Source organism: Drosophila miranda, chromosome XR (assembly GCF_003369915.1).
Source record: "Drosophila miranda strain MSH22 chromosome XR, D.miranda_PacBio2.1, whole genome shotgun sequence".
Lineage (NCBI taxonomy): Eukaryota > Metazoa > Arthropoda > Insecta > Diptera > Drosophilidae > Drosophila > Drosophila miranda.
Window position 1 is genome coordinate 6,865,867 of NC_046674.1, and position 503,100 is coordinate 7,368,966.

The following is a 503,100-nucleotide window of genomic DNA, read 5'->3' on the forward strand; positions in this document are numbered from 1 at the left end:
ATAGCTAATATTTAATATTTATATATGGTTTACAGCAAAAACTTATGTATCTACAAATTCCACTACGATATTATGCAAAAAAAAAAAAAACAAAAAAAATTCGGCATATATTTTTGTGCTACAGTTTTACAATTTTTTCCATCTCTTTTTCTGTTTTTGTTGTTGTTGTTGCTGTGGTTTAAATTTATTCTAAACCGAAAAATTTGTTTATAATTCCAAACTCTGAATAAAATTATCAAACGTGTGTTATACATTTTTTTTTCTTTTCTTTTCTTCTATTTTTTTTTTCTTTTTTTTTTTATATATATGCAAATCAATGCGCGTATTGTGTCTGTGGCGTGGCGGGGTCTCCTCCTTTAGCCGTCTGCCGTTTGCATATTTTGGCCATTTGGTTAGTTGTTTTAAACGATGTGATAACATCTCTCAAGCCCCCAAAAGCCCCCCCCAAACCCCCTCTCAAACGGAACGCACGAGCTGGAGGGGCAGGCTGTGGAGGAGGAAGTGGAGTTCGATAGTTGCCCTAGACCTAGACCTTTGTGGTTAGATCCAGAGCCAGGGCCTTGACGGGCGACGCCTCCGACAGACGCAAACGCTTGCCGCTGGATGCCTCTTCGATCAGCTCGTCCAGTTTCCGTTTGATCGTATCATTGGCCTCATTATCACTTAAACTATTGTTATTATTATTATTGTTATTATTATTACTGTTATTGTTATTGTTGTTACTGCTGATACTGTTGTTGTTGTTGTTTTTGTTGTTTTTGTGGGTCTGTTCTTTTGGATACTCTTCGTCCACGTCCCCATCTTCGGCTGTTACTTTCACCTCCTCGTCCTCGTCCTCCAGCGCCTCCTCCTCCTCCTCTACTGCATCGTCGTCATCTTCGATCTTCTCCGATCGATCGCTGGACAGCGGCTCTGGCGGTTCCACCTCGATGTCCTGGCAACTGGATTTACTGCTCAAAGAACTCCCCGTGGTCTTCATACTCAAATCAATGGGATTATCCTGAGCCACAGAGGGGGACAGGGCCAGGTCCTGGTCGTGGTCGTGGTCGAGGTCCTGCAGCTGTTGCGCCGGCGAATGCGGAGGCGTCATGGACACCACTAGATCTTCCTCCTCCTCCTCCTCCTCCTCGTCATGCTCATCCTCTGTCTCATCCACGTTCTCCTCCTTATCACTTGTATCCTCTCTCGCTGCATCCTCCCCCTGGCCACCATTGCTCTGCCTGCTCTTGACCCTGCCGCCGCCGCCGCCGCTCTCAGAGTTCGGGGTCACCAAAGCGGATATGGAATAGTCCTGTTTGGTGTGCTGCAGCGGCGCCAGCTTGGTGGCCATCGGCGGCGGACTGCCGTGCTGCTGCGACTTGAGAACGGCATCCAGATAGAAGCGTTTGGTCAGCTCATCCGCCGCCGACACTCCCTTGCCGCCATTGGCCAGGATGTGGTGCTGGTGCTGGTGCTGGCTCTGGCTGTTGTTGGTGTTGCTGCTGCTGTGGTTGTGCGGGTGGCCCGGTGGCGCCTCCTCCAGCGGATGGTGGTTCCCGAAGGGCGAGGATGCGGCTGTCGGTGCGAATCCGCGCTGTCCCGCCGCGCCGCTCGAATTGAAGAGATGCTGGACGGCTGCCGCGGCGACGGCCGCCTGCTGCTGCTGCTGCTCGGGCGTGGGCTTCAGCAGACCCTGATGGTGCTGATAGAGGGCGGGATGGTAGCCGGGGAAGAGGAGGTGCGAGGGCGGCAGGAAGGGGGGCGGCGGCATCACAGACATCGACCCGAGGCCGGGGAAGGGGAGCGGAAGGTGGAACGTCGGCAGATCCTTGCGCTGCTGCAGCTGTGGCGGCCTGCCCGGCGCCGTGCTCGTCGATTGGTTGGCATCTCCCCCGGGAGTGGAGGCGCAGCCCCCGCCGGCGCTCGGCTTGGCCCCCAAATGGAGCAGCGGATTGCCCCGCACAGAGACCTCCACGGAGCTGTCGGAGTTGTGGGAGTCGGGAGAGCTGACGGACGGGGAGGCCACCACCGAGGGATGCTTCAGCATCCCGTAGTCGCCGCTCACCTCCAGTCCCAGCATCATGAGCTCCTCCTTCGATCGGGGACCCCCGCCGCCAGCGGCGGCAGCCGCATAGAGTCCGGGGTAGCCGCCGGGATGCCCGAGCATACCCAGCGCGGCCGCAGCAGCCGCCGAGCCCTGGCCGGACATGCCCTTGACCCCGTTCGGCATGCCACTCATTCCGCCAGGACCGCCGCTCGGTCCGCCGCCGCCACCGCCACCGCCGCCGCCCGCCTGCTGGCTGTTGTGATGCGCCGCCATGGCGGCCACCGCCTGCTGCTGCTGCTCCTGCAGCAGGCAGTGGATCTTGAACCAGTTGGAGCGACGGCCGTAGCGGGAGCCGCTCTTGGACATGCCCACCATGAGGCACTTCTTCAGGCGGCAGGCCTTGCAGGCGGTGCGGTTCTTCTTGTTGATGATGCACTCGCCGTTGTTCTTGCAGTCCGTGATCGACGACAGGTTGTTGTACGAGCGGCCAAAGAAGGACTGAAATGGGAAGGACAGACAAATCGGAGATTAATGATCGCGTTTCCATGTGGATTTCCATGTGGGTTTAAGCTCTAAAGAGGTGACTAAGTTCTAGATACGCTTACATCTCAAGTTCGTCTTTCAACGGGGTCTAATCCTTGGTTTTTTTGTGATTTTGCACACTCCCATTATCCCTATCTAGAGGGCTTTCCTTTGCTGGGATCTCTCCCTAGATGGCGCCATCTGAATCGCCTTTTCCTTGTGTTTCCTCTTTTTTTTTTATCAAGCATTCTAATAGATGAATTTTTGATGATTAAATCACTCCTTGATCATTGATGATCACTCACTGATCACTGATCACTGTTGATCACTGATCACTGTTGATCACTTACTGATCACTGATCATTGATGATCACTCACTGATCACTGATCACTTACTGATCACTGATGATCACTTACTGATCACTGATGATCACTCACTGATCACGGATCATTGATGATCACTCACTGATCACTGATCATTGATGATCACTCACTGATCACTGATTATTGATGATCACTTACTGATCACTGATCACTCTCTGATCACTGATCATAGATGATCCCTAACTGATCGCTGATCATTGATGATCACTCACTGATCACACTGATCACTGATGATCACTCCTTGATCCTTGATCATTGATGATTACTCCTTTACGGTGCCCCTTAGAGGGCGCCACTTTCCTTATTTCTCCGGGTTATCCTCTAGATAAGAGTCCTTTACTGATTTAAGCCCCAAATCTGAATCCCAGAGGGCGCCACTTGCAGATTATCATCTCAAACTGATGCTTTTGGTTACAATCCGGGCTCGAATCGAGTTTTAAAAGTGTTTTTTTGATCCGTAGATCTTTATACGGATATTCTGCTATTTCAGATCGATAGAGGGCGCCACTACTACCACTAAAAACCTCTCGAATACACATTTTGAAGGCCTTAAGATGGTTTCCCAGCTATCCTTGGCCTTGGAGGGAGCCCTGCCTCTCTTTCCTCCTCTTTTTCAAGTGGTTTCCTTTGGTCGAGACCTTCTGCTGCCAGACCGTGATGTCATTGAATGGGAACACTTTTCAACCAACCAACAATAATATCTCATTAAATTTTTTGTGATGATTCATCGATGGCTACCCAAAGACCCTCCAACGGAGCCACCTACACTCCCCAAAGCGGCACCACTGCAGCCACCACGACAATCAATTGGCAACAAAGCAAACAAACAATTTAATTCAATGCGGAGGAGAGCAGGCCATGGAGCCATGGAGCCATGAAAACAGACGAAACATGTTGCTGCCGCTTGTTGTTCGTCTCGCGCGCAGCATGTTGCAAAGGTTATGGCTGTGCAACACTTATGCCAAGTTGCAATGTTGGCAGTAAATCACCAAAACGAACGCTTCACTGCATCGCTGCCTTCCCTCTCTGGCTTTGCAATCAACCAAAAACAAAAGCAAAAACCAAAAACCAAAAGCAAATACAAAACAACAAAAACAGAAAAAAAGGGACAGACGGCGAGACGAAGAGACGGAGAGACGGACTGACTCTTCGACTCCTCTCCGACTCTGTCTGCAGTCGTCCGTAGGTGGAGCTGTTCTCTTGAATGGAGGAAACATTTTGAGGCAGCGACTCTGAAGAAACAACAACAAAAAAACACAATGCGAAAATCCACTTTTAAGGTTAATTGGGCATCAAGATTACTGGGTCGGAAATGGAAATGGAAACGGAGTAGAGGAGTTTTCAGTTTCGTTTCAAAAAAGTAGCAGCAAAAAAAACAAAAAAAAAACCAGATGGACGGACAGAACCGACTATTTACAAGCAATTTTCTGTGCATCCAAGGCAGATTCACTTTTGTTTGTTTTGCCGTCCTCTTTTCGGGTGGGGCGGAGGGGGTGAGTGGGGGGGGGGTCTTCTTTTCTTGTGGGCGTTAAATTAGCCAAGCGACGGAGGCCCCCACGCCATCAGCAGCAGCAGTGAATCGAGTAGAAGAGTGGAAGAGTGGAAGAGTGGAAGAGTAGAAGAGTGGAAGAGTGGAAGAGGCCTAACACACAAATCAAATAATGCTGACCTACAAATTGTACGTTAGTTGACCTTTTCTCCTTGGCGTGGGCACAGCAGATCTTGGCAAGACTCGGCGGCGAAACGGAGATCACAAAATGATCATCCCACCATTAAAGGAGTATTTCGTTCGTATTTAAATCAATTATTTGTGGGGCGCTTTGTTTAACTTTGACCTTAGCCTGGGGCCCATCCATTTGTTACTCCCATGCAACCCTCCCGCCCCTCTCTACAACATTCCTACAGATTCGCTGGAGCGGGGGGAGAATGGCCTCATAACTCTGTTTCGTTTTTTGCTGTTTTGTTGCCTAAGCGGTTTTTTTCTGGCATCACGAAGGCGGCGTCGGTGTCGGCAAAATCGATTTATTTGACTCACAAATGGCATCGATTGATATGCGAGACGGCTTTTGACCAGGCCAGAGGACGAGAGTTCAAATTGTGGGAAATTAATCGATAACTTTCGATCAAAATTTATCGATTGGCGATCAATGATGATTGGGTTGGCATTTTGTGCTCTGATTACTATTCACCCAGAAAAATACCCAGCGATAAGTATCGATTATTGCCATAATTTAAAGTGTCATACCTATCGATAATTATCGATTTCTCACACAGAAAAATACCTATCGATAATTATCGATTATTGCTATAATTGAAAGTGTCATCGATAAGTTTCATACCTATCGATAATAATAGATGTCCCACACAGAAAAATACCCATAGATAAGTATCGATTATGGCTATAATTGAAAGTGTTATCGATAAGTGGCATACCTATCGATATTTATCGATTATTGTTATAATTGACAGTGTCATCGACTAGTAAATTATATCAATGTGTGAAATTAAATTGAATTATCGATAAAAAAATAATATCGATAGTTGATTAATAATTTTGAGGACTCTAATCATCATCCAATAGTCTCTTTGCAATGGTACCCCCGTCATTAAACGGCATGAAATAGTTCGTTTTTGCCCCATATCGACCATCGACAATCGACCATCGATAACCGATAACAACTCACCTTGCAGCCCTCGCATGTGAAAGCACCAAAATGGAATCCAGCCGCCGGCTCTCCGCACACCTTGCACGTCTGATTCATCTGCAATGAGAAAAGAAACATGAGAATCGGGTAAGAAATAGTGAAATATATGGATGGGATACCCCCGTCCCCCTCGCCCGCCCCCCCCATCAACCACCCCATCCAATTCCCACCTTTTTGCACTCCACCTACAAGAATCCACCTTCAATCGAATGGAAAAACTAAGGCAAAGGCAATAAATTCATAAAATTTCAATTAAAAGCAACAGCAAATCATGACACGAGCATCTAGAGCTCGAAGCCCCCACCAAATCCCACCAAAGCCCCAACAATTCCCAGATCCTTCGCTGCAGCCGCCAGCCGCCAGCGAAATTCACACGCATTAAAAATTAAAATGCAAACATAGTTTGTCATATCGGGGAATTGGTATCAAACGAAAAACCAACGAACGACGACGACAAATGGAAATGGAAATGGGGAAACGATGGAGAGGCCCCCAAAAGGAGGACCCAAGCATTGGCCATGAACTCCACGACTAGGACTAGACTCTCTTGGGGCCCCATAATAAAATATGAAGATGGAATCAAATGAAAAATTGCCCCAAAGCACACACACACACACACCACAGACAGGGAGGGTGAGAGAGAAGGGGGGGTGGTGGAGGGACGTTGAGCAAACAAGCAACATTTGCATTTATATGGCTATGGTCTGCTCCCTCCTTCCCGCCCCCCTTGGGGCCCAGGGAATATTTGTTTATTTATTGCGAGCGAAATGTTTATCAACAAATTGCCATCAATTGTTGTTTTGCAGAGAGCCTGGGCCCGGGCCCCCAGCCCGGAGTCGGGGGTCTCCCGGCTTGCAGTCGTCGTCGTTTGGTAGGGAATGGTCGTTGCATTGCGTTTTCCTTATTGCCACTTGTAGCCGGTTAACTGGAGCACAGCACCAAAAAACTTTTGATGACACGCGCACATGCAATGGGAGCCGGAGAACGGCAGGGAGGGGAGGAGGCAGTGGCAGGAGGCAGAGGCAGGAGGCAGTGGCAGTGGCGGAGGCAGGTGGTGATCGTGGGAGACAGGCGGCTTTGGGTGGGATTCAGATAGCGGAGGATCTTGTAGGGATTACCAGAATCATACCCAAACGATCACAGGAACAATCTCCTGCCCTCCAGCCAGCAAGTGGCAAGTACCTCCTCTCTCCCTCTCTGAGAGATGACTCCAATTTGATGCTCTGGGCCATAACTCTGGCACACTACAAAGTGGGGAGAAAGCACACCAGACACCATCGCCATTCAGCGCATTCAACACATTCACTTTTCTCCGCACAATCCAGCAGATCCCCGACAGAGTAGAAGGTCTGCTCTGCCCTGCTCTGCTCTGGTCCCCAAAAGAATGCCTGCCAGTGCCAGGGAGTCCTTTTTTTTGCTGGTTTTTTTTGGGGTGGGATGCCTCGCGCTGTAAAACATGCTAATCTGATTTCGTGTTATGTGTTGAGAGCCTCTCGAGAGCTCTCGAAGATGTCCGGACCTCTCTCTCTCTCTGGGTAGGAAATAAATTGTGTCTACGTTTAGGTTTTCATAAAGCACTGGCTCTCGGGTCTCGGGTCTCTGGTGGCTGGTGGCTGCTGCCTGAATGCCTTCCCTCGGATTAATCGACAAATAAAAATCACATAAAATAAATTAAAAATTATGAGTTTCAAGTTTCAACAGGCTGTTGCTGGATTGTCAGCAGATTTGCTTTGATTTTAAATCGCAGACACAGAGAGGGAGAGCGAGGGGGTGGGGGGGAGACTGCACTGTGAAATTTATGCAGACAATGTGCAATATTAAAAAGCAATAAACATTTATTTAACAGCGACCGACAGAAATTCCAGACACGGCCGATCATCAGGTGTGAGATGTTCGGACGGGGCCAAAGATGATAGATAGATTGTAGCTAGCGTGCCCTCTGCCCCGGCCTCTGCCTTAACAGAGGTGATCCTCCTTTCGAGTGAGCTCTCCCTGCCCTGCATATCCCTTAACAGAGATGATCCTCCTTTCGAGTGAGCTCTCCCTGCCCTGCCTCTCCCTTAACAGAGATGATCCTCCTTAGCTGTACGCCAACATTCGCCTTAACATTCATCCGCATTCTGTTAATTAACAGAGCTCTGGCTGTGGCTCTGGCTCTGGGGCTGCTCTGCATCAAGGGTACTTCTCGCGCTTCTCGGACGGAACCTGTTGAATGTCGGCGCTTAAATTTATTTCAAATGTCTCTGGCCTGATTTGTGGGATCGTTTAATTTGGCTAAAGACCTCAGATATAATTTCGGGGGCTTTCAAAGAGGGTTGCTAAATTAGTTTTTCGAAAAACGCTCTTCAAAGGGGAGCTAAATATTTTATATTTATTAAGTGAAAAAAATCTACTAAAATTCCCTGCCTTTTGCCTACTCTTTGAGTAAACCTCTCGAGCCTCAAGACTTGTTTTAATTTGTTTTTGTTGTGGTTTTCGTTGAAGATATTGCATAATCGGAGCGAAATAAAACTCTCCAGAGGGTCAGAGCGCGCAGGGGACTGCCGGGGACAATTAGCCCAGCGATTAAGTGAAAGTGTTATAAATTAGATACAACAAATCCGCCACAGAAACGCTCATTAGATATTCCGGCATTAATAATATTAAATAATTGTTCTCTTTGTCAAGCAATTTGTGCGCAAGTTATTGATGGAGGAAGCGGCGGCGGCGGCAACCGAATATTGATGACTGCTTGTTTTTTTTATTTTAAATTAGTTGTTGGACTTAAACTCGTAAATAAAGTTCCCCCATTTCGATGGAAAAATGCAACAAGTGCTTATTTTTTTTTTTTGGTGGCGAACCAAAAATAGATAAATAGCCAAAAAAAAAGAAAAAAAAACAATAAACGATCCACCAGTCATCATCCACAATGAGCCGTGCGGCAGTGGATGCTGTGTGTGGATGTTGATTTTTGGTCTGTGATTAATTATGGCCATGTTCTGATGTTCTGTTCGGATCGGGTCGGATCTGTTCTGTTTTGTGGCTCGCTTGCTTGTTAACCTTAAACAAACAGCAAAAATAGCAAGTAGAATTCATAATTTTTCATTCCGCGATGATGCAATGGCTATGCGGATGGCTTATTATAATTATAATTATTAAAATTAAAATTAAAATTCATTTAGAGGCACGTTTACTCCAGTTTCGGCAGCTACGTCGCGGCGTTGAGCCGTTAAGAGCCGGCCCAAAGTGCCATTAAGACCAGGTCGAAAACGTGGTCTTCTTTTTTTCGCGCGCCAACAAAAAATTATGATAATTGCCCGCTGAACGACCTTGGCGCTACGTACTCGCGAATACAAATTTGCACATCCATTCAATCCCCCCCTCCGCCACTCCACCCCCCTCCATGCAATTATAAAATATAACGCAGGGGCCACAGGCAAAAACATAATTTAATTAAAATGAAATCATGCACAAAAGCGCACAAAAGCAATTGCCTCGCTTTTGTTTGGGCCACAAATTGTTCTAGTTTTTCGCTATTTCGTTTTTTCGTTTTTCGTTTTATTTTTTATACGAATTCATGACTCTAGACGGTCGGCGGTTGCCTTGTGGCCTCCTCTGTTGTGTGTTGGTGTTGCCTTGTGGCATCATCCGATGATGATCTTCCCTCAATGCTGCAGCTTTGTACGTGCACACTAGCAGAGCTTTAGCAGAGCTTCAACGGGGCCTTACAGCCCTGTTAACAGCGCATACAGAGGCTTACAGACGTGGACAAATTTAATTAAATATCACACTTAAAAATAAATATAATATATTTTGCTTAAATATGTATATAAATTTGCTAGAAATATATTTTATTTAAATATGAAATATATTATTTACTTATATTTATTATTTATATTATTGTTTTGTATTTATAATATTTATTTATTTTTTATATTATTATTTAATATTTATTTATATTTATTATTTATATTATTATTTTGTATTTATAATATTAATTTATTTTTTATATTATTGTTTATTATTTATAATATTTATTTGTTATTTTTATTATTATTTATTATTTATAATATTTATTTATTATTTATAATATTTAGTTATTATTTATAATATTTATTTATTATTTATAAAATTTATTTATTATTTATAATATTTATTTATTATTATAAATAAATATTATATTATTTATTTTTTTTATTATTATGTCTAATGTTTATTTATTATTTATATTATTTATTTATTATTCAAAATATTTATTTATTATTTCTAATATTATTATTTATTATTTATAGTATTTATTTCAACACTCGAGGCATGCATTTATCATTAAATTCCTGCCTTACTGTGGCTGAGTACTGAAACAGAGGCCTTGCCTTTAGATCTATGTACATCTGATCAAGAGACTCTCCCGCCTTTCTTTCGAAGCATGACTCAGTCCCTGACTCAACACTGGACGACTTTTCTCTCATCAAAATCCAAAATCCACATCTAAAGCGATCTACTTCCGAAAAGGCAGCTGCAAAAACCAACAAAAAACGGCCAGAGATGGCCAACAATCGTCATGAGTCATGGAGTCAATGGCAAAACACGTTTATTCCCCCGTGTGCCGATCCGTGGATCTCTAACTGCAGACTAGAATTTGTCAAAATTGTTATATCGCATGTGTGGGATATGATTTTTCTGTCTGTCTGTCTGTCAGAAAATACTTGAGGCATTCACGGTTTTCAGCTGCACACGCATTTCTTTTGCTTTCCCTGGTATTTGCACACACACTTCTCCTTCCTCCTGCCTCTCCTTCCTCCTGCCTCCCTGCCTCCTGCCTCCTCCTGCTCCTTCCTCCCATGACTGCCTCTCTGCTTAGTCACGCGGCCTTTGATGCCCAGGCAATTTGTCAAAAATCACAAAAAAAACACATGAGAATTGTACGGGGTTTGGGCCCTTTTTCTTGTTTCGAGGCGCCTCTGGGGAGTGATCAATCATAGAGCAAAATCTCTCAGTTCTTTCTCTGTTTCTCTGATTCTCTGTTTCTGTGGCATGCGTGTGCCCCGACAATATGTTGCATTATGTTATAGTTTGTGCAGCGAGAGCTTTGCTGAAATATTTCCCATTTGCGATGTGATTTTTGATTGATTTATGTTCTGTTTGACAATTTGCTAGGTTCGAAAAACGCCCTTATTTTGCGAGTACTGGAGTGCATCCCTCCGCCCCTACGCCCCTACGCCCCTCGATCCATCATCGTTTCAAGTCTTTTGCTTTTGCCTTTGATTTTTCTACTTAGCTAATTGTTGTCTGTCGTCTGTCGTCTGTCTGTCGTCTCGGCCGCTGCTCCAAACACTATAATTATGAACTGCAATGATGATGATGATGAAAAGCGCTTAACAGAGCTTGCAACGCAACATCTGAAGCATCATCAGAGCTCTACGGCAGTCTAGAGCCGTCTAGAGCCGAAGCGCTCCTCTTCAAGCTGTCAAGCAGGAAATGTTTGGATTTATAATGCGGCTCAAACCCCCTCCCCACCTCCCTCCCTCCCTCCCTCTCAGCCTCCCTCCTCTTGTCTGTTTTGTCATTATAATTAATTTGTAACTATTTTTATGAGCTCATGTGAAATTTTCTGTGGCTGCTACTTTCCAGCGTCCAAGTGACAAGTGTTTGTGCAATTTCCGTTGAAAAAAAGGCCAAATGGTGGAAATTATGTTTGAAAAATTGACAGGAAAACGTCAAAAGAGTCGAGAGAAAGGGTCGCGAGAAGGGGTAGTGGGGGGGGGGGGGGGGGGGGGGAGACTGGAGCCTGGAGAAAGAAGTAGGTAAGGGTATCCAGAGGTCAGTCGATCTGCTGTCTGCCGTCTGCCGTTTTGCTGTTTTCTCGTTATGCAAATGCGTGCAAAATGTGCGAGGTTTTTCCTCCTCCCCCTGCCCCTCCCCCTCCTGCTCCCCCTCCCCCTCCTCTGGACAGAGACACTAATGCAATGCTCAATGTTGTTTGGCTGCCAGCCACACGTTCACCGATCGCTGTGGCATTTGTTACAATTTTAAATGTTAGCAAAAGCAAAAGCAAAGCCAAAGCAAAGCCAAAGGCAAAAAAAATAACAAACTTGTGCCAATTGTTGCCTGTTGGTTGTTACAAGTGTTTGACTTGACATTTCGGCGTGCGCGTCTTTACGGAATTGGCTCTCGACTGCACAGATACATAGATACACCCCGGAGATACACTCGTTTTTGTTTGCAGTGTATTGCAGTGGGAGGGGGGGAGGGCCCCCCCCTGGAGCCACAGGTGAAATTAATCACCAGCAAACCCACAAATCCCACACACAACAAAAAAAAGGCCAACAAATTAGTGGAGCAAAGTGCTTGGAAAATTGCATGCCACATGTGGCACATGACTACTTGACATATGCGAATCGGGCCATAAATAAATCTAAAGCCAGCGACAATTCAGACAAATCGCAGAGAGGATGAGCGACAAAACGGAATAGAATCGATGGATCAATGGATCAATGGCTCGGGCAGAGAATGAATGAATGAATAAATGAATGAATGATTGCTTGGAATGACTAAAAATGGTGAAGCGGATTTGCAAACTAAGAAATGAACAAATTTAAGAACTTTTGGCCGCCAATTAAAGGTTTTTTTGGCTCCGATCTGCCTTTTTGTTGGCACTTCCCAAAGCATTTGAGATCTTACTTTCTCTAAATTTGAGGCCTGGACTCCTCCTCACACTTGCTCTGCAAATCAATCCTCTCCTCCCACACATGCTCCTGTCGCCGTCTGCCGTCTGGCGTCTCCTGTGTATTCCTGTCACTTTTCTAAAAATTCTTCCCACGCTTCTTTCCCAAAAAAAAAGAAGGAAAAAAAAAATTCAAATTCCATTTTAATTAGCAAACAGTTTTCACATTACGTATACGCCGCATCTGACGAGACGGGGGCCACCCTTGCCACTGCCACTGCCGCTGTGTGCTGTGCTGTGGGGAGGGGGTCGGGGAGGGGGGGGGGGGGGGGGGAAGGCCATAAAAGCCGAACAAAATTATAACAGCCAACTTGCAAAACATTTACACCACCAAACAGCCCACCAACAGTCGCCAGAGGAGCAGCAGACAGGAGGCAAAGCCAGAGAGAGAGAGAGGGAGACAGAGGGGGAGAGGGAGATGGATAGTGTGTGGAGGCTGTTTTAGGCGGTGGCAGGCAGGCAGGCAGGCAGGAAGGCAGGCAGCCCGCTTTCTTTGCCCCCAAGAAAAATGATTCATGAAAGAGACTCGCGGGACTCCTGCTGGTCGCTTGGATAGGCTCTAGCTATGGCTCTAGCCATGGCTCTAGCTATGGCTCTAGCTATGGCTCTAGCTATGGCTTTGGCTATGGCCATGGCTCTGTCTCTGGCGGTGTGCGGTGTGCGGTTTTTCGGCCAAAACGTCTCGACGCCGGGCAGACTATTAACTTTGAAAGTTGTTTAAACAGGCGAAGAGCCAAGAGGCGAACCTCCACCTTCTATTTCTTTTTTTTTTGCATTGGAAGCTCCTCGTTGTCGTCGTCGTCGTCGTGGTTGTTGTCTACACCAGCTGCCTGCCACAGCCAGAGCCAGAGCCACAGCCTCGGTTGCAGCAGCTCCTTTACCTTGCAACAGCCAGTGTCATCGGCGTTGCGGCTCGTGGGAATTGGATCATTAGAAGCCGGCAAAAAGGCGAAGGCAATGGCAGAAGTGAGCAGAAGTTGGTCAAACACAGCACTGAGAGAAAGGATAACATTTCTGGCTGGTTTTTTTCAGCAAAGAGGAAGACAAAGAGAGTCTATTTTTGGGGAATATCTCAATCTTGTTGCTTCTTTGCAAACTTGGTGGCTTTTTTCTCTCAGTGTAGCATAAGAAAGAAGTCTGTTTCGTTCGATTTGCCGCTGCCTGCCCTGGCAACCCCACGCCGTGCAATTTTGCATGTGTTTTGTTTTTTTTTTCTTTTTTTTTTTGTTGGAGTCTTGTTGGAGTGTGTGTGTTGGCAGAGTTGCCACCGTTTCTTGTTGAAAAGAGGCGCGATAAGTAAATGTGTCTTCCTCTCTGCCACCCCCGCTCTCTCCTGCTCCCCCTCTCTCTCTCCCTCTCCCTCTCTCGCTCTTTCTTTCCACCGATAAGTAAATGTGTCTCTCTCACACACCCACTCTCCCTCTCCTTTTGTTGTTGTTGTTGTTGTTCCTCGTTTTATTTGCACTTGCGCCTCGCAGACAATTCTTTTTTTTTTCCTTTTTTTTTCTTCAATTTTTTTTTTTTTTTTTTTTTTTGCTTGTTTCGAGCTTCTATTTCTTTGTATTGCGGGATTTATTTGTTTTGTTGTCTCTCGTTGTTGTTATCGCGGAGTTAAGCTGCAGCTCCCACCCCCCCTCACTGATTTTCCTTGTTGTTTTTGCTTTTCTCGAATTTTCGGATTTTTCGGGGGAGTCAAAAGTCAATTAAATAAGAGCAGTGCACAGTGAAATGCTTGTACTACTTGTTGCTGCTTCTGCCCCCTCTGCCTCTGCCCCTTCTGCCCCCTCTGCCCCTGCCACTGTTGCCTGTTTTTTGCGAAACGAGCAATTTGTGACTGTTTTTCCTCGAATGGGTTTTCCGTTGGGTTTGGTGGTGCTAACCGAAGATCAGACCGCACTATGGGAACCAACCATTTCACCCCGTTTTTGTTGTTGTTGTGGAAAAGTTTTTGGTTTTTGGTGGCAAAATTACTGGAGGTGATTTATGGCCAAGTGGTCGGCAGGCCTTGCTTTATGGCGAGTTCTAGGGAGAGTGATTGGGAGGCAGGCAGGCGAAAGGAAAGTCAAGTTTTGATGATTTTTCCAATGAGAATTTCGGCTGGAAGAGCAAATGCAGATGCAGATCTAAAATGATTCGAATTTTGTGGATTTTATGGGTATTTATGGGGGTTTCATTTTCCATCAGAAACCTTTGGCAATTTCCCTTTCTATAAAGTCAATGTCATTCCCGCAGTAAAAGTTTCACTTTCCATTAAAAAAAAAACAACAAAATATGTATAATTGAATTAAATGGGAATTAACTTGAGAACTGGAGGGAGGTCTAGTGTGGGAATTACTGTCAGTCGCCGAAAAGGGAGGGGGGAGGGTAGGAGGAGACAAACAAATAAAAAATATCATTGGCTGATGTTTTTTTTGCTCGATCTTCGATCAATGCCAAAGCTCATCTTTTGGGGTCGGTGGAGAGGGGGGGCAGGGAGCCGATCAGAGAGGGCGGAGGGGAGCAGCATCACGTGTGTGTTGTGTGTGGAATCGAAATAGAAATAACAATAGCAAAAGGCATTTGTTCGAGTGCGCTTTTAAAAATAAACAGCTAATATAACAATGGCCACAATTTGCCCCCAAAGCGCAAAACTGAGGCAGAGGCAGAGGCGGCGGCAGCGACAGCGGCTGTATCTGTATCTGTATCTGAGAGATGGAATCTCGTTTCGTTTCGTCTCGTCTAATGTAAGCGGACATGATGCTCGAGTCGCACATGCAATGCCATGAATGATCTTCGTTCGATATATATATGGTATATATATATATATATATGTGGCATGTGGTATGTGCATCTATTCTATTCCATGGCCTATAGTATATGCAATTTATATAAATTTAATTCAATTTGCAAAGCTAAATTGTTTAGTTTTTTACCCCCTCACAATCGTGCAGAGGTCGTTTGGCAAGGCAAGAGGGGGTGGCCAAGGTGGGGGGGCTTACTTCTCTGTTAATTTTCATGATTAAGTCGGATGAATCTTGTTGGGGGGGCGGGGTAGGGTTAGGTAGGGGATTGTTTTAATGTGTAATGCCTTGACTTGAAAACAATTCGAACAATTTGGCAGCTCATTATGCGACTACCACGGCAACTTGACTCCAATAAACGATCCCAGCAGCCCCCTCTAGGCCCCCCCTAGGCCACCCCAGCCACAACCTTGACCTTAAGCCAAATGAAAGATACCCAAAAACCACGAAACGAACTTCAACTTCAACTACGGTACAGTACAGAGGGGCCTGCTATTATTTTTATGAAAATTATAACAATTTTGTTACGCTTCTTTGAGGAAAGGGCAACTGCAGGGCCCCCCCTCGACCCCCTCGGCCCAGAAGCATTATTATTAGGCGCCAACTTGATTCCATTGGCGTAATAAAGTGGCAGAGGGGCAACCAGTTGGAACAGTTATTTGTGGCAGCAACAGCGGCAGCGGCAAAGTGTTGAACTTGAAATCGAAAGCAAAAGCAAAAGCGGAATGAAGGCAGGTACGGGGGGGCAAGGGGACGGGGGGGACACCAAAAACGACGGGGCCAAGTCGCTGTGGGAATGCTCTTACAATCGACGGGGGAGCAAAAGCAACTTAATTGATCTGTAAACCCGTGGAAAAGCCAATCAATTTAACGGCACGCCAGAGGGGAAACTATGCCTGATCTAAATACCATACAAATTACCATAATTTTTAATAGAATCTTTAAGAAATCATAAAAGATTTGATTCGAAGCCAGGAATGAAGAAAGTAATCTCGAATTTGTCCGCTTTCTTTGGCCCAGAAAGCCCCCCAGGCCCGTCTCTGGACCGAAGAGCAGACTATACCCAAGGAACTGGGCCCATCGCTTGGATTTTCAGTGCTGCCAGACCTCAAGGAACTCGGTTACAGGCAGACCAAAGTATCTCCAAGCTAGGTAGGTCTCTGCCCAGCCAAAGTAAGGGCATAAACTACTGCCAACAAAACGTATCTTTAAGCCACGCGCTAATTTGAAAATAATGCTCTCCAATCATTTTGAGATTTCTGAGAGGAAGACGAGGAGGAGCAGTCTCTGCCCCTGCCCCTGCCCCTGCCACTTGCTGATTGTCTGTATAATTACATAATATTGCATAATTTTGCACAAGAAAAGAAAAGAAAAACAAAACAAAGTACGCTCTGCTGTCGACGCTTTGGGATTTCTGCTCTGTTAGGTAGACGAGGCGCGGAGAGGTCCGCCACAGAGTACAGAGTACAGAGTCTTGGCGAGTCTTTTGGGGGGTTCTCTGTTTGACGGTCTTTACGGGGTCTCATTATCGTTTGACCGACCCACCGACCGACCCACCGAACGATCCGCCGGGTCTGGTCTGGTCTGGTCTTTGCCTTTAGATTGAGATTCGCTTCGTTTTCGTTTTCGTTTTCAGTATCAGTGCACAATGTAGTACTTAAATAATAGAAGTTTAATAGCGTTTTGTTTTGCTGCGGTCCGCGAGGCCCGCGATCCCAGGCCCCAACTTGTTGCAAGTTGCTGCTGCCGCTTTGAACTACTAATGCATTCAGCTGTAGGATTTTTGTCAAGGTTATCCAGTTGTGTGTTTGCTGTGTGTTGGATGGCGGATATAATGACATGATGCATAGAGATACACTCCATCGTTGTTCGGATCGCGGAGGGAAGTTTGTGCTGTTTTTTTTTTTTTTGGGAGGAAGTTTACTTTTAAGCGGCAGTGTAATTGTGTGTAGTTCGTTCAAGTTCGCTGCCCAAGTCATTTGGCAAGAGGCCTGCTGCCTAACGAACTCTAGAACGAAACAAAACGAAACAAAACAAAACGAAACGAAACGATCTTTTGGCTGCATTATTGCATTCTCGGTGATGGCCTGCAGCAGCCACAGTCAGAGCCATAGCCATAGCCACAGCCAGAGCCTGGCTAATTTCGCTCATTAATCATGAGAGTAGAGGGAGCTGCAGCAGAAATGGAAATGGAAATGGAGATGGAGATGGAGCTCTGGCCGTTCCCGAAAACTGATTACACATGTACGGCCTCCGCCAGAAATCGAAAGATCTGTCTGTGGCTGGCACTGAAATGTATCTGCAAACAAATGAAGTTGTCTGCTGCTAAGCCCACTCCATTCCACTCCTTCTTCTAGTAGAGTCATCAAGGATCCTCTCGAGAGGATTGATCATTGATCTTTTGGCACTCAATCCTCTTTCTCTCCCTCTCTCTCTGGATGCTCACGAATTATAAATAGTGCAAATGCGTGCAGTGCATCATCATCATTAGTTTTCGGGCCAACAACAACAAAGCCATGGCCAATAGACTTGTCTCCCGAGAGACGTCTCTCTCTGCCCTACACATTGCTCTGGCAATTACCTGTACGGCTCTACGGCTCTACGGCTCTACCGAGTGTAGGCCCGTCTTTAGTTTCTTTTGCTAAATTGTTTCAAATTTATTTCTGTGCCCAAGATAATTACTAGAAGAACTTTTACGAGCCAGTCATAGCCATTCGGCCATGGCGTTTGGCCAACAGATAGATGCAGATTTGTAGATACTTTCGGGCACAGAATTTGTACCATAAAAGATTCTACAGATCTAGAGAGAGAGGGAGAGAGGGGGAGAGTCCACGCCCTTGCCATCGAAAGGGTATTTCAGACGGCGGCGGCCCCAAGTTCGTGTCCAGAGTCTTTCGTCTCGTTCTGAGGCATTTTCTAATTGCAAGTTAATTTCTTGTTGCGAACATAAATTTAACATTCTAATTGAGTTATCAACCGCAACATGGATGTGCCGTGCCTCCACCAAAAAAAAAGACGAGCCCCAGATGGAGGCATGAGAAGGAAATGCCCCCAACGACAGCGGACCAACTTTTTACAGCCTCTCATCGTCTCCCATCTCCCGTCTGGTCTCACCGAAAAAACAGGCTACGCACATGTGAAAAATGGCCCAAGTTCCCGTCGGGTTCTGCACCACAAAAATTGCCACAAAGCCTGCCACAAGTTGTTGCTGTGGCAGTAATTACATTTCGGTGTGTGTGTGCAACTTTTTGGGGCCTCTGCTGCTAATTTGCCTGCTGCCTGCTGCTTCTGTTTTTCCTTTTTTTTGGTTTGTTTGTTTGTTTCCCGCGTGGCAGCTTCTGCTTTTTGAGCGAGAGAATTTCCCGAAACGCTCGGGCAACGTGAAAATATTTGCCACTGGCCCGTAAGGCTCGTAATTAATTTACTTTGTGTGTTGTGGCAGCCGCCAAGCAACAAAAAATATGAAGAAAAATCCATTACGCAAATGTTTATGACCAAAATGGTCAGCACCGAAAGGCCACCGTCTGTTGGCTGCTTGGGCCTGCTGCCAATGCAAATAGAAAAGCCGTGCTATGTGCGTGTGTGCCCCAAAACGAGGCACACAAAAGCCCCAGGTCTTCAGATCGTAGCTCTCTCACATGCATCACAACATTGTAATGCATTTTTTCGCTTTGGATACCGCCCCATCCAACCCCAGCCCCCTCCCCCTCTGCCATTGGAAATGCTGGGAAATTAGTTTTCCTTTCCTGATGCGGGACTTGTGTGTGTGTGTGTGTGTTTTGGAGGCGTGATCGTATCCGTAACGAAGGTCGTGGCAATATGGAGATGTTGTAAGAACATTGCTCGTAAATCTCCACGCCGTACATTTATGGCCCGACTAATGCAGATTTCTGTATCTTTTGCCTTTGTCTCAGCTTCTCTCTCTCTCTCTCTCATTAGCCAGGTAACACATTTCATAGGTTCATTGGGAGATTCTTTTTGGCAATTTTATAGATTTTTTGGTCTGCTAAAAGAAGGGAAATAGTTTCAAAGCTTTCTCTAAGGGATATTCGGCATATTCCTGGTTATCCTTCGAGGGTGAGGCCGAGAATATTCCCAAATCTTGATTTTAGTGAAGAAAACCTTTTCCTGAAGAAAACCTTTTTACTTTTCTCTCCCAGTGCGGCTTAGCCGTTAAGGATGGGAGTATGATTTCCCTTTCTCCCAGTGCGGCTTAGCAGCTATCGATGGTAGTGTGATCTCCCTTTCTCTCTCCCAGTGCGGCTTAGCAGTTGAGGATGGGGGTATGAGCTCCCTTTCCCTCTCCCAGTGCGGCTTAGCAGCTATCGATGGGAGTATGATCTCCCTTATTCCCAGTGCGGTTTAGCAGCTATCGATGGGGGTATGATTTGCCTCTCTCTCTCCCAGTGTGGCTTAGCAGCTATCGATGGGAGTGTGATCTCCCTCTCTCCCAGTGCGGCTTAGCAGCTAAGGATGGGGGTATGAGCTCCCCTTCTCTCTTCCAGTGCGGCTTAGCAGTTATCGATGGGTGTATGATCTCCCTCTCTCCCAGTGTGGCTTAGTATCATGGTTTTTTTTTAAATACCAATAAATTAATATCATATTTTGTAGGGGCTTCATTTCATATTCAATTTAAAGACATATGATATTCATTTAGCAAGCATTCAAAAAGCACTTTCAATGTAGAACTTCTATAAACCCTAGATAGAGAGAGAGGGAGAGGGAGAGGCAGAGAGAGAGGGAGAGACCAGCTGGTATTCGAAAATAAATTCCTCACTCTTCAGAGTTCGCTGCGTTGTGTGAAACTTGTTTCTTGTATCATATTTATTCCATTCCATATTCCATATTCAAAAATTCATAAATTTATTAGCTAATGCTACCAAGTGGCCCAAATTCGTGCTGCCGTCGCCGCCGCCTCTGCCGCTGTTGTTGTTGTTGTTGTTGTTGCCTTCATTTAAATCAAACATTTAGTTTATCGTCTCACATTTCAACTAATTAACACTACGAACAGGGGGGACCGCCTCTTTGCCACAGCCATTGGATGGCTTTGACTTTTTTTTTTTTGGTTTTTTGGGCTTTTTGGCCGACGATCGAAGATCGACTAAACGAAAATCAGCTTAAAATCATAAAAAATGCACTTAAATAAAATTTAATATTCAAATATTGACATTTAGTGCCATGTTAGCGGCCAACTTACGTGTTTTTCTCGCTCTCTATATGGCTACCCTGTACCCCTGTACCCCTGTCCCCCTGCCACCCCTCTGCGGATTGCTCTGGAGACAAAAAGACACACGGACGCACTGCTCGATGGATTTACTAATTGATCTGCATCTAATTTAAAAAAAAAAAAGAGCCCAAGACCGAGCCCAAGCCCAAGTCCGAGGCACAGGTGACTCTTCTCCTACTTTACGATGATCGTTTTGCTCTCTCTCTCTCTCTGTCTGTCTCCCTCTCTCTGTTAGTGTCTTTTGGCTATTAAAATTATGACATCATTTAAATATTTTCGCCGTTGTTTCGCCAGCATTTCATGTGTGTTTAAACTGGTTTAGGCCATCCCATACCCCAAACCCCCCACAAATCCCCCACAAATCCCAAACCCCATAATTCATAAATTCATTTGAAAATGCGGAAGCGCTTTGATTTGCAAAGAGTCGTCTCCACCCCTCCCGCTGCCATCTCCCCTCCCCGTTATCAAAATGCTTGAAAAATGCAAACGATTTTCAGGCATAAACATAATTATTATTTTCCTGCTCTTTGTCGCCACATAAAATTATTATTCTCATAAAAATTGGTGGGTTTTTATGGCATGTTGGTTGGGGTTTGGGGCGTGGAGCGGCGGGAGCGGGGGGTTTGCTCAATATTTAGCTCGTAAAATATTTATTATTTTGTTGTTATAAAAAAAATACCGTGAGGAATGGGGAGTGAGAGCTTACCGCGTATGGATTATCCTGATTCATCATTATGGTAATCTTGGGGCTTCTCTCGCTGGCTGGAAGGCTGCAAGAGATGGCAAAATGGAAGGTGTGTGTGCATTAGAGATGGAACATCGATAAATATTTCATGACTTTTTTCTCACTCAATCATTCAATGGCTTTGGCATACTGGCGTTGTTTTTAATGGAATAAATCAGCGATAAAATGTGCATCTCTAGGTATCTAATCGATAAATCTCTCTATATTTATCGATTTGTAGCCCCAGACCGATCATTATCGATTGCCTTCGATAGATTCCCGACTAATCGTCGTTCAATCTATATATCTATCGCCTGTGCTATCGTCGTTTGATTGTGGCTGTCAAAACAATCGATTGAATATCGATATGCCTGGCCATAAATGCGAACAGCATTTATAGAATAGAACTTACTTGAGAGTTTAACGACTCCCATTACCATAAAAAGTATTGCTCTTGAGAGCACCCAATCAACAATCGATTATGTTCCCATTTGTGGCCCCAAACAAGACCAAAAGATTCGCCTTCAAACCGCTGGCTGCTTAGATATTCTGACATTTGGCTGCCAGGCTAATACTCGTTTTAATAATAATAATTTCGATATTTATTACAATGCAAACACAGAGCTGGGGAGCTTGGAAGCTGCTGCACCTATAAAAAAAAAGAGAGAAAAACCCAAGAAGAACAACGACTGCGGGATGCTGTGACTCACTTATGGAGCCCCAGACCCCAAAAGAAGACAGAGCCCGTCCTGGGCCACCGTCTGTCCAGAGCTCGTGCTTTGTGGTACTCCTATATGGTGTGTGTGGCATGTTAACTGGCAACAGGTGTTTGCTGTTGTCTGCTTGCCACATTTGCATTTGATATTTTTGAAGCGTGTTTTGCGCGCTCACACTAAATACTTTCACACTTGGTCGGTCCCTGTTCCAGTCGGAGTCCCCTGCCCTGCCCTGCTTTCAACAGATTGTGCTCTTCCGGTTGTGCGGCTGCGTTGCCCCCTTAAGGATGTGCAACAAGTCAGCCACACGACCTTGATGTGTTAATTTCTTTGGTGCAGCTCTTGACAGCCATCCAGGGACTTGCCCGGCGGGTGTGGACATCCGCGGACGAACGAAAGACTGAGGCCGCAAACTCGGGCAAGAAAACAATCTTTGGAGTGGTGGCGCAGCTAACTGGAATAAGTGCACACACTCTGGCCAGTTGTAGAACACAACAAACCCATGTATGTGCAAGGCACTCGTCATAAGTAGTACACGAGTACACGGGCACACGGGCACGGGCACGAGTACACGAGCACGGGCACGAGCACGGGCACGGGCACGGGCACGGGGTGTACGTGTACGATGGGATCTGTCAATATTTGCGACACTTGCAAAAAGCAAATCCAAGTTAGATTCTTCTTCGTTTGACTTGAGGCCCAGTCAAGGCGAAATGCACTCGAAGAAACGGCCAGAACCCCCAACCAGAAAGGGGCATCGAAATGAGGGAAACTTTGAGCAAAATTTGTATAGTTTTGGAGGCGGCAAAGAGGGGCAGAGAGGGGTGTAAGGAGGGGGCGAAAGAGGGGTCTAGGGAGGAGTCTAAGGAGGAGTCTAAGGAGGGGTCTAAAGGGTGGTGTAAAGAGGGGTCTAAAGAGGAGTCTAAAGAGGAACCTAAAGAAGAGTCTAAAGAGGAGTCTTAAGAGGAGTCTAAAGAGGGGTCTAAAGGGGGGTCTAAAGATGAGTCGAGAGAGGGGTCTAAAGAGGAGTCTAAGGAGGGGTCCAAAGAGGAGACTAAAGATGATCTAAGGAGTCTTAAGAGGAGTCTAATGAGGGGTCTAAGGAGGGGTCTAAAGAGGAGTCTTAAGAGGAGTCTAAAGAGGAGTCTAAATAGGAGTCTAAAGAGGGGTCCAAAGAGGAGTCTAAAGAGTAGTCTGAAGAGAGGTCTAAAGAGGGGTCTAAAGAGGGGTCTAAAGAGGGGTCTAAAGAGGGGTCTAAAGAGGGGTCTAAGCAGGAGTCTAAAGAGGGTCAACGAGTCTAAAGAGGAGTCTAAAGAGGGGTCTAAGGAGGGGTCTAAAGAGGAGTCTAAAGAGGATCTAAGGAGGCGTCTAAAGATGGGTCTAAAGGGAAGTCTAAACAGGAGTCTAAAGAGGGATCCAAAGAGGATTTTTACTTGGAAAATCAGTCGTTCATTAAATCCGATTTCTCAAGCGGCCACATATATAGGATCCGATCCTTCTTTAAGACCTATATCCATCTTAGGAAGCTGTAAATCAATGGAAACGCATCTGTCATAAGGATTTGATTTATTTTTGTATCGATCTTTCCTGCTCTGGCATTTCGCACAGTGTTTTGCCCCCCTTTGAATTTTTGTAACGAAAAATATTGTGGCAAATACAGAGCTTAGCATGATATTTGCATTATAAAGCAAACATCGAGCCGACCGATCGTCTATATCTACATATGTACATATGGATATGCCTATAGATACAGATACAGATACATGACTTACATTGATTCTGTGTTATATAGTCGTAAAGTTGGTTTTATTTGCCCGTTGCCTGCCCTTGTTGTTGTTGTTGTTGTTGTTGCTTGCTATTTTGTTGATCTAGCCCCATGTTTTATGGCCACACTAAAAAGTGCACACTGGTCAACAAAAAAAAAAAAAAACACTTGGATGGGAGAGAGGGCGAGTGCGAGTGCGAGGGAGAGACAACTTTCTCACCAAAAACCTATGCATTGCCCTCCAATACACTCCTCTACAGAGTATACAACAGTGTGTGTGTCTGTGTGTGTGTGTGTGTTTGGGTGTGTACATATACTATATGGTTTTTGTATAATCAAATCATACAACACTGCCACAGTCGGGGCAGAGTAGAGTTCCGTCAGTTTTGTCGGTTTTTTTGCAAGTGCTATCTACCCAACGCCATCTTCCTTGAGGTGTTGGCAATACCCTACGAATACGGGGTATTCATAATAAAAAGGGGGAGATGTATACCCTGAAACCCTTAGAAAAACCCCTAAAGAAAAGCCTTCTATAGCTATCCCCTACAACCCTTAGAAGAACTTGTAAAGAAAAGCCTTCTATAGCTATCCCCTAAAACCCTTAGAAAAACCCCCAAAGAAAAGCCTTCGAAAGCTCAAAACCCTTCTACAGCTATCACCTACAACCCTTAGAAAAAACCCTAAAGAAAAGCCTTCTATATATATTTCCTATTGCCACTTTCTACGGTTCGGATATCGCCATTTGGGTAGGGTATCTAAAGCTCTGGGCAAGCCCTTTTTTCGAGTGTTTTTTATGCATTTTTTTCATTAATGAAATTCGCCATGTCGCCGCTGCCATCAACACATCTTTCAACCATCCAACCAACCATCCATCTATATATTTCCATATCTTAATCTTTCGTTTTTTGTCGCGCTTTTTTTTATGATTCGCTCGATGATGAATGTATCTCAAAAAAAATGTGTGCTGGTGCCGTTTTTTTTTGTACTAGAATTAACCTTTGAACTTACCTTCTTTTCGTTTCTTAAATGTTAATCCAAATTTAAGCACAAAATAGATTTTTTACGCTTTTATCTCCAGTCGAAAAAAAAAATTTAAGAAATTCATTTAGAAGCACATTTTGAACTCTCCTACGATTTGAGCTTTATTTGTTTGTTTTTTTTATTTGTTTTTGGTTTTTGTGTACTTTATTTGTTCTGTATTTTGTGTATGTGCGTGCGTGTGTGTGTTTGTGTGTATGTGTGGATTTTTGTTGTTGTTTTTTTTTTTTTAAGCTATTATTTGTGTTCACCTTGCGCCAATAAAACGTCACTTGAGCCGTCCTATAGAGTTGTTAGATGTCGTACTCGTAGTCGTTGTTGTTTTTGTTGTTGTTGTTGTTGTTGTATTGCACTTGACTTTTAGAACTTTGGGGCAAGCGTGAAGCATGTTTCAGATACACAGATACACACTATATCTGTAACTGTAACTGTAACTGTATCTGTATCTGTATGTGCTTTTTGTTATAAGTACGAATATAGCATATATCACATGTCGGCAAACAAAAAAAATAATACAATTTCCGTTTTCCGGGCAGATTTTTGATTTGATTTTTTGGGGGGATTGATTGTCTATGGATGTCCGTCCGCCCTTCCGGGTTTTTTTTTGGTGTGGCTCTGCAGGATCGGTCCCGCAGAGCTCGGTCCCTGGCTCACGCTTATCGAGTGCTCTATTTATTGCGGTTTTTGCTCCATATACAGTCGTACATGTGTGTGTGTTTTAACAGTAACAAAATTCGATCGAGTGCGCCCCCATAAGGGACGTAACGTAACGCAACGTAGGCCACACAAAAATAATAACGTAAGCGACTGCAACAGCGTCGGCAGCGAGCGGCAATTGAGCAGCAGGCAGGCAGACAGGCAGGCAGGCAGGCAAGCAGCGACAGCGACGACGACGACGTGCGACGTGCGATCGAGCGTGCGACGAAAAAGACTGATGTTAAGCAGCAGCAGCAGTTCTGCAAACTCGGGCTTAGACTACTGCTGCCGGCTGCTCAGATGCTATATGCAGAGGCGGCAGAAGTCGGCAGAGGCATCATCGGGTGGCTGCTCGGTGGCTGCTCGTCGCCGCTCGGTAGCAGAGGCTTCGGCTACCAGAAAAGCAGCAACAGCAACAGCAACAGCGTCGGGGAGATGATACAGCTATAAACCAAAAAGAACAACAAATATACGAAAGAAGATAAGGAAAACTGGTCGGTCGGTCGGTCGGTGTCTCTCAGCAAAGCAAAAACAAAAGACTTGCAAAACGACAAACGCTGTAGCGGGAGAGAGAGAGAGGGAGAGAGCGAGAGCGAGCTGGTGTGTGTTTGTGAGGAAGAAGACGATTGTCGACTGCTCTCTAACGGTTGATATGCGCCTCATCATTACCTAAAGAGCGGCGGGCAGATTGAGAGAGCAGCACAACACAAACACACAGAGGGTGTTTGAGTGAATCTCAAACTGTGGCTTTGAGTGATGTTAACACTTAACAGTGGACTGCAGTGCACCCCGCACTCGCAGCAAAGATTTTTAATCGATTTTCGTAGAATATTTCCAAATATTTGTACAAATTTTAGTTTTATTTCAATAATAATTTCAATTAAATTTGAGCTGATTTCAGGCCCGACTCTCACCATTTTGTATGGCACTTTTTCTGCTCAAACACACACACACACACATAAGGGGGAATGCAAAAGACTTCATTACGACATTTGATTGGCTCGATTAACACAATCGGAGCACCGTTATAACCAGTATGACACTCATACTCATAACCAAAAGCGAGAGAGCGGCTCACACACAGAGCCGGGAAAAGAGAGAGAGAGAGAGAGCCGCGTCTGTGGTGAGTGAGAGTCGGTCGCCCGCCCTCTCACACACAATCTCATTCGCCTTCGCGTCGTCGTTGTCGTCGTCGTCGTCGCTTCGTTGCTTCGTGTGCTATAAATAAACGAACGCGATCCCGTTTGCCCGTGGGCCAAAACGAGACCGGACTATATTGCCATGTCGCTTATGTACAGGCCCCCTGTATATATATATATATATATGTTACCGTTTCATTGACCAATGCAGAGCAGCAGAGCGAGAGAGTGAGCGAGCGAGCGAGCCATACAAATGAGAGCAGCAGCAGAGCGGCAGAGCAGAGCAGAGCAGCACAGAGCAGAGCGATCGCGATCGAACATGCGCTCGCACACACATGGAAATCATATTAGCGATGGGCGTGGTCTATCGATGAGACCGATTTCAAACCCCCCCTACCCGCCACCCCCCACCACTGCCGCACAAAGCAAGCTCTAATTGCTCTTGACTGGAACGGGAGAGAGCGGGATGGATAGAGCGGTTTTCCTAACGGCGTTTTAGCATCAACTACCACTAGTGTCTCCCCCTAACCCACCCAACCCCTCTCCCCCTCTCTCCATCTCCGATGTCAAGCTGTCATAGTTGGGGATCATTAAAAGCGTTATCTGTTGATAGCCATAAGACATTTTATGATATTACCTAACATTGTTAGGCCCCCATGGAGCTCCTGGAGAGCGAAAGAGAGGCACACACACACACACACACATCAGAGAGGTAGAGGGAGATGGAGAGACATCTTCAGATTAATGTATCATAAATAGCTTTAGTTTCTGGTACTAAATATAAATTATAATTAGCCATCTTTATGCACGAAGATCTACAAAATTGAATAGTTGCTGCTGGCCATCGATCGATCCATTCCATTGATTGCCCCCCATTGGGGAGTGGCACTGTACTGTGCTGCACTGCACTTTACTGCCACGAACTGGCTATGGAAACGATCCATAAATAATCATTGTATATTGGCTGCTAAAGTGGAATAGTGTGCTCTCAAGACTGAAGAAGATCGTCTTGCATTTAAGTCTAGACTCTCGATAGATCATACGATATCATAGACGCCAGGGTTTCGGCGCTGGGGCAATACTTTGACAAAAAAAAGCGATCACAAATCGATTATCATTTATTCGAACACAAAGCACAAATATTTTAATGCAAAAAAGGTCCTATTTTGTATTATAATAGCATATAACAATTTCTATACCATTTTGAACGATTCCAAAAATAACCCGAACATAATATTTGTATACAAATTTAATATATTATTTTATATATATTTTATATTTGTAGTGTTTTTTAATACTATTTAACTTCCCTATGTTTATATTTAAAAACCAAATATTTCACTTGAATATGGATAGGTTTGGTATGGATAGCATTTCTTGGAGCAGGGCATGGGTATCCTCCCCCCATAAATGACCATAGGCCAAAAAGGAGCAGGACCAAAAGTGGGGATTAGCAAAGTAAATATATTTTATGGATATATGTATATTTTAAAGTGTTTTTTTAAAACTATTTAATTTCCTTAAGTTTGTATTTGAAAACCGAATATTTCTATGATTATTTTTCCCTGAATTCTAGATTTTTCCATATACATACATATGTATATTTCTTATATTTTCTCCCATAGGAAAGCTGTACCTTAAAAAACACAAAAGTTGATTAATTTTTAGAGATTTTACAGGCGCTTAAACTAAAAGTTTTCATCAGTCAAAGACCTCTGTCGGTTCGGTTCGGTTTCCCATACAATGATGATCCCTTAATGATTTGCCTCTTTGATAGAGGACACCTTGGAATATAGAGAATACCTCACATGCCTCATATCCCTCTAATGGTTCGTATCTGCCATTCTCAGTATTGTTTGCGTTCGTTATTGCCATCCTTCTGTATCCCTTGAGCCCACAACATCACCCCTTGCCCGAAAGGGTTTCTTAATGAAATGTGTCTGTGTGTATCTGTGTATCTGCGTATCTGTGTTTGCAGATGTACGCTTAGTACTTCTCTTGTATGAAAATGGGCGTATGGACACAGAGAGAGAAAGAGAAGGGGGAGGGGGGGAGGCTTAGATCGTGGCTCAATACAATTTCTATACTAATTTTCCCACTTTTCCCCGATGCCGTTGCTGCCGTTGCTGCTTTCCCTTAACCCATTTTGACTTTCTGGCAAACGGGGAAAATGTCACAGAAGTTAATCCAATTTGTGCGTTTTATGGCAGAGAAACCCGCAAGCAACCGCAACCGCAGCCTCGTTATCATCTCTAGGTCTCTCTCTCTGACCTCTAACCCTTTGTGTGTGCCGGCACGCCTACTCCTACTCCTACTCCTCGTCGTCCTCTTCTTGTTTCGAAGGATGTTTCGGGGTGTTTTAAACCCATTACAAGGGTCCTTACCAGACAGAAGTTTCTCTTTGGCGACGGCGGCGGTTGCCTTTTGCGGTTCTTCTAGATACTTTTGACAAATTTTCATGCTTTAATTTCTTCCTTTTCCTTTGCACTCGAATTTGCATATGTGTGGGAAAGAGACAGAGCTAGAGAGAGTCCTGGGCTAATCCTTGGTGAGCAACAGATTATCCCTGGCAATTGTTTGTCTTTTGATTTGTTTGTTATGGGTGCAGGACTTAAGGAAAACCATAGATATGTATGGCTTTTCACGAAAATGTGCCGCTGCTTGGATGATGCTCGAGGGGTTTCCTCGAGCCTTGCCTTTCTTTCTTTTCCTTTCTTTTCGCCGGGTCCTGGGCCCCGGGCCCGGGCCTCGCCCCTTTCTGGTTACAGTTTAATGCGTTCTAATGTATGTGACTTTTGGCAGGATTTTCGACATTTGCCGCCGCCAAAAACTCAAGTGACTTGCAGAATATCCTGTGACAATCAACCATCATCAATCACCGCCGCAAGAGGGCCACAAATATAAATATTTTCTGCTGAAATTAGGTTAAAGGCAGAAGACAGACGACCGAAGACCATCTCCAGCTCCAGCCAGCTCCAGTTTTCGGTTTTTACTTATGTCATGCCATCGGATCTGCAGATCTGCAGATCTTTAGATCTGAATATCCGTATGAGACTATCCATACAATAAATTAATTATAAATGCATTAATCAATGCCAAACGGACGCTGGGGATTTCTTTGACAAAATACTGACATGAGTTGGTCGTTCGTTTGCTTTGGATTTCAGTGGAGTGGATCGTCGATCGTCGCGATCGTTACGATCGTTTTCGCTTCTCATTCTTTGAGGCGTTTGCGTGAAATGAAAACAAAAATTTAAAACACGTTTTCGCGGCGTAATTTATGCGTTCGATTTTCGACAGAAATATCCATACTCTGGAATGACGAGAGATGTGACTGTAGGGGAAATATTGATGGGCTTTTAAGTGAATGAAATGCGGCATTTCGATGGCCTAACTTTGACTTTTAAAGAGTTTTAAAACTCTCTGCGGAGAGCATCTAAAATTCGTTCTAAATTTTGTGGCATCTCTTCCTTAAACATTTCTCAAATGGAACTTTGATTTTGATTGAAAGCCAGCAAAAGCCAACGAAAAACGAAACAGAAACGAAACGAAACGAAACAGAAATTAATTTCCACCTTGCGGGCAACACAGATTCGATATCGAGTTCGATATCGAGTTCCAGTTCGATTCGATTCGATTCGATTGTGTGTGGCGGCATGCAAATGAGATCATTGATCTGTTTTTGGGAAATCATATTTGACCCTTAGGGGTCGTCATGCCAAAACCACGAAACAAAAACAGAAATGTTAATTTTTCGCTTTTTTTTTCCTCTTTTTTTTTCGGTCACATGAAAAATGTGATTTTATTTTGTTCGGTTTTTTGGTTTGTTAAGCGCGAATTTGAATTTAATCAAATTAATTATTGGATTGTCAATGGATTCCGATACGAAACTCACAAGAGTTTTGGATGTGATCAATTTTGGAAGACCCAGAGACACGAGAGGTACGAGTATGGATGGATGGGGGGGATGGACAGTGATAAATTGACAGATCAAATGACAGACCAAAGCCATATCAATCAGGCCTTTGATGCTCCACAAAGCTTCGGCTCCATGGCTCTATGGCTAAGACCGCTCTTTATGGTCGAAACAGATCTAAATATAAATATTTTCAAACACACACAACAAAATAGGGTCCCATTCCGTCCCATTCCGTTCCGTCCCAGAACAGCTTCCGTTTACCATTTCCCCTTTGTGGCTGTGTCCCCTTTTCGAGTGGACAAAAGCCTCCGTTTGTTATAATTTCGTTTTGATTCTCTCTCTCTCTCTCTCTGTAGCCATAAAATTAGCTCTAAAAATGCCATATTTAACAATTGTTTGGTTCGGTTCGGTTCGGTGGGAACCTGCCCAAAGTTGACATCACACATCCCAACATCCCAACATCCCACAGAGAAGACCCCAAAATACCGAAAAAACCGAACCGATTTCAATGTGTAATTGTAACGTCTTTGTCTGTGGTGTTATTAACACCTTTAAGCGCTCCAACCAAATGGACTACGAAATTGTTTAGAGTGTAGACTGTCGTCTTTTTGTTGTTGGGTGCAAAAGGTTTTTGACCGAAAGAAACCACCGAAAAGTAAAGAAAAAGAAAAGAAAAAAGAAAACGGTGTTCCACAAAAAACAAAGCTTTCGGTTCACTCGTTCGTTTTTTCGGAACACTCTCGGAATTTCGTGAATTTATGCATAATGGACATACATTAAATCCATAACATCACGCGGTTGGTGATGGGGATGGGGAGGGGGCAGAAGATGCTCCTCTGAAGATGCGCTGTGCTCTGGCATATTTTAGTGGGTCATAAATGGCGGCAAAGGTAAGGCAAAGATTTTTCACAGCTGATTGCGAGAAGCATGGAATAATGCTCGATGTCTGTGGGCCGAATGGGAGCTACAGTTAACGCTTTGGAGCTCGAGGGTCAATATGGGGATCGCTAAGAGCAGCGTCGAGACCCTTCTGAGTCTAAGAATAGTACACATATAGCCATGTGGCACCATCTAGGAACCAACATTCTGGGCATAGTAGAGCCCCCTTCCGTGGAATTCAAAATATTTTCATCTTTACATGAAATTTTTTTTTATATACTTTTTTTTTATATTTAAATACATTTTCTTATATAGCTAAATATATTTCCCATTTTTATTTCATATTTTTCACAAGAATAAAAATCAAATATAAACATACAACAAATATTTAATTAATTTCAAAAAAATAAAAATATTTTGAAATTTAAAAATAATTACTTTATTATTATTATAATGATTTAAGAAAAATTTCTTGAAATTTAGAAATAATTATTTTATTATTAATATAATTAATTTTAAAAAAATTTCTTGAAATTTAGAAATAATTATTTTATTAACATTATAATTAATTTAAAAAAAATGTCTTGAAATTTAGAAATAATTATTTTATTATTAATATAATTAATTTTGAAAAAAATTTCTTGAAATTTAGAAATAATTATTTTATTATTATTATAATTAATTAAAAAAAAAAATTCTTGAAATTTAGAAATAATTATATTTAATATAAATATAAAATAGATTCAGTTACCGAAGTAGGCTGGCACCCAGTCGACCTGCCCAACAGGATGATCTCAGAGGACCTCCACCCCAGAAACCTGGACAGATAATTCCACCAAGTAATACCCCCCTCAAAATTCTTCGATCTTGAAAACACGCACCTTTTTTTTTGTTTTTATATCATCGTTACCCTAACGGTGAAAGCAAACAACAAATTTTTATCTGTGATAATATTTTATAATACAAAATAAAAAATACAATCCAAATTATAATAAAATTAAAAGTCTCAAAATACAGTAGAAACAAAAAAAAAAAACAACTAAAAATTACATACAAAATTATTTATATTAAATTTAATTTATGAATTATTTAATATATATTTAATTTAGTTTATAAATTATTTTATTTATATTTTTATTGTGGTATTTATCACTCATTAGAGCATCTCCTAGTCGCTGAAGGGTCTCTCCTTTTTCCCCCCTCCAACAAGGCTATGTGAGAAAGCAGTAACCGTTCCGTTCCGTTCCGATCCGTTCCGTTCCGTACTGTTCCGTTGGGCTATAAAAAAAAATACAAAGCACATCCCGACCCAGGAGGACTTCAGTGAACTTCAAAGTGGGGCGATGGTTGTGGCACCTGCACTCCCTCACTCCCTGAAATGAATCATACGAGTGTGTCTCTCTCTCTCTCTCTCCCCTCTCCCTCTCTCTCTCTCTCACCGTTTGAAACCATGACACGAAGACCCACAGATGAACTTCAGTCCGGATCTGGCTTTTCCCCGAGTGCTGGAAAGAGGCGGTTCCACTGCGTGCCGACAATAAAATTATGAAAATGTATAAATCAAATGCACACGGACCCGCGCGCGCATTTGTAAAATATGTTTTCAATTTTCCTCCAGCTGGAATCCAATTTAATAGATAGATTGTTTCTCCTTTTGGCCAAGAGTGCGGGGCAGCAGGGGCGGCGGGGCAGCGGGGCTGAGGGGCTGTGGTGCTGAACTTGACCCAATGATATTTAGTTACGAGTAGACGACACCAAACCCAAAGACAATGTCGGTTAAGAAAGTGCCAAAGTCAAAGGCAGTTTCCCAGGTTGCTGCTGGCTGCTGCTCTCTGCTGGCTGCCACTTGCTAGATGGAGCTGACAAATGACTAAGGTCGCACCGATGCACCGAGTTTTGTGGATGCAACACACCCGTTGCTGCAGTCATAGCCCCATACCGAATGGGGCGGTTTCTGTTTGGACCGGGGCGGTAAGAAGGTCGTTGAAGTCGTAGCTGGTTCCAAAACTCTGAGAGATGCATCACACACAGCTGCTGCGGCTGCTGCTGCTGGACGTCATCAGAGCCAGCTTGGAGCTTGGAGCTTCAGCTTCAACTTCAACTTCATATCGAAGCAGGTGTTCCTCCGCTAACAGATGGACAGACAGAAAATCGGACAGACAAAAGATACACAAAACCTCAACTGAAGCTGTTTGATGCGCACGAATTCCGTTTTTAGCTGAAGCTCAGAGTCCGTTCGAGGCTTTAGATTTTTTTTTCTTTCTGCTTCTTCTTCTTTTGTTGCAATAAAATTTTAATAAGATTTTTTTTCTGCTTCTTCTTCTTCTAGAATAACTCGTACACATAGCCATAGCTGCCACAGATCGTGATGCAGCTCAACCAATGCCCCAGTGTGTGTGTGTGTGTGTGTGTGTGTGTGGCAATCAGCAGCTCCATTTTTGTATGCCACAAAACTCCGCCGCACTTTTGAAGGCTTTCCATTTTGATATTGTTTATCGAGTACGTGTCTGTGTGTGTGTGTGTGTCTCTTTCTTTCAGTGTATTGCTAATGCAAATTGTGCTAAAAACAAAACAAAACGTTAAACGTTGTTAATGACAGTCCACGTCGTCGTTGTTGAGTTTTTCGAGCTGAAAAGATGGCGATGGTGATGGCGATGCACTTTGGGTGTGTCGATTGTTTGTCTAATAGATAGATACGGGTATACAAAATACAACAAAAAAAAGTGCAAAAATATATATATATATATATGTACTTTTGTTGGCATATTATATCGATAATAATTGCAAAATAAACGTTCAATCGAACGCCTGTGCGGTTAATTGTTGAATGTCATTAAATATCCATACATTGTACACGTACAGGGTTTAATTTTCATATTTTTCGTCTGGCAGAGACGCCAGAGCGCAGCTAAGCTAAGCCACTCTGTGAGAGAGGCAGTCTAGTCAGTCTATGGGAAACAGTTTTCTTTATTCTGCCCAAAAGATAGAGCATTCCTTATGATTCCCGAAATATATCCCATACACTTTTGTTTGGGATTTTCTGTGGATTGCTCGAAGTATCTTTTACAGTGCAGGTCCCTAGAACAGATCATCTACAGAGTCCCCCTACCATCTACCATCTAGCATTTAGGTATTCTGTCTATCCCCAAACCCCATATGCTGCCGCTATGCCCAGGGCCCTTTTTGGGTAACCAACTAAATCTTGTTGCTGTCAAAATTTGTTAGTTTTTCCCGAAACGTAAGCCTGTAATTAAGATACATTTGAGCCGGACAGCACTGGAGTCCACCTTCGTTCGGATCTGTTCTAGCTGTTGACCCTCACGCTTGATCACTCAATTAGCCCTGGTTGGTCCTGACCGCACACATAGCCAGACGGGGTCTCGTCTCCAGATGTTGCAGCGCCCTCAGCCGTCAACACTGTAGTATTAAAAATTTATTGAGCGATTGAACGATTCAACGACTGAACGACTGAAGGGTGTAGCACGGAAAAATTAAAAGAAAGGAAAGAAAAAAAGACAAAAACCTGACTAAGCCGCAAAAGCGGTACAGGACTCGCACTGGCACTCCGGATGATGGAAAGAGCGTGTGTCGCAGATTAAAAAACACAAATTGTTGAAAAAATAATAATACCGATACCAAAAATCATTGTCCAGTGGGATCTCGGGCCCTAAATAAGCAATAATATTTGCCCTTAAACATTTTGCACATTTAGAGCGCTCACGCATGTAATTAGGAAATAGGGAAAACGATCCATACAATCCATACAATCCATGCATGCAGCATGCCACAGATGCCAGAAAGAGAGAGAGCGAGAGAGAGAGGGGAGACAGTTTATCCTTAAGCCCTTGTGCGTGCGTGTGTACTTAGCAAAGTCGTTGGATTTGGAAAATACGAGTGTACGAGAGTGTACAAGAGTGCTGGAAAAAAGCCAACAAAAGGCTTATTTAAATATGCATTATTATCTCTCCTCGGTTCTCGTCTACCGTCTCCCGTCTTCTGTCCATCCTGTATATCCTTAACCCTAAGTCGTGTCACATGTCAAACAATTAACCAGAGTTACGGGGCCCTGTGGAAACTTCCTGTGTCCAGCGATTAAAAGGAAGTTCTCTCGTTCTCCTCGATTCGGTTTGGTTTGGTTTTTGGGAAATTTTCCTTCAAGAGAAACATATGGTCAGGGTCGGTCAGAGGGCTACGGCAATTTCATGCTCACTTTGAAGGGTACAGATACAGATACAGATACAGCTACAGCTAGAGACACTCGTTAATTGTGTAGTTGTAGATGGATTCCTTTCGGTTTATTGATACAGTCATTAGGCTACCGATGATCATCCCTTGGGCTCCGCTGGCTCTTAATTGCCCTGAAATTAGGCTGTCATCGTCATTTAGTATATACAGGCAACAAAACCAACAAAAAGATACCAAAGGAGTACGTACAGGAAACAACGCTGTGGGTCTCCCAAGGTCTTAGTTCCGTTTCGTTTCGTCAGCTGTTGTTCTCGTCTAGTAATCCCTAATAGTGCGATCATTATAATAGCATCATCGTCTATTTGCAATCAAACAAACTCACACAGCACACAGCACACACAATTTTTCGTTGATTAATAAACTTGAGGGATTATTCATAAAATATAACCACAAAGCACTGGCAGGGGGACTGGCAGTGGCAGTGGCAGTGGCAGTGGCACTGGCTGTGGCACCCAGCGAGAGAGTCGAGCTTCTTGTTAATGAGCTCCATCGTGATGAGTTTTTCGAGTGTCGAAGTTTGATGTCTGAGGTCATGCCATGAATTTATTTCCATCGCTCATAGATCATATCTCTGGCGGAGCCCCCAACACCTGCGTATCATCAGAGGAGAACTCAAATTTCCGCATTCCGCTGACCCACAAACAAAACCTCCTCATGCTTCATGGCACCTACCCAAATCAAAAATCAAAAGTCAAAAATCAAAAATCAAAAATCCAAAAAATTGTTGATATATTTTCCCTCTTTTTGTGCATAATAAATCACAGACTTTTTCTTTCTTTCGCGCGCTCCCGCGAGAAATGAGATGAGATGAGATGTGGATGAGATGTGGATGATCCCCGAGATGTGGATGTGGCTGTGGCTGTGGCTGTGGATGCGGATGAGATGATGACTTGCGTGGCGTGGGAATTGAAAGCCAGCGAGAAATGGTTTCAATAATCAACGGAAAAACAAAAACCTAATCAATTAAAGTCTCTCTTATCATTGTGGTGCATCTGTCTATCTCTCTCTCTCTCTCTGTCTCTCTCTCTCTCTCTCTCAATCTATCTGTCTCTGTCTGTGGCCCTGCGCTAACGAATTATATTTGATTTCTCGGTTGTTTTCTCGGCTCTCCTCTTGTTATTGAAAGTGTTTTGTTGTCCCTCACGAATTGCTTGTAAAACAAATCGAAATTTTGGAGTGAGATTTTTAGAGAGAAAGAGAGAGAGACAAAGACATACAAGGGGGAGAGTCGTCCAAAGATATACCCTGTACAGTTTATTCAAATATTATTTTTTGTCTCGCATAAATAAAGGACATCAATAATCCAGCTAGAAAAAAAAGAATAATAAAAAATAAAAATATATACAACGGCGCTCCCAAGATTTTTTGAAGGGGGATTCGGAAACAAAGTTCGAAATTAAATTCATTTTTTAGAAAACTAAATTATTTTTACATATTATTTCTAATATAATATTCCAAATAATTTAATTACATTAATTTTCTTATCATATTATATCTTTTTAAATCGAGAAAAATATTTTATTTTTATTTAATAAACGCAAATGCACAATAAAAACAATAAAAATAAATTTAAAAAAACAAATAAATAAGTAAAATAAATTAAATTTTTTTTATGTATAATACAATTTATTTAATAAACGCTGATATAAAATAAATACAATAAAAATAAATAAAAAACACTAAATAAGTAAAATAAATTAAATTTTCTTTTGAAATAAAATTTGTATTTAATATTTAATTTATTTAATAAACGCTTATACAAAATAAATACAATAAAAATAAATATAAAAAAAACAAATAAATAAGTAAAATAAATTAAATTTTCTGTTGAAATATAATTTGCATTTAAAAAACGCTGATACAAAATAAATACAGTAAAAATAAATAATAATAAATAAACAATAAATTACATTTATTTTAAAATACAATTTTTTTAAAGTTATTTTTATTTTCCTTTAGATTACTTTTAAACTATTATACAAATTATTTTCTCTTTAAAAACTGTTGTGTTTTGACACAGATTCAATGAAGAGTTGAATGTTTGTGTACTTTGTTCCATAAAGGGGTGGAGTGTGCCCCCCCCCCCGTTCCATAAAGGGGTGGAGTGTGGCCCCCCATTTGCCAGCGAGCGAGTGTCGTTGCAGGAGAGTGGAATGAAGGACAGGGAGAGGCTCACGAAGATCGTGGGTGAAAGCGGGAGGGAGACTTAAGAGAGCATCTCCTGCATAGAATTGTCTGCGCAATGCACTACCCCTCACAGGCCATCGCCCAGGGTCCAGGGTAGCAAACCTTTTTGTGTGCGTTGAGGCCATTCGAAAGGAGTTTTGTTTGATTGAAAATCCAATTACAAATCATTGACAGTTGCGTTGAGTTTGTTGTACTAATTTCAAGATCAGGGGGAGAGTTCGGATGGATGGATGGGAGATTGGAGGAGAGGAGAGGAGAGGAGAGACACTCATCAATCAAGAGCCCATAGCCGACAATCCATGCAAAATTATATCATGTGTTAAAAGTTATGACGGATCATCGGAGGTGTAAAGTGTCGTTGGTGCTGGCTCTGGGGATGGGCAAGGGGAAGGGCAAGGGGAAGGGCAGGGGGATGGGGACGGGGACGCCCGCCTCTTCCTTTTTGTGTTTTGCACAGCTTGAGTTTTCGGGGTACTCTTCGTCCACTTTTCCATCCATTACTCATCGCATTCAACGATTTCCGACTCACTCACGCTCGCACCCTCTCTCGCTCTCTCTCTCTCTCTCTCGCTCTCTGTCGACTGCAATCAAACCGATTTTTTCGATCTTTCGACAGACAGACAAAAGGATCGCTCAAGATTTTTATACATTTTTTTGATTCCATATTGACAGGCGGCATACAAATCGGCCGATTGTTGTTATAAATTAGCTCAAAAAGCCATGCACAATGCCCTCGGGCCATCCATCAATCATGCCCCAAGAGGAAGCAGGAGGAGAGCAGGAGGAGAGCAGGGCAGAGCCTTCATTCAGTTCAAAGACAGTTCGTTAAACTGGACTCCGAAATAAAACTGGAAAACTGGACTCTTTGGATCTGAGGAGGATATCTCTGCTCAAAGAAAGATCCTCCTGGCCCGAACCCGAACCCGAACCTTAATTGACTTGGCTTGAACAAAATATTATCTGGCTTTGTCTATCGCAGTTTTTGTATGCTGTCAAAGCTCAATATCTGTGACTATCAATTGTTTTCGCATCTGAGTTATCTTTTTTAATTTCAAGCCACAGCTTGCTCTCTGACCCGGGTCAAAGTTGAGCCTCCCATACGAGTCTCCACTCTTGTGGCTCGGGCTCGGGCTCTGGCCATGTCGCGTGTTTCATTAGAGGCGACAAACAAACACAGTCCGCGCCTGCGTCCGCGTCCGAGGCTCTGCGCACAGATTTCCAGCAATGATCAGGCCAGGCAGCACATAGCATATTGTGACCTCAAAAATAACGAACGTGCGGTAAAAGCGTCGCCAACCTCTCAGAGAGGCTCTAACCTGGCCAAAAGCAACAAACACACACACACACACACGGGTCTTGGTCCAGTCAGCAGCAGGGGCTGCAGCATCAGAGGCAGACTCTTCCACTCCTCCTCTTGGGCTTTTTGTTTTTGCTTTTTGTTTTTGCGACGTGCCACACCTGTTTCATGTAGTCAGGCGCTCTTCTCCAGCCAAGAACCAGCCACTGCGACTTGCACTGAGAGAAAAGATAGACAAGGGGAATCGTGAGACCGAATTTCGACGCATATCTCGGGGAATCTATGGATTCAGTGTTTGATTTCGGGTGTTTAATCCCATTCCAGGGTGCCTTTTAGTGTGCTAAAAATGAGACTGGGAATGGGTGACCCCGACAATGTGGGTAACCTTTAAATTTCAATCGAAATACATGCAATTTAATGAGAAAACTAATTCTATATATATTTATTGATTATCGTTATCGTATCTCAACTTTTGATTGTCTCTACTTTGGTGAAATAAATATTGGTGACCCCGAGATAATTTCCAAAGAATATCATCAATTGCTTTTCTGTCCGTGTAGCCAGCGCCTTGTGAGAATTTCTTCGCTGTTGTTGTTTTTCGTTTTTTTTTTTTAGATTTTTGTAGGCAACAATTTTTGTTGGTCTCTAAAGTGACCTTAGAGCGAGGAGATCTGGCTCTGGCTCTGGCTCTGGCTCTGTGCTGGGAGCTCCTCTCTGTGCAAACGCATTTCTGATAATGATGGACTGTATTAACCGTTAGCCAAAACGCTGAAGCCGAAGACGGGGACGGGCCTGTGCCTCCACATGGCACAAGCATGTTGCAACAAGCCACGGCAATCAGTGGACATTTTCAGATATTTCCTTGGTGGGAAATTGCTTTGGAGATTTTTTGTACTCTCCAAAAAAAAAAAAAAAAATCAAATGAAAAAAGAAAAAAAACAAAAAACTTTGACAATCCGTTGAGGCTTTCACTCTCGGTCTTTAGTGTCGCGTCTGTCCCTGTCCCTGTCCCAGTCCCAGTCCCAGTCCCAGTCCTGTCCCTATGCCACAAGACGGACAGCCGGACAGACACAATGTTGAACTTGTCAAATGTAATCAGTTTTCCTTTCATTTAGTCTGACAATTACCGCCGCCAACGATGACGTTGACACATGGCCGCCGGCCCCTCCGGCCACTCCGTCCGCAAGTCTCGACGCTAGAGGAATCAAAGAGACGGCGCAGACGATGTCCCCGCAGTTTTGTTGCAATTATCCAAAAAGCGCGCAACTTTTCACACGCAGACGATCATTGTCCGGACGTATGGCATTGCTCGAATGCTGGAGTCGATCGGTGGCTCGATGGCTCGGTGTCTGTCACTAATTACGGCTCATTATAGTGACCAAAGTGTAACATGTTGTCAGCTTTCGAGGACAACAGCAAACGCAACAAAACACTAAAATACCCAACTGCCGGACCAGCGACGAGTGGCAACAATTACAAGTGGCAAAACACCAGCGAGATTTGTGGCAGGATGGCTACAGAGGGTAGCCGTATACCCTAACCCGGTAGAAGGAATATTTCGGGGAAAACTCTTAGATATTACGGCGATATTTGTGGAAAACTAGGGGCAAAAACGTGGTGAGACGCGGCAAGGGCAGAGGCTCTACTTGCATAACCGATATTCCCTCCGTAGCCTTCCGTATCGTGTCCTTTTTCTACCTAAATGTTGGAGAAAGTCTAAGAACTGCCAGCCAACTGGCAGAAATCTATTATTACCGGGTGAAAATCCTTCGTTCAACCTATTTGACACCACATCCATATGAATCCATATCATTGGTTAATCCAATTTATGATATTTTCTTACTGAATCGCTGGCTAATTGAGTTCCCACATTTGGAAAACTTTCTCATTTGTTTATGTCTATGGCGTTTTATCGTAGAACATTCATTCTCTTCTATTTGCCATTACAAAAGTAATCACAAAGTTATCATGCCCCACAGACAGCCACCACCACACACACACACACACACACACACACCTAAGGCCCCAAGCTCCTACGATGCGACGACTCGCGTGGCTCCTCCAAACATGCAAGCGGACTCGGAATCGGAGAGGGAGATGGCGATGGCTTTTGAGGCACATCCAAACACCTGACAGTTGTTCGTTGGCGCTAGTCTCTGTCTGCCGTTTTGGTGTCTTGTTTGAGTGACCATTTTTGGGCACAATGACACAAAACCAACAACAACAACAACAACAACAACAGCAGCGACGACTGACGACAGACGCCAGGTCTGTGGAATCGAAAGTGCACAACAAAATAATTCTATAAAAATTCTATGTACGAGTATGTGGAGTACGTGTGGAGTACGTGGAAGATCTTCGAGAGTCCACATAACAATTAAATTCTTCAAACTATGTCTCGAAAATTAGCTCCGATCGGTGGATCGTTGGATCGTTGGTTCCAATTGGAGTGTTTTTCAGCCGATACTCTCACTTGAAGGCACTTCAAGTCGTTGCCTACACGAATCACTTATCGAAAATCGCTCTGAACAAAAAAAAAAAAAAGAAATAACGAAAAACCCTTGAGAGATCAGAGCGAACCCAACGATCCATTCAGAGTCGTTCAAAGTTCGTGTCAACATCATCAATTTTGATCAATATGTATGGCTATATCTTTGCCGCTCTGCACCACTCGATAGCCCTCGCTAGCCCCCCACTGCCCCCCCTCTGTATCTGTATGTGTCTGCCATTTAAACGACTCCTTTTGGCTTTGGGGTACGATCGTGTTTGGGTTCATCGTCATCGTCATCGTCTCGTATCGGATCGTATAGTCGACAAAAATATGGAAAATTACAATTATTAGGCATTTTGGCTTGTTTGTTTATTGGTAGGTGGTGTATTGAGGTTATCCGTACACTAAATGATACATCGATCGTTTGAATAGAGCGATCCACAGAGATCCAGAGAGCCAGCCATACAGCGATCGGGGGAACGGGGGATCGAGCGATCGAGAGATCGGTGATCGTTCAATTGATTGCTGCCTGAGAGCGGCGCGCGGACAAGTGAAAATCTTTGGAGAAGATGAATGAAAATTGCTGCCTAAATGGTCATTGGACATGATCTTGGACATGGGATCATCCTATGATCACTTTCTTTTGGGGGGAAAACCAGCAAACGTGGATTGCTTCATGCAGTGGTGACATGTGAGCCGAGATGTGGGTCCAGCTCTTGACCTAGCTGCATAAGCAATTATGATCTTGATCCCCCCCCCCCCCCCACCCCCGCTCCAAATGGATCGAAGGTTACCCCAAAGAGGGAGCAGGGGCAGGGGCAGGGGCAGGGGCAGGGGCACAGGCAGAAGTCTAGTTAAGTGACGCCCTAAGGCTGCAGCGAGAGACGACCCTGTTTTAAGTTTTATAAAAACTCATTATAATGTCTTATAAATGCACTTTTGGGATATCAAGTGGGATTTCTTCTTGATTGCCATGTGGGGCCATAGTCAGAGCTCTGCCTCTCTGCTGCTCCTTTTTTTTTGCTCTGTGTGACTGGGATCTCGCTGGGGTCTTGGGTCTCCCATGCTCTTTCTTCATCTCCATCGGTCCATCGGACCATCTCTTCTCTGCAGCCCCTCGACTTAGACACATAGTTCGCTCAAGATCATAACATGACCTTTTGACTGGCAGTGATTTCAACGCCCACGCGTATAAAAACATTTCAGACAACCCGAACGGAGAGGAGCCCGAGAAGGCCAGACCTTGGGCTCTGCTTCATTTTTTGTTTCTTTTTTCCTTTGTGTGTGTGTTTGTGGCTGGAAAATGGGTTATGAGAGCCATGGCTATCTGTTGGCTATCTGTTGGCCATTTCTTGACCATGGGAAATAAATTTTGTGAGGCTGAAAGGAATGAAGGACGTTCCAAGTGCCACATTTTAACACCTACGCAATGGCCAGGAGGTTAGACTTGTTGCACCCACCCCCCAAGCCACCCCCCATGCCCCTCTTGCAGCGATAATTGGTGGAGGAAATCGATAAACGGGTTGATGTGCTCTAAGCCCCCCCGCCCCCCCCCCCCCCCCCCAAGCAGCAACTTCTTCCTTGTTTTTGGACGAAATGTTCTTTTAATTTACTTTGAGAATAGACAAGGCACACGCGATTGTTGCCACCCAACTGCAGCAGTAACCCACTGACAGAGCCGCCAGCCCCCCAAAGCCCCCAAAGCCCCCCACCCCACTCCCCCCCAATTCAAAGGGAAAAACGTGGCTTTGTTTGTTGCCAGGACAACGGCTGGCCGAGGGCATTCCAATGCAAAACAAACCGAAAACCTGTGCAGCCCCAAAGGAATTTCAGTGTGCGGCCAGCAGTAGCCTTGGAGTGGTTGAAAAAGCTGACCTCTGAGCCATGAACTGAACCCAAAGACCAGCAACAACCGGAGAGAGGGCAAGAGACATGATTACGGGTCCGGAATCGAGGCAAACGCATAGGCTGTTGGACCTGAAGAAGCAGCAATGGGCCAAGGAGAGAGGTAGGGGCTCAAAGAGTGTGTGTCCTGTGTGTATCTATATCCGTGTCCCTTGTCCTTTGCAGAGGAAATCGCACGCATGGATGAGATGTACCATCATCAGCACACATCGCACCACAAGATCGAACGCACCTCGATACGCACCTACTACTCGAATCTGGATCTGAGTCAGACCTCGACATCGAATCAGACATCCAGCCAGTCGACGAGACAACGACGACGATTACCGCCCCAGCAGCAGCAGCAGCAGCAGCAGCAGGATATGCCCTTGATCCTGCGACAGGCACAGGCACTGGCACCAGCACCAGCACCGGCACCGCCACCGGCAGCGGACTATCGCGAGAACGGAGGATATCTGAATCAATTGGAGCGCTATATCGAAGATCTCGATGCGGATGCCGATGCAGACTTTGAGGACGATGAGGAGTCCCTGTACAGGCGCACCAGAAGGGGCAGCTATGCCCCTGGGATGACCAGCATGCGGCAGATGCAGATGGCACCGGCTCGGTATGTGGAAATGATGCCGCCCACATCCCTGCAGACGGCCAAGGGAAGGATGCAACATGCCCAGCCGCAGCAGCAGCAGCAGCAGGGATACCATTTGCAACAGCAGGGGTATCTGCCACAGCAACAACAACAGCAACAGCAACGTCTGAGGAGTCCCAGTTTACCTTCGATTCGATGGCAGAGGGGGGTGAGGCATCAGGAAAAGGCGGCCAATCAACCTGGTAACGGGAACAACAACAACATTCCGTTGCCGAATGGCAAACCAAATGACATTGATCCTGGCAACGGGCCAGGCCATGCCCATCGATCCAACAATCAAAACAATAATCCTGGAGCTGCTCCAGGCATCGGTTGCCAGGAAGAGGACACCTCCGGGTATCTGAGCGACAACACGCCCCCCAAGAACAACAACAACAACACACACACGCCCGACATTTGGTTCAACGACGGTGCAAGCCAGATTGAGAGCATTAGTGGGGTGGGCAGTGCCAGTGTCGTGGAGGAGAGGGAGGCGGGTGTGGGTCGTCGCCTCCGCCGATCGATACAGGGTGGGGGTGGGGCGGCCCCACTGGTGCCCCTCGGTGGTGGCAAGGCGAATGCATATGCCACCAAGGGACGACGTGTGGCAGGACAGGGCTTCGAGCCGCTGGCGAACGATGGCTACCTGGCCGACGGGTGAGTAAACGAGTCCTCGGGGCCCTGATGTGCGATATATATATTTCTTTGCCTTCCAACAGCTGCTGCTACATGGCCGCACCGCCGAGCTCCTCCAACATGAGCATCAGCCGGGATGTGTCCACCTCGAATACCTACCAAGTGCAGATCCAGGGCGGCGGCGGCGGCGCTGGGGGCAGCGGCAGCGACTACTACATCCACGAGCAGCACGAGAGAGAGCGAGAGCGTGCCCGATGGGCCAATCAGCAGCAGACGATGCAGCAGACAATGCAGATGCCACCGCCGCCTGGCTGGCTAAATCGTGGCATGCACGATCTTAAGGATGGCAGCGAGGACGACGTCCAGTCGATGCAGTCGTCCTCCACGTATTTGAGGGGACAGAACGCCCCCCTGGACGCCCAGACGCTGGCCGAGCGCATGGACAAGCGACGGAAGGCCTCGGAGTATCACAATGCCATCAAGAAGCAGCTCCACGAGCGGGAAATGATCAGGAAATGGGAGCTGGAGCGCCATCGCCAGGAGGAGCAGATCGAGGAGGAGCGCCTGCGGCGCCAGAAGCAAATGGACCAGGAGCGGGCGGAGTACGAGCGCCGGCAGCAGCTGGAGCGGGAGGAGGCGCAGCAGAAGAAGCAGCAGGCGATGCTGGACGCCATCGCCAAGGCCGAGGTGGCGGCCCAAATGGAGAAGCAACAGAAGCGCAAGAAGCCACAGCCACAGCCACAAAAGGAGCACAAGGATGGCCCGCAGGAGGGCGAACTGCTGCGAGTACAGTCTGTGGAGGAGGAAGAGGAGGAGGCAACCCATACACCACGTGGGGCACCGCCAGTGGCAGCGGCAGCAGCCGCCCCCGTTATGGCAGAGGAAAAAGTGCTGATTGGAACGCCCATCAATCTGCGACGGACCGTCACGAAACCCATCAAACAGCCGAAGGGCGAGGAGGCCAAGGAGGCCAGGGAGGTTAAGGATAATCTGGCACTCCTGATGCAGCCGGCCACCCTCATTCCCCTGCCCGTCACCAGCGACATTTTTGGGCTGCAGAATGCCATTGGGAATCTGCAGATAGCCACGTACTTGATGCAGCCCCCCCAACAGATGCCGCAGATGCCGCAGATGCAGCAGATGCACATGCAAATGTCACCATCGGCAGCCTCCTCCTCCGCCGTGGAGCAGACCTATTCGAAGGCCACAATGACCCAAAGAACAGACACCTCTATCTACACGGAGGACGGCTATCAGGCGGAGAAGGAGGAGGAAGAGGGCGAGGGCGAGGGAGATCCCGAGGAGGAGGAGACTCTCACAACAGCCCGATCGGGTCTGGTCAGTGGCGGGTGCTTCTCGCCCGATTCCCTGGAGGTGGATGTGGCACACAGCGACAAGCTGGCACTCATTCCACTCCCCCAGCGACTGGCAGGAGGAGCAGGAGGAGAAGGATCTGCTGCAGCAGCAGCTGGAAGCAGCGATGTGGAGACCCAAACGGAGCTCCCGTTGAACTGCGATCTGTGTCTGTTCCACGACAACTTCTACAAGGTGCTGCTCAAGCGAGAGGTGTCCACCACGACCACCACACAGACCTCGAAGACGCAGACACAGTCGCCCAAGGAATCCTCCGCGTCGGCGTCGGCCGAGGCGGAAAAGGATCACGAGACGACAACCACAACAACGACCACAACCACGACCACCTTCAAGGCCAAGAGCAAGGACAAGGACAAGGAAAAGTGCCTCAAGAAGAGCCACAACAGCAAGGACAGGGACAAGATGGACGATCGCCCCAAGTGGGGTGTGAATCGTCCCATCGTCCAGTACGTGAAGGCCAGCGATCGGGATCCCTTTTGCCTGCGCAAAAAGAAGAATCATCCGGCGACGGGCACAGCAGCCAGCAAGCCACCGCGCTCCCTGTCGATGGACTCGCGGCTGGACAGCGTGGCTGTGGATCATCTCATCCTCGAAGGGGACTCCCCGCTGGCCCCCGCCGCAATGGAGCAGGAGGATGGCGACGAAGAGGGCTTCCTTCTGAAGGCCCGCAACGTCTGCACGGAGATACTGCCCATCAAAACGGACGAGAAGGGCCGCATTTTCCTCAACTTTCGCGAGGCCAGTGCCATCATGAACGAGGACGAGATCAAGGATAAGCTGAGGCAAAAGTACTTCAATTTCGGAAGGATTCTGCCGCGTCGCAGCTGGGCCTCGGCCACCCACAACGGCCTGCCTTTTAGTGCAGCGGTAGTGGCAGTCGCAGGGGGTGGGGGAGGGGGAGGGGCACCACCACTCCCAGCCCTCCCTGCCACCATTGTCGGGGACATGGCAGACGATTGAAGAAAAAACCCATGACTTAATGCGGGTATTCCTGCCAGGATCTGCTAAGGGTCTGCTCTGGAGGCTACTAGTTTCTTTTTTTTTTACCAAAATAGACACCAAAATGTAGGCCTCCAGATGGTAAAACCCCCAACAAAAAAGAAAAGAAAACATAAAATATATATCGTATAAATTTGTATCGCCTGCACCTAGAAAAAATAATGTTTGAAATATTTAAAAATATTATGGGGCTTACAGGACTCTTTCGAGTGGGGATCGAGTGGGGAATGATGGGTAGGCTGGGTACTCCCTGCAGCCAAATTCCACAGCTCCAGATTGTACTTTGTATTCAATATATGTTTTTTTTTCCTTTTTTTTTCTTTATATTTCAAAAATAACATTTTTATTTTATTATTATTTTTTTTTATTAATATTTTATATTTTTTTAACTTTTTGGATTTTTTGTTTCTTAATGTTAATTTTTTTTTTTTAATATTTTTTTTATTAATATCTTATATTTTTTACTCTTTGGATTTTTTGTTTCTTATTGTTAACAATTTTTTTAAATTTGTTTTTTTTTTAATTTTTTACTCTCTGGATTTTTTGTTTCTTACTGTTAACGTTTTCATTTCAAAATTTTTTTTTTTCAATTTTTTTACCTCTTGAATTTTTTGTTTCTTATTGTTAACGTTTTTATTTAAAAATTTTTTCTTTTAATTTTTTATATTTTTTTACCTCTTGGATTTTTTTTTTCTTATTGTTAACGTTTTTTTTTTATTTTTTCCTTTTTTTATTTATTTCTTCTTTATTTTTTTTTTTTTCCTTTTTTCCCCTTTTTTCTTTTCATTTTTTTTTATTCTTTTCTTGAGTTTTTGTTGTGTAGAAAAGGAATCCCCAGCCTTGAACTTCTAATTTTTTCTTCATACTGTTTTTCTTATTATTATTTTTTTATTATTATTTTTCGTTTATTATAATTTTTCTTAATTTTTCCTTTTTTCCGTTTTTTTCGTTTCTTTTTTTCTTGTGTGTGTTTTTTTGTGGCTAGGAATCTCCATCCTTTCACTGAATTTTTCGCTTATCTAGAGCCTTGAACTTGGATGCCTCGAGGTCTATTAGCAACATTGTTGCCTGATTGTTGGAGGCAATCCCTCTCTGAAAGCAACAAATCACACGAAACTGTTGCGCACACATTGTTCACGGTTAGGCTGCTGCTGATCGAAGCCTGGGTCTCCTGTCTCCTGTCTCCACCGATCTCTGCACAGATCTCCTTTTGGTGTCCGAACCTCTCCGCTTTCTGTGGCTTCGGTTCGTGTTACACTTTCACACAACTCAAAATGTCGTATTTCACGCATTTTTACGATCGTTCGCGTAAATTTATGCGAAAAATCATAAATAACCAAGAAACATAAGCCTCGACCCCAGCCCCACTCCCCCTTTTGGCTACCTCGCTTCCCTGCAATGCGACGGGGGACAACTCGTTCCAGAAGGGGCGTGGCATTCGGTTTTGTTCGAATGTGGGCGCTGCATATATTTCTGTTAATTAACGCATTTTCTGCACTGCGTTGTGTAATCTATGAGATACAATATCCGTTTGCTGTTCTTGTGCCCTAGTGTGTGTTTTCTGCTCTGTTCTGTTCTTCTGTGGACAACAATGGCAGTGGAACAGGCAGCCCCCCATTTGAGGAATTAATTGCATGGTTCTTATGCAAGTTCTCTAGCCCCCACCACCTCCACCACCGCCAAAAAAAAATCAACGAAATAACGAAGCCAAGGAGAGCTCGACTCCGAGTCTGAGTCCGCCAACAACAAGTTCAATGCCTTTTGGATTATAATTCTGACCTTAAGTTCAGTTTTTGACTTGCCGAATGGGCGGAGAATGGGGGATTGATTGGGCAGCCTACACCCTTTTGGTGGGGTGAATATCTCTAGATGGGAAAATAACAAAAATTGAACAGGAACTCCATCTGTAACACTCGTTCCATCGCCATCTATTTTGTGTAGGGTTTTTGGTCTCCAAGATCTATTGAAAGCCCAGCTACAGGTCTAAAGATCTTTGATTTTAGCTACGAGAACCATCTTTTCACATATATATATATTATTTAACCATCTATTCCCTGTTTCTGTTTGTTTTTCAGACTCGAAATTCCTCAAAGAAGATATAGGCTTGAGTTGGTATCAACTATCGTCTAACTCCCCATGGATGCCACGAGGGTAAGTTTTAAATATCGAACCTGTTAATGGCAGGGTATCTAGACTTCGTTCTGGTTAAAAAAAAAAAACCCCCTCTAAGGGCAAACAAAGGCTGCACCAGCGACCAAATCCAAATGGCCTTCAAAAAGTTCTCATTCGTGTTCTAGTTTCACACCAAAAACTTGACAAAGAATGGCATGTTGCATGTCGCGTGGGGCATGTAGCATGGGGCATGTGGCATGGGGGCAGCACCAGCAGGGGGCACTGCAAAATGCCATTTCCAATGTCACGTGAGTGAGTTTTTCCAGCCCCCGAGGGCGTCAATTGTTTTGAGTTTCTTTTTTTTTTGTAGGGCTGCCGCTGTCACCTTGAACTGAACGTATGCCAAAAAGCGACATCTGGACAACTGATTAATGACGTTTCATTAGAAAAGGGAAACCGTAAGATCGGTTATATGTATAGCTAACCCGTTAATGGGGAGACGGAGAGAGAGACCCTCTTGAGAGCCGAGAGCCGAGGGCGAGAGAGCGGGCACAAATAATTAATGACAATCGATGGAACAACTGATTTCAAGTAAAGATTCAAATCGAACCGTTAATTTGGAACACTTTTAAGGATGATTAATGACCGGCATAGAAAGGTGCCAGTGTTCCCTTCAAGAAGATCAACATTTTGCAACTGTTTTCTAATTGTTTATACTCTACCGAAACAGACAGACAGACAGACAGTTTGCTTTGACAGTTTTTCTGCTGCTACTCAGGATTGTCTTTTTGGCAGTAGTCCGTCTTTCATTTGTCATTTCTGCGGTCACTTGAGGATCATTTGAGACCAAAAGACAGCTGCAGAATGCAAACTGCAACTGCAACTGCAACTGTTTTTTCTTTTCTTTTCCTTTTGTTTTAATATTCAGACAGCAGATTCAGACACTCTTTCAGGGTTTCGTCATTACTTTTTGATGGACTGGGCATCGAACTGAAAAGTAGTTCCCTCCAAAACGGAAATCACATAAGCCACAAAAAACATAAACCATAAAACATTGGGTTTGATTTTTCCATGCACTGAATCAATGGAATGGCCATAAATTTAAGTACTACATATTCCCTATTCCCCATTCCCCGTTCCCCATTCCCTATTCCAATGCCCATGGATATTTTTCTATTGGTTTATGGATAATTTATGAATGTCTCTCGCGTTCGAAATGTGAGCTGAATATTTAAAGGCCCTTAGAGTGCCCTTACAAATTTTCTTTTAATTTTCCATTGCATTTAGTCTCTGTCTCTCTTTCACAGCGTGGCTGAGCAGCATATATTGTCTTACACAGAGTGGCTTAGCAATCGAAATACTCTTTCACAGAGTGGCCTAGTAGTAAATATAGTCTTTCACAGAGTGGTTTCGCAGTCAATATTCACCGAGTGGCTGAACAGTACAGATTCTCTTGCACAGAGTGGCTTAGCAGTCAGTCTTCTCTTGCACAGAGTGGCTGAGCAGTAAAGATTCTCTTACGCAGAGTGGCTTAACAGTCATTCTTCTCTTTCACAGAGTGGCTTAGCAGTCAGTCTTCTCTTGCACAGAGTGGCTTAGCAGTCAATATTCTCTTACACAGAGTGGCTCAGTAGTCAATATTCACAGAGTATCTGATCATTACAGATTCACTTGCACAGAGTGGCTTAGAAGTCAGTCTTCTCTTTCACAGAGTGGCTTAGTAGTCAATATTCTCTTACACAGAGTGGCCTAGCAGTAAATGTTCTCTTTCACATCGTAGCTTAGCAGTGAATACATTCTCTTTCCCAGCGCAGCTTAGCACTAAATATTCTGCAGGCCTCCCTGATTGAAATCGAACAAATTTGATCATTTCTGAATCAGCGAATCTTTCGAAGACCGAACGCTAGACATTCCTCAGTCTCTTCCATCTGTCTGGCAGCTGGACTGTCTCTCTCTCTCTTTCTCTATCGTGGTGTCTGCTTTTTCTATGTCATGGGCCACACTTGATTAATTCCATAAAAGGATTACGCCAGAGAGTCGCCAGATGATAGCTTCCCCCCAATAGACGAGAACGGGCACTGGGACTGGGACGTGGAATCTAGTTGCCGATGAAGTCATCAGCGTGTCCGAATATCCTGAGCAGGAAACTGACATTTATCACACTTTTACCTTTACCTTTTTTTTGTCGTCGTCGTTTGTTTTTTTTGTTTTTTATTTGCGCACACGTTCCTCACTTCCTTTCTGATGCCCAATGCCTGATGGCTTTATTCCGCTGCTAGGACAATATCCTGTTCCCGTTTCAATTGCCTTTGTCCTCGCGCTGGAGGGAGTTTTGTCTGCCATTCGCCCTGGGACGGGGAGCATCATTATCATAATTAATGTGACTTAATCAAGAATAATGTACGCTCGAGAAACAAAAACGGAAGTTCCAGTTTCGACTCAATCAAGTTATGGCGAAGAACCCTTTCGGGAATTGCCTTTATTCTGGAGTAATGCGGTCAACCGCAGCAGTTAAGAGCGGGCCCTAGGGCGAGGGGTTGAAGGTCACTCGAAGGAAAGGCCTCCGCCTTGAGCCTATTTTGCATATAAAGCAATAAAATAGAAATTTTCTTCATCAAAAGATTTATGTAGCATGCAAAAAGCCATTAAATGAAGGCATTTCAAGTAGGAAGTTTATGGGAATTGGTCCCATATGGGTGCACCCATATTCCAGTTGATATCTCAACCAGGATACGAGTAGTCCTGCTCCTGCTCCTGCTGCTCATTATGCGTACATTGTTGTGGCTCATAATCGCTCCCTGGGAGGCGACATTCGCATGAAACCAACGACAGAGGATCCTATCCGATCCGCTACGATCCTTATCGATAGATTCGGGCTGCTGTTTCCTACCGTTTTCGGTGTTGTGCTGCTACCAGGAACTACCCATCAATGCCCCAGGACTGTCCATTGTGTGTGTGCGTGTGTGTGTACATCGCACATGTTGACACATTAATGTGCCCCAGCGTTGCAGGGCGATGCGTGTGCGTGTTCGTGTGCGCTGATCCTAATCAGCGTTACTAACTGGAATCGTGTTGAATCGTGTTGAAATCTCACAAAAGATTGCATTAATTTTTGGTTTGTGGATTTATCTGTTTTTTCAAATGCGTGAAATGCGGGACTTCCTCACAGATCGATGTCGCCCCGAGGCAATGGGCAGCCATCACGTCTGTTCATCTGATCAACTGATGAATTCCTGATTGAATTGTTCATCAAGGGAGAGCAGGAGAGCGGGAGAGCGGTAGAGCGGGCGTAGGTACAGCTGCTACCAGAAACAAAAAGGCATAAACAAATCATAACAATTGCTAGATACATATATATGGCTACAGACTACCCATAGACTCTGTCGTACAGCAATTTATCATCCACTAAACGGAGCCAAAGGACTTGGCCATTGTCTCTCCTTCCAGAACTCCTTTTGTTTCTGAATCTTTTCTCAGTGCTGTCTTTGGAGGTGTGTGCGCCCATATAAACATTAAATTTTATTTAGATGAGAGTTCCAATGGTTTTCGAGTGTTCTCTCCCTTTCTCGTTCTCTCTCTCTCCCTTTATGGGTGTCCTGTCTCCCTCTCGAGGGTTTGTACCTCAATAAAAAATGAATCAGAGCATTCCTTTTTTTTCCATTTCAAACATTTTTCCATGTTTGATTTATTATAGGGTACAATCGATCGTAAATTTTCAACATTTTATAGGGATACATCAAAATTGAAATTCTACTTTTTGAACTATTTATTTTTTGTTTCTTGTACAAGATTTTCATTCCCCCATTCCCTTTGAATCTTCTTTTTGTTGGGGTGGTGTGTGGGGGGGGGGCAACGTTTGCGCCTTCGATTAGCACCTGGGAATCGGGACAAACATTTGTCCGGGCGGGGCGACCAGGTTAGTCCAAATAAAATATTATTTGTGGCTTTCTTTGGTTTTGTTGTTGTCTCTGTTTTCGTTTCGTTTCGCTTTGTTTTATGTGTCGAAAACCAAATTTTAATAATGTTAATTTGTAGCGTTTCATGGGATCTGAGATTTATGATGGTTTCTCCTCATCATCATCCCCGTCTTTCTCTGCGGTCTCTGCTGTAATTATGCTAGTAAGTCAAACCCCTCTTCCGAGTGATAGAGGTCTGGGTTGGGTTCTCTCTCTCGTTTTTCATCGAAGCAAATAGGTGCTGATTGTTTTTTGGGGCTTTGGGGCTTTGGTGGGGGGGCCGAGGATGGGAAACGAATGGGAATATGATTGGGATGGCTAAGGATCCATGTGAATTGAATATTCAAGCGTAGAACGGGGCATAGCCAGAGCTAAAGCTAAAGATTGGATCAACAGAACTATCCATAATGATAGATCATGCAGAGCAAGGCCAGGTGTTCAAGCAGCATTAAAGAGAATACTTGTTTTCCTCGTAGATATTCTCGGTGTCACCTCACCAGTCACCTCTGGGATCTGAGATTTGTTCAGGGGTTTTCCTGCTTCCTTCCAAGAGAACTCCATACGAAAACCATTTTCCAGTCGCTTTCTTTTCGAAAATTAAATGAGATTAAACGTCTAACTTTAGTTCCAGTTAAACAATGATCCAATGAACATTAGCCATAGTCGATTATTAGTTCACACAAGCATAAAAAAAAACAGATCTCCCCAAACGTACAACGAATCATTGAATTTTTATAACATATCCGTATAAATCCCGAGAGAGCCGTAAAAATATCATTAGTAATGGAAAATATGCGTAAATGAGGGGCAGACTCGAAACGAAATCAATTTGCATATTTCGTATGACAAACGCTGTGGTGGGTCTCCCGTTCCCCAATCCCCCGTACCCCCGTACCCTGTCGCCCCTCCTCTGTGGAGGCCCAGACTTCCGATGGCGACGGCGTGAACCGAAAAGCGTGTTAATTTTCACTGTGCATTTTATATTGCGGCCATATATATCGGACCCAGAGAGGGAGAGGAAGCGGGAGAGGACCTGTGAGAAGAGAGGAGACGAGTCGAGTCGAACGTCTTATGTTAATAGGCGGATCCGTAGCAGCGGCAGCAGCCATTCAACGCCCCGAAAGTTTCACCGCTTGAAATGTGCTGTAAAGTTGTTAATTAAAACCCAAGAAAACTACGAAAAACCAACCAAGAAAATATCCACCCAAGAGACCCCAGATCCAGCAGTGGAGTGGAGTGGAGAGGAGAGAGGACTGGACCACACAGCATCCAGTGGCTTGGACTTTTTGGGGATCTTTATGGTAGAGACCTGTTTGTGGCCAGCGAGTACCCTGTACTTGGGGTAGGGAGGGACTCGGGTGCTCTCTGGGGATGGGTGCTCCCCCCTAAACATGGGTATCCCTTAGTCCGTAGAACAATCTGTGGACTCATGAAGTTTTCTGCGTTCCTTGTGTCGTTTTGTTATCGCTTTTCGAATGCACTTGCTCTCCGCTTGTGATATTTCATAATTTGAATAATTTTTTTTTTGTATTTTTTGCGCAAACGGTGAATCGTACTCGTTTCTGTGATTGATACGGCACTCCTGCGGGTCACAAAAAACCAAATCAAGCAGGTTTCCGGGTGGTGGGGAGGGGTAGGGGGGGTAGGGGGCTGGGGTTATCAATCACATGTGTGTTTTGTGCGAGTAGCAGAAATATTCAAACGTTGTTCGAGGTGTTTTCTTGTTGTTGTTTCTGTTTCTGCCGGAGATATGTTCGAGTTGAAGCGCGAGTTTGACGGACTACTCGTACAGCCTGGGCCGAAATGTTAGTCATTAATTATGGCCAGCCAAAGATCTACGGCCAAATGATCCAAGCGATGATGAACCAGCGACTCATCATCGTCATTATTGACAGTTCCCCCTCCTCCCTCCTCCCCGCCGCCCCCCTAAAACATGTTCTTTAAACTTTGGCCTTGAATCGCATGGCGTTGTCTTTGGGGCTGGATGGGGTCTGGGTCTGGTCTTTGGCTATGCTATGAATCTTTTTTCAGATGCATCTAGTATCTACTCGGATTATTCACATTATTGTTGCTGCTGATGGCCTGGCATTCTATTCTTGTGTTTTCCTTTTTGTTTCAACGAGTTGTTTATATTTAATTGCTTCAGAAAAAAAACAAAACTAAAAACTAAAAACAAACTATAATTCTGTCAAGTTTATTATGAAAATAATTATAATGCACGCTTCTACCCCCGTAACCCCCCCACGTCTAGGAGCAGATGCCATTGTCTGTGTCTATCGTCTATCGTTGTGCGGAGATCTCTCTGTGTCTCTCTGTCTCTCTGCGCGAACAATGGTCGTGTCTCTCGTTGGCAGATTTAGCGTTATAATTACCTTCGGCAAAAAAAATCTACAATTCTGTGTAATAGAATTTGTCCATTGGGTCAATGGGTTAGTGTTAAGTCATTTACATGGAAATTAACCAACAAAAAAGAACAGCCCGCGCAGAAAGCGCAGTTTTTGACACAGTTCGGGGCGATTGAGGGAGACCAGCGTAAGCAGTGCTTTCACAGCACTTGAACCACTTGGCAAGGAGCGCAGATACGTGTCAAGCAGTGCTTGCCAGCAGATCCTACACCTGTAGAGTAGCTTACGATCATAGGATCTTCAGAGACGAAGGAACAAGGCTAGATCGATGCGAAGTTGGACTTTCAAGGATAGGAAATGCCACAGCCTTCCATCTACAATGGGGAAATGGCATTCAATTCCTTGGCAAGGAGCAGATACGTGTCAAGCAGTGCTTGCCAGCAGATCCTACACCAGTGGAGTAGCTTACGATCATAGGATCATCAGAGACGAAGAAACAAGGCTAGATCGATGCGAAGTTGGACTTTCAAGGATAGGAAATGCCACAGCCTTCCATCTACAATGGGGAAATGGCATTCAATTCCTTGGCAAGGAGCAGATACGTGTCAAGCAGTGCTTGCCAGCAGATCCTACAACAGTGGAGTAGCTTACGATCATAGGATCATCAGAGACGAAGGAACAAGGCTAGATCGATGCGAAGTTGGACTTTCAAAGATAGGAAATGCCACAGCCTTCCATCTACAATGGGGAAATGGCATTCAATTCCTTGGCAAGGAGCAGATACGTGTCAAGCAGTGCTTGCCAGCAGATCCTACACCTGTGGAGTAGCTTACGATCATAGGATCTTCAGAGACGAAGGAACAAGGCTAGATCTATGCGAAGTTGGACTTTCAAGGATAGGAAATGCCTTCCATCCTTCCATCTACAATGGGGAAATGGCATTCAATTCCTTGGCAAGGAGCAGATACGTGTCAAGCAGTGCTTGCCAGCAGATCCTACACCAGTGGAGTAGATTACGATCATAGGATCATCAGAGACGAAGGAACATGGCTAGAGCGATGCGAAGTTGGACTTTCAAGGATAGGAAATGCCTTCCATCCTTCCATCTACAATGGGGACTCTCCACTCTCTGGTACTGCTTTACTTTCCATATCCCTGATATTCTTTTTCTGGCAAATTGGTGGCAAACTTCGTAACCTCCTAAGAGGCTTAGGGATATGTCCCTCATTGCCTTTGTTCCATATGTATGCCCCGTATCTTTAGGGGGGGAAAACTGTCACTTATCTCACAAGTTGCCAACCTCAAAAGACCACAAACTGCTCTATAAATCTCAAGGCAGTTGCCACCCAAAGAAATTTGTTCAAATTTGCAGCAAAAATTTGACATAAATTGCCTGCTGCCTGCCTCTGTCCTCTGCCTGCCCCACCTATTTGCCACAAAATGTTTGACATTTGCGTAAATTGTGGCAGCTTGTGTTTCTGTTTTTGTGAATAGTTTTTGTGCGTCCCACAAATATATTTATGGTTGGGCAGCCACTCCCCTATGGCTGTCCCTGGCCCTCTCCCTGGCCCTGCTGCCCATTGTTTTCGCGTGGTTTTGTGGTTGCCAAAAGGCATTTGTCACAAGTCAAAATATTTATTGAGATCAACTGGTTTCCGACTGTGGTCAAGAGGGGCCTGCGAGTATCCTCTGTAACCTTAACCGAAACCCCGTACACGACGACAACGACGACGTGTGCCAAAAAACAAAAACAAATACAAAAAAAAAGGGCTGCCAAGAAACGTTTCGACTGATAAATGGTATGAGCGTTAAATTTTGTCGCTTTTTTTCGTCGCTGATCTAGATAAATGCATTTGAATTTGCGTGTTTTATTAAGAAATTTATTAACAAACACACACAGAGACTCCTCCTCCACACAGAAAGATAGGGATACGCCAGATACACCGATGCACAGATGCACAGATACTATAACCAGATCCAGTCGCCAGAATTGGTTTCTGGTGCTCTGGGGCTCCGGCATTCCCCAGGCCCAAGGCTCCCCAGGCTTTGTCTGGGGTTTTCGTTATAAATTATGCACTTAAGTTGAGGGTGTATTCATTATTCGACTTCGTTTTGGGGAATTTCAGGCCTGTCTGTTCTTCATTTTTCAACGCCTGGAAGAAGGGTCTCTCCCGCTCTCTCTCTCTCTCTCTGTCTCTCTGTGGACCATCCACAGTCGTCGTCGCCATCGATGCCTCGGCTCTGGCTCTGACTCTGGCTCTGGCTCTGCCTCTGGCTTCCTGCTGTGCCAAGTGACACTGACACTTGAGTAGATGTTTTGCGGTTGATAAAATCAAGAGCAAACAAGGTTGCCTTGCCTCCTGCCTCCTGCCTGGAGTGGAACAGTGGGACTCTGACGATCACGAGGTCCTTTCGCCGCATCGTTTTCTTCGTTTTCATCGTTTTTTTCCTTTTCTTTTTTTACTAATGGTGTGACAAATTTTTAAACAAGTAATTTCTGCATGTTGTTTATGAGCATCGCAACGCTCGCCAAGGGGGGGATCCTGACTCTGGCTCTGAGTTCGAGTTCGAGTTGGAGTTCATAATAAAATTTATGAGCAATGCCCTGTTTTGGAATTGAAGAAATCAAAAGACAACAAAAAAAGGTAACACAACACACAAGGAATTTCAGTGGAAAGGAATGGTATTGCTCTCCTTTTTTTTTTTTTGAAGAGGAATCTTACTCCAAATCATTAATTCCCCTGTCCAAACAGAACGAACCCTCTATCATCAATTTCTAGGGAAATTTCACTCCAGAAATGGCATACATAATCGTGGGATAGGGGATGGGCGATGGGCGATGGGAATATATATGATTATTGAGTTCCCGTTTAAAAATCGATAACAACTCATCAACTTTATGACAATCGATGTTCCAATCGACACCGAACCGATGCCTATCAGGCAGCAGCAGCAGAATAACGCTTCATTATACTAAATCATAATTCCATGATCTAGGGTTCCCTCACCGCATGCGGTGAGAGCAGAGACCACAGACCACAGACTACAGACCACAGAGACCTCAACCTGTTGCGGTTGTGGAACGCAGCAGACACGACACGCTCTAAACTATCGCAAGATATGGGGCTGTGTGGGGGGCTAGAAACGAAGCGCCATCAACTCTTCGTTTTTAGACATAAATGCTGCACTTTACTATATATATTATAGGGCATTATGAATGACATAGGAAATTTGAATCCCAAACTCAGAGACGAAACGAAACGAAACGAGAGACCTATGATCGTTGATCGTCGATGGTCTGGGCTGTCAATCTCCCGGGGGAAAATATATTTAGAGATGGCTTCAGATGCGATGAAAGTACAATTTTCATTCAGAGTCACGTGGGAATGGATATTTCCAGGAGTATAGCAATATCAAGACTAAAGATTGAACGTGGCTACCCTTTATTTGGTGGTCTTTTTCCTTATATTTAGACTCCCAGAATCCTTAATCCACCAAAGGTCTACAAGAAACCCATTAGGTATTCTCGGGATAATTTTATTAATAATTATTGGGATAATGTTCAAGTTCAAGTTCTGCTTAAGACTCACTAACTAATTCATTTAATCTTTATATGCATATACTATTCGATTATTAGATTTTTCGATTTTTTATTTCATTTATTAAAAATTATTTTTTTTTTTAAATTTAGTTATTTGAATTTAGGATTTGATTATTTAAGCTTACTAAATAATTAATCAAATTTTTTTATATACTATTAGATTTTTTAATTGTTTTCAAATTTTTTTTTTGTTTAAAAAAACATTTTTTTATTAATATTAATTTATCTAATTTTGTATTTTATTTTTGATCTATTTATTTTTAAAACTAATTAAATTTTTTTTTTATTTATTATTTTTAATTTTTTTTTAAGTTTATTTTTGCTTTAAACTTTCTAACTACTTTATTTTTTTTTAAATTAATTATTTTTTATTATTTTTTATTGTTTTATTTTAAGTTTATTTTTGCTTTAAGCTTACTAACTAGATTTTTAGATATGTAAAAATTGTTTTTCCATATTTTTTTTATTCAATACAAAATTTATTTAATTTAATTTTTTATTTTTGATCTATTTAAATTTATGTCTAATTTATTTAATTTTTACACACATTTTTTATTTATTATTTTTTATTGTTTTATTTTTTATTTTATTTATTTTTAAAATTTTTGAGCAAATTAATTTCTTGATTATTTTAAAGTATTTTATTTTTTTGAATTTCTTAATTTATTTTTTGTTTTTAGCAGCTTTTATTTTCTATTTTATTTAAATAGTTTTTTTTCGTTTATTGCACGTGACTCTCGAGTCCCGCTCACGTGATGTGGCCACCTCTGGGTGCCAGCAACCGATGCCAGCAGAGATCTCCATCTTTCAAGCTCCTCGTTACCTCCAAAGTTGTCTCATTTTCATTTTTTTTGTCTCTCTGTCTCAGGCAGGTCTCTTTTCTCTGTCTCTGTCTCAGAGCCTCTGTCTGTTTGTCGCGACATTGACGACTTTGTTGATAATTTTGATTTTATTATGTTAATAAAATGTTATGGTTTAAAATGTTCAACATTTCAGTCAGTCCGGACTCCGAAGACGAGGCCTGTGACTGAGACCAGAGCCAGGCCAGAGCCAGGCCAGAGCCAGGCCAGAGCCGGGCCAGAGCCAGAGCCAGGTGGTGCAGCTGTTGGTGGTTCTGTTGGTGCCTCCTGTCCACCGCTTATGTCGTCTGTGCATCATAACTCATTAGTGACAATATCTCTTTTCTTTCGCTGTGTGTGTGCCTCCGTGTGTGCCTCCGTGTGGGTTTACCTGATTTCGATAATTGTCATGTTCTCCCGAGATCTCTCTCCCTCTATCCCTCTCCCTGTCTTTGGGTCTTTCTGTTAATTGGATTAAATATCTACCCAACAATCGAAATATTTCGCATTTTGCCAATGGAAATCTGTTACTTGAAAATACATACGAGTATGCACAACATTCGATTCTGATTCCGATTCCGATTCCGAATCGTTACCGTTCTCTCATTCTTTGCTCATTATCTTTCGATTCTGTTGCTGTTCTGTTCCCCATTTGCAGCGTTTTATGGCCCCATAGAGAGACCCATTTTGGTCCCCCGATCTCTGATGATGGCGCTGTGTTCGCTGTCATGTTAATAACATTCGTAATATGATTTTTAATTAGTCTACTGCTCTGCCCCAGACTGCTGCCCCCGCTGCCTCTGCTGGCTCCACTGCCTCCGCTTCTCGGACTGCTTGTGGGGGGTCCCAAAAGGGTTTACGAGGCTGATTAATGCTGCATTTCTTTTGATTATGGATCGCTTTAGATGCCAACAAATCGCTGGCTGTTTTTTCGGTTATGTTAAGTTTATGTTATGTTTTTCGGGCAACAGATACATGGGTCTCTAGATGGTATTGTTGATTCTGAGATGGCAGAGTCTCACATTCTGTGACATAAATGGATCAATGGAGATCACATCTTTCTGTCTCTCTAATGAGGCAACAGGTTTAACCGTTCCCCCTCTCCCTCTCCCTCTCTCTCTGTGGCTTATAAAGTTGTACTTCTCGGAAGAAGAAAAAATTCCCCAAGTCTTTTAATGGTATTTATGGTATTTACTTAGCCCGGGCTTTATCTTTAAGATACACCGTAGCCGAAAGACCTTCTACGCCCACTGTTTCCCCTTAAACTTCGACTCGGAGCGAACTCTGCTCCAAAAAAAAAAAAAAACACAGCAAAAAACTTTAAACATAATGCAATTACTTAAAACTGTACCATGGCCCCATGGCGGGGCCTGGGCTGGCCGACTGCCTGGCTGGCTGACTGGCTGGCGCACACAGTTTAAACAGAACACGCCCCCATCGACATCGACTGTGGCGGCGGCGATGGTTACAGCAAAAGGTCGGACCCCCGTGCCCTCCCCAATCCCCGAACCAACGCCAACGTTGCAGTCTCCAGGTCTGGTCGGGTCTGCCACAGGTCCACTCTACTCCACTGGGAAGGAAGAACAAAAATCTCTCTCTTAATGTAGATCATCTTGCGGCGCTCATCGATCAGGCAGGAGGGGCGATTGTGGCTCTGAGGGAAGGCGGGGGGGATGGTCATGTGAAGTCCATGAATTGCGGCAAAAAGAACCAAAAATTAAGTGTATTTTGATGCAATAAAAGCAACAAAAACACACTGAAAGGAGAGGATTACCACAGAGGTGGTAGTCGACCCAAAGGATACCCTGGAAATTCCTATGGGGAATGCTGAATATACCTACTTTTCGTCCACCTTGAAAGAAATCCAATAACAAAATACAGAGTGTTCTGCCGACTGAGCTGCTGTCCTGCCCTCCTAGACTCCCCCCCGGAGTGCTCGATTTGTAGAGCCCCAGAACCCATACTCCCCGCATTGGTTAAACCAATAAAAACCACAAAAATTGAATGCCTTCGAAAGACGCCACAGACACAAAAAACCACTAAAAGTGGGTGGAATAATGGGCGGCTATGCGAATTTACTCAGTGCATGATTATAGCGTAGATTACAAGAAGAAGAAAAAAAAAAGAGTGCGCTCCAACCCCAAAAGCAACCACAACGCAGGCCGTGATGGAGAGGCCGGGGGGGAGGGGGAGGGAGGGAGTAGGGAATGCAGCGGAGAGTGGGATCTGGGGGATCTGGGGGTCTGGCAGCGCCTTCTTTGGGTCGAACGTTGAGCGTCGGGGCAATATTCATAGAGGTCGTCCGTGTCGCGGCGGCTACATGAGAGATCATCATCTGCACCGTACACTGGATGCCGTTGCTGCGCTGCGCTGCGCCTCTCTGGTGCCTCTCTGGTGCCTCATATGCTAAGAGAATTATAACAGAGACTGCCCCAAAACATCTCCACCGAGTGAAGTGCAGTGCAGTGCACTCTCGTGTGGTGTGCTGTGCTGTGGTGTGGTGTGTGGTTTTTGTGCCTTATAATTGCTTTGTAACCTTTTGGCAAGGCACAGAGCCGCACAGAGCCCACAGTCAGAGTTGGAGCCACGCATCTCCCAAAAACAAAAGAGGAACATTTTTTGTGCATTTTGTTTTTGTTTTTGTTTTTGTTGAGTACAAATTAATTGCTGCTTTACACGCGTTCCTCAGCGTCCATCGTCCATGCGAAATCATTCATCTGCTGCGGCGGAAAAACTACACATGCAAGTACTATGAAAGTACACTGGAAAAAATCGGGCCAAGCCACAAGGGGGGGGAACGATTACAGGACCTGCTACTACACTCGCAGAAAAACGGCAAACCCACTTACTTTTTACTTAATTAAATATGCGGTTTTTAAATGGAAAAAATAGTGCAAATAAATGGAATTCGCATAGAAAATAATTTAATCTCAATATAACAGCACTTAAAAATAAATATAATATATTAAATTTGCAGTAATTATATTTAATCTAAAATTGAAAATATATTTAATTGTATTATATTTTATTTTTTATTTTTTTTAATGTAATTTTGTTGTTTTATATAAAAATGGAAAAATAGTGCAAAAATATGGAATTCGCATAAAAAAGAATTTATTCTCAATTTAAAAGCACTTGAAAAAAAATATAATATATTAAATTTGCAGTAAATATATTTAATCTAAAACTGAAAATATATAATTTTATTATATTTTATTTATTCTTTTTTTATGTAATTTTGTTGTTTTATATAAAATATTATCACAGATAAATAAAATCAAAAATACAATTATGTTGTTTGCTGTTATTTTTTATTATTTTTTTTTTTTTGTTTAATTTTTGACTTTTTATTACTGTATTTTTTTTTTAGCATTTTCTAACGTAGTTCTTTTAAAGTTAAAGGAAATTTAAATTTAATTTGAATAGGAATCATAATTATTTTTTCAATATCGAAATATCGAAAACCCATCTAGAACCCATCGAAATCATCGAATTCTCACTCAGGTTTACCTTTTCCACCTCTTTAACAATTTCCAAAGTCTTTGGCACCAAAAGAGGATGAAGATCCATTAACAAATATCCCAAGAAATAAAGAAAGAATGTTCCCCACCTTCGTTGGCTCCTTGGATTTTCTCTCAGTGTGCTTTACTATTACAATTTGGCCACAGATCCAAACAATGTTGTTGTGGCCGGAGGAGCCTTGGTTTTGGTGCTCGCAGACAGCGGACTGCCGGACAGCCGGACTGGCGGACTGCCGGACTGGCTGTCTGATCAAGACATTATCGATATGTTTTACGTAGTGGTCTCCGAGGCCTGGCTCTGGCCTGGCCTGGCCTGGTCTGCTCTGCTCTTGGGCTCTCCCAGGAGAGAAATCCAATTAGCTGCGCTTGTGGCGGCCTTAGAGAAATGCCCCCAAGACGATGGACGGCGGACGGACGGGGGTCCACGCAGAGACATGCAAAAGGATCCAAGCCATGGCCAAAGCTTTAAAATTCAATTGTTGAACTACGCTTTTGTGGAGCTGCTGGGATCTCGGACTGAAGCTGGAGCTGGGAGCTGGGAGCTCGGAGCTGAGGCTGCGGCTGCGGCTAGCCAAAAAGAGATTAAATCGCAGCGGCGACTGGGGGAAAAAAGTCAAGTCTAGTCGGGGTCCAAAAGGAAAACACCGCCACAGCTACAGCCACATCCACATCCACAGCGAACGCGAACCCGAACCCGGGTCTGGGCGCAAAATTATAATTGCAAATTTTGTGGCAAGTACTCGTCGCAGTCGTTGCAGTGGTAGAGTCGTATACGAGAGTAAGTGAGAGTGTGGCGGCGTGATAAGGCCTCAAAGTTGGCCTGATAGTGTGTGCCCCACGATGGAGAGATCCGCAGAGAATGGGGGTACGATGGAGTCCAAGAGGTTAATTTGTGCAGGCAGCAAGGATGTGACATTAAATGCCGCCGATTTGCATTCATTTTGTGCAGCATAATGAGCCAGAGACCCCCTCCCCTAGAGAAAAGCCAAGAAAAGGGCTCCGAGAAATCAATAAATTCAGTTTGAACCGAAAATGTACACCCTAATCACAGTGCCTGGATCTCAGTGGCGAAGCGAAACAAAAGAGGAGAGCCCCAGGCATCTATCAAAGTCAAAATAGAGCGTAGAATCGGTAGAATCGGTAGAATCCGTAGAATCCGATGCACATGCAAATTGGCTCTCCGTCTGTCTGCTCCTGCCTTCATTCCTTCAGACCATGTGTTGACTTAAGTGCCACACAATTTACTACACTTTTGGCATGACAAACGCATGGCGAACGCATAGAACATTGTGCAACGTCCCCAAGCAGTGGCATGGGAACGCCGAGGCCCCGCAATCTGTGGCACAGGATGGTCTGTCGAGGTCCCACAGGCCTCGCAGGCCTCACAAAAACTTGTAAAGAATTGCAGCAATTTTCTTCTTGTTAAGCAAACGTCACAGAACAAACCGCCCGCAATTGTTCCGCGGCAGTGCCTCCTCCTGGGCTCCTCCTGGACTCCTCCTGGGCTCCGCTGCTGCCTGTTGCTTCTGCCAACAGACAAGACACATTTCGATCACTGTCAAAGGCTCTTGGCCCTCAAGTCGAGGCGGTGTCAATATTTTGTGAATTTACGCAGGCTCCAAGGCAGGCAGGAGGAGCAGGCAGGAGGAGGAGGGGGAGGAGGACGAGGTGGAGGCCTTGTTGACATTTTCCTACTTTATGGTCAAGCACTCGCTTTGCGGTTTGTTTTGGGGCCCCAACAAATTTGCATATAATAAGCCGCATCAAACACACACACACGCACACGATTTCTACACTGAGATTTTCTCCACTGAGAGAAACGAAAGCCAAAACGAACCAAAGGAAAGGTGGCTACTTTCAGGCATAGATTTCTCGCAGTGTTTTTGCTCATTTCCTTATAGAGATAGAGAGGGTGTACTAGGAGGAGGGGGGGAGTGGGGGCTATGCCTGTTCTGTTTCGTCCTGTCACTTGTCAATCGAATCCCCGTACGGGAATAGACTTAAGTTTTCTGCGATATGTCTCATTTTCCATTGGATTTGGCAATGGCAGGTTCTCCTTTCAGCCATTCAGCCATTCAGGCTCTCAACATTCGGTCTGGCAGTCCCCCAGTCTCCCAGCCCCCTGGTCCCCCCAATCGTTGTCGTCGTTTGGGGCTAAACGCATTTGCAAAATGCTTGACTTGGCATAATTGAACATCATTGATGGAGGAGTTTTGGAGTTGCAGTTGGAGCTGTGGACTGGAGGATGTATCCACAAAAGATCGAAGACGAGTCGACCGACCGACCGACCGACCACATGTTGACCCAATTCATAATCATGCTTAAACGCCGCCTGAACTTTCAACTTGCTCTTGGGGGCTCTCCTTCTCGATCTCCTCCTCGATGCAGATGCAACATAATGCAGATAATCATGTTAATAACAATGGACCCAATGATGATTAGGCCACGGTATGGAACAGGGGGCAAGAGGCAACAGGCAACAGAGGAAAGAGGCACTGAATGCTCACTCAATGGATGCCCAATGATGATGATGGTAGCCTTTCACCAACGCCACATGAACCTGCCGCCAGGTCTCCAATCCCAATCCCAATCCGAGTCCCATGACCAGTCCATTCCCCCCCGTTCCCCTCCTCGCGTCGTGTGTCCGCTGTGCCGCACCGCGCCGCTCAGAGCAAACATAATTTTCACAATCAGGCGGGGAATCTCGATCGCCTGCTCTGCCCTGCTCTGCCCTGCTCCTGCCTTCCTTTGGGGCGGCTCTCTGGTTGCGCTTTCACATGACTCATAACAAGCCGCAAGAAGCCCCAAAAAATGCAGGTTCCCAGAATGGAAATTCCAAAAAAAAAAACACACACATAAAACCAACTTAAAGCCGAATATTGGAATGCTTTTTGAATGATATTTCCCACCGAAACTCTCTAAGAGTTCTCTTCATTTAAGGTACATTTTTTGGCCAAAGGAAAAGCCCAAACCCAAACCCAAACCCAATTCGAAGGTGAATGTCAGGTAGCTCCCCCCCACCCCCTCTCCAAGAGGGGCAACAAAGTAGCCATACCCTTTTGGCCAAGGTCTTATAAAGAGGCCTGAAAAAAGAAATTCTGAATAATTCGTGATCTGCAGGCGCAAAAAGAGGGTCACGTTGTTGTTGAAGCTGGCAAGAGCGAGGCTGCAGCATGCCTCCATCTCACCCCTCCCCCCCCCCTCCCCCTCCCCCTCCCCCTCTACTCGTACGAGTATGTGGGGATCTTCTGCTGCTGCTGCTGCTGCTTCTGCTTCTGCTTCTGCCCTCTGTCCAGGCCGCACGCCTGCACTCTAAACACGATTTCAAAATATTTCGCATAAATAAGTTAGTGTAACACACGAGAGAGCAGGAGCTCCAGCTCCAGCCCCCCTCCGTTCTCCCCTCTCTCCCCCTCTCTCCACGTTGCAAGCGTTGATCACACGTTCACATTATTTGATGATCGCACGATATGAGGCACTGCCGAAAAAAGGAAAAACCCAAAACGATGATGACCATGCGGGAGGGGAGGGGAGAGGAGAGGATGGGACTTCCTCTGAACCATGATATTTCCATACACCCCACAAAAAGCCCCACAATATCCACAAAATCCCATGATCGTGATAATCCATTATTAATGCCAATCAGCATATAAAACTCCCCAATGGCCAGACGGGGGGGACAAAACATTGCCAAAAACTCGGCGATGGCTCCTCGGAGACTCTTCTGGGGCTCTGATCATTTCCTGGCCGCTGCAGCAGCCAGCAGTTCTTATGGCTAGTCCACCCGTCCAGAGATTCCCATCGATTATGATCGCTAACCGGCGCTTCTATTCACTCCACGCCGCTCCACGCCGCTCCACCCAGCTCCACCCCGCTCCACCCTGCTCAATGCCGCTCCACCCCGCTCCACCCCTCCCGAAACGACCATCGCCGCCCCGACCATTGACATGAGCAATTCGTAAGTTTGTCGCCTGCTGCTGCATTTTTTTTTTTTGGCTGGTGGGGGGTTGGGGCGGTTTACTGGGTAGTGCAGGGAGGAAATTTGCATGCAACTTCTCCATTGGTGGTCTCCATTGCGGTTGTCATTATGGGGCAAGAAACAGGACCTCCCACATGCAGCAGCATCAGCAGCAGCAGCTCCTCGATTGTTTTGTTGCGGTTTTGTGCTACCGTTTGCCAGAACTTGGCTGCAGCACACAATCCAGGGTAGCAAAGAGTGTGCTCGACTGGGGTCAAGGTGGGGGCGGGCGCTGCCTATGATCGGAGATGGCTAGATCTTGCCATGTCTCCAAATAGATGCCTAGATTTCTGTCACTCTCCAGATCCGTTTTGGATGTAGATCCATTCGCTTGGACAGGAGCACCCTCTGCCCCACAAGGGGTACGCCCATAGTCGACTCCCTGTCGCTTTGGCCGGGCATTGGGGCGGAGTGTGGGGTGTGGGGGAGCCTTTCCTTGTTTTGGTCTCATAATTGTACGAAATTTAGTTCGCATGCCCTTGCGGTCGCTTGGGAGCAGCAGTGGCAGCGGCAGCGGCAGAGGACTTTGGGGGCCCCCTCGCTTTCAATGCCTTAACGGGAGAACAATAAATGTTTTCCTTTTGGTTTTTGTTTTTGGGGAGGCTACTGTTGCCAGCTACTGTTGCTGGCCCCTCCTCCCCCCCCCGGGGGGCGAATGGTGGAAAAACTTTCGCGAAATGAATGAAAACTTCAATTTTTATCGAGTGCATGGCTCATAATTACAAGAAGCGAGTGGGACAGAGAGAGAGAGAGAGAGAGAGAGAGAGGGCCCCAAAAAGCGGCGGACTGCCAGCTCCCTGTTGCAGCCTCCTGCCACTGCACTCCTGCACTCAATATTCAATTTTGCATTTTACAACAAATGCGTGCCTTACCATATTTAGTTGGCGTGCAAAAATAAGCCAAAAACTGAGGCTGCAGCCAAAGAGTCGATGCCTGAAAACTGAAGTTGAAGCTAAGGCCACAAAATGTTCGCTGCGATGGTGGTGCTGCTGCTGGTGGGGCAGGGCAGTGTCGTCTCTGGGCTCTGACTCTGACTCTGGGCTCTCTGTGTGTGGATTTGTGGATTGTGGATTGTGCATTGTGCTTATCATTTACATAGCTTAGCATTTTGATGACCCAAGAAGCAAACAGCCATAGCCATGGCCATGGAATTGATGTGGGGTGGGGTGGTGGCAGAGGGGGGGCTGCCTCCTTTCTGGTAGCAGCAAAAAAATTAATTTCAAATTAAATTTATGGCGCCGTCAGGAAAAAGGAAAGCGGCGTACTCTCCTCCCTGCTCCCTCCTCCCTCCTCCCTGCTCCCACTTCGTGCTGGACCGCAACAAAGTGATTTATAACTGTTGGAGCTCCTTACTCGTACGTCGTACGTCGTACGTCGTGTGTCCCCTCCCTCCGTAGCCTCGTAAAAGCCTCGCCGGAGAGCCGGAGACCCAAACGCACATTGTGACCACTCATCTTGTCGGCTATAAATGTCCAAATGAGTTTTCTGCCGAGTGATGCCCATCATCGGGGCGGCGGCACTCTGTTTTGTGGTCACTTTGTTGTCTCTGATCTTGGACTTAATCGTTTTGGAATTGCTTTATTAATAGAACAGAAATGCTGGCATCTTTTTGGGCCAAGATTTGCATAGCACACAAGTAGATCCTCCAAATAGTAGGGTATTTCATTTGACCCACGTTGAACCTGCACTTAACCTCCGGCTGGGACTGGGACTGGGACTGGGACTGGGACTGGGACGGGGGCTGGAACTGACATGTTTTATGCTCTCGATGCTCTCGAGCCTGCAACCTCAGCATGACACTCTCTGGCTGATGTGATGTGATGTGATGTGATGCCTGCCTCCTGATGATTTAAGTGAATAATTGCCACACACTCACGCTGGCCACCAACAAAAACAACAAAAAGTTAAACAAAATAATTATAATAAAGAAAGACACAAAAAACTTGAAGCAAAAGATACATATGTACATACGAGGGGGAGAGGGGGGATTGGGGCGGTTGAGTACGGATGAGTACCACCGGAGTACGGATGATGATGACCGTCAGAAGAGCCTAGGCGCAATCAGGCCATGAGATGCCGCGATGCCGAGATGCCGCGCACCGCACAGCAATTAGAACGGAAGGCATCGCAGCAGCAGCACAGCAGCAGCATTACGAAGGATGGATATCACCAGGAGGGGCATGGCCTCGCATGCAACATATTTAACACTCCCTTGCTGTGCTGTGCATTCCTCCGTTCGATATGATATATGTGCATGTGCATGTGTATGTGTATGTGTGTATTGCGAGCGAACTAGAAAAAGCAGTCGTCGACGCATTGTCGCCGCCGCGGTCGCAGCATTTACTGTTGCGGTTGGTGGTCATTTGCCTGCGGTGCCGCTTAAGTGATTTGTTCAAACCGAAGACGAAGACTGCCCCCATATGCCCCCCACCCCCCACCCGCCACCACCGGTGAACAGCGGTAGCTAGAGATGGGAGCAAAAGGAATAAAAACATTCTATAAAAGCAAAAGCACAAAAACAAAGCGAAACGACAGCCGATGCTTAACGGTTGCACGGCTCTGACTCTGGCTCTGTTTCTGTGTTTCGTTCTTCGTTTCTTTTTTGGCTTCGGCAATTGTTTCGTGCCGACACGAAGCCCAGGAACGAGCAGAGCAGCGGCAGAGGAAGTGCATCATATTTGATATTTCGGCGCTGCTGCTGCGATTGCTGCTCGGCTGCTGCTTCGAAAGCTCGGTTTCTGCTACTCTTTCTATTTTCGTTGTTGGTGCTGCCTGGGCTCCCCTCCCTCCCTCCCTCCAGCCAGCGCTGTTACTGCAAAAGCAGGAGCAAAGCAATATTTACACCCAGGGAAAAAAAGGCGTGCACTTTGAATAGTTGGAGAGCAGAAACAGTAATGAGTTGAACGAATAGAATTAGAGGCGCTTCATCTCTACTGTGTTCCATCTAAATTTCATTGAAAATGTATGAATTTAAGCCAAATCCCGCACTGCTTGTGCCTCTACAAACCAAATCGACTTTCAGCAGAGTCCCAACTATAGATATTGCTACATGTTTTCCTCCGTTTTCGAAGCACTCAAACCCATAAGGAGAGACGCGACTGTGAATGGGAGTGGAAAGCATATTGCCACACAGATTCCCAGTCACGCTCTCATCTCTAGCCACGATGAGGCTATGAGGAGGGAGGGGGACTGCACCTGGGACTTCATTAATATGTATGACTGTCCATGAGCCATAAGTCCAAACTGGACTCTCTCTCTCTCTCTCTCTCTCACTCACTCAGTCTGCTGAAGTGCAAACTGTTTAATTGCGGAATAATTGTTTTGCACACATAACCTCGCACCGTTCCAAAAACAAAATGAGACGATACGTGGGACAGGGGGGACAGGGAGTCGGGGAGTCGTGCAGGAAGGAGGATCAGGCCGCGTACCAGGCCATAAAAAGCATATTAAGTGCGAATTAATGACCACAAAAGGTTTTTTCTTCGAGCATAAAATAACGAACGAAAAACGGAGCACACACACACACTGCAGTAAAAGATTACGCCACCAGAGAGTCACCAGAGATTTGCTTGCTGGCGAGAGAGAGTCTGCGGAGGAATTGCAGCCTCCGGCGGTGATTAAGTCGGGGTTTGCCTCGAGTCAGCGGCAGCGGCAGCGTCGCTTAAGTACAGTCATTTAATTAGTCTTTAGTTTTAATGTATTTGTATTACAATTTATTAGCACTTATGGGCACAGCAACAACAGCACAGAAACAGAAGATGAGACCGAAAACGAAAACGAGGACGAGGAGGAAGTGTCATTACCATTAAAACTCAATGGTTGCAGCTTATGCTCGAGGTTTACGACTCTATAGAGAGAGAGAGAGAGATTCCGTTCTATATAAAATATGCTCTGCCTCCGTTATGTGTGTGTTATGTGTTCGTAAAACACTCGTTTCTTCGTATCAATTGAGACAAGATCGCCCCACGATCGAATGATCAGGTTTGCCTTGTTTCCGATGGTTTTTCTTTGCATATTTAACAGGGTGTGTGGGGGGAGTGGGGGGGGAGGAGATCCCCAATCTGGTGCTATACATTTCTTAAACGAAATCAATTCAAATCGCAGACCTTAACAGCTTTTCAAACGCGAGCTTGTTTTGTTTTTTGGTTTTTATGTGTGTGTGTGTGTGTGTGTGTGCGTGTTTTTTTTTCTATAACAAATTCTTGCATTAATTTCAAATCAATTTTCTTCACAGCTTCGGCTCTGGGCCAAACAAAAAACCCCAAAAGACCGTCCGAGCCCCGTGAAAAGAGTGGCTCGGGGATGGAAAACACACACACAAAACAAAGGAACTTCATTGTTTCATCGCGACTGTAAAAAAGATTTATGCGTCCAAGTGAAATCATTTATCATGCTTAATTAAAATTGAAATGTTTACCAGGCTGACTTCTTCGCGGCCGTTTCGGAGGAGAGCCATAGGACAGCCGTAGAGCTACCAAAATGGGACTTTAGTTTCAGGTCAAGTTCTTTCTTTATTTTTTTTTGTATGGGGAAGGGGAAGGGGATGGGGATCGGGGACTGGAGATCGGGGACTGGGGGTATTATTAGTTGCCCTGACACATTGTTACACAAAATGCATTTAACCGGTTTTCCTTCTAGCTCAATTCTCAATCTTCTCTCTCTTCTTTCGCTTCACAGCCATCGTTTCCCCGATATCCATTGTTTGGGTCCCATTTAGCGGTGCGTTTCCAATGCAAAGCGACCGTTTATCTTTTAATTGTAACAGTCTCTGGCATAAATTAACACACACACACACATACAGTACAGTGCGTGTCATAAATCGTGTTCGGCTTGACCATCCCAAAAGCTGGCGACATTTCTTATTGATGATATCATTGGGGGAGATTTACATCATAAAAGGATTTTCAGTGGGGGGGTGGGGGTGTGGAAAAAAGGGTCACCTGTCCTGAACTAATCCCAGCCGATATTGGTTCTCATTAGAAACTGTTTCTTCTCACAGTAGCTCTCGGAATTGTGTCGCTGTTCTCTGTTCTATAGATACCCTCCCCACCCTTCTCTAGAGACTAAATCTGGGATAGATCTCAGAGGTTATAGCCTCTGGAGTAGCAGGATTTTGTGCACAGACTCCTATGATCCGAGTTCTGTGATCCATCATATATTGGTAATGATATTATCTACTAGATTGCAAAATCTGGTGTCAATTGGATCATCATCAGAGCCGAAACATTTCCTTGCTAAAACTGTTTGCTATCAAGCTTAAAAGTAGGTTTTGAATACCCTTTAATTCAATTAAAACCCCTAAAAAAGTACATTAGGTAGATTCCAAATGGTTTCCATGGTTTGCAGAATACTCAAAGAATTTCTCGTTAAATTTTTGAAATTTTCTATAATTTTTACAGAATATTGTTGGTTTTTTTTCTTAAGTGGTTCCTCGCTTAACGCCACCTTCTGTATTTGTATCTGTATCTGTTGCTGTGTGTCTCTGATTCCTCATAATTATTTTGTATAATCAATGGCTCATTAAATCAATCAGAGCAGAATCTATTCATTTGCAATGTAGATTTCGATTCATTCGTCGCAGTGCGGGGGGTGTAGAATTCATAGAAATTTATCTGCGAAATGCGAAAATCACACACCGCACAGATACGAATACGAATACAAGTACAATTATTCGCTGCCCCCATTCAGCAGTGCTGTGTGTGTGTGTGTGTTGTATCGATCGATTCCACTGACTGTCTGTCTGTCTGAATGACTGCTCCCCCGTTAATAGAATTCTATGATATTTGCACATTTGCTTCTATATCTATATCTCTACCCTCTATCCCCTACCTGTGCCTGTGCCTCTGTGTTCCAGTCAACACTGTTGACTGGGAAGGTGTGGTAGAGTGCCTGGGCTGTGCCACAAGCTACAAGCTACAGTTATTATTGAGTCTCTCCCTCGCCCGATGCCAAGTTAAAGTTCAATGATGTCATTACCCACTAATTCACACCTAAGTTTTGAATACTATATCTGTCCCCCCCTCCCCCACTCCCCTCCCGTCTGCTGGTTGCACTCTACTGCTCTACGGTGCACTGTGCTCTCTGCTCTGATCGATATCGTATAAATATCTTTATTTGGCTAAATGAAACTCGTACTCGTAGTCGTACAGAAAAATTTGTCTACCACCCGTGGCGTTGTAGCCAACAAAATTTAGTTAATTGATTTGGAATTTCTGCCTCGTGTATCTCTTATTGTTTATGGCCTTAAGGTAGCTGTGACGTTGGCTGGCTCTGCTTTTTCTGCTTTTTCTGCTTTGTGATAAATAAAATATGAGTTCTGGCTAAGTTTGTTGCCTAAGTTATTGGTTTTTTGACAACGAAATGTCAATGAATTCGAATGCCAGGCCGCCAGGCCATGTGAAAATCAGTTCAGAGTCGGAGAGTCGGAGAGTCGTAGATGGGGAGCCTCTGCTGAGGCCTTTTGTCTGCTGAGTACCTTTCAATTGTCTAAAGTCGAAACGTGGTCTGTTGTTTCTACGAATTAACACTTTTAGAGCCTCTCTCTCCTCCCCTCCCCACCCCAAAAAAAAAGTTAATTTAAATCAATGCGCAATCTGTTAAGCGGCACCACTCGTGCGTTGCTGAAACAAAATGCCAATCGGAACCTCTCGTTGGTTGGGCTCCAAAAAGTGTTAAGTATGGGGCCTGTTACTTATTTTTGGGCCTCACTGTTTGCCTTGGCAATCAGTTGGCTGATAATTTTCATGTCAATTGTTGGCTATGCTGTGTTGTTTGTTGTGTTTCTCTGTGTGTGTCTATCCATCGATAAAAACTTAACAGGAGAGGAGACTCCTCCACTCCTCCACTCCTCCACTCTCCACTCTCCACTCTTTGTTCTCTTTGTCTTTCCCTCCTCGCATTTTGAGTTGCATTTTAATTATGTCTAATAGGTTTTTGGGGCTCCAAGTTTTTTTGTGGATAGTTCCATTTAGCAGGCCGCGTTAGTTAGCTTTCCGTTGGATGCCTTTGGGTGGTCCCTTTCACACGGTGCTTGTCGTTTCTGCACACACACAGAGATCAAATGGGAATTACTATGGATATTCCCATGGATCCATCATTCAAACCAAAACGAACCGATACGAACCGCGAGTGACCTCAAACCCAACATTCAATCATTGTACACCACCCACAAAAACAACAACAGCTCTGTGGTTTGGCCATCTGCAATCACAACAACAACAACAACAATCGGCTAAGGCATGTAAGGCCAATCAATGAATAAACTTGGTCAATGGCTATAATTGCCCCTTGCCCAAGTGTTAATGCCTTTGGATCGGATCGGAATAACTATGGAAAACGTGATTAAAGATGCTCTATGCAAAAGCAATTGTATATCGTTTAAAGGGTATCACAGGCAATGATGTTTCAAGGTAAAACACTACCAAAGTATTTGAGAAAGGAGAAGTATTGCTCTTCCTTTGAGGGCCTGCAGGAGGAGACCTTTCTTTGAAGGGTGGCAGTAGGACGGTTACCCCCTCGCACTTGAACGGGGCATCCATTGGTCCATACAACGATGCGGCTGTACCACTTCCATGTTATTGAAAACGAATCACAAATCTTTGGGCTTTGGCTTTGGCAAATCGCTTTTCGCTGAAGCGCTTAATGTGGGAAAATGTCGATGAAGCTGCTGCTGCCAGTCCCCAGTCCCCAAGCCTTAGATTTCGAGCTACAATTTTAGCTCTGGCTTCATTCATAGCTTCAATCTTCAGTCGCCAACGGTTGGGGGCATGCCCCACCAAAAAGCTTTGTCTCCCACTCCCAGAGCTCCTCGCCGACTCGCCGACTTGCTGACTATTAAAATCGAAACTATCGTACGTCATGCATATAATTACAATTACAAATGTACTCGTACGATGTACAGTCACAGACATATCCAACATGCATTTTTATGCTTCATTTCCTGTGGGGCCTGTGGAAATCCATGGCATGGCTTGGGATGGCTTGGGATGGGATGGGATGGTATCGATTGTGGAGGAGCTCTTGGCTGCATATTAATTTTCGATGGTTTTTGGGTGGCTTTTGTTTGGCGGGGAGGCGCAAAGTGCATGTGGCGGCCATACGAAATGTGCATTTAATTGACAGAAACCCCAGAACCGGGGAATATTTTCATTAACAAAATACAGAAATACAAAAATCAAAGGCTTTACAGTTAGCCATCGATCCGGTGGGCTTTAGCTTTCTTCTGACAGCCCGCGACCTGACTCCGACTCCCCCACCAACTCCTCCTCCTCCTCCTCCTCCTCCTCCACCTCCTGGCATTGTGTGTATCGTCGGCAAATGTTGAATAACTTTCATGTTCTGCCCGATTCCGATTCTGTTTCTGATTTTGATAAATGCCTTTGAACAGGTTTTGCATAAAATGATGATGTCTGCCGACTGTAGATCGAATTTGTTCTTTTGGCCTTTCAATTATTGGGCCTGTCTGTCACTCCCAACCCCCCAACGCCCCCAACCCCCAGACTTTTGCACGTCCAGCATTCTGGACTCTGTCTTGTGTGTCTTGTGTGTGTTGCATGTTGCATTGTGACAGGCGAACGCAATAATAACGTGACTTTATGAAGTGGTAATGAAGCCATTAGGTTTTCGTCTGCCCCCTCCAACCCCCACCCCCAACCCTCACCCCCCGCCAACATGGGAGTGGGCCCATCTTTTTTTTTGTTTCTTCTTCAATATTTACGACAGGAAATTGCGCTTTGCATTTGAAAATCGAAAAATATTTTCCATTCTATGGTTTTGTTTTTTTTTTAAGTTTTATTGGTTTTAAATGATAGTTTTATGTATTTGAGCCATGGGAAGTGCTGGATGATAGATGATAGATTTATGCACGATTCGTGATTGGATTTGGAAGGTGTCGAAGAGCTTTTCGAAAGTTTTTCGGGGAGGATACGGATCCCCACACACTCGTACTCGTATCCGTATATCTTAAATGTTTCTTGAGTTGATTTCGATTTGCATTCGTGATGGATGCGGTTTGGTTTTTGGAATTGAGGAAATTGTTGGCCCATAAAATGCGTCAAAAACGGGGCATAAAATAAAACAATATGCATAGAAATATTAATTTAAAAAATGATAAGCTATAAAAAAAATCAATTTCGTAAATAATGACCACATCCTCCATGGGATAAACGTGTATTTTCTATTTTTTTAATCCTAATTAATTTTAATATTTAATTTATTTAATTAAAAAATTGTTTCCATGAGAAGAAAATTAAATTGAATATTTCTAAAAAGAGTTTGTACTCTAAATTAATAATATATATACATACATATGTATATATAATATAATATTAAAAATTTATTAAATAAATAAAAAAATATATAAAAATAAATAAAAATAAATAAATAATAGAAAATCAAAAAATATAAATATAAATATAATGTAAATAAATATATAATAAATATATATAAATATTTATTAAACTAAAAATATTAGTTTTTATCTTATTTGAATAATAGAGATCATTAATTTATTTATTATAAAAATTACGGACTATCCATAAAAAGCATCCAAAGATAAGGTTTAAAAATATCATTAAAAAATTAAAGAAGAAAAAAGCGAGAATATCCTTTCGGGACGATGTATGGAGAAATATCTGTCGAATATCTCTTATTTGACCCGGAACCCTCTTTAGAACAATGAAAATCCCCCATTGATCCACATTCCAATCGCATTTTCCCCCGGGGGAAACTTGAGCGTCCAATTAAGTCACTTCCGGGGGGGCAATCACATCGAATTCCACAGACGAATTCCAATCAATGAAGTGTACTTAATCGATACCTGGGATACATGATCCGGCATCTCGAAGAAATTTTCTCATTAAACTTTCAATTGCGATTTGTGATTGTACTTTTGAGTCGTTCCGTACGGATTTTTGCATAATTTCCATTAAAATGATTGTGGTTTTTACATCATGTCCAACAAGATCAAGATAGCCCGCTGATTCGTTTCTAATGAAACACTCAAACATCATCTGACACTGGAGCCAGCCCGTGGAAACGGAAGTCCCTCGCTCTGGGCCTGGCTCTGACTCCCAGTCTGTGCTGTGGCTGACTGTGAGATGAACGTAATAACTTAATCATTACCATATAATGGCTATAATCAATGGGTGACTTCAGTGGGTGCGGTAGGGGGCGTAACCCGACAAAAGTTCAATCCCAAATGAGAGTGTACTTCCCAAAAGGAGGGGAGGGGGGGGGACCTAGCTGTGGGTTCTACCAGAATTTTAACAGTTAGCAGACAGAGAGATAGAGAGAGAGAGTGCTAGCTGGCTGGCTGGCTGGCTAGCTAGCTGGCTGTCTATTTGTTCAGCCAAAACCGAAATGACCAACACTTTTAATGATCATAGGGTGTATGGGGATTAGACCGACAGAGGAAGAGGAGAAGGAGTTCCTGTATTTGTTCACCATTAGTATTTGTTATTATTGTTATTACTATGTATTTGAATTGCTCAAGAAGCTCGTCGAAAGACCACAGACCTCTCTGTGCAGCTGCTTAAAAATTAGCCAAACTCTAACTGCCAGACAAATGCACTTTGTTCTAGACGGATCCTCACACCACATCACACACACACACACACCACACACACACACGCACACTTTTGCTGGCCAAGATGCACCCAAGTTGAAAGAGAAGCCGACGAGACGACAACTTGTGGCACAGAGGATGGTATGGCATGGCTTGGGATGGCTTGCCATGGACTACTCTGGGTGTTTGTGGATACCTAGGGATCGGGAACGCGTCATTGTTGTTTACACAATTATTAGGACAACAAGCTGCCACTGCCGCCGCCGGACTGGGACGCTGGGACGCTGGGCCTCTAGTCCGATGCTGATGTTTGCCTTAGACAGCCACTGGCTGATTAAATAGCTCAGAGCCGACTTTGATTTTCAACAGCTCCTGCTTGTATGCCCACCAGGAGTCGGAGTGCTGATCGGGGCATATACGGTTCTACGGGGATTTCTTCAAGTTTCTGCCTCTCTGTGGGCCATTCAATGGGCATCTCTCTGGTCGATCCATCTCCATCACCATCTTGCGTTTCTCGTTTGAATGAAGTTTGTTCTTTGGTGGCAGGGCAGAGCACGGAAGGGCAGTGTTGTTGTTATTGTTCTGTCACGTAATGAGAAGGCAATTTAGGCACCTGCCCAAAATGAAAGGCACGTCTATTGATCCAACCGCAGCCATATTCCTTTCGGTTCTTTTCGGTTCTTTTCTCTTGTTGTGTTTATCCAAAAATTGTGTGTGATGAAAGAACAACACTAGTAGCTGGCAGTAGTCTAGTAGAAACGATTGTAAAATTGATTCATTTGCTCAAATGTTACTCTCGGGTCTGGGACTCATAAATGTTTTGACGATCACGATCCAGCAGACTCCCAAAAGATGGCTAATTGTGTATGCTAATGGAATGCAATTGTGTCAAAGTCCTGAAGTACCTGGTACATCATACTTCAGAGACCAGGCACACATTACATTACGTGGAGTTCAGAGTAGTACTCCGAGGCACACACAACAATAAATGTATAAATTATTTAACATTGGAGCAGCAGAAGCGGCCGCAATGGGCCAGGAGGGAGGAGCTGCTGTAGAGCGCCCCACGTATCCCCAAAAGATGATGCCTCTCCCTGCCAAGTCAGAGGTGAGGTAACCGAACCCCGTAGGACCGTATCAACTGGAACATGACCGATATTGTGGCGGGGCAAAACAGTTATGCCCCTGCTTGAGGGTCTCTCTTACGGGGGTCGGGTGCCAGGTCTCAGGTTCCAGGTTCCAGGTCTCGGGTCTCGGGTCTCTCTGGATCATCGATTAATGCCAATGCACATTTAATGCACATATTTGGCTTTTTGTGTGCCACTCGATTGCTCTTTTCATATCGTCGTGACGTACGTGCCGCGACCAAAAGTTTTCAGACTCTGTCTCTGGATCTGCAACTGTTCCTCTTACCATCCTCCTGTCCTGTTCTGTCCCATCCTGTTCTGTCCCGTCTGTGATGTTGTCATGTCAGGAGGTGATATAACATGGTCTGCAGTTATTAAACCACAACAGATACGAGCTGCAACGGTAGCTGGGATTACTCTTGTTCTTGTCTTTTTGGTGGTAGGATCTCTTAGATACTTTCCTAGGCGCTGCAGAGCAGACTAGTGGGAGAATCTACTACTACTAAAAGGAGACATAAGATCGATTCTTGTACTTTTTTCTTAGCTCCACTTTGGCGTCCCGTGAGATGTTTTGGGATCTCTCTCCCCTTAGGGCCTGCTGGGGGCCCTTCATTGAGAGCATTTTTTCAGTTGATTTTCGATTCCCGAGAAACGCCACAAATAAAGCGTCGAAAAGGAAGAAAAGAAGACCAATCCTGCAGCTGAGGCTGCGGCTGCGGCTGGGGCCGACGAGCGGCGACCGACGAGCGGCGAGCGGCGAGTACCAGTACGAGTACGAGGCTCATTCATTTATGGCTAAGTCACGTTGGAATAATTTGTTTTATGTTAATCCTGAGCATGGGGCACATTGTAAGCGGAGTCCGCGCGGAGTCACAGTCGTCTCCGGCAGCGCCCGCCCGTCTTCGTTTCGTTTTGCAATGGAACTTTTTCTTTTGCCCACTGCCACAGAGATTGTGTGTGTGTGTGTGTGTGCCCCTCAATGAATTGGAATTTAATTTGAGTATTTGCGCAAATACAAAATTTCCCAAATGCGCCAGCCAACAACAACAACAAGAACGACCAATGACAACAATATCGTGGTGCCCAAAAAAAAACAAAGAAAAAGCCCAAAGGAAACACGGACCGGCCCCAAAGAGGGGAGACAATTGATGCCTCAGGAACCCCCGCTCGAAGAATGGCAGGTGGCAGTAGTAGTCGTATCCGTATCCTATAGATAGAAAGATATTGTATCTACTGCAGCACTCACAGTGCTGTGCTGCTGCTGCAGTTGTTTTTTTTTTTTTTTTTGGTGCAAATGTGGCCCGCACGCAACAATTTGCTACTGGAATTCTTTTGGCCAGTACCCCCCCCCGCCCCACACTCCCCCCCCCCGCTCGCATTTAATGCCGACTTGGATCGCTGGAGTTGGAGCTGGAGCTGGTGCTGGAGCCGGAGCCTGGCCATGTAAATTGAGGCAGCAACTGCTTAATCGTGAGCGAATATCGAATATTGAAAGCTTTAACCCCTTTTTGGACTGGGTCCTACAGTCGATGCACAGCGACGAAACACCACTGCCATATACTCTTTGATCTCTGCATAGATTTTGGATTTCAACAGAAACCTATAGATGGGACCCCAGAAACATGCGAGGAGAACCTCGGAACACTTGAGGTCTTTCCAAAATACTTGTATTCATTAATTTTCACTAATATCTTCATTAGTAGGGCCCACAAAGGGCCTCTGGGTGGCCTCTCCTGTGCTCTACCCGCCTCTGCGGAAGTGGACGTTGACGCCCACACGTTCTCCTACCCATTCCGATTCGATTCGATTCGATCTTTTAAGAGGATTATGCCACTTTTAATGTGACGTGACTGCCGTCGCGACGGCAAGTGCAAAATAATGCCAGCCGTCCAGACAGTGTCCGAAATAAATTGAGAACTTAATTCCGGCGGAAATACCAAAAAGAAAAGGAAAGAAAGACAAGAAAGAAAGGTAAAAGGGAAACGGGCATTTGCCATTTTTATGGCCAGAGATGATCCCATAATTAGGGTGCCCAGAATTCGCACGGCACGCTCAATTTCCAATTGAAAATTGTAGCAGAGTAAGACATCAATTATCTGCAGGAGATGGAGGAGATCGAGGAGGTCTCTTCTGGTGGCAGGGCAAGGTGTTTTGTTTTTGGCAGGTATCCCTCTGCCGATTGCCTCTGCCGCTTGCCTCTGCCTCTGCCTGTGCGTGTGTGGCCCTTGGGTTTGACCTTTGACAAATGAGTCGTGATGGATGGCAGGCCAATTTTTTGGCAGATCAGAGCCAAGCGCCACACATTCTGATTAATTGGCGGGTGTGTGTGGGAGATCTTCAAAAGGAGTGCCATCTGTGGACTGATTGATCGAACGGCGAACCCAGAACTCAATAGAGTTCTGTTTCCCCTGGCAAAACTTTCGAAATTCCAAATCGCACTTGGCCTATGCCTTGATTTCCAATCATAATAACGTTCGTCTATTAAAACTTCATAATTGTACCAATAACCAAACAAAAATGAAACGAAAAATGGCTTGGGTTTTGCAATCCCCGAATGTAATGGGACTGGACTGGGGGACTGTAAAAACTGTATCCCCAGAGTCCCCCAAAGAAAAGCAAAGCTAATTGAGTAAACCGGACACGTATCGCAAATAAAACGATGGCACAAATGAGACTTCAATGGAGAGTGAGGCAAGCGGCAAGCAGCAAGTGGCAAGAGGCAAGAGGCAGGCAGTCAACAGTCGACAGTCGAATGGGAGATAGATATAGTAAGAAATCATATGTCTTATTTTGATATTTATGCGTATGCCAGAGCCATTTTTGGCGACCTAAGCAAATAGGGGCAGCCATGGAGGGGGGGGGGGCGATTTCCACTCTGTTCCACTGTTCCACTGGTGGCTGCTTGGCTGCTTGGGTCATTGGCTCTTGTGGCGGCCTGGCCACTTTGCTCGACCCAAATCTGGCTTTAAAGTGTTGACCATAAGTGTCTGATTGTTTGTGTATCATAATACAAATCCCCCCAATGCCCCGCCCCCCGCCCGCACCGCCCCGCACCGCCCCGACCCAACTGTAGTACCAATTCCAGTGCGTAAGTACAGTAGAACCAATTATGGATTTTATAAAACAAATGCGTCTTGCATGTTAATGAGGCATACGCGCCTCGTTTCATTCCGCCTCGGATTCGATTGGGTTTTGGTTATGTTCGTTCATCATTTCTGCCTCTGCTGCTATATGGAATGGTGGCCCATAAATTTCCAAATGATTTACTTTAGTTTCGTGTGGAATTATTTGATCGTTTGTTGTCGTTGTCGCTGTCGCTGTGGCTGGTTGTCGACAGTCGTGGCTCGCTCCTCGGACAGCAGCGGAAATGTGATTAAAAGCATATTTTATATTTAGTTGTGGAGACACTCCAAAACTTCTACTCCTCTCATCCTCTTGATGGCTCGAAAGGCGTTCTCGTGTGCGTGCATCGCATGCAAATGGGGTAGAAGGACAGACACAGATACAGATACACGTAGCAGAGGCAGCGCCAGAGGGACAAAGGGAACTGCAGACAGATCTGCAATGAAAAGAAGCCACAGCCAACTGAGGACGTGAGACGATCGACCCCCTGTAGCTATGAGTGTTTATGTCAACTGCAAGCCTGATGACAGCCATAATTCTGCTTACTCCCAAGGCAAACCAAGCCGAACCGAACCGAACCGAACAGACAGACAGATTCCAATCAGTGGCTGGCCCAGAAGAAAAGCCCCAGCAACCAGCAACCAGCCAAAGCCCACACCACAGATGAGCATTAACCAGGCCTCAAGGTCCTGTCTTGGCCTTAAATGGTGGCAGAATATGAATGAATATTAAATACTCTACGATGAGGAGACGATTGGAAGAGGTCTGATTGATGGGAGAGCTCTCTACAGAAGACAGAAAGGAAAGCCCACACTTGAGAAACTTTGTGGCAAACGCCTCGACTGCCTCGCTATGCCCCAAAGACTACAGGGTACCTCCACACAGGGTACAAAATAAGTGCAAAACGTCAACGCCATGGGCGCAAAATTGTTATCGCCATCATTTTCGGATATTTAGTGGCAGAGAGTGTTGTCGGCGACACTCGCCCGGGTACAGTCCGTCCGTCTGTCTGTCCCCCCACGTCCATCCTCAGGCCTCAGCCTCAGCCTCAGCCTCAGCCTCAGCCTTAGCTCTGGCCTCTGCTTTTGGACGGTTTTGTGGTCACGCTACGGAAAACCGAAACGAAATTGTAGCAACGGAAGCAGGGCCAAAAAGAGCTCAAGAGCAACGGCAGCAGCAGCTCCCACGGTAGCCGGCTCCTGCCTCCATTGAGAACCTTTTGCCAAAGGCCAGGCGGCCAAATTACGCGGACAGAGAGTGGCTTTGGCTTGGTTTCGGTTTCGGCTTCGGTTCGGGCCAAAGTTTTTCTCATGGAAAAACAATGAAAAATGCTCTGATCTCTTCTAATTTTCGGGGGCTCTTCCTGCTCCAGTTCAAGAGAGAGAAAGAGACCCGCACGCAAGCCCCCAATTACGAAAAATATAGAAGTCCCACAAAACATCAATAGTCTGCGCGGCGGGGGGAGTGGGGGGACTTGCTGACTGCTCCCCAAACAGTTGCTGACATGTCGCAGAGCATTAGATGCAGATTGTGCAAGGCCCTCACTCGAAAATAAATCAATGCCCGCCCCCCGCCCCGACCAACGCGCAAATCGATATGCAATATTGGAAAATATTGTTATGGAAAATCGTTGCGACTTCGGCTTTGACTGCACTGCCCCCAGATGCAGATACTCGTCGTATGAGATGCAAACGAGATACAAGATACAGAATACAGACTACGGACTACGTACTACGGAATACAGAATACAGAATACACATGTAGCAGTCAATGACTCACTCAGTTATTGTTGCCGCGATGATTTATCTGAGCGCAAAGTAGTTGAGGCGTTGAAATTGGGCGCAAATCGAATGGTACGAGTATCTGCGCCCCAGTGGCAGCGGCAGTGGCAGCGGCAGTGATGAGGGGGCTCCATCACTGCGATTGATGATTGGAAGAGTAGCAGTAGCAGTTGGAGTGACAGAGTATCAGTCCCAATTGCAGTCACGGAGTCACAAAAATAAACAATTGTAATTAAAATACCAGAAAACATACTGAAATGATTGCAAATTGATTTAGTTTAAAAATACCCGAAAATACCATGGGAAAATAATATAAAATAAAAAATTAACTTAACATCTTAAGGGTTATAATTAAAAGTAAAAAATACCAGAAAATACTTAAAATACCGAATACTTTGATTTTTTTACTCTTTTTCACCTCTGTTAATATTTGCTTAGGAAATGCATTTGAATTTTAAAAATACCAAATTATTGGAAAATAATAAAAAAAAAATACTTAAAATTTAGAATATTTCGTCTTTTGCCTCCAATACAATTTGAAATTGAATATCCATCACACCAGAAAATACTAAAAAAAAAATACCAAATACTTAGATTTTGAGTGCCCTTAAAACTTAAAATGAAAACAATATATTTTATAAAATACTGAAAATAACCCAATAGTTTGCGCTTTATGTAGAACTGATTAATCAGAAAAAATACCGAAAAAATACCAAAAAAAAAACTCAACAATTTACAGAAATCGAAAAAATAGTACAGCCAATGAATATTGGAATGTAAAGTGAATGAAATTGGCATTGGCCGATTGGCAGTGACATTTCAGTCGGCAGCTCCTGGTGCCAGCCTTTGTGGTGCCAGCTCTAATCCTCCAGTTATTGGCATTTTATGCATCGATCGTTCAAAATGAAGTCGCAGAGCCGGCGGTTCAAGACCCCAAGCCCATAAGTCACCATCGGGCCCAGCCAGACTGGCAGCAGGCAGCGGGCCGCAGTCTCCATCTCCATCGCCGTCTCTCGGCTTTCGATCTGTGTGTGTCAGTGTTTGCTCGCCCGCTTTAATTAACATATGCTAACAAGTTGGCCATGCCGCACTTTGTCACTTCCAAGAGCTCGAAACTTCAGCTTCAGACAGAGCCCAGAGTCAGAGCCAGAGCCAGAGACCAGAGCCCAGAGCCAGAGGTATAGATAGATATACCCATGGCTATAGCGTCAAGAGCTCGTGGGGGCACTTGGTGGTGTTGGGGGTGGGCCTAAGTGGTTTTTAAATGAAATTAATTTAAATTTTTTCTTTGCAGCAAAAACGTTTGTGCATTGGCATTAAATTGTAATGAGATCATTGCCATTTAATAAATTTACTCACATGTCTATTTATAAGATATGCTATGCCGTGAACCCCCCGCACCCCCCCAGCAAAAGGGTGTTTCCTATTCGAAAAACCTTGGATGTGACTCATTCTTGGGATTCATTTGGATTTTGCCTGATTCCAAGATTTCATATCAAAAGACTTGAGACACAAACTTGATTCTGATTCTCCCCCCGCCACCAATCCACCGCTAATCAATATGAAAAGATTCCCCCAATTACCTCACACATTGCCCAGAGTCGAGTCTCTGGCCCGGCCCTCCCTCCGATCTGCGATCCATCTGCGCCCCCCCCCGTGTGGGCTACCGGGCGCTAGTTCCGCTTTCCAGCCACAGAGCTAATGCCTGAGTGCTGGATGCCTGAAGCTGCTGCCTGTTTGAGATAGATAATAATAGATTTTCTCACGCTTGATATTTCAGCCACTGAATGACGTTAAACAATGTGTGCAGGCTGGAGATACGTGTACGAGAGGTGCAGCAGCCGGCCACACGGAGACGGGGCCGGAAATCAAGACCCAACGACGACGATTGTAAGTTTAGAAATTACGTGCGGCCGCCGTTGCTGGCGGGAAAAATATTAATAAGTTACAAAAGTACGGCAAAGTCTCAGCTAATATGTGTGTCTGTCTGTCTTTCTGTCTGTCTGTCTATTGGAACTATAAAAAGTCAAATGATTTGCATGATTTGGCATCATTTCACACCTGTAGAACAGCCCAAGCAGCAGCAGAGAGAGGGAGAGAGAGAGAGGGAGCCCAGAGCTGCAGATCTGGCAGATCTAGCAGATGTTAGACCTGCCGTAATTATATGGTTGGGGGGTCGGCATCATCTTTGCTAAATTACAAATTACGAATTACGATTACTACTGTCTCCCAGGTTCCAGGTTCCAGCTGCCAGGCAGAAAAGGTGCACAAATCAGACTCAAAGTCGGACTTGGACTCGGCCAGGGCCTGCGCCACGAGTATATGGAATTTTGTATGCATTTATGGCACTTAGTCATGCCCAAGTGATTTGCTAAACTAGTTTAGTCGCCACAGAGCCAATTCCCATTGGGTAATTCCAAACATTACGCGAGAAACAACAATGGCAACAGCAGTAGATATTAAAATTGAACTTTGCTGATGATCTGCCGACTGTGGAGGCTGTGGAGATCTGCTAGCCGGAGCCGGATCTCTCTGGATCCCTCTGACAATTGCTAATAACTAATTAAATGCATTTGCAGTCTCGAATCGAATCACTTATTGAGTTATTCAAATGAAATGCCAGCAATGTGTGGAGAGGAAACCTGATGCCTCGAAATCGTGGCCACATGAGGATGCTCTCTCGATCGATCGATGGGAAAGCCATCAATGGATTAAGATGTTAAGATAGATCTAATGTTGGGCCATGTTTTTTTTTCGGCTGGCTCTTCTCTCTTCATGGAAATTTCTCCCTCTGGCAGTTGAACTGTGACCCCGTCGCATCCCCCTCCCCCCACCCGCAGGCATGCCGTGTAGGCAAATTTGTCAAAACGGATTATCACCCATTTTCACTTGGCCAACAAGTTTGCTTCATGTCCAACTATTTAGGCGAACCCATTACCAGGAGGCTGGCGCGGGGCCTGGACGGGCACACCTGATACGATACTGCCCCGAATGCTCATCTCATGAAAAATTGTCTTCGACACCCATGGGGCAGCCATGGGGGCAGACCACACCACACCACAGCAGCAGAGCGGCAGAGCGGCAGAGCACACAATGGGGGATTGGACTCTGAGACGCAACAGAGGACCGGATCCCCGGACACTCGTTGATAATTTGAGACACGAATGGACCAGCGAGGAGCAAGGCTGGGCGGGTGGGGCAGGGCCAAAGAGGAGGCGCTCTCTCTCCATCTCTCTCTCTCTGGCTGGGGCATCTTCTCTAGCTGTGGGCTTAAGATGACATACAATCATATTAAAAATGGTCGGCCGTTTTATTTCTCTTGCAACGTTTTTCCAGGTGACCTCTCTGCTGAGCCTGAGCCTAGACCCCTCTGCTCTGCCCACCACCACCGCATTATTAATAATGCCCCCGGCCTCAGTGGAGTGGAGTCTGCAGTGGAGTCTCTTGAGAGCTTTGACCACCGCCAAAGCGAATTCAAATGCAGACTCAATGCAATTTTATTAACGCAACGACAAATGATCGCCGGCTTCATGTCCGAGGAGACTGGGGGAGGATCTCCCGGTGCTCCCCACAACAAATGCTCTTTGTAAGGAGAGATCTGGGCAGCCGAGGAGACCCTATTAAAATTCGAAAATGTCGCGAGATCACTTATCGGTGGATGGGTGGCAATAAAAATGGTGCTTTTAAAAAACAATTTGGCAGAGGCCTCTCTCTGCCCGTACTATGTAGGAGATGTTGTAGGTTGCACGTTGCACGTCGCACGTTGCCAGGAGGAGTGGGGAGGGATGCTGTAATACAAGCCAACTAAATGTTTATGGTTCTCTCCATCTCTCCATCTCTCCGTCTGTCCGTCTCTCTGTGACCCTGTTTTATGATCTCCGAATTACCCTAGGAATTCCTTTTGGACTGAGCTTCTGTCGGCTCTCAGCCGACTATCCGAAAAAGGTGCTAACCATGGCCTAGAGTGTACGTAAATAAACTTGTCGAAATGTTGTCTTCATTTGAATTCCCACATTCTCCCCCGCAGGGCCCACCCCTTCCCGCCCCGCCCCTCCCCGCCCATTGCTGTCCCCGTGTCTCAGTGCTCGGATCCCCATTGTTTAGAGTTTAATAAACGTCTAAATCATACATTTGTGAGGCATGTGCTAAAGACAAACGAGCAGCGAGCAGCGAGTCGCCAAAAGGCAACCGATGTGGCGGGATGTGGAGGAGGCTTCATGTGGGAGTGGCTCGGTGGCATGGCGGCATGGCGGCATGTGTGGTCTTCTATGCAATCAATGGAAAGTATATGACATTTTGAGATCTGAATAGCTGGAAATTTGGTGGGTGGCTGTGGGAGCCCACAAAATGGGCAGCCCAGGGGTTAGCCGTTGGATAATTGGCATGCAACATGCAACACGACTCGAGAACAACTCGACAGAACTCAAGCCCCACACAAAACAAATCAAAATGTGTGCCGTTTCGGGCCGTACGAATATCGTATGATTAATGCCCTGCCCAGAGAATAAAATCAAGATATCAAACCCGAGAAATTCTTAATAAAGATAAAGATACAAGTCACGGCAAGGGGCAAAAGGCAGGAGGCAGGCGGCAGGAAGGATCTCCTCCTGTAAGTAGCTGGCCTGCCTCTGCCTCCGTCGGGGCCTCTGGGCCCCTCGCATTCAAATCACGTACGGGGCGTGAGCAAACTTTAAGTTAGATTAATCGAAGGAGAAAGATGTCACGCAACGAAAGGATATGAGCATTTCCTTTTTTGAATTATGAGCGATTTCCGGCTGCCTTCTTGGCTAAATATGATTTGCAGGCGAAGAGCAACAGCCAAAAGACAATCAATTGCCAAAGAAGCAGCGAATCGTCTGTCCCCAAAAGATTTATAATGCCCTGCGATGCAGCTTATGTTTTGATTTATGCTTCAAGGATTCCTCTGGCCATCCTGTGCTCTCACTCCACTGCCTCTCTCGGGGTCCTGGGCCACCACCTACTGTTCCCTAAAACGAGACAATGAGATCGATTCGGTTCGTGCAGCTCCCTGCAGCTGTGTCCCAAACATAAAGACATAATAACCTAAATAGATCACTTGTCCGGCTCGCACCTACCGTGTGCGTGGGCTCGTCCTGGGCAAGTGTCGAGTGTGTGGTCCTTCGAGGTCCTTTTTAGCGACTGCCCTGGCGCCAGTTTGACACTTTTTTGTGGTTTTACAATTGTACAGCACGGTGTCTGCGTCTGTCCTGTCTGGGTCTCTGTCTCTGTCCTTTTTCCCTGGAAATGAAGTTCGTTGCTTGAGTCTTTCGAAGGCATTTGAAATTTGTTGCTGGGAAATGTTTTTTTACACGTTAAAAGTAGAGACATATATATATAGCCAGAGTACCCCACATCTGCCATATTCCATTCCATATTTATACGGAAATTCCTGAAGAAAAAAAACCCCTCAAGAAATGCAAATATTTATTATGTAGAGCACAATGCAAATCGATTCAGATTCCGATTTCGATTCGGAGTCAGAGCCCAGCCCATTCCAGTTTCTTTAGAACCCACATGATTCATCGCCAACGTCCCCTTCGCCCCCCTCCGCCCCCCAGGGGCTTTGTGATTGCGGTTCATTGTCCACAACGCGACACAGAGGAGCCCCCACACTCGAGAGAGACGAGACCCCCACTCGAGAGACGGGAGTCTCTGGCTCTAATTGAAAGACAACCCCTCCATCCCCTCCATCCCCAGCAAAAATTAGCTCAAAAGTTATGCAGAAATCCCGAAACGAAGAAAGAACAATATTATTCTTTGAAATATTTAAGCCAAGTGGCGGCTTAGGCCCTGCCCCAAAGCCACCGCGTTTACGCACAAGAAGGCCCCCGAGGGCCCCATTGAGATCTTGGCCAAATACTTGGACAAACAAGACCCAAAAAAGGCAAATAAATGCAAATCAAAAGTAGAATATCATTCCATTTTGTCGCCCATTTGATGGGGTATTTTGTCGAATGATTAGTCAGGGAATTTGTTGTGGTTAAAACTTGTAGAGGGGCAGGGGGGGCAGAGGGGGGGCGGGGGCCTTTACCTTAACACAAATGCCTGCTGGACGATCCAAACCGATCCGATCCGATGCGATCGATTCGCTCTGACAATTTCTGAAAATAACTTTGACAAATATTATGGGTCCAAGGGGATGGGGTATGGGGGGGGGAACGGGGCAGGCCACGGCTTAAGGCAATTAATTTCTATAATAATTTTTCAATGTAGAGCTTTTTGGCACAAAACTTACTGAAGCATCGACAATAATACTTAATAATAATAATAATAACTTCCCCACCGACAACTTAACCCTGAAATACAGAGGGGGGGGTGGATAGAGCAGGTCATTAACGAGCTCTCCGACCAGAGCACACTCGAACAATGAACAATTTCAGTTTCAATTTCTGTGTCACTGAAAATCACACAACTTCGTCTCCGACTCCGTCTCTGACTCCAAAGCCAGCTTTGTAATTGGCGTCTGCTAAGGGGGGCTGCTTCTCTCTCGCTCTCTCAAGATATTCAGGGGGGTAAGGGTGGGGAGTGGGGGGGGGGGGGGGGACCGGCTCTTTGGTCGTGTGCCTGGTTTTAGTGGGTGAAATTGGTTGCCTGACTTAATGCCTCTTCGAGTGACCTTCCGCTACCGAAATGTTGTTTAATAAATGCATAGGAAAAACCTTGCTGCTATCTGTTATTGCAACACACACGAAATATATGTTGTGGCACACTTCTGTCGGAGGCAAGGCAGCAGCATTGTGCCCACTGCCTACCGTTCGACTCATTGAACTTAAGCACATGAGCATGACTCGTGGACGGACTGTCGACTGTCGAGAATGACACAGAGAACAGACCACAGTATAGAACAGAACAGAACCGAACCGAGTGGCGGCCCTCTGCGACGTATTCTTTTGTCTTATTGTTCGGCGAAACTTTTCTGGGTTAATTTTCCATGTTTTTCAATACGAAATTTTCCAAGCAGATTTGCTGTCAAGGCCGGAATAATTTTCCACATCGCACAGAGACAACAGCAGGCAAAAGAACAAATTGGTTGGATAACCTCCAAGACACAACAAGAGGCCAAAACTGTTGGCCAGTCTGTTGGAACCAATCTGTCATTCGGTAATCCTTTTTCTCAGAATTCTCCTTGCAACATGTGCCAGCCGGAAGCCAGCTCCAGCCCCAGCTCCAGCCCCAGCCCCAGCCCCCCTCCCCGCCCATCTGCCTGGGTCGGGACTTCCTTTCGTGAAGAAAGAAAAACTCTGTGCCGCATCCTCTTCTCATTGTCTGAGGAGGGGTCCGAACAGCTGTGTGTGTGTGCAGAACAGAGTGTCCCCACAATTAGAAATTATTACCCTAGATATCCGATTGTCTTAACTGATTGTCAATGGCCATAAATTTATTGAAGGTGCACTCGCACGAGTGCATATGAATGGAGTGGAATGAATGAATGAATGAATGAATGAATGGAACGATGGTAAAGGCCATGGAAATATTAATGATACGCATACGAAATCAAAGCAGGGGCAGTGGCAGTGGCAGGGGCAGGAATCGATCGTACCCCGGAGGCAAGTGCAACGCATTTGTTGAACAACTGTTGGCACTCTTTTTTTTTGTTTTTTGTTGCTTCTTGTCGTCGTTTGTTACCCCATCATAGACCCAACGTACCCCTTAGACCATGGTCAAGTCATCATCATGGAAATGCCTGCTGTCGTTGCTGCCGGTTGCTGTCGTTGCTGCCGTTGACTTAGAATACTAATTCCAGTTCAGGCCCTGTTCAGACTGTTCTTCGGGCCGGATGTGGTGACATTTGGTCGATCGTCTAGGGCTCTGTGTCTTTCCCTAACACAAATATTGGTAGCAATAAAAAGCTAATAAAGAATATGGACAGGCTGGCTGGCTGTGTGACAAGTGGCTGTCCGTTGCTGGCCCATCAGAAAAATCGAGGATTTGTCAGGGAAACCCGCCGTTCAAGAGGCGCTAAAAGGTATCCTTCGACCATCCCTGGAGGCTCTCTCTTGCCCCCCCAGTCTCTGGACAGTGCATTGCCGTTTAGCAATTCATAAACATGGCTCTAACACTGACGCCACTCGTCTCGGTCCGTCGTCGTCTCTCCGGTTTGTGGAGCACACACCGGGGTCTATTCCATCTGTATCCCCCCAGAAGGGAAGTAGTGCAGACAGGGCCTCGCTTATGTATGCAAAACTAGTTCTCGTTTTAGGGCCATGTCTGGGAATCGATTCGAGTGGAGGAATCGAGGGAAACCAAAACCAAATGCAATACAATTTTGGGCCCAAGGAGGTTGGGATGGGATGGCGGCGGGGCCACGCATTTACACGGCCTGGAAGACCATTTTGCGTGTTCGACAAATTTGTAGCTGCGCCGCCTGTCGTCCACAGACCAGAGGGCCTCCCTGATCACGTTTTAATTGTACACAAAGCGACGACAACAAAATGTTTTGCTACTGTCCGACTGGCGGTCCGTCTGTCCGTCTGTCGGTGGACTGTCCGTCTGGTAGTAGACTGGCGCCTGAGCCGTGGGCTAATTAACATTGAGTGCGGGTGTGGGTGCAGGTGGGGGGAGGGATGGACGGATAGACAGTGCAGTGGGGGGAGGGGGGGATGGGGAGGGATGGTTGCCAACGATCCAAACAGCCTGGGGCTCTGTTCCCATTCACACTCCACGCGGGCCAAAACGTTTTACTTTCTTAAATCGTTTTTAATTTGTGTGTTTGTCAAATGGCAATGTGAAACCGATAGACGGCATTTGATAAGATCCCCCAAAGGAGGACAGAGGAGCAGCAGCGAGTCGGAGACTCGTAGACTGGTGGGGAGACACAAGGGGCACGACTCACGTAGGGGCAGGCCTTAAACAAGGAGGATACCCCCAAGGATAATATCGATGCTCGCTTGGATCTAACTTCTTCCAGGAATATCTGTCGATGTGTCGTATCTTTTGTGCTCTGTTCACGGGTCTCGTGTCACGGCCCCATCTCTGGCTCGGTTCGAGAGATCATTGGAAAGCGCTCTTTAGGGTTAGCCCCTAAAAAGAAAAAAAAGAAGAAAAGAAAAAAAGATTGTTATGCCTGGCATTTAATTGCCTTGTAAGTGAGGAGCACCGGTAGCAGCTTCTCATTGTTTCGATGTCTCTTCGGTCTTCGGTCGTCGGTCTGCTGTTTTCGCTTCGATTCTCGCGTTGCACGCATTTCACAGGCCACAGGGAGACGGAGACAGAGACAGAGACACACAAAGCTGCAACACAAAACAGTGGCAGCAACAACAGCAACAGCATGCAGCAGCAACAACAAATGGCATATCTGTCGGGTGTGTTCTGTGTTTTGTTCGATATAAAAGATATCGAGTATCGACGACTACTTTGGCTACTGATTTTTGCACCTGTTTAAATGCTTTCGATATTTGTGATCCCATTGATAATGGCCTGGACATAAAACTAGGATGCCATTTAACCGAACGAACCGCATGCCCCGAATGTTGGCCCCCTGCCCCCGAGCAGAGGCTTGATTGCGGAAATGAGTCGAAAGCGATTCCAGCGAAAGAGCGGAGCCACTGCCACATTTATTGGCACATTACCAAGGCACGCATCGAGGCACGGACCAGCAACTTGCAACAGTAGCAGGCAGCGGCAGTCGGGGGCAGTCAGCGGCAGTCAGGGGCAGGCAGCAGCTCTTAAACTCTAAATTATATATAAAGCACATGTCACGGGGCACATCCCTGCATACAAATGATGGCCAAATGATGGATTGGCCAACTTCTAGACAAGGCCCAGAGCAGACACCACAACGCTATGGCTAAGGGCGCGGCTCGCCAGTCAGTCAGTTGGGGATTTGGAGGGCTAGAGGGTCCATAAATATGTCATTCGAGGCACTGTACACGGGGCCCGGCTTTCGTCGAAGTTTGAACTGATTTCGGACTGATGCCCGATCCCCGTGCTCCTTTCCGCGAGTAGAGTATCTCGGAGTTTGTCAACTGCGGCTCTGCGGCTCTGCGGCTTGAATTATGCAAATGAGTTTTACCTTGTGGCATTACCAGAGTGCAGAGAGCATTACGTTCAATGGCAATTTCAATTGCAAAAGAGGGAGAACGCGGGAGAGAGACCCGTGGAGGAGGCTTAGGCAAAGGCAAAGGCAAGGCTAGCCTAGGCTAGTCAGCACTTGCCCCAATGTATCTCAAGCAGCACTAACAGCAACAACAAATGCACAGACACAACAGACATGATGCACTCTTGGACCATGGTCAATAAAGAGACGAAGCCCGTCCGAGGAGACTGAGAACCAGAACAAGAACCCCTTTGATCTGCAGCCGCCTCCGAAAGCGGGGCCATTCATTGAAGTCGATTCTCTGACACCTCTGCCCGACGTCGGAGACCGAGTCTGACTCTGACTCTGACGTCCACTGACTCCACTCTCAAATGGTCTAAAAGGCCGCGGCCATTAGCCAATATAACAGCCACGCAACGCGATGGAACGCAACGCAACGCAACGGAACGTTTTGTATTTTATCATGTCTACAAAAGTCAAAAAGCCATATTACATCATAGCCAAATGGCAGGTCTCTGGGAGATGAGATGGAGATGGGGATGGAGATGAGAGATGAGAGATGCCTCTCAGATGCGATGCAGATGGAAATGCAGTTGGGATTGTGGTCGGTGGTCGGTGGTCGGGGGTTCGTGCCTAAGTGGCCTTTTGGGAAAAGTGTTCTAATAACAAGCCAAAAGGAGATGGAAAACTGTTTGCATTTGTCAAATACTCGCCCCGAAAAGGGTTTCTCCTCACAACTGACCGCCGAAGCCGCCGCCGCCAGAGATCGATCGGAGATGGGGGCGTGAGGGCGATCGTGACTAACGTGAAATCTGCAGGAATACTGAGGATCGACTCGGGGAAAACTCTTTTCTCTCTCTGTGTGTGTGTGTGTGCTCTTGTCACGAGCTCCTCTGTCCTCCGCATCCTTTTTTTTCAAAATGTGTGTCCGGGCAAACAATGCAACACCCAGGAAGAGAGACAGAGAGACAGAGAGACCTCTAGAGCCGTTCTAATAAGCCGACCTCTGGGCCAGCGATCATGTTGTGCAAACAGGCTGCTTAGGAGAGCAAAGGCCCATCCCATCCCGCCTAACAAGGCCATGAAAGGAGTTCATTGTGCGTCTCGTCGTTCGTCGGTCACTCTTTGAGTGTCATAAAACTGGTCAAAAGAGACGCGAACGCGAACGCTAAAGAACTTAAAAGCCAGCAAACAAAACGATGCGATGCGATGCGATGGAATGGGATGCCCTGCTCTGCATTCTCTGGGCTGTGTTGGCCGTGTGCTGCCCAGCTAGAGCAGTTAATTAGAATGTGAGGATAGTGTGGATGCTGTGGGACGCTATATGGCAAAGGGTTCCCTTTCAACAGGTATCCCCCCCCCACTCCACAGTCCACACTCCATTCCACCATCGATGGATGGATGGCTGGATGGCTGGATGGATGGCTGGATGGTGTGAGAGAAGTGCGCTAGACAAACAAGCTGGAACCGAAAGGCGGCTTGATTGAGTGGCTTGCATATCGTATGCAGAAGGAAGGCACACGAAAAACTCTCTGTATGGAAAATCAAATCAAGTCACCAGCCGCCATGTGCCCATGAGCCATGGATCCACGGAGTTATGGAGTCACGTCAGACTCCAGCTCTGGGGGCCCTCCTCCTCAATGGTTGGCAGAGCCAAAGCCTTGGCAATATTTACCAAATGTCAATGCAAAAACGTAGAAGGTGCAATGCCCAAGAGTTGTGAAGAAATACGAGGAAAATAACGTAAGCCAGGGAAAAGGGCAAGGGAAAACTTCATGATCGACAGCAAAACGAATAGAAAATGCCCTGCAAGTAGGAGGAATCCAATGGTAAATGGCACTTTCCATCCATCTGGGAGTTTGTCACAGCCCCAACGACTCGCACGAGGGTATCCTTGGGCCTTTTTCGAGAGTATAAATATCACTAAACACAGGCGCAAACGATCGCGCACGTTTGGTAATGGATCACACGATCTTTTCTGCTGAGGCTGCTGCTGAGGCTGCTGGCAAAAAGAAGACTCGAGCCAAGTGCATGGCCATGGCCTGCCTGTGGCTCTGCCTCCGAGGAGTCTCTCTGACTCTCGGCCTGACTCTGGGTCTTTGCTCGGGGGTCTGGGTCTGGGTCTGGGTCTGGGTCTTTGGTCTGGCAACTAAAATGACATTGACAGTGACACTGCTCCAGCAGCAACTGCAGCAGCCCAAGCGATTGAGTGTGGAGTGCAGAGTGTGGAGCTTCCATTCGGAGCAAGCTCTGGGTTTTGGGTTAATACGTGCACTAAGCATATCAGTTAACCATACAATAACCGAGAGACCGGAGAGACCGGGGCCTGGAGAGGGGAGACCAGAGACCAGAGACCACAGACCGAACCGTTCGCATAAGTGTTGCGAGCTGCTGAAGAAGCTTTAAGTGTCAGCTCAGGTGATTGCTGGCTGCTGAAGTGGAAGCTGAAGCTGAAGCTGGATGCTGGATGCTGTGGATAGAACGAGAACAAGAACGAGGGCCGGGCCGGGCCGGGCCAGCAGCAGAAGAAGGTCGCACACGTTGCAATCGGAGCACAGAGGAGAGCCACAGCTCCACAGCCATAGCCAGAGCCACATAGAAGAGATCTGTCCTAATGATGTCAACCCTTTCCACCACATGGACGCAGGAGGGGATTTTTCAGCTGGACAGCTGGCTTTGCCCCATTAGACTAATTTAACGAGCTGTAACATAAATTCTCCATCCATCCATCGATGAAAGGGAGGAGAAGGAGGCGAAGGATGAGGAGTATGAGGAGACTGAGGAGGAGGAGGAGCAGCTCCTGCTGTGGTGGTCGATCTACTGATCGCTGGATCGTGGGTTTTCCCACTAAAAAAAAACCAAAAAAAAGAAGAAGAAATTTTTGTGACTTTTTGACTTCTTTACGAGCTATCAAAATCACTTGTGAGAGCGGCCAGATCGGAGGGAGGCCTGCGTGAGGCCTTTAAATCTAATTTCGTTTTTCAAAAAATAAATAAGGGTAACAAGATAAGACAAGGCACTAAAAACCAGCAACAACAACAACCAATAATCAGGCAACCAGATACAGGGCCCATGAGCCCGATAAGGATCTCCTCTCCGGCCAGGCCCGAACAGAACAGAACAGAACAGAACAGAACAGACCACAATCGAGAGTTGATTTTTGTTCAGAGCTGTGCCATGGAGAGTGGAGTGGCGATGGAGTTCGTTAGGCGTTTTGTCCTCGTAAATGTTTGAGGTGCTGGATGCACAAATTAATATTGTGGATTGCGGTGTGCGGTGTGCGGTGTGCGGTCTCCTCTCCTCCGTATTCGCTGTCGGGGGCCAAACACAGACAGCACACACCGTAAACGAAGACAAAAGGACATCATCAAGCAACCAAAACAGAACAATGGGCAAATTTGTCGTAAAGAAGCAGCCACAGAGAGCGGGGCACCAGCGAGAGAAAGTCCACGAAAAGGATTTATGCAGCTGTAACAGTGTCTGGTTCTCTGGTTCTTGGGGTTAGGTCATCCTGATCATTACGATGATCGGGATGACGATGATGAAGGAGGCAGAGGAGGGCGCGGAGGATGCGGAGGATGGTGCTGCTTTATCGTTGGCATGCGTATGCCTGACCTGTAAGTTCACTGGACACGCATGCGCCTCTGAAGTGCACAAGAAAGACGAAGAAATGGCCATGGATCGACCCACAGATTACCCTAGAACCAGCAGTGTTGAATGAATGTTTTCTGCTTGGGTTTTGGGAAACGTTTCAAGGCATATCTTTGCCATGTTTTGGGGGGGGGGAATGCCAAGGCAAGAGCCATCCATCAGTCGACACTCTCCCACTGATATACCCATTCCGAATGCACACACAGGAATATCCGAATGAACGAATGAACGAATGAACGAAACAGATACCAGAGAACCACAAGAGACGACCAGACCGGATCAGGTCGTACCTTAATCGCAGCACTTTAATCGACACGCAAAGTTCGTTTAAGTTAAATAAACGTTTAAACGAGAACACGGCGCGCGAGAGAAGGGCAAGGGGAATGGGCATGGGGCATGGGGCATGGGGCAAGGCAATGGGAATGGGAATGAGCCGCAACAAAAGGCCAAGAAAGAACAAGCGAACGGCATGCGCTACACGCAGAACTTGTCCAGGGAGAGACCCCAGAGAGAGAGAGAGAGAGGGGAGACTCGGAGGAGTCCAAGAAGGGCCCCCAAATGGACGGGGCCTCCGCAAATGCGTGCCCCGGCTGGGTGTGTACGAAATGTTTAAATTAAGGTGCATATCAAGTGCACCAGATCACTAATTACCAGCGCCAGCTACGGACCAGAGCCTCGACTCGAGGAATCCCTTTTGGCGTCCACCAGCTTTCGGATCTCGTGTGAGCCAAGCGCCTCCAGAGAGAGAGAGAGAGAGAGAGAGAGGGGTTAAAGGTGGCTGTGGCTGTGGCTGTGGCGGCAGGAATCGAAAATCAATAAAGATGAGACCCAGATATTGGCGGGAATGCCATGTGCTATGTGATTTGCTCTGTTGTTGCTTTCGAGAGACTTTCGAGTGGCTTCCGAGCGGCTTTAAGTGGGTTAATGTCTTGCTGGAAGAACAATGGAATTGTCCGTCAACCGATGGATACTTGGGATATCTTTTGGGGATAACAAATGCACATAAGATGGCTGCTGGGAGAGCGGGAGTAGAACCCTTTCCTAGCTCTAATGATCTCTGACTGGCTTCTCTCCCATTCGCTTGACACATGCCATAGTTTGTTTTGACTATTTGTGGAGTCGAGAAGTCTCTCGAAGTAATTATGGCCGCTACCGGACAGAGATCGGAGCTGGAAGCTGGCGATGGGGCGATGGGGATGACGACTTGCCTTTCAGCGAACAAATTTCATGCAAATTTTTGCATAAACATGTTTCCATTATAATGTGTCAATAATAATATTTGCCATTATATTTCTACGAGCCTTTCAATGTGGTACGAGCATTATATTGTTTCTTCCATTCCATTGTCAGTTCTTAAAATGCAAATTTCGATGGGGGTTGGGGGGGGGGGCTGCCTGCAATTATTTAATTTAATAAACATGTTCTTACGTCTCCTCTGTAGGAGATATACGATATATGCTTTGCATGCATTCATTTGAAAGCTGAAAGAACATTAGCATTAGCATTGCGAACGGTGATAAATAATTAAAAAGCGAATGCTGCTGCAGGTGCTTCGACTCTTGAACTATTTTTAAAGATGTGCTCAGTCGCCGTCCAAGTCTGTTGTCTGTTGTCTTTGTCTCTAGACTTCTCCTCGGAACTCCTCTATTAGTAATGCACCTTTCAAAGCGACTCACAGACAGCCACAGACACATCGAATCACCGCTTGGATCTCCTCTCCCCATCAATAAAGCATCTCTGGAAAGCGTTCTTCATGGGCTCTTGGCGCCATGCACGAGTATCGATCGTAATATGATCCTCTAGCCCGCTTGTCTGCCAGCCATTGGGCCATCGATGTGGCGCCTGGCCAACGGACTGGCCATCGGCCCGCCTGCCTTTTTGACAGTCAATAAAATTTTGAAATGTTATACTTTTTGTTTCGATCCCCCCACCCTACGGTTTTCTCTTTTTCGTTTGTCTAAATGGCTTTTTGATTGGAGAGAGATTGGGGGCCGATCGCGATGATGAGACAAATGAACCACTTTTTCAGCCACGACAGCCACAGACAGGTGGGGGAGCCCACAGGCCAGAGACCAGAGACCAGGGAACGAGGCGCCACAGATACGAATGATACTTGACGAATGATATCGATACGATTGTACCCCTGAAATCGGACTTAGCCCCGGATGGGGGCTTGGTCCAGAGACTTTTATTACATTTGATGGCTCAAAGGAAAACCAAAGACTTGGACAACGAACTTGAATTCAAGATGCAAGATTTTTAAATGATCTGTGATCCAAATAGACGAAGAGCCTTGCGTATTAGTGGATTGTTCTGGGCATATCCTCTCTGTACCTAGACTCGGGATAATGAACTGTGGACCACAGACTGGCTTGTAGAATCTGTCGCATATCTCAAACATAAATCCTTCACATTTATAGCCCCATTTCGTTGATTTGGAAAAGTTTAATGCACGCTTTGCCTGGGCCTAAAACATTTTTATTTATTTATTTTCTTTCAGTTTTTTTTTACTATGACTGTTTAATAAACTATAAAAATAAATTTAGAAACAATGACGACAAAACACACGTCGGAATGTGGATCGTCGGCGGTTAAACGCACAATGGCGTGCGCTGCCTGCCTCCGCCTCCGCCTCCACCTCCGCCCCCAGACCTGGTGGTGCCCCATTATGCATATTGATGATATGTGCCTGATCCCCCTGGACTGTTTTGGATGGTTTATTGTCATCCGTTAAGGCGTCAACATTTCTGACATGGCCCGAAGAGCAGAGAATCGGTTTAATGCGCCCGATTTTGCATCCAAGACATCCCAGAGATACACCCAACTCCGAAAGAGTCCTGTGCCTAGGCTTCGTGTCGTCGCTGCGCGTTGCCTCATTCATCATTCAACGCCGGATTGGATCCACTTAACGGGGCAGTCGGTCCGTCAGGCCATAAACAAAGTTTTGGGCCCTGCTTCTGGCTGTGGCTCTGCCACTGACGGTGACTCCCTAATTAAGTGATTAAAATTCTGGCCATCAACGAGGCGTATGACTTTTGTATGTGTTAATATAAAGTTTATTATTTGAAGCAGCACGTGGTCGGGTGGTCGGTCGTCCGCCAGTTCTCTGCTCTGCTCTAGGGATGGCCAAACCGATACCGACACCGACATCGACACCGACACCGACCCGACCCATAGGCCTAATACTCATGACCACAGCATATCAAATAGTAGAAGGCCCCGCGGCTGTAGAGGCGGACGACAAATATCTGTGCGTAACATTTGTGGCATTTATAATTTACAGCAATCCATCGATTGCAATGGATATCGGACAGGGGGACAGATGGACAGACGGACAGCCACAAAGGCAGGCACTTAACGGCCTGCTATATCGGTTTTATTATCGGCCATCGGGCATCGGTCGATCGCTCGATCCCTCTATCCCTCGAACCCTCGATCGACTTGCAGCAAAATGTTGATTGAATTTATGCCAAAGCATTCGCTTTTCCACTCTCGCCCCCTTGCGGCTTGGTGTTGCCACTGACAGACAGGCCACGCCCCTGTTTTTGGCCCGTGTTTAGAGTAAAGACACCGCTCGATCGGTCGCTCGATCAGATATATGTATGCTTGGAGTAGAACTGATTTTGAAACAAGAATGGTGGCTGAATACCAAAGTAATTTATTAGCTTTGATCATAAGAATGTGCGGTAGCCAAAGCACAGACTCGGCTGCAGATACATCCGATAGATAGCCATGGACAGGGGCCTGACAGCCATACATATATATCGAAAAGGGGCATCGAAAGTTCTCCTTTTGGGTGCTACGACAACATCTTAATTATTAGACGAGCATTGTCCATAGAAAGATATGTTTTTGTTCAGAATTTCATATGCATTTTGATTGTATCTAAGATGCCAAGGAGAAACGTATCTATAGATACTTTTAATTCCACTTTTCCTGCGCTCCCCAAAATAAATATGAAACAAATTGCAATGTAAATTTTCATAATAATTTTTATTCCTTTCTTTTGCATAAATTTAAAAGCCAATCTATATAGACATGTGTGTATGTATATAGTAACTAAGACTACAAATTACAATAATAATTAATAAAAAAAAAAGTTACTTAGCACAAATTAAGATCGAGCCTTAAGGTTGACAAATTTCTATGTACAATAGCGGTTTTTTGTTCAGGGTGGGATTTTTCACTACTTTTGCGCACGATTTTTTGTTGTTTTTGGAATGCAATGGAGTGGAATGGATTGGATGATATCTATGCATATCTTATCTATCTATAACTCTTAGATACTATTACAAAAAAAAGTGAAGATACAAAGATACAATATATACAATTTCTGTTCGTGTGGGGGGAAACGGGGGGGACGGGGGGGTGGTACTTTTGCTCTTTCTGTAAAAATAATTTTTGGATTTGAGCTCTCAATAGGTGTACGTGTACGTGTTTGTGTGTGTTTGTGTGTGTGAGAGAGAGAGTGCGATGCAACTATCTGGCTGTCTCTTTCCAGCAAACCAGTCTATCGCCATCCCTGTCTCTCTGTCTATCGTGTGTGCGAGTGAGGCCCGCAAATGAAATTAACATTTAACAAAAAAAAAAACATACACTAAAAAATCAACAACAAGTGGTTGGCGGGGGGAGGAAGGGAGGGAGGGGGTTACTGGAGCTCCTCCCACCGCGCTCTACCGATCCAACGATCCAGCGATCCAGCGATCCGCTTAGACGCACACAAAGATACCCCGCATCGCACTGGCCGCATTGTGGGCCACCGCAAAGCCGCTGCGTGCCGCCGCTGTGGCTGCCCCAAAGGGAGACGACACCACCGCCTCCTGGCCGCCGCCCAGCTTCTGCCGCTTGACGGCCTCGTGGTCGGACGAGGAGGAGGAGGAGGTGTTGGTGGCGATGGAGCTGCTGCTGCTGCTGGCGGTGCTGCACTCGGCCTCCAGCTGGTAGAACTTGCGGCGCGGCGCCTGCTCCTGCTCGTCCTGCAGGCTGCAGGCGTCGCTGTCGTTGAAGCTGTGCACAGAGCTGCGCGACGTCTTCATGCTGAGGTCCATGGGTCCGTCCTGGGCAGCTGCTGGGGCAGCGGGCTGCTCCTGCTGCTGCTGCTGATGCTGCTGCTGATGATGGTGCACTGCGGTCTCTCCGCCGATGGAGCAGACGGAGACGGGCGACAGGGACTGCATTTTGGCGGCAAAGCTGAGGGGGCTGCTGCTCTGCGACTTGCCCATGGGAATGGGGCTGGAGTGGTGCGACGAGTGGTGGCTCACCGACAGCTGGGCGGTGGGGGTGGCCCGTATGGCGATTGGGTGGTGCATCGTCTGGCTGTGGTGGCTCTGATGGCTCTGATGGCTCTGCTGGCTGTGGTGGCTGTGCTGGCTGTGGTGGCTCTGGTGGCTGTGCACAGACTGGACATCCTCCTCCTGCAGGCACACATCGATAGGCGTCTGGGGGCGAACGGGGGCTGGGGGCGAGGGCACTGCCGCCACACTGGGCGGTGTATAGCGGCTGTGCGACTCCACCGATCCGGCCGAGTCGACGCTCTGGCGGTGCTTGTACATCTCCTGGCGGTAGGCGGCATCCGCGGCCGCTGCAGCCGCCGCGCTGGCGTGGTAGCCGGGGAAGAGCAGATGGGGGGGCAGCTGGAAGGCCGACTGGGGGGTGGCCATCATGCTGAAGAAGGGCAGGGCTGCTGCGGCAGCGGCGTCGGCGGGATGGCGGGCGCCGAAGGGCTCGCCCAGGTAGCTGGGGTACCCGAGGAGGGGCATGTGTGGGTGGCGCTGCTGCTGCTGCTGCTGGGCCTGCTGCTGCTGCTGGTGCTGCTGGTGCTGGTGGTGCAGATGGGCGGCGGCTGCGGCCATGTCCCCGAATCCGGGGGTGTGTGGGGAGCCCACGGGCGAGGAGGTGACTCCGCCAGCGGACTGGACCTTGCCGGCCGCGGCGGCCGCCTGTTCGTGCTCCTGCAGCAGGCAGTGGATCTTGAACCAGTTGGAGCGGCGGCCGTACCGCGAGCCGCCCTTGGACATGCCCACGTTGTAGCACTTGCGGAGGCGGCAGGCCTTGCAGGTGGTGCGGTTCTTCTTGTCAATGACGCACTTGCCGTCGTTCTTGCACTCGCTGATGGTGCTGATGTTGTTGTACGATCTGCCGAAGAACGACTGCGGGGAGAGAGAGAGAGAGAGGAGATGCGGATGGTGTTCGGTTAGTGGTGGCCTCGACAAGGAGTTGGGCGGCAGGAAGAGCAAGAGGCGCATTCGCATCCATTCATTCATTCACTTTTTTCGCTCGATAGGCACTTACCTTGCAGCCCTCGCAGGTGAAGGCGCCAAAATGGAAGCCAGCCGCCGGTTCGCCGCACACTTTGCATGTCTGGTTCATCTGTAATTAGGAGAGAGCGTAAGGGTTCTGCGTTAGTAAGGGTTTAATCCACTGGTAATCCACATTGAGTTCGCCGACTGTCGCTCTCTGAACAGAACACTAACCAAGTTGAACACCATCTTGCCAGGGGTTCTCTGTTCGGTTCTCGTTAAATCTTCGTTTATTTTGTGTTCTCTGAGAGAGAGAGGATGCTGCTGCTGCGATCTGTTCGTTTGGGATGCTGCTAAGCAACTGATGCCCTCTCTTGACGGCGCAGGACATTTATAGTACAGAAAACGAACAGAGCCGAGCCCAGCCGAGTCGAGTCGATCCGTTCGGATCCGATCCGATCCTCGAAGGCACCGAATGGCATTTTTTTACGACAGGCAAAAAACTTAAGCTGCCGGATTATGCAACCCTATGCGTTCATCTTTCAGAGTTTTTTTCATTTTTTCATTTTTTCGCGCTGTCCAGTCATAAAACCCAGGTAGCAGTCGGCTTTTCCTCCCTCTCAGATACAGTATCTGTTTTTATTTTTTTTATAGATGAAGTCATTACCGGGTCAGTACCGGGCCCTGTGCAATTTCCATTACATTTCCCTTAAAAAAATGCAGCACTCCCCCGACGTCCAGACCTTGACGTCTGGCCATAAAAACATATTTCGCAAGTCAACAAAAAGAATGCCAGAAGAAGAAAAAAAACGAAGATAAACCGAAAATATGAAAATTCTGTTCTGTGTGTGCCAAAAAAAATAGAAAAAAACGAAGAAGGAAATGTGGAAAGGTTTTTCGCGCGAAACTGTAAAAAATCAAAGTAGTGCAGCGAAGAGATCATAAAAATCTGCTCTGCCGACGGCCGCGACCCGAGCACAAAGCACAGCAAAAAAAAAACAACAAAAAAACGTGAATTGAATTCGATTTCCATCTCTCCCTCTCTCTCTGTCGCACACACACTCTCTCCGTTCATTCCCAAAAGATCTGCAACTGTGAAAACTTACCTTTATTTCTGTTGTTGTGTTGCCTGGTTGTTGTTGTTGTTGCTGTTGCTGAATTTTTATTTGGCTCTGGAACGGTGTGTGCCTTTTATTATGACTTTTTAATTGCACGTGTGGGCGTATGCACTTTTTCCACTTTTTCGTTTTTTTTTTGTTTTTTGTTTTTTTCACTGAGATGAGTTTTTCCTTTTTGGATATTTCTCTGATTTGGGTTGGGTTAGCACTTTATCATGGGTTCAAAAAATACACACAACATTCGAGAATTCGACAACGATTTTCGAGAGGCACTCAACTCCACTACGTAACGCGCTCTGGTCTCTGGTCTACTCTTTCGGTGTGTAGTATCTCTGTAACTGACTCTTCGGGCCACTAGCTGCGACTGATTTCTGGCTTAAACCCGTCTCTGGCAAGAAGCATTTCTGTGTGTCGTGTCGCCCCTACTGGCCCAAACTCTTCAGCCTTATGTACACGCACACAGCCACAAAACGGAGCACACGGAGCACACTTTGATGAGCAGTGGAGTTTACCCGTTTCTCTCTCACTCGCTCTCTGATAAATCACGATCGCACAACCACCACAGCCACGCCACAGCCACACCACCAGCAAAGCGCAAAGCGGAGATCGAGAGCGGAACATCCGGAGAGCAATCGAAACACGCACACACACAGTCGCGCTGGCTGGTCGATTGAGTGAAATGTTAAGCCGCTGTTCAGTCGCTGTTAAGCCACTGCTAAGCCACTGCTAAGGCTCTGCTGTTAGCTGCGGGCCCTGTGAATGAACCGTTTCTCTCTCCGCTCGCTCGCTCTCTCTCTCTCTCTCTCTCTCTGGTTTTGGTGGGAGCTCCATTTGCATTGCTCTGATATTATTCGTTATTCGGTTATTTATTAAAGAGACACTCCACTTCCACTCACACGCCACATGCCACATGCTCCATGCTCCATGGCTAAGGGCGTCTGGAATTGTATCTCTCGCACTCACCGCACACTCACACACTGGCAAAAGCTATTGACTTCATTTTTAACATGGGGCGGGGCCTTTCCGATCGCTCTGAAAATCGAAATGGTTGGAGGAGGCTTCGGACTCATGGATCATTGGTCATAAATGGCAAGGAAACTCCGTCGGGGGTTTACTTGGAGGAAACTACGTTCCATCTAGATTTTGTAGTATATCCGGCCTATGAATCATCCATTGGAACCTCTTTTCCCCATTAAATACCCAATGGAATATTGAGATCTGTCCAATTCAGCAGATATCCCCCTTTTTAATACCCAATAAACTCTTAATAACATACTAATTCAATATTTGGCCACAACTAAAGTCAATTTTCAGCTTCATTTCCTATTTTCTGCATACAAAAGAACCTTATGGTAGCACTTAACTCTTTTTATGAGAGCCAAAAAGGAAGTTGAGGGCTACCTGTTCCACCGCACCGGCTAACCCTTTTATGAAGCCTTTTTCTCCTTTTCCTTTGTGTGTGTTAACCCTTTTATGGAACTGCATTGTCCCCGGAAAGGGTTCTGTTCTCCGAGTGGGAGAGAGCCTTGACTTTATAATTTACCAATTTATAGCTTGCGAGTATCTTTTCCGATACCATGTTGTGGCTCTGTATCTCTCGATCTGGCCACATCCAAAGTACATATTTTGTGATGTAAAAAACATCGTTAGGATATGGATATGGATATGGATTCCGGGAAGACTCCTTAGTTTAGTTTCGGTTGCATCAACCGAAGGCGGAGGCTCTTCCAAGTAAAAAAAGTGCCAACAAAGGCTTGCAAAAAAGTCAACAAAAAATCACATCTCTCTCTCTCTCTTTCCCACATTCCTAAGGACCTTTCCAGCGTGTTTTTTTCTAATCGATTCAATTTTATTGACTCTCTGCCCGGTTCTGGCTGTCTGTTTTTCTCACACACCATAAAAAAACGAAGCCGCGTTTGCGAAAATTCTCTTAAAAATATAAAAAACACAAACGTTTTCGCGAATTTCCGCAAATGGGTAATTTTCCCCGAGTAATTAGTTAGCCCGAAAGGAGGGAGAGGCAAAGGAGGGGCATAAAACGACAGAAAGAAGCGAAAAAAAAATAAGGACAATGTGACTTTAATCCGGTTTAATCCCCTGGCTTAAGTTTTTTGCCGCTTTCAGCCGTTGGTCGTTGGTCGAGACAGAGAGAGAGCGAAAGAGAGAGAGAGAGAGATGGAGAGTGCGCAACAAAAAACCAGCCGCGGGAGTACATACTCTGGAGACGACGAGTTGAGTGTCGCGTCGGCGGACACGGCCACGGGCATCATCATAATTATGATCCTAGGATAATCTGCAGCTTAGGTAAGCTGATCCCGCGATTAGGTAACGAAATCGCGAGCTTAGGTAGCCACAAGAATTGCCCTAAAAAAGTAACCAAAACCGAAACTCGGAGACGGCTCGATCTCTCCGCTCGGCTGGCATGACAGACGCTCGGTCCGGGCCTGGGCGGAGTCATAAAGTCAGGCGACCGGCCTGGCCCGGCCCGCCCTGGCCTGGTCGTAACCATAAAAAGTCGAGCAGCAGTTGCCCGTAACCCGCGCCAAAACAGAGCACACTTTTTTAAGTGGAAAAGGGATAAAACCGCTGCTCGATGCTCGCTGTACATATGTTGAGACCTTGAGACCAGGACCTCTCATTTAAAAAAGTCAATTGCTCCGAGGAGTTGCGTAAAAAATGACTTTCCGGGGAAAAGAGCGTCAAGGTCGCGGCACACGCACACGCACACGGCATCCCGCTGCCAGGAGGCTGCTAAAAAACGCTCGCTGGCTAAAAAACGCAATAAAATAAAGCGTAACACACACACGCACACAAATTTGCGTTGACTTTTTGACTTTTCAACTTTGTTTAATTGCCCAAAAGTCGTAAAAAAAAAACGAAAAATAACTGACGGAAACGTTAGCAGCCAGACAGCTACTAAATTATGCCAGGTAGCCCCACTAGGAATAGAGCCCCACACCCCCTCCCCCTCCCCCTGGCTATCAGGCCTGAAAATGTCAGAGAAGTCAAGACGTTCCGTTTCGAATTTACATAGATTTGATTGCATCATTTTGGCCAAATGACTGTATAACCAGCACATATCAATCACCCTCGGAGATCGGTGATCGGTGATCAGAGACGGAGACGGAGACAGGCCGAGAGTCGAGATCTCGTCTCGTCTCGGATTCACTGTTCCGACGACACTCGTGTTCGCTCTCAAAACTAATTTGCATATTTTTGATTTAACAGCTCGGACTTAGCTTAGTCGGAAACAACAGCCGAAACCGAGAAAAAACAAAACAAAAAACACACACAGACAAAAACCAGCCTAAACACTGGACCCACAGATTATTTTGTTTTTTTGCCAGCACCAACCCCAACCCCAAACCCCAACCCCTACCCCTACCCCTTCGCTATTGTTATTGTTATTGTAATTATGTGTGAAAAATTAACATTTTGTCGATAGTATCCCTACAACAAGCTGGTCTTTGGTCCGTCAGATTAAGCCACGAATTCATCTTATTCTGTTCAAAACTGAATGTTTGAATGGCCAATGGCCAATGGCCATTACAATTAGTAAATTGATGGCTTACAAGCCACAGATTTGGGCATAATACTTCAGATAAACCAATGAATCACATCACATCACACATCGCATCGGATCGCCTTTGAGTTCCAGCCTGTTTGAGATGTATTCATTATATTCGATGACTATTCAAGTTTCTTTTGAAACGAATACGAGTACTCGTTGTAAAAATAGCTTTTGAAGCAGAAGGAGGAGCCACCATATAAAAAAAATAAAGGTGGAAAATATTTATTGTTTACTACAGATTTTCCATCAGATACTAAATGCTTGGATCTATTATTATCTGGTCTTGTTTAGGATCTGTGGAATGTCTTGAAATTGAAAGGAATGGAATGCTTCTCTATTCTGTACTCTCCATTCTTGTCTCTAGAGAGAGTTTCATTTTCTCATTGGTATTTTGATGGAATTTTAAGGTCAGCATCCAGGCTTCCATCGACAGCTTATCCCAAACGGAACGCAAAAAATCGTCTGCCATTTGCGAAAAATTAGAAATTCATTTGCTGGAAGGAAGGCGCAAAGTGGGGGGGGGAGGGGGAAGGGGGTTGCGAGAGCGAGAGAAAAGTCAATAAAACTTGTTTTGCTAATTTCTCATGGCACATGGGAGAGAGAAGGAGAGAGGAGATAGGAGATAGAGATAGAGAGTCCTCTGCTGTATAGTATTTCGGTCTTTGATATGTTGTCTGTTCGGTTCCATCTGACAAATGTCTTGTGTTTTAATTGTGTTTCGGTAATGTCTTCATTACCCCTTTTGGTGGTTCTCTGTCGGTCTCTCGGTCTCTCGGTTGAAACTCGTTCTATGCTTTAATGGGCTTAGAATTTGGAGATATGAATGTTTTTTTGTTTGATATATGGGCAGCGTTTTATTGATTCTCGCTGCGGGATGGGATGGTATGGTATGGGATGGTATGGAGCGTACGTAGTTGGTTTATCAGTGGATCGATCGGACAATTGGTTATTGTATTGGAATTATGAAATTATGCAAATAAACCGAATACGAATTATGATCGAGGGCTGGAGATAAAAAACAAAAACACCGGGGTGGAAACGGTAAGACTTTTGGCAAATACTCACCCAAAAGATTTATAATCGAGTGTGACAGCATAAATAATAATTACCCTACAATTATGACATTTGTTCGCGACTTTGTTCGGGGAATTATTCATATTTTCATATCATATCCCGAGATATATTTTCCCCGAGACAGAGACAGCCATTAAGCCTTTGGGCCTTCGAAGTTCTGAGCTCTGATGGAGTTTCCACCGATTTAATGCCGTTCCAAGCGGCATTCCCACGGATCACACGGATCACACACAGATACCAGATACCACATACCAGATACCAGATACCAGCTCGAAGATCGCTAACGATATGTTAATGTTGGCCCAAAGTACACGAGAGTACGAGGACGCGTACGAGTACCCACATGTTTAAGATTAGACTACACTGCTCTCCGTCGAGCACTGCGATTGGGATTGGTATTGGTACTGGCGATGGTACTGGGATTGGCAAAACCCCCTAGCGGAAGTCGAAGCTGCGTTGCGGTTTCGTTGCTGCGCCGCCGCCTGCTGCGGGGAAATGCAACAAATTTTCCAAAGCGTTTCGCGGTTTTTCACACACTCTGCTCTGCGCTGCACTCTGCTGATCTCAATTAAATCCGCCGCTGGACGCTCGAACTGTGGACTCTCTGGACTTGTTTGATCAGAGAATCCTGGCTTTGGAATTTTCACAAAGATTGCACAAGTAACAGCAGAGGGAAAGGATCGCTGAACGCTGATCGGATGACTGACTGCCTGGGGCAAAACATGGTCACCTAATCCACGTCTAATGCTCGTTAATCTATCGCAAGGTAAGGCCACCGGCTAGCCACAAGTTAAGCTAACTGGGAAAAAACGCAGTCAATGGACAGCCTGCTGGGAAAGTCCCCGTCCTTCAGTGACGCGACCAACATCTTGTGCCGTGCCCAAAGAACGCTTACTACGAACTGCTCAGAAGTGGGATCAGGGATCAGGGATCGCTCAGCTTAACCAATATGACTTTGGCAATACCCAGGCCGGGGATGTGGTCTATAAGATCGCATAATCATCGCATAGGGGAAGTATACTCGGAGGAGAAGATCTCAATACTTATTATGGGAGGGTCTTCGCTTCTCCATTAGAGGAAGTGATCCATCCCTCTTCCATATATTCGATATATTCGATTGCTGTTCCTATAGTTTTAGCATTTCTGGCACGATCTTCTGGTCTATGATTCCCACAGAAATTTCATCAAGTGCAAGACCTCACATTTATTTCCTGGAAAGCATATTACTCGTATAAATATGATTTCACTTATCAATTTTAATGATCGCCTATGGTCGCTATAAAAATACTTGACCGGATGCGCCCCCAGTCCCAGTCCCAGCCGCAGGCCCAAGCCCAAGCCCAGAGCCCCATTCGCCCACCCAATCCTCCCCTCACGCGTTGGGCAACAAGTGCAGTGCAGCAGGCAAAAGCAAACGCCCCCAAAAGCAGCAGCGCCATCGTCATTGCTATAGCGTTGGGGCACAGAAAGAAAAACACTCAGTTATGCAAAGCGCATTTGTGCAACGATCGTCGGACCATTGACCATCGAACGAACGATCGTTTGGAATGGAATACGCCTTGGCATTCAGAACGCGCTGCATTTCCTGCCCGTCGCCAGAGTCGGGTCAAAAAACTCGCCCACACTTCATAGAGTAGAACCAACCTCCAGAAGGGAGTCCACTGAACGTGGCCAGTGCTCAGTGTTCAGTGCACCATTGGTAGTGCCAGAGTTCGTCTGTCTGTCTAACTGTTATAATGCTTAATTAATTGATGTGCCCTTTGGCCGATTTAAAATGCAGCACAGCAGTGCATGGATCGGCCATAAAGACGTCTGGCTGGCGCCGGTGGCCAGAATTTAGGGGTTTACCCTTTCGATCCGATGCCAGACCCTAGACCAGACCCCAGGCCAGACCCCAGACCAGGGAGGACACTCCATTCATGCCGATCACTGTTCCATTTCCAATTAGTTGCACGTTCTTGGCTATGCTAATGCCATCGAATGTTCTTCTTCGGCGTGGATTTTTCCACCTTATCATGTCCTTCCGCCAGCTTTTGGCCGATCGTTGAGGCGGCTTTTGCAGCGGCGTTCTTTGTGTCGCTGAAGTCTTTGGTTTTTTGACAAACTCACATGTCATTTGATTTTATGTTCACACGGGACAATTTATATGCTAATTTGCAGTAGGGGGCATCAAAGGAAAGGCGCGATCCGAGCCGTTGGACTGCCGGACCGCTGGACGGTTGACGCTTGATGAAGGTGTTAGAAACGTAATTACGTTGCATTTAAATGCTCAATTAGTGCGCAGACAACGACAAACGACGAACGACAAAGGCCCACAGTCGGGGCTCCCTTTTGAGAAGATCCATCCTCCTCTCCGACCGAGAGGTTGATTGGTGGAACCGCGCGCATGTCACAAACGACGCGAAACGAACCGCAAACGATGTCGTTCCAGTTCCACCTCCACCTCCAGCTCCAGCTCCACCTGCACCTCCACCCACTGTGAAGTGTGGCTGCATAGCATCATGGCTAACTAGGAGGATGATGAAGGAGTTCCTTGGAAGTTGCTTCTAGGAAACGTCTCTCTGCTCACTTTCTCCCACAATCGTGGGGGGGGGGGACAAATCCCAGATCCATTTGGACTCGACTCTCCTGCCTTTTCAGGTCACTTATGCACTCCCCGTATCTAAGCGGCACTACGGCTCCATGGCTAAGTGGCTAAGCCTTTTGTCCTCCCCCTCCACCCTCCCCTTTCCCGTTCCGATACCGTACCGATTCGATCTCGCGGACTAAACTCCTAAATTATAATAAACGTGTAATCGTAATGTGTGCTTATGAACATAATCCGCGGGTGATTTCGCATGAATTAGCGATGCTAAATGTCAAATCGAAATGATATCAGTGCAGTTCAAAAGCATCGCCTCGACGGTGGTCCACGGAGAGGAGACCGATCCCCGATCCCCAACCGGTCGCTGCCATAAAAAAATGCGAAAAGGAAAATCCAATCCAATCCAGAGCCACATCTGAGTCAGCGATTGATTCAAATGTGCAGGCGAACGCATTTCGCAAATGCCAAACACACATAAAATCCAGAGTTGACTCTCTAGAAATTGTCCATGGTCCATCGGATGGTTCTCAGTCCACTCTCTGGGGATGGGAATGGGAACGAAAGACTTTTGCACTTGTTCTGGCAGCCGTGCGGGTAAATAAAAACCAAATTTGCATAGCATTTTGTACACCAGAGCAGCAGATCAGCCGAGCAGGGACCTGACAAACTGGGGCTGCTCCAGCAGGCAGGTGGGTACACCTCCACCTCCACCTCCCCCTTCACCTCGTATCCCCTCCTAAGGAGTAACATTTTGATGATCGCGTCAGACTTTTACGACACACTTGGGTGCTATTTATGCGGTGCATCTATAACCGTCTTGGGTGGGATATCGAGCATTCCTCCACTCGACTCCACTCCACTCCACTCCACTCTCGCACTCATTAGCCTCTACACTGGTCCGCGTCGGGTCATAAATATATTGATTTGTGGCAGATGCACCAGCCATCCGCTAAGCAACAACTGGAGTAGACTCCAGTTTAATGAGCCCATGGAATGGGAATGGGAATGGGGCCGGCAGGCAGACAGGCAGGGGAAACGGCACCCAAGGAAGTCCGAACCCAGTTGAACTTTGACTCGAGAGGATTGGCTCTGGTGTTTAATGGCCATCTCTGGTCGTCAGCGGAGAGAAATGCATAATAATGGTATGCAAATCTTGTGAAAGCGATCGCCGCAAATTGAAAATCATATTTGTCTTGCCCACCTCGAACGGTATTACAATCAAAATGTGGAACAAGTTCAATCGAAACGCCCTAAGGGGGGGAGCAACAGCCACAGAGGCAGGGGTAGGGGCAGGGGCAGGGAAAAGTACTAAAAATTCAACGCCAGTCAGGGCTGAGGCTGGGGCAGAGGCAGTCCTCGAGATCTGGCCAAAAACCGCACCCGCACCGCCAGGGCAGCAGCAACAGGCAGGCAGTGGGGCAGGCAGTGAGGCAGTGAGGCAGCAGCCGAGGCACTCGTGATCATTGTTTGATGTCTGCTGGATTGTGCCCATGGATTTGTGGCCGTGTGGGTGTGGATGTGGCTCTGTTTCTCTGTGGGCTCGGGTGTCTGTAGGAGTTGAATGATCTTGTGCCACAGAGCGAGCAGCTTTCCCATGCCCCATGCCCCATGCCCCGAGAGACGAGAGGACGGGCGACAGGAGACAGGCTCTCCCTCCATGCACTTACTTTCGGGGCAGTTTTTGGAGCACCAGAGCACCAAAACGATCAGCAATTAATGATCTCAGAAGTAGTTTATCTGCAGGCTGTCAAATCCCATATATATCCCACTGCCACTGCCACTGCCATTGCCACTGCCATTGCCACTGGCAGTGCCAATGCCACAAAAGATCATCTTCCAAAAAGGAATTCCAAAGGTTTGTCAGCCTCTCGTTGGCCTCTTGGTCACCTGAGCTTCATTTGAACCCCTTTTAAACCCATTCGACTGCCAACCCAAGCCCAGATCGAAGCCCAAACCCCAAGCCCAAACCCCAATGATAGCCACGATTCGATAAGTTTTTCTCACACACGAAACAATGAGCGAAATGAAAGAGCACAGCTCGATGGAAAAATGGAAAGTCAGGGGCTCGCAGATCTCCGCAGAGATCGGCAGCGAGATGGCAAATATGTTATAGAAAATTGAGCACATACCGCAAATCGAGGAGAAGCGGAGAATCGGAGAATCGGAGAAGCGGAGATGCGGAGAATCGGAGAAGGAAAACCGCCGAAACATTTGCTCACTTTGATTTGTTTATTTCGATGCCACACGAAGCTGCCACGGATCTGCCCATTCCAATGGCACACAGCCCCCCGGGCACCCCCTGGTACCTTGGTATCGGCTGTGCCTTTTCTTGGCCACAACTTGACCTTTCACTCGAATCCGAATCGGAATCCGCAGCTCCCTAGCTCCGATTTGCCGGAAGCGCTTCACCCAAAATATATCACCAAGCGAATATCTACAAAACGATGATTGGAGCACAGCTCCAGCTCCAGCTTCAGCTCCAGCTCCAGCTCTGGCCACAGATCCACACAACAATGAGAGGGCACAGCCACTCTGGCACTCTGGCACTCTGCCACACTGCCACATGGACGCGATGCGATGCGACTGGACATGGAGCGCAGTGCAACCTACGAGCATTTTTTGAAAATTTTCAAACAATATCTGTAAAAATAAAAACGCCCAATGCCGCCGACGCTGGCCATTGTTCGTCTTCTCTACTGCCAATGTAATGCATTCGAGGTCTGAGAGTCCGATATAGTATACGTACCTCCGGGGCACTATTTCCTCGCCAACAATTGGAACCCTAGGAAGCCGGAGTTTGTTCGGGGATCGGCAACTTCGAACTTAGCGAGCGGCAGCCCACGAGGAGGGTCAAATGCGGTTGAACTAGTTAAATCATTTGAATAATCACCGGGCAATCGGAATCGGAATTGAATTTGGGTTGAATGGGAACGTCTAAATGTTTGTCTGTCCCTCTCGCAGACCACGAGAAGATGACCCTGCAGATGGCGATGGCGATGGGTCTCGGTAAAGGATCATCTGGGCTGATGTTTCCCACATAAATATGCATCACTTTCCCCCCACTGGCAGTATTGGAGACTCTATCTAAATAGAGCAATCAGACATACCCATTTGTCACCCATTTGCTTGGACACTGCCTCGCCACTCACGGGCGATCGCTGCGATAAGATCAAAGTGAAATTCCAACAGATGATAGACAAGCTATGGCCTAACCATAAAATGCCATAAATAACTCTATTCGAATCGTATCGAATCGCATCGCATCGTAGAGAGAGGTATGGGTATGGCTATCCGATGCCAGCAATCTCCCCGCGCTGCTGCATTTGAGGGGGCACCAACGTGCACTCCTTACAAATTATGTTTAATTAAAATTTCTGTATTAAATATGACACAATGCTCCGAATTCCAATGCGAAATGTCTACCCCAATGGACCGGGACTGGGGACTGGGGACTGTAATTATTATAGCACCCGTCCGTCGTCCGTCGTCCATCGTCCATCGTCCATCGTCCATCCGCTCGCTCCATTCAACTGATTCGAGGAGACCGCATCCGAATCTCTCGAGTCGAGGGCAGCATTTATGATTTTATTTTATTTATAAAATGCCCAACCAATGATGATATTTACAATTTTTCCCTGCGATGCCTCTTTATATCATTTTTTTTCTCTCTTTCCCTCTTTCTCTGTTCTGTGCTGTGCTGTGATGTAGTTTTTTGTTCGCTTACATTTGTCGCATAGTTTGGATCTGGTCGGGTCTGGGAGCTGCCGTCCTTTGTCTTTGGCCCCTGGAGCAGGGCTCGAACGTTTCGCGCCCAGAGCAACAGCATCGAATGTCCATATCTGGTGTTATGACAAATGCTGTATGTAATTATTGCCTGTACGGGGGGGAGTGCAGTGTGGGCATGGGAGTATTCTGTGGCATTGATCGGAGGAGGCCTGGAGACGGACCTGCCCCGGCAAAAAGATATCAGAAATGTCGCATATTAATAACGCCCTTCCAATGCGATGGCGGAGAGGCAGCCAGCCAGCCAGCCAGGCAGGCAGGCAGGCAGGACACGAAATACGTTTTGTGCCTTAATTAACCCTTTTTAAATTGGGCATAATTAGGGTGGTGCGTCGGGCACTGGCAGAAAAAGTAGACCTACTTTCGGGCCGAATTCCCTTCTTCTTTGGGGGGGAAACGCCTCTAGTTTCTCCCGGTGTAGCCGCCCATCCATCATCTCATCATTATATCATTCACATTCGTTAATATTTTTGAAATATTTTCGCGTAATTTCTTGATATCAATTTACACAGAGCCGCCCTTTAGACGTGGCCCATAATTATATCATTTCGATTGATCAATGCGCCCGTGCTCCACCAGAGCTCCATGGGGCTGGTAGGGACAGCATGTATGTATAATTGGATGCCAGGCGTACCAGACGGGCCAAATATTGCAGTTCCGGGCAGTGTATGCCTCCGCAGCTCATTACCGGGGGCCCCAGTTAGAAGACTGGCAATCGGGGCAATCAGAACGATCCCCATACCGCACGGGCAGAGGCACTGGCACTGGCACTGGCACTGGCACTGGCACTGGCACAGCGGGTGTGCCTCTGGTATAATGTATAATTAAAGATCTCTCTCTTTCTCTCTATATATATCTCGCGGGCGATACCCGTCCCCCGGGGGCAACAGACAGGTGCAAGGCGAGGAACTACATTGGCCATCCATTGTCCGTCAGTTGACGATGATAAATGTGTCGCATGAGCCCAGACATAAATGGTTTGATTTGGTGGAAGCCATCCACCACTCCCCTTCCCCTTTCCACCACTCTACCTATCGCAGAGCAGGCTCCCAGCAGAAGTCGTCGTCGTCATCGCCATCGCCATCGCCTCGATACCGATATCGAGAGTATTTAAAGCAACTTTCACACTACACTCAATTGTCTGTTTTAGGGCCAAGAGCGCCCTAAAAGGCCAAAACACGCGCAGACTCAACAGGCCAGCAAAACGGGTGGAAAAAATGATGAACCGCAGGACCTGATGGAGCACTTGGATACCCAGTAGTAATCAGAAGTCAAAAGGACTGCGAATGGGTAGAGAGTCTCTCTTTTTTAGACCGTCAGAAGGCACATTGTCCTTTACAGATACATCAATCAACGCCCAGCCCTCGTCCAGGGTATCATAACAAAAGCTTAGTAATTTTCCCTCAGTATTTATTTGTATGCTGCACAAATTTGGACACATGTTGCATACCAAAAAATGCACACAACGTAAAAGGATACTTTTTATGCCCCGATTCCCCGATTCCCGATGGCCCGAACCCGAGCCCCAACTCGAACTCGAGGCCCAGGCCAAACGCCAATAATTTATAAAGCGGACAATAAAATGTTATCAAACAAAAAATATACATATACATATACATATATGTATGTGTGTGTGTGCGAAGAGTCGGAGGAATACCACGCGTACGATGCGACAGACAATCGAGAGTCGACAGGCTGAACTAAATGCCGCACGCCTGCGCATGCTGAACAAGAAGCAGGAGGCAGGAGGCAGGAGACAGGAGGCCGGGGCAGATGGACGGAGATTGCTTGAGGATCCTCCTTGGGAGCTCTGGGCCTCTCTGATGATATATGAAATCATATAACAGCAATCGGCAGGCAGTCAGGCAGGCAGGCACACAAGAGCCACAGCCACAACAGAACGCATAAAGTGTGTGTTGTTTATTAAGCGCGCCGGGAAAATGACACAACAGCAACAACAGCCACAACGATCGCTGGTTTGGGGCTTATAATTTATGGGGACTTCAGCAGGTTGGCTTAGAGAATTTGCCACAGTTTATTTATGAGGCAAACAGCCACAACCACAACGAGGCAATGAAGAAGAGCCATGCAGCACAATAGAAATGGAAATGAAGTCAATCGAGAGATCAACAATCGAATGCAAAGATGGAAATGAGATTGGCCATGTCAAGAAGTGGGCTAAGCAATCAATCTGACTGCGAATAGGCTCTAAACGGAAGGCTTTTGAAAGGTAATCAATGATGGATCGATGCCTCCAAGGATCTACGATACAGGGAGGTTGCCTAGGAAGGCAGGCAGGTCGTAAGAGTACTTTCTAAGAGATGGGAAGGGGCATCCAAACCTATAGATCCCTACTTGATCAAAATGAACTGAAGGAAGCGATTTCTATTAGCTCAAAATGGAGTAGAAATGTGAATTTTGGCTTGGTTCCTTCCTTGGCCATCACATTACAAGGTATGTGTGTGTGTGTGGAAACCCATTAAAGCGTCCCATATCTCTAAGTACCTGCAATATTTATGACTAATGATCAATTTCAATCACATTCCAATAAGTATTCTATACCCTTCGGTCACATGATATCCGATCCGATCCGATCCGATACGAACCAAACTGAACCGCAAAAACAGCAACAAAACGGAATACGTAAACGAAACCCGAAAATTTAAATAATTCGCCGAGGCATTCAATCTATATTTAAAGCGAAAATTGATCATAAAATGTGCCAGGCACGTTTCGAAATTAAATCATTTTAGTTGAGCATGAAGCCACGGCACGGAATGCCACGAAGGCTTTCTTGAAATAAAAAACCAAAATAAAGAGACACAAAAAACAAAGAAAACGGGTAAAAATCGAATCAAATCTATGGCAATCTTGACTTTTAAATGATTTTTATAACACTTCTGAGGGTGATTTCTTCAATAAAACAACAACAAACACGAGGAATGCCACGGCTTTAATGGCGTGGCAAAAATTTAATGACACCAAACGCCCCAACCTCCCCATTGTTTGCATTCTACGCCTCTTTTAATGGATTTTTCGATTCGATTTTGTTCGATTTGGTTCGGATCGGATGGGATGGGATCGGATCGGCATGGCATGGTTTTGTTTCTTGTTTGATTTAAAACGTATAAACGGGACCATAAAAAAATAAAAACCAGAGCTAACCGGAGAGTGTCGTAGCCCCTGAAAGCGTGTTAAAAGTAGACTAATGGGTTTTAATTTTAAGCCAACGAAGCTCAAAGCTTTTCTTTTTTTGTTGTTGTTGTTGTTTTTTGTTTCTGCGGGAAAAATTCAAATCGAATAATTGAATAATTGATCGAGTGTGAGTGGATTTGATAAACTTTCTCCGACCGTCCCCCATTCAAAATTAAATCACTTTACGCACTTTAGGCTCCGCCTCGAGAGCGCCCCAAGATTCAGGCCGGGGGCCGCGGCTTCGCGATAGGCATCTCTCGGATTCATTGCGGCGCCTTAACCAAACAACAATTTGCCCGTTTTTGTATTTGTATTTGTATTTGTATTGTTCAAGATACATTTGCGTGCCAATGGAGTAATTTACCACTTAACATATCAATTGTGCGGCTATTAATCAAACAACAGACGAGTCTGAGTCTGAGTCTGAGTCTCCGTCTCGGACTGGAACTGGGGACTGGGGACTGGGACGCGTAGATCGAGTCTCTCTGTCCGCTCGATCCCTGCTTTGATTTGTACGCATCGCTTGTCAAACAAGTGAAACAAAAGAAGAAAAGATACAGAAGACAACGCACACAGATACCCATACCCCATACCCCCATATATGTATGTATGTACACAGACACTTACACATTTCCCATATCGTAAATGTCCATCAAAGTCTCCAGCAAGCAGCAAAGAGGCAAATCATAATAAGAGCATAAAAAGTAGAATTTTTAACACCTCACTCCTCCGCACTTGAGATCTTTTGTTATGCTCGGGACACAGTAGCCCCCCCTTTTGGGTCCCCCAGTCCCCAGTGCCCAGTGCCCAGTCTGTGGTACCTCATTGGCAGTTGGACATCCCATCAGAGGGCGATCGATAAACGCTTCGGCGCATTCCTCTCGAGAGCACCAGGGGCCCCAGGGGCCAAAAACTATTCCATTGAGGCTGTCAGATGACGCCGTCTAATTGCTTTTGTTTGCTCCACTAAGGTGCCTAACGAATTCGAGTGCTCGGAGAGCACACAGAAATATAACAACTCAATACGAAAACGAAACAAATATCTCAAACTCCTTGAAATGATAGATGGCGATGGCGATGGGGATGGGGATGGGGATGCCAGAGAAGTGGAGGGAAAACACTTAAGCGCCAAAGTATATCTTTGATCTTTTGAAGAACTGACCCCACTCGACTGCTGCCGTTGATGGTCGATTTTTGGGCCAAAAGGTTTGCTTTTTTCCTTCACTTTTTTGTTGCCTTAATTTTGTTCTGGTAGTTCTGATGATCTGAAGAGCCACAGGCTCTGAAGGGCAGGTGAGGGAATAATGATTTATCTGGACTGGGGGAGACTGCAGATCGCCTTTCGGGACATATTTAACCAATTTCCATCTAAATCGAATCGCAAGCCGCTCAGACTTTTGCTTAAACTGTTCTGCTCACTAGCGCCGCCAGTGGGCATTTTGCGTACTGTCAGTGTTCTCTGCGCCGCCGCCGAACTGCTTTGTTACGCTATTACAGTGCTGTTACTGTGCTGTTACAGTGCTGTTACAAGGCTGTTACGTTTTTACACCGCACTGGCCTGGCTGTTACGCTGCCAAATGACTTTGGTTTATTTTTCTGGCCATATTTACAGAAATAGCGAACTTCAGCAGCATGATGATGGTTTCTGGGATGGCACGGATAACTTAGAGGAGGACCTGGATGAAGAAGCAACAGTCACCAACCAGTGGCCCCCTACATAACCAAAATAATGCGTCTTAGCTGCATGCCCGGCCTTCCAGAAGTGGAAGTGCGTCAACAGGGATGGACAAGTGCCGGTTCCACGCAAGTAAACCGCCAAGAAGATTCCTTAAAATGTAGCTCATTTACGGTTTCTTTTCAGCTGCAACTTGAGCCTCAGTTTGAGGCCTTGTCAAGAAAGGAATACTAACAAAATGAGACCTGCTTCAACAAGCGTATCAAGACAGAAGTAGTCCTTTCGTGGCTTCCAGGGCCGCCATGTTTGACTCCTTGGAGCAGCGGCGACCCCAGACGGTGCGCCGAATGTTACTACGAAGCAGATCCAGAAGCGGGAGAGAAGTAATCAGTGAATAGAAGAGATTTGAAAAGAGATCTCCTAACCAATTCTACAATTTCACTCAGCTATGCCGACTCCAAGAAAATGCTTCGGGAGGCTCGTCGGAAGCTTAAGGAAAACCGTCGACGGAAGAAGGATCGCAAGCGCATCAAGAAGGCCCGTTTGGAGAAGGATTTTCTGTCGCAGAAGCTGAATTGCCTTTCGCACGACAGCCGGCATTGGCGCGCGGCTCCCCTATCCTTCTGAGGACCTGAGGACCGTCGCTGCCACCCAGAATTATCTGTACTGCGAGCTCCCTTCTACAATCTGACCATAAGTATTTATGTCTGAGGATCTGCTGATAGATCTATTGAAGGTAATCCCCATATCTTTCCCACTTTAGATCTCCTTGGGACCATGCCAGGGGACAGAGTGACAGAGTATCGTGCATCAAGCGCACCTGGTGACTGCCAGTCGAGGAGCTGCCGCCTTTCTAGCGTCGCATACTATCCAAATACCTCAGGTGAGTGGCTGGCTATCAGTTGGAGTGATTTCTCTAACCAACTTACGTTTCGCAGATGACGCATATGAAGAGGCGCCCCTGGAAGCAGCAGCCATAGCCACAGAAACAACAGTCCACGCAGGACATCAGCTATCTGATCAGTCTAACGCCAGACGAATGTCGAGCGAATCTGCACCCAGCTCTAAATGGCCGTCCTCAACTCTTTCGCCATGTATCTGGACCTGTCCGGCCGTCAAGGACTACTTCCGGATGCCCGGGGAAAAGGTGGACCGGGTGATGGAGATCTTCTCTCAGCGCTACTGCGTCTGCAATACACGGTATTCGGTGAGTAGAGAATGCTCCTTCCCATTAAAGGATATCCCCCACTAATCCAATTTTTACTTTTGACAGATTTTTGTGCAGGCTTTTGCCATGATGATGGCCCGATACGGATCTGCAGACCCAGTTTGAAGCCGGAGATGCGTATGCGCGTCGAGGACTTCATCAAGAATCTGCGGGGCATCGACGGTTGCCACGACAGTGACAAGGACATCTCAGCATGGGTATCTTCGAGCGCGTCACGTCGGGCGAATTCAAGAAGGGCAGCGACCACGTCACTCTTGTGTATCGTGCAACTAAAAACAATGGGCGGACCTGACGCACGTGTACCCTAAATATTAATTAAAAACATTTTTGTAGAGCCAAAACTACCAAAAACCTAAAATAGTAATAACGATAATAATAATAATAATGCATAATAGCAATAACAAAACAAAACAAAATGTACATATATAAGAAAGCAAACAACATAAAATTTAAATAAATTAAAATAAATACTACCAATGATCGTTTGATTTATATTTTTTGTATCCTTGGGATACTGGAAAAATAGTTCCTTCGACGATATGGCTTCATTTCCAGTAGCTATAGCACAAAAAGAAAATGGATATTAAAAGTCGTTGCTCAGGACATCGAAGGACCTTGACTGTAGGATGGCAGCCAAGCAGGGGAGCACAAAATTTTCCAAATCGGACTATAAATAGCCGATTTATTGCGTTTTATAACATTAAAAGGGCAATGTCCTTATTGTCCTTGATGCCAAACAATCGGGGATATTTTCCCGATTATAAAATGGTACGGCACGTCCAGATGGTATAGGAAATGGCAGAGAAAACTATATATGTATGATTGGAGAACATCCTTGATCCTTGATCCTTGGGAAGGACCGTCCCGGATCAAGGATATTTTCTTCCGATCACAGGAAGTCGTCGCACGCCAGGATCGGCCTACAAATAACGGAGAAAAGAAGAAAACAACACTGGCCTGTTGTTTTTGTTTTTGTTGTCTTTGTCAGTTGTTGTACAACAAAAACCCTCAACTTGTGGTCGCTCAAGTGGCCGAAAACGAGAAAATTTTAGACCGGCGTACCAGGCGAACAGGAATCAGCAGAAGGCAACTTTACCGAAAACAAAATTAAGCATTGCATACTTTTAGCTACAGAGCAAACTCGAATTTTAAAGCATAGCATACTTTTGGGGTTGAGCGCAACCCAAGTTGCTTTCTGCTGATTTCTGTTGGCCTGGTATCCCAGCTCATTTTCGGCCGTTTGCCGTCGGACTTAGTTCGAAAATTTTCTTTGGCTATATCTCGACTGTTTATGGGCCGATCGGGGCGTGGCATACCTTTTTGTAATCAGGAGGGTCCTGCCAATCGATTGGCACCGGAAAAGAGGACATCCCTTCCATCACGATTTTCGCCAAAAATTGAATTTGCCAAAAATCGGACTCCTTTTTTTAGTCGAGATTTTGGTGCTAATCGACAGGCTGGATCCAAAAGGTCCTGGGAAGGCAGGTCCTTCGCCGATCTGGCCCTATTTAGCTGAGATATAGCCTTCCAAAGATTGGGATTTGCACATCATGCAAATACTGGTTTTTTTCTATACGCTATATCTCGGCTCTTATGGGCCGAACGGGGCGTGGCATGCCTTTTCGTGACCGGGAGAGTTCTGCCAACCGATTGGCACCAGAAAAAAGGACATCCCTCCCATCACGATTTTCGCCAAATATCATGATGTAACCATCATTGTATTTGCCAAAAATCGGCCTCATTTTCGTGGTCGAGATTTTGGTGCCAATCGACAGGCTGGAACCCCATGATTCTGGGAGACAAGGTCCTTCGCCGATCTGGCCCCGTTTAGCTGAGATATAGCCTTCCGAAGATTTGGATTTGCACATCATGCAAATACTGGTTTTTTCCGAAAAGTTTCATTGACTCCTCTGTTACGCTGCCACAGCTGGCTGTTACGCTGTTATGGCGCTACAGCTGTTAAGCTGTTACAGCTCGCGGGCTGTTATTCCTACATGCAATTAAATTGTTTTTTTCTACTGGCTGTCGACAGATTTGTTTGTCGTATGCCCTGTTTATAATCAGGACAGTCCCTCTGATTAATTGGAAATTAATTGTCTACAGATTAACCCTAGTCTTGATCTATTTTTCAAAGGTTTAGTTGCTCAACGTTTCGTAGGTCTATTACAACAGTGCACTGTTAGCTGTTACGCTGCTAAGCAGTTGCGGGCTGTTAAGCGCGCTCATTGCTTGACTGTTAACAGAGCCTTACGTTACAAAATACGTTAAAGTAACGTAATGTTTTCAAATCAAATTCAAATTGAAACAAATTGCATTCTTTTGTTTGTTACTTAATTATTCACTTATTATTTGCAACATTATTTGTAAAGCAACAGCACATACATATACTTATGTAAGTGTGTGTGTGTTTAATTTATTGTTTATGTATGTATGGTATGTAGGCATGTATTTTTGTTGAGGGGATCTTTAGTTCGTTAGTTCTTTAGGAAAAATTGCGCGCAATAAAGTAACAAATGTCTTGGGATACACATACAAATGCTTTATTTCACTATTAATATGTATGCATTTCCCCTTTGTATATGTATAGGTATTTATGTATGTATATGTATTGGTATTTATAATAGCCATATTATCATTTAGAAGTAAGCATACTATCTGTACAAGATCTTTCGTTTGGTTTTTGCTGAGTTTTTCGGAGAACATACAATAGAGAGAGAGGACGTTACATATGGCTTTCTGAGTGTGGTCCTCAATCGTCCAAGATGATGCTGAAAGGGATGAAGGGCATCATTAGTTGTGTTATTGTTGGAGATTGTTGTTGTGTATTTCAGTGGCTGGACTGGCTCACATGCGTTTCCTCAAGGACTTTCGCTTTCTGCGGAGCTTTTTGTAGGTGAATTTGCTCGGTGAGATTTTGTAGTCTCCATCGAATTCCAGTTCGAGCTTGATGAGATTTTGCAAATTCAACTGGCAGTCCTGTAACCAGTAGACAAACATGTATCAATATCATGCCATATCACCATGGGGGTGCTTTGCTTACCTCCAAGTTCTTGAAGTGCCAACGTGAGTCATTGGGGGATGCCCCGTCGCTGGATAGCTCGCTGAGACAGGTGCGCATGATGGGCCAGCACTGGCAGCGCTTGTTGGTGATCTCGCAGCCCGGCTGCAAGACAATGGACTCCGCCTCGGTACAGTTGTCATGCGACGAGGTCAGGGCGGTCAGGTGTTGCAAATCTGCGCAGAAATTAAGCCCCATTTAATAGTGGCCGCCCAATCGACGCAAATGCGGGGATTAATACACACATTAAATGTTCGTTAAGGCTTGAAATGAACTTTTGATTGTGGCAGCGCATTAACAGCGATTACTGTACTGTAAAGCGTTCAATTTAAATTTAAATTACGGCCTACTATATAAGGAGTGCGTCGCTGAACAAACTCCGCTTAGTGCTGCGTACTGCGAACGGATATAAAAGGATGCTGTTTGCTCGTCTTGCCATTGGCTTCTTCATACTGGAACTGGGACACGCCAGGGTTTGTTCGTCGTCATCGAAAGGAGAGCAAAGAGCAAAGTGTAATCCCTTCTACGATTCCCATAGAACAACTATGAGATCGTTCTGAACAGTTTGAAGTGCCGCGCCGTGAAGGAGTCGGCGGTCAATGAGATGGCCTGCGTCCTGCATCGCAAGAGAACACCCATAATAGCGGCGCGCCTAAACCTGAGCGAAACCTTCCAGCACTTCGAGATACAATCGACGTTCGACCTGTTCAAGAAGGACAACACCCGCATGAACGTGGCGAGCCTCAAGATGGACGGCTGCAAGTACTTGGGCGCCATGTACGAGAACAATATCCTGGGCAAGCTCTTCCGGCGCTTCAAGACGTTCACCAATCTCCCCTCAGGATGTCCAATGCTCAAGGTGCGTACTGTGCGACGTGTGTGCGATGAGTTGATTTGATTTGAGTTGAAACAGAGGCAAATGTGTGCTGGGAAAACTATTTAACTAATCGAAACTTCCGACCCCCTCCCGCCCCGCTCGAAAGTCTCGAACAAAGACAAATATTTTCGTTTGCTCAAAATAACTTTGCAATAAATAAAAGCAAATATTTGTCAAAACTCAGCATCGACATTCTGCAGCTACCTACCAGTACGATGTTCTGTTCAGTCTGTTTGCTCTGTATTCTCTGTTTTATTTCAAACTTCAACCCAAATTCCATCGCACATCGCACCGCATCGCCCAAGCTGCCCCCGGGGCGCATTACGACTAATTCTGCACCCAGACACGGAACACAGAAAACACAAAATACAAAACACAAACTACACCAAGAAGCCCTCGAAAACCGAACTGATGCCCACCATTATGCTCGCATTATGCAGGAAAAACTGTACGAGATACGCAACTATACATTCCGATCGGACGAGTTCCCGCCCAGCGCGCCACAGGCCAAGTGGCAAGTGCGGACGCGGCTGCTGAGGCGAGCGGAGGTGTATGCGGATATATTATTGGAGGGCGAGCTGGTCTATAATACGTGATGTTACTGCATAATGGATGCGACTAAATACATATGGGAAAGAGCCCATAACCCATAACCCGTAGCCCTCCGCTGTTTTCATGTTCCCCTCCCTCCCCCCCTTTTTGGGGCCCTGTGGTTCCATGGCCCCGTGGAATACTCACCCATGCACACGCCCAGACCGCTGCTAATGGGCAGCTTGGTCACACACTGCAGGGGCGGCTCACATTGACCAGAAAAACCGCCGGGACCGCCGCAGGATTCGCCCAAGGTCTTGGCGCAGATGCGACAACATCTGTGAATGGAATAGATGAATATACATACATAAATTAGAGTGCATATTAGGTTGGTATCCTACTAGCCTAAATGAATCCCAGTGGCAATTGATTCGATTCTGACTGGGCTTCGATAAGCGTTAACAATTAGTTAACACCCTCAATTGAATCGGGGGTTTAGCGTGGTTGCGTGACGCGAATGCGAATGCTGAAGGAGAACGCTGAGGGAGTGTACGTGACCCATGGATTGGCATTTCAAGAATGGTGAGACATCATTCGCGCAACTGTATTACTGGTAATTAGCCTCGGTGTGTTCTACAATTCACTAGAAACACCAAAACAGGCCAAAAGCATCTTCTAAATGAAGCGAAAGTAAAGCGTAAGCCAACCCGAAAGGTGTTCTTTTTCATCTTTTTGGTATATTTTGATCAATTTTGAAGCAGATCCAAGCAGATCAAAGCAGATTCACGCAGATTAAAGTATATCCAAGTAGATCATAGAAGATCCACGCAGATCCAAGCAGATGAAAGCAGATCAAAGCAGATCTAAGGAGATCCAAGCATATGCAAGCAGATCCAAGCAGATCCGCTGTACATCCGTTGTGCTTCAAAAAACCCTCTTTGGTTCAATTTTTGGCATTTAAAAAACACCAAGCTTTTGCCAATAACTTTTGAATAGTGCTAGAGTTTTTCTCTGCATTTTAAATTTTAAATGCCTAATCCTTAAGCAGAAAGTACGATACCCAGCCATGTGACTGGCTATGTTGCAGCAAAAGCTCTATAAAATGAATATTTTCATTCGTTTTTAAGTGTTCTTAGTTTAGTAGGAAACAAAATCCAGCTTTGTTCGATAGATTTTAGGCATATTCTATTTTTCCTTCGAGTTGGTTGGCTGTTGTAGCTGTTATAGATACACAAACATCCATAAGACAGATTTTTTAATATTCAGGATGGGAAGGACATGCAATAAAACACGAGACTCTAAAGCTCTTGGGGAAAATATGCTGAGATTCCATTTAAATCTTCTAATAAATGAAACAAAAACAAAAAGTGTTCCCTTCTAAACTACGAATAAAGTTTATGGCCAACTATGTATCTAAGAGTTCCTTCTCCATCGTTGAGGACTGCGTGTATGGTACAGATTTCTTTGAAATCTCATTAACGCCGGCCCACATTCCGGCTGCATGGTTTTAAAGGCAAAAACCAGCATCGAAAGGGAGTCCTGGAACGCACTGCTTTTTGGATAATCATATAATTAAGAGGCTTCGGACCACCCAGTCACAGAACCGCACCCCCGGACGCACGCCCACACGCACCACCGAATGAGATAATATTTTGTGGGGGGTGGGGGGTATGCGGGTGGTGCGGTGGTGGGGTGGTGGGGTGGCTATGTATCCACTTACTTGCATGGATCCCAGAGCATCAGGCCCTTGCCGGGGCAGTCGAGCGAGCGTATTACATCGCATTCCTTCGGATTGCAGTAGCATTTGAGGCCGTTCACCACATTGTTGCTGCCGCCAGATGCGGCCATTATCAGCAGCAGATAGCACCACAAGTAGATGAGGAACACGCTCACGTTCAGGCGGCCAAAATAGCTTCCGTTCCGGCGCATCCTATGCGGAAGTTTGTTGGCTTTGTTGTACTGTTTGACTCCTCCCTGGCCTGCTCCACCCATTCGGTGGGGTTCTGCTGCTGCTTCTTCTCCTCCTGATGTTGTCCTTGTGCGTATATCCATGGCCCCCACATCCAGCGAACGACCGTCCTGCCTTCCTTTTCCACTTCCTCTTGCTCTTCCGCCCATTTATAGGCAATTTTTATTGTGCTTTTGCTGCGGGTCCTGCTCCTGCTCCTGCTCTTGCTCTTGCTTCTGCTTCTGCAGATGCGGATGCTGGCTCTGGCTCCGGTGCTGGCTGCTGGTGCTCTCGTTTGGATGGGGATCGGTGCTGGGTCCGACGCAGGCAATTTGCATGTTGACTGCAAAGGGCAAGAGCGTTGTTAAATGATTAAAAGGCCATAAACTAGGACTCCCACTCCCCCACTCCAACACTCCCCCATTCGAACGACCTTTTGCCCCCCCCCTGTTGAAAATTGAAAAGTTGTTTTGCGGAAATCGGTTTGCCGTCTAATTTCATTAAAATTTCATCGCGCTGCCAAAAGGGAAATTGATCTGAGAGTGCCATATTCTGGCCATAATTTATTTAAATAGAAATATATTTGGGGAAATGCGCTGTAATTGGTTCGGGAAATGGAAATTTAAATGCTTGCCAGGAGAAAAAAAGTTAATTGAATATAAAATATACAACATTTCTGCTAGCTATTGGAGCTACACTGCCAGAAAAATGGCATAGTAAAACGACAAAAAACACACCCATATTCAATTGAAACATTCGGCTTTTAAATAGAAAAAATAATGAAAACGAATTCACTTTGATTTAAATTGTACATAAATGTATGGAAAGGTCTTTTGAATGTGGCCCATATTTAATCGATTTATGGGATATATATTTATTTTAAATACGAATAAAAAATATAGGAACCACGACGACCCAACACTTTTGTATTCATTAGAGAGATATATTTATTTTCATATAAATGTCAATTTTCATTGGAATATTTCCACTCTCGGGGCAAATAAAATGGCATGAATATTTGGGGATTTTTTTGTTTCTATCAAACGCAAAGAGTAAAAAATAAATTATAAATAAGTCCCCCCAGACCCTTGCGTTCCGTTTCGACTTCTAATAAACATTAACTTTTGTTATTGATCAGCTCCAAAATGCAATCGGAACAACAAATTTCGACTTAATTAACCAAAAAAGAAAAGTGGGGGAGGAGGGCACAGAGGGGAGAGAGGGGGCTCGGGGCCAAAATCAGAGAGTGGAAAATGAACTCGTGGCCAAAAACAAAAAAAAACGCAACAACCAAAAATCGACAACCGACACAAAAAAAATACAAAAACTTCAGAAATTAATTTGAGCGAATCCCCAAAAGTATGCCACATGCCGTCGAAAGTTGTTGAAAGCCAGAGGGAGACAGCGCCAGAGAGGGACACAGGGAAGAACGAGACAGCGTGCGAAAGAGAGGGAGCAAGGGCGAGTGAGAGTGAAATGAAATTTGCTGGAAACACATGCCAAACTAATTTGTATTTAAACGTTTGATGTCGCTGTCGCCCTTCGCATGTCCCCAGCGCCCAGCCCAGTCCAGTCCAGCCCAGCCCTTCCCCCGTCAGCACAGCACCCATCGAACGGTAGTAGTAACTGCTCTTCGGGGGCCTCAACATGCCCAACCTTTGACGGCTTTCCCTTGAAATCAATGGAAAAATAATCAACTTTTGCTTTATGGCTCTTGATGTGTTTTTTGTTTTTTTGTTATTTCGTTCGGTGCCTGCACTTTTTGGCCAACTACTGCCTCTCACTGTTGGCCAGGGGACACTTAATGTTAGTATTTGTATTTCTATTTGTATTTGTAGTTGTGTTTTTCTTTTTTTGGTCGGTTGGTCGGTTGTCAACCACTTTCAATTGGGCATTCGATATTGTGTGTTGTGTATTGTTGGTGTTTTTTTGTCGCTGTTGTGACACTACCAATGCTCAAATGTGCATACAGTAACACACTCAAAAAAAAAACATACACACTCAAAAAACATGCACACACGCACACACCTCGTTACACCTAATGACAGACGCTTAGGGCCACAGGAGGAGTAGTCGTCGCTCTTTATGCCGTTGTGGTTTTCCTTTCCTTTCAATTGTTTTTGCTGTTATTGTTGTTGCTATTGTTGTTGTCACAACTCTCTGACGAAATGCTACGACAACGAAAGCGATGTGGACGTGGACGAGGACGAGGACGACTAGTTTGACGACGACGAATGATGATGGAACGGACCGCCACAAAATCTTATGAATTTTTCATGCGCTTTTGTCTGCCGCACGCGGCCATTTAAGTCGAGAGACTAAACTTAGTTGATATCGCCGCCTAGACCTTTTGCCAGTTAGAACGGAGGCAGCGCCAGCAGCGTCGTGCCCGTCGCTATCCCGTCGTGGGATATTTCTTGTTTGTGTTATTTGTAAGCACAAAATATCCCAATGCTGCCGAGAGAGCGTCAGCTCTCTCTCTATCTCTCTCTCTCTGGGCTTGCGCAGTGGCTGTTGAGCCTGGAAGGCAGAGTTATCAGCCACAACACACGCACACTAGCACCCACGACTGGGTTCATGCGGTGCCAAAGTACGCGATGTTCGCTACGCGTTCAAGGGAAATTTTCTCTCCGCCGTTTTCAGGATAGTTTTACAATTGTTCGATGGGAATTTAGATGGGCAAGACAGTAGAAAGAGCAGAAAGAGTAGTATCCTTGGGCTTAGTTTCAGTCTAGTTTTGACTTTCAAAATGTCTACCCTGCAAAATCATATTAGAGGTCATTACAAACAGATTTCTATACATGTATACATATAAATATATACAACTTAAAACAGATATGTATGTGCTTTAATCCCTAAAATATTTATTTCCCAAATTTATTGAAAGCTTAACCAATTGATGTATAATTTCATGAACTTTGATCTGAAGCCAAAGTTCACTTTTTACCCCAGACTTTATGTAACGTAACGCCAGTAAACTGCGTCAGATGCTTGAAAAATGAACACTGAGTATTTCAACATGCGATAGAAACGTAAAACCTGAAAGGAAATGCCCATATGGTACTACTTACATACGAAAATTTAGTGTGACCTGCGCCACTAGAGTTTTCCTATAACTTTAATGAGACTTTAACGAAAGTACAGGGACTTAAAGAGAGTTAATTCAATCCAAAATGCTTGCTGATTGTTGCATAAACAAATATATTTTATAATATCTTGTGGCTATGTACATTATGGCCTCAGATTCATGTAAAAATACACTCCTTCGAGTTGCTGCCTGGAAATACGCTTTGGCCACTGGCATATCTCCTTCATCGCAAGAACTGTTCCACGCATAAGCCTCCCACACACACACACACACAGACACACACACAGCAAACACACACGTACGGCACACTGGCAAACGAGCCACTAAAAACTCTTGACGCTGAATGGCACCGCGCGGCGGGTGAGCGGCGAACAAACAACGGATGCAAGAACATCCTTCAAAATATAAAGTCATTTCTGTTTATTATAATTACAAGCAAAGAGCTTTGGGGTTGGGGGGCGGGGCAGTGGGGCTAAAGAGCTCAAGAGCAGGATGCAAGGGCTTATGTCCCACTCCTCAGCCTCTTTTCGGCATCTTTTGGGCCTCTTTTGGGGGCCAAGTGCCGGCAGAGATTGCCTCTACCGCCTATCAGCGATGCTGGAACGCCACGCCAGCATTTATCCGGGCTAATGGCCAATTTAAAAGTATGAAATTCTCGTCGTTTGTCTCTCATTATTGCTTTTTTTGGACCGAACTTTGATGATGAGGCCCGTGTCAGCTGCTAATAAGCATCGCTCTAAGCAATTTGCCTCCAATAAAAGCCACACACCGCACGGGCCTGTTCTTGCCACTGGCATTGCCACTCTGCCCCCACAACGCGTGCCTCTCTAAAAACAGACAGAGGTGGCAGGGGGTGAGGGGGGGTGAAAAAACTTGCAACTTTTCCAATTAGCGTAAAACAGACGTTTGACTACAAAAGTACACGAGAGAGCGGGAAGGAGAGATGGAGATAGACACAGAGTTCAAGTCCGAGCCTCCGAGAAGAGGGTGCCCCTCCCCCCGCCCACTGCCCCTTTGAACCACCCCACCCAGTGAAGAGGAATCCAATCGCAGAGTAAATGTTCCGTAAAACAACTGCGGACTGGAAGGCTGCTACTGGCAACCGCATCGCATCGCATCCCCATCCCCAGCCCCATCCCCATCCCCAGCCCATTGCAAACCCTACAATCCCATGGTACCATCCGATGGCCCTCCTCCTTCAGCCAGATTTACAATTGAACAAAAGAGCAATCGGGAATTATGAGTGGGGCAAAACTTTTTCCACAACAATAACGAAAGAGAAGCCGGAGGAAAAAAACTTGCAAAAAAAAAAACATACACCAAGAATATGAAAATATGGCTGAAAAGTGTAAAAAAAAAACCGAAAAAGGAACAAACTACAGAGCACCGGACAGAGAGAGAGGGATCTGCAGATACCCTTTCCGATCAAACCAGCGAATTCCACGAATCAATCAATCAGGCTTTGCCACAAAAATGCATATTTCGAGGATTTTCTATAAAGATTTACATATGTATGGAGACCGGAGACTGGTGAAGAGCATACATTCAGGGGTAAAGTGCCGGAGAGCAGCGTGGAGTGGCCCCGCGGGAAGTGCACACACAAATATATATCGAGAAACTTGTGCGCTCGACTTGATACGAGTGTGCTGCAAAAAGTAAATGTGCAACAATGTGGTGGGGCAGCTTAAATTGTAAGAGCATTCCCTCTGCCCATCCCCGATCCCCGATCCCCAATCCCCTTTGGAATGGTGCATTTCGGCTATTAATTCTTGAACAATTGCCAGAGGCAAAAGTTTGTCTTGCCGGCAGAGGCGGCAGAGGCGGGTGTGGGCACACATTTATTTTCAATGTTTCATTACTTAACAACTTTTTGATGACAGTTTCATTGGCATTTAAACAAAAATTGAAGTGTTCGCCGCATAAATGCCATATTTTTACATATTTTTTGGTTCTTGTTTTTCGAGTGCGCCATAAAACATTAAACCCGAGAAAAACTCACAAAAGTTGGCTATGATGGCAGAAAGAAGAGGCTGCTGCGGCTGCGGCATCAAACCTGAATGAATGAGGGAGCTGATAGACAACTAGACAGAGAGACAGAGAGGGCCTGGAATATGAAGTATGGCTTGTAATTCCCGTTTATAGTTTGGACTTTTCAGGCCACACTTGATGCCAAAGTTGTGCAACTTGCTGCAACGATTGCCAGCCAGATGATTTCTGAATCAAATTTTGCTGCAGCTCAAACGAGAGCGGAGGCAAATAAATTAGGGGAAACATCAACAGAGAAATGGTACGAGTATAGTGTTTTACTTTCAGTTTCCCAGAGCCGGCATCCATCTACAGACAGCTCTTAATTGCGAAACGAACAGAAGGAGGCAACACAAAGCTAATTTTAGGTAAACATTTTAGATATTCCACAGAATACCAGCTCAGCCTTGGTCTGGCCTTCATTCGGTATAAAGTTTCGCCCATCGATCTGAAAAGGCTTTCACTTCCCCTCGTTGCATTTTCTTCAATTTTCTCTCTTTGGAAATTGTATTCGCCAAAGCAAGCTCTCAGGCTAATCTTCTTTTCTCGCCGAGACTGTACCTAATATTCCTAGTCGCAGTCCCAGTGCAGCCCTGCAGCCTAATCCTCCCTGATCGTCGGGTGTGGCCAGATCATCGTCGCTGCGCTGCTGACCACCCAATTAACCATTCGCTGGAAATAAATTTGAATTACAAATTAATCCCAGCCAATCCCAATCCCAATCCAAATCCCAAGGAAAGCGAAAAGAAAAACCAAATTTACGCAACGCCCTTGCAATTTATTTTGAGCCATTTTTTAGGGGATTTACTCCGGGGTAATTTGCGTGGTGTTTTTTTTTCACGCTTTCGAGGGTTTTGGGGTCTGCGGGGGTGTGGGGATTGGTGGTTTGGTGCTGTCGGGTGGTGTGGAATGTCCAAGTAAGTAATTTGCCACTCGTCCATTTTAAATTACATTAGTTGAGAGCGAGAGAGAGCGAGCGAGAGAGAGGGTAGTGGCAAGTGGGGACTGGGGTCCTTCTGGAGTTCTGGTCAAATGCATATTTCTTGTTTCAATTACTTTCTGCGTAGGGGGGGGCAGGGACTTTTTGGCGATGACGGCGTCTAAGCCCGCGGCGGATTCCACAGAGGAAATGCCACCGCCAAAGTGAGTCCCCGGCAGACTTCTTGCAGCTTTCCTTAATGAAATTTGCATATAAATTGCAGGACCCAAAGTTGGGAGTTGAAAGTTGATTTCGATTATTTGATGGGGGCGGAACCAGAAAGGGAGCGCCCGCCGCCCCTACCGCACCTCCCGTCCGTCGTCAGCCATTGTCTGGCTGCCATCTTTTCTCTCTCATTTTTTATGTTTATGTTTTTGTTGCGGGTGGCGGGTGGCGGGTTGTTGTTGTTTTTTTTAGCTTGTCAAAATGTCGACTTGTTTATCTTTTACATGACGCAACACTGTGGCATCACCATCATCATCTGCAACGGTTCGTTGCATTTGCCATGACACGCCCCGCCACACGAACTGTGTGGCATGCCACACGGCCAGCGACGCGCACATAGCTGTAAAGTATGCAACGCTCCACACGCTCCACTCGCTCGCTGCATTCCAGCCGCTGCATTTCCCGTCCCCGTCCCTGTCCCTGTCCCTGTCCACGTCCCGGAAAATGAGTGAAACTAAAGCCGAGTGCCTGAGTGGCATTTAATGCACAATCCAGGACACACCGTCAGGAGCATTGAGTCAGCAGGCAGGAGATAGGAGATAGGAGACAGGCGACGGGAGACAGGAGACAGGAGCCCCAGATAGCCGGGGATGATAGCAGCCCACATAGAATTTGGCTTATGTATTATATCGTATGATGCATGTACATTTATTCATGCCCCGCCTGGCAACTGCACTCAACGTGGAGATATCCTGTGAGGGTCCGTATCCACCATGAAGGGTAGTGGAAGACTTCAGATTTTTGGGAAGGGTTGGCGTTGCAGTTTTCACTGTCTTTCCAGGCAATCTCCACATCCGATTTTCATAGGGGTATTCCTCAAAATGCTTCTCAGATAGAGTTATTCTCAAAGCTACCTTTTAATTGAATTTCACTGAATTAAAATTGTACAAAAATAACAAATATAACATAAATTAAATCATTTCACGAGGTAGTTTTTTCTCCAAGTATTTATTTTGGGGTCTAATGAAAAGAAAATTGTTTTTTTCTTGATCAAAGAATATTTTTTTTTTATATTATTTAATTTTTTTTTATTAACCAATTTCATTATTAAACTCTTAAAAAACCTGAACAGATAATTGAATCAAATAATAACCCCCTCCAAGTTCTTCGACCTTGATAATACGCATTTTTTTTTTTTTTTTTTTTTAAATCATCATAATATTTCCTGACATTTGACTATTATTATTATTATTATTTTATAATCAAATAAAAAATGCAGGAGAATAAACTCTTAAAAATAATGATTACAAAAAACTTAATATCAATTTCTTTAATAAATATTTTTATATAGTTTAGGTAAAATAAAATTAGAAAAAATAATTTTTAAATATGTTTTAGTGAAGTGATTGTTTCAGAATGCAAATCCAGGGAAAAACGCTGGAAGAAAATCCAGAACTTTGGATAAATTAATAAAAAGCAAACGAGAAATCCGCTCAGGAATCATGGCCATATTTCAGGACAGACAAAGGCCCTGCCGCCCCAGGCAGGAGAGAAGATAGAAAACAATGCCCTGGGGGGCCTGGGGGGGGGGGGGGGGGGGGCAGGCACCGGGACGGGACCGCACGGTCATCAAGTGTTTTTATTCGCATTCAACTTCAACTTGCCGGGGGGCCTAATCTACCCCTGGAGGCCAGTGTTATGGCTAGGTGCCATTCAATATTTGCCAAAGGGTTGCCCTGCCACCCCGCCACCCCGCCTGCCTGCCTGGCACAAAATCTGCTGCTGATGCTCCTGGCAGCCGCTGCTGCTGCATGTAGCATGCTGTATGCCCCCCATCTGTGTGTGTGTGTGTGTGTGTGAGTGTAATATGTAATATAGATGCCATCTCCCATCCGCTCCTTTGTCAACCATGTCATATTTCATTTCGCACAAGTCTTAATACCTTATACGTATTACGTATACGTAATATATACGTATATGAAAGCACACACACGGAGAGCCGGAGAGCCGGAGAGCCAGAGACCCGGGGTGAGGCGCACCGACCACGCCGGAACACTTAATGTCGGGGCCGTTCCGTTGATTTTGCCAGCCACATGAAGCCAGGTCCGGGTCCGGGACTACAGCAGCTCTACGGCTGCCACTGCTGGCTGCTCCAGTTTCGAGCATGCAAATTCCGGGGCCGCCTCTTCATGCCTGGCCACACATGTCGGCCAGACTTTCAGCTCCTTGTCCCTGCTAGTGTTCCTGCTCCATCCAGGGCTCCACCTTCTTCTGGTTTGTCGACATCGTCTCATCGAGTCAATGAGCAAATGAAATTTATTTCATTATAAAACAGGCCACTTGCCCAGGAACCAGAAGGAAGAGAGGAGAGGAGACCAGCGAAACCAGGACCAGACCGCACAAACATTTGTTTTAGCCTAAATGCCCCTTCAAGCCCCACCACACCCCACCACACCCCCTCGCCCACGCCCACCGGCTGCACCGCATACCAGGGGCTGGCCGCAAGAAAATTTCATTTTGAAATATGCTTTCTGAAATTATTTCGCTCTTATATGACAGGCGGGTTGAAAGCAAAAATTGTAATATTAATTTTGTGTACAACGTAACGAAGGAGGGACCCGGAACCCGGAACCCAGGACACGGAGGAGCCCAGGAGAATGGCAAAGGGCTGGGCTTTGCAGCGGAAGGAAGGCGACCTTTGCCCCGCCGCAACCTCCTTGGGAGTGGGGGAATGGGACTGGGACTGAGAAAACAATGAGCAAGGATTCCCATAATGGAATTTGGTGGTAACGGGCCTTCGGGGGTCGGTGGTACCATCTCCTGTCGCCCTGTCGCCCTGTCGCCTTGTCTCCTTGTCTCCTTGTTTCCTGTCTCCTGTCGTTGTCGTCAAAATGAAAGTCAAGGCGAAACGGAAGCTGCTCCGGAAACGGTTAGACAAGCGCAGGAAAGATGCTTCCAACAGAGCAGAGAACAGGGAAAACAGAACGAGAGAACGAGAGAAAGATGTAGATCTTTTTGCTAACTTTATTATTGCATTTTAGCCATTGTGATTGTGCGGCGGAGAGGGGGCTAAGGCTGGGACTGCGACTGGGGCTGTGGGGGGAGTGATGCGATGGGGGGGGTTCTGTGAGTGTGTAAAATTTGCTCCACTAAATTTGTTCGGACAAAAGTGTCGCCTGGGAATTAAGCTCATCAACGCTTGATGTTCTCCCATGATTCAAAGTCCCGTAACCAGAAAGGGAAAAACGAGAATAAATACTAGATGCCACCCCCTACCCCTCTCCCCCTCTCTCTCTGTTAGTTTTGCTCTGCTGTAACGGGTCTTAGATAAGCTCTCAAGGAGGGCATGGCAGGGGGGGGGGGGCATACAGGAAGGACAGTGGAGTGTGTGTGTGTGTGTGTGTGCGCGCGCGAGAGAGAACCAACTGAAAAATGTTGCAATAAAAACAGTAAAGCAGAAAGTAAGAACGAAATAGAAGTCCAAAAGAGATGAGAAAATCTGTTGTTGGCATTGGTTTTGGTTTTCTGCGAAAAAGGTAATCAAAATAAATGAGCGACGTTTTGCCAGCTCTGATGAAGAGGCAAAAGCCAAATGGCGAGAGACAGCGGAGATTGCGATGATAAAAGGGGAAAGGGCGGGGGCACGACAGAGAGAGAGAGAGGGAGAGGGAGAGAGAGCATTTGCTAAACCGCAAGAAAGCACAAAAATGCTTCGGGTTTCGGGTGTTTGAAGCTTTTGATACCCTAGCAGTTCCATCATTTCCATGGAATCCATACGATATCTCCTGCTAGAAGGATGGTAACGTCTCAAACTATTGCACAATTTTGATTTGGTTTCGTATGGCATAGGATTCCATTCTTACAAAAAACTAGAATGGTGTGCGTGTCATCCGTGGGGTCCTTAAACATATAATCACACTGAAACTTTGGTATTTCTACTTCTTAACCCAAAGACCGATTATTTGTATGAAATCAACGATATATACATATACATATACGTATATTAGAGCCCTGCCTAGGCGCCTTCAATGCATTCGCGAACTTTTCGGCTCTGATGACGAGACCAGCTTCGTTCGAAGCCGAATCGCTGATTACAACGAACCGAAAGAAGCGAATCCCGAATATGTACCACCGAAACGATTGGGTTGTCCGTTCTTGCCCGGGGATCTATAGCATATGCATATATGTAATCCGAATCCAGAAAAGTTTCATTGACGAACGACTAGTTTCCATAGAAATCATCTGTTGGGCACACCTTCCATCTGTGGACTGCCAAGAGCCCCTCAAAGTCAGAATATCCCCTTTGAGGGTATACAAATAACTCGTTGGCCTTAAATAATGACCCCAGAATGAAACACCGCTGGACAGGGAGGGGTCCGGGAACGGGGACGGGGACTGTGGCGTGGCGTGGCAAGTGGAAAGCGTAATGTGCAAAAAAGGTACAAAAGATCTATCCTGTCTCTTGGCCAACAGTTCTCTGGAAAATTATGAATTGTTTGTCGAGCAGGTGGTGTCAGGTGCTTACCTTGTGCATCTACCCGTAATCACTTGGGTAATCGCTCAAATGCACACACAAAATGATGTTGAAATTTGCTCGTCGCGCTTTCTCTCGCTCTGCCCCTCGCTGCCTCTCGCTTTCGCTTGCCTACTTTCCAGTCAGCAGGCAGCAGGCACCACTGCCGTCGAGTGTCATCTCCATCATGCTTGGATGCCAAGAAGAGGAGCAAAAAGAGATATAGAGCGGGAGGGCGGGCGGGGGGTCTGAAGAGTTAAGAGTGCTCTTGAAATTTGTGTGACCTTGCGCGGCAGTATCTCTCGTGGGGGGGGGGTCTAGGTGGGTGAATGAACGTGAAGGGAAATTAACTCTTAATGGATTTCATAATAAGCTCCTTCTCGGGTTACAATTTCTATTTTGATGAGGAAATCTATTAGCTGCAGTGAGGACTCGTTTGAAGTGACATCCAACCGAGGGAGGGGTCCCATCCACCTCCCCTTATGCCAATTAGAGACTACTTCGTAACTAGTATCGAAACTACAAGCTCCTTATGCTCCCCTTTGTACATAATATACCATACATAACCTATATGTATCCCTTATATAGATGGCGATCAAGAAACTTTGCCCTCACTAGTGGAAGAGAGGGAGCGATAGAGAGAGAGCTTATTTTCCTTGAATTTCCTTCAATTCTCTTATGTTTTCTTACCCCCACCCTCGTTTTTTTTTCTTTTCTTTTTGTATTCCTGCTCCACTTTTCTTGGGTTTTTTCTTGCCGGCTTTCGGCTTTGTTTTACGCCACAAAGCACCTCTTCAACTTTTCCCCTTTTGGCTTTATAACTCACTCAAGTTTCATTCCAGCCATAAACTTCCTTTATCCCCCCCCCCGCCCATCCTTTCACCTCCCCCTCCACCACTCACTTTCCAGCATTAAGTCGAGTGGAACTGTTGATTTCCCTCTTTTAATTCCGCTTCACCTTAACGTTGTCAGAATACAACCAGTTGGGGTGGGGGGGTTCCCGTCCCACTTAAACCCATGAATGTAACATTTATCCTTAACAATATCCTCCATGGGGCTCCACCTACCACAAATAGAAGCTGGGAAAAAAAAAAACTGTGACTTTTGCTAACAGATTTCATGACGCCTCAAAGTTTCATAGAGTTCCGCCCATAAATTATCATTTGGCAGCAACAGAAGCAGCAGCCACGCCCCTACTTAAACGCCCTCAGGACACTAAAAGTCATGGCCTGGCGGGATGATTCTTTCGGTGTAAGGAAGGCTGCTGCATCGCATTATATGCCGCACATTGCCGCAAGTCGTTTTCTTATCAGTTCTTCCTGCGGCTTCCGATTTAGCCATCCACCCTACCCTGCCCCACCCAACCCCCTTCTGAGGGCTAACATGGAGCTAAGTTTTTGGAGCCTTGGCCATAATGACGTTGCCAAGACCAAAGCTGAGACTGAAACTGAAACTGAAGCCGACACGTTCTTTGGCCCCTTATCATCGTTTATTGTGTTGCTACATATTTTATTTTTTGGGCGACTTTTGCCAGCAAAAGGCGCAACAACTTTCGCCAGTGCCTGTGCTCGTTATTATCCTATTAGGATGTGACAGCGCCAGCACAGCAAAGTTTTCATTCACACAGACACAGAGAGAGCGCCACACACAGATACGATGCTCGGTGTGGCTGTGACCCACATGTCGTATACATAACGCGCTTTATATACTTTTCGCCTTTGAGTCAAAGCCGGCTCAAAGACATTACAAGCTCGTTAAAGTGAAATCAATGTTGTTTTTGTTCTGTCCGTCCTGCCCCTCCCCTCCCCTCCCCGTCGTGTCCTGTCGTGTCCGTCCGGCTGTCCAGTTTATTTAGCTATATATTTTTATTTCATTATACGGATTTTGCCTGCCTCTTTGCTGTTATCTGCTGGCTGTTCTGTTTATGGGACAGCTACTTCCCGGCTAACTGACCATGAAAACTGTCCGCCAGGCAGGGAAGACGGCAGGGCAGAAGAAATAAAGTTAAGCAAAATATACTCTCATTGTAAGACAATACTCGCACTGAAAGGGCGTCAAGATAGGGGACAAGTATTGCATTACATTTCTTCCTTTCTTGTTTTTTCTGTTTTGCCAAAGTAATGGACATTTGGGGGATTTTCTTGGGGGTAGAGAGCAATTTCAACAATTCAAATAAACGAATGGAGTTGGACTTTCAGTCTGTTACGGAATTCTGTTACAGTCATTGCAAATAACGCCGAAAGGCAACTATTCATAAATTCAGAATCGTGTTACCATTACTCGAGATCGTTTGGGTACGGATTACAGACAGAGACTGCCGGAATTTATGGAATCAGAACCGAGAATCGACGAGTACCTGTTTATGAGAATCAGAAGAACCTGCGCTATCTTTTCAGGAACACAAAATCAATCGTATACAATAATCGCTCGCTCACATTTCTGTTTATCAAAATCTTTCGAAAAACAATGCCATTTCGGGGAATCGTAAATCGCAAATAGCTTTTCATTGACTCTTAATTTGAGATCAAGAGATCTGTTAATATGTGAGTCCAATAATTCCAGCCAGTGCCCCTCGTCATTCCCTTGAAATTGTTGCAACACAGAAGAATAAATACGAGTACCTACGAATCCGAATCCGAATCCGATTCAGAGATTACTCATTCTTTGGCGGCAATTAGTCACTTGCGAGCGCACTTGTGGCCCGATCCGAACGGAATAAATCCATACATCTCTGCGCATACAAATGTAAAAAGATTTTTGAATTTTTTAATTTTTGAATGTTGTTTTTTTGTTTGTTGTATTTGCATTTTACATTAATCCGGTGAAGTGCTGAGGGCGTGGGCGTGGGCGTGGGAGAGGGTGTTGTCATGGGATTGTTCAGATTTGCATTTCGCACACGCCTTGGCCTGGAAATGCGGAATGGAGGCAACGATCTTTTACAGTTGCCATCTTTCTCGTTTCCCCGCAATTAATATGCGTGTGCAAGTGTGCAACAGTGATCGATCGTTGGTGCAGCACCGATGATGCACGTGACGCGTGCGTGCGAGCGAGCGAGCGAGCGAGCGTGCACTCATCCGAAATTCCAGCTGCCTTTCCTGTCTCTCTTCGCTTCTACTTTTTGTGTTTGTGCAAATTTACGACCTGTTGGAAATGAATTTGTTTGCCGCCGTCGCGTTAGCGGCCGCTGATTTCGATCTAAGCTTTTAAGCTCTTTTCTCGAGAGAGCGGAGCATAGCGGAGCGGAGCGGGAGAGAGAGCAGAGCAACAGATGCCGGCTAACTAACCGGCAAAAACCGGTGAGTGAAGAGAGTGCAGCTAAAACAAGAAAGAAAGACTGACTGTCGTATGCCGCGGCTTTTGATACCCTAACAGATCGATCGTTCTCAAGGCAGATCGGAAAATGTTTGGCGGTCCTTGTCCAAGTCCAAGTCCCTAGTCTTAAAGTAGTCAAGGGTTTAAAAATAGCCAAACTAAAGCGCTGCACTTGGAATGCGGGCCAAAAGAGAGCCGAGAGCCCGCTGCCCAACCGAGCCGATCTTCGCTGCACAAAGCTGCGGCTCTCTCCCCCACACGCTTTCTCTCTCTCTCTCTCTCTCTGCTTGGTAACGCATCATCGCGTCATCGCTCGAAGAGCTCTCTTCGATTGCTGGCTGGCTCGCGCTCTTTCGCCCGATCGCAAGCTTTAAATGTGTGTGGCGCAAGCTTGGGGGCTCAGTTTTTTTTGGCTTTCAACGCGTGAGGAGCCTTGCCAGCACCGCAGCAGCAGCACTAGCAGCACTAGCAGCACTAGCAGCACTAGCAGCACCGTAACAATTGCCGCCAATCAATTAAGTTCCGTTTAGTGATGCAAACACCGAAACTACTCGTATGCTATAGCAGAAGCCGTAGTTAAACAAACTCGAAGGGCGCCACGCAAGAAACAAATAAAAGGCATAAATGCAGTGAAGTGAAACAAACAAGAAATTAATAATCAAGTGAAAGAAACAAAACCAACAGAAACAAACAAACAAACAAACAACGAAAAGCATGTGAACAACAACAAAAAACAGCACAGTTTTATGCTCGAAAAAGAATTTACGTGGCAGGTGTGTACGGGGGAGCACATAGCTCCAGAGAGCAGTAGTGGTGGCATTCCACAAAGAGATTGTACATAATCTATATATTATATATTATATGGGTATGAAAACCGAACCGAAATCATTTTTCAAGTGTTGCAGGGCTTCGTTTCGCTTTTTGCTACCGTCGCCACCGTCTCCATCGTCTCCATCGTCTCCATCGTCCCCATCATTCGCTCTCTTTGTTGTTCGCCCGATTATATAAGCCGCAGCATAAAAAGTAGAAGGGTAATGTCGGTAGCGTTGCTAGCGTTGTTTGTTGGCCCATACCCAGGCAGGCACCCAGGCACCGAGGCACCCAATATGGCTATGCAAACAAAACCTACACACCGGCACAGTACAGCACAGTGGGACATACAAACGACTCTCCACTGTCGACTGTCGACCCAGTCGACTGTCGAGTCTCGAGTCCGTCCCGCGTACATAGATAAGATAGCATAGCTAATAATAGTATAACAAGAGGGAAAACTGTACGGAATAACGTCATTTATAAAATATTTATGGATTTTTTGTGTGTGCCGCCCGTTGCCCGTTGCCTGTTTTGTGTTTTTTTTTTTTTTTTTTTTTTTTTGCTAATTTTCAATTCAATTTTCATTCAACAAGGTTTCCAGATGCTGTGCTTGTGCTTTATATTTAAACATTATTCACAGGCATTTGCTAAATAATAAACAAATTATAAATAGGTAACTTAATAAAAAGGCAAACGGCAAAAAAAAACACACACAAGATAAATAGAGAGACAAATAGTCTAAACAGACAGACAGACAGACAGTCGTACGGACAGCTCTGAAAGCTTTTTGTACCCACCACCACCTCGTATGCTTTATGTATCTTTGTATCTGTCCCACTCGATCCGATCGGCTCTCCCTTGGCTACGTCTCTGCCTCTCGTCTCGCTTTTTGGCATGTATTTTGTTTACACTGCCACAAATCAAGGTTAAAAGCGTCAAGCGCGCAAATGGACAGAAATTAGTCGCATAGGTGGAAGTGAATTTATCGCAATGATCGAACAATTTGATTTCATTAGCCATTTATGTCGGTGCGTCGGTGCCTCGGTGTAGCTGTCGGTTGCGTGTGCCCCACACACACAGATTCCCCCCACTCGTTCCCGTTCCCCCTCGCCGCACACGCACGCACCGTGGAAGACTTATTACTTGGTAGCTTACCCGCAGAACAGGGGAAGGGGCAAGGGATGGGGCAAGGGATGGGGCAAGGGCGGCAAGGGCAAGCTTTAAAGAAATACCCGAAATGCCGAAAAATATGAAACCAGAGCAAGTAAATAAAACACGAGGAAGCTTATGGGAGGCAATGGTGTCGAAGTTTATATACTCTGGGGAAACGTGCTAATGGATAAGGGATACTCCAACACATTGGGGTCTCGTTCGGGTATGAAAGGATTCGAAATTCTGCGAACGATGCACAAAAATTACCCCTCCACATGTCATATTTTGTGAGAATTATAAATCATCCGTTAATCAAATTTTGGCACGAACTGATTGCTGGAATGGGACACAAATGGGGTTCAATTTTTAAGCGCTTTTGCGTTTCTTTAGTTAAGACCATTTGAAGGACCGTTGACCATTGGAAAGGATCTGTCTAGATGCAGTTTACTCAGGGTTGAGGCAGGATAAGGTTTCGTTTTGGCTATGAAGAATCTCTTTGTATTTTGAAGAAGAAACTCCTTTCGTTGTGCGAACTCTTTTGATTGTTGTTCCAAGCTTATCTCTTATCAAACCAGAACCTCTCTTGGTTGGGGATCTTTCCCTATCATAACCCTATAACCTCTTGAGTAATCAAAGAAAAAGTTGCTAACACATTTTGGGGCCATGCTCAAAGCCAAAAAATAGAAATGTTGATGAAAGTTTAGCAGGTGATTGGCCAGGCCGTTCAACTGCTCTAGAAAACTTTGCAGACTCTCCTCCCACCTTGAAAAAAGGGTAGGGTACATATAATATATCTCGTACATATGAAAAGCGAGAGGCGGCATCCACGGACGGGCAATCAGAGGTCAGAGCGAGGCAAAGCAACTAAAAGACGAGACGAGACGACGGCTCCGACAGCCGACAGCCGACGGACTATGCTTTTGGTCCGAAATTCGACTCCGAGTTGCAATGTGTGGAAAAGAGATGGAAAGCAACAGCAAAGACAGAGAAAGAGAGCAACAGAAGCAGAAAGAGCAAAGCTTCGGCCAAAGCCTCTCTTTTGGCTCACCCTTACAGCCCCCTCCTTCCCTCCCCCCCGTACGACCAATATACCCTTTGTAATCATCGTCTTCATCTCTTTCGACCAACTCTCTGAGCCGCCTTCTTCTCTTACCCTTCGCCCGCATGGAGTACCATTCAAATCTCCGTTTTCTTCCCCCTCTCGACCATTCCCGATACCCCTTAGCTCTGCCATCCACTCTGCTACCCTTCAACTCCCCCCGTCCACCCCTTCTTCCATTCTCTTTCGGCCATTCAGTACCTTCCAGCTCTCCCCTTCTTCCGCCGCTCCAGTAGCTGTTTAACTCCGCTCTCTCTCTCCCTCTCTACCACTCTCTTCTCCCGCAGTCAGTACCTTTCAAGTGCGGGCTGGAGCTGGAGCTGGGGCTGGGGCTGGGGCTGCTGCTTTCCGCTGGCTTTGGCTTTGGCATCGGCATCGGCTTCAGTTCAGCTTCTGCTGGCTCATCAAAAAAGCCAAAAGTTGTTGAACGTGAAATTATTGTACGCGAACACGAGTAAATAGCAGCGGAGCAGCAAGGCAGCCCCACACGAGACTGTATCTGTGGTGTGTGTGTGTGTGTGTGTGCTTGTATAAGTATTTATGCACACACACACACAAACACACACAGGCAGACATGAAGCAACTTTTGACTGGAAGGTTTATTTTTTTTCTTTTTGTATTTTTTGCATGTGTTGTTGCGACGCGACGCCAAGATAAATAGCAACAACACGAAAAGAAAACGGCAAAAAGCCGATGCTAGCGGCTAGCTCTGACACCGACGCCGACGCTGACGCTGACGCAGACGCTGACGTCGATGCCAAAGCAGAGCAAAGCATAGATGCATCAGATTTCGCATTCAAGTGAAATTTATGGCAATCATAAAGCTTAACTTGCTTTCGAGGTAAAATATGATGAACAGCAGCAGCAACAACAACAGTACTAGCTACGCGGGAAGGGGAAGGAAAGAGAGGAATAAACTGAAAAGTAAGCAGTGGAAGAAGGAGTAGAACAAGCAGTAGAAACATCACAGAAGAAGTACTCTTGAGAGAGAGAGAGAGAGAGCAGTGGAAGAAGCAGTTTTAAAAGCAGTTTTGAAGCAGCTCGAAGTTAAAGATCAAAGCAGTAGAAGCAACGGTACTCGTAAAAGCTGCAGCGGAAGCACAACAAAAATGAATAGGCGAAGCAGCAAATGCAGAGCAGGCTTCAGCATAAACATAAGAATGAACGAATATAATACGCATATTTTCGTTCTTCGAGTGGCATACCGTATGAATAGCACTTTAAGCACTTTAATAAACGGAAGCACAAGCAGGAGGAGCAGTAGAAAAGGCATCATCAGAAGCGGTTGTGTTAAGCAGTGGAGTGGAAGCAGGAGAGGGGGAAAACGCTGCAGCACAGGCAGCAATGGCAGAGGCGTCAGCAGAATAAACTTACAGTTAACATTTGGCATACGTCAGCATTTCATAGTTCAGTTGACGCACCGCTCCCGCTCCCGCTGCCGCTCCTAACCACAGAGAGAGAGAGAGAGAGAGAGCAGCAGTTATCGCTGCCAAGCCATTGCCCCACCACCCACCACCCACCGCACGTAGCAACAGCAACAACCCCGCCACCGCACAGGTCGCTGCTTCGATCGCGCGACGTAGGCAAGAAAAGCGCTGCCTCAGCGCATGGCTTTCTTGCTGGCTGCTGCCGCTATCAACAGATTAGTCATCTACACACTATGCGATTGCCATACACACATGCACACAGATAAGCGGATATATTCCACAGATACAAAGACACATAAGGGGTAAAAGAATGCCCCAAAGGTATGTACATATGTACATACTATGTGTTTCCCCCTTCAGTGTGTACACTCATGCAGCGGGAACAAATAGAAACTTTTAATCAAATATGTACTTTAGATAGTTATAGATAGATAGATACATAGATAGAAATCTAGCCCACCCTAGAGTAGACACGTACCTGCACAAGATTCACTCAACCCAACGAAAGTGAGAAGCGAGTGAAAAGAGTGAAAACAATGGCCCAAAGGGGGAGAGGATGGGAGAAATCTGAGAGAAAACCAATCTGATAAGATCTGTACTTTTGCTGGATGCATCTACACTTGTGTGCACTTACGGTCTTTGTATCTTTCCATCTTCTTTTCTAAAGCGAAAGTGTGCGATGGGGCAGTGAAGGCAAGGTGTTAAAACAGGAAGCACAGATTACTAGATGTTTACCTTAGATATACTATGTATGTACGAATGCACATGGAAAGATTGAATATCCAGCGAAAGTTCAAAGAAGATAAGATACGATCGGCACTTCAGAAAGTTCCAGATAGATAGTTACAATAGCTGAACGATAGATGTGTATTTCCAAGCGGAAAATCTACGTAACAGAGGAAGCACAAATCTTAAGATGAGATAAGATCTGTTAGCTTAGATCAGCGGCAGACACAGATCCAGGTCACTGAGAACGGGACACATCGTAGGACACCTTATGCACTGGCCTGTCTATCGTTTGGGTTCAGTAAACCTGAACTTTTTATTGCTCTACTGTTTCGCCATCTAGCTGATGATGAACTCTTTCTTTCGAGCACTTCAAGTGTGTGCTCAATGTGTTGCTGAACCTGTGACGGACGACCAGCAGGTACCTAGCCGGCTAGGCAGTACAATTCCCCGAAATTTCCATGAGCCCCATGAGCCTCGGTTTACAGAGTGTCTCATGGGGGAGCAGGGAGCAGAGATATGCAGAATGCAAGACTCTCTGGCTTATTGGTTGTGTGACAACAGACAAAAGAAGCCCCAGTAATTAAAGCGGAATTCCAGGAACTCATCTACGAAATCTCAGATAAGATACGGCAGAACAGGCTGAAAGGCAAGGAAGATACTGCAATTTAAGCCAAACAGACACGGACACGGACACAGCCACAACCACAACCAGATGCCAAAAACGATGCCAAACTCAATTTAAAGAGAGGGAGAGGACGGAGCATCCATCCCATGTCCATGCCCAGGGATTCTGTCATCAGTCTCTGGTCTGCACCATAAATCTCCCGCCACCCTCCTGCTACCCGCAAAATGAGAGCAGACGGAGATACGTTTAGAATTTGATTGAATGAATGTGAAAAGCAAATCATCGTCCGAGGCATTCAATGCCAATACTCTGTAGCACACACGCAAAATTTGTTCGATGCGGGAGATGGCTTTACCTGTGGAACCGTCTCCAGTCCTCCCCTCCCGCCCAAGCCCGATGCCCCATGCCTCATGCCCCATGCCTCCTGCCTCATGCTACCGTGTGTTATTCTGGCTTTATCAGTCGCTCGTTCTTTTTGTTGTTCTTGTTGGATCTCTGTCCCTCTCTCGCTCCCTCTCTCTGTGTGCTTTCGGTGCACAAACATTTTTCAGTTGCGGCTCGCTCGCTCTCTCTCCCTCTCCCTCTCTCTCTCTCTGCCCGTCTTTTGTGTGTGTGTTGCCGGGGAAATGGGTGACCCCGAGACCCTCGTCGCGCCGTACTACCCCTCGGACGTACGGACGTACTGGCAGGCAGTTGGTTGGTCATTAAAACTACTCGCAGAGTCGAAAAAAAGGTTTCTATTTTTAGCAGTGATACAACAGAGCAGAAACCCCCAAACAAAACCAAAAACCAAAACCAGAGCCAGAGCCAGAGAGAACTTTTGCTCAATCAAATCGAATCTAAACGAAACGAACCGTTTTTCGGGGCAGGCACCTTTCGTTTACTCTTATTAACGCTTCCCCACTTCGGAGCTAGTGCCCACTACTGCCTTTGGCATGTATCTGTATCTGTACCCGTATCCGTATCCGTATCCGTTACTGTATCTGTATCTGTATCTGTAGCTGCTCTGAATGCAGTATATATTTCATCAAATTTTTGTACTCGCAATAAATTCTCATCGTCTCCCATTTCTTTCCTCGTTTCTTTTTTTTTTTTTGCAGTTTATTTCGTCGCAGTCGTTGAGATGCCAATTGATTTTGATTTTTGCAAATTTTAACAAGACATTTATATGATTTGATATCGCGACGAAGGAGGAATTCGCATACGAATTACAGCACAATTTTTGAGCAAAAATTCAGTGGACCGGACCGCAACGCACCGCACTGGTCGCACGGGGACGGGGCAAGGTCATATCGATTGTCATCAGCTACTGTCACACACACACACATACAGAGGCACACACGAGTCGCACAGAATGGCTAGCCTGCTGCACAAGCCTGGGAGGTGCTTGCACCATATGCTTATAATATATGGACTAATATTTGTATCCAGTGCAACGACACGTAAGTAGAAGAAACAGAGACACATCTGACTCCGACTCCCACTCCAACACCCACTCCCACTCCCCCTCCCCCTCCATGCATCGGAATCTGCTGAATGTTTACCCAAGAGTTATTAAGTGTCGAGAGAACATTTTAATTTATATTCGTGCTCACATATGTATATACATACATATGTGTATGCACATATTTATTTATCGCACTTGTCGCTGTATTTATTGTCTGGTCTATTTGTTTATGACCTTATCAAATTGTATGAGTATCATCAGGTAGTTTAGCATCCCCTCCACGATGCAGAACAGCAAGACATTGTTCAGCTTAAACAATCCACAGGCTCTAACCGCAAATATGTGCTCGGCATTCTTTAGGTACAGTCCGTAGTAGTGAAGCTGCAGAGGTGATAAACCGATTAATAATCGAATAAAAAATCAAAATTATCTCCATTTTGGAGTGCTTTGCAACTGAACAGAAAAGCGATAGCATTGAGTAATAGCCAAAATCGATTAATAATCGAGAAAAATGTCACAAAGATTAAAGTTCAGAGAAACGAATCGATAAATGAAGGATCCCGCAAAAGTGGCGAATTATAATCGATTAATAATCGAAGGAAATATAAAAAACATTTTTCCGAATCGTTTTAAGCGCTTTAAGTAATTCGATAAACAAAAGAGCTATAAATCGATTAATAATCGAATGAAATATCACAACAATTTAAATTTTTTAAAGTTTTGGGCGATTTTGCATCACAGATAAGATGTGCCTACGATGTCTCCTGGTTCATTTAATTTATAAAATTCCCTGATTTTACACAGAAAGCCTCCGCTTTGATTTATCCATGAAGAACTTACAGTTTCATTGAGCTGTTTGACCGTGCCACCCGGGGGCAGGGCCAGCACACCACTCCTGAGTACCTCCCGGGTGTGGGCGAAGCGACGGATCATCCGATGAGTGAGGCATATGACCAGGACGAGATTGGCGAGGAGGCCCGTTACGAAGGCCATGGCGTAATAGTTGAAGGGGAAGGCGCGGTGGTATTTTCGCAGAATGAATTTGCTGTAGTGCATGAAGTATGTGAAGAACATTTGCACCATGCACTCCATGGCCACCAGGCTCACAAAGCAGACAGCCTGGAGGCCGGTGAGCGAGCATATGGAACGGAACAGGGCCAGCAGCTGGTGGTGGACGTGGAGCAGGCGCCAGAGCTCGAGGGCCAGCCACGTCTGCTGGCTGTGGTACAGCTGCTGACGCCGTCGAATGAGGGGAGCCCGGAGGGAGGCGGCATCCGCTAGGAGCCTGGCCAGCAGTTGATTTGAATGATGCCCCAGGTGGTCGAGCAGCACCAGGACCAGGACGTAGAGGCCCAGGGAGAGCCGCAGGATCAGTTGGCAGGCGTAGATGAACAGCAGGCTGAAGGCGTACAGGAAATTTTCCCTCACCGCGGGGTCCCACGACATTATCTGGAGGGTGTGCACCGGCGACAGTATAAACACCCCGATGAGCACACCTACGATTAGCAGGTTGCCCCTCGTGGACAGACGGTCGATGGACTGCCTCAGCTCTGGGGTGTGCATCAGACGCATCAACCGGCGGCGACACCTGAGCAACTGGTTCAGACACCCGACGATCTCCTCCTGCTTCGTGGTGTGGATGCAGAGCGTGGCAAAGGCGCAGAGCAGCATCAGGACATAGCGGTTGAAGCCAATCAGCAGGAGCAGCCGGTTCTGGCGCAGAAAGGCCATCCGATGGTAGACCGAGGCGAAGGCGACGGGCGAGAAGCAGCCCACGAAGACGACCATCGCATAGCCATGGATGCGCCAGTAGAGGGACTGCCGGACCCGCTGCCCTACACGCGGCGTGGAGGCAGCCACCAAGCCAAAGACCTTGGCCAGTCCGTAGAGCACGAGTAGCGCCGCTATCGCCACTTTTCGTAGCCAGTAAAATGTCAAACCCGCCAACGACGACGACGCCATATCGTTGTGAATGCAACTGGCATTCTGTGCGGTGCGCCACAGAGAGTCGAGGACACATAATCGAATCAAAGCCAAAGGCAATGGCGCATTGGCGCATTGGAGCATTGGTTACGCCAGCTATTAGCCTGATTGAATTTCATTTAGCCAAGGCGTTCACTCAGCCAGATATAATCTCTGGCTCTCTGGCTCTGTCTCTGGCTCTGTCTCTGGCTCTGACTCTGGCCCTCAGATATACACATGTAACACATTCAACGAGCAGTCACCGCCCACAACAAAAGGGTTTCATGGATACGATGGATACGATGGATACGATGGATATGGATGGATGGATGGATGGATGAATGAACGGGATGCACTGGGCAAACGTTTGACACACTTTGTAGCCTTGAAAGCCTAAGCATTGCGTTCTCCTACGTCTCTCCTATGTGCAAATTTCCCATAAGCAAATGGCTTGCAGAGATTTTGAAAGTAGGAGTGTCCCAGTTTTGTCCAGTGTAGGCAACCCTGCGGATAGGCAAACGCAAATCACATTTCAGTTAGATATTGCATCTGTTAGATACTCCAACGAAAATTAGGTGAAATCAAAGAGCTTATGGTCTGTGGCTTGCTCTCGACACTCTCTGTGTCTCTCTGAGTACAGTTTTGAGCATCCAAATCAGTCAATATCCAAGTGGCTTTGCCCCATTTCTCTCACCTGTGAATGGCTGAACGGTGAAACACGAAGGGGGGGGCTGTGCTGTGCTCTGCTGTGCCCCCGTTTACGGGTTAAGATGGATTCAATCTGGGATTCCAATCAATGTCGAAGCGGGCGAGTGGATCGGAGAGGGGGATGGAGATGGGGATAAACTAACAATTTAAATTCCTGACACACTTCCTTTCGGTGTGCTATACGAAAGAGTGATTTCTGTGGCTCTGGCCACATTCTGTATCTGTATCTGTATCTTTTCCGAGTATCTGTATCTGTGGCGGCACCAGGAGATGGGAAATAAAAAGCGTTGTACCTCGTTGTCGTTGGATTATTAAAAAAGTTTTTCGCTTTTTAAAGAGTTTTTCTCCTCCTCCCTCGCCACCCCCAACCCCCCACCCCCGACCCCTTGGATGTTTTTCATTCATGCTGCTGCTGCTGCTGCTACAAACACACATAAAATGCAAAACACTCGAGTGTCTATATGCGTATGGCGGTGTGTGTACTTTCATCCTTTATGAAAACTTTCCACGGGGCTGTTTATAAGTTTCTCACCATCAGAGAGGCGGAGGGGCGGAGAGACAGCAGCAGAAGAAGAAGCAGAAGAAGAAGTATCCCCATGTATCCTACGGAGTACTCGCACAAGTTTGTGTGCGCTTTTGTCCTCTTCCTGTTATTGCCGCACCGCCACCATTCTGGCTCTTTTTGTATCTGACGGGTTGCTGCTGCTGCTGCTGCTGTTGCGTCTCCATCTCTATCTCTATCTCTGGGTTGTCTGCCTCCAGTTCTAGTTTCGGTTTTGGTTCTGGTTCTGGTGCTGTTTCTGGTTCTGGCTTTATCTGAATAGGCAGCCAAGTGTGCGGTTTGGTTTTTATCTAGGTTAGGTGGCTGCTACTCCAATCCCCCGTTCCCCCCGCTCTCTCCGGTCTCCTCGTCACTGAATGCATTGCCCTGTCCTCCATCTGACGGCTAATTCATTCACATTTTTTCGTGTTTCGTGTACTCTGTAGAGCCCCCCAACCAGCCATAGAAGGGTATGCACATTTTTGCGAGGCAGCTTGCCCTGGAGGCTGTCATGTGTGTCCTGTGTGTTCTGTGTGTCCTGTGTGTGTGCAGGAAGATGCAGTTGTTCCTCCAAATGTTGTAGATTTTGCCCATATAAAAGTGTTTCAGAGCTTTAGAAAGTACATTGTAGAAAAATGCCCCAGGAAGTACACCCCAAGAAAAAATCAATGTGCATCGAGAGTGGAATATATTTCATATTTCCCACACTTCAAATCTCTCGATTATATAATTTATTTAGACATGCCTAAAAACACTTTTAAATGTTTAAATCACAGTGAAATATAGTAGTGTGTTTCTCTGAGTGTAGCTATGAAGATTTATGGAAATATGCATTATAAAGAGGAGATCTGCAGGATCTGCCAGCCAGAGGCCACGTTTTTGAGGTGCCCGTGTGGCAGACATAGAGTGTTCGCTCCGTCTGTGTGATGGGATGCGTGGATCAGCGGCCTCACGAAAATCAAGTTGAGCAGCATTTAAATTGTTTGCATTTTTGTTTGTTTTTTGAGGCATTTCGGGGACATGCCTGCCCGTTTAAGTCTAACCTCCCGTCGCTGTCGCCGTCGCCATTTGCCGAAACTTCAAAGTCAGATTGCGCACTCAATACGACAGCGAATGAGTGACCCCCCGACCCGGCCCGACCCGACCCGACCCGACTCCAATCCCAACAACTGTCCCAACTGTCCCGCTGATAACACGACAGCGAAAGAGCGAAAAGCGAATGTCAACGGAACACAAGACAAACTTTAATTAAATAAAGTGTAAGAAGTTTTCATGGGAGCTCTCCTTCAAAGCAGCCGTCAGTTTGGAGACCCACCGAGCCCCCGACACCCCACCGACACCCCGCCGAACCACCAAACAACATTCTGTGGCATCAGCCGAGACTTCAAAGTGCAGGTCCAATGAAAATCGGATGAAAAAAGACCCCGAACCCGGGAAGTAGACGGCATAAAAAACTAAAGTTTTTAATATTCGCAGGAGAAGATGCTTGTGCTTAAATTAAGTCGATTTTTTTCAAGCACATATTTACTTTGTCCCGACTCTCGAACCCGTGAACCCCCGAACTCTCGATTGTTTGTTCGCTTCGAAAACGAACGATAAAAAAGGGAAAAAAGAAGGGCAAAAAAAACGTGAAAGGAGGAAAATTTCCCATTATATGGGCGAGTGAAAATGACAAATTAACTTGAACAATGGAAAGCCCCTACCGTGCGACAGGGAAAAAAGGAAAAACTGTGTGGCACAGAAAACTTCCCGAAAATTCAATAGAAATGCTCGTGCAGGAAAGGAGTGTCAGGCGTAGTACTCGTATAAAATTAATGGAAAGCCAAACACACAGTCAACAATCAACAGTCAACAATCAACAATCGGGCATCAATAGAAGGAAACTTTAATTGGTTTACTGCGGAGAGGGTCCCCTGTTCGGTAATGAATCACTTGCCGTAGATACTCGTATAACCAGGGGACCAGTCGTCCATCAGATAGGACTCGACCTTAATGCATTTGGTCTGCGAAAGAGAGCGAGGTTTCATGAGCATAAAGATATGGCCGATTCATAAGATGGCTGGGAATTATAAATATTGTAGAAGGAAAAGGTTTTTTGTTCTTTCTAAATGATCTTCCTCTGGGTTTCATATCTTATACCAGGAATATTGTGTCCCTTTTTGGACCTTTTGTAGGTGTCGATAAGGAAATGAAATATTTATCAAAACTCAGTTAAAGACCAAAAGGTCTTTAGTTGGCCTTTAGACTTTGGTTTCCTTCAAAAAGGTCTCTTAAAGACTATTAAGACACTTATAGCCCAAGGAACCTACATTAACATCGTCTCTATGGGGCCCCTCGAATCAAGCGATTTTCGGCACTTCAATTAGATCGTATTGTGGTTGCTCTTCCGGGAGAGGAGGAGCTCCTTACATTCCTCCCAGCATTCCCTGCCTCCTGCCGCCCACTTAAGCCACCACTAAGAGCCACCTTCATATTTTATTGACAAGCAAAACCACTAACGAGTCTCCCACATCTCTCATATTTCGTTACAGTCGACCTTCCACCGTTGCCGGATCTATGCGACTCAATTAAATGTCCGCCCGAGTCGGATATGCAGTGCCCGGCGGATAGCTCCGTACGCGAGACACTAAATGCCGTGGACCTCATTAAATGGAATGCGGTCGACGTCGACACTGCCATCCACCCAGGAGCAGGGAGAGGACAAGGAGTTGGAGCCACAGCCGTTGCCGTAACCGCTGTAACCGCAGCGGAGTCGCAGATGTCGTACAACACGAGCCTCATACCAGACGAGGCCTACGCCCAGTGCTGCCTGTCGAAGAAGTGTGTGTGCCGGACGTGCTACATACCGGACTGCGACACGGCTGCGGGGGAGGTGGTGGTGGAGGTGCTGCCGGAGGCGATGGACACGCCGGGCCAGTGCTGCGGGGAGTACCAGTGCCGGAAGGAGCCCAACTGCACGGAGGTGCGGGAGACGGACTTCTACTGGCTGCAGCAGTGCCAGCGCTGTCAGTGCACCTCGGGGGCACGCATCTGTCGCCAGAGCTGCGACGAGGCGGACGCCGAGAAGGTCGAATCGAATGCCATTTGCGAGTCGAAGAACCTCAACGAGTACTTCAAGGACGGCGACACCTGGCGGGACGAGTGCCTCGAGTGCGAGTGCGTCCGGGGGGAGCAGAAGTGCACGATATCCTCCTGTGGGAATGTCGACTGCCCCATCGAACGGCATGTCTACCTCAGGGACACCTGTTGTCCCGTATGCTGGCCCGAGGGCCATCCCATGCCACATGAAAAGCAAAAAGACGATGCGGATGCGGATGCGGATGTAGATGAAGATGCGGAGGGAGGTGGGGATTACAAGGAGGACGATTCCATCGAGGAGATTGAGGAACAGCCTGTTCCGCCGCTGCTCCCCGAGACCACGCAGCGGACCACAAGTTCGGTTAGTGCGGAGCTTCTGGCCAGCACCACCACAACGACAACGACAACGACAACAACAGCAGCTCCATCCACATCATCTTCCACAGCTGCCACAGCGGCCTCGCAGCAGCCATGCTGCCTGTGCTCCTACGAGCTGGAGCCCAAAATGGTGGAGGTTGTGGGCGAGAACAATGACTTCTCCTTCTGGCTGATGGCCTTCTTTGTGGTGCTCCTGCTGTTCGTCTGCCTGATGCTCAGCTCTTACATTCAGCACTTGCGTGCCAAGAAACGTTCCTACGATCCGGTCTCCATTCTGGATCATAGCATCTAAACGAACAGAACACTAAACTAAAAACTAAACTAAACTAAACCTTATTTCCGAGCACAAATTTTTTTTTTTTTCCATTTGCTTGTAGGAATTTGATTATAAGGATCAGACTATGCTTTATTTCTTTGTCGAAAAAAAGGAATACCAAATACCCCCCCGGGACTCGAACGAAACCCCATTTCTTTGTTTATTTGGTATTGATCTCATTTTAAATTTTCATTTACATTTTTCTATTTTTTTTTTTTTTTTTCAAAATTTGCAAACAAAAACAAAAAACCGAAAAACGCAACGAAACTTCCGCAGCAACAAAAATCAAAAAAGTATTCTTAAAAAAAAAAAACTATAAATATTTAAACAAAGAAGAACAAAAAAGAGTTACTAAAAAAAAAAAAAAAAAAAAAACATGAAGAAACGTAAATCCATAAATTGTATATAGGAGAAGTAAATCTTTACCGTTTTTTTTTTTTTGTTGATCTAAGAGAACTATAATACCAAAACAGAAGAGAAAGAATAAGTAGAAGGAGAAGAAGATGAAACAACAAGAAGGGAGAAGGAGAAGAAGCAGAAGATTAGTTTTTAGTGGTAGCTCTTAATTTAGGAAGTATGTGATATATATGCTAATTAGCTTATGGTTATTTTGTCAACACACGAAAAGAAAACAAGTATTTGCAACACCCACACCCACACACCAACACCATCCCATCCCCCGACGAGAGTGGGGGAACCCCCCGCCCCCCTGCCCATCTACATATAGCTAATGTCATAATGTTGCCACATAAATGTATACTACCATATAAACAACAAGAAAAACATTATTTAAATTTATGTTAAAACAGAGAATAAAACCCAAAATTGGTATGCAAAGCGAGGAAAACCAATTAAAAAATCGATTGTCTCTCATTCATCGCTTGCTGAATAATTGTTGCAAAGTTGAGTTCTTCTGTTTTCTCAACCTATAATTGGACCTCTACTAGAAGGCCACTTATCGATCAGGCCAATCGATTCATATTTCAGAAGCCCAGAAGGCCCAAAAACAGCTGGCTTTCGAGTACAGGGTGTTATGGTTTCAAGGCGCCTAAACAGTACTAAAGGCACCTGGAAATCTGGTGTTTAAATCCTTTTTGGGCACCCCATACCCATCCTCTCTAGATCCCCACGTACATTGGGATCCGTGCTCAACCCAAGAGCTCTGTCATCGATATGATTGCCATCAAAAGTACCACAGCAGAGCCGGTACGCATACAAAACTAATGCCCATGGAAATACGGAAAAAAATCATAAAATCTGCCCAAAAAGTTTTGTATACAATTTTAAATGCGACCTTCGGAAAAAAGCAAACAATAGAGAGAGGGAGAGAGGGAGCAGAAGCTGGAGTAAGGGTCCTAAAGGTCGTTCGTTCTTTTTGGCAAATTGTATGCTAAGCATAATGTCATGCCATGATATGATTTATAATATGTAATAAGTTCCAGGCAGCCCGGGCCGAGGCAGCCAAGGCACCCAAACATTGAAGTGGGTAACATAAATAAATACATAAAGGTACAGGCAGAGGAGAGGGAATGGGAGTGCGAGTGGGAGTGGGAGTGAAGAAAGAGCCTCTGAAAAATACGAATATGCATGGGAATTGGGTGCTCCATCGCCATCGCCATCGTCATTCCCATGCCCAAATCCCTCCTTTGTCGACGAGAGGGCCCCGAACAATGTCATACATTTTGTTTAGATTGTTATCAAATGCTAAAATACCATGAATAAAGTAGTATATAAGCAAAAGGTATAGGTACTATATATACACGTATTTGTATAGTGCGGGGAGTGGTGGGAGTAGTTGAGTGGGTGGCGTAGTGATTTACAGAGGCATACACCTAATAAAAATGCCACTTGAAGCAGGGAGCGGGCGGCTTGGGGGCGGCTTGGGGGCGGCGTGGGTTCACCAATCGCTTCGATACCGCTCTGAAAGGCAAAGGCAAAGGCATGACACCCAAACAGCCGGATCCGTCCTTCCGTCCATCTGTCCGCCTGGGTACACGTGTAACCTCCTAACGATTGCAGCCGTCAAACGTTTTGTATAAGGATAAGAGCTACAGGATGAAGAAGGCATCTATATGTATAGGTATAGGTACAACAAAGGCACAACACAATAGACTTCAAGAGTTTTGGATGACACTTTGAGTTATTTTGTTGTTGATGCTGTAAAAACACGCAAGAGAGAGCGCAGTAGAGGGTCCCAGAGATATGCGATGGTAGATTTATTGGAGGCACAGCAAAAAGCAAGAAACGAGGAGAACGAGCAGAGACCCCTGCTAAAAAGCTTGCCTCGCGATAAGGACAAGGACAAGCGCCCACTACACAGATTTGCCTCTGAAGAAAAGTATACGAAAAAAGAAACCAGAAAATAAACAGGAGCAAAAGTATTGGAGGGAAGTATAAAGTGGAGCGAAACAGAAACGAAAAGTATACTGTTGAAATTTATATCTTAGGCACACTCTGCCATTCAACACAGCAATCATCGGGAACGACAGGAGGGGGAGGGAGTGGGAGAGGGAGATAGAGGAGGAGACCAGAACTGAATCTAGTGGACAGCGAAAATAGTGAGAGGACTGAAAGGGCATTGAAAGGCATCCAAGCAATCAAATCCATGTCTCAAAAAGTGAATAGCTATTGCAAACATTGCACAAAAAGCCCAAAACAGAATGGAAAAGAGAGTGAGAGAGGGAGAGAGAGAGAGAGAGAGAGAGGGAGAGGCAGGCATGTAGAGGACTGGAAAAGAGATTGGCAAGTGCTGACAATAAATAGAAGGCCCGGACAGGACAGAACAGAACAGGACAGCACAGGACAGGAGAAGAAGGTAAAAAACGATGTAAAAGAAACTCTTTAATGTTCAAAGGGCGATGAAAAAACTATCAAACATCAACAATAGACCATCTCCCAACAAAAGAAAGCAACTGTACCGTGGTGCAACTAACGATGGGCAGCACTTGAAGGCCAAGACATATTCCAGGAAATATTCAAGAATTAAACCACATAATAAAGAATAAATTTGCATAATTTACTCCATTAATAGAACTGTGACATTGTTCTGAATATAAATGTCAATGGGCAGCACTTCCCAGCTGATGGGCAGCACTCAAGAAGCGCCTAAGTATTCAAATAGGTTTTAAATGTATAGAAATATCATCGTAAAAGCTGGAATAAAAGAAGAAAAAGATATAAAACAGCTAAAAGAATACTCCAAAACGTGTCCATTAGGGCTTTAGTCACGCTTGTCACTTGAAAAAGTTAGAATTCGTGGAAAAAAAATGTTAATAAATCACCAAAACTATTATCTTTAGTCATTCATGGTAATTATGCAGATGGGAATGTATTTCCCAACCTTTTATTTAGTTACATTCAAAGTCTAGTGGAAAAACACCAATTTGTGGCAACCGCGGCTTTGGATATCCTCTTTCCTAACTGATACGGGACTTGACTTGAATTTCTGGTCGAATGGACAGCACTTAAACGATTCTCGATTCTATTCCATGGGCAGCACTTGACATTATACTCTATTCCATGGGCAGCACTTGACTGAATATTATGCAGCAGGCAGCATGACAAAACAACATCAAAGAGCCACATTAAACATTCCAGCCAGGAAGCGGAAGCCACTTGATTTTGGTCATGTATACATCTACATCTATCCACATATAATGTATTTTAATGTAAGTGCCATCAATCCAGATCAGATCAGAGGTCGAGTCGAGTGGAGGAGTGGAGGAGGCCAACCAATAGAAGCCACGCCAATTGTCACATGACAGAAATGCAAAGATGATTTATCGAATAAGGCAATCAATAAAAAGACATCAAAGAAGCCCCACACTCGGGGTACCCCGTATCTATTGATAGCCACAAATGACTCTGAGCTATCGTGAAGCTATGTATATCAGTACTGTATGTACATTGTGTATATATTGTATGTGCAAAAAGTGTGGCAACAAGAGAGACCTCAATCCATATATCAAAAGCACATTAGCTGAAATTTGAATTGCCAATTGCTTCACACATATAAAATACGTATAGATACAGGCACACACAGATACAATACATGTATAGATACACGGATTGTGGGCAGTGGGCTGTGGGCTGTGTGTGCGGTTAAAGCGTACATACGGATGACAAAACCCCAAGCACATGTCAAAATTAAATAATGTACCGCACGATTGCTGACTCGTCCTGCATATTCCATGCCATGCCCTGCCATCCCATGCCATGCCATGCCCTGCCGCACCGGCCGCCCGCACTGCCAGCCCGCAGGACTTGTAGACACGGCATTGGCATTGGCTTTTATTTGAATTTCGGTGCGTGCGGCTGTCACTTGTCTGTTACATTCGCCATGTAAACACAACCGCAGGCAATTTTGGCAATTTGCGTCAACAGGCGAAACACGGAACCGAAAGCAGCAGCAACAATAAAAAAGAGAGAGACCCAGCCATATTCCAACCCAATCCCAAGCCAAACAAAACCAACACCGAGGACACAGTAGAGAAGAGCGGGTACGGGGACGGGGTAATACCCCCCGACAGCCAAGAGACAAACGTCTCGCCGCCTTGGCTTAAGCCGAGAGGTAAATATAAACCATGGGGGCCTTCTGGGCCTAGACACTGCTCTGCTCTGGTCTGGTCGGGGGTCGGGGGCAGCAGCAGAGAGAGGGCTATGTAAAGTCGCTTGCACCCAAAAGAAAAGTGTTTGCTTTGCCACAGAGGCAGCAGAGTGCGAGTGGAGAGATGGGGGTGGCAGGGCGGAAAGAACAAAAACATGGCACAAAAAATTACAAAATACTCAACAAACACACAGGAATGGAGCAGATTGGAGATTGGAGAATGGCGACAATGAGTGAGGCTGTAAGCCATGGTTACCCTGTAATTGGTAGAGAAAATCCACAAGTTTCCAAGGTGAAAGCCAGAAAGCAATCAAAACCTGAAGCAAACAAACGAACAAACGAACAAACAAACAGAAAACAATCATGAAGCGATTATACACGGTCCCAAGGTCCCAACACAAAGAAGGGACAGAAATTATATGATTAAAATGATATTCCGCACAAAGAAGGTGGAGACAGGCGGAGAAGAGTGCTCGAATGTTAAGGGTGCCTTAGACATATTCTGAGGACGAAGCACTGCTAGGATTCGAGAGGTTGGGGGGAAAATGCATACTGGATTGCTCGATAAATCATGAATATCAGTTTTGGTGGCCTTGGAGAATCGTATTTCTAGGAAGAAAGATGCTACCCTCGTAATTATACCATTTTAAATACCATTCATAATCAAACGTTCTTAGAATGGGCAGCACTTCCATTTATATTCCTTCGCATGGGCAACACTTGTATCCCATTCCGTTGTATGGGTAGCACTTTTATCTTTAATTTGTTAAGTTTTTTAAACTATTTGGCACTTGACTTCACTTAAAAGCACTTATCTTTATATACTGTTGCATGGGTAGCACTATTATCCTATTCTTTTCTGCTAGAATAGGTAGAACTGTTATCTTGTAAACTGCAGCTGCATCGATAGTACCCATACACCCCACGACCCATGTGCCTATTTTGCAGGGTGCCCAAAACGAAACATAAAATAAATGCCACAGATACAAAAAAAATTTGCCATGCCATCGCAAATATACACACAGACGCTATACAGAACGGGGCAGCAGGCGAGACAGGGGCAACAGGGGGGACAGTCGAGATATAAACCAACAAAAAGACACATACACATCGCCAAATATATATAGAGACATGCAGCAGTAATTTTATATATTATGTACACACAACACAATGTATAAATATTTGTGCAAGGTAAGCGGAATATTTTATATTTGTTGTCGCTTCTCGCGCTGAGCGGAAAAAGTATCCACCAAATGCGGAATGCTGAATGCTGGCACTCGTACGTATACGTAACCAATTGAAGATGCTTCCCCTCCGACTGGAAATAGGAAATGGGTTTTGGGACTGGGAATGGGACTGGAAAGGTTATAGCCCTAGAGGATAAGCAGAGTTGGGGCAGGGGAACCTTAAAATCGGTTCGGCGTAAGCATCTGCATGCACCGCTAAAATAAATCAAGAAATAACATTTACACGTTCGTTTTATGTTGTATTTGCCACGTAACAATAAAAGACTCATACCCCCGAAAAAGCAGCTCCCACATAGACCAATTTTCACGTAAACACCCTCTAGACCCGCCCCGTTCCCATTCGAGTGGATGAGGGGACAGGACACGACAGAACGAGGACCAGGACCAGGACGGACTGGAGGAAAGCTGAAAGCTGCAAAGCCAACAACCAAGACAATGCCACAAAGGAATTATTTACTACGTGATACAACACTGAAGTCATTCCCGTATAAATGTGCTCTGGTGCTTTGGTGCTTTGGTGCCCTGCCCCCTGCCCCCTGCCAGTGGTTTTTTTTTTTGGTGATGGGAGACCGACGCCTTAGCACTGGCATGTGGCATGTTGGAACAGAGGGAGTGCATGTTGATCGGACGCTAAATAGTGATGGGAAATTTGGGCTTTGTTCGGAGCAGCGATGAAAACTCCGAATGTTTCATAAAACATTTGCATAATCAATAGAATTTCATGGCTATAAAGGGTTTACATCTCAATGGGTAGCACTTTAACAAGCGAAACTGTACTTGGCATCTGATGGGCGGCTGTTAATAGAGCCCTAATCGGGCACAACCCTGTGGAAACAGCACCATAAAAGCTTAAATAATGGGCAAAATATCATAATACTACCACTTTAAAGGTTTGCAAAGCAAAGAAGACTTTAAGCACTTAATTTCGAGTAAAATAGGCAGCACTTAACTTTATATTTCCATCTTCCATGGGCATCACTGTTCTACCTATTATATATATCGTATGTTTTGTGAGGCAGAACAAATCTTTAGTCTTAAGGCCATCTGAAAGTAACTCGCATCACGATGCCATCGCTATGTAAGCTCTCGAGTGCTAAAGGGAGTAAAAGTACTATTAATACATAAAGAAAGCATTTCTCACCCATAAGCACAAAAAGGCCATCGCCATTGCCCATCGCCCATCGCCCAATGCCATTGCCATGGCTCCAGCAGATCAGGAGAGGACAGAACACAGCGCAGCGCACGCGGCGCATTAAGCAAACGACCGCGGCGTAGCGTTTTTGTTTTTGTTGTTGTTGGTCCAGCTGCAGGAGCGCAATAATAAAATAAAATGCTGGTCGAAGGAGTGGGAAAATTGGCTTTAAGATGAGCACAAGCCCAGATCCACAAACACCCGGCAGTGGGGAACAGTCGGGCAGCAGGCTAATCAGCTGTGCGCTCCGCTAAGTAAGTTTATTAGACTATTATTTTGAATTGGTTTTCTCTTCTTCTAGTTGGCTGGTGGCTGGTGGCTGGCCGGCTGCCGGCTGCGGGCTCTTCTTATTTTTATTATTATTTTTTTTTTTTTTATTTGGGGGCCATTGTGTCTGTTCGGTCCGGTCGACTGCATCTGGCCGAGAGCCGTGCAGGCAGAGCTTCTAACGGCTTCCATTGTGAATCCCAGGCAATTGTTTTGCTCAATGGAGTGCAGTGGAGGAGTGCAAACGTGCTGCTGTGCCGCTGTGCAGTGCTGCCCATCGTAATAGAGTGGTGCAGTGCTGCCCATCATAATGCAGTGCTCAGCGGTGCAAATCGATGGAGAAAAAGACACAAATCATCAATAGATAGATTGCAATTTGTTGAAAGTACTCAAATATTTATTGTAAAGGGAAATTCTATAATAATTCAATGTTTCATTGTTCCGCTCCATCCATCCTTCCATCCAATCATTTATGGCATACAGTGCTATCCAGCGTAAAAGTTCCATAAGAGATCCAACGTTTTACATAATTGAAGCGACTGGTATTCAGCAGTTGAGTAAACCACAGATCAATGGCATAAGAACTCATTCCATGAGACATATGTGTGTGCTTATTCCGGAAGATGCTGATGAAAGTGCTGAAATATTTATCGCATTTATGAACTCTTTGTCTGCGAGCTGTGCTGTCTCCTATCCGATTTGCAAGACATCCGTTGACATGTTCCTTAGCACGCCAGCCACCGCTCAACGGGCGACAGAGAGGGGAATGAACTCAGGCAGAAAAAGTACACATACGAGTACTGGCAAAAAAGTTTAACAAATTGTCAAAGTGCTGTAAATTGTAAATTTGCGACTTTCTGCTGGAAACATTTCCGCTCTATGCTCTATGCTGTCAAAGTGCTGCCCAGTGTGGCATTACAAACTGACAGAGTGCTGCCAATGGATTCACAGAAAGCTGAAATATTCCCCATTCAATGGAAAAAAGAATTGTATAGAAATAGCCAAGGGAAAGGAAAGGAAAGGAGGAACGAACATCAAGTGGCTACCATACAAAACAGATGCCTGGATGACGTTAACCAATCGAATATGTACACTCGTACACTTGCAGGCTGTCAACCGAAGGCCCTATGGTAGTGTGACACCCAAACCAGTTAAAGGAAACAAAGATGAACACTTTCGCCCATAGACAGCCACTTGTCAGCTCTAATTGACAATAGAAACTGAAACGACAGGCAGTGGCAGTGGCAGTGGCAGTGGGGGGGGACAGCAGCAGCATCCGTTTCAGGGCTGGGCGCCGCACCGCACCGCACCCCAAGGCAGTGGGAGATACTGGAAGAGACCCTTGTTGAAACTCAATCAAACGCCCACGTATTCAGTGAAAAGTTCAAACAATGAAGTAGCTGCCACTTTGCTGAGAGCTAGCCGAAAGTGCTGCCACTGTTGCTGATGATGCTGCCACTGGCGACGGGGCCGCTCCATCTGCTGAGGCTGCTCCCCAAGTTAAATAGACAATTTTGCACACAAATCCATTTAATCTAGAGATAAATAACATTTAGGGCTCAGCTCAACTTCGTCACGTCACCCGTCCGTACCCTTCTCCCATTCTAAACAGGGCGCCATGTCGGTTAGACCAATACGCATCGCAATCCGCAGCTGCACTGAAAGAAAAACACCACAGATGTGGAGTGCACTGCCGAGTCACACTGGAAGAGAGTATTGCAATTGATTTCCGTTTCAGTATTGGAAAAGAGTCTCCCTAAAGAGTCTCTATATAATGGTTTTAAAAGGAGACTTTTCTTTATCCTTTATTCAGATACCATTTAATGCTTTAAACATTTGAAAATTGAAGAACCTAGCTTGCTTTTTCTCTCAGTGCAACCCAACTAAAACCCTCAGAAAAAGGTTCTTCTGGGGGGCACTTAACGCACCCGAAAACTCTCATGCAGCAATGGCAAATGGCAGCCAACAGGCAGGAGAGGCAGAAGAGGCAGGAGAGGGCGACCCTAATGATTCCTTTTTCGGTAGCGTATATCCGTGCGGTCCGCCCACAAATGGCTGGCAAGGACCCTACCCCTAACGGCTCCACTCCTAACTTCCCTTCCGTTTCATATCGATTTGTGTGTGAGGGGCGGCAATAAAATCCACTGTGATTAGGTTAAAACTGTTGACTTTCAAACAGGGCTTCCTGTCTGTTCGTCAGTCTGTCGGTTTATCCCTCTGCTACGACTGTATATCGCTTTGTACGTATACTCGTATACTCGTATACTCGTATACTCGTATCTGCTGGGTGTTTTGCCTGTTTCCATCGAGAGCAAATCAAAGTGGTTAACCCCTCGATGCTAGAGAGGAGCGGGACGGGATGGGACGGGATGGAATGACTGCTATCGGGTGACTCGGTAAATCGAAAGAGATAAAAATACCCGAAATAGCATTCAGTTTCAGAGCTGATGCTCAGCAACTGAAATGTGATTGTGTTTTACCCCATTCCTCTTTCTCACTCTCTCACTCTCCCTGTCTCTCAGTCTCTTTCGCTTGTGTGACACTCATTTATTTAATGGTTTTAACTTCCAATTTTCCAATTGTCAGACGTGCTGCCTGGGTAGCCATTAACCAGGACCAGGACCAGGACCAGGACCAGAACCAGAACCACAAAAAAGAGTAGGAGTAAAAGTGCCCCGGTGAAAGTGCTTTCGAATAGAGAGCAAGGGTGAGAGGAGAGAGAGAGCATAAAATGGAGGATAGGAGGATAGTTATGGCCATGAAATGGTCGGAATTGTGGTACTCTTCAAATGGAATTAGGCACGTGTTTGAATGTTTTCAGGGAATTACAGCAGTGATAAGCTTTCATTGAGCACATTCTAAGCTTCGCTGCTAAGCCACACTAGGAGAGAGAGAGAGATCCATTCGCTCCCGACTTTTGTGAGTATTTCGTTGTTGGATTCGGGGCACCGAAAGGTGATTCTTCGTTGCTTTTTCTTTCCATTTCGTTTGCCAATCAATTGGAATTCTTTGAAGCCTTCTAAAAGGATAATTTATTTGTTCAGGGAAAACTTTTGTTTGCCTGAAATGAATGTTTGAATGTGCAATTAGCAAACCCGCTGAAAGTTTCCCCATACCTCTAGCAGCTGCACACACATTTCAGTGAATAATGTGCTGATGCTGCATTTGATTTGTGCCACATAAGCGAAATAAAATATCACAAAAAAAGACAAAAAAATAATAAAAAAAAGAAAAGGAATAAAATGGAAATGGAAATGGAAATGGGTAAAGTGCCCCCCTTAAGAGCTAATGAGTTTCAAATAAAAATAAAACGTGTGGCATGTGTGCCCGGGCTCTGATTGCGGGCGGGGGGGGGACAAAAGCTGGGATATAAAATGCAAAATCTGTAGGAAAATAACAACAACAAAAACAATGCGAACAAATGAACAAAATGCCACCACAGTAAAGTTTACAAATGCAAATAAGATACTAAGCAAAGAGTCAGCAGGCAGCCAGCCAGCAACAAATATGTCATAACAGGATCCAGAGACAGGGACGGAGATAGTAGAGAGAGAGTGGGAGAGAGTGGGAGAGAGAGATACGAGAGTATGCAAATGAGTGGGGAAATTGAAAGTCAGAATGGGGCGAAAAGCACGAGAGCACAAGCGAAAACATTTATGAGCGTTTCGTCTGTTGTTGACTTTTACAAAAGAATTGTAGAATATTTTTTAGCCATACGACAGAAATATTGCCCCTTCTGTTGGCAGGACATCTGAGTGGGTGTGGGGGGGGGACATGTCTGTGCTCCGAGCATACACATGTAGCGACAAGCTGTAGCTCAAACACAGGAAATGTAATTTGCATAAGAATAACACCCATACAGACACACACAGAGAGAGCAGGGTGGGGAGAGAGGGGAGGTAGAGGAGAATTGTGTGGCTGACAAGATAGAGAGGGGCATATGGCACACATATTGAAGTGTAGTCTATATAGCAGGGCAGGGCAGGGCAGGGCAGGACAGACGGCGAATGGCGGATGGCAGGGGCTGTCCTGAAGTGTCCTTTAACGAGATTTGCATCTCATCATAATAATGTAAATGACGTACAGTGCCCCAAAGCACACAGCAGAGAGGAATAGGGAAGAGGGAGAGCAGACCGCGGGGGAATAACCAAAGGGTAAGCAACGTGGCTCAAACACAACTTGGCCTGGCCCGAACGGCTATTCGTGCCATGAATGGCCCGTGGATGGCTGTAATCATCATTTCGTTGGATTACATATCGCAATGCGCGCCCATTCACTTGGGATTTGCATCGCATCGAAGCAGATTCAATTAGCCTTAGCTCCAGCCCCCAATCTCCTGGGCAGCCAGTCCATTCATGCAACAGATAGGCGGCAAAATCGATTTCTGGGCTCAGGGTTTGGACGTTGGGCAGCACTGGAACGGGCCTAAAGGTAAGCCATGGCCTGCTGCAAGGGCTGCACTCAAGATTTCAAACAAACGCAACTGACGTCGGACAGCACTTGAGCGACGAGTTGAGAGGTAAGCGATAACGTTATCATATCATCTGTGCTGTCAATGGGTAGCACTCGAGACGTTAAAGGATGGGCAGCACTTGTACATTTGATGGAAATGCGTAGCAGGTGCAGTGGCCAGGTGCCTTGATGAGTCTTTGGGCATCCTTTTGGGACCATGTCGATGCCAGATGCAGACCATGTCCGCATATTATTTGCAGAGAGAAAAGCCCCTAGGAGGCGCAGAGCTGATTGAGTAAATCTACTTACGCTGGATTGGAGGAACCATCAATCTGGCGAGAGACCCAAATCAGACATGGGAGTCCTTGGCATCATTTATAAACTCGCAGTTATTGTGAAGTTCCAGGGGTAATTCTTCGATTTGTCTGGGTGATTTTTGTTCAAAGCATTACCTTATTGATGACTAGAGCTGTCGCAGGGAGCAGCACAGTCGAGGATGTGTTGGAGGAGTTTAAACCCTTTTACTTCTGGACCACCACCTTCGGCAGGGCAATTTATTTTGCCAACACTCTATGCTCTCGGTCGCTCGGTCTCGCTCGCTCTCAAACTATCCGATCCGTCAGGACAAAGTTTTGTTTCGAGGTTTATGTGTGCTGTGTGTTGTGTGCTCCATTCATCCCATCCTTTGCCCGAAACCACGTCCAATGGCCCAACCATGCAGGCAAAAGTTCAGCACCCGAAAACTTCTCTCGAGTCTAACAAATTCAATTTGTCAGGCTTGGCGCGCGCTTGGCGTCTCTCGCTCTCTCTCTCTCTCGGAGTGCGGCTAATCCATTTACAATTTCAAAGTAAACAAACAAAATGTATCCCCGGCACAGGCACAGGCACAGGCACCAGGAGCAGGCGCCAGAAGTAGCAGCAGGAGCACGACAAGACATTTAGCCCACACTTCAGTTTGTATTTCCAATGAAAATGCAATGGAAACTTTTGCGCCAACTGAGAGTTTATGCACTTTTGCCGTCTACTCCCCCCCGGCCACCCCATTCCTTGGCCAGAAACTAGCATATATTTGTCCTAATATTTTGTGGGAATAGTTTGGGAATCTCCAAGGAACTTAAGGCTCCTTTAAAGTTGCATTTATTGAATGGGGAAAAGCAAAAGCTCTGCCACTCACCTTTTTGGCCACTGCCACTGCCACAGCCATTCGGTGGGCAGTTTTCCACTTGGTCTGGCAATCTGGAATTGTTTTTCCCAGACTTATGTTCTTAAGTCGATTTAATCCTTGATTTATGAGTTTTGAAAAGGCTGCCCTGCCCCCCAAAATAAAAAGTAGAACAAATAGTAATTGCCGTACACAATTTTGATTGTTTTTAGGGGCATTTAAACGGCTTCTCGTCGAGTAATAGCCGCTGGATAATTCAACAAATTTAAATTGCTCACAAAATAACGAAAACTAAATAACGCGCATACGCCCCCGGGCCCCAGCCAAGGGCCAGGCAGAAGGAGCCCTGGAGTTTACCTGAAAATTAAATTCGAGGATTTTGCATCCAGGCAAGAAATCTATATATAGATACACATACACACACATATATACTACTCGTTTGTGTAGGTGGATTTCCCTGTATAGCGTCTCGTGTACAGCCGGCGGCAGCGGCAATTTCTTGAACAAGAACAATTTGTGAGGCTTCTGCCTGCGTTCAGCTCTCACGTAATGAGCATAAACTACAAGGCACCAAAAGGCCAACACTCCCACACACACACACACAGAGAGAGGGAGAGAGAGAGAGAGAGAGGGAAAGGATGGACAGGAGAGTGAGCGAGAGAATATCGCGCTGCCGTGCACATAATTGGTGCAAAAAGTTTGGAAAATTATCACGGAAGCAAAGCCGAAACACGTACATACATCAGCGTCAGCGGACGCGAGATGGCATAATGTGGGAGGGTCCCTTACCCTTACGCTTACCCTATCCCTGTACCAGTTCCAGGAGCCAAAGGAGGAACACCTTAAGCAACCCCGGGGCCTGGCCCAGGCACAAATTTATCGAAGCGGAGGCGACTGTACTAATCCCACCGACCCTAATTACTCATAGAGCCGCCCGTAGGTTCATCCCCATGTAACAATTACCAACGCCCTGGACCGGTTCGGTTCGGTCCGGTTCGGTCCGGTCCGGTCAATGCTTATCCCCGAAAAAAGCAGAGACCGGAACAAGAAAAGCGGAAAATGTTTCACTTTGTGTTAAACTGAAGAGTTTCCGCTTTCGGTTTTTGGGTGCCGGGCAATTAGGAGCCAGTGGAAGGATTAAAAAGAGGCAAATGCAAGAAGAAGCCCAGAGCTGATTACACTCCGATTACGGTTTGTGCACGATGGGCAGCACTGACAGTCGCATAATTACAAAGAGAACAGAACATGAAAGTGGAGATGCGGATGGGGATGGGGATGGGGATGGGGATGGTGCGTTGGGTAACCGGAATGATTAAGTGGAGTGGGCAAAACTGTCAAAAGTACAGTTGCCATGGCACTGGGTACACTGGGTGTGGGTGTGAGGAAATGGGAAGATAATAACGTAAAGGGAAATCAATTATCTTTACTCCTACATCACTCCATCACACGCACAAACACACATCCTGTGATGTGATTAACAGCGGAAAAACGAAAAATAAAACGAAAGGTGGAGCGTAATCGATATGTTTGCACAATACTTTTGCAAAAGCAATTAATTATACAAAAAATGTTAAGTAATTCTATATCGAATCAATCAAGAGCTCAAGCTGATGATGGTTTCTGTGCCACGTTTAATGTGGCACTCAATTTTCGTTCAATATTCAAAAGATGAACTTTGGGTGGCACTGGGCGGAAGCAGCGTAAACAGCGGAAACAGCGAATCATCGAGCAGGATGGGTAGCACTGCGTGAGGGAGCTACAGTTAATAAAGAGCTTTAAAATAGTTTTACTATAAATTCACTTTGAAATTCACGTTTATTTTCATTTAATTTACAATGGAAACCAACTGGTTTTTCATTATACAATATTTGTGTGTTTACCAACTAATAAAAAGCAGAAACGTTTCACTTTACACCCCACTGGCAAAGACTTTGAGCCCCCGAACGGGAGAGTGGAACACCTATTAAAATGTGTGTGGCCATTAAAAAGTTTGTTTCTTCTATGGCAAAAACTCTTGAACCGAGGAGCAGCAGAAGCAGCAGAAGCAGCAGGAGGAAAAACGACCAGAGGCCAGGGAATTTCCCTACTCGACTGGAGTAGAGCTGCTGTTGTTACTGCTACTGATTCTCCTGCTGCCTGGTGGCTGCTGCCTGCCACTGCCACCTGGGCTGGCATGGTGCGATGCGATGCGAGTGGCAACTGAAAATACGTTTGCATATGAATTTTTCAAAATGTTTTTTGCGTTGACCTCGTTTACGGGTCAGAGCGGGTATGAAAAGTTTGCCCGTACAAACTAAATTGCCGCCTGCAACGCGAAGGAACGAAATGAAAGACAAGCGCAACGGGGACCATGGTCTGGATTCTGGGCTTTGAGTTACTTTTTTTTCCCTCCCCAAAAAACACACTCCCCTCCCCTCACCCCGTTTTTTCAATGGTGTGGTGCTGTGCTGCTGCTGCAGCATATTGAAATGCGATTACAGTCCTCTGGTCTGGTGGCCTGCTGCCTGGTGCCTGGTGCCTGCTGCCTGGTGCCTGGTGGATTCATGTTCATTAAACATGCATAAACACACACTCGCAGAAGAGCAAACGCAAACGCAAACACCCGCTGAAACAAACACGATACGAGTGCCAGATAGAAGAACATTTTTGGGAGCAGAAGCAGCAGCAGCAGCTGTGTCCCAAGGCACTTGTAAACAGTTTAAATTTTCAAAGCGATGTGCTAATTTTAAATCAATTACATGACGTGACGACGACACCCAACAGTGTTACCCCATCCGCATCCCGTGTGGCCTGGAAACAACAACAGGCTCGCTTCTGGCATTGACACTGCCATTGCCAGAGCCATTACCAGTGCTGCCCATAACAATAGGCAAGTAATCGTAATCGAAAATGCGTACAAGTCGTCACACACAGAGAAGTTTTTGGCAACAGTTGGTGTGCAGAGTTTTTGTGGATTTACTTCGAGAAAAGTTGTAGCCAATACGACGCCCTCTATTCATTTGCCTTATTTCGAGAAGGAAAATGTAAAATGTTTCGCATTGAGGAGACAAAAAAACAAAAAAGACAACACAAAATACATAGTATACTCGTATACGAGCATGTACTGGAGTACAAGGCTGTCGAAAACTTTTGTTAGTGCTACATTTGGCGACAACACCGCACCGACAGAAGCACCAAATTGAAGGCAGCTGTCTGTGGGCTGTGGGCTGTGGGGACTGAGTGCGTGGGTGGTTTCTTATTGGGTAGAAGATGAGGTGGACTTAGCCTCCTAAACTCAATTTCAGTTACCACACTCACACACACACACACACACACAAAGGCAGAGACAGAGATAAAGAAAGAGGGAGAGCAACAGCTTTCTCTGGCACTGAAAGAAATTCGAGGGAATTTAAGATGGCGAGAGAGAGAGAGGGAGAGGGTGGGAGGGAGAGGAGGAGTGAATAATGTATGAGAATTCATTGGAATTAATTCTTATTTCTGTGAATGGAATGTTTTTTCACAGATGATTTGTCGTGTAGTTGTATAATATTTAAATTGTATCCCCCCACCCTCGCCATGTCTTTAAAATATCTTAAATATTCCACTTTGAGTATTTTTAGTGCAGCTTAGGGTTGGATTGGATAGGATAGGATAGGATATCCACTATCCCGCACTCCACCATCCGAGTGTACGACGGATTCAACAGGCCCCATATCATGCTGTCTCTGTCTTATTCTTTTTATTTGACTTAAATAAATACATTCAAGTGAATGGGCATGTGTGTGCTTGTGTGACTTTCTTTATGGTAAAAAGTTTGAGGCCGACGCCAAAGAGGAGTCGAGTCGAGTCGAGTAAATATATGTTTATACACACACGCACACACACACACGCACATATGCAGGCATTCAAGTACGTATGTATGTATTTGTGTGTGTACATATATGTACATAATTTAGTGAACTTGAAACTTGCCTCCGCGAGAACTTTCGCCCGTCCTTTTCGTAAAGGATATATGGATGTACACACATGTCGTGTGTATGCATGTGTGTGTGTGCATATATTTGTATATCGAATGTAAAGGAGATGGCTGAAGTGTCACTCCCCCTCCACACAAACAAGGGCATCAGAGAAAGGAAAGACAGGCAGGCAGACAGACAGACAGACACACACAGAAAGAAAGATGGCGTGAGTTGTGAGAGAAAGACAGAGAGCAGGAGACGGAGGAGGTAGGATAGGGAGCCAAGAAATTTTATGCTAAGTAATTTATATAGAAACATGCACGGCACACACATAAAAAGCACTGCACGTGTGTGGGTGTAGTGTATGACAGCAGCAGCAGCAGCACAGCGCAGTATCAGCTTATTAAAGATTTAAAAAAAATTTCCCCTTGCATTGCAAGGAAGCGAGAGCAGGAAATTGATATGCACTTACCGGTCACACGGAAGCTGAGAGTGGAAGACGGAGCGGGAGCGAGAGCGGGACACAGAAAGAGTCGTCAGAGGGCACAGCCAAAGAGTATGCTAAGAATAATACAGTAAATTCAGCTGGCTAACGGTAAACTCTAAATCGTGGGAGAAGCGCCCGAGGTGGTACGTATGTATGTGCATGTGTGTGCGTGCTGATGAAGATCGAACAAGTACAGAGGGAAACACCAAGAAAAAGACAGAGAGAGAGAGAGAGAGAGAGAGCGAGTCTTTGTTTTGGCAGCTGTGTGCGGCCAAATTGAAAGATAATAACGGAGATGGAGATGGAGAAGGACAGGCGGTCAAAAAAGAAGAGCACACCAAACTTACAAAGAGGAAATCAATTTTCATTACTCCCGCCGCCAACGCACTTCATTCGTATCGAAGCGATTGAACAATCAAAAGTAACAGTGATAAAGCTGTCATCAATATTTAATTCAATGAAGATGAGATGTAGCCTGTCATAATTGCACGAACATCAAATTTCCTTTTTGATTTATTACTTCTATTTGCAGAGTTCCATTTAATTTATGTGTGTCCCAAGTTTCAAACACGCTGAGGCATGCCCTCTCATGGCGGCTCTTTTTGCCGGCTCATAAATTACAAAAACAACTAAGCATACAATCGCACATGCATGCAAACATGTGTGCGTTTGAATCTGTATGTTTCGTACTCACCAACAAAAAAAATGAGCCTTTTGACCGCACCACTTCTATAATTCACAAGGCCACACACTGTTTTTCCACTGCATCAATCCACTAAAAGCAATTTCATTTTACGACACTTATCAAACGCTTCACGGTACATAAAACTCGAGAAAATAATACGGCTAGTCAAAAATTGGCAAAGCACTAAAAATGACCCACTGGCAAGCTGTGGGCACGGAAACAGCTGATGACTTTGGCGGGCAATTCAAATTCAATATTATATAGTTTTGTTATAAATATATTTCAACTCTACTCTTAAAAGCTGCCTGTAAACTAGACTTTTCATTGATTATAGATAATTAGCTGCCATATTCGATTGGGCATTCGCTTAACGTCCTGCGGTAGTCATTTTGCTGGGCAATGGGCCTGCAGAGCGCTTGAAAACTATTTTAAAGTTTTCACTTACTGTATAGTCCTCCTTAAACACAACGACCAGATTCAATTCAAACTCTGGAAGAGATCAAACTAATTAGCATGGGAATTTCTAGTATAGCGGCATCGTTTCATACCAATTTTGAAGTTTTTTGTGAGTAGCGTGGGGCAAGTGAACAGCCTCGGGAGTACCATATAAATGGGAAGTTCCAGCTTGGGCAGCACGTTGCCATCGGCGATTTGTATGGTCTGGATCTCGGTGGCGTCCTTGGAGTATCCCTCGTCACAGCCACACGTCTCCACCCGCACCAGTTGCATGTCTATCGATTTGATGGCGGCCTCCGTATGCTGCACCATAATGCTGCCGGTTATGGGCATCGTTACGCACGATTCACTGCGATCCAGACGACCCGTGATGAGAAACCGGGGCATGGACAGGCGCTCCTTGGCCGTGGCATTCTTCTGCAGCGAGTCCGGACTTAGGCTAAAGGGCACCGCCCGCAGCGAGTTTTCGCTGAGGCCCGTCGGCTTGTATTGCACACAGAACTGTTGGATCTTCGTCATGGATTTGCCCAGAAAGTTGCGCTTGACGGTGCACTGCAGCTGATAGTTGACGTTAATAAATACTCCGTGATATGTCTCGTACAGAATGCGGGGTTCCTTGCGGCAGACCAGGGGCAGCTCGAAATGGAACTCGGAGCGACCGGCGCTCAGCTTTCCCGGGGCAGATAGCTCGAGATTATTCTGTAGCAGATTAATGGGCTTCACCGAGTTGTAGAAGGCATCAAATAGACCCACTGTCTTGCTGCTTAGTTGTAAATTAACGACTCCCTCCAAATACAGAATGATTCCTTCGTGTTTTGTCTCGGCGCCGCACTGGAACTGCACGCAGCCCAGCAGCATGTCCTGCGGGAGAGATGCAGAGTTGGAGGGTATGCGCAAGGAGTACTTATTTCACTTACATTTTCATAATAGACTTTGTTTTCGCGTTTTAATTTGATTTCAAAGTTAAAACTCATTTTTCTTCAGCGACTGCCGAACAGCTGTTCTAAGAAAGTTGGCAGCACGGCAAACCAAACAGCTGTTTTTTTCAACAAGTTGGCATTTCTAAACGATAGACGAAAACAACCGACATTTTACATAAGTTTTTTAGAATAATTTAGAATATTTTCCCATAAATACAAATGCCGCGTAATCTGAATGCAGAGCGCGATAATCCCTGTCTAAAGGTATGTTTATAACAAACAAAATGCAATCCCTCTATTGAACAATATCCCATTTACAGGAGCAGGAATTGTCGTTCAAGTGCCTCAACAAAAACAACTTTGACCGCGACAAGTGCGAGGTTTATTTTGCAAATTACAACAATTGCAAAGAGTTTTGGGTATGTTTATCAAAAAAACTATGATTCGTATTTACTTAAAAGATATTTTCTTTTAGAACAAGGTACGTGCGGACCGCCGAGGCAAGGGAATAGCTCCATATTTGCCGCCACTTGAAGAACGCGATGCCATCAAAGCGGAATATCTGAAAGCAAAACCCTCACAAAGTTGATAAACGCTCATTTTTCTTTTGATTTTTTTGTATATAATTTAATTATATAATAACAAATTTAGCTATGGCTGTGAATAGCATCTGCTCCAACAACTTTCAGAGGGGACAGAGCCACCTCGAGCATGGCCGCGGCCAATTCCATTTCCACCGATTGCTTGGGATCATCTACGATTAGAAGCTTCAGCTGGGGCAGACGGTACAGGCAGGAGAGCCCATTAGTGGTTACTTCAGTGCCAGATAAGTCCAGGACTTCCAGACGTGGATACTCGCCACCTGAAACCCGGTCCAGGCACCAGTCATCAAAGGTTTTCACATTGTGAAATGATAGAAACTTGAGCTGGTCGAGGCAGCGCAAGTTCTCCAATCCCTCGTAGTAGAGCGTCATGTTGTCGCACCGCAGGGCCTCCACTTTGTACCCGGGATGGAATTTATTGGGCAAACTAAATTCCCCATCCTCGCTGGCCCGATGCCAGCGGGGATCGTTGAAGAACTTGGCGGCACCGCCGCGATGCAGTATGAAATGGGCCGCAGCCAGCTCTGCGCCCAGAATCTTGTGACGCTCCGGTATGAACTGTTGCATGTGGCGCTCGATCTTCTCCTGGCGATTCCCCCACCAATCCTTTATTTTCGTGGGCGACAGGTCAATGGGCCGCTGCATCATTACTATAAAATCTGACGTCTGCTCGGAGTTGGAGAACAGTTTGAGCTTGCTGTTCCAATCCTCGGGCCTGTCTCCGATCGGAGTGCGCCACTTCAGCCTCTGCTTGTCGGTGGCAAGCTCCTCGCGAATCCTCCTGACCGTGTGGCTTACTTCCTCGTTGGGCTGCGGCTCATTGGTGGGCAGTGTGGCGGCTAGGCGGTGCCCTTGGCGCCCCACCAGCGACGACAGACGTCGCGACATGCCGTGCAACATTTTAGAAGTATATTTTCTTTCAATAAATATGACAATTTGCGGCCGAAAGAACGTTGAAAATAGCAGCTGACGCAACAGCTGTTGGAAACAAACGAGCCGAGTTGGCAGTGCCAAGCGTGCGACGCCATCTTTTCTTTAGCGTGAAATTTCACATTTCCACACGACACAGACATTGCTATAGCAAAAAAGTAGAGTTCCACCGAAAAACAAAGTTAAATATACATAAATGCCGACATACTGTCAGCGAAGAGATTAAGTTGTAGTTCAGCACGCATTTTGCCAAGCAAACGCTGCGAAAGCTGCTAAAAAATTACGTGAATCCGCCAGGCCAGGCCAGCCAGCTACTTCTCTCACTGCAAGGGCATCAGAGCAGTGAATATATTCATTGAGCAATTTGCGGACTGTGGTCACAAGATGGTCAATTCATCTGGCAGCGAGGATGGCCAATTGCGTAGCCCCACCGATGGGCACTATCACAGGTGTGTATATGGCTAAGGTCCCTTTACCCGTAGTAATAGTGCGATTCATGAAAAATTGTTGCTGCATACACACACAGACAGACACACACGCGCTCACAAAGCCAGGCGTACATCATATACAGCGTCTGGTGCTGGCAACTTGGCGGCATTTGTGCCAGCAAAATGTGTACAACTTAACTGTTTTTCTTCAATGGAATTCCACAGTTGGCAGCACTGACCATCCTTCTATATACTATATGCGTGTGTGTGTATGTGTGTGTGTGTGCGACGGGTGAAACAATTTTTTACCAAGCATTTTTTGTTGTATCTGTTTCTACATGCTAATTCTACAAAAATCTAAAAGCGAAATTGTAAATTGTAAAAAGAATATACACATAAACAGAAAGAATCCCTACCTTCCCCCCCATCACCCTCCTTTCGCGCTTGTTTGCTAACCAAAAAAGATAAACTACCAAAGAAATGAAACCAAAATCCAATTATTGATGATACAAATTACTGAATCCTTACATTTGTTGTACCATTTAATTGACTTGACTTTTTTCATTGCAAATAGGCCAAAAAGTGTGTACTTGTCCCAAGACCGAGGCGCGCGATGGCCATCAACAATACCTAATAATAATAATAATAATAATAATAATAATAATAATAATGCAAAAAAAAAAACAAAATATAATAGTTAAAAACCAAAAAAAAAAAACCATAAAAAACGTGCAAGAAAACAAGAAAAAACGAAATTTGAATTTCAAAAAATAATGCGCACCCGTCCTCCAGTGTAAAAATGGAACGGCAGAGAGAGAGCGAGCGAGCATCTTCTTCAGGGCAGGTGGAGAGCGAAACCGAAATGCGAATACGAGTCTTCTCAAGCCAATGCCCAAGCCGCAACCAACGCTAATCGCTTGCGCTGACTAATAAATGCATACCAGTGTTCTGTACAGAGATCTATCTCTCCGGATCTCGTATCGTGTGCTGCTGGCGGTAAATTGTAATTGTAAATCAAATCAAATCAATCAACCACACAATGAAACTATTGATGAAACTTTTGAACTAATTCCTCTTTCCAATACCCCGCAAGTCTCCAAGTCTCAATATCTTTCCGTGTCTCTCCTTCTCTCTCTCTCTCTCCCCATCTCTCTATCTTTTTGTCTTTTTGTCAACCGAAAAGCACAGAACAGAACAGAGCAGAAAGATAAAAGATCCATCCCAAATAGCAGAGTAGCAGGTGGTTGCGTGCAGCTGCAGTCCGTGTGTAAGTCTCGGGTTTACATTTTACAGCCCTTGGGAGTGTCATTGCTTCATGGAATAGTTTCTATCAAGCCATCAAGTCTGTCTCTATCCGTACCGATCCTGTGCCCGGGGGAGAGCGGAATTCAGGTAAGTACTCCATGTTGATTGATTGCACTCGGTGCTCCTCAGAGTACTGTGCTCCTCCATCCAGATGATTCTGGAGAAGCCGAGTAGCGCCGAGATGATTGCTTCAATTAGAGTTGCACGAATTCCGCTTAAAAGTACTGCACACAAGTTTTTTGATTCTAATCTCCAAAAGAATTCCAGAGCGAAGCGTGTGGACACACCATCACCACCATCGCCCTCGCCATCGCCGTGAGCTTTGGAGCCCCCAAGGGCACTGTGTAAAATGTAATCCTCATCAGCATCATAGACTGCAGCAGCAACAGCAACACCCAACAGAACAGTAGCAGCAACAGGCAGCGCCAGCGTCAATGTCAGCCACTGGGTCGTCCAGCAACTCGCATTTCGCATCGGAAGATCGGGGGCAGAGCACTTAGCATGGCGTCATAATTGTTAATTGTTTCTCTCTTGCTTTTAGCGGGGACGAAGAGCACGATGCCGATGCCGATTCACTGTACATACAACCGCCGCAGGCCAGCCACAGGGAAGCCACTGGCTCGAAGCGCGAATCAAAGAAGAAACATTCCCGCGAGCGAAGGCGCCACAAGGAAAGAGAGGATGGTGGAGGAGCAGAGCGTGAGCATCGATACGAGTATAGGGCCAGGGAGGAGCACTACCACCACCACCATCATCCACGCACCAACAACAGTGAGAGGGGAGCCGTGGCGGCAGGAGTGGGAGGAGGCTATCCCAAGCATCACCTGAGCCATGCCGCCTATCACTACCCACAGCCACCCCTGCCACCACCACCGCCGCCGTCAGCACAGGGCTATGCCCATCACCACCATCAGCATCACGCGGCCTTGCATTTGAGTGGGCCCAGGGTGGGTGCTCGAGGGGATTACCATTCCTATCCGTCTGGCGCTTACCACGGCAGCAGTCGGCATGACCCCGACTATCCCCTCGAGGAGCCGCCCAGCAGGAGAACCAGCAAATATGCCGAGAGCAAGGATGCGGAGAGTCTCGAGCAGGATCTGCGCTCGCGTCTGCTGAAGAAGCGCCACAACTACGTCAAGGATTATGAGACGGAGGAGAACTATGAGCATCGCAGGGAGAGTCGCAAGGAGCGCGAGCGTGGGCGCAGCCACAAGCAGCGGCACGAGCGTGTAATCGAGCTGCTGGACAGCCCAGAGCTGGAGCATCAGACGCAGCACCACAAGTCCCACCGCAGCTCGGTCAAGCCGTTACTCAGGAAAGACGCTCCGGATGTCAGCCGGCGAAAGGTTTCCGTGGAAGTGGATCCGGAGCTGTTGGCCAGAAGGGAGAAGCTCCTGGCTGCGGAGCGGGAGAATCGCCAGCGGAAACAAACGGCTCGGGACGAGCTGGAGGCGCGCCGGGAGCTACTGCGCGAACGAAACGAGCACAGCGATGCCCTCAGTCCGGCGACAGTGGCCGCCACTGTTACCGCTGGCCTCAACATTGGCAAGCGGAAGCAGAAGGCAATGGAGAGCGACGAGCGGGACATCAAGTACAAGAAGCGGAGAAAACCAAGCGTTGAGGAGGTGCAGGTCATCAGGGACGAGGAGGATGAGGAAGAGGATGCCAGCGAGGAGAGCGATTCCAACGAGGAGGAAGAGGACGACGAGGACAGTGCGGAGGACACCGACACCGATTCCGGATCCAATGAGAGCGACGATAGTTACGAGACGAAAAACAAGAGCAAAAGAAAATCATCCGGCAAACCGACAGAAGACGAGGAGGAGATTCCCTTGCCCGACAGCCCATTGAGTGTCGGCGAGCTGTACAAGTCGCCCAAGGGCCAAAAGTCGTCACGCTCGCGCTCGGCAGCGAGCTCCAAGAACAGCTCCGATAGCTCCCAGTCCAGCCGCAGCAGTCGGTCCCGCTCCAAGAGTCATTCCCACGACAGCAGCATGGACGAAGACGAGGAAGATGGCACTCATGACAAGCATCAGCGTTCCCCCAGCACCAGCACGCGCAGCGAGGAGCGTGGCATGCCCCAAGCGGCGGACGAGAAGCCCCAAACGAGCGAAGAGAAGGCGGCCACAGCCAAACAGCCGCTGCGATCGCTGGAGGAACAGACGCCCTGCGACGACAAGGGCATACCGCTGCCCAACTACTATCCCGGCGTCCAGGGATGTCGTTCGGTGGAGGAGTTCCAGTGCCTCAATCGCATCGAGGAGGGCACCTACGGCGTTGTCTATCGCGCCAAGGACAAGCGAACCAACGAGATAGTCGCACTCAAGCGCCTCAAAATGGAAAAGGAAAAGGAGGGCTTCCCCATCACCTCCCTGAGGGAGATCAACACGCTGCTCAAGGGCCAGCATCCGAATATTGTGACCGTCCGTGAAATTGTGGTGGGCTCCAACATGGACAAGATCTTCATTGTGATGGACTATGTGGAGCACGATCTCAAGTCTCTGATGGAGACGATGAAGAACCGCAAGCAGAGCTTCTTTCCCGGCGAGGTCAAGTGCCTCACGCAGCAACTGCTGCTGGCAGTGGCCCATCTGCACGACAATTGGATACTGCATCGGGACCTGAAGACCTCCAATCTGCTGCTCTCCCACAAGGGCATACTGAAGGTCGGCGACTTTGGCCTCGCACGCGAGTACGGCTCACCGATCAAGAAGTACACCTCGCTGGTGGTCACGCTCTGGTATCGTGCACCAGAGCTGCTACTCTGCTCTCCGGTCTACTCGACGCCCATTGATGTGTGGTCGGTGGGTTGCATTTTTGCCGAGTTCCTTCAGATGTTGCCACTGTTTCCAGGCAAATCGGAGATCGATGAACTGAATCGGATCTTTAAGGTAGGCTATAGAAGATCTTTCCCATGAAAATCCTGTTCATTGATGTTTTTGTTTGTTTACAGGAACTGGGAACACCCAACGATAAGATCTGGCCTGGTTATACCGAGCTACCCGCCGTCAAGAACATGCTGAGCCAGAACTCACAGTTCACCGAATATCCCGTGTCACAGCTGCGCAAACACTTTCTGGAGAAGACCTCCGATATGGGACTGTCGCTGCTGCAGGGCCTGTTGACGTACGATCCCAAACAAAGACTGACGGCTGATGCGGCCCTGAAGCATGCCTATTTCAAGGAGCTACCCCTACCCATCGATCCATCCATGTTCCCCACGTGGCCGGCCAAGAGTGAGCTCGGAGCACGCAAGGCGCAGGCCTCGTCGCCGAAACCGCCCTCGGGTGGCTCCCAGTTCAAGCAACTGGGCCGGGATGAGCCCATTGCGGCCGTCAAAAAACTCTCCTCGGGCATTATCACGGGCAATAAGAAGAGCCACGGTGGAGCGGCCGCCACTGCTGCCGCTGTGGCTGCGTCTTCGGCCAGCAGCACTGGCTTTGTGCTGCACGCAGGACTCACGCAACGCCAGCTGGCCATGGGACCGGGATTCAGTCTGAAGTTCTGATTCGTCAGAGGTCCGGGATCCGAGGTCTTTGTGTTTTTAGCCAATTATAATTACGAGTAATTGTTATGTATAGTTAGAATGTAAATGAAAAAACAACAATTCGTTTATTGTATGTGTAAAAATATTGTTCCATATATCATTTAAAAGCCATACAAAAGCCCACACGCGCATCACCTGTAACTTTAAACTTATCTTATAAGGGGGAAATGGGAATACTAATGTTCTCCAGTGCACTGCCGATCCTTAAGTGGACCAGAGGTAGAAGTACGTGCTCTGCCACTGTGGAATGTAGTCCTTCAATGGACCCGACACCATCTTGGCCAGTGGCACCGTGCGGACCAGTAGGTCGAGCAGCCCCTCCAGCCTCGTCTGCGTGTAGCTCTCATAGAAGGGGGAGCGTGCAAGGAAATACATGAGGTTGATGCATCGCCTGCTCAGCTCCAGTTTCTGTTGCTTGGACATCAGATGCCTGCGCTGGCGATACAGGTGGATGCTGTACAGATCCACCGACAGGGCCACCATGTACTGCTTCCAGCTGCGGCGACCGAACAGGCCCATCGCCGCCAAATGGATGAGTGGCTTGGAGATGTACAGGTACTCGGCGGTGAGCAGCTGGCGTGGCACTTGTGCCTTGGCTGCCTCGTTGTTCTCCACGTGGAGGTTGAAGTCGCGATACTGTATGGGCGGCGCACCCTCCACCTTCCGGATGATGCGACCCGATCGCTTCAACTGGAAGGTTACGGAGTGCTGGGATTGGATAACATTGGCATCGTCATTGGCGGCGGAAGCGCCCGCCGCTGCCGTCTTCCGCTGCTTGCCGAGGGCCCGCCTGTTCAGCGAGGCTATGGGCGGTGAGGTGATTACATCGGATGTGGAATGTCGCAAGATAAACAGTCTTCCTGCTGCCTTGAAGACCTGTATGAGCGCTATCAACAGCCACTTGCCGGTCTGGCCGAACAGCCGCCTCGCCGATATCTCGATGAACACCTCGCTGTACTCGAGCGTCGTCAGCGTGACCTTTAGACGATAGCAGAGTTTGGACTGCAGCCGGAGCATCGAATTTTCCTTGGCACTGCGTTCCCCGTCGATGATCCGATCGTTATAAAAGACCAGCATATTGGACAGGGTATATACCAGCTCGGAGAGCACATTGGAGGAGGATATCCGACCTGCAAAACGGATTACAAGTTGCATCATCATCGATCTCCAAGAACAGAACTTTCTTCTTGAGTACACAAATACCTGCTATAAAGTACGACACCCATTTGGCTGTGGTCTCAAAGTCGCCCACCACATCCGGATTCCTGGCCACCCATTCCTCGTAGGCCTTGAGCATACCCTTTAGCTTGTCCATTTTTGGAAAAATTCTTTTGTTTTCCATGAAGGAACTAAAAAATAAAGATTACCTTAATCGTAGGCGGCTATGGCCGATGTGGTATTTTTACAACGCGTTAGGGTGTCTCTGCGGTCGCTGAAAAGGTGACGCCTAAAAACCTATGCCAAATTTCAATCATTTATTTGCATAATTTGACAAATATCTTTAATAACAAACATTTTTATTACATTTTTTTACCTAATTTTTCTATTTTTGTTCTACATTTGTTTGGTAATTCACCTCAACGAAGCACTTAACTTATTTTTGTGACGTCATACATAGTAGGGCAAGCAATAGTTTCGATTTGGCCCCACCTTATACTTATTTCACTATAGGCTTTCAGACAGAAATACTGCGACTGATTTTTGGGTCCCGGGGTTAAAGGAAAACAACAAAATTGAATTAAAAGTAGATATTAAAATGTCCAGCAACAATACGGATACTGGGGGCACAACCATTATGGCCACCACCAGCACGTCGGTGCAGGATTTCGGTGCCGGCGAGGAGCTGCTGCAGGAGACACCCCGTGAGTCTCTGGTAAATTGCACCCGTCCCCCTTGCACTTTGGCTTTGTCTAATCTATAAAATAATCCGTTCAACTATGTAAAAGATAACCACTGCTGTGAGCTTTCTACAAAATACCAAAGTGCGGCACACAACGCTTATCCAGAAGCAACAATTCCTACGGTCCAAAGGTCTGACGGCCCATGAAATACAGTTGGCTTGCGAGAGGGCCGGCGTTTTTACCCAAGATCCGAATAATCCCAACACGGTTATCAACATTGGCTCCCAGGTGCAGGCTCTGCAACTGCAGCCAACAATTTTCGGCCGCATACGGGAGATAATCCATTCGACGGCCCTGTTTAGTGGGGTCATCTATGCGGTGTACCTGTTCTGGAAGGTGAGTTGGGAGTGGGGTGATTAACTGGCAATGCAGAACACTATGGCTGACCCATTGAATCCTCCAATTCGAACAGAAATTCATTGCGCCATATCTGTTTGGCAAGCCCAAGAGGAAGCCCGTGGAGGAGGTTTTGGAGGACATCGACAAAAAGGTCGAGATACGCACCGAGGACCTCAACAAGGAGATCTCTGTGGTCAAGGACTTGATCACCAGCCAGCAAAGGGATCACGCCCAGCAGCTGAATCGGGAGTTTAGCAACTTTCGTAGCGACTTGGATGCCATCAAGGGTCTGCTGTTGAATCGCAAGCAGTTCGCCTCGCCCGTGGCTCCAGTGACAGTGCCATCCATTCCCGCCTGGCAGTTGGCCAGCTCGCCGCACCATCATCATCTCCACAGTCCGTCGGATGACAATGAGAAGGGCGACGATGCTGGCTCCGGCTCTGGCTCCTCCGAAACCGAGGTGGTAACAAAGAACAGCGACTCCAGCCTGGAGATCATGTAGAGAGGCTCGCCATATGGCCATATGGACTAAACCATATAGATTAGCTATATAGTATGATACTTAGCTGCAACGTTTTTATATTGAATTTCCCCCCTTGAATGCCTTTGAGACTTTTGGTTTGTTTTTTTTTCTTTGCGTTTATAGCCATTTAAGTTTTTCTTTATACGAGTACACGCTCTCCAAACAGCTAATCCATATCCAAGAGGTTTACACACTCACTCACACACTTATGCGATACGATGTCTATATAATATAATAATAATATGTAATAAAAAAGGTTTACATAACAGATTTGAATCGAAAAAAAATGTTGTTTAATTAAGCGCAAAAATGCTTTTTGTTTACGATACGATACGGATACGATACGATGCGATACGTGTGTGTATTGGGGTTTGGGGATCTGTCATATTCGTTTAATAAATTTCGACTTAAATGTTAATTGATTTCTATAAATTTGTTTGCCGAGTGCTACATTCTATAAATTGGCTAAATTCCCTTTAGTTGTGTGTTCAAGTGTTCTGCTTGGCTTGCCGCGAGTCCCTCAGAGGCCTTCAGGGAGTTTAGAGTTTCCATCGAGAAATCGAGGAAAGTACCAACCATTCGAAACTCTCTGGAGATCTCGGAGCTGTCGGACCATACCAAATGGTTGTCGTTTATTGTGCGGGTGCGTAGGTGTACGTAGGTTTCATTACAAAATTTTGGTTCTCTTGCGCATTCCACATTCTGCATTCTGTTTCTTCTACTTACTTTAGCTTTAACGTACGTTTATCGCCTTGGTACACGTGCGATATTCAGTATTCAAATAATCGTTTGCAATAATTGTTTAAGGTAAATGTATCCTATAATATGTTAATAGTCTCACAAAAGATTGTTTTAGGGGCTTTAGAGTTCGTTTTCTGTATATGTATGATTACAGTGTGTTGGTTTATTGTTTGATGCTCTTTTATCAGTTTCTGTTTTGTTGAATGGAAAACCATTTTGCAACGCCCCCCCAAAACAAGGATGGGAAATCCACGTACCATACCCATGCCCCACACTACCCATACTATGTATGCATCGTTACGAGTCCTTTCTTCGGGTAGCTTTGTTTTGGGGGGGACTATAATTACTACACGCATGCTCTCATGCTCTCGTACTTTATGCTTGTAAGATAAACGATGGCCAGGCCGGTGTCTATCAACTATTTCAACTTAAATATAACATATTTACACTTAAAATGTATAACTTGTTGCTTGCCCTAACACTGAACGGATTGGGTATTGGGGGTTTGGGACATCCCGGCAGCCGAATGCCAAGAAATTGAAAATGTAAAACTCATCATCACTATAGATATATGATTTAGCATAGCGTAGAAAAAGTGTATAACAAGATAGATAGATTCTTCGGCACTCAGCATGGTGGGAGCCGTCCCCCAATTACTCATTGTTTTCCTCATGCAATATCCCCTAATATTTATCCTAATTGAAGTAAACACAACGGTTGTGGTACTTAGCCCAAAAGTGCACAGATAGTTTCGAAAAAAAAAAAAAAAAATAGAACAATATGGATACTCGTATTGAAGTAGCAGGCTGCTGGCTGCTGTCTGCTGGCTGCTATCTGCTGTGTGCTAAGCCTTGGCTTTTCCTTGCCTTCTAGACAGCCGAATTGATGGCTGCCTGGGTGGTGGCTGAGCTATTGATGCTGGTCGCCTGGCCAAATGCTGAGGCAGTGCTTGCCGCCGAAGTGCTGGCCGTGGCCGTAATGCTAACAGCAGCCGCTGTTGCCGAGCTCCCGCCATCCGGATAGCCGCCGGAGGCTGGTGCCGGGGAGAGCGACATCGTGGACGATGAGGGCGATGAGCAGTCACTTTGTACACTCATTGTGGGCGAGGCAGCCACTAGATTGCTGCTGTTGCTCGTATTGCTTATGGTTGGCGGGAACTGCGGCGGCGGATTCCCAGTGGGCGTGTGTGGCGAAAGAGGCGTCAGAATGGAAGAAGATGAGGCTGGGGATGGGATGCTGTTGCTGCTGCTGCTGGCGCTCGTTGTAATGGCTGTGGCATTGCTGGCGCTGCCACTGTTTACTGTGCTGGACGTTGTCGGCGTTGATGCCGCCACTGTGGCCGCTCCCGATGTCGACGATGGGGGCGTGGCCGCTGGCGATTGCTGGCTTGGATGGCTGCTGGCCCCAGCGGCGGCAGCCACTGCCATCCGTTCACGCTCGCGATCCCGCTGCGGCCGGAAGGCCTCGCGCAGTGCCTCCACACGATTCTCATTGGGTCCCCAGCGTGCGTAGCCGGCGCTGTTCTGCAGCCAGACCACCTGGGTGCCCTGCATGCACTTGATAAGCACTTCCGATCTGTACGAAAAACAATTAGTAATTAGGAATAGTTCTTGCTGCATCCGGAGGTGTCCGTGTGTATGCTTACTTCTGCAACATATGCTGGTAGCCATGCCTGTACTCGTGGGCCATGCCGAGGACCACCATTGAGCGGCGCTTGTACATGCTCTCGTCCAGCCTGGATATGCTCTTCCATTCGGGCACAAAAACAATGAAGCTAAGAGGATCAAGAGAACGAAATGTATTATATGTTCGAGATGGGGAGCTGGAAACACCCTACCTCAGCGGTTCCATGGTATCGGTCAACAGTTTGTCAATATGCACCAAGGAAGCTTCAATCAATTCCTCACAATGTGGAGGATTCACTTGGAAGGACCCCGACACGGGCTTAAACTCCAAGAAGGGCCTGCGGAAATCAATTATACATATATTGTGGAACAGTAGGAAATGAAATGTGTGTGAACGCACCCTCGGGATCCGAAGTAGGCATCCGTGTCCGCGAACGCGGAGCAGTATTGCCGGAAATAGGAATTGAATGGCGAGGCAAAGCATTCAAAGCTGACACCGAAATGACGATGAAGGCACTCGAACACCGGCACTGGCAGGGCCGCCTGGGTGATCTCCGCTTCCTGCGAGGAGTTCAATGAGTTGCCCAGGAAGGTCTGGTACCGCTTCAGCAGGCACCACACGCGGCCAATGAACAGATCGAACTTCTTGTCGTCGAAGCAGTTGTGGCGATAGAGCTGCTCCAGCTTCTGCAGATAGGTGAGGTTGATGTACTGGGCATCCGGCTGATTGATGGCTGCGGGCGTATACTTGATGATCATGTGATCGCGATCCTGCAGATATTCGATGGCCGGCATGCGGGGCGAGGGCACTGCAAACTGGATGGGGTAGCACCATACCTTCTTCAGGTGCGGCGGCGGCGGCGGAGGCGTGGGCTCTGGTATGCCATGCTCCTTCAACAGCTGCAGGTGCCGCTCACGTATCTTGCGGGAATGATCCGCGGACAGATGGTAGATCTTGACGCACAGCGTCTCCACCGAACTCTTGACCGTCTCCACCAGATGCGGCTCGCACTGGCGCTTCAAGTGGGCCAGGCGATCCTGAAAATCCTCATAGCTGGCGCCCACAGTCCGCCGCAGCCACTGGAACGTGTCCTCCACATTCCACTTGACCACCTTCTTCGACTCGGGTGGCGCTGATCTGGACTCGATGATCTGCTTGGCCGCCTCGGCGTACCTGGAGAGCTGCTTGCGAGCATCCCCAGTGAACTTGGGCTTCACCAGCTTTATGGGTATATCTGCCATGATCTCGCGGTACATGGCGCTGGATATCTCGGGCTTGCAGCTGCTGGGCAGCAGCGGATCGCACCCGGTATCGATCACCTTGCGCTCCATCAGCCAGCGATTGAAGGAGTCTCTCGGCGCCTTGATGTTCTCCCTGCGCATGCACAGATCCTCGTACGTCTTCAGCAGTTTCATGCTTAGGGCTGCTCTCAGTGCCTCAACCTCCGGATGGGGTTGGGGTAACAATGTTGGCGGACGCTCCACAATGACCGCATTGGTGCACACCTCTAGGTCCCAGGGTCCGGCCAGGACGAACTTTTTCATGGGAGGTCCACCGCCCCCGTGGTGCTGATGCTGCTGATTCGGATGGATGTGCATGTCATCAGAGGGCCTTCGCTTCAGATGGTGGTGGTGCTGCTGCTGCTGTTGCATGTGTGGCGGAATTGGCGTGGCTCCGCCAGCATGGCAAATCCCCAGGGGATCCGTGAGAGGATCGAACGGTCTCGTGCCGGGCATTTCCCACAACGACTCGCCCGTGACCTTGTTCCAGTAGTAGGGACGATTCTCCCGCTTGGACCAGAACTTGCGCCAGCCCTGGTTCACCAGTTCGGCAGTCAATTCCTCACCGTAACCACCCGGACCCGGACCCAGCGTGGGTGGTCCTTGCGGGGTGTGGGCCATGCTCTCCAGCGGCGACGGAGCGTGCGTCTTTGTCGGCGTTGACGGGGAGGAGCAGCTGGCCACTGGCGAGCTGCCGGCACTCATGCTGTGTCCACCACCAAGGGAGGGTGGTGCATCGCTTAAAATGGGCCCCGTCACCGTGGGCGCTCCAGCCGTCGGCGAAGGCGACATATTGTTGGAGGCACTCGCCGTTAGCTGGTCCCAGGCACTCTGTGAGGCACTGCTGGTGGCTGGCGGAGTCGGCCCCAGGGGGGTACCCGTGGATGCAATCACGGATTGCGGCAGTCCCGCGCCCGTCCCCGGCCCCAGATTGTGTATATTGCTATTGCTGTTGGCTGCCATCTTGTGGATGATCTGAGAGAAAGGTAAACAAAAATAATACACATATGTTTACAGTTTCATCGGTCAGAGAGAGAGAGAGAGAGAAAGAGCGAGAGATTGAGAATAACTTAGAGAGAAAGAGCGGAAATCAAGTGAACAGTGATGTCAGGTTTAGCATCTCGCAAACAAAACTAGCGGGAAAAATGAAAAGTCTCAAAAAAAAACTTGTTCATTAAAGTTTGCATCGTTAGATTGGTAATAATACACGGAAAAACAAGGACTAACTTAAAAATGGTTTGCTTAAAACTGTATTTATTCGCCAATGGTCGAGAGACGAGAGGTGACCGAGGTGACATTTGGGATGGGAAAAGTGCAAGTGGCAGAGTGAAAACTTCAGAAATTCCTTCGTCAATGAATGAGTACATGGAGACTTAACCTCGTATATGGGTCCCGTAACTAGGAAAACCGAACATAGGAAAATGAGATTCAAAAGCGCGAAGAAAATAAACTTTAAGTCAGACAAGGGCGGATGGCCATCTATTTAATATGATTTTCTAATGGGAAAATAAAGATTATTTACGAAGTTTCTACACAAATTATAAGCGGGTGATGTTCATTTGTCAACTGGTATATTATTGTGTTAAAATATGCAAATACCCAATAACTTATTCCTACAAGACATCCTATGTACAAAAAAAGAAAGAAAAAAAAAAACAGGAAGATCTAGCTAGAAAAAAGCCATGCCAGCACAGCACCAGAGATAATGAAATGAGTGCACGTCGAAATCGAAGAAAAACGGCAACCACCAAAGAGGCGATAACTGCCGTTACGGCAGTCGAAACCAGACTTTCAGCGAAGCGAGATCGCTCAGGGCGGCGGCTGCCACACAGGGGAACGTGGGAAGGTTGTGAAAAAATTATTTAAATTAATTTTGGAATGAAGTCGCGCGACATTCTACCAACAAATGTGAGAAAGATTTCAGTTCTCTTCTCAGCGCATTTTGATTTTGCGCTCCACGTTCATACGGAAAACCGTCCGCACAGAGAGACGGCGCGCATGAGCGAGAGAGCCAGAGAGCGACGGCGAAGAGAGCGCAAAACCAATGACAACAACTCTCACACGAATGAGAAATCAAAACAAATTGCAAAAGAATAGAGATTTTCTGCCTTTTGCCTGGGTTATGTGTATATGTTTTGACGAGCGTGTACCTTAGCGTATGCGCACCGCCACAAGCAGAATAAAAAATATATAAAATTATTTGCTGCACACACACACACAATGAAGAGAAGGCATTATGCACGCCGTAAACAATTGCACATGAGCTAAAATACAACAAATTACACTTTGTTTCGTGGCCCCCGATGGCTACGTCATAGCACAAAAATAATGGCGCGCTTTTTTTTTATACACATCCAAACAAAATAAAATTGCTAAAATTAAAGGAAAAAAACAGTCAAATGGGTTTGGATCGAACATCGTTTAATCGAGCATAAACAGGAGTATAGTCAAAATATACAATATTCTAACTGCAACGAAAATTTCTCTACACTTTCTTTTTTGCACCCACAGGCAGCACATCAATATTTTCCATTTTATATACGCCTGCTGCCTGGCATCGTGTGGCCGTAGTTTTGAAACGCCATTAAATGCCACAAAACTCACCTATTTCCAACTATCCTATTCAGATAAACACTCGCTACGTGTTTCCAAACATTTAGGCGTATTCTATACGTAAATATTCCCGCGATTTTCTATGGAAATTTATAAATAAATTCTTCTCAAATTCTTTTTCAGGCGACCGATACTGGGAAGTCGATTTGAGATGGCCTACGTAGCGATAGGTCCGCGATGGTATCGATTGCGTGGTATTTTTTACATATCGATTGCACAAACCAAGGATGGACTTGAATAATACTGAACAACACAAGATATCTTGTGAAATTTTATTCTAAGGGTGTTGGAATGTGTGTAACAAAAATAAATAAGTTACTCTATATTTAGTTGATCGTCTGCAATTTAAGGCAAATTTCTATGCTAATATTGAGATCTGGCTTGTATCTGTTGATCAACCGCAGCAAGTTGAACTTTTTCGCCTTCGAGTTGTTGGACTCCAGCTCGTACAAAGTCGACAGATTAACCAGCAGGCTCTCGTTCAGGGATCTCTGGGGATTCTGGTTAATGGCATGCTCATACAGATTAATGGCATCCTTGAGCTTCCCAGCGTACAGCAGGCACACTCCCATGTTGTTCAGGATCAACGTATTGCCAGAATCCAAGTGCAAAGCCTTTTGAAATATGAGGTACGCTTCGGGAAAATCGTTTTTGGCCACTGCTATAAGGCCCTTGTCCATAAGGTCCCTTAGATCAGGCGCAGAGTTCCTGTAAAAGGAGTATAATCAGAATGCATTCATCCATCTATGAAATATTCAAAGCTTACATTTCTCGCAGTCGCCGGGAGACGGCAAACTTTTGCTCCGCCCCAAAGATATCACCGATTTGCAAATAGATGCGACCCCAGGCCGAGTACAGAGATCGCTGGTCGTCCTTGCTCAGGTTCGAGCGTTTCAGCAGGGTTCCATCCATTATATCATCAATCATACTGAATTTCTTCATCTACACGTGGGGGTATCATTAAATTATAAATTTATGTTCCATGTAAGCCCTTGGGACTTACCATCAGGCCACAGTTTATAATGGAATGCAAGACCCTCTCGCACCGCTTTTGCCAGAACTGCTCGGCCGTCTTGTTTGGCAGCTGTATATAATGCTGCTTGATCTCATTGCTGGTCACATGCAGTTCCGACAGCCTGTCCAGGGCTAAGTGGGGCTTTCCCATGTAAATGGGCAGCTCGGCGAGTAGCAGGCGGAACGAGAAGCACGCTATGGATCCACTTTTTCCATTGTACATTTCGGGATAGAAATCGTAGAACACATCCGGTGCTGTGAGCTGTCCAAAGGGTTCCGCTTCGGTCTGCAGCAGCTCGAATTCGCCCAGCTTGGCCAGCAGCGCCAGGCGAGTGAACCACAGCTGCAGCGAGTGAGGGGAATGCTTGGCTGGCTGTCCAGCACGTCCATAGCCCTGGCCATAGACCGTCAAAAGTCGGCCAGTTAAATTGACTGCCGTGCGGAGGCAGCCAGCATGGATTAGGTTCCTCAGGCCCCGCTCGTCTTGGGTGACATCGTCCACGCCTAGGATCTTCCGGTTCGCCAATTCAGCTTCTCCAAGGTGCTGGGTCACTGCCACACTGATGGGATCGGGCTGAAATAGGTGGTAATAAGATGGAAAGCTCTAACAAGATTCTGTATCTCACCGACCAGGTCGTGTTGTAGGTGTATGCCAGGCATAATCAATTTACTGTGGTCATTTTCGCGGGGCAGCTCCCACAAATTACGGACCTCTTCGGTAACTTTGATGGGCTCCTCTAGCTCAGGTGTTTCCACAAATTCGGGAGGTTGAAAGAAACCTGTGAATGTGTTTGACAACATATTGTTGCTGGTACCGCTGCTGGTGCCACTGACAATACTTTCTGCTGGTATCTCCTTGGACTTGGGCTTATTCGTCAGCTCATCAAAAAAACTAGGTGGATCATTAGCAAAGTATTCGCTAAGATTAGATTTACTTGACATTTCTTTCGCGTTTCCTATACTGATTTGCTGGTATGTTTCTGGTATTTCGAGCAATAATACCAGCAAAAACAGCCAACTATTAGAATATGGCCAAAACAATATCGATAGTATCATGATAGTAGCAAAACCATAACAGCGATACTATCGATAGTGCCCTCGGTGGCCTGACACCTCTAATTTCAACAATAAACAACAAAAAAACAAACAAACAATCAAAACAAAAACCTTTCTCAGAACATGCCTTCAAAAAAAACCAGTTAGTGTATACGCAGAACACCTAAGATTAATCAGGAATAAATATTTTGTATGTATATTCGCAGCAAAACCAATTAAATGGCATCGGAAAGTTACATCCATTAAGAAATGGAATGATGAGGAAATAAAATCTATGCTAACATACATCTCTAGGCACGGCAATATCGAGGTAACCATTATCCTCAACCGATTCAGACTTGAGCTTTTGAAAACGACAACAATCATTTCATAGAAGCCCACGGCAAGAAAGTACTACACGAAACTGATAGAGGAAACCAAGATAAGCGGCTCTTGGAACACATTTAAATGCAAGCTGAGATATCTAAAGGGTACTCTACAGAAGGCCAACACCTGGATGAAGACGAAAGGAACAGAGGTTGATGATCCCGTCAGAGTTAGAGGTAAACTTATTACTTACCAAAAATGCTTTTTGTGATAACAATTTGCAAATGTTTGCAGAGACCTTGCTGCAATTGTGCCCGCACTATGATCAGCTGGTTGACATGTTTGGCGCCGATTTCAATTTTGAATCTTCCATGAGCAATAGCGCGTGGAACACCGACTTCAACCATCCGCGCGCATCGATATTCAGCAACGACGACTTCCTCAATGAGGAGTATCTGGAATCCGAAACCGAATCATCAGTGGATCCAATTGACTGCACTGATTCCTTATACGAGACTGAGCTGCAGAATCACCAAAGTAGAATCGAGGAAAAGACCCTGGACGGTTGCCCTGATGCCAAAAATATCGATGAGCTGGACTTTAAGGAAGCCATTCTGCGGTTGGAGGTGGAGAAATTCCACTGGCTCAAAGAGAAGGAGCTGAGAAGAATGAAGTTTGAGGAGAAGAAATTGGAAACAGCCGTTGAGCTGAGAAAGCTCGAACTGGAGCAGGAGGAAAGAATCGCGCTGTATGAAATCAAAATGAAATATAAGGATAAATAGACCCCAATTTCAGACCTCCCCCATGCTATAAGTATTACTAGGGCAGGCATGTGTAAATATAAGACTAGCTTTGTGGCAATACACACAATACTTACTGCCTCTATCGTTCCACTATGTACGCTTAAAATAAATTAAAAAAACATATTTATAAACTATTCTGGAATTCGGATTTATTAATCTATTGCAATTATACTCGTACAATTCATTCATTTTACTTATTAGGTTTTATTGTACAATACATAGAGCAAAAAAAAAGATTATTCTAAAGCTACAGATTATGATGCCATTTGATGACCAGTTTTTCATTTGCTTTTGGTTTTTTTAAACATAAAAACGCCGTATTTACAAAACAATGGAACGAGCCCCCTCCGAATGGTTCAAAGTTTATTGCCCATTGAAAATCGTCTCGGGATAATAGCTGGGGGCGTTGAACATGCGCGGGAAGCCATTCCCATCCAACTGGCCCACTGGCAGCACCGACATAATATCACTGCAAAGAACGAAAAGGAAAGGGAATATATAGTTGGTACGCACATACAAGCACACAAAAATAAAAAAGGGAAACACATTTAGTCCACTTGCTGGTGAAGAGAAGTGCGAGAGTGAGTGCTGCAATTTGACGCCCAGGGAGAAGGCGATCAGCCAGCGGGGAGTCGACGGAGCGGTGCGGCACATGCTACACGCATGCGCTGCGTTAGGGTCACGTCCCGTCCCCTAGCCTCTATAAATATGCACAGGACAGGCCATGGACCCATGGACCCATGGACCCATGGACCCATGGAAGGAGCTGAGCTAAGCTAAGGGCAAAATTGGACATAAAACACGCTCAAGTGGCATTTTCGGTCCAGAGTACAGAACTGGACGCGCAAGTGTTTTACGGTCACTTACGAGTACAAACGATTTTTAATGCCAATTTCCAAAACAATTGATTATATTTTGTTCCCAGTTTTCCCATTTCTTCTGGGTGGAACATACTCAAGTGTTGAATGAATTGTTTTACGAGTTATGTGGAAATGGAATGGAATGGAAGGGAAAGGAAAGGCTCCATGTATGTACCCTATGACAGGGCAGAAATGCAACAGATTCAAATAGAACTAATTCCATATCAACTTACGATCGTTGCTGGGGCGTACGGTCCCGTTGCCGGCGGTTCTTGAACCAATTGGAGACCTGGGTGAGCGTTAGGCCCGTCTTCTTGGCCAGCGTTTTCTTCTCATCGGGCGTGGGATAGCGATTGGTCAGATAGCAATCCTTCAGGGCATTCCTCGATTTCTCCTTGAAGCAATAGACAGTCTCCTCGCCATCCCATATTGTTTTGGGCAGGGGGTATTTCTTTCTCAGGCGATACTTGTCAACCGCTCCCAGGGGACGACCGCGTACCTTTTCGGCCTCTTTGTAGTGGGCCTTGAACCAGAGATTCTGCAGATCCACATGGTATTTGATGGAGAAGCAGTGCGTCTCCAGTAGGTTGTAGAGTTCGTGGAATTGTCCCAGATTGTAGGCGACCATGGCGCGGGCCCGCAGCACACTCTCGTTGGTCTTGAAGAATTCGCTGGGCGGCAGGCTGCACAGGAAGGTGGTTAGCTTCTCGATGTCGCCCTTCTGCTGCAGGGCCTCACACATGCATTGGATCTGGGGATGGGTACAAAATGATGATTACCCGAAAGCCTCCTCATAGAAACGTTCAAGTCCTCACCTGGTCTGTGGAGAACTGCAGCATTTTGGCATCGATGGGGAAGTTGCCCACGGCGGACATGTTGTGGCCAGCCGTTAGATTCGATATGAGGTGTCCCCCGGTGCCCGGATTGCCACCCAGACCGCCGGCACCACCTCTCTGGAGACCGGCGCACAGGGAGTCCGTCTTCGTATTGCCATTGAGATCGCCCAGAGGGCCGCCACTGACGCCATTCTCGAACATAATGCTATTCAGAGTGGGGTAGTGTGTGGGCGTGGTCGAGGCCGTGGGCGGTGGGGACTTGTCATAATCGTTGGTAATATCCTGAAAGCGGCGCTCCAGCAGATGATCCTTCTCCGCGGCCTCGTAAGGCCCAAACTTATCCAACTGCAAGACGGTCTTGCACGAGAGGTTGCCGCGATAGCCTGTTCGGGAGGGGGAAGCGAAATCATGCGGAGAAATTAGCTCTTTTGTCGTTCGTTCTCACGTGCCATTTCGGTGGGCTGGTCGGTAACCCCCCCCCCCCCCCCCCCCCCCCCCCCCCCCCCCCTTCACACCCCAGCCCACCCCAGAGCCCCACACATTTGGATGTGACTAATCATCAAATAGCCGACCAAAACGATCGTTGTCTTTCGACACCTTCGGACGGTGACGGAGACGGGGACGGGGACTGTATATCATATCGAGACCAGAAAGAGACATCAAGCAAATAAATAAATCCGATATGTGTACATAAATGTAAGTGCATATATGCCAAAGAAATATGTATGTGCATGCAAACATATACAAATATGTAATACATAATGCATTTGATGGTACATTGGTTTAGGCCACAAAAATGGGCTATGAATCAACGAATTCTGGATGGCCTACAGCCTAGAGCCTACAGCCAGCAAAGAATATAAACTTTTAGAGAAGGAAATGATTTGAAAAACTAAAAACAAATGGGAGCCCACCCATATGCCCATATTAATGGTATCATTATTGGAGTGCATATACCAACGTCATCTTCTGTTCTATAAAACCCACTTGTGCACTACATGCAGTCCTCAAAACTTTTGTAATATTCAGCAAATTGAGTAGTCCAGGCATTAATTGTTTATGCAGCGCCTCATTGACGCCTCTGCCTACATAGGGTAATACGATATTGGCCGTCTCTGGTTTTCCGCACTGATCTGATAGGACTGGACATTGTATAACTAACCGGGATTTGGCAGGAAGAGCGATCCGTAGGCCATGGGAGAGCTGAGATTATCCTGTTGCGCCGCCGAATGGTCCGATGAAGTGCCGCCGGAACTGGTCGAGTCCAGGTCCCCGCTTATGGACGCTGACAGATTGTTTGTATCCATATTTTTCTCAAACATTACGCTAGTTTTCTATTAATTTGGTTTGCGTATGATAACTTTTCACTTTTGGGGTGACTATGGGGTTTTTCGGGCTATCAATTAAAGCACTTGATTGATTTTCATTAATTCATAATTTTGTAATATTTAGTATTTAAATACTTTAAACTTAAAAAAATATTCACTTTGCATTTGTATCAATTTTCTATTGATTTTCTTTATACTCTTTTATTTTTTGCTTGTGCAAAGAACTATGGGATTTCGTTTGGGGAGATCCGTTCTCTCCTGACCGTCTTGACGCGTTCGCTGTTCAAAATCAAATGAAATGCAAGCGGAAGAAGCCGTGCATGGGGAATCCCAGGCCAGGCCAAGGCAGGCAGGCTGTGTGCTCCGTTCCATTGCCATTCGGTTCGTGTTCGGGTTCGAGTTCGGGGCTGCAGAGCGCTGACTGGTTGTTGAGCAGGCCAATTTAAGGGTGGATTGCCTGTGCCGTTATCCTCGGCGTAAGAGGGCGTAACCTTCGGGCAGCCATTTTGTCGTTTGCCAAACTGTTTCTCTGTGTGTGTGTGTGTGTGTGTTATCTAACGGCGAAAAACATTGAATTTCATTAAGAAACAAACATCATGACCTCATTAGAACCGTGTTTAGGGGTAGGGGGGTGTACATACGTATGTATGTACATGGCATATGGTATAGGGTATCTAATGAATGCCCGTGTGCAGTTTCTTAGAATTTACATCAAATTTCTATGACATTGCTTAATTTTGGCACCGAGTTTCTGGCTGTGTTTTGCCGTATTTTTTGCATATAAAATGCAAGATATATCCACGAGTGGAGTATATAAAGTCGAGTTTCTGTCTCTGTCTCCGTCTCCGTCTCTGTCTCGGTCCCAGACCCAGACTCAATGCAATTTGATTCCCAGGCGGAGGCTGGGATCGGGAAAAGAATGCTCGCTACTTGCTACTTGCTGCTTGCTGCTCGCTGCTCGATGCTCGATGAGGCTCTGCCTCTGCCTTTGGCTGCTCATCTAATGGGATCAAATTTCAATTACAAAATTCCTCCTCTCCTCCACTGCTGCATGCAACACGAAATGGTGCGATAAAGTAAAATGAAATAAAACTGACATGGACACAAAGGTGACAATCCATCCACAAAAAGGCTAAACAATTGCGCTGCCCCTGCCGTTGCCGTTGCCCCCAGGAACACAGAACACACAGACACACAAAGCCATACAGAAACAGGAGCACTTTTCCAGTTGTTGCTGCTGAAGGGAATTCATTAGGCATCAAATTAGGAGGGTTGACAATTTCGTCACACTCGACGCAACGGAGTCCCAGGTCTCAGGTCTCAGGTCCCTGGTCCCAGAGCACAGAGCACAGATTTGTCACAGGCACAGGCCGGGGGGGGGAGAAGGGGATGCTCTGAGCCCTGGCCTTTTCACATTGCGTGATCATCGATTCGCGGGACGGGGGAGAGGGGGGGGGCAGAGATTACTGCAGGTGTCGATACCGATTACAGATTACTAATTTCGATATTTGAGCTTTTGTTGCTGCCTGGCAACACCCCCCGGGCTGGGGTGGGCGAGGTGTGCCCTCTAATTGACCGCAGGAAAAGGATTGTGAATTGTAATCGCATCCCGGCTAATTCCATTATTAAAATCACGTGTCAGGACTTACGGGCCGTCGCGACGGCAGAGCTGACGGCCGGAATCCACCCAAAGCTTTTTGCATTATAATTATTATTTTCGCTTTGTTTCGTTCTGGACTCCCTTTGGGCTCTGGGCTCTGGGCTTTGGCCTGAATGGAAATGCGTCTTTTGGTTCGTTCCCACACTATCGTGTTTGGCTGAGCCAAGCAGATTTTTTCCTTCGAGTGTGTTTGGTGTCTGCTTCCTAAATACTGCAAGCGCATGCATGCAAATTGTCTCGCAACAAATAAATGGACTTGAAACAATTTAAATGCACTCCGAAATCGCGGACAAAGATAAGAGAATAGTCGTGGATACGATAAGATTCACATGGAACGAAGAACTGCGCTTAAAACAAATACACTGGCATATTGGCTGTTCTATCCATCGATACACAAGGTTATTGAAAAGGTACATATATAAAAGGATTTTCATTATTTTCATAAATTAAGCCCATACTTGGTGGCCCATGCGGCACCGGATCCCACGCAGACGCGCAGCTTTCCTCCTGCCCAGCCGACCGAGGGGCGCTGCCGCATGTATGTACATGAAAAGAACTATAGATGTTCGAGAAAAATTCGAAACATCGAAAAACTCGATGATTTGAATTTGATACTGATTTATTCATTCCCAAAACGAAATTATAGAAAGTAGGATAAATATTTGTGTCTAGAAAATTTTCCAAATTATTTCCAAACAATGGCAATTAAACGCAAAGTCCCCAGGAGTAAGCCCCGCAGCTCTGTTGTCGCACGCCGTGTCAAAAAACCCAACCCAGTACGTCTTCGCAGTCTGGGGGATCTGAAGGAGTCGGAAATGATTAAAGTGACATCCGCTCTGAATGCAGCAGTCAATCTGGCATCGGCGGAGGATAATTTGAAGAAGAACTCGGATTCGCCATACTGCCTGCCCGACGATGCTGAAATGTAGCGGAGAAAAAAGAAGATGGAGCGCGGCTACGTGGACAGCGGCTTCGAGCACACAGCACTTGTTACTCTCTCAGAGGTTCCGGTCCGACGTCGAAGTCGTAGTGCTACCACTGCCACCATCGATGCTGGCAGCAACTGTCGCATCTGCGGTCGTCCCATGCCTGAATAAAGGTAGAGGAACTGTCGCCGTACAAACCTCCAGAAATTGTTTGCTATGGTAAGTACATACATATTTATAAGTGCCTATTGTAGAAATTGTACAGCTAATAGCCATAATTTCCTTGGTTTTCAGGTGGCCATCAAGCTTTGCGTACTTGTAGTTGTTCCGAATAGAAGTGAAATATACTTAAGTTGAATTATAATTATTCGTGTGTACTTACCTGTAGAAACTCATAGATCCGCCCTCCTACAAACAGGCAATAATCGGCAATGACTGCACCATCAAGTGGCCCATGCCAGGCAGAAACGCAGGAGACCGAGGGGCGCTGCCGCATGGCGAGTGACGCGAACCGAACCAAACTGAAATATAGAAATATATAGCAGCTAACCTAACTGAAAGAGCTAAGCATGCATTCTAAATTGCAAATACTAATGCTTACTACGAGAAAGGTATGCTAGCTATTTTAGAAGAGGAAGGAATTAGTAGTTGATATTATATAGAGCCTAAGACCCTAAGCCGTTCATGCAGGGATTAATTCGAGCTACAAAGCGGAAGGCATAAAGGTACATAGTTTCTAGTGGATCTAATAGGAATCGTGAGGTAAGGGCCATCTCAACGTGTTGCCCTTGATCAAGTTGTGCATAGAAATCACACCAAACATTTTTCTGCGATTAACTAAGGATGGGAAGGTTTATTAAGAGAAGAGCTGTATATTTAGTCAAGAGGAAAATATCACACTTTCATTCCAGTTGCCGCCACGCAAAGCAGGAAGTTTTTCTGGACTGATTCTAGACGGTCCTGGTGTACCAGAAACAAGTGAAGTATTCTACAACTTTAATATCAAAATAAGACAGAACTTTAAAGATATTTTGCTGGCACGAAATCGTGATTATACTATTTAATTTGTATCTACATAAATTCCTTATTTTTATTTACTTTCTTGCATTAATAATGAGGCATCCTTTCCTGCCATTTCATTCTGGCAGTACTTATCTTAATCCATACATCCTTTGGCTACTTCCATGCTCAATACCTAATGTTCGTCTCTTATTTCAGGACAGTTCCAACTTATTGCATCACTCAGCATTCCATTGTATGCAATGACCCCCTCGCAAGTACCTGGAAGTCTCGAAACACTTGGGCTATAATCTGCAACTATTACTCAATTTCCCATGCGAAAATCCCTAAAGTTCCTCTCAAATTTGTATATTTACTCATAACTTCTTGCATAACCATTTGCGGCTGGTCAACCCATCGTTTTCCCATTGTGTTCTACTATTGTGCCCATAGACATAGACGACTGGCCACAAATTGCTTAACTTCTCGCAAAGATCCAGACAGACAGACAGCACAGAAGAGAACCCACTGATATTTAGCAAACGTCATGGTATTAGGATTGTTGCGAAGAACCTGCCCGGTTAATCCTACAATTCCAGTTCACAGACCAGACAGCCAGAGAATAGAATGGAAAATAGAGCAGCAGCCCAGAAAACAGCTTAACAGCTGTAATCTTGAAATTCCGAACAAAACGTTTTGTAAAGTGTCCCGGGATGTTGTCACCTTGTCGTCACGTTGTTCCTTTCCCAGTCCCCGGCCCCGACCCCGACCCCGACCCCGACCACGTCCCCGTTTGCTCCCATTCATGAATGCAGTCTGCACGGATGCCCTTATCCGTCTGTCGATCACACAATAATGGGCAAACCGAGGTATAATACGCGAGTCTGTACTGGTGACTGGTAGGCGGGTCGTCGGAGCCCTCAGACCCAGAGGTTTCTATATTGCGTCTGAAGAGGGTGAATGATTTTCGCACCTTGTGTTTCGATTGTTGGATTGGACATGTCGTGGGCATTACTGAAAAACGATATTATGTATTTATAGAGTTATTGTGACATTCCAATTAATAATCATCGGTTTGCACTGATCAGCCACGAAGAAAATAAGACAAATCAATCAATGCTGCAGGAGGCTCATTAATTTCAAACATATGTCGAGATACAAAAAATTTTCACAGCTAATTGGGGGCAGAGGCAGAGGCAGAGGCAGAGGCAGAGTTCCCCGTTTCGTTTCCCCCATTCCGAAAACCAAAAGGGGTGCGATGGGATGGGATGGGATGGCATGGGATCGGATCGGATCGGGTGGGGGTGCATGTGCATGTGTAAGACGATCCTTTGACGGCAACTAGCCACCTCATTATTCTCATTAATGAAAACTTCGTGCCGTGCGGGTTCTCTTCTTACCGCAAAGCAACTATAAATCAAATAAACACACAGTCTTTTCTTAGGTTTTCCTCCTCCAGCTACATATTTGCGCCTTATACCTGAGCTTTTCCATTCCATTGATACCGTTGATTCCATTTCTGATATTTCTTTTCCAGATTTGAATATGATAATTGGTTGGAAGTAAGCAATCCTGAATAAGATTCCGATTCCGTGGAAAAGTGAAACTTAACTGGAAAAAGGTAACCGAACGCCTTGATAGCCATCGGTTTTTGTAGATCAGTTTTATTGATTCTATTTTGAGTGCAGACAAGGCAAAATTCTTTGGAAAATGGCACAGTGAAAATGGGAAATGGAGAAATGGTTGAATGGGCGAATGGGCGAATGGAAAAGGATAATCAAGAGATGGAATCATTCATATTTCGGGTACACAGATGCTACTTTGAAATGCCATAGATCCATGGCCTGCAGATCCATAACTGGTTCTGGTTGAAGCCTGCCTTTGATTGACCATCGAATAGAGTTGTAAAATCATAAACCCAAATAAAACTCTCGCGGGACACAATTAGTATACGTTTTTTATGATTTTATTTTAGACATATGCTTCCCCCCTGTCGTCCTGGTGGACCGACCACAAAATGAGCAAATAAATCATAAATGTTTCATTCGCCGTAATTGAGCCTCGCCTCGCCTCGTCTCCGCACAAACACCCTTAAGTCCCACAATGGACTGGCGCGGAGGGGGTGAGGCGGTGCTGGCTGTCGCTATGGCCACAGCTACGGTGCTGTGGAACAAGAAAACAAGAAAAACAATGTAATCCGATCCAGGTTCGGAATGTGCGTAATTTTGTGTGTAATCCTGTAGAGGGAGATGGGAAGGGCGGGAATGAGAAGGATATGTACATGTACCCCAAAGTCCGTTACGGGGGTTGGTTGCTGCGCCAGGCCAGGCTCCGCCCACCTACCCCTGAAACGTCTGGCAATGAAACACACGCACAGGGAATGAAACGGAAAACTGAACACAATTTAATGGAATTTAAAATACAATTTAACATAAGAACATGGAAACATGGAAAAATCAAACATCTTTGGATAATCGTCGGGCAAGGCGGTTGTTGACATCGACCAGTCGAATGCTCCCGCATACAGTGGCCAGGGGCTTTAGGAAATGTCCGAGGCCGTCACCCAAAGGCTCCGTAATGTCACGCATGGAGCAGAGGATGTTGTACGCAAAGATCAAAGGCGGCTGCAGGAAACCATTGAAGAGCGTGGTCAGCACGGGCTTCAGCAGGTAGTCGGAGGTCAAGTGCAACAGGCCCACAATGAGGGTGTTGACCAGGGAGTAGAGAACGAATCGGTAGCCCTGTAGAATGAAGGCCACCACAAAGGCCACGGCGATGTGGAGGAGTCCGAACAGCTCCGCCCAGAAGTGGGTGGCGTAGGTGGTGGCCCGGTCGGCCAGGACAATGGCATTGATCCTGGGATGGGTGTCCGTGGTGGTCAGGTAATCTGCACAGCCGTGCTCGAACGGATAGATACCGATGCAGGTGTGACGCGACTCCTCCTTCTTGTTCCAGTTCGGCTCGGGCAGATCGTCGATAATGCTGTGCGAGTGCTGCGGCTGACACTTGCACATGTTGTCCAAGGCGTACATCAGGCGGTTGACAAGGCCTGCATTCATAGGATGCGCCTGGGATGCCTTGTTCAACTTTGCCCTCTGGGGGACTCTGGCACGACCACGAAGGGGAACAAAGACGCGGGGGCGCCTCTTCGAATAGCGCTCGAACTCAATGCGCTCCGGCTTTTCCTTCCCGGTGCCCAGCAATAATTTCTCTGGTTCTGCCCGCATCTTGTACAAAGCGGACGGGGAGCTGTGGTCCGAAATTGTGGTCCCGGTTGTCTCTGCCAGTCGATCATTTTTGAACGCGTTGTATTGGGTCTTGATCTTGACATTTTGGAAAATGTCAGATTCGCTGGACATTTCCATGCGGGGGCGGACCTTCCTGAGTGGAGACTGTATTTTGGCTGTCACACCCACGTGATGGACTCCAATCAACATGGATTTTGAGTTGGTGCAATCTAATTCGGTTGATTCGGACATTTTGCTATTCAAGCTGCTGACAACCATTCAAAACTAACTGACAAATCGATTTCGATATTGTTATCGTCTGGCAGGAATTGAAAAGAGAGGGTGACGACTCTGTCAATATGAAATGATTTTTAGTTCTGTGCCGGAGAATAGGAGAATTATTTCAAAACAACAATCAACAAATTCGGATCTAGGCTCTAAACTTGATATGTTCAAACTAAAAAATACAGGTATGTAACTGCCGAAATTGGCCACTAACAGCAAATAAATACTACCCATCGATAATTAGAATCGCGGGAATATCCAATCCAGTGTGACCGTTTACGGTATTATATTCTTTTTGGTATATTTTGAAGTCGAAATGGAGTATCTTTGTGTATTTCGGTATTCACTGGTATATTTTACCATTTTATAGCGTATAGAAACTCAGGTTTTTTAAATTTTTGCCCTTGTGCTTCCATTGTATTTAATTTCCAGTAGATTGTATTTATATCCTTTCAAGCAATTCCACTTTGGCGCGCAGCTTTACTCTCCAATTCATAGTATAAATACCCGGGTAGGATTTGCTCTCTTTGTCGTTGTGGGATTATGCTTTGACCTTCTTTGTTGAACCCTTATTTTATACACAATTGATTATTCGAAATTAATTCTCAATCGGATACACTCATGTGTCTGAGAACTGAAACTCTGAAGCTCAGCTCAGCTCTAATATTAAACCGAAAAGCAAAATCGAGAAGTATGCTCTCCGATCATGGACAGAAAACGGTTAACACATTGTTGACCAATGGGTTTCATAATAAACTCCACGAAAATTATGAATCTTGAAGAATTGTAGCGCAGCTCAGGTGAAGAATATCGTCGTCCTACAAGAGTAATTATTATCAATTCCGCGGTTTAACTAAAGTTTTTCACCTGTTTCAATTGAGGGGGTTAAGTGGGTTAAGTGGATAAATCCGCGGTCACATTGTGAAACTTATATATTTAACATACCGGAACTTTTCCAGAAAAAATTCACATAGTAAATACCATAAGGGGTGCCTTTTATTTATTAATCTCACCAAGCATTAGCTTAGCTAAATTTAGAACCGTTTAAATGTTTTCATCGGCTTGGCGCAGCGTGGCTACCAATATAGAAACCCAATTGACTGCCGCCTATTTCCGAGGTTCGTCCAACAAATTGCGATTGCAACTCCGGATTGCGATTCCATCTGGTGCTGGATCAATACGAAGACGATTTCTGGCTGTTCCTCCCGTCTGTCAAAGTCCCGTCAACCGTAATCTATACATACTCGTACATTTAATGTTTAATCTAATCTATGGGCCCTAAGCTTTTTTGCCATAGTCACTGTGTTTAGTTTTTGTTTTGTTTGCTTGTTGCACCTCTGTTTCCTCTATTCCCGCCATGCCATGTGCTATAACCCATTCTATGTCTTGTTTCAGTTCAGAAACTGCGTAAAGTTGGTCTTAGAGGCATGCATAGCACATTGGAGGACGTCAAGCTGGAGAGCATGCAGGTGAAAATCCTGCCGGCTCTGCAGGACAATTACATGTACTTGATTGTGGACAATAAGACGCGCGAGGCAGCTGTAGTGGATCCTGTGGACCCCGAACTGGTCATCAAGACCGTCCAAGAGGCGAATGTAACTCTCAATAAGGTGCTGACCACCCATCATCACTGGGACCATGCCGGTGGCAATGAGAAGCTCGTCAAGTTGTGGGAGAAGGAGTTGGAGGTTTATGGCGGAGACGATAGAATCGGCGCACTGAACAAAATGGTTCGCCAAGATGACAGCTTTACCATTGGCAGTTTGAACGTACGCTGCCTCTCCACTCCATGTCACACCACCGGCCACATTTGCTATCATGTGACCGCCGGCGATGGAAAAGGCGAGGGAGCTGTGTTCACTGGCGACACTCTATTCCAGGGCGGCTGTGGCCGCTTCTTCGAGGGAACCCCCGAGGAGATGTACGAGGCCCTGTGCACAAAGCTATCGGCTCTGCCGGACACCACCAAGGTCTTTTGTGGCCATGAATACACATTGCAGAACATGAGCTTTGCCCGCCACGTGGAGCCCGATAATGAGAGTATACAGCAACGCATAGAGTGGGCTAAGCTTCGACGTGCGTCTCAGGATCCCACAGTCCCCTCCACCATAGGCGAGGAGAAGATCTGGAATCCGTTTATGCGTGTCCACGAAGCATCTGTCCAGAAGCATGCCGGAGGAGCAACCGATCCCATCGTAACCATGGGAAAGTTGCGCAAGGAGAAAGATAACTTCAAAGCCTAATTGATAAATTTGAAATGTGATTATTGGATTTTTTTTTTTTGAATAAAATGGTACTGCACAATATAAATTTTTCCGGGAGCACGCACGTGCAAGATACAGCTGATGCTAGGCAGCGCAGAGCATGCTGAGGAGCAGCGGGTGTTACGTTTAAACTGAATACACTTATACACTTTTGAATACACTTATCTTCTAGCTATTGTGATATACGTGTACATTATTGCAAGTACTCTACCATGAGATGAGATGAGAAGCAGTCTTCGGAGAGAGCGAATGAGAGCATCCGTCTCGCGCCTGTTGCATGTGAAAGGAGGCACTAGCTTTCCCCATTGGAATACAGAGGCAGCAAACTGAAAAAGCCACTGTTGACGCCCCTTAATAGAATATAGGATTAAATTACTTTATAAAGGTTAACAATTTGAATATTTGAATTAATATGTAAATATTACTAAAATTGTGAATTAATTTGAAGTTGGCGCGTTACATTATGTACATATAAAGAAGCGCAATCGATAGTATCAATAGTATCGAGCCAAAACGATCTGAATTATGATCACTAGATTTAAGAGACATATGAAATAAAACGAACAAGCAAGGAACTACATCGAGCGGATTAAGGAAGGTCTTAATTGTGTAGACGGATTCCACTGGAAAACTGTTGGAGGGACTTAGCTCGTACAGACACTATGCTGTAATGCTGACCAAACATCACATTTTTGGTGCCAGCTGAATATCCAATAATGTTCTCCATACTGAAAATAAATTCCTGAACTCTCTTAAAAAAAAAAAAAAAAAAAAAAAAAAAAAACAAATGTACGAGCTAAGTTTTGGCTCGATACTATTGATACTATCGATTGCGCTTCTTTATATGTACATAATGTAACGCGCCAACTTCAAATTAATTCACAATTTTAGTAATATTTACATATTAATTCAAATATTCAAATTGTTAACCTTTATAAAGTAATTTAATCCTATATTCTATTAAGGGGCGTCAACATTCTCCCCACCTTGGAAGCTCCTTCCAACATTAAGTTCAGCCACTATACACCTAAATGGGAAAAAAGTGGACAAGATGTCGGCCAGCGTTCTAATTGGGACTCAGCGGACTGAGTCAAAGGCGAGCAGCGTAGATCTACCAGAAACGGTCGACGAACTGCAGACTGCCAGTGGAGACGAGTAGCACAGGCCTTTTTTATGTTTATATCTAAAAATCTATATATATGCATATCAGTTATAATAAATCAAAGCAGTACCCAAAAAAGCCAATAAACGTAATAGTTTATTTAATTTTAATTCCATTTTGAATAAACCGGGATCATCGCAAAATACACAGCTGTTCCCTGTGAAATCGATACTTATATCGATTTGTAAATTTCATTTTGACATCCCATTTTGGCATTCAAACAAAAATGGCGGTAGACATGTCCCAATGAGATTGTAAAGTTGTATTGCTTTTTTCCACAGAAATGGATAAAAAAAATGTATCAAAACATTTGAAGCTGCGGCGGCAACCGCCAACCAAAGAAGACGATGAGACAGCGACATCGATCGTCGCAAAGCGTCGTATCAGCTTTAGTGACAAGAAGTCCGTGAGGTGAGTGCATGCTGTTAATTCGTATAATTTACTGAAACAATACTGTTCTGCTTCACAGGGTGTTCGTGAATACAGAGGAGCCTCACTATTGGGAAAACTCCTACGAATTATCGGAGTGCACCAATGGCGAAGATAATGGTAATCGCCCCAATTGTTCGGTGCCCCGCGAGTCGCTATTTGCCGAGAGCTTCTCTCTCTCCTCGATTGGACGGGAAAAGCTAAAGGACACGCTGTACAGCCATCGAATTACGGACAAGACCATAGATCTGATGCAGATCACATCCAAAGTTGCTGACGACTGCTCGTTGGATTTGTCCTCGTTTAAAAAGGAACATATGAAAGGACATGATGATTCCTTAATGGACATCACGCCACTGGGATTCGTCGATCCAGTTGCTGCTTCTGTCCCCGTTCCAGTAGAAAAGGATAATGATAATCCTGTACAGAAATCGTTGTTTAAGGAGGTGGAAAAGTGCCGAAAGGACAGCCAGAGGCAGGGAGATATATCCTTTGACTGTGACATTAATGGTTTGTTGTTTCCTCTCTTCATTTGAACTGTTCATAGTAAACTTTCGATCTCACAGATTTCAGTGCCAGAGACCGAATGCCGTCGAATGGTTCCTTCGATACAGACTCCAACAATAGCACCAACAACTATCTGGGAGACGAGTCTGCTCTCATTCCATTCGACATGATTTCTGGGAATAACATCAGCAAGAAGCTGAACTTTCGTCAGCTGAACGATGGCCTGGAAGCGGGAAAGACTAAAGTATTTGCGAACGGCCCCAGGACCCCGACCACCGATCCCAGGGCCAAGCAAAAAAAGTTCTGGCATGGACTGGATGAGGATCTTGATCAGGACCAGCAACATAAGGACATCAACATAAGGAGCATTAAACCGCGTGGCCCTTTAAATTTCAGTGTGAATATGACTATGTCCCCCTTGGCACAAGCAACGCCAGTGGCAAGGGTAGTGCCATTGCCGAGGGAAAAGCTGAAGATACCGGATGACAAGCGCAAGTATCGACTCTCGCAGGCGGATGAGGTGATGCTAGACGACACGAACTTCCTGGCACATGCCAAATTGGCTGATGAGACCCAATCCCCGAATAGTTCCAAGATCTTCACGAGGAGAGAGACAACATATGAGAGCTCGGAGCTCGATTTGGGACTGCTCAACAGGAGCAGCAGCTGCAGGCAGAACTTCCCTCCATCCACCATGCAGGAGGCAGCATCGAAGCACTCCAAGCCCAGACAGACCATTTATCTGCCTGCGAAAATGGAGCAGGATGTGTTTCAGGTGGAAGAAGCTGCTACCGCCATCCCTCCAGGGTGCTCCTTCTCCTCCTCTGCCAGACGTACCTTGAACCTGAACGAGTCCATGGACCAAGAAGATATTGTCGAAGAGAAAGCCATAGTCACCCAATCAGAGGTTAACGTCCCGCACAAAGGCGCCAAATCGAAACATAGAGAGACTTTGCTCATGGAGGAAAGCATGGAAGAGGATATTATAGGTCCCCTCAAGGAGCTGCATCTCAAGGCAAGTGCTCCTCCGAAGGAAAAGGAGAAATCTAAGACCCGTCAAACTCTCCACTTGGCGAAACCGTTGGATGAAGACAAAGCCCTCCCTCGGAATGCTGCAACCACTGTGGCCATAAGGAAAGATAGTAAGCACCTGGCTGAAGCCGTTCAGGAGCATCTACCAATGGGAAATAATAGATACAAAGCTATGCAGACTATTCTTCACGCGGAGCCAATAGAGGAAGATGTCACTGGCCCTGGAGCCACAAGGAAAGATTATGAGCACCTGCCCAAAGCAAGATACAAAGCTAGGCAGACTATTCTTCAGGCGGAGCCAATAGAGGAGGATGTCACTGCCCCTGGAGCCACAAGGAAAGATTATAAGCACCTGCCCGAAGCGATCAAGGAGCATCTACCAACGGGAAATCATAGATACAAAGCTAGGCAGACTATTCTTCAGGCGGAGCCAATAGAGGAGGATGTCACTGCCCCTGGAGCCACAAGGAAAGATTATGAGCACCTGCCCGAAGCAAGATACAAAGCTAGGCAGACTATTCTTCAGGCGGAGCCAATTGAGGAAGATGTCACTGCCCCTGGGGCCACAAGGAAAGATTATGAGCACCTGCCCGAAGCAAGATTCAAAGCTAGGCAGACTATTCTTCAGGCGGAGCCAATAGAGGAGGATGTCACTGCCCCTGGAGCCACAAGGAAAGATTATGAGCACCTGCCCGAAGCGATTAAGGAGCATCTTCCAATGGGAAATCATAGATACAAAGCTAGGCAGACTATTCTTCAGGCGGAGCCAGTAGAGGAAGATGTCACTGGCCCTGGGGCCACAAGGAAAGATTATGAGCACCTGCCCGAAGCAAGATTCAAAGCTAGGCAGACTATTCTTCAGGCGGAGCCAATAGAGGAAGATGTCACTGCCCCTGGGGCCACAAGGAAAGATTATGAGCACCTGCCCGAAGCAAGATTCAAAGCTAGGCAGACTATTCTTCAGGCGGAGCCAATAGAGGAGGATGTCACTGCCCCTGGAGCCACAAGGAAAGATTATGAGCACCTGCCCGAAGCGATTAAGGAGCATCTTCCAATGGGAAATCATAGATACAAAGATCGGCAGACTATTCTTCAGGCGGAGCCAATAGAGGAGGATGTCACTGCCCCTGGAGCCTCAAGGAAAGATTATGAGCACCTGCCCGAAGCGATTAAGGAGCATCTTCCCATGGGAAATCATAGATACAAAGCTAGGCAGACTATTCTTCAGGCGGAGCCAGTAGAGGAAGATGTCACTGGCCCTGGGGCCACAAGGAAAGATTATGAGCACCTGCCCGAAGCAAGATACAAAGCTAGGCAGACTATTCTTCAGGCGGAGCCAATAGAGGAAGATGTCACTGCCCCTGGGGCCACAAGGAAAGATTATGAGCACCTGCCCGAAGCAAGATACAAAGCTAGGCAGACTATTCTTCAGACGGAGCCAATAGAGGAAGATGTCACTGCCCCTGGGGCCACAAGGAAAGATTATGAGCACCTGCCCGAAGTAAGATACAAAGCTAGGCAGACTATTCTTCAGGCGGAGCCAATAGAGGAAGATGTCACTGCCCCTGGGGCCACAAGGAAAGATTATGAGCACCTGCCCGAAGCAAGATACAAAGCTAGGCAGACTATTCTTCAGGCGGAGCCAATAGAGGAAGATGTCACTGCCCCTGGGGCCACAAGGAAAGATTATGAGCACCTGCCCGAAGTAAGATACAAAGCTAGGCAGACTATTCTTCAGGCGGAGCCAATAGAGGAAGATGTCACTGCCCCTGGGGCCACAAGGAAAGATTATGAGCACCTGCCCGAAGCAAGATACAAAGCTAGGCAGACTATTCTTCAGGCGGAGCCAATAGAGGAGGATGTCACTGCCCCTGGAGCCTCAAGGAAAGATTATGAGCACCTGCCCGAAGCGATTAAGGAGCATCTTCCAATGGGAAATCATAGATACAAAGCTAGGCAGACTATTCTTCAGGCGGAGCCAGTAGAGGAAGATGTCACTGGCCCTGGGGCCACAAGGAAAGATTATGAGCACCTGCCCGAAGCAAGATACAAAGCTAGGCAGACTATTCTTCAGGCGGAGCCAATAGAGGAAGATGTCACTGCCCCTGGGGCCACAAGGAAAGATTATGAGCACCTGCCCGAAGCAAGATACAAAGCTAGGCAGACTATTCTTCAGGCGGAGCCAATAGAGGAAGATGTCACTGCCCCTGGGGCCACAAGGAAAGATTATGAGCACCTGCCCGAAGCAAGATACAAAGCTAGGCAGACTATTCTTCAGGCGGAGCCAATAGAGGAAGATGTCACTGCCCCTGGGGCCACAAGGAAAGATTATGAGCACCTGCCCGAACCAAGATACAAAGCTAGGCAGACTATTCTTCAGGCGGAGCCAATATATGAGGATGTCACTGCCCCTGGAGCCACAAGGAAAGATTATGAGCACCTGCCCGAAGCGATTAAGGAGCACCTTCCAATGGGAAATCATAGATACAAAGCTAGGCAGACTATTCTTCAGGCGGAGCCAGTAGAGGAAGATGTCACTGGCCCTGGGGCCACAAGGAAAGATTATGAGGACCTGCCCGAAGCAAGATACAAAGCTAGGCAGACTATTCTTCAGGCGGAGCCTGTAGACGGATTCCACTGGAAAACTGTTGGAGGGACTTAGCTCGTACAGACACTATGCTGTAATGCTGACCAAACATCACATTTTTGGTGCCAGCTGAATATCCAATAATGTTCTCCATACTGAAAATAAATTCCTGAACTCCCTTAAAAAAAAAAAAAAAAAAAAAAAAAAAAAACAAATGTACGAGCTAAGTTTTGGCTCGATACTATTGATACTATCGATTGCGCTTCTTTATATGTACATAACGTAACGCGCCAACTTCAAATTAATTCACAATTTTAGTAATATTTACATATTAATTCAAATATTCAAATTGTTAACCTTTATAAAGTAATTTAATCCTATATTCTATTAAGGGGCGTCAACATTCTCCCCACCTTGGAAGCTCCTTCCAACATTAAGTTCAGCCACTATACACCTAAATGGGAAAAAAGTGGACAAGATGTCGGCCAGCGTTCTAATTGGGACTCAGCGGACTGAGTCAAAGGCGAGCAGCGTAGATCTACCAGAAACGGTCGACGAACTGCAGACTGCCAGTGGAGACGAGTAGCACAGGCCTTTTTTATGTTTATATCTAAAAATCTATATATATGCATATCAGTTATAATAAATCAAAGCAGTACCCAAAAAAGCCAATAAACGTAATAGTTTATTTAATTTTAATTCCATTTTGAATAAACCGGGATCATCGCAAAATACACAGCTGTTCCCTGTGAAATCGATACTTATATCGATTTGTAAATTTCATTTTGACATCCCATTTTGGCATTCAAACAAAAATGGCGGTAGACATGTCCCAATGAGATTGTAAAGTTGTATTGCTTTTTTCCACAGAAATGGATAAAAAAAATGTATCAAAACATTTGAAGCTGCGGCGGCAACCGCCAACCAAAGAAGACGATGAGACAGCGACATCGATCGTCGCAAAGCGTCGTATCAGCTTTAGTGACAAGAAGTCCGTGAGGTGAGTGCATGCTGTTAATTCGTATAATTTACTGAAACAATACTGTTCTGCTTCACAGGGTGTTCGTGAATACAGAGGAGCCTCACTATTGGGAAAACTCCTACGAATTATCGGAGTGCACCAATGGCGAAGATAATGGTAATCGCCCCAATTGTTCGGTGCCCCGCGAGTCGCTATTTGCCGAGAGCTTCTCTCTCTCCTCGATTGGACGGGAAAAGCTAAAGGACACGCTGTACAGCCATCGAATTACGGACAAGACCATAGATCTGATGCAGATCACATCCAAAGTTGCTGACGACTGCTCGTTGGATTTGTCCTCGTTTAAAAAGGAACATATGAAAGGACATGATGATTCCTTAATGGACATCACGCCACTGGGATTCGTCGATCCAGTTGCTGCTTCTGTCCCCGTTCCAGTAGAAAAGGATAATGATAATCCTGTACAGAAATCGTTGTTTAAGGAGGTGGAAAAGTGCCGAAAGGACAGCCAGAGGCAGGGAGATATATCCTTTGACTGTGACATTAATGGTTTGTTGTTTCCTCTCTTCATTTGAACTGTTCATAGTAAACTTTCGATCTCACAGATTTCAGTGCCAGAGACCGAATGCCGTCGAATGGTTCCTTCGATACAGACTCCAACAATAGCACCAACAACTATCTGGGAGACGAGTCTGCTCTCATTCCATTCGACATGATTTCTGGGAATAACATCAGCAAGAAGCTGAACTTTCGTCAGCTGAACGATGGCCTGGAAGCGGGAAAGACTAAAGTATTTGCGAACGGCCCCAGGACCCCGACCACCGATCCCAGGGCCAAGCAAAAAAAGTTCTGGCATGGACTGGATGAGGATCTTGATCAGGACCAGCAACATAAGGACATCAACATAAGGAGCATTAAACCGCGTGGCCCTTTAAATTTCAGTGTGAATATGACTATGTCCCCCTTGGCACAAGCAACGCCAGTGGCAAGGGTAGTGCCATTGCCGAGGGAAAAGCTGAAGATACCGGATGACAAGCGCAAGTATCGACTCTCGCAGGCGGATGAGGTGATGCTAGACGACACGAACTTCCTGGCACATGCCAAATTGGCTGATGAGACCCAATCCCGAATAGTTCCAAGATCTTCACGAGGAGAGAGACAACATATGAGAGCTCGGAGCTCGATTTGGGACTGCTCAACAGGAGCAGCAGCTGCAGGCAGAACTTCCCTCCATCCACCATGCAGGAGGCAGCATCGAAGCACTCCAAGCCCAGACAGACCATTTATCTGCCTGCGAAAATGGAGCAGGATGTGTTTCAGGTGGAAGAAGCTGCTACCGCCATCCCTCCAGGGTGCTCCTTCTCCTCCTCTGCCAGACGTACCTTGAACCTGAACGAGTCCATGGACCAAGAAGATATTGTCGAAGAGAAAGCCATAGTCACCCAATCAGAGGTTAACGTCCCGCACAAAGGCGCCAAATCGAAACATAGAGAGACTTTGCTCATGGAGGAAAGCATGGAAGAGGATATTATAGGTCCCCTCAAGGAGCTGCATCTCAAGGCAAGTGCTCCTCCGAAGGAAAAGGAGAAATCTAAGACCCGTCAAACTCTCCACTTGGCGAAACCGTTGGATGAAGACAAAGCCCTCCCTCGGAATGCTGCAACCACTGTGGCCATAAGGAAAGATAGTAAGCACCTGGCTGAAGCCGTTCAGGAGCATCTACCAATGGGAAATAATAGATACAAAGCTATGCAGACTATTCTTCACGCGGAGCCAATAGAGGAAGATGTCACTGGCCCTGGAGCCACAAGGAAAGATTATGAGCACCTGCCCGAAGCAAGATACAAAGCTAGGCAGACTATTCTTCAGGCGGAGCCAATAGAGGAGGATGTCACTGCCCCTGGAGCCACAAGGAAAGATTATAAGCACCTGCCCGAAGCGATCAAGGAGCATCTACCAACGGGAAATCATAGATACAAAGCTAGGCAGACTATTCTTCAGGCGGAGCCAATAGAGGAGGATGTCACTGCCCCTGGAGCCACAAGGAAAGATTATGAGCACCTGCCCGAAGCGATTAAGGAGCATCTTCCAATGGGAAATCATAGATACAAAGCTAGGCAGACTATTCTTCAGGCGGAGCCAGTAGAGGAAGATGTCACTGGCCCTGGGGCCACAAGGAAAGATTATGAGCACCTGCCCGAAGCAAGATTCAAAGCTAGGCAGACTATTCTTCAGGCGGAGCCAATAGAGGAAGATGTCACTGCCCCTGGGGCCACAAGGAAAGATTATGAGCACCTGCCCGAAGCAAGATTCAAAGCTAGGCAGACTATTCTTCAGGCGGAGCCAATAGAGGAGGATGTCACTGCCCCTGGAGCCACAAGGAAAGATTATGAGCACCTGCCCGAAGCGATTAAGGAGCATCTTCCCATGGGAAATCATAGATACAAAGCTAGGCAGACTATTCTTCAGGCGGAGCCAGTAGAGGAAGATGTCACTGGCCCTGGGGCCACAAGGAAAGATTATGAGCACCTGCCCGAAGCAAGATACAAAGCTAGGCAGACTATTCTTCAGACGGAGCCAATAGAGGAAGATGTCACTGCCCCTGGGGCCACAAGGAAAGATTATGAGCACCTGCCCGAAGCAAGATACAAAGCTAGGCAGACTATTCTTCAGGCGGAGCCAATAGAGGAAGATGTCACTGCCCCTGGGGCCACAAGGAAAGATTATGAGCACCTGCCCGAAGCAAGATACAAAGCTAGGCAGACTATTCTTCAGGCGGAGCCAATAGAGGAAGATGTCACTGCCCCTGGGGCCACAAGGAAAGATTATGAGCACCTGCCCGAACCAAGATACAAAGCTAGGCAGACTATTCTTCAGGCGGAGCCAATAGAGGAGGATGTCACTGCCCCTGGAGCCTCAAGGAAAGATTATGAGCACCTGCCCGAAGCGATTAAGGAGCATCTTCCAATGGGAAATCATAGATACAAAGCTAGGCAGACTATTCTTCAGGCGGAGCCAGTAGAGGAAGATGTCACTGGCCCTGGGGCCACAAGGAAAGATTATGAGCACCTGCCCGAAGCAAGATACAAAGCTAGGCAGACTATTCTTCAGGCGGAGCCAATAGAGGAAGATGTCACTGCCCCTGGGGCCACAAGGAAAGATTATGAGCACCTGCCCGAAGCAAGATACAAAGCTAGGCAGACTATTCTTCAGACGGAGCCAATAGAGGAAGATGTCACTGCCCCTGGGGCCACAAGGAAAGATTATGAGCACCTGCCCGAAGTAAGATACAAAGCTAGGCAGACTATTCTTCAGGCGGAGCCAATAGAGGAAGATGTCACTGCCCCTGGGGCCACAAGGAAAGATTATGAGCACCTGCCCGAACCAAGATACAAAGCTAGGCAGACTATTCTTCAGGCGGAGCCAATAGAGGAAGATGTCACTGCCCCTGGGGCCACAAGGAAAGATTATGAGCACCTGCCCGAAGCAAGATACAAAGCTAGGCAGACTATTCTTCAGGCGGAGCCAATAGAGGAAGATGTCACTGCCCCTGGGTCCACAAGGAAAGATTATGAGCACCTGCCCGAAGCAAGATACAAAGCTAGGCAGACTATTCTTCAGACGGAGCCAATAGAGGAAGATGTCACTGCCCCTGGGGCCACAAGGAAAGATTATGAGCACCTGCCCGAAGTAAGATACAAAGCTAGGCAGACTATTCTTCAGGCGGAGCCAATAGAGGAAGATGTCACTGCCCCTGGGGCCACAAGGAAAGATTATGAGCACCTGCCCGAAGCAAGATACAAAGCTAGGCAGACTATTCTTCAGACGGAGCCAATAGAGGAAGATGTCACTGCCCCTGGGGCCACAAGGAAAGATTATGAGCACCTGCCCGAAGCAAGATACAAAGCTAGGCAGACTATTCTTCAGGCGGAGCCAATAGAGGAAGATGTCACTGCCCCTGGGGCCACAAGGAAAGATTATGAGCACCTGCCCGAAGCAAGATACAAAGCTAGGCAGACTATTCTTCAGACGGAGCCAATAGAGGAAGATGTCACTGCCCCTGGGACCACAAGGAAAGATTATGAGCACCTGCCCGAAGTAAGATACAAAGCTAGGCAGACTATTCTTCAGGCGGAGCCAATAGAGGAAGATGTCACTGCCCCTGGGGCCACAAGGAAAGATTATGAGCACCTGCCCGAAGCAAGATACAAAGCTAGGCAGACAATTCTTCAGGCGGAGCCAATATATGAGGATGTCACTGCCCCTGGGGCCACAAGGAAAGATTATGAGGACCTGCCCGAAGCAAGATACAAAGCTAGGCAGACTATTCTTCAGGCGGAGCCAATAGAGGAAGATGTCACTGCCCCTGGGGCCACAAGGAAAGATTATGAGCACCTGCCCGAAGTAAGATACAAAGCTAGGCAGACTATTCTTCAGGCGGAGCCAATAGAGGAGGATGTCACTGGCCCTGGGGCCACAAGGAAAGATTATGAGCACCTGCCCGAAGCAAGATACAAAGCTAGGCAGACTATTCTTCAGGCGGAGCCAATAGAGGAAGATGTCACTGCCCCTGGGGCCACAAGGAAAGATTATGAGCACCTGCCCGAAGCAAGATACAAAGCTAGGCAGACTATTCTTCAGGCGGAGCCAATAGAGGAAGATGTCACTGCCCCTGGGGCCACAAGGAAAGATTATGAGCACCTGCCCGAAGTAAGATACAAAGCTAGGCAGACTATTCTTCAGGCGGAGCCAATAGAGGAAGATGTCACTGCCCCTGGGGCCACAAGGAAAGATTATGAGCACCTGCCCGAAGCAAGATACAAAGCTAGGCAGACTATTCTTCAGGCGGAGCCAATAGAGGAAGATGTCACTGCCCCTGGGGCCACAAGGAAAGATTATGAGCACCTGCCCGAAGCAAGATACAAAGCTAGGCAGACTATTCTTCAGGCGGAGCCAATAGAGGAGGATGTCACTGCCCCTGGAGCCACAAGGAAAGATTATGAGCACCTGCCCGAAGCAAGATACAAAGCTAGGCAGACAATTCTTCAGGCGGAGCCAATATATGAGGATGTCACTGCCCCTGGGGCCACAAGGAAAGATTATGAGCACCTGCCCGAACCAAGATACAAAGCTAGGCAGACTATTCTTCAGGCGGAGCCAATAGAGGAAGATGTCACTGCCCCTGGGGCCACAAGGAAAGATTATGAGCACCTGCCCGAAGTAAGATACAAAGCTAGGCAGACTATTCTTCAGGCGGAGCCAATAGAGGAAGATGTCACTGCCCCTGGGGCCACAAGGAAAGATTATGAGCACCTGCCCGAAGTAAGATACAAAGCTAGGCAGACTATTCTTCAGGCGGAGCCAATAGAGGAAGATGTCACTGCCCCTGGGGCCACAAGGAAAGATTATGAGCACCTGCCCGAAGCAAGATACAAAGCTAGGCAGACTATTCTTCAGGCGGAGCCAATAGAGGAAGATGTCACTGCCCCTGGGGCCACAAGGAAAGATTATGAGCACCTGCCCGAAGCAAGATACAAAGCTAGGCAGACTATTCTTCAGGCGGAGCCAATAGAGGAGGATGTCACTGCCCCTGGAGCCACAAGGAAAGATTATGAGCACCTGCCCGAAGCAAGATACAAAGCTAGGCAGACAATTCTTCAGGCGGAGCCAATATATGAGGATGTCACTGCCCCTGGGGCCACAAGGAAAGATTATGAGCACCTGCCCGAACCAAGATACAAAGCTAGGCAGACTATTCTTCAGGCGGAGCCAATAGAGGAAGATGTCACTGCCCCTGGGGCCACAAGGAAAGATTATGAGCACCTGCCCGAAGTAAGATACAAAGCTAGGCAGACTATTCTTCAGGCGGAGCCAATAGAGGAAGATGTCACTGCCCCTGGGGCCACAAGGAAAGATTATGAGCACCTGCCCGAAGTAAGATACAAAGCTAGGCAGACTATTCTTCAGGCGGAGCCAATAGAGGAAGATGTCACTGCCCCTGGGGCCACAAGGAAAGATTATGAGCACCTGCCCGAAGCAAGATACAAAGCTAGGCAGACTATTCTTCAGGCGGAGCCAATAGAGGAAGATGTCACTGCCCCTGGGGCCACAAGGAAAGATTATGAGCACCTGCCCGAAGCAAGATACAAAGCTAGGCAGACTATTCTTCAGGCTGAGCCAATAGAGGAGGATGTCACTGCCCCTGGAGCCACAAGGAAAGATTATGAGCACCTGCCCGAAGCAAGATACAAAGCTAGGCAGACAATTCTTCAGGCGGAGCCAATATATGAGGATGTCACTGCCCCTGGGGCCACAAGGAAAGATTATGAGCACCTGCCCGAACCAAGATACAAAGCTAGGCAGACTATTCTTCAGGCGGAGCCAATAGAGGAAGATGTCACTGCCCCTGGGGCCACAAGGAAAGATTATGAGCACCTGCCCGAAGTAAGATACAAAGCTAGGCAGACTATTCTTCAGGCGGAGCCAATAGAGGAAGATGTCACTGCCCCTGGGGCCACAAGGAAAGATTATGAGCACCTGCCCGAAGTAAGATACAAAGCTAGGCAGACTATTCTTCAGGCGGAGCCAATAGAGGAAGATGTCACTGCCCCTGGGGCCACAAGGAAAGATTATGAGCACCTGCCCGAAGTAAGATACAAAGCTAGGCAGACTATTCTTCAGGCGGAGCCAATAGAGGAGGATGTCACTGCCCCTGGAGCCACAAGGAAAGATCATGAGCACCTGCCCGAACCAAGATACAAAGCTAGGCAGACTATTCTTCAGGCGAAGCCAATAGAGGAGGATGTCACTGCCCCTGGAGCCACAAGGAAAGATTATGAGCACCTGCCCGAACCAAGATACAAAGCTAGGCAGACTATTCTTCAGGCGGAGCCAATATATGAGGATGTCACTGCCCCTGGAGCCACAAGGAAAGATTATGAGCACCTGCCCGAAGCGATTAAGGAGCATCTTCCAATGGGAAATCATAGATACAAAGCTAGGCAGACTATTCTTCAGGCGGAGCCAGTAGAGGAAGATGTCACTGGCCCTGGGGCCACAAGGAAAGATTATGAGGACCTGCCCGAAGCAAGATACAAAGCTAGGCAGACTATTCTTCAGGCGGAGCCAATAGAGGAAGATGTCACTGCCCCTGGGGCCACAAGGAAAGATTATGAGCACCTGCCCGAAGCAAGATTCAAAGCTAGGCAGACTATTCTTCAGGCGGAGCCAATAGAGGAAGATGTCACTGCCCCTGGGGCCACAAGGAAAGATTATGAGCACCTGCCCGAAGTAAGATACAAAGCTGGGCAGACTATTCTTCAGGCGGAGCCAATAGAGGAAGATGTCACTGCCCCTGGGGCCACAAGGAAAGATTATGAGCACCTGCCCGAAGTAAGATACAAAGCTAGGCAGACTATTCTTCAGGCGGAGCCAATAGAGGAAGATGTCACTGCCCCTGGGGCCACAAGGAAAGATTATGAGCACCTGCCCGAAGCAAGATACAAAGCTAGGCAGACTATTCTTCAGGCGGAGCCAATAGAGGAAGATGTCACTGCCCCTGGGGCCACAAGGAAAGATTATGAGCACCTGCCCGAAGCAAGATACAAAGCTAGGCAGACTATTCTTCAGGCGGAGCCAATAGAGGAAGATGTCACTGCCCCTGGGGCCACAAGGAAAGATTATGAGCACCTGCCCGAAGCAAGATACAAAGCTAGGCAGACTATTCTTCAGGCGGAGCCAATAGAGGAAGATGTCACTGCCCCTGGGGCCACAAGGAAAGATTATGAGCACCTGCCCGAAGTAAGATACAAAGCTAGGCAGACTATTCTTCAGGCGGAGCCAATAGAGGAAGATGTCACTGCCCCTGGGGCCACAAGGAAAGATTATGAGCACCTGCCCGAAGCAAGATACAAAGCTAGGCAGACTATTCTTCAGGCGGAGCCAATAGAGGAGGATGTCACTGCCCCTGGAGCCACAAGGAAAGATTATGAGCACCTGCCCGAACCAAGATACAAAGCTAGGCAGACTATTCTTCAGGCGGAGCCAATATATGAGGATGTCACTGCCCCTGGAGCCACAAGGAAAGATTATGAGCACCTGCCCGAAGCGATTAAGGAGCATCTTCCAATGGGAAATCATAGATACAAAGCTAGGCAGACTATTCTTCAGGCGGAGCCAGTAGAGGAAGATGTCACTGGCCCTGGGGCCACAAGGAAAGATTATGAGCACCTGCCCGAAGCAAGATACAAAGCTAGGCAGACTATTCTTCAGGCGGAGCCAATAGAGGAAGATGTCACTGCCCCTGGGGCCACAAGGAAAGATTATGAGCACCTGCCCGAAGCAAGATTCAAAGCTAGGCAGACTATTCTTCAGGCGGAGCCAATAGAGGAAGATGTCACTGCCCCTGGGGCCACAAGGAAAGATTATGAGCACCTGCCCGAAGTAAGATACAAAGCTGGGCAGACTATTCTTCAGGCGGAGCCAATAGAGGAAGATGTCACTGCCCCTGGGGCCACAAGGAAAGATTATGAGCACCTGCCCGAAGCAAGATACAAAGCTAGGCAGACTATTCTTCAGGCGGAGCCAATAGAGGAAGATGTCACTGCCCCTGGGGCCACAAGGAAAGATTATGAGCACCTGCCCGAAGCAAGATACAAAGCTAGGCAGACTATTCTTCAGGCGGAGCCAATAGAGGAGGATGTCACTGCCCCTGGAGCCACAAGGAAAGATTATGAGAACCTGCCCGAAGCAAGATACAAAGCTAGGCAGACTATTCTTACGGCGGAGCCAATATATGAGGATGTCACTGCCCCTGGGGCCACAAGGAAAGATTATGAGCACCTGCCCGAAGCAAGATACAAAGCTAGGCAGACTATTCTTCAGGCGGAGCCAATAGAGGAAGCTGTCACTGCCCCTGGGGCCACAAGGAAAGATTATGAGCACCTGCCCGAAGTAAGATACAAAGCTAGGCAGACTATTCTTCAGGCGGAGCCAATAGAGGAAGATGTCACTGCCCCTGGGGCCACAAGGAAAGATTATGAGCACCTGCCCGAAGTAAGATACAAAGCTAGGCAGACTATTCTTCAGGCGGAGCCAATAGAGGAAGATGTCACTGCCCCTGGGGCCACAAGGAAAGATTATGAGCACCTGCCCGAAGCAAGATACAAAGCTAGGCAGACTATTCTTCAGGCGGAGCCAATAGAGGAAGATGTCACTGCCCCTGGGGCCACAAGGAAAGATTATGAGCACCTGCCCGAAGTAAGATACAAAGCTAGGCAGACTATTCTTCAGGCGGAGCCAATAGAGGAAGATGTCACTGCCCCTGGGGCCACAAGGAAAGATTATGAGCACCTGCCCGAAGCAAGATACAAAGCTAGGCAGACTATTCTTCAGGCGGAGCCAATAGAGGAAGATGTCACTGCCCCTGGGGCCACAAGGAAAGATTATGAGCACCTGCCCGAAGTAAGATACAAAGCTAGGCAGACTATTCTTCAGGCGGAGCCAATAGAGGAAGATGTCACTGCCCCTGGGGCCACAAGGAAAGATTATGAGCACCTGCCCGAAGCAAGATACAAAGCTCGGCAGACTATTCTTCAGGCGGAGCCAATAGAGGAAGATGTCACTGCCCCTGGGGCCACAAGGAAAGATTATGAGCACCTGCCCGAAGTAAGATACAAAGCTAGGCAGACTATTCTTCAGGCGGAGCCAATAGAGGAAGATGTCACTGCCCCTGGGGCCACAAGGAAAGATAATGAGCACCTGCCCGAAGTAAGATACAAAGCTAGGCAGACTATTCTTCAGGCGGAGCCAATAGAGGAAGATGTCACTGCCCCTGGGGCCACAAGGAAAGATTATGAGCACCTGCCCGAAGTAAGATACAAAGCTAGGCAGACTATTCTTCAGGCGGAGCCAATAGAGGAAGATGTCACTGCCCCTGGGGCCACAAGGAAAGATTATGAGCACCTGCCCGAAGTAAGATACAAAGCTAGGCAGACTATTCTTCAGGCGGAGCCAATAGAGGAAGATGTCACTGCCCCTGGGGCCACAAGGAAAGATTATGAGCACCTGCCCGAAGCAAGATACAAAGCTAGGCAGACTATTCTTCAGGCGGAGCCAATAGAGGAGGATGTCACTGCCCCTGGAGCCACAAGGAAAGATTATGAGCACCTGCCCGAAGTAAGATACAAAGCTCGGCAGACTATTCTTCAGGCGGAGCCAATAGAGGAGGATGTCACTGGCCCTGGGGCCACAAGGAAAGATTATGAGCACCTGCCCGAAGCAAGATACAAAGCTAGGCAGACTATTCTTCAGGCGGAGCCAATAGAGGAGGATGTCACTGCCCCTGGAGCCACAAGGAAAGATTATGAGCACCTGCCCGAAGCGATTAAGGAGCATCTACCAACGGGAAATCATAGATACAAAGCTAAGGAGACTAGTCTTCAGGCGGAGCCAGTAGAGGAAGATGTCACCCCAAGGAAAGATTATGAGCACTTGCCCGAAAATAAAGATTATAAGCACTTGGCTGAACCCGTTCAGGCGCATCATGTGTCGGACAGTAGATATCGTTCGTCGAAATCTAGGCAAGCCCTGCTAATGGCAGAAGCCATCGAGGAGAATCATTCCACTGCATACCATAGTTTCAAACCGAAAATATCTCACGAAGCCAGGGAAAAATCTGTCGCCTTCGAACCCATCAATACTCTTCCACTGTCGGAACTCATTGAAGAAAGTAAGACAGCAACTTGGACGTCTAAAGCCCGCCAAACTCTGCCCTTGGCCGCTCCCATTGAGGTAGAGGAAGAGGAGCCCCCGACAGAACCACCCCTCGAGGAGTCTACAAAAGTGGCTCCAAGTCGTGGCTCCCGAGCTCAACAGACGTTGGTCATGTCGGAATCTATGGAAGAGCAGGAGGAGGAAGTGGGCTTCCAGAGTCACATTCAATCAATTAGAACTCATCCGGAGCTCCTTCCAATCACACCCATGCTGAGACTAAACGGATCAGAGTCAGTTTATTCCATGGATGAATTTGAACTGCTCGAGGAGGAGAGCAAGGAGGCGGCTACGCCTCGCGGTCCGCTTCAGAAGGCGTCGGTATTGCTGCGGAAAATACGCTCCATGGGTGAGTCCATGAAAATGAGTTTCGAGGAAGATACCTTAGGATGTGGCACTCCTATACGGCACAGTGGAAATGCCAAGCGATTATCGGCCCACCTCACGCCTATTATGCCAGAGGCCAAGAAGCGTAACACCCATCTCTTTGCGGACAGTAAAACGGAGCAGGAGATGGAGATGGAGATGGAGATGAGTGTTTCCATTAAAGAAGTGACGACAGCGGTGGACAAGAACTGCGACTATATTTTGCGGCCCCGACGCACCGTATTGGAGCAGAGACCCATCACTATTTCGGATGTGTCCGCCTACTTCCAAGCTCAGCCGTGCAAGGTGAAGAAGCCGGCTGAGAGTAAGACAGAGAAGAAGGACGAGGAGAAGCGCGACACTTGCCCCAGGGATAGTGAAAGCTCCACAGATCGTTCGTTCAAGAGCTACGAACCCACAAACAAGAGTTTCATCAATCTATCCGGTGACACGATCTCTTCGGCTGCCCTAATGGGTACCATCAATGTCGATGAAATGGAGACTAGTCATATAGATAAATTTCGGCTGAGTTTGGTCTCCACTCTGGCTGATGAATCGGACACGGATGAGGAAGCACCAGTTGAAGGCGCAGCGGCACTGGCCAAACAGCCTCAGCCAGAGCCAGAGCCCTGCCAGGAGCAGCAAGCGAGCTCTCGAGTGGTGGCTGCTGGGTCCAGCGCATCCTGCAGGAAGTGCATGAACTGCAGGAGATCCCTGAATGAGACAAGGCTTAGCAACGACTCTTTTGTCCTGCCCTCCCAGCCCCAGTGGGATCTGACGCGGGAAATAGAAAAGCTGCGACGCGTGAGAGCGAAGCCCAACCTGGATGATGTGCACAAGTATTGGCAAATGAAGGAGCAGGAGAGGCAGACGATCGCCCTGGAGAAAGAGCTGGACAGCTCGAGCGATGCGTCCGATGAGGAGAAGTTTAGCGAGTGGGACGTGAACGAGGTAATGGCGGAGTACAACAGGAAAATGGAAAGGTGAGATCCATTAAAATACTTTTTACAGGCATTCATTTTAACCCGCTCCGCACCCTAGATTCAGGCGCAGCCTGGCCGATAACCCGGACATTTTACAGCAGGTTCTCGTTCGATTTGAACCAGTGGAAACGTTCTTTGATCGCTTGGCTGGCCTGTTGACCGAGCAGCAACCCAACTGGATATTTGACTATCAGCTAAAGATCTCGCGCAAATTGATCTTCACCCATCGACTGCTTACCACATTTCGCCTGATTGTTGACTATGAGACAGTGGACGACTTGGAGACTGCTATAAGGGTATGCGACCTCAACGTGGAGCAGGCCACAGTTATTCTGCCACTGCAGAGCTGGACGGCGTTTGAGCACCTGCTCGACTTTCAGCTGCAGCTCAAGCTGCCAGTAAATCTCACCGACTCGATCGAGGGCAGCAGCGTGGAGGCCTTCGCACAGTTTCTGCAACGCATAAATGCCATTTGTGTGGACATACTAGGCACATTCCACAAGCTATTGACTGTGCTCACAGCAACAAGGACGAGTCTTCTCAGGTACATTATCCATTATCCCGTGTGTCTTCGATTTAATTTTTTGTTTTTCCTTTCAGGCAAGCCAATCGAATCGTTGTCAAAAAGACTGTGCGCCGGCACATTGAGGTGGATACACGCACGCGCTTGGAGAAGACAGATTTCGTGATTGAAATCGCCAATGTTGAGGCAATTTCGTTCAGGGATATTCTGCAGCCAAAGCTACATTTCTTTAACGAAAATATTCAGTTTCTGCCAACGGGAGTGGCCTTTTTGGAAGCATTTCTAGATCATCCTGAACAGTATCTCAAAACTTAATAAACCTTGAAGGTATTAGAAACAAAAACAATTTATATTGTTATTTTTTATTTTATTGCTTGTTATCTTTAGCTATCTATTTCATAATTGTTAACGGTATATTAAAGAACATTGAAACTGAAATCGTGCTCCCCCCATCATTTATTCACCTGCATTGCATTTATGTCCTTGTCACACATTTCCTTTCAAACTTAGGCGCACAGCTATACTATCTAGTCGATAATAACGTTAGCCGTTCACCAATGACCTTTCTGTTTTGAACTTTTTTGCTTAAACTTCATTTTAGACACTATCCAAGAAAAACGAGAGATTTCTGATCATGGAGAGAATGATTAACCCATTGTTGACCAGCTATATAAAAATACCCACGAATATCATGAAACTATACGAATTTAGGCGCAGTTCAGGTGAAAGATATCGTTGTTTTTTTTAAGTTCAGAGGAAAGATGGCATGGATCTAGCAAAAAGATTTGCAATTAGTACCATTTACCTCAAATCGTTACATTGTTTAAATAGAGGGGGGTTCAGTGGGTTAATTTCGTTTTTGTCAGACCGTATATTTTTTCGCTAAGTCCCAGGTCACACTGATTGTCTTGCCACCATGCCTAGCTCACACACCATGCAAATTTTTCATAGTATTATCCAGTATATTTTATGTCGCGTTATGGACTCAACCTCTTGTCGAATGCACCAATGTAGAACACGTGCAGAAATGCCATTTAAAGCCATGTCCCAGACCACATCGAATACTAATTCGCGATCAGCATCTCGGAAAAAAGCATGTTAAAAAGTTGATAACGGAGGTTTTTCACACTGGCGCTTCCATGGGGCCTATATTAAAAAAAAAACGGGCAAACATATATGAAACGTACACAAACGCACCACTCCAGGTGTCGCTTTTAGTAATTACATCAAAATGTAGTTAACATGTTTGCAAGTGTGTAGTTATTGTGTAGTTACCATGTAAAGAAATTTGTGTAATGGAAATTGTTGTTGACCGTTTTTGCTTAAACCTTATTTTATAAACAATGCAATTAAAATGAAAGCTTAAAGTTAAGCAGTCTTGTAGGAAATTTATTAAGTAATCGTTTTTAAATTATGAGTTCAAAGCTGAGGGTCTTAGCTCGCTGGTAATATCCAACCGAATATCAAAAACGAGGAATATGATGCAACTTGAAACCAATAAATCGCCAGTATATTCACGGTATATTTTAACATTTGTGACGTAGTTTCGGTATATTTTTGATCGATAAATCTGTGGTCACACTGATCCCAACCTTACTTTTTCATTTGGGATCCCCAAAAAGCGATAAAAATCGCGATTGCTTTAGCAATAGAGCGAACAAATAGTAAGAAAAGACCAAGTGGTTACTAAATAGCAGATTGGCGTTGGAAAATGTCTTGCGCCGCAACTTTGTCTGCGGCTAAAGACACAACAAATGCTGCAAATGGCAGCGGAGCACCAACGTCGGGCACCTCATCGACAGCAGCTGTGGGTGTGGTAGTGAGCAGTGGTGGTGCTGGTAACGTTGCAGCGGTTGCAGGTGGCACGACGGCGTCCACAGCAGCAGCTGGCGGTGGTGCAAGCGCCGGTGCCAGCTCAGCGGCTGCCGTCGCCAGACGCTTCTCCATGGAGGGCGTCGGGGCACGGGTCATTCGCGGTCCGGACTGGAAGTGGAACAAACAGGTGAGGGGAGGGGTCGGGGTCAGGGTCAGGCCGCCCAGCAAACACTCAATTGTGTTCAATTGAATTAATTGCACGATCCGCTGCGATCGATGCTCGCTCTGTTTTCGCACAGCCTCAACCACTGTGCGATGACGAGATAATTTTCAACCTGCCAATTCCCCGGGAGATAGTCCCCACCGATAGCCTAGAGGCCTGGAGGCAGGGCGACTAGCGACAAGCGGCTGCCTACCCTAACTGTTAGTTGCGATAATGCACTTAAACTGCAATTTTCGCATCGTAATAGCCGTGGGTTTCGGTTGCAATTAGGGATCGAATCGAATCGAACGACTGTGGTGACTCATTCTCTTTTTCCCTTTTTTGGTATCTACCCCGATTCTAGGACGGCGGCGAGGGTCACGTTGGCACTGTTCGCAACTTTGAGTCCGCCGAGGAGGTGGTCGTTGTCTGGGACAATGGCACCGCTGCCAACTACCGCTGCGCTGGGGCCTACGATCTTCGTATCCTGGACAGTGCTCCGACCGGCGTGAAGCATGAGGGCACCATGTGCGACACCTGTCGCCAGCAGCCCATCTTCGGCATACGCTGGAAGTGCGCCGAGTGCATCAATTACGACTTGTGCTCGATTTGCTATCACGGCGACAAGCATCATCTGAGGCATCGTTTCTATAGGATTACGACACCGGGCGGGGAGCGCACAATGCTGGAGCCGCGTCGCAAATCGAAGAAGGTGCTGGCCAGGGGTATCTTTCCGGGCGCCCGTGTGGTGCGTGGCGTCGACTGGCAGTGGGAGGACCAGGACGGTGGCGTGGGACGCCGCGGAAAGGTGAATGAGATCCAGGATTGGTCCTCGGCATCGCCCCGATCGGCAGCCTACGTCATCTGGGACAATGGCTCCAAGAATCTCTATCGCGTTGGCTTCGAGGGCATGGCCGACCTGAAGGTCGTCAACGATGCCAAAGGCAGCAATGTCTATCGGGATCACCTGCCGCTGCTGGGGGAGAATGGGCCCGGCAAAGGACCCCACGGCTTCCAGATTGGGGATAAAGTCACTGTGGACTTGGACCTGGAAATTGTCCAGTCCCTGCAGCACGGCCACGGCGGCTGGACAGACGGCATGTTCGAGTGCCTGAGCAATGCCGGCATGGTTGTCGGCATCGACGAGGATCACGACATTGTGGTGGCCTACAACTCTGGCAATCGGTGGACCTTCAATCCGGCTGTCCTCACCAAGGTCTCATCGCCGACCACCGCCCCACCAGAGTTTCAGGTGGGTGACATTGTCAAGATCTGCTCGGATGTGGAGAGTATCAAGATACTTCAACGCGGCCACGGCGAATGGGCCGATGCCATGCAGCTGACCCTCGGCAAGATTGGACGCGTCCAGCAGGTGTACCACGACAATGACCTCAAGGTGGAGGTGGGCAACACATCCTGGACGTACAACCCGCTGGCCGTCTGCAAGGTGGCCTCCTCCACGGCCGACGGCAACTGTGCCCCGGTCATACCCAGTGGCGAGCGGCTTTCGGCCATTCTCAAGAAGCTATTCGAACCGAATATCTCGGGCGATGCCACCGAGGAGTTTGTCAAGGCGGCTGCCAATGGATTTGCGGTGAGTACAGCTAGAGCTCGGCATTTTTTGTTACCCCCAGGTAAGCTAATCCTTGCCGATCCTTCAGGCCCGCTGCGAGGAGTACTTGGCTGGAGCTGCTGCTGGACAACAGCCCTCCACATCGAGCGCCTCGCCCAGCGCCGCTGGACCAGATGTGAATGTGAACGGGGTGTTTGCCGGTCACACGGCCCTCCAGGCAGCCAGCCAGAATGGTCATACCGAGGTCATACAAGTGCTCCTTCGTCACGCCGTCGATGTGGAAATCGAGGACAAGGACGGCGACCGGGCCGTCCATCATGCGGCCTTTGGCGATGAGGCGGCTGTCATTGAAATTCTGGCGAAGGCTGGAGCCGATCTGAATGCGCGCAACAAGCGGCGGCAGACCTCCCTCCACATAGCCGTCAACAAGGGGCACTTGAATGTGGTGAAGACGCTCCTTACACTTGGGTGTCATCCGAGTCTGCAGGATTCCGAGGGCGATACGCCGCTGCATGATGCCATCTCGAAGGAGCACGATGAGATGCTATCTCTTCTGCTGGACTTTGGGGCGGACATCACGCTCAACAACAACAATGGCTTCAATGCACTCCACCATGCCGCTCTAAAGGGTAATCCCAGCGCCATGAAGATACTGCTGACCAAAACGAATCGCCCCTGGATTGTGGAGGAGAAGAAGGACGATGGCTATACGGCCCTGCATCTGGCCGCCCTTAACAATCACGTGGAGATCGCCGAACTGCTTGTGCACATGGGCAAGGCCAACATGGACAGGCAGAATGTAAACCTTCAGACGGCCCTCCATCTGGCCGTGGAGCGGCAGCATGTGCAGATTGTCAAGCTGCTCGTGCAAGATGGCGCCGATCTGAACATACCCGATAAGGATGGGGACACGCCCCTGCACGAGGCACTGCGCCATCACACGCTCTCGCAGCTGAAGCAGCTCCAAGATGTGGAGGGATTCGGCAAGCTTCTAATGGGCCTGCGCAATGCCAACAACAAGAAGGCGTCGGCCTCGATTGCCTGCTTTCTGGCCGCCAATGGAGCAGATCTGACCCTCAAGAATCGCAAACAGCAAACGCCATTAGATCTTTGCCCAGATCCGAATCTCTGCAAGACCCTCGTCAAGTGCTACAACGAGCGCAAGACCGATGACTCGGAGTTGCCCGGAAATGTGGCCGGCACCAGCCTGAATGCCAGAGCCAGGGCAGCAGCTGGTGGTGGTGCCAGCGGCGGCGGTGGAGGCTCCGCGACTATCATGCATCAAGCGTCTTCGGCCAGCCTGCCGCCAGCTCCAGCGGCATCCGCCTCCGCGTCGTCTTCATCGTTCGGCCTGAATGGCCTCAACTCGGACATGAGCCAGTCCCTCCACGTGGAACCCTCGAAGACCGGGGGAACCAGTCTGGAGGAGTGCATGGTCTGCTCGGACGCCAAGCGGGATACGGTCTTCAAGCCCTGCGGCCACGTCAGCTGCTGCGACACGTGTGCCCCCCGCGTGAAGAAGTGCCTCATCTGCCGCGAGACGGTCTCCTCACGCGAGAAGATTGACGAGTGCATGGTCTGCTCCGACCGACGGGCGGCCGTCTTCTTCCGCCCCTGCGGCCACATGGTGGCCTGCGAACACTGCAGTGTTCTCATGAAGAAGTGCGTCCTCTGTCGCACCCAAGTGGACGAGATGCTCTCCTTCAGCCTCTGCTGTGGCGGCATTGGGCGGCCAGAGAAGGTCACATCTAACGCCGCAGTCTCTCAGCTCATCTGCCAACTGCCCGAAGTTGGGGAGAAGTTCATGGAGGCATCGGCCATACCATGCGTGAACACCTCTGGCCATAGCGTAGCCATGAACAACACGGTGGTGACGCCCGTGGCAGGCAGCAGCAATCAGTTGAATAGCCAAAACAATCTGCTGGTCGCTGCTGCGGCTGCTTCCTCAAATCTCGCGGCTGCCAGTGGCATGGTGGCCCCATCCAATGTCAACAATTTCCAAATGGACGATGTGCAGAAGCTCAAGCAGCAGCTGCAGGACATCAAGGAGCAGGTGAGAGTCCGGCAAAGCACATCTACGAGTGAGATTACTAATCCTATTGTTTCGTTTGATGTTTTTCAGACCATGTGCCCCGTTTGCTTTGATCGGATCAAGAATATGGTCTTCCTGTGTGGCCATGGCACCTGCCAGATGTGCGGCGACCAGATCGAGGGCTGTCCCATCTGCCGCAAGACGGTGGAGAAACGTATCCTGCTCTTCTGAAGCCGAAGCCCCTTTCCGGTTTCTCTCGTACTATATTCCGCGCACAGGTCTTGAATGGCACAGGATTTATAAGTATTAGGATTATATACCCCTTCCACACACACTCACACATATATATACAACTCTATATATATCTACACAAATATCTCTTCTATATATCGATATCGATCGTCTTATAAAGAAGAAAATATATATTTTTAACAAATATTCCACCAAAACGACGGCCTCAAGCCATGCCTTGTTTAAGCGGAAATACTCTTGCTCTTGCTGCTGGGCTCCTTGTCCATCAGGTCCTTGAGGATGTCCTTCTTCGCCTCGAAGTAGTCGCGGAACCACAGAATGTGATCCTTCTTTTCCTGGGCCGTCACGTAGGGATTCTTGGAGAGACCCACGCAGACGAGCTCCATGAAATGCCGAATGGGTCCCCGGCTGGGACACCACCCCTCCAGATGCTGGTCGAGAAAGATGTGCTCCGAGAAGTCCACATTAACCTCGTCCCCCCAATCCTGCTCGTTGTCAATGGGGAAGCGCCAGACCTTGCCCTGCTCCGTCCACAGGACCATCTGCTCGAAGTAGTTTGCCGGCGGATGGGCGGCATGAAGACTGAGCTCGCGCTCGCTCAGCTGCGACCAGGTGGAGAGAATGTCGTCTGAGATCGGCAGGGGTTCCTTGAAGATGCCCAGAGGCTCGCCGCCAAACAGATTGACGCTGCCCGTGAAGGATTCGGCTTCGCGCTTTGTGTGCCTCTGCGGGCGCTGCTGATATCGATCCGAATGCTTCGGGCGCGAGGCCAAGGTGCGCCGCACGTACTCCCCACGCGTCTGCTCGGTCTGCTGCGGCTGCTGGCGACGATCGATTTTCATGCCCACAATCAGTTGGCTGGAAGGAGAGAGAGAGAGAGAGATAGAGAGTGAGTAGGAAATAATCTCAATGCGGGTGCATTGCACTCACCTCAGATTAAGCTCCTTCTCTGGGGCGCCTCCTCCGCCGGCTGCCGGATCTGCTGTCTGTGCTTCGCCCGACGCCGATGGCGGAGCTTCTGGACCATGGCCCAGCAGTTTGGCCAGTAGCTCGGATTCTGTCTGCTTTTTGTCACTCTCGCTGGTGCCCAGCATGCTGGCAATGTTCTTGGCTGCCGTTAGGACATTTTTTGATGCAGCGTCCTGCTTCAAGGCCTCCTTGCGGCGACGATTGGCATCGCCAGGACGGGGAAAATCTGCAGCCGACATTTGGTCTGTGGCCTGCATGCTGCCAAGCAGGCGATTCAAGCGTTGGGCGGCTGTCTCCTCTGGCTTTTTGTGTACCTTTTTCCTGGGCTTTTCATCGTCAGAGGAGGAGTACCCCCCGTCGTCGTCTTTGGACTGCGAGGAGGAGGAGTAGCTGTTGACCAATCCCACGTTTTTGTAGACAGCCGGCAGCAAAGACCTAGAGGGAAAACAGAAAAGTTTATAATTCGCAGAAGATGATTAGATCCAAATTAAAGCTTACCGTAAGCTCAGTCTCTGTGAGCTGCGTATAGCCAACATTTAAGCCAATATCTTTGATAATTTAGCTAGAAATTAAAGCAAAAAGTCGCTCGCGTAACAACAATAGCCAAGGGCTGCCGGACCGGGATATATCGGTATGACTATCGGCGCAACGATGATTTTAGCTGCTCGCGGCGCAGCGAATTCTGCTCTTACGTTTCATTACACTGGCACATCTTCTCTCTTTTTCGTGGTGGGATGAAATTTTGCTTAAACCTTATTTTAGATACAATTCCATACAGGAGAGTCCTTAAAACCAGCCAGTCCTGTAGAAAACTTAGACATCAATCGGATAAAATTATAAATTCAGAGCTGAGAATCCTAGCTAGCTTGTAACATTAGGCCGAATATCAAAATCGAGGAATATGCATTCCGATCATGGACAGAAAACGATTAACCCATTGTAGACCACGACCATTGTACACTACACGAAAATAATGACACATGAAGAATTTTAGCGCAGTTCAGGTGAGAGCTATCGTGGTTCAGTAAATAGAAGGGGTGGATCCTCAGGAAGGAATTTACATACAGTATTATTTTCCGCCATTTAGCTCAAGTAGTTCACCTGTTTAAATATGGGGGGGTTCAGTGGGTTAAGTTCGTTTTTGTTACTTTTTCAATACAAAACACACCAGTGTCCACGCCGTGTCGCCCGTCGCTTCAATCTTGATTTTTTTCGTCCGTGCACGTTTTGTTTTTATTAATTAAAAAATTAGATTGAATAAATAAAATGAAAACGAGCAATACGAAGGCGAAAAATTAAATAACTAGAATCAAAGAACAGCAGTCGAGGAGTTGGGCCTGCGTGTGTGTGATTGTGTGGAGTGTAGTGTGAGTGTTCGTGTATGTGTTTATAAATAAAACGCTCAGAAGCTGCGTGCGAAAAGCAGACGCGAAGAAAAATAAAAAAGAATGAGCAGCGGAAAAGAAAGTGTTTTTTAGCATTACTCTCCCAAGCATACGATACGAAAAGGAATATCAATTTTTTAAAGTGCAATCTGTCCGCAGCGAGAGGTGAATATCAAAGGGGAAAAACCATCAAAGCCATTTGCATTCTGAGCCGCAAAACGCTAAGCGAATGGACTGCCAAAGCGTAATTGTAAAATTCCACTGTCTGGGGCAGCCGCACAGCCTGCTGTTGTGTGCGTGCCAGTGTGTGTCTGTGCGATGTATATAAATTAATGTATGTGGTGTGGTTGTGTGCGTGCAAGTGTTTCTATATAAAGAAAACATGGAAGTTTCTCAAGAAAATTAACGAGTGCGAAAGAGAAAACGTAATTATATTCGAGTGATTTTTTAATGATTGCCAACCCACATCGTTGCAGCGTTTCCCAAGAGTTCAACCTGCCAAGGAGACCGAATTGAGAGAGAGTTGCAACCTTTTGCCAGCCAGCCAGGCAACATCCAAAATTGTGTGCTTAAATGGATGCAACATCAATAATCACACAAGTGTCCCGCGATGATGAGCAACTGAATGTTTATCCCAGCTATCCGAATGATAAAGGTGAGCAAAAAGAAAATCACAAAAAAATAATACAAAAATAAGAGCGAACGCATTGTAGTCGTCGTCGACGTCTCCGTGAGTCATCAATAATCGAAAGGCGTCACAACAAAGACGATGAAATCGGCCCCAAAGGACACTTGTCCCCGCACCCCAGTGACCTTTCATATATGTACATATGTATATGTACACATGTATATATGTATGTCGGCCCCTTTTTGGTATTCACTTTTTTTCTCTCTCTATATGTCTCTCTCCCCATTCGCTCTTCTCTTGTCTACTGTGAATGATCTAACCACTTGCTAGCTTCGTTTGTAGTTATCGAATTATTTGCGACGCAGTTGCAACTCTACCTCTCGCTTAACCCCCCGCCTTCCTACCACACCGTCACCCACAATCCCCCACCGTCCACCTGTAATCAATTGATGACGTCTTTGCCATGCGTGTGACGTCATGGCCTTTGTAGAGTGCACGAAAACCTTTTCTTTTTCTTTCCCCTTCGCATGTTTACTTTCGGAGAAGCGCGCGACCCAAGTCCAACAATAGAAACCGCCAATTAAATTGCACAGCAGCAGGGGGAAAAAAAACGGAAGAAACACTGAGAAATGCTTATAAAAGAGGAAAACCGGTATGGAGAGGAGTCCCACAACTAGTTTTATTTCTTATTTTTCTAGTGATGCAAACAAACAAACAAACAAAACCATGAGACGAACAAAAAAAGTGTAGCTTAACGGTTGCGAGAATGAATGAATGAATGAATGAATGGTGTGAGAGACAGATAGAAAGAGAGGCTCCACCACACTCTTGCTGTAAATATAGGGAGGGAGAGAGCTTTACGCGACTATGAAAATCTGAGTGCAGTGACGGCGGGGTGGGGCCCAAGTGCAAAAACCGCGATGAACGTCTTAAAGTAATAACAAATGTAATCTAACCTGCGATCGCATATGTGCAAACCATATATGTATGTACATATATGTACATATAGTATATATGCACATACGTATATAGAAATCTATATGTTTGTACGAATTGCGGTTAGGTGTTAATTGACGTCTCTCTCGCTGGCTGCTTTGCCCACTTTTAATCGGCGGGGCTGCCAATTTGGCGCAAATGAAAAATATTTTCTTTCACTTTACCTGTAAAATCCATCAATATGTCTTTTTTCACATAATAACTTTGGTTCAAAGCTGATTTCTAGTTTGAATCAAGTTCCCATTGCAGTTGTTGGTTCCAAATAGGGTCTTTGGGGGCAGTTTTTCTCATCCATACTTGTTGAGCTTAAAGCAATAGACGGCGAGACGCAGAGGGAGAGAGAGAGAGAGAGAGAGAGAGACGTCATCACAGCTGTGCTGGCCTGTCCAGGCGTGCGTGCGTGTGGGTGTGAAGAGCCCAGCATTAGAAGAAGAACGAACGACCGGCAGAGCAACAGTTGAAATATGTTTTTCCTTTTTTTATACAAAATTTCAGAGTGGGTGCCACCACCACCGCCTAAGTGCTTTTGTCTCACCGTGTATAAATATTTATATATATATATATATATATATACAATACATAAGTATAAACCTATCTATATGGTTTTTATGGGCAACGCTCTCGTAGTATCTCATTTCTCGCTGTTTTAGCTGTATTGCTGTGATTTTTCAATTTTCTCAAGGTCTTTAAAGCCAAATTACTCACGCACACAACCAGCAGCCCCAACGACACCCATATTCCCCACAAACACACAGAACGCACACAGACAGAGCGTTTTCCCCTTTTTTTTTAATTTTGATTTGTTTCACTCTAATGCCCTTTATTCCCCATCCGCCCATGCTCGAAAAGTTTATCATTTTATTCATTAATTGGCAGATCTATAAATAACAGCAAAACGTTAAATAAACGAATGCGAAACGCGGGTTCAAAGTGCTCGGGAGCACAACGCACAATGGAATGTATCTAAAATTGAAACGGAATGGAATGCATGGAATGGTAATGTAGCGGTGTCTTTCCCAGTTATTTCCAGTTATTGGGTGTCATTTACCTACTTTCATCTCGAGGAAATTTATACTCTCTTTTGTATTAAGCGTATCCCAATGTCGACCTGCTACAATGCTTTTCGATTCACTAAACAGACACACAACAGATGCAGAGTCCCGAGCACTGCAAGGCGGCATAATTATTGAACAAAATGAAAAAGATTATACATATGTATGTATACGGATTGTATGATGATTGCGTGCAAATGATTTTTCGATGGCCTCAGGGGCTAAGTATTTCCCCACATATACGATATAAATAAGCAATTGTTTCAAAGAACTTTTCTTCTTTTCATCAAATTGATAAAGGTCAACCACAAGTTCTGTACATGGAGATTTTATCTCTATAACTGATATGATGTGGGGGGGTTCATTGAACCACATTCTGGGGGTTAAATAAAGGTCCAACCCCAAAAAAAAAAAATGACAAAGACCATAAATGTGGATGCTGCAATGCTAAGGGAGTTTCCCCTTTGAGGCAGGTGTTTCTCTAGATATTCAGACACATACATATATCACTATTATATCACGTGCCATTTTGGTTTCGTTCAGCTTTAATGCCGAGCTGCCCGCTGTCTTGAAGAAAAAAGCTTCATAAATATGCTGAAGGTCGAAAATTTGTGGTTTGTCGTTGGAGTTGGCTTCGAGAATGATATCATAATGTGGCCTGGCCCCCTCTCCTTGAGATAACAAACATTTTGATTAGATAAGCGCTGTATGTATTCGCTCTTGATTTCATATGAATTTTTTGTTGTTTTTGCTGATGGCTTTTTTTTTCTTTCTTTTTTTTACTTTAAATTAATTATCAAATGTTGCCGCTGACTCTGCCACTCTCTGCCCCTCCTTATCTCACGACAAGACCTTGCCCGCCAGCAGAAACAGAAGAAACTTGTCAAAAAACAAATACATATACATACATATAAATTATAACAAAAGAAAATCGTTCGAATATTTTTCAATGCCGCGTTCCACATCAGTGAACATACATATATTTATGTAATACACATACAAATATACAGATTTGTCTGTTGTCCTGTGGATTCGCAATCCAATTGACGCGTAAGGCCGTTTAACGGTCTGGCGGAGAAGGATTTACATTTGCATAAATTAATGCAGCGGTCCTCTTCTCTTTTTGCATAAGTCTGTGATTTAATCTCCCGTATTGCTTTACAAAAATTGTGTTTGTTGTCGCTTTGAAGGGAAATTGCTATTGGAATTGGTTATGGGAATGCCCCCCAAAAAATGGCTAGCATGGAATGGAACTGCATAGTCCTTTAGTTATTATTTCTAGTAGATTCTTCTATGCTGAATGAAGTATACTGCGAATGTCCTCTCCTCGGAAATTTATGACCCTATTTCGTACATTAAATTCGCTTGGCCTGCTCCGCATATTTGTGCCCATATTTGGCTGTCTATTAAAACAAGAACCTCGGAGAGACATGACAGATTGTTGCTCCAATAATGATCTATAAATATGGTCATCTAAATATGTCGTCTGCGGAAAAAGAACAAAAGGAATGCGATGGGGGAGAGCACACAGACACACACACACACACACACACACACAAGAACAACAGCCCACGCCGTACAGTCAGCCGAAGCGTTCTTCAACAACACAGTTTACTTGAAACACCTTAAAAATAGGCCAAAAGCCTATTTGAGTGTATGATGTGGATGGATGTGATGTGGGTTGGTCGCCTGTTGTCGGGTTGATTCGATAGGTGCTTGTTGGCGGAGGTGGTGTGGGCCTGACGAAGGTGTTGCCTGCCCGCATCCATCAGAGCGACCCAAATATAGATGGGGGCGGGGGGGCTGTCAATAAAATTAGCAAGGATATACCCATAAACCTATGTATACCTATACTCGTACTACAGAAGAGTTTCAACAAGTTGAGGGTTTCTTTTCGTGGGGGGTTCATTCTCTCTCGCCGTCTCATTCGCCGTCTTCCTCCCCCGTAAAAGCAAAGGGTTGAGAGGGTAATTACATGGATGCCAGACGCTGGGAAAAGAAAAGCTTTCATTATGCTGCCAAAGCAGCAGCAGCAACACCAGCTACAGCTACAGCAACAGCAACAGCACGCTCATAAAATATTCAAGTGCATTTCCACTTCAGTCGGTGTTTGGCGGGTAAGGACGGGGTGGAGAAAAACATAGAAAAACATTAAGAAGAAAAGAAAAGAGAAACAAGAACACAAAATAAAAAAAAAGCTCGTCGTCACATCCTAAGCTTAGTTTTCACTTGGCTAACGGTTCAATGAACCGTTACGTTTGGCTTAGAGCTGAAGAAGAGCTGTGAGGCGGGCAAGCAGGCAGGCAAGCATCTCTTGTCCCTCTTGCGCTACTGCATTCCATTACGCCCAGAACCTCCTTGCCCAACAAAGCACCCTCTATTTCTCTCTCTCCCACTCCCTCTCTACCTCGCCCATACGGTATATCGCTGCACTTGAGGCTTGTTTTCTCTGCTAAGTGATGTTTGACTGCTGTTTCCTTTTGTTGGCACACAATGCAAATGGCGGACGGACTGTGGCCGACCTGCCAGCCCCTCGCGAAAGGTGGCGTCTGCTTAAAGGTCAACCTGTGACCTTCTATCCAATCTATCTCTCTATCTACAACCAACTATCTCCCCGTACCTCTCTAGCCAGCTCCTTGTGTGTGTGCTTTTGCATGCAATTATAGCAATTTCCCATCGATTAAACGCATGTTGTATGAGGCACACGCCCCGCAACCAACGCCACCCCCATCCGTACCCCCCGTACCCACCGTACCCATACCCTTCCCCCACTGTTGCTTTCGGCCTTTGACTTCTATTTTTAAACATTTTCGCACAAATAAACACGAAAAGCAGACTATCTGCATTGCATGTAGTACTGCAGTATTAACCATCAGATATAGAAATCGGAATAGACCTATATTTGTTCTATGCTAATTTTTAGCAACACACATACCGAAATGTTTATGCCTTTATGAACTGAAAATCCGTAAATAGTAATCCAGCCAAACCAACAAACAACAGATACAAATGGAAGGAATGGAAATATATATATATATATATATATATATATATATATATATACAGTATACAATATATACGTTCGAGTAAATGTGGAAAATTAGTGGGCGTTTTGTGTGCTGCGGCGTCTTAAATATAGAGTCAGTTCGGAGAGAAGTTTTTATGGAAAGGCTGTGTGGAATTTGTATTTAAATTGATGGAGCCATTAGGAAAATCTAAAGGAATTTCTATATATGCATATGAACTTGATCGGAAACAGTTTAATATGGTATTTCTATGTAAATATATGAACTTGAACGGTAATTACTTGAGGCGGAAAGTCTTCTGTTTAGTAGAAAACAGTTTAAGAATGGATATGCGAAGGAATTTCTATATTAACAATTCAATCGGATCTTATTTGTAATAGAATATATTGCGGAATTAATCTAATTTTGTAGTTCTAATATAATTCTAATAATAATCCCCTCCCTCTGTTATCCACAGACGATGTGGAACGCTTAAAGCCACAAAAGCGAGGATTTATCCAGTCCCTGCTCTGCTGTTGGCGACGAAATCGAACAAAAACCAATCAGAATGGCACGCAAATCGATGGCTCGACTACACCGCCACCTTTACAGGACCAACAAAGGTACCTACTACCTCAGGTTAGGCTCACCGATATGCACAGAAAGTGCATGGTTATCGACTTGGATGAGACCCTAGTGCATAGTAGTTTTAAGGTGAGTCTCCCCTGCCACCAAAATATCAGTGCAAATATGAAAATTTAATTGATTTGTCCTTTGGTGTTTAGCCCATTCCGAATGCAGACTTCATAGTGCCCGTGGAGATCGATGGAACCGTACATCAGGTGTACGTTCTGAAGCGACCGCATGTGGATGAGTTTCTGCAGAAGATGGGCGAGTTGTACGAGTGCGTTTTGTTTACAGCATCACTAGCCAAATATGCAGATCCCGTAGCAGATCTGTTAGACAAGTGAGTGTCATCACTGGAATGGAATGGAACGGAATGGAAGGCGTATTAATACAAAAAATACTCAAATTTGAATTGCAGGTGGAATGTGTTTCGTGCAAGACTGTTTAGGGAATCGTGCGTTTACTACAGGGGTAATTACATTAAGGATCTTAATCGTTTGGGTCGTGATCTGCAAAAGATTGTCATTGTTGACAATTCACCGGCCAGTTATATATTTCATCCAGATAATGCAGTAAGTAATTGAAACATTGAAACACATTCTAGATGCCAATTAATTGGCTATGTTCTTGTCTGTTTAAGGTTCCTGTAAAGTCTTGGTTCGACGATGTCACCGACTGTGAACTACGCGAACTGATACCGCTCTTCGAGAAGCTAAGCAAAGTTGATTCCGTCTATTCGGTGCTCTGCAATTCAAATCAGCCGCTGAACAATCATCAAACGAACCAGCACCAGCTGCAGCAGCAACAGCAGCATACACAGGAGCTGCAGCAGGCACCCAATCAGCTACAGCAGCAGCAGCAACAACAACAGACCATCTCTGCCACGACAGTTATTACACAGGCAACCACACTGTCTGCCCCGACCATGCTGCAACAACAGTCGCCCAGTCCGCCCAGCCCACAAAGCGAGCTGCTGCAAAAGACGTAACATCAGTGGGAATTAATGTTTATAAATATATGATAAACGTTTATACATATTAATACAAGACCAAGCAGGCATATAAGCAAGCAAACAAACAAACAAACACGCCCATGCCCATGCCCATGCCCATGCCCACGCCCACGCCACAACACAACACAACACACCACACCACACACGTCACTTTTCTCAGACCCTTTCTTCAGTCTCATCTCTTATCTCTTATCTACCACCACCGCTCGACATACGTAGGCTTAAGGCTTCTTTTTATATACATATATATAATATATATGTTTTATAATTTTGATGAAAACCAAGACCCCCTACTTACACATTTCTTATTTATTCTTGTTTTTTTTTCGTTTTGCTTTAATTATTAAATTTTTATTGTGTTTGAAACGATTGCTAATCGCTGGATATGTTGTTCTGCGTGCGTGCGGGCGCGGGTACCCTATAGCGGGGGTACACTAAAGCCCAGGCATCAGCATAAGCCCCATGTATAACCTATTCCCCAGTCCACCCAATAATCATTGAACTTTTTATATACACTCTATATATGTAAATCTGTAAGCGTATTTAATGGACAACCAACTGAGCAAGCAAAAAGATTTAATAACAAATAACATGGAAAAGAAAAGAAAACAAAACAAATGAAAAGAAAAGAAAAAAGATGATTAACTATACATATGAGCAGAGAGATAAAATCAAATTCAAAATAGCATATATTTATATATATTTTTTATTAAAAAGAAGAAAAACAAAATGAAAGAAAAGAATAGAAAAGAAAAGGAAAACATAAGAAAGAAAAGGAAAAAAAAACTTAAAAGAAAATATTTAATATGTGTACTAAAAGAAATTTATATATACAATACATATATACTATATTTAAGGCATGTGTCTACACATGCGTTCGTAGGCACTAAGGCATGTATAATGTATAAATATTTGGTATATTTATTGATAGATCGTTTAGAGCGTGGACTTCCCCCGCTGCGCTTCCTGCCGCACGCCAAATGGTAGGAGTTGGTGGTCGATCGGAGATGGCTTTATGGATGATGGTTCTGATTCAGAGGCTGGTTTCCTGAAATGTCTCTGGCTGGCGGTTGGTGGTTGGCGGTTGGCGGTTGACGGTTGTTGGGGGCCCACGTATAAACGAGTTTTAGTTGCAGTGCTGGAGGGGAAAAGGGGATAAGATAATGATATCTGAGATCTGTAAGGCATCTAAAAAGTCTGCGGCGCGACCGTAGTTAACCGAAACATACTAATTGCGCTTCTCTGTGGCACAAAATCGGGAATTTCCATGATATATGATGATATTTTTCGGACATAATCCCTCTTTCCGTGAATTGTGAATTCTTTGCTATCAAAATCTTGATGTAAATTCAAATTCCTGTCTTTGTGCCACGCCCAAGCTCAGTTTGCAACACTTTTTCTAGGCTTAAATGATTACACATACGAGTATATATATATATATTTTAACCACTTTATGTTAGATTTTTTCCACCATTCTCCCGCCCTCTCCCTCTCTTATCAAGTGCGCTTATGAAACGCATTGCAATATATACTTTTAACCAAATTTTCGGTCCTAACTCCTCTACTTTCTCTGTGTGCAAAACAATGGAATATGAAATACCTAAAGCTTCTTTCTACTCCGACCAAATACAAATCATACATACATATATATATGTATATATAGTATATAGCATATATATATATTGAGCTCAAGCTGGCCACGCCGAAATCCCACCTGATACATATATTATATATATAGACAAAAGACGCTATTGCTATCCCCCAGACATTATCCAGAAACAGACACCCACACAGACCACAGTCCAGGACGAGACTCTTCCTTCAACGTTCTCTTCTCTATACGCATATACTATATCTATCTATCTATTATCTATCTATCTATATCCTTATATATTTCCCAAAACTAACCCAACAATTTTTTTCTTTAGTGCATAGGCCTTTGTGTTTTTTTTTTTAATTTGCTATAAAACTAAAAGGTAAAATAATAATGAATGAAAGCAAAATAAATACATATATACAAATTTGGCACGTTGCAAACGCGCGATATTCTCATATATTGTTTTGCAATCGAAGCAAGTAATTTTTTTATGTATACATAAAGCAAGAATAACTATATATTGTATATCATTTACACCTGCTAAAATGCTAAAATTTAACGATACGATGGATGTAAGAACGGATTCAGCTAATCACGAAATCTAAGTGTAAAATGCGATCGATAATGTGTGTGTTTTAATAACTGCATATACATATATATTTAAATGTTTTACTTTTAATAAACATAATTCAAGCAAAAATCACACAAAACAAAAGGATAAAACCACCAGTCAACTTAATTTATCATAAAAAGGGACAAGAAATTCTATTTTTAAAAAATGAGCCTATAAATGCATCAATGTCGACAACAAAAACAAAATAAAAAAAATTAAACAAATTTAAAATCTACAGAATATTATGTCATCAAAACAATAAAAAACAAATTAAAACCCAATCTTATCAGAGTTTTAATTTTCCAGAATCACGAGCGGGAACGTTGTGAGCCGTGGCAAGCGCCGCGGCTCTACTTTCTACCCGGTACTCAGTCAGTACATTTGTGAGCCCATGATCGATGTATTTTATACTATATATATCTCATATCTCATATGTCGTTTGGTATCGCCCTTTCTGAAACGGGAGATTTTCACATACTATATTTGATGCTTTTCATTTTTCCATATATTTCTTGCTTACATCTGTCTCTCTCTATTTCATTTCTCACACCAACACCATCCGTTTAATGTCGCTCCCTTCCGCCAGAGAGGGAATGAGTAAGAGTGTGGAAGGCGTTGCGTAACCACGGAGATATCATTTGTTCCTTCTGACTATAATAATGATCCGATCCGATCGAGATTCGGCAATCAGGTAGATATGGTCATTCTCTATGATTTCTTGTGTCTTTAAAATTGTGGATGCTATATTTTGGGGGCGGGTCGAAATATTGAAATACCCTTGTAACAGTGTGATACCACAGGACTGTTATTGACTCGGCTATTGATGCTGATCAGAAATATATAGTGCACACGCTATGAGGTCGGAAACACTCCCTTCTGGGTGTTACACACATCCACTTTCACCACAAATCGAAAGTACCCCTATTCTTCGAGTACCAGGTATACAAATTCGATCCATCTCTCTCTCTCATCTCTTTAGCTAATAAAAGCGGCATCCTATAGCTAATAGCGGATGGATTATGCATCACAAGATTAGAACCTTGAATTGAATTGTTGTTTCTCATTGTTTATTTTCTTCATCAAAACATTTTCATGTAGAATTTCTGAATTCAGTTAATGAGAATATTGATAATCTACCTACTGCTTGAGAATTATGTAGATTTTCCATGGGAAGTCTCTATGGAGGAAGTGCTGATTGTAACCAAGATTATAGGATAAATTACAATCGCGAAATTGAATTGTGAATCTCAAGCAGATAATGGACCCTATGGGATACGATCCCCCAAATCCCTTTGTTTCCAGAAGATAGAAGATCAACACATCCGTCTTTTTTGTTTTTTTAGAATTTCCATGTTTTTTGTTGTTCGAATACGGAATAAAGTTTAATATTATTTAAATTTGTTTTTAACGCACATTGTTACACATACATACATACAGACACCTCGTCGGGCTCACAATTTTCATCGGTCTACACACTATTTAATACATTCACATTTATATATGTATATAAAGATATATAGTGTATATATATCTCGTTTTATTCTTGTATATATGTATATGTATATATTTGTCTTGAACTTAGCCGCTAAACTAAAGATGTAGGCAATGGGGCTTTGATTTTGGCCATTAATTGAGGCCAGAAAGCACTTAACTCGATTATTAATGCGCCTTGAGGTTGGGGCTTGATGTTAGTACTGTACTTGTTTTTTCTTATTTGTAGTCTTTTCAAAGCTTTTACCAAACGAGCGCGAAGCATATACAAAAATCAATTCTAAACAAATAACTTTCATAGCAAATCGCACTGTGATCGGCGCTCCATCATCATCTTCTGATCGTTTGATCATCATCGACGTCGTCGTCGTCGTCGTCCTCGTCATCGTCGTTTTGTATAATCTCAAATATAAAATACATTGAAAAAGTTATTGTGTTTTTCTATATCAATATTTTCTAGTACATACAATAGTTGAAAATGTTTTTGTTTGTTTGAAGGATTCAACAATAGATTTGCTGCTGTAGATATCGTTTGAATTAATTTTAAATGCATTTAAGTAACGTGTTGCGAAACAGATCGTTATTTTTGCGTGTTCTCAGGTTGCTGAAATTCATCTTTTTTCCCGTGTAAGAGATGCATACATTAGAAATATAAATATTTAATTTCATAGCTACATATGTATGTATATATATATATAGATATTGGTATATACGCAATATTTTGTATCGATTTTGTGGCTGCTGTTGCACTTAAAAAATTCACTTAAATGATTTTCTGACTAGACTAGTGCATTTTTTCATTAGAATTGGATCGCATTTAGAATTTGTTATCCAAGTATGCTAGGGGCCTTGGGAGTCATCGATTGATTGTAAACTTTTGTGGTGGTGGTAGCCTTCCCATATGCGAAGTTTCCACAAAATCTAGAGAGCCTGTCCGCTGTTGCAGTTCCCCAATCGAACCAAAATACAAATACCCAAATAAATTACACTTTGGACTAAAACTTTACATTTTCCTAATAATTTAAGACTCCACTCCCCTCCAAAGAGGGAAACTTCGCACAGGTTTCAGCCTCAGAGAGAATACAAATGGGTTTTTGTTTACCTATTTTTCTTTTTGTTTTTTGCTTGCTTGAGATATCTACTCGTATAAAGTTCTTTTGGTGTTCTCTTTTTGTTTTTGTTTTTGTGGTGTGGTGTGCGCTTTACAAATTTGTCAATATCGTATTATTTGAATTGGAATCTTGAATATTGCACGCTTAAAACAATATTTTGTTTTGATTCGTTTTGCATTTATGTATTAGATTAGGTATTGCATTTGTTCGGTGTTTCTTTTCATACGTTTTCTTTTGTTTGCTTGCATTTCTGTTTCTGTTTTTTTTTTGTTTTTTTTTTGGTATTACAAATACTTGAGAGGGACAAAATCCGTGTCGGTTCGCGTATTACTTTCAGCTTATTATCGAAGTGTAGTTTGTGTGTAAGATGCAGAATTAATATGCAGAAATGTACAGAGTAATTACAGTAATACATGCATTAATATGTACGTATGTATGTGGGGGGTGGGGCACTCCCCCCATAAACCACTCTCGTCCATCCAATATCCGATATCGGTCGGCAATGACGCTTCTGTCTGTCTTCTGGTTTTGTTTGTAGAATTCATTTGTGAATCATTGGTTCTATTTTTTTTTGTATAGTTTGCAGCAGAGCGTACCAATTACAAGGGTTTTCCGGAAATCATACGGGATGGGGATGGGGATGGAGTTCAGGGATTGGGGAGAGAAGAAGCTGTTGCTGTTTGTTTTCGAAAGCAATTCCGTTGTTAGACATGCGCTATGGGCATTTGAAGCGTCTTCGCATCCCGATAGGACTTATCCTACACATACTGATGATCCCCACCCATCCCGTCCGGGCAGTCAACGCTGAGCAGCGGCTCCTTCTCGATGGTCTGATGCACATGGGCATCATAGTCGTAGTAGTTCATCCAGTCCACACGCTTCGGCTGCACCAGGCCAAAGCAGCTGCACTCCAAAAAGTCAATTAGATTCTGTATGGGGCCGCGCGTGAACGGGCTGTGTCCGCCCTTGGCCTGGAAGTGACGATAGCGACCCCGATTCATGCGCTCATTGGTGGTCATGCCCAAGCAAATCACCTGATATGTCTGGCAAATGGTCAGCAGAATCACCCAGGACATGTGGAGCAGGGCATTGCCCATCACCCAGCCCACCCAGGCATTGCAGTTGCCAATGGCCCGCATCGCCCCAAGGAAGTCTGCAATGATCGTAATGGTTTAATCGGAAGAGAAGGCTGTCTGTTGACTCACCATCAAAGTGCACATTGCACTGATTCACGTAGTACTTGGAGCCGCCATACAGCATCCAGACGCACATGATCAGGAGCATCCAAAGGAATCCCATGAAGTAGCTGTGATTCTTCAGCCCAATGCAGTTGCCCACCCAGGGGCAATGATGATCGAACCTTGCCACACATCGATCGCATACCGAACAGTGCTTGGAGCGTATGGGTCGCCTCACCAGGCAGCCGGAGCAAAAGGAGGCGGGCTCAAAACCAATGCCACCCCGTTCCGATAGCTCAATGATGGTCTGAAAGAGTTCCAAGAGTAAAGGTGTAAAGGAGAATAGGAAATGGGGACATATTTCAGAGCTCTCACCTTGAATCGCTGTTCCCTGGTTGGTCGGATGATGCCCGGATCTCCCTTCCACGACTTGAGGAAGCACACCCACAATATCAGGGAGCAGATGAGGAAGCATACAGTGGCCGTAAGGGAGACAGCATCATCGATATACATCAGCCAGGTGACATAGAACCACGCCTTGGTGGCCAGGTAAACGCTCAACGGGAGCAGAGCCATCAGGTGCTCATCGAAGAGGGTCTTGCCAATTGTGTGGAATATGCCGTACAAGCAGCCGAGCAGGAAAAACTTAATGATATACAGCGTGTTCAGGGTGAACACGATCCCTGCCAGATAGAAGGCGGTGAAGGGGCAGGCCACCATTGACCACCATCGCAAGCGTTTGTCGTGCCGCAGCTTGGACACCAGCGAGCGTCGCTGCTGTGAGGTGAGCGCCGCCTCTCGCACGCGATCCATTACCTTGGCCCCGATCCAGATGGCGCCCGTCTGAGACTCGAGCATCGTGAGCGGCGTCTCTCCCCGCATATTGGGCACGTCCAGTGAGGCCTTCGACTTGAGCACCAGTGTGGAAATGGCGGTGGCATTGCGTGCCAGGATGGCCCAATGCAAGGCCGTGTTGCCATGCGTGTAGTCAACCATGGCGGGATTGGCTCCAAGGGTGAGCAGCAGGCGCACGGGATCCAGGGCGCAGACCTGAATGATTAAAAGTGGGTCAAAGGTCAGATGAAGGGAATGCCAGAGAATCCAATCCACTCACCTTCCATGCTGCCCACATGAGCGCCGTCATTCCTCCCCGATCTTGTAGATCTGGATCCACCCCCTTGGCTATGAAGTACGCCACTAGGGCGGTGTGGGCGAACTGAGCTGCAATGTGTATGCAGGAGCAGCCCTCCGCATCCCGGATCCGTGGATCGGCCCCGGCGGCCATGAGCAGGACTACGGCACCCAGGTGGCCCTGTCTGGTAGCCCAGTGCAGGGGCGTGGCATTCAGCTCACCCCCAACGGCATCAACGGTGGCGCCCTTCTCCAGGAAGTACCTGATGATATCTCGTCGATTGTTGATCGCCGCCCAATGGAGGAGGGTGACCGTCTCGCTATCCGGCTGGTTCACATCCCAGCCAGACTCGACCAGCTCCCGGACCCTGGCTATGGCGCCGTACTGGGTGGCCTTAACGATATCGAAGCCACTGTAATCGGGCTCCACTGGAGCGGTGGGTGGTTGCTGGGCAATCAATGCCGACTGCCGTTCGTTATCGGTCTGATTGCCTGCTCCAGGGACACAAGAGCCCGTTGTGGCCGCATTGCAGGCGCTTTGGTACATGATTTGCGATTATTGCTCAAAATGTGATTCACTTCGATACGACGTTCGTAACATTAACCATCCCCCTCCTTCCAATGCAACGCGTGCGAGAGAGAGACAGACGGCAGAGAGAGGAGAGAAGAGACGACACCCCCACCAGGCGATGGTCGGTCGGGTCGGACAGGTAGTTCACGCTCACTGCCACCTTGTCATTTCAGTTACTCCTGCAGCAGCCGCTTTTTTTTCCTAATACGAACCTCGCATAGGACATAGGACCACACGCGGAGCTAAATTTATTTATTTACACGGCTATCGGGGGGAGGGGGGCTATTAATTTAATGCGTTTTACATCCAGTGTGACCGCGGACTTATCGATAAGATATACGGTCCGACCCTCAGAAATATACCAAAATATACCGTCCCAATATAAAAATATACCGTAAATATACTGACGAATTATTTGTATTCATTTCATCCTCGCTCTTGATATGCGGTTTAACAACAACTACACGCTAACTACACATTTGCTACATATGAACTACATTATGTAGTTTCAAAAATTGTTGAGCTTTTTTTTCATATGAGCCCCATGAAAGCGCCAGTGTGAGAAACCTCCGTTATCCAGACCCTCAGAAATATACCAAAATATACCGTCTCATTTTCAGAATACACCGTAAATATACCGATGAAAAAACGAACTTAGCCCACTGAAACCTCTTAATTTAAACTTAATAACAACTTGAGTTAAACCGCGGAAAGTAATACTAACAATGACAATTATCCTTCCATCCTATCCAATCATATTTACTTTCAGCTGGACTACGCTAAAATTCTTAAATTTTCTTCAACTTCTTGAAGTATATTTTAATAGGCACTGGTCTACAATGGATTAATCATAGTCCTCGATTTTGATATTCGGTTTATTCCTGCTAGCTATCTTGGTCTAACCGCAGCCAGAAACGACTAGTTTCTGCATTCATGAGTCTAAGATGACAAACATTTCCTCAATTCTAAAATATCCTTTTCCTAGGGTTTTCCGAGTGCTACGAAAAACTGCCAACAATTGGCCGTTTCCCAGCACTGTTTGGCAGTGCTTAAAGCCCGCCTTATTTTTTGGCATCAATCTGCCGTTCCATGATTCCATGAGTTTATTCATTTATTTATACAAATAGACCATTTATGATGGACGCCAAGCGTAAATTTAATAGCAACACCAATGGCCAGGCCAAGAAACCCAGGTGAGAGTTAGCGTTAATGCGAGGTGGTGAAATGCACAATAAACCATCTCTTTGGGCCCCAGAAATCCCGACGAAGATGAGGAAATGGACTTCGAGGCCGAGCTGGCGGCCTTTGAAAACAGCGAAGAGCTAGACCAGACTCTACTCCTTGGCGAGGGACCCGAGAATCAACAGACCAGCGAGCGCTGGTCACGGCCAGCGCCTCCCAAACTGGATCCTAGCAAAGACAACTTGGAGTTCCAGCAATTGGATGTGGAGAACTATATGGGCCAGCCGCTGCCCGGCATGCCCGGAGCCCAGCTGGGACCCGTGCCGGTGGTGCGCATGTTCGGTGTCACCATGCAGGGCAACTCGGTGTGCTGCCATGTGCACGGCTTCTGTCCGTACTTCTACATAGAAGCCCCAACGAAATTCGAGAAATATCACTGCGAGAAGCTGCAAAAGTCGCTAGATCAGAAGACCATAGCCGATATACGCAACAACAAGGACAATGTCCAAGAGGCAGTGCTGATGGTGGAACTGGTGGAGAAGCTCAGCATCCATGGCTACAACGGAGACCAGAAGCAGCGGTACATCAAGATTACAGTGACTCTGCCACGGTTTGTGGCCGCCGCCTCGCGCCTGCTCAAGAAGGAGGTGATCATGGCCGAAATCGATTTCCAAGACTGCCGCGCCTTCGAAAATAACATCGACTTTGACATACGCTTCATGGTGGACACTGGCGTTGTTGGCTGCAACTGGATCGAGCTGCCCCAGGGCCATTGGCGGCTGAGGAGTGGTAACAGCAAGCCGCTGCCTGAATCCCGCTGTCAGATTGAGGTGGATGTGGCCTTTGACAGGTTCATCTCCCACGAACCCGAGGGGGAATGGTCCAAGGTAGCCCCCTTCCGCATCTTGTCCTTTGACATTGAATGCGCTGGCCGAAAGGGAATCTTCCCCGAGGCCAAAATGGATCCAGTAATACAGATCGCCAACATGGTCATCCGGCAGGGCGAACCAGAGCCCTTCATCCGCAATGTCTTCACACTGAATGTGTGCGCCCCGATCATTGGCAGCCAGGTGTTGTGCCACGACAAGGAGACCCAGATGCTGGACAAGTGGTCCGCGTTTGTGCGCGAGGTGGATCCGGACATTCTCACCGGCTACAACATCAACAACTTTGACATTCCCTATCTGATCAATCGGGCAGCCCACCTGAAGGTGAAGAATTTCGAGTATCTGGGCAGGATTAAGAACATACGATCCGTGATCAAGGAGCAGGTGCTTCAATCCAAGCAAATGGGTCGCCGCGAGAACCAGTATGTGAACTTCGAGGGACGCGTGCCCTTCGATTTGCTGTTTGTCCTGCTGCGGGAATATAAACTCCGTTCGTACACCCTTAACGCCGTGAGCTATCACTTCCTGCAGGAGCAGAAGGAGGATGTGCACCACAGCATTATCACGGACCTGCAGAACGGGGACGAGCAGACACGGCGCCGCCTGGCCATGTACTGCCTCAAGGATGCGTATTTGCCACTCCGCCTGCTGGAGAAGCTCATGGCGATAGTCAACTACATGGAGATGGCCAGGGTAACGGGCGTCTCCCTGGAGTGCCTGCTCACCCGCGGGCAGCAAATCAAAGTGCTCAGCCAGCTGTTGCGCAAGGCCAAGACCAAGGGCTACATAATGCCCTCGTACACGCCCCAGGGATCGGATGAGCAGTACGAGGGAGCCACGGTAATCGAACCGAAGCGTGGCTACTACGCAGATCCCATATCCACGTTGGATTTCGCCTCGCTGTACCCCAGCATAATGATGGCCCACAATCTCTGTTACACCACCTTGGTGCTGGGGGGAAGCCGGGAGAAGCTCAGGGAGAAGGATGGCCTGCAGGATGAGCAAGTGGTGCGTACGCCGGCCAACAATTACTTTGTCAAGTCGGAGGTGCGACGGGGTCTGCTGCCAGAGATCCTGGAATCCCTGCTGGCTGCCCGAAAGCGTGCCAAGAATGATCTGAAAGTGGAGACAGACCCATTCAAGCGCAAGGTCCTCGATGGCCGCCAATTAGCACTGAAAATCTCAGCCAACTCTGTGTACGGTTTCACCGGGGCCCAAGTGGGCAAGCTACCATGCCTTGAGATCTCTGGGAGCGTCACAGCCTACGGCAGAACCATGATAGAACTGACCAAGAACGAGGTGGAATCTCACTACACCCGGGCAAATGGATACGAGAACGATGCCGTTGTCATCTACGGCGACACGGACTCTGTGATGGTGAATTTCGGCGTCAAGACTCTGGAGCGGAGCATGGAGCTGGGCAGGGAGGCGGCCGAGCTGGTAAGCGCCAAGTTTGTCCATCCGATAAAGCTGGAATTCGAGAAGGTCTACTATCCCTACCTGCTGATCAACAAGAAGCGCTACGCAGGATTGTACTTCACCCGGCCGGAGGCCTACGACAAAATGGACTGCAAGGGAATCGAGACGGTGCGGCGCGACAACTCTCCGCTGGTGGCCAACCTGATGAACTCCTGTCTACAGAAGCTGCTCATTGAGCGAGACCCCGACGGAGCCGTCACCTATGCCAAGCAGGTGATTGCGGATCTGCTCTGCAATCGCATTGACATCTCCCAGCTGGTTATCACCAAGGAGCTGGCCAAGACTGACTATGCGGCAAAGCAGGCGCACGTGGAGCTGGCCGCCAAGATGAAGAAACGCGATCCGGGCACAGCCCCGAAGCTGGGAGATCGCGTTCCCTATGTGATCTGTGCGGCGGCCAAGAACACGCCGGCCTATGCGAAGGCCGAAGATCCGTTGTATGTCCTGGAGAACAGTGTGCCCATCGATGCCACTTATTATTTGGAGCAGCAGCTGTCCAAGCCGCTGCTGAGGATATTCGAGCCGATCCTAGGGGAGAAAGCAGAGTCCATACTCCTCAAGGGAGAGCACACACGCACTCGCACTGTGGTCACGTCCAAGGTGGGCGGCCTGGCAGGATTCATGACCAAAAAGTCAGCCTGCCTGGGCTGCAAAACGCTGATGCCCAAGGGCTATGAGAAGTCGTGCCTCTGCCCGCACTGTGAGCCACGGATGAGTGAGCTATACCAGAAGGAGGTGGGTGCCAAGCGAGGGCTCGAGGAGACCTTTGCCCGCCTGTGGACCGAATGCCAGCGCTGTCAGGGATCGTTGCACGAGGAGGTAATCTGCTCGAACCGCGACTGTCCCATCTTTTACATGAGACAGAAGGTACGCATGGAGCTGGACACACAGGAGAAGCGTGTGCTGAGATTTGGACTGGCCGAATGGTAAATTTGTGGTTTGTTTAATCCTATAATTTAATAATTATATTACTAGAAGTTATTACAAAGTTCTTTCGTTTCGTTTCTTGGATTTCTCTGCGCAATTTGCAAGTTTGAAAAAAAAGCTGTAGACGAATCCTTAGCTGGCGACGCTTTGGATAAATATTTTTACACAGGGGTAGGGCTGATAGGTGGCGGCTAAGGGGCTGAGGATTGACTTGCGTTACGAGAACTATTTACGACTCTGCAGAGTGTTGGATAGCCAGTCCATGGCCTGGTCGAGGCCTTCGCCTTTGGTGGCGGATGTTTTGAATATTTGAAATGTGCGATTTTTAAGGTTCTCCAGCCCTAACGCATGATGCACCTCGGCCACGGTCATGCAGCCCTCCATGTCCTGTTTGTTGGCCAGGACAACGAGTATCGCTCCGGCCAGCTCCTCCTCCCGCAGCATATACAGCAGCTCGTCCTTAGAAATGCCAATCCGATCACGGTCCGCCGAGTCCACCACATAGATAATGGCATCCGTGTTGCTATAATAGCAACGCCAATAGGGTCTGAAAATACCAATAACAATCACGTGGTTTTATCTCCGTTTCCACTCGTCTGTGTTTTATCTTTCGGCTGGCGCATACTCACCTAATACTTGTCTGTCCGCCCAGGTCCCAGACCTGGAACTTGAGGTTCTTGTATGTAACCTGCTCCACGTTGAAGCCAATCGTGGGTATCGTTGTCACCACTTCGCCCACCTGCAGTCTGTAGAGGATGGTCGTCTTGCCAGCGCCGTCCAGCCCCAGTATCAATATGCGCATCTCCCTGGAGCCAAGCAGTCCGCGAAAGTAGCTTAGCACCCCACCTGCAAACAACAACAGCAAACAACAATTTTTATTTTCTACGACATGAAGACGAACGGACGACTCATCGTCACCGGCCCCCAGATTTTTTGGGGATGGAGATTCTCTGTTGCTGTCCAGTGTGGTCTGTGCTTACCCATGATTAAAGATCAACTTTATCTAGTGCTGGCGCTGCCTCTAAATGCTTAAATGTTTAACCTAAATAATTGTATTTATTCTACAATTAAATATACAAAATATACGAAATAAACTTGTTTTCACTTTTTTGTCAGAATGGTTCAGGTTTTGGTATTCACTGTTTACGTGAACATGACGTGTCATGGCATACGTTCACAGTGAGTTTATAAAAATATTATTAAATGGCAGTGAAGTTTTTTCAATTATAACTGAACATATTGACAGTTTTAAAAATGATGTGTTAATTAATAATAATAAATAAATAATAGCATATTTTCTACGGTTATAATTTATTTGAGATGAACATATATTTGTATTCATTTTTATATTGCAAAACTAATACAAACTTAACTGTGACTGCGACTGTGACTGCGGTGAAAGAACTGTTTCTTGCCGGCTACCAGAGTTGACACCCCTCCGAATGGTTCAGGTTATGATATTGAAGTTCTAAAAATGATATATTAATAAACAATAAAATAAAAAAATTGCATATTTTGTATGATTGTAATTTATTTGATATATATATATTTTTTTTTTTTATTCATTTTTACATTGCAGAACTAAGGATATAGAAACTTCCATACGCTGGTTTTTTTAATTTTCGCTATCTCAGGTCGTGCTTCCGTGCGTCATTTATTCCAATGGATAGCTTTAAATGCTTGTCGCGCATTCACTTTCAAACAATTTCTATTTGGCGCGCACCACTCGGCTCTTTTAGCTCTCTCTCTCTCTCTTTCTCGCTCTCCTTGAATCGGGTATGAATCGGCAGCAACATTCCATGCACAAATGTTGCGGAAACATTCAAGGACCTGCATACCCTGCGGAAATGGATATTATAGAATTGAGAATATGTTTGTCATCTAATGCACCAATAAAGGCCAAAACTAGTCAGTTTCTGTTTTAAAGGTATTTCAATATTTTGAAGGTCCTGGTCTTCTTACAGAAACCAATAATGGGTAACGGGATCGAGATATATATTTACAAGACCCTAATCATATGCATTAATATGTCCAAAACATAACAATCTGAGATCATTTCTATATTAATTACATTTTAAAACAGCTTGGAAAAACAGTTTCTTCATATATGTATATCAACGAAATAGGGTATACCTGCGCCCAAACTCCGGTTGACGTGACATTTCACACTCACTTACGGCGTTTTCCATACTCACTTACGGTGCCACTGTTTTTTTGTTGACCTTTTTTGCTTAAACCTTGCTGTAGTTAAAATACAATAAATGGGAGTACTAAAAACTAACCAATCTTGTAGAAAATTTTTTCATTAATGGCCTCAAATTATATGGGGAAAGCTAAAGGTTTTAGTTAGGCAGCATTATTCAACGGAATAAAGAAATTGAGCAATTGGAACGATTTTTCTCTTACGTTTTATTACGTGTCATTTGTTTAACTTTTTTCGCTAAAACCTTTTTTATGCAAAATAAAATAAAAGCAAGTGGTTAAAATAAAACAGTCAGGTAGACGATTGATTTTTTACTTGTATTAAATTATGTGGGCATGGCTAAAGGTTTTAGTTAGGCAGCATTATTCAACGGAAGATCAAAAACGAGGAATATGTAAAATTGAACTTTAATTCGTCAGTATATTTACGGTATATTTAGGTATATTTCTCAGAGTCGGACCGTATATTTCAACGGTCACACTGGAGACGTCCGCCATTTGCTGTCGCGTCGTTCGAGAAAATTGAAAAAAAGTGAAAAATAGTGCTAATAGGTAATATTATTGTGGCAAAATATTGCTATTCGGTGATTTTTTTAGTGTATTCCAAGTGAAACACAAGTTCTAGCACAAAGTAGGGTTTATGTGACCGGTTTGTACCATTTGTGGAAAGTCAAACATAGACTGCGCAAAAAGTGTGACAAAAAAGCGAGTGAAAAACAATGATGCGATTAGATATCCCTCGGCTAAAAGATTCTGATATTTGTTTTAAACAATGCAATGTGCAATAACACACAAATGTGCATTTAGCTTCCACTTTTAGGTGTCGGTGCACCAGCTAGTTTTGTAATATATTCGGCGCCCTCGCACTACCCCGGCACTACCGCACAGGAGACCCGAAGTGAAAATGGCCTCGCCCTCGCCGGCGAACAGTCCCATGCCGCCACCACAGGCGCCCAGCCCGATGGCACCACCCTCCCAGAGCCCAGCACCCTCGCCACATAGTCCGTACCCGCACCAGCAGCCGGGGCCGCCGCAGGGACCACCGCCTGGAGCACCGCCCCACATGCAAGGGCCCCCGCCACCGGGCCACCCAGCTGCGTACGGACATCCGATGCAGCATGGACCACCAGGACAGGGCCCACCTCCGCATCATATGCCGCCACATCATCAGGGAATGAGTATGTTCTTGATATGCCACACACTCTTCTGTTGTCCATCACGCATAATCATTTTTAGTTTTCTCAAAAGGTCCGCACATGGGAATGCAGATGCCGCCGACGGGACCGAATATGTCGCCCATCGGATATCAGACACACGGAATGCCTCCCAATGTAAGTTTTGAATCCCCGCTCCCCCCGGGATGAGAGCAATCTACATCTTCGCATATACTACTCGTATATGGCGCGAAAATTGTTTTATTGTTTATTATCTCCGCAAAACGCCGGCAATCTCCAAAAAAGCTCCGCACACAACAGCGAGCTTTCATGGGTATCGAAGCTCAAGCTTTTCAATTTAGATATTTTGTTGCAAACAATTTATTGTGGAATGTGATGCCTAAATTACTTTTTAACTGCCACACCCCCCACCGACTCCTCGAGGTCGGCCTTGCGCAACAAATCTTCAATTTCCTTGCGCAACGTCTCTGTGCCCGCACAGATCAGATCTGGCTTCATGATGTCGAAAGGTCCGCCAAATGGATGAGTGACCACGCCCCCAGCCTCGCTCACTAGCAGGGAACCAGCAGCACAGTCCCAGGGATACATGTCCTCAATGTAGAAAGCATCTAGATTCCCAGCTGCCACCATGCACAGCTCATCCACCACACAGGAGTAGGCCAGCAGGCTAGAGGATAGAGAGATACATGTATAGAGATTGGGATAATAGGGTTTCTGCCACTTACCGTCTGGCATTCAGTCCCACATGGTAGATCCGTTTGATGTGCTTGTTGGCCACAGAGTGGACATGCAGCAGTGACACTTCATAGGCGACATTGGCATCCTTGATGCTCTCGCAGTTGCTCACACGGATCGGCTTGCCATTGCAGAAGGCCCCCTGCCCCAGCTTGGCTGTGAAGATCTTCTTCTGGGCAGGATTGTTAATGACACCCAGCACGATCTGTTTGTTGATGGACAAACCGATGGAGACACAGACATGGGGAATTTGTTTAATGAAATTGGATGTGCCATCGATGGGATCTATGATCCAGGTGGGAACATCCGTTAGCTCCTTGGAAACATTATTATTCTTTGCTGTTTCCTCCTCGCCAATGAACTTGTGATCCGGATAGCTGGCCAGTATCTGCTCCATGAGAAAATCCTCGATTTTGTTATCGTAGTCGGTGACCACATCGTAAAAGTCCCCCTTAATGGAGACATTCTTGCTCGTGCGCTCGTAGCCCTCCATCAGGATCTCACCCGCCTGAACGGCCAGTGGATAGATGAAGCTGTACAGCTCCTCCACAACATCCGATTGCCCTCCTGCTGCCGACTGCGACATTCTCTGTTCCAGTAACTGATCTTGCGATGTAAACGAGGCGGTGCTTCGTCGCTCAGCTTGCGTTGCCAACTAATCAGATATGCACTGGCTGGGTTGCTGGGTGGCTGTATGGCTGCCTGGAAGTGGTGTTGTATGGGGAGGAGGAGCTTTGATTATATTTAGCAGACACAATTGTCTCCCAGCTTTGATTGTTTGCTTCTCGTTGGCTACATTGAGTTTTATGATAGCCCGAAGCTTGTACTCAAAATTGGCATCTCACCTGTCCCAGTGCTTGTTTTATCTCAATTTGTTTGTTGAACGTACGTACGTACGTACACAAATATTCGCTTTTTATCTCACAGACAGTTGTAAAACCAGTTTTTATCAGACCCCCCGTCCCTCCGTAAGTTCGTCTCCTCTCGTATCTGTCGTGAATGATCTTTTCAAACTGGAGGCTACTGTCATTTATAGAACAGTAGAAATGGGGAGGCATCGGGCTCATCTTTTGTGTACACTTTATTGCAGTATGCTCACTGGAACGTATAGTCCGTAATCCGATCGGCCTCCTTTATCAACTGGATCACGTTCTGGGCCAACTCTTCGGTGCAGGCGCAGACACAGTCCGGTTGCATCACCTCGAATTTGCCGCCACTGGTGTGGTAGATCCTGCCACCCGCTTCGGTGAGGATTATGGCACCAGCGGCCAGATCCCAGGGCTTCAGATTCTCCACATGATAGGCATCACAACGTCCGGTGGCTATATAGCAGAGCGTCAGAGCTGCACTGCCCAAACTTCGAATGCTGATTGCCATGGAGGGCATTTCGTAGTAAAATATAAATGGGATAGTACGCATAAGTGGGGAAACGAGATCAGAGACTTACGCAGTGGCATTCGATCCTAGCTTGAAGAGACGCTTCACGTTCTGGTCCCGCGCCTTGGCCACAACGATTAGCGACATTTCATAGCCCACAACAGCCTGTTGGATCTGCCAAAAGAGAAGATATAAGAGCGCTAGTCAGAGTGACTGGATGATCGACTCTTATCTATCACTCTCTCCGTCGCTACCACTCACCGTGACTACCTTCGAAGCTACGCTGATGGGTTGGCCATTCAAGAAGGCTCCCTGACCCTTGCGCGATGAGTACAACTCATTGGTCGCCGGATTGTAGATGATGCCCGCCACCAGCTCCTTGTTGATGGCCAGGCCCACGGAGATGCAACAGTGGGGAATTTTGCGTACGAAATTGTTGGTTCCATCGATGGGGTCTATGATCCAGGTGGGGGCATCGGTTAGCTCGGCTTGATCCAGCGATCCAGCCAGCGCTTCTTCGCCAATGATGCGGGACTCGGGGAAGGCCTTGAGCAGACCAGCCGTGAGAGTGGCTTCGATCTGTTGGTCGTAGACGGTGACCAGGTCATAGAAAGCTGACTTCACCTCGTAATCAGTTTTGGGCTTCAGAAAACCCTCTAGGAACAGGGGACCACATTGCTTGACCAACTCCAGAGACACTTTATAGTATTCCTGGAGTTTTATTTCACTGATTTGGTGGTTTCTCATGTCTCTTCCGGGCGGGCACTACCAATTTTTCCATCGCAGCAGCTGTTGTAGCAAAGCTTTTTGTGAGCTTTTCCCCAGAAATTCCAGTCCAAAATTGGAATGATAAAGTTTTATTTATTTGAATGTTTACTCTAATCTGTGCTCGCTCTCTCGAAGAGTCTACATTTTTATTACAAACTATATATAATGTTTTGTTTTTTTGTGTCCCCGGACTCTACTTGAATGTGTAGCTCTTTATCTGATTGGCCTCCTCGATAAGACTAATCACATTCTGGGCTAACTCCTCCGTGGAGGCGCACACGCAATCCGGCTTCATCACATCGAATTTCCCGCCATTCGTATGGCAAACGGTGCCCCCGGCTTCCGTGAGGATAATGGCACCGGCAGCTATGTCCCAGGGCTTCAGATCCTCCACATGGTAGGCGTCACACTGGCCGGTGGCCACGTAGCAGAGGGTCAGGGCTGCGCTGCCGAAGCACCTCGTTCCGGTGGCATTGGAGGCCAGCTTGTACAGGCGCTTGATATTCTTGTCCCGAACGGCGGCAGCGTGAATCAAAGAGATCTCGTAGGCAATCACAGCTTGGTTGATCTGCAAGAGAGAGGATAGGATACAAAGAGAGAAAGAGTTGAGAGGAGAGCTTAGAGCTTTTGGGCTGTGAGAGAACGACGCTAATCAACGTTAATGCTCTCTCTCGCTCGCGCGAATTCCAGTAAATCAAGGTCGCGCGAGGGAGGGAGTGAGGTGAGGTGTAGTGCATGCACAGTTATTTTGTGATTTTCGTGTATCTTGTTTGCGGGTTCTTGCTATTTCCATCATTCATTATATAAGCTTTCTCTCACCGTCGTCACTTTGGATGTGCTTATGGGCTCGCCATTGAGGAAGGCGCCGTGTCCCTTCCAGGCGGAGAACAGCTCATTTGCCGGCGGATTGTAGATGACGCCCACCACCAGCTCCTTGTTAATGGCCAGCCCCACGGAAATGCAACAGTGTGGGATTCTGTGTATGAAGTTCGTGGTGCCATCGATGGGATCTATGATCCAGGTGGGGGCATCCGTCAGTTCCGCCTGTCGCTGCGAGGCCGCCGACTCTTCCTCGCCAATGATGCGGGACTCGGGAAAGGCCGCGCTCAGTCCCTCGGTGAGAATGTCCTCAATCTGCTTGTCGTACACGGTGACCAGATCGTAAAAGTCCGACTTGACCTTGAAGTCGGTCTTCGCCTTCTGGTAGCCCTCCTGCATGAGGGGTCCGCACTTTAGCACCAGTTTGAGGGCCACATCGTAGTACTCCTTGAGCTTGGTCTCGCTGACGGGGGGGTTACTCATTGTGATGGCTGCGGCGGCTGTTGTCGTTCAACTAAAATGCCATCGTAGTTGTGTGGGCGCAAGAACAAATGTAAACTGCAAAGCTCTTCGGCCAGAAGCTTTTTCCATTCACTAGAACTTTGAACTTTTGCCAAAAGAAGGAGAAGGCATGATAAGCGATAGAAGATAGAGTTCTGCATGCGCTGTGGGAATGCAACCGTCAATGGATTGTGGGAGCAAATAGAAGTGCCACTAAGATGGATTACAATCGCAAACAGAGATCCGAGTTGCTGTCAATGTCATTCCATCTTTCGGAGTTTGCCCACAGATATATCAGAGGGGGAGGAGGAGGAGGAGCAAACAGATCAGTGCAGATCTGTGTGCTCCGCCTACATTATCTCTACAAAAAAGAGCTGTTTACAGAGAACAAAGTAGAGAAGAATGATGAAGGCAAAAGATAATTAGAGGAGCTAGAATGATGATTGGCCACATTTCGCATAGTTTATTATTTTTCCAACAAAGATATTCATTCACTATCGCCACCCCCCACATGCTTCTCCTGGTCCGCCTTCCGTATGAGCTGCTCGATCTCCGCCCGCAGGGACTCGGTGCCAGCACATATGAGGTCTGGCTTCATGATCTCAAAGGGGCCGCCATAGGGATGGGTTACCACACCGCCAGCCTCCCGGATAAGCAAGTAGCCGGCGGCACAGTCCCAGGGGAACATGTCCTCGATGTGGAAGGCATCCAGATTGCCGGCAGCGACCATGCACAGGGAATCCACCACAGCCGAGTAGGCCAGAAGGCTGGACAAATGTAGAGCATAATGGATGAGCAAAAGGAAGATCCGTAAGGTCTTGTGCGGCACTTACCGCCTGGCATGCGATCCCACGTGATAGATGCGCTTGATGTGCTTGTTGCGGATCTTTGGGGCGTGCAGCAGACACACTTCGTAGGCCACATTGGCGTCATTCAGATGCTCGCAGCTGCTCACGTGGATGGCCTCGCCATTGCAGAAGGCGCCCTGCCCCAGCTTGGCGGTGTATAGCTTCTTCTGGGCGGGATTGTTGACCACTCCCAGCACGATCTGTTTGTGGATGGACAGGCCAATGGAGACAGAGACATGGGGAATTTGTTTGATGAAATTGGACGTGCCATCGATGGGATCAATGATCCAGGTGGGGGCATCCGTTAGCTCCTTGGTCACATTGTTGTTCTTGTGCGTGTCCTCCTCCCCGATGAACTTGTGGTCCGGATAGCTGGCCAGTATCTGCTCCATGAGGAACTCCTCTATCTGATTGTCATAGGCGGTCACCACGTTGTAGAACTCCCCATCCTTGAGGGACACTGCCTTGCCCGCGTTCTCGTAGCCCTCGAGGAGTATTGCTCCCGCTCGCACTGCCAGCGGATAGATGAAGGTGTAGAGCTCCTCAATTAGCTCCCTGCTGGCCGCCATCTCTAATGTCTGTTTGACTCTCTATAACTGTGCCTGTATCTGTTATCTGAATTGTGTGTCTGCTGCTAGAGAGATTGCGCTTCGTTCTGGCTCTGTTCTGTTTTGTTCTGTTCTGATTTGGCTTCGTGTGAATCAGGCACTGGAAGCATCCAACGGCCAGCAGCCGGCAGCCAGCGGCAGTCGAACGGGTTTTGTGTGACTAAAGCTTTTCCCTTTATTTGCTTTTGAATTGAATTTAACTTTTATTTATTCGGAAAAGCTCTCGCGGATGTGAACGCCAACTTTCAGTCACTAGAAACAATAGCTAATATCAGATCTCTCTCTATCTCTCTCTCATCCGTGCTCTCGTCGTGCTGCTTGCAGGCACCTGGCACACAACCGTGCATAGTCTCTCCGGGTGGACCCCCGGGCGGACCACCGCCGCCAGAGCGCTCCAGCCAGGAGAATCTGCACGCCCTGCAGCGGGCCATCGATTCGATGGAGGAGAAGGGACTGCAGGAGGATCCGCGCTACTCCCAGCTGCTGGCCATGCGGGCCACCTCGAAGCACCAGCATTTGAATGGCAATCAGGTCAATCTGTTGCGCACACAAATCACTGCCTACCGGCTGCTGGCGCGGAATAAGCCCATATCCATGCAGATGCAGCAGGCGCTGCAGGCGGCCCAGCAGCAACCGCCGCCAGGGCCACCGATTGGGCCACCGGGCACGCCCGGAGGACCCCCGCCTGGGCCGCAGCAGCAGCAACAGCAGCATCCAGGTCAACCGCCAGTTCCACCTCAGCAGCAGCAGCAACAACAGCAGCAGCCGCCGCCAGTCACAGGAACGCCGCCGCAATGCTCCACACCGCCTGCCACTAGCCCGTACGGGCAGCCAGTGCCCGGCCAGAAACTGCAGGCGGTTCCTCCACCGCCGCACATGCAACAGGGCCAGCCTCTGCCGCCACAGCCTCCAGTGGTGGGAGGACCACCGCCCCAGCAGCAGCCGCCGCCTCCGCAACAGCCGCCATCGCAGCAGCAGCAGCAGCCACCGCCGGAGCAGCTGCAGCACCAGCTGCCGAACGGAGGCAAGCCACTGGCGATGGGTCCAGCTGGCGGTCAGCCGCTGATTCCACCATCTCCGATGCAGCAGCAGCAGCAGCCACAGCAGAGGAGTGCTCCGCCTGGCATGCCACCCGGTGCACAGGTGCCTCAGCCAGGGGGCCCACCGCGGCCTGGAGCCCCGCCCGGCCAGCATCAGCCGATGCCCAAGCCCAATCGAGTGACCACCGTGGCCAAGCCGGTGGGTCTGGATCCCATCACGCTGCTGCAGGAGCGGGAGAACCGCATTGCGGCCAGAATCTCGCTGCGGATGCAGGAGCTGCAGCGCCTGCCCGCCACCATGTCAGAGGATTTGCGCATTCAAGCGGCCATCGAGCTGAGAGCCCTGCGGGTGCTCAACTTCCAGCGGCAGCTGCGCATGGAGTTCGTGCAGTGCACCAGACGGGACACCACCCTGGAGACGGCGCTGAACATCAAGTTCTACAAGCGGACCAAGAGGCAGGGTCTTCGAGAAGCACGGGCCACCGAGAAACTGGAAAAGCAACAGAAACTGGAGGCCGAGCGGAAGCGGCGGCAGAAGCATCTGGAGTTCTTGGCTGCGGTGCTGCAGCACGGCAAGGATCTGAGGGAGTTCCACCGGAACAATAAGGTGAGTGAGAGGGCGAGAATGGCCATTAAAATGTCGGCTAATCCTTGGCATAATTCCCATTTCAGGCTCAGCTGGCGAGGATGAACAAGTCGGTGATGAACTACCATGCGAATGCCGAGCGTGAGCAGAAGAAGGAGCAGGAGCGCATCGAGAAGGAGCGCATGCGGCGCCTGATGGCTGAGGACGAGGAGGGCTACCGCAAGCTGATCGATCAGAAGAAGGACAAGCGACTGGCCTTCCTGCTCTCGCAGACGGACGAGTACATCAGCAATCTCACGCAGATGGTCAAACAGCACAAGGACGATCAGATGAAGAAGAAGGAGGAGGAGGGCAAGCGCCTGCAGCTCTACAAGAAGGAGCTCCTCATGAGCGGCGAGTACATTGGCATCGATGAGAGCAGCATTGTGGCCGATATGCGGGTGAATGTGATCGAAACGTGCACCGGCAAAAAGCTTACCGGCGACGATGCCCCCATGCTTAAGCATTTGTATCGCTGGCTCAGCATGCATCCTGGCTGGGACTGGATAGACGATGATGATGATGGCAGCGGCATTGGCGGTTCCATGGGTTCCATGGGCATCAACGAGGACCACAAGCCAAAGCTGGAGGAGCAGCCGCAGCAGTCAACCGAAGATGTCACCGACAAGTCGGCGGCACCACCGCAGCCGGGCGATGACGGTCCCAAGGATCTGATGACGCAGGCCAAGGTGGAGGACGACGAGTACAAGACGGAGGAGCAGACCTACTACAGCATTGCACACACCATACACGAGAAGGTGTACGAGCAGGCGGCCATCATGGTCAACGGCCAGCTCAAGGAGTACCAGATCAAGGGTCTCGAGTGGCTTGTCTCGCTCTACAACAACAACCTGAACGGCATCCTGGCCGATGAGATGGGCCTGGGTAAGACCATCCAGACGATTTCCCTCGTGACCTATCTGATGGACCGCAAGAAGGTGATGGGTCCCTTCCTGATCATCGTGCCGCTGTCCACGCTGCCCAATTGGGTGCTCGAGTTCGAAAAGTGGGCCCCCGCCGTGAGCGTGGTCAGCTACAAGGGCAGCCCCCAGGGCCGCAGGCTGCTGCAGAACCAGATGCGTGCCACCAAGTTCAATGTGCTGCTGACGACATACGAGTACGTGATCAAGGACAAGGCGGTGCTGGCGAAGATCCAGTGGAAGTACATGATCATCGACGAGGGACATCGCATGAAGAACCATCACTGCAAGCTCACCCAGGTGCTGAACACCCACTACATTGCCCCGTATCGGCTGCTGCTCACGGGCACACCGCTCCAGAACAAGCTGCCCGAACTGTGGGCCCTGCTCAACTTCCTGCTGCCCTCCATCTTCAAGTCCTGCTCCACCTTTGAGCAATGGTTCAATGCCCCCTTCGCCACCACCGGCGAGAAGGTCGAGTTGAACGAGGAGGAGACCATTCTGATCATTCGTCGTCTGCACAAGGTGCTGCGCCCCTTCCTGCTGCGACGCCTCAAGAAGGAGGTGGAACACCAGCTGCCCGACAAGGTCGAGTACATCATCAAGTGCGACATGTCGGCGCTGCAGCGTGTGCTCTACAAGCACATGCAGAGCAAGGGCGTCCTGCTCACCGATGGCTCCGAGAAGGGAAAGCACGGCAAGGGTGGGGCCAAGGCCCTGATGAACACAATTGTACAGCTGCGGAAGCTGTGCAACCATCCGTTCATGTTCCAGGCCATCGAGGAGAAGTATTGCGACCACACCGGGGGCCATGGCGTCGTCTCGGGTAAGACCGAATCCTCAAAGCTAGCATTGTTCATTGTATTCAAATACTGATCTTTAGGTCCGGATCTATATCGCGTGTCGGGAAAATTCGAGCTGCTTGATCGCATCCTACCAAAGCTGAAGGCCACCAACCACAGGGTGTTGCTCTTCTGTCAGATGACCCAGTGCATGACCATCATAGAGGACTATCTCAGCTGGCGCCAGTTTGGATATCTGCGCCTGGACGGCACCACCAAGGCGGAGGATCGTGGCGAGCTGCTGCGCAAATTCAATGCCAAGGGATCGGACATCTTTGTCTTTTTGCTGTCGACACGCGCCGGTGGCCTGGGTCTCAATTTGCAGACCGCAGACACGGTGGTGATCTTCGATTCGGATTGGAATCCCCATCAGGATCTGCAGGCGCAGGATCGTGCCCATCGTATTGGGCAGCGCAACGAGGTGCGCGTGCTCCGCCTGATGACGGTCAATTCGGTGGAGGAGCGCATCCTGGCCGCGGCCAGGTACAAGCTGAACATGGACGAGAAGGTCATCCAGGCGGGCATGTTCGATCAGAAGTCGACGGGCAGCGAGCGGCAGCAGTTCCTGCAAACGATCCTGCATCAGGACGACAACGAGGAGGAGGAGGAGAACGAGGTGCCCGACGATGAGATGATCAACATGATGATTGCCCGCAGCGAGGAGGAGGTCGAGATTTTCAAGCGCATGGATGTCGATCGCAAGAAGGAGGACGATGAAATTCATCCGGGCAGGGAGCGTCTTATCGACGAGTCCGAGCTGCCCGACTGGTTGACCAAGGACGATGAGGAAGTCGAACGTTTCCACTATCAATACGATGAGGACACTATTCTGGGTAAGCCTCTATTTCGCCCCCCGCTTTTAAGGGAAATCTCTTGTAACCCTGGTACGACGCTTTTTTCTGTAGGTCGCGGCTCGCGCCAGCGCAAGGAAGTGGACTACACGGACAGTCTCACCGAGAAGGAGTGGCTGAAGGCCATCGACGAGGGTGCCGAATTCGAGGAGGAGGAGGAAGAGGACGATTCCAAGCGAAAGCGTCGCAAGCGCAAGAACCGCAAGGAGGAGTCCGACGACGATTCGCTCATCCTCAAGCGTCGCCGACGCCAGAATCTGGACAAGCGCGCCAAAAAGCAGATGCACAAGATCATGAATGCCGTCATCAAGGTCACCCAGGATGGGCGCACCCTCTCAGAGCCCTTCATGAAGCTGCCTTCGCGTCAGCGGCTGCCCGACTATTACGATATTATCAAGCGGCCATTGGACATCAAGAAGATTCTGCAGCGCATCGAGGACTGCAAATACGCGGATCTCAATGAGCTGGAGAAGGACTTTATGCAGCTGTGCCAGAATGCCCAGATCTACAACGAGGAAGCCTCGCTCATCTATCTGGACTCGATTGCTCTGCAGAAGATCTTCGTGGGCGCCAGGCAAAAGGTGACGGCAGCCGCCGATGCCGCTGCTGTGGCCTCCGGCGACAATACGGGCGAGGCGCACGGCAATGGAGGTGGTGGCTCCGACAATTCGGACAACGATGACGATGATGGTGGGGACGATGGCTCCGACGATGAGGAGATTGCCACCACATCGGCGGCGGCGGTTAAGATGAAGCTGAAACTGAACAAATCTCTGGCCAGTGCCCCCTCAACGCCCACCCAACCATCGACGAACGTGAGCAGTGGTGCGGCCACAACATCCAAGAAGCAGACGCGCCGCAAGCGGGCACAAAAGAAGTACACCATATCGGACGATGATGACGATGACATGGACTAGCTGCCGCTGGGTCTGTTCTTCAAGCGTTCCAACGTGGTTCAAGCGTTCGATGTCAGCAATTTTTAGTTAGTTTTTAGTTCCCTGTTCCCCGTTCCGCTTCCCAGAATATGGCTATGGGAACTGATAGAGGAAGCTTGACTCTACCAGCTTTCACACCCATCTTATCGTCCATCTGTCTATCTATCTATCTATCTATCTGTCTATCCTAGAATAAGCAAAACCCCATAGGCTTTCAGTTGTAGTCTCCTTTTGTCGATGATTCATTTAGTACCAAACGTTCATTCTCAAACAGCAGTACTATACATATACAGATACATATACATATAATTACTATAAATAAATGCATAACTAACATATTTCTAGAGCAAGTAATGGAAATATTCGTCGCACAGATCGTGGACAGAAGTGGCGCCGGTGCTGGCACCACACTCCTCGTCGCCGCTGTCATTACGCCGCAGTGGAATCTTGTGGGCATTGGCATACAAGTCCTCCTCGTCAATGTTTGTATCGTCAGATTCTGTAAATGGAAATGGATGAGTGCTCAGTGCTCGTCTGCTCAGTGGACTGGAAACGTCACCTCCAATCAGCACCACCGCCAATCGCTTACCTCTGTACTTGTGCTTGCGGCCGAGACGCAGCTTGGAGCTGGACAGCACCGCCTCATCGCCAAGATCCAGCTCGTTCTCCTGCGATATGCGCGAGTAGCGCACTGGCGGGGCCAGGAACCAGTACGAGGCCAGGATACTCTTCAGTCCTGGCATTTGCCGGAGCTCGGAGAGAATCTGCGGCTGCTTCGACAGGGCTTGAAAGGATCGCAGCTGCAGCGTCACCGGCTGGGAGGTGCAATTAATCAGCCTTATCACCGATTTGGCAGCCGTGGAGCAGACCATGGGATATATGCGGACATCTGGATCCATGGGCACGTTGGTATAGGCCACGCCGAGCGCTCGCCGATTCAGATAGAACTCCAGATGGCCCCGCGTCCGGTCCAGCTGGACACCGATCAGACAGCCCTGGGAGAACTTTTGGCCGTAGGGCAGCTGCTCGCCGCAATGCTGCACCTTGCCCGAGTAGGAGAAGCCCCAGGACTGGGCATTGGTGCCCAAGGCAGAGACAAAGTGAAACTTGAATTGCCCCAGATTAACGCTCTCCGTTCCTATGCCGAACATCTATGGGAAAAGAGGGGGAGATGGGAAAGGGAATCGGGATTTGAGTATTATAATTGTTTACATTGAACTTTTGTGCGGTGCGGCTTATCAGTCACATAGTTGGGCTGTGGGTTGTCTAGAGATTTCCTCATATGCACTCTTCTCTTCCTCTGTGTCTTATCTTATCAACGCCCTGCGCTGTGCATTTTAATCTGTAATCCACAAAACGGGTGGAGGTGTGGAGTGGAGCGAGACCAACAGAAGCCAGAGTGTGCTATTTTGAGGCCTTCCTATCAGCGACTTTGACTGACATTCATCTCACCCAACTAGTTGTCAGGCCAGGGGATCTGGGCATCTGGGATTATGCTTCTCAAGACTCACCACATCTGTGCCGGCCAGCGCTGTGATGACGCGCATCTCCCAGAAGTGCACCATGCCCAACTTCAGGGGTCGATCGCCGCGCACTATCGCTGTACCCTGGCTGAAGGTGGGATGGAATACAATGTCCCGATCACTGATGAGGGCGTCCGACTCCTCGGATGGATGCCACTTCCAGGGGCGGACATTGCCCTCGATATCCTCACCGCATCGACACTTGACCAGGTCGGGGATAAGGCCCTTGTGGTTGGTCACTTCGATACAGTTGGGGAAGGTGCAGTCGCAGAAACCGGGCGCGCAGACACCCTCCTGACGGGCGGTCAACATTCTCGTTTATTGATATTGTCTCTGATATTTATGGCACCAATCATGCATTACACGCGTGCGCTTTTTGATCTCGAACAGTCTGTCAACGGGCTACGTATGTTTCCAGTATAACCAGATCGGGCCCTCCTTATATATAATGTTTTTAAGTGTACAAACGATGCGCTGTAAAACTGTGTGTTTGTTTACTTTCTTGTGACCCATTGAAACAGCTGACGAAATGCGTTAGAAACACTGGCATGTAACTCATGTAGAATGCATGTAGATAATTAATGTAGAAGTACCATACCGGTATGTTTCTTCGTAAGAACACAGTTTCATAGCATCAAGCTTTGGTAGCAGCCACCGTTGGTTGTTCCATTGCTAATAACTACACAGGAGCCAGCTGTGATATATTCAAAGATCCCATATCGATGAACGTTTTTATACGCGGTACTCACAATTTTAAAGATAAGAAAAAATCCGAGTGGTGGATAAGGACTGTAACACTACATATAGTTATTTATTTAATGCTGCAGAAGGGGAAGCACCCCAAGCTGCGTCTGGGTAAGAACGTAACGACCTTTTATTTGAATTCTTCAATGGGAGTAGCTTCAGGTGCAGCTCCAGCTCCACTTATTCTCATTTAAAGACTTGCCTCAACTTATACAAAATGCAAAAAAAATATTTATTGCTGCAGTTGGTAGGTTTTTTGTAATCTCCTCGGAGCTGTATTCTGTGCAGCTAATGCTTCCGCTTCTTGCCTGGTTTCTGTGGCTTGCCTCCTTTGGCCGCTGGTTTGCCGGAAAACCTTTTGCCTGTGTAGGTTTTGCTATTGGAACGGCGTTTCTCCTCCCATTTGATTTGCTTGTCGGAAGATTTGTCCTTGTTGTAGACGGCGTTGCTGGTGCCCTGTCCCTTGACCTTGGCCGTTTCCTCCATCAATGACGAGAACTCATCCGCAGCTGCAAACAGCGAGGACATATCTGCAAGGAGGAAAGATAAAGGAAAAGAATACCAGATGAATATCGGATCGGATCAAAAACTGTGCCAATCTTACCGTGGCTCTGTTTGAGGGTCTTGGCGAAGCTGCGTCCATCCACCATATTGACTTCCTCCTTGCGGGATTTCTTCGACTTGGGCGGCGAATCCTCATCGTCGTCGTCATCATCGTCTGGGCTCTCGGGAGCGTCGCTGGAATCGCTGTCATCCTCTGCATCGGAGGCTTGGTCGCCTTCAGAAATTGAACCCGCATCGTCGTCATCATCATCGTCCAGGGGCTGCAAGTCAATCGAGCCAGTCTCATCGTCGGACTGATCTTCGCCAGCGCCCGACACTTCGTCATCTTCATCCTCTTCACCCAGATTATCATCGCCCCAGTCATCGTCGATCTCGTCCATGTCCTCCTCGTGCTTATCGACCCCCTGCTTCTTCTTCTTGTCCTTCTTCTTGGACTTCTCAGACTGCATCTCGCCGCCGAGCTCCTCGAGGAAGTTCAGCTCATTCTCATCCTCCTCGGCAACGGCGCCCTCTTTGAACTTCTTGCCAAAATAACCATCCAGATACGCTTCGAACTCGTCGTCATCCACCTCGCCCTCCTTCAGGTACTCATCGCCCTGCTCTCCATCATCGTCCTCATCCTTCTTTACCTCCCTCTGCTTCTTGCTCTGGGCCACAATCTCCGCCTGCCTGCGCTTGTGCTCCAAGAAGTTGAGAATGAACATCTCGTCCTCCGTGCAGTTGGCCTTCGTCAGCGACTTCACTGGCTTGCCGCGGCCTCCTTGCGCCATATAGCGCTTGTGGGCCACAGCGGCGCTCTCCGCCTGGGGCGCATCCAGCTTCTTGGGATTTTTGAAGGCGAAACGCTCTAGGAAATGAGGCAGTCCGAAATCTCGCAGAGGATCCCCATAGTAATCGATGCGCTTTTCTGCGGGGGAAAAAGGTGATTAAGCTATGAATTTAAAAAACAAAGAGAGTCCCTATTGTTACTCACGCTCGAGGATCTGTTCGGCAAAGACCTGGACCGTGGGATGGTAGTGCTGACGCAGAAGCAGCAGCTCATGGCGCAGAGTGTAGGCTGCTCCCGCAAAAGCGGGCACACGATGATACGGATCGTATTTGCAGGAATCGATATTGACCACCTTCGACTTGACAGCTTCCGTCTTTACCTCTGGCTGTGGCTCGTCTGCTTCTTCCTTGACTTCGTCTTCGGCATCGCTGCCAAACCTGTCCAGGTCTCCATCCTCTGGCAGGACTGTCTTTAGAGAACTCACTTCATCGGTGGCTCCAATGCCTCCGATGAGCTCCTGGCGCATGCGCAAGAGCTTGTGCAGGACAATCAGACAGCCGGCGGCAATTTGTGGAGGTGCGTAGAGTGTCACCTGGAGGAGACGCTTCACAAAGGCCTGGGCCCTCGCCACATGGTTGTCTATGTGGATGGCACGGTGGACAATGTGGAGGAGCTGTGCCGCCGTCTTGCCGCCCACATTGATGAGGTTCAGGTCCAGCAGCTTTACGTACAGCGCATTGTAGAATCGATCCGATTTCTCCGTTTTAACTGTGACCAGCTGCAGCAGGAGGCCAAGGGTCTGCACTGAGACGCGTATGTCGGCCAAGTGGACGAGTCGGTAGATGGTGTCCTGCATCTCCTTGTTGAGCAGCTCCCCATCGCTGCCCTTCGCAGGCTGGGCCTCCGCAATGGCCTTTTGCAGGCACCTCAAAATGGCCTGCATGGTGCGGTTGTTGACGGCTCCCTTCTGGACGAGGACTTTGAACAGGGCAAAGCATATGTTGACCAGCTTGGTGCACACCTCCGGGCGTCCGGATGGCGCGATGCTGGACAGGAAACAGAGGGCAAAGTGCTGTGCCCGCTCCGAGATATTGTTGCGGAAAAGCAGTTTCTCCGCCTCGGCTACGATGACGCCGCACATGTTTGGGTGGCGTTGGGCCACATCGCTGAGGTGATGCAGCGCCTTGGAGGCTATCTTAGCAATGGGATCGCCCAGCTTGTTCACCAGCATCGTGAGCAGCATTTGTTCCTTCTCTGGGGCATACGAGAGGAGTCGTGCCGCGGCCACGATCGAAGCATTCTTGTTGTGCTCCTGTCCCGTCTGCAGACCCTGCATCACATTCTTGAGGAACTCATGATACTGGTCTTTCAGCTCGTTCTCAAAGTACCAATACGAATAGATGCGACGCTGCTGCTGCTCGCGCAGTGTATCGTCCTTCTGCAGCTTCTTCCAGTCTGCTCCGCGTGTGTGTATCGAGAGCAGCTTCCTGTTGGGCGGCAAGAGCACCTCCTGCCACAGGTCTGTGAGTACAGCGATCACATCGTTGCTGGCCTTGTTGGATATCTTGCAGAAGCTAATTAGAGTGGACAAGGCTTCCAGGTTGCCCAGAGGATTGCTGGTAACCAGCAGGGCCCCGGAATTGGCTCGATCTTTGGCTGTGCCCTTGTGGAGGGCCGTTTGCAGCCAGCGGACATCCGAGGGATTGCCTGTGGGGATAAGATTAGAGTTACAGGAGGGACGATAGTAAATGGAAATGACTTACGCCTGTTAAATGTCGTCTTATCCGCCTCGAAGGCATTCTTGCAGAGATTGAACAACTCCAGCTGCTCGTTGTCCTTCATGTCCAGCACCTCCTCGCTGCTGGGGTAGTCCGGATGCTAAGGAAGGAATGGAGCCAGGATTTATAACTTGCTTTCTTTGTTATGGGCCCAACATACCACTTGGTACCACTTCTTTTGAGACTCCTCCTCCTCGTCAGCCTGCGACTGGTGTTTGCTGCGCTTCATGAAGCTGGCCTGCTTTTCTAGCTCGCCCTCACTGTCGTCTTCGGAGTCGGAGGCCTCCTTCTCAGCTCCATCTTCATCAAACTTTATACGCTGCGGCTTCTTAGTCTTATCAGCCGCTTCGCCGTCATCGCCAAACTTTATTTTCTGTGGTTTCTTGGCCTTTTCGAAGCCGTTTTCCTTTTGGTGGTTTTTCTTCCACGGTTGCTGCTCCTCGACTTCGCCGTCATCGCCGAACTTTATTTTCTGGGGTTTCTTACCACCTTGGAAGCCATGACCGTGCTCCTTTTGGTGGTTTGTCTGCCAAAGTTTTCGCTCCTCGACTTCGCCGTCGCCGTCATCGTCAAAGGTAATTCTTTGGGGTTTCTTCGCCTGGCCATTGCGTTGCTGTGCCTGGTGCTGCTTTTTTGGTTTCTGTGGGCGCTCCTTTTTGTTTGGTTTGGCCACGACCTCTCCTGCATCGTCGAACACAATTTTCTTGTTCTTCAATGGCCCGTTTATCTGCACACCTGTAGCCACTGCTGCCGGCATGTTTTTAGTAGGAAATTAGCACAGTTTAACCATTAAAATAAAACCAACTGCAAGTAAAACCAATCGCACGTGTATTCAACAATTATTTGCCAATCGCTGCGAAGCGCCCGAACATATGCTTCAGTGCAACTCTGCTAAGTCTGCTATCGTTTATCGATTCCTCTGTTTCGCTGTCAGCTGCTACGGGGCGAGCGAGAAGGAAGTACAAAAACCAAGCTCCGTTTCGCTGTCGCGCATTTTCAATCGCAAATCAAAAAAGGTTCAATCCGTGTTTTATTGCATCTGCACTGGAATATAATTCTGAAACAAGTTAATTTTCAAGTGGAGCAGAAATTGCAGTTATCCAATCGATTCGTTTGTGAGACCGAGTGGCTAACATTATTTTGCGTTGCTGCTTTTTCGTGCATTTAAATTTTCTCATACGCACACAAATACACCACTGTGCACACAGCAACTGCAACAATACAATACAGATAGAAAATTGTGCAAAAACGTGTGACGACAGCGGGGGAGGGAGCTGGGCGTGCGGAAAAGTAGCTGTTGAAAGCGGACTCATTGTTTTTTGTGTGGTGCTGTGTGTGGCGGCGGGCGCGCTGCTCACTAAATTAATATTAAAGTGTTTTCTTGCTTCATACGCGGCGGCGATGGCGGCATCAGCGTAGCGTCGTCGTGATGGCTACTTTTCGTATACAAATTCAACAGCGCTGCCAGCTGCTCATTTGGCGAGGAGTGTAAACAAAGCAACGTACGCACACGAACCCACACACACAAGCACACAATCTCACAAAACACCAACGGCGGTTGTGACGGCGACGGCAACGTCTGCGTCGACGTCCTTCACCTTGCGCCTGCTGCTGCGGCTGCCTGCTTGGCTGGCTCTCGCATATTGAATTTCACATCTCCAACATCATTATCATCGTTCATCGTGGTCTCTTTTGTCTTGGGCAACCTGTTCCAGTCCAGACAGGAAGTTTAGCAGAGTGCAGCAGCCAACGGAAGCAGCAGAAAACGCTTCGCTGCCGCTGCCTCTGCCGCTGCGGCCACTGTACTGCTCCGCAGCTGCAGCTGTCTCTCAAAATCAACCGAATTTGCACATCTGCAGCTTGGGTGAGTGTCCAGCCATCCTTTATACCCTCGGGAGTGGAACAAATGTTTCGAAATACGCGCAACAATAACAATGCCAACGCAACTGCTGCGATTTTTTGGGGTGGGATCGCTAGCGAATGACATAGTAAAACCTGCTCTCAATGGGGCGTTGTTGCTGTCCGACGCATCCGCTATTCAAATTCAAGTTTCCGCCTGAACAATTACTCAAACTGTCGTCAACCACTAAGCGTTGTGTTCCAAGTATTACCTCGGAATGGCAGGGGCATGGGCTTGTAACGCCTGTAATCAGTTGACTCAGTTACTAAAAATACACACGTAAAGGTCTTTCCAGTAACAACCATAACTGCTCACGCCTTTCCACATAATCCGATCCGATCCCCCTGGGTTGCTCAAACTATCTATTTCATTCCCCCGTCTCCACCTCCGCTTGCCTGCCGCCTGCCTGCTTATCTCTCTATAAATAAACTCCACTTGAGCACGCGTCAGAGTTCAAGCTCTCACCCATATTCCCGTTCCGTTTATCTTTTGCCCTGACACACACACAAACACACGTGCACAGACACACCGCAATTCCCGCCTCATTGACAGCAGCAGCAGCGACGTCGACCGCAGAACTGCTCTGTGCAATTCCGATTCGAATCACGCTGCACTCACTGTTTTGGCATGGCAGGTGACGCCGTGTGGAGCTTTGGCTTCGAATATTCACTGTGTGACGTCATGTATGCATTCATTATTCCAAAGCATTATGCATTTTCTGTTTTGTAAAAAGAAGTGGCGATTTAATGAACTTTTTAGTCTCACATGTGTGACGTCAGCTCAAAGCAGCTCGCGTTCTTGCGCCACCTTCTCAGTGCGAGGGCATTGAGAATTGATATTTCCCCAAAAGCGTATTTTGCGAGACCTTAAATTACCTTTTCCCGGTTCTGGCCGACAGAACATATAGTCTATCCTTATCCCAGCTTATCGTGGAGATAGTTTTTAAATTTTTATATTCGTTTTTGTTCAGAATATGGCCTCTCCTTCCGTCGTCGATGGCGGGCACAGCGAAACGGCCTGGTTGGAGGATCTGCTGCGCGAGGTACAGCTGGAGCAGTTCCTGGAGCGGATACGCGACGATCTCCAGGTATCGCGCCTGCCCCACTTCGACTATGTACATGACGAAGATCTGGTGCGGTGTGGACTGGGCAAGCCCGCCATACGACGCTTGTTGGAGGCGGTGCGCAAAAAGAAGGCCCATCAGTGGCGCAAGAATATCCTGTCCAAGCTGATTGGTGGCGGCAAGCAGCCCTCGTCTAAGAAGCAGGCCTCCGCCACCCGGGACTCGACACAGGGCAATGGCACGCAGCTGACCTGCCTTATCCATGAGAAGGACATCACCATGGGCCTGAAGCTGGGCGACGGCTCCTTCGGGGTTGTGAGACGCGGCGAGTGGAGCGCTTCGCCGGCGGGCAAGGTTATACCGGTGGCCGTGAAGGTGCTAAAGTCGGATAATCTCACCCAGCCGGGCATTATCGATGACTTCTTCCGCGAGGTGCAGGCCATGCACGCCCTGGATCACTCCAATCTGGTGCGGCTATACGGCGTGGTGCTGTCCCAGCCCATGATGATGATCACGGAGCTGGCCGAGCGGGGCTCCCTGCTGGACACGCTGCGCAAGCAGTGCCGGCACACGGCTCTCACCCACATCTGGAACTGGTCCGTTCAGATCGTGACTGGAATGGCATACCTGGAGCAGAAGCGGTTCCTGCATCGCGACCTCGCCTGCCGCAATGTGCTTCTGGCCGCTGGAAACAAGATCAAAATCGGAGACTTTGGCCTTATGCGCGCTCTGCCCCAGGAGGACGACTGCTACGTCATGTCGGAGCACAAGAAGGTCCCCTTCCCATGGTGTGCCCCGGAATCGCTGCGCTTCCGACAGTTCTCGCATGCCTCCGACACTTGGATGTTCGGCGTGACCCTGTGGGAGATGTTTAGCTTCGGCGAGGATCCCTGGGTGGGCCTAAATGGCTCCCAAATCCTAAGGAAAATCGATCGCGAGGGCGAGCGCCTGCATCAGCCCGATGCGTGTCCGCCGGATGTCTACGCCATGATGCTGCAGTGCTGGGACAAGACCCCGGCAGAGCGTCCAACCTTTGCGGCCCTCAAGTGAGTTAAAAGTGTTTTACAGATTCCAGGGATCCCAGCTAATCCCCCTTAATCCTTCGCAGAGAATACCTGGTCAGCATGTCACCGCCGCTGATGCGAGCCGCGCGCGTCTTTCACGACTCGAAGGGGCTGAAAATCGAGGCTGGCGATACCATTGCCATCATCGATGGACGGCCCGAGCTGAAACTGATCAAGGGTCAAAACCAGCGCACATACGAGATTGGCATCTTCCCGAGAAACTTGCTGGAACAGCGCAAGGTGGCCTCCACCGGCGATGTGGTGATGCGTAGCAGTGCCGGCAACGGCTCCCCGTTCGGCTTCTGCTGGGGTGGTGGAGCCGGGGCCATCGCCAACGGAGAGGAGCGTCAGCGAAAGTGCGTCTCCCTGTCGAACCAGAGTCATGCCAAGGAACGCAAGTCAACGACCAGCAAGCAGTTTGCCTACAACAAGCTAATCAACGATTCAGCCGGACTGCAGCGACGCAATGCTGTGAAGCAAAAGGGTTCTGTAGGGAAGGCTACAGGTGTGACAGTTGGTGGTCCGCAGCGTCCGCCGCCGCCGCAGTTCCAGCAGGAGGGAATACTCGTTGATATATCGCCGGAGGTGCGACCCCTAGGAGCCGGAGGCGACAGCTCATCCATGCAGATGGACAGCTCCTTTTGTTTACTGGATGCCCCCATAGATGTGCCTACATTCTGTGACGTCGAAGGATCGCTGAATGTATCACCAACATTTTTCGATGACCAGCCACAATTCGAGTTCGATCCAGCCAACCAAACTGCCTCTCCGGGACGCCTGCAGCCGCCTCCATACCAAATGCCGCCCACTTATTCCAACACGATGGAGTTTGCCCAGAAGCGAGAGCTGCACCAGCAGCAGTCGACGCCAGTCAGGGAGCGGGATCCCTTCGACACCAGCAGCCTGGAAAGATCAGTGACACTCTACTCGAATCTAAACCAATCTCTGGGGGCGGCCCAGTCGCCGGCCCCCATCTACAATAGTCCGTCGGTGAGGAAGAGCCTCTTTGGCGGTTCCAGCTCGAATAAGGAGAACATGCCTGCCCTGGAGTCAGCAGCCATGCAGTTGAATCTCAGTAATCTCTCGCTGGAAAGGACCGAACCAGTCACCGCCATTGCCAGTCTCCCCGTGGAGCCCTTGCCAGAAACACTGGCTCCTGCCCCTGAGAGCGTATTGTTGGACAAGTCATTCATTGCCGAGCTGGAGAAGGACATGTACAGCAATGGCCAGAACAGGGCCCAGGAGGAGTACCAACGCAACTCCACGCAAGTGTATGCCAACAAGGATATGGTGTACAAACAGAATCTCACGCCCCTCAAGAACGGATGCACCACTTCGAATCATTCCAGCCCCTCGTCGAGTACTTCGCCCAAGCAGAACAACGTGGAGGCAGCCGCGGCCGTCGCATCCACCCAAAGTGTGGTGAATCGCATCTGGTACGAGCAAGTGGCCGCAACGCCTTCGGAGTACTACGCCCAGCCGCCAGCAGAGCAGGCAGAGGAGCAGTTATATCAGAACCACCTTCAGCAGCAGCAGCAACAGCAGCAGCCCGAGACGAACCATTCGTTCGTGGCCATATCCAATCGCGTGGTGGCCCCAAAGAACAATGTGTACGCCTCTTCCGCCTCGCTCTATGATGCAGTGGCGGCCAGCACTGCTGGATCAACCTACTATGGTCAGGTACCAAATGGCAGTGGGCCCGCGATCTACGATGAGGTCACTCTCGATGATTACCTTCGTCCGCATCGACCAGCTCCGCTGGCACCGCCGCCGCTCTCAGCCCAACAAATCCACAGGCGGATGGAGAAAATGCGCCAGCAGCACCTCCAGGATCGGGAGGGAGCCCACCAGCTGTACGCCCCCGTCCCCTCGGACTATGGCCGCGAGCAGGAGAAACTCCAGCAGATGCTGCAGGAGCTTGGCAGTGCGGCCATCGAACAGGAGGTGCGCAATGCGCTGCGGGCAGCCGGCGGTGATGTGTCGCTGGGCACGCGCCACTACAAGATCGACCAGCTGTCGCGATTGGGCGTGGCCGGCAGGGGTCAGTGCGAGCAGGCCCTGCAGCAGAGCAACTGGAGTCTCGAGGTGGCTGCGGAACTGCTCCTGCAGACGACCAGTGCTGGCTAGCCAGACAGCCTGTATCAGTGTAGTTTAGCTAGCTTAGTTAATGCCTCAGTGCACAGACCGACAAGCCGCTGCAGGCCGTGTTTTAGTTCTTTTTTTTTGTTGCTGAATGCCGAATGCTGGGAGAGATCTCGGCGGAATCTGTGTCTAGTAATCTAGTAACTATGTCTCGAATCTTTGTCAAAATACTCCTAAGTGAATGTACGAAGCAAACAATGTCAACGACTGTATGATATATATTATTTTATGTAAGCGATCGATCATATGAAATGATTTTATAAGTGTTATATTCAACGACTGCATAACCCAAATGCAAAGGCCACAAGAATTATTTACAAACAGGCGAAAGTGAAACGAAACAGGATCGGGGCATTAATGTGAATGTATGCAACCATTTGTTTTTAAATCAAAATAAAGTATATCTAATTGTTACAAAACAAAGACCGATTTGAATTTGGCGCCAACCGGTAAGAGTTTCGAGGCAACTGTGAGTTTAAATTACCTTTTCCCGGTTCTGGCCGACAGAACATATAGTCTATTCTTATCCCAGCTTATCGTGGAGATAGTTTACAAATTTTTATATTCGTTTTTGTTCAGAATATGGCCTCTCCTTCCGTCGTCGATGGCGGGCACAGCGAAACGGCCTGGTTGGAGGATCTGCTGCGCGAGGTACAGCTGGAGCAGTTCCTGGAGCGGATACGCGACGATCTCCAGGTATCGCGCCTGTCCCACTTCGACTATGTACATGACGAAGATCTGGTGCGGTGTGGACTGGGCAAGCCCGCCATACGACGCTTGTTGAAGGCGGTGCGCAAAAAGAAGGCCCATCAGTGGCGCAAGAATATCCTGTCCAAGCTGATTGGTGGCGGCAAGCAGCCCTCGTCTAAGAAGCAGGCCTCCGCCACCCGGGACTCGACACAGGGCAATGGCACGCAGCTGACCTGCCTTATCTATGAGAAGGACATCACCATGGGCCCGAAGCTGGGCGACGGCTCCTTCGGGGTTGTGAGACGCGGCGAGTGGAGCGCTTCGCCGGCGGGCAAGGTTATACCGGTGGCCGTGAAGGTGCTAAAGTCGGATAATCTTACCCAGCCGGGCATTATCGATGACTTCTTCCGCGAGGTGCAGGCCATGCACGCCCTGGATCACTCCAATCTGGTGCGGCTATACGGCGTGGTGCTGTCCCAGCCCATGATGATGATCACGGAGCTGGCCGAGCGGGGCTCCCTGCTGGACACGCTGCGCAAGCAGTGCCGGCACACGGCTCTCACCCACATCTGGAACTGGTCCGTTCAGATCGTGACTGGAATGGCATACCTGGAGCAGAAGCGGTTCCTGCATCGCGACCTCGCCTGCCGCAATGTGCTTCTGGCCGCTGGAAACAAGATCAAAATCGGAGACTTTGGCCTTATGCGCGCTCTGCCCCAGGAGGACGACTGCTACGTCATGACGGAGCACAAGAAGGTCCCCTTCCCATGGTGTGCCCCGGAATCGCTGCGCTTCCGACAGTTCTCGCATGCCTCCGACACTTGGATGTTCGGCGTGACCCTGTGGGAGATGTTTAGCTTCGGCGAGGATCCCTGGGTGGGCCTAAATGGCTCCCAAATCCTAAGCAAAATCGATCGCGAGGGCGAGCGCCTGCATCAGCCCGATGCGTGTCCGCCGGATGTCTACGCCATGATGCTGCAGTGCTGGGACAAGACCCCGGCAGAGCGTCCAACCTTTGCGGTCCTCAAGTGAGCTAAAAGTGTTTTACAGATTCCAGGGATCCCAGCTAATCCCCCTTAATCCTTCGCAGAGAATACCTGGTCAGCATGTCACCGCCGCTGATGCGAGCCGCGCGCTTCTTTCACGACTCGAAGGGGCTGAAAATCGAGGCTGGCGATACCATTACCATCATCGATGGACGGCCCGAGCTGAAACTGATCAAGGGTCAAAACCAGCGCACATACGAGATTGGCATCTTCCCGAGAAACTTGCTGGAACAGCGCAAGGTGGCCTCCACCGGCGATGTGGTGATGCGTAGCAGTGCCGGCAACGGCTCCCCGTTCGGCTTCTGCTGGGGTGGTGGAGCCGGGGACATCGCCAACGGAGAGGAGCGTCAACGAAAGTGCGTCTCCCTGTCGAACCAGAGTCATGCCAAGGAACGCAAGTCAACGACCAGCAAGCAGTTTGCCTACAACAAGCTAATCAACGATTCAGCCGGACTGCAGCGACGCAATGCTGTGAAGCAAAAGGGTTCTGTAGGGAAGGCTACAGGTGTGACAGTTGGTGGTCCGCAGCGTCCGCCGCCGCCGCAGTTCCAGCAGGAGGGAATACTCGTTGATATATCGCCGGAGGTGCGACCCCTAGGAGCCGAAGGCGACAGCTCATCCATGCAGATGAACAGCTCCTTTTGTTTACTGGATGCCCCCATAGATGTGCCCACATTCTGTGACGTCGAAGGATCGCTGAATGTATCACCAACATTTTTCGATGACCAGCCACAATTCGAGTTCGATCCAGCCAACCAAACTGCCTCTCCGGGACGCCTGCAGCCGCCTCCATACCAAATGCCGCCCACTTATTCCAACACGATGGAGTTTGCCCAGAAGCGAGAGCTGCACCAGCAGCAGTCGACGCCAGTCAGGGAGCGGGATCCCTTCGACACCAGCAGCCTGGAAAGATCAGTGACACTCTACTCGAATCTAAACCAATCTCTGGGGGCGGCCCAGTCGCCGGCCCCCATCTACAATAGTCCGTCGGTGAGGAAGAGCCTCTTTGGCGGTTCCAGCTCGAATAAGGAGAACATGCCTGCCCTGGAGTCAGCAGCCATGCAGTTGAATCTCAGTAATCTCTCGCTGGAAAGGACCGAACCAGTCACCGCCATTGCCAGTCTCCCCGTGGAGCCCTTGCCAGAAACACTGGCTCCTGCCCCTGAGAGCGTATTGTTGGACAAGTCATTCATTGCCGAGCTGGAGAAGGACATGTACAGCAATGGCCAGAACAGGGCCCAGGAGGAGTACCAACGCAACTCCACGCAAGTGTATGCCAACAAGGATATGGTGTACAAACAGAATCTCACGCCCCTCAAGAACGGATGCACCACTTCGAATCATTCCAGCCCCTCGTCGAGTACTTCGCCCAAGCAGAACAACGTGGAGGCAGCCGCGGCCGTCGCATCCACCCAAAGTGTGGTGAATCGCATCTGGTACGAGCAAGTGGCCGCAACGCCTTCGGAGTACTACGCCCAGCCGCCAGCAGAGCAGGCAGAGGAGCAGTTATATCAGAACCACCTTCAGCAGCAGCAGCAACAGCAGCAGCCCGAGACGAACCATTCGTTCGTGGCCATATCCAATCGCGTGGTGGCCCCAAAGAACAATGTGTACGCCTCTTCCGCCTCGCTCTATGATGCAGTGGCGGCCAGCACTGCTGGATCAACCTACTATGGTCAGGTACCAAATGGCAGTGGGCCCGCGATCTACGATGAGGTCACTCTCGATGATTACCTTCGTCCGCATCGACCAGCTCCGCTGCCACCGCCGCCGCTCTCAGCCCAACAAATCCACAGGCGGATGGAGAAAATGCGCCAGCAGCACCTCCAGGATCGGGAGGGAGCCCACCAGCTGTACGCCCCCGTCCCCTCGGACTATGGCCGCGAGCAGGAGAAACTCCAGCAGATGCTGCAGAAGCTTGGCAGCGCGGCCATCGAACAGGAGGTGCGCAATGCGCTGCGGGCAGCCGGCGGTGATGTGTCGCTGGGCACGCGCCACTACAAGATCGACCAGCTGTCGCGATTGGGCGTGGCCGGCAGGCGTCAGTGCGAGCAGGCCCTGCAGCAGAGCAACTGGAGTCTCGAGGTGGCTGCGGAACTGCTCCTGCAGACGACCAGTGCTGGCTAGCCAGACAGCCTGTATCAGTGTAGTTTAGCTAGCTTAGTTAATGCCTCAGTGCACAGACCGACAAGCCGCTGCAGGCCGTGTTTTAGTTCTTTTTTTTTGTTGCTGAATGCCGAATGCTGGGAGAGATCTCGGCGGAATCTGTGTCTAGTAATCTAGTAACTATGTCTCGAATCTTTGTCAAAATACTCCTAAGTGAATGTACGAAGCAAACAATGTCAACGACTGTATGATATATATTATTTTATGTAAGCGATCGATCATATGAAATGATTTTATAAGTGTTATATTCAACGACTGCATAACCCAAATGCAAAGGCCACAAGAATTATTTACAAACAGGCGAAAGTGAAACGAAACAGGATCGGGGCATTAATGTGAATGTATGCAACCATTTGTTTTTAAATCAAAATAAAGTATATCTAATTGTTACAAAACAAAGACCGATTTGAATTTGGCGCCAACCCGTAAGAGTTTCGAGGCAACTGTGAGTTTTTGTCATTTGTTTTTTATGAGCCTGGATCGGGATTCCATTAAGGATTAAGGATTAAGGATTTTCGGATCACACCACAGCCATAGCAGCCACAGGAGCCGCAGCTAATTATGATCCTTGATCGAGGACTTCATCAGGGACATTTTTCTGATCACAGAAGGATATGGCATTTTTGGTGATGATCCCATCAAAACAAGGACATCTTCCGATCACAGGAAGCCATGCCATGCTCCGATTGGTCGCTATATTCAAACAATGCCTCCCAATGGGCGAAACGAGTAATTTTCATCTTCGAGGCACCAGGCGAACAGAAATCGCAGAAAGCCACTTTCTGTTATCTAACATTATTTGTTTGCCCTTCGCTGTTATTTAACTTTGCTGTTAAGTGCCCCCAAAAGATGCAAACTTGTTCAGATTATTTGTTTTCTTTATTAGATTAAGCGTTGAATCCATGCAATGCAATGCAATGCATAAATATAGTACAGTATAGTATAGTATATAGTATAGTATACAAGTAGTATATCTTACAAAGCCAAGCCTCATTCTATACGCAAGAGGCAATGCAAATATTGTTTTGGCAAAACGCATTATTTTCAGTCGCCTTCAAGGCCTCGCGGAGACATTGATTGCCAGCGTTTTGCCCTCCCTAATAGTGGCCGATGATCCCTCATATTCCGTTTTCTCCATTACGTCTTTAGCCGAATGACCGCCAATACAGCGAGAAGAAGCTCCCTTCCTGGGAGCCTTCTGCAGGGCAGATCTGCAGTATAAAGTGAGTAAAGCAGCGTTGCATTTTGTGGGTCATCCCAAAAGTATGCTATGGTTTGTGTATTCAGTAAAAGAGTTTAATATGAATAAAATACGCTCCTTTTTTTGCTTTCTCCTCTATTTGTGGACCGAGATGGGCGTGCCACGCCTCTCCTGATCGGAACAAATATCCTTGATTGATTTGGACGCATATTGCGTGAAGGACGATCTTTGAAGAGCGGGAATCGGATCGCCTCGGATGTGCCTGTGCTGCAGCCCAACTTCTCTGGATAATGAGCCCTACCCACTGTCCAAAGGAACATTCCCGAGGATCGGGTGATTGACACGCCAGAACCCACCTGTTCGCCATTTCGTGTACGCTGGCTGTTTTGTTTTGTTGTTTGCTGAAAATTATCCACAAATTAAAGCATTGCACAGTCGATTTCTGTTAAAAGAACAACTATTTATTTTCAACAGGGGACAGTATTCAAAATAGATCATTCAAAGTGTGTAATAGATGTATATGCATATACTCGTGTGTATATATGTATACTCTGGCTGTAAATACATTTAATTAAATGCTCAGGTTGATTGATATTCTCAGGTGGTTAGTTCGAAACTCTACGAGATAGAAGACACTTGACTTCCCTTTCATCATGCAACTCCATTTGCATTGGGACGAACAGTTTCAAACTGCCCTTCGATGGCACAAAATCCGAGTGCAGTGGGAGCAGAACAGTGATGGGTGGTGGGGCGGTGTGTGGCGGTTCTTAAGAACGATATTATCAGAGTGATAAGAGAGTGGTGGAGTGCGCAGTGCGGAATGCGGAATGCGAATGTTGAAAATATAAATATATCATTCTAAGAATGTCCGTGTGCGGACTTGGATGTGAGTACTTACGAGTAATAATATTTAAAAAAAATAAATGTAGTTTATGTAATAACATAACAGCATTCGCCTGCTACAATTGGAATACAAATACAAATTGGTATCATAAATATATAATCGTTAATCGTTAATCGCTTCTGGTTTCGCTCTCTCTACATATTTCATATAATTTATCGTGTGTTCTCAAAATGTCATAATTAAACCTGAACTATACCCAAATCAAAGAGGACTCAATGCCAAAACTACCGAAGGTAGCCGCAGCGGAAGATGTTGGCTTTTGGTTTTGGCTTTATTGCGGAATGTCTGAGAGTGGAGATGGGTGAGGGTGGGGGGGAGGTGGACTAATGCTGCCACTGCCACTTCTACATGTGCCTGGTGTTGCCGAAGTTGATGCCCGACTGGGTGGCGCCCTTGTTGGAGCCGTACTGCAGGGAGATGACATTCTGGCCGGCGCGCAGCTGCTCGTCGCTGAAGTTGCGCACATTCTTGTCGGCCTCCTTGGGTCCGATCGAGGGCTTGTTGAAGTTCGAGGCCTGCAGATAAGGCGGATAAGAGATCGTTGTTAAAGCGATTTTGTGAATATTTTGCGAGCGACGATTGCACTCACCTTGCGACCCAGCGACTGCAGGCAGATAACCACAGAGTTCAGATTCTGGCGCTCCCAGAGATCCACGCTCTGGAAGGTCTCCTGGGTGGGGACGCCAAAGTTCTTGGCGCACTCCAGGAAGGCCGAGATGTTCTCCATGCACTTGAAGGCCATTTTGCTCTCGTTCACCTTCTTGATGGAGCCCGGCTGCAGGGCGTTGGCCAGCTTGCACAGGATCACGCCATCCTTGAGCACTTCGAAGAAGTTGTCCGTGTCCCCGGACGTGTTGATGGGCTCAGCGGTCACGGACTTGATCCACTCCAGGGACTCCTGGGCCAGCTCCTCGCTGTACTTTGAGTTAATCTGTAATCAGGACAAAGGGCGGACTTCTGGTTAGACTTTTGGGAATCTTTAGGGATACTCAAAGATACGGGGGCCACCTTGGACTGATACATGGCTCTCTGCTCTGCTAATCCCACTCTTTCGGAGGGTCTTTCTAGACTGGGGACACCAATCGCGCGAGTCAAATCATGTCCAGAGCCAGACAGTATCTCTGGCTCTAACGATAATGTGTTATTTCCCCTGCAACTATCTCAGGAAATATCGGTGATAAGGGAGTTATCATTAATTGGCTATAAACATCAACCTTTCCCTGTCTGGCACTCGTGACATTTTCGCCGTTAATATATTTCGAGTTGCGATAAGGATAAGATTGCACTCCGCCTACACTCTGCGCCTCTCTCTCTCTAACTCTCTCCCTCTCCCTCTCCCTCTCTCCCTCGACTGCCACTCCCCATCGAATGGGTGCTGGTGCTGGTGCTGGTGCTGGTGCTGGTGCTGACTTGCTCAAATTATAAAAGTCAGTCACGTTCGCAATGTTCTCAAAGCAATATACAATATACAATATTCATACTATACAGTATAGATACATATATACATATATGTACAGCCATATTTGCCAATGCCGATAGCTTTGGCTGGGAGCGGAGCCTGTTTTATCCGAGTGTCTTGACCATATTCGGCCTTAAGTTTGCCGGCCGCTTGGGCGTCCTTCGCACCGATTTTGGCCATAGAGCGAGCTCTATCTGTGAGCGTGGCCCACCACTTGTTGAGCATAGCATCTGGTCCCTGGCCCCTGGCCCCCATTCCAAGCGGAGCAACATTTCCAACCGCAAAAACCAAAAATCAAAAACCACACAAGCGTTGCGTGTCGTGTTTCCATTTAGCTTTAGGCCAATCCAATAAAAATCCAATAAAAATCCAAATCCAAATCCAAATCGGAATCAAAATGTTTAACAATCTTTAGGCCATCACCCCACTCCACCCCACCCACTCGTTATTATTGGTTTTATTTGATTGAATTGTTAGTGCCGGTCGCTAACAGATTTCAGATAATCAGCAATTTTTATCAAAGCGAACAGAGGAATACATACATGCACAGAGTGTACATATGTATACCGTCCATACATATATATAAGGAAAAATGTACTTTACTTCCACTAAAATGTGTGATTTGGCTCTGACGGCCGAGTCTATTAAAATGAATGATCTCAGAAAACAAATGGAACGATTGTCGCCAATTGAGTTGTATTGTGGCTGGTGGCTATGGGCTTGGGACTTGGGGCCCCTGGTGCCACCACTCCTTATCGCTGCCCCTCTGGGAAATGCAAGCAAACCCACCAATTGCCGGCGTTATAGAGGGGGATAGCAGACAGAGGCTTTCCCTGGATTTGTGTACTTAACAAAGGTGAATGCACTGTACTACATCCATGTGTATGTATGCAAGTCTGTTCCCTCTGATCTCCCTTTCGCAACGGTAGTCGCAGCCGCCAATTGTCAAACATCAAATTTTACGAGCATTATTAACGACTGATCCATGATTAAGATATGAAGAGGCACAGCATCCATATGCAAATAGCCTGGAAATGACTCTATCATCAGAGAAGCTGACGGATTTCTCTTTCAATTATTAAACGGCCATCACAGTGGGCTATCGATAATTGCAATCGTTCCTTCCCACTGATTCGCTAATTGGAATAACGGTCGGCCAACAGTCCAACAGCAGAGGTCAGCCGATTAGAAACCGTTGCCAGAGACAGAGCTGGAGCCGGAGACAGCACTTATCTTATCCCGAAAACAAAGCCACATCAAATGGAACCAAATAACAGAATCCATCATTCATCATTGGTAGAGGGACAGGGAAACGTCTCGCGAAGCGTGAGACAATTAATAAAAATTATTTTGATTGACATTCTCTGCAAGAATCTGGCATCTGGCCCCGGCCACAAGATGACCATAACTCTGGAAGAACACCCCGATCTCCGATCGCCCCCTCCGATCATGATGATTATGATGATGGCAGATAAATTGACACCCTCCGGGCAGATGAATAAATTTCGACTAGGCATAAATATGTAGATGGTATTCTACGGCCTGCCGGCCTGCCGGCCTGCCTGCCCGCCTATCTGTCTATAGATAATCGTAAATAAAAAGCCGTTAAGAAACTAATGAATGCCGAACATTTCTTACACGTTTTCGACAGTTCCAGTTGGTGGTCCCAACAGAATCGAACACAAAAAAAATGCTAGAGAATAGCAAAATTATTTCTGCTTTCTGCCAAGTTACGAGTCTTCCCCTGCCCCTCACCCATCTTTCCTACACATAGTTTTTTTTTCTTCTTATTTTTTTTTTAAGCGCTATTTTAATGAGTCAGCAGCAAGCGACTGTCGGAAAGCACGGAGCCAGCAGTTCATTTGTTTTATTTTTTGCCATTTAGTTTTGAGTGAGTTTGAGGTCGTCTTGAAATTCAACGACAATCGAATGCCGGCACAAAAGTACAGCAAATGATATATACTATGTATACTCGTATAAGGAATAATGATGGGAGTGTGTTTTTAGTTTCCATTGTATGGGTATCGTGTACGGGTATGTACAGCTGGCCAGAACGTGCTGCCTTATCGTAAGTTAGGGGCATTCCAGGGTCTTCTCCTGTACATTTGTATGTTTGCTTGTAGATTGCAAAATAATCAGTAACGAAATTTCAAAAGTTTTGTTTTGTTTCCGTTAGAAAAACCCCTTAGATGAAAGCGAATCAACTACACTTTTTATATTTCCAGTAGCCCCCAAACGACACTCACCGACCTGGGGGTCTGTGTGTTTTTGTGTCTTTTTTTTTTGGGTCTATGGGTCAGTTTGATGAATTAACCAAGATTACGGACAATTACCAGCAGCGTGACAATGAAATGCCCACAAGAACCTAATTAATTCTCATGCTTATGATGTTTGTAGTTATTGTCTGTGGGAAGAGGAAGCCCATGCACCGGGCCCTTCAAGTACGTTCTGGGTGGATGGCATTCTACACGCAATGCGAATTAGTGACCCTTCAAGGCGACCCGGTCTGGGGCTGGGGCTGGGCCTGGCTCTGGGTCTGGGCCTGGCTCTGGCTTTTAGTTAAATTAAAATTGAAGGGGCTGGCTCTTGTCTTCTGGCTTCCCGCATACTCACGCTTACTTTCCAAAAACTGTGGGCCAGCAAAAACTCTCCATCGAAAAAACAGAGCTAAATTAAACCTGTCTTACTGCCAACGCAATATGATTCCCATCCATCCCACCTACGTTACTTGAAAAGTGAAAATATTTCGGGGAGAAACTATTCCGTGTCCGTGTCCGTGTCCATGATTCAGACAGTGAGTGAATCTTTACCTCTAAAAATATTCTATTCCAGGGTTCTGACTTCATGAGCCCAACTCTGACGGAAGTTTCCGCTCTGCAAACGAAACAAATGTCTGCACATTTGTCCCCCCAAATATAAGAAAATGAAACTAAAAACAAGAGGAGATTGGAGATCCAGTCGGAAGACTGATGATCATTGCATAATAATCCATTGTAGGATATGAGAAGCAGGGGCACGTAATGCCTGGTCTGGCCTGGTCTGGTCTGGCCTGGCCTGGTTGATGGCTTTTTGAAGCCAGCGATCGTTGAGTCGAGTCGATGATGTCATGCCTTGGCTTTGGATCCATCGGATCCGATGGCTTTGCTTTGCCTTAGACCGGGACTGGGGTCGGGGCCCCATCAATTTGAACTTTGGCAATATTTCAGCAAAGATGACGATGATTAGCTAAATGTGTGTATGGTATGCCCGTCTAAAAGGGAATCACAATCACTCAGAGTTTGACGCATCACCAAACAAACACACACTACTCTCTACTCTACTCTGTTTCGCCATTACGTAAGCTGCGAAATTCGAAAATACATTTCTGGCGATTATTCATTCACCCGATTCCGATTCCGATGCCGATTTCATTTCCCTTTCTTTCGCGATGTGGCTGTGGATGCGTCATGTGATCCATGACAATTGCTGACCAATATCTGGGAGATATGTATGCACTGCTACTACTCGTGAATAAATGTCATTTCGACTGTGAAAACATCAACAAAATTCCGAAAATGTAACGAGGTCAACTACAGTATGTTATGATATGATACGCTCTTTTGGACATAATACTCTCAAGTTTTAAGCCAAATTCGAGTGCCGTGCCAGAGGGGAGGTGCCATAAAGACCCATAAAGAGAACTCTTATTATTATTATGGATGTTGCTGTATGATGTGTTCGAACGGGGGAACCAACGGGGTTGGTTGGGGGTTTGGTCTTTCATTTGGTGCCGGAGTTTCACCGGAAATCCAAACAACATTTGATTTATGACTCCCTCTACTCTACTGTTTATGGCTTATCTAAAAATGACGGTGTCTGTCTGATGGTGTTGGGTAGGTACATTGTACATGTACGAGTACAAGTACAAGTACAGGTACGTGTATGTGGGCCAACTGCTGAAGAGCTGCGAGGGAGGCCCCCACCGACAAGTTCCATTTACTGATACCGATAGAAGATACCTGTACATGGATATGTTGCGTGCTGCGGATGTACAAATGTGTGCAAAGGGGGGGCCACGGATTCGGATTCGGATTCGGACTCTTGGCAGCCAAATACGGCCCAGGTGATTAGTACGTGGCTAATGTTTCAATGGCTGGAACAACGAAAACCATCAGCGACAGCGACAGCGACAGCGAAAGCAGGGGGAAATGGTTAACAAGAAAACGTCTAATTAACGCGCTTCTGGGAAGGGTTGTAAGGGTTCTCTCGGTTCTCTCAGTCGAAAGGGGCTGCAGCAGAACCCAAGCAAAGCCATGCCCTGCCCGAAATTTGAAACGAAATGCCAGTCAAATATGCGCTACATACAGATACAGATACAGATACAGATACAGCTGTAGCTTTCAGATATACTCGGACGAGTATGTATGCATATACATATGTACCTTCTTATATAGAAATTTTGTTTTCTTACTGTTGTTTGTTCATGCCACATACTCTTTAAGTGCTTGACGACGATGGCGACGGCGACGACGACGACGACGAGCGACGCGACCCGACGCATGTGTCTGGGTGTTGGTGTGTTTTTCATGGCGTTCATGGAAAGGTGCTCCTATCGCTTTTCCCCCCTTCTGCCACGCATTCAACGTCTTCGACTCGACTCTCCATTTCGGAGAGTTGCTTCAAAGCCGAAATGATCAAAGTCGAAACGGGGCAGGAGACGACAACGACAACGACAGCGACGCCGTGGCGGTTGCCGTTGCCGTTGCCGTTGCCTTTGCCTTTGCCGCCAGCTGGCTGTTGAGGATGACATCATCGCCTCCAGCTCCTGTGGCTTCGAGAGCCGAGCTGGCCGCCATTTGATCGCGATTTGAAGCTGAGACGACGACAGCTGGCCTGCATGCCAGGCGGAACGAGTGTATGCCCTGCCACCTACCACTCTCCGAAGGATGATCTTGTTTGGCTCTCCTCCCTGTATACCCTACACTCTCCCACCAAAAGGCAGCCTCTGCTCTGCAAAAGCAAACCTGTTGAATCTTGGCATATTGCCAGAAGGGTATTCGAAACATCGACTGTCGAAAGCCGCAGCATTTTGTACCCATTTATTTTGTGTTTTTTTATTTTTGTGAAATGTTGTAACTATTGTATAGTTGTCTTTTTGCCTTTGTTGTTGTTGTCGGACTGCACTTAATCCCCTTTACCGGGCGACATATACAATTTCACTTTGGCTTAGGCGCGGGGCGGCTTGAATTGCGTAACTGTTGAAGGGTACTACGAAAATATACAAATGTACATATGTATGCATGTGCATACCCCCCCTTTCATTCTGGTAGAAAAGTGCATTTGCCAGGGGGTGTGCATGTAATACAAAGTGTGCTGTAAATAGGCGGAACTAATGTTGTCAATTTATTCAAGGAAGGGAACTAACTGCAGAGCAGACAAATTCCATTTTGGAAAGGGAATCAACAACGAACCGCAGTGATCATTCATTAAATGCACCACAGAATTCCCCTGGAACCATCCTAAGACCTAAGACAGCTTTCAATGGGTGACGGTGGGGGGTTGATTCAAATGGAATAATAGTTGCCGCACTTGAAAGCTGTTTTCTAATGAAATAATTCGCGTACTTGAAAGCTGTTTTCAAAGAGCAGAACGAAGCCCATCATCATACATTACGCATGCATCACACACACAGCCGTACGCGTGCGCGTACAGGCATAGGCAAGTCGGAGCACCATTTCTCACATACCACATTCATTATCCGAGCCCCAAGCTCACTTATCAACGGAATGAGGTCATTCCTTGTTAGACGAAATTCCATTTTTAGTTTATTTTGCTGGCTTTTGGCGCGAGGCAGATAAAACTCGGCGTCGAATCGCCAAATAAAGTCAATGATGCAGCCGAGCAGCCTCCAAAGCACACACCCCAACCACCCCACACTCCCATAGCACGTCGGGCCCAGTTTCAGTTTCAGTTTCTGTTTCTGTTTTTCGGCAATTTGTTTATTCTGCTGTTTGTTGTAGTTGTTGTAGTACTTACTTTGCGTTGGGCCTCGGCGGCAAAACCAGACTTGGGTGCACGGTTGGACGACATGTTGCTGCTGGAGAAACGGGTTTGCGGGTTTGCAGGGAGCCTGGCTTAAACAAAAAAAATGCTGGTTGAAATGTAGGTTGGTGGTGTCTTGGCCTGGCCTGGGCTATATCGGTATTCGGTATGCACAACAATGCTACGATGCACTGTCCACCAAAAAAAATGGAATGGCTATCACGGCAAACGGAACGTTAAAACGAAAGACAGAAAGGCACGACCGCGTTTAACGAAAGCTCAGAGTGTTTTAACGGTGCAATCCAAACAGGGGAGCTACGAAAACTCGGTCATGTTGAAATTCTACAAGGTGGTGTGCTCCCTAACGCGCTCTCCCGGAGAGAGCAAAATGCTCAATTTGGCGTTGTATCGGAGCAGCTTTGTGTTAGCGTTAGCTTTGCTTCAATTCTCTCTGAGCTCTTCTCTCTCGCCGCTGCTCATCAGCTGGTTTGGCCATGATGATGTCATAGAGGAATGTTTAACGGCTTATTATTTTTAAACGCAGTTCAAACCACAATATAAAAACAATGTTCACTTTTACTCGAATTTATAGAGCAAAAGATTAGATAGTAATCTCTCTCCTCTGCTCTATTTCCTGGTTCCTATGGCTTGCCTTATCACCAGAACTATTTCAGCATTTCATGCTCATGACCATAGAACTCGTATTTATAGGGACTTTTCTGGAAGCGATCAAGGCTTATGATACGGGATGGAATGGGATGGGATGGAGCAACTCATTTCAGTTTGCCTTGAGAATTAGTTACAGTTTATTCACATAAATATATATATATATTTTTAGGTAATCGTATAAATTATGCAATTTTTGTGTGGTTTTACGATAATAAGCGAATTTCTTTAGTGTTCTCATGTGATTCTAAATAAATAGAGGGGATTGATTGCTTACATGTTCTGTTGTTCTGTTTTGTTGTCTGTGTACTCGTACGCATGTGTGATATATAGTATACTCGACTCGTATTATTATATATAGTACAATACATAGTTCAGCTTGATCGTTTACGGTATTGATTCATGTGGATTTGCGTTTGCGTTTGCATTTGTCTTTTTTGTTTTGTTTTGATTATATCGCCATTAGGTTTATAACATAGGAAAGCATTAATTAACTAGAAGTTAGGGTTCAGTTAGTTGCGTACATATATTGCCATTATTATATTATATTATATTATTTTTAATCTATTAACGGGTTGGGTTGGGTTTCCACATGCGAAACACTCAAATTGGATGCTCTTACGACTTTCCCTTCCATCGATCTGTCTATATCGATGCAGATCCTACATATTTTTAAGGCCCTTACGCTCAGATACAAGTGGGTGTGGCACACACGCACACACAGCCTGCGTGTGTGTGTGTGTGCGTGTGTGAGTGATATAAACTATGGGATGATTCATCATTATATACTATATAAATTGGTTTCTTTTTGTATTTTTACAATCGGTTTTGCATGCTTCGTCTTCTTCAAGACAGTTGACGGGAGGAGGACAAGTACGAGGGGGACGACGATGAAGACTCTTTAAAAAATAATCATAATTTATTTTTGCACATGGATAAATACAATTACAAATATAAATGTGTATATATAAAAAAATGTGATACCAAAAAATATATACGTAGACGCAAAATAGATAATATACAGAGAACTTTTACTATAATAAAAAAGGGTGACATAAGCATAATCAGATTTTCGACTCCTACTACAAAAAATAGTACAACATCGTACAGGACTCCCTCCTCATTCCATTAGACCTAGGCGTGTGTGTGTGTGTGTGTGTGTGTGTTGGTATATCAAGCACTGATATCTCTGATTACAGTGTTTATATATCTTGTGTGTGGGGTGTGGTGTGTGTGTTATAGACTACCTATATATCTGATTGACGGATCCATATGGGGATGGATTGCCTACAAAACAGTATCAGCAAATAATTTCAATTGAATTTGTTGTTTCTCTATGTTTTTTGTTTTGTTAGTTTGTAATAAATAATACCGCACGATTCGTTGGCTCAACGTGTAATAAACTTAACTTACAGAACAACTGTGCAAACGTAGGGCAAAAAAAAAATTGCGGCGGGAAGGGAGGGGCCTCTCCTTCATATGAGCAGTGGTATGTATTGCATGGGGGCCTTGGTGATCTTGGGGCTTACTCTCTGTGTGGCGTACACCGCATAAACCGTACCCTGTCTGTGTCTGTATGCCGCATCTTCGTTTTGCTCGCTCGGGGAATCTCGCATAGTTGTTTAAACTAGTGTTTTGTCTACTAATTTGTTATATAATTTGCAATTATATACGCTGCCCGTCGGCGTCTCTGCTCAAGTTATACTCCGGTGTAAGCATGCACTTGCGACTTTTGAAGCGATTTCGTAATTAAATTAGCTCGAAACGAATCGGAAATTGCATCAAATGTTCATTTTCGTTATCCTTTATCCTTAGCCTTAGCTGTAGTGCTTCACAAACAGATTTCTTTGATATTGAATTGCTTCGCAAACGATCGATCCCCGAACTCTGGGGGCGGGGACTGGAGGGGAGGTTCCCTCTTCTCTTTCTCACATACATATATACTCTCTCTCTTTGCTCTTTTCAGATCTCTTTTAGGGGTTGTCTTAGTTCTTAACTAGATTTACGTGCAGCTGCTCCACATTTCTTAATCATTCTTCACTCACATGCTCTCCATTCTGATTCTCCTTCTATCTATATAATGTATGTATGTTTATATATATATATATATTTATATATATATATAGGTTTTTATAAGCTTTTATGTTTTCCTGTTTTCAGTAGTAACCATAATTTGTCGCATTCCTATATAGATCTCTTCCTATGAATAAATACTCCCAACTCCACACACATTTAGCTATATCAAGATTTAGGTTTAGAAAACAATCAGGTTTTGGTTTCCTCATCCAATTCACAGCAACGATATATCTGCAGAGAGAGATAGTTTCTGGTTAGTCGAGAGTTCTGAGTACTGAAAGGGGGGCGGGGACTGAACCTTTATTCTCGTGACTATCAGCAGTGACTAGCGTGGTGGTTGCCGCTGTGCTCGTCAGCAAGCTGTTATTGTTGTTCAGGTGTAGATCTTGTGACTCGATGCTCAGGTCGATCAGCTGCGTGGCGGCCGGAGTGACGGCATCCTGCAGCAGATTGATGTCGCTGCAGATCAAATGGGTTCGATTAGCAATGGATGGATCGACAGTTTCTGACATACGCCACTCACTTCTTGTTGTTCACATTCTCGAAATGGCCACCATTGCCGTTGGCCACCGCTGTGGTGGTGGTGTTGCTGCTGCCATCAAAGTCCGCCAGCAGCTTGCCGTTGCTCACCTGCTGATGCTGCTGCAGGTTTTTGGCGTTCTCGTCAATGATCATTGTGGAGAAGCTGTTGATCAGCGAGTTCTCCTTGTCTAGCACCGATTGCTCATACATCGCCTGTTGGCTGTTGGGAGGTGCCTCCGAGCCGGCCACTGTCACTGTGGCCATTGCAGTGCTGGGCGATCCACCGGCAGAGTTGTTGCTGCTACCGCTGACGCTGTTGCTGTCGCTGCTGCTGCTGCCATCAGCGGGGGTTGTCTCCGTTGCAGCCGCGGGGGCTGCCTTATCGTTGGATTCCTGCAAAGAATTGAGTGTTAGTTGGCAGAACTCTCTCTTGTCTCCTGTAGGAATTACTACCTTAGAGGGAGTAGCCGCGGCTCCGGCCTTGCGGGTGCGTGACATAATCGCTTCGACGCGCTTGCGTCGCTCTTCACGCTCCTTCTCCTCGCGCTTGAGGCGCTCGGCCACCTCGACACGCTGCTTTTCTGCCTCCTCCTTGGCCTTCTTTTCGGCCTCCTCGCGCTCCACGCGCTGTTTTTCCTCCTCCTCGCGTTTGCGCTGCTCCTCCTCCTCCCGCTGTTGGGCTTCCTGAAGAGAGAGAGAGACAAGACAAATGATTAATAGGCTTCCACGCACCCCTGCACGTGTGCGTTCCCTTACCTCGATTGCGATGCGCAGACGCTCCTCCTCGCCGCGCCTCTGTTCCTCGGCCATGCGTGTGGACTCCTCCTCGAACAGACGTTGGCGTTCGGCTTCCTCCTCCTGGGCCTTGATTTCGGCCAGGCGTTCGGCTTCGAGTCGTTGGCGCTCTAATTCCGCCTGTCGTTCGGCCTCCTCGCGGGCCAGTCGTCGTCTTTCGGCCAGGGCGGCCTTGGCCTGCTCCTCGGTCGTGATCTTCTTGGCCATCATCGATGCGGTCATCAAGTCAGAGCCATCGCCGCCGGAGTTCGCTGCTGGCGGAGTCAGCTCGCGCACCTCAGAGTTCTCCTTGCTGCGCGACGGCTTCTTGGGGGCAGCTTGAGGCTCCAGCGGTTGCCTGGGCAGCTCCTCCTTCTCAGTGCCCTCGTCGGCCTTTTCCTCCACATTCACAGAGCTAACCAGGGCCTCGGGCGGCACCTGCACGAGCACATTCTGTTCCTCCTCCTGCCTGGAAACCTCCTCCGTCTTAACGGAGTTTAGTGCCTCCTTTTCCGCCTTGCTTACAGCGAGAGCAGGGGCGGCCACATCCGTAGGAACTGGCACCTCTGCGTGAGTCTTTTCTGCCTCCTTGGCCACCCCGTTTTGGAGCTCGGGAACTGTAACTGGAGCTGGAGCTGGGGCTGGGGCTGGAGCAGGAGCAGGCGCTGCTGAGGCCACTTTTGTGGTGGTAGTTGTGGAGGTGCTGCTGTTGCTGCTGCTGGCCACAATCATGGACCTGCTCATGGCAGAGGTATCCTTGGTTTTCGGCTCCTTGCTGCTGATCCTGCTAATACGCTCCGAGCTGGCAGTGCGACTCGACAGAGCCTTGGAAGCAGATGCCGCCTTCGGCACCAAGGGTTCCTGGAAGGACAAGAGGAATAATTGAATGAGGATCTGCCTTAAGTGCGACTATGTGAATGATTGGGCGCTTACCCTTTTCGAAGGCGTCTTCTTCTCGGCACTGTTCAATCGAGATGAGCTGGAGGTCACGATCAGGGAGGTGGACATTAGGTTTGCAGTTCGTTTGGGGGTCGTTTGTGCGGATGGTGAGGCGGCTGCTGTTGTCTTCACAGGCGGCTTGTGATCCTTCTTCAGTTTGTTGATCTCTGCAGGGAGTTGGCAAGACAGGTTAGACAGTTAGCAAAGACGACTCTTTACCCTCTCGTGTGTGTGGACAAAAGATGAACTCAACTCACCTTCTAGGGACATGCCGGTGCCGGCAATGCTGGCCGGCCTGGGCTTGCGTGGCGCCGTTGCCGGCCGCCTGGGCACAAGGCCAGACGTGGACATAGTCGTCGAGGTGGACATGGCGCTGCCGGGCCTTGAGTTGTTATAGTGTCCGCCTGGCGTGGCATTTCCCGATCGCGAGCCTACAGAATCGATATGCGTTTAGAGTCAGTGCGAGATGAGAGACGTCTCTCAGGGAGTCAGTGAGTGGGCGGTGTGTCAGTATGGATGATCAGCAAACCAAGCTGCTTTGTGCATTGTGACCGTCACCAGAGTTGGTTGTTATAGTGTGGGTGGTTGGTTTGGTTGGGGGTTTGATTGGGGGAAAAGGAAAGTCACACAAAACCAATTTGAGACACAAGTTAAACAAAGAACCAACAGACAAAGGATCCAATCTTGGGGAACGGGGGGACACACTGAGCGAGCGACACACAAAATATATACGAGTAAATATACCAAGGACCAGGATGAAATAATAGTACCAATGCCTAACCCAAGTGTTGTGTTTTGTATGCGTATTTATATAATAATATAATGGGTATGATTACAATGTTAAATGACGTCCAAAATATAATAGTAATAGTAATAATAATAGTAACAACATGTATATATGTGGGTAAATGAATGTTCCGCTTAACCATTTCTAAAGGGGATCTCCAAAGGATGCTTAACTATGCGAACATACGAACGAAACGACCGACAAATGGCGACACTCAGCAAACAATATGGACCCAATAAAACACATGGCAGATCGGTGCATAAAGAAGTACATGTGGATGATAGAACAGATGCCACACAAATAGGAAATGAATGCAGACTGGACAGTGTCTAGTGCGTTTCAGGAAGACATTCTACACGAATAGTGGCAGTGCCGTAGCTCGAATTGGGTCAGCAATCGCATTGAATATATGTACACATCTGTTCTTGAATGAAAACTTGCAGAGAGTTTAATCTGTTTACAAAATGGATCTAGGGCAAAGCAGATCTACAGATCTAAGCCATAGAATCTTCACATTTGAAACGCACGTTTTAATGGCTGCTTGCAATGCAATGAAATGAAATGGGATCACAAAATTGCTGCTCAAATGAACTTGAGAAAACCTCTCTCTCTTTCTCTCTCTCATCGGTCGTTCTGCGTATGTATGTATGTCATCTATGGATCTACGGGATAACCAAAAGTGTACGTGTGTAGTGTTTTTGTGCTGTGCTGTGCTATGGTCGAGTGGGGTGAAAGTTCAAGTTAGCCAATTGTTGTGTGCTATCGGTAAATAGTAAGTATTCGGGTAAATGGGTAGATAAATGACTACAACGCCAGCCGCGATTAGAATAGTATTATGTGTGTGTGTGTGGTGTAGTGGCATAGGGAGTGTGGTTGTGGCTTTTGTTGTTTTGTGGCTGAGTAGTGGGTTCTATGGTTGTTGGTATGTAGTTGGTTTTTTAATCGCACACACCTGCATTCACTAACAAACTAGAAGAGTTCATGAGCAACAATGAGTTGGGATCGAAATCGAGACAACGGTGGTAGGGGTTAGTAGAAGTCGCATATTGCTGCTGCTGGTGGCCATGGCCATGGCCTGGCCGCCTGGTCGAGGCGTTCGAGTAGGAGTAGGATGCGGAGGATGAGGCAAATGATGATTGAAGATATTTTTTAGTTGCTGCAGTTTGCAAGCCAAGTGTGGACTGTCGGTGCTGGTTGTGGTGGTTGTGGGGTGGTGGTGGTGTAGTGCCATATGCCGACCACGAAATGTGGTTGCTTATCTGTGTCATGCTCTTACTGGAGTCACGCTGACCGGCACTGCCCAACGGCCGGAAGCTGGTCGAGATGCCGCCGCCCAGCGAATACTTTCCACGATCCCGGTCCCGCTGCCCACCGACACTGCCACCACCTGCCAGGTGGGTCATGCTCCGGGACATGATGCCGGTGGCACTCGAACTGCCGCTGCCGGCGCTGCCTGCCCGCCGAGAGCGTGCCGTGGAGCCGGCGGCATGAATGCGCCGACCCACGCCCCCCAGCGAGGCCGTCTCATCGAGCATCTCCAGTTCGCTCTCGCGCCGCTCCCGCTCCAGTATGGCTCGGACATGCTCCCCGTTGCGGCGTATGGGCTGGGCCAGCTGGTCCAAGCGGTTCATGGAGTAGGCCCGTCCTGCGATTCAGTTGAAAGTTGAAATTTGAAGTTGGTTCATGAATCAGAGAGTCTCGCTGCTGGATCCTTATCCTAGCTATACTTATAAGCTATATACATGTACATATATATATATATACAGGAGACGGCACAAAACATATGTGGGACAAGCTGCTCTACAAAATGGTGTGAGAAATCTGTGTGTTTATTAAGGTGTGTGTGTGTGTGTGGGTGTTTAGGTGTAAGTGTAGGTGCCTCAACAGCGTGTGCAGGCAGGATTTCCCTCTTCTTGCATATCATATCATATCGTATCATATCCATTCTCTGACTAAGCAAGGAACCACTAAAATACAGTCGGGGGAACAGAACTGGACCATTGGAACTGGAAACTGGAATCTGGCACCTACGCAATGGGCTAACCGAATGAGGCTGATCATATGATGAGTAGCGTAGCTGGACAATGAGGAGGAGGCTGATCGCTGGGATGATTATGTTCGTATATGTATGTATGTGTGGGTTGTAATGATCGATGGATGGTATCCGCTGAGTCGGTCTTACCTGGGGTTCTGGCTGGCGTGGTGCTCAGGGAGCTGCGCGAGCCGTAATGCCCGTCTCGGGGGCTGGGTATTGTCGGCATGAGGTCCGTTTTCCTGCGGTAAACGCTTCGGAACACGATGGGTGATGTGTCAACGCTATCTTCTGTAATATTTTGTTGTGTTTTTGGTTTTTGATTTTGCATTTTTGAATTTTTGATTTTTTGTTTTTTTTTGATACAACGATTTTCAAAGTTTCTGCGCTTACAGAAAACAAAACTTATTTTCTAGCAACAAGAGAAACCAAAAGTTGGCAAAAATAGCTTAAAGAGAAAGCGTTTACACCGATTCCATTAGAGAATTATTCAATTCACGAATGTGTATACGTTTTCCCATAAGTAAACAAACAACCATGCTGAGAAGTATCTACGTTGAGAGATCTGTTTAGAGGGCTAAGGCTAAGGCTGCTGCTTTTGTTTCTGATGCTTCTCTCTGAGGGTTAGAGCGGCAGCACAGAGGGGAAAACTAGGCAAGGCACGGAGGGGTTGGGTTTGGTTTGATTTCTGTACAAATTGGAATTATTGGAGGCGGTATACATCATATCATGCAAAACTGAGGCTCTAAGACATGCCATGGTTACGTGGGGGTAGAGACAAAGAGTTGCGAGCTTACGGCTGGTTACGGTGGGGGGTTATTCGGGGTTGGGGTTGGGGTTGGGGTTAGGGCTAGGGTTACGGTTACGGTTAGGGCATAAAAGAAAACAATAATTGGAGACAGAACATGAACATGGGTTAACAAACGGGAGAGAGCAAGGAACAAGAGTAGTCTCAAAGAGTAGTAGAACCCTCACCCTTACGATACGAGTTATGGAAGTTGTTGTTGTTGTTGTGATGGCTTGCAGCTGTGGTGCTTGTTGCTGTTGCTGTTGTTGTCGTATGGGGTCTGTGCGCTGTTTGTTTGCTAGTGGGCGGCCCATCGATATTGATGTCGCCACCGGCTATGGACAGGGAGAACCGTTTGGGCGGCTCATCATTGGAATAGCCCCAATTGAACACCTCATACATGGACGAAGACTTTCGGCGATGATCTGATGATGATTTTTCGGTTTTTTGTTGATTTTTTTTTTTTTTTGTTACAGAGAGAAAAGTGATCGGTTACAGAGGTGTGTGAAAACTGTTGTTGCTTTTAGGTGCAAATCATACGAATAGAGAGAGTATTCGAAAACAAAAGTAGTAAGGAATAGAAAAAACGAAAAGAGAAAACAATAAGGTGATCGTGCCGGGTGTGAGAATTCTCTGTGGGGTGGGGCTCAGGGGGGTGGGGTGTATCACATGTACAGGGTCTGGTACAGTGGGGGTACAGTGATGCATAATATATCATAGATAGATTGCAGGAGTATCTAGTTTAGGGGGATCACACACTGAGAGCTTGTCGAAACACAAGAATTATTACAATTTGTTCTAAGGTAATAACTGCAAAATAAAATGTAATCTCATTATGTGTGAGTGTGTGTGTTTGTGTGTGTGTGTGTGTGGGGGAGGGTGTGTTTTTTTGGGGGTCTCTGGAGTGTTACACGGTATGTGTCTTTTGCTGGGGGCAGTGCAGCGTTCGCGTGCACCGTTTCGTGACTCACCATCGTGTCTGTCCGTGGAGGAGGAGGCACGCTTCTTAGCACCACTGTCGGCAAGTTCTCGCTCGGAACTTCGACGTGTGAGCGAGGCGCCCGCTACGTTCGATATCGATGTAGATCTAAAAAGGGAATGGGGAAAACGGAATGGAGACATTAGCACATTAGAACTCTCGCTTCGCCATATTTGGCATTAGATGTGATCTTTCGCTTTCGTTTTGCCAAAGCGTAGTTTCACTTTGGCCACTTCCACTACCAAAACCCCTACCTTCGCTGACCCCAAAAGGCACTGGGCGAAACAAGACCATAATCCGCAGGCACATCCAACAGACGGGGCGTCGACGAGCCAAAAGCAAAACCAATTGAGTTTCTGTCCCTCCTCTTAACCTCTATTCGGGATTCACGTTCCTGTGGGATCACAAATCACAAATGACAAATCACAGATCGTTGTGGGGCAGACAGAAGAGACCGAGACGCACCTGATTCTTCTTAAGTATGTACTCGCGACGCTCCTTCTCGGCCTCAATGATGGCCTTTTTGCGCTCCTCCACCTGGTGGCGTTTCTCTGTGTCGCGGACGCGTATCTCCTCGATGCGTCGCCGCCGTTCCTCCTCCTTTTGTTCGCGATACCTTTGGGCCGCCTCTGCCTGGGCCCTCAGCTCCTCGATCTTTTTCTGTCTCTCCTCATTCTGGCGGTCGCGTGCATATTTCAGCTTCTCCTCTCGATCTTTGGACACTACAAAAGTTCGGATTAATTATTAAGTTTGCTATATTTTTAGATGCTGATGAATGTTAAACATAAAATTGAACAAACACACGGAGTTGGCAGGCAAATAAAACTGGAGATGTGCTACCTGTGGCCGGCCACAAATCAATAAAAACAAAATCTTGTTCTCTTTTTTCGGTTTTTTGTTGTTGTTTTTGTTGTTTGTGCCATTTGTTGCCGGTATATTATTTACAAGGGGTGCCTGACGTCATCGACGATGTACGCTGGCTGGCTGGCTGTTTGTGGGTCAATTGACAAACTAACATGGAATGAGACTACATTACACTACACATACAACAAAACAATAACAAATGGCACGCACACATAAAACAGAGACGAATCGTACACCCCCGCAGGCGCGCCACTCCCATTCCGCCCCTGAAACATTTGCCTATGTGCAAAAAAGGCAACAAATGGGAAGCAAAGAAAACTGTGCCTGCAAAGCGAACATTTTTGTGATATATTAAAATGACATTGAGGCAGAGGCAGAGGCAGAGGCGAGAAAACGAGCAAAAGAGCAGAAGAGGCAGGGCAGGCGGCAGGAATGAAAGTTCCAAGTTCCAGTGCCAATTCCAAGCATTATAATCGACCACTATTTCCGATGGAGGAGGAGACCTTATCGCCTTATCGGTTGCCAGATACTATTGGAATTCCATGACGTAATTACCATAAATAGGAAGGAACCAAATGCACAGCATGTCAATCTCAGCCCCAAAGAAAGGTCGTGGGGAGAACAATTATCAGCGACCAAGGTCGCAGTCAGATTTTTGGAAGGGGAATTTTCATGCTTCATGCCTAGATAAGGAGGAGTAGTCTCTTGGGGTCCGTTTATTCGTGAGATCATGCCGCAAACAGGAGGAACAGGAAAGGCAGGACTACAAGCAGACGGAGGGCATAGGCACCAATGCCATCGAGGGCGCCCTCGATGGAATGTAAACTACCTTGAGAGTCATCTTCGTTGCTGCTGCTGCCGCCCACCTGAGCAAACCAGTGCAGACTGTTGCCGGGGCTGCAGCTTGAGATCTCCGCTGGCATGGTGGCGGCGGCGGCGGCGGCAGGTGCGGTGGATGTGAGTGCGGGTACGGGTGCGTGGGCTGTCGGCCCAGTATGTGGCCGTGGTGCTGAGAGTGGATTATATGTTTTGTATATAGAGATAAATGAGTGCTTTGTGTCGTGTGCGATGTCTATATGAAGTCTGTGCCAATTTTATGTAACAAGTGAGAGATAAACAAAGTAAAAGCTTTACCTTTTCGCTCGGCGCTGCCCTCGCGGCTTTCGGCTCGTTTAGATGTGTGTTCCACTGAAAGTAAAGAAATGGTTTGATTCGATGATTTGAAGCTCATTCGGGGCTCGGTTCGGTTCGATCCCCATTACCCCTGCAGTCCCCGAATTTCCCACACGATTTCCCCAAACAATGGCACGGCACTTACTCGAAGGAGACACGAAGAAAACGAAACGAATGGAATATGGGTAGGAAAATCAATTGGCTTCTGTTTTGCACTTGTAGCCAGAAAACACGCATTTGGCGGATGGGCGGACGAGAGGACGGACAAACGCACACAAACAAACGCCTCAGCTGCAGCGCAGCTGCTGGCCAACACGATGACGAAGCGACGACTACGATGGCAGAGGCAGAGCGACATCATCAGCAGCAGCAGCAGCGGCGGCGGTGGCAGGGAGGCAGAAAAATGTATTCCTCTGGAAACATGAACTTATTTATAAACTCAAACTCCGGTTGACGGGTTTGGGGGAAAGGCACAACAAGCACATAGAACACACGGGAAAAAATTTCACCCATATGAGGGGGGCAAGCACTTCTACTTCTGGCTTCTTAGTTTTTTCACATCGTTTGCTTTGGCTTTGGTGTGAGTGCCGTTTGCCTGCGTTCGCTGCGCAGTCGACCAACAATTTTTAGAGGCTTAAAACGACTCATTACGCGATTCTCCGGGGGGTTTTTCACTATCCGTTTTCGCGCACAGGCCTATCCTTTGATTGGGAATATGTTTGGCCAATTTTAAATGCGTACCTTCTGGATTATTCGAATAATTTTCGTGTTGGCCCCCAAGACTCGCCATATTTCTTAAGCGCTGCAAATGTCGATCAGTGTGACCGCAGATTTACCCACTTAACCCACTGAACCCCCTCTATTTAAACAGGTGAACAACTTGAAATCACCCGCTGGAAATAATACTGTTTTTAAATTCTTCTTGTAGATCCACCCTTTCTTTTTACTTAAAGAGAAATGACCACCTTATCTTTCACATCTTTTACGCTAAAGTTCTTCAAGTTGTATCATTTTTGTGAAATGTATTAAAGTACCCATTAGTCAACAATGGGTTAATCGTTCTCTGTCCATGATCGGAACGCACATTGCTTTATTTTGATATTCGGTTGAATATTACTTGCTAGCCAGGACCCTCAGCCCTGAAAACAAAATTGAATCCTATTGATCAATTAATTTTCTACAAGAATGATAGTTTAAAGTACTTCTTTCAATTTTATTGTGTCTAAAGTAAGGTTTAAGCAAAAAATGTCAACAAGAAATAAAACCATAAACGTAAGTGTGGACGGATGATACGTAGTGATCTTGAAATGTTACGTCATTGTTTCTGCTCAACCGGTATCAGCTATGAGTATGGACATTTGTATACCCACTATCCTTAAGCTACTATTAAAATTCTGTTTTCCAAGCAGCTTTGAAACCTACTGGACAATGCATTTTCTCAGGTTGACATGGTTTTCATTTATTTATGCATTAGATCAGTTTGCTGTGGATATATCTAAGTCCCGATCCCTATTCTTGGTCTCTGTAAGCTGAAAATTTTCGTTGAGATAGCTTTAAACCAGATGCTGACTAGTTTCTGTATTCATTGGAGCCTGGGATGACAAACATTTCCTCAATTCTATAATATCCTTTCCCAACAGTAAAAAACGTAATGAATGGAATGAAGACATATTGCTGAGACCGAATTAATACTAGACAAGAATTTATGAAAAATACCGTAAATATACCTAAAACTCAATTTCGACGGTCACGTTTCGCTTAATACTGAACGAACTATCCATTTATACCCCCTCCATTTATACAGATAAATAAACTGAAATAAATTAACTGATAAATCTGAACTGGGAATCGGCTGGATAGTCACTAGAGCTGCGCCCCCAAGTGGAATTTCTTGAGAGTGAACGACAGGCCGTTTCTAAGTTCTACTTAGGGAATTATTTTTATTTCCGTATCAACTGATCTATCATATTCAGATTTATTTATAGATTCTTTTTAAATTTAATATTTTACAACTAATGGACTCCATTAGGGACTAATGGACTTGGGAACTAGTGGGACTCGGACACGATGCAAAGACGGGCCAGCAGAGCCGTGAGCTGTAACAGGGTATTGATGCCATCGACGATCTTCATGTGTGTAATGCCGATCTCGCGAATGAAGTTCAGCTTCATCTGCTCATCGAGATTCAGCCGCTTGCAGACGCGAAATATGTTACCAATAATGTCCTCCGGGGAGTAGCCGAGGCTCCACAGCTTGGCCAGTATCTTGTAGGCCTTGTGAATGTCATTTACGGCACAGTGCTGCAGCATTTCCTCCAGCAACTTGGGATGCGGCTCATCGCACACCTTGAACACGTTCTCCATGGTAATGTTGCCATATCCCTGGGCAGTGGCCTGCAGATTGTTGAGACCCTGTCGCATGTCTCCCTGGGCAGTGAAGACGACCGCCTCCAGGCCCTCCGCATCATAGGATAGACTCTCCCACTTGCTCACCTCGATCAGCTTGGCCAGAACCTGGGCATCCGAGAGCTTGGTGAAGCGCAGCATGGCGCAGCGCGATTGTATCGGCTCGATGATCTTCTCGCTGGTGTTGCAGGCCAGGGCGAAGCGAGTCGTGTTGCTGTAGATCTCCATGGTGCGACGCAGCGCCTGCTGGGCGCCCTCCGTCATGCTGTCCGCCTCGTCCAGGATAACGATCTTGTGACGGCCCTTGGGTAGCGTCACCTTTTGCTGGGCAAACATCTTGATCTTGTTGCGCACCACATCGATGCCACGCTCGTTCGAGGCATTCAGCTCCAGCACTGCCTCCTTGTAGCTGTCTCCGAGCAGGATGCGGGCCAGGCACTGAATGGTCGTGGTCTTGCCAACGCCAGGAGGACCCTGCAGGCATTATTCCTTGGTGAGTCGGGGCAATCAGCAGGTGACAATTCGTGTACTTACAGCTATAATTATGTTGGGTGCATTGCCCTGCGTTGCGAAGACGGAGAGACGTGCCACCGTATCCTCATTGCCCACGATTTCGTTGAACTTTGCAGGACGGTACTTCTCAATCCACGGCAAGTGGGTACGCTTCTCAGCTACAACAGTTTCCATATCTTCAGGCATATTTCGGTTCGATCTTTCAATTTGCAAATAGAGATTTTGCGCTAGCGTGATAAAAAAGCCGGCGTCTGTGTCAACCTTGGCGCCACTACGTGATTTTATTAGGGCTGCAAAACCATCGACGGTCGATCCAGCCCTAATTTTTATTTTCGGTATATTTCTGAGGGTCGGGCGGTATATTTGATCGATAGGTCCACTGTTTGTATCGTTTTTACCGATAGGCTCGTGCGGAAGAAAATAAAAGATTTTAGTTGGCGATTCGAGTCGAAAATAATTAAAAAATGCAGATGCAAACGTACAAGCTGGTCGTCGTCGGTGGCGGCGGCGTTGGAAAGTCAGCCATAACGATACAGTTCATACAGGTAAGGCCCTGGAGCGAAACATTGCTGACGTCGTCGCTCATCGTTAGCCAGAGGGGAGGTGCGGAGCGACAAGTGGGCCCTTGTTTTGGCAAAAGCAACAAGCGAATAGACGATGATGATGGTGATGATGATGTTCGTCTGTGTTTGGAAATGCGTGTGCTACATATTTTCGAGTAGAGATCATCGCCGCGGCAGCAAACTCTTTCGATGTTGATGCCACACCCCCAAAACAATCACAGGGGCCTAGGGTGCCCCCAAAAGTTTGAGTCTCGCTCGTTTGGGTGTGCCCCGCCGAACAGAAGCCTAGGGTCGGTTCAATTCGGTTCGTTTCGGTGCGTTCTGAGGCCTGACATGGTCACGACCACGGTCGCTTTGTCCGTCCATCATCTAGTATGTGGCAATGCGCGCCCGTTTCCATTTATTTTTAGTTATTTGCGTCATCTCCATCTTTCGGATATATGTGTATGCACACACAGACAAGCAGACACCTCCAACGTACTATCCCCCACTCACACATCGCCGAAGATTTTCTTCAACATATAGAGCATATCCACCCGTACTAGTGCGTTTGTTGCCTTGGATCTTTTTGGGATGATAAAAGTGGCGTCTCGTCTCTGTGTGTAAACAAATCACACGGTACGGGAGCTGGACTACCGAGCTACCGAGAAACGCGTCTATCTTAATCTAAATCTAAATCTGTGTGTAAACTAATTTATCTTCGTCTTTCCATCTTGCAGAGCTACTTTGTCACAGACTACGATCCCACCATCGAGGACTCGTACACGAAACAATGCGTCATCGACGATGTGCCAGCCAAATTGGACAGTAAGTGATCCTGACTCTTCAGGATATCAGATGTATGAACTAATGAATATTCCCCTTCTAGTTCTGGATACGGCTGGCCAGGAGGAGTTCAGTGCTATGCGCGAGCAGTACATGCGCTCCGGCGAAGGCTTTCTGCTTGTATTCTCGCTCAACGATCATTCCAGCTTCGATGAGATACCAAAGTTTCAGCGTCAGATATTGAGGGTGAAGGATCGCGACGAGTTCCCCATGCTGATGGTTGGCAACAAGTGCGACCTGGAGCACCAGCGACAGGTCGGCCTGGAGGAGGCCCAAAACACAAGCAGAAACCTGATTATACCTTATATCGAGTGCAGTGCCAAGCTGCGCGTCAATGTCGATCAGGCCTTCCACGAGCTGGTGCGGATTGTGCGCAAATTCCAGATTGCCGAGCGACCCTTCATCGAGGAGGGATACAAGAAGAAGGGCAAAAGGAAGTGCTGCATGATGTAAGGATGCATGCGCCTGTGTCCCCCAAGGTGACCAGCGGAAGCAGCAGCAGCAGCAACACCAACAACAAATTAACGAGTATAACACCAAATTTTAAACACGCGTCGACTGAGCTATGAATTCCGTTGAGAAGACGATAAACCGGTAATCAGAAAAGCCAACAACAGTAACCCCTTAACACGTAACCAGTAAGGCAGCCCCAAAACGAAGTGCATTTCTTACCTGCCCAAAAAACGAACGAATCGAATAAGCTTCTCGCCCAACAATGAAACTCAAAAATGCGACACAGAAACACGCCCATGCCCAAGCCCATATTAAAATTAAAAATACAACGCCAGAAACACACAAAACAGACACGAATAACATACATACATATATATATATATATATATACATATATATTATATATTTTCTACATATATATTTTTGTAATATTATTTGTTGGATCAACGACAACAATTAAGGACAAGACGAATGTTTTCTATGATTATTACAGAAACTGTGGTTCGCAAAAGGCCATTCGTTTTTACATATATGGATGTATGTATGCAAACCGATCCGAACTGATCCGATCCCCCAGGATCGTCGATTGTCATTCGTTGGAACGCTTGTTTCGATTAAGCCAAAATGTAATAATGTGTTATTGTAATTTGTATTGTTATTTACTACTAATATACGCGTACACGTACATATTTATACATATACATATACATATGCATATACGTATATATATTGCTTACAATCCGACAAAATTTTGTTGTAACAAATTGAGTGCCTAAACAAATGCTATTCCTCCCCCGGCCGTACCACCCTTATTCGCTCGCTCCTTTTGTACTATATAAAGCGCACAGCCGTCACTCGTTTAACTAAACATAATTGCAAACTAATCATATTTTTGTACCAGTCCCGAACCAAGTCCTTAAACTACTCGTATGTGTTGTTTGTTTGTTTTTTTTTTTGTATCGCCAAATGTATTTGCAACAGTTGCTTCGAGCCTCAATCTCGTTTAACTCTATACACAGCTTAATTTAACGAACTTATTTTATTTAATGATATACATACCTGCCTATAAATAAAAATATGTATATGGAATATATTTAATATTAAATATATGCGCAATCTAATAAATACATGGAGAATCACAAACGCTTCCACATAGCCGAATGTTTCAATGCGTTTCTGGCGCTAGACTCCGATGATTGACGTCTCTCTCAAAAAATAATCAGAATCCCCACAAGTGCTCCATTAATTAGCCGCAGGACGAAACCACTCCCGTGGTCCGTCTGTTTGTCTGTCTGTGCCTCGTTTGAATCGGGTATAAAAGCGGCAGAGAAGACAGTATCCAGCATAGAACACAGAATGAATACCAAGAGCGAAGTCATCATCATTGCAGCTGTGCTCTGCTTCCTGCTGGCCTGCGTCGAGGGTCAAGTGAGTATCCAGCTAATATTTGAATCCACTGAATCCACTAACACATACTTAAATACATGTCCTTTCAGCTGACATTCTCGCCCGACTGGGGCAAGCGTTCGGTGGGCGGTGCTGGTGGCGGCAGCTCGGGCGTCTTCTTTGAACCGCAGCAGGGCAACTGCAAGACCTCCAACGAAATGCTGCTAGAGATCTTTCGGTTTGTGCAGTCGCAGGCCCAGCTCTTTCTCGACTGCAAGCATCGCGAGTAGGAGAAGGGTCCAATACTGAAGCTCCGATCCGAGAAGAACAAACACACACACACACAGCCACCTATTAATCTATATATATATATATACACTATACATATATATCGATGTCCATTTATACACACACGTAATCGAGGGTAGTCGTAGTCGGCATTTAGATTTAATGGAATTTCCGTTTGATATCCGTCTCTCTTCATTGATGGATGGATCAATAAATAAGCGCATCTAAAGTTGATTCAATTTGAAATTGAATCGTTTGGAAATTGGGTAATTCCCCGACCTTTCGGTGGGCAGACACCCACCACGATTATCGTCTGTCACCTGTCACCTGCTACCTGCCTTCACCTTTTCAAGTTCATCGCTATGTTTGATCCGAAAAAAGTAATGCTTCAAATTAAACTCGATTTAATTCGGGAAATTGCTCTAATTAACACAGACTGCTACCCCCAGCGGATGAGGGTTTAAGTTCTGTTGTGTCAGTGGCCCACGAGTTCAGTTTGACGGTGAAGTTCATTGGATCAAAACGTATACCACAATGCCTGCGATCAGTGGCTCCCAGCAATCGAAAGTTCCCAGAACCCTATTGATGCTTTGGGGACTTTCCCTCTTCACATTGGTCCAGTGTAAGTTCTGCCTCATGTGCATAGTATTGTTTTGTATTGTATCCACAACGAGATCGTGCCAATAGATCAAAGTGAGTTGTAATCGTGTCGTTTCATTTAATGTGTGTCAACATAAACATTCCAAGCCCAACACACATCTGTGGGGGCCCCTTAATGTCCGTCATCTAAAAATGGAATCACTAACAATGGTAATCACAGACCACCACCGAATAAAACGGATTGGAATGAGTGGCGGCTACTATTATCGGATGTCAAGCGCCAGTGGCCGAGATATTTTAATTCCCTCACTGAATTAACGATGCATTTCGGTGTGAATTGGTTTGCTTTGCAATTGTGGTGGAATGTCGATGAATCGGTGAAGAGTTGGAAATTTAAGGCCATGAAAGAGAGGTACAGAAAACCCAAAATACAGTCCTATAGTAAGGAGCAAGCATCTATCTAAAAGAAGACCCTTTTAAATTTACATTGGGTTCGATTTTGGGCCCAAAATCTCACCTGAACCGCTCCTGTCATCCATTGTTTTGGGGGCATCCGACGATTCTTTGGATAATTGAGCTCCACAAACACACAAAATAATTGAATTAAAATCATTATGGGAATTACCATGGTCCACTTCTTGGTCAACAGCAACGGCGGAACAGTAGCCAACTTCTGGCCAAGCAGTACGGACACGGACACGGACACGGATACGTGGCTTGGGAGATCCGATTGATTCTCCATAGAGACAGGAGCATTATGGTACTGCTGGAAGAGTTCTGTGTGAAGGTGTACTTCTGGCCGTTCCTCTCGTACCTGGCCAGCATCAAGGGATGGTGTCCGGTGTATCCGCCAGGTTACTATCCCGTGTACACGTGGCCACAGCCACAGCCACAACCGCCTGTGTTGCCTCCGCTGCCACCGACTGGTCCACTAATACCGCCTCCACCTGCTCTTCCGTCCACACCTCCAGGGATACCGACGTTCCAGCCAACGCCACCGTACCCACAGACACCGTTCACCCCACCGCTGATCACGACGAGCAGCACCAGCTCCTCCACTTCCACCACAATAGCGACTACCAGCACCACAACGGGTGTGACGACAACTAGCACCGCGGGAACCACCCTGCCCGTGCCCACCTGCCCGCCGCAGCCATTGGTGTGCCTGCCCGGAGGCGTGCGTCCGCTGCCCAACTGCCCCTGCATCGATCCTCGCCAGAATGCGCCCCTGGTGGCTGCCACCGGTCTGATCGGTTCGGATATGATGGTTTTCATGCCGCTCAATGCGGGGCGGCGGCGTCGTCGTCGACGACGGCGTCGTATTCTCTTTTGAGAGTCACTCCCGATCCTCTCCTAACCATTCCGCACCACTACCCCTACCCCTACCACATGTCCAACAAAAATTCACAAAAAATGCAATAAACACAAACGATCACAAATGCAAAACAGCTGTAAATCAATTGGCAAATCTCAAAGCTCTCGACGATTCCCTGCCACGATCCCCAATCACAGTCACGTCCTGCTCTGCTCGTACTTCCAGCCCAGACCTGCTACGATGCTCGCTCCCGGCCGGGCAACTGCCTGGCCCTGACTTCCTGCTCCCACCTGGTGGAGGAGTACCAGAGCCAGGTGGGCCAGTCGGCAGGCTCCAACGACTTTCGGTCGTTTCTGGGCCAGTCCATATGCGGCTTCGATGGCTCCACTTTCATGGTAAGCCAAGGGAGGCTATGCCCTTGCTTAGGTTGCTGATCTAAGGACTCCACTCCACTCTTCTGCAGGTCTGCTGTGCCTCGGATCGGTCTACAAATGGCAGGAGTAGAAAGGATCTACTGGTGACCACCACTGCACCCTTTGGCTTCTTTCATTTCTCGCCTCTGGGAGGCGGCACCACCACCGGAAGTCCACCTGTGTTTCAGCCCACACCACCGCCGATGCAGGGCCAAGTGGTGGTCAGACCCAGTCCTAATCTTCCTGCTCTAGCTCCGGCTCCACCTCAACCTCAGATTGCGCCCCAACAGCAGCTGGTCTGTGGCATCAGTGGAGCCACCTCGAACCGCGTGGTGGGCGGCCAGGAGGCTCGAAGAGGCAAGCAATCCCTGCCACTGATCTCCACTGAGAGACTCCTTGATACATCTCTACATCGTTTATGCAGGAGCCTATCCCTGGATTGCCGCCCTGGGCTACTTCGAGGAGTCCAATCGGAATGCCCTGAAGTTCCTCTGCGGCGGCAGCCTCATCCACTCGCACTACGTGATCACCTCCGCCCACTGCATCAACGGCCTGCTCACTCTGGTCCGCCTGGGGGCTCATGATCTGTCCAAGCCCACCGAGGCAGGGGTCATGGACTTTCGCATCCGTCGCACTGTCGTCCACGAACGCTTCGATCTGACGTCCATTGCCAATGACATTGCCCTGATCGAGCTGAGTGGAGTAGCAGCGCCTCTCACTGGTGAGTGGAGAGCAGGCGGAACGGTCTGACTGATCTCTCTCTGTCTAATCCCTATTGATCTCCAGCCAACATAGCGCCCATCTGCCTGCCCGAAGCGGCCAAGTTCCTGCAGCAAGATTTCGTGGGCATGAATCCCTTCATTGCCGGTTGGGGGGCCTCCAAGCACCAGGGACCCACGTCCCAGGTTTTGCGCGATGCCCAGGTGCCGATCGTGGCCCGTCAGAGCTGCGAGCAGAGCTACAAGTCCGTGTTCCGGTTTGTCCAATTTAGCGACAAGGTGAGCCACAATCACCTTTCCACAGGGGAATCCTCAGATTCCGAGCATGGATGCTATAATTAATCCTTTTTCAGGTGATCTGTGCTGGCAGCTCCAGCGTTGATGCCTGCCAGGGGGATTCCGGTGGACCACTCATGATGCCGCAGGTCAGTTACATGTCTCATATCTCACATCTCCGATCTCATCTCTTGGTCAGTGAGTCATTGAACCTGTTTTGGCCACATCTTGTGCACATCTTGTGCTCCAAGGTGGTTCAGTCTGTCTGGCCGCTAATTGCCTGCGCACCGCACCGGTGACGTCTGAATCAGTGGCCAACAATGTTTTTGTTTGTTTATGAGAATTTCTGGGATTTGCCAAAACATCTAACATTCTATCCATCTGTTTCCGTTCCACTTTCAGCTGGAGGGCAGCGGCTACAGGTTCTACCTGCTGGGCCTCGTCTCGTTCGGCTATGAGTGTGCGCGACCCAATTTCCCAGGGGTCTATACGAGAGTCGCCTCCTACGTTCCATGGATCAGGCAGCAGATCTCAATGGGGTAGGGGAGCACCAAAAACAGCTCACTTACAAAACGGGGCGTATAGGCGGGGATAATGCAAAATTATAGGTATATGTGTTATAATAAAAAATACAGTAAATTGGATGTTTTAATGTTCCCACCTGATTTATTTTTAATTGATTTTACACTCAGTGATGGAAAACAAAAATGAACTAAATTCTCAATATCCATCTGCATGACTAAGTCGTTCTTCTTTGGATTTAGGTTCAAGATCAAGATTCAAATATTACTTAACAGTCTGTGAGAGGTTCTTCTCCGGCTATATCTTACGTGAAAAACAACCAATTTGTTGAATTAAATATTGTGTTATCTTTTATGCTAAATCGGAAAACTCTAAAAATCGCATGGGAACCTGTGGGAATTCTTTCTACGAGTATAGTCATAAATTTTTTATAGCTTTTTTAATTCAGTTTGCGTTATTTTTAGCGCTTTAACAATGTATGAGCAGCGCGATTATATTATAGGAATTGAGTGTTATTCGCGATAGGAATCAATCAATAAAATAAACTGAGTTTATTTGAGGGCAGAACTTTGAAACTGTTGGAGGGATAAAATAATGTCGGGCATGCGTGCTGTGCTGAAATATTGATAAAGTAGTCATCTGTCGAGCCGGAACCGAAAAAGAGCAGTTCTTCGACTGCGATCGGAAATTCCCGCACTTGGGCCACCCGCTGGCACCTGTGCTGCATTGCCAATCAATCTGTGGGATTACTCATAATAGAATGCTTTACATTATGCCACTCTCGGCTGCATCGCTCGCATGCCAATTGGCTCTGGACTAAAGCTCTGGCTTTTGGCAGCCTGGAGGCGGAATGCCAAGCATGCCGATTGGCCCGTTCTAAGGCGAATTAAGTAAGGCGATACTTAGTATAACTGCAAAATCAAACGATGCCGTCACATGGCACCCCCTCATACACTCTTTCTGCGATAGTAGCTGTAATCGCTCAATCAGGGGAGAGCTTTTACGATTCGTGCATACGAATGCAATGTCAATGCTAATCTTGATACGGATAGAGAGAGACAGAACAGAAGCAGCGGCAGCGCGGCGGCGGCGGCTGCGGCGGCCGCTCTGCAGCAGACCTTAGACAGCGGTTGGAGGCATCATAGCAGTTTGTTAAGTGATTCCCAATTGACATGTCAACTGGATCCGTTTTAATTTCCCTTGATAAATGGCATTTTAAATTTTTGTTTCATTCGTCTAATTGAGTCACAAAATTCTTGGGACTGGACCAATGACAAATGCGGAGCAAGGCGCCAAAACGGCAGACAAACAAAGTGACCTCACACTCTCACACGCATTACGCGGTAGTTGTAATTGTATATTTCTAGTGGGCATAAAGGAACATAGAAACACACAGCACATAGCATACTCTTACGACTATAATTTGCCTCCTTTTGACTCATCCGTTGAACGATTCCCATTCCATTAAAACGCTATTTTCGTATAATTTTAGGTTTGAGTTCTATTATTACATGCACACATTTGGAAATTTGTATTGCGTTAGTGTTTAAATATGGGTCTGGGAAAATCGTGTCTCCCCCGATCGACCGAGTTTGGTGATTTTTCCGGCTTGATTAATATATTTCAAAAGCGATTAAATTTGTGCTACCATCAAAATCCAAGTGAACCCCAAATGAAATGATCTCTATTCGCATTCGCATTCGAATTTGCAATCGCACTCGCACTCGCACCGCTGTTCCGTTAGTGAGAGCTTGCAAGAGAACTACCGACGACCGACGCAACGCAGTGGGATCGCTCTGGGAGAGAGATAGATCGGACTGCATATAAAGCTCAGCTCAAGCGGCCGAGTTCTCAGACAACACGAAGACGCGACGCGATGCGAGCCGATGCTTTGGTCACGCAAGCTAACAAATTTAACAAATACAAATTATTATTAAACGAAGAAGCTTCGATTTTGATTTGAATTTCGATTCGAGAGACATTTCAGTCTGATAACGATCGTCCGACAGTGAACAGTAAACAGTGAACAGTGAACGCCGCGAAGCTCTCGCCATGAAGTCGGTGTTTGGTGCCAGTGCTGTGATCACTCTCCTCTACTTCCTCCTCCTTGGCGAGCCGTCCGCCTTCGCTCAATTTAACAATCAGCGCCGGCAAGGTAGTTACTCGAACTTGTACTCGTACTTAATTAGTAGAAAGCTTTCAGACCTGGCTACTACCTACTACCCATATCTATCTATCATTTCTCATTTCTGTGGAACTTTTAACGATGTGATGTGAGCAAACAAACAACTAATCCGCGCCATCCCAAAACCAGTTCCATTAACAGCAACGAAAATCAGAATCAGAATCAGAATCCGAATTTAAACTAATCAAAACTCATAAAATGTTCAGCGAGTTTCAGCCAATTCGAATGGGAATAACTAAATTGGTCCAAATATTGATTTGATTATCCAAAGATACCCAAAGACACATATGTATGTATGAGTGTAACAGAGTAGGCGCGGATACAAGTTCATGGCAAGTTCGTTGCTCAAGTCTTTCGATCCATTTCCACCTGTCGCACCGGTTAATAGGGCAATTTGTATGAACTGCACAAAATGGTGTCTTAAGTTATTTATTATAAATTTCGGCTCATCGCGTTCAAGTTCAATTCCAGTTCAATTTCGTGAAACCAGTCGCCAAGGTCGGACTCGGACTCAAACTCAGATGTGGACGTGTGGACAGGTGGTTATTACCAGTGAGGCGTTTCCTTAGAGCTGCCTCGTCTCTGTCTTTGTTTACTTTTGCGTGGGGTTTTTTGTTCGAGTGTTTTGTGTTAATGATTAAGTGTGTAGATTGTTAGAAGTGTCAAAGTTTTTATTACTATATGTAAATCGTAGTGCAAAGAATCGGACTAAACTAACCCCACCCCTTGTCTTGGTATGCCTACAAAAAATGAGGAATATTCTTGCTTTTAAAGGGGTTTTTATAAAAGAATTGCTGAGATAAGTTTCGGTAATCTTTCAATATTATAGTATTAAAGGCTATTGAGATTGAGACTCATATGATCGTTGCTGGAATTGCTTAGATCAGAACTACTACATATATCATGTCTTTTTCGACTAACTTTACCTCACAGACACATCTTTTGTGGCCACATTCGGTAGAAGTAACCTAATACTAATATTTAACTCATTGTTCCAATTATTTCCTACTAAAATAACCATAGAAATGTTTAACAATTCAATGGTTTGTGTCATATTTTCAATCAGTCCCGCCCAAAGACTAACCCACAACTTGGCTTCCGATCTTCGTCTTTCGTCCTCTAATGTGGAACCTCTCCGTTGTGCCCTCTCTCTTCCAGTTCGTCAGAACTGCATCACTCCAGAGAACTACTATGGCAGCTGCGTGGCGCTTAGATACTGCCCCCAGGTGGTGAACGTATTCCAGAGCACCAGCAGAGAGCGCGCTGAGCGCTATGTGATCGCCCTGCAACGCAGCTGTGGCACCCGCAACTTCAATGGGGATCCGGTGGTAGGGAGCACACACTCTTTCTCTCATTTCTCAACTTTTGCGGTTATGCTGAGCTTTGGCTTCTCTTGCTTCTCCCTCCCTGCAGCTGTGCTGTACTTCTCCGCAGAATAATCCACAGACCACAGAGCGGCCATCCAATCCCTTCTTTCCCAAAGAGCAACCGTTTGTGGGTCCTCAGCCGCCGCCAGATGTGCCCAATCGCAATCCCTTCCTGACCACGCAGCGACCACCCACCACCACCACAACGACGACAACGACGCGTGCTCCGGTTACCTCGGCAGCACCGCTGCTGGAGCTCCGTGGACCCGTCTGCCGTGGACCGGACACCAAGCCCGGCAATTGCGTCGGTTAGTATTTCTGTGGAGTGTGTACCTCTCGACTGCCTCTAACCATCTGCATTCCCGCATCAGATATCAAAAGCTGCCCTTTGTTGCTCAATCAACTGATTGCCAAGCAGAAGGATTCCACCTTCGTGAGCTTCCTGCAGGCCTCGCAGCGCATCTGCGGCAACGTAGGCTCCACGGTCTGCTGCCCCAATGGCCAGACGGCGACGAATGAGCCGGTAGTCACTCCCACAGTCAGCACGGAGGATGTGCCCCGACGTCTGCCCAATGTGGAGGAGGGATGTGGCTACACTCTGAACACCTTCAAGAAGATCGTTGGCGGCGAGGTGAGTCGCAAGGGGGCCTGGCCCTGGATTGCGCTCTTGGGCTACGATGATCCCTCCTCGTCGCCGTTCAAGTGCGGTGGAACTCTGATCACCGCCAGACATGTGCTCACAGCGGCCCACTGCATCCGTCAGGACCTGTAAGTGAAAGTTTCTCCTCTCTCCAGAGCTCTGTCCTAAGACTATCAATTGATTGCAGAATTTTCGTGCGACTGGGCGAACATGATCTCTCCACGGACACCGAGACGCGCCATGTGGACGTTAATGTGATCCGAGTAGGTCCAATATATCCCAAGGTCTATACTTCTTATAACTGGAGTATTCTCTGCTTTCAGTATGTGTCCCATGCAGAGTACAATCGCCAAAATGGACGCAGCGACATTGCCATTCTGTATCTGGAGCGGAACGTACAGTTCACGGACAAGATCACCCCCATCTGCCTGCCCCACACGCCACAGCTGCGGGGCAAGTCCTATGTGGGCTACATGCCCTTCGTGGCTGGCTGGGGCAAGACCCAGGAGGGCGGGGAGTCGGCCACCGTGCTGAACGAGCTACAGATCCCCATCTTCGACAACGAGCAGTGCCGCGAGAGCTACGCCAAGCAGAAACGCTACTTCTCCGCCGACCAGTTCGACAGTGCGGTCGTGTGTGCTGGCGTCCTCACCGGCGGCAAGGACACCTGCCAGGGCGACTCCGGTGGCCCACTGATGATACCCGAGCCGTACCAGAACAGCGTGCGCTTCTATCTGATCGGCGTGGTCTCGTACGGCATTGGGTGTGCGAGGCCGGAGGTGCCCGGCGTCTACTCTAGTACCCAGCACTTCATGGACTGGATCATCGAGCGGGTCCAGGAGACGACCTGAGATTGAGATGCCATCCACTTCTATCCATTGTATTTTTTTCTACCTATGTAATAAGCTCTCCCCCAACTCGAAGTAAACTTCCTCTCAGATTCTGTAAGCGTAAAACTCTCGGAACTCGGGGAATTTCTGGCTTCTGGGCTGTGGGATCTGCGATCGAGTGCAAATATTGACACTGGCCCTTTTGTCTTGGCCTTTGTTCTCATGACACCGCGGCGATGTCTAATCCCCGGGTCATGTGCCTGGACGCAGCGCGATCCCCTTTGAGGGTTGTGCCTTGGCCTGACGCTTATGCTTATGCAAATCGAGGGCAAGACGCTTCATCGATCATGCTGGTAATGATCGCGTCTTGGGCCACCCCTAGGAGAGGGTTATGTAAATGCGAGCATGCAAGGATGCCTGGACATGAACTGCATTGTAATTGCATTGAAAGAAGCCACAAGCGCGGATTTGCATAACTGATCGCAGGCGCAGCGATGTCTTCAAGGTTCCTTCTATCGCCTGGGCGCCATCTCCGTCTCTCGCCGAACAAAAGGGGCAGAGCATCAGAACATCCCCTGCCCCAACTTAAGTCAACAGTAGAAACAGCAGATGAACAGAAATCAAATGCCAGACACAATGTAAGACGAATCCTTTTAGAAGTCAGAACGCCTCCCGCGCATTTGTGGCCACATGGCTGGGGTTCTCGGTTGCTCGGGTCTTTTGTGTGCTGCATCCACATTGTGATTCCAATCGCATCTGGCAGATGATTTAGTGCTTAAGCGAGAGTTCATTAAACTGCCTTACCTTCCCCTGATCTCATTCATCTCTTTAAAATTAAGTTTCAATCACAACAGCGAAAGTAAAGCAGAAGGGACACTGATCCCTGATCTGATCATCATCATCATCATCAATAATGCCAACAAAATTTGCATCCCAAGAATCGCCCTCTCTTGTTTTTTTTTTTTGCTAAATTTGCATACCTAAACCGCTTCCCGAAACCCCACCTCACATGCCACAAGGGTGTTAATATCATCATTACCCGATTCCCAGACAACAGACAAGATTTTCGCAAGGGTTTGCAAGGGTTTGCCTTTTGCGGTGTCAAGAGCTGCACAAAGGGTTTGCCCACAATCGCAAATGTAAACACGATCCGTCAATATCAATTGTGATCTGCAATAGTGATCAATGATAGCGATGATCTCTCAATTTGCAGTGATAGGCCGAAGGCCATTATAAGCCAATCCATGATCGGAAAACTCTGCTGCTACGCTGCTGGCTGCGCTGCCCCGTCGTCGTCGTGCAATGTGCTATCAGTGCTGTATCGAGTGATATAATAAAAACCCTTATAAACCTGTATAGCGAGGCAACAATGTTGCTAGTTAATGGGGATGGCTGTAACCATTATCCGTGATGCTAGCGGGGTTCACTTTGATTCGAAAGAAATGAAAGATTTTTCTTATTCTGGTTGAACTTTACTAGAGTTTTATTTTCTTCTATATAACTAAATGATGCATTTATTACAGCAAGTATATTTTAGTATAGATCACAGAGATTACAAACTAATCATTCACTTAAGCGACATACTAAAAAAAATGTTCCTCTTGGACGAATCTAAACTAATGGAATTGCACTTGAATTATAACGATTTATACATCTAAATCTGGCACTACAACAGAGGATCGGAGGATCGGATCTCTTTTTCTTCAGCTAGGCTTCCGGGGAGGCGGCAGCGGCGGCGGCATTCCTTTTCAGGGCCAGAACTTCGTTCAGTGTGGGACTGAGGGCGAGGGCGGGATTGGCCACGGCTATGATGTTGTCCCCCGCAGCGGAGATGACCTGGACGCCGCTCAGAGTTGAGGGCGCGGAGACGGTGCCACTTAAGTCCACAGATTCGCAGGGCGTGGACGAGGCATCCATCTGGCGGGAGAGGGGCGACCGCTCACCTTCCAGACCATTGCAGGCCGTCTGTGTGGGGGAAGATGGGAGAGAAAAATCGTTCTTTACTCGGGGTCTCCCTCCGGGGCGGACTGCACGCATAGCGCTCCAACACATACTCACTGGCATTGGCGGGGAGCTGGAGGAGTTGCTGAAGGAGAACCGCGAGTCGTTGTCCTCAAAGTCGGCCGTCTTGCCCAGCCTGGATAGGAACGATCAGGACGTATTTTAGTTAAATTTAAAAAAAAGGATTTCTCTCTCATACTCACGAGAACTTGGCGATCTCCGTAAGGTCGAATGGCGGCTTGGCGAACTTCTGGTACATGGCAAAGAGATTGTAGCGCGAGTCCTCCACAGCTTCCTTTTATGTATGGGTTATCAATGAGATCAAGGATTAAAGTCTCTGCAGGGGCTACAAAAATCGTACTACGAATTGAAGCTTGAAGCTAAGCGTGGCAAGAAGAGAGTTCTTGTGGAGTTTGTATGGCAAAAGGAAGAATAGACAATTGGATATTTCGTAGGACTCATTTATTTATTGACTCAACAGAGAAGGAGGTACAACAATCAATATATTGCAAAGGACTACCGACTAAATAACTTTTGGCTATATATAATCGATGCTTGACTATAGTAACTAAGCGTAAGGGGTTAGTGGCAAGGCGAAAAGTGGGTGTTAAGTGAAGATCAAAGATCAAAGTTACAAACAAAATACCAGAAGTATCTATAGTCAAAAAACGCAACAATCTAAGATAATACTGATTACTTTATAATAATACTAAGATAGTACGGATTTCTACCGATTGAAAGTTCTATTTACAAAGAGGGTTCCCCCATAAGAAGGGAGTGATATGGTATGGCTGAAAACCGATCCCAAAGCTATCCCAGATATTCTTAAAAGAACCTCTGGATTATATGTTAGTGTTAGTATTTGTGTTCTGCGGATCGCGAAAGCTGCAAAGCAAAGTTTTGGTTATCCCCCCGCCCTCAAGCTGGAAGCTCCCCGAAAGCTGTTGGCTGAAGCTGAAGCACTGCACCAGGCGACGACTTACGGCTCTACGGATTCAATCTTCCTTACCCTGTTGAGATCCATGGGCAGCTGTGCCGCCTCCGTGGAGGAGAGACGCTGCCGCTTGGGCGGCATCGACGCATCGCTCGACTCGCAGTCAACATCGCTGGGCACACAGCCCGAGCCCGAGCCAGAGCCAGAGCCCCGCGCTCCACCCGCACCATGGGCACCCGGCAGCTGGGTGAGCAGTCCCCCGTAGCGGGCTATGCTCGCCGAGTGGCCGAATCCTGCATCCTTGACTATCTGCCGCGCCAGCGGGAAGAGCTCGTCGCGGCGGGTAAGCAACCAGATGGTCTGGGGATTGCGACAGAGCTGGGCGGCCGCCTCGTTGACGCACACCTCATGGAGCGTGAGGGGCTTCTCCGGGCGGCGCTTGCAGTCGAAGCGGCCGTAGATGGCCGAGTACTTACGGATCTCGTCCATGCGACGCGGATCGTGCTCGCTCATGGCTATCACCTGCTCCAGTTCGCGGGTGGTGCGCTTCCGGGTGGTCTGGGCGCGTGGCTCCCGCTGCGGCAGCTGGCGGCCGATCTTCTCCGCGCACATGGTGATGCGCTGGATCTGCATCTCGGTGAGGACCGGCGTCAGCTGGGGCGAGCTGGAGGAGACCTGGTGGGCTGTGCTAACCGAGACACAGGCCGCTGATCCTGGCATGCTGCTGGGATTGGCATTGGAATGTGTCTGGGGATTGGGATTGCTAGTCAGGGGTGTTGTGGAGGGCAGGACAATGGAGGGCAGGACGGGCACCGAGGTGCAACTAATTTGGGATATTAGGTGGGGGACAGTCGTGACCGCCGGCGCCGTCGCGGTCGCGGACACAACCGGACCAGGGGCCGGAACCGGGGCCGGCGAGGCCTGGAAGGAACCTGTCGCATTGAAGGAGGGAAATTTTTGGCGGGGCAGGGCAGGCGTGGTGTCCGGATTGAAGACCAGCGCTGGCTTGGGCGGTGTCTCACACAGACCTGGAAGCATCATCACCCGTTTAGTCAAGGATACCAGGAGCTGGCTGGGAGGATCACTCTTACCCAGCTGCGGCATGAGGACGCCCTGGAACAGGCCGGGATTGTTGGCCCACTCATGCAGGGCCTTTTGCAGACGCCGCACGTGCAGGGGCTTGGATGCCATGCCCACCAAAGCCATAATCTCGAGAAACTCCTCCTCGCCGGCGTCGTACAGCTGCTGCACATCGTCACCGCCCATCTCGAGGAGCGTGTCGTAGTAGGCGAGAAGACTGGCCCGCTGGAGCACTCGGTACAGCTGCACCTCCGCCTCGTTGCCCGGCCGGGATGTGGTGATCACTGCAAAGACGCACAAGGAAGAGCAGAAAGGGAAAGGCTTGAAAACAGTTTTCAACCAAAAAACATAAAAACAGGAGGCAAAAAAAAAAATGATATTTATTAAGTTCTGGCCGGGGCCGTTCTCACAATGTTCCGAGCCTATAAGAAAAAAATTTTAATTAAATCGCTTTTTTCCCTTAAAAAAAAAACTCGACGGACGTCTGGACCCTAACCTAACCCTTTTTAGGCAAGGCAAGAGGACAAGCGAGAACGAACGAACGAAAAAAAAAAGCACAGAAAAAGGATGAGGCAAGAGCCGAGGGAAGGGGAACGTGAGCTCGTCTCATCTGCATAACAGAAAGAGAGAGAGGGAAAGTGAGATATGCTGATTCAACCCTTTAGTCCCAAAGGATCTGATCCGACCCGATCCGATGCGATGCGATGTGGTGCGAGTCGGCAAACTCGTTAGAAATGCGTCACGCATGCCCGCAGACCTCGCCGAGGATTGCCAGGATCATTTTAATCTCTCCTCATTTAACTTTTTCGGTTTTATCACTTTCGATTTTTAGCAAAAAAAATAATATAATAAATAAAGAGAAAGAAGAGATGCGCGCCCAGGGGAAGGGGGTAAATTAATTCCTTGAATTCCGTGTGAAATGTACAGAAAATGGAAGTTTTCTTGGGTTCTTGAGCGATTTATTGCCCTCGCATCCTAATGATTTCAAGATTCCCGGATCGCTGAGGCAGCAGTTACTGTTATGGCACCACAGTCCAAAATGGACGAGACTGACGACACTGTCGCTGTAGATGATGATTATGTCAAATCGTAAATAATTATGTGAGAATATTTCAGTCGGCGACAGTCGCCACTGCCATCCAGGCAGAAGCCAGCGGCCAGTAGCCAGAAGCAGCAGCAACATCTTTAATTAATAGAAAAACGAGCTGCGGGCCAACTAAATTATAACAGAGCAGAAAAAGCCTCGTACATCGATTGCTGGCTGATTCTTCTGCTTCGTCTTTTACTGTTTTTTGCGACTCTGCGGACTCTCTGGGAGCAGAGGCGTCAGCAGTCAGCAGCACCAAGGTACAAGCGCATCCACCAACATGCGATGCGCTTTGCTCTTCTCACTTGCAGCCAGTTCTTCTTGTCATTAACCCATCAAAGGGTCCATGGGGCTGTTACAAGTTATGGGTGTTTAGCAGGAGAACAAGAAGAATGAAACTTTATTTTCAGCGCTGATTGCATCGGTCGGAAGCTGAACGGCTCTCGAAACTGAACACGCAATTAGTGCTTGAAAGTTGATCAATAATTAGTCTAATGGATAACCAAGGTTAACTGGACTGTCAAAAATGCCTTCGAATAGTTGAAAGTGAAAGTGCTACATGTGCCATTGCTCTCATATCATTAAAAATCATTAACTTGCAGCTCTCATATTTAAACAAATCGGCTATTGAACATCTAGAGTTTCCGCTCAAGGGTTAATGGACAGAGCAGGCCACACTTCTAGTCTTTGCAGCCCCCCTCCCGACCCTTTCCAGTGTGGGTATTTAACACAGGCTTGCGTAAGTCGGGAGTCGGGAGTCGGGAGTCTGTCTGGCTAGTCGTGTGAGGAAAGAAGAGGGACATATATACATTTGCAGCAATAAATAAATGAGACGTGATTTCAATACACAAATAATGTCACTGGCAACGGTGGAGGCCAGTGTGCTGCGGGGAGGAAGGAATAACAGCCAGATCTTCTGGCAGGGAGTCAGGGAAGGAGAGAGACTCGAATAATCGGCAGCGCTGCTCCTGCGCAATGCGCGCTGCCTGCTGCAGAGAGAGCTCTGCTCTGCTCTGCTCCTCTTCTTTTTCTCTTTCTGCTTCTACTTCAGATTGTTGCTGATTTTTTATTTATTTAATTTGCGGGTTCGGTTCTGTTTTTTGTTGTTGTTGTTTCCTTCTGCTTCTGTTTCTGCTTGTGCTCTGCTCTTCACTGTTGTTGCTGTTGCTTTTGTCATTTGCTAAATATGTTGTTTTTATGCGAACGGCAAATGGTAAAAATGGACAAAAAATTAACTGCAGTAACTTTTTAGTTGGCACTTGGAAGCAATAATGACATTCGACGCCACATACCAAGCAGCTGCCCAGAAGGAGTGGGCACCAGCACCAGGAATAGGGACCAGACCAGGAACCAGGGACCATGGGCCAGACAGAATATGCGTCTGGTCTGACTGTGTGTTTGTTTGTGTTTGTGTTTGTATGTGCGTGGAGCAGTCAATCGTGCGATCGCCTTCGATTATGGGCAAAAAGTAGACGCCGGGACAAACAGAAAAGCAACAGCCAGCCGCAGACTTTGACTTCAAGCTGGTGCTGGAGTTGGACCTGGAGCTGGACCTGGGGACCTGGGACCTGTGCCTGTGCCTGGGGCCGCCTCCCTCCTCAGATGGCATTGGCAATGGGCAAGTAACCGAAACTATTTCTCATATACAACGATAAATTAAAAGCCAACTTTTTAAACGACCAAATTCTTGTCGATCAAAATTCCATTGGTGGCAATAACTTGGCTGGTACGAGTACGTGCCAATGGCCCGATGATGGCCAGCCAGCCGACGGAGGACCCAAAGCCAGACCCCAGACCCCAGGCCAAACCAAACCAAACCAAAGCGAACCATAACCATAACCTGGCGACATCTTTGACAGAGCCAGAGGCGGGAAACGTATTCTGCAATCAGCATTTTCCAGCGAGAAGAGAACGCGTCTCGTTGGCTGAATCTGGGGATCGGAATAGGGGTGGGGTTCGCAGTCTGCGTCTGCGTCTGAGTCGGAGTCTGAGAGAGATCTTTGCTACCCGCAATGTTTGGGGTGAGTTTTTTCTTAGGTTTTTTTTCTTGTACTTTTTCTATACAACTATTGTGTGTCACCCCTAAGGCAGGGCCTATCATCATGAAGTTGATCTAACGGCTGCCACTGGCAAGCTGCATTACCTGGCTCTGAGTCGATCTCATTGGATGACGACTGCCATTGCTACCTGGGAGCAGATCAGAAAAGAAAGAAAGAACTTTGAGCAGACACATATGCTAAGCAGACACCCCGAGCGCTAGGCAGCAGCACCAAGGAAGTGGAAACCGGAACTCAATCCGCGATTCTTTCTACAATTGCCTCGGAAATAAATAATGGCTGAGCGCAGAGGTAACTTTTTTTGTCTTTTGCTGCGGCCTCTATTGTTAAGCAGGCCCAAGGTCCGTTAGGGCAAGGGACAAGCTTCTTCTGGGGTTCTCCTCAGTTTCCGTTACATAACAGAACGCAACACCGAACAATGGAATGCGAGGCGAAGCTCGAAAAAGAGCGCGAAAATTTCAGCATGTGCCTTCAGGGAAGTTTAGTGATGGATTCCCAAAGGAAAATACTATAGAATCCATAGATAAGGACATCACCATACATAAGGAAAAGGACATCTGCAAGGCAGAATAGTTCTGATGAGGTTCTTCTTAAATTCTTAAATTGGTAGAGCTGAACCTTAATCTTCGGCAAGCTAAAATTAGTGATTTTCATTGAGAAAAAACTATGAAAAAATCAGAAATAACAAGGACCAAGGACATCTGCAAATCGCATAAGTGAAATTTTTTCAAAACTGAATTTATATTTTGTATTCATCATTTAGCAAAAGGGGCGTCGAAATGGCTTGAATGAAAATGGTGGATGATTTTAGTTGAAAGCATTTAGGAAGTAACTAAACGTATTGTATTAGTCATGAAAAGGGGTCAACGACTGGCTTATAAGCACGGAAATCTTTAATTTGGCCAGCACTCCCACATATCCTTTAGTAATTTAGTAAAAAAAAATCAGCTTCCTCTAAAGGTGTATCTGTATTCCCAACAAACCCTTTAAGATAATCTAGATTTGTCTACAAGATACGAGTATCCCAAATTTCGGATATCCCCCCTGTCTAATCAAGAACTTAAAATTATCAAACGCAATCTATATAATTATTGGGGAATCTCTTCCATTCCACTTACTTGTTCCATTCGCATTCCTCCCGAAGATCTTGCCCTGCGGACTCAGAATGGGGCTGGAGGATGCCGACGGGGCGCCGGAGAGGGAGCGCTGACCCTCGGACAGACCGCTGGCCAGTGACAGGTTGTAGAGATCCTCCTGCTTGGCGGCCTCCAGGCTGGTGGTCAGCAGCTGCGACTGCGTGACGTGGGTGGTGGGTGTGGCAGAGGCGGAGGTGGAGGTGGAGGCTGGAGCCAGACTTAGACTCGCGCTGGATGCTGGCTGACTGTGGCTGTGACTGTGCTGACTCTTGCTGCTCGTACTGGCAGCAGGCGAGGGGGTGGACACCACTACCGTAGACGAAGTTGTGGTCGGCGTGGAGGGCGAATTGGCATTGGCCTCCATTGCTGGGTGTCGATGATCGTGATGGATATCCTTTTCGATACTTGGCACAACGGAAGTGGACAGGAACCAGGCACAAAAAAAAACAACCAAAATAAAATGCATGCAAAAGCAAACGACGAACACAAAAACGGATGCACTATCGGGATCGGGATTCAACTACAATCTACAATCTTGACTACACTAATTTCTTTCGAGGATCGCTTAGGATCGAGCAGGAGCAACAGTATCGTTTCACACGAGAGCGCGCTTCGCAAGGTTTCTCTTCTTTCGATCTATGCGATCCACTCAGCTCGAGGCCAGATGAAGTTCTGTTGTCGTGTTGCCGCGTGGACGGCTCGGGAACCCTTTTTCCGAAGCAGCAGCACCACTCGGACCCTGCTTTCGTTTTCTTCCAGGGAGGAGTGCGGAACGAGGACACTGCATAAAATCACGTAGCAGACGAGAAAGGGTTAAAACAGGGATAAAAACAAAGCAGTGGAAGGAGAGCGGCAGTCGGGCGGTGAGGAGTGCAAGGGTATTGGCGCTTCCAGTTTTCTTTCGAGGGTAAGTTTTTATTTCCAGAGGCCGTACACACACAGAAGAGAGCGAGAGCGAGCGAGAAAGAGAAAGAGAGATCGAGGGAGGGAGAGAGCGAGAGCGAAGGAGAGAGAGTTGAGTAGAAATCCAAGTTTGAGTGAGTTTTTTGTGCTCCGCCTCTGGGAATAGATATCACCTTTGAGTGTTTCCCGAAGATCCTTCATTTCGTGTCCGATGATCCTTTTTTTTTTTGCTGATATTTTCCGTTAAAATTTTGGAATATTTAAATTGAATAAAATGCAAGACATGCATAAATTTGTGAACAAAAAAAAGCGTAGTATGGAAACCTTTTCGGTTCCCAGGAAAAAGAAAGAACAAATAGAAAACGCCAAGGTTTTTTTGAGTTCATATATTTTTTATATACAAAAACCACTTACAATAGATTTCAATTTAAACTTAAATATTTCCGTTTTTTCTCTATCGATAATCGCAATAGCTACTGTTATTATTGGATCCACTTCAAGTGATCTTTCAAGATCATGAAATATTTAATTTCTTCTTCCATTTGCATTATTTTTAAGCATGTTCTTATTTTTGCTCCTAACATATGGTGATATGTGTATTCCATTTTCGTTTTGTCTTTTTTTCTATGGTCTTAATTTTAGACCGGAACAGTGCGACTTGTTTTTTTAAGAGCATAATGTGTGAATAATACAAAAAAATTATACCTATCATTTCTTAAAAAATGATTTTGAAGTTTAAACATATACATACATATATTGCAAACAGATTCTATATTTTTGTTGCCTATGCTCCCTTTCGGAAGCTTCCCCCCGCTGTAAACCCATTCTGGTTTTCGCATTCTACTGAAATGTTTTCTCTCGCTCTATTCTGTATTGCTTGTATAACTGTGAAAAGCCCACTTTACGGTTTTAAATTATTAAAAAATAAAACACAAGACATGAAATGCATAAATTTGTGAGCAACAAAAAAGGAAACCTTTTCGGTTGAATTTTGTTTTCCCTGGAAAAAAGTAAAGGAATGAAAAATTGCAAGGATTTTTTGTGTTTATATATTTGGTATATACAAAAACAGTTTACAATAGGGGGTTTTTTTTTATTAAATAGGGGAATACTTTTAAAGATTGCCGTTTACTCTCTATCGATAATCGTAATAGCTATTATTATTATTGGATTCAATACGATCCGGGCCGAGCCGAGCCGAACGGAACCGAACCGAACCGAAAGGATCCGTTAGATTTAGGTATGAATAGATTACACTAGGATTTGGGGATTTAGGGTTAACAGTCGAAGAGCAGGAACCCCGGGCTATCGTAGGCCGTTCCGTTCCGCGGACACCGCTACAAGAGCAGGGTTCCCCGAGCAGGGAGCAGGGTTCCTCACTATAAGTTATTCACGCTGATGATCTGATTGATCCAGCCGATGAACGAGGACGTCTTCACGTAGACGCCGGGCACATCCTGGCGGCCGCAGCCAAAGCCCCAGGACACCAGGCCGGCCAGCTCGTAGAAGCCATCGTCCTGGCACACCAGCGGACCGCCACCATCGCCCTGGCAGGCGTCGTGTCCCTCCTCGCCGCCAGCACAGAAACTGGAGGCGGGCAGTATGAAGATCTTCTCCGTCACGGCATTCACCTTCCGGATGCACTCCGTGTCGCTCACAATGGGGATCTCCGCCTCGCGTACCCTCAGGGGTATGGGACCAGCTGGAAATCAAAGAAAGTTAGAGAGTGCCAGGATTGTGCGATGGCGATCCAAGACCCACCTTCACCCATGTAGCCGTAGCCGGTGACCGTGCATCGCTTGCCCGCCGCATGGCTAACGCCACGCGCAGGGAGGCACACCAGACAGACGCCATCCCGGAGTTCCGCCTGGCCGTGCAGCTTCAGCAGGGCAATGTCGTTGTCCAGGGTCTGGCTGTTGTGGTTGTGGTGGATGTAGGTGGTGGCCACGCGTAGTGTCTGGGCCCCCGGACTGCCGTACTTGCGCGTCAAATCATAGTCGCCCACCCGAACATAGATGGCATCTCCGGAACGAACAATACTGTGGATCAAAGTGGATAAAAGTGGGTTAGAGGGGTCCAGTGGTGGTTGGGGATCCAATCACTCACTTGGTGACGCAATGGGCCGCCGTCAGCACCCACTGGGTGCCGATGAGGGCCGCTCCACAGAGATATTGATTCAGGGAATTGATCAAAGCCACCTGCCAGCACCACTCGCCGTTCTCCCCATCCTCCCCGCCCACCACGCGGGCCCTTCTCTTGCCGCTGTAGTTGGCCGCCTGCAGCGAGCCGTGCAGCGATCGCTGCTGGTAGTAGTCCGGATACACGATCTCCGGCTGGTCCGACTCCGACTGGCTGTGGTAGGAGCGCAGCTGGTTGCTCTGCAGACTGGCACCGGTCTCCACGAGGTCCCCGAGCTTGTCGTTGTGGATCTGGATGGGCACGATGGCAGATCCGAGGACCAGGCGCTCGTTGGACTTGTTGAAGCTGCTGCCGTATGCCGAGACGGAGGTCATTTGGCGGGCGGAGCGTTGCACACCGTACTTGGCCCGGGCGTAGGACACCAGCGAAAGGGCAGGAGACCTGCCGGCGCGTCCGGTGCGGAGTGTTCCCTTGACGCCGCACACGTACTTGGAGTAGACATGCGGCCGCGGAGTCGTTGTGGTGGTCGTCGTGGTCGGAGGCGTGGTAATCGGGGGCTGGGGCTGTGGCGGCAGTGCGGGCTGCAGTCCGGGACCGGACTGTCCGTAATAGTCCGCATAGCTCTGCGGCGCCGGCGGAGGCGGTCCTGGCTGGTGCTGCTGGTAGGGATTCGGATGGTGCGGCGGCATTTGCGGCGGCAGACCCTGCGACTGCTGGTTGGACATGTAGGAGTAGGGGGGCATGGCAGCCGGCTGCGGCGGATAGGCCTGCGGCGGACCCATCGGCGGCGGCGGCACAGGATAGTAGGCGGTGTCGTTGCGCGTCTGGAACTGCTGTCGCTCGAGGATCTTGCTCTTGGGGGCACAGCAGATCTGGCCGGAGCGCTTGCACCTGAACAGGTCGGTCATCTCGGCGTTTTCTGTTGGAGATTACGGTCTATCATTGGAGTCCCACGAAAGGGGTGACAATTTACTCACTGAAGCACGTGAAGCTGAGCAGACTGACGATGCAGGAGCCGGGACACTCCTCCCGGGGATCCGGACTGGGCGTGTTGTGCAGCACATAGGGCGGTGCTGTGGGCGGCTGGGTGGGCGAGGGCGTCGCGGGCGGCAGCTTCGGCTTGGGCGCACCGGCGCGAGAGTTGTCGCAGCAGACAGAGCCCTTGGCACAGGTCGTGGCCGTGGAGACCAGCACGGAGGGACGCTCGCAGAAGGCGGCCATGATGTTCAGCAGACAGAAGCCCGGGCAGCGTGGCACCTGTGGCGGTGCCTGGGGCGGCGGTGGTGGCGCCGATGAGGGGGCGTTCAGTGTGCTCTCTGCAAAGGAGATGATCTGCGAGAGAAGATCCCCGCCGCCGCCGCCGCCACCTCCTCCTCCAAGGGGGTTCGAAGACGCTGGTGGTGGCGCGGCAGGACGAGCAGGCTTTGGTGCGGGCTTGGGGGCATGCTTGATGGCCGGCTTTGTGGGTGGCGGCGGCTTGGAGGTGGGCGCTTCGGAGGCGCCGGTGCCAGTGACACAGCAGCTACCCTCGCCCGGACAGAAGGCCTCCGAGTCGATGTCGTCGCAGAAGATGGCAAAGATCCCGTTCATACACTCGCCCTCGCACTCCTTGAGCTCCTGCCCCTGGTCGTTAGCCTGCCCGGACTTCAGCTTGTTGCTCAGCGGAGCCTCCTCTTCCTCCTCCTCATCGTCGGCCTCCTCGTCGTCCTCTTCTTCGGCGGCTGCTTCGGTGGTGGTCCTGGTCGGATGCTTCTTATGCTTGCTGGGCTTTGGCGAGCTGTTCCCGCTGGTCCTTGCTGGCTCTGGGGTGGTGCTGGTGGTGGTGGTTGCCTTCGTGGTGGTGGTGGTGCTGCTGGTGGATGTGCTGGTGGAGCTGCTTGCCCTTGTGGGCACCGACTTCTCGGATATCGTCTGATTCGGCTTGAGGTTGCTCATGTGCTCTGCAGAGGATGGAAAACACTCTGGTTAATGGGGGAGGTTCAATGGTGCGCTGATCGTCAACCTACTGGCTGGAATGTAGATGTCTTTGGGCAGCTTCCCATTGGAGTACTCGTCCAGGGAGACGCAGCACTTGGTGCCCTCTTTGCACAGTCCATCGCTGGTCAGGTACGCCTCGCAGTACTCCGCTATCCGATCCGCCACACAGACGCCCGTGCAGTCCTCTGAAAAAGATCAAAGAAACGGGCTAGAAATGATTTCTGGGCTGCCTGGTCTTCGACTGATCGTACTGTTCACATCATCCGAGGCCTTGGTGGCCTCGTCCTTGTCCTTGGGCTTCGCCGTGGGCGCCTTCTTGGTGGTGCTGGGCTTCTTTGTGGTGGCCGCCGTGGCTTTGGTCGTGCTGCTGGCCGGACGCTTGGCCTGCGGCTTGGGTTTGGGCTTCGGTGTGGTGGTTGTCGCTGCAGTGGTGCTGCGCCTGGTCGTGCTAGTGGTGGCCACTGTCGTGGTTGTCCTTTGCGTCGTTGTGGTGCTAGCTGTGGTCGTTGTCTTGGGCGTTGTGGTGCCTCTCAAAGCTGTGGCATTTTTACCTTCAAAACAAAAGGATGAATACTTTTCCGGGCTCAAATCTGCTGCGATCCTCACCTGGTGCATTCTCGATGCAGCACTTCATGCTGGGCGACGGACAGGGCACATTGTCGAGCACCTCGTAGCAGATGAGAGTGGCCAGCGTGTGGACACAGACTCCGGGACAGTCCTTGGCATCCGCTGTGCTGGTGATGGTGTCGAGCAGGCCTGAAGGAAGAGATCATGGTGCTTATTGCTGCTTCGGAATAAGGAGCTCTCGTTCTCTCTCTCTCTCTTACCTGATAGAAAACTCCCAGCCAGGGACTCGTCCTGGGCCTGGGCCGGCAATGGACTCACCACCAACAGGCTGAGGAGACTCAGGGCGAGGAAGCTGCTGGTCAATTGACTTGGAAAGCCTTTCATTTCTCGAAGATTCGCCATGGTCAGCACGTGCTCATTGCTTTAGCATAAAATCTGAGAGAATCTTTGAGAATCGGAGGGAAAAGAGTGGAGTAATTAGCGTTTGGTTCAAGTGAAAGTCGAGGCCACTGAGTCATCTGATGTGTGCTGTCTGCTGGCTGCCATGTAACCCAAGAGCCCGTGGGGCCCACATGTGACGTAATGCAGCAGCAGCTTGGGGCAGATGCGAGAGCATTGCCACCTCAAGATCATCATCATAATCATCATTATGATGATCTCTGAATCGTGGCAGAGTGTGATAAGAAGTTAAACTCGTTTTAACACATTCGTTTGTGTCGTGGAGTGGAGTTAGGAGCGGACACGGTTCGGTTCCCACTCCACTCTCTGGCGGCAGGTGGCCCCCTTTTTGTATATTACGTATACGCATACGTATCCAAGAAGAGCTCAATCCCCATTCTACACCCATTCCGGAATGGGAATGCCAAGAGTTCCTAACGGATCAGTGCTCCACAGCAGACACAGACACAATTCCGGCTTAATGGGAATGATATGTATTTGGGTTGTTGCCCAAGAACCAGAAATGGAAATGGAAACAGAGAAAGAATCGTCAAACCAAACTGGTTACACGCCTCCTCCTCCCCCTCCCCCCGCGATCTGTAGACAGACGATTTCCATGCAAATATGTAATTATACCAAAAGTATTTATCTACCAAAAAAGAGACGACAATGGTAAAAGCAGTGGCATTCTTCCAAAACGGAACCGTTTAGTGAATGAAATAGAAAGTACTTAGTGGCAACGAAATGAAATAAAACCTACTCTTCAGATAGAGATCTTTTTAGCGAAAGTGCAGCGCCGCAAGATGCCAACTGTTGGACAATGAAATTGTACACCGGACTCACACACTTCCCCACATCACGTGCGGGTCGGGTCGGGTCTTCTCGAAGCTTTCTAGGGAAAACCGGAAATTTCCGGGAGGTAGGGCAACAAAATATTAATTACGACTCCGGGGCCATAATCCTCATTCTTTCTAGAAAGTGACTGACTTGGATCTTGGTCTTTCGGTTAGCCAAAAACCAATTCTAGCCGCTCCCCACAAGGCGTCAAAGTCACACACGTATTTTGGGTCAAGACTCTCTCTCTCTCTCTCTCTCTCTCCCTGTCGCTTTGGCAGCTCCCCGTTTTGTGCTTCCCTCATTCTTGCCCCATTCTGTCAGTCACCACGCCTACGCCATCATGAATACCAAGTCCGGCACCAAAACCGATAACTGGGTCAGATGCATAAGGCGCGACGGCGTTAACACCGATACGATCCATTCCGATCCGATCCGATCGTTCCCCCTTCCTACTCTCTCTCTCCATCTCCCTCTCTCTCTCTCCGTGTCGCTCTCTGTCTCTCGCTGGAGAGTTAGTTCTTCTTGGGAATCACTTGAAATTCCAGTTGCTGAATTTGAATTTCACACCGTACCGTACCCCACGAAAGAAGAATGAAAGAATGTCTTTCAAAAACAAACAGAAATGCCGATGGAAGAACGGTTAACTTTAACTGTAAACGACACACGCTGGCACACGCACACGAACACGAACACACATGCACAGGCACGATCGGACATCAACATACACATGTATGTACACATGTGTGTATGTAGGCACGCCTGTCCATCTATCGTAGTTGATTCGGAGCTGCTTTTCAATTTGCAAAGCGATTTTTTCGTTGGTCTCTTTCGTTTTTAGCACTTCCATAAAAGTTACAAAAAAAAAAGACAAGGCACATAAATACCAAGTACTAGCCAGCCGCAGAAGAAGCAGGAGATAACGAAGAAAGGCACCAGAAGATGAAGGAGGAGATGAAGTAGTAGTAGAAGACCACATCAAAGAGGAAGAGGAACCACTCTTCGCCTAAGGCTCGTCGGTTCACGAACAAGTTAAGCGACTTCTACTGCTGGCTGCCTCTCTCTCTCTCTGCTTCTTTCTTTCCGAACGTACCATAACGGTATACGCATATGTACATATGTACATATGTATGTAACTGTGAGCTGGCAGCCAGGAGACAGTCCATATGCAGATGCCGTCATCTTGGAATGCACTTGGAATCCGGCACAAGACACACTCCCACCTGCACCGCACCTGCTGCACCACACGCAAAAGTCCACATCAAAGCACACACAAAAAAACACACACATACTCGTATATCACTCACAATGTTTTAAAATTAGAACAGAAGGAGGATCGTACGATCCACGGCAACCGTTGCTTCTTAGTTGTGGACTGGAATGAGAGGCGACGACTGCACCTTGCGAAAGCCAGAAACGATCTGACCAGCGCTCAAGGTTCTCATCGCTGGTAAGCCATAAGAAGCCGAGCTTGGCGCTCAAGCAGGCCGCCAAGGCCAGGCCCAGGCCCCGCGTCCGATCCGATCCGATCCGAGCCGCGGCCACAGCTGGAGAAAGTGTGGAAAAGGCAGGCAAAGAGAGCCCAAAAGTTTAAAGAGAAACTATCCACAATCTACCTGGCTCTTCCATCCGACTCTTATGACCATCACCTGTTTTGTGCTCTCTCTTTCTCTTATGACCGTCCAATCCATCACCTGTTCGAGTGTTAGTGTGAGTGGGCCTACCTGGCCACTCTTTTGTGTGTCCGTGTGTGGCCCATAAAGAAGGATGGCCTGGGATTCGTGTCGATTGGTCGCCCAAATTGCCACTTAAGATCGGGGGTTAACCATTTTGAAGACATTTTTATTAGACATTAGCAATCCCCTACCGCTGCCCTTGCCAAAAAAGGAACAAGAAAGAAATTGCACCCCCCGGAGTGTGCCTACTTATCGGATTAGCAATTGCGAATCCCGAACCGAGCCGCGGGGAAGGATAGTTACCCGATCATCATTTTTGCGCATTTGCATTCTGCCCGGGACTTAGTTATGCAAATTTCAAGTGCAACAAGATGTTGCACACACACTCGTATGCTAATTTACAGCACATTTTCGCAAGTCACAGCCCTGCAGCCCTTCAGAATACTGATCTGCATCTTGATCTTGGCTTGGGTTCGGGCTTCGGCCTGGGTTTGGCTCTGGCTGGAAGAGCTGTTGACGTTTCTCTGTTGTCAAACATTGTAGAATGCAATTATGAGTGCGCGAATCTCTAATGAGCAACTAAGTAGGCAATGCAGATGCTCTCATTTGCATACCGCCTGGGAAAACTGCGTAATCCGATAAGAAGGGGATTTGTGGTTCAGTGGGAAAATGATTTCGAATTACAGTTTGTAGCCAAAATAAAGCAGTCACAAAGGAAACTTCAAAGCTTCCAATTGAAAGTCGAATACTTGTATCTCTTAAATTACCGAATCTAAATCTCTGAGAGTATCTCTGTAGGTATCTTAAGATAAAAGACAACGATTCTCATCCTAGTAATGGCACCTAGTAAACAACATATCCTTGCCGTCTGCCACGCCAACAATCGGGCAAGGTAATCAAATGTCTAGGCAAATGAACAGTCTCTGAACAGGCTCTTTCGTTGTCCTTCGATCGCGGATGTTCCCAGGCTCTGGCGCGCATCCTTCGTTTCGGGGCAAAATCTTCTCAAGACGAAACTTCACACGACAGTCTCGGATCGCAATTTGAATAAAACGCTGCATAAAAAAAATTGAAAGTGGTAAAAAAAAGTGAAAAAACTTCCTAAAAAAAAGTCTAGAGGAAAAAAAAGTATTTATCATTCCGTGCGTGCGTGTGTGTGAGAGAGGAGTATTTTATACCTGGAAGAACCGAAGGCAAATAGATAAGGAGACGCTGCCGCTGTCGCTGTCGTTGTCGTTGGTGGTGGTGGTTCGTCCTTCGTCCTGCGTATGCAAATTTGATCGCCCGAGTCCGTGATGATTCCTTTTCAATTTGAACAATGCCGAGGGTCGCCGGATCGCCCTGTCCCCTGGCCACACATGTTTTTGTGTCTGCGTTTTTTCTACATTAATCGTCCTATTTAAAAAAAAAAATGATTAAACCCTTTTGCTGCTTCGTTCGGTACATTTTTTTTAAAGATTTTTCCCCGTTTTTGGTGCGGCTTGTGTGAGGTTCATCTTTTTTTTTTGTTTTTTTGCTTAAGTCATCCCGTTGTTGTAATTTCACTTTTTCCGTGAGAACTTTTAGTCGATGTCTTGGGCGAAATTCGAGGAAGAATGAGAGGAGGCAAAGGAACTGGAGATAGCTAAGAATGGGAGACGCTTGACGCTTGATGCTTGAGGTATAATAGATAGACGATCTTAGACAATATGATCTTTGAATTTGGAGCAGTGCAGCATTTAGTCTTTGTTTACCTTTGATGTTTTTTAGTCGTGGAAACTCATGAGAGTAAAAACGGAGCTGAGATAAAAAGCAATTTATTGCTAAAGATTTTCTAAAACTAATTCAAACCTAAAAACCAAATCATAGACGCCTTTTCTTGTGGTTACAGCATTTATTTCGTAAAATACAAGACACAATTTATGCTTAAATAATCAAGAGGCCTGCCCTGATCCGAGCTCCGACCTGGCCCCGATCCCGACACCCGACCCCCGACCCCGAACCGGAGCCTGACCCTACCCGCCAGCATCGACAGCAATCTACCCCCCGCGGGGCGATGTACGATGATGATCTTGTGGAGTTGCTGGCACTGGTACTGGCCTGAGATCTGACCGAGTTTCCTCAATTTGCATATCAAGGAGGAACGGAACCCTTGTAAGATTTAGACGGGGTGCCGTCGACGGGTGCAAGGCCTTGCAAGGGTTCGGTTTGTCATGGGAACAAAAGATGCATTCAGCGTCGAAGAATAGAGGGAATCAATATTTGAGGTAATTAATTAACAGCATCAATATTGAAGAATGGAAACCAACAGCAATATTCACATTTAGCAATCAATTGATTGACAATTCAATCATATCGTGCAATTTGATCAGCGAAAGTCATTTATGATCGTGTTTCAAAGCTAAGGTCCAAAGAATTTCACTTCAAAATTCCCTTGAACTTAACAAAAGTGAATTTATTTCGTAAGTACGTTGAATGCAACTACAATTTTATTGCTTAAATATAACCTCCCTTGCTGTTGATAAGCTTTATTAGATATAAAGTAAAGATATATCCGATTCCGCCCGCTCCTTGTACCTAGAACTTATTTGTTTATTTTAGAGTGTTGAAATGTTCAGGAGCCTCCATAATACCTTCCTTAGTCAAACATAATTTTTGGAGTTCCTTTCGTGAGTTATAGCACTCTCTCCAGCTTAATCCAAATTCAGCTCACACCATAAGAGAGGAGAGCTCCTATGGAGCCATAATAGCCATAGATCATAAGCAGATATGTGATAAACCTTATCAAAATGTAAAACAAGAAAGATTCAAACATACATACACATGTCAAATAGACATTACAATACACAATGGAGTGGAAATGCTTTCATTCCATAATACAACACGAGTTGTTCAGTTTTGTTTCGTTTCGTTTGGTTCAGATACAATTGTGAAATGAAATTCATGCAAAATAGCAATATTTTTGTGTGTTTTCATTAAACTCCAAATCCAGTCTTAAATTGAATTCTTCGCAGCTCACAAAAATCTAAGTAGAAATCAACATAGAAAATAATTTACTGTAAGTATTTCAAAATATAAATTCGAATTAAAATTCAAATACAACGGATGCATGCGCTTTTTTTACAGCGGTCTGGCAGCACTACGATGATTTAACAATGCGCTCTTTTTACAGCGGTCTGGCAACACTGCGATGATTTAACTTTCGAGGAACTGCCACCACCAGCGACCAGCTGTCGCGACTTACCGAAGCACTGCCACCACAATTGCGATTTTCAAATCGGTATGAATCGGGTATGAATCGGGTATGAATCGGGTATGAATCGGGTATCTTAAAATTAGTTAATCTTGTAGAAAATTTACTCATCAAGAGGATAAAATTATGTGGGCAGGGCTGAGATTTCTATCTAGTTAGTAATATTCCACGGAATATCAAAGTCGAGGAATATGTATAATATAACTTAAATTCGTCAGTATATTTACGGTATATTTTAAAATGAGCCGGTATGTTTTGGTATATTTCTGAGGGTCGGACGGTATATCTTAACCATATATCCGCGGTCACACTAATTTTCTTGCCGCCACGTCTAGCTTACACACCTCGCAATTTTTTTACTTTTCATAGTTTTTTCTAGTATTTTCCAGTACTAGGACCTCACCCTCTTTTCCTATGCACCAATGTTGAAACCGTGTAGAAATGCCACCTAGAGCCATGTCCAGGCTACATCGAACACTAATTAGTGATCAGAATCGAATTCCTTATCGTTTGCCATCATAATCTCAATTATTTTAATGTCGGAAATAAAGGCATGCCAAAAAGTGGATAACGGAGGCTTTTCACACTGGCGCTTCCATGGGCAACAGTTTTTGAAACGTACACCTTTCTGCTTCATGTGTCGCCTTTGTTAATTACATGAAAATGTAGTTCATATGTGGCAAATGTGTAGTTAGCGTGTAGTTACTATGTAAGAAAATTCATTTAGTGGAAATTGTTGTTGACCGGTTTTGCTTAAACTTATTTTATAAACATTCCAAACAGATGAGAACCTAAAGTTAACTAGTCTTGTAGAAAATTGATGTAATAATCGGATAAAATTATGAGTTCAGACCCTCAGGTCTTAGTTAGCTAGTTATATTCCACGGAATACCCAAAACGAGGAATTTGATGCAACTTGAATACAAATAATTCGTCAGTATATTTACAGTATATCCAAATATTCATATTCGTGCCCCCACCACTCAAGTGCCAAAAATACCAAAAACAATCAAAGTCAAGTAAAATTAAATCCAAAAATGTTGATACGTAAATATTCGCCAGATTTGTGAAATTGACAACAACGAAAGCAACAAAATCTCTGAATAATCGACTCTGACGGCATTGCGCATTTCCATTCGGGGAATCACTTGCGCTTCGTCGGCGAACAGAAGAAGAACAGGTTGCACGCAACAGCAGAAACAGCAGAAACAGCAGCAGCGATAAAAACAATAGGAAAAATGTCTGCGAGAGGTACACGACAAGTGCAGCGCAATCTGTGGGCCTCGCTCCTGGCGCTCCTGGTGATCCTGTACTGGGCAGATCCCACGGGCGGCTACTTTGCCGCCCTTGACGAGACCGAAACGAACAAAAACTGCTTCTGCGAGGTAAGTGACAGGCCGCAGCCGCTTCGCTTCGCTCAGGCATGAAACTTTCTCATTTCCCACACACACAGTTGGAGGGGTCCATCAACGATTGCAGCTGCGATGTCGACACTGTGGATCACTTCAACAACATGAAGATCTTTCCCCGCCTCCAATCGCTACTCGTGAAGAACTTCTTCAGGTTCTACAAGGTGAACCTCAGACAGGACTGCCCTTTTTGGCCAGACGACAGTCGCTGTGCTATACGCTTCTGTCAAGTGGAGAATTGCGAGGAGCAGGCCATACCACAGGGCATCAAGGACAAGGGTGAACACAAAGAGAAAGCCGCCGCATTCAAGGTAAGATAGAGATGGGCGTTTACCCCGAATACCCCGCCGGAAAGAGAGAGCGCGCGCTATCAATCTGCGCCGCTTATCAGAGGGCATTCGTTCTTTTTGTCGGAGTTGGAGTACGACACTCCCCTCCCTCCCTCACTATCTGCAATGCTCAATGGGTTGCCAAGTGATTTATACACATTCCACATTCCACGTAATCTCCCATTGTCTCACGGGCGTAAATCTTCGCGCACAATGATGTGGTCATATTTTGGTGGCATTGCTGACGTGTTCTTGCTGCCCTGCCCATTCATCCGCCCCCTTTTTGATTGCAGTTCAATGTTGTTTACCTTTTGTTCTCCATCACGACTCACTTACAATCGGAGCACAATTGGAACTGCTTCTGTTTGCAGAGTTGCCAAATAAATGGTTTACCTGTTGACTGACTTCCTCCTCATCATTGATTTTGTTTCAGTATTCACGCGAGGCGCAATCGGCGAACGGCTGCTCGGATGCCGAGGACTTTGACAGCGCCCTGGGTTTCCTGGACACGAGCATCAGTGATCAGGCGCACCGGGAATTCGAGCTGTGGGCGAAACATGACGAGGCTGAAGAGGATTTCTGCATAGTCGATGACCACGAGGAGGGCTCGCAGTATGTCGATCTGCTGCTCAATCCGGAGCGGTACACCGGCTACCGGGGAGAGTCAGCTCACCGCATCTGGAAGAGCATCTACCTGGAGAATTGCTTTGGCGGCAACAACGAGACGGCAAACAAGTTCTCGAGCTATGTCCCGCACTTGGATCTGCGGAATGTGTGCCTGGAGCAGCGCGCCTTCTACCGCATCATCTCGGGACTGCACTCCAGCATCAACATCCACCTGTGCTCCAAGTATCTTCTATCCGAATCGAAAGATTTCCTGGATCCGCAGGGCATCTGGGGGCCCAATGCCCAGGAGTTCAAGCGTCGTTTCAGCCCAGAGACAACTGGCGGCGAGGGTCCACACTGGCTGCGAAATCTGTACTTCATTTACCTGGTGGAGCTGCGAGCCCTGGCCAAGGCGGCGCCCTATCTGCGTCGCGAGGACTACTACACGGGCATTGCCGAGGAGGATGAGGAGGTGAAGTTGGCCATCAATGACCTTCTCAGCGTCATAGAGTGAGTACACGAAGACTTTTCCGGAGATTCTGTTTTGGGACATTACTAATCTAAAATGCACAGATCCTTCCAGTCGCACTTCGATGAGAATGCTCTGTTCAGCAGCGGCATCGCCTCGATCAAGTTCAAGAGCGACTACAAAGAGAAGTTCCGCAACATATCCAGAATCATGAGCTGTGTGGGCTGCGACAAGTGCAAGCTGTGGGGCAAGCTGCAGACCCAGGGCCTGGGCACTGCCCTCAAGATCCTCTACTCGGAGAAGCTCAATCTGGCCACTGAGAGCGGTCTGTGGGACAGGCCGCACATCGAGGCGGATCCCATCTTCAGACTATCGCGTCCGGAGATTGTTGCTCTCTTCAATGCCTTCGGCAGGTGCGTCCAAGCTTAGCAAACGTTTCCTGATCCATCAAATCTAATGGTAATGGACTTCTTCTTTGCAGATTATCAAACAGCATATACGAGATGGAAAACTTCCGACGAGTGCTGAGATAACCCGGCAATGAAGAGCCCTCAAGGCGGCATCAGTCCCATTCAGTTCCCCGGAGCAGCTCGGCCCCGATGCTCGACTGTCTATCTAATTTGTACGCACATATTTGGGGCTGTATTTTGTGGATCTTGGTTACGATTTCCCCCTCCCCCAATAGACACCCGAACACTTGAAGGCCTAGCAGAGAGGCTATCGCATCCGGGAAAGCGGCATGACATCCTTGTAAATAATATTAATTACCCCTAGGCTACTTGTACTTTACTGCACTTTACCCGGCCCGACACGACCCAATCGAACAGATGGACGGAGGACAGACAGGTGTTTACCATAAGTTAGAATATATTATTTATTGTGGCAGAAGGAGACTCAAACATTGTGCAATAACTCGACCGCGAAAGACACGAAAATAAATGTGAGAAAGATCGATGTTTACCCCAACCGCCACCCTTGGCCTTGTTCTTGTTGTTGTTTGTGTGTTTGTGTTTGTGGAACACGTCACCAGGGAGTTGGGGCATAGCAACCGACTTGTTTGCCTTTGCAGCAACTGTCATCTACCCAATGGATATATCTACATATATATTTGTGACATTCATCGATTGATCGGGTCAGAAGCCGGCTGTACTTACTTACAACAAATTTTATTATTTGTGTAACTAAAAATTTCTTCTCTAAAAATGGTTGTCTTAAAAGTGAAACGCGGCGACGAGACGCTCTTTCTGTACGAGACTAACGTGGGCGAGAAGACCGACTCGGTTATTCGTGATCTGGTGGCCATCTACAACGGTCAGCTAAAGGTGCAGCGCGTTTGCATGGAAATTGAGGAGCTGGCCGAGCACGGCACCATGCTGCCCAGCGAAATGATTGGCCTCAACGACGATCAGATCGAGGAGCTCAAGCTGAAGGATATCTGGGCGGACAAGTGCATCCCTTCCGGAGGGTTCACCTTCAACAAGGATCCGATGTTGCGCCGCAACGGGCAGCAGCCCAACGAGGCCATGGGCAAGGTCCTGGCCAATACTATAACCGAAGCCAAGGCCATGATAGATAAGGTAACATCTAACAGCATCATTTTCAGTGGCTCTGGGATCTGATCCGTTAACCCACAGAACCTGGCCAAGTCCTCAAAGACTCTGTCCCTGAAGGCGGTTCAGGAGGCCATTAATCTGCTGCGTGGTGCCGTGACCATCGTGTACCCCATGCAGCTGCCACCGCACGACACCATACGCATGGAGTTCACCAACACCGAGGATCTGAGTGGTACTCAGGCCTCCAAGGAGGTCATCGAGCCATCCAAGGCTCAGCTCTGGTTCGCCGGCCGGCAGATACTCATGGGAAAGCTACTCAAGGACTACTTGGGCAACAATGACAAGACCAAGGTGAGGCGTCCCTGATCATCGTAATCGACCCATTATCTTAACCAATCTCCATTTAGGTGGTGGTCAAGCTCAATCAGTTGGGCGAGGGTCCACCGGGCCGCGAGGCTGTCATCTCCGAGCAGATGCGTCGCCAGATGATGGCTGACTCCTTCCGCCGCCAGGAGGAGCTCAAGGTAAGAGCAATTTTCATTTTGTAGAGGATTTCAAATTGCTTTTTATTAGCTATTTGCTATATAATAGTATATGTATCTACGAGTACGTACTCCCCAGTGTGTATATATTTAGGCAATCAAATCGAAACTAGTTAACTAGTTAAAGAAAAGTCTGGGGAAGATTTCCCTCCTTGGTCTGTTCTGGCTTTCTCATAAAGTAAACAGTTCCGCCCGCAAATGGGAGCTACTACATCTGTTCCTAGTCCCTGGTTCCTGGTTCCTGACTGGTACAGCAGATGTCGGGTTGGTGGGTCGTGTTGTAAATTTAAATTCCATACATGTCTTTTAAATGTAGCTCCTCTAAGGCCACAACTACTGGCACCGCACCGGATCCATTTGCGAGCTTCGGTTTTAAGTGGCATTTTTCTTAGTGGGGGGAGTTGTCAGGTAAATAAAGCTCTTGTTCCTTCGATCCGTTTGGATCTATATATATATATATAAGTACAAGTACATGTGCGTTTCCTCTATGTATATGTATCTGTATGTATCCGAGAAAAGCCAAGGTCCGTTCCCGTCCCATTCTGTTCTGTTCTGTTCTGTTTGGGTTCCTACAGACGTTGTATAAATGCGCCGAATATAATCTAATCGAATCTTCAGTTCCCCCATTAAGTTTTGGTGCTGTTTTCTATGCGGATCCAAGCATGGATGCAGTTCCCATCGATGTCCATCCTTAGAGTATAACCAGCGGCTTCTCGGGCACATCGCACTTGGCTGCCTTCTCTTGGTCCTCGTCAAAGTTCTGTTCACTCGTGTTGGAGTCCCCAGTGGGGCTGAGTGGTATCAGCGACTTGGTGCTGCCAATCATCTCGTGGCTGTCGAGCGGCAGAACTCCAATTTCCTCCAGCTCCTGGCCGCCCACTGCCTGGTGCTCCAGGTCCACCACATCGTCATCCGTGTCGTACATTTGCTCGGGTTGCTTGCCCGCTGGTCCTGCGGCGAACACATCATCGTCTGACTCATCGCCGGCGCAGACGCAGCGCATCTTGGCATCGTCGCCCACCTTGACGGACTTGGTGATGATGCAGAGGGAGATGGAGGAGACCACAAACAGCACGATGGGCACAATCAGCGAGACCACCAACTCCCTGTACACCTTATCCAGATCGTAGCGTGCCACCACAAACTCCACGTTCGCATCCTGCAATGAGGAAAGCAAAACCCTGAGCTCTAGTATCAGCTTACACAGACTGTGGAGGGGGCGGGACCCACCTTGTTGTAGTAGCACTGATAGCGTGACTGGGCGGTGTTGTTGTCCCCATCGTTGCCATAGCGAGCCACAAAGTCCTTGCACTCGCCCCGGAGCGTATTGACGCAGCCCTCGAGGTTGATGTACAGTTTCTTCCAGTTGTAAATGGTTAGATTTGCCTGGTTCGGCAGGTATCGCTGCTCGGGATCCACGGCCCTGGTGCTGTTCTCATAGATGGCCCAGAACTGGGTGAAGTTCATGAACGGAGCTGGCAGCGTATCGTGCTCTAGGAGGGTGCCATTCAGGCAGTCTGTGGCACTGTCGCAAAAAGGAAAGCTTTAGTTTCGACTACAATTCAAGGAAGAGGGAGCGTGTGCACTCACCTGATGCGATGCTCGGACTCGCGGGTGACTGTGGCGCAGTTGGTCAACAGGTTGCCATCGTCCTCCTTCCAAATTTCAATGGGATCGATGCGCACGCCGTGCTCCGAGCCACGTGCCTGATTAAATGCCACCGCATTCTCGCAGTCCGCTGCTATGAGATTATCCTCCTAAAAGGAAAGGCATGCCATCAGCATAGGGTATACTCGTATGTAGAGGGTGATCGGTGATCAGGGATCCCCCACTCACATGCATTATGAGCACGTTGACTTTGGTCGTGGTTATCTTGGAGCAGTAGCGATCGCAATCGAAGGGCTTCTTGATCTTCGTGCAGTGAACGCCGTGGCACTCGAAGAACCCATTCAGCTTGGTGTTGTCCTTGGCAGAGTTTATCGTGGGCCCATCGGCCTTGTGATGGCACAGAAAGAACTCGGACATGTTCTTGCAGTGACCTAAGGAGTAGAGCAGATGCTTGTTAGATGTGTCTGTGTGTGTCGTGTCTCTCTACTTGCCATTGGAACAGTTGAATACACCGCGAATGTTGTTGCAGGCGGTGCCGTTGTTGCAGTTGAATTTGTTCAGGCGACTCATGTCAATCTGGGGACGAAGAACAGACACGAAAACAGATAGAAACTTAATGGGGGCCCATTCAATGATCGTAAAAGTCATTCGAGGCGCCAGTTGTCCATTAAAGCCGAGGGCCAAATACTCGAAATGCCTCCACATCGTCGCAGGAGCCACCGCAAGTGAGGTCACAAGTGTGGCCACAAGTGAGTCACCCTCCCACTCTCTCAGTGTGTGTCCAAGACGATGACGTCTTTTTGAGCACTACTTACCATGGCACAGGAGGTGTTGGTCACCCGCGTGCAGTTGTTCAGCTGGATGTCCGTGCCATTCCGACGGACCACAGAGTGTATCTGAGGACAGAAGCCACTGGTCCGGGTCAGACACCATTCGCCGCACGATGCCCAGGGGCAGTTGTTGGGCATCTGACGGTCGACGGTCTGGCACATGACCGGATCCAACTCGAAGCCGGACTTGAAGGCCCTGCAAGGGATTAAGATTGAGTCATCGGTTAAAGATAGACCCTAGAACTGGGTGGGGAGAGCTTTCTGTGTCTTACTTCATGGACGGCGAATAGATGGCCACGCTGAGATAGACGATGGACACGCAGGAGAGCACCATCGTCAGCTGGCAGAGGCAAATGGCACGACAGATGCGCTTGTCCTGCTCGGGAATGAGGCGCGGCTTGTTCTTGCGTCGCGCCATTCTGCGGTGCTGGGTCCCTGTTTTCTGGCAGTGGGTCTGGCTAATGCGCTTCCTCTAGATTGTCAGCTAATTTACGACTTGTTGATTTTGGTGGCCCACTTTCCGCGTGGGACACTACCGGGACACTACCTACCCTACTCTTTCGCCCTGCGATGTTTTCAAGGTGATTCTCGTTTGGTTTTTCTGGACTGGGGCCTGGCTGGGGTTTGGATGGGTTTTTGGTTGCTTGGTGTTGGACTGGTGGAGTGGTGGAGTGGTGGAGTGATGGTGGTGTGGAGGGGGGTTGTGTATGTTGTTCTATTTTTGTGTGAAGCTTTTGAAGTTTACTCGAAACTGGACGAGGATTGGGATGAGATGTGTATGTGGTTGGATGGATGGATGGAGTGTTGTTTTTGGGGACTTTTTGTGGGGTTTCTTTTCCACTGGCTTCACTTTGACCGCGACCCGAAGATGATTTGTCTTTAGGGAGGGGATGGGGCCACAGACGGAGCGCAGATCCTTCCACGTCCGCTCCTGGTGCGTGCTCGTACGAAACTGAAATCCTGACTCTGGATCCCGACTGGGTCTCCCGGAGCGGCGCGGAGGCAGGGCACGCCAGGGCTGCAGGAGGACACTGCGCACTTTTACTTTTTTTTCGAAAGGAAAGCGAAAGTGAAAGCCACAACGGGATGGTGCGGTGTGGACTGGGACTAGGACTGGGGCAGCAGGGATGGAGACAGCTCAACAAATGGTTCCAGGTCCTGCCACGACGCCTGCGCCGGGGAGAGGGAGAGCTCTTGAGCTCTGTCTCTGGCCTCATTTATCCTTCCTCTCTTCTCTCCTTTCTCTCTCACTCTCTCTCTCTTTCCACCACATTCGAAAAGAAAACATTTCTCATTTAGCATTTCTCCACGTTTTTGGTTTTTTTTAAAGCGTTTTGCTTCTTGTTTTTTTTTTGTGTGTGTAATTATTTATTAAATAGGCCGTTAGCTGGTTTAATTTGTTTATTGATAAAGACACGTTAAGTAAAAAATTTTTAATCATTTTGCATTCAAATTTGTTTTGGTTGTTCTTCTGCTTTTGTTTAGTTTTTGGTTTTGTTTTTTGTTTTGTATGATTTAAAAAAATTCTCATAAGCAACGTGCGTTTTATCGGTTCTGCTAAGCTATATGTATATGTATATATATATATATATATATCTATGTATATATACATATATATGTATGTATGTATTGCTATAATTCATTAGATGCTCGTTTTTACATAAGAGTTTTTAAAACTATTTCAAAAATGTTTGAGAGTGTGTATGTGTGTACTTTTTGGAGTGAGAAATTTGGTTCTTCTGCTTGAACTCTTGGATTGTATCTTGTACGAGTATCTTGTGGTAAATCTATCATCTATCATGCCAACTTCTCTACGAACCTTCATCTTAGCGGACTCGGACTCGGTTCCCTAACAATTGGTTTGATTGGTTTGGTTTTTCTTTTCCTCTTCCTCTTCGTTTTCGTTTGCCATTTTTTGTTTTCATTATCATTTTTAGTTAGTTTTTACGAATTTACTTAATATTTTTATGACTACTATCACAATTTGTTGAAAACAAGCGATTCTTTAATTGGTATTTGGTATTATCATTCTGTAAATCGAAGTCGAGAGTCGAGCAATCATAGAGCGGAGCATCGTCCACAACAAAAGCCAAAGTTCTAAAGTTATACAGGACAGTACAGTGCAGTACATTATTTTTAAACAAGGATCTTCTTCTATATAGTACGAATAAAGTATTATTGCATGGCTAAGATGGGATCTGAATTGTAGAGCGCAAAAGTTTCGAATAAAATATATATTTATACATATATGCAAGTGGAAAAGGTTATCGTTATCGTTATCGCTATCCTTCCTTCCTTCCTCCGACGATGCTCCGCTGGCAATTTATAATTATTATTTTTTGTACGAGTACTTCATATATGTGTATGTATGTATATCGTCCGATTTGTGAGTTGGCAGATGGCAAATGGAATTTCTCTATCGATCGATTCATATATGTATTGTATGTTTTTATATCTATTTAATATAAGCTATGTGTGTGTGTGTGTGGGTGTGTTTGTGATACAGACTACAAAGTTGAGTTCGCTATTTGTTTAGGGGCTTTAGCTTTAGCTTTAGCTAATTTGTATTTTTGCTAGTATTCCATATCATCATCTTCGTCACTGTGACACAGAAGTTTGCTAGAATTGGAACATCGGGTTGGAACAAAGTTCTTAATCAATTCTAGTCAGAGTTTGGTTTAGTGATAGTATAAGCGATAAATATAGTAAGAGTATATGTTCTTTATATATATATACGGGGATCGGATCATGCCATACAATACAAATAGGTTCTATAATCAAAAGCGGTTCAAACGAAAAGCATGCACAAAAAAGGCCTGGCTGATGCCGTCTCTTCTTATGCGTAATATCAGTTTAATTAAATAGGACAAATATTCGATATGTATACGAGTACGAGTATATATGTAGGCATGTAATAGTTTAAAAATTAGTAAATAGAAAAAAAGGTATATGCTGGGGGCGTGTGGGTTAACCTGAAAGAAACCTCATGTAAATTCATTTTTTGTTTTGTTTGTTTTTTGTAAAGTTAAAGGCTACAGACTACAAAAATACACGAGTGTATTTTGAGTGAATATATTTGATATACATATGTATGTATGTGGTATACAGATTACGAAATTCCTTTCAATTTGATCGGGCTTTTGTGCTCTGTGTGTGTGTATTTGTGTGTGTGTGTGTGTGTGTGGGGAGGGCTCCTTGAGAGGTGCTAAGGACTAAGTCTACAATTGGGGGAAATGCAGTAATTGCTAAGGACACTTCAGAGTAACGTTAATTCGGTTCGGGGTTTCTCTTTGGTTAATTATGGTTGCTGTTGTGGGTCTACGACAAGCGACAACTGGGTGCCAGAGATATATATGCATGTACATATAACTTTTTTGAGTTCAGCATTTCATCGCACTTAACCTATCACAATACATTTGGGGGGTATTAACAATCAACAATCAAAGATCAACGATCAGATCTCATATTTCAAAATACATTCAAGGACAACGACTTTTCCGTATTACATTTCATGCAGTTAACGATCCTGTAAGTAATATAGAAGTAATAAAGAGAAGAAGAACGAAAGAACCCATGAATTATAGGCTGGGGATTGGCGGGTTGGGAGGGTTTGAGATGTAAAAAAACAGAAAATATACAAAAGTTACAATCAGTACATTACAATTTCTGATTTTTGGGTATGATTCAACTTATGGTTTAGGCCAATAGCTTAACAAAAGTATAATTTACATTCATAAACGTAGGAGAGAGAAGAGTACAGCATACAGCATACGGCATACAGCATACAGCATACAGCACGATCTTTGACAATATGTAGTATCTTCGTACAAGGCACAATGAAGGAGTGTAGTGTGTGGTTTCTACTACAGTACGACAGTATACAGTATACAGAAGTCGAATCGCAAACATATGTATGAATGAAAACAAGATGCAGGACAGGAGATGCAGATGCAGCGTCTGGTGGTTGCTTGGTTGGTTGTTTGTTGGAATTGAACTCACTCTTCCTTGGTTGGGAACTTCTCGGCGTAGACCCGCGAGGACTTATTGCAGGCCTTCTCGCAGCAGGGGCAGTACCAGTAGCTCAGCACCCCGATGGAGATGGCGAAGAGCACATTCGGTATGATCAGCGATAGGATCAGATGGTACAGATTGTTCTCCCACGAGTAGCGGCCGATAACCACCTCTGGATAGGCACGGCTGTAGTAGCAGGGGAACGGCTCCCCAATATGAGAGAAGCTACCATCAAATCGAAAGAAATGTTACCATTTAATTGCGTATAAACTCATTTACTTAATCCAACTGAAAGCTTACCCATACTGCCTGGCAAAGACGCTGCAGTTGGTCGTGGGCGGGTACCCGCAGCCCTCGGAGTTAATCAGAAACTTTGTATAGCTAACATCCCAGTTGACGGTGTCCAGGTCCCGGGGATTTCGCTCCCAGTCGCTGTACGGGATGCGCGTATAGTTGACAAACAACTGATGGCACCTGGTGAATGGAATCGATATGGAATCAGAATCGATTGGACTACAATAGGCCTACTCTTTTCACTTACTTGGTGAGTGATGAGGTGCAGCCCTCGCGACAGGAGCTCCAGCTGCAGTTCTTGATGCCCTCCGCATAGATGTGATCGATCACAATGCAGGTCACGGGCACTGGATCGTAGTCGGCAATGATCGTTGAGATGGCGGGATCCACTACGAAGGGTATCAGGAAGAGGAATGTGAACACCGACAAAATGGCAGTTGTACCTGGAAGACAGAAAGAAAGAAGCATCCATTAGACATGAATAGGGAATGTGCATATGTACATATAGGGGATTGTGTTTTATCTTACCAAGGCACACGGAGGTATAGAACTTCGCCTTCTCGAGTAGTGTGTCGATTTCGATCTCCTCGCGCTTGGCCTTGATGGCGTCCACGCAGCCGCTGCCCGGCCTAACCGGTGACTGGCAGGAGGAGCGTATCGATCCCGCCACCGAGCCCGATCTGCTGCTGCTGCTGTTCAGGCTGATCTTGCTGGCGGAGAGCGTCTGTGCCGAGAGCGTGGGACTCGTCGGCATCGACGTTGTCGTTGTCAGAGTGGAGCTCTTCTTCATTCTGATTCTCTGTGCTCTCTGTGTTGTGCGTGTTCTGTGTGTGGTTTCGTGTGATTTCTTAGATTTTAGGATCAGTAAAAGCTTTTAAAATGAACACCGCTAACAATTCTACACTCTTTCTTTATCTCCTTGTCTCTTTATCCCTTCCTCGCTTCCCCGCTTCTGCCTTCTCCTTTCTACTGTGAATGTGGGTTAGCTTACGTCTCTATATCTCGTCTATCGATGTCTCTCGCTCTGCTCTTTTCCTATTTGCCTTATTTTTGTAGAGCCGAAAAGGAAAAAGGTGTTTTCGTTTTTTCGTTTAAATCTAATTGGAACCTCCTTTTGGGGCGGGGGAGAGAAGGCGGCGGTTCCGTTCCTTCTTCTTGTATATTGATTAAGTTATCTAAATTTATTTTATTATTATTCTGTTTTCTGTTTTCGGTTTTAGGTTTTTTTTTCTTTTTCTGCTTTTGGTTTAGGGTTAACTTTTGCTTCGTCTTCGTTCTCGTCTTCGACTTTGAATAGTTTTTGTCGTTCCGATAATTTTTTTTTTTTATAGATTATAGATTTTGTTTTTGATCACGCATCCCTCCTAGTCTTCCTCTTAAGCTGTTTGTTTGTTGGACCAATTCTGAAATATCTCTGGCCTCCTTCGTATTCTGTTCCTCCTTCTTCCTCTGCTGCTTCAGATTCTGCTTCTGCTCCTGGTGTCTGTGTGTGGGTGTGTGTTCTTGTGTCCCTGTGCATGTGTGTTGTGTGTGTTTGGGTGTGTGCGCTTATTCCCTAGAAAAAACTTAGCTGCATAATTAACAATAAATATTGAATCAATCCTCGCTCTGACGTCTGTCTATCTGTCCCCCTGTTTCTACCTACATCACCTATCCTAAGCCTCTGGCCCTAATCCGATGCAAATACAAATAACTCAATTAATAACGAATTAATGCAAAAAATTATACTAATATTGTCTTTTGATCGATCGGTCGATCGAGTCGAGTCGATCGTCGTATCTTGAGAATTTCACGCGCCTTCTCCTTGCCTCGTAGTGTTTCAGTTTCTGTTTCAAGTATTTGGGTTTTCTGCTGTTAGCTCAGCAGTGTCCTTGCAAGCCTTTGGGTTGGTGTGGGTGTGGCTGTGGCTGTGGGTGTGGCTGTGTGGTTGTGGTCGTTTGTTAAAAGTTCAATGGAAGGATTACAAAGAATTTCAAGTTGCTCGATTGTGCTCTTCTTCTGGTAGTCGCTGTTTTGGCCAACTCCAATTATTGCAAAGCGAAGACCCCAGTCTGATGTATCGGACTGTCTTCCTGGAGCAGAGGAATGCCTGCAGAAAACAAGAGAGAGTTCGAATATTAATAGGAGATACAGCTTTAATGATGTTCAGGGGTCTGTGACTGTCGGGTGCTAAAAACAGGACCAAGGGAGAGGCTATAACTACTATATGTCTATATCCTATGTTCAAAAGGGGCCTTCTGTTTTGCTCTGCTCTAAAGTCTGTTGTTCTATCTGGAGGATCTAGGGAGTTGGACAACTGAGAAATACATATATCGTTCCAGAGACCTGGACACCCATTGGTAGTCGAACCTCTCACATGTGGGCAATGGCAAAGGCGGCTGTAAGACGGAAAGTCGTCAGAAAATACTCAGTGGTTATCTGGAATACCGTTTTGGGTCCCTTTGAATAGTACTGGGATTGCTTACGTGACGGATCTCATAGGGCCATAACCTCATCGCCACCGCCCCCGCCCATGTCGCCGTTGGTGGGTGCTCCGACGTTGTTCTTGTTCAGGATGGTCTCGGTGTCGACGCAGCCCTTGAATCGCATCTTGGCATCGTCGCCCACGTAGACGGTCTTCTGGCACATCAGCAGGATGGAGCAGGAGACGACAAAGAGCACCGATGGCACCACCGAGGCGAACACAAACTGGCGATAGGTGACCTCCAGGTCGAACCGGGCCACCACAATGTCCTTCTTGCCGGGCGAGTAAAAGCACGGAAAGCGTGCGCGAGCGTTATGATCGCTGCCGTCGCGTCCAAAGTCCTTGAGGAACTCCTTGCACTCGTCCATGAGGGTGTTGACGCACCCCTCGAGATTAATCATGAGCTTGGACTCATTGGAGATGGTCAGATCGACATCGGGCGGTGCTATCTCCGGCACGGGCGTGGCCACCGAGACGTGCAGGTGGCTCAGATATGTGAAATTGGTCAGATCACTGAGCATATTGTGCTCCAGCGTCGACCCGTTGATGCAGTCCACCGCGTCCACGCGATCCGAGGTGTTCTTGATGAAGTAGCACGAAGTCATGGCCACATTCTCGCTGGACTCGTTCCACACCTCCTCCAGGGTCTCGGCATTGATGGCGTTCTGGCACTGCGACAGATAGACCTTGTCCCCGCTGAGCACCACAACGTTCTTGTTCCTGGTCGGGATGTCCACGCACCGGCGGTCGCAGTTGTAGGGTGTGCGGATCTTGCGACAGGTCCCGCGGCTGCATGAATACAACCCGCTGATGTCCATGCAGTTGATCTTGCCGCGACGACCAGAGCACTTGACCGGGGCATCGCTGTTGTGGAAGATGCACTCGAAGGCGTCCGTGATGTTCAGGCACTGGCCGGCGGTGCAGTTGAAAGTGCCTGTGAGGTTCTTGCACTCATCGTTGATGCAGCGCGCCTTGTCCGCCCGGTCCTGGTCGATGCCGTAGCACGTCTTGTTCGCCGAGTTCGTGCAGTTCTGGAAGATGAGATTGGAGCCGTTGCTGCGTAGATTCACGTAGATCTGGATGCAGGCACCTGACGTCTTGCTCAGGCACCACTCCCCGCAGCTGCCCCACTCGCAGTTGTCCTTATTCAGGGCCCTCGTGGTGGTGCACATCACGGGGGTTGGGTCGATGCCGCTTTTGAAGGCACGCGTGGACGGCATGTATATGGCCACCGTGAGGTAGACTAGGGCCACTGAACTGAGCACCAGTGTCATCTGGCAGATGCAGATGGTGCCACAGATCCTGGTGTCCTGTGGCGGCACAACCAGATCCTCTTCGGCCACCTTTTTTTTGCCCATTTCGTGCGGCTGTGTTTGTGGACTTGCGTTAAACTGGGGGCAAACGGCAGGTGTTCTGTTCTCCTCTGTTCTAGGTTCTGCTGGTTAATCCCTGGGCTGTAATCTAATTAGGAGCACACATCGTCTTGGATTGGCAGGCAGTGAGGCAGTAAAGCAGGCAGGGCAGTCTATCGATTGAGCAAGCAGTTTTGCGTGGGAGGGTGAAGAGCTTGAGCCTGAGCCTGTGCCTGTGCCTCTGTGTGTTATATAACGCTGGCCCACTCGTTTGCGTATGCTTTTTGCTTTTTGCGGGGAGGACGTGGGATTCGAATCTGCAAGTTACACGGGCTGCGCGCACGTTTTTGATGTTCCAGATGGAGTGACACTTTTCGATCGATTTTTATTTGCTTTCACTTTACAAAATTTTGCCCCATACGGAACCCAATTGCATCACGTGCTTTGCGTGGTCAGGATATCTCTCCGTCGCCTTCGCCGCTCCCTCTTCAAAGCTGTCGTTCTCTTTGAGCTGTTGGATCCATTTGCTGATTTCTGATTGCTAGATTTATTTATTGGTCTTTTTTTCTAGTATTTTTGGTAATTATTTTTCGCTTGATTGGCGACCAGCAGCTAGCAGCTGCCGTGCTTGGGGCTCGTGACAATTTTCAGACTGGGCCCAAGGCTCTGGCTTTGCTCTGCACAGAGTTCGCGCTGCGAGTGATTTCGGATTGGCGAATGGAGAATGCACTCGGCTCTCCTCCGCTCCGCTCTCTGGCGCCTCACTGACCGCCGACAACATGCCGCCACCGTCGCGTGCCCCACGAGATGCCACTTCGTTCGGGGGTCGTGTGGCACATGTTAGCTTTGGAGCCTGCTCTCCGGTTTGGGGGGCACAAAAATCTCAGAGCAGAGCAGCGCCATGCGCGCGCATTTTTATTGCAAAATCAATAGAGTTCCGCATTCACGTTTTTGGTGCTGTCGAACGCAAAGGCACAGCAAAGAATCTATGGGCATCCCCCGACCTAATACCCACCCAATACCCCTCCACACTGACACTGGCTCTAACGCTCACGCTCACTGAATTTTCATTGATTAAGTCGTCCTCCGCATGGCGGCCGTGGGTGCAAGTGCACTCTCTGTTCAATGTTGTGTTGTGCTCCAGATTGAGGCAACTGCAGGACGCGGACAGGGTCGGCTGCTGCTCCTCTCTGTTCTCCCCCATCCAGAAGGGCGTGCTGGGCTGCCATGACGCCATCGTACATTATAGCTATCAGCAGACAAGTACTATATTTAACTTCTGTGCGTAAAAAGTACAAAAATTGGTTAGCGAAATTCGTTAGCAGATTGTATTTCGGTGTAAGTTCCGTAGTGTGAGGAGTGACAGCATCATCTTTAGCTGGAGTCGACTGTCGAACGTCATCGAGATTAATAATGTTTCAGTATATTGTCATCCCTCCTTGAGGGGATGGTTCCAGGCTTTGGCAATGAGTCGCACGGTTTCCTGGGTTAGCTTTGGTCCAATCAGCGGATTCAGTTGCGCCAAATAGCAGCAGAGCCAGAAGAGCCAGCAACAGACCGCCGCCAGCAGGAAGATGCAGCGCACCAGATCTTGTTGATGCGCCTTGGACACCAGACTAGGTCCCATCAGACCCACAGCGGCCCAGAAGACGGTGAAGAAGAGAATCGTGAGGATGACTTCCATGTTGTTGACGCTTCAGTTCAACTTTCCTTTTCTTATGACTAACAGCGGGCGTAAAATTAACTTTGTTTTCTTTATCGTGTCGAAAAATGTCCTAACGCCTTTCGAAAATCCCAAGACGGGGAGACTTTACAGCACTGATGTACGCACGGGTGATCATTTACAACACTAGCAAACAGATGGTTGGCTTTGAACCTAGTGCGCCTAGTGGAGAATTTCTACCCCTTTTATGCAAATTGTAATTTTGAAACCATTTATTACTCTGGAATTCTGATGGCAATGAATATTTACAAAAAATCTAAAACAAAATCCGTTGGATGCAACTTCGTTCAACAAACACAGCGTTGACGACCCTCTTTCTGACGCGCCATGGGAGAGAGTGCATCTCCAATGGAGATATATCTAGACAGAATGTTTTTTCAATACCACTTGGACACGCTCCACACTAAAGTTTCGTGTTTATAACATCCACATTGAATAATCAATGGCAGGGCCAAAGTTATTGAGGAATGTTGCTGTTGCCCCTCCATATACACATGTATGTACATGTACATATGTACTAGTATATGCGGAATGCGCTCATAAGTAGGCAGCGCTTGTGGTGGGAAGGAAGGTCAATCAATGAGCAATGAAGGATTTATTTCATCATGACTTGAGTTCGATTTCTTCAATTGGACTGCAATTTCTTGTAGTACTCACATGTAAATTGTGGATGTTGAACCATCGAATGTTGAGGTTTATTTACGTTCACAGCACACGCACACGCGGTGGGGGAGAGGACACGAGCAACGACCGACGAGAGAGGCATGCCATGGGGCAGGACACACACACACCAATATACAAGCAGTAGTCCGAATATCCGTGTCGCACTGGCCAGCAAAGTCGTTTCATAATAAAACGCAGTCACAGCCTCTTAGCACACGCCTACACATTATGCACTTGTCGAGTAGGGATTATTGAATGATTTCGCTGGCTGATCCGCAGCTATTCATAAGGCAGTAATGATTTGATTTTTGGTTTTTCCTTCCATTTCCCACTGGCCAGCGAGCCGAGAAAATTCCAAACAGCCGAACTATGTGACGTGCACGGCTCACGGCTCACGTTTCCCTGCTGTTTACGGCCAGCTCTTCTGACATTTCTCTGCCTTTTCTGGCTCTGGCTCTGGCTCCGACTCCGTCGCTGGTGGTCGCTCGTCTCTGCCCCAATGTGAGTGTATGCTGGTGGGGCGCAGGCGCTGTCAGGCTTTACGTCATCCAAGTGGCCCGTTGCTCGTTGCTGCCACTGGGACAGCTTTCGGGGGAGAGCTTCCTCAACGGAACAGGGCAAAAGCTGCGCTCTCAAGCTCGCGTTTGAAGCTCTTGCCGCGCACACACTAATGACGGGGCATGGGCCCTTGCTTCAGCTGCAGCGTTGCCAGTGGCAGGCAGTCCTTTCGGTGAAGAGTTTACCGTTCGTTCTCTCGTTGCCGTCATCGTCGCAGCCGTTGGGGCTGTCTTTTGGTTGCCGTCGCCGTCGTCGTCGCTGCTCCTCTATTGTCGTTTGTCGCCACAGCCATAGCCACAACCATTGCCATAGCCAAAGCCATCGCCTCTTCTTGTCCGTTGTTTCGCTAAGGCTCCTCCTGCGATAATGGCAAGAAAGAAATTTGGAACGCGAACGTGAATGTTTTTTTTTGTGTGTTTTGCAACTTTTGACCCCGTGCGCGCAATCAGGTCATAAAAATTGTTAACTCTAAAAGTATGAAATGAGACGAGGAGCTATGGCCATGCCTATGCCCATGCCCACTCTCTGTTGACTCCGGGTAAACACTGGGAAAACTGTGACTGTGTGGTACGGGGCGGTGCGGGGGGGTTTTCCTTTCCGTGTGATTGAAAATGCGTAATCGTTCCTGTCGTCCGTTGCCGTTCACCGCGTAACCTGAACCTTGAGTAAACACACACACAGACTCAAAATCTGTAACACACACACACACACACACCCACACACAGCCAGTAGCAGCACGCAACTCTACGTCACTCAATCAGAAGCGAGGGGGGTGGTGTCGGAAAGAGACACATGCCAGTGTGGTTTTCCCCACAATAGAAATACAAGAAATTTGTGTGCTCCAACTACATTTAATTGATCTGCCTCTATGGGAAATCTTTTTAGTGGCGGAGGCAGCTGAAAAATCGTTTCGTGCAAAGCACAAGAAGTTGCCAAGGAGGCAGTAGTCCTCCTCATACTCTCAATCCTTCAGCAGTTGCCAGAGGGTAGGGTAAGGTAGGGTATGGGTTGAGGGGTCTGGCAGTCGTCGTCGCCGCCGCCGCCTATATATGCCGCATAATTTCGATTGGAGCTGGCAGGCTCTCCTTTCTTTTACTCACTCACTCTCTCTCTCTCTCTCTCTGTTTCTACAGTGACTTTGTGGTAGGGCTTGCATGTGCACGGCCACTCTATGTGACTGTGTGTGTGTGTGTGAAAGCGTGCCAAATGAATTGAAAATTACATGTGGCTCCACACAGTCTCCTCCCCGCCCCTCTTTCTCAGCAGCAACACTGCATTTGGGGCCTGACTGAAGGAGTTTTATTATTTAAACATGCCGCTCGTGCCCGTTCCCGTGCTGGTGCTATGCCTCTGAGCTCATTGCTGCCCCAGCCTGCGCCGCGTGTTTCCGTTTCGTAATACTCCTCACAGTAAGAGCCAAGAGCCCCACTTTCAACTGGCCAAACAGAAACGAAACCAGCAACAGCCCCGCGACTAGTCGTCGGTCGAGGTTATATAAAAATAAACGCAAGCGGACATTTACACACGTCGTCACCTTTTCCCCGGGGGTTTAAAAATACCAATTTACTAGCGCATTAACGGTAAACGTGGTATCAGTATTTTAAACCGAGTCCTCTCTCTCTCTCTCTTTGTCTCTGTCTCGTTCTCCAACACAGTTTTGAACTGCACGTGGCACGGATAGTGTGTGAAAGCTGTGGAGAGAGGGAGACACCGAAAACAAAACAAAGCAAAAACAGTGAAAAAGGAGAAAGATAGCAACCAAAAACTTTCCGTCCAGCATTCTTTTTTTAAATGTACATAGAAAAGTATTGAACAAGTGAACCAAATGCCAGGCTAAGAAGCATCGGTGGAACCAACAGCAGCAGCGAACCGCAGAGCAGAGTGAGACCTCCACAAAATTGGCCATTGGCAGGCCACGGACGGAACACAAAACACGCACACACACAAACAGCCTCACACATAAATACACAAGCACACGCACTCACACTTGCAGAAGAATCAAGCTTAGCCTTTTGCCGCAGTCATAAAATAATCAAGCCGAGGCAGCAGCTAAATCAAGCCAGAGGAAGAGGACGCGGACGTGGACGTGAACGTGGACAAAGAGGAGGAAGAGGCACTGCAGCAACAGCAGCAGCATCATCGTGCTGATGTTGACGAAACATCTCCGTTGGGAGGCATAAAGCAATTAGTAAAGGTTGAATCCCCGCACGCACACCAGCACGTTGAACACGTGTGCATACGTACGCACTGCCACAGAGAGTGAGAGAAAGACATTGGGAGAGGAGAGTGCGGAGGGGAAGAACAGAAGAACAGAACGGATCCAGGATGCGTGGGGGAGTCAATAGAGACACGCGCCCCCAAAGGAGTATTTAGCCTAATCGAGTGATGCGCAGCACAGAAATGCAGGGCGCCGCCGCCTTCAGCCTGCCTTATTGCAGATGCCAGAGATGTCCAAGATAACGGGGAAACAGCAGCAGCAGCAGAGCAAGAAAAAGAAGAGAAGGACAGCAACAACAACAGGAACAACAACAGCAACAAAAAGAACAAGAGGAGAAGGAAGGACACGACACACAAACAGCAGAAAGCGAGAAACGAAAATCGAACTCTCCCTGTGATATAACTTGCACCGTAATCGTAAATCTAGCTTGTAGTTCATCGTTATTTATCGATTAACTAATTAATTAATCTAAGCGCAACACTCTAACCTAAGTACAAGATTAACCTCACTCCATACTCGCCTAAAGCACGCCCCAGGATAATCTATTTGCAACTATACGGATAATACTTATATTACACTACCGCTGCTGCCCCTCTGCCCAAACCCAAACGGAAACCTAAAACCGAAAACCCAAGCATTTGGAATACTTTGCTGCCGCTCTGCTCCGCTGCCGCCGCCGCCGCCAGACCTGCGCCAATTGAGAAATTAAAACCAGGCTTTATTCAAAGCTAAATCTGAGAAGCTCTCCATCAAAAGTGGGAGAGAGAGTGAGTGAAAGAGAGACCAAAATCAAACCTAAACTCCAACAGAATGGGAGATGAGGCCGACAAACGTACGGGCAAGGAGAAACTGCTCTTCTACACGACTGCCTTCTTCATCTTGCTGGGCACGTTCAGCCTGTTCGCGTTCCTCTTTCTGGTGCCGTTCGTCATCGAGCCGGCCTTCACCACGATCTTCATGCAGTTCGAGGAGGTGCCGGCTTTGTGCGAGACCTACGACACGGAGATCTTCTATGGCGCCAAGAACTGCTCGTGGTCTTCGTGCCGCGAGGGCTGCACCAAGGACATCTACACGTGCACCCAGATACGGGTCAACTATCGCCTCAATCTGTACAACTTCACGGACGAGTTCAACTTCACGGAGTACCACATTAACCTGAAGGAATCCGAGCGCGTGATACCGCCCGTGAAGCGCACGGATCGCTATGAGCGAGCGTTGCGGGACTACGAATACGATAATCTGGGCGGTGGCATCGATGGCACCGGCCTGGACGTCGACATAGGTGCGGGCGGAAGGCTGGATCAGTTGAGCTTCGGTGATGCAGACGGCTCCAATGGCTTTCTGATTGAGGACTCGGATGATGAGCGGGGTCTGAGTGCCACGGGCACCTTGATCAACGACGAGCGCCATCCCTTCGATGAGATCTCCGAGCTGAATGAGGGTCTGATGGGCAACAGGTCCATGTACTACTATGTGGGCGCCCGCCTCTTTCCCAATGTGAAGGGGTGTGGCTATCCGCCCATGCTGAACTGCACCATCTGGCTGAGGCGGTATACGAAGATCGGGATGAAGTTCCCCTGCTACTACTCAAGGGTGGACCCCAGTCTGGTGATCAGCGACCTGGACTACTGGCAGAACACCCTCAATCTGGTGTACTCCATGGCCATACCCATTCCCTCGTTTATCATTTCGGTCATCTACTTGACGTACGCCTACTTCAAGATCTACAACGAGGACGAGGAGACGGCGCCTCTCGATAAGAATGCCGAGGACATGGACATTGATGATATCGATGCCGTCGACGACAGTGACGGCGCCGTCCTGGCCGACAATGTCGCCGGCAGCCAAATCATCAACATGGACTCCACCACCAATGACAGTTGTCTGGAGGGTGTCCTGCCCAATGGTGGTCCCGGCATGACCACCTCCATATCGCAGGGTGGCTCGGTCACCACCCCCGGTCCATATATCGCACAATCTCCGGCGGGCTCCCAGATGACGCCCAATTCGGAGATGAACTCGTTCGGTCATCAGTTGAAAGTTCAGATGGCCGACGAGCTGTCCAGGGATTCCCTGGAGAACGGTGTGCTCTCAACGTCCAACTCAGTCCAAGGGTAAGATTATCCGAAACCATTTTCGGTATGTGAACTTTGTTAACAAAGGTTTGGGATAAAAACTACCTTCCATTTATGAGACATAATATCATATATGTACATATGTACCCCTTCTACCATTAAAGTACTTATTATATTAATCTATTATCTTTTGGAGATCTTAGCTCTTAACTCAACCCACACGTTTTCCCTTTTTCCATTGCAGAAACTTGAGCAAGACGATGACGACGAGTATCTCAACTCCACCTGGGCCGACAGCGGCAGTCTGAAACGTCAGGCGCATGGTCTGGAAAATGTTAGATTCCGATTCGGAAAATGAGCCGCTGCTGGAATCCTAAAAACAGTATTGCGGTCACCGTGGAACGAACCACGGGCAAGCAGAAACACAAACAGAAGACGGAGCAGAGTATTTCCACAAAAATACAAAAAAATACAATCGACAACAACGCATGTGTTATGCGACCGAACCTGAATACCTTCAGAGCTGTTAGAGACATTTAAAAGAACTATGATAGATTATATTTACCGTATAAACAAACAAAAATACTTGGACACACAGAAACACACTAGGAACACTCATCTGAAGTAACTTCGGATAGGCTTAACGACTCACACACACACACACACATCCCATTCAAAATTGCAATACATGCATTATGTAGTATCTGCACAGGATATGATATCCGAAATATTACGATATCCGAGGCATAGAGAGGCAGAGAGAGACGTTTACTATACGGAGGAGGCCGCTTAACACCATGACACTCTGTCTGGACAGTGTTACTTTGATTGGTACAAAATACAATAAACAAAACATAAAACAGCAAAACAGAACTTGGACATGAGAAGAGAAAAGTACTATACATATACCTAGAGGAAATTATAATACTTATACAACACATACATATACATATACATATATACAAATATTTACTTGACTTATTTTTCTATTCGCAACAATCGTGTCGTGTCGTAGTCATCGTCTCGAAGAAGAACTCCAATACCCCAACAATTGCCCAGAATATAGCCCCATATACCCCCATACACCTCCCGGTTATAACCCTATACCCCCATCCCATATGCTCCAAAAGAGCAAAACAAAACGCGCAACTTATTTACAAATCGATAAATCGAGGCGCTGAGGTTTTTTAAATATTGTAATGCCAATTTCAAGTGAACACACACACGAATACACACACACACACACCCACACACACACACGCAAAAGAGAAAGCAAAAACCAAAATTAATGATGCATCATGTATTTCATTTAAATCTTGATGATAAACGAAATGAAAGCAAAAGCAAAAGCAAATGCAAAAGCAAGTGGAAAAATGCCTAAATTTGAAGTAAATTAAATTACATTAAATTAAATTATAAATCGAATAATAATTGTTATCCTTCAAATTAAAATGCGGATAAAAACTCACAGCTTTAACTAACTGAAACGGAGGCATAAGATTTTTCTTCTACATATTTATTTTTATTAAGATTATTATATAAATGATAATAATGAATATTTATAGGTCCTACAAATGGTTCAAGCTATTCAATTACAAAAACAAACTTACAAATAAATATTGCATTAAAATCTTAATAATTTAGGTCTGAAATTAAATATAAAGTAATGTTTCCTTTTTATATTAACAAAAACCAAAACCAAATCAAACATTTCTAAACTCGAATGCGAATAATCTCAAACAAAATTCGTAAATTCGTTGGCTAGGCATATAGACGCATCTGATTATGCATCTGCATCTGAATCTGCATCTGCATCATTAACTGCACCTTTGCGTATAAATCTATCAATGATAAGCGGCAACAAAAACTACACCAACCAAAAAAATAGTTTCTTTTTAACGAGACAATGAGATATATTTGCATGAGAGAATGAGAACAAAACACAACCACACATAGAGAGTAAAACGAAAGCAAAAACCAGCGCAACTATTAGCTAATATCATGTAAAACAAACAACAAATAAAATGCTACTAGAATTGAAACCAAATAACATGAAAAATCTCGAAATAAATACGCATTTAGCAGCCTATAAAATGGTTTTCTTTTTGAATTTCTTAAGCCGAAACTTTGAATTAAGCGCGGTGCAATTTTTGAATGCCCTGCTCGTTTGCCAACACTGAAACTCTGAATGGGCAAACTGGAAGAAGAAGCAGCAGTCAGCTGTTGCCGTTTTCACCTGTGCCGTGCGATGTGAAAATTCTGTAAAATATTTCTTCAACAATTGCCCAACAAGAGGACGCTGCTACGTCTCGCTATCTATACACCTATATTCTCCGGCCGACGCTGCAGGCCATCTTCAATAGCGTTTCCCCTTCAACTCTTGGCAGTGGTTCGGCAGGGCAGGGGACATCGTCGTCGGCAAAATTTTAATTTGTAAACAAATCTCTCGCTGAAGGAAAATCTGTGCTCAAACTTTTTAACAAATGCTTCCGCCTAGCTGAGTAGGCCAAATAATGGACAATAAGAAGGATATCTACAACTTGTGGGTGCAGTACACGACAAAGGTAAGCTGCAGAACCAACAAGAACGAAAGCAAGTGATAAGCCTGCCCCAAAACAGTGTTAGCGGTGGTACGGTTGTGTGTGTGTGCGAGGGGGCGGTGGCAGCGGCAGTGACAGTGACATGCTTGTGCCATTAGTCACCGCCATACTTGCCTATGGCCAATGAATGTAATGAGCGACCGGGGTAAGGGTAAACCCTGCAGCGAGATTATATAATGCAAGGCAGGCTCATGCCACACAGGCTCATGCCACAGTACAATACATCCGTCTCGTTCTCTTTCATGCTGTCTCCCTCTTCAAGAACGATGAGAGATACTTCCGGGAATTTGTGGCCCGCTTTGTGGCCATTTGGCGCAGCCAACTGCAACTGGACTTTCAGGCCGAGAATTGTGCGTTTTGGCATGAGGTTCTGCCGGACAGTGGACCGCATCTGGGTCGATTGCCAGACGAGCTGCTGCCGGCCATCGGCAAGTTCATTATTGTGGCACGGGACGCCAGCGACACAAGCGAGAGGCTGGAGGAGGAGGCCATTGAACAGGTTGCCACACTCATCGAATGCCTGGTGATTGTGTGCCGGCACTTTGACAACATTCTGGCCATCATCACGTACGAGTACAAGCCGAACCTCATCGCAATACTCTCCAAGGCGTTCAAGCAGGTAACTAGCTGCCAATCTCTCAATCTCGCAATCTGCCAATCATCCAATCAATCTCTGAGCGTTTGTCTATAATTTTCAGCAAATGGAGCAGCCGCATGCGGTGCCAGCCATAAGTCATCTGTTCCGCAGCTTCTCGGCCTTTCTGGAGGTCATGTACGATCCGTATCTAACGTGGCGGAGCTTTGTGCGTGGCCAGGCGGCCGACTACACTCGCCTCTCCTACAAGCCCCATTCGGTGCATGTGGAAATTGTTCCCTTTATCTATGGTGAGGCTAGTTCACTGATCGCTATCGTGCCATCGCTTATGTTATATCGTTATGGCCTTATTTTTTTCAGACTGTTTCCAGGAGGAGGCGCTGGTCCGACACCCAGACGTAGGCGAGAGCCTGCTAAACATATTGGGGGCTGTGATTTGCGGCTCACAGGTATCGCCAGAGGGTTTTCGGTTTCTTGTGTTCAATAATTAACGTCACTCCTTAGACATAGACATAGACAGCTTCTATGCTTCTTCCTTCTTCTTTCGTTGCGCACACAACTTTTTCACTTTTCCTAATTTCATTTCGTTCCTTACAGTTATATCATTTAGTTTTTCATGTTTTTCTTCATTCATTTCGTGTAATGCTGATGCTGTTGGATGCTCCCTTGTCCAACTGCAGCAGCAATTAGTCAATCAATCAATCAATTGTAAGCGTTTAAAACAAATTTACAGAAATCTCTAAGCTCGACTTCGACTCTGACAAATAGAACAAATACTAACGCTCTAACAACACCTTCTTCACTTACCCCCTGCTCGGGTGATGGGCTGCTTGTAAACTGTGATAACTTGGTGAGTGGGTTGTTCAACCATCTCTTGTCCTGTTGCCATGTCCTGTGTCATGTCATGTAGTCATGTGTTCTTGTGCTTGTTCACTGTTCACTGTCCTGTACTGTTGGATTAATGAATCCCCTATGTTGCATTGCTTTGCTAGCGGAATGGCATGAAAGCCATTTGTCCGGCCACAGTCTCCATCACCATGGGCATCCTGCGGCAGTGGGAGAGCGGCAACAGCCTGCGCCGTGTGGCCCTCAATTGCTATGCTTTAATGGTAATTGTTTTGCAAAAATCTAGTCCGGAAGAAGTGAGTATATTTACTTTGCTGGTATCACTACTCCTCCACAATTGATCATGTACACGTTTTCGCTCCTCCAAAACAGCGCCAAATAGACCTAGTTACGCTAGTTCAACTCTATTGTGATGCTCTGCAAGAGCTGCTAGCCACCAAGCACTTTGACAGCGGCGATATTAGCTTTGATATAGCCATCGAAGAGGATCAGGATGTGGTCATCGACATGGCCGCCCTCTCCGACACAGTGGCAGCCGTAAAACTGTTTTTAACCGGCGGCGAGGACATCAGTGAGTCAATTGGCGAGACAAATCTACTGGAACTGCTCACCAATCTTCCCAAGATCATTATGGTACGGCGTTCATTCATATCCTAATGATTTTGATCCATTCTAATGGCAGTCTTTTATTTTAGCCCTGGCATATTGCCCACTCGAGTTCATTGTGCAGCACCATGGAGGCTCTGGCCACGTTGACACGCCACTCCCTGCCATCCGCCAACCAGCTACGGCAGGGGGAGCGCATCGAGAAGCTCTTTGCCAGCTTGCGGGAGTTCAGTATTGGCCCCTCTGTGGCTTTGCTGGAGACCTGCTTCATGCTGGGCTACGACGAAAGCAAGCACCTGCTGCTGATGCCAGAGGTGATGCTGCAGCTGCTCCACTGGCTGCCCACGCTCCAAGAGCGGGAGCAGTTGCGTGTCACCAATATGGTGCTCAAAGGCTGCACCGACAACTACGGAACGTGAGTGGATCTTAGGATCGCTGGCAGATACATCTTTCTATATCTCCATTTATGTTTTGGCAGTAAGTCTGTGGCCTGTGACAGTCGCGTGATCAAGGCTGTGTGTGGCTGTCTGCTGCAATCGGATTCCCTGGCCGAGAACTGCGTACAGAATCTGATCAAACTGATTGAGGAGCTGAGCAAGATCAGCATTGTGCCCGGGGAACTGAAGTGCATCTTTACACTGCTGCGCCAGGGGACAAAATTCCCACAAAGTAGACAGCTCCAGCAGGTGAGTGGGATCACAGCCGCACCCTACCTATCCTCATCTGAATGATCCTTCCCTTTGTTGCAGACACTCGTTGTGATTGCGCTGCAGAGTCTGCGAAGCAGTAACTCCTGCGCCCAGTACGTTGCCATTGAGCAGCCATCGGATGGGATTGTGGTGCCGGACATCAGGAACTGGACCATCTCCGGCTCCTATGGCTTCATCTTCCACATTCTGGTGCGCTTCAGCCAAGCCAAAGATCAGTCGGCGGGCGGAAGTAGCCGCCGCATGCTGCTCACGCTGCAGACGGGCAGCGGCAGTGGCTTTGAGGTGTTTGTCCAACCAAACGGGAATGTTGTAGTGGCTGCACTGACCAGGCGCGAGTACCTCACCTCGTCTACGGCCACAAAGACACTGATGGATGGACAGTGGCATTATTTAACCGTGGCCATAACGCCACCCAAGCGACCCTTCTCATACAGCCAGATAAACATCTATGTGGACTTTGTCCAGAAGCTGAGTGCCACGCTCAAAGTGCAGGCCGTCAACGAGCCCTTTACTGTCTGCTCCATTGGGGCTGTGGTGACACCGCCTCAGCCTGGGGATGTAGCCAAAGCAGGGATCATGGCCAGGTCTTCCTCGCAGGAGAGCGGTTCCAGCGGATACAAGAGCATGCTGCCCAGCCTCCTCGAGCGCACACTCTCGGCGAATGTAAGCGAGCAAAGCTGTGCGAGCTGTTTCCATCACTCTCTAATCGTTTGTTGTTTTCTTGCAGGTTTCCAATTACTTTACGCTGCCCACGATGCGCACCCAAACGGCCTTCGATCCGAATGTGAAAAACTTTCCCATTGGAATGCAGGATACGGTGTTCGGGGAGCCGACCTGCCTGCAGGGGCATCTCGGTGGAGTGCTGCTAGCCGATCCCACCACCAGTCTGCGGACCATATTCGATGCGGGCATGAATTTCAGCTCGATTTTCTCGCAGGACAACGATCTGCTGGAGTTGAACTCACGCTTTGTGTTCTGCTATGCCCCCGCAGCCGTGTGGCATGGCACCTGCCAGGATCTGATTCCGGGAGGCAAGTATCCGGGCAGGATTAGCGCACAGCACTGCAAGATCGTGAAGATCCAGGAGACGATCAACAGCATCGGCGGAATCAGTGCCATACTGCCCATTCTGCACCGGCTGGTGAGCTCGGATCAAACGGCGGACATCTCGATAGCCACCAGCGAGGAGGAGTCGCTGTCATCGCCCACACCCACGGCCGAGGAACTGGGAACGGACTGGGAGATGCTCTCGTCGAACTCATACACGGAATGGAAGATGATCCAGCATCCGCTGGCCAGCTTCCTCTGCCTGCTGCGCTACCTCACGCACGAGCACGAGACGAACCAGGAGCAGCTGCTGGCCAGCGAGTGCCTGGCCATCATTGGCACCATGCTGCAGCGGTGTCCCCCCGCTCTGTTCGATGTCAACGCCCTGATGGCCACCCACCTGCTAATGGAGTCGCTGCAGGGACACAAATCGGGCACCGATGCCGGTGGCCACCTCCTGGACACCCTCTACGCGCACATTGTCTTCGACTTTGGCATCTGGTCGCGTCTGCAGTTCCAGATAACCCTCGGCCATGCCCAGTACCTCAGTGCCATGATCAAGAACGATCGCAAGTTCTATCGCCGGCACTATGGCGTCCAGTTCGTGCTGGACGTGGTCCGGCAGTACTACTCGACGCCGGACAACATCAGCAACGACGATGCGAAGACCATACGTGCTACACTCTTCGGAATCGTGCGGTTCTATCTGCAGAAGGAGGTGAACATCAAGGAGGTGAATGCCATGGTCACATTCCTGGCCTCGGTGCGGCAGGATGTGGTTCTAGTCGAGTTCCTCGAGATGATTACCCTGTATGTGCGCGGCAAGAACTGTCGCGATCAGATGGTGCTCCTCCTACACGAGCCTCAGACGGCAAATCTCATTTACAACTTTTTCGTGGACAAAAGCTACACCAATGAGATCCAGGAGGCGGCCATTAGGGTAGGCAATTGCTGATTTCCCCTTGAACGAATCCACTTCTAATCCCCTTTCCTTATTCCAGTTTATAAGCGGTCTCTTGGCCACATCCCGGGTGCATCAGAAGTACAAACAGGTGCTCCGTTTGTACGATCAAAGCAGCGAGCAGAGCATGTTCCCCGGCTTCTTCTCCTTCATCACGCCCATGTCGTTAAGCTCCACGATACTCTTCCATTTGGCAGATGAAATGCTGGGCCTCCAGCCGGACTATGCCGGCCTCATCTTTCTCGTGTATCACGTGAGCAGCTGTGACCTACCCGTGAAGCTGGAGATAGCCAAGCGACTGCTGCAGACCACCTTCGTCAAGCCGAACGCCACGTCGGCAATGGCCAGGCAGACGGGCTGGCAGGAGTCGATTGCCCGCCTGCTCATACGCAAGCCCCTCACTAGCTCGGCGCCCGATGAGGAGAAACGTCGCAGCTTTGGCATCAACATGGACGTACTGCTCGAGGACAACTCTAGCTTTCTGGCCCAGGCCGATCTCATTACGTTCTCCGAGCAGGAGATCGGACTGGCGCAGCTCCAGAGTCAGCAGCAGCAGCAGGAGGAGCAGAGCGACAGCGGATTGATCCTGAACGAGATCCAGGCCAGCGTCTCTGAGGCGGCCACCGTGATCGAGAGTGAAATCAAGGGTGTGTGAATCTTTAAATACGTTTTCTTGAACGACTCAGGAATGATTCTTTGCCTTTCAGAGCTTGCCGAGTCTGTGTCCGGGGCTGTGGTGGATAATGTCAATAGCGTTTTCTCCGTCTTACGACAGACCACCCATGACCTGCAAGACACCTTCGAATCACTGACTCAAGGCAGCTCTACGGACGCCATGGATGGCTTGCAGACCCCCTCCATTCAGCGGGAAGAGTCTCTGAGCTCCGACAGCTCCACACCCTCGCCGCATGGTCCGCCCAAGAAGAGTGACTCTCTGGAGGTAGGTCTGACCATTTTCCCACACACAAAAACCAAACTCTGACGATGTTACGATCTTCGCCAGAGCACTTCGGCTTTTGACTTTGTGGCCGATGGGGATGTGGACACGGAGGAGCAGCTGGTCTATCTCGTCTCCAACACGCTCTTCAACATCTTCTGGCGTGGCATAGCCAACGATCATCCGCAGTGCTGGCAGGAGCGCGGCCAGGTCCTGGGATGCATCAATCTGCTGGCCCTGAACAACGATTTGATTACCTCGCATCTATCGCTGCGCCTGCGCATCCTCGAGATGGCGGTGCAAGCCTCGCTCTTTGACCTCTCGGAGCACGGCAGCCAGACGCTGATAAACCAGGAGAATGCCTCGCATATCCTCCGCATGGTCTACGAGCTGGTGGTACTGGGTTCCAATGAGGATGAGTCCAAGAAGTGCTCCACCAAGCTGCTGGACGGCGTGCTGGCCCTACTGGATGCCCTGATGATCTTCCAGCAGGGATCCTCGGACGACTGGTCCGACATGATTCGTTTGTGTCTGGGGCTCTTGCTGAAATGCTCGCATCATCCCAATCCGGGGATTGTGGCCATGGCCACCGCCAAACTGCATGCAATCCTACAAAGTCGTTCCACAGAGGATCCCGCCGAGCTGTCGTATCTCCTGTATAGCATCAATAGGGCCCTGGATAATGCCATTGAAGGTGGGTTTAAATCGGGACTATGCAGATTAATATTTCATCTATAAAACCCTTCTTTTAGTTGGAAATCCCGAGGAGTATTCATTCCTTATGCCTGTAATGAAAGCCTTGCTGGAGAAGTGTCGCTTGGCCTTCAATCTGGACTCCACGCTGCCAGATCTGCCCTCGACCTCGTCGGGACCCGTCTTCTTCAATGACTTTCAAATGTACAGCACCAGCAAAAAGTGGCGAAACTTCATTGAACGAATGGTGAGTGAAAGCCAATCCAAGCAGGGAATGTTTCTGATAAGAAACGATGCCCCACTCCATCACACCATAAAGAAAAGTATCCCTAATGATACATATTTTATTTCCTTAATTAAGTCTTTTAAATCTAGAATCTAAGTACAAGTTAAGCAAGTCTTCAAACGTATGCCTCCTACGGGTGCAGATTCCGCTTAGTATAGTTTAGTATAGTTTGTGGTTTTTTGGCAAGTTCTGGCGGAGCACATGGATGTTCCGGTTCCTCTCCATCTCCCTGTCGCTGTGCGGGCTCTTGAAGAGCGTCGTGTCAAAGACGCCTTTGGTTGTCCGCTTGTTGGATGCAGCCGGCTGCAGGGCCGCATAGGAGGCGGGCCTGGTTGGTCGTGTGCCCCGACCGCCGTAAGTGGAGAACTGTTGTTGGATGGGCGGTGCAATGGTGCCATCGTAGTAGCTCTTCGAACGCGACTTCTCAATGCTAACGCTGGTGGAGATCGGCTCGGGACTCTGACTGGACGCGACAGTCTGCGCGGAGCGATAGCGTGAGGAGCCGCGATTCCTGCCGCGTGTGTGCGTGGTGGTGCGAGTCGAAGGCGTGCTGGTCACTATCGTGGGAATGAAGGCCGTGCTGGAAGTGGTACGCAAGCGCACCATCGGACTCCACGGAGACGGCGTGGTCGTTGTGGATGTCGTGGGCGTCACAAAGTTGACAAACGTCTGCTTCCGCTCCACATAGTGGGATCCGTGGGCATCTGCATCCGCTGCTCCTCCTCTCAAATGGCTATCCGCATCGTAGGCCTGCTGCAGTTCGGGCACATCCAGGGTGTGTTTGTTGGGCACTCGCTTGCGCTTCCGTCGCTTGGTCGAGCTCTTGGTGGAGCCCGCTGCATGAGTATCATCCTCTGCAATGTCGTTGGGCACGGGTATGGGCGAGTGGTCTGAGAGTATGGGCGGATAGGACTCCTGCTGCTCCTCCTTGGTGGAGGCCTCGAAGGGTATGGGATCGTAGATGGGAACCTCGTAGCTGGACTTTGGGAAATCAAAGCTGGGAAACTTGTGGTGCGGATTCAGTGGCAGCTCCTGCGAGGGCGGCGAGTAGTCCTCCTGCGGATAGCTCTGGCTGGGATGGTTGGGTTGTGGTTCAGGCTGGGCGTAGTTGTTCGAGGGGTAATCGAAGGAGGGAGGATGCTGTGGCGGCTGTGCATAATCGGAGGAGGGAGGATGCTGTGGCGGCTGGGCATAATCGGAGGAGGGAGGATGCTGTGGCGGCTGGGCATAATCGGAGGAGGGAGGATGCTGTGGTGGTTGGGCATAATCGGAGGAGGGAGGATGCTGTGGTGGTTGGGCATAATCGGAAGAGGGAGGATGCTGTGGCGGCTGGCTGTAGCTGTTGGAAGGATGTTGCGCATAGTTGGGGGAAGGATGCTGTGGAGGCTCTACATAGCCGGAGGAGGGATGCTCTAAATAGCCAGAGGGGGGATGCTCTGCATAGTCGGAGGAAGGATGCTCTGGAGGATCTACATAGCCGGAGGAGGGATGCTCGGGGGGCTGCGCGTAATTCGTGGGAGGATGCTGAGGCACAGGAGGCTCGGCAAAGCTTCCCTCGTTCGATTGGTGGGACGGAATGTAGCTCTCGTGCTGGTTGGACTGGTAGGAGGTGCTGATCTCGAAGGACGGCGGCGAGTAGGCAATCTCAAAGTTGGAACTGTGGACAGGCGGATGGTGTGGCTGTGGCTTCTGTTTCGGCTTCGGTTTCGGTGGCTCGGCAAAGTGCTGGTGGTAGCCAACGTTGGGGATCTTCTGCTCGTAGATGGAGTAGGAGTCGGGAGCGGGTGCGGGAGCGTGTGCGGGGGGATGCTTGGCATGCGTAAAGCTGGGTGGCAGGTGGACTGGCACCGGTGCCGGAGCTGTGGGTACGCCATAGCGGGTGGAGGGCGGCGCGGGAGGTGGTGGCTCGTAGTGGGAGGCGAAGGAATGATCGACTGGCTGGTAGCTCTGGTGCAGTGGTGGAACCCCGTACTTCTGGTGGGGCACGTGATCGTAGGCGGACCCAGAGGAGATATGCGGTGAATCCACACTGAAATCGAGGCTGGGGAACTTGTGGGCCCCATATAGATCTGGCTCTGGCTCCGGCTCCGGATCGTGGCTGTAAAAGTCCAGGTCCATGGACTGGGCCTCGTAGCTTGAGGTGGGTATCTTGAAGTCGCCGCCATCGAACTTCAGGTGCTGGAAATCATCGATGGAGAAGCTCGGCTCCTCTATGTGCGACGACGGGAACGATGGCTTGTGGCGGTATCCGTGTCGGTAGTGCCCGGAAGGCGGCGGCACTGGTGGCCCGTACTTCAGCTTCGAAGGTGGGGGGCCCTTGGTGCGGCGTCGCAGCTTGGATCGCTTGCTCGGGCCCTTGATCACGGTGTAGGGCGGCTGGCGTCTATATCGGATCAGTTTCTCTGCCGTAGGCACTGGCTCCGACCCGGTCTTTGTCTTTGTCTCCGTCTCCGTCTGGTGGTTACCCACATGTGTGGCATTGGCTTCGCTCAGGGCGAAGGGCAGCCACAGAGCCAGCTATAATGAAAGGGAGGAAGAGAGCAGAGGGCAGAGGGTAAATGGTTAATCTTCCGCAAAAATGTCATCAGTCGAACGAGCATCAAACTTTCTCCCCCTTGAATGTTGTCATCTCTCTGTTGAATGTGTCCAACCTTTGACTTTCAACCACCCCAGACCCTCTACCTCCACGTCTACCCTGCACCCTCTTTTCGGGGCCCACTCCACTCTATATGTGATGGCTGTGGCTTCCGCTTCACTGCCTTCCTACGTAATATAGCCATTGCCATAAGCATCACCTTCGCGCGTTGCAGTTGCAGTTGCAGTTGCAGTTGCAGTTGCAGTGGCAATCGAGTCACGAGTCTCTCTGCCCAGCCAAGCTCCTCGTAATTGGTTGCATCGATCGATGTCGCTGTTGCCGGCTAGCTAGCTGGCTGGCTGGCTGACTGGCTGACTGGCTGGCTGGCTGCCCCGTTGCCTGGCATGCATTGATGATCTCACGCAATCCAACCAGGAGGAGCCACGCAAAGAGACACAGGGGAGGGGGATCAGGCAGCATTCAGCAGGGAGCTGGAAGGAGCTTTAAGCATTGAAGCATTGAACCTGAACGGTGGCCCTGGTTCAGCTTTAGCTTCAGCCTCAGCCTCAGGTGTGCGGGAATCCACTTGGTCGCTGTTTGTTTTGCTTTTTACTGTGGACTGCGAACTGCCGACTGCCGACAGTGGATTGCCTGAAACTGGAGTCTAGGAAACCTGCGGGACATGTCTTGGCGTCGCTTGACAAAGGCTCAATGCACCTTGGAGTGGTGTGTGCAACATTGGAATACAACTTTTTAAATATCATAGGGGGGCTAGCACTGGGAGCACGCGATCTCTTCCTTTAAAACTTATATCATTTAAAAGTAGTTCCATGTTTTAGAAAGTGATATGCTCAGGTGCTATTTCTCTGATCAGTATAAAATTAGCTACTCATTGAGTCTGTTCTCTTTACTCGAATGTACATATATAAACAAAACTGTCACTTAGGCTGAGTGTATCTACAGGTATAACCATTCATATGAAATGCCATACATTGTTCTCTTTTGAGCCCAATTAGTTTCTTGAATATCGGCTCTGTATTTGCCGACTGAAAATTATAAAATTTTTCAAGGGACTACAACCAGGCCACAACCTATTTGTTGCCTCGTCCTAAGGACACTTAAAATTTTTCATTTTGTTGCCGCTTTGTAAATGATACTTTACTTAAAATTTGTAGGTTCAACAGCTCATCTTTGGGCACTGTGATCAATTACTACTAGAATTCCCTCAGTATGGTGGGTTCTAAGACATCCCACATGGTTTAGTAGAATATTTTCAGGAAATCGTTTCAAAAGATTCTCTTTTTCACTTTACTTTCGTATAAAGTCTCCACAGAAGATCTCAAAGGACATTTCCACTGATTATTCTAGACTCCTCTCAATGTGTTTTCCCTTTAAACTGTAAACTGTTGGAAATGTCGCTGGTCTGTCCGTCTCCCCCGACAACATTTAGGTGCTCTTATCTGATAAATACACTTCTTATTTAATCGCTTACAAAACAGGCAGTAAGCCACAACAAACTGCACATTTTGAGCTGTAGACGAAGCGACAACTAAACTTTAGACACATAAAAAATTACAAAAAAAACAAAAAATTTCAAAATCGACGCGAACATCAACAACGAAACTTTCATTGAGCTCTGAATCCGAGTTTTAGTTTGGAGTTGGAGCTGGAACTGGAGTTTGGATTTGATTGGATTGGAGCTTTTCCTCGCGGTAGCGTCACGATCGTCGGACTTTCTTTCGGCAACTGAGCTGAGAGCCAAGAAAGTGGTCTGGTTTTGTGGCTCGAAGAGGCGCAGCTGGAACCAGTCGAATGACAAAGCGGCGGTGGTGGCGGCGGCGGCAGAGACTACGACTACCGACTACCGACTATGATGCACCCACCTGGGGCAGAGATTTTACCAGAAACATTTGATTCCGCCGTTGCCTGCCGCTGTTTCGGCGGTTTCGGCTGTTGCTGCCCAGCGCCCTGGAACGATCGCTGGCAGCGGGTGTGCGGATTATGCAAAAGAATCTCCTCCTATGGCTCTCCCTTCTTCACACGAATGCGGATGCCCGTAGATACCCCATAGATTAATCCCCCCACCTCCCATTTAGTGTCTGCTCGAAAGATCGAAGATCGAGTTAAACTTGTTTCCCCAAACCGAAATCGAGCTCTTCCTGTGGCCACTCCATGCTTCATGCTCCATGCTCCATGCTCAATGCTCCATGCTCCATGCTCCATGTCCATGCAGATTGAACTTGAACCTGAACGGACGTGACTTTGACTTTGGACTAGGATGCAGATGCAGATGGAGATGGAGATGGAGACTGGTCTGGAACACGCACGAAGACCGAACACCGAACACCGAATCGAATGAAAGCGAAAACAAATCCGATCCAATCGAAGCACAGCTCAAGCCGTCAATCTCTATCGTTGACCATTCATGGTGCATTCATTCATTTCTAACACTTTCAGGTAAAACCGCTTTACGACCGCTACCAGCGCGACATCGAGCTGCATCTGTGGGAGCCCATCAATCGCTTCTGGGCGGAGTGCTACGAGGCCTGCAAGGCCGCATCCAAGCAGCGGGCCACCTACCAGACGGACAATCGACGGCTCTTCCAGCAGAAGATCTACATGCCGTGGAAGGTGCGGCAGGTGGAGGAGATGCAGCGCCTTCAGGCGGCGGCCCTGCACCACAAGACGCTCGACAGCCACATACGGAAGCGATGGAAGAGGGCCAAGCGCTTCTTGTACGGCCCACGAGGCCCCTGGTATACCGGGTGAGTCTCTAACCAACAAAAGCAAAAGCATAAGTAAAAGCCAAAGTAAAAGCAATCTAGCCATCCATCTGTCTGTACCCGCACTCCCCATATAATCCATTTTAATGCCATCATTATGAAATGACGCGAAATCCAGCATTTTAATTGCTCCTCGCGACAATTGTAATCGAGCGTGCCAACGTCTATGGTTACATACTCGTCTAAGTACTATTATACACGAGTATACGATTATATATATACACACTCGTACACATGTACATATATATATATATATATGTAGGTACTCTAACACACAGTGGCATTCGCGCTTTTGTGTTAATTTCACTTTGAAATGCAAACAAATCCGTCTCAATCATCAGCGGCAGAGGCAGAGACAGAGACAGACCCAGGCTAGACCCCAGTCCCGTACCCAATGATCATCAACACTCTCGGTTGGTGGCAGCCCGCACCGCAATACGTTTAGTAGGTTGCTGCCGGAACAATGGGTGAAATCCATCAAAACAATGCCACAAATCCACGCTAATAATGTTATTTGGAAACTTGAGCTGAAAATCGGACTAAAAATTAAATTAAATACTTGAGAGTCGTCAGGGATATAATCTCCAGATGAACAGATGCACCCGAAGAAAAAAGCCGTGAAATTCGATTTGATTCGAGAGTAGATGTTGTCAAAATAAAGTGTTTCCCTTACATTTTGATATTAACATGAAAATCTATTATTGATTCATTTCTATTTAAACGTGGGTAGTATTTAAAAGGCTTTTTAAATATTGTATAATCTATAAAATCTTGTATTGAGAATAAGTCTGTAATATACAGGAATATTGCAAGTGTAAGTTCAGAACTGGGGTTGTTTGATCTTTGAGTAAAAGTTGTCTCACTTCTCTATAGTTTTGTGTGTTTGTGCCCATTGTGGCATCTTTTCACCGCTGCACCTGGCACCTGCCCATTGTCTTACACTTTCGCCCATGCCTCCGCCTCCAGCGCCCATGCCGTGCTGCGATTAACATTTCAATTTAATTTTATTAAATCATCAACGGTGTTTAATGTCGAATGCAACAAAGGCCCCGTCCCATTATGCAACTGCAAATGTAACGAAAATTCATTATGCGATCCATAAATTTTGAACCAAAACAAATATGCACATCGGTCTGTGATTGGGTGCGGCGCACCATACCACCATACCACCATACCACCAGGCCCCCATACCACCATGCCCCATGCAGATGAGATCCGATATCTGATATCCAATAATTGGAGGTCAGCTCTCCGTTAGATCCGAGATCGGGCTTATCCCCGTCCATTCAATTAGAGAACGCTACGCAGGCGAGGCAAATGGCAATCAAAATTCAAGTTTGTCCATTGTGGCCGGCTGCCAATTACTCGATCGGATCGATTGCCAATCGCAGAGTTCTCTGAGCCCATAAATCTCACTTTAGACCACTTTGCATTGACGAATGAATTACGCAGTTTGGCCGGTCGGGGGTTTCTGTATTCTTTCTGAGTGCGGTGCATTTGTGTCTCGCTGGGTAGGTGCGTGGCTCGGACCTTGAGCGATTCACTTACGATTCACTTGAGTAGCAGCAGCAGCAGCAGCAGCACCAGAGATAGACCTGCTTCTAAGGTCGCCACGCTCACGGGCAATAGCAAAAAGCAGCTGCAATCGCTATATTCAATCGATCTAAATCAGCTTGGACTCGGACTCCAGCCTCAAGTCTTATTGCCACTATCTTTGCTCTGATTACACGGATTAGTGTTTATTGGTCCCATTACCAAAGCTATCATTTCAGTAGATGCCTCTAATTTTCGTCAAAGTACTTAGCCATTTCTGATCCCGACTAATAAGAGGTTTAGCTTTAAGATAAGAGCGCTTAGATTAGAGCTGTACAGCGTAGCGGTGGACAGGCTTTTCGAATTGGTGAACAGTCCACCAACAACAATAAAAGGCTTTATCAGCAAATCAAATTCGAGCTTTAATGACCTGAATCATGCACACGACATGTACGACATGTTTGTGATTTGTTTTTACTGTTCTCGGGCATTCTCTTTTGAAGCATTCACTTCAATGTACCCGGTCATGTGGTAGAGATGTTAGTAGTTGTCTTTGGAGATGATATATTCTTAGAAGACGATGAGACTATTATCTTTGTGAATTCTCTGAGGTTAAAGGAGAAGTCACTGTGCTACGCTTGAACCGTTATCCAAAGTCAAATGTCTTTCTTCGATCTCAATTCAAAATCCTAAGAAAGTAATCCAACAACTTTGTGGCTTTCCATTTGCATAGTTTCGGCCCATTTTATTGCAATCTAATTTAGTTTCTCGCTCGGCATGCTCTACAACACTCGTGGTAGACTCTGTACAACAGGCTTCTCCGATTAAATGAGAATAAGAATAATTATTGAATGTTTTGGGGGTTTATAGAGTGTTTTTATCGCGGTCAAACAGCCTTAAGATTAAGAAGACAAGAAACATAAATGAAAGATCTCGAGAATGTGTGAGTGTAGATGAGGGGACGCCGAAACCGGATCCGAAGCCGAGTCCGGAGTCTGCAAATCCGGAATCTGGAAGCTGGAAACTGGAATCCGGAATCCTGATCCGTGCGCCGGTGAATTCGTATGTACATATTCCGATATATCGCTTTCATTTCAACTAATACTACTACTATCGACTACGATCGGGCCGTGACCCCCAGCCCTTGCGGGTCCATGGGTCAAGGGGTCACGTGGAGGAGAGGTTTGTCGCGATGTGTCCGTTTAGGGTTTCGGCGAGGGGTCGGCAAGTGCTGATCGTCGGCTGATTGGTTCGTTGACTTAGTGATAGCCCAAGGGCGACAGAGCGGGCAGGGCCAGCTTGGGCAGGGCCGGGCCATAGGCAGGACCCAGAGCATGGCCGTATGCGGGAGCCAGTCCATGGCCGTAGGCTGGAGCCAGAGCATGTCCATAGGCCGGGGCCAGAGCTGGACCGTAGGCGGGCAACTTGGCCACCAGAGGAGCGGCGTGCAGGAGTGGTGCCGGTGCCAGGACCTTGGCCACGGGGGCCACAGCCTTCACCACAGCTCCCTCGCGATGGACGACAGCATTGAATCCGTGGACGGGATCGGCGGTGTACTCCACAATGCGGCGGGTTCCGTCGGCCTCGATGAGGGAGTAGGCGCCCTGGACCACATCGCCGCTGCGGGACTCCTGCTGGCTCTTCACGTCCCCAGTGGATTGATCCTGGAAAGGAAAGATAGCAGTGCGGATTAGCACCAGAAACGGGTCTCCCGGAGGGCTGCACTCACATGAACATCGTAGCTGAAGCTGTACTGTGGATTGGGATCGTATGGCTCCGGGGCAGCCACCTTGGCAATGCCCACCTTGGCCAAGGCGGGGTACACCGGGGCGGCCAGCTTGGGCAGCAGTGCCGGTCCGCCCAGTCCAGGATACGATGGGTACGCTGGGTAGCCGAGGCCAGGACCCGGCACCACAACGGCCATGGCAGCGGCCACCAGGGCGCTCAATACAAGGATCACTTTTTGTGCCATTCTTTTCGGAGTTTTGGAGAACTGCTGGAAGCTGAAAGCTGGATGCTGGAGTGCTGGAGTGCTGCTGCTTGGCTGACAAATGAATTCACTCTGTGGTTCTGTAGCCGCTCGACAATTGCTTTTTATAGGCCTACCAGAGACGAGAGACCCGGACCCAGACCCAAGCCCAAATATCCACAAGCAAATCTGCCACAAATGCAGCAGCAGCAGCAGCAGGGGCAGCAGCAGCGGCCGCCGCCTGCAACAAATATTTATGCAAAAAGCGCAAAAACAACAACCGCGACAACTAAAAAGTGCGCACGGCGCATGCGTGCCTCAGCCTCCAGCCCCAAGCCCCCAGCCCCCGGCCCCATGCCCCATGCCCCATGCCCATGCCTCTCTGTCTATGAGAAATAGTTGGATCAATCGCATAGTCGTAAAGCCCAACAAGCGGCGACAAATATAAAATAATTCATTTTTCGCTGCCCCTGGCTGCTGGGAGGGAGGAGGGTTCAGCGGAGAGGAGAGGGAGGAGTGGGAGCAGGAGACGCCGGTCGGTCGGTCGGTCGGTCGGTCGTTCGATCGTTCGGTCGGTCAACAGCGTTCACGCATGTCTGGGCGGGAGGACGGTGCTGGACAGCGCCCAAAACTGGCTCTGGTGGTGCCTCCTGTTGCTGCTGCTGCTGCTCTGCGTCGTGACAAAAAAGTTCAATTCGAAAGCAATCTTTTTCGGGGCGGCGACCGTTTGGCCCGGCAACCGGGTGGCCGGACGGCATCAGGTGTGTGGCTGGCTGGCCATTAGATTGGGGCAACGCAGAGCAGCAGAGCGACGCACGCACCCAGCCAGCAGCCAGCAGCCAGCAGTCGGCAGTCGGCAGTCGATTGTTGAAAGGTGTGTTGCTGCAGTTACGGCAGCCCGCAGCCTTCGAAACTGGCACAGCCGCTACTGCGCCGCGCCCACCAAAATCCCACCGCCGCCAGACTGCCCCAGACTCCACAATGCACGCGGCAGCAACAGCAACAATGCAACAATTTTGTTTGTGTTCTGTTTTCGGGCTATACGCATACGCATACGCAGAGAAGTCTCCATGTTTTTCGCTTTTTCCATTGGGACAATTTTGCCCATTATCACTAATTTTCAACGCGTTCAACGGCGAGGCTTGTTAGGCGTCGCAGTCGCTGCCACAGCCGCTGCCACAGTCGACGCTAGCTGCAACATCTATGGACATGGTCGGGTTTGCGTAATCCGAAATTGCATCTCGTGCCGATTTGTATACCCTTCAAGAGGGTCAAATAGGTTTCTTCTAATTCTAGAAATCGCACTAACGAATGTACCTACCGAATGTGCCTTTTCTCTTTTCACTGTTAACCTTTCACCTCCAGAAAAGTGGAAGAGACAGTCCGCACAATAATTCTGCACAACTACTACACAGAAAAAGGAATTTTTGGATTTTTTGGCCTAAATCCTCAAACTTCTTTCATAGGAGATCCCTATTATCATAATTGTAGAGCGTCCTTGAATGTTTCCTTTAGTGTATAAGGAAAATGCGCTCAAAGGATGAAAGATCTATAGAATCCATAAAGGATAAAGCGTATTCGAGTGTCGGCGAGCCCCCCAAAAGTTACGTTGTGTTCGAGCAGCTTTCATGCATTTTGCACTTTCAATTAAACTATTGAATAATTTGAGTGCGTGTCGAGCGGGCGAGTGAATGTATTTCGAGTGGTGGAAGAGTTCTTTTGGGTGTGTGTGGAACCGAACGGCCAGCGGATTAGCCCAAAAGATTGGTTTCTCCCCGTCTTTTGTGGGGGGATCAGCTTTCGATCGTTCAATCTTTCGATTTCTGTTGCGTGGGAACTGGTTCGATTCGAGCCCTGATCTTAATTGTGGGAGAGGTTTCCTATGATCCTATGGATCTTGGTTTCATTTTACGTTTCTACGTACGAGTATATTCTAGCAAAATGAGCAGCAATTTACCTTGAGCTTAGCTCATTGATAAAATTACCATAAATACTATATAAAAACTAGAACTTGACTTTAATCCGTGTGCAAATGAGCAGTGTTTTACTCGATGGATGAATACCCATGAAAACATTTGATATTAGACCTTACATGTTTAAGATAGAGATAGATATTTAATAAACAAAATCTCTTTGGCTTACAAAGTTGATGTATGGATGTATGACTTAGGACTTAGCTTTGGAGCTTTGGAACCTTTGAACTACGGACGGACAATAATTTATGTACAATCTAGGATTTCAGCTGCAGCAGTAACGGGAGGGGTGCTCAGTGCTCTAGCCCAGGAGCGGGGCTGCCAGGGGAGCGGGCAGCACAGGACGTGGCACTGGACCCCGCTGCACCACCGCATTGAAGCCATTGATGGGGTCGGCGGTGTAAAAGACGGTGCGCAGGGAGCCGTCGGCATCGACCACCGAGTAGGATCCCTTGACCACATCGCCGTCGCGCACCTCCTGCTGGCTCTTGCTGTCCCCGGTGATGGCGTCCTGCACGTTGTAGGCGAAGGCGTACTGCGGATGGGGATCCACCTCCGTGTTGATTGGAGCTCCCACCGGGAGCAGGCCACACTCGATGGCGGCAAAAAGAGTGCAGCAGATGATTGTGATCTAGGCGAGATGTGGGATTAGCTGGGCACTCTTTTGAACTCTTTTCACGGACTCACCTTGAACAGGGCCATGGCGATGCTTGCTGCTGGATTGCTGGATTGGATCGGTGTGGTGGAGGCTTGACAACGCTGTCTGGACTGTGGCTCGGTGCCCATGGATCGGGGTTTTAAAGGGCCACCGGCTGCTCTCTTCGATGACATGCGTCGTGTGGCAACCGTTGCCAAAAAATGAACCCACCGAATGGGCCACTGACGTAAGGGCCGCGTCTGGAATGGAGCGTCGTGAGGTTTCCCCACAAATAGAAACGTGCCGACTAGACTTGCACAATGTTGCTACCGCTATCGACTCCTCCAATATGAATTGTGATAATTGTGGATACTGTGGGCACTACGTGATCGGCATTCAAGAGCGCCCGGACCTGCCCCAATAGATGGCCAGATGGAATGGAACACTTTGGAGTTGTTTTTTTGTACCGAAACTTTTATTCAGTAAATGCAGAAACTAATTCACTAAGTGGTTGGCCCATGGCCGTTCCCCAGATCCCCAGAAAAGGGTATCCCCTATATACATGTGTGTAGTCTGTGGTGTCGAGTGATCAGTAGAGTGATCAGGCTCGGGATCGGGAAGAGGGTCAACAGATGAGCTGGACAACAGCAGGCACGTTCATGGGTTTCAGCGGTGGCAGAGTAGGGTAAAGGAGAGTGGTGTTAATCGGTGTATTAGAACTACTTAACAACGGTCCTGGGCCAGAGGGTGGCAGAGAGTTCGTCATGCTCCTCGGGGGGCTCCTCCGCCTAGTAGTGTCCGCCCAGGCTGAGGCCGGGACCGGAGGCGTATCCAATCTTGGTGACGGCCGGCACGGCGGCTACGGCCAGGACGGGCTTGGCGATCGCCACGCCCTTCTTCTCGACGACCGCGTTGAAGCCGTTGACCTTGTCGGCGGTGTAGGTGACCTTGCGGATGGTGCCGTCGGGCTCGGCCAGGGAGTAGCTGCCATGGACCACTCCGTTGACGAGCGTCTCCTCCTGCTGCTTGGAGTCGCCGGTTTTGTGATCGGTCACGCCGTACGAGAAGCTGTACTGTGGATTGGGATCGTAGGGCTCCGCCACAGCCACCTTGGCCACGGCCACGGGGGCAGCCAGCAGCTTGGGAGCTGCATACGAGATGGCTGGAGCCGCATAGGAGATGGCCGGGGCGGCCAGCAGCTTGGGAGCGGCATACGAGATGGCAGGAGCTGCATACGACACGGCCGGAGCTGCATACGATACGGCCGGAGCTGCATACGAGATGGAGGAGCCATAGGGATCGATGGGAATGGCCACTGCGACGGACAGGGCGAGGCCGAGAACGAGCAAGGTCTGTGGAGGAGAGGAATCAGTGGAGCAGTGGCTTGGCATCGAGCTGATCCTGGAGGCTTACCTGGGCGAACATTGTGAAGGATGTGAATGCGGTTGTGGTGGCTCTGCCTGTGGCTGCTGCTGCTGCTGCTGGGAGCTCCTTGTGTCTGCTCTGCAAGAACTCAGATCGAGTGTGAGATGCATTTTCCGCGATCTCTTCAGTTTTATATTCGACTCGCGGACTGGCCACTGGCCACTGGCCACTGGCCACTGGCCCCTGGCCCCCGTCTCCGTCAACGTCTCCTGCTCCGCCACAGCAGAGACTCAAAACTGGACAATCTAATGGGCAGAGTGACAATTGCGTCTCATTTGGTGGCTGCATTTGCAGCGATCTCGATCTCGATCTCGATCTTGCACCCCAGACTTGCACTCATCTGTGTGTGATCGGTGGCTATTTCGTGTTTCTGGTGCGGATTTCATCATGACTGCTAAAATTTTCTCAATGGAATAGCTCCCAGGCACACACCACACCACACCACTCACTGTCCACTCCACTCCACTCCACTCCGCCGACAGACCAGACCAGATCAGGCCATAACCATAATGTCTGTTCAAGAGCGCCGCTCCAAGCAGCGGCTGGGAGCACTCAGAGCACTCTGAGTAGCTCTGAGCGATCGGAGACTCGTTTTCCGCTGCCCAATCTGGTTTCGTTTTTTTCGGTGAATTCTCACTGAATTCTCCAGCGAGCCGCCTAGGCCTGAGCCTGTGCCTGTGCCTGAGCCTAAGCCGAACTTTGTCTGATGTAATAGCTGCCTCATATTGAGGCAGTTGCAGTTGCAGTTGCAAAAACAAACAACATAAAAAAAAAGATCATTCACAGTGGTGCGGCAGGCCACTCGTTTAATTAGAAATCGAAAATGGAAAATGGAAGAACTTTGTCGATGGAGCAATTACGCACTCGCTCACGTACCCACCCGGAGCCGAAAATAAATCCAGCAAAAGAATGCCATAATCGAGTATTCCAACAGAAAAGATACCCACTATTTCGATTAGGAATTCAGAATAATCGAAAGGCCATTTCGGACAATGAGACGTTATTTTCTATGAATGGAATAATGAATGGGAATCCCATCGATCAGGCCTAAAATTTGATACTTTAACATTCTGGCAAAAGAAGACGTCTTTGGTCGATTTGTTAGCCGATCATTTGTTAATGTAAATGTAAAGTTCTCTTGTTCTCTAGGGTCTCGTCAAAGGAGAGACGGAATACCAACTATCCGATCAAGCCTCATTGCGGACTATCACTGGAAAGCAATGAGACCCTAGAGAACATTTTGAAGGATTTTCTTTTAAGTACAGACTCTCAATGGAGAAGAGAATAGATAGAGAATGATGACTTTACCATCAGAATTTTAGTTTCGGGCTTTAAGTACAAACATCGTGAAATTAAATAAAATTCAACCATTTGAATTAAATTTATAAGAAATATATTTAATCCAAATTTATTTGAAATATGATCAAATATTTTCATATTAGCGTCACTTTCTTTTTGCAATTTCCACTCTCGAATCGAATCTATTGGTATAAATTTGAAAATATATGTATTTAAAGCTCAATCAATTCCTCTCTTGATCCACAAGCAACAAATATACCCTTCTGCCTGTAGCTGAGACACTCATTTGCACTCAAAGGCACACGCGCCCACATGCCACAGAGCCCAGAGCTCAGCGCTTACGTTGCTTACGTTGCTGACGTTGCTGGCCAAGTCGAGAGCCACTTAGCCAACGTAATTGCCTCGATCGGGCCAAAAAGCCAAGCTGCAGGCATTTTGGAAGCTTTAACCAAAGCGACCTTGCCCACAATTGGCACCACAGCGGCAGCAAAGTGGCAAAGTCTGGCTACTGGTGCGAGTGCGAGTACTCGTACTCGTACTATTTCATCTACTTTTAATTAATTCTCTTCTCGGGGGAAGATTGAGCAAGGAACTGCATTTATGGCAGTAGAGCATTCCATTCGCTTTGGTCCGAATTGGATGTGTTTTAGCCTCGTTTCCGGTGGCGACAATCTACGCCGACAACCGTTAGCTCGGAGAGTAAGGTGGCTGTCCTCTCGCTCTCTCTCTCTCTCTCTCTCTCTCTCTCTGAACACGCTCCGAAATGAATCCGGAGCCAACAAGTCGCAAGGTCGTTGGTTGCACTTAGCAAAAGAGTCACGCACTCGGAGCCATCCGCCAGTTACAGCATGGCATCGATGGAGAATCTCTAAGCAGTGGCTGGGTATGGGACATTGGGTATCCCAGAGCCAGAAATTGGAGAAGGGAATACGTGGGGCTCGCCGTAGATTGATCGGCTTTGTAGATCTGAGTGATCTGCCAGGAAACAGAGGCCATATATTTGTTGATGGTTCTGATCTTCCCTCAAATATGCAGACGTTTTGGGCCACACTTTGACCCAGTTTTCGCGTGTCCCAAGTGAAACCAGACCCTTGGGTGAAAAGACCTTATTATGTACAAGGTGTTTCTCATTAGCATTTCCAATTGAAGCCCCATCGAATGGACATTAAAACTTTCCAATTCGTGGGCGAGTACGTCCAATGCCACCACCCAAATCGAATCGAATCGAATCGCATCGAAACCAATTCCGAGGACGAACGCTGAAGGAGAACCAGGAAGGACACAGCGATTTCCACCTGCCATATTGAACCCTTTTTCGAGTTCAAAGTGATTTTGGGTGTAAAAGATTGAAATTAAAGCACTGCCATTGGATGGATGGATAGATGGAGCCCACCCTGCATGACAATTAACGCAGAAACCGCAGCCAGCACAGAAGCATAATCAAGTCGCATTCACTTTCAATCCAGTCAACAAAGCCCGGTCCGAATGCCCGGTCAGAGCAAGGTAAAAATCGAAAAACAGACCCGCAAATAAAAATGAAAACTTGAAGCGGCAAATGGCAAGTGGCAGGCAGTCAACAGAAGACATAAGACGACTGGAAATTGGTCTACGTGCCGAGAATTTGGATCATAGGCAGACGCGGCCAAAAGCCAAGGAGGAAGAGACGCAAGGAGATTTCGGTTGGGGACAATGGGGGCCCCCACCCCCCTCCATACGCAATTGGTACGTACGCACGGCTCCCAACAGCTGAGCGACGAATGCAAATTTCGCACGCGAATGGATCGCGAATGGATCTCCGCAGCGTATAAAAGTCGGCGTTTTTTTGGTCAGGGCATGTCAGTTCATTTTTGATAACCGACGGTGACAATCGCACAAAAACCCCCACCCAAGCCGCACAATGAATCCTCTGACGGTAAGCACCAAGCCCCGGACTCGTGGGAGCCTCACGCTGATTCTTCGTCATCTTTTAGGTCGTAGCAGTCCTCTCCTCGATGGCCCTCTCGGCTCAGGCTGGTCTGGTGGCTCCTCTGGGCGGCCCCCTGGCGGCAGCTCCTTTCGGCGCACCACTGGCCTACTCCTCGCCTCTGGGCGCCTCGCCATACTTTGCCCCGGCCGCCTACTCGGCTCCTCTGGGCTACTCCGCCCCTCTGGTGGCCAGGAACTATGCCGCTGCTCCCCTAGCTGGTCCCTTCGCTGCACCATTCGGTGCACCATTCGGTGCACCATTCGCTGCTCCAGTTGCTGCGGCTCCTCTGGCCGCCCCAGTGGCTGCTCCAGTGCTAGCCAAGAACGTGGTCGCTGCTCCTCTTGCCGCTCCAGTTGCCGCTCCTCTGGCTGCTCCCGTGGCCGCTCCCATTGCCACCGAGATTGTGGACGCCCATCCACAGTACAGGTTCGCCTACGATGTCCAGGATAATCTGACTGGTGACTCAAAGACCCAGGAGGAGACCCGTGATGGCGATGTCGTGCGTGGCTCCTACTCCCTGATCGAGCCCGACGGTTCCCGTCGCATCGTCACCTACTACGCCGACGACATCAACGGATTCAACGCCGTGGTGCAGAAGGATGTGCCCGTTGCCGTGGCCCCCGTGGCACCAGTTCTGGCCAAGACCATTGCCGCTCCCGTTGCCCCCGTGGTGGCTGCTGCCCCAGCTCCGGTGTTCGCCAAGACCCTGGCCGCACCCATCGTTGTCTGAGGACCGCCTGCAATTCGACAAAGGACTTTCATCTGTACATATTCGATTATTCATTGTCGTGCTCTAAAATGACTTTCATCGCAACCCAACAATAAAAGAAACTCCAAAAAACTTTTGTGATTCCAAAAAACTGCTGTCTTTTGTCCTAGTCTTTGATAGGATCCACCGTCTCATCTCGCACTCCTCTGATAAACTGATGAAATTTCTCTGACTGAGGTCCTAAAATTCATTAATTTTTCTTTTAGGGACGTGGGCGAGGACTTCTGGAAGCTGTCGCCCCACGAGAATGTGGCACGCATGCGCCTGAAGCTGGAGCCTCAGCTGTACCCCAACAAGCATGAGAATGCGGCCAACCTCAGGGACAATGCCACCAGTGCCTACGACGCCAAGTAAGCCCTTTTGTCCGGTCCAGCCAAGAACTGCATTTGACTGATCGTTTCCACACAGGGAAATTTCGGAGTTCGATTCGTCCATCAAGAATGCGGTGGTGCGCGACTTCCTGGCCGACGACGAGAGCTCCCAGCTGGAGGAGGAGCTGCGGCAGCTCATCGACTCGCAGTCGCAGCAGGATGTGGCCCTGGAGAAGCTGGTCATGTCGCAGGACTGTGAGCTTATCACCCTGATGACCAAAGTCAAGGGGCGCATCGAGGTCAACCAGAGCGTGTTCACCTTCGTGGACCTGAGCCCGCCCACTGAGGATGGGTCCAAGCACGACTTCAGGTTCTCCACCAACAAAATACGCGAGGTCCATCTGCGGAAGTACAATCTGCGTCGGAGTGCGCTGGAGATCTTCCTGGTGGACCAGACCAGCTACTTCCTCAACTTCACAACGAAGGTGGGTCACGCCCCATTGGCGCCCCAAGAGAGTTCTTCCTTTCCTAATCCGTGCTTCTATTTCGCAAAACAGACTCGTAACAAGGTCTTCACCAAAATCGTGGGTCTTCCGCTACCGAATATACTGTACGGCTCGGGTCGCTCGCCAGCGGAGCTGCTGAGAGCCTCGGGCCTCACCCAGCGCTGGATCAATCGGGAGATATCCAACTTTGAGTACCTGATGTACCTAAACACCATCGCTGGTAGGACTCGAACTCCATCCTTAATCAGATAGCTCTGATTAAAGTGCCACTCGTGTTCTCATTTGCAGGCCGCTCGTACAACGACCTTAGTCAGTATCCCGTTTTCCCCTGGATCCTCGCCGACTACTCTAGTGATGTGCTGGATCTGACGGATCCGAAATCATTCCGAGACTTGTCCAAGCCCATTGGATGTGTAAGTGTTGAATGATTCATAAATGAAAACGCATTAAATCATACGCATTGTCCGTGACAGATTAACCCTAAGAACGAGGCTGAGGTGCGCAACAAATACGATTCCTTTGAAGACCCATCGGGTGCCATACCAAAGTTCCACTATGGAACCCACTACTCCAACTCGGCCGGAGTACTCCACTATCTACTGAGAGTGGAGCCCTTCACCTCGCTGCACATCGAGCTGCAGAGCGGCCGCTTCGATGTGGCCGATCGACAATTCCACTCGATACCGCAGACCTGGAAGCTGCTGATGGACAATCCGAACGACGTCAAGGAGCTGATACCCGAGTTCTTTTACTTCCCCGAGTTCCTGAAGAACATGAACAAGTACATATCGAGTCCTTGGACTCTTCCCAATTCAGAACTAATGGACCCATTACCACAGATTCGATTTGGGACACTTGCAAATAACCAAAGAAAAGGTGGACGATGTCATTTTGCCCGCTTGGGCGACCACCCCAGAGGAATTCATTGCCATTCACCGCCGGGCGCTGGAGTCCGAGTATGTCAGCCAGCATCTGCACCATTGGATCGACCTGATCTTTGGCTACAAACAGAAGGGACCCAAGGCAGCGGAGGCCCTGAACGTCTTCTACTATTGCTCCTACGAGGGGGCCGTGGATCTGGACAAGATTACCAACCAAGTGGAACGGGAGGCCGTAGAGGGTTAGTGACTCTAGCTATGAACTGCCATCGAAAACCTTGCTCACCGTCCTCTCTTTTTCCCGCCAGGCATGATAAACAACTTTGGCCAGGTGCCGTCACAGCTGCTCCGAGAGCCGCATCCGCGTCGCCTCACCCATGATGAGACGGCCATGAAGCTGGTACGCGCCGAGCTGCGCCGGCCCGACCTTACACAGTTCCTGGACAAAGTGGTCCAGTACTACTGCGAGCTGTCCACGCCCAAGGATCCCATTGCGTATCTCAGCTCGCCGCGGAGTCCGCCGCGTTCCTTCCTGCAGCTGAGTCCCGATGTGCTGGTCAGCGTGTCCAAGTCCACGATTCTCGGCTGCAACTCGTGGCTGTCCTACGACAAGGACCAGGGATTCCTGCTGGAAATCGATGCTACCACAACCAATCTCAAGTAAATCTTTCCTCTGGCACTGGGATTGTATATTTAATCCAATTGAATCGAATTGCAGAAATCGCAAGCGGGTCTTTGGGCCCTTCCACTCCTCTCAGCCACCGCACTCGCAGCTCTTCGCCGTGAGCACCGATGGCAAGCTCCTCTATGCGGGCGGCATTTGGGACAACGCCCTGCGGGTGTACAATCTGAACAAGGGCAAGACGGTGGCCTCGGTGACCCGCCACCTCGACATTATCACCTGCATAGCGCTGGACAATTGTGGCTCCTACTTGGTCACCGGCTCCCGTGACTGCACCTGCATTGTGTGGAGCATCCAGCAGTCGAACCAGCAGGGCGGTGGCGGACAGTCTAGCAGCATTCCGGTGCATGCCCTCACGGGACAGTCCCACCTGCAAGCGATCACCCAGGTGAATACGCAGAACAGCTACTCCCCCAAGCCGCTCACCGTGCTCTATGGCCACGACGATGCCATCTCCAGTGTGGCCATCTATACGGAGCTGGACCTTGTGGTCTCCGGGTCGCTGGTAAGCCTCAGCCTCTAAGTCACTGTCAAATCGGAGCATTCAGCCTCTGAACATCGTCCGTCGTTTGTTTTCCAGGATGGCACCATCAACGTGTATACCCTGCAGGAGGGACAGTTTGTGAGGACCCTAAAGCCAATCGGGTGCACAGAGTCTTGTGTGCAAATCTCATTTGTCACGCTATCATATCACGGTGAGTTCAAGATGGTAATTACCAGTTATCCATCCATCCCCATTGATAAGGTTTTTCTGTCTGCGCCGAAAAGTAGGCAACATTTTGCACAAAATCAGGCTACACTTTCAGTTGGGAAAGCTTTTAGACTGTAGCATGCATTTGGGGACCGTTACTCATGGACTAAACGCTTACTATTGTCTGATTAGTGCGGATTTATGCTACAGGATGATCCTTGCCTCCCTGCCATCAAAGTGTATTATGTATCGGAAAGAACCCATGATCCAAACACCCTTTGGGTGCACCCAAACACCGATTCTCTTTCTCGCACTCTTCTCTTTCCCGTTTAATCATTGTACGCCGTAATCACAGTCCTCTGCGGTTGACAAAGCACTCACGTGCCACATCCAATTATGTTTGAGGAGCGGGCAATCAAACAATTTAATCAGCACCAAGCTGGCCCTCTCCGTTATCGGCAATTGCCACATACTCAGTGCATATATAAAAGAAGCGGCGAGAATCACGTGATTGTGTGGCCATGTGCCCCTCACAGTGCCTGTACAAAATGTGTGTCCGACTTCTCGCCGACCCATGCAACACTGCTCTTCTCTGCCCTGCTCTGGTCCGGTCTGCTCTGCTTTGGCGGGTATCTGTATCTTATCACGGGGTGCAGCGGCGTGCTGGGGGGTGCAGGACGGGCATTAATCCAAATTCAAGCATGCTTAAACAATGTGAGATGAGATCGTAAAGTAGACAAACCCCCCTGGCAAGGTTAGAAGTTTGTCAGCCCACAAAATGTATGCCTCGCTCGGTATTTCCCACCATTCCTCATAGCAACTGTCCAAGGTGCGTACAATTTTGAATCCGGTTTGTAGATGAAATATTTTGTTGTTGTTGCTGCTTTTGGTTTGTTATGTTTTAATTCCCTCACCGTTAGGACATGTCATGTCTGATAACGCATCTGGTATTTTTACTAGCAATTGGCACTTGGGGCCCTGTTTGTTTTGATTCTTAGTACAGTTCCATATAGAAGACTGAAGATTGGCATATCAAAAGGGTAGGCACCAGTTTCAATGGGCCCATAATTGGTCTAATAAAAAGCAAATTAAGATTAAGTTTGAGCATTACCGGCGGAAATCCCCGCATATCCGCAGGCTGCAAATACGCTTCGGAATTCCCCAAATAGTTTCTTCGGCGAAGTCCCCATTTACATTTCCTGTATACATATGTATGTATATTGGATAGGTCTGAAGCATTGAATTATATATTCACATATCGGATTTGAAATGCCTTGGCCTTGCCTTCAATGTGCGAAATGCTACGTCAATCGGGCGCCAACTCGTTTATTGAATTCTTCAAATATTCAGCCATATAGATTTCAGAATCCACTCGATCCTCTTGCAATCGGCTTGGACTTTTGAGTTTGATATAACACTGCCATATAACTCTTCACACATGTGCAACATGTGTTCTTTGGTGGACTACACTGCTGCAGGCGGAGGGTGGCAGGCAGATCTCCTTATCGAGGAAATTCTATACTTGAGATTATCAATTCGCAACATCCGGCAGCGAGTTCAGTTCAGAATTATTCAAATCGAATCGAAAACGTCATTCAACCAAACTGAGTTTCCAGGCCACATTATGGGTCTTTAATTGCGTTCTTGTCGAGCTCCAATCAATTACATCGCCCCTAATGAAAGACCCCACCGCCTGTGCTTCCCCACCGCACCACCGCATCACCGCGACACGCCTCCATCTCCCTGCGATCCATTGATTGCCTATCAGCAACAGCCACCAACGAATATACATACATATTCCAACCCGAACATGCATACACATATTCTCCTCCACATCCACCCATCCGTCCGTCCATCCATCCAATCGGTTCTGCTGGCATTAACATTAACCCAAACGACGCGTCGTTAATGGAATCAAAGCAGAGGCGAACGAGCCCGCCACGAACGAATCGCGTCACAGTCACACGACCCGTCAGCCGACCGTCTGTCCCTCCGTTTTGACAGCCCCCGTATCCACTCGGTCTCCTCCCCTCCTCACTGTCGCCTCTCCACTCGTCTTGCCCCGCTTGTGCGTAGTCAGAGTGCGGCGGCAGTGTCGGCGATTCATTCAGTTTTTAGATTCGAGAGTCTTATTAAATAGTTGTAGTAAATTCTGACAAGAGACCCTAATAAAGATCAAGATATACATAAGTACCAACATATACATACATATGTGTCTGCGTGTGTGTGTGTGTGAGATCGAGAACTTTTGAATGAATTTCAAGATTGGCAAGAACCACCCAGACCAGATCGGACACGGTTATTTCTAGTTAGATCTGAGTCGGTCACATATATATGCACTATTAGGAAGTTCATTCAGATCCAATCTAGAGAATTGAGCATAGTCTTCCTTCTGATGGAACGAGTTCTTCTCAGGTCTGGCATTGGCACACAGACACGACCCACACTCCGCACACTCCCCCAGAGATAACAGCAACTACGCATTGCACGCGAGAGAGATGGCGGGAGGGAGCCACATTTGTGGTGTGTGGTGTGTGGTGTGCGGTGTGTGGCGTGGAGCAGTATGTCGCCATGTCATAATCTTTGCGGACGATGCGATGACAGGTTATCTGACGCACACACACACACACACACGCACCGGACTATTGGTCGCGTCTATTGATATTTCCACTGCGTAGATAGATGAAACGAAACACGAAACACGCCCTGCCCCACATTCCGCAATCTGTACGCTTTGCTCCGCTCGCTTCGGTTTTGCATCGATAAGATCAAAGAATGTGCTATAGATTACCAGCTTACCCCCCACATACCATACCATACCATACCATATCATTCAAGACGAGATATAACACAATTATCAACTTTGATTCTCTATATTCTCCCCGCTCCCGTAGGTCACATCGCCTTTAGCGCCCTGGACGACACCTCGCACTCGGTGCATGTGTATAGCATCAATGGATCCAGTCTCGGATCGAAGTACGTTTCGGGCCGGGTTACGGGACTGGCCTGTGCCTCCGATTACTTGGTTGTGGCCGATGATGCCGGCGACATAACCATGAGCAGATTGCATGGGTAAGTCCAAAAACAACGATATTATACCCATATTCCCAAGGGTCTAATATATCAGGCAGCTTTAGAAGTGGCATATACATATAAGTTAGCTTTCATCATGTCATGCTATCCAGTTTGAACCCGAGTCGAGCTGTTGTTCTTTTCACTATTCTCGAGCATTCGGTTAGGCAGCATTCGCTTGTGCGTGTCGAGTCGAGCCTAGTAATCGGCTTACTCTAACAGCAGACAGCTTTGAATAGTTTCATTGCCCCCAGCTTTAATAGTGCCATAGCGATCAGCCTTAATGGTGTCATAGACCCCAGCTACAATAGTATCATAGTCATCGGATGGGCACCGACTTTCGTTGAGACTGAGAGATGCAGACAGATAAAGTTCTAGACTAAATTTATAATACCTTCTCCAAGGCTAAAATGAAACCATTTAGCTTTTTTAAATAAAAACTATTTCAAATTGCGGCTCTTCTGAGAAATATTTTACAAAAATACATACAACGAAGACCATTTCTGAGAATTAAAAACGACGCTATAACGCCATGATCAATCTTTCGACTGTAAAATACCCGCTACTCAGATATATTTATTTGGCTTGTTTAAAGGAAAACTCCCACTGTGAAATCTTCCGATCTCCGTCGAAATTTAAACGATATACTATAATCTACGAATCCAACACCGTCTAGACTTAGATGCTCATTGCTTATTGTTTTTTTCTCGACAACAGGTTGAAGCCCGTGTTCGACATTCCCCTGCATGTGCCCATCCAGACGGTGGTGGTCACACCGGGCAACACCCACATCCTGGCACCGCTACGCGATGGACGCCTGGCAGTGATCGCCGTACAGCTACCATCCGGCGGAAACAAGAAGCATTCCGTGCTCAACGTCTAACGTACAAAGGAGGAGGAGCACAATCTTATGAACCAACCCCCAAGCACTTCGTTTGGGGCTCTACGAAATTCCAGAACTTTGCTCTTAACCTAGATTAATTTGTCGCCGTCTTCTTTTTGTGACTCTGCTGTTTTCCGGTTCCACTTTGTTTCCAACTAACCCTAGGCTTAATAAGTGTATCGTATATTGTGATTTGAGTGATTGTCTGAATTTCCTTGCTGTTTTCTACGTGATGTGCCAAAAACACACTGATAACTGACAAATGTGTCCTCAGAAATTCCCCATCAGTTGACTAGAGTTAAGCACAAGTAATTGATCGATTGCATTCCCGGAATTCCCACTGACACACGCGTTTTTTTTTAGCAATATTCTTCGCCACCTGTATTTCTGTATGTTATATGTTAGCAGACAGGTGTCTGTCCGTCGCGTCGCGTCAAGTCGATTCGAAGACGTGCCTTGTGCTGTCTGGCTGCGTCCTGGGAGCCACTAGGGCTCCGTGATCGATGGCACACTCTTCAATTAGCGTTGACGAAAATCTTAATAAATCATCAATCATTCGGCTAGCCCCTCGCATGAATGTCGTGGGTCCGGGCCAGGCACGGCGAGATCTGAATGTGGAGGAAGACGGAGATGGAGATGGAGAGGGATCTGAGGGAGCTGGCGAGCGAAACTGGTTGTCGGCAAAGGCGGCGCACTTGGCAAACTACTCAATGACTCACGAGCGACTTTCAAATTGGCCCAAAAAAAAAAAGTTTGCCCGGCAACAGGCCAGGCGCTTAATGCCACCGCCATCGCCACGACATCCAGCTGCTCGACTGATCAAGAGAAACACTTTCGTTGCCGCTGTCGTTCCCATTCTCATTTCCCCCTGATCGATTGCCTGCAGACCGTACCAAAAATAGAGCCCAAGAGAAGATCTTTGTCGGCGGTGGGAATGATCACGATCACATGCCCAGCCAATCATTAACCGAAACATTTCAAATTGAAAGTATTATCATTGTACAATTAGAGTCCGTCCACAAGATCACACCATACACACCACACACACGCCGCAAACACGATCCATCCATCCATCGCAATTTGGAGACAATACTGCAAAAAAGTTTGCCAAAAACAGAACAGAACAATAAAAAACCGATGATGGATCTGATTCCTCAGCAATATATCTTCTGCCTTTGATCTTTCAGGCTGCTGATGGCATATTGCCAGCGATGGTGAAATTACGAGTAGAGTACCATTTTGGGGTGGGTTAAAAAGAACACAACCCTTGTGCAGACCGACGCTTGAATGTGAAATTCCAAAGAAATGTGACAATATCAGAGCAGATTGATTTTGATTTGATTTATATTTATATTTATATTTGATCGTATACTTATTCGTAGTATAGTGATGCCCATCGCTTAAGCGCACAATCGGGACTTGAGATTAGGCCCCTCGTATACGTATGACCCCATATTGAAACACATCCTAAACTGAAATGATCGCCGGGTGGCCGCAAGCTGAAGGTCATCCGAAAGAACAATCTATCAATATTTTACTCCAGCAATTTAGTCAGTCGTATCATCTGTGTACGTAAGATCTGTTCGGTTCGGTTCGGTTCAGTTCAGTTCGGATTGAGATAGAGATCGAGATCGTTATTTGTTGTAATAGTACTACCATTAAATGTTTACGTATGTAACTGTACCAGTTTATGTAGATAATGTGACTGTAATCTGTACTCTGTAGATCTGTCAATAAAGTGATTTGTGAACGCAGAAGAGAGGCGAGGCCGAGTTTTGTTTGACCAATCCCCCCCAGTATTACACACACACTCTGATCGCTTCGCTTTTCTTTTTCTATTTATTAAAAAAAAAAAAACAGACTAAACAAATTAAGAGAAAACCATATTTCAGTTCACTTAGCTTACAAAATAATAATAAAACATGTATTTATCGTATTTTTAGTTGGGTTCTGGATGTGGTGGTAGCCTATGAAACTGCTGATTCGTTCCGTGAAATACTATTCCGTGCGGTGATTCTGTATGGATTGCGATGAATTGCTGGATGAATTTTGTCGATCAATAAATTAGTTGTAAAAAATGATTGCGGTGCACATAAATACGAATTGGGTGACTGATTGTTGGGGTTGGGTGGTGCTGGGGGTGCACCTGCTGGGTGCTGGGGGCACCCTCATTAAGTAAACGGCCAATTACTCTTACGTTGGAGCTTAAGGTTAACTAGAGCTCGCCTGAATCGTTAGGAACCATCATTGCTGCGCTTACAGAACAAGACGTGTGATTTGATTACAAGCCTGATGACTAAAACTAAAATTGAAGGAAACCATATACGCGTACATATGGTGGATAAGATTCGATGTAATAGCTATTCGATGCGTTTAAGTCGATAGGAAATTTTAGAGTCTAAGCCGGCATTAGATATGGATTACAGATTACCTGGGTTACAATCTAAACTGGCTCTTAACCTACATTGTACAACGTATGACCTTACTTTCTTTCATTTCGAAATAATTATTTTTCTTTTCTTTTGTTTTTTTGGGTGTTTTTTTGTGATTTTTCTTAGCACATTCCGGTTTTGTTTTCTCGCATCTTCGAAGGCATTTGATCTATCTAACTAACTAGATGAATTCTCTGTCGCTGTCAATCCAATAGCCCTTTGATTTGTGTAGTTTTGGTGGGATCTTTAGTCTTGCTCCTTCTGCAAATAGAACAAGCAAACGGATAGGGTTTGTTAGTGAAATGCTTTCACTCTAGCATAATTCCTACATCCTACAGGATGTTCGAGTAGACAGATAGAGAATAGTAGTGAAGAGGATACTTACAAGTACAGGATAAACAAAGGTGTCGGCTGAGTCGCGGCCAGCAGAGTTGCGGGCAATGCACTTGTAGTTGCCCATATCCTCCCACTTGATCTCCGAGATGAGCAGATCGCCCGTGGGCAGCACCTTGTAGCGATGGCTCTGGACAACCTCCTTGTTCTCGTTGTTCAACCAAGTGACTTCGGCACGGGGCCGTGCGTGCACCTTGCAGGGCAGCATCACACTGGAGCCAATCAGATCCAGATGGGTCTTCTCGGTGTAGATGATGCGCGGCTTCTGGGGGCCCGGATACTGCTTCTCGCGCACCATGCGCATATCAACCAGATCGGAGCGCACTGGGTGGACCACGGTGCTGGCGTAGATGGTCTTGGAGCCAGTGCGTCCCACGCAGGTGTAGGTGCGGGGTTCGCTCAGCATGTGATCGATGATGTGTACCGATCGCACGCGGACAATGGCACTGGCCGCATCCTCGGACACCACATTCGACTCGAGGTTCTCAATCTGAAGATAAAGGGGCGCGATCAGCATGCTGCTGCTCAAGAGGAGCTCCCTCTAGTGTACTGGACTTACCTCAGAGAGCGGCATGTGGCCGACCACCCACTGGATGCTGGGCACTTGGGAGCCCATCATCTCACAGACAATCTCCAGGGTGGCGCCGGCTGCCTGCTGCAGCTTGGCGGGCGGCGATTTGGTGAACTTGAGCCAGTCGGCCTCGAAGGGGCGTCCTCGGGGCTTCTCCTCCGGCTCCGCCTCGATGGAGTTGTCGACATCGTTGCTATCGTCTACAATGTCCACGGCACGGCTGTGGACGCTCGAGAGGCTGCCGAACAGCAGCAGCGCTAAGGCGCACAAACTTAAATTCATTTTCTGTAAGAGAACGAACCAATCGGAAATGAGTGCAAAGTTCAAAGCCAGTATCAAATTCCACTGCAAAGACATCTCAATCTCATCACATCACATCGCAATCATCATCATCCGACCGACTCCGACTATAATATAGGTTAATAAACTCAACAACGACTTGATAGTCACTTGGCGATCGGCCAGTCATGCTCCTCCTCCCGGTTATCGCTAGCAATTATACATACTCGTCAACCAGGGGAGGTCTTAGCGTCCCCGATAAGAGCGCAAGGCCTTTTCGAGTGGCAGCGTCTATCTAGGGGCAGAGCTCTCTAGAACATTGCAAAATGTCCAGAGATCTACCCAGAAATCCTTTCAGAACTCACCCCCAAACTGAAATCCGAAATCCACAATCCGAATTTCACAATGCCACGCGGCTCTGCTGACACCCGAAAATTGAATGAGAATCTAGTTCTTCACAGTGTCTCGGCGGTTCGCGTGGGCCGAGTGAGGATGATAAGTTGAAATCGAAATTTGGAATGACACTTCTGTGACGTCTGTGGATCTGAGAAACAACTGACAACACTACACTGTTGTCACAGCATACACTACACGACCCACCCACGCCTGGGATCAAGGGCCAGTGGCGTCTAGACGGGTCTGGACTACTGCGTGACCGATGAATTATTCAATCAGGTATTCGAGGGTATTATGTGTGTATGTATAATACCCCGATCAAGTCTCGCGAATCGTTGGCGAATGTTGCATCAGACATTTTTTTTCGACTCAATTTGCCCTTCGATGGGGAACTTTTTCCAACACTCGGGACCGGGGGCGACTCGATTTGATTCTCTTTAAATTCGAATTGGAAATAGAAACCACGCAATCCGTGGGGAAATTTCATAGATAGGGATCGTGGATTGCGGATTTGTGGGTCTGAACACCGTCTATTGTTGGCTTGACGATTACTCATCCAAAGCACCCGATTGACGTGGCAGCACCACTTTATCGAGACTAGATACATATAGTATAGTATATTCTCTATCGTACAGTAGGAGAAGTATGGCTCACCTTTTGATTTGATTTCTTTTTTCTCTTCCGGTAAAAAATGTTTGCAAATTTCTCCCTAACGTTTAATATATAAGAACAGGCGGTCGCGATTGCGTTGGGTCTCTTTCGGCAGTCAGAAGAGATCCGCTCGTCGTTATGTTATGAACGAATTTATCAGCTCTATATTGTTGTGGTTCCTCGTTTGGGTTTTCTGGTTGAAGTTCAGCAGCAGTTGGCTTTGCACTGACATAGGTCCGGCGATGGATGCCGTCTTGGCGGTCGCGCAGCTCAGTGTGGGCGGAATCTTGACTGGAGCTTATCGCACACGCTGCAGATTCGGATGCAGATCGGCTTGTGGTCTGGCTGGAGACGAAGGACACACACAGACACGTTTGGGGAGGGGCTGGAGAGGAAGCAGCGGCTTGGTGGCTGGCTTTCAGTGATATTCGGCGTAGCGAATGTCGAGCTGACGGCTTTGGCACATTCGATCGGAATCAGCGGAATCAGCGGAATCGATCAGTGGATCTATATATCTATTGATATAGATGTAGGTATGGACTTCTTCAATTGCAGTGGCAGTGACAGTGCTGTTGAGGTGGTTTGGTTGGCGCGGCACTCGTTTGAATACGCACGGTTCATCGACATTACAATTCACAAGTCAAGGTGTGTCAAGTCAATGGAGGCTTCGGTCTGTCCGACGGTGGCAATTCACGAAAAGAGCGAGGATCGGATCGGTTTCGGATCGTATCGGTTTGTGATTGGATTGGTTTGAATATTGGCTTGGAAGCGAGGCGCTGGCACTGACACTAAGTTTGTTGTTCAACAGCGAAAAACTGTAAATGAACTGGCCGTCACAGACTCGGGCTCTTTTATTTATACTCGTGTGCCCAGCCGGAGCGGAGAGCATCCGACGGAAACACACACAAACGCACAGATACACACAGAAGCAGAGGCACCGCCGTCGTCGCCGCTGCTGCTCTCTGACTCTCTCTCTCTCTCTCCCTCTCTCTCTCTCCCTCTCTCTCTCTCTGTGACTGTCTCGTGTGACAAGCCGCCTCGTCGACCAGAATCTGAATTCATATGTAATTCTTTGTGTGGCCGCCGCCGGAGCGGTGTTGCGGGAGCGGGAGCGGGACAGTCCGGAACAAAACGGACACACTGCGGCTTCGCTGCTAGTTATCCTCCTTCTTGGGACTTGGGACCAATAAATATGATCTTACATATATGTATGTGCGATGGGATTTGATTTCATAAATTCGTCTCGATTTAATTGTTGCATGGCAGGATTCCCCCAAACCCTTTCGGACCCATTCCCTTATCTTGGGACCTGGCTTTCAGCCAATTGACAGACAGTTGGCGATGGCAGTGTAGACCACTTCTCCTCCTTCGTGTCTGGGAATGGGACTGCGGTTGGGGGCAAGATTCGACCGATCATCATGCAAGGTTCCATTAGCCGAGACCGAGTCTGTCCGCTTCCCTCTGTCCCTCTAGCCGATCGTTTCATTGCAATCAAGAGTGAGTGCCAGTTTGTCTGCGACGATCGTCGCTTGGTCGAATGGGATGGGGGCTGAACGGGAGAGAGATCGCGCAGAAAGGCGGAGGGGCAGATACCACACAGTGTAGCAATGCCGACTGCCCGGCAGTCGTATATCTGTATCTGTATCTGTATCTGTATCTGTATCTTTGTGTGTGCTGTTTGTGAGGAGGCGGAGGAGAGGCCGAGGCACAGGCAGAGGCATAAAACTAGTCGTTGACTGAGATTGTAATGGAGGTGCCGCCGCTGCCGCCGGCACCGCCGGGAGGTGCAGCCAAAATGGCAGACAGACTGGCAGCCACATCGCGTGTTCGCTTTCCGCTGTGCCCGTGTGGCGTGGAGCCGGTCCGGTCCGAACCGGCGACTGTTGCCGGGCGGCAGCCCCAGCCCCCACTGCGGTTGCTGTGGTGTGGAGTGGAGTGGTGTGAAATGGAGGGAAGTGGAGCGGCGTGGAGTGGCGGGATAGGACGGCACGGGACGGGTTCTCGACTAGTTTTCTTTCTTCGCTTTATCGACGGGCCACATCGACATCGACAACGACTGCAACTAGATTCAATTCTATGGGTAATTTATTTATTGCACGTTACACAAATCGTCCGACCACAAAATCACCTCCGCCCCGCCCCACCGGCACCCCTCTTTCCGGTCAATTGGCCGCGGTGGCGGTTCGGCACAAAGCGAAATTCAATTGAGAGAAAAATCTTGCAGGTGCTTGAAATTGTGTCTCGTGCCTCTGCCTCTGCCTCTGCCTCTACCACTGGCACTGCCTCCGTCTCCGCTCCGGGCTCTGGCTATCTGCCGGCACACCTCAAAGCGTTGCCAGCGATATATCGTAACGCTGACGTAAGGGGCACTGAATTGAAATGGCCTTTCGATGGCGATGGATGCCTCTATGGGGATGTATTGCTGATGATCGCCCCACACCCCCTGGGAAATGGGAGGGTAGCGGGAGCACGACGCAACAGAGCAAAAATATTGCACTGCTTTCTTCTGTTTCAGGATAGGGGTTGGTTGCGTTGCATTTCCTAGCTTTATTTCCAGGCTAGGCTGTATTTCCTATAAAGGCGACACGGATGCAATCTTTGAACCCGAACAGAACTGTACATTTCCATCCCCTCACCAAAATGAGATCATCTCTCGGATCGTGGATCGGTTCGTGGCATACATATTCATGGGCATCCGACGTCACAGACCACTCAGGTGGATCGGCCATTATTGTCATCGCTCGTCTTGTCAATTAGGTTGCCGCCTTGCCGCCTTCTCGCCTTGCCACAGCCTCTCCTCTTTCATTCGAAACGTAGATTTATAGGTTCCATTTCCTAGAAACCATCAAGCCCGCATGCGTGCTGGTTTTCTCCCACAGAGAGAAGAGAGGTCGAGGCCTGGCACTCGCCGAAGATATCGTATGATCGTATTGTTCGGTGGCTTGATGGCACAAATTATTGCATCATGACAGTGGACGTTCCCCAAGATACTTCGTGCATTTGTGCATGTGTGCATTTGGTGCATGGGTGAGCCAAATTGGCTCGCTTCCGCTAATGGATAATGGGTAGATCTCTTCCCCAGAGGCACCACCACCACCACTCGTGGAGCAACAGCGCCGCATCGTTTGCACTTTTCTGCTAATTAACGTCGTGACAGGCGATAGCAACACCTCCAGAGCCAACAGTGCCACAGCATCACCGGAACCACACGACACCAGCACGGTGAGGAGGAGGAGTAGAGACTTAAGCGGGACTAGAGGACGGCTCATTCAAAGTGAGACCAAGATCCAGACGCACAGACGGACAGACGGACAGTCAGAGAGACAGATGGAGAGTTCGGGGAAAAGATAGTGCAGCATGCAACGGAGACCAAGACCAGTCGTCACACTCAGCCCGAGATACAGCCACACAGATAGACTCGTACACTCGTATACTCGTACACAGATACACGTGAACACAGGCAACTGTCGGCAGTCGGAAACATTTGTTGGACTGCAGGTTGCACTGGTGTGTGGGTTGGAACGAGCAGCCGATCAGCGGAGCAGCCACTGGAACGCCGCTGGTGACGACGTGAGAAAATTCATGTTCATGCCACAAATTCTGTGCCGTTTTCATGGTGTTTTTTTTTTTTTGCTTTTTGCCTGCTGTCATTGATACGACTGCTATGACTGCGAGTGTGTCTGTGCGTATGTGCAGCCGCCTAGCAACAGTGAGGAGGCCTCGACTTGGTCTCCTACCATCCTACCATCGGCCTGGTATCGGCTGGGTATCGGTCGGTGCCGGTGCCACACACGCACATGCGCAGCAGCGGAAATAAGAGTGGGGGGAATGGATGGCAGAGAGCTCGTGTCGCCTTGAGCCGATGAAAGGTCAGTTCAGAGAATTGGAAAACCCTACAGAGCGACACATGACTGTGCCTTACAAATTGTATTGCTGTTGTAGATCAGAATTTGCCAGCCGATTCCATTGAAAAGTGGCGGAAATTCCCATTTAATAGCTTCTGTACACCGGCCAAGAATACAATAGAATTGTGCAAGTCTTCCATGTTCTCTTCCAAGTCTCCTCCAATGTCCAGTACTGCTCGAGAAAGTGCCGGAAATTCCCTTCTAAAAGTTTCTGGTCCCCCCAGGGTGCAATTCTTCGGCCTGAACTTGAACTAAAGTATAAGGAGTATCGGGTCCCCAGCTTTTGATAGCACAATTTCTTTCCGATCCCTCCCATCTCTGGCCGTTCGACTATCAGTCGCGTCGCTGTTCTACATCGCAACGAGATCACGCATCTATCTTCTGTGCGCCAGCGTGTGCGCAGTGCGTAGTGCGTACGAGTAGATGTAATGTGCGTAGCATAACAGCAAATGGAATGGAAAATTTTTGAAACCACATATCACGTTTCCACTCTCTTAAAAGTGGAAAATTTTACGAGTAGAGTAGTCCCAATGAAATGCAATTATCACTAATTGTTTAGCTCTCGGGCTGACAGATGATGACGGACAGCTGGTGGCATTAACATTTAACATGTACATTAACACTAACATTGTCATTACAGCAAGGAGGCGTATCGGAATTGGAATTGGAAGTGGAATTGGAAGTATAATGGAAATCGGAATGGATATGGTGTATGGTGTATGGTGTATGGAACTTCCTCTATCAGAGTGCGAGTGCGATGCACAATGTGTATAGTAATTTATCAATTAACCTGCCGTTCGATCATTATTTATGTATGTATGTATGTAAAGTGCATTCGCCTCCCCTACTCACTGCATTTCCCGCTCTCTCTCTCTCCCTCTCTATGTGTGTGTGTGTGTGTGTGTGAATCGTAATCTGATTCTCTGGCATTCTTCAGTCGGCTTAATTTGAACGTGTGCGGCGGGGTTGCGGTCTCCGGTTACCTTCTGTTTGTTGTGCAACAAGTCGAGCAAGCGACCTGCCGAGCACCCAATCGACCACCACCGGAGCGATGGCGACGACTTTGACTCTGTCTTTTGACTCCGACTTCGATCCGACTCTCGCCCAATTTGCTTCACGATTGCATCAGCCATTTAATCCGCTCTCCCTCTGCCTCTGCCGCTGCCTCCGCCATGGGTGCGCTCTTCGCTGCACCAAAAAGTTGAGCGGGCAGAGGTGAACCCAAGCCGGAGAGCATAACCCTGAGCCTCTTCGTACCTACCTCCATACATATGTACATATGTATGTATGTATGTACATATATGTATGTACATGGCCATGTTCGAGTGTGAGAGTGCCGATGAGTCATATGGAAATCGTAAAATTCAAATATTCCAAAAACTAAATGAGGTTGTGCCAGTCCTACAAGAGGCTTGTAAATTGGAAAAGTAAACAATAGGTTTTTATAGCGAACCTCATTCGCATTTGCACCAAAGCCAGTTCCAGATGATAGAAGTACTATTTGAAATTACACTCGTAACAAATTCGAAACGTGCCCTTTGTGAACTATTCTGATCCCGCCACTCTTTCCTCTTCCTACCCCTTTAGCGGCTTCTTATCTCTCTGATGTTCCCATTTAATTGAAATCACTTCATTATAATGATTTGGCAAAAGAAAACAATAACAGAAAAAAATGTTAGCTATGGGCAATCCGAAGCCGGCAATACCCTTGATTTTGACCTATCCTACTCGGCGCTGAGTACCCAAAATAAATGAATAAAAATAATATTTTTCATGTAATAATCATAATAAATATTCATATTTTCTAATATTGAATGTCCGTATAGCTCCTAAATGACCGTGAAAGGAGTGCCATCTTTATAAGAAAGTACAACTACCATTTAATAGGACCAGCCCCCTCTTATTTCGGCAGAGCATTAATATGACGTCTGATGACGTATGCGGAGATGTTTTCGACTTGAACGTTATAATCATCGCCATCATCAGCATCAGTATCATCATCACCGTCCACGCCCCAAGTTCAATGGAGCTTGAAAAACAATTATGAACGCAATAGCATGTAGAAAAGGGGGCTCGTTGCCCACACACATACGCAAATAGAAAGACAGAGAGAGGTAGAGTGGTATGGAGGAGGAAGAGAACAACACAACGAGGACAGGGCCGTCAATTAAAGAATCCTACTAATTGTCTTTACATACATACATATGTGTGTACATGTACATTAATATAAAAGAAGTATGTAGCACATAATTAAGCTTGCGTATGTGTTAGAGTAGGGGAGCAATCGACGTCACGCGGAATGGATAAACACAGCATCAAGTGATACCCGAAGCGTTGGGGGCTCGTCTCTCCGCATCGTGCTACTCGCCGCGTCGGCAGCGACGCTTTACTCACATACACTCGCGCATGTATAAATACATACATATACATGTTTCGCAGCGCCAGAAGAGCAAAGCTTCGCTGCGTTATGCTCTTTCTTTCGGCTCGCTCTCTCCCTCTCTCGCTCCCACTCTCTGAGCGATGCGATCGCATGCAAATGCGGCGAATGCAAAATGAAATTGCAAAAAAAACTGTGATTGCTGTCGTCCCCCCACGCCGGGCCCTCTCTGAATAGCCAGTGACGCATATGAACCCGCGCCCCTGTCCATCCGACCGACCCTCACCCGACCAGCCGGCGATCTGGCAGCGCTTTACTAATTTCATTGCGAAAAGTCGCCTTCGATTTGAATACCCTGCAGTGGGTATTCTTGTGCAGGGGAGACATTTGCCACGCGTTAGCATAAGTGTACGAATCTGTTCGAGTTTTAAAGAGAATTTAACCAAACTCAATAAATTTAAGTGCCACGGGACTTCTGCGTAGCATTAACAAATTGTGTTCGAATCGAATGAACATATCACATAGCTTCCATAGAAACATAGGGTATCAGAAGCTGCGGCCTCTGGTGCTAGCCTTACTTTCTGGTTTTTGCTTAGGTTTTTTTCTTCCATTAAACAAATTGCGATTTATTACAAAAGTGATCTGATTATTAATTGCTTTTGAATTGATTTCGATTCGGTTTGCATCGATGACTCCGATTCAGAGTCGGAGAATAGCAGGAGAGCGGGAGAGCGGGTGGAGAGGAGCAGATCGGTACAGAGGAGTGCGTGACCAACGCAACGTCTCGGCGCTCAGGCGCGGCTCGACATGTAACCAATTCTCGGCCTGGTCTGCGACTGGAGCTGCCTTTAAGCTCACGTAGCCCCCTAGTCGAAGCTGACTTGACACCAACTACATATTCCACTGAGTCAGCAAATGGCAAATGGCTGCACTGCAACACCAAGATCCGGACTTGGTATCACTAACTGAAACTAGATCGAACCGCTGTGGTTCAGTAAGTTTTCAGCCGCTAATTCTGGCTTTGCATCGGATTTTGGGGGAAATGAAGCCAAGGGATTCATAATATTTTGATTGAGATTTGTTTTGATCATTCTTTACGCTTCTTCCCACGATCGCGCCTCCATCGTCGAGGACTTTGTTTACTCTTGGTTTTCAGCGGATGAAAGCAATATTCCTGAGGCACCATCGCAAGTGCCCGTACACTTGATATTATTGTCCGTTCCCCACAGAAAAACAACATACGATCTGAATCCAAGTCCCGATACTGATGCCATTTCTGATCTCCATCACATTCCAGCGCGGGAGAGCAGACCTATTGGCGTCGCCGGGAACCCTACAATCTCTGCCATGACCAATTTCTGGCCTTTGCCTATTAAAAAGAATCTATCTGTTGCCTGGAGAATCTGTTGCCCAGTGCGAAAATAATTTCGCTGAGCTCTGCTCGTATTTCGAGTATTGTATGATTATTTAGATTATGACGAGAATGACTGCCTCGCACAACTGAAACTGAAGAACCACAGAACTACCAATTGCAATTGCCATAGGAATGGAGAGGCTCAATTAACTTCCGTCTAGACGTGTGTCCAGGTCTTTTTTCCAGTCGCCCCCACGTCACATAAGATAACGCAATTTAACAATTTTTTAAAATTTTGTTTAGCACTTTCTTTATCACAAGAGCTACGGAATTGAAGGCACGAGATCAGAAATTCAAACAAATTAACAGATAATGGCTTTGAATCTTCAAGTATTTGAGATTCGTAAACAAAATGTCCGGTGATTCAGACAGGGTAAGGGATTTTTCCTTTTAAGATTAGACTAGTAGGGGAACTACACTTAAAACGACTGCTCTTTTCCCAATTGGGACGATATGTGGAGGAAATCTTAACCACAATTTTATTAACTCTCAAAAAAAAAAAAAAATACTGGAGACTCGGGGGCTTTAAGCCCAAAGTAACAAATTTTTATCCTTTGGCGAAATGCACTTTAAGATGATTCGGACTAATCGTGGAGTATCTTCAACAGACAGATTAATCTATAAACTAGCTCCTTGGCGGACATTTGTTTCGATTAACTTCACTTTTATCGCTATACATACCTGCATTATCCGGTTCGATTTTCCGCTAGCTTTCACTTTGAAGACTTTCACAGAGTTTCCGTTTTCACTTTCAGTTTTTTTTTCGCACTAGAGTTCTAGAACTTTCGATGGAGATTCGAATTTATTGCAGATTTCGATTTCGGAGTCGGATTCGGTTTCCTGTTCGCCGTTTCCGAATAGAGCGCACCGCCACAAGCAGTTACAGTTATGTTCTATTGGGGCACTCTTCTCTTTGGGCCTGCTCTTCTCTGACGCTGCGGCTGCGGCTGGGTCTCGATTTCGGTTCGCTTCTGGGTTCTCGGCTGAGAGAGCTGTGTTCTGCTCGGGATGTGGCGAATGATGGACTGTGTGGCGAAAGGTTGAGCGTCCATGCTTTTATATCGGGTATCGGGCATGCCCGAAATCAACAAGTGGGCTGCTGCTGCTCGGAGGAACGGACCGGCGGAACGACGAACGGACGGACGTGGACGGCCGAGCCTCGACAAATTGGACTCCACACTGGGGGCTTAATAACAGTATTGGTGTCCGTCAGTTGAGGGGATTGGGATGCCATCCATCCCCTCGTGCCTTTACTGGTATTGGTGTTCGTTGCGCTGCTTCGGGCTCGTCTTGGCTTCGTCTTGACATCGTCTTGCCTTTGCGGTGTGTGTCGGGAGCCCTGCGAGGGTGTTGGGGCTGGCTGTGGCTGTGGAGCTTTACTTGTTGCTCTCCTTTGATTGATTGATTCAAATGCGAGAACACGCGAATAATTCATGCAAATTTATTATTTTATATCACATTTTTCTCATTAATATTCGCAAAAGACATGTAGTGTCCATAGGATTGGAACGGATCGGCTTGGACCGGAATGAGAATGGGAATCGAAATTGAAATTGAAATGGAAATGGAAATGAAATGCGTGCTCCAGATACATATTCGCCAGTACAGTTTTTAGAAAATACAGTACGATGCAGATAGACACGAGTATCTTGGCGATAGAGTCGATCGATTTCCATATGGCAGAGCTCTGGAGCGGTGGCTGGTCAAAGGAGTTAAGACAGTTCCCGTTCCCGCTCCCGTTCCAGTTCCAGTTCCCGTTCCCGCCCGTCTATCCATCAGAAAGGAGCAATTGAATCATACTCCGAGTTCAATTAGATTACATGAGATTTGCCCTGGTGCCCGACACTTAACCTCTCTTATCGCCGACCAGATGTTGATAATTCCGGATTTGTTCGGGTTTCAGGTGGGATTTGAGTCAACGCGATTTAGTTTCATCTGCCTGCCCACAGAATTCAGTAGCCCAATCAGTAGACAATGGTGGCTCCCAGACGTCATTGTTCCACTGGCTGTGGCTGTGGCTGTGGCTCTGGTAGACCTGTTGCCACCATTCCACCACCAGTGTGCGCTCCATCAAACCCAATTGCTCCCCAGCATCTCTGGCAGTATTTGCATTCCAGAGACCGGGACCAATTGCACAAAGATTCCGACAGGCAGACACTACTGAAGCTGCTGCTGCTGCTGCACCAGAATCAGAATCAGAATCAAAAGCCTCTGATTTCCCAGAAGCAGCTGGATGACGGGCATGGGCAAACACAACTCAATTGATTTTTGTGTGGCGTCAATTGAAATGCACTTCGGAGTCTAGGATGGAGACGGGGCGTGTCGTGTGCTTACATCGAGTGGTGCGAGTGGCTCGACACCGTTATATTCAAATGAAGTAGACACTTTTCGAACAGCTTCGAATTGAAAGGCAGAAGGTAGCAGTCCGGCAAAATGACCAGTACCTTTATCAGCTCCATCTTGATGATAATGATGATGATACTCGTAATGATGAGAGCCGCTCATTGATTAGCGTCTGTGGTTGGGGAGACCTTGCTACCAGCAGCCACCCATCAGGGCCATCAGTTTGGTCAAACCGCTGCCCCTGGCAACAGCCATTCAGTAATTCCCTATTTAAAATTACGAGCCCACCCACAGCTCAACCCAACCCCTCCACCATACACCCACTCTGACATATTCTATATATATATGTAGTTATGTATATGTATATTGTGTATGCTGACTGTATACACTGTATCATTGTCCCACGGAGTCGCCCACGCAGTCGCGCAACCAATTTGGCCATCCGTCAATAGGGCTTCATTTGAATTGCCAGCTTGTCTCCAATTGATGCCAACCAGCCAAATAGCCAACCACCCAACCACTCAACTACCCACGACTGCGACCACGACCACGGCGGGCGCTCTATAGATGCTCGTCCTGGTTCCTGGGCAGCTCAACCCCTCCTTGGGCCATCATTCATCTGCAATCAGTCAGCAGCATGGCGTAATTAAACATTGGGCTGTCACAGTTGTCGTAGTCGTCCCATTGCGCATTTATTGGCAACTCTATTCATTTAATCATGTGATATAATATATGTATATATACAAAACCTGATGCATGCATGTACGTATGTGCTTGCATGTGTGTGGCTCTATGGGTCTGCGGGTCTATGGAAAATCCCTGAAAACATTTCATACAAAATGGAACTACATTAATACACAATTAGTGACAATTATGGAATATCCCCAAAATGGGAATCCTCAAATGGCTAGAATTCAGTATGATTATTATAGTTCATGCTTTACATCATTTTATAGTTGAAAGGGATATAGATGTAACGATTGTTGCCTGCTTTAGGGGGCGCTATTTCTCTGTGAACCACACTTTGACAGATTAGCCCTCAAATTTTTAGCAATGTTGGAAACATCAGAATGGAACAGAATAATCGTATAAAACAAATGTTCATTCTCTCAATGGATGTCTTGATTTTTAATAATTTTCATTTGACAATGTGACAAGCTCTAGAAAATCTTTTTCGGATTAGCATTCAAATTTGTAGAAAGGGAAAGAAGGGAAACTTGAAAGAAACAGAATAGACGAGATCTTAATAACAAAAATTTGCGTTCTCTTCTATCAATGGATGTCAATACTTGAAATGTTTCAACCTCTGTATAATGAAAATGTGTAGACGTGAGAATAGCTAACTCCTTTAAAGATTACATAAACTGCAAAGTAAAAGCAAATAGTAAAAGTAGATGGAAGTTCCCCCACAATCTCATTACCATTCCGAGAATCTCATTCCACATTCAAGCCATTTAAGAATCATGCCCCAATAGGTATACCACAGAATACTGGTGTTTGCTAAAATCGACTGAGATTTACTTTTCATGAAGTCATTTGTCTTTTTAGCCTATGACACTATCGAATCGTTATTTGGGGGGCCTACTGTACGCATGCTAAAGCTTGTGGGTATTTAGTACGAATGTACATGTACTAAAAGCTGCGTTATAAACAAATGAAGAGCATGACAATGAGCTTTCAGCAGCTTTCAAGGTTAAACATGTTTTACAGCCAACGCGAAATGTTGGTAAGGCTTTTTTGACTCTTAATATGATCATATATATGTGTACACATATATTATATATTACATATAGGTAAGTAGTCTCTGTATAGACTTTTGGAATTTGACTTTTTCGTAACCGATACAAAATTAGCCGCCATTTCGATGCAATTAACATTTGATTAGGGGCCTGAGAAAACTTTGCAATTAGTTCGGTTGCTAGGTCGGTCTGCATGTTGAAGCTTTTTAAGGCTGGCAAACTTACTGCACATAAGCGAAAATGTTAGTACCTTGCCGTTTACAATAACCTTGTATTTCTTTTTTTCCCTGACAAGTTAAGCAAATACATATTTCGATGCCTGATCTGAGAACAAAACCACTATAAATTTTAAATGTTTTCTCAAAATTCGCACCGTGACCAAAGTGCAGTCCCAATTTCGCTGGGTGTATAAAAAATTTGATAACCAACAAACAGCAAGAGCTTTTTCGTCGGCTTTCTCTCTCGCGGAACACACTGGCAAGTTGTGCCCCCGCATTCTCTCGCATCGCCTCTCGAAGTTCAGTTCGACCGTCGTTTTTTCCCGAAATTAGCGATCGCCTGATTGACACCACCCAATCTCCCTGGCACCACGATGAACTCCCGCATTCCTCTGGGCATCCGGCAGTGCAACAGGCTTCTGGCCGCACCCATCTACAGATCCAATGAAGCCCCCTCTCAGGCCCGCCTCTTCTCCACATCGCAGGTGCATTACGAGAGACACGAGTAAGTTCAGTTCCCACTCTCCCGACTTATTGCTTTCATTTTCATTTGTGATTTCTATCAATCGAATCCAATTAGTACGATTATGTTATCCTCATGCAAGCCAAAACGAAACCTGCAGGCAAAGTTTTCCTGCACTCATTAGCATGTGTATATAATTAATGGTAGTAACGAATAGATAACGAAGAATTTGCCTAAGCATAGGATCGATAAAATAGTGAAACTTTGGGCTTGGGCTTTTATCGTGGGGATTCGGTGGATGGGTGGGGTCCAAGTAGATCCCCAAGGAGTTGGTTAAGGGCAAGCATGATGGAGGATCCTTGGGGAATAGAGTCACGCAATCCGTAATGTTATATAAACTTTAATATAACACTTTTTTGTATTCCCATTTTTCAGCTGCAAAGTTTTGGTTGTGGGCGGCGGCAGTGGCGGCTGTGCCATGGCCGCCAAGCTGTCATCTCATCTGGGCAAGGATAAGGTGATCGTCCTGGAGCCTGAAGATGTACGTATGAAAGGTGCGCCGCCAAAGAGTTACTCCACGGCCTATTATTTTACCTTTTTCACGCAGAGACACTATTATCAGCCGATGTTCACCTTGATTGGAGGCGGAATGAAGCGCCTGGAGCAATCCTACAAGACCATGGCCGAGGTGCTTCCGAAGAAGGCAAAGTGGGTGAAGGAAAAGGCGATGGAATTTGATCCGGATAACAATACGGTCTGCACCTCCGGAGGTGACACAATCAAATATGATTTCCTGCTCATTGCCACTGGCCTGCAATTGAAGTACGAGAAGGCAAGGAAACTCTTCACAACCTAAAAGATATTCTTATGCTAATTGGTTGTATCATATAGATTCCCGGACTAGCGGAGGCCCTGGAGATACCCAATGGCAAGGTGTGCTCCATCTACTCCCCCAAGTATGCGGAGGGCGTCTACGATGTGCTGCGAAGAACAACTGGCGGAAACTTGATATTCACCTTTCCCGATTCCCCTGTCAAATGTCCTGGTGCCCCACAGAAGATTGTCTACATAGTCGAGCACTATTTCCGCAAGGTACGGATGAATTCACTGCCATTGAACAGGGACACAATCTTTTAAAAATTCCTCTTCTTTCCCTTTAGCTGGGCAAGCGCGATAAAGTGAATATCACATATAACACAGCTCTGCCAGTGCTCTTTGGCGTGAAACACTATGCGGACGCCCTGTGGCCCATCTGCAAGAAGCGGAACATTACGGTTAACACTCGACGAAACCTGGTGGAGGTTCGGCATGCCGAGGACATAGCTGTGTTCGAGGATCTCGAGAATCCCGGTCAGCTTTGCGAGGAGAAGGTATGATTATCTGAAAAGCCATACCGAGGGGCAGTCAATGACATTTTCTATCCGGACAGTACTCCCTGCTGCATGCTGTGCCACCAATGAGCGCTCCCGACGAGCTAAGAAAATGCCGGAAGCTGATGAACACGGCGGGATTCGTGGATGTGAATAACTCGACGCTGCAGCATGTCAGATACAGCAATGTATTCGCCATCGGGGATTCGTCTGGCACACCGAACTCGAAGACTGCCGCAGCTGCAGGTAAGATTAGATTCAAATGAATGGATTAATCAAGGCTTTGAGCAGACCGTCGATCGTCGCCCTCGCAACAGAATTAGAATATTGAAATCGGTTTTCATTTACAGCTGCTCAGTCGCCCGTTGTCTTTCGGAATATGATTGCAGCGATGGAGGGTAAACCTCTGACGGAGGTCTACGATGGCTATGCCTCGTGCCCGCTGGTGACTGGATACAGCACCTGCATTTTGGCGGAGTTCGATTATAGTCTGACGCCCTTAGAAACGTTCCCAGTGGCCCAGAACAAGGAGCGGTACTCGATGTTCATTTTGAAGAAGGATTTCATGCCGCTGCTCTACTGGAAGCTCATGCTCCCGGGCCACTGGAATGGCCCGGGGCTGATGCGAAAGCTCTTCGGTGTTTTTAAGCCAAATACAAAATAAATGCATCTAAATAGTTTATGTCAAATCAATCTGTACTATTGTGTTGTGAATTCAAATATCAAATGGGCGCCAATTGTCATTCAACTCAAAACAGCGGCAGTGCAGCATTATTATTTTATTTTCGATATATTTTGAAGTAGAAATTGAGATGCTGGTATATTTAGGTATATAATGGTATATTTGATCAATTTCGTATATTAAATTTAATTTTTAAAGGTATGTTTAAGAACAAAGGGTATAGAAACCTCCACACGCTGTTTTTTTTTCATTTTCGCTGTCTCAAATCGTACTTACGTGCATAATTTATTCCAATGGATTGCATTTAAATCCTTTTCGCTCATTCACTTTCAAACAATTTCTATTTGGCGCTCAAGTTCGGTGGGACTTGATTTTTTATTTTGGGACTTGCTCTGTTATGATCCGCCTCTTTGCCACCCTGGCCTATCGTTCCCAGCTAGCTCACGGTGAAGTCAGGGGTGTTTCCGACCCGATAAGCCAGGGGACGGATTGAACAAAACAAAAAAACATACAAAAAAAACAAATCTTATTTATAGGACAGACTTGTCCTCGTTGGCACTTTCGTCAGCGGGGATAGTTGGTTTCGTTATCCCTAGCAGGGTCCCACCCTTCCATGAGCGCCACCTTTTGAATTTGCTCCCTTTTCATATTCAGGGTCCCGCTCTTCTTCTCGCTCTCGTCCCACCCAACTACCGTTTTCTATTCACTTATGACTCTTTTCAAATTTTCATTTTATATCCATTATATTTTCTTATTTATCTTCTTGAACATTATTAATTAATAATCTAGGTTTCTATAAAGGAAACAAATACTAACACAAAAATACTAACAAAAAAAATAAACCCTATTCCGGCCGAATTGGCAGCCCCCTTTGATAGAGGTTGTTGCTTCCTGATGCTTGCTGATGTTTACGTTTAATAGTGGTGTTTTTTTGTATGATCGTGATATTTTGTTTAATTGTGGGTCGGACGGGTGTAGATGTGAGAAATGTGGTGATGTTATGTGATGTGTTATGAATGAGGGTATACATGCGTGGGTTGTGTGTGATGTGGGTGGATGAAGGAGTGTGATATTGATTCGTGTGGGTGTATTTCTGCTTTGAAGTCCGGATTCTTTCCCCCGGGGAGTGGGGGGGGGGATGGGGGGGGGACAGAAACGTGTCTCCAGTCGGTGCTCTCCACCATTCTCCACCGGAAACTTCTTTTTTTTTTCTTCCTCCTCCCGTTTCCTTTTCTCCCACGCAACTCTGCCACTCTTCCCAGGATCCACTATAGATGCCGCTGTCTCTTTCTTCTCCAGCCCTGATACCTATCGGCTCTCTCCAAAACCGCCCATAACAGCTCTCTATTCTGTTATTGGATATTCCTCTGCAGCAATGTGCCTTTTCAGCTCAACAATGTCCCTACATTCCAACTCACTTACGTTGCGACTCTTTTTTTGTTGAACTTTTTCGTTTAAACCTTTTTTTACAATAAATACAATAAAAGCAAAGATTAAAAACTATCCAATCTTGTAGAAAATTTATTTGTCAATGGGATAAAACTATGTGGGCATGGCTGAGAGATTTAGTTAGTCAGTGTTATTCAATGGAATATCAAAATTGAGCAATTTCCTTTTTCGTTTGTTTTGATTGACCTATTTCGCTACTTGTTTTTTGTTTGACTTATTTCGCTTAAACCTCTTTTTACGCAAAATGCAATAAAAGCAAGTATTAAGAATACACCAGGTAAATACAAAATTGATTCATAAATCGTATAAAATTATGTGGGCATGGCTAAATGTTTTATATAGCTAGTAATATTCGACGGAATATCAAAAACGAGGAATATGTATTACAGAACTTGACTTCGTCAGTATATTTACAGTTTATTTTGGTATATTTCTGAGCGTCGGTCACACTGCGCTACACTCAAACGAAGCGTGGCGTCGCTTGGCGCTGGAAATTTGAAGCCAACGTGAATTTTGTGAAAAAAAAACAGAACGTAAAAAACATTCGTCGGTCAATTGCGTGCGAAATAATTTATTAGAATGAAAGCAGTGTAAGTAGAATGTGAAACCTAAAAAGCGCGATGTAATAGATACAAGAGGGACTTTTGCAGATCACGAACTCCGATGCGCGTCTCCAAGACACCGCGAGTGCATCAAACGACAGAGAAGCACCGTCGGGAGACGTCCGAAATGGCAAAGGATCCGCTGAATGTGTTCTGCCGAGTCCGCCCGCTCCAATCGGATGGATTCCTCACTTCTCTGCGGGTGAAGAACTCCACGACAATCGCACTGAATCCGCAGGATCAGCTGCTGCAGCCCCACAAACAGAACGGCGCCCAGCGCGAGATACAGTACATATTCAAGCACGTCTTTCAGTCGGATGCTACGCAGCAGGATGTGTTCGCTTCCGTGGCCCAGCCACTGGTCGCGAACCTGGTGTGTGGCCGGAACAGTTTGCTATTCACCTACGGCGTCACGGGCAGCGGCAAGACGTACACAATGACGGGCAACCTGAGACATCGCGGCATAATGCCCCGATGCCTGGATGTGCTCTTTCACACCATATCCGATTTTCAGGCCAAGAAGTTTGTCTTCAAGCCGGACAAGTTGAATGGCTTTGAGATTCTGTCCGAGGAGGATGCGCTGCTAGAACGGCAACATGAGATGAATCAACGCTTTGCCGGTTCCGGTCGCTTTGCGTACCGAAACAAGGACTCGGATCCGGAGATCGCCTCCCAAGCGTCGGTGGAGCCAATGCCTCTGCTGGGCCTCGACGAGGACAATATGTATTCGGTGTTTGTCACCTACATAGAAATTTACAACAACAGTGTGTATGATCTTCTAGAGGACTCGGGCATACAGAAGTAAGTGGGATATCCTTGAAGTGTTCACGTATGTAATCCTCTGTTTCCTCTCCCTTGCAGGACTTTGCAAAGCAAAATCATTCGCGAGGATGCCCATCGTAACATGTTCGTCCATGGCGTCACCGAGGTGGAAGTAAAAACGGTGGAGGATGCCCTCGAGGTCTTTCAAATGGGACAAAAGAAAAAGCGCATGGGCCACACGGTCTTAAATGCTGAGTCCAGCCGCAGCCACTCGGTGTTTAACATTCGCCTCGTCCAGGCCCCCACCGACAGCCAGGGCGAGAATGTTGTCCAGGACAGGCAAAACATCACAGTGAGCCAGCTGTCCCTGGTAGATCTGGCCGGCAGTGAGCGCTCCTCCCGCACCAAGAACACTGGGGTGCGACTTCGCGAGGCTGGGAACATCAACAACTCGCTGATGACGCTCCGGACATGCCTCGAGTATCTGCGCGAGAATCAGCAGGCGGCCATCAATGGCTTTTCCCATAAGAAGATACCATATCGCGACTCCAAGCTCACGCACATGTTTAAGAATTACTTTGACGGCGAGGGGCAGGTGTCCATGATTGTATGCATCAATCCTAGAATGGAAGACTATGATGAGAATATGGTAGGTGGAGAATTCGCCGGCTGATTTATTTTGCTCCAAATTCCCCTTTTTTCCATTTGCAGCAAGTTATGAAGTTTGCCGAGATGACTCAGGAAGTGCAAATAGCCCGGGCAACGCTCATAAAAACGGACTTGGGCCTAACGCCAGGCCGCCGGAAGGCCAACAAGCTGTTCAAGATAGCTGTCAACAATCTGAACGAGCTGGGCATGTCCGAGGCCAAGGACCTGGAGGTGGATGTGGGCTTGGTCTACAGTCTGGGACCCGACTTTCCCTTCTGCCAAGTGGACAGCCCTGAGGCGGCGGCTAAGATCCAGGAGCTCATGCATTACCTGGAGCAGCGCATTGAGAAGCGCAAGAGGCTGCGCGCCAATTTGGATATTAAATGTAAGTCCTATAGCCTCCGCTCCTCCAAAAAGGGTGCCCATCCTTATTCATTTTGTATGTACTCCTAGTCGACAATTTTCGCCAGATGCTAATGAACTTGGACCGCGACAACTTGCAGCTGAGCACGGAGCTGGCTTCCCTCAAGGCCGTCTACAAGCATGAGCGCGAGCGCAGCTTCGCCTTGGAGAAGAGGGTGCGTATTCACGAGAGCTCCATAGACGCACTGAACAATAGGCTGACCAAGCGCGACAGGCAGATCGAGGAGCTGACATTCAAGCTGAATGAGAAGGAGATTCTCCTGACCCAAAAGGAGCACGAGAAGGAGAAGCAGAAGAAAAAGTTCAGCTCCAAAATGGCCGTGGAGTCGGATAAGAAGAAGCGGGAGCTCGAGATAAAGCTCCGTCAGCAACGGGAGAAACTGAATGAACGGATGCGCATCAAGGACGAGAAACTTCGCCTGGTTTCGAATATCATACGATCCGAGGATCTGCCGAGCATGCCGCGCTCGCAGAGCTCGGAAGATTTTCTCAACGACAAGGATCGCGGCCCATTCACAGCTCGAACGGAGTCATCTGTGCCGGCCACGCGAACAGACATCTATGACACGCCCCGCCATGTAAGCCATTACTCATCCTCCCGCTCTGTGAACTTTAATTTAGTATCTATACGCATTCCCACCCCTCCCAACCAGGGCGTGGCAGCTGCCAACAATCGCCATCGACGGTCGCGTTCAACTGGCGACAAATGGCTGGAGCATCGTGCAGCCAATCCCGTGCCACTCGGCACTATTATGCAGCCCTTTCTGAAGAATCGCAAGTCGGTTACCAAGCTGACGGACATGAAGACGCTGACCGAACACGGCGCCAACAAATACTGTCTCGTCTCCCAGGAGGCCGACACGGACGGGGATGTGGAGACGAAACTGTACAAGGGCAATGTTATACCCACATGTGGCGGCGGTGCCCAGGTGGTGTTCAACGATGTCGAGTGTCTCAAGCAGAAGTCGCCCGTGCATTCGCCATCGCGAAAGCGTCCCAGCAATGGCACGATGTCGGCTCTGGGCGTTGCCAGCGCCCTGCCCAGCACGGTCACCTCCATCACTGTCCAGGATGTGGCCTCGCGTTGCAACCTCGGCATCGAGGGGCACAGCAACAAGAAGACAAAGATCTAGAGCGCGTCCTGTAATTCTTGAACATGCATTTCCATATCAATTTAGTTTTACTTTTTTTTCTAGCTAACGTAGCTACTACAATTATTGATTGCTAGCCTTAAGTTGAGAAGTTAAAGTTAATTGCAATTAAAGCCAAGTAAATAATCTGTATAAATATTCGCACATCGATGAATTCTAAACCTCGCAACTGAACGTATTGCTGTGGGAGCACACACCAGTGGAAGAAGTGCGAAGAGTGCGTCCATTCATAGGTTTATAATAAATAGTTGTACTGCAAAGTATTCAATATTTCTCGTATGCATATCCCTTGATATGCCCCTTGATTATTATATGAACAATTAAAGTAGAAGAAGCAAATATACATATGTATTATGCTGGTATTAACTATTATTTTTTTTATTGTTATTCCTGCGTTTATTCAATGCTTAAACCGATAGAATTTATTGAAATACATACGGTACCGTTTTACACATACATATTTGTAGATTAATTTCAATTACTAATAAATCAGTCTATAATTAAAATATATGTTTTTCGCTTAATGATTTCATGTATGTATGTATGAATGTATGTATGTGTTTGTGTGTATGTGTGGGTGTGAGCTGCTCTTCACAAGAGTATACTACGGGATGACTCTTTTCTTTCGGTTATATATATATAAATATATATATATATTTATATACGGCAATTGTGGCAGGTTCCTGGCAGATGAGGAATTGTATTCAGAATCGAAGGAAGGCGCGCTCCCACATGGAATTTGGAAGGCAATTTTGTTGAATCAGCCGTCGAATCGAATTAAACCCAATTAAATAATTAAAACATTGATACATGGATACATAAAGTACAATTCTATATGGGGTACAGTCAAAACAAAAAACGGAAACGAAACGACAACTAAATTTGTAACATTATCAACGGCACCAAAACTCAAATCAAGTGCAAACCAAGTGCGTAAATTAGCAAATATTAACATATACATCATTCATCATTCATTATTATCGTAATCATGAATCCATCTTTAAATTCAAATTAAACAAATACCAATTTAATCAATATAAAGCTGTGTGTGTGTTTTTCATTAACGAAACGTTCTTCTGCCTTTCACTTTCGGGGCTCAACTCAAAGATATTTCTCTTCTTCAGCTGTAACTGTAACTGTATACTTAAGATGATTTTGTAATACGTAATATTATAATATTATTTTCAAGCCGTTTCAGACAGACGCGACCTACTCCGTATGCTGTTTATCGATCTTATATATATATATATATGTATGGTATATATGTATGTATGTATATTATGTATGTATATAATCGTAACTAAAACTAAGGAGAAAAAAAAATTATTCTACGGTGGAAAACGAATTTTAGCTATAAAGCAAACGTTAATTAAAAGAAAAAAAATTATTAACAAGACACACTCTCTCTCCGCTCTTATCAGCACAGCCACAGCCACACCCCCCCTCGCTCTCCCACTCACCCAATCTGTTCGTGTATGTGTGTGTTTTGTGTGTGTGCGGTGTGTGTGTATGTGTGTGTTAGCAGCTGCATTTTAGTTGGCAAGGCAAGCGATAACATTTACGTTACGTTATGGATTCACCCATCCGCTGCATGTGTATCTTTGATGTTTGAATGATTGTTGCTGTTGCTGTGGATGTTGTTGTTGTGAATGGATTGTGGCTTTAAATGTATTGTTGTTTGTTGCATGAGTGAAATCTCGATTGAAGCTGCTCCCGGTACCAAGACGGATCACCAGACGTGGTCGCTGCATCTGCAGCCGATTGAGTGGCTCCTATGAACACTTGACACAAGCGCCCTCCACATCAAAGTCAAGGACCATAAGCTTCGTTTCCTCCGTCCCATTGCGTGAGCCAACCGCACAAATCAGTTTCGTATCATTTGCCCTGAAAGTATTACACGATTACAGATAGGATCCTCTTTCAGACGAAATTATAGGGGGAAAAACCTTACCTAATGCGCCACACAACACCGCCGGAGCCACCCGAATCCAAGGCCACAAGATTGCGTATAAAATCACCCGTCTTCACATCCCACAACTTGACAGTGCCATCGTCCGAACTCGTGACCACAAATCGCGAATTAAACTGCAGACAGGTGACCGCAGACTGATGCTTGTTGGGACCTTTGGAAGGCGAAATTGAAAGCAGAATTAGCAGGGATTCTTAAGATTCTCAGCCATGTCCCATACCCGACAGCGTTTGCAGACATTGTCCAGTTGTGATGTCCCACACTTTGACGGTGGAATCGGCATTGCCAGACACGAGTATATTCTGTCGGAGCTCCATGCCAGACGTGAGGCTCTGATGGCCCATCAGAGTGTGCTTGCAATTGCCCGTCTCCGCATCCCACACACGAATGGACGTGTCCAACGAGCCCGACACCACATGGACACCATCGAACTGAAGGGGAAATTAAAGTATAGTTAGACCAAGCTCATCGATAGGCCATGGACCTTCGAATCTTTATTGTACCTGCAGTGAGTAGACACGATTGGTATGTCCCTGCAGCGTGTGGAGACACTCCTGTCGCTCTGGATGCCAGATCTTGACCATGTAATCGTACGCTCCGGACACAATAAGCTTTCCATCGTATTGTACACAACGCACGGCAGCCAGGTGGCCAACCAGGACATGCAGACAGGAGCCCAATTCAATGTCCCAGACCCGCAAAGTGGCATCTCGGGACCCACTGACCACCCTGGAAAAACGAAAAGCGAAACAGGAATTAGTTAGAGCTCCAGAGATTTGATTGCTTCCACTTACTTATTGCCATGCAGATGCATGCATCGCACTGTGGACGTGTGCCCCTGGAGTGTGTGGACACAGGCCCCGCTGTCCATATCCCAGACCTTCAGAGTGCGATCCGTACTGCCCGAGATGATGATATTCCCCGACATTTGCGACGACCAAACACCACCAGTGTGGCCCACCAGTGTGCGTAGGCACTAAGGAAAAAGATCACATCAAACCAGAGCTCAGGGAGCATTCATAAATTAAGATTCACTTACCTTTCCATTGACTGCAGACCACACCTTGAGGGTGTTGTCGTCGGAGCCGGACACAATGCGATTGCCAGAGAACTGCAGGCACGTGATCACATGATCGTCGTGGCCCTTGAGCACCTTGGGCTTGCGCACGGGCCGCGAGCGCCAGTTCATCTCGATGATGTGCTGCCGCATATAGGCGGCCTTCCACGGCGATGAAATGGGCGGCATGTTGCCATCTCGTCCCCGTTTCGGTCGATCGCTGCGCGATTCCGTCTGTATCTGGCCCTTACGGCACTTCTCCTTCCACAAAAGATTGTCGTCGCAGAGGAAGCGCCAGCTGCGACATGTCTGGGCAGCCCGCAGCAGATCCTTAGGCTCCAGGTAGGAGAGCACCAGCAGGGCTATCTCCCGGGGCAGAAGCGAGATGAAGTCCCGCTGGAACTGTGGCTCGATCACCTTCATCATGTGACGCACCTGCGAGGGATCGCAATGGTCGATCAGACGATCGACGGCCAGTAGCCGCTCCACATGGGACCAGCGCTGGAATTGCTGCAGCCAATGGTGCAGCTCGGGCGGCGGATTGTCACGGGCAGACACCCCGCGCGGTGTACGACGCCCCATCGGTGTCGTGGCGCACGCATTGGACACCACCAGCGATGGCGTAATGGACAGCACCGCTGTTGGCCCCATGTGCTGGGACGACGAGCGCGGTGTGGAAGCAAAATCGTAGGCAATCCGCTTGCGGCAATTATCTCCGACCATCCCACCGCTGGCCGAGATGGTCATGGCGTAATCGCAGCCCTCGAGAATGCGCGTTTCGTTGTATTTGCGCTTCCGCTGCTGAGAAATCAATGACCCGGTATTGGCCAATGCGGAGGAGCCGCCATCGCAAATGGCCGAGGAGGATGTGGACAAGGAGATGGGCTCGTCGTACTCTACTGGCTCCATGTCATAGGGCTCACTGAGGCTGCCGTTGCTTCCGCTGCTATAGCCACTATTACCGTTCTGGCACGTGCAAATCTCCTCCAAGTCCGAGTTGTTCTCCTCATCGCAGTTAAACCACGACTCGTCGCCATCTCCTGGCTCGATCAGACCCCCATCCACCACGTTGTTGTTATTGTTATTGCTGTTGTTGGCTCCTGCCCCGGCTGCGGCGCCCTCTTCGACCACAACCTCCAGGACAATGACATCGTTGGAGCCATTGCGTCTTTGTCGAGTGACCAATGCATGAGCTGCAGCGCCGCCCGTTGCCTTTGATACACCGGCAACGCCACCGCAGCCTGGAAGGCGCGCGAATAGGCGTTCCTGTGTCTGGGCACTGGCGTTCACTTGGCGCGCCGCCTTTGATGGCGCCACGTACTCGCACCGCATTGTGCCGCTCGATGTCGAAGAGGAGGATCCTGATGCTGACGTGGACGTCGAGGCCTGTGGGGCATCATCGGCATCGGCCGACCCGGAACAGGCCGGTGTAGATGATGTTGTGGAGTGTAAAGCGTATGTGCGGCCGCCATCCTGAGAGGTCTGGGAGCCCACAGAGCTGAAGGAGATGGACTGGGATGATGATGATGATGATGCACTAGGTTTCTCCTCCTGCTCTTGACAGGTCAAAGTGGATGTAGATGTAGATGTGGCTATGGTTGGGGCATCATTCGAATTGGTATTGGTGAACACATCTGTTCGAACAGCTCCCGTACAGCTGGTGCCCGCCGCTTCTGATGACTGCGACAGCGCCATGGTGGATTTGCTATTCTGGCTGCAGCTGCTATTGCTGCTGTTGCTGCTACTGATGGACGCTACCGCCGCTGTTCCCGTCGTTCCCGCCGTCCCCGCTGATATAGATGTGCCCATTGTGGATCCCAGATTCAGTTTGGCAGTGGACTTGCTCAGCCGGCTGTTGGTATACTTGCGGCTGCTCGTTGGAGTCGTCGATAGATCCTTGTATGTGCACTAAACGGATAGGAAACGGATTCATTGGGTTAATTCAGGAATGATGAACAGTCCGAGGGGATACACAAAACAGTATTCTCTGGGGAGAACACGCTCCCTCTCCCTCTTTCTGAGACTAACTTTTTGACTCCTTTTCTGATAACTTGATAAATTACTCACCTTGCTATCTGAGGATACAGTGCGTCCGTTGCTGCCGCTGGGCCAATCATCGCTGCTGCTGTTGCTGCTGGTGACTCCACCGCTTCCGCCGACACCTGCTCCTGCTCCTGTTCCGCCTCCAGCCACGGACTTGATCAGACTTAGATTCAATTTGTTCCGACTCAACAGGGAGCTGGTGCGCAGAATGATGCCGCCAGTGAGACGCTGCTCTGTCTCAAACTCGCGCCGCTCTATCAGATCCATCGACTGAATGTCTGCCTTGGACAGGGGCTGGGTGTTGCAGTTGGAGCTGCAGCTGGATGTAGATGTGGAGGCCTCTTCCTGCGCCCCACCTGATGCCGCTGATGCAGCAGATGTGGCAGATGCGGCTGGCGAGGGATTCGACGAGGCATTGGCTGTGAGACTCATCTGCTTCAGCCGCACGGACATAAGCCTATCGTGGAGTGATGTGGATGTGGCGGCATCGTCTGCCTCCGGCCGGCTATCGTCGGAGTTGCCTGGCTCAGACTTGGTTCCTCTTGGATGTGGATGTGCTGCCGCCTGGTGCTGGTCCTCCAGCTGATCCTCGCCAAGCAAAAATTCGTCGCTCAAGCGCTTCGGTTTGCCGACCACCTGATCGCCGAACTCGGAAGGGACATCGGTCCCATCAAGCACTTGGCCATTGTGGCCGGGATGGGGATGCGGCAGAGCCTCCTCCACGACGGGAGTCTCGAGGAAGATCTTGGAGCCATCGGCCGTCATGATGGTGCCATCGGGCAGGGCCATTTGTGATGTGTTGGGGCAGTCGATGCCAGCCGCAATGTCTTCTACGTCCTCATAATCGTCCTCGATCAGCTCCTCTTCATCGTCCTCGTCCTCATCCTCCACATCTGCCTCCACATCCTCCTCCTCATCCTCGTCATCATCATCGTCGTCGTTTATAAGGCAGACAATGGGCGGCATCTCACTATCATTGAAGAAGCCCCCACGACTGTGCTCGGAGGAGGGATGGTCGTCGTCGTTAATGGTGTCCGTGGAGGAGCTATCATCCACGGCCACTACCACGCCAACTGTGGATGCCGGCCTCGTGCTGGTGGGCAGTGAGTTGGAAGAGCTAATCTCAAAGGTCTCCAGCACCCCGGAGGTACTTGACTCATCATCCAGCACTACGGCGAAGCCATGCTGAGAATTCGACGACACGCACACGTCCTCCACATCCTCCCTCAGAGTTGACATAGATAAAAATGCTGATACAGCTGCTCCTGCCTCCTGGCTGGTAGTCGCCCTCGCCTTAGTCGTCGTCGTCGTTGCCGTTGCCGTGGCCGTCGCTGCCGCCGCCTGACTCTTCAGTTCAATGTGCTGGCCGCTGACCGACGATGGGATCGACGCCGGAGTACCCTCCTTCTCTGCACTGGCCAAGGAATTCCTGCTAGCAACTGGAGGACATCCTTGTTCCATAATAATACTTGACGAGCATCCAAAAACAAAACGGGGCAGCGCGCTTTAACAGTTTACCAGCTCGCTGTCGGTGGCTGTGGGCTGCTCTGCTGCTTCTCTCCCTCCTGCAAAGAGAACGATGGTCAGTATTCAGTACAGTGTTCCCTATAAGGGCATAAGGGTAAAGGGGGGGGAAAAGGAGCACGTTGATGCCGTAGATTTGCATTCCATTTTGCTACCTTTTAGCACGGCCTTCTGCCACTACTACAATTTATAGATACTTCCTATATTATATATTACGTCAATTTCAATGCTTATCCTTTGTGCTCGGGAAGAAATCAAAAAATTCCCACGCAACAAGATTGAAAAATAAAAAAAAAACGTAGAGAAGAGAAATTAAATGAAAAGCAGTGGGAAAAATTTTTGTGCAAGCAGCCGCCGCCGCCGACGACGTTGTCGTTAAAACTCGAAAAAGGAAATCACAAAAGTGCATCGGATCGGGGATCGGCGGAAGAGGCTAAAACGGCGCGAAGTAGAATGGGAAAAAGAAGACGAAACGGGTATTACAACAAAAAGAAGACACTCACTGACACACACACATTGGAACGCACACACATATGCAGTACAGTAAGAGGCAGGTAGGCAAGCGGCAGAGCAGGGCAGGCGGCAGGCAGCAGCACAAAGGTATTGTGGATAAGAGATGGCGAGAGAGCCAGAAGTAACGGACGTAAGAAGAAGAAGCAACAGCAAAGATACACAACAGCGACAGCAGCAACAACAACAACGCGTACACCTTGCAATTCAAGCCGCTATCTTTTCCCTGCGCCTGCGACTGGCTTGGCGAGAGCAAGCAGATCGTCGTCGTCGTCTCGTGTATCTCGTGCCTTGTCTGTCACACAGCATCACCAGGGAGAGCTAGGGAACCAACCAAAGACCTATCGCACACCAACACACGCACACACAAAAGCGTGTAGAAAAAGGGATCTCTGTTGGTCGAGCAGAAAAGAGAGGAAGGGGCAGGGGCAGGGGCAGGGAGCGCAGCCATTGCAAGGCAGCATCAGCATCCGCAGCGAACAAAAGGGGCGATCACAAAGGAATTTTCAGCAGCGCTCCTGCTGTTGCATCACTCGCAACAACAGACAACAGAAGATCAGATGTGCAGAGGTATTCTCGGGAATATATTTTCCTTCTTTCTCTTCCCACCCTTCGGCGTTTGGCTGTTGACCTCCACCCAAAAAAAAAAAGAAAAAACGTTGCTTAGGGTCTTCGGGGTCTCTGCTTTCACGACGTATTTATTCAGTCTGCCTTAAATTTACCTGTGCCGCAGGATAGCCAATACCGCAGCACATTTTCGATGCGCCCAAAGAATTTTTTAGCCACGGGTGGAGTCGTCATTATTGCTCCCTAAATACGCACAAACACATGTGTATACATGTCATGCATGCATATAAGTTGGTAGATAATACCAGTAGCTATGATAAATCCAATATTTAGTTTGCCAATTTAATAGTTTTTACTGCATTTCCATCTTAATTCCTGGCCCTAACCCCACTTTTCTGCACCTGCACTGCAGCACTGGTGATGGAGGAGAGCGAGCCAGCCAGCCCCATAATTCGTGGAGCAAACAACAAAAGAAAAATGTGAACATTGTTGTACACACAGACACACATACACACGCATACAGAGCAAATGTCACGACATCCACGAGAAAAGTTTGCTGCGATATCCCTTCTATAAATTACTTTTGAAATGTTCTCCAAAGCAAATTGAGTCGGCACAACAGTGCCAAGCGAAGGAGACAGTTGAAATTTGGTTAAATTATTTAACTATTCCATTCGAAATTTTTTGCGTTTAGCCCACTCACACACACGCACGCACATACAGTTACACGGGGCACACGTTCAATCGTATTTCCACATACTTCTTTGTGCCGTTGCTCCGGGGGAGTGTTGTAAAATCTGGAGTGGCACTGTTTTAACCTTACTTTGTTTATTTAATTTTAAGAAACATAAATTTATTTGGACAGACGAAAAAAATTAATGACTCGAGCCTGCCTTGTATTAATTATCGATATACGAGACCATCATCTCGAAGACAGCACAGATATCGCAAGAAAAGCCTATCGATGTTGTCGTTATGGGCATATGACACTAGACTTTGCTAGCTGACTAATAGTCTTATGGGCGTAAGCATTAGAATTTGTCAACTTTGAGAGAGACAGCATGAGAGACTAACGTAAGAACTTAGTGTTCGTAGTCGTCTCCAGATACGTCTCCCAGCTATCAATCGAAGAACTGAGGCGCTATATCTGTTTTTTTCCAACACACACAGACAGCCAGCTATCAAAATTGGATCTGAAAAGTGTATCAATGGATCATTTCTGCCGCAGCACTGCTAAGTGTTGTTAAGGTAAAAAAACAACAGAGGCTTATGGGAAAGCATGAAGTTAGCATGCATTAGCTGGGATTTCCTGTGCTGGGAGCAGAGCAGCAGCAGAGATAATCGATAGTTATTACACTTTTCATTTTGGACTGATAACTGGAGCTGTGGCTGGAGGGGGGTTAGCAACACTAACTTATCGTTGCATCTTATAGTTTGTAGCAAAGTCCAATGAAGTCTAATGTCATACGCCCATTAGCAGTTCGTGTAATGTCATACGGCCATAAACAGTGCAATGAACCGATACGCGGAAAAAGTTGAATTACTTGGAAAATCCGGAAAACTAAATTACTAAATTCTTATGGCTGTGATCTAAGGGTACGCTTTAGGCATTGAGAGTTTAGGACTGCATGGATCATGAGTTAGCGAGCCAGACTATTTCATCGATAGTCAGCCGGTCATCGAAAGTTTGCGTTTGAATAAATCACAGCAAAAATATTAAAGTTCGTTTGACCGTCGAGATGTCTGGGGGTCTATCCGAGGTGGTGTCCGAGTATCTGGACAAGGGATTAGTGCTCGTGATTGCGGACTTGCTCAGCATAATCACAGTCTCATCATGCCTGGTGATCAAGGTGCCGCAAATCAATACCATAAGGGAGAACAAGTCCTCGAAAGGTAAGCCAGTCGCCTCCCACATCTAGTCCGCCCACTCACATACCACTCTTCTTACGTACACACGTACATAGGTATAAGCGTACTTGGACTATGTCTGGAGCTGTTCAGCTACACAGTGATGATATCCTACAACTACACCAGTGACTACGACTTCCTCTCCTACATGGAGTATCCTGTGCTGCTCTTGCAGGAATACGTCCTCATCTACTACGCTTTCAAGTACCAGGATCTGCTGGGCAATAAGACGCAAATAGTTGCCATCGCCTATGTGATCATAGCTTCGCTCATATACCTGAAACTCTTTCCTATTATCATTCTCACATTCTTGGTGGTGAGTAATTCCATACATAGGGTCAATTGATAGCGTCTATGTGCACATTCGTCATTGATTAGAGGCTTTTGACGGCAGCCCACAACGATTTTTGACTAGATAGCCGTTCGACGTAGTTCAAACTTGTTTCCCGGACACACCGCCGCCACTCCAATTAGCTAATTATGTTTCTGTTTCTATGATTTCGGTAAACTAGTTTGGTTTGTTTTAGGTTTTTCTTTTTTGTCTCCAACATAGAAGGTCTGTCTGTCCGCTCTTAACTGGGAATCATCTTTGCCCAAGGTCAACATTTATTGTTGTATAATGTTTGAGCAGCTATTTTTACTCTCGCCGGTGGTGGTCGGCCCCCCTTGACCACCTGATATATATATATATTTATTCAAATAATTGCTTCCTCTTTACCGTCTATTAGCCTTTCTGCACGCCAATTGGGGCAACCAGCAAGGTGCTCCAGCTGCTGGCCATACTGAGGACAAAGGATGCCAGCTCCGTCAGCCGCACTACGTGGGCCCTGTCGGCCTTCACCAACATGAGTACGTAGATATCGAATCAGATCCAAGATAATCATTAAACTCTCTATCCAATCCCTTCCAGCCCGCATCTATACGGTGTATGTGCAGTCGCATGACTGGATGCTGCTCTCGAACTTCCTTATATCGACTTTCCTCAGTGCTTCCGTTTTCGCAGCCGCCTGCTTCTACAAGAAGAAGGTAAAGAAGGCCTAAGATCCACGCTCAAGATTGTCTATCAGTCGTTGTTGTAGTTTATTCTTATCCGTTTAAATTTATATAATAAATTCATCTTTAAAGTGTTACGTAGTTGTCCTTTAACTGTCCGCATAGAATGCCACCGCAATGGCTCCCAGAACAATCATTACCGACGCCACATAAATGGCCGCTCGTTCCCAATTCATTTTCGATTTGGGCGGGCCCACATCTATGGTTTTGCGTTCTTTGTGCTTGCGTTTTCTGAATTTCTGTAAGAACTTCTCCAGTTCCAGTCGATTACGTTCCTCCTCATTGCGGCGCTTCTGCTCCAGATGCTGCTGCTCCGCCGCCTGAGCACGGGAGCGTTCGGCCACACAGCTAGAGTCGCACTCCAGCGACGTTTGCCCAGCCCGATGCTTGTCGCAAGCGATCTCCTGCTTGAGTCTCTTGCAGGCACAGAAAATGCGAACCTTCTTGCGACACAGATCGGGACTAGGGCACTTGCCAGAGTGGCATATCGACATGCATCGATGTGCGCAGGGATACTGCAATCGCGAATCTTTATTAAATGGAATCTCTGGAATCTCAAACTTAGGGAACTCACGTTCTTTAAGCAGCGATTGCCGCAACTGCGGAATCTCTCCCTCCGATCGATTATCTCCTGGACAGTGCCCGCCTCATCGAAGTACTCGCTGCATTTGTACACCAACTGCGTGAGTCCGCAATGACACTTGCTCTTGATCACAAAGCCACATGGAGTGCACGGCGGCGGATGGCAGCCTTTGGGACAGGCGTGTGCGCAACCCGTTGGACGAGGAATGATGCAACCCTCCTCGCATGTGGCACAGCCAGCCTGCTGCTGCATATCTTGCGGATTGGACACAGAATGACAGACGAGTGAGCATTTGTGATTCCCACAGTTGAGCTTCCGCGAGCATTTGCGCTGGCAAGAAGTGGGCTTTGAGTTCCAGCAGGGCCAAGTGGCTACCTCGTGGCCTCCAATGCAGGTGACGCTGACGCCCTCCTCGCAGCGTGGATGTGGCAGTGCTTTGTATTCATACTAAAAGGAGACTGGATGAAAAGGAGCTCTTGTTATCATGGCAGTTTCCCGTACCTTTTTGGTTTGGGGGCGGGCGGCATCAGCAGGCCGGTTCACTCTGACGGCCTCGTGACAACGCGCCTTGCAGATGTGTCCACAGCCGCTGTCGGAATTTGGAAGAGCACATACCTGGCCACAGGGCGGACACTCACCTTTGTGGCAGCGATGTTTAATGGCATGATGGCATTTGGCAGATATACTGAAATTGTTCCGTTCCATTGGTTTAATGGTAGAGTTTTGCATGAGGGATTACTCCCTTACTTACCGACAAAGCTCCAAGCAGACGATGCGCGCACTCTTCTCTCGCCCGCAGGGCACACTGCGCCGCGTCTTGCCGCAGCGGCAGTTGATCTGGGACTCCAGTTTGCAGGGATAGCAGGGCCCGTTGTGGCACACGGACTGGCACTTGTGCTTGTTGCAGCTCAACTGCTTGCCACAGATCTTTTCGCAGGGCGGGCACTGATCGCCGCAGCACTTTCTGTTGCAGGCATGCTTGCCACAGTCACGCATTTGCTTGCACTTGGTCTCGCAGGTGTGCTCCTTGGAGCAGGGCAGCTCCTTCTCATGAAGGCCACAGCGGCATTTCTTCTTTGTCCTCACTGGGCACTGGAATGGCAATTGCAGCAACTGGGACTAGGCTTTTTTGGGTCGAAAAAATGACTTACCGAAATGCAGTTGCCACGATGACAGCGCTGAGTGCATGAATGCTGACCGCAGGATAAAAGCTTCTGGCAAGTATCGCCACAGGTTTCCACAACCTCGTTGCAGGGCCGCATTTGGCTCTGCGGAAATTGAGTTCATAAGACACGAGAGTTGCTCGATTGAGTTGCCATTAGTACATACATTTTTTCCACAGGGACATGTCTTCACTTCCAAGGGACACTCTCCACCACCGCAGGGTCCGGCATGACACACCTTTTCACAGGTGTGCAAGCCACAGGCGAACGTCGCTCCACAAATCTGAAACATTTCACCAATCCTTTACGTGATTTCCTCGATTTAGGTGTATATCACTCACATTTGTGCACTTCCACTTGCGATCAGAGCAGCTTACGACCTTCGACTCTCGCTTGCACTCGCATGGCTGGTTGCTCTTGCTGCTGCAAGGCGGACACTGTCCTGGTCGATGGCATACTTGGCTGCATCTGTGCTTACCACAGGCCAAGAGCTCTTTGCACTGCAAAAAATATGGCTAGAGTAGAAAGGAGGCTTCATCACATTGAATAATTGCCTCACCGTTTGCTGGCACTTCCATTGCTTGTCTATGCAGCGCATGGAGCGCGGAGTGGATTTCCCACACAGGCAGGAGACTTGCGCCTGCTGAGCACAGGGCGGACACGGCCCCGGATGACAAAGGAGCTTACAATCGTGACCGCACTTTGGCTGGAGTAGCTTCTTACAAATTTCGCCACACGAATGCGGTACTAGGAACGGCTGCGACTGCGGATTCTCTTCCTTGCCGCAGAAACAGTTGTATTGCGTTGGTTTCTCCGCCGGCTGGTAGTCCCTTCGGCACTGGGGACAGCACCAGTGCAGCGATTTCTGGCGCTTGGGCGGCACAAACTCCCCCAAATGATTGTAGTGGCCCTGATTCTGGTTCCCATTCTGTTGCTCCGCCTTTACTTTCATCTGCATCATGCTGTCATTGGCCCACCGCTGAATACAATTGAGGTGGAAGAAGCAATAACAGCTCTCACAGGACCATACCGGCTCCACACGTCGAATGCTGCCAATGCAGATGAGGCAAGTGGCCGCTCCAGAGTGGAGGGTGTTTTCCAGAAAGGTAGTAGTGCGGGCGACATCTTTGTCACTTCCCGGCTTTCCATTAGACCTACTGGACGTCGGTTGGTAGTGCTTGTATAATTGATCTACAGCGAAATTATTAAAATCAGAATAGATAAAGATGCTGATTGGACACGTCACGGCTGTGGGGTGTAAAAGCCAAAATTACCCAAAATTTGCTTTTCATCCAGTTCCCCCTCATCTTCAGAGCTGGAAGCGTAGCCAAGGCAATGGGCAATTTTTTCCACTTTTGCAACGTCGCACATGGTAATTTTAATAAAAATTATTTGGCGTGCACAAAAATATAAAATTTATCTATCGATAAAAGAGCTGGAGAAACATCGATGTCATCGATGTTTTTAGATTACATTAGATTTACACTAGAAGCAACTTATGGGCTATTTACACTATTATTAATATGCTTGATCTAATGATAAATTAGTTTAAAGTATTTGCTTAAAGGATTTATTTAAGCTGCTCTTCCCTCAGTGGTGATAGTTGACACAATAAGCACAACAGAGATAAAATATTCGGAAAATCGAACAAACGCAATTTGCATGATATTATCAAATCTTATTTGTGATACAAAATTTTAAAATATTTTAAATATTTTACGCAATGGAGATACATTCATTGGACCAGCTGGTGGAGAGGACCCCGATCTCGTCTCTTGTAGAGGAAAACCCAGAGATACAACCACTGGACCAGCTGATGGAGGCGGCCCTGACCTCTTCTCTTGTAGAGGAAAAGCTAGTGATAGAGTCCCTGGACCAGCTGGTGGAGAGGACCCCGATCTCGTCTCTTGTAGAGGAAACCCCAGAGATACAATCACTGGACCAGCTGATTGAGCCGGTCTCGTCTCTTGTAGAGGAAACCCTAGAGATACAATCACTGGACCAGCTGGTGGAGAGGACCCCGATCTCGTCTCTTGTAGAGGAAAACCCAGAGATACAACCACTGGACCAGCTGATGGAGGCGGCCCTGACCTCTTCTCTTGTAGAGGAAAAGCTAGTGATAGAGTCCCTGGACCAGCTGATGGAGGCGGCCCCGAGGAAAAAGCGAGAGATAGAGTCACTAGACGAGCTGGTGGAGTTGGTGGAGTCGCCCGACCTGATGGTTGATGATGGTCCATTTCATGCATCCAGTTCAGCCGATGGTACTGAGGAGCAGGTGCCTCAAGTTGTTGATCCTACATCAATGCTGCTCGCCTTCCAGCGAGCAGTAATGTGCACAAAATTAAACGTGCCATCGCCCATGCCCATGCTGGAAAACGCAGCGAAAAAATTCAATGATCAGAAAGACTTAGTACACGGCCAGCTTGACCTCCTATTGGATCTAAGGGAATTGAGCGACTCGGAGTTTGTTATTTATTTAGACGAATACCATATGCCATGGTACAGATACAGTACCAAATCAGCTGTCCAGAAATGCAAAGTTCTGGCAGTCGCTGCAATTCGAATTGACGGGACGTGCATTATCTGTACTTCCATATATCGCAAGCATCTATTTTGGGCGGAACCGTGATCAAGGAAGTACTGGAAAAGGTTTTGAAGGAGATTAATTTTATGGGTATGTCAGCTTATCTGCTCGCAATCGTATCAGACCACTGCGCGGCCAATAACACGACACAGAGTTTTAATGACGACTTCCCCATATTGTGGGACCTGCCCCACCTAAAAAATATTTTAGCCAAGACTTTTTTCCATGAGGATGTTTTGTTGTCCAAAATGTATGCAAGGACATGGAAAAAAGAAAATTACAAATCTATATTTCAGGCAACGAAGAACTGGGTAAAAAAATCATGAATTGCGAAATATTAAACCTGTTACGCGCCGCGGACATACATTTCAAATTGACTGACGAAAACATTACTTTTAAAAACGTAAACAGTTTTGCTTTCGAGGCACGTGGGAGGCACTTGGGCGCAATGTTCCGTAGTATCATAAAGTCCTCTTTAAAAAAAGATGTTAGTCATCCATTATTTTATAATACAGTAATAGTGTGCATGGCTATGTCCATAATGAACGATAAATTAGAGGTATGAAGTAAGTCATTAGACAATATTTTTTAGAATTAATAGTAATATAGTAATAATAGTAATAAAATAATAATAATAATATAATATAATATAATATAATATAATAAATATAAATATATATATAAATAATATAATATAATATAATATACCTTCAACCTGTAGAAGATTTTCAACCTGTAGATCTTCAACCTGTAGAAGATTTTCAACATGATATCGATACTTTTCACAAAGCAACCATACATGCTCCGTTAATTCATTTAACCCAAATCAAAAATTGTGATGTGATGTATGCGAAATTTGGTAAAATCCGAGTGGACGGTTTGGACAGCGACTTTATGCACGATCTATACGGGGCATATTGCGACCACCTGAATGGGAAACCCAAACACCGCATATTACAAGGAAAAGCTAAAATGTGCGTGACATTTGGCACAATAATAACCATTTACGAGGTTGGTCCAGCCGATGTGATGAAGTTCTATATTTCTTTCCTGAAGGAAAGTAGTAAAAGTAAGTAAAATAAGTTTATAAAATAATCTTCTCATAATGTATTGTATTCCAGTCGAGGCCGTCCAGGAGCCCGAGTACATGGCTGAGCCGAAGGCCGTCCAGGAGCCCGAGTACATGGCTGAGCCGAAGGCCGTCCTGATGCCTGATGCTGCTGAGCCGGAGATCGACGACATCGCCGTCGTGGATGCTGCTGAGCAGGAGATCGACGACATGGCCGTCCAGGATGCTGCTGAGCTGGAGATCGACGACATGGTCGTCCAGGATGCTGCTGAGCTGGAGATCGACGACATGGTCGTCCAGGATGCTGCTGAGCTGGAGATCGACGAGCAGCAGGAGACGGACGAGGAATCGCTCACGTGAGTAAAGAAAAAAATTAAAAAACTTCTATGTAATAATTTTATAATTTACTCACTTCTTTAAAGCCATGTGGATAAGAAAGATCGAGAAGCTGCCAGGTCCTGCTAATCCTACTCCTGCCAAGAGTACCATTGCAATTGTGGAAAGTACTCCAGTAATGCCGTCCCACAATAAACATCCGAACGGTGTACAGTGCAAATTATGTAACAAAGTGATCATAAAGGCAAGCAATTTAGGCTTCCATATTTTGACGCAACACTACACCGCGCTTAGAGCAATGGTAGCGCAGGGCTCGGAAACTTTGATTCGGATAAATGAAGCCTTCGATATCAATAAAGTCAAACGATGGTGCCGATGGAATACATGCGGCCTATCATGATGTGCTGCAGCCAATTTAAGAGGGTTGGACGTAAATTGTGGGCCCGCAAGACTGCAGAGGAAATGCTGCTGGAAGAGAAGAATAAAATAAACCTGACTTAAATATATATATATAAATATATTTATATTAATGCCTTTTAATTTAATTAATTTAAATGAATTAAATTAATTTATTTAATGCCTCGTTGTGACATCGGCTGAAATGAATTTAAATGTAATTAATACTTAATTTAATTTAATACCTTGATATAATCTTACAGCTGAAAGGTATTTGATTTGAGATCCTTCAGCGGGCTGGTCCCAGGGATGGCGAAACGAAACTCTGTCAACTTAATTCAGTCAGTTGCTTAACAACTGCAAGAATGTTATTCTTATTGGCTTTATACATTTTCCGCTATTAATATATGTACTTTTAACAACCTTACTAGTTGTTAAAAAGATACAGGCAACAAATTTCATAAAGCAACTGTTTGACTCTCCTGCCCTGGTTATCAACGTAACATCTGATCCAGTTTGAGAGTGTGACACCCTGGAATAGCTTTCACATTAATTACAAGCAAAAAAAAAAACTTAATCATTTCCAGACGCGAAAATATATAAACTAATCGGAAAATGAGTTTCCTCAGCTACATGTTCGGCCCCAACCTGTACATGGAGTACAAGGGAGTGCCGGAGCCACAGCGAAAGGTGTACGAGAGTGGAACTGTTGAAAAATTTGGGGAACATATACTTTCCACGGTATGTGTACTAATCAAATTGAATGGAATATATCAGGTCTTAGCTGTTTACTCATTCCAGCTGTCGGTTATGTGGTCGGTGGGCTACTACACATCGCCATTGATTGCCACATTCCTGTACCGTCGCGGGTACTTTGTTGCCGATTCGATGCCGACGCTGGCCAAAATCACAACCAGCGTGGGCCTGCTTGTGATTATCTCGCTGGTTATGCGAGGAGTGGGCCGCAAGCAATCGCGGGTCTATTCGAACATGATTAAAGCTTTGGAGGCGGCGCGGGCCAACAAGACCACTGGAGGTGCCAGCGGGGAGCTGCGCCGCTTCGATATTGACTTCAGCTCGTGGCCAGTGGACTTTGATGTGAAATCGCTGACAGGGTGAGGAGACCAGATCCTTACAAATGAATAGCAGCGTAACTTTCCCCATTTAGGGATACCAAGAAGCCTGCTGTTACTGCCAGCCGACGGGAGCGGCTGCGTTTTGCCACACTGCCTTGTGAGGTGATTGCCTACCTGGCCATCAACACCTTTGGACTGCCCATGATCTATCCGGGCTCAGTCAAGCTGTTGGAGAAGTTTATGCGTATGTAATACTGTCTTAATGTCTGAATGGTCATAACTTGTGCGGCATTTCAGGACCCATGTTGATCTCAGGACGCGCAAAACTTGTCGAAGACGACAATGGAATCCGCTATAAAATTAAGACAATCGACTCGAATGAAATTGACACTCTGTTTATCGACAATCGTGGCGATAATGTGGGCAATGGCAAGACTCTGATCATTTGTTCCGAGGGAAATGCGGGATTCTATGAAGTCGGAATAATGGGTACTCCGGTGGCCCTTAAATACTCCGTACTAGGCTGGAACCATCCTGGATTTGCCGGCAGCTCGGGCACGCCATATCCGCATCAGGACAAGAATGCCATCGATTCTGTGGTACAGTTCGCCATCAACCATCTGGGATTCTCTGTGGAGGATATTATATTTTATGGCTGGAGCATCGGTGGCTTTAGCACATTGTATGCCGCATCCATTTATCCAGATGCCAAGGGTGTTGTCTTGGATGCCACCTTCGATGATGTCCTTTATTTGGCTGTGCCTCGCATGCCGTCCCAGGTGGCCGGCATTGTCAAGACGGCCATTCGTAATTATTGCAATCTGAACAACGCCGAGTTGGCCCAGCAGTTCAACGGACCCATTTCGTTCATCCGACGCACTGAGGATGAAATTATCGCCGAGTAAGATGGGTGCATTTTTATTCTAGTTATATTTATAATGCGTAACGCGTAACATTTTCGCACTTGTCTAGGGACAACCACATTGAAACGAATCGCGGCAACTTCTTGGTTTTGTCTGTGCTGAAGCATCGCTATCCAAAGATCTTTGGCGTTCCACAGTTGGCACGTATCAAAGGTCTGTTGTCGAAGCCCCTAGAGCCGTACAGCATCCCGGCATCCGAGGAAAAGCTGAGCATGTCGCGCCTTATTACTTATGCCTCCGATGAGGGCAAGTCATTCCCCATGTTGATTGGAGCCGACTACTCCGAGGAAGTGCGCACCAACATGGCTGTATTTTTGGTATGAATATCTATGAGGGCCAGTTCCTACAAATGTTCTATGGAAATAACTCTTTCTATTTTAGTTTCGCAAACATTTACGTGATTACAACTCCACACACTGCACCCCGTTGCCAGGCGAATACTTCACCATGCCGTGGGACATACCCACCGAGCAGGGATTCGTATTCACCTAGGCCTACCATAATCAAAACCTCTCTCTATATTTAAATGTATTCGATTGTGGTGTGGCAGTGTGCTTAGATATAGTGAAATGGTTTTAGTCCTTTTTGCATTTCGACTGCTTAATAAATTATTAATAACTGGGAACAGCCGGGAAGCTGTTGTACAACAAAACATGCAACATACAAAACACACACCGTGGTGTTAAACTGTACCGTCTTGTACGTACTATATATACGAAATAAATGTCACAAGCTAAATACGGATCTTGTTCGTTGGTGAGCGTTCTTTCTATTTCACTTATGCACCTAAAACTAAAAAGTAGCTAAAGCCTACGAGTTCTTCTTGGAGCCACCGAAACCGGAGAAGCCCATTATGGCAGCCATATCATCAGGTATTCCTCCGGAACCCAGATCGCCGCTGTCATCGGCCTTGCGCTTGCGTTCTTTCCTCTTCTCCTTTCTGTGCTCCTTGTAGCGTTCCTCCTCCTCTTTGGCCTCGCGCAATCTCTTGTCCAGCTCGTAGTCTTTTTGCTTCTCCTCCATTTTCTTTTTGTTCTGCTGGAAGCGCTCCTTCACCTGGTCAACGGTGCTGCGCTCCACCTTCATGGACATGCCCAGATTGCGCTGGTGTTTCTTTCCATTGATGTGATCCAGGAAGTTGATCGAGTCTTTAACAACGCAGTCGCACACATTGCAGTAGTAGCCGCCAGATTGCGAGGTCGGTGTATTCTTGTTTATCACAACGCTCTTGCCCAATTTGCTGTCCAGATCTACCTTATAGTCGCGTCGTTTAAGGTTCTCCCGCTGCACAGGCTCTATATATCAGAGGGAAAGTTGGTAAGGATTTGCTTTTCGTGGAGACCAGACCACTACTAACCTTCTTCTTTGGGGGCCACCTGGTTCAGCAGACGCTCGGCGGCAAGCTTCTCGTATTCGTTCTTGTCCCATTTTCTGCGGTGGTCATCGGGTCGCATCGTCATGTTGCTGCCTTAGTTTTTTTTTTGTTGTTGCTAAATAATGGTAAATAATAACTTAAATAGAGATGAGAGTTTCTACTGAGTGCGATGTATCGAGTGGAAGTGGATGTCCTACGAAAGTGTATCGATATTGGCTAATCGACTATCGACAGTTTATTGATTTTTTCACATCGAGCGCCCTTATAAGTTGTATAAAAGTGGAAATAAAAAGGATAAAAAACAGGAAACCCGTACAAATCACACTTCGAGCATTAAAAAAATCCTTCAAGTCTTCAGCAATGGGTGCAGCATTTTTTCCTGTGCTGTTTTTCACGGCGCTTTGGGGAGCTGTGGGCATTGGAATGCCAATTATGACCCCAAAGGGTCCGCACCAGAATTTGATACGCTGCATCCTTATGCTGACGGCCGCCTGCTGCTGGCTCTTCTGGCTGTGCTGCTACATGGCCCAAATGAATCCTCTGATTGGCCCCAAACTAAAGCGTGATGTCGTCGCCATGATTGGCAGGTCATGGGACATGAAAATCGTCGATGGCTAAAATGGGTCTCCTCCAGTATCGAGTCAACAGTATTTAAGGTGCAATCCTATCTCAAGTAAAAAGAATCATGTTGAAAAAGTGTATTTAAATGATGTTGAAAATAAAAATGTAATCTAACTGATTGCGGTAACTATTCAAATATTGGAGTATCGCGCTCGCTTCAGCATTGCCATGCCAAAGAGAGATGGTCAGAACGAGATAGAGAACGAGAGAGGGCTGGCCAGTGCTGCCATTCTAGCAAACTTCTGGCTATATCTAGCATTTTTTAAAGTGGAACCTAGCATTTTTTAGGAATTCAATCAGCTTCTTTAGCCAGATATCTGTTACGTATATAGGGTAAATGTTGCGAAAACTACAAGTTGCCTGATGGTAATTAATATTCACAAATAATTGTAATAAAGCGAAAAATACTATTATGTATATTGTATCAAATGAAGGATAGGATAGGATGTTGAAGTGGAAAATGTTCTTAATTTAACGCTAATTTAAATCACTATAACGACAAAATGTATTACTTTTGGGGTGAATTTAGTCTTAACATAATTTTTAGCTTATTTATTTTCGGTGTTAGCCATTTTGGCATTTATTTTTTTAAATCTAGCTTGTTTTTCCGCTGAAATTTTGGCTGCACTGGTGCTGGCTGTTGCGCAGACGCAACTGACTCTCTCTAGTGGATCTCTATCCATCTGGAGACCGCAAGACTGTGATTTTGGGGCCACTGTCTTCAGTTTTCTTTCAGTCACGGACGCGATCAGTTGTCGTGAAATGCTTATTCTTTTGCTGTGACAAGAATTCCGTGAATATCTCAAGCGATAAATGTTAAAGTAGGACCAATTCTATAGCCAAGGGTCTAAGGGAATCTGTGCAACATTCGTGATTGAGTTTTTAATAAAAATAGCTTGCAGGAATTATTGTTTTCGGACATAGCCGGCATACCATCAAATGGAACCGCACTTCTTCTGCTGCCTAGGACGATAGTAAATCTTTGTAAGTATTTGCAGCTTTATTAAGTGGAAGATTGCCCAGGACTAGTTGAGATCCCGCACTGCGGACTCTCCCTAAGACCAAGCAAGCGGAGTGAAGTTCATAAACTAGTTAGACACATGCATTAAACCAGAAAAAGTAGTTGAAGGTACAAAACTGGTTACATTACTCAAAACGAAGTCTTCCCCGCGGCCAAACCAAACCAAACTTCACCAATGCCGTAGTGTAAGAAGTAGAAAACGATGAAATGTACAAAGGCCCACGGGCAAGAGCAATAATCGCGCACAAACGAGCTGGCGAAGCTCAAAAATTATGGATGTTAAAATGAAAATGGCAATAAAAGGGGCCCCAAACACAGAAACAGGCCCAGACCCAGACCTGGGACCCCCGGGTAAGGCAGGGAGCCAGGGAACTGTTGTAGTAACCAAAACCAGTTGAAATACCATTTTACACAATGCAGACAGACAATAAAAGAAATTAGAAATTAAGATTCCACCCGAAAAAAGGGCGGCAAAAAGCAAAGAGCCAAAGAGCACCTACGTCGTTCGCTACTGGCACCAAAAACCCCAATAAAAGTGTAAAGAACGACAAAACAAAAGAGTGTGCGCTGTACAGGTGAATGTCCAGAGAACTGAAACAAAAGCCGGAGAACGTTTTGTTGTCCGCTTTGGTCGGTTGCTGGTTCTTTATATGTCGCTAACCGCGCAATTACCACGTTTATGAACTGGGCCAATTGACAGTTCGGACCCGTTGGCCACAGAGCCAGCCAGAGCCAGAGCCAGAGAACACCATCATTATGTGATCCCACAAACGGCGATGAGTGGGTCTTGTCGTCTCCCATGATGACGGAAGATTGCTGTACTCCTATCTCAAGATCTAAGCGTTTTGCCTCCGGAAATTGATTTTTGCTGTGTGTGGCTAACGTTTACTGTTCGTGTTCTATTCACTGACAGGAAGAAGCTGTTGTGTTTGACCCAATTTTTAGGCGAGGCTTCATAATAACCGACAATTTACGCAAATTCACTCCGTCCTACTGCTCCTCCTCCTCCTCCTGACTCATTGATAACTGCTGCAGTCTGCCGGTGAAAGTCCCAAAACACTCCGAAGCTGAGCCAAATGACTCAGACAGACTGGAGAGCGACAAACCACAGAGTAGCCTCGGACAAGGCAAAGACAGGTTGCCAAATCCTAGACGCCGAAAACACACCCATATCTGTATGTCTCTCCTGTCTGTCTATCTGTCACCAAAGTATTTCTTTTTTTTTTTTTTTGGTTTTTCCTCTGGCTGGTTTTGGGTTTGGATAATTTTCACCTGAAATTAATTTCACTGAGGCAATGAAAATTTTCATTTTTTCGTGTGTCGGAAGTGGATCAAAAACAGAAAGACAGAAAAACAGACAGACAGAGGCCCGGCCCGAGAGACCAGAGAAATAGAAATGCGAAAAACCAGATTCAGATTGAAAAATTATGTACATTTTTACGAGCATTGCTTCGGTGTGCGTTTATTTTGATTTCGTTTTCGTTGTCTTGTCTCAAATTATTCATTTACGAGTTAATGAAACACTTTCGCTCGTTAAGAGGCTGTCCCGGAATCCCAGGCCGAACCCAGATCTTGGGCCGTCTTTGATCCCCCGCCACCGTTAGCGGTTTGATCGGGGGCCGGGCGTGGGATTCTCTGGCCATGCCCAAAACTGTTGAGAATCGCAAATTGGTCAAGAAAACCGAACCTCATCATCATGAAGATATGCTAGCCTGGCCCAAATTGGCAGCTTTGCTGATCATCTGTGCCGCACGATTCTCGGACGGCGGCAAACAACTCAAAATGACAGAGACAGACACAGACACAGAAACGCAGACGGAATCAGAGACGGAGTTGGATTTGGAGTCGGAGACGGAGTCGGAGTCGGAGAGGGAGACAGAGATAGAGACTCTGGCTGAGCGATCAGATTGATCTCTGCAGCTGGCTCGGTCTTTGGCCTGGCCTCCGTGCCGGGGCGAAATAGAACATAACGCTAAGCTGCGACTAAATTGCATTCAAATGATGTAAAATCGCCTCTAATGGGCTGATCTTTTGTTTCGCCTGTCGGGCCGAGGCACCACTCCGTCGTGTGGAGTGGAGAGTGAAGAGTGGAGAGGAAAGCGACCTCAAATGCAAGAGTTCGTTGCGGTAAAGAAAATGCACTGGATTGGATTGGATTGGATGGATGGATGGAAAACATTTCCCCACACAGGCAGAGCAAAATGAAATACAGTCGTCCCATGCCGGAGAATGGGATGGGGGATGTGCGTGCCGCGCATGCGGAATCGCGGCACTAATTGCAATTCGGGTTCTTATCTTCTGAGTGCGTCGATGCATACTAAGAGGAAGCGGACACAGCCATGGCGACATTTGCATTAGGCATGGACTCGCGCTAAATGGAGTTATCTGGAACTGGTTGTGTGTTTTCCCCAATTCCTTAAACCATTCAATTGGGGAGTCATAAATTTGAATTTCGATTAGAAGAATCCGATAATTATCGATATTAACACTTGATTAACGAGCTGAACAGTTCTATCAGTGCACTACTAAAGGAAATTAGATTCTTCAAGTTATGAAGAAAACGTTCCCTTCCTTCAATTAAGATATACATGTCTTACAAACGTTTTCCAGCTTCGCTGACAAGTCACCCCCCAAGCATTTAGCACTGTTGTTAATACTGTTACCTCAGCCTAACGGTTTTCACTCCCTGACTTTACACTTTTCAGCCTTTTCATGGCACTCATTCTCGATGGTCTCGGTAGGGGCAGGGGCAGGGGCAGGGGCATTGGCAGGGCGCCCTAACCAATACGTCAACCTGTTATGCTGGAATTATAGCCAGCCTGGAGAGTGTGGAATGGGGAGGTACTAGATACAGTGAGTAATCAAGTTCCCGAATTATGCTCGAGAGAGCACACGCACACACACACACATGAAGGGTCTCGGTGGGGAGTGTGTGGGAAAGAGCGGAGGAGCATCGGCAGATTTGTTGGTTTTTAATTAGTTTGTTCGTCGGTTAAAGAGTAACGGTGAATGCTTTTAATGACTCTGCGCTCTTCGCTCTCCACTCTCCCAGCCTAGTGAGCATTCGCGTGTCGTTCCCTAAGCTTAGCCCCGGTTCCTCAGAGGTTGCGATACTCTCCATCCACCATCCTCTCTCCGCCTATCTTCAGTTCTGTGTTATTGTTAATGTTATGCCAGTGGTTCTTTCTTGTCAACTTTTCCCCTCCGTTTGTCGTAAAAATGAAATGCACTTTTAGTTCCGCACAAATCGTAATGGAGAGGCAGAGGAAGAGAGGGAGAGGATTAGAGGAGTGACGCATTATATTACTCGGTGTACATTTGTATTCCGTATTGTTCTTCTCCTTCTCTTCTTTCCGACCAACAATGTTGTTCTGCTCCAGTAAAAGGCCTCCGCAGCGCCGTTAGAGCGATTATGAAACTGCAAATGTTGCACAGATTGCTCTCCACGCATACATATTCATCGCTCTGTGGCTATAAAACAATTAATTCATTACACAATTAGTGGAACACGTTACTTATTAAAGGCCTGGCAACCATTGTGCAATCGCAATTGCACCCACCTACCTGTTGCGTACAGAGCCACAGAGCTGTATTCGCCTTGGGTATCGGTATCAGTATCGTTCATCAATTTTCTCTTACTTGTCGTTAGAGCTTATCGGTTTCGTTTCTTTTTGGCCAGAGGAGGATTGCATAAATTTGCACATTCCACAATGTGTTCCCTTAACAATTATGACATCTAGCAACAGTCAAAGAGCTAGCGGTATCCGAATTTTATAATGAAGCCAACAGAAAATACATGTCTGGTCTGCCAATTTGCCATCACTTTCAAAATTAGACGACAACAAAATACCCAAATAAATAAACACGAATACGAATACGAATATTTCCCCTTTTGATGGGGTTGGACTGCATTGTTCGGATGATTCAATTTTCGATTTTCTAGTTTGAAATGAACTTTCCATTTCGGTGCTTTCTGATAAGCATCCCATTGACATCGGTGCCACTGCTATAGAGCTGCCCCTGCCTCTTACACACACCTGTCACTTTTCACTTTCTTCGTGGCCTCGACACTTTGTCGGCGGCTATTATTATTGAAAGTGGTCGTGGATCTGGATGTGGATGTGGATGACTCTTCTTAATCTGGCCAAAAATCGCTCGCCTGCGGTCCGGGGGAATGCCAACGCGCATTCGGACACAATAGATATGACTATGGATATATCTGTTCATTTTGGGTTTATTTTTGTACGGCAAACGGGTTAATGGCCGGTCGGCCGACTTCCGTTAGACGACGCCCGTGAATGGTAGACATTTTTGCAGCCACTGTCCAGCTCAAATTCTCATCAATCATTCTTTGACTCTTTTTCGTCGATCTGTCCGTCCGTCTGTCTGTCTGTCTGTCTGCCTGTCTCTCGTTTCGTTGCAATGCCTTGAACAATTTCACCGATAGAGAAAATCGGCTAATGCGAGAAATTTAATCAACTTATGCGTGGACGACGACGTCTTAATACTTAACGTTAAAAAAAGCACTCTGCAAGTGAGTGTGTGCCAGCATTATTTTTGTCTTTTATTTTATTATTTTTGTTAACTTTTTTTTTCACGCGGCTCAGACGTAAGTCAATTTATTCTTTCTTTCTCCGTTCGAACACACACACACACACACACACAAACAAAGAGGAGAGGGAGAGAGGAGTACTCGTACCAGTTACCAGTTTTGGTTTTGGCTTTTGGCGGCCTGTCTCGCTCTCCGCTCCCCATAGCGGCTGCGCGCATGCGCATCTAGGTCAAGCGCTGATGGGATGCCTATGGCTCTGGCGATGGCTTGGCTATGGCTATGGCTCCCCAAGCGTTCTAACTGTCATGGGAGCAGTAGGGTACGTACTACGTACTACTACAACGTACTGGAAGAACCTCTCTCTCTCTCTCTCTCTCTCTCTCTCCCCACAATACACGTGTGCCTTGTCTTGGTATCTAATTGTGCTTGTTCTTTTCTTCAATTTGGAGTCTTTTTCTGGTACTTGGAGTCCGCTTTTTGGCGGTATTTTTATTAGGCAAATGTGTTTCCGTTCCATTTCAGTGGTAGTGGGAAGTGGCTGGCAGCAGATACGACAGAATGGAATGATGGAGTTTGCCACGGGAAGAACCATCTGAAAGATACTATTACAAACGATCAATGGAGATCTCCAAGTCCCTAGGAATAAGCTAAGACACACACTAGGGTTCCAAGTAAACTTTGAAATGGGGAATACGATAATAGAGACCCCCATATTGGGAGCCCTATCGGTTCCACTTATTATATTATTTATTTTCAATATTTTCAATACTCGTCCATTGATTAGTTTCTCTTCTCGCAGAAACAAAACACCCAAGCGCAGACCTCGACCCAGACCCAGACCCAGACCATCATCAAGAAATTCCAAAAATAACAGAACTTTTACTTTTGGTAGTTCGCAGTCAACAGTTTGCAGACGAGACTTTGAGAGCTTCGAGCGCCTTGGGGCCTTGGGACTTTGGGGGGCCCCATCGCTAACGATGGCTTCCCGCACCGAAACTATTTTTACCCCAACCCAACGTTTTCTCCTCTGAACTCTGCTTTGATTGCACATGTACTACATTGTGGCATTACGAGCATTAATACGCGTGTATCGTACATGTGTATATGACGGTGGAACAAGCGGAGTCAGGCATCGTCTTAACCATCTCCATCTCCATCTCCATGGGCATCGCCATTCCCGCTGAACCGAAGAACTGGTTTCTGGGTACCACTTCGGCGTGGTGTGGGCTGATCCGATGGCTGGTTCGTTCTTCGAGATGTTATTGTGGCTCTGCCTGACGGCGGACGGCAGGCGGAAGGCGGCAGAGAGTGCAAGGTGGAAAATAAGTGAAAATTCCGAATTTGTAGGGCTCAGCCAGCAAGCGTATCAAAGTGTCAGGGAATTCTCTAATTAAATCTTATTTTTATTATTTTTTGTTTTGTTGTGGGACAGCGCTTTCGCTTTTTATGACTGGTCACCTGAGAGGTCTTCGCTGTTCCCCTAACAGAGTGGTATGCCAATTAATTATGGAATTTATATCATGCTACATTCCTTCATTAAGAGATTTCAAAGCGGGTGGGGGGTCTCGGGAGATGGAAATGAAAACGTTTCTGCGAGGACTTTGAGAGAGGCTGGGTTCGAGCTCGAGTTCGGGAAATGCAAATGGAAACCGGTTAGAGACTCTTTCGTTGTTCTTTTCCTTTGCGAAAAGTGAGAATTTTCGTTTGGCTAATGGGATGGCCAAACAGGATTAGCCGGTTCCTAGGCATGCTGGCCCATTAGCATTAGCGAGCATTTTCACGGAGAGAGAACGGGCCCGAACGAGCCCGAACGAGCCAGCTCACTCGCACTCAGAGTGGGCTCAAAAGAAAGCAAATCCGATCCCCCCCACAAAAGTCCAACGAAAGTGAAGCATCAATAAAAACATAATGTAATCCCGACTTACTTTGTTATTATCTTTCAGAACCCCCGATCAGCGATTAGATCACCTTCAACGCGTAACGGCACAGACATGGACACGGTCTATGGGACAAAGAAATACTTCCAGAGTCTATCGGGTGTGAGTGATATATACAGAGCGCAGACGACATGTCGGCAAATGGTGAGTCGTTTATCACTGGCCACACAAAGGGGGGATTACTGTTATAGTAGAACCCAACTCTTGGGAATATAATTAACATACCGCGGGGGAATTTGGGTCTCGCCTGAATAGAGGAGGCCTGTCCATTTATCGCGATCAGAATCTCTTTTGTAAATAGAAATGTTACATCAACTGAGGGTTTTCTTTTGGATCCACTCAACAAAGAACGCAGCATGCATATTTATTGTTTGTTTGGGATCTGGAGTTGGCTCGGGCTGTTTGCATTCCTCATTCCTCCGATTCCTCCGATCCCCATTCTCCATTCTCTCGTTTCCCATTCCCCATCATCAGCTGCCAGACTAGCGACTAGCGACTAGCCTGGCATACTCGTAGCATAGGTAACCAGCGAGCCAAGCACGAGAAGAACAACGTTCTAAAAGGTGAATGACTTTCTCTGCCAGAAGCAGCCACGAAAGAGGAGGCACAGAGACAAAGAGAGAGAGAAGAAAACGCAATGAAAAGAGCCAAGACGAGAAGTTGGCCAAAAGAGAACGCGGTGCGTTCTGGGGGAAGGGTAGAAGGCAACTCAGGAAGTGCCCTGCAGCTAATGAATGTTAAATGGTAATCAAGAAACAATCAGACTCTCCCCGAGAGGTGCCTAGAACTATGCGGATGGGTGTCGCACTCCCATCGGACTCCCATCCCAGCGCTCCCAGTGCTCCCAGTGCAATGACTTGTGTTCCCAGGCCAGGCTAATTAAATGCACCCGATCGTAGCAACGGACCTTAACAAATCATGACAAGTGTCGTGTCGGTGAGAGGTTTGCGGTTCGACCGATTGCTGAAAATGAGTGCCAAGTGGGCCCGTTAGAAGTGCTTAGAATGCGCGGATTCACTTCCGAGAATGAGATCTCAGACTAGCAGCACAGCAGATTGGCTGCTGTGTGGCTCTGTGACCCAAGAAAGAAAGTCGCCAAAGGGCCGAGAAAGTTGTCTCCCGTCTCCGGATAATTATCTAATTAGTAGCTATCGGGATCAATTGGCAATGGGCCGTCTGGGTGGCAGTGGCGGTGGCGGTGGCTGGCATGCTTTTGAAACACACTTACACCTTCCACTCCGATCTCCAATCTTCGCAGAGCACGGACTACACTTACCAGAACACTCTGGGGCGCAGATCCCAGCTGGGGGCCTACTACCATATGAACAAGCAGCCCTCGTACACGAACGATCATAGCATCAACAGCCAGTACGGGTACAATACGTGGGGCATCTGGCGCGATGGCCGGAACATTGCCCCGTCCACGTTCTCGGCCAAGACGCAGACGCAGTATCCAAAGAATCGCTCCTTCTCCATTATCCTGACCACGGCCGCTTTTATAGTCCTCCTGGCGGTGATCTCCATTGCGGGTCTTGCTTTCTACTTCAGCTCCATCAAGGCCACCCTTGAAGATCGTAAGTGTGCACCCATTCTCCGCAATGGTAGTGGGATGTTTCTCATAAATCCTCTTTCTCATTCCACAGCAATCATGGGCTTTGAGGGCTCCTTCCGCATTGCCAAGGGGGATCTGTACTCGACGGGCCTCAAGTACAACCACACCACGACCTACAAGCAGAAGATTGACTTTTACAAGCGCTTTGTGGAGCGATCCCTCACGGACAATGGCCTGCAGCCGCTGCGCACCGATGTCTGGGGATTCGGCGATGGTCCTCTGATCAAGGTCTCTTTCCGCCTGTTCCTCGACGTTCGCAAACTTCCGCAGTATGTACCCATCTCCCAATCCTCCGCTTTGTGGGTTTGACCCCTCTTCGATCTCTGCAGGAATATACTGAGCGTGGAGGAGTACATCAAGGAGTCTCTGTTCCTGGAGACAGCGGCCACCAAGTCACTCTATCGCTCGCTCCGCCTGGACACGGAGTCTGTGGAGATCAAGCGGATCATGGACGAGCAAGTAGTGCGATCAGCGGCAATCTTAAAGGAGGCTGTAAGCAGGCGATAGCCCACCATCTTCCCCTGTTCTCCACTAACCCTCTTGTTTGCTTTGCAGCAAACGGTGCCCACTAGTCAGACCCAGCTGGAGAAACGGCTCATGAAGAAGGGAACGCCTGCCCCGGCGGTGCACCCAAAGCCACCGGGCAACAACAACAGCAACACCACTCCCAAGCCCCGGAACCCGCTCGTTCGCAACCACTCCGCCGACGAGGAGCCGGAAATCGATGTTGAGAATGCGCCCGTCATTCAGGGCTCCTTCGAGGGATCCTTCGAGATAACCAAAACGGATGCGGACATTGCCCGCAAGAAGATCCCCCCCACCCGGGCCTACCAGAGCAGCAGCAGTCTGCCTCCTAAATCGATAGCGGTGACGCCCTACTCCCTGCGGGTAAAGCCCAAGAAGCCAGGCATTGAGAAGCTCACGACGATTGTGCCCCAGCAGCAGCAGCCTTCCCTGCCCCCTGCCACCACTACCAGAGCCACCACCAAGACGACTAGGAGGCCAGCAACAACAAGCACAAAGAGAACCACTAGCACTAGTACCAGCACCAGCACTACCACTAGCACCAGCACAACGACAACAAGTACAACAACAACGACACCCAAGCCAACAACGACAACAACCGTTGCTGCAAGTACCACCACCAAAGCCCCAGCACCCAGCACCACTCTGGCCAGCACCACGACATTCACCTATCCCGCTGTGACCGAGACTGCGCCCACACCCACGCATGGAAGCGTGAACCTGCCCAAGCTGGATGCGAATCTCTTCACCACGTATCCCATTCTGGACACCCAGCCCTGGCGTCCAATGCACCGTGAGGTGCCGGAGCTAATGCCTGGACCGCCACCCGCTTTTCCGACCAAAACCCTGCCCATGGCAGGTGGAACCACGCCCACTGTCAATCATATACCCCAGAGGCGGATCGATGAGCTGGAGCTGCCGTTTATAGGAGACAATCCCACGCCACCGACAGCCGCTGTGGCGCCAGTGACCATCGATGATCCCTATGGGCCCATGTCCATTGCGGGATTCCTTAACCAGGGAGTACGCATGACCGAGACGAAGCATGAGATGCCAGGTGCAGGCCAGGAGCAGCCGGAGCAGGATATGCTCTTCTACCACAACTTTGGCAGTCCGATCTTCATGCCAGGCACTGAGAACATAGAGCGCCTGGGCGGAGCTCTGGTCGAGCCGCATCCCCTGCCGGTGCCCCTGATCGATGATGTCATTATACCACCATTCAAGCCGATCGATCCGACGCTTGGAACTGGGGACAAGCTGCCTTTCAACATCGATGCCAGCAACGAGAGGTTCGAGCACTTGGGTGGCGGTGTCATAGCCAAGAAGCAAGAAAAGCCGGAGAAGCAGGAGAAGCTGGAAACCTCCACAAGGCAGGCCCCCGTTGAGGTCACCACCCACAAGATCAACCACACTACCAGCCCTCCTCCTCCAGTGAGGTTCGTGGTTAGCAGCTCACCCAGACCCACGAGCGCGCCAGCTCTGCCCTCCCTGAAGCCGACGGACAATTCAGTGCTGGCCGACACCATTGGGGAGTTTTTCATGGAGCTGCTGAATCTACCAAAGGAGGGAAATGGAAATGCTACCACCAGGAGCACCACACCGAAGCCAGAGCCTGAAACGGAGCAGGAGCAGGAGCAGGACCCTGCGATCGATGTTTTAGAGTCACGGATAGAGCCCGATGAAACCGAGACGCCGAAGCCGCACACTGGCAATCCGTCCAAGCCGAACTTTATGAATCTAAAGGAGCACATCCTGCAGCGCAATACCCCGTCCCTGATTCTGTCAAACGACACCCTGGCAAGCACAACAAGCGCCACTACGACCACATCCAGCACAACCACGGAGGAGCCAAGAACCGCCAGCAGCATTTCGAACAGAAACCGCATCCGAACGACCAGCGAGCGACCCACGATGATGGACGATTCCAACCTTTTCCCCTCGCATTCCAAGTGGGAGTTCGTCAACAGCTCGTCCGCGCAGAACTACGGACACAATGCGAATATGCGGAAGATCTTCAACAAGACGCTGCAGGCCTGGGTATCGGAGGACATTGACAAGTCGGAGAACCTGACGCTGAACGACATCAAGACGCGCATCAACAATGCCAGCAACATACAGGACATTTCGCTGATCTTTGACACGCTGGCCTCCAAGCTGGGCATCACCCCGAGTGTACCCAACAAATTTCCCCCGTTTTCCCAGAACAAACTCAAGCATCCACCCAAGGAGGAGTCAAGAGTGAGGCCAGTCCTGATTTCAACGACCACGGAACTGCCAGTCCAAGAATCGAGCGTGAAAAGCTATTTAGACCAGCGGGAGCGGGAGCCATTCATTAAGCCAATGTCCAGTTTTATGGACGATGGGTCCTCAGAGATGCTGGGCGCAGCCATTCCAGTGGTCGGCGAGGCGGAGGTGGAAGTGGTGGATCCGCTGAAGTACGAGGAACTGCTGAAGATCTCACAGTTCGTCGAGCCCACATCCACCACGGAGGCGAGCGTGCATCGCTTGGTCACCCTGCTCCCCGTGCGCTCCAATTCGGGCATTCGCACCTACAAGCCCCCCACCGAAGACTTTGAAGCGCAGCGCAGCAGTCAGAGCGGGCCTTCCGCCGTTTCCAGCCAGGGAAAGGGCAGTGGTGGCGGTGCAGCCAACATACGGCGCAAGATCAACCTAAACCAGAGCCGTAGGTTCGGCCAGCCCCCTGCCGAAGCGGTCGTTAAGGGCGGCATCAAGGTCACAGTCAAGAAATGAAATGATCATCGGCCAAATAACGTCAAGATGAGATTACAAGAAGGAAGTTCTACGACAAGTGTAGGCTCCAGATTAGTTTGCAGGATGTAGGTCTTTGGAAACGATTTGTAGTAGCTCTAAGTAGGGAATATAACGTTAGTTAGATCGTTAATCGGAACGTGCAAATAACAAAATCTTGTTCGAAAATTGTTCACTCGAGGATAGAACAATTTTGGAATGACAATTCTTGTTATACATACTTTGGCGATATCTGTGTGTTTGCCAATCCTCAGTATTTAAGATTTATTATATTAAATTCCTTGTTTAAGTGCGGAATCAATATAATTTAGTTTGTATACGAAGCTATGATTTAAATACATCATTTTTTTTTTGGAATTCAGTTCAGTTCAATGCGATTCTTATGTTAATGTTAGATTTGGATGTGTATAAGTCGGTAGCATAAGTTTGCACTATTTATTAAATGTGAATAATTTATTATTTGATGTTTCTTTTCGGTTTCCATTAGGCTAATGTACTACGATCTTGTACAAATTAATGCAATGAATGCAGATATAAATTTCGAAATTTGCGCGTTTACGGACAGACAAAATCGTAAGTCTTCGGAAGGCTATATCTCAGACAAATAGGGCCAGATCGGTAAACGGTCAGCTGTCCCAGGATCGTGAGGATCCAGACTGTCGAACGGCATCAAAATCTCGACTACGAAAATTAGGCCGATTTTTTGCAAATTTAATGATGTAACCATCATGATTTTTTGCGAAAATCGTGAAAAAATTGATGTCCTTTTTTCCGATCGCAATCGATTGGCAGGACTCTCCTGATCACGAAAAGACATGCCGCACCCCGATCGGCTGCCGTGTTGCAGAGATATAGCGTACAGAATAAAACAGTATTTTAAAGACATGAAAACAGTCTTCGGAAGGCTATATCTCAGACAAATAGGGCCAGATCGGCGAAGGGTCAGCTGTCCCAGGATCGTGAGGGTCCTGACTGTCGATCGGCATCAAAATCTCGACTACGAAAATGAGGACGATTTGTTTAAAATTTAATGATGTAACCATCATGATTTTTTGCGAAAATCATGAAAAAATTGATGTCCTTTTTTCCGATCGCAATCGATTGGCAGGACTCTCCTGATCACGAAAAGACATGCCGCACTCCGATCGGCTCCAGTATTGCAGAGATATAGTGTACCGAATAAACCAGTATTTTAAAGATACGCAAATTCGAATCATCGCAAGGCTATATTTCAGACAAATAGGGCCAGATCGGTGGAGGACCTACTCTCCCAGGATAGTAAGGGTCCAGACTGTCGCTTGGCATGATGATTTATCATGAATTTTTGCGAAAATCGTGATGAAATGGATGTCAGGGCAATCTATGTTACCCACTGTGGCGTTCGGCTATAGTCACGTCATCATGAGCCAGCCCTGACGCCCATTCATACGCCGCCGAATCAAACGATGGGCTACAGTTTCAAAACGCGTAAGTGAATCAGTGCACAACAGTGGACATATTTTAATATATATTTTCCTTCGCAGAGGACTCATGTACCCTACACTTTGCCACAAACCAAATCGTATCCGACTTCCCCCGCCAAAAAGATTCCTATCCAAGCATTAGCGAGCCAGACAGAATCGTATCCCAGCCGGATAGAAGCGCACCCCCTGCTAGATACGAACTTAACAAGCCATCGTCATCCTTCGACCTGGCCATCGACAACAAGGACTCTGACTATGGCAACCAATGGAGGGGCTACACGGGCTACTAGACTCTAGACAGATCTCGTTGTTGTTAGGTTTAGGGATATATAGTAGTATAGTATACGGATATATAGTAGATAAATTTGTCTATTTGTACTAAGCTAAGTTTTGATGAATAAAACTATTGAAAAATCATCCTTGCTGTATTCTGTATCGGGGAAAATATCCGATTACAAAAAGGCGTGGGACGCCCAGATCGGTACACAAATGGCGGAATAAACGAATTTTTTTGATTGGGGAAAAGGTCCTTGATCCTTAATAAGGACTCCATTAATTTAGGGACATTTTTTCGATCACAGGAAGCCATCGCACGCCCAGATCGGCCCACAAATAGCCCATAATGGTATGTATGTATGGTAGGGGTTGTTGGAGTCCTTAACGAAGGATCAAGGATATTTTTCTGATCACGGCGGGCCATGGCACGCCCCGATCAGACCACAAATAAGAGAGAAAACAAGATATACATGTCTAGAGCAAATATCCTTGATCCTTAGTCCTTGATAAGGCATGCAGATCAAGGAAGCTATTCCGAACCCAGGAAGCCGTCGCACGTCGCGATCGGGCCACAAATAAGGGAGAAAACAAGATTTATATGTCTAGACCAAATATCCTTGATCCTTGGTCCTTGATAAGGAATGCATTAGATCAAGGAAGCTATTCTGAACCCAGGAAGCCATCGCACGTCTCGATCGGGCCTTAAATAACGGAGAAAACAACAAAAGTTGTTGTTGCCAATTGATATACTAGAAATGTTTGTTGTTGTACAACAACAATCCTCAACCTGCTACCTCTGAAATGGCCAAAATCCAGAATTTCAGATCTGGGATACCAGGCGAACAGAAATCAACAGCAAGCAACTTTGGCGATTGCAAAAAATGTTGCATACTTTTGGGCTGAAAAATGGCGGGAAAATTTTAAAAAAAGCAGCGACCTTCTACTGATTTCTGTTCGCCTGGTATCCCAGATCTGAAATTCTCGTTTTTCTCCATTTGAGCGGACGCAATTTGAAAGTTGTTGTTGTTGTACAACAATTGACAACAAGAACTTTTGTTGTTTTCTTCGTTATTTGAGGCCCGATCATGACGTGCGATGGCTTCCTGGATTCGGAATAGCTTCCTTTATCTGCATGCCTTATCAAGGACTAAGGATCAAGGATATTTGCTCTAGACATGTATATCTTGTTTTCTCTCTTATTTGTGGTCTGATCGGGGCGTGCCATGGTCCGCCGTGATCAGAAAAATATTCTTGATCCTTCGTTAAGGACTCCAACAACCCCTACCATACATACATACCATTATGGGCTATTTGTGGGCCGATCTGGGCGTGCGATGGCTTCCTGTGATCGAAAAAATGTCCCTAAATTAATGGAGTCCTTATTAAGGATCAAGGACCTTTTCCCCAATCAAAAAAATTCGTTTATTCCGCCATTTGTGTACCGATCTGGGCGTCCCACGCCTTTTTGTAATCGGATATTTTCCCCGATACAGAATACAGCAAGGATGATTTTTCAATAGTTTTATTCATCAAAACTTAGCTTAGTACAAATAGACAAATTTATCTACTATATATCCGTATACTATACTACTATATATCCCTAAACCTAACAACAACGAGATCTGTCTAGAGTCTAGTAGCCCGTGTAGCCCCTCCATTGGTTGCCATAGTCAGAGTCCTTGTTGTCGATGGCCAGGTCGAAGGATGACGATGGCTTGTTAAGTTCGTATCTAGCAGGGGGTGCGCTTCTATCCGGCTGGGATACGATTCTGTCTGGCTCGCTAATGCTTGGATAGGAATCTTTTTGGCGGGGGAAGTCGGATACGATTTGGTTTGTGGCAAAGTGTAGGGTACATGAGTCCTCTGCGAAGGAAAATATATATTAAAATATGTCCACTGTTGTGCACTGATTCACTTACGCGTTTTGAAACTGTAGCCCATCGTTTGATTCGGCGGCGTATGAATGGGCGTCAGGGCTGGCTCATGATGACGTGACTATAGCCGAACGCCACAGTGGGTAACATAGATTGCCCTGACATCCATTTCATCACGATTTTCGCAAAAATTCAGGATAAATCATCATGCCAAGCGACAGTCTGGACCCTTACTATCCTGGGAGAGTAGGTCCTCCACCGATCTGGCCCTATTTGTCTGAAATATAGCCTTGCGATGATTCGAATTTGCGTATCTTTAAAATACTGGTTTATTCGGTACACTATATCTCTGCAATACTGGAGCCGATCGGAGTGCGGCATGTCTTTTCGTGATCAGGAGAGTCCTGCCAATCGATTGCGATCGGAAAAAAGGACATCAATTTTTTCATGATTTTCGCAAAAAATCATGATGGTTACATCATTAAATTTTAAAAAAATCGTCCTCATTTTCGTAGTCGAGATTTTGATGCCGATCGACAGTCAGGACCCTCACGATCCTGGGACAGCTGACCCTTCGCCGATCTGGCCCTATTTGTCTGAGATATAGCCTTCCGAAGACTGTTTTCATGTCTTTAAAATACTGGTTTATTCTGTACGCTATATCTCTGCAACACGGCAGCCGATCGGGGCGCGGTATGTCTTTTCGTGATCAGGAGAGTCCTGCCAATCGATTGCGATCGGAAAAAAGGACATCAATTTTTTCACGATTTTCGATTTTCATTAAATTTTCAAAAAATCGGCCTCATTTTCGTAGTCGAGATTTTGATGCCGATCGACAGTCAGGACCCTCACGTTCCTGGGAGAGTAGGTTCTCCACCGATCTGGCCCTATTTGTCTGAGATATAGCCTTCCGAAGACTGTTTTCATGTCTTTAAAATACTGGTTTATTCTGTACGCTATATCTCTGCAACACGGCAGCCGATCGGGGTGCGGTATGTCTTTTCGTGATCAGGAGAGTCCTGCCAATCGATTGCGATCGGAAAAAAGGACATCAATTTTTTCACGATTTTCGATTTTCATTAAATTTGCAAAAAATCGGCCTCATTTTCGTAGTCGAGATTTTGATGCCGATCGACAGTCAGGACCCTCACGATCCTGGGACAGCTGACCCTTCGCCGATCTGGCCCTATTTGTCTGAGATATAGCCTTCCGAAGACTGTTTTCATGTCTTTAAAATACTGGTTTATTCTGTACGCTATATCTCTGCAACACGGCAGCCGATCGGGGTGCGGTATGTCTTTTCGTGATCAGGAGAGTCCTGCCAATCGATTGCGATCGGAAAAAAAGACATAAATTTTTTCATGATTTTCGCAAAAAATCATGATGGTTACATCATTAAATTTGCAAAAAATCGGCCTCATTTTCGTAGTCGAGATTTTGATGCCGATCGACAGTCAGGACCCTCACGATCCTGGGACAGCTGACCCTTCGCCGATCTGGCCCTATTTGTCTGAGATATAGCCTTCCGAAGACTGTTTTCATGTCTTTAAAATACTGTTTTATTCTGTACGCTATATCTCTGCAACACGGCAGCCGATCGGGGTGCGGTATGTCTTTTCGTGATCAGGAGAGTCCTGCCAATCGATTGCGATCGGAAAAAAAGACATAAATTTTTTCATGATTTTCGCAAAAAATCATGATGGTTACATCATTAAATTTGCAAAAAATCGGCCTCATTTTCGTAGTCGAGATTTTGATGCCGATCGACAGTCAGGACCCTCACGATCCTGGGACAGCTGACCCTTCGCCGATCTGGCCCTATTTGTCTGAGATATAGCCTTCCGAAGACTGTTTTCATGTCTTTAAAATACTGGTTTATTCTGTACGCTATATCTCTGCAACACGGCAGCCGATCGGGGTGCGGTATGTCTTTTCGTGATCAGGAGAGTCCTGCCAATCGATTGCGATCGGAAAAAAAGACATAAATTTTTTCATGATTTTCGCAAAAAATCATGATGGTTACATCATTAAATTTGCAAAAAATCGGCCTCATTTTCGTAGTCGAGATTTTGATGCCGATCGACAGTCAGGACCCTCACGATCCTGGGACAGCTGACCCTTCGCCGATCTGGCCCTATTTGTCTGAGATATAGCCTTCCGAAGACTGTTTTCATGTCTTTAAAATACTGTTTTATTCTGTACGCTATATCTCTGCAACACGGCAGCCGATCGGGGTGCGGCATGTCTTTTCGTGATCAGGAGAGTCCTGCCAATCGATTGCGATCGGAAAAAAGGACATCAATTTTTTCATGATTTTCGCAAAAAATCATGATGGTTACATCATTAAATTTTCAAAAAATCGGCCTCATTTTCGTAGTCGAGATTTTGATGCCGTTCGACAGTCTGGACTCTCACGATCCTGGCCTTATTTGTGTGAAATATAGCCTTCCGAAGATTTGGATTTGCGTATCTTTATAATACTGGTTTCTTGTGTACGCTATATCTCTGCAACACGGCAGCCGAGATTGTACTGTATATTCTGTAATATTAATAAGGTATATGTCTGTGACTGAACAAAATGTACAACAACAAATGAACAAATGTATACCATCTATAGTAAATTTGATTCATTTTAAGTCAAATATGTTTACTTACTTTGGCATTGCTGTGTTGCTGCTTACAGAAGACAAATACGCAATGATATGAAATTAAACTACCGATGTTTTGCAAAACATCGATGCATCACTCAACATCGTTAGCAGCAAAAACATCGGAAAACATCAGTAAACATCGGCAGAAAAACATCGATGCTCGATGCATCGATGTTTTTTTACATCACTACTCTACACTGAATCAAAACAAACAAGTGGCTCAATATTGTACAAAGTTTTATACAAACCGCCTTGTGATAAGGAGACTTTTGCCGGCAGAATCGTATTTCAGTGAATTCAGCTTAAGATGGGCTGTGCAGAGAGCAAGGATAGCGAGGGCGAGACTCAAAACCATAGGCCTAAATACCGGTCCTGCACGGATGTCTTCTGGCTGGCGCTTTATATTATATTTTGGCTATTTCTGGTAAATATACGCAACCATTCGCCTGTCGCCATATAGCGCATATATGCATATGTGGGAGAGTGTATAAAAAAAGTGAAAGCGAGCGGTGAGAGATCAATCTACTTTAATGCGAATGCTTTCCTTTGTCTCTGTGTGAGTGTGCGAATGCTTGGCGCGCTGTCTGTGAGGAGGTGGAGGCGACTACTTGTTACTTAGGCGAGCAAGTCATGTCGTCATCGCCATTGCCACTGCCATCATATGAGAATGGAATTGTTAATTCTGTTAATGAATGCGATGACTTAACACTGGCTCTTTTGAGACCTCGGCAAGAGCTGAATCAATTTCTGCTTTTCCAGTGTCCTGCTGGACACGCCACTCCCTTGTCGTGAAAGCATTTCCATGTGATATATATCCATGGGTACGTCCATTAAAACGATTATAATAATAATGGCCCTTGTCATGCCATGTTCGAGGGCGTTGGCGGACAATTTCTGCATATGTATATATGTATATACATATGTATTTGCTGGCTATCTTTGCTGCTGATATTAACTGATTGGAGGGATTTTCTTTTCAGATTGTGATAGCGATATTTTCGTTTTTTTATGGCAATCCTCTGCGAATCATCAATGGCTACGACTCTTTTGGCAACACCTGTGGAGTTAAGAACAATGAGCGTTTCCATGATTTTCCCCTGTCCGGCATGAACACCGTAGACAAGCCCGAACTCTTCTACTTCGATGTCAAGGAGTTAAAAAAGTCCTTGAAGATATGCGTAAAGACCTGCCCCGCCAAAACTCTGACCAAGCCCAGTGAGCTGCTTCAGTACTACACTCAAACGGGCAGCCATCTCTGCAAATATGACTACAACATGGATCAGCTCAGTACGTTGGGAAATGATGGCAAGACCTTCAACTTTCTCGGCCCATGTCCTAGTTTTCCGGTCTACGAGAGGTGCGACTGTTTTTCAATTCTTTGTTCCATTTGAATACTCAAATGTTTGCCTTCCTCGTAGTTCTCCTGTTCTGCATCGCTGCGTGCCGAAGGGCACTGGAGATAAGGTGCAGGAATTTTACAAGATGCTCAATAACTGGGACGTGGCAGCACAATTCCTCAACGACATCTACTCCAGTTGGCACATCATTGCCATGGTCTGTGGCATAGCCCTGCGTAGGTACCCTTTTTCATAATTTGAATCGTTTCTAATTTGTCTGTTTTTTTAGTTATTTCGATTGCTCTGGTTACCATGATGCATTGGCTCTCTCGCATCGTCTCCTGGATCATTTGCGTCCTGGTGATTGTGGCCAGCATTGGCCTGACGGCGGCTCTGTGGTACGCCTACTACAACATCAAGTACAAGTCGGGACAAGTGAACACACAGTACTCTCTGCTGGAGGAGTTTGTGCGCAATCAGCAGGCAGTGCTAACGCTGGCCGTCCTGGCAACTATAACAATGGTTTGATATTCCCATAAACATCAGCCAATGGATGGTTTCTCATGTGCGTCTCTATTTTGCAGATAATCCTTTTGGTTGTTATCTACTTTCTGAAGAACAAACTGGCTGGTTTGTCGGCCCTCTTCGAGGAAGCTGGCCAATGCATGATGAATCTGCCAGGTCTTTTGATTGCTCCGCTCTTGGCATTCGTTGTGCTAATTGCCTTTCTGAGCTTCTGGGTTGCAGTAGTCGTCTGCCTGGCCACAGCCAGCTCTCCGGGTCAGGGTCCCATTTCTCCGTTTGACAATACGGCCGAAGTACATCAGTCGCTGCCTGCCAACGCGTTGTTCGCGAGCAACAATACCAGCCTCAACGATCAGAGAAGTAAGTAGAGATGGAGATGCGGTTGGGATGAACTCATTTCTTGGCCAGGCTCTATTGATAATTGGCTTGAGAGCAGTGCTAATTGAATTAACCAAACACATGTATATCTTTTGTATTTTTTGTGTGTGTTTTTATGATGTGATTTATGGTTGAATAAGTAAGTGATTTTTTCTAAAGGCACAACAGAGTTCAATCCTCAACTCTTGTGTACATATTTCTGTGTGTTTTTCTTCCAAACCACTTTCGGTTCTACTGTGTACATACAACGATAAAACAAACCTCTTAAATCAGCGAACTATGCTTACAGTTTCATTAATTGCATTCCCTGTTTAAACAGTCACTAAACGTGTAGAGTATGCCGATGCCAGTGCCCTGCGGAGCATGTTCTGGATATATGTGGTGGGTCTCATTTGGACGGTGGAGTTCATTTTTGCCTGTCAGCAGTTTGCATTGGCCGCTGCTGTGGCCTTCTGGTACTTTGGTAAGCCCACCACAACGCCCACATTGTATGCCATTGGAAAGCTGGTCAAATATCATCTGGGAACTGTTGCAAAGGGATCCTTTGTGATCACTATATTCAAGATTCCTCGCCTAATACTCACCTATTTGTATGCCAAGTAAGTTTCTCTCCTCGACCTCCATAACATGCATAGCTATTTTTCACGATTGCCCTTTCCATTCCAGGCTAAAGAAGGGCGAAGACAAGGGTTCGGAGTGTGCCGCCTGCTGCTTAAAGTGCTGCATTTGTGGCTTCTGGCTGCTGGAGAAGTTCATACGCTTTCTCAATCACAATGCCTACACCGTTGTGGCGATCGAATCAATTAACTTTTGCCCAGCTGCCGGAATCGTAAGTTTGAGCTTGAGATAATCAAATAATCAGATTAGAGGTATCAAAAATAAACATCTATCGCTATCTCGCTCTTGTTTTCTAGGCTTGGAACGCCATGGCCACCAATGTCCTGCAGGTGGCCACAATCAACAGCGTTGGCGACTTTATTCTCTTTTTGGGAAAGGTTGTGGTGGCCGCTCTGTCCGGCCTGATTGGTATTTTCATGCTAAAGGATATGCCGGGTCTGAACTTCTACATGGCCCCCGTAATACTCATTATTATATTTTCATTCTTCATCGCCCACATTATCCTGTCGCTCTTTGAGGTGAGTAATCAATCCTGCCTATCATGTCAACGATTATCTCTAATAATGATCCCATCCAACAAACAGATGGTGGTGGACACTTTGTTCCTGTGCGTTTGCGAGGATAAACAAATCAACGGCCGCGCTGGTCGTTGGGCTCAAAGCAATCTGGCCAAATTGGTCGGCGAGGAACCGCTGCAACCCGGCGAGGAGCCGCCCATTCAGGTGGTGGAGATGATGCCCATCAACAAGCAGCCGTTCAGTATTACACGACTCCCTCCATCTGACCCAGAGGTTGCCCCCATGTCGGAAGAGTAACACTCTAAACACGTCTTTTTCTATTTATTCCAAGCCTCCCGAAACTCAACGCACATCTCATTAGGATGTTAATATATTAATATTTATATATACTTATAGCCCAGTCTAAGGACTATCTCCGTCGCGACGTACAAAGCCCAAAAGTGAGAGCGAATAGTAACATGTAATCTTGTCTATTGATATTCTAATTAAGAATGCACAATTTATATATGAATGTGTTTATAAAATATAATCCTTTTGTATTTAATTGTATTTTCTAAAGCAAGGAATTCATACTTTTTTTACGCGTTTTGTTACCTTTGCCTTCTTCTGGTCGATTACCTTTTTGACGGCCTTCAACTGTTTCTCCTTAATCTTCTTGGTCAGCGCTGACTTTGGCGTTTTTTGCTCATTTTCCTGCTGCTTCTTTTTGGCTATCGCAGCCAAGATCTTAGCAGTCGCTATGGGATCTTCATCATCGAAGAGTTCATCGTTGTCGATGCCGTCGTATGCCTTGACGGGACGCGTCGCCTCGTGTTGCACCTTCTGCTCCACACGGTTTACGTACTTATCCTTGGCCGATTTCTTCAGGATCTGTCGCTGCTTGGATGGGCTGACATAGTCGGGATTCTCCCATAGGGTTTTGCCTGTGAAGGAACCGTCGAATATCTTGACGGGATTCATCACGTACCGTGGTCCCACCTCTGACAGGCCGCCGTCTTCGGAAAGAATCTGGAAGTTCCTGAACCAGATGCGATTGTCCAGGAAGGTAAAGGTAAAGACGTGATCCACAAACGGCTGGCTCTTGGGATGGTGGTGGGGCACTGAGTAGGTCTGCACAAAGAGCTCCTTGAGGAGCTTTAAGTGCGGCAGCTCATCGAATTTCGAGTCGAACGATAGCAGTGGGCGCGAGCCCCTCAAACAATTTCCAGTCATCTTCAGCTCGGCCATTGTGTGAATGTTCTCGATAAGGAATTTCGCTGATGGCCCTTCGGAGCCGACCGTGTTGGACACCCACATGTACAGGTCCCGCTTGCGGCGCCCTTCAAATAGCATGGCCTTGTTGCAGTGCTTCATTTCACACATCTCATTCACCACCGACAGAGTCTTGGCGCGCTCCATTTTCGATTCGGCTCGATGATGCGGCATCAAGGTTTTGATGTCGCGCATTAAATGTCTGTCTCTGTGGCTAATGCCACGCGCTGCGAAGACCAAAACACGCTGTTTGTTCACCCATTTCTCCTGCAAGATCAAGTATGTGCGTTTTAGCGGTGCCTTGATTTTAAATTTTAAAATCTTCTTACTCTTTTGGGAACAACATCATCTGACTTCCGCTGTGGAGGTAGCGGTGGATTTTCATCAACCGGCACAATCTCCAGCTGATCGACCTGCTTTTTCTTTTGAAATTTCCGACCCATTTCTCTTTATTTTAACAAATTTCGAGTTCTAAAGAACGAGTAAGCAACGATCCAAAACAACGTGGAGTTGAACCAGTGTGACCGACGAAAAACGAACTTAGCCCAGTTAAGCCCCCTCTGTTTAAACAGTTCAACGAATTGAGGTAAATGGCGGCAAATATTACTGATTGCGAATTCTTCTTGTAGATCCATGCCATTTTTCCTCTGAACTTAAAAAAAAACACGATATCTTTCACCTGACTGCGCTAAAATTATTACATTTTCATTATTTTCGGTGACATATTAAAATACCCCCTTGGTCTACAATGGGTTAATCAATACCCGTCAAGGAATGGAAACCATATTCCTTGATTTTGATATTCGATTTGATATTACTATCTAGCTAAAACTTCCATACTTGAACACATAGTTTTATCCTATTGATAGATCAATTTTCTATATGATATATTAGTTTTAACTACTCTCTTGTATTGAGTTTTTTCAAAAAAATAAGGTTTTAACGAAAAAGGTCAAACAAATAAAACGTAAGTCAGTAATCGTTCCTGTCAAATAAATGATATCGATAGCTTGGCGAGTTGGCCAGCACCTACAATAAGTATTTTATGGTTATCAAATTCATAATTTCAATAAAAATATTAATTACATTAATTAATTAATTGAACGGTATAGTGCCATTTCCAACACATTTTTGTTACTTTTCCTACGATTTAAAAGTTTAAATAAAAAAAAGTGTTTCAGGTTTTCAGAATTGCACATTTACGTATGTGAAAAAACTAGCACTACCTCTAAAAATATCTTTACTATCAGAAAAAGTCGGTTTGGTTCGAAGCGTAAAAATGCTGTTGCATAGTGTTTTTGTTTTATTGAACTATTTACTTTTATAACAATCTTTGGGTAAATAAATGTATATAATTCTTCGCTCTAAACAGCTGGAACGACGCCCTCAATGCGTTCTCTGTACAGCTGGCCCCGGTTCTTTTCCACAATCTCCTTGACGTCATAAAACCATTTGCCTGCAAATGCAAAAAGTATTGACAGAATTGATTTTGAATGAATTCCAATGAACTATTTACCAATGCTGGTGTTCTGCAGGCAGTCTTTGAATGTCTGGCATCCTTCCATACTGCTAAGGACACCGAAAACGGAGAGATCCGCAAGACTGGGCTGCTTTCCGCCCATGAACTTTGTGTTTCGCTTCTTCAGCTCGGTGGTCCACTTGTCCAGGGCATCATACATATGAGATCGGACATCATCGGTGAGAGCATGGCGACGTTTCAGCACCTTGGCAATCCCCCACATGGCCACGGCCCCGCAATAAACCATCATATTTCGTTCCCACTTCGGAAAATGCACGTCCCACTCGCCCGCCTTTGCGAACCACTCAAATGTCTCCAAAGACTCGCTCATGCTCTGATAACAGTTCGGTGATATGAGGTGCACCAAGTGGTTGTCCGCCCAGGTCCTCCATTTGCGATCGGTTCTGTGAAGAATTCATTTTATTAAGACAATCTGGGAATGTGAAATGCACTTGGGCTTACTCCTCCGTTTCCTTGGTTACACTCTTGGGTGCGCGATCCTGATACATAAGGAAGTACTTGTTCAATATATCCGTTTTTTTTTTGCTTTCGTCGTCAAAGAAGGAGATGTGTGGGTAGAATTCTGCCAGCTCGCCAATATCGGTGCGCTTGTCGTGAAGATAGGTGGCTATTAGCGATATAATGGCACTGGAATCAACCATTTGGACGTATTGACCATCCCGCTGGCGTATGAGCACCATAGGGACTTTCTTAACTGTCGACCACCGAATATCCTGTCGCAGAACGGCATCCACCTCGACAACCGAGTAGGAAACGCCCATGTAGTCCAAGTATGCACGGACCTTACAGCAGAACGGACATGTCTGGAACTGAAATAACACAATATCCAGTCCGGAGGTGTCTTTAGGGTTCACATAACGCTTGGTTATACGCACGCCCTCCGGCATGTTTTCCACACGCTTGGGCGGCGTGTGTTCGTGCTCCTTGTGGGAGTCGCCATCAGTCCATCGCGAGTACACTGTGTAGACTGAGCCTGTGACTGCGCCCAGACCGGCTCCGAATAGCGCCAGCTTGAATGTTCCATTGGGCGGCTTCTTAACGCCATTGCCTGGTGCTTCTGCTGTTTTGCTGAAGGTTCGGCGTGCCAATGCAAATTCCTGATGGGATTTATTGCACAGAAATCGCGAAGTCCTGCTGCCCACCGGCAGAGGACGTGTTGCCGCTACTAGGGCTGTGGCGGTCGCCAGCCGAAAACATGACATAATTCCACTTTGTTTTGACTATTTGTAGTAAAATCTATTATATATTATGCAAAAATTGGCGATAAGTCGCCTCCCGAGACTAGATTGAATTAGCGATGCGATAGTTGAACCGGACATGTATCGATATATATAAGTTTGCCCATCCCTACTGAATACAAACAAAACAAATCCAGAAAAAAAACACCGCACCACATAAAATCTCTTGTTCTTGCAATTCCTGTGAAATTCGATTCGAAATGTCGGCATCTGTGGAAAGTATTGTCGCGGGTGCAGCAGCTGCTGCTTCCCTAGACAAATATGGGGAAGAGGACCTGTTCAGTATATTAATACGGTACGGACTTTATGTGGGAGCCATATTCCAGTTCGTATGCATCTCGGCCGCCGTGCTGATGGCCGGCGAGGAGACGGTGGACGCCAACGAAACGGAGAGAGAGAGTGAGCCGGTGAGGGCACGCCTGCACAAGATCCGCAAGCTGGAGAAGAAAAAGCGCCGCTAGGTCAGGAATCGCATATCTCATAGCATAGCATAGCCCTAGTTAGCCTAACTACTTACCATATTCTAAGTATACACTAAAATAAAAGTCATTTCTGTGAAATGTGTAGCTGCCCAGCCCTTGATAAATCTGCCGACTCTGCCGCCCTGGCATCTCTGCACATGACTCAGGGCGGGGCGGGGCGGTGCGGCCCCATTGTGAGAGCCCCCCACACCCAAGAATCAGCTGCAAACAAAAATGACTAATTGTATTTCTCTTTTAGTTTTGGCTCTTTAATTTTGGGAATAATATAAATTATAATAATCGTATATTTATTATGTTGCTCGCAATGTTGTTGTTTTACTTCCCTTTGTAGTAATGTGTGTGTGTGTGTGTGTGTGTGTGTGTGGTATGTGTGTTTTTGTGTGTGTTTTGTTGTGTTGAATGCTCCCACTCTCTTCTCTTCTCTTCTATGCAGTCTATGCCAAAGGATGCATAAAATAAACAATTATCACTATGAATTATTATTATTATGCGTTATTTAGTATTTAGTTTTTTTTTTATGAACTTTGCGTGGAATTACATTTTTAGGTCAAAACTCATTTCGAATCTGCATTGACTTCTTCTTCAGACAGGCATGTGGCTGGGGGCAGGAGGCTGGGGGAGGGTTGGGGGCGTGTTGGTTCGTTTCAAAAACGCTTAAATTTCAAATACAACAACTATTTTGAATAGGAATAGGAAAATAGGTCTAGAGGGGAATCCGACGACTCTTAACTGGAGCAAGAACAACGAACCGCACCGCACTCTCGGATCATTTCGTGTGGAACGTGGACAAAAAGCGGAAAAGAAAGAAAGAAAGAAATGAAAAAAAAAAACATAAAAGTTGGATTGAGGTGAGGCGAGAGGTGTGGCCGGGGGTGGTCCGGGTTTGGTCCGGGGTCGTGTTTAATGTGTTTTTATGTTAAATTCGCAACATTATTATTTCAGTTTACGCTATTTACTCTCGTACTCTTACTCATTGTTTTGTTGTTGTTTCTATTTAGCTTTATCGTTATGTTTTTTTTATCATTATCATTGTGGTTGGTGTCTAAATTATTGTTTAGTTACTCACAAGTGTAGTCATCTCATCGTCACAAAATATAGTATAGTATATATAATATATATTTGCCTTTAACCCACACACAAAACCTTTTCATCCTTCCTGCTAGCCCACCATCGACGGGAGGGCCCAGATGTTCTTGTTCCTCTTCCTGTTGCTGGTCTCGTTCTCGCTCTCATTCACGCTCGTATTTTCTCTCGGTCTCGTTATGGTTCGTTTGCCCCATACGCCGACATTGACCATCCGTCGATGGTCAACTAGGCCTCGGGCAGCGGTTTCAGCTCCTTTATCTGCTTGATCAGATAGGCCTTCTCGTCGTTGAACTGCTCGTCCTCGGAACGGTCCGTATGGAAATTGGTTAGGAAGTCGACCAGTTTCGTTTGGTTGCGCAGCAGGATGTCCAGGATCGGCTTCGGCTTGTTCGGATTCGCCACGAACACCTTGAAGACGTGAAACGCCTCGAACTGGATGTTGCGCGACTTCTCCTTCAGCATGTTCATCATCAGCTTCAGGTTCTCCGGCTCGGAAATGTAGCGCGTCATCACGGTGAAGTTATGCCGGTCCAGCAGCAGCTCGCCCAAAAGCTTCAGGCTCTGGCGACGCGTTACATAGTTCTCCGAGTTGAGCAGCCGCTGGTAGTGCTGCGAGAAGAACTTGTCGTAATTGGCGTCCAGGAACTCGGCGCACAGCAGCTTGTGGCGCGTGAGGAGCTCCTTGAAGGTGGAAAAGGCATCGGAGGCGATATCGAAAGTGGACACCTCCACGTAACGGAAGAACTTGAAGAACTCGTCCGAGTGGATCATGATCTTGGCCAGGGCCTCGTAGCGAGCGCACTCCCGCAGCATGGTGCCCGAATTCAAGGCAATCTCTGGGTGCGCATCCTCGTAGCCGCCCATCAGTGTAAACAAGATCTCCGGTTTCGTGCAGATGTACTCCACTGTGGGCGAGCGGGTACCAATCTGTCTCCGCAGCACATTGTTGAATATCAGTGCCACATGCTTCTTGCCCTCGAAGTCGATCCTGTAAAGGTTCTGTATAAGCAGCAGCAACAGATTGCTGTTATACAGCTCCTGCGACAGCTGAGCGACCACATAGTCCGCTGGCGGCTCTGTATCGCTGCTGCCATATAGCATGTTCTTGATGGACACCAGGTTCTTGCTGCAGTCCTCCTGCGCCTTCTCCATTTTTCGGTCGCCCGACTCCAAGGCATTGATTGCCTCCTTGAGCGATTTTACCAGCTCCACTGGCGACTTCTGTGACTTCCCGAAGAGTGGCATTTTGCTTTCTGCTGTTTTCTCGAGCTGGCTCTGTTTCGGGCTCGGTCTCTCGTATCTTCTGTGGGCTGCTGACTGACTTTCTGCTGATGTTGTTGTTGCTGCTGCTGGCTGGCTTGCTCTAGCTTTCGTTTGTAGTTGTACCTTTGAGGTCGTGGCTTTCGTTGCCCAATTTCTGATGCTGAAGACACAAATTAGATCGCTTGGCAATATTATCACGGTATAATATTCTATTATTATATATTAATTTCGTCTTTTTCAGTGCGACCGCGGACTTATCGATACAATATACGGTCTGACCCTAAGAAATATACCGAAATATACCTTAAATATACTGATCTTAAAGAGTGTCATCATTTTCGTGGAGTGTATTTTAGTGCCCACTGGTCGACAATGGGCTAACGTTCTCTGTCCATGATCAGAAATTATGTTCCTCGATTTTGTTATTCGATTAGGATTTACTAGCTTGATAAATTTTTCAGCACTTCACACGTAGTTCTATCCGACAATCTACTCAATTTCATACTAGAATGGCTTATTTTATGTACTCATCTTTAGTGGATTGTTAATAAAATATGGTTTGAACACAAAAGATCAACAACAATTTCCACTTAGTACACGCTAACTACACGCTTGCTACATTTTAACTACATATTGGATGTAATTATCGACAAAGACACCCGAGGGCAATGTACGTTTGGCGAAGAATATTTAAAAATATTAAAAAAAACACTCAAAAATACTATAAAAGTATCAAAATATCAGTTGGAACCATTGGAAAATACCAGAAAAAGTATACAAATATCCATTCCGAACCAGGGTGACAATATCGCGGATTCGATGATCGCGAATTAGTATTCGATGTGGCCTGGGACGTGGCTGCAAATGGAATTTCTGCACGATTTGTACATTAGTTCATTGGAGGGCGTGTCTATACTCGTCTTACAAAATATTACAAAACACTATGAAAAGTATAAAAATATGCAAGGTGTGTGAGCTAGACTTGGTGTCTAACTGACAAGCAAATTAGTGTGACCGCGGACTTGTCCATAAAATATACGGTCTGACCCTTAGCAATAAGCCGAAATATACCGATGGAAAAAAGCGAACTTAGCCCTCTTAACCCCCGCAATTCAGACAGGTGAACAATTTAAGCTAAGCTGCGGCAAATATTACTGTATGTAAAGTCTTCTTGAAGACCCACCCTTTCTGTTTAAATAAAAAAAAAAACATGCCACGATATCTTTCACCAGAACTGCGCTAAAAATCTCAGGTTTCAGCATTTTCGTGGAGTGTAATTTGAATATCCCCTGGTCTACAATGGATTATCTCTAGATAGCTAGGAACCTCAGCCCTGAACACATAATTTTATCACATTGCTGAATCAATTTACTACACATTTACTACATATAAAATGAAATGCAAGTGTGTATTCACGTGATTGGTCAACCAGTTTCTGCTATGAGGATGGACATTTGTATACCCTATTTCCTTGAACTAATGTTGAAGTACTCTTCCAATAAACAGTTTTGAATAGGTATTTATGCATTTTATCAGTTTCCTGTATAGGAAAAAACTTCTCTTGATCCCGATACCTATTCTTGGTCTCTGTAGGAAGACCATAGAGTGCCATATTTCCTTGAAGCCCGAAATGACTTAAATTTCCTTAATTCAGAATACTGCTCATTCCGGGCACTGAAGATCCCGCTAATATGAAAGGAAAGATGCATTTTTTAAATATCATTTTTATTTCTCATTGAAGTACTTTGTTTTTGATCCGTTTTCTTGTTAGATATTAATCTGTTGCGCATTTCAGGCGCTTGGGGTGTATCATAGAAGTTACAGAAATATATTGATGTATTTGTGTGTACGCATATATTAGGCTTTTATCAGCTTTCTTGTTGTCGCTAGACCGATATTTGGGGATTAAAGAAAGGCAAAGTATTATATGCACATCCATATATATATATAATTATATCAACTTTGTTTATGTATATAGGCTAGACCGGCCCCTTATCCCTTCGATCCTCATCCGTTGTGTATTTTGAAATGAATTTTATTGGGTTTTTGAGTTTTTTTGTGGGATTTTTGTTTGTTTTGTGTTTTTTTGTTTACGTATAAAATTGTTGTGTTAAAATCCTTGAAAATATCAGATAAATAATTACAATTGGTTGTGTATGTGTAGTATGTATGATAAAAGCATTGTTTTGCACTCGAACATAGATTAAACATAAATCAATTTAGTCATTGCCACTAAACATATCATATCAATGTGAGTAGTAGTACGAGATACGAGATACGCTTTATCGTATCGTATTTTATCAGCTAATAATAATATCTTTGGGCTTGGCTACTGCGTGTGTGAAAGTACGAGTACACACGTACACGTACACACATAGATCATGATCATAGATATATATATGTATATGTATATGTATGTAAATGGGACAGGACACACGGCGACAGCGACGAAAGGTCGACGTGCCTTACACATTCCGAAAGTTTAGATTTTATTTTCTTTTCTTGGGGGGGAAAGTCACTAAATATATATAATATCTTTATCTTGTAGAAGTATATATATAATATAGGTATAATAAAACATTTTACGACTAGTATATATATATATATGTATATTTAGTGTATATATATGTAAATATATTATATGTAGTGTATATGTGTATATATGCATTGCGTTTCGTGTATAATTACTAAATTTATTGAGATATTCTATGAATATTTTCCCTTCTATCCATTCCATTCTTAAGCCATGTCTTGTGTCTTTCTATATACGATATACGATTAAAAAAAGAGAAGAAAACGAAGCGAGAATACGTTTATACGGGATGAGGATGCTGGGTTTGTTTGGGGAAGGGTTCTATGTTGTTGCATGTCTGTTGGAGTAGTGGAGTGGAGTGGAGATGAAATATACTTTACAATTAAAAGCGGGGATCCCCGTTGAGGGGCCAGAGATCCCCTTTACAGAAATTTGCTTTGCAACTCATTTCGTTTTTTGTTTTCTTCGAAGCTTTCTGCACAGATCTGACTAGATATATATGTGTGTATATATATATTATAGAGGCAACTACTACTACTCTCTACCAAGTACGATACATAGGTTTTTCCTCCTTCTGTCCTCTTTCCTCTCCTCTCTTTACTTTCGTTTTTAGTTATAGTTGACGCTGCTGCTGCTGCTACTTCTACTGCTAATGCTGTAGTTGTCCTTTATCTATCAACTTCCTTTGATCCTTCTCTTCTTCGCTGGGCTTGAAGTTTCGTTTCCTGCTTCCGCTTCGTTGTGTTGAGCCAAGATGTGATGTTGCTGATGGCTCCGTCCCGGGATGGGGATGGATGGATGGATGGTTGTTTGGTTTCCTTGGTTGGTTGGTTCTCTCCAGTGTCGTGTCCCGTGTCACTTTCGCTTGATAAAGTTGCCCTCGGCATCCAACCAGATGGCCGGCTGGTGCTCGTGCGCGTGCGCATCCATCCCCGTTCTTATCATTTACCTATTCAGCGCATTGGAGATCTGCTTGAGCGACTGTCCCACCTCCAGGAGCAGGCGCTCGTTGTCCTGCATGTTCTTGCTGCCGGCGGAGCGCAGGTTCTGCGACTGCGTCTCCACGCGGGTCACCAGCTCCCGGAAGTGGAACTTGGAGTGCGGCGGCATGGATTCGTTCTCCGCAAAAATTACGCACGAGTTCTGCAGGATGTTGAGCTTGTCGCTCAGCTGGAGCCATTGCGAGGCGGAGATGGCGTTTACTGGATGCTTTAGGGAGCCATCCAGCAGGCCCACCAGCTCCAGGATGCTCTCCCTCGATATCTGCGTGGAGTTGCCCGTGGTGGAGCCATTGTCCGTCGCCAGCTTGGCTATCGGCGTGGCGTATATGGTCAGCTTGGTGGGCTTGTGCGGCACAGCGGGCTTCTGTTGCGGCTGCGACTGCGACTGCTTGCTGCCCTGCAGCTCGTTCTGGACGTTCTGGACGTAGAGCGACTGTGTCATATTCTCTGGTGCCGTGTGGCCTAGTCCCTCCGGCTGCTGCTGGCCCGACGACTCCTCGCTGGCGTCATCTGTGAAGAGTTGCGTGGAATGAGAGGTTTTTATTGAGCTGCTGGATGCTAATGGCTGTGGCTGCACCCTGATGCCAGTGGCTGTGGCTGTGGCTGTGGCTGTGGCTGTGGTGGTGGTCGTGCTGTTGGTTGGGGGCGGTGGTGGTGGGGCAGCCGGCGGCGGCCTATTGCCTGGCCTATTGGCCATGGGAATTGCTTTGAGCCCGTATTTGGGCGATAGCTGGGATGTGGTGGATGTGGAGGAGCCGCCATTAAGTGACGGCTGCTGGATGATCGCGCTACTGGCATAGTCGGGAGGTTGGGCCTGTGCCTGTGCCTGCCCTTGAGCCTGGGGCTGGGGCTGCTGCTCCCACAGTTTCTTTAAGCTATTAATACTACCTGTGCTCCGTCGCTTGCCAAGATCCCCGCCGCTGTCGCCCGATCCCGATCCCGTTCCCGTCTCCATCTCCACGTTGGAGTTGGTCACATCGATTTTGATTTCAGTCTTTTGCATGGCCTGTGAGTGGGAGAACTTCTTATTGTCGTCCTTGCTGCGGCTCAGGGTGCCATTGGCATTGTTGGCCACTGCCTGCTGCTGGATACCGGCACCGGGAGCAGGAGGCTTTTCCTGCTGCAGCTGCTGCTGCTGCTGCTCCGCCTTGTCCACTCGCCGCAGATGGGCCTTGAAGTCAATGATGTTGGAGGTGGGCTCTGCCTTGGCTATCGGCGTCGTCATCTTCTTGGGCTCCACCTTCTTCAACTGAGCCTTGAATCCAGCTGGAGGAGCTCCTGCAGTGGTAGCGGCAGAGGCAGAGGCGGTGGCAGTGGCATTGCCATTCGTCATCTTCTGCTTGGGGAGATTCATGCTCTCCGCCAGCTCAGTGACCAGCAGGGAGACGGGATCCACGGGATGCACTGATGATACTGCTGACATTACTGATCCGTTGGCCAGGTGTGGGCTCACTGGCGACTCCTTGCCGCCCGCCGCCTTGATCTCCGTGATCAGTTTCTCCTTCATCATGAGGTTCTTCTCGGGTGCTGCGTCCGGAGGGGTGCCCAGAGAACTGCACGAGTCTGTCGAGGGCTCCCGCTTCCGCAGGGACACGCCGAACCGGGAACTGGCCTCCTCGACGCTCGGGGCCGTGTTGCTTACGTCGTGGGTGCTGCTGTCGTTGTTGTTGTTGCTGTTGCTGCTTGTGTTGCAGACGTTGTTGTTCGAATGCTGGGCGTGCAGATGCTGCTGGATGGCCTGGACGGCGCTCTCGGGCGCTGGCGGCGGCGGCGGTGGCACCGCCTCGAACTCCTCGGGCGGCGGCGGCAGGTCCAGCGGCGGTGGCGGAAACTCTAGATTGGCCAGAGCCGGTTGGGGCACAGGCGGCTGTGCTGCCACACCGCCAGCGCCCACGCCACTCCTCTTGGGGGAACTGCTGGAGCCGGCGGCCCGGAACGAGGAGAACGTCATCATAGTGACCTCGGTGGTGGTGCGGTGGCGCTGCAGCTTGTTCAGACTGGCCGCCGCATTGTTCTGCATGGTCACGCCCCCGGACGAGTTGCTCCGGATCATCTGCTGGGGCGGCGGTGTGGCCAGGCCCACCGCCGATGGAGCCTTGGGACTGGGATGGATCCTGGCCGGCGGCGTGGCATGACCGTTGGCAGCAGGCGAGGGCGTTGGCGAGGAGCTGGCCTCGCCCCCACTGTCCTCCAGGCTGTCGAGAAAGGCCCCGATGCGTGCCCCCTTCGGCAGGGTGCCGTATCGATTCACGACGCGCTTCACATTCATCACCTCCAGGGCGCCCACAGTGATGGGATGGGCTGCCAGTGCAGAGCTGCCGTTGGGCAGTGGCTGCTGCTGCTGATGTTGCTGCTGCTGCATTTGATCCCTGGGTGCTGCCGGGGGGACTGAGGGATGGTGCTGGGAACGCTTGCTCTGGCGAGTCTCCAGTCCCCGGTTGCCCATCACCGGCGTCGGCCGCTTGAAGGAGCTGTGGTGCTGCGAGGACCTGGGTCCGATTCCGCCGTGCAGCGAGTGCTGCATCTTGTTCGGTGTGACGGCTTGCGACGGCTCCAGACTGTCGCCGGTGGCATCCGTATCGGGATCTGCTGCCGGATCCGTTTCCGAATCGTAGCGCTGCGTGAGGCTATTGATGTCCCGCGCAAGACCTGCACGAGATAGACAGAGACAGAGAAAAAGAGAGAGAGAGAACAGAAAATGGAAATTAGTTCCCGGGCGGGGAGTAGTCTGTGGGTCAAAGGAATGCTCGTGCCGGGTGCTGGATGCTGGCTAGTATGGTTTGCATTGATATTACGGATGGTATGGGATAGTATGGGTTAATCTGGACCAAAGTCGGCTGGTTCTTTCGTGTGTGATCATAAGTTTGTGTGTGTGTGTGTATGTGTGATTGTGTCAAGCGGGGCAAAAACTACATAAAAACACCAAAAACAGAACGAAATAAACGAAACGACAAAATGATATTCAAAGGAATCCTCAGATCTGTCTAGATTCTGTTGGAAAATTACCTTTTCAGGATCAAAATAGCTATTACATCGAATAAAGTTAACAAATAAAAACAAATTTATGGTTAAAACGTTTAACAAGCACCAAAAACGAAGGAACAGAAAGAACATTCTTTGAACATTAGAAAGAGGAGGCTCTCGAATCAGATATAAAAATAAAGCATTCGAAAAAAGCTTACAATTTAAAGAGAACTAATTAAAAACCAAAAATTATTTAACAAAAAAAATTAAATTAAAAAGTTTATTGCATGTGGAATGCATATTAAAATTGTTTCCACAAGGAATACATGTTTAAAAAAAAGAAGTAAATAGAAAACTCAAAAGAAACGAGGGGGAACGTTGTGAGTTGCTGCGGACACCGCAACTCTACGGTTATACCCGATACTAAGTCAGTACGGCTCTCCTCCGGCAGACGCCGCTAATATTAAACGACACGACAAAGAGTGCGTGCGAGAGAGACAGAAAATCAGTCTGAGCGTGACGTCGGGCGCTGCGTAGCCACTGCAAATTGATTTGTTTCTGTTGGCTATAAAAATGATCTGATCTGATCCAGATTCAGCAATCTGTTAGATATGGTCATTATCTATGATTCTGCGTTTTTAGTTTTCTCGAATGTGCAATATTGTGGATGCAACAGATTTTCGTCCTTTGTGGGGGCGGAAGTGGGCGGGGCGAAGTTTTGAAATATTTTTGTAGCAGTGACATATCACAGAAGTCTGGATCCAAAACATCGTTGCTCTAGCTCTTATAGTCTTTGAGCACTAGGCGCTGAAGGGGACGGACAGACGGACGGACGGACAGACAGACAGGGCTCAATCGACTCGGCTATTGATGCTGATCAAGAATATATATACTTTATGGGGTCGGAAACGATTCCTTCTGGACGTTACACACATCCACTTTTACCACAAATCTAATATACCCCAATACTCATTTTGAGTATCGGGTATAAAGAAGAAGTAAATAGAAAACTCAAAAGAAAAAAGAAAATTACATTAAAATTTAATGTGATATAAAAAAAAGAACATGTATTGCATGTAGAAGTCGTATCAAAATGGTTTCCACATGGAATACATAATAAAAACCAAAATAAATTATAAAACTCAACTCAAAAGAAAAATATATAAAATAATATTAAAAAATTAAAAATAAACTTTACTGCATGTGGAATTTATATTAAAATTGTTTCCACATGGAATACATACAAAAAAAAAAAAAAAACAAACAAAACTCAAGCCAATACAAACGATGATCCATTAAAAATAATAGGTACCAAAAACAAAAAACAACAAATAAAACACACAATAAACCGATAAACGAACATAGAATTTTGAAAGAAGATCAATTGGGAGTTCTCTCGCAGGACGAGGGCTCCGTTTTGACAAAATAATACCTCGAAATAGGATGTCGTAAAGGAAACTACTGCAGGAGGACGATTTCTTAATGGAATACTGTTGTTGTTGTTGTTGTTGTTTCTGTTGTGGCAGTGGCAGTGGCTGTGCTTGTTTCTGTGCCAGGGTCTGCTGCTGCACTGGCTGTACGTGTGCTGTACGTATTTGTTGTTGTGGTGTGTATTGTTGTTGTTGTTGTTGTTGTTGTTGGTGGATTGGAATTTGGGTCTTGAAATTTCTACTGAGGGTCTGGCTGAAATAGCTGCAATTTCGATTGAATTTTGTGCTTGTGTTTATACCATTCGTATTGAGGTCATCGATAAAGTTGCACCGTTGATTGGTGCCGCCGCCGCCGCCACCACTGGCGTTGATCGGATCCTCCTCGCGATATGTTGAGTCCCGACTGCTAGAAAGCAGACTGCAAACACGAAAGGATTACATTAATACCTAGAAACGAAGTGCCTTCTGCTCCCTTCTGTAGAAAATTGCCTACCTGGTTCGCTTGGGTGGTGCTGGCGCCTGTTTGCCCTGCTTATTGGTGGTGCGTCGCATCTGTACATTGCCCTTGCCCTGGCTGGAGAAGGTGCTCAGCTTTGTGGAAGTGGATCCGGTTTCTGTATGCCAAATATTACGAGATTAGTTTAGATGATGCCGCACTCTGTTCTCCACTCTTCACACTCCACTCACCTGACATGGGCGTACTGGCCTGCTGCTGCTGATCGTGCTGCTGCTGCTGCTGATGGGCATTTGGCATGAGGGAAGACGATGACTGGCACTGGGAGGAGGCCGCTGGCAGGCCCTTCTTCCCCATTTGTGGGGTGAGGCTGAGCGAGGCCGATGAGGATGCACCGCTGGCCGCTGACTGTGTGCCACTGGCCCCGCCGACTACTATGCCCGATGTGGTGTTGCTGCCGCCACCGCCGCCGCCGCCGCTGCTGCTGGGGTTGTTGTGGGAGCTGCTGCTGCTGCTGGCGTTTAGCTGTTTCTCGACCGCTTCGGTGATGGACGATTCCTGCGGAGGAGCGGAGAAGGAGAGATGTGCACCGTGTGGGTCATTATTGCTATCACTACTTTTGATTGTTGCCTGCTGACGATGATCGCGGAGAGCCGCGGCCACGCATTGCGATCAAAGCTCAACGTCCACGTTGCCATCCGCGAGATGATGATGGCCCCTAGGGCCTCTATGATGCCCCGTCGTCGTCGTTACCACGTTGTTGTGGCAGCGGCGGCGGTGGCTCCTGTGCCGACGAGGATGATCATCGTCATCGTCGCCATCGTAGTTGCTCTCATCATCATCATCATCATCATCGTCATTATCTTCATCTTGATCGTAATGGACATTGTTCTGCTCCTCTTCGCCTTCGCCTTCATCTTCATAATCATCATCATCATCTGCATAATCATCATCCCACACCTCGACGTCACCCACCTGAAACATATGCTCCAGCGCATGGTGTATGCTCTTGAATGTGGGCCTGTCGGCGGCATCCCACTGCCAGCACTGGCGCATCAGATCGTACACCTCGGGCGGACAGCCGGGCGGCCGCTCCATGCGATAGCCCTTCTCTAGCTTATGATATACATCGGTCAGATCGATACCCGGATAGGGGGACATCCCGTACGTGGCTATCTCCCACAGCAGCACCCCAAAGGCCCACACATCCGACTTGGTGCTGAACTTGTTGTACGCCAGTCCCTCGGGGGCAGTCCATTTGATCGGGAACTTGGCGCCCGCGTGCGCCGTGTACGTATCGTCGCGCATCAGTCGCGCCAGCCCAAAGTCCGCCACCTTCACCAGCTTATTGTCGCCCACAAGGCAGTTTCTGGCCGCCAAATCGCGATGGATGTAGTTGCGCGACTCCAGGTAGCTCATGCCCGACGCTATCTGTGTGGCCATGTAGAGCAGGGCCACGGCATCGAGGGTCTCGCGGCCGGCGGAGCGCAGAAAGTCCAGCAGATTGCCATGCGACATGAATTCGGTGATGATGTAGAACGGAGGCTCACGCGTGCACACACCTGGAAGGGGAGGCGGAGCAGATGTAAGAACCACTGGCTGTGGGGACGGGGGGGGAGGGGGGGACATACCGATTAGCTGCACCAGATTCGGGTGCTTCATCTCCTTCATGATGGCCGCCTCCTCGAGGAAATCCTTGAGGGCCATGGTATCCTCCTTGAGGGTCTTGACGGCCACCGTGTTGCCGTAGCGCTTCCACACGGCCTCGTACACCTCGCCGTACTGGCCGCCGCCGAGCTTGTGCTTCATCATGATGTCCGTGCGGCAGATCTCCCACTCGTCGGGCTCCGGACTCAGGGGGAAGACCGTGGGCTTGTTCTGCTTGGGCGCCGGATAGAGCAGGGGCGTGATCAGGCCATGACCCTCGTGGGGCACACTGTGATGATGCACCAGCTCCGCCAGAGTGTTGAATTTCGCCTCCTGGGTGACAAACACCTTGCCATCGGGATCCTCCGAGATGCGATAGTGATAGACGCGTCCCTCGTACCTGCGATCGGAGAGGAATTAGTGATGGAAGGACGATCAAGAAGGTACGAAGTACGTACCTTAGACTGATGCTCCTTTGGCCCGGAGAACTCTCGCTCTCGCGCACCAGAAAGCTCCCGTTGATGCCCGAACTCAAGAGATATTCGGCGGCATTGCGGGAGATGGGTCCGTGGTACCACGAGTGCTTCTCGAGCGAATTCAATGGCGTCACATAGTTGGAGGGCACCCAACCCACGTTGCCGGAGTCCGAGTGCGCCTCGCACCACTCCCCGGACTTGTTGTAGCTAAGGATCCGCACCTGCTCGCCCTTCTTCAGGCTCAACTGGTTCTCGCCGCCCGCCTGAAAGTCGTACAGGGCCACAAACAGCTGCGGATCGTCCTCCTCCGGCCCCGGCTCCAGCAGATTCTCCTTGGAGGTCCAGCGATGCGTCGACTCGAACACCGATGTCGACGAACTGTGGCCCCCGAGGGAGGAGCACTGCAGTCCGGAATCGCTGCACTGCAGTTCCGCTGCATTTTCCAGCAGGGAGGCTGCCGTGCTCCCGGCCGGAATGTGAGGTAATGGACGCGACTGCAGCAGGGCTTCTGCATAAGAAAAAGAGACAGAGAGAGAGAAAGAGAAAGAGAGAGAGAGAAAGAGAAAGACGGGGAATCAGAGTTGAGTTGAGTGAACCAGCGATCGATCGGAGGGGAGTAGTAAACCCGTTTCTATCTCTAGGAATGCGGGAGTGCGCCCCATCCACACTCCACTCTGCGCTCTGCACTCCCCCCCCTCCCCTCTTTGTTCCATTGAGAAAATAAATTATGCATAAAATTACACAAATCGTGGGGCATCCCCCCCCCCCCCCTCCCCACACCAGTGGCACTTTGATTGTGGGAAGGTTCTTCCAACTCCCACGCACTCTTGGTTTTCACTTGGGTATCCGTACCCCCAACAGTGCCAGCTCTTTAGATGTATCTGTATCTGTATGTCCGTGTCTGTTTAGCTATCTTTGGAATGCATTTCTCGCCAGAGTTCTTTGATGGAAGGGTCTGTCGTCTCGGTTCAAAAGGGAATTCCCAAGAAAGAAAAAACAAATAACATGTCCTGTGCATGATGCGCTCGCTGAATTATTACAAAATTCGTTCAAATTAATTTCATCATAAATTTTTCAATCAAAAGAATAAAAACCTTTTCAGGGTATCCCCGTGGCTGCAACACTCTTTTGAATTTCCCTTTTGATGTCTGTGCACCATTGAAATAATTGAAAAAAATTTACATTCCCCCACCTCTTGAGGCCTTTGTTCAGCGTTTGACCAAAGCAAACACTTCCGTTGGATTCCATTTCGTTGGGTAAATTTCTCCATATTTTTATTTGAAATTTATATTACGAGTATTTCCATTCCACACCGAAGTGGAACTGGAAGTGGAAGCCACTCTGCTGGGAGAGCGGAGACAGACAGACAGAGAGAGAGAGAGAGAGATGGTGGATGGATGGTGGATGCAGGAGCTGCCAAATCATAATGAAATGTACTCTCGCGCTTTTGAGAAGGGTTCCCGGTTCCCGATCCCATTCCCCAAAACCACACACAACAACATCACACATTCGTTAATTTATGCGCGCGAGACAGGAAATATTAATGGCAAATAATACTACGAGTATAAGTAGGTAGGGTGCACGTGCAGAGCCCGATGGAGGGGCAGAGCACCACAGATGACAGCGGAAATGTTCGGTTCTCCAATGGTGGTCGGTGGTCGGTCGTCGGTGGTCTGTGGCTGGGGGATTAGCCATTGTCCCAGCCCCCACCCCTCCCCACTTGATATGCAAGTAGTTTAAAGATCCAAATTTTGATGCGTGTCGTTGTGTGTTTTGGGGAAATGTGAGTCACTCGTAGAATCGTGGAAAAGGGGGAAGGGGAGGCGGCCGGCATTCGTATGAAAATCTGTTCATACTTTGGCATTGACTCAGAGCCAATCAACAGGCAATTAAATATTTGAGTCAGAGATTTTTCATTGCATAATTGTATCCCCATTAAACCATAGATTGCTGTACTACAATAATAGATACAGTAATGTATCTAAAATTAACTTGGAATCGGTTGAGCATAGATCATAGACCATAGGAACGTTAGATGCTATAAACCACGTGGAAAATCTTTAAAATCTTTTATTTTCAATCCGATCTTATTACTTATCGGGTAATTAGTTTTCCATACGATTGTCCACTTCCCTTTCGATGGGATTTCTCAAGTGAGGCAGAGGCACATTTCCCCCACTATCAATCCACCCAAAACCCATCATGAATTACCCTCTCAGAGCCGCCTCCACCTCCTCCTTTAATTATTAAGAATGACACTACTTATGTGCCTGTTTCTGTGTTTTGTATTGTGTTGATGGGTATTGTAGTTGTTGGTAGGAATGTATGTATTTTTTGTTGTTGTTGTTGTTGTTTTTACCTAAATTCATGTGATATTTGCCTGGATGGCCGCGAAAAGAGCTGTGCTTCGTACCACCTGCAGAAACAGAAGAAACAGAAAAACAGAGAGAGGTGTGTGAGAGATCGGCATGTGGATCGTGGATCGTGTATCGTGTATCCGTGATCTGTGCTTGTATCTGTGTGGATGCATAGATCAGATATCAGATGATGATTTCTCAAACGACTACAATGATGGTCCGCAAATAAATAAATATTGTAAATGGGGGGAAAAAGCAAAGGCAACAAATTAAATCAAATTACATCTAAGTACAGGAGAGAATACCAATAGATACGGATGGGGGGTAGTATAGAGATGGAGAGAGATCTATTTACAGTTGAATGATGACAGGCAAACGCGGGAGCTGGAAAGCCGTCGAAACCTCAGAAAGGCCAATTAGTGTCTTGGCCCGAACAAGAGGAAGAGTAATACCCTTTTTATTCGTATAAAAACAAGCTTTTAATGCTGTAATTTCTCAGAGAGACAGAGTGCGGTGTATGGGGGGGGGGGGGGATCTATAGGATGACACGCCCCCTAGACATTTGACAAAAATGAGGAAGCAGTAGAGGCTGAGAAATGTTTCGCCACTCAAAAAGAGCTTAGCTTTCCGCTAGAATGAGTCCAATGAACTTTAAAGTCACAAAAATGCCACAAAGAGAAAGAGAGAGAGAGAGGAGAGGAGACGAGAGGAAAGGAAAGGGGAAAAATGGAATCCGTCTCAAGCTATGCACATCCGCCATCTAGCGGCTACTTATGCAGGTTATTAGCGGGAATTTGGAGCAAGCAATGCGCCTGAGAGAAGATTAAGAGTGGAAGGAGAGAGGGGCGGAGAATGGAAGCACGTTACACACCACACACACACACCCACTCGAGGCATCAGACTTAACGGTGAGTGTGTGTGTGTGTGTGTGTGTTGAGCGAGCATAGATTAAAATCTGGCTACGCAGCAGACTCTCATCTTTGTCCCTCTCTCTCTCTCTCTCTCTTTCCCTCTCTTGCTATCGATTTAGGCACAGCACAGGCAGCACTTTGTTATACATATTATCTAAAGATATCTGGATATAAAGGGCTTTTCATTCTTATACACTGCTGCCTCGTCTAGGCAGGTACCCCCCACCCTCTCTCAGCTGTAACCTTGGCTCCAAACAGTAACGGATTTGCCAATTCAAGCACTATTGATCCCCCCCCCACACCCCCACCTATCCTTTTGAGGCCGATGGTGTGGTTTGTCCTTGTCCATTTAATAGCCACTCTGCCGCCCATAATCTATGTGTGTGTGTGTGAGTGTGTGATTCGCTCATTCATTATTTCAAGCACTCCGCTTGTCATTCATTCGCGCAGTTCATTCATGCATTTCATTTGTTATCTGTGTGTTTGTTTTTTTTTTTTTTTTCTATTTGGATCTCTTTTTTTTTTGTTTTTTTTTGCATTTGAGCACGTTTTCTCATTTTAGTTCTCGCTCTCTGCTCTTCTTCTTCTCATTCTTCCACTTCGAGGGCTTTTGTGTCATGCCCTGAAACGGGATTTTGCAGTTGTCCTCGCTCACACACACACACACATGTATCGAACGGAAGGTAAGGCACTCTCACAAATTAGCATCCACTCGTAGGTGCAGTGCCTCACCTTTTATGGAATACACCTTGGTCTACGGCCGCCTTGGTCTTCTTCTTCTTCTTCTTTTTCGTCTACTGTTGTTGTGCCCCTTTTGGTCCCCCTTTTACTTGTCGGATTTCATTCACATTCTGCCTTTGGCCTTTTGCCCAGACGTCGCTGGCTCGCTGGCAGACAGGGCAGGGCGGGGCGTGGGGCGTAGGACGTTGGGGGCGTGGCCAGTCAACAGTAATAAACTTTTACGGTGTAAATTTAATTAGTCATTACTCTGGCTTCCGTTGGTGGGGATATTCTCTTTGGGGGATTTGATTTCAACGAGAACTTTTTCAATTTGATTTTACCAAGACCGAGACACACACACACACACAGCACCCACATATACATATACATACGACTGCATTTTAGTTCAACTTTAACGATCCAATAATTTGTGAAGCGGAACTCTGAACGGAACTTGAGATCATTAAGCCGACAACAGCCCGATTAGGGCCACAAAAATCCATCCATCAGTATCACCATCGGTACCGGCACGGGGAAACTAGGAGAAAACTAGTTTGAAAATTATGTATCAAGAAATTAACCCACAAACAAAAGAAGAGAAGAGAAGAAAGGCTTGCCTTTGGGTTTGGGTTGCAGTTCAGGGTCCCAACAAGGACCCCGCCTCCTTTGAGCTTATCTTTCCACCCACTTGCACATCTCAAGTGACAGCATACGGTGGTAATCTAGCTATTTTAGTTCCCCTTGTTGTGCCGTACGTACCGTACTATCTACCCCTGCCAATCTCTACTGTTGCCATCTCTATAGAGAACACGAAAGGCCAAGCAACTGGTGCCACTGACAGGCGAAAACCATAAAGTCGAAACGAAGGCGGAAATGTTAAAGAATTTATGTTTTTGTGGGTTTGGGAATTTGCATAGACGACAAAAGGTGCACCAAACAGAAGACAGGGAGGGGGGGGGGGGGGGGGGGGGGGAGGTTGCACCACCCCAAGGTTCGGTTCGGAGATCAAGTTCCTCCCCTTGGCGGCGGCAGCGGCACAAAGTGCGAAAAAAAAACTATGCAGCATATGAAAGAGAGGGAGACGGAAAGAGAACGAAGCAGAGAAGAAGATGCGAAAACAAAAGAAAACTTTTGTAAAGGCAAAGGACAAGCACGGACGGGGTGTGGTGTGCGGGCGACGACGAGGACGAGGACGAGAACGAGGGTTCGTTCTGGCGAAAATGAGAAAAATCCACCCTTGGTCGAGTCGTCGGTCGTCCGTCGTCGGTCTTCGGACAAAGAGCCGCAGGCAATTTTACCACTTTTCTAAGGATTCCCCCCCGCACTGCACCGCAACGCACTTCAAGGCTAGTCTTGGGCCCCAGGGCACGGGCAAAAAAGATATGATGGGGGTAGGAGAGGATAAGGGTGTGTGCAGGGTATCAAGAATACAAGTAAGGCCATAAGGCCACAGCTGCAGGCCCAAGAGATCGAGAGGGCGGAAAGGGTGGCTGCACTGGGCCTACCTTCTGCCGCATATACCTTGGAATAGTACATGCAACCCACTGTGACACCGTCGTGACATATGACGCAGCAGACGATCTCCACCTTCCACTCCTTTCCGCCCTTTGAAGCCAGCATATGCCACGAAAGAAGTTAAGGGAAATCAAGTAGAGACGGAGAAGAGAGCGAGAGAGAGAGAGGGAGAGTTGAACAAAGGATGCAAAAAAGTAAAACAAAAATCAATAATGAAAACCTCTTCAGTCGCGAATTTCCCCATGAAGTTCCCCACGAATGCAGGGAAATGGAAAATTAATTGAATGTCAGCATCCAACCATCCGTCCGTCCATCCGAAAGAGGGTGCCCACGGGGGGACATACAGAGAGAGAGAGAGAGAGAGAGAGAGAGGGAGAGGGAAACACTGTTCTCAAAGGTGAAGGGCAAATGCAACATTTTTTACAAAATGTTTTATCGATCCGGGTCCGGGGCCGGGTCCCCACAAGCACTTGAATGTGCAACCGCAATGTCCTTGCCTCCGGGGGCTGGCAGCTGCATAAAAGAGAGGACCCTTTATATAATAATGGACATACTATGCTATAATAGACAAGATGTCCACTCCCCTGTGGAGATCTACTACAATATCTGTCATCGAAATCTTTACTTTGAGCAGAAAAGTGGGGCCGGCAATCCTTTCAACAATTCCTCTCATTCCTCTCTTTCAAGGGAGGGAGATTTCCTCTCCTTGTCCACCCCCATCCCACCGAATAAATTATCACGTGACTAAGGGGGACACTTCACAGTCGTTTTGTTTATGGGTGAATGAAATTGACTTTTAATTGTCGAGACGATGACCAGAAAAGAAAACAATACAAAACCAAAAAAAAAAAACCATTGGCATGCACAATTTGTGTGACTATGCAAATGACAGAAAAACCACACAAAGTGGGGAGCATGGGGGGACACACACACAGAGAAAGAGAGAGAGAGAGGGAGCACAGAACAAAGAAGAGACAGAAATAAGCATACGACGCGTTGGTCAGAGTCAGAATCTGATTCTCGATTCGATTCTGGGAGCGAATATGAATGTGAATGCGACGAGTGTCAAGTGAATGACTCACTCCACACCAGCACAGTGGGGAGCACAGTGGGCCAGAAGACGTGTTTTTGAACAGAAAAGCCACAAAAACCATGGACATTCTTCCAGTGAGGATATGATCTGCGGCATCTACTGCTTTTATGTGGAGTTAATTTTCATTGTTTTTTTTTTCGCATGACATTTTTGTCCTTCTTTCGGTGCTTCACTGTGCGTTTGTTCTATTCCAAATTCCCACACGCCTCTTCATTCATGTTTTTTGTTGGTTTTGTCTTTGGGTTTTTCTTCCTTCTTCTTTTTTTTGGGATCTCTCTGTCTGGCGGTCTGTCTGTTTTCTTTTGTTTATGTTTTATGGCTTATTGTTTATTGTTTCGATAGCCAGGCCAGGCCAGGCCAGGCCAGGCCAGGCAATGTCATACGCTTTTTTCCTATATACTTTTTTCGCTTATTCATTTGCATGCTTTTATCTGCGGCTGAAACATTCTCAAACATTTTGCGTGGGCATATTTTTGTATTTTTCAGATAATAAATTTGAGCCGACGATAAAGAGCATTTGACCATAAAAACGTTGTGTGTTTTTCCCCAGATAACAACAGAAAAGCTCTCTGTGGGAAGGGAAGGGAAGGAAAGGGCAGGGAAGCGAAGCTCTCTCCATAGAAGAGGAAGTAATAGATATACATGTGCTCTGGAATTTCCAGAGTTCTTTAGATTCAAAGTGTGGGAAAATAGAAAAAAGAAAAGAAGAGGGCAGAAAAAGAAGAAGATGTAGAGAGAAGAGGATATGTGTGTGTGTGCGTGTTTTGGTTGGGAGAGAAACCCCTGGGAGACTTCGCCTCGAATTAACCTTTGTCATTGGAATTTTTTCGAGTAATTTCTCAATTAAATGCTGCCGAAAAAAACAAAAAAAAAAAAAACAATCGTAAAATCCAGAGATCAAAGTTCCATTTGCTCTCAGGCGTGTAATTACAGTTCGTTTGAGTGTATATAATATAGACACCCGCCCACCCACTGCCCACCCACCCCCAAACGCAATCAATGTAATCTCGGCTCTTGGCCAACACAAAATATGATTATCTTAATGGCTAAAAGCTTTTTAATGCGCACAATTTCCCGTTTTACGTTTTACGTTTTCCCTCACCCACTCTCTTTCACTCTCTGTCTGTCATTGTGTTTTGTCGCATTTCCCTTAATTTTACATAACCTTAAAAGGCTTGGGGGCAGGCGGTAGGGGGCAGGGCGTTTTTTTGGGGTAATGTGAGAAAAATCCCCTTTTTAAACAGTTGTGCCTGTGCCACTGTCCGCCTCCCTCTCATATCCGCCCATTTGTTTAGCTAATTGTTGGATAATATAATGACTTAGAAATCACCAAAAAAAAATAACGTAACCAGAGAGAACTTTCCTCTCCAACGAGAGCGAGAGGGCTGGGCTCCCCCCCTCCCCACAATGAGACAGGTTATTTCTTCCTCTTTCTCCCCCCCCTCCACGCACAGCTGATCAGAGGAGGCTTGCATAATCCTCCATTATCTTACCGCATTGTGAATTAGCCAATTTTTGTTCCGACAAATTACGCACAAAACCCAAAAGTTTTCACTTTTTGTACCCCTCCCTGCCCCTGCCCCTGCCACTAGCGGACCGATAATATACATAATTACCATTTTCACAGCAAATGATTTTCTATTTTTAGAAACCAGCTTTTCAACTATTTTTCACTTTTATTTTGTTTTTGTTTTGCTTTTTTTTCGGGCTCAATTCGAGCGTGAAGCGGGGTGTGGAAAAGCGAAGAAATGTTTAGCGTTTCAGTTGTAAAATGGTTGAAACACTCATAAATTTTGATTGCTTGATTGATGGATGGATGGATGGATGGAGTGATTGGTCAGCGTTTTATGGAGTTGTTTAAATTTTGATTTGTTTATTTTTTGATTAATGAATGAAAACGAAACGTGAAAATCAAACGAAAAAAAGTGAAAGTTTAGCACAAACTCTTGTAGTTGTTGTTTTCCCACCTGTTTTTCCCTTTTTTTTTGCATTAACAAAAGTTGAACGAACCGAAATGAAAGGGGTACACTCGAGAGTACCTTCCAGAGGGAGAATTTTCAATCAAATTCTATTTCCATTGCATTATATTTGTAAGAGTAGAGTTTCGGCTTTTTCCCAGGGCTAAGTTTCCTGGACAGATAGCCATCTCCAGACGCACCTTGTCTCCCCCTTCCGTTCTACTCTCCGCCACTCTTTCTCCGCCATCGAGTTGGGTCTTTGCCCAGAAAAAGAGGCTCCTCTTATCAAGATGTTGTACGTGGCGAGCGAACAGAATGCGAAATCAACCAAGAAAAGGTGCAAAGTCTGGAAAATTGAAACGCCAATGAAGAAAAACTATTTAAAGCCCAGGGCCCAAAACCAGATTCCATCATCATCATAGAAGTACGTACAATATATGTATGTACATACAATATAATGAGTGTGCGATAGAAGGAAACTTCTTGGTGATTCAGTGCCCTGCCAGCCCCGCCAGCCCTGCCTCCTTCTGTACATTCGTTACTCTTTCTTTTCCATTTTTGCCCGCTTCCTTTGCCTTTCTGTTCTTTTCCTTTCTGTCCGGATTCCTGGAAGCAAGTGCAATTGCTATAAATGAAATGACACGAGGAACGACGGGCGACGGGCGACAGCCAGCCACGGATGTGGATGTCGTTTAAATATTACCAGACGGCATAAAAATTGACAGACGTCGCAGACAAAGGCCAAACAAAATACCGAGACAGGGTCCGTGCAAATGGAGGCTAGAGAGGACTAGAGGATACCCAGTACCTGAGAAGAGGAGAAGGAAATATTCAAACGCCCCCTCTCAAAATTACCCATTTCTTTATTTAATCGGGGTAAATATCTCTTTTTTTTTTATGGTAGTATAGATCTATACCCAACAAAATATACCCCTCGTTTACTGTTCCTCTCACAGGGTACAACGGAGAAACGAAAGTGCAGAGAGAGAACAAATGCACGAGTAGAGAGAGGCAGCAGAGACAGGGACAGGGACAGGGATGGGGGACGGGGACAGGGGACAGCCAAAATGCCGGCACGGCAGGCAATTAAATGAATTAAATTTCACATTAATTGTGTAAAAGAAATACAAAGATCATTTGTGTGCTCAAATTTGTTTGGCTACTCTTTTTTTGGGGACCCCCCCTTTTACCGCACTCTAAAAAGCGGTTCAGTGACCACCAAACGGGCGCCGCCGGTCAGCTGAGAGCGGAGAAAGAGAGCAGCCAGGGCAGAAGAGAGCACACACAAACACTTATTTCTTTGTTGAGATCTGATCGCACCGGCAAAAACAGGCAAACAGGTTTCTGATCTGCTCCTCCTCTGCACTCCTCCTGCATTTGTCATGGTTTTCTTTTCTTTTCGTTTGTTTTTTCCATACGATAAATGGGGGGGCAATTTTCTTAATTTGTTTTGTGCAAAAGAAGAAAAAGAAAACAAAACAAAAACAAATTCAGAGCTGTCTATTAGCCAGAAGAGAAAACTGATAAGAATGAGTGAAATTTAGCGCTTATAAGTGGATGGGGAGGGGCAGGGGAGACGAGGAAAACGTAATTAGTGGAGTATCAATGCCAAAAGGGGGAGAAAACGAAATCGGAATCGATTCGAAATTGAAATGTATAGCAAAACGAGGCTGAAGTGTCTACACCTGTGATTGTTGTTGCAGTGAGGTGTGAATTGTGGTGTGACAGACAGAGTGCTGTAAATCGTGAGGTGTGAGCAGGGTGGAAGGGGAAAGGGGAAGTGACAGTGGCAGTGGCAGGGAGAGAGGGAGAGCAAGACACCTTGGGAGTGGACTTCCTGCTTCTTGTGCTTGTGCTTGTGCTTCTTCTTAATCTGCTTCTTTGGTAACTGTTTTCCCACTCCAATTTCAATCAGAGAGCAACCTGCTGCCGCCTGCAGCTGCTGCAGATATTGTCTCCCTCCCTCTCTCTCTTCACACTCTGTGCTGTATATCTGCCTGCCTATGTGTGTTCGTGTGTGTGTGTGTGTCTATCTGAGAGCCAAAGGTGCCGTGAACGTGCCATGCTGGCAAACCCACTCTCTCTCTCTCTCTCTCTCTCTTACCCGCTGAACCTCTCCGCATAAAGAGTTGCAATTGCGAACGTGATTTGAGCGCATGCATTTGAGTGAGTGCGAGCGAGTAGGCGATATTTGTCTCATTGATGGATACCATTCCAGTCACCCCCACGAGCCCCCCATCATCGCTGCACCACTCTTAACGACAAGAACAGACAAGAGCAGAAACGGGTTTAAAATTGGATTTCGTCTTTGTTTTTGAATCTGTTTTATGCTTTTTACAGTTTTTTCACTGCATTTCTGTGCAATAAATATAAATAATAACATAAATAATAAATAATATATAAAAAGAAGTGAAAAGTTTGTTGATTGCTGATTTATTTGACCTTGTCGACTTGTTTAGCACACAAACAGCGAAAGACAGAGACAGAGAGAAAGGAGAAGGGGTAAATACAATAAACTCAATTTAATAAACTAACGGAACAACAGGGTACAGCAACAGGGTAAGGGGACAAATGTTTGCTTTTGGGGATTGATATTAAACACAAAAATTTATAAATAAATATATTAAGTTGAATGCTTCGTCCCCTCTGATTGCCCTTAGGGACATGTTCATAATCGAACGGTAAAGATAAAGATAGTGTCTGCGTGTGTGCATGGGCATGGGCATGTGTGTTTGTATTTGCCCCAAGTATCCATCAATCAAGTGGCGTCAATATTTATGACCTCAAATAATCACAACGCAACAAAGAAGCAAAAAGGAAAACTATAATGCAACGAACTTTGGATACCCTTTACCATATTCCTTCAGGCCCCTCTGGAAAGGCATTCAGAACCAAAAGAAATTAAAGAGAAATGGTAGAATGGAGAATTTTTGGCTTCTAATTAGTTGCCGTTACACTTCAGACATGTATATACATATGTATCTCCCTGCTTTCCATCCAATCCCCCCCCCCCCACCCCTTCCAGAAATAAATATGTATATATTTTTCTTGTCTCTTTTTCAGCTGTTTACAAATTATGTTTGTTTTCCTCCTCCTCTCCACACACCACGCCACACTCCCCATTTCCCATCTCCCCAATTTCTTTCTTTTTCCTCTATTTTTTTCGTCAGCTAATTTATGCAAACAATTTTCAATGAGGCGAAAGACCTCTGGGGGCGGGGCGGACAGCGAGACTCCAGAAATAAAAATGCGGGCAAATAGGTTTCTCGTAGGAGGACACCACTATACGGTCCACTGGGAATGCGAAATTGGAAAAGTGGAAAAACGAAAATTACATCAAATTCGAGATGCAGCGACAAAAGTTGGGTAATCAACAGATTTAGTGTCTGGAACTTGGGAATGGGAATGGGGAATGAGAATGGACAAATATATGTATATTTTAAATGGGGAAATGACATCAAAATAATAGCGATGTAAGATTTATAATGATCTATAACGATATAAACAGATCGTAAAGGGAATTTCATGGGAAGAATGCTCAAGTTCTTAATGGAAATACGGAATTGAAATAAAGATTCCCTTAAAAATTCCCTGTCTGATCTGATCTGATTTCATAGCTGTCCAATTGTAAATCAAATGCAAGCAACCATCGAACAGCTGTTGGGAGTAGCACACTGTTATTCCAATCCGATTGACAGTCCATGCAAGTGGAAGGGCCTGGAGTGAGAGTGCGGGTTGTGGGATGCGGGAGAGTGGGGTGGGGGAAGCGAGAACAACAACTGGAAATGGCAGGCGGAGTCTTGCCGTTGCTCTAAAAATAAAACATCAAAGCGCATTGCAATGCAGAGAAACAGCAACAACAACAAAGGGGCCGAAAAAGAAAACGAAACAAAATGAAGCACGAAAGGATTTACGAGCTTGATCGAAAACAGGAACAACAACAACAACACGAATACACACATGTACCTTTGGCCTGCGGAAGGGAGAATGAGAGATGGAGCGGAATGGAATCGAATGGAATGGGCTGTGAGTGCGAGTGTGAGCGAGAGCGAGAACATAGCATGCAAAGTATCACGATGATGAGAGTGCACTTTGAGTGCTGCAGTAGAAATCAGACTCAGAGTCAGAGGCATAGTCAAAGGTCATGCCAAAGGGGGCGGCTCCATCCCTTTACGCTGACTCCCCCCTCCGCAGCCACTGTCTCAACTTTCCATCTCTGCCAGCGTAAGGGAAATTTATATAAAGAGATACACATTTCCTTTTGGTGAAGGCTAATAATAGCAATGCAGCCGGCGAAAGAGAAAAGGAAACAGCACTTACAAAGTGGTAATGGAGACAACGCCTTCATCATGTGTCGCCTGCCTCCCTCACCCTTTGCCACGCGCACCCGGTCGCCGAGTGGCTTTATGGCAACAATTATGTTTGAGCATATAAAATGATTGAAGAAATATTTATGCGACTTATTCATTATGGGAGTTGCTGGGTGTGGGTGGGTGTTGTTAAGGGAGGCGGGGCGATAGCCAAAGAGTAAACAATTTCCATTCCTTGCTGCGTCACCTGTTTGCCTTGTGTCCTCCCCCTCCACTCTACTCCACTCCGCCCATTAGCCTTGTGAAGAGTTCATTTGCCTCGACTCATAATTTCCCGCTTGCATGTCAAGCAATACCGGAGTCCGACACCAACACGCACACCAACAAGAGGGAGAGAGAGATAGGATGACGAAGCTTCAAATACCCTTGCAGACCTATACGTACTTTATATGTACATATGTGATAGATTCCGATCGTGCCACGAATGGGCTTTCAAACTAGGAGCACTATGTCCTTGCGTGCGCTACACACATTCGTTCACAATCATACTCTTGGCAAGGGTATAACAAGGCTGCTCAGATTACCATGCGACTGTATATGGGAGAGGGGGAGTGAGGCCGAGACAGCAAACAACACTTCATATACGCTTTGTCTCTCGCCGTCTCGTTGTCCAAAGGAGTTGTTGCCTCTCCCACTTGAGTCTATTTTTGAGACGTCGCTCTTGTCGTCCACTTGCGACTGTGTGTGTTGGTGGGAGGTGGGGGTGCATGGAATGGCAATTGGCAAACTCCATTGAGGCATCAGCTTGCTTCGGCCAGTTCTTTCCCACAATCCTTTTGCCGCCCACCAAAGGTATCAAATTACATTTGTCTCGTGTAACAGAAACTGCAACTACAACTGCCGCCCCCCCACAGCGTGTGTGCACAGTGCACGGTGGGGCGATGGGTGGGAAAAATAACTGTGATCAAGCCACGCTTAGAGTTCAGCTCTCATTTGACCGCGCTCTGTCCGCTGTGCCTCTCTCTGTGTGTCGTCAATTGTCATGTTAGCTGTTTTCCTTATGGGCGCGTGTGTGTGTGTGAATGAGTTGGAGTAAAGTTCCGCAACTGTCTGTCTGCCTGTCCCACTCTCTCACTCTCTCTCTCTCTCTCTCTCTCCTGAGATCGACCTGGCGCTGCCAGCAATTGCGGTGAGTCTCTGCTTTCGGTTTTTGGTAGTTGTTTTCTGTTTGTTGGCGGCTTGAACCCGTAATCGGCAGCCCCAGACACAGTTTTTACATTGTAATTCCGTAATTGCATTTTGCAGGCGGACCAGACACACGAACAAACAAAGAAACAGCACCAAAACAAAAAACCAATTCCATCTGCTCTCCTCCTGCTCCCACATGCACCTCTGGCTGCACTGCTTCTCTATCCGCACTCTTCCAACACTCGCACGAACATGGATTCATGGATTAGGTACATTTTGATAATTTGGGATATTTCTGTGGGAATTTTCTCGCACAAAGCTGGCAAATGTCATCATGTTGTTATTCCTATTGTATGTGTGTGTGTGTGTGTTTTAACGATATTTTCTGCGGAATTGGCATTATTGTATATGGAGATGCATGACTCAATCTGGGCTTTTTATAAACATACATATTTACATGGAAATCTGCTTATCAGTAGAGGCTCGAGTGCATACAGCGACTAATTATAATAAAAATAACATTAATTGATTAAAAATTACTTAAGGAGCTGGTTCATAGACAGAGCGAAAGTGAGATAAGAGGCAGACAGAGCACAGAAGGAGAGGGCGAGAAGAGATCGAAAGGGAGAAGGTGAGTGGAAAACTGCATGGAATATTCCATATATCCATGTAGCTATTCCTAACCTAGGGAATCTTCTCCACCCCCAAATGCACTCAATTATCAAACCATCAAAACGGACAAACACTTTTCCTGAATCCCAATCCCAAAAACCCAAAAGACTCAATGAAAGCCCCCATTGCGGTAGGACAACAGCGGCGCTGGCGACGACAGGGACATAAAAAAGCTATTAGAAACGGATAGGAAATGGGGAAACAGATGAGAGGGCGGAAACAGGAGACATGGAAAAAGGGAAATGTTGCAACTTGCCAAAGCAAATAATACGAAAATATGAGACAAGAGAAAAAGGAAAAGCAAACGAAAATGAGGCAAATAAAAATGTGCGTGAGTGCGTGAAATGAGAGGAAGAACCACAGAGTGTAGGGGTAGAGGGGTGGAGGGAGTAAATATAGGAAATGCCACTGTCAGCGGGGGTGAGATTGGGATGCGTAGGTCACAATTTCAACCACTGTGCGGGTGGCAGGGATAAGGGTGGAGAGTGCTGCAGCAGGATGATGGAAAAGATGAAGGAGAAGCAGAGGCAGTGGGGGGGGGGGCGCTCAAACCGCCCTGTAACAGACGGCGGCCGACTCAACATTTCCATCAACTCGAGCAGAGGGCGGGGGAGAGGACGCCCACGAGACGCGTGCGGGACATGACGGCGACGGCTTCCCTTTTCTCTTTGCTGTAAACAAAAGCAAATCCCAAAGCAAACCAAAAGCAAAGCAACAACTAAAACTAGCCGGCAAAAACAACACAACACTAATGAGAGACGGACGCACATTCCGCCTTCTATGATAATCGGAAGCAATGAAATGAAGAAATTGGCTCAATTGGAAAGCAGCAGGGAGAGCAGGGAGACCAGGGCGACCAGGGAGAGCAGAGCAGCGCAAGGAAGAGAGTGAGAGCCAGAGAGTGTGTGTGTGTTCGTGTGGATGTGTGCGTGTGGGTGTGTAGCTGCATTTGATGTACAAGGAATACTACACTGTGCATCACAGAATGAACAATGAACCATGGAACAATATATCACTGGGAGAAGGGGTGTTCTGCTTATTTTGTATGCATATATACAAGATATGTACTATGCACATACATATGTACATACATATAATTCACTGTGCATCCCAGAATTTACATGAAACATATTTACACCTAATGGAATGATTTTTTTTGTTTTAAGCACAGTGTAAATTTTACATGCAATAATCTGTGTGTTCAGGGGTGTGTATACACTGGTTAAGTGCATTTCAATGTTGGGTGCCAGGGGGTTCGTTCTTCTTTTAATTCATCTTCCTATGTAAACTGTCTCTTTCTACCGCAGGCATGCATATGTCTGTGTGTACATGCATCCAATGCATAGCCCGATTCCACCCAGCGACACTTACCGTTGTGCTCGGTGAATATGTTGAGTCCCACGGAGGGATTACACCTCGCATCCTTGTGGGCATTGCTGCGCTGTGATAATCCTCCAGAGCCACCGCCGCCGCTGCTGCTGCCACCGACTCCGCTGCTCCCGCCACCACTGCCGTGACCATGACCCGTCGAGGATTTGATGCGCGAGCCACGCAGTGTGGAGCCCACCCCCAACGGACCGCCGCCGCCGCCGCTGCTGCTGTTGCCAGCACTGATGCAATGGGGCGAGACGGACGCCACGGGACTGCTGCTGCTGGAGAGGCCAATGCAACTGACGGGAACGCCACCACCGCCCCCACCGCTCGAATGCGAGCCGCGCTCCTTTCCCTGTTGAGCACCCATTTCAGGAGCGGAGGTGGAGCTCGGCTGCTGCTGCTGCTGCTACTGTGGCTGGGTGGTGGATTGTGGGTTGTGGGTCGTTGCTATCGCTCTTGCGCAGCAATAAACAATTTGTACACTCTTTTTGCTCTGCTCCGCCTTGGACCTTGGGATACTGTGATTTTTTTCTCTCCTCTTGCCTTCAGCCAACACTTGCGATCAATTATTTGCGTTTGCCTTTGCTTTGAATTTTCTTGAATTTATTTTATTTCATTTCATTATTTCGCTCTCTGCTGCTTACACACACACACACACTTGCGCATTTTCTTTCTCCACTCTCTTCTCTGCTCTTTCTGCGTTTTCTACTTCACTTGGCAATTTGGAGTAGACAAAAAAATTGGAGACACACGAAAGGAAGGAAGTTTGCGAAATGTTACGCCAACCTTTTCTCTCTGTCTCTCTCTCTCTGCCACTTTCGATTTGTTAGGCAAGGTGCAGCAGATGCATAATTTGTTGCATGTTTGCTGGAGCTTTAGCTTTTTGCATCTCCGCTGAGCCGCAGACTGCTGTGGGTGGAGGGGACCGGGAGCGAGTGCGGGTACGGGGGGCTACAAACACGCCCTAAAACTGCACTTTTGTCTTCGGTGCCTCCGCCTGTCGCTTGCTCTCCCACTTTTCACACAGCTTGTTTATATCCCGCCGATCGTATTTGGCATATTATAACTGGAACAAAAAATAACAAACTTTTCACCGTTTTATCTATATCTATGCATTTTTCAATTTATACACACACAGGCGCCGCACACACCGCACACCCGACCAACAAAAAAAATTGTGGGTTTGCGAGCAGCAGTGTTACCGCGTGACCCATTGATAAACTATACCGTCCGACCCTCAGAAATATACCAAAATATGCCGTCTCATTTTCAAAATATACCGTAAATATACTGACAAATTATTTGTATTCAAGCTCTATCATATTCCTCGTTTTTGTATATTCGGTTGAATATTACTAGCTAGCTAAGACCCTCAGGCCTGAACTCATAGTTTTATCCAATTACTAAGTCAATTTCCTACAAGACTGGCTAATTATATGTTTTCACTTTTATTATAAATGCTTATAAAATAAGGTTTAAGCAAAACCGGTAAACAATTTTCACCATACGCTAACTCTACATTTGCTACTTATCAACTACATTTGTAATTACCAAAGACGACACCTGAAGGGGATATGCTGACGATTCAAAAATTGTTGCCCGTTATTTTTCATCTAAGCACCATGGAAGCGCCAGTGTAAAAACCTCCGCTATCCACTTTTCAAAATGCCTGTTTTTTCCGAAATTTTTGAAAGAGTGAGATTTTGATGGAAAACGATCAGGAATTCGATGTGGCTTGGGACATGGCTCTGAGTGGCATTTCTACACGGTTTCTACATTGGTGCATTTGACAAGAGGGTGAGTCCATACCGCGTCTTAAAATATACTGTAAAATACTATGAAAAGTATAAAATTTGCAAGGTGTGTGAGCTAGATGTGGTGGCAAGAAAACCAGTGTGACCGCCGACCCATCGATAAAATATACCCCTTTTCAAAATATACCGTAAATATACTAACGAATTCAAGTTCTATTATAAATATTGGTCGTTTTTGATATTCCGTCGAATATTACTAGCTAGATAGAACTTTCAGCCCTTCCCACATAAATTAGTCCGATTAATAAATCAATTTCCTACTGACTGGCTTAATTTAAATACTGGCTTAAAAAAAAGTTTTTTGGCGAATAAGGTCAAACAAATAAAACGTAATAAAGCGATATACCGATATACCCCGCTGGGAAATTTGTAAGGAAAAAGGGTATGGACAACAGGCAAAACGAACAGACAATATAAATCAAAATCCACCCCCTTTGCATAATATACCATGAGGACGATTTAAAATTTCCTGGTATAAGCACGGCTAGGTGAGGTTCGTACAAGTCTTGCAATTTGGAATTTTAGAGTTTTGGAGCTGTGCGGTGATTGTTCGCCAGGTTCAGCAGGTGATTAACCATACTGATCTTGTGCCTGCATATCGGCAGGAATATAACGTGCAATGGCCATTGTTGTGGGAGTGATGGAAATGGTTACATCCAAACTGAATCCGGTCTACGTTGGATAGCATAGCCGAGAATGCTTTAAAAAATCGGTCCTTTTCAGGACCACCCCCAAAAATTAAAAGAGATTCAAATATCTTAATTTACTTTATTAAATTGGGTCTTTTTTTGTTTTGTTTACGTTTAAGTGTTAACGTAAGGTCTGTGACAAAGTGTGGCCGAAGTATTTTTATATATACTACCTGTTGTCCATATCTTTCCATAGCCCAGTGATAGTCGGAATCGTGTGACCGCGGATTTACCGATAACTTATATGGTCAGACCCTCAGAAATATACAATCACATATTCGATACATGGAAACTACACGGTAACGCTTGTATACTCTATTTGAAACCTAAGTAATAATGACTTTTTCTCGTATTGAAAAGGTTTAAACGTAAGTGTGAATGGAATGTAGGGAAATTTTCGCGATAAAAACGGATGTTGTTCCTTCAAATCCTGAACTTCTCTAAACTTTTCTACAACGCTTTTTTTCAAAATTCTCTTAAATACAAGAGGTTATAACTAGGTTAAAGTATTTGGTGGAATTTTATACGGGATAAGGGCTCGCGCACACTGTAGCTGAAATCGGAGCTGAAAGCGGAGCTGATAGCTGATTTATAAGCTCTGAAAAAACAAACACACTGCACCGGTGCAAGTGCGCACATTGCAGACTGAGCTGAGCTGAAAGCTGAAAAAGCTCGCTGAAATCAGCTCAGCTTAGTTTGATCGATCAAGCATGTTTGTTTTTTCAGCAAGCTGATTGCTGATTTTGTTCAAGTGTATTGGTTCATAAGTGATCGAAAATGGGCTGCAAAACATTGTTAAGCGAAATTACGGTTAACCCAGAGCTGGGGAATAAGCGGGATTATTAAAAATATTTGAATCATAGTTTTATTTCTGGCAGGAGATAAATTGGGCAAAAAAGTTGTATTATTTACCATTTTCATATGTCAATAATAAATATAATATACTATGTCCCCAAGTACAGTAAACGCTAGGAAAACATCACAATGTTTATTATTATACAACATAATGAATAATTGAGAAATTTAATAATAATTCGTAAAATAAAAGTAATACGAATACAATACATAACGGAAATGTGGTTGAAATACACGGAATAAAAAAAAACTAAGAAAACTTCCGTCTGGCTACTGTACGTGCTGTGAAGTAATTAATTAACAATATAATAATAATAATTATAATGATAACTTTTGATGCCACTTGAGGAGACAAAGGAAGGCAATGGCTTTCAGCTTTCAGCAATCAGATCAGCCGACAATGTAAGCACCTGCAAGCTGATTTTGCCTGAAAAAAGCTCCCAGATCAGCTGAGCTTTCAGCTCCGATTTAAGCGCCGATTTCAGCTCCGCTTTCAGCTATAGTGTGCGCGAGCCCTTAGTCCGTAGGCTATTATCGTGACGGACTTATGCTTTCTTCTTGAGTATCGGCTATAAAAATAACAATGATAATAGGTTAGTTAAATTAGACTAGACATTAGGTAGTTTGTTAACTTGCCTTCGCCTGCTGGGTGGATCAGTGTTAAGCTGTGTGTCCTCTTGTGGGTTGGATGGGTTTGTAGCATCAGTTGTTGAATCATTCGAGCTGCCCCGGTATTATCCGCGTAGCCTTCGCCCATTCGGTAGTAAAGCTGGCCTGATCTACGAGGCAAGCCTGTAGTTCCTCCATGTCAAGCGAACGGAACTTAACTAAAGGCGTCCCGAACGATATTCGGCTGTATAGTTTTTCTATCTGCTGCTCGAGATTCTCGGTGGACAGGTCAAACACATACAACAGCAAATCCGTTTGAGTAGCCATCTTCATCCCGTTTTTCAGATTGTAGTAGCGATTCAATAACATCCCCTTGTAGGTGTTGGCCACAGTGAAGTCTCCCCATGTGATCATATCTATCGCGATCAGGTTCGTGCCGCAGTTTGAAAGCTGGTACATTAACTGCTGCAATATTTCGTTTCGCCGTTCCAGGGGTTGCGCGCTGGCATTCCAAGAGTACAAAAAGACTTTGTCCTGCCAGGGGAATGTATTGCGCAAGCCATCAGTTATCATGGTCTTCCCAACGCCGGGTGGGCCGACCAATGCCACCCAACGGATCTTTTGATCGGGACTCAGTCTCTGTTGCATGTATTCGAGGGTATCCTTACGGCTCAACACTTGATCGCCAATATGCTTGAAGATACGACGAATGTCCAAGGAGTCCTCGACTGAGTTGTAGACTGTCAGCGTTGGATCTTTGTGCCACGAAACGACCAGGGCGTCTCGCCCAGGGTACGCTTCTTTATACTTTAGAACGATGAATATGGCCACCAGTGCCGTAACGATTGCGGCCGCTATAAAATGGATGCCGGACCAGGCCGCGAAAAAGCGTTCGGGCCACGGTAACTCGGCCTCGATCTGATGGTGAGCCCGGCCTCGGAGATCCCGACCGGGCAAACGACGCTCGTCGCGCTCTCTTGGCATCGCTAACAAAGAGCCAAATCACAAAATCACAAAACTAAAATATTTATTTACCGAGTAAGGAAAACTTTTTTGTAAAATGAACCTTTTTGAAGGGATTGTTCCTTGCAACTGAATAAATTCTAAATGAGATGCTTGTACTTCTATTTGACAGTGTTCGAAAAGTAGAAGTATTAACAGAAAGTAGTGTTTCACACACAGCAACGAACGAGTGTCTCTTAATGCACTCAATTATGATCCTTTCAATTTAATTGGGCACCATTTCATACGATCCGCCCCTTTTCTCAAAGAGGCTGATTTTCATAATTAACGAGGGGCACGTGGTGAGCCGCGGCTAGCACTGCGGCTCTACTTTATACCCGGTACTCTGTCAGTAAATACATACATACTATGTACATACGTGAGCTTATGATTTACGTTATTTATAGAATATATTTTTTTAATGTCGTTTAGTGACGCTGTTCGCAAAATTAACAAATTGATTTTTTGTAAAAAAAAAAAAATTTCATAAAAATCGGTTGACAGTTTGGCAAATTATTGTATATTCGATTTTATCTGTCTCTTGCCGTATTATCTTGCTTCCCTCCGCCAGAGGGCGCACACTGCATGATTAAGAGCGAGATAGAGCAATAGAGAGAATAGGAAAAGCCC

General features: G+C 47.1%; 76 protein-coding genes and 1 long non-coding RNA gene across 124 annotated transcripts; 36 read left to right on the forward strand and 41 right to left on the reverse strand.

Annotated features, from left to right (window-relative positions):
- Positions 1–301: 301 nt before the first annotated feature.
- LOC108153053 (knirps-related protein) lies at positions 302–25,479 on the reverse strand. Its single transcript, XM_017282824.2, has 4 exons — positions 24,561–25,479; positions 21,054–21,117; positions 5,617–5,694; positions 302–2,524 (listed from the first exon to the last, which is right to left on the reverse strand). The coding sequence occupies exons 2-4, from the start codon at positions 21,078–21,080 to the stop codon at positions 527–529; spliced, it is 2,103 nt and encodes a 700-aa protein (XP_017138313.1). The 5' UTR covers positions 21,081–21,117; positions 24,561–25,479; the 3' UTR covers positions 302–526.
- A 17,776-nt stretch (positions 25,480–43,255) lies between these two features.
- LOC108165414 lies at positions 43,256–47,068 on the forward strand. Its single transcript, XM_033386176.1, has 3 exons — positions 43,256–43,451; positions 43,514–44,630; positions 44,693–47,068. Exons 1-3 carry the CDS (start codon positions 43,376–43,378, stop codon positions 46,941–46,943), a joined length of 3,444 nt encoding a protein of 1,147 aa, XP_033242067.1. The 5' UTR covers positions 43,256–43,375; the 3' UTR covers positions 46,944–47,068.
- A 54,609-nt stretch (positions 47,069–101,677) lies between these two features.
- Positions 101,678–105,452, reverse strand: LOC108153420 (zygotic gap protein knirps). Of its 2 annotated transcripts, none has more exons than XM_033387393.1 (3): positions 105,023–105,452; positions 103,969–104,046; positions 101,678–103,826 (listed from the first exon to the last, which is right to left on the reverse strand). In XM_033387393.1, exons 2-3 carry the CDS (start codon positions 104,044–104,046, stop codon positions 102,387–102,389), a joined length of 1,518 nt encoding a protein of 505 aa, XP_033243284.1. In that variant the 5' UTR covers positions 105,023–105,452; the 3' UTR covers positions 101,678–102,386. The 2 variants fall into 2 exon arrangements, with proteins under 2 accessions (XP_033243284.1, XP_017138911.1); XM_017283422.2 differs by lacking the exon at positions 105,023–105,452 and adding an exon at positions 104,151–104,369.
- Positions 105,453–120,859: 15,407 nt separating this feature from the next.
- Positions 120,860–122,501, forward strand: LOC108153421. The gene is made up of 6 exons (XM_017283424.2): positions 120,860–121,048; positions 121,103–121,299; positions 121,363–121,613; positions 121,680–121,799; positions 121,855–122,123; positions 122,190–122,501. Exons 4-6 carry the CDS (start codon positions 121,694–121,696, stop codon positions 122,247–122,249), a joined length of 435 nt encoding a protein of 144 aa, XP_017138913.1. The 5' UTR covers positions 120,860–121,048; positions 121,103–121,299; positions 121,363–121,613; positions 121,680–121,693; the 3' UTR covers positions 122,250–122,501.
- A 2,059-nt stretch (positions 122,502–124,560) lies between these two features.
- On the reverse strand, positions 124,561–175,118 carry LOC108151657. 2 transcript variants are annotated; one of them, XM_017280377.2, is made up of 6 exons: positions 174,961–175,118; positions 128,331–128,901; positions 126,818–126,948; positions 125,185–125,378; positions 124,993–125,120; positions 124,561–124,912 (listed from the first exon to the last, which is right to left on the reverse strand). In XM_017280377.2, exons 2-6 carry the CDS (start codon positions 128,726–128,728, stop codon positions 124,894–124,896), a joined length of 870 nt encoding a protein of 289 aa, XP_017135866.1. In that variant the 5' UTR covers positions 128,729–128,901; positions 174,961–175,118; the 3' UTR covers positions 124,561–124,893. The 2 variants fall into 2 exon arrangements, with proteins under 2 accessions (XP_017135866.1, XP_017135867.1); XM_017280378.2 differs by lacking the exon at positions 174,961–175,118 and adding an exon at positions 130,587–130,853.
- LOC108151659 lies at positions 125,619–126,785 on the forward strand. Its single transcript, XM_017280380.2, has 3 exons — positions 125,619–125,675; positions 125,741–126,061; positions 126,520–126,785. The coding sequence occupies exons 1-3, from the start codon at positions 125,619–125,621 to the stop codon at positions 126,673–126,675; spliced, it is 534 nt and encodes a 177-aa protein (XP_017135869.1). The 3' UTR covers positions 126,676–126,785.
- LOC108151653 lies at positions 143,050–157,260 on the forward strand. The gene is made up of 3 exons (XM_017280372.2): positions 143,050–143,413; positions 149,586–149,927; positions 155,675–157,260. The coding sequence occupies exons 2-3, from the start codon at positions 149,840–149,842 to the stop codon at positions 156,889–156,891; spliced, it is 1,305 nt and encodes a 434-aa protein (XP_017135861.1). The 5' UTR covers positions 143,050–143,413; positions 149,586–149,839; the 3' UTR covers positions 156,892–157,260.
- LOC108151661 (putative gustatory receptor 77a) lies at positions 149,944–151,939 on the reverse strand. The gene is made up of 2 exons (XM_017280382.2): positions 150,773–151,939; positions 149,944–150,313 (listed from the first exon to the last, which is right to left on the reverse strand). Exons 1-2 carry the CDS (start codon positions 151,892–151,894, stop codon positions 150,152–150,154), a joined length of 1,284 nt encoding a protein of 427 aa, XP_017135871.2. The 5' UTR covers positions 151,895–151,939; the 3' UTR covers positions 149,944–150,151.
- Positions 175,119–175,212: 94 nt separating the features above from the next.
- LOC108151656 (vacuolar protein sorting-associated protein 26C) lies at positions 175,213–176,433 on the reverse strand. The gene is made up of 3 exons (XM_017280375.2): positions 176,325–176,433; positions 175,500–176,268; positions 175,213–175,440 (listed from the first exon to the last, which is right to left on the reverse strand). The coding sequence occupies exons 1-3, from the start codon at positions 176,379–176,381 to the stop codon at positions 175,319–175,321; spliced, it is 948 nt and encodes a 315-aa protein (XP_017135864.1). The 5' UTR covers positions 176,382–176,433; the 3' UTR covers positions 175,213–175,318.
- A 29-nt stretch (positions 176,434–176,462) lies between these two features.
- Positions 176,463–176,973, forward strand: LOC108151660 (coiled-coil-helix-coiled-coil-helix domain-containing protein 7). Its single transcript, XM_017280381.2, has 3 exons — positions 176,463–176,591; positions 176,648–176,746; positions 176,803–176,973. Exons 1-3 carry the CDS (start codon positions 176,547–176,549, stop codon positions 176,914–176,916), a joined length of 258 nt encoding a protein of 85 aa, XP_017135870.1. The 5' UTR covers positions 176,463–176,546; the 3' UTR covers positions 176,917–176,973.
- LOC108151658 (distal membrane-arm assembly complex protein 2) lies at positions 176,949–177,917 on the reverse strand. The gene has a single exon (XM_017280379.2). The coding sequence runs from the start codon at positions 177,827–177,829 to the stop codon at positions 176,975–176,977; it is 855 nt and encodes a 284-aa protein (XP_017135868.1). The 5' UTR covers positions 177,830–177,917; the 3' UTR covers positions 176,949–176,974.
- Positions 177,918–177,977: 60 nt separating this feature from the next.
- Positions 177,978–183,262, forward strand: LOC108151652 (serine/threonine-protein kinase PITSLRE). Of its 3 annotated transcripts, none has more exons than XM_017280371.2 (3): positions 177,978–178,308; positions 180,134–182,483; positions 182,546–183,262. In XM_017280371.2, exons 1-3 carry the CDS (start codon positions 178,244–178,246, stop codon positions 183,098–183,100), a joined length of 2,970 nt encoding a protein of 989 aa, XP_017135860.1. In that variant the 5' UTR covers positions 177,978–178,243; the 3' UTR covers positions 183,101–183,262. The 3 variants fall into 3 exon arrangements, 1 of the variants encoding a protein (XP_017135860.1); XR_004471442.1 differs by lacking the exon at positions 182,546–183,262 and adding an exon at positions 178,862–179,679 and having other exon boundaries at positions 178,023–178,308; positions 179,852–180,198; XR_004471443.1 differs by lacking the exon at positions 182,546–183,262 and adding an exon at positions 178,862–179,679 and having other exon boundaries at positions 178,023–178,308; positions 179,860–180,198.
- Positions 183,174–184,550, reverse strand: LOC108151655 (peroxisomal membrane protein PEX16). Its single transcript, XM_017280374.2, has 2 exons — positions 184,343–184,550; positions 183,174–184,269 (listed from the first exon to the last, which is right to left on the reverse strand). Exons 1-2 carry the CDS (start codon positions 184,479–184,481, stop codon positions 183,344–183,346), a joined length of 1,065 nt encoding a protein of 354 aa, XP_017135863.2. The 5' UTR covers positions 184,482–184,550; the 3' UTR covers positions 183,174–183,343.
- Positions 184,551–184,797: 247 nt separating this feature from the next.
- Positions 184,798–186,189, forward strand: LOC108151905 (peroxisomal membrane protein PEX14). The gene is made up of 3 exons (XM_017280815.2): positions 184,798–185,012; positions 185,086–185,376; positions 185,453–186,189. Exons 1-3 carry the CDS (start codon positions 184,896–184,898, stop codon positions 185,879–185,881), a joined length of 837 nt encoding a protein of 278 aa, XP_017136304.1. The 5' UTR covers positions 184,798–184,895; the 3' UTR covers positions 185,882–186,189.
- A 311-nt stretch (positions 186,190–186,500) lies between these two features.
- On the reverse strand, positions 186,501–192,243 carry LOC108151902 (mRNA (2'-O-methyladenosine-N(6)-)-methyltransferase). The gene is made up of 5 exons (XM_017280811.1): positions 192,154–192,243; positions 188,669–190,524; positions 188,481–188,606; positions 188,289–188,417; positions 186,501–188,218 (listed from the first exon to the last, which is right to left on the reverse strand). The coding sequence occupies exons 2-5, from the start codon at positions 190,510–190,512 to the stop codon at positions 187,513–187,515; spliced, it is 2,805 nt and encodes a 934-aa protein (XP_017136300.1). The 5' UTR covers positions 190,513–190,524; positions 192,154–192,243; the 3' UTR covers positions 186,501–187,512.
- A 157-nt stretch (positions 192,244–192,400) lies between these two features.
- On the reverse strand, positions 192,401–194,156 carry LOC108151903 (trafficking protein particle complex subunit 12). Its single transcript, XM_017280812.2, has 4 exons — positions 193,807–194,156; positions 193,166–193,750; positions 192,929–193,104; positions 192,401–192,870 (listed from the first exon to the last, which is right to left on the reverse strand). The coding sequence occupies exons 1-4, from the start codon at positions 194,116–194,118 to the stop codon at positions 192,489–192,491; spliced, it is 1,455 nt and encodes a 484-aa protein (XP_017136301.1). The 5' UTR covers positions 194,119–194,156; the 3' UTR covers positions 192,401–192,488.
- A 107-nt stretch (positions 194,157–194,263) lies between these two features.
- On the forward strand, positions 194,264–195,507 carry LOC108151906. 2 transcript variants are annotated; one of them, XM_017280816.2, is made up of 4 exons: positions 194,264–194,374; positions 194,439–194,542; positions 194,606–194,774; positions 194,833–195,507. In XM_017280816.2, exons 1-4 carry the CDS (start codon positions 194,356–194,358, stop codon positions 195,318–195,320), a joined length of 780 nt encoding a protein of 259 aa, XP_017136305.1. In that variant the 5' UTR covers positions 194,264–194,355; the 3' UTR covers positions 195,321–195,507. The 2 variants fall into 2 exon arrangements, with proteins under 2 accessions (XP_017136305.1, XP_017136306.1); XM_017280817.2 differs by having other exon boundaries at positions 194,609–194,774.
- Positions 195,508–195,521: 14 nt separating this feature from the next.
- LOC108151904 (homeobox protein SIX6) lies at positions 195,522–198,758 on the reverse strand. Its single transcript, XM_017280814.2, has 4 exons — positions 198,200–198,758; positions 197,017–197,420; positions 196,435–196,952; positions 195,522–195,810 (listed from the first exon to the last, which is right to left on the reverse strand). The coding sequence occupies exons 1-4, from the start codon at positions 198,357–198,359 to the stop codon at positions 195,705–195,707; spliced, it is 1,188 nt and encodes a 395-aa protein (XP_017136303.1). The 5' UTR covers positions 198,360–198,758; the 3' UTR covers positions 195,522–195,704.
- A 1,876-nt stretch (positions 198,759–200,634) lies between these two features.
- On the forward strand, positions 200,635–201,315 carry LOC117186199. The gene is made up of 2 exons (XR_004471322.1): positions 200,635–201,170; positions 201,246–201,315. It is a non-coding gene; the product is annotated as an uncharacterized LOC117186199 (long non-coding RNA).
- A 3,016-nt stretch (positions 201,316–204,331) lies between these two features.
- On the reverse strand, positions 204,332–205,644 carry LOC108152837. Its single transcript, XM_017282442.2, has one exon. It carries the CDS (start codon positions 205,454–205,456, stop codon positions 204,407–204,409), a length of 1,050 nt encoding a protein of 349 aa, XP_017137931.1. The 5' UTR covers positions 205,457–205,644; the 3' UTR covers positions 204,332–204,406.
- Positions 205,645–206,346: 702 nt separating this feature from the next.
- On the forward strand, positions 206,347–207,772 carry LOC108152838 (hydroxyacylglutathione hydrolase, mitochondrial). 3 transcript variants are annotated; one of them, XM_017282446.2, is made up of 2 exons: positions 206,347–206,435; positions 206,858–207,772. In XM_017282446.2, exon 2 carries the CDS (start codon positions 206,890–206,892, stop codon positions 207,703–207,705), a length of 816 nt encoding a protein of 271 aa, XP_017137935.1. In that variant the 5' UTR covers positions 206,347–206,435; positions 206,858–206,889; the 3' UTR covers positions 207,706–207,772. The 3 variants fall into 3 exon arrangements, with proteins under 3 accessions (XP_017137935.1, XP_017137933.1, XP_017137934.1); XM_017282444.2 differs by having other exon boundaries at positions 206,387–206,691; XM_017282445.2 differs by having other exon boundaries at positions 206,389–206,580.
- A 1,360-nt stretch (positions 207,773–209,132) lies between these two features.
- LOC108152836 lies at positions 209,133–227,394 on the forward strand. 8 transcript variants are annotated; one of them, XM_033386501.1, is made up of 9 exons: positions 209,133–209,299; positions 209,358–209,827; positions 209,884–211,835; positions 212,202–213,220; positions 216,408–217,314; positions 217,549–218,639; positions 218,742–226,541; positions 226,600–227,085; positions 227,142–227,394. In XM_033386501.1, the coding sequence occupies exons 1-9, from the start codon at positions 209,172–209,174 to the stop codon at positions 227,377–227,379; spliced, it is 14,091 nt and encodes a 4,696-aa protein (XP_033242392.1). In that variant the 5' UTR covers positions 209,133–209,171; the 3' UTR covers positions 227,380–227,394. The 8 variants fall into 8 exon arrangements, with proteins under 8 accessions (XP_033242392.1, XP_033242393.1, XP_033242394.1 ...); XM_033386502.1 differs by having other exon boundaries at positions 218,844–226,541; XM_033386503.1 differs by having other exon boundaries at positions 216,408–216,774; positions 217,009–217,314; positions 217,549–226,541.
- Positions 227,395–228,630: 1,236 nt separating this feature from the next.
- On the forward strand, positions 228,631–232,946 carry LOC108152700 (E3 ubiquitin-protein ligase mind-bomb). Its single transcript, XM_017282221.2, has 4 exons — positions 228,631–229,066; positions 229,446–230,675; positions 230,743–232,707; positions 232,777–232,946. The coding sequence occupies exons 1-4, from the start codon at positions 228,776–228,778 to the stop codon at positions 232,915–232,917; spliced, it is 3,627 nt and encodes a 1,208-aa protein (XP_017137710.1). The 5' UTR covers positions 228,631–228,775; the 3' UTR covers positions 232,918–232,946.
- Positions 232,947–233,048: 102 nt separating this feature from the next.
- Positions 233,049–234,549, reverse strand: LOC108152702 (28S ribosomal protein S31, mitochondrial). The gene is made up of 3 exons (XM_017282222.2): positions 234,406–234,549; positions 233,869–234,342; positions 233,049–233,796 (listed from the first exon to the last, which is right to left on the reverse strand). The coding sequence occupies exons 1-3, from the start codon at positions 234,441–234,443 to the stop codon at positions 233,160–233,162; spliced, it is 1,149 nt and encodes a 382-aa protein (XP_017137711.1). The 5' UTR covers positions 234,444–234,549; the 3' UTR covers positions 233,049–233,159.
- Positions 234,550–235,058: 509 nt separating this feature from the next.
- On the forward strand, positions 235,059–243,331 carry LOC108153021 (carboxy-terminal domain RNA polymerase II polypeptide A small phosphatase 1). Of its 2 annotated transcripts, none has more exons than XM_017282772.2 (6): positions 235,059–235,457; positions 235,769–235,947; positions 241,452–241,687; positions 241,759–241,940; positions 242,019–242,172; positions 242,241–243,331. In XM_017282772.2, the coding sequence occupies exons 2-6, from the start codon at positions 235,866–235,868 to the stop codon at positions 242,586–242,588; spliced, it is 1,002 nt and encodes a 333-aa protein (XP_017138261.1). In that variant the 5' UTR covers positions 235,059–235,457; positions 235,769–235,865; the 3' UTR covers positions 242,589–243,331. The 2 variants fall into 2 exon arrangements, with proteins under 2 accessions (XP_017138261.1, XP_017138262.1); XM_017282773.2 differs by having other exon boundaries at positions 235,059–235,274.
- A 4,171-nt stretch (positions 243,332–247,502) lies between these two features.
- LOC108152692 (palmitoyltransferase Hip14) lies at positions 247,503–250,281 on the reverse strand. The gene is made up of 4 exons (XM_017282195.2): positions 249,718–250,281; positions 248,979–249,653; positions 248,631–248,910; positions 247,503–248,578 (listed from the first exon to the last, which is right to left on the reverse strand). The coding sequence occupies exons 1-4, from the start codon at positions 250,279–250,281 to the stop codon at positions 248,184–248,186; spliced, it is 1,914 nt and encodes a 637-aa protein (XP_017137684.1). The 3' UTR covers positions 247,503–248,183.
- Positions 250,282–251,336: 1,055 nt separating this feature from the next.
- On the forward strand, positions 251,337–254,841 carry LOC108152599 (DNA polymerase delta catalytic subunit). Its single transcript, XM_017282055.2, has 2 exons — positions 251,337–251,498; positions 251,561–254,841. Exons 1-2 carry the CDS (start codon positions 251,440–251,442, stop codon positions 254,781–254,783), a joined length of 3,282 nt encoding a protein of 1,093 aa, XP_017137544.1. The 5' UTR covers positions 251,337–251,439; the 3' UTR covers positions 254,784–254,841.
- Positions 254,792–255,919, reverse strand: LOC108152600 (ADP-ribosylation factor-like protein 1). The gene is made up of 3 exons (XM_017282056.2): positions 255,761–255,919; positions 255,410–255,626; positions 254,792–255,327 (listed from the first exon to the last, which is right to left on the reverse strand). The coding sequence occupies exons 1-3, from the start codon at positions 255,762–255,764 to the stop codon at positions 255,006–255,008; spliced, it is 543 nt and encodes a 180-aa protein (XP_017137545.1). The 5' UTR covers positions 255,765–255,919; the 3' UTR covers positions 254,792–255,005.
- Positions 255,920–257,430: 1,511 nt separating this feature from the next.
- On the forward strand, positions 257,431–269,364 carry LOC108151876 (ATP-dependent helicase brm). 2 transcript variants are annotated; one of them, XM_017280772.2, is made up of 7 exons: positions 257,431–257,534; positions 257,790–258,160; positions 258,219–258,313; positions 264,138–265,460; positions 265,526–267,224; positions 267,282–268,073; positions 268,146–269,364. In XM_017280772.2, the coding sequence occupies exons 2-7, from the start codon at positions 257,887–257,889 to the stop codon at positions 269,006–269,008; spliced, it is 5,046 nt and encodes a 1,681-aa protein (XP_017136261.1). In that variant the 5' UTR covers positions 257,431–257,534; positions 257,790–257,886; the 3' UTR covers positions 269,009–269,364. The 2 variants fall into 2 exon arrangements, with proteins under 2 accessions (XP_017136261.1, XP_017136262.1); XM_017280773.2 differs by having other exon boundaries at positions 258,231–258,313.
- LOC108151879 (inositol monophosphatase 2) lies at positions 258,493–259,601 on the reverse strand. Its single transcript, XM_017280775.2, has 2 exons — positions 258,883–259,601; positions 258,493–258,824 (listed from the first exon to the last, which is right to left on the reverse strand). The coding sequence occupies exons 1-2, from the start codon at positions 259,476–259,478 to the stop codon at positions 258,542–258,544; spliced, it is 879 nt and encodes a 292-aa protein (XP_017136264.1). The 5' UTR covers positions 259,479–259,601; the 3' UTR covers positions 258,493–258,541.
- LOC108151881 (inositol monophosphatase ttx-7) lies at positions 259,956–261,047 on the reverse strand. The gene is made up of 3 exons (XM_017280778.2): positions 260,531–261,047; positions 260,340–260,443; positions 259,956–260,258 (listed from the first exon to the last, which is right to left on the reverse strand). The coding sequence occupies exons 1-3, from the start codon at positions 261,014–261,016 to the stop codon at positions 259,988–259,990; spliced, it is 861 nt and encodes a 286-aa protein (XP_017136267.1). The 5' UTR covers positions 261,017–261,047; the 3' UTR covers positions 259,956–259,987.
- On the reverse strand, positions 261,115–262,385 carry LOC108151882 (inositol monophosphatase 2). The gene is made up of 2 exons (XM_017280779.2): positions 261,857–262,385; positions 261,115–261,605 (listed from the first exon to the last, which is right to left on the reverse strand). Exons 1-2 carry the CDS (start codon positions 262,337–262,339, stop codon positions 261,231–261,233), a joined length of 858 nt encoding a protein of 285 aa, XP_017136268.1. The 5' UTR covers positions 262,340–262,385; the 3' UTR covers positions 261,115–261,230.
- Positions 262,795–263,942, reverse strand: LOC108151880 (inositol monophosphatase 1). Its single transcript, XM_017280776.2, has 2 exons — positions 263,191–263,942; positions 262,795–263,124 (listed from the first exon to the last, which is right to left on the reverse strand). The coding sequence occupies exons 1-2, from the start codon at positions 263,772–263,774 to the stop codon at positions 262,845–262,847; spliced, it is 864 nt and encodes a 287-aa protein (XP_017136265.1). The 5' UTR covers positions 263,775–263,942; the 3' UTR covers positions 262,795–262,844.
- Positions 269,267–271,049, reverse strand: LOC108151878 (SPRY domain-containing SOCS box protein 3). Its single transcript, XM_017280774.2, has 3 exons — positions 270,538–271,049; positions 269,616–270,177; positions 269,267–269,525 (listed from the first exon to the last, which is right to left on the reverse strand). Exons 1-3 carry the CDS (start codon positions 270,859–270,861, stop codon positions 269,368–269,370), a joined length of 1,044 nt encoding a protein of 347 aa, XP_017136263.1. The 5' UTR covers positions 270,862–271,049; the 3' UTR covers positions 269,267–269,367.
- A 279-nt stretch (positions 271,050–271,328) lies between these two features.
- On the reverse strand, positions 271,329–275,266 carry LOC108151899 (uncharacterized protein F23B12.7). The gene is made up of 5 exons (XM_017280809.2): positions 274,565–275,266; positions 274,390–274,504; positions 272,831–274,333; positions 271,898–272,764; positions 271,329–271,823 (listed from the first exon to the last, which is right to left on the reverse strand). Exons 1-5 carry the CDS (start codon positions 275,159–275,161, stop codon positions 271,582–271,584), a joined length of 3,324 nt encoding a protein of 1,107 aa, XP_017136298.1. The 5' UTR covers positions 275,162–275,266; the 3' UTR covers positions 271,329–271,581.
- A 61-nt stretch (positions 275,267–275,327) lies between these two features.
- On the forward strand, positions 275,328–280,996 carry LOC108151901. The gene is made up of 3 exons (XM_017280810.2): positions 275,328–276,268; positions 277,275–278,413; positions 278,476–280,996. Exons 2-3 carry the CDS (start codon positions 277,278–277,280, stop codon positions 280,556–280,558), a joined length of 3,219 nt encoding a protein of 1,072 aa, XP_017136299.2. The 5' UTR covers positions 275,328–276,268; positions 277,275–277,277; the 3' UTR covers positions 280,559–280,996.
- LOC117186827 lies at positions 280,930–284,874 on the forward strand. 2 transcript variants are annotated; one of them, XM_033388119.1, is made up of 3 exons: positions 280,930–281,022; positions 281,153–282,291; positions 282,354–284,874. In XM_033388119.1, the coding sequence occupies exons 2-3, from the start codon at positions 281,156–281,158 to the stop codon at positions 284,434–284,436; spliced, it is 3,219 nt and encodes a 1,072-aa protein (XP_033244010.1). In that variant the 5' UTR covers positions 280,930–281,022; positions 281,153–281,155; the 3' UTR covers positions 284,437–284,874. The 2 variants fall into 2 exon arrangements, with proteins under 2 accessions (XP_033244010.1, XP_033244011.1); XM_033388120.1 differs by lacking the exon at positions 280,930–281,022 and adding an exon at positions 281,025–281,042.
- A 1,711-nt stretch (positions 284,875–286,585) lies between these two features.
- LOC108153159 (myophilin) lies at positions 286,586–294,355 on the reverse strand. 2 transcript variants are annotated; one of them, XM_017282962.2, is made up of 3 exons: positions 294,055–294,355; positions 287,170–287,511; positions 286,586–287,095 (listed from the first exon to the last, which is right to left on the reverse strand). In XM_017282962.2, exons 1-3 carry the CDS (start codon positions 294,106–294,108, stop codon positions 286,925–286,927), a joined length of 567 nt encoding a protein of 188 aa, XP_017138451.1. In that variant the 5' UTR covers positions 294,109–294,355; the 3' UTR covers positions 286,586–286,924. The 2 variants fall into 2 exon arrangements, with proteins under 2 accessions (XP_017138451.1, XP_017138452.1); XM_017282963.2 differs by lacking the exon at positions 294,055–294,355 and adding an exon at positions 287,589–287,694.
- A 1,266-nt stretch (positions 294,356–295,621) lies between these two features.
- Positions 295,622–306,506, reverse strand: LOC108152140 (ensconsin). 12 transcript variants are annotated; one of them, XM_017281242.2, is made up of 16 exons: positions 306,401–306,506; positions 305,621–305,674; positions 305,316–305,495; positions 304,088–304,344; positions 303,877–304,016; positions 303,615–303,730; positions 302,832–303,068; positions 302,007–302,147; positions 301,101–301,469; positions 299,295–299,468; positions 299,032–299,204; positions 298,081–298,959; positions 297,778–298,008; positions 297,326–297,717; positions 297,101–297,261; positions 295,622–297,033 (listed from the first exon to the last, which is right to left on the reverse strand). In XM_017281242.2, the coding sequence occupies exons 1-16, from the start codon at positions 306,447–306,449 to the stop codon at positions 297,017–297,019; spliced, it is 3,570 nt and encodes a 1,189-aa protein (XP_017136731.1). In that variant the 5' UTR covers positions 306,450–306,506; the 3' UTR covers positions 295,622–297,016. The 12 variants fall into 12 exon arrangements, with proteins under 12 accessions (XP_017136731.1, XP_017136727.1, XP_033243644.1 ...); XM_017281238.2 differs by having other exon boundaries at positions 300,777–301,469; XM_033387753.1 differs by lacking the exon at positions 305,316–305,495 and having other exon boundaries at positions 306,401–306,505.
- Positions 306,507–307,615: 1,109 nt separating this feature from the next.
- Positions 307,616–308,872, reverse strand: LOC108152686 (replication factor C subunit 2). The gene is made up of 2 exons (XM_017282189.2): positions 308,599–308,872; positions 307,616–308,538 (listed from the first exon to the last, which is right to left on the reverse strand). The coding sequence occupies exons 1-2, from the start codon at positions 308,761–308,763 to the stop codon at positions 307,708–307,710; spliced, it is 996 nt and encodes a 331-aa protein (XP_017137678.1). The 5' UTR covers positions 308,764–308,872; the 3' UTR covers positions 307,616–307,707.
- A 76-nt stretch (positions 308,873–308,948) lies between these two features.
- On the forward strand, positions 308,949–311,569 carry LOC108152687 (ras-like protein 2). Its single transcript, XM_017282190.2, has 3 exons — positions 308,949–309,122; positions 309,860–309,947; positions 310,009–311,569. Exons 1-3 carry the CDS (start codon positions 309,042–309,044, stop codon positions 310,416–310,418), a joined length of 579 nt encoding a protein of 192 aa, XP_017137679.1. The 5' UTR covers positions 308,949–309,041; the 3' UTR covers positions 310,419–311,569.
- A 107-nt stretch (positions 311,570–311,676) lies between these two features.
- On the forward strand, positions 311,677–312,326 carry LOC108152688 (adipokinetic hormone). Its single transcript, XM_017282191.2, has 2 exons — positions 311,677–311,846; positions 311,915–312,326. Exons 1-2 carry the CDS (start codon positions 311,775–311,777, stop codon positions 312,092–312,094), a joined length of 252 nt encoding a protein of 83 aa, XP_017137680.1. The 5' UTR covers positions 311,677–311,774; the 3' UTR covers positions 312,095–312,326.
- Positions 312,327–312,424: 98 nt separating this feature from the next.
- LOC108152689 (venom protease) lies at positions 312,425–316,018 on the forward strand. 2 transcript variants are annotated; one of them, XM_017282193.2, is made up of 7 exons: positions 312,425–312,714; positions 314,233–314,402; positions 314,471–314,777; positions 314,845–315,141; positions 315,207–315,418; positions 315,493–315,564; positions 315,818–316,018. In XM_017282193.2, exons 1-7 carry the CDS (start codon positions 312,627–312,629, stop codon positions 315,956–315,958), a joined length of 1,287 nt encoding a protein of 428 aa, XP_017137682.1. In that variant the 5' UTR covers positions 312,425–312,626; the 3' UTR covers positions 315,959–316,018. The 2 variants fall into 2 exon arrangements, with proteins under 2 accessions (XP_017137682.1, XP_017137681.1); XM_017282192.2 differs by having other exon boundaries at positions 312,654–314,008.
- Positions 316,019–317,786: 1,768 nt separating this feature from the next.
- Positions 317,787–321,073, forward strand: LOC108152685 (venom protease). Of its 2 annotated transcripts, XM_017282184.2 has the most exons (6): positions 317,787–318,092; positions 319,281–319,450; positions 319,536–319,797; positions 319,861–320,257; positions 320,317–320,392; positions 320,453–321,073. In XM_017282184.2, the coding sequence occupies exons 1-6, from the start codon at positions 317,990–317,992 to the stop codon at positions 320,978–320,980; spliced, it is 1,536 nt and encodes a 511-aa protein (XP_017137673.1). In that variant the 5' UTR covers positions 317,787–317,989; the 3' UTR covers positions 320,981–321,073. The 2 variants fall into 2 exon arrangements, with proteins under 2 accessions (XP_017137673.1, XP_017137676.1); XM_017282187.2 differs by lacking the exon at positions 319,281–319,450 and having other exon boundaries at positions 319,576–319,797.
- Positions 321,074–322,423: 1,350 nt separating this feature from the next.
- Positions 322,424–329,913, reverse strand: LOC108153610 (NGFI-A-binding protein homolog). Of its 2 annotated transcripts, none has more exons than XM_017283708.2 (6): positions 329,237–329,913; positions 324,986–325,258; positions 323,970–324,922; positions 323,164–323,255; positions 323,018–323,096; positions 322,424–322,924 (listed from the first exon to the last, which is right to left on the reverse strand). In XM_017283708.2, the coding sequence occupies exons 1-6, from the start codon at positions 329,718–329,720 to the stop codon at positions 322,667–322,669; spliced, it is 2,139 nt and encodes a 712-aa protein (XP_017139197.1). In that variant the 5' UTR covers positions 329,721–329,913; the 3' UTR covers positions 322,424–322,666. The 2 variants fall into 2 exon arrangements, with proteins under 2 accessions (XP_017139197.1, XP_017139198.1); XM_017283709.2 differs by having other exon boundaries at positions 322,801–322,924; positions 323,014–323,096.
- LOC117186669 lies at positions 327,233–328,459 on the forward strand. The gene is made up of 2 exons (XM_033387708.1): positions 327,233–328,082; positions 328,149–328,459. Exons 1-2 carry the CDS (start codon positions 327,812–327,814, stop codon positions 328,319–328,321), a joined length of 444 nt encoding a protein of 147 aa, XP_033243599.1. The 5' UTR covers positions 327,233–327,811; the 3' UTR covers positions 328,322–328,459.
- A 1,274-nt stretch (positions 329,914–331,187) lies between the features above and the next one.
- On the reverse strand, positions 331,188–337,590 carry LOC108153275 (protein masquerade). Its single transcript, XM_017283144.2, has 9 exons — positions 337,420–337,590; positions 335,101–335,285; positions 334,880–335,029; positions 334,525–334,824; positions 334,303–334,458; positions 333,274–334,236; positions 332,264–333,215; positions 331,919–332,196; positions 331,188–331,859 (listed from the first exon to the last, which is right to left on the reverse strand). Exons 2-9 carry the CDS (start codon positions 335,240–335,242, stop codon positions 331,537–331,539), a joined length of 3,264 nt encoding a protein of 1,087 aa, XP_017138633.1. The 5' UTR covers positions 335,243–335,285; positions 337,420–337,590; the 3' UTR covers positions 331,188–331,536.
- A 3,074-nt stretch (positions 337,591–340,664) lies between these two features.
- On the forward strand, positions 340,665–344,799 carry LOC108152229 (ero1-like protein). 2 transcript variants are annotated; one of them, XM_017281414.2, is made up of 7 exons: positions 340,665–340,825; positions 340,894–341,047; positions 342,083–342,405; positions 342,474–342,740; positions 343,192–343,874; positions 343,938–344,246; positions 344,315–344,799. In XM_017281414.2, exons 3-7 carry the CDS (start codon positions 342,259–342,261, stop codon positions 344,364–344,366), a joined length of 1,458 nt encoding a protein of 485 aa, XP_017136903.1. In that variant the 5' UTR covers positions 340,665–340,825; positions 340,894–341,047; positions 342,083–342,258; the 3' UTR covers positions 344,367–344,799. The 2 variants fall into 2 exon arrangements, 1 of the variants encoding a protein (XP_017136903.1); XR_001774805.2 differs by lacking the exons at positions 340,665–340,825; positions 340,894–341,047 and having other exon boundaries at positions 341,982–342,405; positions 344,315–344,455; positions 344,519–344,799.
- A 236-nt stretch (positions 344,800–345,035) lies between these two features.
- LOC108165410 (cilia- and flagella-associated protein 298) lies at positions 345,036–345,934 on the forward strand. The gene is made up of 3 exons (XM_017301449.1): positions 345,036–345,410; positions 345,468–345,737; positions 345,794–345,934. The coding sequence occupies exons 1-3, from the start codon at positions 345,036–345,038 to the stop codon at positions 345,932–345,934; spliced, it is 786 nt and encodes a 261-aa protein (XP_017156938.1).
- A 3-nt stretch (positions 345,935–345,937) lies between these two features.
- Positions 345,938–349,532, reverse strand: LOC108152228. Its single transcript, XM_017281411.2, has 7 exons — positions 348,639–349,532; positions 348,352–348,562; positions 348,028–348,112; positions 347,765–347,967; positions 347,519–347,685; positions 347,159–347,453; positions 345,938–347,087 (listed from the first exon to the last, which is right to left on the reverse strand). The coding sequence occupies exons 1-7, from the start codon at positions 348,782–348,784 to the stop codon at positions 346,620–346,622; spliced, it is 1,575 nt and encodes a 524-aa protein (XP_017136900.1). The 5' UTR covers positions 348,785–349,532; the 3' UTR covers positions 345,938–346,619.
- A 221-nt stretch (positions 349,533–349,753) lies between these two features.
- Positions 349,754–353,487, reverse strand: LOC108152232 (protein tipE). Of its 2 annotated transcripts, none has more exons than XM_017281422.2 (5): positions 353,200–353,487; positions 352,919–353,114; positions 352,678–352,851; positions 352,366–352,602; positions 349,754–350,985 (listed from the first exon to the last, which is right to left on the reverse strand). In XM_017281422.2, exons 1-5 carry the CDS (start codon positions 353,459–353,461, stop codon positions 350,940–350,942), a joined length of 915 nt encoding a protein of 304 aa, XP_017136911.1. In that variant the 5' UTR covers positions 353,462–353,487; the 3' UTR covers positions 349,754–350,939. The 2 variants fall into 2 exon arrangements, with proteins under 2 accessions (XP_017136911.1, XP_017136910.1); XM_017281421.2 differs by having other exon boundaries at positions 349,754–351,892.
- A 1,181-nt stretch (positions 353,488–354,668) lies between these two features.
- On the reverse strand, positions 354,669–357,642 carry LOC108152231. 2 transcript variants are annotated; one of them, XR_004471314.1, is made up of 3 exons: positions 355,137–357,642; positions 354,997–355,049; positions 354,672–354,760 (listed from the first exon to the last, which is right to left on the reverse strand). XR_004471314.1 is itself a non-coding variant. In XM_017281419.2 (2 exons), the coding sequence occupies exon 1, from the start codon at positions 356,491–356,493 to the stop codon at positions 355,147–355,149; it is 1,347 nt and encodes a 448-aa protein (XP_017136908.1). In that variant the 5' UTR covers positions 356,494–357,642; the 3' UTR covers positions 354,669–354,760; positions 355,137–355,146. The 2 variants fall into 2 exon arrangements, 1 of the variants encoding a protein (XP_017136908.1); XM_017281419.2 differs by lacking the exon at positions 354,997–355,049 and having other exon boundaries at positions 354,669–354,760.
- A 97-nt stretch (positions 357,643–357,739) lies between these two features.
- Positions 357,740–358,267, reverse strand: LOC108152234 (V-type proton ATPase subunit e). The gene has a single exon (XM_017281423.2). It carries the CDS (start codon positions 358,169–358,171, stop codon positions 357,917–357,919), a length of 255 nt encoding a protein of 84 aa, XP_017136912.1. The 5' UTR covers positions 358,172–358,267; the 3' UTR covers positions 357,740–357,916.
- Positions 358,268–359,572: 1,305 nt separating this feature from the next.
- Positions 359,573–365,818, forward strand: LOC108152230 (protein tipE). Of its 3 annotated transcripts, none has more exons than XM_017281416.2 (3): positions 359,573–359,969; positions 361,087–363,763; positions 363,969–365,818. In XM_017281416.2, the coding sequence occupies exons 2-3, from the start codon at positions 362,460–362,462 to the stop codon at positions 364,030–364,032; spliced, it is 1,368 nt and encodes a 455-aa protein (XP_017136905.1). In that variant the 5' UTR covers positions 359,573–359,969; positions 361,087–362,459; the 3' UTR covers positions 364,033–365,818. The 3 variants fall into 3 exon arrangements, with proteins under 3 accessions (XP_017136905.1, XP_017136906.1, XP_017136907.1); XM_017281417.2 differs by having other exon boundaries at positions 359,573–359,905; XM_017281418.2 differs by having other exon boundaries at positions 359,573–359,880.
- A 118-nt stretch (positions 365,819–365,936) lies between these two features.
- Positions 365,937–398,714, forward strand: LOC108151533 (neurobeachin-like protein 1). Of its 2 annotated transcripts, XM_017280186.2 has the most exons (27): positions 365,937–366,288; positions 366,587–366,943; positions 367,023–367,209; positions 367,280–367,368; positions 367,653–367,769; positions 367,912–368,061; positions 368,138–368,398; positions 368,461–368,786; positions 368,850–369,057; positions 369,121–369,744; positions 369,809–371,068; positions 371,130–371,736; positions 371,797–372,029; positions 372,093–372,720; positions 372,779–372,966; positions 378,038–378,345; positions 390,141–390,284; positions 390,343–390,730; positions 390,803–390,971; positions 391,040–391,164; positions 391,225–391,532; positions 391,591–391,871; positions 391,938–392,289; positions 392,348–392,816; positions 392,892–393,006; positions 395,897–396,074; positions 396,792–398,714. In XM_017280186.2, exons 1-27 carry the CDS (start codon positions 366,238–366,240, stop codon positions 396,955–396,957), a joined length of 8,289 nt encoding a protein of 2,762 aa, XP_017135675.1. In that variant the 5' UTR covers positions 365,937–366,237; the 3' UTR covers positions 396,958–398,714. The 2 variants fall into 2 exon arrangements, with proteins under 2 accessions (XP_017135675.1, XP_017135676.1); XM_017280187.2 differs by lacking the exon at positions 367,653–367,769.
- LOC108165230 (extensin) lies at positions 373,050–377,312 on the reverse strand. Its single transcript, XM_033388018.1, has 2 exons — positions 377,073–377,312; positions 373,050–375,522 (listed from the first exon to the last, which is right to left on the reverse strand). Exons 1-2 carry the CDS (start codon positions 377,103–377,105, stop codon positions 373,165–373,167), a joined length of 2,391 nt encoding a protein of 796 aa, XP_033243909.1. The 5' UTR covers positions 377,106–377,312; the 3' UTR covers positions 373,050–373,164.
- On the reverse strand, positions 380,616–381,961 carry LOC108151537 (cuticle protein 7). Its single transcript, XM_017280192.2, has 2 exons — positions 381,626–381,961; positions 380,616–381,560 (listed from the first exon to the last, which is right to left on the reverse strand). Exons 1-2 carry the CDS (start codon positions 381,866–381,868, stop codon positions 381,156–381,158), a joined length of 648 nt encoding a protein of 215 aa, XP_017135681.1. The 5' UTR covers positions 381,869–381,961; the 3' UTR covers positions 380,616–381,155.
- On the reverse strand, positions 384,029–384,624 carry LOC108151539 (larval cuticle protein A3A). The gene is made up of 2 exons (XM_017280194.2): positions 384,526–384,624; positions 384,029–384,469 (listed from the first exon to the last, which is right to left on the reverse strand). The coding sequence occupies exons 1-2, from the start codon at positions 384,622–384,624 to the stop codon at positions 384,140–384,142; spliced, it is 429 nt and encodes a 142-aa protein (XP_017135683.2). The 3' UTR covers positions 384,029–384,139.
- LOC108151538 (larval cuticle protein A2B) lies at positions 384,935–386,014 on the reverse strand. Its single transcript, XM_017280193.2, has 2 exons — positions 385,889–386,014; positions 384,935–385,827 (listed from the first exon to the last, which is right to left on the reverse strand). The coding sequence occupies exons 1-2, from the start codon at positions 385,898–385,900 to the stop codon at positions 385,264–385,266; spliced, it is 576 nt and encodes a 191-aa protein (XP_017135682.1). The 5' UTR covers positions 385,901–386,014; the 3' UTR covers positions 384,935–385,263.
- Positions 389,020–390,016, forward strand: LOC108151536 (larval cuticle protein A3A). The gene is made up of 2 exons (XM_017280190.2): positions 389,020–389,111; positions 389,170–390,016. Exons 1-2 carry the CDS (start codon positions 389,097–389,099, stop codon positions 389,893–389,895), a joined length of 741 nt encoding a protein of 246 aa, XP_017135679.1. The 5' UTR covers positions 389,020–389,096; the 3' UTR covers positions 389,896–390,016.
- Positions 398,715–398,779: 65 nt separating the features above from the next.
- Positions 398,780–410,392, reverse strand: LOC108151535 (neural/ectodermal development factor IMP-L2). Of its 2 annotated transcripts, none has more exons than XM_017280188.2 (4): positions 410,057–410,392; positions 400,342–400,638; positions 399,775–400,272; positions 398,780–399,650 (listed from the first exon to the last, which is right to left on the reverse strand). In XM_017280188.2, exons 1-4 carry the CDS (start codon positions 410,060–410,062, stop codon positions 399,636–399,638), a joined length of 816 nt encoding a protein of 271 aa, XP_017135677.1. In that variant the 5' UTR covers positions 410,063–410,392; the 3' UTR covers positions 398,780–399,635. The 2 variants fall into 2 exon arrangements, with proteins under 2 accessions (XP_017135677.1, XP_017135678.1); XM_017280189.2 differs by lacking the exon at positions 410,057–410,392 and adding an exon at positions 401,683–402,520.
- A 3,518-nt stretch (positions 410,393–413,910) lies between these two features.
- On the forward strand, positions 413,911–416,201 carry LOC108153404 (sulfide:quinone oxidoreductase, mitochondrial). The gene is made up of 7 exons (XM_017283397.2): positions 413,911–414,180; positions 414,574–414,679; positions 414,746–414,970; positions 415,030–415,230; positions 415,299–415,508; positions 415,568–415,754; positions 415,859–416,201. Exons 1-7 carry the CDS (start codon positions 414,050–414,052, stop codon positions 416,170–416,172), a joined length of 1,374 nt encoding a protein of 457 aa, XP_017138886.1. The 5' UTR covers positions 413,911–414,049; the 3' UTR covers positions 416,173–416,201.
- A 2,017-nt stretch (positions 416,202–418,218) lies between these two features.
- Positions 418,219–421,733, forward strand: LOC108151344 (kinesin-like protein KIF23). Its single transcript, XM_017279899.2, has 6 exons — positions 418,219–418,229; positions 418,290–419,042; positions 419,103–419,652; positions 419,715–420,036; positions 420,105–420,652; positions 420,728–421,733. The coding sequence occupies exons 1-6, from the start codon at positions 418,219–418,221 to the stop codon at positions 421,205–421,207; spliced, it is 2,664 nt and encodes an 887-aa protein (XP_017135388.1). The 3' UTR covers positions 421,208–421,733.
- Positions 421,734–422,036: 303 nt separating this feature from the next.
- Positions 422,037–429,809, reverse strand: LOC108151341 (F-box/WD repeat-containing protein 7). Its single transcript, XM_017279896.2, has 8 exons — positions 429,656–429,809; positions 426,319–427,859; positions 424,234–426,159; positions 423,989–424,170; positions 423,698–423,923; positions 423,415–423,625; positions 423,177–423,348; positions 422,037–423,109 (listed from the first exon to the last, which is right to left on the reverse strand). Exons 2-8 carry the CDS (start codon positions 427,753–427,755, stop codon positions 422,998–423,000), a joined length of 4,266 nt encoding a protein of 1,421 aa, XP_017135385.1. The 5' UTR covers positions 427,756–427,859; positions 429,656–429,809; the 3' UTR covers positions 422,037–422,997.
- A 585-nt stretch (positions 429,810–430,394) lies between these two features.
- On the forward strand, positions 430,395–431,933 carry LOC108151343 (solute carrier family 66 member 3). Its single transcript, XM_017279898.2, has 4 exons — positions 430,395–430,788; positions 430,860–431,119; positions 431,532–431,652; positions 431,714–431,933. Exons 1-4 carry the CDS (start codon positions 430,635–430,637, stop codon positions 431,842–431,844), a joined length of 666 nt encoding a protein of 221 aa, XP_017135387.1. The 5' UTR covers positions 430,395–430,634; the 3' UTR covers positions 431,845–431,933.
- LOC108151342 (NF-X1-type zinc finger protein NFXL1) lies at positions 431,854–435,022 on the reverse strand. Its single transcript, XM_017279897.2, has 9 exons — positions 434,877–435,022; positions 434,162–434,793; positions 433,944–434,102; positions 433,769–433,885; positions 433,591–433,707; positions 433,191–433,531; positions 432,941–433,124; positions 432,431–432,886; positions 431,854–432,371 (listed from the first exon to the last, which is right to left on the reverse strand). Exons 1-9 carry the CDS (start codon positions 434,971–434,973, stop codon positions 431,946–431,948), a joined length of 2,529 nt encoding a protein of 842 aa, XP_017135386.1. The 5' UTR covers positions 434,974–435,022; the 3' UTR covers positions 431,854–431,945.
- Positions 435,023–436,895: 1,873 nt separating this feature from the next.
- LOC108165519 lies at positions 436,896–438,102 on the forward strand. The gene is made up of 3 exons (XM_017301576.2): positions 436,896–437,255; positions 437,308–437,611; positions 437,678–438,102. The coding sequence occupies exons 1-3, from the start codon at positions 437,030–437,032 to the stop codon at positions 437,718–437,720; spliced, it is 573 nt and encodes a 190-aa protein (XP_017157065.1). The 5' UTR covers positions 436,896–437,029; the 3' UTR covers positions 437,721–438,102.
- Positions 438,103–438,499: 397 nt separating this feature from the next.
- On the forward strand, positions 438,500–440,728 carry LOC108152917 (phosphatidylserine lipase ABHD16A). Its single transcript, XM_017282595.2, has 6 exons — positions 438,500–438,728; positions 438,789–439,102; positions 439,156–439,307; positions 439,361–439,964; positions 440,036–440,303; positions 440,368–440,728. The coding sequence occupies exons 1-6, from the start codon at positions 438,603–438,605 to the stop codon at positions 440,476–440,478; spliced, it is 1,575 nt and encodes a 524-aa protein (XP_017138084.1). The 5' UTR covers positions 438,500–438,602; the 3' UTR covers positions 440,479–440,728.
- Positions 440,729–440,730: 2 nt separating this feature from the next.
- On the reverse strand, positions 440,731–441,519 carry LOC108152918 (zinc finger matrin-type protein 2). Its single transcript, XM_017282597.2, has 2 exons — positions 441,344–441,519; positions 440,731–441,281 (listed from the first exon to the last, which is right to left on the reverse strand). The coding sequence occupies exons 1-2, from the start codon at positions 441,444–441,446 to the stop codon at positions 440,797–440,799; spliced, it is 588 nt and encodes a 195-aa protein (XP_017138086.1). The 5' UTR covers positions 441,447–441,519; the 3' UTR covers positions 440,731–440,796.
- A 78-nt stretch (positions 441,520–441,597) lies between these two features.
- Positions 441,598–442,118, forward strand: LOC108152919 (V-type proton ATPase subunit e 2). The gene has a single exon (XM_017282598.2). The coding sequence runs from the start codon at positions 441,722–441,724 to the stop codon at positions 441,977–441,979; it is 258 nt and encodes an 85-aa protein (XP_017138087.1). The 5' UTR covers positions 441,598–441,721; the 3' UTR covers positions 441,980–442,118.
- A 581-nt stretch (positions 442,119–442,699) lies between these two features.
- On the forward strand, positions 442,700–454,857 carry LOC108153141 (mucin-5AC). 4 transcript variants are annotated; one of them, XM_017282942.2, is made up of 7 exons: positions 442,700–442,803; positions 442,878–442,966; positions 449,499–449,636; positions 450,751–451,066; positions 451,136–451,373; positions 451,434–451,596; positions 451,660–454,857. In XM_017282942.2, exons 3-7 carry the CDS (start codon positions 449,547–449,549, stop codon positions 454,378–454,380), a joined length of 3,528 nt encoding a protein of 1,175 aa, XP_017138431.1. In that variant the 5' UTR covers positions 442,700–442,803; positions 442,878–442,966; positions 449,499–449,546; the 3' UTR covers positions 454,381–454,857. The 4 variants fall into 4 exon arrangements, with proteins under 4 accessions (XP_017138431.1, XP_017138432.1, XP_017138430.1 ...); XM_017282943.2 differs by having other exon boundaries at positions 442,885–442,966; XM_017282941.2 differs by having other exon boundaries at positions 442,700–442,966.
- A 5,978-nt stretch (positions 454,858–460,835) lies between these two features.
- Positions 460,836–464,587, forward strand: LOC108152650 (CTL-like protein 1). The gene is made up of 9 exons (XM_017282142.2): positions 460,836–461,086; positions 461,643–462,019; positions 462,081–462,235; positions 462,289–462,521; positions 462,584–462,884; positions 463,222–463,501; positions 463,569–463,731; positions 463,817–464,038; positions 464,105–464,587. The coding sequence occupies exons 1-9, from the start codon at positions 460,970–460,972 to the stop codon at positions 464,333–464,335; spliced, it is 2,079 nt and encodes a 692-aa protein (XP_017137631.1). The 5' UTR covers positions 460,836–460,969; the 3' UTR covers positions 464,336–464,587.
- Positions 464,546–465,825, reverse strand: LOC108152651 (ribosome biogenesis protein BRX1 homolog). The gene is made up of 2 exons (XM_017282143.2): positions 465,619–465,825; positions 464,546–465,556 (listed from the first exon to the last, which is right to left on the reverse strand). The coding sequence occupies exons 1-2, from the start codon at positions 465,730–465,732 to the stop codon at positions 464,606–464,608; spliced, it is 1,065 nt and encodes a 354-aa protein (XP_017137632.1). The 5' UTR covers positions 465,733–465,825; the 3' UTR covers positions 464,546–464,605.
- Positions 465,826–466,554: 729 nt separating this feature from the next.
- LOC108152625 (prostaglandin E synthase 2) lies at positions 466,555–468,118 on the reverse strand. Its single transcript, XM_017282099.2, has 3 exons — positions 467,271–468,118; positions 466,806–467,212; positions 466,555–466,745 (listed from the first exon to the last, which is right to left on the reverse strand). The coding sequence occupies exons 1-3, from the start codon at positions 468,029–468,031 to the stop codon at positions 466,654–466,656; spliced, it is 1,260 nt and encodes a 419-aa protein (XP_017137588.1). The 5' UTR covers positions 468,032–468,118; the 3' UTR covers positions 466,555–466,653.
- Positions 468,119–468,174: 56 nt separating this feature from the next.
- LOC108152626 (protein anon-73B1) lies at positions 468,175–468,831 on the forward strand. Its single transcript, XM_017282100.2, has one exon. The coding sequence runs from the start codon at positions 468,268–468,270 to the stop codon at positions 468,526–468,528; it is 261 nt and encodes an 86-aa protein (XP_017137589.1). The 5' UTR covers positions 468,175–468,267; the 3' UTR covers positions 468,529–468,831.
- A 225-nt stretch (positions 468,832–469,056) lies between these two features.
- Positions 469,057–471,182, reverse strand: LOC108152624 (protein Mo25). Its single transcript, XM_017282098.2, has one exon. It carries the CDS (start codon positions 470,878–470,880, stop codon positions 469,861–469,863), a length of 1,020 nt encoding a protein of 339 aa, XP_017137587.1. The 5' UTR covers positions 470,881–471,182; the 3' UTR covers positions 469,057–469,860.
- A 2,899-nt stretch (positions 471,183–474,081) lies between these two features.
- Positions 474,082–498,726, reverse strand: LOC108152128 (tyrosine-protein kinase Abl). Of its 6 annotated transcripts, none has more exons than XM_033387264.1 (10): positions 498,636–498,726; positions 497,499–498,567; positions 483,763–483,819; positions 481,386–481,911; positions 480,912–481,327; positions 480,256–480,842; positions 479,514–479,838; positions 479,320–479,440; positions 478,829–479,244; positions 474,082–477,081 (listed from the first exon to the last, which is right to left on the reverse strand). In XM_033387264.1, the coding sequence occupies exons 2-10, from the start codon at positions 497,866–497,868 to the stop codon at positions 474,377–474,379; spliced, it is 5,523 nt and encodes a 1,840-aa protein (XP_033243155.1). In that variant the 5' UTR covers positions 497,869–498,567; positions 498,636–498,726; the 3' UTR covers positions 474,082–474,376. The 6 variants fall into 6 exon arrangements, with proteins under 6 accessions (XP_033243155.1, XP_033243159.1, XP_033243154.1 ...); XM_033387268.1 differs by having other exon boundaries at positions 474,082–474,942; positions 475,321–477,081; positions 497,499–498,687; XM_033387263.1 differs by having other exon boundaries at positions 497,499–498,687.
- Positions 498,727–503,100: the final 4,374 nt, after the last annotated feature.

Coding starts and splice junctions, on each gene's coding strand:
- LOC108151343 (XM_017279898.2), top strand. CDS start 430,635: ATGTCTGGGGGTCTATCCGAGGTGGTGTCCGAGTATCTGGACAAGGGA. Junction 430,789..430,859: donor GGAGAACAAGTCCTCGAAAG/GTAAGCCAGTCG, acceptor ACACGTACATAG/GTATAAGCGTACTTGGACTA. Junction 431,653..431,713: donor GTCGGCCTTCACCAACATGA/GTACGTAGATAT, acceptor AATCCCTTCCAG/CCCGCATCTATACGGTGTAT.
- LOC108151880 (XM_017280776.2), bottom strand. CDS start 263,774: ATGGCGGCCAGCAGGGAGCTAATTGAGGAGCTCTACACCTTCATCTAT. Junction 263,125..263,190: donor GTGGGATCGCATGCCAGGCG/GTAAGTGCCGCA, acceptor ACATTTGTCCAG/CCTTCTGGCCTACTCGGCTG.
- LOC108151658 (XM_017280379.2), bottom strand. CDS start 177,829: ATGTTGCACGGCATGTCGCGACGTCTGTCGTCGCTGGTGGGGCGCCAA.
- LOC108152919 (XM_017282598.2), top strand. CDS start 441,722: ATGGGTGCAGCATTTTTTCCTGTGCTGTTTTTCACGGCGCTTTGGGGA.
- LOC108151652 (XM_017280371.2), top strand. CDS start 178,244: ATGGTCAATTCATCTGGCAGCGAGGATGGCCAATTGCGTAGCCCCACC. Junction 178,309..180,133: donor ACCGATGGGCACTATCACAG/GTGTGTATATGG, acceptor TCTTGCTTTTAG/CGGGGACGAAGAGCACGATG. Junction 182,484..182,545: donor AACTGAATCGGATCTTTAAG/GTAGGCTATAGA, acceptor GTTTGTTTACAG/GAACTGGGAACACCCAACGA.
- LOC108151904 (XM_017280814.2), bottom strand. CDS start 198,359: ATGTTTGAGAAAAATATGGATACAAACAATCTGTCAGCGTCCATAAGC. Junction 197,421..198,199: donor GCTCTTCCTGCCAAATCCCG/GTTAGTTATACA, acceptor CCTCCCGAACAG/GCTATCGCGGCAACCTCTCG. Junction 196,953..197,016: donor TGCAGTTCTCCACAGACCAG/GTGAGGACTTGA, acceptor ACCCATCCCCAG/ATCCAATGCATGTGTGAGGC.
- LOC108152600 (XM_017282056.2), bottom strand. Junction 255,328..255,409: donor GGCGGACAGACAAGTATTAG/GTGAGTATGCGC, acceptor TGGTATTTTCAG/ACCCTATTGGCGTTGCTATT.
- LOC108152836 (XM_033386498.1), top strand. CDS start 209,172: ATGGATAAAAAAAATGTATCAAAACATTTGAAGCTGCGGCGGCAACCG. Junction 211,836..212,201: donor TTCAGGCGGAGCCAATAGAG/GAGGATGTCACT, acceptor GAGCCAATAGAG/GAAGATGTCACTGCCCCTGG. Junction 226,542..226,599: donor TACAACAGGAAAATGGAAAG/GTGAGATCCATT, acceptor TCCGCACCCTAG/ATTCAGGCGCAGCCTGGCCG.
- LOC108151342 (XM_017279897.2), bottom strand. CDS start 434,973: ATGTGCGACGTTGCAAAAGTGGAAAAAATTGCCCATTGCCTTGGCTAC. Junction 433,886..433,943: donor GCAAGTGGAAGTGCACAAAT/GTGAGTGATATA, acceptor GAAATGTTTCAG/ATTTGTGGAGCGACGTTCGC. Junction 433,125..433,190: donor GTCTGCTTGGAGCTTTGTCG/GTAAGTAAGGGA, acceptor GAACAATTTCAG/TATATCTGCCAAATGCCATC.
- LOC108151535 (XM_017280188.2), bottom strand. Junction 400,273..400,341: donor GCCACATGCCGCTCTCTGAG/GTAAGTCCAGTA, acceptor CTTTATCTTCAG/ATTGAGAACCTCGAGTCGAA.
- LOC108152838 (XM_017282444.2), top strand. CDS start 206,511: ATGTTTTCATCGGCTTGGCGCAGCGTGGCTACCAATATAGAAACCCAA. Junction 206,692..206,857: donor CTGTCAAAGTCCCGTCAACC/GTAATCTATACA, acceptor GTCTTGTTTCAG/TTCAGAAACTGCGTAAAGTT.
- LOC108152228 (XM_017281411.2), bottom strand. CDS start 348,784: ATGGCGCGACGCAAGAACAAGCCGCGCCTCATTCCCGAGCAGGACAAG. Junction 347,686..347,764: donor TCAACGTGCTCATAATGCAT/GTGAGTGGGGGA, acceptor CTTTCCTTTTAG/GAGGATAATCTCATAGCAGC. Junction 347,088..347,158: donor ATCAGTGCTACTACAACAAG/GTGGGTCCCGCC, acceptor TCCTCATTGCAG/GATGCGAACGTGGAGTTTGT.
- LOC108153610 (XM_017283708.2), bottom strand. CDS start 329,720: ATGCATTTTATTTTGGTTGTTTTTTTTTGTGCCTGGTTCCTGTCCACT. Junction 324,923..324,985: donor CGTCCTCATGCCGCAGCTGG/GTAAGAGTGATC, acceptor TGATGCTTCCAG/GTCTGTGTGAGACACCGCCC. Junction 323,256..323,969: donor TGCCCATGGATCTCAACAGG/GTAAGGAAGATT, acceptor CATACATAAAAG/GAAGCTGTGGAGGACTCGCG.
- LOC108151903 (XM_017280812.2), bottom strand. CDS start 194,118: ATGTCAAGTAAATCTAATCTTAGCGAATACTTTGCTAATGATCCACCT. Junction 193,105..193,165: donor TTATAAACTGTGGCCTGATG/GTAAGTCCCAAG, acceptor CCCCACGTGTAG/ATGAAGAAATTCAGTATGAT. Junction 192,871..192,928: donor TCCCGGCGACTGCGAGAAAT/GTAAGCTTTGAA, acceptor CTCCTTTTACAG/GAACTCTGCGCCTGATCTAA.
- LOC108151901 (XM_017280810.2), top strand. CDS start 277,278: ATGGCCTCTCCTTCCGTCGTCGATGGCGGGCACAGCGAAACGGCCTGG. Junction 278,414..278,475: donor CCAACCTTTGCGGCCCTCAA/GTGAGTTAAAAG, acceptor AATCCTTCGCAG/AGAATACCTGGTCAGCATGT.
- LOC108152692 (XM_017282195.2), bottom strand. CDS start 250,281: ATGTACCAAAGCGCCTGCAATGCGGCCACAACGGGCTCTTGTGTCCCT. Junction 248,911..248,978: donor CCAGGGAACAGCGATTCAAG/GTGAGAGCTCTG, acceptor GAACTCTTTCAG/ACCATCATTGAGCTATCGGA. Junction 248,579..248,630: donor GTGCAATGTGCACTTTGATG/GTGAGTCAACAG, acceptor CGATCATTGCAG/ACTTCCTTGGGGCGATGCGG.
- LOC108152140 (XM_017281238.2), bottom strand. CDS start 306,449: ATGGCGAGTCTTGGGGGCCAACACGAAAATTATTCGAATAATCCAGAA. Junction 302,148..302,831: donor CCATAACTCGTATCGTAAGG/GTGAGGGTTCTA, acceptor AAAATATTACAG/AAGATAGCGTTGACACATCA. Junction 297,718..297,777: donor CCGCGGCTACTCCCTCTAAG/GTAGTAATTCCT, acceptor AATTCTTTGCAG/GAATCCAACGATAAGGCAGC.
- LOC108152651 (XM_017282143.2), bottom strand. CDS start 465,732: ATGGGTCGGAAATTTCAAAAGAAAAAGCAGGTCGATCAGCTGGAGATT. Junction 465,557..465,618: donor ATGATGTTGTTCCCAAAAGA/GTAAGAAGATTT, acceptor TTGATCTTGCAG/GAGAAATGGGTGAACAAACA.
- LOC108151906 (XM_017280816.2), top strand. Junction 194,543..194,605: donor CTAGGCACGGCAATATCGAG/GTAACCATTATC, acceptor ATCATTTCATAG/AAGCCCACGGCAAGAAAGTA. Junction 194,775..194,832: donor TGATCCCGTCAGAGTTAGAG/GTAAACTTATTA, acceptor AAATGTTTGCAG/AGACCTTGCTGCAATTGTGC.
- LOC108151659 (XM_017280380.2), top strand. CDS start 125,619: ATGCTGTTTGCTCGTCTTGCCATTGGCTTCTTCATACTGGAACTGGGA. Junction 125,676..125,740: donor TGGAACTGGGACACGCCAGG/GTTTGTTCGTCG, acceptor CGATTCCCATAG/AACAACTATGAGATCGTTCT. Junction 126,062..126,519: donor CAGGATGTCCAATGCTCAAG/GTGCGTACTGTG, acceptor CGCATTATGCAG/GAAAAACTGTACGAGATACG.
- LOC108152702 (XM_017282222.2), bottom strand. CDS start 234,443: ATGTTGGCTATACGCAGCTCACAGAGACTGAGCTTACG. Junction 234,343..234,405: donor TCACAGAGACTGAGCTTACG/GTAAGCTTTAAT, acceptor TTTTCCCTCTAG/GTCTTTGCTGCCGGCTGTCT. Junction 233,797..233,868: donor GAGAAGGAGCTTAATCTGAG/GTGAGTGCAATG, acceptor CTCTCCTTCCAG/CCAACTGATTGTGGGCATGA.
- LOC108152231 (XM_017281419.2), bottom strand. CDS start 356,493: ATGGGCAAAAAAAAGGTGGCCGAAGAGGATCTGGTTGTGCCGCCACAG.
- LOC108151533 (XM_017280186.2), top strand. CDS start 366,238: ATGGACAATAAGAAGGATATCTACAACTTGTGGGTGCAGTACACGACA. Junction 368,062..368,137: donor AAAAATCTAGTCCGGAAGAA/GTGAGTATATTT, acceptor CCTCCAAAACAG/CGCCAAATAGACCTAGTTAC. Junction 391,533..391,590: donor TTCCTGAAGAACATGAACAA/GTACATATCGAG, acceptor CCATTACCACAG/ATTCGATTTGGGACACTTGC.
- LOC108153141 (XM_017282940.2), top strand. CDS start 449,002: ATGACTGGTCACCTGAGAGGTCTTCGCTGTTCCCCTAACAGAGTG. Junction 449,047..449,498: donor GCTGTTCCCCTAACAGAGTG/GTATGCCAATTA, acceptor ATTATCTTTCAG/AACCCCCGATCAGCGATTAG. Junction 451,067..451,135: donor CAAGGCCACCCTTGAAGATC/GTAAGTGTGCAC, acceptor CTCATTCCACAG/CAATCATGGGCTTTGAGGGC.
- LOC108153053 (XM_017282824.2), bottom strand. CDS start 21,080: ATGATGAATCAGGATAATCCATACGCG. Junction 5,695..21,053: donor ATCAGGATAATCCATACGCG/GTAAGCTCTCAC, acceptor TTCTCATTGCAG/ATGAATCAGACGTGCAAGGT. Junction 2,525..5,616: donor TCACATGCGAGGGCTGCAAG/GTGAGTTGTTAT, acceptor TTCCCATTTCAG/TCCTTCTTTGGCCGCTCGTA.
- LOC108151657 (XM_017280377.2), bottom strand. CDS start 128,728: ATGGGCGGAAGAGCAAGAGGAAGTGGAAAAGGAAGGCAGGACGGTCGT. Junction 126,949..128,330: donor ATGCTCTGGGATCCATGCAA/GTAAGTGGATAC, acceptor TTCCATTCACAG/ATGTTGTCGCATCTGCGCCA. Junction 125,121..125,184: donor GGCACTTCAAGAACTTGGAG/GTAAGCAAAGCA, acceptor TACTGGTTACAG/GACTGCCAGTTGAATTTGCA.
- LOC108151344 (XM_017279899.2), top strand. Junction 419,043..419,102: donor GAGGACTCGGGCATACAGAA/GTAAGTGGGATA, acceptor TCTCCCTTGCAG/GACTTTGCAAAGCAAAATCA. Junction 420,653..420,727: donor TCTATGACACGCCCCGCCAT/GTAAGCCATTAC, acceptor CCTCCCAACCAG/GGCGTGGCAGCTGCCAACAA.
- LOC108152837 (XM_017282442.2), bottom strand. CDS start 205,456: ATGGTTGTCAGCAGCTTGAATAGCAAAATGTCCGAATCAACCGAATTA.
- LOC108152230 (XM_017281416.2), top strand. CDS start 362,460: ATGGGAGATGAGGCCGACAAACGTACGGGCAAGGAGAAACTGCTCTTC. Junction 363,764..363,968: donor ACGTCCAACTCAGTCCAAGG/GTAAGATTATCC, acceptor TTTCCATTGCAG/AAACTTGAGCAAGACGATGA.
- LOC108153021 (XM_017282772.2), top strand. CDS start 235,866: ATGGATGCAACATCAATAATCACACAAGTGTCCCGCGATGATGAGCAA. Junction 241,941..242,018: donor GTAGCAGATCTGTTAGACAA/GTGAGTGTCATC, acceptor TTTGAATTGCAG/GTGGAATGTGTTTCGTGCAA. Junction 242,173..242,240: donor TATTTCATCCAGATAATGCA/GTAAGTAATTGA, acceptor TGTCTGTTTAAG/GTTCCTGTAAAGTCTTGGTT.
- LOC108153159 (XM_017282962.2), bottom strand. CDS start 294,108: ATGTCGTCCAACCGTGCACCCAAGTCTGGTTTTGCCGCCGAGGCCCAA. Junction 287,512..294,054: donor CCGCCGAGGCCCAACGCAAA/GTAAGTACTACA, acceptor TCCTGATTACAG/ATTAACTCAAAGTACAGCGA. Junction 287,096..287,169: donor TGCAGTCGCTGGGTCGCAAG/GTGAGTGCAATC, acceptor CCTTATCTGCAG/GCCTCGAACTTCAACAAGCC.
- LOC117186827 (XM_033388119.1), top strand. CDS start 281,156: ATGGCCTCTCCTTCCGTCGTCGATGGCGGGCACAGCGAAACGGCCTGG. Junction 282,292..282,353: donor CCAACCTTTGCGGTCCTCAA/GTGAGCTAAAAG, acceptor AATCCTTCGCAG/AGAATACCTGGTCAGCATGT.
- LOC108151661 (XM_017280382.2), bottom strand. CDS start 151,894: ATGGCGTCGTCGTCGTTGGCGGGTTTGACATTTTACTGGCTACGAAAA. Junction 150,314..150,772: donor TCAAACAGCTCAATGAAACT/GTAAGTTCTTCA, acceptor TCACCTCTGCAG/CTTCACTACTACGGACTGTA.
- LOC108165410 (XM_017301449.1), top strand. CDS start 345,036: ATGGTTGTCTTAAAAGTGAAACGCGGCGACGAGACGCTCTTTCTGTAC. Junction 345,411..345,467: donor CCAAGGCCATGATAGATAAG/GTAACATCTAAC, acceptor GTTAACCCACAG/AACCTGGCCAAGTCCTCAAA. Junction 345,738..345,793: donor GCAACAATGACAAGACCAAG/GTGAGGCGTCCC, acceptor ATCTCCATTTAG/GTGGTGGTCAAGCTCAATCA.
- LOC108165230 (XM_033388018.1), bottom strand. CDS start 377,105: ATGTGCAGTTTGTTGTGGCTTACTGCCTGTTTT. Junction 375,523..377,072: donor TGTGGCTTACTGCCTGTTTT/GTAAGCGATTAA, acceptor CTTTCATTATAG/CTGGCTCTGTGGCTGCCCTT.
- LOC108152625 (XM_017282099.2), bottom strand. CDS start 468,031: ATGTCATGTTTTCGGCTGGCGACCGCCACAGCCCTAGTAGCGGCAACA. Junction 467,213..467,270: donor GTAACCAAGGAAACGGAGGA/GTAAGCCCAAGT, acceptor AATTCTTCACAG/AACCGATCGCAAATGGAGGA. Junction 466,746..466,805: donor CCTGCAGAACACCAGCATTG/GTAAATAGTTCA, acceptor TTGCATTTGCAG/GCAAATGGTTTTATGACGTC.
- LOC108152918 (XM_017282597.2), bottom strand. CDS start 441,446: ATGACGATGCGACCCGATGACCACCGCAGAAAATGGGACAAGAACGAA. Junction 441,282..441,343: donor GGTGGCCCCCAAAGAAGAAG/GTTAGTAGTGGT, acceptor TCTGATATATAG/AGCCTGTGCAGCGGGAGAAC.
- LOC108152599 (XM_017282055.2), top strand. CDS start 251,440: ATGATGGACGCCAAGCGTAAATTTAATAGCAACACCAATGGCCAGGCC. Junction 251,499..251,560: donor GGCCAGGCCAAGAAACCCAG/GTGAGAGTTAGC, acceptor TTTGGGCCCCAG/AAATCCCGACGAAGATGAGG.
- LOC108151902 (XM_017280811.1), bottom strand. CDS start 190,512: ATGGCAGCCAACAGCAATAGCAATATACACAATCTGGGGCCGGGGACG. Junction 188,418..188,480: donor GATACCATGGAACCGCTGAG/GTAGGGTGTTTC, acceptor TGATCCTCTTAG/CTTCATTGTTTTTGTGCCCG. Junction 188,219..188,288: donor TACCAGCATATGTTGCAGAA/GTAAGCATACAC, acceptor TTTTTCGTACAG/ATCGGAAGTGCTTATCAAGT.
- LOC108151879 (XM_017280775.2), bottom strand. CDS start 259,478: ATGTCGCAGTCGGCAGCAGGAGGGCAATCGGATGTTGTGGAGGAGCTG. Junction 258,825..258,882: donor GTGGGACTGAATGCCAGACG/GTAAGTGGCAGA, acceptor TCTATCCTCTAG/CCTGCTGGCCTACTCCTGTG.
- LOC108152686 (XM_017282189.2), bottom strand. CDS start 308,763: ATGCCTGAAGATATGGAAACTGTTGTAGCTGAGAAGCGTACCCACTTG. Junction 308,539..308,598: donor CACCCAACATAATTATAGCT/GTAAGTACACGA, acceptor TAATGCCTGCAG/GGTCCTCCTGGCGTTGGCAA.
- LOC108151905 (XM_017280815.2), top strand. CDS start 184,896: ATGTCCAGCAACAATACGGATACTGGGGGCACAACCATTATGGCCACC. Junction 185,013..185,085: donor AGACACCCCGTGAGTCTCTG/GTAAATTGCACC, acceptor ACTATGTAAAAG/ATAACCACTGCTGTGAGCTT. Junction 185,377..185,452: donor CGGTGTACCTGTTCTGGAAG/GTGAGTTGGGAG, acceptor CAATTCGAACAG/AAATTCATTGCGCCATATCT.
- LOC108152688 (XM_017282191.2), top strand. CDS start 311,775: ATGAATACCAAGAGCGAAGTCATCATCATTGCAGCTGTGCTCTGCTTC. Junction 311,847..311,914: donor TGGCCTGCGTCGAGGGTCAA/GTGAGTATCCAG, acceptor ATGTCCTTTCAG/CTGACATTCTCGCCCGACTG.
- LOC108152650 (XM_017282142.2), top strand. CDS start 460,970: ATGGGCTGTGCAGAGAGCAAGGATAGCGAGGGCGAGACTCAAAACCAT. Junction 462,020..462,080: donor AGTTTTCCGGTCTACGAGAG/GTGCGACTGTTT, acceptor CCTTCCTCGTAG/TTCTCCTGTTCTGCATCGCT. Junction 464,039..464,104: donor TTATCCTGTCGCTCTTTGAG/GTGAGTAATCAA, acceptor TCCAACAAACAG/ATGGTGGTGGACACTTTGTT.
- LOC108151539 (XM_017280194.2), bottom strand. CDS start 384,624: ATGGGCACCGAGCCACAGTCCAGACAGCGTTGTCAAGCCTCCACCACA. Junction 384,470..384,525: donor TCGCCATGGCCCTGTTCAAG/GTGAGTCCGTGA, acceptor CATCTCGCCTAG/ATCACAATCATCTGCTGCAC.
- LOC108152229 (XM_017281414.2), top strand. CDS start 342,259: ATGTCTGCGAGAGGTACACGACAAGTGCAGCGCAATCTGTGGGCCTCG. Junction 342,406..342,473: donor ACAAAAACTGCTTCTGCGAG/GTAAGTGACAGG, acceptor CCACACACACAG/TTGGAGGGGTCCATCAACGA. Junction 344,247..344,314: donor CTCTTCAATGCCTTCGGCAG/GTGCGTCCAAGC, acceptor TCTTCTTTGCAG/ATTATCAAACAGCATATACG.
- LOC108151537 (XM_017280192.2), bottom strand. CDS start 381,868: ATGGCACAAAAAGTGATCCTTGTATTGAGCGCCCTGGTGGCCGCTGCC. Junction 381,561..381,625: donor GCTTCAGCTACGATGTTCAT/GTGAGTGCAGCC, acceptor TTTCCTTTCCAG/GATCAATCCACTGGGGACGT.
- LOC108151655 (XM_017280374.2), bottom strand. CDS start 184,481: ATGGAAAACAAAAGAATTTTTCCAAAAATGGACAAGCTAAAGGGTATG. Junction 184,270..184,342: donor GGTGTCGTACTTTATAGCAG/GTATTTGTGTAC, acceptor TCCGTTTTGCAG/GTCGGATATCCTCCTCCAAT.
- LOC108151341 (XM_017279896.2), bottom strand. CDS start 427,755: ATGGAACAAGGATGTCCTCCAGTTGCTAGCAGGAATTCCTTGGCCAGT. Junction 424,171..424,233: donor GGTCTGCAGTCAATGGAAAG/GTAAGTGAATCT, acceptor CTTTTTCCTTAG/TGCCTACGCACACTGGTGGG. Junction 423,349..423,414: donor ATGTCTGCAAACGCTGTCGG/GTATGGGACATG, acceptor CGCCTTCCAAAG/GTCCCAACAAGCATCAGTCT.
- LOC108152685 (XM_017282184.2), top strand. CDS start 317,990: ATGAAGTCGGTGTTTGGTGCCAGTGCTGTGATCACTCTCCTCTACTTC. Junction 319,798..319,860: donor CAAGCCCGGCAATTGCGTCG/GTTAGTATTTCT, acceptor TTCCCGCATCAG/ATATCAAAAGCTGCCCTTTG. Junction 320,258..320,316: donor CACTGCATCCGTCAGGACCT/GTAAGTGAAAGT, acceptor AATTGATTGCAG/AATTTTCGTGCGACTGGGCG.
- LOC108151656 (XM_017280375.2), bottom strand. CDS start 176,381: ATGAGTTTTAACTTTGAAATCAAATTAAAACGCGAAAACAAAGTCTAT. Junction 176,269..176,324: donor ACAAAGTCTATTATGAAAAT/GTAAGTGAAATA, acceptor TCTCTCCCGCAG/GACATGCTGCTGGGCTGCGT. Junction 175,441..175,499: donor CACAAAAAACTTCAAAATTG/GTATGAAACGAT, acceptor GATCTCTTCCAG/AGTTTGAATTGAATCTGGTC.
- LOC108152917 (XM_017282595.2), top strand. CDS start 438,603: ATGAGTTTCCTCAGCTACATGTTCGGCCCCAACCTGTACATGGAGTAC. Junction 438,729..438,788: donor GGGAACATATACTTTCCACG/GTATGTGTACTA, acceptor TACTCATTCCAG/CTGTCGGTTATGTGGTCGGT. Junction 439,103..439,155: donor GATGTGAAATCGCTGACAGG/GTGAGGAGACCA, acceptor TTCCCCATTTAG/GGATACCAAGAAGCCTGCTG.
- LOC108151653 (XM_017280372.2), top strand. CDS start 149,840: ATGGCTAGCCTGCTGCACAAGCCTGGGAGGTGCTTGCACCATATGCTT. Junction 149,928..155,674: donor TGTATCCAGTGCAACGACAC/GTAAGTAGAAGA, acceptor ATTTCGTTACAG/TCGACCTTCCACCGTTGCCG.
- LOC117186669 (XM_033387708.1), top strand. CDS start 327,812: ATGATGGCCAGCCAGCCGACGGAGGACCCAAAGCCAGACCCCAGACCC. Junction 328,083..328,148: donor TGCTACCCGCAATGTTTGGG/GTGAGTTTTTTC, acceptor GTCACCCCTAAG/GCAGGGCCTATCATCATGAA.
- LOC108152689 (XM_017282192.2), top strand. CDS start 313,450: ATGGTACTGCTGGAAGAGTTCTGTGTGAAGGTGTACTTCTGGCCGTTC. Junction 314,778..314,844: donor CGGCCAGGAGGCTCGAAGAG/GCAAGCAATCCC, acceptor TCGTTTATGCAG/GAGCCTATCCCTGGATTGCC. Junction 315,142..315,206: donor AGTAGCAGCGCCTCTCACTG/GTGAGTGGAGAG, acceptor ATTGATCTCCAG/CCAACATAGCGCCCATCTGC.
- LOC108153275 (XM_017283144.2), bottom strand. CDS start 335,242: ATGGCGAATCTTCGAGAAATGAAAGGCTTTCCAAGTCAATTGACCAGC. Junction 334,825..334,879: donor CTGCATCGAGAATGCACCAG/GTGAGGATCGCA, acceptor TTTGTTTTGAAG/GTAAAAATGCCACAGCTTTG. Junction 334,237..334,302: donor AGACATCTACATTCCAGCCA/GTAGGTTGACGA, acceptor CATCCTCTGCAG/AGCACATGAGCAACCTCAAG.
- LOC108153421 (XM_017283424.2), top strand. CDS start 121,694: ATGCCAGGGGACAGAGTGACAGAGTATCGTGCATCAAGCGCACCTGGT. Junction 121,800..121,854: donor ATACTATCCAAATACCTCAG/GTGAGTGGCTGG, acceptor TACGTTTCGCAG/ATGACGCATATGAAGAGGCG. Junction 122,124..122,189: donor TCTGCAATACACGGTATTCG/GTGAGTAGAGAA, acceptor TACTTTTGACAG/ATTTTTGTGCAGGCTTTTGC.
- LOC108152700 (XM_017282221.2), top strand. CDS start 228,776: ATGTCTTGCGCCGCAACTTTGTCTGCGGCTAAAGACACAACAAATGCT. Junction 229,067..229,445: donor ACTGGAAGTGGAACAAACAG/GTGAGGGGAGGG, acceptor CCCCGATTCTAG/GACGGCGGCGAGGGTCACGT. Junction 232,708..232,776: donor TGCAGGACATCAAGGAGCAG/GTGAGAGTCCGG, acceptor GATGTTTTTCAG/ACCATGTGCCCCGTTTGCTT.
- LOC108151878 (XM_017280774.2), bottom strand. CDS start 270,861: ATGTTGACCGCCCGTCAGGAGGGTGTCTGCGCGCCCGGTTTCTGCGAC. Junction 270,178..270,537: donor CGCTGGCCGGCACAGATGTG/GTGAGTCTTGAG, acceptor CTTTTCCCATAG/ATGTTCGGCATAGGAACGGA. Junction 269,526..269,615: donor CCGCAAGCACAAGTACAGAG/GTAAGCGATTGG, acceptor TTCCATTTACAG/AATCTGACGATACAAACATT.
- LOC108152687 (XM_017282190.2), top strand. CDS start 309,042: ATGCAGATGCAAACGTACAAGCTGGTCGTCGTCGGTGGCGGCGGCGTT. Junction 309,123..309,859: donor TAACGATACAGTTCATACAG/GTAAGGCCCTGG, acceptor TCCATCTTGCAG/AGCTACTTTGTCACAGACTA. Junction 309,948..310,008: donor TGTGCCAGCCAAATTGGACA/GTAAGTGATCCT, acceptor TTCCCCTTCTAG/TTCTGGATACGGCTGGCCAG.
- LOC108151881 (XM_017280778.2), bottom strand. CDS start 261,016: ATGAGAAACCACCAAATCAGTGAAATAAAACTCCAGGAATACTATAAA. Junction 260,444..260,530: donor TAGCTTCGAAGGTAGTCACG/GTGAGTGGTAGC, acceptor CTCTTTTGGCAG/ATCCAACAGGCTGTTGTGGG. Junction 260,259..260,339: donor CTAGGATCGAATGCCACTGC/GTAAGTCTCTGA, acceptor CATGGCAATCAG/CATTCGAAGTTTGGGCAGTG.
- LOC108165414 (XM_033386176.1), top strand. CDS start 43,376: ATGATTACGGGTCCGGAATCGAGGCAAACGCATAGGCTGTTGGACCTG. Junction 43,452..43,513: donor GCAATGGGCCAAGGAGAGAG/GTAGGGGCTCAA, acceptor TGTCCTTTGCAG/AGGAAATCGCACGCATGGAT. Junction 44,631..44,692: donor GATGGCTACCTGGCCGACGG/GTGAGTAAACGA, acceptor GCCTTCCAACAG/CTGCTGCTACATGGCCGCAC.
- LOC108152624 (XM_017282098.2), bottom strand. CDS start 470,880: ATGCCACTCTTCGGGAAGTCACAGAAGTCGCCAGTGGAGCTGGTAAAA.
- LOC108151899 (XM_017280809.2), bottom strand. CDS start 275,161: ATGCCGGCAGCAGTGGCTACAGGTGTGCAGATAAACGGGCCATTGAAG. Junction 274,505..274,564: donor AAAAGAAGTGGTACCAAGTG/GTATGTTGGGCC, acceptor TTCCTTCCTTAG/CATCCGGACTACCCCAGCAG. Junction 272,765..272,830: donor TGCCGAACAGATCCTCGAGC/GTGAGTAACAAT, acceptor TTTCCCCCGCAG/AAAAGCGCATCGATTACTAT.
- LOC108152128 (XM_033387264.1), bottom strand. CDS start 497,868: ATGGGTGCTCAACAGGGAAAGGAGCGCGGCTCGCATTCGAGCGGTGGG. Junction 483,820..497,498: donor CATATTCACCGAGCACAACG/GTAAGTGTCGCT, acceptor CTGTTTCTGCAG/GTGGTACGAAGCACAGCTCT. Junction 479,441..479,513: donor GGCCAGTACGCCCATGTCAG/GTGAGTGGAGTG, acceptor TTTGGCATACAG/AAACCGGATCCACTTCCACA.
- LOC108165519 (XM_017301576.2), top strand. CDS start 437,030: ATGTATGCGAAATTTGGTAAAATCCGAGTGGACGGTTTGGACAGCGAC. Junction 437,256..437,307: donor CCTGAAGGAAAGTAGTAAAA/GTAAGTAAAATA, acceptor ATTGTATTCCAG/TCGAGGCCGTCCAGGAGCCC. Junction 437,612..437,677: donor ACGGACGAGGAATCGCTCAC/GTGAGTAAAGAA, acceptor ACTTCTTTAAAG/CCATGTGGATAAGAAAGATC.
- LOC108153420 (XM_017283422.2), bottom strand. Junction 103,827..103,968: donor TCACCTGCGAGGGCTGCAAG/GTAAGTGCCTAT, acceptor CTCTCCCCGCAG/TCGTTCTTCGGCAGATCGTA.
- LOC108152232 (XM_017281421.2), bottom strand. CDS start 353,461: ATGAAGAAGAGCTCCACTCTGACAACGACAACGTCGATGCCGACGAGT. Junction 352,852..352,918: donor TGCACCTCATCACTCACCAA/GTAAGTGAAAAG, acceptor TCCATTCACCAG/GTGCCATCAGTTGTTTGTCA. Junction 351,893..352,365: donor AAGTTCCCAACCAAGGAAGA/GTGAGTTCAATT, acceptor TATTACTTACAG/GATCGTTAACTGCATGAAAT.
- LOC108151660 (XM_017280381.2), top strand. CDS start 176,547: ATGCCGCGTAATCTGAATGCAGAGCGCGATAATCCCTGTCTAAAG. Junction 176,592..176,647: donor GCGATAATCCCTGTCTAAAG/GTATGTTTATAA, acceptor TCCCATTTACAG/GAGCAGGAATTGTCGTTCAA. Junction 176,747..176,802: donor ACAATTGCAAAGAGTTTTGG/GTATGTTTATCA, acceptor ATTTTCTTTTAG/AACAAGGTACGTGCGGACCG.
- LOC108151882 (XM_017280779.2), bottom strand. CDS start 262,339: ATGAGTAACCCCCCCGTCAGCGAGACCAAGCTCAAGGAGTACTACGAT. Junction 261,606..261,856: donor GCACATCCAAAGTGACGACG/GTGAGAGAAAGC, acceptor TCTCTCTTGCAG/ATCAACCAAGCTGTGATTGC.
- LOC108152626 (XM_017282100.2), top strand. CDS start 468,268: ATGTCGGCATCTGTGGAAAGTATTGTCGCGGGTGCAGCAGCTGCTGCT.
- LOC108151876 (XM_017280772.2), top strand. CDS start 257,887: ATGGCCTCGCCCTCGCCGGCGAACAGTCCCATGCCGCCACCACAGGCG. Junction 258,161..258,218: donor GCCACATCATCAGGGAATGA/GTATGTTCTTGA, acceptor AATCATTTTTAG/TTTTCTCAAAAGGTCCGCAC. Junction 267,225..267,281: donor GGGCCATGGCGTCGTCTCGG/GTAAGACCGAAT, acceptor ACTGATCTTTAG/GTCCGGATCTATATCGCGTG.
- LOC108152234 (XM_017281423.2), bottom strand. CDS start 358,171: ATGGAAGTCATCCTCACGATTCTCTTCTTCACCGTCTTCTGGGCCGCT.
- LOC108153404 (XM_017283397.2), top strand. CDS start 414,050: ATGAACTCCCGCATTCCTCTGGGCATCCGGCAGTGCAACAGGCTTCTG. Junction 414,680..414,745: donor TCGTCCTGGAGCCTGAAGAT/GTACGTATGAAA, acceptor TTTTTCACGCAG/AGACACTATTATCAGCCGAT. Junction 415,509..415,567: donor GTCAGCTTTGCGAGGAGAAG/GTATGATTATCT, acceptor CTATCCGGACAG/TACTCCCTGCTGCATGCTGT.